Source organism: Salvelinus alpinus, chromosome 16, assembly GCF_045679555.1.
Source record: "Salvelinus alpinus chromosome 16, SLU_Salpinus.1, whole genome shotgun sequence".
Classification (NCBI taxonomy): Eukaryota; Metazoa; Chordata; class Actinopteri; order Salmoniformes; family Salmonidae; genus Salvelinus; species Salvelinus alpinus.
This window is the reverse complement of record NC_092101.1, coordinates 13,222,973-13,799,688: the sequence shown is the minus strand read 5'-3', so window position 1 is coordinate 13,799,688 and position 576,716 is coordinate 13,222,973. Positions and strand designations below refer to the sequence as shown.

General features: G+C 42.4%; 24 protein-coding genes, 2 long non-coding RNA genes and 3 pseudogenes across 46 annotated transcripts; 9 read left to right on the top strand and 20 right to left on the bottom strand.

Moving 5' to 3' along the window:
* Window positions 1–6,131: 6,131 nt before the first annotated feature.
* Window positions 6,132–10,848, top strand: LOC139541772 (uncharacterized). The gene is made up of 3 exons (XR_011668403.1): window positions 6,132–6,565; window positions 9,921–10,068; window positions 10,643–10,848. It is a non-coding gene; the product is annotated as an uncharacterized lncRNA (long non-coding RNA).
* Window positions 10,849–45,394: 34,546 nt separating this feature from the next.
* On the bottom strand, window positions 45,395–47,393 carry LOC139540868 (protein FAM43A-like). The gene has a single exon (XM_071344886.1). It carries the CDS (start codon window positions 47,154–47,156, stop codon window positions 46,122–46,124), a length of 1,035 nt encoding a protein of 344 aa, XP_071200987.1. The 5' UTR covers window positions 47,157–47,393; the 3' UTR covers window positions 45,395–46,121.
* Window positions 47,394–48,447: 1,054 nt separating this feature from the next.
* On the top strand, window positions 48,448–56,566 carry lsg1 (large 60S subunit nuclear export GTPase 1). The gene is made up of 14 exons (XM_071344884.1): window positions 48,448–48,756; window positions 50,465–50,591; window positions 50,701–50,821; window positions 50,968–51,054; window positions 52,526–52,612; window positions 52,706–52,766; window positions 52,922–53,098; window positions 53,220–53,615; window positions 53,738–53,839; window positions 53,957–54,093; window positions 54,337–54,467; window positions 54,599–54,678; window positions 54,847–55,017; window positions 55,178–56,566. Exons 1-14 carry the CDS (start codon window positions 48,664–48,666, stop codon window positions 55,367–55,369), a joined length of 1,962 nt encoding a protein of 653 aa, XP_071200985.1. The 5' UTR covers window positions 48,448–48,663; the 3' UTR covers window positions 55,370–56,566.
* A 1,081-nt stretch (window positions 56,567–57,647) lies between these two features.
* On the top strand, window positions 57,648–62,503 carry tmem44 (transmembrane protein 44). The gene is made up of 10 exons (XM_071344885.1): window positions 57,648–57,985; window positions 58,079–58,208; window positions 58,324–58,411; window positions 58,716–58,879; window positions 58,986–59,072; window positions 59,258–59,425; window positions 59,548–59,688; window positions 59,913–60,017; window positions 60,130–60,276; window positions 62,204–62,503. The coding sequence occupies exons 1-10, from the start codon at window positions 57,804–57,806 to the stop codon at window positions 62,330–62,332; spliced, it is 1,341 nt and encodes a 446-aa protein (XP_071200986.1). The 5' UTR covers window positions 57,648–57,803; the 3' UTR covers window positions 62,333–62,503.
* Window positions 62,504–72,688: 10,185 nt separating this feature from the next.
* LOC139540880 (polyamine-transporting ATPase 13A3-like) lies at window positions 72,689–142,534 on the top strand. 2 transcript variants are annotated; one of them, XM_071344904.1, is made up of 32 exons: window positions 72,689–72,868; window positions 91,825–91,905; window positions 109,848–109,932; window positions 111,754–111,927; window positions 117,716–117,895; window positions 118,077–118,147; window positions 119,704–119,787; window positions 120,262–120,331; window positions 121,789–121,923; window positions 122,484–122,556; window positions 122,874–123,005; window positions 123,216–123,392; window positions 123,551–123,708; window positions 123,977–124,165; window positions 124,372–124,584; window positions 124,900–125,019; window positions 125,171–125,188; window positions 125,284–125,437; window positions 125,706–125,951; window positions 126,857–127,029; window positions 129,335–129,463; window positions 129,554–129,633; window positions 129,774–129,816; window positions 129,929–130,038; window positions 130,217–130,313; window positions 130,425–130,497; window positions 130,925–131,102; window positions 131,417–131,595; window positions 131,787–131,875; window positions 132,040–132,120; window positions 133,127–133,219; window positions 134,096–142,534. In XM_071344904.1, the coding sequence occupies exons 3-32, from the start codon at window positions 109,882–109,884 to the stop codon at window positions 134,306–134,308; spliced, it is 3,783 nt and encodes a 1,260-aa protein (XP_071201005.1). In that variant the 5' UTR covers window positions 72,689–72,868; window positions 91,825–91,905; window positions 109,848–109,881; the 3' UTR covers window positions 134,309–142,534. The 2 variants fall into 2 exon arrangements, with proteins under 2 accessions (XP_071201005.1, XP_071201006.1); XM_071344905.1 differs by lacking the exon at window positions 133,127–133,219.
* A 1,727-nt stretch (window positions 142,535–144,261) lies between these two features.
* LOC139541754 (small conductance calcium-activated potassium channel protein 2-like) lies at window positions 144,262–148,888 on the bottom strand (annotated as a pseudogene).
* Window positions 148,722–151,391, bottom strand: LOC139540881 (uncharacterized). Its single transcript, XM_071344906.1, has one exon. It carries the CDS (start codon window positions 150,595–150,597, stop codon window positions 148,939–148,941), a length of 1,659 nt encoding a protein of 552 aa, XP_071201007.1. The 5' UTR covers window positions 150,598–151,391; the 3' UTR covers window positions 148,722–148,938.
* A 4,541-nt stretch (window positions 151,392–155,932) lies between these two features.
* On the bottom strand, window positions 155,933–166,579 carry LOC139540879 (coiled-coil domain-containing protein 124-like). 5 transcript variants are annotated; one of them, XM_071344900.1, is made up of 7 exons: window positions 165,896–165,984; window positions 159,949–160,078; window positions 159,618–159,716; window positions 159,186–159,369; window positions 158,787–158,994; window positions 158,579–158,684; window positions 155,933–156,946 (listed from the first exon to the last, which is right to left on the bottom strand). In XM_071344900.1, exons 4-7 carry the CDS (start codon window positions 159,342–159,344, stop codon window positions 156,745–156,747), a joined length of 675 nt encoding a protein of 224 aa, XP_071201001.1. In that variant the 5' UTR covers window positions 159,345–159,369; window positions 159,618–159,716; window positions 159,949–160,078; window positions 165,896–165,984; the 3' UTR covers window positions 155,933–156,744. The 5 variants fall into 5 exon arrangements, with proteins under 5 accessions (XP_071201001.1, XP_071201003.1, XP_071201002.1 ...); XM_071344902.1 differs by lacking the exons at window positions 159,618–159,716; window positions 159,949–160,078 and adding an exon at window positions 164,615–164,662 and having other exon boundaries at window positions 165,896–165,966; XM_071344901.1 differs by lacking the exons at window positions 159,618–159,716; window positions 159,949–160,078 and adding an exon at window positions 164,598–164,662 and having other exon boundaries at window positions 165,896–165,953.
* Window positions 166,580–180,789: 14,210 nt separating this feature from the next.
* Window positions 180,790–185,532, bottom strand: LOC139540865 (N-acetyllactosaminide beta-1,3-N-acetylglucosaminyltransferase 3-like). Its single transcript, XM_071344883.1, has 2 exons — window positions 185,483–185,532; window positions 180,790–182,382 (listed from the first exon to the last, which is right to left on the bottom strand). Exon 2 carries the CDS (start codon window positions 182,370–182,372, stop codon window positions 181,212–181,214), a length of 1,161 nt encoding a protein of 386 aa, XP_071200984.1. The 5' UTR covers window positions 182,373–182,382; window positions 185,483–185,532; the 3' UTR covers window positions 180,790–181,211.
* Window positions 185,533–202,159: 16,627 nt separating this feature from the next.
* LOC139540878 (very low-density lipoprotein receptor-like) lies at window positions 202,160–223,841 on the bottom strand. 2 transcript variants are annotated; one of them, XM_071344898.1, is made up of 15 exons: window positions 223,657–223,834; window positions 221,696–221,821; window positions 221,133–221,249; window positions 219,816–220,187; window positions 218,883–219,002; window positions 218,459–218,584; window positions 216,550–216,721; window positions 216,194–216,409; window positions 215,653–215,771; window positions 211,922–212,061; window positions 210,803–210,944; window positions 210,548–210,673; window positions 206,315–206,389; window positions 205,042–205,199; window positions 204,011–204,206 (listed from the first exon to the last, which is right to left on the bottom strand). In XM_071344898.1, the coding sequence occupies exons 1-15, from the start codon at window positions 223,715–223,717 to the stop codon at window positions 204,162–204,164; spliced, it is 2,115 nt and encodes a 704-aa protein (XP_071200999.1). In that variant the 5' UTR covers window positions 223,718–223,834; the 3' UTR covers window positions 204,011–204,161. The 2 variants fall into 2 exon arrangements, with proteins under 2 accessions (XP_071200998.1, XP_071200999.1); XM_071344897.1 differs by lacking the exon at window positions 221,696–221,821 and having other exon boundaries at window positions 202,160–204,206; window positions 223,657–223,841.
* Window positions 223,842–231,157: 7,316 nt separating this feature from the next.
* Window positions 231,158–234,711, bottom strand: ndufa7 (NADH:ubiquinone oxidoreductase subunit A7). The gene is made up of 4 exons (XM_071344882.1): window positions 234,498–234,711; window positions 234,196–234,245; window positions 233,886–234,020; window positions 231,158–231,373 (listed from the first exon to the last, which is right to left on the bottom strand). The coding sequence occupies exons 1-4, from the start codon at window positions 234,546–234,548 to the stop codon at window positions 231,283–231,285; spliced, it is 327 nt and encodes a 108-aa protein (XP_071200983.1). The 5' UTR covers window positions 234,549–234,711; the 3' UTR covers window positions 231,158–231,282.
* Window positions 234,712–235,134: 423 nt separating this feature from the next.
* LOC139540863 (KN motif and ankyrin repeat domain-containing protein 3-like) lies at window positions 235,135–262,426 on the bottom strand. Of its 3 annotated transcripts, XR_011668278.1 has the most exons (13): window positions 262,270–262,415; window positions 245,692–245,810; window positions 244,593–244,681; window positions 242,595–244,469; window positions 240,850–240,952; window positions 240,489–240,713; window positions 239,940–240,027; window positions 239,328–239,547; window positions 238,972–239,114; window positions 238,668–238,868; window positions 237,547–237,645; window positions 237,080–237,217; window positions 235,135–235,472 (listed from the first exon to the last, which is right to left on the bottom strand). XR_011668278.1 is itself a non-coding variant. In XM_071344880.1 (12 exons), the coding sequence occupies exons 3-12, from the start codon at window positions 244,627–244,629 to the stop codon at window positions 237,158–237,160; spliced, it is 3,051 nt and encodes a 1,016-aa protein (XP_071200981.1). In that variant the 5' UTR covers window positions 244,630–244,681; window positions 245,692–245,810; window positions 262,270–262,415; the 3' UTR covers window positions 235,135–237,157. The 3 variants fall into 3 exon arrangements, 2 of the variants coding, with proteins under 2 accessions (XP_071200981.1, XP_071200982.1); XM_071344880.1 differs by having other exon boundaries at window positions 235,135–237,217; XM_071344881.1 differs by lacking the exon at window positions 237,547–237,645 and having other exon boundaries at window positions 235,135–237,217; window positions 262,270–262,426.
* A 12,482-nt stretch (window positions 262,427–274,908) lies between these two features.
* On the bottom strand, window positions 274,909–316,360 carry LOC139541753 (dipeptidyl peptidase 9-like; annotated as a pseudogene).
* Window positions 316,361–319,497: 3,137 nt separating this feature from the next.
* On the bottom strand, window positions 319,498–336,202 carry LOC139540861 (DAZ-associated protein 1-like). Of its 7 annotated transcripts, XM_071344878.1 has the most exons (14): window positions 336,055–336,202; window positions 334,792–334,832; window positions 333,942–334,108; window positions 333,319–333,384; window positions 332,193–332,300; window positions 331,867–331,915; window positions 328,138–328,220; window positions 325,656–325,803; window positions 325,364–325,393; window positions 324,774–324,926; window positions 324,038–324,205; window positions 321,495–321,587; window positions 320,958–321,012; window positions 320,240–320,320 (listed from the first exon to the last, which is right to left on the bottom strand). In XM_071344878.1, the coding sequence occupies exons 1-13, from the start codon at window positions 336,084–336,086 to the stop codon at window positions 321,002–321,004; spliced, it is 1,149 nt and encodes a 382-aa protein (XP_071200979.1). In that variant the 5' UTR covers window positions 336,087–336,202; the 3' UTR covers window positions 320,240–320,320; window positions 320,958–321,001. The 7 variants fall into 7 exon arrangements, with proteins under 7 accessions (XP_071200974.1, XP_071200975.1, XP_071200977.1 ...); XM_071344873.1 differs by lacking the exon at window positions 320,958–321,012 and having other exon boundaries at window positions 319,498–320,320; XM_071344874.1 differs by lacking the exon at window positions 320,958–321,012 and having other exon boundaries at window positions 319,498–320,320; window positions 332,193–332,297.
* Window positions 336,203–346,913: 10,711 nt separating this feature from the next.
* LOC139540860 (guanidinoacetate N-methyltransferase-like) lies at window positions 346,914–351,489 on the top strand. The gene is made up of 6 exons (XM_071344872.1): window positions 346,914–347,385; window positions 348,387–348,532; window positions 348,629–348,692; window positions 348,805–348,872; window positions 349,183–349,293; window positions 351,220–351,489. The coding sequence occupies exons 1-6, from the start codon at window positions 347,211–347,213 to the stop codon at window positions 351,358–351,360; spliced, it is 705 nt and encodes a 234-aa protein (XP_071200973.1). The 5' UTR covers window positions 346,914–347,210; the 3' UTR covers window positions 351,361–351,489.
* Window positions 351,490–354,233: 2,744 nt separating this feature from the next.
* LOC139540859 (NADH-quinone oxidoreductase subunit B-like) lies at window positions 354,234–361,487 on the bottom strand. Its single transcript, XM_071344871.1, has 8 exons — window positions 361,187–361,487; window positions 360,334–360,370; window positions 360,019–360,090; window positions 359,821–359,941; window positions 355,160–355,339; window positions 355,018–355,064; window positions 354,648–354,736; window positions 354,234–354,478 (listed from the first exon to the last, which is right to left on the bottom strand). The coding sequence occupies exons 1-8, from the start codon at window positions 361,203–361,205 to the stop codon at window positions 354,381–354,383; spliced, it is 663 nt and encodes a 220-aa protein (XP_071200972.1). The 5' UTR covers window positions 361,206–361,487; the 3' UTR covers window positions 354,234–354,380.
* A 73-nt stretch (window positions 361,488–361,560) lies between these two features.
* On the top strand, window positions 361,561–369,558 carry LOC139540856 (proprotein convertase subtilisin/kexin type 4-like). The gene is made up of 12 exons (XM_071344866.1): window positions 361,561–361,854; window positions 361,990–362,094; window positions 362,200–362,301; window positions 362,464–362,586; window positions 362,705–362,781; window positions 362,905–362,993; window positions 363,103–363,275; window positions 364,998–365,210; window positions 368,614–368,714; window positions 368,817–368,920; window positions 369,048–369,165; window positions 369,370–369,558. Exons 1-12 carry the CDS (start codon window positions 361,696–361,698, stop codon window positions 369,551–369,553), a joined length of 1,548 nt encoding a protein of 515 aa, XP_071200967.1. The 5' UTR covers window positions 361,561–361,695; the 3' UTR covers window positions 369,554–369,558.
* Window positions 369,559–369,595: 37 nt separating this feature from the next.
* LOC139540858 (CTD small phosphatase-like protein 2-A) lies at window positions 369,596–386,692 on the bottom strand. Of its 4 annotated transcripts, XM_071344869.1 has the most exons (13): window positions 386,014–386,692; window positions 384,069–384,198; window positions 383,839–383,973; window positions 382,859–382,970; window positions 381,070–381,181; window positions 380,856–380,942; window positions 380,659–380,721; window positions 378,801–378,880; window positions 378,475–378,601; window positions 378,275–378,370; window positions 372,084–377,155; window positions 370,727–371,999; window positions 369,596–369,850 (listed from the first exon to the last, which is right to left on the bottom strand). In XM_071344869.1, the coding sequence occupies exons 1-11, from the start codon at window positions 386,107–386,109 to the stop codon at window positions 377,090–377,092; spliced, it is 1,104 nt and encodes a 367-aa protein (XP_071200970.1). In that variant the 5' UTR covers window positions 386,110–386,692; the 3' UTR covers window positions 369,596–369,850; window positions 370,727–371,999; window positions 372,084–377,089. The 4 variants fall into 4 exon arrangements, with proteins under 4 accessions (XP_071200970.1, XP_071200969.1, XP_071200971.1 ...); XM_071344868.1 differs by having other exon boundaries at window positions 370,727–377,155; XM_071344867.1 differs by lacking the exons at window positions 369,596–369,850; window positions 370,727–371,999; window positions 372,084–377,155 and adding an exon at window positions 377,181–378,035 and having other exon boundaries at window positions 386,014–386,661.
* Window positions 386,693–392,742: 6,050 nt separating this feature from the next.
* Window positions 392,743–436,063, bottom strand: LOC139540855 (AT-rich interactive domain-containing protein 3A-like). The gene is made up of 9 exons (XM_071344865.1): window positions 435,504–436,063; window positions 418,248–418,955; window positions 417,621–417,912; window positions 401,773–401,845; window positions 400,194–400,377; window positions 399,519–399,766; window positions 398,943–399,227; window positions 396,064–396,153; window positions 392,743–395,877 (listed from the first exon to the last, which is right to left on the bottom strand). The coding sequence occupies exons 2-9, from the start codon at window positions 418,586–418,588 to the stop codon at window positions 395,741–395,743; spliced, it is 1,650 nt and encodes a 549-aa protein (XP_071200966.1). The 5' UTR covers window positions 418,589–418,955; window positions 435,504–436,063; the 3' UTR covers window positions 392,743–395,740.
* An 869-nt stretch (window positions 436,064–436,932) lies between these two features.
* LOC139541752 (uncharacterized) lies at window positions 436,933–456,920 on the bottom strand (annotated as a pseudogene).
* On the top strand, window positions 449,753–450,409 carry LOC139540877 (uncharacterized). The gene is made up of 3 exons (XR_011668282.1): window positions 449,753–449,898; window positions 449,990–450,022; window positions 450,116–450,409. It is a non-coding gene; the product is annotated as an uncharacterized lncRNA (long non-coding RNA).
* Window positions 456,921–457,761: 841 nt separating the features above from the next.
* LOC139540876 (amyloid-beta A4 precursor protein-binding family A member 3-like) lies at window positions 457,762–467,929 on the bottom strand. Of its 3 annotated transcripts, XM_071344895.1 has the most exons (11): window positions 467,379–467,923; window positions 465,644–467,120; window positions 465,477–465,507; window positions 465,248–465,393; window positions 464,577–464,663; window positions 463,813–464,001; window positions 463,114–463,293; window positions 462,348–462,560; window positions 461,793–461,912; window positions 461,235–461,375; window positions 457,762–459,459 (listed from the first exon to the last, which is right to left on the bottom strand). In XM_071344895.1, the coding sequence occupies exons 2-11, from the start codon at window positions 466,769–466,771 to the stop codon at window positions 459,388–459,390; spliced, it is 2,307 nt and encodes a 768-aa protein (XP_071200996.1). In that variant the 5' UTR covers window positions 466,772–467,120; window positions 467,379–467,923; the 3' UTR covers window positions 457,762–459,387. The 3 variants fall into 3 exon arrangements, with proteins under 3 accessions (XP_071200996.1, XP_071200995.1, XP_071200997.1); XM_071344894.1 differs by having other exon boundaries at window positions 465,644–467,923; XM_071344896.1 differs by lacking the exon at window positions 461,793–461,912 and having other exon boundaries at window positions 465,644–467,929.
* Window positions 467,930–487,795: 19,866 nt separating this feature from the next.
* LOC139540875 (FYN-binding protein 1-like) lies at window positions 487,796–501,358 on the bottom strand. The gene is made up of 14 exons (XM_071344893.1): window positions 501,237–501,358; window positions 491,847–492,474; window positions 491,391–491,487; window positions 491,109–491,206; window positions 490,833–490,870; window positions 490,657–490,682; window positions 490,274–490,409; window positions 489,831–489,993; window positions 489,512–489,677; window positions 489,074–489,137; window positions 488,724–488,886; window positions 488,449–488,479; window positions 488,261–488,302; window positions 487,796–488,059 (listed from the first exon to the last, which is right to left on the bottom strand). The coding sequence occupies exons 1-14, from the start codon at window positions 501,237–501,239 to the stop codon at window positions 488,053–488,055; spliced, it is 1,662 nt and encodes a 553-aa protein (XP_071200994.1). The 5' UTR covers window positions 501,240–501,358; the 3' UTR covers window positions 487,796–488,052.
* Window positions 501,359–501,465: 107 nt separating this feature from the next.
* Window positions 501,466–516,729, bottom strand: LOC139540854 (disabled homolog 2-like). The gene is made up of 10 exons (XM_071344864.1): window positions 516,487–516,729; window positions 516,013–516,128; window positions 513,897–514,042; window positions 508,319–508,417; window positions 507,145–507,276; window positions 506,782–506,871; window positions 506,572–506,619; window positions 506,300–506,362; window positions 506,051–506,120; window positions 501,466–502,940 (listed from the first exon to the last, which is right to left on the bottom strand). The coding sequence occupies exons 2-10, from the start codon at window positions 516,107–516,109 to the stop codon at window positions 502,543–502,545; spliced, it is 1,143 nt and encodes a 380-aa protein (XP_071200965.1). The 5' UTR covers window positions 516,110–516,128; window positions 516,487–516,729; the 3' UTR covers window positions 501,466–502,542.
* Window positions 516,730–528,829: 12,100 nt separating this feature from the next.
* LOC139540853 (prostaglandin E2 receptor EP4 subtype-like) lies at window positions 528,830–532,227 on the top strand. Its single transcript, XM_071344863.1, has 2 exons — window positions 528,830–529,876; window positions 529,968–532,227. The coding sequence occupies exons 1-2, from the start codon at window positions 529,091–529,093 to the stop codon at window positions 530,232–530,234; spliced, it is 1,053 nt and encodes a 350-aa protein (XP_071200964.1). The 5' UTR covers window positions 528,830–529,090; the 3' UTR covers window positions 530,235–532,227.
* A 9,385-nt stretch (window positions 532,228–541,612) lies between these two features.
* Window positions 541,613–550,816, bottom strand: LOC139540852 (solute carrier family 35 member E1-like). The gene is made up of 6 exons (XM_071344861.1): window positions 550,405–550,816; window positions 549,150–549,220; window positions 546,387–546,524; window positions 544,504–544,629; window positions 543,850–544,095; window positions 541,613–543,176 (listed from the first exon to the last, which is right to left on the bottom strand). The coding sequence occupies exons 1-6, from the start codon at window positions 550,730–550,732 to the stop codon at window positions 542,940–542,942; spliced, it is 1,146 nt and encodes a 381-aa protein (XP_071200962.1). The 5' UTR covers window positions 550,733–550,816; the 3' UTR covers window positions 541,613–542,939.
* A 1,085-nt stretch (window positions 550,817–551,901) lies between these two features.
* Window positions 551,902–566,345, bottom strand: LOC139540851 (mediator of RNA polymerase II transcription subunit 26-like). 2 transcript variants are annotated; one of them, XM_071344859.1, is made up of 3 exons: window positions 566,015–566,345; window positions 554,607–554,684; window positions 551,902–554,505 (listed from the first exon to the last, which is right to left on the bottom strand). In XM_071344859.1, exons 1-3 carry the CDS (start codon window positions 566,078–566,080, stop codon window positions 552,853–552,855), a joined length of 1,797 nt encoding a protein of 598 aa, XP_071200960.1. In that variant the 5' UTR covers window positions 566,081–566,345; the 3' UTR covers window positions 551,902–552,852. The 2 variants fall into 2 exon arrangements, with proteins under 2 accessions (XP_071200960.1, XP_071200961.1); XM_071344860.1 differs by having other exon boundaries at window positions 552,100–554,505; window positions 554,607–554,681; window positions 566,015–566,211.
* A 478-nt stretch (window positions 566,346–566,823) lies between these two features.
* LOC139540850 (small integral membrane protein 7-like) lies at window positions 566,824–570,650 on the bottom strand. Its single transcript, XM_071344857.1, has 5 exons — window positions 570,512–570,650; window positions 568,150–568,191; window positions 567,951–568,006; window positions 567,564–567,654; window positions 566,824–567,431 (listed from the first exon to the last, which is right to left on the bottom strand). Exons 1-5 carry the CDS (start codon window positions 570,535–570,537, stop codon window positions 567,419–567,421), a joined length of 228 nt encoding a protein of 75 aa, XP_071200958.1. The 5' UTR covers window positions 570,538–570,650; the 3' UTR covers window positions 566,824–567,418.
* A 927-nt stretch (window positions 570,651–571,577) lies between these two features.
* LOC139540849 (trimeric intracellular cation channel type A) lies at window positions 571,578–576,460 on the top strand. Its single transcript, XM_071344856.1, has 6 exons — window positions 571,578–572,075; window positions 574,098–574,254; window positions 574,503–574,687; window positions 574,826–574,913; window positions 575,350–575,467; window positions 575,650–576,460. The coding sequence occupies exons 1-6, from the start codon at window positions 571,952–571,954 to the stop codon at window positions 575,848–575,850; spliced, it is 873 nt and encodes a 290-aa protein (XP_071200957.1). The 5' UTR covers window positions 571,578–571,951; the 3' UTR covers window positions 575,851–576,460.
* The last annotated feature ends 256 nt before the right edge of the window (window positions 576,461–576,716 follow it).

The following is a 576,716-nucleotide window of genomic DNA, read 5'->3' as shown; positions in this document are numbered from 1 at the left end:
AATCAGCCAAGACCTCAGAAAAAAAAATGTAGAACTCCACAAGTCTGGGTCATCCTTGAGGGCAATTTCCAAAAACCTGAAGGTTCCACGTTCATCTGTACAAACAATAGTACGCAAGTATAAACACCATGGGACCACGCAGCCATCATACCGTTCAGGAAGGAAACACGTTCTGTCTCCTAGAGATGAACGTACTTTGGTGCGAAAAGTGCAAATCAATCCCAGAACAACAACAAAGGACCTTGTGAAGATGCTGGAGGAAACAGGTACAAAGTATCTATATCCACAGTAAAACGAGTCCTATATCAACATAACCTGAAAGGCCGCTCAGCAAGGAAGAAGCCACTGCTCCAAAACCGCCATAAAAAAGCCAGACTACGGTTTGCAACTGCATATGGGGACAAAGATCGTACTTTTTGGAGAAATGTCCTCTGGTCTGATGAAACAAAAATAGAACTGTTTGGCCATAATGACCATTGTTATGTTTGGAGGAAAAAGGGAGAGGTTTGCAAGCTGAAGAACACCATCCCATCCGTGAATCGCGGGGGTGGCAGCATCATGTTGTGGGGGTGCTTTGCTGCAGGAGGTACTGGTGCACTTCACAAAATAGATGGCATCATGAGGGAGGAATATTATGTGGATATATTGAAGCAACATCAAGACATCAGTCAGGAAGTTAAAGCTTGGTCGCAAATGGGTCTTCCAAATGGACAATGACCCCAAGCATACTTCCAAAGTCATGGCAAAATGGCTTAAGGACAACAAAGTCAAGGTATTGGAGTGGCTAGCATAAAGACCTCAATCCTATAGAAAATGTGTGGGCAGAACTGATAAAGGATGTGCGAGCAAGGAGGCCTACAAACCTGACTCAGTTACACCAGCTCTGTCAGGAGGAATGGGCCAAAATTCACCCAACCTATTGTGGGAAGCTTGTGGAAGGCTCCCCAAAATGTTTAACCAAAGTTAAACAATTTAAAGGCAATGCTACCAAATACAAATTGAGTGTATGTGAACTTCTGACCCACTGGGAATGTGATGAAAGAAGTAAAAGCTGAAATAAATCATTCTCTCTACTATCATTCTGACATTTCACATTCTTAAAATAAAGTGGTGATCCTAACTGACCTAAGACAGGGAATTTTTACTAGGATTAAATGTCAGAAATTGTGATAAACTGAGTTGAAATGTATTTGGCTAAGGTGTATGTAAACTTCCGACTTCAACTGTGTAAGGTCCCACAGTTGACAGTGCATGTCAGAGCAAAAACCAAGCCATGGGGTTGAAGGAATTGTCCGTAGAGCTCAGAGACATGATTGTGTCGAGGCACAGATATGGGGAAGGGTACCCAAACATGTCTGCAGCATTGAAGGTCCCCAAGAACACAGTGGCCTCCATCATTCTTAAATGGAAGTTTTGAACCACCAAGACTCTTCCTAGAGCTGGCTGCCAGGCCAAAGTGAGCAATCGGGGGAGAAGGGCCTTGGTCAGGGAGGTGATCAAGAACCCAATGGTCACTCTGACAGAGCTCCAGAGTTCCTCTGTGGAGATGGGAGAACCTTCCAGAAGGACAACCATCTCTGCAGCACTACCAATCAGGCCTTTATGGTAGAGTGGCCAGATGGACGCCACTCCTCAGTAAAAGGCACATGACAGCCCACTTGGAGTTTGCCAAATCAGACCTCAGACCATGAGAACCAAGATTCTCTGGTCTGATGAAACCATGATTGGCCTGAATGCCAAGCGCCACGTCTGGAGGACGCATCCATTATTTATGTTAGGCATGTCTAATGAAACATTATGATATGAAGAAAATGTAGCCTATTTCAAAAGTACACAATAGCACATTCTGAGTTGTCCTTATGTTAGGCCCTGATCTGGCTATGCCATATGGCTGTGAGCTACACTAGTTGATTTAGCTGGCAAGATTTGCTTATAATTCCGGTGGCATTATTTTATATTATTTAATAGTATGAACAATAGCCTACAGATGAAAAAAAAAATGTCTTTTTCCCAAACAATTTGAGGGAGTGCGCACATGCCGCTGTTCTGTGTTGAGCAGTTAACAAAGAACCTTTTGTACAAACCCATAAAGGCTCAGATCATGCACTGTCCCCTTCATCCTTCATCTCTGGTAGAGGAATCAGTCGCGCAACAGGCCTGATGCGCGATGCTCTTAGCTCTTGCATTTAGCTGTAACCATGACGACAAGTCTTGGAAGGTATACGTCTGCCCTGTATCATCTTTGATGATTCTTAGTGTGATGCAGTACTTCACAAAGCCATCACGATAAACAGCTGGCAGCTTGCCAAGAAGTCTGTCTATGAGAGGCACATTTCACATTTTCCCTGTCATTTTCACCTTCCACATCAGTGGGAACAGGGAGGGAGAACTCTTATAAGGCATCGTTATCCCCTAGTCTGATAAGTGGGGCTTTCAGGATGCTGTTGATCTCACTTTGTACCAGCTGGGGAGCCTGGCCATACTTTGCTCTTAAAACTATGAGAGCAACAGTATATAGGTTGGTGGCATACATGTAGAACAGACAGACAGCATGGCAACATGATAGCAGAAGCCAGCAGGACCTGAAACTTGTAGGGCTCTGATAGGTGACTGTGGATGCCCATCAGGCTGTCTAAGGGAGTGAACGTTATTTATAATAAAGATTACATGGGGAAAATCAGACCTCTGAAATGAAAATGGATGGCCCTCCCTTCAGCAAAATCTATTTCACCTAAACCCTCCATGAACGCTTAAGAAAAGTGACCCTCCCCTATACCCAAAATAATAATTTAAAACAATATGGATAGCAGAGAACATGTCTCCCGTTTACCCTCACTCCTTGGACAGACCAGGGCCTTAGATAAGCAGTTTTAGAAACTGTTCTTTGTTATTTAAGCATTACATGGCAATGCAGGAATTTTGATAGCGCACATGGCAATGGGCCAGAAGGTTGTGGGTTCACAGACCACCGTGGACAAGAGAAGGGGTGGAAAGATCTCCTTAATAGTAAAAGCATTGAATTAATCTATCATCGTATTTGCAGGTTCGAGAAAAAATTTACCTTTATAAACATTTCATGCAATTCTACATCAATTTACATATTAGCAGAATCTTTTTTAATACCACACAAATTACAGAAATGCAACGAAACTGTACCTGTTAGCAAATAATTTAATCTGAGACATCATTTGGAATGTGAGCATGGTACTTTCAAAAGTTAGGCCTATCTTTCCATCCCAGACAGAGTAGGCCTACTGACACAGAAAAATGGAAGCTTTAACTGCTGGCTACTCTTCTTCTGTGACTTTACCCAACAAGTCAAAAGTGTTTCCTTAAAAGCTGTCTGAGTTTAACCATCTTCTATTGTATAGAAAGTAAGTAGCTTAATCAATTGATAGCGACAGAATTAGATTACTTCCCAAGCAAAGTCTATTTTTTGTCTTCTTGACTATAGATGGTTGTGGCTCAGCCTCTGAACGTCAACAAAACAAAACAATGATATCTGCATATGCATCGGAGTCACGTCTTTCTTAGGTATTTTACAGCTTGCTTCTAGCATAAAGAATCGCGGAAAAAAGAGAGGCTGGGGAAAAGCAGGAGCTGAGACAAAACGCTGGTTGACTTGACAAACAAGATGAACTGGCAACAGACAAATAGAGAACACAGGTATAAGTACCCAGGGGATATTGGGGAAGATGGGCGACACCTGGAGGGGGGTGGAGATAAGCACAAGGACCGGTAAAACAGATCAGGGTGTGACACATCCAGCTTCTTCACCTGTGGTATCGTCAAGGGGGGAGGGAGGGGAACTGAAGAGTATTTCTGTCTGTAATAGTCATTTTGTGGGGAAAAACTCATTCTGATTGGCTGGGCCTGGCTCCCAAGCGGCTTGGCTGGGTTGTGCTTCGGAGGACGCATGGCTTTCGACCTTCGTCTCTCCCGAGCCCGTACGGGAGTTGTAGCGATGAGACAAGATAGTAATTACTAGCGATTCGATACCACGAAAATTGGGGAGAAAAGGGGGTAAAATGTTTTTTTTTAAAGTTTTTAAAAAATCTTAAGCTAACAACAACAGCCCTTCACTGACACGAAGGTAGGCTATTTAAAGAGTGCAGAGTGGAGGAATTGACTGACACTGTCACTTTGTATAAATGATTGGAGACAGGCACAAGAATAGTATTTAGTGTTTTAGCCTATAATATTTGCATGAAAATCTGTCCGCCAATTGGATGGAAACCTAGCTATTATGGAGAAATGTTTGCCATAGCCCGGAAATGTCTGGATACAGGCTTCGATTGATTAAAAAAGGTTAGTAGCCTCCAAGTGGAGCAGAGGCAATCATATATTTTCTTTCCTTCACTTAGTCTCCCTCTCCTATCACTGAGTTGAATATTTCATAACCAAAGTGTGCTGGCTTCTGCTTTCATGTTGCCATGCTGTCTGTCTGTTCCTCAGGTGGAATATAGTGGGAGTTTGTTTCATTTGATTAATTTGATACCCACATGGTGAGCAGCAGTGCATGATGTTGTATTTGCATGCAGTGTATGTTGTTATCATGGCAGAGACGGCCCCTTTGGGGCTTCTCATGGCTACTGCAGGGCAGCCTGTTCAAGTGGATGATACACTGCAACGAGAGACAATGAGAAAGTGAAAGAGAGAGGCTTTCCATATTAACATACTGACCATTGACTCTCAATCTGCACTGTGGGCAGTGTGTGTGTGTGTGTGTGTGTGTGTGTGTGTGTGTGTGTGTGTGTGTGTGTGTGTGTGTGTGTGTGTGTGTGTGTGTGTGTGTGTGTGTGTGTGTGTGTGTGTGTGTGTGTGTGTGTGTGTGTGTGTGTGTGTGTGTGTGTGTGTGTGTGTGTGTGTGTGTGTGTGTATGGACTCCTTATGTCATCAGTGTCCTTTCTGTGGGGAACATGCTGGCTGAGCAGGCCATTAGTATGCTGGTCTAAAGCAGGCAGGGTGGATATAGTAAGCTTAGTGGGCTGGTTCCTAGTGCTACAAGCTTAAACAAACGTAAAGCTCCATCTGCCCACATACTTTCCCTTTATCGACCAGAGCAACGACCCTCAAACTCTGCATGCTGTGGTCTGTCTATGAGGTGATAAGCGATTGATGGTTTGTGACTGTGTGTGTGACGGGTTGTGTTTGTGTGTTTGTGTTTGGGTGTGTACATGCATGCATGTCTGTGTATGTATGTATGTGTGTGTGTGTGTGTGTGTGTGTGTGTGTGTGTGTGTGTGTGTGTGTGTGTGTGTGTGTGTGTGTGTGTGTGTGTGTGTGTGTGTGTGTGTGTGTGTGTGTGTGTGTGTGTGTGTGTGTGTGTGTGTGCGCGTGTGCATGTGCATACATGCCTGCAAACAAGGAAATATAGCAGACACTAAATATGTCAGTGTAGCGAAGACTCTTATTAATCTCATCAGGAGCTGAGAGATTTCTCCTGTGGGGTATGTGACCGTGTCAGGGTAGGATAAGAGGAACTAAGTCCTCTCAAGGTGTGTCTGCTCTGAACATGGCTGCCAATGCAATTTCTCTGAAGAACTCTGCTCTCTCAAAGACGGCAATTAATCAATAATAATCCAAGAGCCCATCAGGTTGTGTAATGGTGATAGTGTCTCTCTCTCTCAGCGACAGTAAAACAGGTTTAGGGAGTGGCCACTGGCCGGTTGTCAGAAAGCACTGCACACAGACGTCAATTCAACATCTAATCCACGTAGGTTCAATGTCATTTCATTGAAATGACGTGGAAACAACGTTGATTCAACCAGTGTGTGCCCAGTGAGTGATGCAGCCCTTATGACTCATAAAGAGAAGATGATCAAATACGCCCTGGTTGAGATTCACTTAAGCATCCTACTGTATCTGCCATAGGCCTTTGTTACCTGGGCTTGGGGTTCAACACTGGGAAAATGTACTTGTTTTTAAACGGGTTCAGTGGACAAAATGCTAGTCTAAAGTCATTATAATGAAGGATTTCTATACCATGACCCTACTCTCACACTCTTAAGGACATTATGTGTGGGTATGTGTCGAAATTATAGCGACATTTTACTGCTTCTCTGTCATAAAAATCTAATTTCCTCACTACATTCAAATACAAGCGTTTCTGCATCACACCGGTAAAAACGGACCATCTACATTTCCTGGTTGTAAGGAACCCAACAATATCCAGAATTCATTGCGATTTCAGGACATAGTACCGCCACTGTCAAGGTGGATCCAGTTGAGAATGGGCGCCAACAGTTACTAACGTTACTCACTGGACCAGCCACTCATTCATAGAATATCAGCTTGCAATTAACTATTTATTTTAATTTTTGTATCAACAACAATTCTAACCAAGTTTAGTTGTGGTGTGGTGCTCAGTACCTGGATGTGCAAACTACAAGCAAGCACAGGCTGCTGTGGTACCATTTCATTGGTTACCTGCCGGAGATATTCCTCGGAGCCGACAGAGACGGCACAGAGGGCAATGATGTGAATACTCCCGTGCAAAGCACCCCACATGTCCATGTTTGTAGTCAACACTTTCAGCCAGAGGATTTTGAAACGTCGAACAGAGGTAACCTAGCTAACTTAGCTAACTAACTACCGAACTACATTTGTTTGTCTAAACCAAAATCTAGCTAGCTAGCTTTCATAAAACGCTGGCTATATATTCCAAAGCAAATCAATGTAATTAGCCCGCTGCTATCTGGAGTTGTGATTTGTAACTTTGCAAGCTAATGTTAGCTACGTTAGGTAACGTTAGCTACAGCCTACTAGACTATAATTAACCATTAGTTAGCTAGCTAACTAACTATCGCATAGGCTAATGTGACTGGCCTATGTGTTCTATATACACAATTTGATCCCACCAACATCAAGCACAGCACCATGAACTAGTGTAAGTCACTTTGCTAAATCTTTCCATGACTCCATGATGAGCCAATAAATATACTGGAGCTAGGCATTAACATGGTTCGTGTCGTGTTGTCATAGTTGGTGTGTTTACAAGTAGGCTACAACTTCTACTGTAGTTCTCTTTGTATTATGGAGGCTTAGTTGATTGTTTATGGAAAGCTTGAAGTCTAAATTGGAGAGAAGCAGAGGTATTCATAAGGAGGAGATGGTGTGGGTGACTGACTGGTGTCTGTTGGGAGTGGGTATTGAGTGAAGTTGAGTATGCATGATCTATTGACATGAGGGGAATGGGTAGATATACCCTGCAAACAAAAATGAGTCATTAGGATGTCCCCGGAAAGTCATGAAATGGTTGCCAGGTCAGGACATTGTGTCATGGTCCCCTGGAGGTTTTGTCCTGTTCCCGGTTTGTTCCCAGGACGTACCCAAGGACGATGTTTCAAGATTCCCTGAAAGTTTTTGTCTAGTTCCCGGTTTGTCCCGAGGACATCCCTGAGGACATATTTAGGACGTTCTTGGGATGTTGTGTCATGGTCCCCTGGAGGTTTTTGTCTAGTACTCGGTTTGTTCCGGGGACGCTTGTGATGGAAATGTTTATGTTTGCGTTTTTCTAATAACCAAGTTCTGTGTCATTGCAAGTGACTGATTGAATGAATCCTCACGATCAGTATCTGCAATTTGGTAGTACACCCAGACCCTTGTTTTGAGAACGAAAGCTATCTCAGTTTCAAGGTTTCAGCTAAGAGAGAAGGTATTGAGGTATTGGTCCATCACATACATGACCCAGTATTGGTCGGTCACATGAATGAAGCAAATGTTAATGATGAATTAATTATGAATGATGAATAAGATAAATCATGCAAATATAACTTGTCTGTATATAAGAGATCTAGCGGGACTGCCACGTTGGAGCTCCTGATCAACATGTGTACTTTGTGCATTGAGTTGGTTGGAGCCTCTCCAGTGTGCTGATAATAAATAATCATTAATTTAAGATTGATTTTGAGTGTCCCTGTGTAGAATTTCCATGACACGTTACCTGATGGTCACAAAGAGAAGTTATCCCTAAAAAACATATGTTTTCTACCAACGGCACACATACCCTAGTTTCATTACACAACACCCCTTGTTACCATTGCCTAGCCCATCTAGGCCCTGATTGGTGAACCACTGATCTATTCACAGCTCTTTGGCTTTTGGCAATGTTAGTGACACCCCCACACACAGTGCTTTTACCATACAATGTTATCAACATGCATATTTTGACACGCTTTGACATACATGATTGCATTGTCCATGTTCATTGATACAATAATGATGTCCTAATTATGTCCTCAGCTGGAATTTTAACTCACAACCTTTTGGTTCACAGCATTCTGCTCTTCCTGTTGTGTCGATTAATGATTTTGCCAGTATTCCTACAATTTGCAGTGAAGCTCTGCTCTGTTAAAAATACACTCAATAACAACTACTATATTTATCATAGTGATTTAGGAGTAACATTCAAACGGAATAATATGCCACACCAACATTAGGCACCTACTGAACAGGCAACTCCGGGATGCTGGCCGTCTAGGCAGAGTTGCAAAGAAAAAGCCATCTCAGACTGGCCAATAAAAAGAAAAGATTAAGATGGGCAAAAGAACACAGACACTGGACAGAGGAACACTGCCTAGAAGGCCAGCATCCCGGAGTTGCCTCTTCACTGTTGACGTTGAGACTAGTGTTTTGCGGGTACTATTTAATGAAGCTGCCAGTTGAGGACTTGTGAGGCATCTGTTTCTCAAACTAGACACTCTAATGTACTTGTACTCTTGCTCAGTTGTGCACCGGGGCCTCCCACTCCTCTTTATATTCTGGTTAGGGCCAGTTTGCTCTGTTCTGTGAAGGGAGTAGTACACAGCATTGTATGAGATCTTCAGTTTCTTGGCAATTTCTCGCATGGAATAGCCTTAATTTCTCAGAATAAGAATAGACTGACGAGTTTCAGAAGAAAGTACTTTGTTTCTGGCCATTTGAGCCTGTAATCGAACCCACAAATGCTGATGCTCCAGATACTCAACTAGTCTAAAGAAGGCCAGTTTTATTGCTTCTTTAATCAGAACAACAGTTTTCAGCTGTGCTAACATAATTGCAAACGGGTTTTCTAATGATCAATTAGCCTTTCCAAATTATAAACTTGGATTAGCTAACATTGGAACACAGGAGTGCCATTGGAACACAGGAGTGATGGCTGCTGATAATGGGCCTCTGTACGCCTATGTAGATATTCCATAAAAAATCTGCTATTTCCAGCTACAATGGTCATTTACAACATTAACAATATCTACACTGTATTTCTGATCAATTTGATGTTATTTTAATGGGAAAAAATGTGCTTTTCTATAAAAACAAGGACATTTCTAAGTGTCCCCAAACATTTGAACGGTAGTGTATATATTTTTTGACTAAAATAGCAGTGCAGATTGTACTCTTCTGCTAAGTGCAGAGATGTATTATAGGTAATGAATGTGTGGGGCACTTCTGAAATTCTGGAGAAAGATCAGTTTCCCTGAAATCCAGAGGTTGTGAATTCAAATCCCAGGTGGGGTCATATTGAAAGTCAGTACTAAGTGATCAGGTTATATTGTGATTTATTAAAGATTTTTACACAATTTTAGCTGAACAGCGTACCACAGCTTAAAATCTCGATACCATTTCATTACTTTACTTATAATGGTTTGGGACACCTGGGACCATCTCATGACAAAAACCTCCAGCAGACCATGACACAATGTCCCAAGAGCGTCCTAAAAATGTCCTTGGGGACGTTCCTGGGACAAACCGGGAACTACACAAAACCTCCAGGGGACTATTTCACAACATCCCTAGAACATCCCAAAAACGTCCTCGGGGACATCCCCGGGACAAACCAGGAACTAGACAAAACCTGCAGGTGACCATGACACAACGTCCTGACTAGCAACATAAGCCTAATGTTTTTATATTTTCAATTTGTCTTTATAAACACACAGGCCACCTGGAGGCATTGCACAGTGCTCTCCTGAAGTACAACTCAAACTGGCAGCATTTTGGGCGCCTGGGCATGAAGGGAGAGGACACATCTTGTTATCTCGGATTATAATGAGAATGTGGGACGCAAACAAGCCCGGAGAGCCAAAGGTATTTATGAAAGCATAATCCCCTTTTGAGAAAACAAATTCACCAATACACAAGCCAAGTGCTTCTCAAAATGTTCACACCCTTGCAGTCAGTTCTTTGGCATAGGGGAGATGGGCTGTTAGTACACTCTTCTAGCCTATTTACTCTATTGATGGCAGTGCTTGTCTACTCAACAGCACGACTGTAGGTGCTCATACACAACAATACAGTAGAATATCTGCAAGTCGAGCCCCCTCAAACTTTTCACCCCCCCGCATTCAGTTCGTTAGTATGGGGAAGAAGGGCTGTTAGTATACTCTTCTAGACTATTGTTGGCAGTGCTTGTCTACTTAACAGCACAACTGTAGGTACTTATAGACAACAATACACATCTATACCCTCTACAAGTCAAGCCCCCTCAAGCTGTTCACGCCCTTGCAGTCAGTTCTTTGTTAACAGCCCATCTCAATGCCCCGTTATTGACTCTGAGTGTAACAAAACACATACCAGTCTATTGTACCCATTTTTGTTTAAAGATAAACATGGTTTGTTATATGGTTACACAGCCTCATGATCAGTCTTCATGTCTTTCCAGGAGACTTGCCGTACAAACAAATCTTCTGCAAGAGGTCGAAGCAGTAGGTGGCGAAAAAAATGTATGAGGTGTTCTTAATGTTTTGTGCATTCAGTGTATTATATTTTATAGAATGTTTTATGTAATATTTTTAACAAGTGTACTGACAAGTGACTAAATGATTCCAGCTGCATCAGAAACCAATACAGTGTTGACTTCTGGATCAATTCATTGTGATATTCATGAAATGTATTTGAAATTAACTACCTACAATCTTCCCACTGGGCACAATCTGGTTGAGGAAACGTAGGATATGTCCGGTCCCGGTGGCATGCATTGAAACGTGTGGCTTTCTCGTGGCTTTCTTTTGCAAAATAACTATGAATTACCAGATTTATTTTCAAATAATTGTCACCATATAACATATTAGGGTGTGGAAGGTTCACTGTATTACAAGGAACAACAAACAGGTTGTAAGGGTGTTTAACTGGCGGCAGAGAAGTCCGACGCAGGAGAGAAATAACTGTGTTTCCAACGGCGCAGATTATTTACAAAAAACCCACTGGAAAACATAATAAAATCAATGGGTAACATAACCCGACGCACACCAGTACAGACGTACACATACACTTACAATAAACAATCACCGACAAGGACATGAGGGGAAACAGAGGGTTAAATACACAACATGTAATTGATGGGATTGGAACCAGGTGTGATGGTAGACAAGACAAAACCAATGAAAAATGGATCAGCGATGGCTAGAAGGTCGGTGACGTCGACCGCCGAACACCGCCTGAACAAGGAGAGGGAACAACTTTGACGGAAGTCGTGACACAGGTCTATTTCGCTCCAGCAGCTAGCATAAACTGTCAGTACGCAATTCACCTGAGGGATCATGGCGGCTCAACACCTAACAAAATAAAGAGCTGGCTGCTACTAACCAAGAGATTGTTTTGTGGAGAAAATTACCTCTGCCCTTGACTTGCAAATAAAACCAGTAAATTGATATCTTAATCTGCTAACTTCTGAAGTGGATACCTACTCAACTAAAGTGGAAAGTTTGGAGACAGAGGCCAATGTGACAGAGCGGCGACTCCATGACCTGGAAACAGCGCAAACTAAACTATTACTGAACAAAAATATAAACGCAACAATTTCAATGATTTTACTGACTTATAGTTCATATAAGGAAATCAGTCAATTTAAATAAATTCATTAGGCCCAAATCTATGTATTTCACATGACTAGGCAGGGGCGCTGCCATGGGTGGGCCTGGGAGGGCCTAGGCTCACCCACTTGGGAGACAGGCCCAGCCAATCAGAATGAGTTTTTCCCCACAAAAGGGCTTTATTACAGACAGAAACACTCCTCAGTTTCATCAGCTGTCCGGGTGGCAGGTCTCAGATGATCCCGCAGGTGAAGAAGACGGATGTGTAAGTCTTGGGCTGGCGTGGTTACACGTGGTCTGCGGTTGCGAGGCCGGTTGGATGTACTTTCAAATTTTCTAAAGCAAAGTTGGAGGTGGCTTATGGTAGAGAAATTTACTTTCAATTTTCTGGCAACAGCTCTAGTGGACATTCCTGCTGTCAGCATGCAATTTGCACGCTCCCTAAAAACTTGAGACATCTGTGGCATTGTGTTGTGTGACAAAACTGCACATTTTAGAGTGGCCTTTTATTGTCCGAAGCACAAGGTGCACTTATGTAATAATCATGTTGTTTAATCAGCTTCTTGATATGCCACACCTGTCAGGTGGATGGACTATCTTGGCAAAGGAGAAATGCTCACTAACGGAGATGCAAACAAATTTGTGCACAAAATTGGAGAGAAATATGTTTTATAGAAAATTTCTGGGATCATTCATTTCAGCTCATGAAACATGGGACCAACACTTTCCGTGTTGTGTTTATATTTTTGTTCAGTATAGTACCGCTCCCGTTTTGAGAAGACCGCCTGCGAGGGTGGGAACACAATTGGACAAGGAAGTAGGGCTCCCGTCAGGCTATAGTCTTTACAAAGCCAGGGAAAATTTGTCCAATCGCTCTATTGAACAAGGACAACCATATCTATAGGCTGCTAGAGTGATCGTGCAATCGGCGAAACACAAAGGCCACAATAATTGCTGCAAAACATGACTCCATTCATTTTTAGATCAGACAGCAGGCTCAATCAACCGGCGACGTCATTGGTTGAACTCTCCCGGTGCGAAAAATTCAAAAATACCACCTTGGTGCATAATTATGTCTCATCACTCATAATAAGGTAAGGAGACTTAGAAAAGGTTCCCTTTAAGAAGGGATGTTTTTATTATGGTCTTTGTCCATGTAGGTGACCCAGAAAAAAGCAAGCAGCTTGTTACTTTTCCTGAAACTATATAGAGACCCACAGATATTCATGCATCCATAATAGTCTCTGAATTAGGTAACTACACAATCCATTATACCCCGTAATGAATTACCGGTAGGTACCATAAAAAGGTGCAAAACATTCTTTGAAAATGTTCCTATTTATAGTTTCTTTGGGGAAATGCATCCCTCTGTACCAGACATGTTATATCACAGTTGTTGTGGTCATGTGCATTTTGTCCTGTTTTTATTTTATTTAACTAGGCAAGTCAGTTAAGAACAAATTCTTATTTTCAATGACAGCCTAGGAACAGTGGGTTAACTGCCATGTTCAGGGGCAGAACGACAGATTTTTACCTTGTTGGCTCGGGGATTTGATCTTGCAACCTTTCGGTTACTAGTCCAGCTCTAACCACTAGGCTACCTGCCGCTGTAACTTATCCCAGCTTGTGAGCCTGGGGAGACGTCTATTAGCGTAACACCCTTAAATCTCCCTGTGTGTGTTTAATGAAAAGGTGTCGGTTCTGACATTCCTATGAAATAGATACTATATTCACTCAGCCGCGGGAATCACCCCCTGAAAAATCTGAATACAGAATCAGAAGATTTTTTTTATTTTTTATATATATATTTTTTCACAAAAGTAGTGCACTGGGCCTTTAATAGTCTTGCATTAGTGGACCGATATAGCCTTCTGCAGAACCAGCTAAATGTTTTCTCCAGCCTGAAAGCAATCAGATGTTAGCTATAAGAGTAGCATGTACCGTAAAGAACATTAGTCTTTCAAGAGATTTGATTCTGCATATTACAGTAAATGGTACGATTCTAACGGGAAAGAGAAAATGACAAATTCCTTGATTTTAAATGAACTCCAAGTGGCCATTTAGTCTCATCTGTGTGTTAGTGGTTTATGAGAACAGTGACAGGCCTCATCTGGCTCTTATGATATAATCTAGCTCTTAGTCCCAGAGAGAGGATCGGGGGGAACCTTTAGCCATGCTGTGCTAGGGGGTGATGGGCTCTGCTGAGAAGGGACCATGCTAGTCTGTAATCCCTGTGAAGTAGTTCAGCCTCCACGGCTGCTGCTTTCCTGCCACCCACTCCTCCTCCCCCACTGGTAGCACAAACAAGCTCACTGTGAATGGAACTCAGGAACTCAAAGCAATGTTTTGAGGCACGGTTGTGCCAATAACACTTAAAATGACATTTTCTCTTTGGAAAGTCATGTAGAATTTCCCATCTCAGACTGAGTACTTGACTGAATTGGGGTTAGAAGTGCTGCTCTGGAGGAATGGGACAGCGAGCTTGTAAACTCCAGAGAATTCCAAACTGGGAACTGCTGGGAGATAGTCAGAGCACCTAGCAGCTGAGTACATGGGTTTGTTTGTTTGTTTGTGTGTGTGTGTGTGTGTGTGTGTGTGTGTGTGTGTGTGTGTGTGTGTGTGTGTGTGTGTGTGTGTGTGTGTGTGTGTGTGTGTGTGTGTGTGTGTGTCGAGGACATCTGTGTGAGTTCTTGGGAATGTAGCTAAGCATCTGCTGTGATTGTGTTGCTGGTGTATTGTACAGCTTGGGAAGTAAACAGCTCTATGAGAAAGCTGGCACTCTAATGCAGTTAGCAATAGGCTACTAAACTGTATGTAGCTGAAAACCATACAGATCCTATAATGAATTATAGAATCATTAATGCCAAAAATCCTGTTTCTAGAGCTTTGTGACAGGATGTGGTACAGACAATCAACTCCTACATATTATATTCTGGTAAGAGCAGACTCTGTTTAAGTGCAGTGTAGTTCACCCGTTCAACTTCACATACAGTGCATTCTGAAAGTATTCAGACCCCGTGACTTTTTCCACATTTTGTTATGTTACAGCCTTATTCTAAAATGGATTACATAGTTTTTCCCCCTCATCTACACACAAAACTCCATAATGACAAAGCAAAAACAGGTTTTCAGAAATGTTGGCAATTTTTTTTATTATTTTTTTTATTACTTAAATATGACATTTACATAACTATTCAGACCCTTTACTCAATACTTTGTTGAAGCACTTTTGGCAGCGATTACAGCCTCGCGTCTTCTTGGGTATGACGCTACAAGCTTGGCACAACTGTTTTTAGGGAGTTTCTCCCATTCTTCTCTGCAGATCCTCTCAAGCTCTGTCTGGTTGGATGGGGCTGCACAGCTATTTTCAGGTCTCTCCAGAGATGTTCGATCGGGTTCAAGTCCAGGCTCTGGCTGGGCCACTCAAGGACATTCAGAGACTTGTCCCGAAGCCACTCCTATGTTGTCTTGGCAGTGTGCTTAGGGTCGTTGTCCTATTGGAAGGTGAACCTATGCCCCAATCTGAAGTCCTGAGTGCTTTGGAGGTTTTCATCAAGGATCTCTCTGTACTTTCCTCTGTTCATCTTTCCCTTGATCCTGACTAGTCTCCTCGCTGAAAAACACCCCTACAGCATGATGCTGCCACCACCATGCTTCACCCTAGGGATGGTGCCAGGTTTCCTCCAGACGTGATGCTTGGCATTCAGGCCAAAGAGTTCAATCTTGGTTTCATCAATCTTTTTTCTCATTGTCTGAGAGCCCTTTAGGTGCCTTTTGGCAAACTCCAAGCGGGCTGTCATGTGCATTTTACTGAGGAGTGGCTTCTGTCTGGCCACGTTACCATAAAGGCCTGATTGGTGGATTGCTGCAGAGATGGTTGTCCTTCTGGAACGTTCTCCCTTCTCCACAGAGGAACTCTGGATCTCTGTCATAGTGACCATTGGGTTCTTGATCACCTCCCTGACCAAGGCCCTTCTCCCCCGATTGCTCAGGAAGAGTCTTGGTGGTTCCAAACTTCTTCCATTTAAGAATGATGGAGGCCACTGTATTCTTGGGGACCTTCAATGCTGCAGAAATGTTTTGGTACCCTTCCCCAGATCTGTGCCTCGACACAATCCTGTCTCTGAGCTCTAAGGACAATTCCTTCGACCTCATGGCTTGGTTTTTGCTCTGAAATGCACTGTCAACTGTGGGACCTTATATAGACAGGTGTGTGCCTTTCCAAATCATGTCCAATCAATTGAATTTACCACAGGTGGACTCCAATCAAGATGTAGAAAGAGCTCAAGGATGATCAATGAAAACCGGATGCATCTGAGCTAAATTTCGAGTCTCATTGCAAAGGGTCTGAATACTTATGTAAATATGGTATTTATGCTCTTTATTCTTTATAAATTTACTCAAAACCTGTTTTGCCTTTGTCATTTTGGGGTATTATTTGTAGATTAATGAGGAAAACATTTTATTTCATCCATTTTAGAATAAGGCTGTAACGTAACAAAATGTGGAAAAAGTCAAGGGGTCTGAATACTTTCTGAATGCACTGTACATCATTTTACAAGCTACAGATGAGGTATCTGCTTGCTCCAGTTTAGTGCACACATTCACAAATGTCCCAAGCAATGCCACAACACATATCAGGACTCAGGACTGTGTTATACATAACCTGTGACCAATGTTCCCTCAAAAAAATATTCACGCACTGGGCAAATTTCAGGTCTGCTGAGCACAAACTTGAATGTTGTGAAAATTGTGTACAACCTCCGGGGGGGTTTACTGTGAACACTGAGGCTGTACCCACTTTAGGTTACAGTTTAACAGTGTAGGCCACTGTGGCTATTTGATCATAATGTAGGCCTACCAGAGTGGCCTACCATCAAAAACTATGGAGAAAATGCATCCCATACCATTGTATCATGTAAAAGTTTATGCCATCTCGATTTAGAACAGAAGTTTGCAAAAATGTCCACTCATCAAGCTAGGTAAAATATAATTTTAAATATGTTTAAGTGATTAATAAGACGGAATTAGATCAAAGGTAATTCAATAATAAATATTGTGTAGCACCTTTAACCAATAGCCTAACAAATGAACAACTCAAAGACTTTTAATTGTCTTTATTAAGACATCCTCTACATCAAATTTCAGTCAGACCGACCAGCCAGCCCGAGCTGCCTGCACGCCCGTCCCCCACCAGTCTAGTCAATAACTCAACTGTCTCCCAATACAATTTCCTAATTCAATTTCCTTCCCAGTTTATTCCCAAGGGAAAGGTTTGAAAAAAGGAGAAAAAACAACACCACATAGACCTCAAATATACATTAACACATAGAAACCACAAATCCTCCATATAATTAATCACATAGAACTAATAGTACTGTAGAGCTCTGTTTACTTGCATACAATATAGCTGGGTCGCCCCATCCTGTCAATGTGCGGGGGTACAGGTTAGTCGAGGTAATTTGTACAGGGAGGTAGGGGTGAAGTGACTTTGCATAAATAATAAACAGCGAGTAGCAGCAGTGTACAAGACAAATGGGGGGGGTCAATGTAAATAGTCTGTGGCCATTTGATTAATTGTTCAGCAGTCTTATAACTTATGGCTTTTTTTCTTAGACTTGGCGCTCCGGTACCGCTTGCCGTGCGGTAGCAGAGAAAACAGTCTATGACTTGGGTGACTGGAGTCTCTGACAATTTTTTGAGCTTTCCTCTGACACCGCCTAGTATATAGGTCCTGGATGGAAGGAAGCTTGGCCCCAGTGATGTACTGGGCCATACGCACTACCCTGAGCGCCTTACGGTCAGATGCAGAGCAGTTGCCATACCAGGCGCTGATGCAACCAGGCAGGATGCTCTCGATGGTGCAGCTGTAGGAACTTTTTGAGGATCTGGGGACCCATGTTAAATCCTTTCAGTCTCCTGAGGGGGAAAAGGTGTTGTCGTGCCCTCTAAACGACTGTCTTGGTGTGTTACGACCATGACAGTTCGTTGGGGATGTGGACACCAAGGAACTTGAAACTCTCGACCCGCTCCACTACAGCCACGTCAATGTTAATGGGGGCCTGTTCGGCCCACCTTTTCCTGTCGTCCACGATCAGTTCCTTTGTCCGCTAGGGATTGCCTACATAGGTATCCCCCCTGACATGGGCATGCTTTCATTGGGCATGCATTTCTTAACCACTATAAATACTTGATTACACAGTTTCTTCTGATAACAGTCTCCAGTAGCAACATTTCCAATCAAACTAAAACAGGGAGAAGGGAGAATCTGTAGACATGCTAAAAATAAAAAGGAACATACTCTTTGCCAGAATTCAGCCAGCCTTCACAAGACCATAACATATGCAATTATGTCCCCTTTGTGTTTTAAACCTCAAGCAGAGGAATGACATTTCTGAGTGCATGTAATTCAGTTTCACTAGCATTTAGTACATTATATGAATAGCCTTAAAGTACAGTAATGTATGTCTGACATGATATGAACATAACTGGGCATTCAAACATATCTGTATCTACTCATCATCAGCAATAGCTTCTACCAGGTCTTCCTCACATCTTTGTTTTACATGTTCTGTGTCTAGAAAAGCCTCTATCAACCCTTGATACAGTTTGGAAGTCAACTTTGAAGGTTTGTCAGACTATAGCATCTGGCTTGTCCAGTGTTTGCTGCACAGAGAGAATAAAAATTCACCTCACCCCGTCACAGACTGGTCTTGCCTGGCAGCATGACCCTGCTGAGACCCCTGTCACCATCTGATCCTCTTAAAATGAGGCATCACAAAGAATTACCTTGGTGTACATTTATACATTATATTATCCAATAATAGAATCAATGGTTCAATAATTGAAATGACCATTATTCCCAGATCCCAGACTGTAGCTTTAAGCTTAAACTTCTGTCTTGTAACTACTGTAGGTCTACCCATCAATTCAAGATGGAACTTTGTATAATTCACTGATTGTTAATATACTGCAGAATTCACATGAGCTCCGTAGACTGGTCTTCCATGGCTGTTTAACCCTGCTGGGACCCCTGTCACCATCTGATCCTGCTAAGATGCACTAGGGGGCTACATTCCCACGGGATGCGGGACCTATTGGTCCCAACAGGGATCATTTACATGCTGCAGGGTGTGGGGGGGTGGCATGCGGTCAGACAGACATCTTTGGGATGAAAATATTTTTGTTGTTCCACAAATCATTTGGAAACTATCCTCTTTTTGCTTTGTATGCAATTAGCCTACTTATTGTATTAAAATCATATATTGTTTGCATTAATCACACAGAATTCGCTGCTTCAACTTCAGTAACCTACCTCTCCTAGTTGGGCGTGAGAGTTCAAATGCGCCTAGTACGTGTGGGCTCATTGAAATAGAGATGGATGCCTACATGGGAGGAGAATCACGTGACAGTTAACTTGCATATGAATTTAACTTAAATATTATTACACTGTAGTTTATGACAGTGTCTGTAAATAAATATTGATAATGGAAAGAAGTGGAGGGCGCTCAACCAATGTGAGTTGAAAAAAATGTAAATCATCATTGAAAAGGCACAACGCACACATAGGTTAGGCTACTATGGTGAGCGAGCATTGCACACTTCATTTTCAAAAACTATTGATTACCCATTTGTCTCTGCCTGCAAATCGTCCTCCTAAAAGCTAGGCTATATCCTAAAGACCTATACGATTGTGATTTTAGCATGTAAATATTGGTGGGGCATGCCAGTAAAGCCACTAGACAACACAGCACAACACCAAAACAATACATGAATTGCACTATAATGGTGACAAACGGTGCCTACATAAAGCTGTCCCAACTGCAAAGCTTTCTTTTCAGCTGTTACGCAGAGCAGGGTAGAGCAGGTGAACCAAAGAGCAGACTCAGACGAGGAGACTGGGATAAGGTAACCACGGTATTTACTGAAAAAGATGGGGTGCAGGCCAGGGAAAGCTTGGGCGGGTTGCAGGGAGCCAGGTTCTGAGGCTGAGGCTGGAGCTAGGGGAGTTGGGGCTGGGTAAGCAGGTCCGGAGAGAAATCCAAGGAAGCGGTAGAATGGGGGATCCAGGACAGAGTAGCAGGACTGACGAGATGTGGGACTGGAGACAGGGACCAGAGTCAGAGCAGACAAAACTGTAGTGGAGAGGGAAACAGCGTCAGGCAAGGGAAAACAGGCACAACACAAAAACAGGATATATGCAGGAACAAACGGTTAAAAACGCAGACTGACTGAGCAGAGGTTACAAGCTGGCAGCGTGGAAGTGGCAGGCCTGAGTATTTGTAGAGGTTTTGATTATGGAACAGGTTGCAGCTGGTGGAGATTTGCTCTGCCTCCAGCACACCTGTCTCCGCCCACACAATCACACACACACACACACACACACACACACACACACACACACACACACACACACACACACACACACACACACACACACACACACACACACACACACACACACACACACACACACACACACACACACACACTGGGGGAGTGGCGGCAGGGTAGGGAGACACAGGATGAGCAGTAGAGGGTGTGGCATGGCTTGAATCCTTAACACTGCTACACCTGGCTATCAGCGGAGCCTTGTCTGGCAGCAAAACAGTTAATTCAGCCTCATTTACTGCCTTAAAAAAAACATAGCTGGTATGGCTGACTTGCATAAACAAATGTGGTTTCCACTGACAATTGAGATGTACAAACTATGGCATAAGTGGATGACGAGCTGATAAGAGGCAATCCACAATTTTTATTAAGCAATTAATGTGCGAGCTAGGACAGACGTAGTCAATATAACTATTTGTTGAGCACTTTTGAAATGTACAGTGACAGAATTCAGAACATGGGCCGTTCTTACAGTATTCTCCCTGTACACCAAGTCAGAACCGTAGGATAAATAAAGGTGGCATATAACACTATTATGACATTTCTCTAAAACAGGCTATAGGCTACTTGTGCACCACCAAGTCAGAACAGTAGGAAAAATTATGTTTATTTATTTAACCTTTATTTAACTAGGCAAGTCAGTTAAGAACAAAATACAATGACGGCCTACCCCGGCCAAGCCCGAATGAGGCTGGACAAATTGTGCGCCGCCCTATGGGACTCCCAATCATGGCCGGATGTGATGCAGCCTGGATTCGAACCAGGTACTGCAGTGACGCCTCTTGTACTGAGATGCAGTGCAGTAGACCACCGCGCCACTCAGGGTGAAAGGGTCCAAATAATTAGGGTGAGGCACATAGGCTACAAACAGCTCACTACACAACAGACACTTAGTATTACTTCGTTAACTATAGTATACTGTATATATCGCCCCGGCATATTACAGTGGCTTGTATTCACCCCCTTCACATTTCACCCCCAAGTATTCACCCCCTTCACATTTTTCCTATTTTGTTGCCTTACAACCTGAAATTAAAGCCAATACTTTGTAGAGCCACCTTTTGCAGCAATTACAGCGGCAAGTATCTTGGGTATGTCTCTATAAGCTTGGTACATCTAGCCATTGGGATTTTTACCCATTCTTCAAGGCAAAACTGCTCCAGCTCCTTCAAGTTGGATGGGTTCCGCTGGTGTACAGCAATCTTTAAGTCATACCACAGATGCTCAATTGGATTGAGGTCTGGGCTTTGACTAGGCCATTCCAAGTCATTTAAATGTTTCCCCTTAAACTACTCAAGTGTTGCTTCAGCAGTATGCTTAGGGTCATTGTCCTGCTGGAAAGTGAACCTCTGTCCCAGTCTCAAATCTCTAGAAGACCAACAGGTTTCCCTCAAGAATTTCCCTGTATTTAGCGCCATCCATCATTCCTTCAATTCTGACCAGTTTCAAAGACCCTACTGATGAAAAATATCCCCACAGCATGATGCTGCCACCATCATGCTTCACTGTGGGGATGGTGTTCTCAGGGTGATAAGTGATACATTTTTGTCTCATCTGACCAGAGTACCTTCTTCCATATGTTTGGGGAGTCTCCCACATGCCAACACCAAACTTATTTGCTTATTCTTTTCTTTAAGCAATGGCTTTTTTTCTGGCCAACACCAAACTTATTTGCTTATTTTTTTCTTTAAGCAATGGCTTTTTTTCTGGCCACTCTTCCGTAAAGCCCAGCTCTGTAGAGTGTGTACAGCTTAGTGGTCCTATGGACAGATACTCCAATCTCCGCTGTGGAGCTTTGCAGCTTCTTCAGGGTTATCTTGGGTCTCTTTGTTGCCTCTCTGATTAATGCCCTCCTTGCCTGGCCTGTGAGTTTTGGTGGGCGGCCCTCTCTTGGCAGGATTGTTGTGGTGCCATATTCTTTCCATTTTTTATAATGGATTTAATGGTGCTCCGTGGGATGTTCAAAGTTTCGGAAAATGCAAATTAATTACTTAAAAATCATACAATGTGATTTTCTGGATTTTTGTTTTAGATTCCGTCTCTCATAGTTGAAGTGTATCTATGATAAAAATGACATACCTCTACATGCTTTGTAAGTAGGAAAACCTGCAAAATCGGCAGTGTATCAAATACTTATTCTCCCCACTGTATGCACACACCACTTTTCAGTTTTTTATTTTTAAGACATTTTTGAAACAAGTAATTTTTTTCATTTCACTTCACCAATTTGGAGTATTTTGTGTATGTCCATTACATGAAATCTGAATAAAATTCATTTAACTTATAGGTTGTAATGCAACAAAATAGGAAAACGCCAAGGGGGATGAATACTTTTTGCAAGGCACTGTACATCATTTATGCATTAGCATAAATTAGCATAATACATTTTTGGACTCGCCTTGTTGTGCTGTGCTCACTTGAACAGGAAGGTGGGGCGGCAGTCCTTCGTGGGCACATTTTCTTATCAACATTTGGCATCAAAGTCTGGCATCCTCTGGATTTATGGTCTCTTCAAGACAACTGGGAACTCGGAAAAAAACAAGGTTGAATCATGACGTCAGTAATATTCAGGTCGGAGCTCTAGAAAGAGGCCATAGTTCCCGACTTGGAATTCCGGGTTGGATGACCATTCAAAATGTATGTTCCCAGTCTGAGTTATTTTTCCCAGTTGTCCGAGAATTCCCAGTCAAAAGTTTGGACACACCTACTCATTCAATGGTTTTTATTTTTACTATTTTCTACATAGAATAATAGTAAAGACATCAAAACTATGACATAACACATATGGAATCATGTAGTAACTAAAAAAGTGTTAAACAAATCAAAATATATTTGATATATTTCAGTAACCACCCTTTGCCTTTATGACACCTTTGCACACTCTTGGCATTTGACATAAACACTTAAGAGGACCATTGGAAGACCACCTTCCATCACCCCCACCACCCCCAGGTCCTATATCTGGCTCCTGTCCCTCTTCTTAGCCCAGTCTGCTCCCTGAAATAGCCTTCACCGCCTCCTGGCTTAGGCACTGCTAGATTTGTCTCCCGTAACACTTCCTCGCCTCAGCTCATCGCAGTAATCAGCCAAGAGATAGAGGAGGAGGAAGTCGCAGGACAGGAGCCAGGAGTCAAGAAGCTAGGTCAGGACATGACAGGATGGGCAGAGGAGAGGCAGACGACTGGAGGCGTAGGAGGGTGCGAGGGGAGGGGTGAGGGGGTTTGGCTGTCTGACAACACAGGCTTGGCTCCTCTTCACTGGCCTGTCCAGACTCTTTCTATGTACGTTTTAAATCGACTGGGGTTCTCTTAAAGTAACAATGTTAAGTCCATGCTTCTCAAAAAATGACAGATTATTTACGTACGTCATTAGAGACGTAGAAACGTATGCCTTGGATGTCATTGTTTAGACACCATTTGTTTAATTGTGTGTAAGAGGCATAGCAATCAAATATACTCAAAACAAAGCACAACTGTCTCATACTATTAACAGATATGATATTGTTACTGTGTCTTAGCTTGGCTTAATTGTCTCTTCCTCAGAGTTTCCCCGGCAGGCATAGTAGCACTGTACAGTAACTCTCCATGGGCAGAACAAGTTATATCTGTGTCCGGAGCAGCCAGCATGTCCAATTCTGACATTTTTTCCACTAATTTGTCTTTTAACCAATCACATCAGATCTTTTCAAAAAAAAATTATAGATGACCTGATTGTTCAAAAAACCAATTTGTGAAAAAAATATCAGAATTTGTCTGCCTGTCTAAGCGCAGCATAGGAGGGTTGAAAGGTCAATACTGTGCTAAGGGTATTGCTGGTATTGATCAATTAGCCTGTGTGGTATCTTATTCTCTGAATTTCTTGAGATGATGCAGGAAAGTGGGATGATGTTTCCCTATGGGAGTGTGCCATCTCATGTGTAGCGTCGAGTGGGAATAGGTTGACAGAATGGGAATGTTACGGCAACGTTTCCTTATAATTGGTATAGTGTAGATTATTTGAAAAATGTTTTGTGCAATGCTCAGAAAATATTCCCGGAATAGTACGAATTTAGTTATGTCTTCTTGAAAATGTTTTTAGACATCTTTAGGCCATAGCTTACATACCCTTCCTCTCAACACCATAGGTAAAAATAAAGAGGGACACCCAACATTTCTGTCCCCATTCTGTTTCTCCAGGGGAGTGCTGTTCTCTCACGTGCTGTGGTAAGTAGAACTGAGGCGGATCAGAAAGGAGGAGGGCCCTGAGACTGTTGACCAGCATCTGTTTTACAGTGTGGGACATATATTTATCTTAGCTGACATTGTCAGTGTGCTCACTACTCCTCCTTCTCATTAGTTGTGTCTGAGAGAGATGGGGAGAAATTGAGAGAGAGAAAGAGAAGCTGACTGGTAGAACTGCATTATTGTGTCATTGGCTTGTGAGAAGCTGACACACTCAGACTGAATCATCATCAAACTATTGTGAAAGTAACAGCAGATTTTTTTTAGCAGACAGTTTCACAATACCGCAAAGCAAATTTCAAACCGGTGTCAAAGTTCAAACCGGTGTCATTCTGTAAAGAGGTTATATGAACACTCAAGTACAATAATATATAGACAATATTCTCAGGTGCTGCCACATTGTCATGTCACATTTTCAGGCATTGGAAAGTATCAACTGAATACATTGCTGTAGTATAACTCATAAAGAACTTTAACATTAGATGGCATACTGGATTGAACCATCTCCAGTTTGGCATATAACAGAATGTTAAGTACGTCACCCAGAAAGTTGTCACGCATTGTTCTTTTGCCTCACTCTGAAACAAAGTTGATGATAGTGATGCCTTCCTTTTTTTATTATGGCTAAAATAAGAGGATAACCTTTACCGCTCCTGAATGATGTTGTTCCTTACATTTCCGTTGGCTTTTCTCTAACACTCCGTACTTTATCTTTGTGCTCTGTTCAATGAATAGCTGAAACGCTCCTTGTAAATTGGTTAATTATTTCCCAGGTCCATTGTTCAATCTCACTGGACAGTATTGTTCTACATGGTGCCACAAATGAAACAGTGAATATTATTTTGGATTCTTATGTCACTTCCTCCCAGTGTCTTCTTGGCCTGCAGGAAGTTCTAGTGCACACACGCGTGCTCGTAGTCGCATACACTGCTTGTTATTTTTGGTCCACTGGAGTACAAAAGTAGACCTCATGGATTTAACAATAGGGAGAATCTGAGATCAAGAAGAAGAGACAGAGAGAGAATCTTGGCTCAAAACAAATGTGGACTTTTTGTTCAACTACAGCATATCACCAGAGGCTCAGTTTAAACCAGGCTCACTGTTTCAATGATGAGGAGCTAGAGATTGAATCGATCTATGACTACTTTGAGTTTCGGGCAATTGAAGAAACTGGTAACAAGCATATGCAGGCAAACTATTATCAAAAGTACATATCGATGTAGTCATGTTTCATGTAGTGCAATGGCTGACAAGAAAATAAACATAGCTTCCCTCTTAACGGCCCTTGTTCAGGGGAGAAGGAGGAATGGAAAGCATGGCCCATAAATCAGTAGCGCACACTCACAGGGGTCTGTCCTGTCTGTCCTGGCCCTGCTTCCATCCGCCATGACGCCTGTTTATCTTACACACTTCCTGCAGCTGGACACTGCTGGACCTGTCTCAGAAACAGACACACGCGCGCACACGCACGCACACACACAAACGTGCGCACCCGCACACACACACACGTGCACACCCACACACATGCTCACCCACACACACACACACACACACACAGAAACATTCCACATAATAAATCATAGCATTGTGGACCTGTCAGAAGAGACCCAGGAGGTATTAGCATTAGGATGGTCAAACTGGAGGAGCAACAAGACCAGCTGGGTTGCCTGTGGGTCTATGGCAGCAGCACACACACGCACGCACACATGCACAAACGATGGCTGCTCTCACCATTACAGCAGCCCCATTATGCCTCCCTCCCTCCACAAGCCAACGGCTCTGAGACAGGTCAAACACAACACAGCAAGCCTATATTTAGCAACCCTCTCCTGTTTTTCCTGAATATGCTTAATGTTTTGGTAGCGTGCTCAGGCATGTGTGACCCAGAGGATATACTCCCTGACTCTAAATTCAGAAGTACAGTAGAGTACATTGAGGGCAGTGGTGTAGTGGAGGGTATATGCAGGTATACGCTGTATACTCACTGATACGTATCAAGGTAGTGTAGTGGAGGTATACGCTTAAAGTGTTGATAAACTATTATTTCTTCACATTTAAGGCGCAGAAATGTACACATGGCAGTAGGCCTACACGTGAATGTTCCATAAATGCAATTTGCGGGAAAACACAGTTCTAGAATGTGTACCAGACATTCAAGCGGTTTCATGGACAGACAGAGGTGGAAATATCAGTTGAAAAGAGGGGGGATTTAAAGATGCAACAACTGTCATGGCTTGCTAATATGATTAGGATATTTATTGCCTTTGGTTGCAAGGCAATGAAAGAAAGTGGAAAGAAAACCAATCGAACAGGATACGCATATGAGTCTTTATAATAATAACTGTCTCCACGTTTTTATGGTGGGATTTTGGCTACAGCCGACTTTGAAGCAAGGTAAGACATGCCTCATAATATGAAGTAAAATGTCCAGATTTCAAACAATTAAGGAACAGGAAAAATATAGCAATGATAATGATAGACCTAATTGTCTTCTGGTAGATGGAAAGGCTTTCCCAAAAACCTTCCCTATTAACGGTTAACTAGCTACAAAACAGCCCATGACTACCTGTCAGAATGATATCATGATGATTGTTTGCATCAATCCAGTGGCCATTTTGTTTGCAAACTCTATATCATGTGCTACAGAAACACCGCTAATCTAACAGTAGTGCTAAGTGCCTGCACACTTGAATAAAAAAATCTACATTTATTATATTTTTCCCAGACCTCAAAAGTGTTCTCCTTGTGTGGTTTAAGCATTGTTATGGCCTTAGAGCATCCAATGTTGTTGTTTTTCTGAGGAAAAAAAAGAACTGTGACTGAGAACTAAAACCTGAAAAAATTGGGGAAAATCTGAAACCTGTGAATTTCTGATTCTGTTTATCTGTTTTAATAGTAGGCCAACTATCAGCCTGGGTTGGCCTGACTGTGAAAGACCAATATGTGATTTATCATTTTAGGTCATTCAGAGTGTATGTCACTGTTTCTCAACACATTTTTCACATAGGACACCTTTCCTTCGCCGGGCAGACTTAGAGTATACCCCACTTCTCCAAGCACCACTACACCACTTATTGAGGGACACCGTCAGTGCTGAAGACAGTCTCTGGGAACCTTTTCAATGACAGGACATCTTTATTTGGCATTCTTGCCTCAAAAGACAGTGTAATGGCCTCCCCCTTGCTCGGCACGTCCACCCTGACCTTGTGAGAGCCTTGTTAACACTTTGTGAGACAACAACAGTCTCGGTGGACCTTAGTGCGCTCCTTGCTGATCGGAATATAATTCCAGATTATTGTTGTTTTTCATCAGGTTAATGCATAAGTACTTATCCCAGCTTAGCTGACCCGTTTTTTAACCCTCTCCCCCCCCTCTCTCTCTTTCTCCTTCTCTCCCGCAAGCACTCCACATGAAGGCCCCATAGGGAAGAGAAGTGGGAAAGGAGAAGTTAAGTATACAGGCCCTGGGAGTGTACTTCTGAGGTATTTCAAAATACTGGTTTTGAAATGCTGAGAAATTGCATGGATTAAGGTCAGTGCCTGGAAGCCCTAGCCAGAGCCATCTTGAGTTTGTCTGCATGTTCTATATCATGATGAAGTAGGGCCCACCCAAATAGCTGGTGATAGTAGTGTGTTCACAGATACATTGTTGTGCTGCACTGTGCACACCTGTACTGCCAAAGTCCTTTTGATAGCAGTCATAAAGATATGTTTATAGCACCAGAACTACTCAGATAGAATAAAATGCAATTTTTATTACATAGCTTCACTTATTCTGAATACCTCACTAGCAGTTTTAAAGAGGGGATTGTCCTGATTTGAGCCATAATGAGATTAACTCTATAGTGTCATATACAGTACATACTAGTATTCAAACTAAGAGCATACCATTCAGACCACTTGCTGTCAATAGTTATGAGCCAATGCCTCTCATCTATTCTCTATTCCCCTCTCTCCTGTATCTACCCACATGAAAACATACTATAGTATAAATACTCTAAATCATATCAAATCTAGTCCAATTTTATGGGTCACATACACATATTTAGTAGATGTTATTGCGGGTGTAGTGAAATGCTTCTATTCCTAGCTCCAACAGTGCAGTAGTATCTAACAATTCACAACAATACACACAATCTAAAAGTAAAAAAATGTCATTAAGAAATACATAAATATTAGATTGAGCAATGTCGGAGTGGCATTGACTAAAATACAGTAGAATAGAATACAGTATATACATATGAGATGAGCAAAGGAGCATGTAAACAGCATTTAATGGCCAGTGATTCCAAGTCTATGTATTTAGGGCAGCAGCCTCTAAGGTGGAGGGTTACGTAACCGGTTGGAACCCGGCTAGTGATGGCTATTTAACAATTTGATGGCCTTGAGATAGAAGCTGTTTTTCAGTTTCTCGGTCCCAGCTTTGATGCACCTGTACTAACCTCGCCTTCTGGATGATAGCAGGTTGAACAGGCAGTGGCTCGGGTGGTTGATGTCCTTGATGACCTTTTTGGCCTTCCTGTGACGGGTGCTGTAGGTGTCCTGGAGGGCAGGTAGTTTGCCCCCGGTGATGCGTTGGGTAAACCGCACCACCCTCTGGAGAGCCCTGCGGTTGCGGGCAGTGCAGTTTCTGTACCAGGCGGTGATACAGCCCGACAGGTAGTGTTTTTTCTGACTTTGCTGTAGTATTCACTGTAGTATAGTGTAGCTTTCTCCTTGAGGAAATCTACTGGACAAAATACTCAAAGAGCAAATGTTCCATAACCTGTAAGTGGTAGATACTGTAGTATAATATACTATAGTAATTACTGTAGTGCTTTTGCGGAATGTAGTGTTTTTGCAGTCATTACTGTAATATTTAATGTAATATTTTTGTCGTCTGTAGTATACTGTAGTATTTACTATAGTACTCTACAGTATACTACAAAATTATATAGTAACTACTACACATGATCGAGGGATACTACAGTGTGTAGTATAGTATACTACAGTTTACTACAGAATTCTATAGTAAGTACTGTAGTATTCTATAGTAAACTGCAGTATTTTTTCATGTGGATATATCTCCCTTTTACTCATCCTATGCATCTACTGTATCTGAATGAACAACAGTGTACCGACTTCTGTTTGACTATCAAGTGGACCTACAGTATCCAGGTGAGTAATCTCACTGTAGCCTAGCATTCGAGAAATCCACATGAAGGTACTCTGAGGCATTGCCAGTGATGAGCTATGCTGATAGCAGAGCGAGGGAGAGCTGAGTCGCCCAGAGCGAGAGATGTTTACCTGACCAGAGGGCAAGACAGGGTGTGGTCAGCAACAGTATACCACTTCCCTTTTTTCTCTCTCTCTTTCTCTCTCTCGACCCATTTATTCAGAAGTGTGAGTAAAGCTAGACTGAGTACATTGAGTACACTTCACAATTTGCTGCTACCCATCTCTATATTTCTCAGTGGTGAAGTGTAATACTGTGTATTTGAGCTGGAAGGCACCTGCGCGCGCGCGCACACACACACACACACGCGCGCGCATGCAGACACTCACACAAACAAACAAGCAAACACACACACTGTGTACGAGGGAGAAACCAGTTGCTTGGGAGGCATCCAAGAGCCAGCATCTCTATTGCTGAGGAACAGTGTGTGTCCACCTGATGGATAGGGATGCATGCTCAGATTACAGATGCAGGTCATGAAACAACTACAGGCTGGGGATGTTCACTATAGAGACACGTGAACACAGCAGACTGAACATGTTGGTTACAGTAAGGCAAACCTGTCAATACAATGGAAATTACAGTGTCTTAGTGTTAATTCTATGCGATGTGAAATGCATTCCATTACCCAGTATACATGTGTGTGTTCATGTATGCATGTGTGTGTTCATGTATGCATGCGTGCATGTTGATAGTGTGCATGCGTTTGTGTGTGCGTGACTGCATGCCTGCATGCATCTGTGTGTGTTTGCTTGCACAGATCAGATGTGTGTATTGTAATGGCTTGGGGTCAAGGCTCACCAGTGAATTGAAACAAAGGAAACAGGAAGGAAGTGATGTGGGCTGCTCTCTACAACTGCCGCTCTCCCTTTGTCATCACCATTTCTGGGAACCTATACACATCGTCTCTTTCTTTCTTTCTCCCTTCCTACCTCCCTCTCTTGTTTTTCTGTTTTGGTCACTGCATTAAGAGCTGTCCAATAAATTGGACACAGCCGAGTAGTCACACAACCAAACAGTGACCTCAGCCTCATGCTGAGTACCTTAGGGACCAGTGGGGGAGAAAGGGAGAGCAGAGAGGAACCCAAATATCACAGGATGATAGCTGCTGGGGCAGGAAATCACAGAGAAGACGCCACCACCACTGGCTAAAACAAAAACAAAAGCGGAATTCCACACAGAGGTTAAAAGTCATAACAGTTATGTTGACCCTGTTTGGGGTCAGCTCTCCCATGACTTGCATTCATGTATCCATTTATGCATTCCACGAAAGAGAGGAGAAAAAAATTATTATTATCATAATTGGTAGATCTGGGCCTATCATGTTTCCTCTCTGTTTTTGTTTCTCTTTGATTACGATGTCAATTGTGATGTCAATTCAAACCAATTCAATAGCTTATTCCTCATACCTCTGCAAATGCAAAACAAGGAACCAAGTTTGCCCTCAAGCACATATCTGCCATAGTTCCTGCCATAACTCTCCTTGAGAACAAAGATTGTTTTTGTTATGTGTGTGTATGGGTATGGGTATGTACAGTGCCTTCAGAAAGTATTCGCACCCCTTGACTTTTTACACATATTGTTGTGTTACAGCCTGAATTAAAAATGGATTAAATTGAGATTTTATGTCACTGATCTACACACAATACCCCATAATGTCAAAGTGGAATTATGTTTTTTAGATTTATTTTTTTAACAAAATTAATAAAAAATGTAAAGCTGAAATGTCTTGAGTCAATAAGTATTCAACCCTTTTGTTATGGCAAGCCTAAATAAGTTCAGGAGTAAAACAATTCTTAACAAGACACATAAGTTGCATGGACTGGAATAAAAGTGTTTAACATGAGTTTTGAATGACTACCTCATCTCTGTACCCCACACAGTAGCGACGCGTCATTCAGGGCATCTGAGGCTGTAGCAGAAAGTAAATATATTATAAATAGTGTGCCTGTTTTGCATTAATATGTGTTACATATCAGTTTGCAAACAATGTAAAAAAAAAAAAGAAATGACATTGAGTTCATAAAGCCGCATACGAACACGGTCTTTTCTTTTTAAGTAAGGCAGCTCCAAAATGCAGGTGTTTCAGACTAATTCAAGCCCGTTGGGTGCTGCCATAGACTTACATTAGAAATGCCCATCCAAAAAGGCTCAAGGTCATTGGCCACAGATAAAATGATGTCAAATCACGTTATATCTACCATAGCTTTGATTGGACTGATCATGTCAACATCATACTTTCAAAATCTTAGCTAAAAGTCATCATCATGAATCAAGTCGACAATCTCCTGGCAAATCCTTTTCAATCCTTGTCATATGAAGAGAAATTATAGATAAAACGTATCGGTACTCATCGGCCATAAACATTACACAACAAGTTGGAAATCGCAAATTCAACAATGAGTGCTGAGGCACAATTGCAAACTCGTGTTCAGTCCCAGGCTGAGTCACAGCCCGGGTGTGACCGGGAGACCCATGGGATGGTGCACAATTGGCCCAGCGTCATCCGAGTTAGGGGAGGGTTCGGCCAGCCGTGATTTTCTTGTCTCATCCTGCTCTAGCGACTCCTTGCGGGGGCCGGGTGCCTGCAAGCGGACTTCGGTCGTCAGTTCGACAGTGTTTTCTTTGACACATTGGTGTGCTTGGCTTCCGGGCAGTGTGTCAAAAGCAGTGCGGCTTGGCTCTCAACCTTCCCCGAGACCGTAGGGGAGTTGCAGTGATTAGACAAGATTGTAACTTCTGGCCCATGGCATTGCATGTGAATGTTTATCCTTTCGTATTTTTTTACCCCCCTTTTCTCACCGAAATTGGCCATGGTGTCAATCCAGCATGACTTCTGCCACGTTCAAAACAACTGGAAAATTGGAACTGGGAAATCTCAGACATCAGTCAGTTCAAGACAACTGGGAACTAAAAAAAACAAAACAATGTCAGACTGGAAAAATACAGAAAATTATTTTGAACTGTCATCCAACTCAGAATTCCAAGTCGAGAACAAGAAGGACCGTCGCGCCACATTCCTGTTCAAGTGAGCACAGCACAACAAGGTGAGTCCAGAAATGTATGGTATGCTGCTACATAAATTATGTAATATGCAAGGGAGATATGTATACTGTAGCCAAGAAAGTAATACTAAGTATATGTTGTAAGCTGTTAGTAGCCCATGTTCCTCACCCTAATAACTTGGTCCCTTTCCCCCCTCATAATTTAGCCTACTGTTCTGACTTGGTGGTGCACATGTAGCCTATAGCCTGTTTTAGACAAATGTAATCATTAAATAGTGTAAGAGCTTTCATTGTCTGCTTATATGTCCCCTTCATTTATCCTACGGTTCTGACTTGGTGTATAGGGAGACTACTGTTAGAACGGCCCATGTTCTGAATTCTGTCGCTGTACATTTTAAAAGTGCTGAACAAATAGTTATATTGACTACGTCAGTCCTAATCAAAATCACGGATTGTCTCTTATCCGCTTGTCGTCCCGTTATGCCATAGTTTGTACATCTCAATTGTCAGTAGAAACCACATTTGTTTAAGCAAGTCAGCCATATCAGCTATGTTTTTTTTAAAGGCAGAATGAACGGTTTAAATAAGGTTTAAAGAAGGCTGAATGAACGGTTTCGCTGATAGCCTGGTGTAACAGTGGTAAGGTGCTGGGACTGCTGTTGGGACACTGCTGTTGGGACAGCTTTATGCCATTTGAAAGACTAACGTTACAGCATTGTTGCATTAGGTATTTGTTAAATTATATATTTTTCTTTATGATCATCGGGACCTGTTAGTTGTAGTTTTGTGATAACTGCTCTTTGATTTAAATTTTGTGGGGAAAAAACTGTTTTTCGGGTTAGTTTAAAAAAAATAAACGTTAACAATCCCAATTTAGTTTAAACATTCACACCCGTACAGACAGCACGAAAGGGCAAGAGATTACAGTAAATAGTAAACCATTAGATAGTATTAGTAGTCTAATATGGTCTTGTTGTGTCCAGAGGATTTTGGCCTCAGTCCTAAGTCTTTAAGAGGCTTTGAGTGGGTACCGAGTACCGACCATCTGTCTCCACCAGTCTCACATTCTGGACAGGGTTCTTCTGGGTATCTAGGCTAGTAGTGTAACTAGGGAGATTAGCCCCCGTCGAACCATAGGGCTAATTCATGTTAAACTAATATCTATTGCATACTACTTTATTCTGTTCTATTCTAATAAACATGCATCACGATTTGTTGATTCAAAATCAAGCAAGCTGCATGATTGCTCTGATGCCTCTTATTATTCGTCATGGCTGCTGTTTATGTATGTAACTGCTTAGAGTATATCTGTTGTGGAAATCATAGACAATTAGCACTCCCTCCTAGGTTTGTTTTGCAATACGAAAACATGGAGTGGTCACAATTTCAAACAAACAGAAAGGTGTAATGGAATCGCAAGCATAAAGCTTCCTTCATCATTCAATGTTTTAAATTATTTTCACTGCATCGGGGATAGCACTGTTCCCCGGGCGCCGAAGACGTGGATGTCGATTAAGGCAGCCCCCCGCAACCCTCTGATTAAGAAGACACACTTCAGTTGAATACATTCAGTTGGACAACTGACTAGATATCCCCTTTTCCCATACACAGACATTTTGGCTTTACAGCCTTCTTCGGTGTGAACCCATTATACATTTTTGTTTGTGTGAATTCACAGGGTTTACACACCGGCTAAGTTTCAGGGAGAGCGCGATGGTTCTGCTTAGAATGGTCACAATTTCACACATCCATCAACTGATGTGTCATCATCTCCCATAATGCCCCAGGGGAGTAAGGGATCATACCATTTACCAGTCTGCATGTAGCCTTCTGTGTAACTGGGGTTTCTAAGGATTCAAGCTATATACACTGCTTTAGCTTATACAGTGCCTTGCAAAAGTATTCATCCCCCTTGGCGTTTTCCTATTTTGTTGCATTACAACCTGTAATTTAAATTGATTTTTATTTGGATTTCATGTAATGGACATACACAAAATAGTCCAAATTGGTGAAGTGAAATGAAAAAAATAACTTGTGTCAAAAAATTCTAAAAACATTTAAACGGAAAAGTGGTGCGTGCACCCTTTGCTAAGAAGCACCAAAATAAGATCTTGTGCAACCAATTACCTTCAGAAGTCACATAATTAGTTAAATAAAGTACACCTGTGTACGCAATCTTAGTGTCACATGATATCAGTATACAGTATATACAGCTGTTCTGAAAGGCCCCAGAGTCTGCAACACCACTAAGCAAGCGGCACCATGAAGACCAAGGAGCTCTCCAAACAGGTCAGGGACAAAGTTGTGAAAAAGTACAGATCAGGGTTGGGTTCTAAAAAAAGATCAGAAACTCTGAACATCCCACAGAGCACCATTAAATCCATTATTAAAAAATTGAAAGAATATGGCACCACAATAAACCTGCCAAGAGAGGGTGGGCGCCCCACCAAAACTCACGGACCAGGCAAGGAGGGCATTAATCAGAGAGGCAACAAAGAGTCCAAAGATAACCCTGAAGAAGCTGCAAAGCTCCACAGCGGAGATTGGAGTATCTGTCCATAGGACCACTTTAAGCCGTACACTCCACAGAGCTGGGCTTTATGGAAGTGTGGCCAGAAGAAAACTATTGCTTAAAGAAAAAAAATAAGCAAACACATTTGGTGTTCGCCAAAAGGCATTTAGGAGACTCCCCAAATATATGGAAGAAGGTACTCTGGTCAGATGAGACAACAACTTTGCTTTTTGGCCATCAAGGAAAATGCTATGTCTGGTGCTAACCCACCACCTCTCATCACCCCGAGAGCACCATCCCCACAGTGAAGCATGGTGGTGGCAGCATCATGCTGTGGGGATATTTTTCCATCGGCAGGGACTTTGAAACTGGTCATGACGGATGGCACTAAATACAGGGAAATTCTTGAGGGAAACCTGTTGGTCTTCCAGAGATTTGAGGTTGGGACAGAGGTTCACCTTCCAGCAGACAATGACCCTAAGCATACTGCTGAAGCAACACTTGAGTAGTTTAAGGGGAAACATTTAAATGTCTTGGAATGGCCTAGTCAAAGCCCAGACCTCAATCCAATTGAGAATCTGTGGTATGACTTAAAGATTGCTGTACACCAGCGGAACCCATCCAACTTGAAGGAGCTGGAGCAGTATTGCCTTGAAGAATGGGAAAAAATCCCAATGGCTAGATGTGCAAAGCTTTTAGAGACATACCCAAGAGACTTGCAGCTGTAATTGCTGCAAAAGATGGCTCTACAAAGTATTGACTTTTGGGGGGTGAATAGTTATGCACGCTCAAGTTTTCAGTGTTTTTTGGTCTTATTTCTTGTTTGTTTCACAATAAAAAATATTTAGCATCTTCAAAGTGGTAGACATGTTGTGTAAATCAAATGATATTCCAGGTTGTAAGGCAACAAAATAGGAAAAATGCCAAGAGGGTGAATACTTTCGCAAGCCACTATAATGCTGTACTTAAGCAATGAGGCCCAAGGGGGTGTGCCTAAGAACAGCCCATAGGCGTGGTATATTGGCCATATACCACAAACCCCAGAGGTGCCTTATTGCTATTATAAACTGGTTACCAATGTAATTAGAGCAGTAAAAATAACTGTTTTGTCATACCCGTGGTATACAGTCTGATATACCACGGCTGTCAGCCAATCAGCATTCAGAGCTCGAACCACCCAGTTTCTAATATCTTATACTTCTCCAACCTTGATATTGATACATGTCATTGTAAACACAACAGACATATAGAAGAGGCCGTATTGTCCGCTGCATGCCGCTGGATCAACATTGCTGGGATGTCTGTGGACAAAAGGCCCTGTTTTGTTTACATTCTCGTCTCAGACGTCGCATGATATGGCGCCTTTGGTGTGCCAGCAGCACACAGTCCAGTACTTCGCTACGATCTCTTGTGATCTCTTACACTATTATTCAACATGCAGCCGTGTGTTATTTCTCATATATATATCTCATATCCGTTATGATTATAGAAAGGTTATTCTGTGGAATTTAATGAAAACTGCATGAAATTACATAGCAATTTTGGCTTTGCAAAACAAGGATTTATAATATTGTAATGTAATTTGTTTGATGTTTTCTGATCATTTTCTGATCCCAGATTTAATCCACCGTGACAGTGAGATTCTGAAGGACTGATAAGGGTAAGCGGGTGGAAAACTACATCCTCTCAGTTCAAGGCTTGTATCCAATCATTTCCATTGAGGCATTGTGAGAACCACGTCAGAACCAAAGTCAATATGTTTCCACATGGGCGCCAACTGTTGACACGTACATACGTTGGTGAAATAGCACAGATCGATGACACCAGCCCCAGTGCCCTACAGTATACACCATCTTGGCTCGTCGGCCAGCACGGTAGTACATACCATGTGTCAATACAACAATGAGGTCTGACAATTATACGGTATTTCCAATGGAATATTCAGCTCTGGTTATGTATAATCTAATCAATCACGAGAGTTCATACAATCCAATAGCGACATAATATAATCCCATAACTAAAAACACTTGGGGACGGTTTCCCAGATCCTGATTAAACTTAGTCCTGGACTAAAATGCACTTTCAATGGAAATTCTCTTAATCTTGGTCCAGGAAAACTGACTGTAGTGGCAGATATACCCAGACTGCACAGTCCATAAAGATATGGTGGCATGTTTTCATCATCCCACGGTAATTGATGGGGCAAACCAGATTAACATATCCGTTCACAACAAATAATGAGTTTCAAACGTCCACTTGTGTTAAATAAGAGGACACTATACTGTTATGGGAAATGTTTTGTTACATCATGCAGCCAGCCAACAGAGAGACCTCCAAATAGAAACAAATACATCTGTTTGGCTCAGGAGCAGACCTCCAAGGCTATCTCCCACAGTGGTGTGTATTCTTTACACATTAACACTATTCTCCTGTGTCAGCTCGACACACCAGTCGCCAATAGTCCTCATCTCAAATGATGAACTCGCACTCAGTCCCTCTGGGAGAGCAGAGTGGAGGCACTGTAGTGCTGTAGCCACTGCTTCAGTCTTCTGCCCATAAACATGTAGCTACTGAAGGAATTAATCTAGAGAGTACATCCGGACATTTTCTAAGAATCTAAGAGATATCATCTCTAGTTTCGGGGTAAGTACTGCAATACGATAAGAAGATGCTGTACGTATTGTACAATTTTCACTGACTCCACTGTTTCCACATGAATGAACAGGTAGCATTTTGGGATATTAACATGGCCGCCGTATCCTGTTCTGAAAATGAAAGAGGTCGTGGACGGATTCTGTTTTGATGGGATCTCCCATACCATACACACAGGCAGTCTGTCAGTCAGTCCCGTGATTTTCCCTGCTCTCCTCCTGTTATTATTCAATTTACTCCCTGCTAACGGAAGGACAGAAATAACCATGCTGAAATCTATGACTCTCCTGGGGGAAAACATTTGTGACAGAAGCAGTGGAAAACAAGAGCAACTGGCAGCCAAGTGGGGCTTTGGGGGCTCTAGTGTTTCACTGTCGCCCAGGGAGAAGGGCCACCACCACAGACATGGCTCATTACCAGGTGGCCATTATGGGGATAGGGCGAGATGTGCCTTTCCAAAAGAAGCTCCCTATGTCTCATACTGAAAAGTGGATGGTTCACATGGCCCAAATTACATCTGAGAACAAAGTGATGACAGATTTTGTCAGTGATATATCTATAATGTAGAAGTTGAGTAAGCCTGGTCCATTCTCAAGAGAGGCAATTGACTTTTGCTTATAGAGTATATTTTAGCTGATGCTGAAATCAGCTTGGCGTATCTTACTGTGTGTTTCATAAGATAAGCTTTATTCAATGAATGTGCATACTTGTGCATTAAACATGTCTGCCACAACATTGATGTTTCTGTACTCTCTCCACCAGAATAGCATAGCAAGCTCCTGTTCCTTTGACACTGAACTTCCAGAGACAACCCAGGGAAAATAAATCTACAAATGTGTTGACATGAAAGTGACTCAGTGCCATAGACGATCTCTCTCTCTCTCTCTCTCTCTCTCTCTCTCTCTCTCTCTCTCTCTCTCTCTCTCTCTCTCTCTCTCTCTCTCTCTCTCTCTCTCTCTCTCTCTCTCTCTCTCTCTCTCTCTCTCTCTCTCTCTCTCTCTCTCTCTCTCTCTCTCTCTCTCTCTCTCTCTCTCTCTCTCTCTCTCTCTCTCTCTCACACACACACCCTCACACCCTCACACAATTTCCAGGCTAATGTCTCTCAGAGCTTATCTTCCCTTACACAGCCTACGAATGTCATCAGGAGTGTCAGATTAGATTGTCTTGTCTTTGACACCTGCCATGTCACTAAACCAGAACGACCAGATGTATTGTACCACTGCCAGGGAGGGCCGCCAATGAGCAGCTGGATTACATTGAGTCAATACAGCCAAAGTTCGCCTTGATTTCAATCTAGCCTATACATGCTATACCTCAAAATGTGCCATAATAGCAGCCTAGGATGAATTGTGGGAGGATCTAAAAAACACAACCAAAGTTGATTACTGTAATTGAAGCTCCATTTGATTATAGATCTCCAGATTATAAATTAGACTCCAAAACAACTAGAAAGTTATCTCTGCCCCCAGGCAAGCTCGTGCCTGCTGTCTAGGCTTCTATTGTCATATTTCACCATCTGTGTGTGTCTGTGTAAAGGCGCATGCCAAAACACCTTTTGTTTTTGCCATCCAGACGATCTATGTGTGTTTTTGTGTATTGCCATTATTCAAAGGGTCAATGGTCTCTTCATAATGATCCAGGCCAATGTTGTCTCTCTGCTGTTGATGTAACAGGAGCTCGACCTAAAAAGCCACTGTTCCAAACATCCCATGCATTATTTAACAACAGATTGATTTGCACGACTCGAAACAAGTCCCAGCTGTAGTTGTTCTGGTTCAACCTGTACTGTTATGTTCCACAAGCAGATGATTAGCAAATCTCTTATGATTCAAGTAAGCAGTATTTATTGAGATCTTCCATGGAGCACACAAAAAATGTGTTTCTGAATTGCTGACGGCAGTGATGATTACAACATGGCAAAACCACTTGAGGAAAAATGTATGTAAGTCAAACATGAGAGGTGTTGAGATCTACAGTGAGCTCCAAAAGTATTGGGACAGTCACACATTTTTGGATGTTTTGGCTCTGTACTCCAGCACTTTGGATTTGAAATGATACAACAACTACGAGGTTAAAGTGCTGTCAGCTTTCAGGTAACTTCAAACTTCAAGAGGTATTCAAGGAGTTGGTCTGACGGGGATTCGTAATGTCATCGGCCTCCCCCTTGCTTGAGAAACAATAGAGGAGCAATAAAGAACAACAGAGGAAATGCCCACCCCCCTATCATGAGGATACCCTGACCACCTATTGAGACGTGCCTTTTGTCAAGTAAATCAGGTGATAAATTAGCTTAAAACAAGACTGGAGTAGGACTATAGTATATACAATTTGACAGGTTAGCGTGTTGTCTTGTTCAAACATGAGTGGTGTACTATTTAACAAACTGTTGAGTCATATACCTTACAGTAGGTTAAACAAAAACTGTTTGTTTAAAAGGCCCAGTGCAGTCAGAAACGTGATTATTCTATGTTTTATATACAGTGCATTTGGAAAGTATTCAGACCCCTTCCTCTTTTCCACATTTTATTACGTTACAGCCTTATTCTAAACAAACATTTTTTTTACAAATCCTCATCAATCTACACACAATACCCCATAATGACAAAGCGGAGAAGAAAAATGCTAATTTATAAAAATAAAATAAAAAATACCTTATTGACATAAGTATTCAGACCCTTTGCTATGAGACTCAAAATTGAGCTCAGGTGCATCCTGTTCCCATTGATCATCCTCGAGATGTTTCTACAACTTGATTGGAGTTCACCACTGAAAAATGAAATCGATTGGACATGATTTGGAAAGGCACACACCTGTCTATATAAGGTCCCACAGTGCATATCAGAGCAAAAACCAAGCTATGAGGTCAACAAAATTGTCCGTAGAGCTCCGATACAGGATTGTTTCGAGGCATAGATCTGGGAAAGGGTACCAAAACATTTCTGCAGCATTGAAGGTCCCAAAGAACACAGTGGCCCCCATCATTCTTAAATGGAAGAAGTTTGGAACCCACAAGACTCTTCCTAGAGCTGGCCACCCAGCCAAACTGAGCAATCGGGGGAGAAGGGCCTTGGTCAGGGAGGTGACCAAGAACACGATGGTTACTCTGACAGATCTCCAGAGTTCTTCTGTGGGGATGGGAGAACCTTCCAGAAGGACAACCGTCTCTGCAGCACTCCACCAATCAGGTCTTTATGATGGAGTGGCCAGACGGAAGCCACTCCTCAGCAAAATGCACATCACAGCCCGTTTGGAGTTTGTCAAAAGGCACCAAAAGGACTCTCAGACCATGAGAAACAAGATTCTCTGGTCTGATGAAACCAAGGTTGAACTCTTTGGCCTGAATGCCAAGTGTCACATCTGGAGGAAACCTGGCACCATCCCTACGGTGAAGCATGGTGGTGGCAGCATCATGCTGTGGGGATGTTTTTCAGCGGCAGGGACTGGGAGACGCATTGAGGCAAAGATGAACGGAGCAAAGTACAGAGAGATCCATGATAAAGTCCTGAGTGCTCTGGAGCAGGTTCCCAGACTAGGGCGAAGGTTCACCTCCCAACAGGACAACAACACTAAGCACACAGCCAAGACAACACAGGAGTGGCTTTGGGAAAAGTCTCTGAATGTCCTTGAATGGCCCAGCTAAAGCCCAGACTTGAACCTGATCGAACATCTCTGGAGAGACCTGAAAATAGCTGTGCAGCAACGCTCCCCATCCAACCTGACAGAGCTTGAGAGGATCTGCAGAGAAGAATGGGAGAAACTCCCCAAATACAAGTATGCCAAGCTTGTAGCATCATACCCAAGAAGGCTCAAGGCTGTAATCACTGCCAAAGGTGCTTCAACAAAGTACTGAGTAAACGGTCTGAATACTTATGTAAATGCAATATTTCAGGTTTATATTTGTAATAAATTAGCAAAAAAAAATGTTTTTTAAAATCGTTTTTGCTTTGCATTATGGGGTATTGTGTGTAGATTGATGAGGGGAGGGGAAAAACGATGTAATACATTTTAGAATAAGGCTGTAACGTAACAAAATGTGGAAAAGGTCAAGGGGTCTGAATACTTTCCGAAGGCACTGTATATATTTACAAGAAAATATATATGGGGGATTGGAAATGATGCAGACAATTAAATTGTTGGAAGCTACAATCTATCTGCAATATTAAAGCTGAGTTACCTGTCACGCCTGTTCCCGCTCTCCCTCTCTGACGCTCAAGGGCGCCAGGCTGCCTTTCATTACGCACACCTGTCACCATCATTACAAGAATCAGCGCTCATTTAACTCACCTGGACTCCTTCACGTTTTGATTGCCTTCCCTATATCTGTCTGTTTCCTCTGATTCATCCCCGTGTCAGCATTATTGTTGTTCCGTTTCACCTGTCCAGACGCGGTCCTTATTCTGTTCCTGTTCGTGGTTATTAAAATGTTCACCCCCTGTACCTGCTTCTCGTCACCAGCATCAAGCCTTACATTAGCCCTTAATTTTTTTAACATTAAAAAAATATACATATTTTGGTTATTTTTTTACCATTTTAATTGAAAACAATCACAGTAAGGTACTTAATTGTTACCCAGGAATGATTTGTTATTGAAATACAAACTGCTGTATTGGACCTTTAAGGTGAAGTTGTAAGTGACATTTGAATTTTAAAAGCCTATTTTATTCCTTTTATCAGTGAAAAGGGAAAGACAATAACATCTGCTCCTGCCCCACGAGGTTTGAATTAACATATGTTTACATGCACTAAATGTCAACACATCGTATTAAACTGTTAAATCAGACACACTCAATAAACACGGAGAGGATATTCAGGTTATGCTGAAAAACAAAAGAGACAGGAACAAGGTTTGGCGGCCTTGTAAAGGCATCCGCATACTTGGTCCGGTTTGCTCCTAGCAGAACTCGGCTTGGCGAAGCTAACATCTGTGCCACGCATACTCCCTTAAAAAGACATTTGCTTAAAAAACTAGAAAAAAGCAGAAATATTACTGTTTGTCCCTCTTGAGACGCTGTACAAAACAACCTGCAGTAACACTTCCTAAAAATAGTCCGAATCAATCTAAGATAAATCATGACTCTGCCATTCATTTAGATTTTTTTTCTGAAGTCTTAGTCGCCTGATTTTAAATCTAACCAAGATGTTTGATGCAGTATTTCTCAAGTGAACAACATTGGCATGAAAACTAGTCATCTGTCGTTGAAAGACAACAATCACTTAATTGAAGAATCCTTATTGTTGATCAATCACAGACGAAGGGGTGTAGACTTCCGCTACCGAACTTCGGCTTGCTTCAAGAAAAAATGTGCGCTCAAATAGCCGAACACCAAAACGAACAGAAACGTCACAAAATTGTCATAATATATGCATTAACTGTTTTGACTAGGAAGCATATGGTAAGCTTAACAAAGCATCCAAATGTAGCTTGCTGGCACTGAGGGAAAATATACAGTAGGTCACGGCTGCACTAGGGCGAAACTTTCTAGTTATTGCAAGGGGTACTTTAAAAATAGAAGAGTTATGAGAGGTTTATAAGCGCTAGTTTGCAGTTGTCCACTAATAGCACATCCTGCTCGTTTATTATGTGGTGAGCATGTGCTGATGATGTCATACTGTCTGTGGTGTAATTATTGTATGGGAGGCTTCAGTGAGACTGCAGCTAGTGCAGATGGAAGCAGCACCACGTTGACAAGGGAAACTGTGTGGGTTGACACACTGTTGCTATTTCGATTCCCCCAGTAGTTTCCATCCACTCCCTGAAAGAAAGAAAGTGCAGCGAGTGACACAGCCTCGGTGTTGTGTAGTTTTGTCTTACTGTGTCCTAGTGACCACCATTGCATCAATTCAAAATGAGGAGATGTGTTGCTTTTTATAGGACCCATGGGCAATCATTGGCCCAAAGCACTGACTTCCCATTTCTAGAGCCGTGGTGGGCCATCCAGGCTATATATGAAGTGTTGGAAAGGTCTTGGGACGGTCTATGTTGGTTTAGTGCAATAGGCACTGTTCATATAACAAGACACCTTCACACATCACCTGGATTCTAAACAGGGAACAAGCTCACCTTTCTCGCCTCATCTCTAATTCAGTTCTTATTACTGAGCCGCTGCACAGGTAGAAGTGGCTGCCACTGAAGTAGCATCTCTGCATGCTGTAGAGGGCTCTGGAGTAAAGCACTGGCAGACAGACTGAGGCTAATGCTGGACTGAAGCAGCACTGAACTATCCCCAACTAGAATACCAATGTCCATATCAATACAGTAGTCCTCGCAGACAGACACAGAGAGTGGTGACTGCCCTCAGCTCCCTTCTCATGAAATATGATCTTAAGAACACCATGCCCAGTAGTGTGACAACTCCCGACAGAGCAGTGCTGTGACCATGGTGGCACTACTGTGTTATTAATACCACTCAATGTGACAGGCAAGATCTGAATACAGTTGGTGGTATTCATGTGGGCCTGTTGCTATGCGTGTTTGGTAGAGCATGGACAAGAAGCTTCCATGACAGTTCTACTTATAGAAAAGCAATAAAAGTAGCAGTGTGGTGGCAGTCTGTGAACGCAGATAGCACCCTAAGCTCACACGTGTGTGTGTGAGCCTAACATAGAATTATGAATTGAATAGGATCTGTATGGAGCCTAATAAGAGCGTATTCTGTTTAGGCAAGACAACCCAGGCTGTAGGCAAGACTTTAAATATCAAACACGCGGACAATTGGGCTAACATACAGACATGACTCAGATGTATTGATACACATTGTTATTTGTAAAGTACGTACGGAATTTAAATCTGTACCAAATTCTGCAGTAACAAAATTGTAATAATAGATGAATAAGAATTAGCTTAGTAACTACTATAAATAGACTCCTTGGTCTTACATTAAGTATTTTTTTGATGTAACACAATACTCTCTCTTTAATGACTGAGCCCCTAGTGGTGTTGTGGTTTACCTGGGCCTGTCCCCACGGTTGTACGACTACAACCATAATAACAATCATAAAACATTTCTAGTCATCCCCTAATTACAATGGTGACTGCAATACAGCGAGCCCACCTTTCAAAAACAGAGCTGGAGAGAAAATAGAGGTGTTGTTTGCACTGCAGGTGTCAACTCAACAAGTAATGGATGTAACACCCTCTTGAAACATTGTCACCAACATAAACTGAGCAATGCAGAAATGTCTGTGAGAGAACTGACAGTTGACTAATTTACTAGAAATCATTAGAACAAGAGAGTGTTTTCCCTTTCCCAGAATAAACTTGGCCATGAGATGTCTCTCCCATGCATGCCAACCTCCACTAAAACTATTTCCCCAAAATTATGTGATTCCCAAGGATGGGGGGGGGGGGGTGTAATGTTGGTAAATGAATCTTTTATCAATCAGTTACATGCAAAAAAGTAGGCCTTCAAAAATAATGTAGGTGTGAATGCTGATATGTTCCCATTAACTCATTGCAATTCTAAACCCAGTGGTGCATGCATGGACCTACATTTGGAGGGGTAAAGTTGAGGCATCAAATCACAAGGTGTACATACTCTATGGAAATGATACTGGATTCTTAGAAATAATGTACCAAATGAGTGCATCAACTATACAAACGCCTGCATCTTCTTTGATTTGTATTTTTTATTGGTCTTTTTTTAGGTTCACATAAACAAACCACATTTTCTCCTTTAAAAAATAATGGATATCTGTATACACATAATGCATTTACGATGTACGTCTTAATACATTAGGGTAATTTTCTTTTGCACGGCAAAGATATGACATTATGTTTATGAGACCATATAGGCCTACGAGAAAACGATATTATACACATAGCCTAATAAACGTAATACTCGACTGAATTTAACAACAGTTTTTAATTGTAGAAAAGCGTCCTGAAAGGAGAGTGAGGGACATCTAATTTAACCCATCGAGCCAAAAAGTAAACGTGCTTTTAAAACGTAAAGTTACATAATCGCGGACAGTGTTGTTCAAGAAGAATGTCATTTCCATGAGGGAAATGGGTTGGGTAAACAAGCTCTAATACAAACCCTCTTATTGAAGAGTGGAAATCACTGTCCTGGTGCGCACTGCGAGTTTGGGGTTCAGTCTCAGCATGCAGTCTTCCCCTTTTCTGTAGACTATCCATGTTTCCCAGAATATCATTCAATAATAGGTGTTTTTTTGTGAGGATTTTGTCCACAATCATTGTAACAACCCTATTATATCCTTTCACGAGGAGCCGCAATACTACAGGCATTGCCTACACTCATTTAATGGACAGCGTGAAATATACAGAAATTATTTGTGGAGGCAATTTTGGCTCCAGGAAAATGCAGACTTATTCATGTTATTTCCTGCATCTTCCCCCCTCGAATCCGTTTGAGACCGAAATTGGCTCCTGGTTGCTTTCTATTGACGATTCGCTGCCCGTGCTCTCCCCGGAGAGGAGTCGGGTAACCCTAAAGTCCGCTTTTAGTGTTTGTACGTCGTTTCCAATGCACATCTCTCCAAGGTCACTGATAATCTGGGACAGCTCCTGTTTACCATTGCCCACACAATCGTCATTCGTGTCTAGAATGTCCTCACACTCAAAGAGCATCGCTTTCTCCTCCTCCTCCTCTCCGATCAAGTCCTCTGTGATAGAGCCCAATTTGGGGGCGCTCCTGCTGCGCTCCACCGGGGGTTTGTAATAACACTGTCCGTTTAGAAGCTTCCTGAGGGGCACAAGGGGTATGGTTTGTTCCCCTATCAGCTGCTGTTGCTGGTGCCTTGCATCGTCCCTCCTTTTAAGTCTTTTAAATTCAGCAAGCGCTGTTGCCGAGGTCTGGTACAAAAGCAGTGCCATGGCCTTTGCCTTCTCCGGCTTGGACACCAGCACCGCATGGCACCTTAGCATCACTGCCTTGTGCTTCATCTCATGTCTGTATATCCAAGCGAAAATTTTGTGTAACCTTGGGTCGGCAACGCAATAGGTTATCCGGTGCAATAAATACAAATGTCCCGGTCTTCTCGCCTTGTCGTCCACATGCACCATCCGGATTCCCTGCGAGCTGATGGTCAGTTTCATCTTTGTGCCATTTTTGCCCATTTCGCTCTTGCCCCAAATCTTGCTCACAGCCACGTCCGTACAGCCTTCTCCTTTCGACTGGATGGTGGTGGCATTGCCCAGGTAGAGGACCGTGTATGTTGGGTCTTCGCTGGTAATTTTCACCTTTTTCCTTTTTGACTTGAACATGCTTCCAACCCTGTTCAAAGCACTCTCCGGACAAGACTTGGCAAAGGAGGTCAGCGCAGAGTAGTTCAAACTCACGGCATAACCCTTCTGCTTCGACTGTTTATCTTCATCTATCAGGTCGAACTTATTCTTCTTCCAAGGCAGCATTATATGGTCGTGTCACGTAAACAGCAAAAAATCTACAACTACAGCGAACGTTTTACTGCAACTAAATCTAATCTTTTTACTGATCTTTTTCATATAATAGCAACTCCAATACAACAAACGGTCAAGTTATCCTGTAATTCATTTGCTCATCCTCTGAAGACTTCTCCATAACCAGACAACTGCGCTATCCCATTCTGCGGTTAATGATTGCTGTAAGGTTGGTTCTGCTGTGAGTGGGATGGTCTATAGTGGATATATACTGGGTTGAACCATTTCAGTGTCTCTGCAGGGAACATAGAGGAGGAGACCAAAGTCAAACAGCTCTCCCTTGAGGATAAAATTGGCACTCAGAGCGCACTTACAAAGGTTTATTTATGAACTGAAATCATGCGAATTTGGGAAATATAGGCTAATATACAAAACTGATAACAGCTTATATACATCCGACCTGTAAATTGCAACAATAATTCCGTTGTACCTGTATTCACTCAGAACACAACGGATATAACTTCTGTATCTAGTTCGCTTAAAAACATAAACCTAAATGCAAGAGGGATACAAATCGAGCCTATACATAGCCTACCTAAAGTTTCATTATATCAATCGTATAATACAAATTAAGGCTGGTTTGCTGTCAATTATTCAATGGATGGCAATGCACCAAAATAATATTTTTGCTCCTCATCCTTTGTTTTATGCTGCCATCTGTTGGCAATGCAACAGAGTTTCCCCCTGTACTGATAACATGCGTTCAAGCCTCTTTCATTAGTCTGTAACAAGTTTAAAATAAACTAACATTTAAGAATAAGAATGTTATAAGTAGGCTATACGTATAATTGGGCTAGAGTATAATAGTCTCTTCATGAAACACCCCCAAACAAAAGTGTGGAATTTTCTGAAAATTTTCACCACAAAAAGGAAAAAATAACTATATATATATTAAAAAAATTATATATATATTTTTTTAAAGGCCTACAGTTATGAAAAAATCTAGTTTACAAATCTATCTGAACTAGTTTCTTGTGTTGCGCATACATTGCAGAAATGTAATTATAAATATATTGAGTAGGTTATATATTTAGAAATGAATACAATTTAGTATCGACATTTAGGTGGTAGCACCTGTCACATGACCTTGTCCTTGGCGGAACTATTATTTGCCAAAGGATGTTTCCTTCAATGCATATTTGAGTGCTGGACACATATTTTGGAATGTACCACAAATCCAAAGTCAATGCACAAATCATTACATTAAATCCCAATAAAAGCTATACAAATACACAGCGAGTTTGATTCACTAACCTCCAGGTTCAATAATCTCCAGAAATAAGTCTAAATATACATTAGAGAAAACATGATTAATCTCGATAGTTATTCGTCATTCTGCAGTGAAGTTGGGACGTTCCGTTTCACTTCCTCATGGGACAATAATTCTCACATGGGCTAAATTTTACAAAAACAGATTTGTGGTAACGTTAACAAGCAAGGCTAAACCCAAACCGAAAAAATGGGTAAGAAGAAGTCTGCCATGGGGCTCGGGAGATCACTGATAAAGGAGAGACTCAACGCAGGCCGAGGCAACAAGAGGGGCGATACTTGGGTAACGTTAACTGTTACTATATGTTGATACACGTTTCAACAGCTAGCTAGCTAGTTAGCGAGCTAAACATATAACAGTAGATGCCTACCTCCAAGGGTTCTATCCAGTTCTACCTCACTATTTCGCTGAGGAACGTTAATTGGAGGAAAGCAGAATTTGGTGAATACTGAACTGTTGAAAATGAAGTAACTACAGTGCCTTTGAAAAGTATTCAGACCCCTTGACTTTTTCCAAATTTGGTTACGTTACAGCCTTATTCTAAAATGGATTAAATAAAAAATGATCATCAGCAATCTACATACAATACCCCATAATGACAAAGCTAAAACAGGTTTTTAGATAAAACAACTTTAATATTTACATAAATATTCAGACCCTTTGCTATGAGACTTGGAATTAAACTCGGTTGCATCCTGTTTCCTATGATCATCCTTTAGTTGGTTCTACAACTTGATTTGAGCCCACCTGTGGTAAATTAAATTGATTGGACATGATTAGGGAAGTCCCACAGTTAACAGCGCATGCCAGAGCAGAAACCAAGCCACGAGGTTGAAGGAATTGTCCGTAGATTGTGTCGAGGCAAAGATCTGGGGAAGGGTATCAAAACATTTCGGGAGCATTGAAGGTCCACAAGAACACAGTGGCCTTCATCATTCTTAAATCGAAGAAGTTTGGATCCACTAAGACTCTTTCTAGAGTTGGCCACTCGGCCAAACTGAGATATCGGGGGAGAAGGGCCTTGGTCATGGAGGTGACCAAGAACCTGATGGTCACTCTGACAGAGCTCGAGAGTTCCTCTGTGAAGATGGGAGAACCTTCCAGAAGGACAACCATCTCTGCATCACTCCACCAATCAGGCCTTTATGGTAGAGTAGCCAGATGGAAGCCACTCCTCAGTAAATGGCACATGACAGCCCGCTTGGAGTTTGCCAAAAGGCACCTAAAGGACTCTCAGACCATGAGAAACAAGATTCTCTGGTCTGATGAAACCAAGATTGAACTCTTTGGCCTGAATGGCAAGCATCACGTCTGGAGGAAATCTGGTACCATCTCTATGGTGAAGCATGGTGGTGGCAGCATCATGCTGTGGGGATGTTTTTCAGCGGCAGGGACTAGGAGACTTGTCAGGATCGAAGCAAAGATGAACAGATCAAAGTAGAGAGAGATCCTTGATGAAAACCTCCAGAGTGTTCAGGACCTCAGACTGGGGCAACGGTTCACCTTCCAACAGGACAACGACCCTAAGCACTCAGCCAAGACAACGCAGGTGTGGCTTCGGGACAAGTCTCTGAATGTCTTTGAATGGCCCAGCCAGAGCCCGGACTTGAACCCGATCGAACATCTCTGGAGAGACCTAAAAATAGCTGTGTAACAACGCTCCCCATCCAACCTGACAAAGCTTGAGAGGATCTGCAGAGAAGAATGGGAGAAACTCCCAAAATACAGGTGTGCCAAGCTTGTAGCGTCATACCCAAGAAGACTTGATGCTGTCTAAAAACCTGTTTTTGCTTTGTCAAATTGCTTTAATTCTTTTATTTTTTTTAAATCAATTTTAGAATAAGGAAGTAATGTAACAATGTGAAAAAAGTCAAGGGGTCTGAATACTTTCCGAAGGCACTGTACATGTTTTAATGACTGTCTGTCTGTCTTATTAGCTGTAGCTAGCTAGACAACTTTCTGATGACTAAACTTGATCTCACATTGCCAGCTCCACACCAGTGAACTGAACGATGGCTACGACTGGGGTCGCCTCAACCTGCAGTCAGTGACTGAACAGAGCTCTATGGATGACTTCCTTGCAACTGCTGAAATGGCCGGGACAGAGTTTGTTGCAGGTAAATACTCTATTGCATTGACGTGACAAGTGATCCTTGAAAACGGTCATCTACAAGTACTTTAGACTGGATTCCCAGGATGCAACTGATGGATAAAATGTTTCCCCAGAAAAGCTCAACATCAAGTTTGTGGCAGCTGAAGCTCGGGCAGGATTACTGACAGCCGAGGAGACGGCAAAGCTGAAGAAGCTGCACGAGGAGAACAAACAACTCCTCAGAATTCCACGAAGGTGCAGTAAGCCCAGAGACTCCAAAGACATTACACTGTCAACATGTATTTTGTCTTCTTTCTAGTTGTGTTAGAAGTAGGAATTGTGCTAATATTGCATTGCTTCTGATGTTCCATTACTGCCTTCTTTGTCTTGTCATATTTCAGGCCTCACTGGGATGAAGGCACCAGTCCAGAGGTCCTCCAGCAGACAGAGAGAGACAGCTTCCTGGAGTGGAGACGAGAACTGGCAGAGTATGAACCCCCCCCCCCCCATTAATTGAATAGGATGTAATTGTTTTGATGTTATAGATTGTGTGCCTGCAATTAAACCTTTAACCCTATTCTTAATCGTCTGGTATAGCATGTTTTGGCAATGGATTTAAAAGTTGATATGAAAAAAATCTTCACTTGAACTTGATCAACTCCAACAGCCTTCCTGCATCTATTAACACAATTTGTATAATTTTGTTTTGCTGCAGTTCAGTGTTGTCACTCTAACTTTTCCCACTCAGAGGGCTGTAAGAACAAAAAAATGGTAACCAAAGATATGGGATAAAAGGCATGATTTCACTTGGTGAGGGATTAATATTGCACAATCCTGTTAGTAGATCTTAAAGAGTAAGAGTATGAAATTAAATAGTTACAATGTAAGAATTTTGTTTAAAAAAGTGTTCAACCAGACAGTTGATAGGTCAGTAAAGAGTATGGTGGACTAAGAGTAGGGTACATTTATTTTTTATTAAAAACTTATTTTGGTGGAAAATATGATCGAATTGTTGACAACACACTATTAGGAAACATAAATTGGATAAACCACATTACATGGACAATTAATCAATATTCAGACTTAAGGTCGTCAATAAAATAATGCCTATAGAGAGCAATAGTAATGAAGTCTTTTTGTAGGCACTAACTCCGCCATGGCTCATTGGCCAAAGCCTGTGGGGAAATCAATGTCTTTTTGTAGTGTTTTTGGATAAATGCCGAAAATAAAGTCTGTGGTAAACACAGGCTTAGGAGATCTTGTGTTTTGTTCTGAGAATCTTCATCAGCTAATGTCACTTTTTGTGAATTTTTAAGTATTTATGTAATCAAAACAAGCACAAAGGTTGATTATATTATCTTAGACTAAAATGTATAAGATCTCCAAAGCATGTATTTATCCCAAAACTCCATTATTTCCCCCATAGGAATGGCTGAACGAACCAGAGGTAACTCATTTCTGGTTTTTAGGACCACAAACTGGCGAGCTCTATAATAGTAATAAAAAATGGCACTTCATCATATCTCAAAATGTAGTCTAAACATGTGGAAACATGGAAGAACCGGGATCATTTGAAATGTAAGGCACATCGCACTATACACCACCTGAAAACGCATTAATTTCAAATTAATTTCATATTCACGTTTGGACATATAAAATTACAATAATGTCCTTATTTCGTTGATTTAATTATGCTTACCTACCTATAAAAGCCATTGAAGCAGACCTAAAGTAGTTTTTGTAATATTGTTGAGATGAGTAAAAATGCAATGCAAATTGCCATTCTAATATGGCATTGGTGGTATGACCATCTTGACTTCTCAACCACCTGGTAGAGCGCTGGAGAACAAAAACAACTGGAAGTTCTTATGAGTTAGTAATAATCCTTTAATTCACCTTCAATTCCTAACACTGTTTTATGTCAGCAGTGCCTGGAAGTTTATCTATCTTGTTTTATAGGCTTGAAGAGGAGCAGAAAATGATTCTTACACCCTTTGAGAGGAATTTGGATTTCTGGAGACAGCTCTGGAGAGTGATTGAGAGGAGGTAGGAATCAGAGCTGCTCTGTCTTGTGACACTGATTGTCAGCTGTTCGATGCCTTGTATGATGGTGGAAATGTTGTGAATTTTCCTCCGCAGTGACATTGTTGTTCAGATTGTTGATGCCAGAAACCCATTGCTATTTCGTTGCCCTGACCTGGTAAGTAAAGGGCCTAAGGCTGTCACATCAAACTATTGAGGCCAATTTTTCTTGAATGTAGTATGACATTGCCAGGTGGGGGAACCCACCCCACCAAACTGATAGTGGGGGAAACATTGCGGTATTTCACCCATTGATCTTCCTGGTTCCTGTAGGAGTGCTATGTAAAAGAGGTGTCCCGGCACAAGGTGAACTTGTTGCTGGTGAACAAGGCTGACCTGCTGACCCAGCAGCAGCGGAGGATCTGGGCCAGATACTTCCAGAGAGAGGGCCTCCGCGCTGTATTCTGGTCCGCACTGGTGGAGAACGAGAGGCTGGAGGCAGAGGAGAAGGTGAGGAGGCAGTCACATTTGAATTGTAATGTCTTAGCCTGTTTAAACCTGGTTACTTTTTTGACTGATGAAAGACAAGTTGCTATGGTTCTCCTCTTCTGCCCTTGTTCATTCTCCACAGGGAATGGAAGTGGAGGAGCAGGAGGATGAAAAGAGCGAAGCAGAGGATGAAGACGAGGGAATGCCAGACAACGACAATATGAGCCGAAGACAGGAGGTAGATGATAACAAGGAGAAGAATGAGGAAAAGAGCGAGGAGGAAGAAGATGAGGAGAGCGATATGGAAGGGGAGCAGTTTAAAGACTGCGTAGCAGAGGGAGACTGGCAGACGGCATCAGAGGGTGAAGAGGCATCAGAGGATGAGGAGGCAGACGATGAAGAGAGTATAGATGGCTCCACACACGGCTCCTCCTTCCACAACTCCAGTCGCCTGCTGACCAAAGATGAGCTGCTGGCCATATTTAAGGCTGCTCACGATGGGCCAACGTTGAAAGAGGGCGAGCTCACAGTGGGGCTGGTGAGTACACACAGATACACACACTGGAAATCAATAGGCTCAAATGTTGCAGTAGGAGAACAGGTCGTGTGTTTGGAGTGACGTTTGTGGGATCTCAATTCTCCTATATACTCTCTGAACAGGTGGGGTATCCCAATGTGGGCAAAAGTTCGACCATCAACACCATTCTGAGAAATAAGAAGGTGTCCGTCTCAGTCACGCCTGGGCACACCAAGCACTTTCAGGTAAAGACCGGCTCTCTGATGTAGCCTGCTGGACCTCTAAAAAATGTGTTCATTTGGTGACGATACATTATTTTCTTGTGGGGTCAAAGCATTCAAGTGTGTTTGTTTGTGTTCCAGACGCTGTACGTGGAGCCAGGTCTGTGTCTGTGTGACTGCCCTGGCCTGGTCATGCCCTCCTTTGTGTCCACTAAAGCTGAGATGATCTGCTGTGGGATCCTGCCCATCGACCAGATACGAGACCATGTGCCTGCCATCTCTCTCATATCCTTCAATTACCAACCCTACACACCGCTTGTCTGTTAACTTATGGGTGTAGAAGAGTCACATTTATTGTCCCAATCAATAGATAATACTGGAGCAATCTCTTTCTGAAATACATTTGAGTCAGGGCTAGATCTGTTTTAAGTTGGACGAAAATAGAGCTGCACATTTTACACCGGTAAAGGAGTTTTCAGATGTTTGATTGGGTGTTCAGTGTGGTTAAGGCCTTAACAGACTTCTCACGTGTGTCAGACAATTCCTCGGGATGTGCTGGACGGCACCTATGGCATCAACATCATCCGCCCGCGAGAGGACGAGGACCCCGACCGCATACCCAACTATGAGGAGCTACTGATGGCCTATGGATGTGAGACTATAAACCCTGTCTTTATTCAGTACAGCACAGTGTAGAACAACTGACATAGCACAATGTAAGCCATATGATAGTGATGGAGTCCGAACAAGCCATTGGCACTGTTCTGATCGGTTCTCTTTCAGACATGAGGGGCTTCATGACAGCACACGGACAACCTGACCAGTCGAGATCAGCCCGTTACATCCTCAAGGATTACGTCATTGTAAGTTAACCCTCATCCTTCTCCTCCCGCCACCAAATACATGCTCTTGTTGTACAACTCTGGTTTATTAGGCAGAATAGTCTAAATATTGTTTAGTCTGTTTACCTAAATTCAGTAGTAGTAATGGGAGAGCAGCACCACTAACTGGTTCTGTCTGATCATCTCCAGGGAAAACTGCTGTACTGCCACCCTCCTCCCCACATCAGTGCTGCAGACTTCCAGCCCCAGCACAGCAAGTTCCAGACCAGAGATGCAGACGGTGAGGACTCCAAGATAGGCAACAAACCGAGCAAAGTCAAGAGGCACGAGAATTTGGTCGACAAGAACTTCTTCCATCAGGTACAGTAGAAGGCAACTCCATAGAAATTACATTAAAATGCTGCATTTGCAGAATTGACACCAAACTCAAGCCAGTCTAGGCAGATTACTTTATTACCATGGGTTGTAGTGAAATGGGATAATTCAGATAGTAACCCCATTGTTGTGTTTTTTGTTCCAGGAGAATGTTCGGGCGCTCACCAAGGGGGTCCAGTCTTTCATGGGTTACAAGGAAGGCAGCGTAGGCCAGCGTGAACTGGTAAGTCAAGGGAAACCTGGCTTAGAACAGCCTGTGGGCAAACCCTGGAAGAAGCATGGCAACAGGAACAAGAAAGAGAAAGTACGCCGACTCACCAAGCACCTGGATGCCTGAAGAACATCTATAAACTGTTAGAAATCGCTGGTAGTTTGGATTGTTAACCCCCAAAGGACTTTCCAATGCAATTACACAATTGGTATGTAGATACTGGTCAACAACAATAACCTCCATTGCACTTTGCAATATGGAGAAATGGGAAAAGGTTGCCTTTTGATATCAAACATAATTCAGGATATTCTGTGTAACTCATCATGCTTTGCAGTGACAGTACATTCCACTATTACCAGAGCAGAGTTGGGGTCAACTCAATCCCAGGAATTTCTGCAACTGAAGTTGAGCCTTACTCTGAACCAGAGGAAATTCATTGGAGATCAATCAGTGAAGATCATTTTTTTAAATAATGTTTGTTACAAGGTGCAGCCTATTGTACTTTACAGCAGGGATATTCAGCAGGGGGTCCGCAAAAGTAAATAAAAAAAATTTAAAAAAGTTTTTTTTTTAATGTCAATGTTTTTATGAATATCGCTAGTAACAGAATATACTTTTTTACTTACATACCTACAGTAGAAAAGAGGCGAATCTATTTATGTTGTCAACTTTATTTGTCAACTCCTAATATTGAGCAAATTACACTCGCTGGAGTAACTGTTATAGGAATTGAAAAAGCACCCGCGAATAGGCTACCAGTGCAGCTTGTACGCTTTCTTTACTTGGATATACATTTTTGCTAACACATGGCTAACCTTTCAGCGAAAACGTGTTTGGAGTTACCTTTTATAGTTAATAGGTTATGTTAGAGTTTACACTTCCACGTCAAATTATAATGTGGCTACTGGTAAGCTTTCTTGACTTGGGCATAACGTTACATTTTTGCTAACCTTTGTTTAACCAGCTAAAGAGCTCTTAGCTAAAATGTTTCGAGTTACCTTTTCTAGTAATTATATTGCGGGAAGGTAAAAAAAAAAAACACTACCATATCTATTTATTTTAAAATGAAGATTACTTCTTGCCATTATCATTCACCTGGTAAGACTAGACGTCATCTTTTTATGGTACGATGGGGGACCCTGGGTCGCCGGTTTGCCCTGGGCAAGGAAAGATTGAAGACCCCTGCTTTACAGAGATAATTAACTAGTTCGATTCCCTATGATCTACAACCCGACTGCTACTTTGCTATACATTTATTTGAAGCAAAAACAATTGTGTAATATCCCTGATTAAATAATTATATATGATGGTTTTCAAACGTTATTTTGTGGTGTTTTTGGCTCTCTTATGAGTGTTTGCAATATTTTCCCTGACTATGTGCTCAATGTACCATCGAACTGCCACAACAAAAGCCTCAACGAGGTACTTGAAGCTATAGCCAGGGAGGAAGAGGCGAGAGGTTTTACCCCACCCAAAATCTGTCCACGAAAATAAACCCACGATGTGAGGAATTTGTGTATGGCGTTTAATGAGTGTCTGTCGAAATTGGGCAACAAAAAGATTAATTGCTAATTTGCTACGTGAGGCTTATTTGATCGAATATACGTTTCATCATGGTTAGGTTGTTACAAAAGCACTGATAAGTTGGCGCACGTGGCATTTCGGCAACTTACACAGCAAACGACTACAGTATATCGGAGTTGTGCCTGCTGTCATAGAGCTAGATAGAGGACTCATCATGAGTATTGTCATTCAGGGTTTCCACCATTTTAATGTACTTAACTGGGTAGGCATTCCTATGAGTTGGGAGCATTCAGCAAATGAACAACAATTTACTTATTTAAAATGGAGATAGCATGGGCAGCGCCATTGAGGCTGTCACAGACTATAATAGCACAGATACAAAGATGAATCCTCTATTTATCTCTATGGCCTGTTCACACGGGTATCTGCCCTCTCATTGGCTAGAATGGTCCCACCTGATCTCACCTGCCTTCCATCTTTGAGGACGGGCATTTCCATTGTTTGAGCTGTCACTCGAATATCAATATAATAGACAATCTTTGCTATTGCTCACCTACATTTTTTTTCGCAAGAGAACTGCCCTTTATCTTTCAGTGTACAGCAGAAATGTGTCTGACTGTACCATTAGAAATGTGTTCCTTGGTTTGCAATTGATTTGCTTTGTTGCACATGACTGGTGTACGCAATTATGTCCAAAGCGAAGTACATTAAATGTGCCTTATAAATTCTTTAAAATGTGACTATCATATTAATATAAATTCAATTGACCGACTTTCTTATTACATCTACCTCAATTTTATTTTAGGAAAGGCATCAACATGCCCTGGCAAGATCTTGCGTTTAAATTCGTATATTGAACCAGTGGTCTCTATTGGGCAGCGCTTTTGTGAAGTAAATTTGCATGTGATCAGGGCACAATTGCGCACATCTTTTACATACCTGTGCTGGGCACCACCTGTCGCTCGCGCCACTGACGCAACTGGTCATATTTACCATTCCATAGATTTGTATTAGGTCAACGGCATAGTTAGAAGATATGGGAGTGGAAGCACAGAGTGTCACAAATGGACAAAGCAGATCAGAAAGCCTGTCGTTTGACTTTACGTCGTGGTGGCGCCACGACATTATATCGACCTGTTTTTCAAACAGACACAACGTTTGCATCTCGACCGGACTCGTCTGTTTGTCGGTGCTTCTTTTGATAATATCATGTTTTATGTGAGTATGTGGGTAATTACGCATTTAAACCTGGAGTAAAGGCTACTTATTATAGTTGTTTTACTTAACTTTTGTCCGAAATGCTTGTTCAAGGCTGGTATGTCTGAGATGCAGAGGCCGGGACAGGAATTCCGGCAAGGAGGCAGGCTGTGTCCTCTACTGTTTCTTTGGCAATTTGTGCAGCACCGTCGGGGCAGTTCTCTCCAATCAACTGTCTATTCAGGTGACAAAACGACATATTATTTCCAGACGCTGTATGGGTCTATACTGTATAAGATCATGATTACCTGTTACCGCCATCACTATATTCCATGTTTCTTCCATTGTGATTGTTTAAGGTCATAATGGGTGGTTTTATGGCAGCTGTAGAAGTTATTCATTTCATCTCCATCTTCCCGATATTTTTGTGTTGGAACACCAGAGCAGGTAAGCGAGAGGGTGGGTCCCTTTTACACATGTATCACTTTTGCCTTTTTTCCCAGAGCTGCTCACAATAGCCCTTTTGGCACAGCTTGTGCTTTGTATCCTGTCCCACAAGCCCTTATCAACACACTACACTTGCACAATGTGCATAGGCAAAACAGTAAAGAAATGTTTTATCTATAAAGCCGAGATACCAAACAAATGAGGCTGAAGAGGGCCTTGTGAAATATATATATTTTTATGTTTCAATGGGCAACGTTCAGTCAGCAGAACTGCAATCCTTAACCTTCGCCCCCTTTCCCCTCAGAGAAGAGGCTGAGGATGATGAAGAGGAGGAGGAGGCAGAACTTCATGGCCGTGTCTCTGCTGTTGGTGGTGGGTGGAGGGAGCTACCTAACCTCCAGGACCAGCCATGGGCTTGTAGACAGACCTCTCACTGGGAGAAGACTTCTTCTCACTGACCTCCTGCATGTAAGTGTGCAAATTCTCCTATGAAATCACTCTTCTATTACATCCCATAAATTCCAGAGTGACCTTTTCAATGGCTCACTGACTACTACGCTGTCTTCTTGGGCAGGACCGTATGGAGGTCCTGGGTTACATTCTTGGTCTGCTCTCTTTTGTGATTGCCTGGACCTCCAAGTTCCCTGACCTCTCCAGAGCAGTAAGTGACACCCCATCATAGTCCACGTCCTTTCATGTCTGAGTTGCCCATACTTTGCTGTAATGTCACAACAGTCCCTCAAAGCCAACTGTTATGTAGTAAAACACGGCGTTATACATAACATAATGCTCACTGCAATACTGCATAATGACCGTAGCACTTTAACCTCTACGTTGATCTTTTAGCACAGAGGGAAGAGTTCAAGGGCACACGTGTCCTCGGGGTTGCTGTGCTCTTTGGCCGGTGCCCTCTACACCTCGGCCATATTACTTTACGACACCCAGTATGAGTTTGTACTGAGAGCCATGCCGTGGCTCCTGGCGTCAACGTGCTGTGCAGCCCTGGATCTTGCTGTATCCTTCTCAAGCTTATGAATATGTGAATAGAATATCGGGTCATCTCCCTGAATTGACCGAGTTCTAATTTAATTGAACCCCAACGCCCCTTTTCAGTTTTGTCTTGACTTTGTGGTCAGATCGTGGTCCTGTCCTGGTGTAGGAAGGGTACCCCTGAGCAGCAGCCTGGAGGGGGTTCTCCAGATACAGAGAGTCTCCTGGGCGGCTCCTCTCCCCCCACTCAGCACAACCCCAGTTGGAAGACAAAACAAAAACACCCAGTAAGCCTATAGTCCTGTCTTCATATGCCCGGGTTGAGGAGCTGGACTCTGAATGTCTGATTAAATACTTACTTGTATTGGAATGAAAGACCAACTAAAGATCTTTAAGCTACAGAATAAAAGACAAAATGGCAGTTTGAGAACTCTCATATCCAGGCTTTGCTTCACACAGTATTTGATAATCCTCTTTTTAAATAAACACCACTCTTATTTCCTCATGCGAGTTGGACTTGGGTGGAGCTCCTCTCCAGGTTCTCTCCAGTAAGAAGAATCTAAAGTTTGCTGACATGGGGCATTACATGGATGTCAACATTCAACCCGTGCGAAAGGTGAGGGTCAAGACTTCTTCAGAACGTCTGCCGTGGGCAAAGTGTTTTTTTTTTAACTTGACATAGAACTCAGATTTGTACCTCCTTTACTTACTTCGATGTATGATTTCAGGTGTGTCTGAAGGAGGTGACTCTCTCTAGGGAGGAGGGGGTTTCAGAGAGCCATCCCCTCAGGAGGACAGTAAGGGTAGTGAGAGTGGACGAACCCTGCACCTCCGAAACGTTCTCAGACTCCTCATCCCTCAACTCGGATCTGGAGGTCAGATGAAGACAAATCTTTATCCTTTATCAACAACTTTACTATTATGTAAAATCATCTTCTACAGTGAGATATGGTCCGGGTCTTCTGAGTTAGTGAAGTGTAGTATGTGGTAGTCAACAGATGTGAACTGTAAAACCACTTTCTGCCACAAGGTGGTGATAGTGTTCAACCATCCTCCACACACTAGTTGCTTGGGATTTATCTACACGTCAAGGAAGCCGATCATTTTCTGTCAGAACACATTGCAGGCCTATTACCAAGTAATGAAGGTCAAATCAAGACCTTTACCTGCAAGCTCTTCTGAAGTGCTTTGCTTGCCAACTTACTATTTATTTAACTTTACTTTATTACGCTCAGGTCTTCCCATGTGAACTTGCTATTCTGGTGCCGTGACAGTCCACTCATAACCAACCTGTCATCCTCATAATTAGGAAAAGTTTATAATGGTTAGGGTGAGCGTGCGATGTCTTTAATGCCTTGTGGGAAATTCATTTTCTATTGGCACCCTCACATCTTTCGAATAATGGTGCTCTCTGTGGTTTCGCAGAAAGCCAAGTCACAGAGGATGTCATTTAATCTGAAACAATTGCAAATGGTGTGAGGGAAAACAATTGGAACTTTATACTATTCACCAAACAGGAAAAAGATAATTATGTGAACCTCCCCTGGCTAAGTGCATTAAAGAGCAGTAGGGCCCAAACAAGGGTTCAGAACATTCTGTAGTTAACATGGCTGAATTGAGTCATTGTCATTTTGTCAGCAGTGGCATTCTATAGCTATGGGCTGTAGTTTGTACATTATGAGGTTTTTCATCCGTTTACTTAACATCTCAAATGTTATTTGCCTTTGGTTAGCATTAACTATGGTCTGATAAAGGTCAGACGTCCAGTTACTTAGTAATATATGATGGGGGTTCAGTTTGTCCGTTTAGTTCCGTCGACACGTATTGCATAATCTTCGATCACTAACACTCAGACAAATCATCCATAAGTGGGGATGGGCTGGCAGCCTGACACCTGGTACCTGTTTCCTTTAGGTCTGAAGGGCTGTCTGGATTCTTTGAATGTAATGCCCCTCTACCTTCATTTCTATTATATAGTACTAGACTGTCTAGGGCCATGCAGCTGTAAAGTTGTTTGGTCTTATTTGGAGAACAAACAGGTCAAGTATTTAAAGCATTTAATTTACTACTGAATGATCTAAAAATAATTAGTATAAACCATGATGCTGACAAAGGCTTTAGGTCATTTTTGCATATCACTATTTGCTTTTGTATTGAATTCTCATGAGGAAATAATAAAGGCCTTTTGCAATTTGCCGGCTACATAAACTCACCACAGGGCTCTGTATAAGTGGTCTGTTTTCTTGTTACTCTGAAAACAACCCCAGCCACAAGAAAGCTGCTTGGAATTCCCATTAGTATTGTTTTTTTTTTTTGCTCATTTCTGCTGAGTGCTTGTTCAAGTTGAGGTGAGGCAGAGGGGTTGAATTGTTCAAGATTTGCATTGTGGCCCCATTATTCTGCTTTTAAAAATCAAGTGTTGAATAGCAGGGCCATTCTGCCTCGCAAGCAGGCACAAAATGGTTGCCTAGTCTATAGGGGATTTGTCACTCAGCTCTGCTATTTTGGGAGCTGTTTACGGCCTCCTGTGTGTTGGTTGCTGGTCAGGGGCTTGGCTCAATATTTTGGACACTGCTCTCCAAGGACTGAGGAGTTTTTTGGTTGAACATGTGACCACATTGAGTATCACAGTTTGCAGGTTGCAGTGAACATTTGTGTTTTTATTGCAGTGTAGAATATTTCCTTAGACCAAGAACACAATGTAATTTAAGAGGTAGACAAACAATGTGTCAACCATAATGAATATGCATAATGGGTAAACGGTATCTCTGCCCTGTAACAACACAACTGTCTTCTCTCCAGTGGGATTTTGAAGACGCAAATGCACAGTGGAACAAACTGCAAAAAGAGAAAGTGGATGGGTTTCCCCTGCAAGAATGGCCAAAGAACCCAAGCCCAAAACCCATCTGCAGCTGTGGTGGCATCATTTGACAGGCTGGGAAGCGGGTATAAAGCAGAGTGGGTGAAGGTGAAGTGGCGTGATAATTTCAAACACTGGTGAATGACCTGGTAACACTTCCTCATTACATCACATGGTCAGATCTGTGTTTGGATTGCGAATAAGAAAGATAATAAAAGTGCAAAAATTGATCTGCCATCAAACTTTCTGTTTTTGTCATGTCTTATACTCATTGGGTTTAATAAGTTATTGGTTTGTTGACATAACAATGTGGACATTGAGCCAGCTGGTTTTAGTTTCATGAAAGATTCAATTAATGGGTTCAATTACTAATGGATGCACTGTATGGCAGTGCATCTGATTCTCTTTGTAAGTTTGTCAACTACAGATGCTGTCATCGCTACTCAGATGCTCAGCTAGCCTCAGACAGCTTTCCTGTAATGGGTTTGCACCACTCATTAAACGGATGACACCTAGACTCCTCATCAGCTTGGCTTTTGCATGGACTGCACTAAATAACGGGACCCATTCGGGATGTGTCACCGTAGACCACCCTTAATAAAACAATATCGCTCCATGTCCGCCTCGGAAGGTCAAGGGTTCACTTCCTAGATTTTCCTAGTCAGGCCAGGTTATCAGGGCTGAACTGGAAAAGGCTCAGCAGACCTGATTGGGGCCAGATTAGAGGACAAGGGCTCCTCTGTCCTTCCCAGTAGCTCCCAATCCTCTGCCTGTCTGGCCTGTTTCTCTAACTAGCGGATAGTATGGTGCCAGAGTTGTTTTAACTGATGTGCATTCAAGCGACTTCCCTGGGTTCTAATAAAAGGACAATAAATATATTCAAGCAAAACTGTGAAGCACATTCTTCACCACATTACATATCCTTTGACATGTCTGCTGAAGACATTGGTCTGTGACAAGAATGACTGGTATCCAAGAAATTGATTAATATATAAACAGAAATATAAATGCAACAATTTCAATTTTACTGAGTTAGTTCATAAGGAAATCAGGCAATTGAAATAAATTCATTCACATGACTGGGCAGGGGTGCAGCCATTGGTGGGCCTGGAAGGGCATAGGCCCACACACTGGGGAGCCAGGCCCAGGCCCAGCCAATCAGAATTAGTTTTACCCCACAAAAGAGCTTTTACAGACAGGAATACTCCTCCAGTTTCATCAGCAGTTTGGGTGGCTGGTCTCAGACAATCCTGCAGGTAAAGAAGCCAGATGTGGAGGTCCTGGGTTGGCGTGGTTACATATGGTTTGCGGTTGTGAGGCCGGTTGGACGTACTGCCAAATTCTCCAAAATGACATGGAGGCGGCCTATGGTAGAGAAATCAACATTACATTTTCTGGCAACAGTTCTGGTGGACATTCCTGCAGTCAGCATGCCAATTGCACATTCCCTCAACTTGAGACATCTGTGGCATTATATTATGTGACACAACTGCACATTTTTGTGGCCTTTTATTGTCCCCAGCACAAAGTGCACCTATGTAATTGTCATGCTGTTTTAATCATCTTCTTGATATGCCACACCTGTCGGGTGGATAGATTATCAAGGCAAACCAAATTTGAGAGAAATACACTTTTTTTGTATCTTCTATTTCAGCTCTTGAAACATGGGACCAACACTTTACATGTTGAGTTTATATTTGTTCAGTATAAATGGTAGGCCAAATAAATGCTTCAGAGTTCAAGTAACAGACATCTCAACATCAACTTTTCAGAGGAGACTGCGTGAATCAGGCCTTCATGGTTGAATTGCTGCAGAGAAACCACTACTAAAGGGCACCAATAAGAAGAAGAGACTTGCTTGGTCCAAGAAACACGAGCATTAGACCGGTGGAAATCTGTCCTTTGGTCTGAAGGGTCCAAATTTTAGATTTTTGGTTCCAACCACTGTGTCTTTGTGAGACGCAGAGTAAATGAACGGATGATCTCTGCATGTGTGGTTTCCACCGTGAGGCATGGAGGAGGTGTGATGGTGTGGGGGTACTTGCTGGTGACACTCAGTGATTTATTTAGAATTCAAGGCACACTTAACCAGCATGGCTACCACAGCATTCTGCAGTGACACGCCATCTCATCTGGTTTGTGCTTAGCGGGACTACATTTGTTTTTCAACAGAACAATGACCCAACACACCTCCAGGATGTGTAAGGGCTATTTGACCCAGAAGGAGAGTGATGGAGTGCTGCATAAGATGACCTGGCCTCCGCAATCACCCGACATCAACTCAATTGAGATGGTTTGGGATGCAGCCAACAAGTGCTAAGCATATGTGGGAACCCCTTCAAGACTGTTGGACAATCATTCCAGGTGAAGCTGGTTGAGAGAATGCCAAGTGCAAAGCTTGGCTACTTTGAAAAATCAAAAATATTTTTTGATTTGTTTAACACATTCTTGGTTACTACATGATTCCATATGTGTTATTTCATAGTTTGTCTTAACTATTATACTACAATGTAGAAAATAGTAAAAATAAAGAAAAACTCTTGAATGAGTAGGTAGGTGTGTCCAAACTTTTGACTGGTACTGTATTTACAAAAGTATGTGGACACCCCTTCAAATGAGTGGATTCGGTTATTTCAGCCACACCCGTTGCTGACAGGTGTATAAAATCGAGTACAAAGCCATGCAATCTCCATAGACAAACGTTGGCAGTAGAATGGCCTTACTGAAGAGCTCAGTGACTTTCAACGTGGCACCATCATAGGATGCCACCTTTCCAGCAAGTCAGTTCGTCAAATTTCTGCCTTGCTAGAGCTGCCCCGGTCAACTGCAAGTGCTGTTATTGTGAAGTGGAAATGTCGAGGAGCAACAACGGCTCAGCCACAAAGTGGTAGGCCACACAAGCTCACAGAACGAGACTGCTGAAACACGTAGTACGTAAAAATTGTCTGTCCTCAGTTGCAACACTCACTACCAAGTTCCAAACTGCCTCTGAAAGCAATGTCAGCACAAGACCTATTCATCGGGAGCTTAATGAAATGGGTTTCCATGACCGAGTAGCCGCACACAAGCCTAAGATCACCATGCCAATGCCAAGCGTCGGCTGGAGTATTGTAAAGCTAACACACACACATCTAAGTAAAGGAATGGAATTTAGTAAGAATATGGATGAGCAATGTCAAAGCGGCATAGGCTAAGATACAATATATAGTATAGAATACAGAATATACAGTCGTGGCCCAAAGTTTTGAGAATGACACAAATATTAATTTTCCCAAAGTCTGCTGCCTCAGTGTCTTTAGATATTTTTGTCAGATGTTACTATGGAATACTGAAGTATAATTACAAGCATTTCATAAGTGTCAAAGGCTTTTATTGACAATTACATGAAGTTGATGCAGTCAATATTTGCAGTGTTGACCCTTCTTTTTCAAGACCTCTGCAATCTGCCCTAGCATGCTGTCAATTAACTTCTGGGCCACATCCTGACTGATGGCAGCCCATTCTTGCATAATCAACGCTTGGAGTTTGTGGGTTTTTGTTTGTCCACCCGCCTCTTGAGGATTCTCAATGGGATTAAGGTCTGGGGAGTTTCCTGGCCATGGACCCAAAATATCGATGTTTTGTTCCCCGAGCCACTTAGTTATCACTTTTGCCTTATGGCAAGGTGCTCCATCATGCTGGAAAAGGCATTGTTCGTCACCAAACTGTTCCTGGATGGTTGGGAGAAGTTGCTCTCGGAGGATGTGTTGGTACCATTCTTTATTCATGGCTGTGTTCTTAGGCAAAATTGTGAGTGAGCCCACTCCCTTGGCAGAGAAGCAACCCCACACATGAATGGTCTCAGGATGCTTTACTGTTGACATGACACAGGACTGATGGTAGCGCTCACATTGTCTTCTACGGGCAAGCTTTTTTTCCGGATGCCCCAAACAATCGGAAAGGGGATTCATCAGAGAAAATGACTTTACCCCAGTCCTCAGCAGTCCAATCCCTGTACCTTTTGCAGAATATCAGTCTGTCCCTGATGTTTTTCCTGGAGAGAAGTGGCTTCTTTGCTGCCCTTCTTGACACCAGGTGATCCTCCAAAAGTCTTCGCCTCACTGTGCGTGCAGATGCACTCACACCTGCCTGCTGCCATTCCTGAGCAAGCTCTGTACTGGCGGTGCCCCGATCCCGCAGCTGAATCAACTTTAGGAGACTGTCCTGGTGCTTGCTGGACTTTCTTGGGCGCCCTGAAGCCTTCTTCACAACAATTGAACCACTCTCCTTGAAGTTCTTGATGATCCAATAAATGGTTGATTTAGGTTCAATCTTACTGGCAGCAATATCCTTACCTGTGTAGCCCTTTTTGTGCCAAGCAATGATGACGGCACGTGTTAACTTGCAGGTAACCATGTTTGACAGAGGAAGAACAATGATTCCAAGCACCACCCTCCTTTTGAAGCTTCCAGTCTGTTATTCGAACTCAATCAGCATGACAGAGTGATCTCCAGCCTTGTCCTCATCAACACTCACACCTGTGTTAACGAGAGAATCACTGACATGACGTCAGCTGGTCCTTTTGTGGCAGGGCTGAAATGCAGTGGAAATGTTTTTTGGGGATTCAGTTCATTTGCATGGCAAAGAGGGACTTTGCAATTCATCTGATCACTCTTCATAACGTTCTGGAGTATATGCAAATTGCCACAATACAAACTGAGGCAGCAGACTTTGTGAAAATGTATATTTGTGTCATTATCAAAACTTTTGGCCACGACTGTACATATGAGATGAGTAATGCAAGATATGTAAACATTGTTAAAGTGACATAATTACAGTGGCTAGTGTTCCATTTAAAGTGGCCAATGATTTCAAGTCTGTATATAGGCAGCAGCCTCTCTGTGCTAGTGATGGCTGTTTAACAGTCTGATGGCCTTGAGACAGAAGCTGTTTTTCAGTCTCTCGGTCCCAGCTTTGATGCACCTGTACTGACCTTGCCTTCTGGATGATAGCGGGTAGAAAAGGCAGTGGCCTTCCTGTGACATCGGGTGCTGTAGGTGTCCAGGAGGGCAGGTAGTTTGTCCCCGATGATGCGTTGTGCAGACCGCACCACCCTCTGGAGAGCCCTGCGGTTGTGGGCGGTGCAGTTGCCGTACCAGGCGGTGATACACCCCGACAGGATGCTCTCAATTGTGCATCTGTAAATGTTTGTGAGTGTTTTAGGTGACAAGACAAATTTCTTCAGCCTCCTGAGGTTGAAGAGATGCTGTTGTGCCTTCTTCACCACACTGTCTGTGTGGGTGGAACATTTCAGTTTGTCACTGATATGTACGCCGAGGAACTTAAAACTTTCCACCTTCTCCAATGCTGTCCCATCGATGTGGATGGGGGGTGCTCCCTCTGCTGTTTCCTGAAGTCCACAATCATGTCCTTTGTTTGTTGACATTAAGTGAGAGGTTATTTTCCTGACACCACACTCCGAGAGCCCTCACCTCCTCCCTGTAGGCTGTCTCGTCGTTGTTTGTAATCAAGCCTACTACTGTTGTGTCGTCTGCAAACTTCATGATTGAGTTGGAGGAGTGCATGGCCACGCAGTCATGGTTGAACAGGGAGTACAGGAGGGGGCTGAGCACACACCCTTGTGGGGCCCCAGTGTTGAGGATCAGCGAAGTGGAATGTTGTTTCCTACCTTCACCACCTGGGGGTGGCCCGTCAAAGTCCAGGACCCAATTTCACAGGGCAGGTTTTAGACCCAGGGCCTTAAACTTAATGATGAGCTTGGAGGGTACTATGGTGTTGAATGCTGAGCTATAGTCAATTAACAGCATTCTTACATAGGTATTCCTCGTCTAGATGGGATAGGGCAGTGTGATGGCGTCATTACATCATCTGTGGACCTATTGGGGCGGTAAGCAAATTGAAGTGGGTCTAGGGTGAAAGGTAAGGTGGAAGTGATATGCTCCTTGACTAGTCTCTCAAAGCACTTCATGATGACAGAAGTGAGTGCTACGGGGCGATAGTCATTTAGTTCAGTTACCTTTGCATTCTTGGGTACAAAAACAATGGTGGCGATCTTGAAGCATGTGGGGACAGCAGACTGGGAAAGGGAGAGATTGAATATATCAGTAAACACACCAGCCAGCTGGTCTGCGCATGCTTTGAGGAAGCGGCTAGTGATGCCGCCTGGGCCGGCAGCCTTGCGAGGGTTAACACGTTTAAATGTTTTACTCACGTCGGCCACAGAGAAGGAGAGCCCACAGTCCTTGGTAGCTGGCCGCGTCAGTGGCACTGTGTTATCCTAAAAGTGGGCAAAGAATGTGTTTAGCTTGTCTGGCAGCAAGACGTCAGTGTCCGCGACATAGCTGGTTTTCCTTTTGTAGTCCGTGATTGTCTGTAAACCCTGCCACATACGTCTTGTGTCTGAGCTGTTGAATTGCAACTCCACTTTGTCTCGATATTGACATTTTGCCTGTTTGATTGCCTTGCGGAGGGAATGACTACACTGTTTATATTCTGCCATATTCCCCGTCACCTTGCCATGGTTAAATGCGGTGGTTTGTGCTTTCAGTTTTGCGCAAATGCTGCCATCTATCCACAGTTTCTAGTTAGGGTAGGTTTTAATAGTCACAGTGGGTACAACATATCCTATACACTTCTTGATAAACTCAGTGACTGTTTGCACACCTCCATATTATTCTTAGTGGCTAGCCGGAACATATCCTAGTCCGCGTGATCAAAACAATCTTGAAGCGTAGATTCTGATTGGTCAGACCAGCGTTGAATAGTCCTTAGCATGAGTGCTTCCTGTTTGCATTTCTGCCTATAGGAAAGGAGGAGCAAAATGGAGTCGTGGTCAGATTTGCCGAAACACCAACTGCGAGCCAGGCCTAATCGCCCAACATCAGTGCCCGACCTCACTAATGCTCGTGGCTGAATGGAAGCAAGTCCCCTCAGCAATGTTCCGACATATAGTGGAAAGCCTTCCCAGAAGAGTGGAGGCTGTTATAGCAGCAAAGTGTGGACCAACTCCATATTAATGTCCATGATTTTGGAGTGAGATGTTCGATGAACAGGTGTCCACACACTTTTGGTCATGTAGTGTATCAACATGAATTATCCTTAAGACATTGGCATTTCCTTTCATATTGCACATCTATAAAGACGTATTACCATATTTGTCTCAAACTCATTTAACATGCTGAAAACAAAGAGATGGTGTCAGGCATGCAGAAACCAGCACAGCACACATGCATATTGTAAATGCAGGTCCTGAAACCTGAAACCAAGTCACTGCCAGTGCCTTGTATTCATTCTGATGTCGTCTGAGTGCTGAGCTGGCGTTCCCCAGCCTTTGGGTTGTAAGGGGACAGGGCCTGAGATTTATTATTTTCCCTTCTGAGACTGGGGCAAATGACAACAAACTGTCTTGTCCATATAAATATGTGGAATTCTGTTTGCACAACTGACTGGGAGCAAGGATTAAAACATCTGAAGCAGCAGTCCTGAATGGGCTTTCTTGTTTTTCTTTAGGATTGGTGAGTACGTCATAGAAGCCCACGCTTTGAGGGAAGATAGATATGGGAGGTATTCAAGCCGGTCTAAGCTATTAGAGCTTTTGCTCATCATAGACTATGCATATGCTACAGGGCCTTCAGAAAGCATTCAAACCCCTTGACTTTTTCCACATTTTGCTGTGTTACAGCCTGAATTTAAAATAGATTAAATTGAGATTTTGTGTTACTGGCCTACACACAATATCCCATAATGTCAAAGTGGAATTATGTGTTATTATTTATTTATTTTTTACAAATAATAAAAAAAGAAAGACTGAAATGTCTTGAATCAAGTATTTAACCCCTTTGTTATGGCAAGCCTAAATAATTTCAGTATTTTTGGTGGGACTTAAGTCACATAAGTTGTATGGACTCTGTGTGTAATAATTCAAAGCACTAAAGTAATACTGCAAAGCAATTCACTTTTTGTCCTGAACACAAAGTGTTATGTTTGAGGAAAATCCAATACAACACACTACTGAGTACCACTCTCCATATTCTCAAGCATAGTGGTGGCTGCATCATGTTATGGGTATGCTTGTAATGGTCCACCAGACACTGGGAGATTACCCTTTCAGCTGGACAATAACCTAAAACACAAGGCCAAATCTACACTTGTGTTGCTATCCAAGAAGACAGTGAATGTTCCCGAGTGGCCTCGTTACAGTTTCGACTTAAATCTACTTGAAAATCTATGGCAAGACCTGAAAATGGTTGTTTAGCAATGATCAACAACCATTTGACAGAACTTGAATAATTTAGAAGATAATAAAATGGTGTTGCACTATCAACATGTGGAAAGCTATTTTATACAATGGGTGGGTCTAATCCTGAATGCTGATTGGTTAAAAGCGCATTCCAGCCAGTGTCTATTCTTCAAGTTACCACTGGCTAAGTTTATGACGTAAAAATGCCTATTTACTCTGTTTCATCTGACTGCGCAATCCACTGTTTCATCAGCCCAGCCAAGCAATTAATAAACTTGATTTGTATAAACCTTGCTGTCTGTCTCCAACATTTGCACCATTGTTTCAATATTCAAATTCGATCTCCAGCTGTCCCATTGTAATGAACGTGTCGGGAGTCGGGACGAAACAGACAGACAGGCAGCGTTTCTCAATCAGTCGAAATCATGAATCAGCTGGCATAATTTTTATGGATATTTCAAAGAAATGTCAATTGAAAAAAGGTGCAATGAAACGAAGTGCAGCTAGTTGCAGTCTTTCCAGCTTCAGTTTGAAGTGATTGTGTTAGCTGTGTTGTTGGCTAGCTCCTCTGAACAACAGTGTCCTGAGGAGTGAGAAATGTTCTATGCCAGGTGAAATTGTGCTTCCTTTGCTCATTGTTATGGATGTATCCAAATAAATGTCACTAGAAAACAACTTAAACAAATGCACTGGGGAGAATGTCTCCCCCACATTCTGAAATTGCATTTTTGTCACCCCCAGTTTTATAATTGGAATGGGATACAGAACGAGGTAACAATGTGCTTTAGGACAATGCAGATGCCTCCAAGCGGTCGGATAGGCTGTTTGGAGTGTTTATACGACTGGATTTAAAAATATATATATATATTTAGGTCCCCCCCACTTCTAAAACCAAAGTTGCGCCTTTGAGCAACCGAACCGATAGGACGAACGACCAGCCGGCTTGGGCAGCAACCCTAGATTTGTGTCGGGACTATTTATTGTGGAAGGATTAAATAGTATGAATAAATTCAGCAAAATAAAGTTTTTAATGAAAATATGTCAATCATTATTTGAATATGTTGGTAACCTGTTGTATAAAAGTGATAATGCCGTCGAAGCCGGTGTTTGGAGGATATATTGGCACAGTTTGCCGACCCTCGACTTAGTCTCGGACCTAACAACCCCCATTCCAATATATCCTCCAAACACCAGCTTTGAGGGCATTATCACTTAGAGACTTTTCCAGAAAGAATCATAGCTGTAATCTAATCGTTGCCAAAAGTGCTTCTACAAAGTATTGACTCAGGTGTGAATACTTATGTAAATGAGATATTTCTGTATTTCTTTTTCAATACATTTGCTTTAATTTCTAAAAACTTTAATTTTTGTCATTATGGGGTATTGTGTGTAAATGGGTGAGAAAAAATATCAATTTAATCCGTTTTGAATTCAGGTTGTAATACAACATGTGGAATAAGTCAAGGGCTATGAATACTTTCTGAAGGCACTCAAATTCTTGGATGCATTCAGATTCAGTTTTCAAATTCGGTTCTCTAAATTCAGATTCAAAACCAGAGAGATCCTGGTACTTTGCCAGCCAGGAATGGTAGAGAACAGATAGAATAACACGCTCTCTGTGGTAAACATAAGCTTCTGGCCATTTCTGAAGCCAATGTGGCATGTTTAAATGTATTTTCTTCATATAAATGTGTCTAGCGTTTTAACCGTTTTGGCTATAAGCTATTATGACCCCATCCCTAAAAGCATAGTCTCTTGAACATGGACGTGCCTTCTGTCCCCTCTATGATGAGAACAGGCCGCACACATTTTGAGTTTAGAGTGTGTGTCATATCTATAAATGTAACCACTTTTGAGGTAAAATATTTTTTTACAACCATCCATTTCATAAATGGGAGATATTAGAGATGTGAAAAAACATGGTTGTGTATCTCAATAACTAAAGCCCTTTTTGAGGATTGGCCACGTGTCTATTCATGCTGTGGCTATGCATGCAGAGTACAAGCATGAATGAAATGTAACGCAGAATTGTAATGTTTAAAGACAACAAATGTGACCCAACGAGGTGAATGAATAGAATATATCATAAGGAAAGAATGTGTGCCATTTCACCTTGCGTAGGTTTTCTCGTGATCTCATATCCTGTGACAAACATCCTCTTGGTAAGTGAGCCAGTTTCAGGCAGTTCATTCGACGACTCATTCGCTCGCTCTTCCACTGAGCTGTCAAACACTTTAGATATTAAAATATAGATGGCCAGCTAGCTAAGGAACTATATGACTCTTCAACAACGTTTTCCCATTTAACAATAGCTGTTCTCGTCTTACTATGACTCTCAGGTGATCTTCAGAGAGTCCAGGTGGTTCTGGTAAGTGTCTTTATTAATTTCATTTGAGCCCTCCACATCAACCCATGTACTGTTGGAGCGTGCTATATAGGCTAGCTAGCTGTCTATAAGAAAGCAACCTAGCTACAGTGCCAGTCATCCTCAGCCAGGAGTGTAGATAGACCTGGTCGGATTGCGTTCCCATGTGTATAATCAAATGGGGAAGCCTCATGTCGGTTGTTTGCCGTCTCTCCTGACCCAAGTAAGTAGTTTCACATTGACAGCTGAAAGAGTAGAGCTAGCGAGATACACTCATGATATTATCTGAAGAAAACATAAGCTAATTTAGCTAAGCTTTGCTAGCTGGTATTGTATGCCGTTTATGACAGAGTTGGCTGGCTAAGATGACAAAACAACACGACTATTTGCTTTTGCTACTAACTAACGTTAGGTAACTAGCTAGTGTATCATCGCTGTCTGGCTCTGTATCTAATTAGTGGCTACTGCACTGCTCTCAGGCGGGCAGGTCTGCCGGTTTTGACTAGCAGAAGTGACTTTTCGTACAAGGTTAGGAGAATTTACGCAGCAGGTTAGGAGTATTAACGTAGCAGGTTAGAGGAATTCGTTTTAAGGTTTTAAAGCTGGAATCCTTAGTTACTACATCCATCTTTGGACGTATAAATTAAAGATATACCCATTGATTCTTGAATATAACAAAAAAAATGCCTTATTAACTTCAACTGTTGTACCCCATCAGAAACCAAAATATAAGCTTGTTTTACTCCAATGTTTGTAAACAAACACTGTATAGCCTCAAAACATGGTTAAAACTATAATTGTTATATCATGGATAGTCAGTCCTTGCATCCATAGCTCTCTATGGATTTGAGTGGTTACATTTCTCCAGGCCCATCACTCAGGCTATACAGTAAAAAGCTATCTCAGAGGGCTAGTTAGGGACTGTCAATAAATTTCACAATGTTAATTAGGCAATATTTTCATGTTGCACACCTTTTAGTTCTCATTAAATGCTTTCAATATTTGTATATACATTTCTACAATGTATAGTATGTTTGAAGTTTTTAAGTCATTGAAATTTGGAGCTATTGGAATGTAACATATTGTCCCATGTACATTGTGTAACTTACAAATTTACCCTAACTAGCCCCATAGGGATATCCAAAGTCAACCCAAATTATGCTTGGGTTGTGTGCTTCTGGACTCTGAATTGATGATCACTTGGGTGCTGCCAGCTGTGAGCATGTGTGAAACAAGACCAACCTTCATTGACGTTGTGATGCAGTCACAACCACAAGTCTCACAACGCTGTTTTAGACGTGACTGACATCATGACCCAAATTATTCTATTTACAGGTCGTAGTACATTTTGACAATAAATGTTTAACTCAAATCGATGCCACATAGTCTGTTTCCTAAATGAGAAGTAGATTTTTTTAGTGGCAGTTGCTCATTCAGGAAATTAGGGCTTTGCCCAAATCAAAGAAATTAAGTAAACCTTAGGATACAAGTGATCAGCCTGATCAAATCACATTTTATTTGTCACATGCTTCGTAAACAACAGGTGCAGACTAACAGTGAAATGCTTACTTACAGGCCCTTCCCAACAATGCTGAGAAAATATAAAAATATTAACACAAGGAATAAATACACAACGAGTAATGATAACTTGACTATATGCACAAGGTACCAGTACCGAGTCGATGTGCAGGGGTACGAGGTAATTGAGGTTGAGAGGTATGTGTGTATATGTATTTATATTAGTGGTGCGCAGGTCAGCTGTTTGTTCACCCGCCCGCAATTGCTAATAACCCATTCGCAACCGCCCAACTATATGTGGAAATCTGAGGTTTGCACCCAACCATAACTCGCTAATATAGAAACTGCGCTGGAGGCTACAGTCAGACTGCGGAAGTATTTTGTTGACGGGGTGCATGATTATGTTTTGCATGATTTAGATACGTCTCTGCTTATAATTTCTGACATATTGGTACTTTTATTTTTTTTGTAAGTCATCTCTGTAATTAGATGCATGCAGCTTCTCTTCTGTCATTATATGTTGCCCTAGAAGACTAAATAAACCCTTGCTCACCAGAACGTCATAAATCGTTTCAATCTAGTTGACATCGGGAAAGTTTTCTGTCATCCCTGCTTTTTTTTGGAGCAAAGTCGTTTAGGAACTGGGGAGAAAATGTAATAACAAAAGAGAACTGGGAAGTTTACAAATGACATTTGCATTCTCTCAAGATGCTGAAAGGAAGAATATTTCTTCACACCTGTTCTCAAGTTAACATTTTGCCTACATTTGGCGTATAAGTTTACAACTAGAAATTATTAATCCTGCAGGAGTTAATATTAAAGCTATATGAGGTTAAAGGTCTACAGTCAGTCAAGATTTCAGTTTCCATTTAATCCATCTGAACAGTAGGCTACAGTTTCCATAATGTGCCATCGGACTATTGGAAGTCCCTAGCTGTGTTCAATTACCCATACTACATACTTAATGAGTATATACTACATACTATTAGTTCATTTGTAAACCAACGGTATCCTTTCAGTTGAGCGTACTAGAGCTTTGCCTGTCTACAGGAAGTTGATGCTGTTGCTATGCAACCTTTTGCTAGCTTTTTTTAGCATAAAATACTAGCTAAACATCATACGACTTGAGGTGTGTTCGTAAATTCAATCTGGAGTGCCAGAGTGCGCTCTGAGTGTTCGTAAAGTCAGTGTTCTCAGATTGTCAGTTTGTAAATTCAGAGCATTTCGCTCTCGGAGCGTTCAGAGCGCACACTGAACGCTCTGGCCGAGGAGTAGGGTTGATCTGAGAGTTCTGACCTCACAACGGCAGTCAAGCACCCAAACTAACGTTGGCTAGTTACTTCCAGACATAAATGAGAGGACATCTCACTCTGGCCATTTTACTCGCCCTAGCAGAGCTGGTTAGGCTGTTTTCATGTTATCCAGAGCGTTGGTTACTGTAACTGTGCTGTGCTGCTGGCAACAATTTAATTACGCTTTTTTTTAATGAAGTTTACTGACACCAGTTATATTCCACGGGTGTTGAGTGTTCGTAAATTCATCAGTGATTCTGGGTTCTGTCACACTCAGACGAAAGTGCTCTGAAATCGGAGTAGATAACCAGAGTGAATTAATAATGTCCATTGAGAAACGCAATGTCTATACCACTTAGCTAAGAATGATGAATAATCAAGTCAATAAACGTTGGGTAGTTAGTTAGATGGCATTAGAGGTCGACCGATTAATCGGAATGGCTGATTAATTAGGACAGATTTGTACCTTGTCAGCTCGGGTGATTCAATCTTGCAACCTTACAGTTAACTAGTCCAACGCTCTAACCACCTGATTACATTGCACTCCACGAGGAGCCTGCCTGTTACGCGAATGCAGTAGAAGCCAAGGTAAGTTGCTAGCTAGCATTGAACTTAGCTTATAAAAAATAATCAATCAATCATAATCACTAGTTAACTACACATGGTTGATGATATTACTAGTTTGTCTAGCGTGTCCTGCGTTGCATATAATCGATGCGATGCGTATCGTTGCTCCAATGTGTACCTAACCATAAACATCAATGCCTTTCTTAAAATCAATACACAGAAGTATATTTTTTTAAACCTGCATATTTAGCGAAAATAAATCCAGGTTAGCAGGCAATATTAACCAGGTGAAATTGTGTCACTTCTCTTGCATTTTTTGCACGCAGAGTCAGTGTATATGCAAAAGTTTGGGCCGCCTAATTTGCCAGAATTTTACGTAATTATGACATAACATTGAAGGTTGTGCAATGTAACAGGAATATTTAGACTTATGGATGCCACCCATACTATGACCAATAAGCATACTACATGCTCAATTTGTCACAATTTGTGCACTTAGTATGAATATTCAAACACAGGATGAGTAGGTTAACCACCAGTTCCCTCCATATTACTGGCCAACGTGTAATCATTGGAAAACAAACTGAACGATTGACCTTCCTACCAAACGGGACATAAACTGTAATATCTTATGTTTCAACGAGATGTGGCTGAATGACGACACGGATAATATAGAGCTGGCTGGCTTCTCTGTGCATTGGCAGGACAGAGCAGCTACATCTGGTAAGACGAGGGCCAGGAGTGTGTCTATTTGTCAGTAACTGTTGATGCGAGATCTATAATATTAAAGTAGTCTTGAGGTATTGCTCGCCTGAGGTAGAATACCTCATGATAAGCTGCCGACCACACTATTTCCCCAGAGAGTTCTCATCTATTATTCGTAGCCGTATATTTACCACCACAAACCGATGCTGGCACTAAGACCGCACTCAACGAGCGGTGTAAGGCTATAAGCAAACACGAAAATGCTCATCCCGAAGCGGCGCTCCTAGTGGCCCGGGGACTTTAATGCAGGCAAACTTAAATCCGTTTTACCTCATTTCTACCAACAAGTCACATGTGCAACCAGAGGGAAAAAACTCTAGACCACCTTTACTCACCAAACAGAGATGCATACAAAGCTCTTCCTCGCCCTCCATTTGGCAAATCTGACCATAATTCTAACATCCTGATTCCTGCTTACAAGGGAGAACTCAAGCAGAAAGTACCAGGGACTCGCTCAATACGGAAGTGGTCAGATGACGTGGATGCTACTCTACAGGACTGTAGCGTAGCACAGACTGGAATATTTTTCTGGATTCATCCAATGGCATTGAGGAGTATACCACCCCAGTCACCGGCTTCATCAATAAGTGCATCGATGACGTCGTCCTCACAGTGACCATACATACATTTCCCAACCAGAAGCCATGGATTACAGGCAACATCTGCACTGAGCTAAAAGTTAGAGCTGCCGCTTTCAATGAGTGGGACACTAATCCGGCCACTTACAAGAAATCCCGCTATGCCCTCAGACGAACCATCAAAAAGGCAAAGCGTCAATACAGGACTAAGATTGAATCCTACTACACCGGCTCTGACACTCGTTGGATGTGGCAGGGCTTGAAAAATATTACGGACTACAAAGGGAAACCCAGCCGCGAACTGCCCAGTGACTCAAGCCTACCAGACGAGCTAAATGCCTTTTATGCTTGCTTCGAGGCAGGCAACACTGAAGCATGCATGAGAACACCAGCCGATCCGGACGACTGTGTGATCACGCTCTCCGTAGCCGATGTGAGCAAGACCTTTAAACAAGCTCATCACGAAGCTCAGGACCCTGGGACTAAACACCTCCCTCTGCAACTGGATCCTGGACTTCCTGACGGGCTGCCCCCAGGTGGTAAATGTAGGCAACAACTCATCTGCCACGCTGATCCTCAACACAGGGGCCCCTCGGGTGCGTGCTTAGTCCCCTCCTGTACACTCTGTTCACCCACAACTGCGTGGCCAAGCATGACTCCAACACCACTAAGTTTGCTAACGAGAACAGTGGTAGGCCTGATCACCGACAACGATGAGACAGCCTATAGGGATGAGGTCATAGACCTGGCAGTGTGGTGCCAGGACAACCTCTCCCTCAATGTGAGCAAGACAAAGAAGCCGGTCGTGGACTACAGGAAAAGGTGGGCCTAACAGGCCCCCATTAACATCGACGGGGCTGAAGTGGCGTGGGTCGAGAGTTTCAAGTTCCTTTGTGTCCATATCACCAGCGAAATGTCATGATCCAAACACACAAGACAGTTGTGTAGAGGGCACGACAGCACCTTTCCCCCTCAGGAGACTGAAAAGATTTGCACTCTGTCCACAGATCCTCAAAGTTCTAGAGCTGCACCATTGAGAGCATCCTGACCGGTTGCATCATCGCCTGGTATGGCAACTGCTCGGCATCTGACCATAAGGCGCTAAAGAGGGTAGTGCGTATAGCCCAGTACATCACTGGGACCAAGCTTCCTGACATTCAGGACCTATATGCTAGGCGGTGTCAGAGGAAGGCCCAAAAAATAGCCGTGTTGTCATTTAAAAAATTAAAATAAATGTTTATTTTAGTAAACTCTATTTCTTGAACTGCATTATTGGTTAAGAAAATATAAAGGGCTTGTACGTAAGCATTTCACGGTAAGGTCTACACCTGTTGTTTTCGGCACGTGACATACAATTAGATTTTCTTGCTGACGTTGAGGGAAAGGTTGTTGTCCTGGCACCACACTGCCAGAGCACTGACCTCCCTATAGGTTGTCTCATTGTTGGTTGTCAGCAAACTTAATGATGGTGTGGTAGTCGTGCGCTGCCACACAGTTGTGGGTGAACAGTGAGTACAGGAGGGGACTAAGCAAGCAACCCTGAGGGGCCCCCGTGTTGAGGGTCAGAGTGGCGGATGTGTTGTTAGCTACCATCACCACCTGGTAGTGGCCTGTCAGGAAGTCCAGGATCCAGTTGCAGAGGGAGGTGTTTAGTCCCAGGGTCCTGAGATTAGTGATGAGCTTGGAGGGAACTATGGTGTTGAATGCTGAGCTGTAGTCGATGAACAGCATTCTCACAGGTGATCCTCTTGTTCAGGTGGAGGAGGGCAGGAGTGCAATAGAGATTGTGTCATCTGTGGATCTGTTGGGGTGGTATGCGAATTGGAGTGGGTCTAGGGTGTCTGGGATGATGGTGTTGATGTGAGCCATGACCAGCCTTTCATAGCATTTCATTGCTACAGATGTGAGTGCTAGCTGGCAATAGTCATTTAGACATGTTACCATGGCATTCTTGGGCACAGGCCCTATAAAATCAGTCCCCCCCCCCCCCCCCCAATTCTGTTTTGTTTTTCCAGGTTTCTGCTCTCAATCACACTTAAAATAAACATTTTAATTTAAGAGGTTTTTGGGAAACCCTTTCTATCTACCAGAAGACTTTTCACTAACACAAAGTGGTACACGTGTGCACCGCACATACAGAGATAGAGAATTATCATTGTCTCTTCAGAAAGTTGCAGGAAATACGAATAACTGATGCATTCTGTTAATTTGTTACGATAAACTTAGGCTATTTAATAAATATTCAATATATTTAGTTGACTTAAGTTCAATTCATTTTTGACTATTGAATTCCATTTGTCTGGATTCCATCTGCGTTCTCTGCCTCGCAGATTTTATAGGGTCTGCTTGAAACATGTGCGCAACCTCTCCCAGACTGGGTCAGGGAGAGGTTGAAAATGTCAGTAAAGACACTTGCCAGCTAGTCGGTGCATGGTCTGAGTATGCGTCCTGGTAATCAGTCTGGCCCTGCGGCCTTCTGAATGTTAACCTGTTTATAGGTCTTACTCTCATCGGCTACGTAGAGAGGGATCACACAGTTGACCGGAACAGCTGGTCCTCTCATGTTTGGTTCAGTGTTGTATGCCTCGATGCGAGCACAGAAGGCATTTAACTCGTCTGGTAGGCTCACGTCACTGGTCAGCTCGCGGCTGGGTTTCCCTTTGTAATCCGTGATAGTTTCCAAGCCCTGCCACATCCAACAAGTGTCGGGCCGTGTCTCGACTTGACAGTTTGTGCAGCTTTAGTGCTCTGATGATGGAATTCTGACAGCGTCATGCGTCTACATTTAAATGTCTACAGTGTCCACGTTGTGTCCGGATTCCCTTATCCCGCGCTATATTCAAATGCCAGTATGCGTTCTACAAACAGTGGATTATGGTAAATATAATAACACAACTAATTGCAGTAGCTAACTAGCGAGCTAGCCTCTGTAGCTAGCAAGCAACACTAAAGGGATTGTAAAAGGGTTAGCATAACTCTAGCCAAACCAAAATTATATTTTCTAAATATTTGCTACCCCCTCACATTTGAGGTCAACAAACACGTTCCTCATGCTAGGAACGTATTTCCTCCAACGCTATAATGAAAATGTTTCTCTTAGTCCCAAAACATACGTTTTCTGGATACTTGTGGGAGCAGTGTTGATGGCGTCGCTCATTGTATGCGCTTTCAGTAGCCTGATTGCGTCCAGAGGAGAAATCTGCACACAATGCATCCCTGACCACCTGTTGAAGTGGTCAGCCAGATCTGAACACAATCAGACCACAAAACGACTTTTGTGTGTCCCGTTTTTTTCAATGCGGTCTTCGTATTTTGATAGAAAAGTCGCATGTAAGTGTCAAGTGTTTACACGACCAGAGCCGGCGCAGTAGGATTCGATTTTAGTCCTGTATTCACGCTTGATGTAGTTGTCGGAGGTCTTAGTGGAATTCTTATAAGCGCCCGGATTAGTGTCCCACTCCTTGAAAGCGGCAGCTCTAACTTTTTGCTCAGTGCGGATGTTGCCTGTAATCCATGGCTTCTGGTTAGGATATGTACGTGCAGTGCATTCGGAAAGTATTCAGACCCCTTGACTTTTTCCACATTTTGTTATGTTACAGCCTTATTCTAAAATGATTATTTTTTTAAAATACAATCTACACACTATCAAATGTATTAAAAATAAACATACCTTATTTCATAGTTTTGATGTCTTCATTATTATTATACAATGTAAAAATAGAACAAACCCTTGAATGAGTAGGTATTCTAAAACTGTTGACCGGTAGGTAGTGTATGGTCACTGTGATGAATAAGTAACTAAACTGCCTTTGAGGAATAAAATGCTATCTACTAGCACGTATTTCTTTTTATTTTCTTTGATCAGGAGCATCTTGGAGGTAAGTCTTTGTTAATAGATTAGTTTGGTTGTCAGCTTTTATTTTAAGACTTGACAGTCTCCTCTTGGTTTCCTCATGAATGTGCCAACTGCAGAAGAAATATTGAGGCTCTTCAGCATCATGTTTTGCCATTCCATTTTTGGGATGAATTGATTAGGATAATTAAACATTTCAGATGTGAAGATAAGTACCTCGTTACTTTTTCTGTATCTTGCTGCAGTGTTCACTATCACAGTACAGTTAGAGCCCCTCTTTCTGACCTTGCCCTGTTGACCACTGAACTCTGCTGTCTGGAAAGCTCAATTTAGTACAGGGTGTTCCTGCCAAACTGGAGATTTGGAGGTGGTTATGGAGGGCTTGAGAAGCGCGGCACCAATCTCCCCCAGGCCTTTGAACCGAAACCTGGGTACTTTTCACAGGTGAGCTCAAAGACTGGTCTGTAACAGGTCTGCCCATGTTGATCCGGAGTTGGGGCGAGAAATATCCTGACATGGTGCAAGTCCCTTCAGTAGCCCGGCACTGTTTGCACTCCAAGCCCACGGGCCGCGGCACATAGAGGGAGGCCTTTCTAGTCCCTGCCCTGCGGTTTACCTCCCAAGGCCAAGACAAACCAGCAACCCCCATCACTGAAAGCGTAATGAAGTGCTTTAGATTAAAATAGAAACAAATGTGAAATTTTGTGCAACGGAGTGAACCAGAGAATCAAGTTTTTCTGCCGAAATGGGGAGTCCGAACTGGTACCCTCGAAGACTGAACATCATTGACGTGAAATGGCACGCTGAAATGATATCTAGTGAAATCATTCACTAAACCTTAACTAAATCTTGTAATGAATAATGTGGAAATTGAGCAAGTTGAGGAGACTAAACTGCTTGGAGTAACCCTGGATTGTAAACTGTCATGGTCAAAACATATTGATACAACAGTAGCTAAGATGGAGAGAAGTCCCTATTCTTGTCGCACCTGGACTACTGTTCAGTCGTTTGGTCAGGTGCCATAAAGAGGGACTGAGGAATTGCAATTGGCTCACAACAGGGAAGCACAGCTGGCCCTTGGATGTACACAGAGAGCTAACATTAATAATATGCATGTCAATCTATCCTGGCTCAAAGTGGAGGAGAGATTGACTGTATCACTACTTGTATTTGTGACATTGACATGTTGAATGCACCGAGCTGTCTGTTCGAACTATTGTCACACAGCTCGGACACCCATGCATACCCCACAAGACATGCCACCAGTCTCTTCAGTGCCCAAGTCCAGAACAGACTATGGGAGGCACACAGTACTAAATAGAGCCATGAGTACATGGAACTCTATTCCACATCAAGTAACTCATGCCAGCAGTAAATTTCTTATTAAAAAAACAGATAAAAATACAGCTTATGGAACAGCGGGGACTGTGAAGCAACGCAAGCATAGACAAATGCATACAAACACACGATTACATACACACATGTACGCATGGATTTTGTGTTAACGGTCAAATCAAAGTTTATTGGCCACATACATATGGTTAGCAGATGTTAATGCGTGTGTAGCGAAATGCTTGTGCTTCTAGTTCTGACCATGCGGTTATATCTAACAAGTAATCTAACAATTTCACAACTACTACCTTATACACACAAGTGTAAGGAATGAATAAGAGTATGTACATAAATATATGGATGAGCGATGGCCGAACGGCATAGGCAAGATGCAGTAGATGGTATAGAGTACGGTATATACATATGAGATGAGTAATGTAGGGTATGTAAACATTATATAAAGTGGCATTGTTTAATGTGACTAGTGATACATTTATTACATCCAATTTTTTATTACTCAAGTGGCTAGAGATTTGAGTCAGTATGTTGGCAGCAGCCACTCAATGTTAGTGATGGCTGTTTAACAGTCTGATGGCCTTGATAAGCTGTTTTTCAGTCTCTCGGTCCCAACTTTTATGCACCTGTACTGACCTCGCCTTCTGGATGATAGCAGGGTGAACAGGCAGTGGCTCGGGTGGTTGTTGTCCTTGATGATCTTTATGGGCTTCCTGTGACATCGGGTGGTGTAGGTGTCTTGGAGGGCAGGTACTTTGCCCCCGGTGATGTGTTGTGCAGACCTCACTACTAGAGGTCGACCGATTTATGATTTTTCAACGCCAATACCGATTATTGGAGGACAAAAAAACCTGATAGCAATTAATCGGCCGATTTTCTTAAAAAAAAAAAAAAGAAATGTATGTATATATATTTTTTTAAATATTTATATTTGTAATAATGACAATTACAACAATACTGAATGAACAATGAACACTTTTATTTTAACTTAATATAACGCATAAATACAATCAATTTAGTCTCAAATAAATAATGAAACGTGTTCAATTTGGTTTAAATAATGCAAGTACAAAGTGTTGGAGAAGAAAGTAAAAGTACAATATGTGCCATGTAAAAAAAGCTACTGTTTAAGTTCCTTGCTCAGAAAATGAGAACATATGAATGCTGGTGGTTCCTTTTAACATGAGTCTTCAATATTCCCAGGTAAGAAGTTTTAGGTTGTAGTTATTATAGGACTATTTCTCTCTCTACCGTTTATTTCATATACCTTTGACTATTGGATGTTCTAATAGGTACTTTAGTATTGCCAGCCTAATCTGGGGAGTTGATAGGTTTGAAGTCATAAACGGCGCAATGCTTGAAGCATTGCGAAGAGCTGCTGGCAAACGCTGTGAAGTGCTGTTTGAATGAATGCTTATGAGCCTGCTGCTGCCTACCACCGCTCAGTCAGACTGCTCTATCAAATCATAGACTTAATTATAATATAATAACACACAGAAATACGAGCCTTAGGTCAATATGGTCAAATCCGGAAACTATTATTTCGAAAACAAAACGTTTATTCTTTCAGTGAAATATGGAACCATTCTGTATTTTATCTAACGGGTGGCATCCATAAGTCTAAATATTGCTGTTACATTGCACAACCTTCAATGTTATGTCATAATTACGTAAGATTCTGGCAAATTAGTTCGCAACGAGCCAGACAGCCCCAACTGCTGCATATTCCCTGACTCTGTTTCACAGAACGCAAGAGTGACACAATTTCCCTAGTTAAAAGAAATTCATGTTAGCAGGCAATATTAACTAAATATGCAGGTTTAAAAATATATACTTGTGTATTGATTTTAAGAAAGGCGTTGATGTTTTATGGTTCGGTACACATTGGTGCAATGACAGTGCTTTTTTCGCGAATGCGCTTGTTAAATCACCAGTTTGGCGAAGTAGGATGTGATTCAGGCACCGCATCGATTATATGCAACGCAGGACAAGCTAGGTAAACTAGGAATATCATCAACCATGTGTAATTAACTAGTGACTGTTAAGATAGTTTTTTATAAGATGTGTTTAATGCTAGCTAGCACCTTACCGTGGCTCCTTGCTGCACTCACATAACAGGTAGTCAGTCTCCTCGTGGAGTGCAATGTAATCGGCCATGATCGGTGTCCAAAAATTCCGATTACCGAGTGTTATGAAAACTTGAAATCGGCCCTAATTATTCGGCCATTCCAATTAATCGGTCGACCTCTACTCACTACCCTTTGGAGAGCCTTGCGGTTGTGGGCGGAGCAGTTGCCGTACCAGGCGGTGACACAGCCCGACAGGATGCTCTCGATTGTGCATCTGTAGAAGTTTGTGAGTGCTTTTGGTGACAAGCCGAATTTCTTCAGCCTCCTGAGGTTGAAGAGGTGCTGCTGTGCCTTCTTCACCACGATGTCTGTGTGGGTGGACCATTTCAGTTTGTCTGATGTGTACGCCGAGGAACTTAAAACTTTCCACCTTCTCCACTACTGACCCGTCGATGTGGATAGGGGAGTGCTCCCTCTGCTGTTTGCTGAAGTCCACAACCATCTCCTTTTGTTTTGTTGACGTTGAGTGTGAGGTTGTTTTCCTGACACCACACTCTGAGGGACCTCCCCTCCTCCCTGTAGGCTGTCTCGTTGTTGTTGGTAATCAAGCCTACCACTGTAGTGTCGTCTGCAAACTTGATGATTGAGTTGGAGGTGTGCATGGCCACGCAGTCATGGGTGAACAAGGAGTACAGGAGAGGGCTGAGAATGCACCCTTGTGGGGCCCCGGTGTTGAGGATCAGCGGTGTGGAGATGTTGTTTCCTACACTCACCACCTGAGGGCGTCCCGTCAAAGTCCAGGCCCCAGTTGCAGAGGGCGGGGTCGGGGCAGTAAGCAAATTGGAGTGGGTCTAGGGTGTCAGGTAGGGTGGAGGTGATATGATCCTTGACTTGTCTCTCAAAGCACTTCATGTTGACGGAAGTGAGAGCTACGGGGCGATAGTCGTTTAGCTCATTTACCTTAGCTTTCTTGGGAACAGGAACAATGGTGGCCCTCTTGAAGCATGTGGGAACAGCAGACTGGGATAGGGATTGATTGAATATGTCCGTAAACACACCAGCCAGCTGGTCTGCGCATGCTCTGAGGACACGGCTAGGGATGCCGTCTGGGCCGGCAGCCTTGCGATGGTTAACACGTTTAAATGTTTTACTCACAATTGCTGCGGTGAAGGAGAGTCCCCGGGTTTTGGTAGCGGGCCGTGTCGGTGGCACTATTGTCCTCAAAGCGAGCGAAGAAGTTTAGTTTATCTGGCAGCAAGACATCAGGGTCTGCGACTGGGCTGGTTTTCTTTTTGTAGTTCGTGATTGACTGTAGACCCTGCCACATTCCTCTCGTGTCTGAGCCGTTGAATTGCGACTCTACTTTGTCTCTATACTGATGCTTAGCTTGTTTGATTGCCTTGCGTAGGGAATAGCTACACTGTATTCAGTCATGTTTCCGGTCGCCTTGCCCTGATTTAAAAGCAGTGGTTTGCGCTTTCAATTTTGCACAAATGCTGCCATCAATCCACTGTTTCTGGTTGGGGAAGGTTGTAATAGTTGCTGTTGGTACAACATCAACGATGCACTTGCTAATAAACTTGCTCACCGTATTCATCAATGTTGTTCGACGCTATCCGGAACATATCCCAGTCAACGTGATCGAAGCAATCTTGATGCGTGGAATCAGATTGGTCGGACCAGCGTTGAACAGACCTGAGCACGGGCATTTCCTGTTTTAGTTTCTGTCTATAGGCTGGGAGCAACAAAATGGAGTCGTGGTCAGATTTGCCAAAAAGAGGGCGAGGGATGGCTTTGTATGCATCGCGGAAGTTAGAGTAACAATGATCCAGAATTTTCCCAGCCCGGGTCGCGCATTCGATATGTGGTAGCAGAGGCCTGAGGGCACACACTTAATATGTTGTGAAATCTGTTATGAATGTATTGCAGTGTTTTAAAAAAATGTATAACTACGTTAACTTTGCTGGATCCCAGGAAGAGTAGCTGCTGCCGGGGATCCATAATAAATACGAATCTCAAAAAACTAAAAGCATACTTTTTGGGACAAATCACTCGCTCAACGCTAAACCTTGTTTTAGATCTATTACTGAATAATGTGGCTATTGAGCAAGTTGAGGAGACTAAACTGCTGGGTATAACCCTAGATAGCAAGCTTTCATGGTCAAAACCTATAGACTCAATGGTTGCTAAAATGGGGAGAAGTCGGTCCATAATAAAGCGCTGCTCTACCTTAACAGCACTATCAACAAGGCAGGTCCTACATTTCCTAGTGTTGTCACACCTGGACTACTGCCCAGCTATGTTGTTATGTGCAGCAAAGAAGGACGTTGGTAAATTTGCAGTTGGTCCAAAACAGCGCAGCACGTATCGCACTTAGATGTACGCGGATGGAATGTGTCAGTAACATGCATGTCAGTCTCTCCTGGCTCAAAGTTGAGGAGAGATTGACTGCATCACTATTGGTCTTTGTGTGAGCTATTGTTTTTGAAGGTACCGAACTCTGTGCAAGCAATTGGTACACAGTTCGGACACTCATCTGGTACAACACAAGACGGGCAACCAGAGTTCTCCTCACAGTCCTCAGGTCCAGAACAGAGGCTGGGAAACAAACCGTTTTAAATAAAGCCATGAATACATGTAACTCTCTGCCACCCCAGGTAGCTCAAGCTAGCAGAAAACCATTTTTTTTTTAAAACTGAAAATAATATTTACTTAGAAAAGACCCAGCTATTTTATTAATCTTGTATTGCACTGTACTATGTATTAGACCTAGATATTGTATATGTACTGGTATTTAGGCTGTGTGATGTTTTAAATGTATGTGTTTGTCCTTGACTAATAATGTTCTGCACTATGCATTATTTCATGTGGACCCCAGGAAGAGAAGCTGATGCTTTTGCAGTGTAAGGGATCCTAATAAATACCAATATTTATTGGTCCTCACAGGTATACTAGTGCTAGAAATTGCCAGGGACCTTGCGATACGATATTATCACTTAGGTACCAATACGATATCTATTGCGATTCTCACAGTTCTATATGTATTGCGATTTGATACTGTGATTTTATTGCAATTCTAAGTTCCAAACATATTGCTCACCATATTTCTGCTGCAGAGAGACGAGCCATGAGAACTAGTTTTGATCATTTGCGGAAATAAAAGTGCTGAAAACAAATTTGTCTCCCTATTTGAAAAGATGGAGAACAAGCTATGAAGGAAAATACATACATGCATACATACATATCACTGGGGTCAAGGTTCCCGCCATCCAGGACCTCTATATCAGGCGGTGTCAGGAAGGCCCTAAAAATTGTCAAAGACTCCAGCCACCCTAATTATAGACTGTTTTTTCTGCTACCGCAAGGCAAGCGGTACCGGAGCGCCAAGTCTAGGTCCAAAAGGCTTCTTAACAGCTTCTACCCCCAAGCCATAAGACTCCTGAACAGCTAATCAAAGGGCTACCCAGACCCCTCTTTTACGCTACTGCTACTCTCTGTTTATTATCTATGCATGGTCACTTTAACTCTATCTACAAGTACATATTACCTCTTACCTCGACTAACCGGTGCCCCTGCACATTGACTCTGTACCGGTACCCCCTGTATATAGCCTCGCTTGTTATTTTACTGCTGCTGTTTAATTATTTGTTTTATTTTCTTTTACTTATCTATTTTTTACTTAACACGTTTTTTCTTAATTTAAAGCATTGTTGGTTAATGGCTTGTAAGTAAGCATTTCACTGTACGGTCTACACATGTTGTGTTAGGCAAATGTGACAAATACAATTTTGATTTGATAACAGTATTGTTTTTTTTCTTCCCTTCCACCACTAATGTATACTCACTAAGGCCAGTGGGTTTTTATAACTGTTGCATATGGACATTGACTTTGTGTGGACCTCCTTCCACTTTGAAGTCCTTATCCAGCATGTTTCTCTTTGAAAGGCACTTAGCTGGAGATCTTGCTAGTTAGTTCAGGATCAGAGGGAAGTCATGACATCCTTCTTCTTTGTATTACGACATTCATAAAGAGGGCCTCGGTTTGTTTCGAGCTAGTGCCAACGAGTAGCCTATGCTTGCCATGCCGAGGTCTATTCAGTGCCAAAAAGCATCTCTTATGTAAAAAATATTGCTTAATCTCTCGAAGGGTGTTATCAGCCGTTTTTCCCAGGCTGTAGGGCCATGCCACGGCTAATCCAGGAGCATGTGCCCTGACTTAGGGCTCCACGGCCGTTTGATCTCTACATTTTGTTTTTCTCTCCTCCATCAGTCCCTCTCTCTCTCGGCCTCCGGAGCTAGCCTACACGCATTTTATCTAGGGCTCTCCTTAACCTCCCTATCTGATTTCATCTCTTGTTCCCCCCCCCCCCCTCTCCCTTCTGGTCGGTGGATGAATGCCATCTCTAACGTCAGCTCCGTGGTCTTGTCTGTTATGAGATAACGTTTGTGCGGTCTCCACTCAGGATGACTTGAGTCCCTCATCTTGACGCTGTGATTTTGGTAATAGCGGTCTCTGAGATTGAGTGAGGCTTGACTGACTACTGCTTTGACTATCGCTTAGAGTTAGGGACTCCTACCGCAGCTTAAGGTGAGTTTGACTGGGTGAGTCATGTTTTGACAGGTTGGGATTGAACCGAACGCTGCTCATAAAATAAATGGCAAGGAGCTCTTTATTTGCCGTTTGTAAAAAGCTTTGGTTTTATTAACACATTCCTGCCATTTTGTATTGGTTGTACAAACCTCTTTTTACTTCACCTCTAGCAAACTTGGGTATTTTTTCACTTGTGTATAATCAATTCACTTCAATTCAACTTTATTTGCATCTGTTTAACAAATGAATGCTCATTTGAATGAATCTAATACCACAAAATGTACAGCCGAGAGGGACACATGAATCTCAGCCATGGTTTACAGTGCCATGTCTGGTACATGGCTCAGCAGAAGCTCTATCAGGAGGGGGGGGGGGGGTTCACACGCACTAGAACAAAAGCAGATGCAGGGGGTCCAGGGTCCTGACCTGAGAGCAGAGGAGGGGCAGGTGAACATGGACTAAGCCCAAGGCCACTGGCGGGGGTGATATACGACTGGATGTCAGCACGGCCGGGAACAAAGCCCAGCAACAATGCACTGTGAGTAGGAGGGGAAGTGATAAAGAAAGCATATTGAGCTGAGAGCACGACTGCAACAAACACTTTTCCTCCGAATTCTTCCATGAATTATGACAGCCCGTCATTAGGTCATGGGTTATTGTTAGCTTTTCTCTCCCAGTGTCCAAGAACAGGCGAGGGGGGGAAAAAAGAGAAGGACCGGAGTCTGTCTCATCCAAATTGCTGAGTTACAGGTTTTTGAAGGCGTGTTTATCCTGAAGGTCGAGTCTTTCATTCAGGTTGTTGTGAAACGTATGCGGTCAGTCAACTATGTGGGTGGCTGAATTGCTGCTGCTGCAGAAGGCTTCCTTGATTTCAAAGAGATTGCTCAACCTCCACCGTCACAACTGTTTTCATCCTGAGAGCAAACTTGCTCTGTGACATTTAAGAGAAACGTGTTAAAGTTGAAACAAACCTGCTACTCACTAATGCTTAGTTTTTTCCAGTGGACCCTGGAACATGTCTTTTGATAGTTGGTTTCAACCCCAGAGATTAGGCCAATTCCATTTTATATTACTGTCAATTTAGGGCTCATGGACAAAATTACAGTTAAGAAATGACCCACAGGTACACTACAGGGTCAGTCTGTATGCTCTAGGCAGAAAGGTCAGTTGATGTCTTTTTTGTGTGACTGATTGGCTGTGTTGTCTCCCATTTCACAGGTTAGAGTGGTTTGGTTTTGTGGGTAGCGCCTGGAGAAGTGGGTGGGTCCCCTCCTTCAGTATCCGAGTGAACTCTCATCTTGTGGTCTCTTCTTGCCTCCAGGCTGGGAAATGTGTCATCGGGTGTTCCAATTATACGGCAGCATCTTCTCTGAAGGCCTTCCATGTGTTTGATCAGGTGCTTTGTGAGACCTGGTGAACCGTATTCCAGGACAGGCCTGAGGAATGTCACACATATTTGTGTTATAACATTGCCCCAGACAGCTTTGTGAACTGATTTCACTCAGAACATTGTTATTAGAAAACCAAGCTTTTTTTGAGCCCCTTGTAGAAAGGGCTTCTTGAAGTACGGCTACAAACTGCCTGTGGGACTGTGTGATTATTGGCCTGTTATACAACATTGACAGTGGTGCAGGTTTGTCGTGATGTGCGGAAGTCGCTTAACCTTAACCCTGCCTGCCTACCAGTCTCACATTTTAACAGGATAAAGGTTGGCACTGGCAAATTCTTATTCTTCTCTCCACGCCGCATGTGGCGGGGCCAACTGTGGTCAAATGATGGCCTTGTTCTCGTTCTCTACATAGCATAACCACGAACCAGAGACGATGCTAGGTAATCAAATGAAGACCAACAATGCAGGGTTTACCCGGCTGTGGAGAAGTCTAATAATATCTGCAGTCATATCTGACTGAGCCTACCAGGGTTCTGAACAGTAGCGTAGCTCACAAATAAATGAAGGTTCTGTCAACCATGATGGTTCCTGCTGCGACTCTTTGAGCATTCAGAAACCGATTGCACATTTTCAAGAGTGTAATGACAAGTGTTATTTTTACTTTGACAATTGACAAGAATCTGAATCCAGGGATGTCTCAAACCTAAACTTACAAAATGACTGTCAAAATGCTCAACATTGTTCCTTCTGTTTTCAGTCTAAAATCTCTTGTTTGACACAGTTCTTGAACAGGTCAACAGGTCTACATGCATACAGCTATACATGCATACAACAGGTCAAACGTTTCAATGTTCCCAACTACTCATGCTATCAGCCAGTTGCGCTATAGTCCCTCCTGGGTGTGCATATACGTGGTAAGATTTTAGAGAAAGGGTTCAGGGCCTTTGGTTGAAGTGTCTAATGATGGTTCTCTCCTGTCTGTCTCCCAGGGGTCCAGGTTTGTGTCGTGAGAGGGAGAGCTACAGAGGGGAGGAGGAACGTCTGGGGGCGTCGCAGCTCGGGTTCTCAAGGTAACACCTGGATTTCTTCTGATATCTGTCATGGCTCTCTAGAGTATGTGTGCCTGTCTGTCTGGCCATTAAGGCTCTGTGTAAATCTGTCTGACCATTGAGACTTTAGTTATGTCACTCTGTTTGTACAACTCCCCCCACACTCTCACCTACCCACTCTGAAGTTATACAGTGCCTTCAGAAAGTATTCATAAGCCTTTTTCCACACACACAAGCCTGAATTAAAATGGATTCATGTTGAGATTTTATGTCACTGGCCAACACACAATGCCCCATAATGTCAAAGTGGAATTTGTTTTTAGTATGTGTATGAATAAAAAAAATGAAAAGCTGAAATGTCTTGAGTCAATAAGTATTCAACCCCTTTATTAAACCTAAATAAGTTCAGGAGTAAACGAGTCACATAAATTGCATGGACTCACTCTGTGTGCAGTAATGGTGTTTAACATAATTTTTTTATTACTACCTCCTCTCTGACCCCGCACATACAATAATCTGTAAGGTCCCTCAGTCGAGTCGTGAATTTCAAACACCAATTCAACCACAAAGACCAGGGAGGTTTTCCAACCCCTCACAAAGAAAGGCGATGAGTGGGTAAAAAATAGATAAATGGCAGACAATAGAAAGAAAATATGCACAGTTTCCACCAAATGGACTTTCCACCACAAAATCAGTGCGTGATGACGTAGTGCACGGAAAATGTACTTTTTCGCTTAAGTTTTTGTGTACTAAATACGAAACTAAAGTTCAATGTGTGTCCATTTGCCTTTTCAACTCTACTGATAGTTTTGTCTAAAAAAACGATTGCGTTAAATAGCAAATGTGCTGATTCTGGTCTTGGCACCTGCGCTCTAGCCAACAGCTTGCAGATACAGTGCGGTGGGCTGTGCGGTTTGTCTAATCTACAAGAGATTATTATGGATAAGAGCGAGAATATTTTTTGGGGTCAAACGGCAGTCCAGCATCGATCATGTCACCAGATTAAGACCCTCGATATTTATTGGAAAGGAGCATCAAGTTCATCACCGTGCACTTTCACCCCCCTGTGATGTTCATCACTTATTTCATCTGTAGCCTAATAAACTGCATGGTTTACCGAGTTGTAGTGGGAGGTCCACACACCATATATTTGTGTTACTCCAAATTTACTTTGATATGGTTATTATATCAATTATTTGCGCATGAAGGCATTTCCACAGCCATTTCAACATAATACATTTTACAGATACAAAAAGATCCCACCATGTCAAACGAACACCAAAACTTCCTGTTTCCATCACCGCTGTCGTGATTATTAGGTTTTAATACAATATGACTTTACTCGCATAAAAACTGAGGATGGATACATGGTTATTGAATATCCCTTTGAGCATGGTGAAGTTATTAATTACACTTTTGATGGGTGTATCAATACACCCAGTCAAAACAAAGATACAGGCGTCCTTCCTAACTCAGTTTCTGGATTGGAAGGGAACCGCTCAGGGATTTCACCATGAGGCCAATGGGGGCTTTAAAACAGTTTAATGGCTGTGATAGGAGCAAACTGAGGATGGATCAACAACATTGTAGTTACTCCACAATATTAACCTAAATGTTAGTGAAAAGGAAGCCTGTACAGAATAAAAATATTCCATAATGTGCATCCTGTTAGCAATAAGGCACTAAAGTAAAACTGCAAAGAATGTGGTAAAGAAATGAACTTTGTGTCCTGAATACAAAGTGTTATCTTTGGGGAAAACACAACACATCACAGAGTACCACTGTTCATATTTTCAAGCATGGTGGTGGCTACAGTATGTCATTGGCAAGGACTAGGTTGTCATCGGCAAGGACTAGGGAGTTTAGAATAATAATAAAAAACAGAATGGAGCTAAGCACAGGCTAAGTCCTAGAGGAAAGCCTGGTTGTCTGCTTTCCAACACACTGGGAGACAAGGGGAGGTCACAGTTCATTCTGTACACTTGTTTACATGGCTGACTTACTGCAAATTGAGAAATTATATGACTAAACTCAACAGAAAGAAGAAACCTTAATGCATCCAAGATCAATGATATAAAGAATGCATATTTTTGGGGGGAGTACTTTAAATTAAATTATGGGCAGAAAAATGAATTCAACTCCATCTTTGTTGAATCAGATGGCTTATTCATCACAACCATGATGTTGCCAATTATTTACATTTCTTAATTGGCAAAGTGGGCAAACTTAGGCAGTAAATGCCAATAACAAACAGTTAGCCATTGAACTCATGCATAAAAACATAATAATGAAAGAAAAGCATTGCAAGTTTGAAATTTGTAAAGTTAGTGTGGGAGAGGTGATTGAAAAATGATTGACCAATAATGACAAACCTCATGGCATTGACAACTGAGGATGGTAGCTGACTCTCTAGCCACTCCTTTATGTCATATATTTAATCTGAGCCTAGAGGAAAGTCTTTGTTCTCAGGCCTTGAGGGATGCTAAAGTCATTCCGCTACTCAAGAGTGGTAAAGCGGCATTTACTGTTTCTAACGGAAGACCTATCAGCTTGCTTACAGATCTCAGCGATCTGTTGGAAAAATTGTTTGACCAAATACAATGCTACTATTCTGTAAACAAATTAAGACTTTTAGCCTGCTTAGAGAGACAAATGAATGATAATTGGTTGAAAGAAATTGATAATACGAAGATTGGGAGCTGTACTGTTATATTTCAGTGCAGCCTTTGATATTATTGACCATAATCTGTTATGTTAACTTATGTTTTATGGCTTTTCAACATCTGACATATCGTGGATTCAGCGCTATCTGATAGAACTGAGGGTTTTCTTTCATGGAAGCTCATTTTATGTCAAACATGTAAAGTGTGTTGTACCGCAGGGCAGCTCTCTAGGCCCTCTGCTATTTTCAATTTTTACCAATGACCTGCCACTGACATTAAACAAAGCATGTGTGTCCATGTATGCTGACGATTCAACCATTTATGCATCAGCAACCACAGCTAATGAAGTCACTGAAACCCTTAAATAGTTGCAGTCTACTTTGGAATGGGTAGCCAGTAATAAACTGGTTCTGAACATTTCTAAAACTAAGACCATTGTATTTGGTATAAATCATTCCCGAAGTTCTAGACTTCAGTGGAATCTGGTAATGAATGGTGTGGCTGTTGAGCAAGGAGGCAATTACTTGGTGTTACCTTAGATTGTAAACTGTCATGGTCAAAATATATCGATTCAATGGTTGTAAAGATGGTGAGAGGTCTGTCCGTAATAGAGATGCTCTGCTTTTTTGACGCCACACTCCACAAAGCAAGTCCTGCAGGCTCTAGTTTTATCTTATTTTGATTATTGTCAAGTGTTGCAAAGAATGACTTAGTTAAGCTGCAGCAGGCCCAGAGCAGTAATCAGAGGGCTAATATTAATACTATGCATGCCAGTCTCTCTTGCCTAAGAGTTGTGGAAAGACTGATGCGTCACTTGTTTTTATAAGAAACATTGTATCGGAGATTCCGTAATGTTTGCATAGTCAACTTACACGCGGGCACTGACACACACACTTACCCCACCAGACATGCCACCATGGGTCTTTTCAGTCCCCAGGTTCAGAACAAATTCAAGTAAACGTACAGTATTAAACAGAGCCATGAGTGCATGGAACTCCCTTCCATCTTATATAGCGCAAGTGAACAGCAAATCTGGTTTAAAAAAACACATAAAGCAACACCTCTCCCCCATGTGACCTACAGTGGGGAGAAGAAGTATTTGAAACACTGCCGATTTTGCAGGTTTTCCTACTTACAAAGCATGTAGAGGTCTGTAATTTTTATCATAGGTACACTTCAACTGTGAGAGGCGGAATCTTAAACAAAAATCCAGAAAATCACATTGTATGATTTTTAAGTAATTAATTTGCATTTTATTGCATGACATAAGTATTTGATACATCCGAAAAGCAGAACTTAATATTTGGTACAGAAGCCTTTGTTTGCAATTACAGAGATCATACGTTTCCTGTAGTTCTTGACCAGGTTTGCACACACTGCAGCAGGGATTTTGGCCCACTCCTCCATACAGATCTTCTCCAGATCCTTCAGGTTTCGGGGCTGTCGCTGGGCAATACGGACTTTCAGCTCCCTCCAAAGATTTTCTATTGGGTTCAGGTCTGGAGACTGGCTAGGCCACTCCAGGACCTTGAGATGCTTCTTACGGAGCCACTCCTTAGTTGCCCTGGCTGTGTGTTTCAGGTTGTTGTCATGCTGGAAGACCCAGCCACGACCCATCTTCAATGCTTTTACTGAGGGAAGGAGGTTGTTGGCCAAGATCTCGCGATACATGGCCCCATCCATCCTCCCCTCAATACGGTGCAGTCGTCCTGTCCCCTTTGCAGAAAAGCATCCCCAAAGAATGATGTTTCCACGTCCAGGCTTCACGGTTGGGATGGTGTTCTTGGGGTTGTACTCATCCTTCTTCTTCCTCCAAACACGGCGAGTGGAGTTTAGACCAAAAAGCTCTATTTTTGTCTCATCAGACCACATGACCTTCTCCCATTCCTCCTCTGGATCATCCAGATGGTCATTGGCAATTTTCAGACGGGCCTGGACATGCGCTGGCTTGAGCAGGGGGACCTTGCGTGCACTGCAGGATTTTAATCTATGACGGCGTAGTGTGTTACTAATGGTTTACTTTGAGACTGTGGTCCCAGCTCTCTTCAGGTCATTGACCAGGTCCTGCCGTGTAGTTCTGGGCTAATCCCTCACCTTCCTCATGATCATTGATGCCCCACGAGGTGAGATCTTGCATGGAGCCCCAGACCGAGGGTGATTGACCGTCATCTTGAACTTCTTCCATTTTCTAATAATTGCGCCAACAGTTGTTGCCTTCTCACCAAGCTGCTTGCCTATTGTCCTGTAGCCCATCCCAGCCTTGTGCAGGTCTACAATTTTATCCCTGATGTCCTTACACAGCTCTCTGGTCTTGGCCATTGTGGAGAGGTTGGAGTCTGTTTGATTGAGTGTGTGGACAGGTGTCTTTTATACAGGTAACGAGTTCAAACAGGTGCAGTTAATACAGGTAATGAGTGGAGAACAGGAGGGCTTCTTAAAGAAAAACTAACAGGTCTGTGAGAGCCGGAATTCTTACTGGTTGGTAGGTGATCAAATACTTATGTCATGCAATAAAATGCAAATTAATTACTTAAAAATCATACAATGTGATTTTCTGGATTTTTGTTTTAGATTCCATCTCTCACAGTTGAAGTGTACCTATGATAAAAAAATTACAGACCTCTACATGTTTTGTAAGTAGGAAAACCTGCAAAATTGGCAGTGTATCAAATACTTGTTCTCCCCACTGTATTTGTTTATGTACTGACATGTATGTGTAACTGAGGTGCGCACACACACGTTTTTAAATGTATGTAAATTGTGAAGTCTTTTACAAGATTAAATCATGACATGAGTGTTTGATTCTTATTAAAGAGATGGTCCGGACAGGCTAGGCCTACTTCAGCGAACTCACAAGCACACCCCCGTAAAAGCACCCGTCAATGAAAGCCGCTAGCGTATGTCATACACAAGCAAATATTTCTCCTTTCTACTTTGTGCATGACAAGTCTTTTTCCAACAATTGTTTACAGAGATTATTTCACTTATAATATACTGTATCACAATTCCAGTGGGTCAGAGTTTACATACACTAAGTTGACTGTGCCTTTAAACAGCTTGGAAAATTCCAGAAAATTGTCATGGCTTTAAAAGCTTCAGATAGGCTAATTGACATCATTTGAGTCAATTGGAGGTGTACTTGTGGATGTATTTCAAGGCCTACCTTCAAACTCAGTGCCTCGTTGCTTGACATCATGGGAAAATCAAAAGAAATCAGCCAAGACCTCAGAAAAAAAATTGTAGACCTCCACAAGTCGGGTTCATCCTTGGGAGCAATTTCCAAACGCCTGTAGGTACCACGTTCATCTGTACAAACAATAGTACGCAAGTATAAACACCGTGGAACCACGCAGCCGTCATACCGCTCAGGAAGGAGACACGTTCTGTCTCCTAGAGATGAACGTACATTGGTGCGAAAAGTGCAAATCAATCCCAGAACGACAGCAAAGGACCTTGTGAAGATGCTGGAGGAAACGGGTACAAAAGTATCTATATCCACAGTAAAACGAGTCCTATATTGATATAACCTGAAAGGCTGCTCAGCAAGGAAAAAGCCACTGCTCCAAAACAGCCATAAAAAAGCCAGACTACGGTTTGCAACTGCACATGGGGACAAAGATCGTACCTTTTGGAGAAATGTCCTCTGGTCTGATGAAACAAAAATAGAATTGTTTGGCCATAATGACCATCATTGTGTTTGGAGGAAAAAGGGAGAGGCTTGCAAGCCGAAGAACACCATCCCAACCATGAATCACGGGGGTGGAAGCATCATGTTGTGGGGGTGCTTTGCTGCAGGAGAGACTGGTGCGCTTCACAAAATAGATGAAAAAAAAAAAATTATGTGGATATATTGAAGCAACATCTCAAGACATCAGTCAGGAAGTTAAAGCTTGGTCGCAAATGGGTCTTCCAAATGGACAATGACCCCAAGCAACTTCTTGTGGAAGGCTACCCAAAACGTTTGACCCAAGATAAACAATTTAAAGGCAATGCTACCAAATACTTATTGAGTGTATGTAAACTTCTGACCCACTGGGAATGTGATGAAAGAAATAAAAGCTGAAATAAATCTCTCTCAACTATTATTCTGACATTTCACATTCTTAAAATAGTGGCGATCCTAACTGACCTAAGACGGGGCATTTTTACTAGGATTAAATGTCAGGAATTGTGAAACTGAGGTTAAATGTATTTGGCTAAGGTGTATGTAAACTTGCACCTTCAACTGTACAAGGTATCTGGACACTGCTTCAAATTAGTGGATTCAGCTATTTCAGCCACACCCTTTGCTGACAGGTGTATATAATTGAGCACACAGCCATGCACTCTCCATAGACAAACGTTGGCAGTATAATAGCCTATTGAAGAGTTCAGTGACTTTCAACATGGCAACGTCATAAGATGCCACCTTTCCAACAAGTCAGTTTGTCAATTTCTGCCTTGCTAGAGCTGCCCCGGTCAACTGAAAGTGCTGTTCTTGTAAAGTGGAAACATCTAGGAGCAACAATGGCTTAGCTGCGAAGTGGTAGCTCACAGAACGGGACCGCTGAAGCGCATAAAAATCATCTGTCCCCCGGGTGGCGCAGTGGTCTAGGGCACTGTATCGCAGTGCTAGCTGCGCCACCAGAGTCTCTGGGTTCGCGCCCAGGCTCTGTCGCAGCCGGCCGCGACCGGGAGGTCCGTGGGGAGACGCATAATTGGCATAGCGTCGTCCGGGTTAGGGAGGGTTTGGCCGGTAGGGATATCCTTGTCTCATCGCGCTCCAGCGACTCCTGTGGCGGGCCGGGCGCAGTGCGCGCTAACCAAGGGGGCCAGGTACACGGTGTTTCCTCCGACACATTGGTGCGGCTGGCTTCCGGGTTGGAGGCGCGCTGTGTTAAGCAGTGCGGCTTGGTTGGGTTGTGCTTCGGAGAACGCATGGCTTTCGACCTTCGTCTCTCCCGAGCCCGTACGGGAGTTGTAGCGATGAGACAAGATAGTAATTACTAGCGATTGGATACTACGAAAAAAAATAATTTAACAAAAAAAAATCATCTGTCCTCGGTTGCAACACTCACTGCAGAGTTCCAAACTGCCTCGGAAAGCAACTTCAGCACAATAACTGTTCGTCTGGAGCTTCATGAAATGGCTGAGCAGCCGTACACAAGCTGAAGATCACCATGCGCAATGCCAAACGTCGACTGGAGTGGTGTAAAGTTCCATGAGAAGGATACCATGAGAAGCTACCTGCCCCAATGCATGGTGCCAACTATAAAGTTTGGAGGATAAATAATGGTCTGAGGCTGTTTTTCATAGTTCGGGCTTGGCCCCTTAGTTCCAGTTAAGGGAAATTATTAACGCTACAGCATACAATGACATTCTAGACTATTCTGTGCTTCCAACTTTGTGGCAACAATTTGGGGTTAGGCCCTTTCCTGTTTCAGCATGACAATGTCCTCACTAATGCGCTTGTGGCTGAATGGAAGCAAGTCCCTGCAGCAATGTTCCAACATCTAGTGGAAAGCCTTCCCAGAAGAGTGGAGGCTGTTGTAGCAGCAAAGGGGGGACCTACTCCATATTAATGCCCATGATTTTGGCATGAATTGTTCGATGAGTAGGTATCCACATACTTTTGGTAATGTAGGTAATTTCATGGGAAAATGTTTATAATCAGGCAGGTCTGCTTACCATACTTTTCTCATCTTTAAACTTTGTATTTCACCACTGCTTTCCCTTAGTTAAACCATGTAAGAGAGCAGTAGATGGGTTCTGAAAACCTTGGTTTACAACCGGTATCAAAAAATCCTCAGTTAAATTTTTAAAATTCAAGTTGTATAAAAAGTTGGTCACAAATCCCTCTCCCCTGAATTCTGCAAATTACAAAAAGTTTAACACATTTTACTCGCCTACTTCGAATGTCCCCCCCAAAAATATTTTACTAACAAATTCCAAGTCAACTTGGAAAATCAACTGTTGAATTAGAATAAGTAATCTACAACTATTCCATCTCCAATATATTGTTGAAATAAGACAGTGTTCCTGATGTTATCTCATGCGAATTTAATACTTTTTTTTGTGAATGTGGGTTCCTCTCTGTCAAAGAAAATAGAAAACTGATGGAAAGCCCTCGGATTACATTAATTTGACATGTCCCTTCTCTGCTTCAGTTTGATCCTCCTGGTGTAATAGAGGTAATTGGTAACTTAAAGATGTCATCTCATGAAGAGATTGGTGCCTCTTTGGTGAAATATGTGTCTTCCACGATTACTGAGCCTCTAACATATATCTTCCCCAAATCAATGCAAGCTGGTATTGTTCCTGAAGATGAGAAAATTGCCAAAGTTATCCTTCCTCTATAAGTCTGGGGATCCCAGTTCTTTTAGAAATTATCGGCCAATATCTGTACTACCACGTTTTTCTAAAATCCTAGAAAAATTGGTGTATAAGAGAATGTTGAAACATTTAAATGAACACTGTATCCTATATGAGCACCAATATGGTTTTCGTAAAAACTACTCCACAGTTGTGGCTCTTTTGCAACATGTGGATAATCTATAGAGCCCTAAACAATGAATACGTCCTTGACATCTTTTTAGATTTATCCAAAGCGTTTGACACGGTTGATCATGAAATATTACTTTCTAAATGGCATTATTACGGTTTTCAGGATTATACATATAATCGGCTATATAGTTATGTTTATGGTAGAGAACAATGTGTTTATCCAAATGGCTGTGCATCTACCAGAGCCAAGATATCCTGTGGCGTGCCAGAGGGTTACCTTTGTTATGCTTAATCTATATCAATGACCTAGCTGCTGTGTCTTACACCGTACTTCCCAATCTCTTTGCTGATGACACCAATTTTGTTTTTATCACACAATTTTTATTCACTAATTAATGAAGCCAACTCATGCATGGCCACATTTTCTGTATGGTTCCAGATAAAGAAATACATTTAAAATGTAAAAAATCCAACTTTATTGTATTCACTAGTAGGAAGAAATATTGTTTAAAAAAAAAAAAAAAAGTGCCAGAATCTCAGTTGGTGGGAATGAAATGGAACAAGTCACATCCACTAGATTCCTCAGTTTAATTGATAAGTTACCCTGGAAAGATCATATTCAATTTGTCTGCAGCAAAGTGATTAAATCTGTTGGTATCATCAGAAAGATTAGTGGTTTGGTTCATCATGCTTGCTATCTAACTCTATACTATAGCTTAATTTATCCATATCTAATTTACTATAATATGTCTGGGCCAGTACATATTCCTCCTACCTACACAAATTACTCATACAAAATAAACTAGCCACCTCTAATTACCTGGCTCCATCTGCACCTTTGTTTAAGAAACTCAATATCTTGTCTATTTAAGACAATGTGGGCCAATTATGCACTTTCAACTACAAATACTCAATACCTCCCAGACAGTTTACCTAAACCCTCCAATGGATTCTTCCAGGTTAATTCTGAAATCCATCTATATAACACATAGAGCTGACCCCCCCCATTTTAGAATAAGGCTGTAACGTAACAAAATGTGGAAAAAGTCAAGGGGTCTGAATACTTTCCGAAGGCACTGTATATCACAAGGAGTACATTTACCATTAATTCCTATAATTTCTCATCTACAATGTTTGTTACTTTGGTTATGGTCATTTATTTTAATGTATTCAATATTATTCCATTCTTCCAGTTGTCATTGTCGGAGTGGTCACATTGTTTGCAGAGTGCACAACCTATGCTACACTTGTGAGAAACAAGTTTTGGTTTATTTAATTCCATTTATGAGTTCTGTCAATTTAATCATTGTCTTTTGTTTGGCGTGCTCCTGTCAATGTTGAGTAAGGACGTAATGTTTCCTTCACCTCAATCAGCAAACAAACAACATCTGTTTTTACGTCCATTGAGAGTTACAATAGTTCTATGTATTTGAAAAATCTTTCCAGCTCTTTCCATTTTGATAATCACTCTGCATGAAAAGGAAACATGTCATGCTCTGATCCAGTGGAAACGTCATAAAATAGGCCTACCTGATTACTTCTTATCAGTGCTTGACTTGGACTGAAATAGGTTCCGGTACTCATTTTGGGTGCTGGTACTGTTTTATATTTAGGTGCAGGAGCGCCACAATACTTTTGAGCTAATATTCTACATAACAGGAACAGAAGCTCAAGCAGTAGAAAATGAGGTGCCGGTACTTAGCTCAGGTGAGCTCCTGCCCAAGTTGAGCACTGCTTCTTATCCCTTACGCAAATAGTTTACAGCTGTGTCTGTCCCTAGCTCATTGACTCGGGAATATAAAGTTTGCTAGTGCGAGCTTCAGGCCGGACCTAAGTTAATAGTTTATGCAAGGTTTCAAGTTCGTTGCAGACAGGCCATGAGTAGCCAATGTGATTTCTAGGATATTTATTTTGATCAGGTTATTTTCAACCTGCAGGCTGCGATGTTTTTATTTGTTGGCCTTTTACATAGTTTTAGGTTTATCATTTTCATTTAGATTTTGATAGAATTTTGATTAACCACATGACAATGATTTTGAGATATGATGACGTTATTATGAATTAAATTAAACGCTTTCACAAAAATGTGCATATGAAAACTAACTGGCACGCAGATCGGTAGAAATGGTAAGATAAATTGTTCCGACTCCTTGTTTGGCCTATTACCGGCAACTTCAGGAGAGTAACAGGCTGACTACACCGCTCGCTTCATGTGCGCAAGCATTGCAAAATAAGTTTAGAAATCTATATTATTCAATTATTGCACCCACACTGCTCGTGCGCGCCAACGAGCGTCTGCGTTGCCAAGGGCTAACAGGCTGACTACACCGCTTGCGTCGCATGAGCGAGCGTTGCAAAATAAATTTAGAAATCCATGGTACTCAATTATTGCACCCACACTGCTCGTGCGTGCCAACTAGCGTCTGCGTTGCCATGGGCTGAAATAGAAATCAGTTCTATTTCTGACACCGATCGCGCTGCAAGTCCTGCCTCTCCCATCTCCTCATTGGTTTATAGAAGCAGGTACCCAAGTGCCATCTCCTCATTGGTTATGCCCACGTGGGTGACTGAAAGACGAATGAGGTCAGTGGCAGTAATGCACCTAATTTATGAAAGTTGCCAATCTCAATATAAAGTCAAGAGAAGAAAAGGCCTGGAAGGAAGAGAGATGACTAGAAACGATTCGGTTGACCATTTTATGTGTGGATTAATTGGCGGAGCACAACAAAATGTGGAATAAGTCAGTGTATGAATACATTCTGAAGGCACTATGTTTACCAAACATGCCAAAGAAACATTAACTGCTCTATTCCTGTTTAGCTGGACTTAAAAGGTGAGGTATTGATGTTTTAGTCACAAGCAGAGGTTTTATTTTACCTTTATTTAACTAGGCAAGTCAGTTAAGAACAAATTCTTATTTACAATGATGGCCTAGGAACAGTGGGTTAACTGCCTTGTTCAGGGGCAGAACGACAGATTTTTACCTTGTCAGCTCGGGGATACGATCATACCTTTCGGTTACTGGCCCAACGCTCTAACCACCTACCTGCCGCCCCATAAATGTGTTGGGTTGGTTAGACCGTAGTCACGCCTCTGTTTTATTAGTGCTGAAATATAGATCAAATGGATGTATCTGTTCTGTATCCAGATAAATAATCCCCTCGTTATATGGCTGGTCATATTTTTATTTTTTATGGTGACAAAATCAATGGATGATGATGCCTTAAGTTACCTCAGTTTTTGCATTGACTCCAGTGCCAACCATCCAGCAATGTTTAACAATGAATGCCCTCAAAAGTCCCACACTGGTATTCTGTATACACTGTCTGGGAATGTTATGAACTGTCTGTTTGTCTTTAATACACTGCCCATGTCATTTCCACACACCATAGGGTGGCCTGCACAGCGGCCCGTCGCCCGCCCTGGACTCCTGACCTGCTGTAAAATAGTAGGAAGGGCTTGGTCCCAAGCTAAATATCCTGCTGTGTGCCAGGGAAAGAAAGGGCTGAGTGCTGTGGGCAGATAAGATCAGGGCCGGGGGCCAGTGGCACAGTGCAGGGGAGCGCGGCAGCGGGGCGGCCCAACCCAGCGCCGGCACTGACAGCCAGCCAGGGTTAGCCCTGATGCTGAGTCCCCTTTTCTCCCTCTCTCCCCTTTCACACTGCTCTTTCTCTGCGTCTCTCTCTCTCTCAATCTCTTTTCCCTTGTCGCTCCATTGTTGTTGCAACAATGTCCTGCCAAAAGCCCCTCTATATCGCTGCTGGGCCGGCCTGCCTCCCTCATGCATCCTTTTTTCTTCACCTTTGGGCCTTGAGAAAAGCCAGTCCCCTGAGAGCACAGTCAAAGTGTCTGCTCAGAGGCCTTGTTGGGGTAGGAATGGTTTCTGTAGTCTGTACCATGGCGATATACCCACACTCCATATGTGGAAGCAGAAGGCACCTGCTGTTTGTAGTGCACTTCAATGGGGCTCGACCTACATGAGGGGGAAAATATGTTGCTGCAGTCAAATATTTGGTGTGTGTAAAGAGGACGCACCTAATAAAAGTTAAGAGAGGCTTTGATGATTATAATAACCACTGGCAACATTGATGGCCAGAAGCTTCTCTGTTTTCAGTGACAAGTCTAATCCTGTAAAAGCGACTGAGCATTTTTGTCCTTGAGAGTGCTGTCTGTCTGCGCACAGACCCCACCCCCCCCGCTACAGATATACTGTACATTAATTTATCGCGATTCTCTCCAGCATGATATCTGACACCAGCCCAGCGATGGCGAAAGCCAGTCTGTTGTTTTTGTTGGGGGTGTGTGTTATCCCCCCTGCTGCAGCTAATCGCAGACATGCATGGGCCAGCCCGTTTCCTACCATAGCCCCAGACCTCAGCAGTGAGCCCAGCTAAATCTGGCGAACCTGTACCACACAACCGGCACATGTACAAAGAGAGGATGGACCTCCCTCTGGGTCAACCAGGCCTGCTATCATTTTTTAAATGTTTTAATAAAGGTATTTGTTATTTTCATTGCTGCCTAGTGCCCCTGGCACAATGGCCTTTCAATGTGGGGGCATTCAACCTGCTGCCATCATGCTCTGGTGGGCATCATGGAATCTGGTTGGAATTCCAAGCCTTCCGTAGTGTGACTCTGGAGACCGTCCCTATCATGTTGTCAGGATATGAGAAAACATTCCATGGGTTAGGGCCTCCCGTGTGGCGCAGCAGTCTAAGGCGTTACTAAAGACCCGGGTTCATTTCCCGGGCTGTGCCACAACCGGCCATGGCCAGGAGCCCCATAGGACTGCACACAATTGGCCCAGCGTCGTCCGGGTTAGAGGGTTTGGCCGGTTGGGCTCATCGCGCTCTTGCGACTCCTTTTAGCAGGCCGGGTGCCTGCGGGCTGACCCCGGTCGCCATTAGAACGGTGTTTCCTCCGACACATTGGTGCGGCTGGTTTCCTGGTTAAACTTGCGGGTGTTAAGTAGCGCGGTTGGGCAGGCCATGTTTCGGAGGACGCGTGACTCCACATTTGCCTCTCCCAAGCCCGTTGGGAAATTGCAGCGATGACACCGTAAATAACATTCTATGGTTTATTTGGTTTGATTTCAGTTTGGGGCTGATGTTGGAAGTTATGATTGCGTTGTCGTCTTTTTTCACTTCATGTCCATAACATTGAGAGTAATCTGGCCCTTGGGAGTTTAGCTAATTGTTTTGAAACGGACTGTTGCTGTAGACGCTACACATTTGTTGATTGAATAGATGCTTGTTTTTTAGCCAGATGCATGTTGAAGTTCTGTAGCGTCTCTTGCTGCATCTTTGATTCTCTTTCAGCTTTGGCTGTACTGGTTGATTCCAACTGCCTTTTGACCCTGACATTCCCCTTCAAACCCTTTCCTCTTTTGTACAGAGAGGTCAGGTTCCACTCAAAAAGGTCATTGCAGAACACACACACAGACACACACTCCCACTGAGTCCTGAGTCATCAGATGGGTGTTACTCAATACCCCCCATGGCTTTTCTCTCTCCCGCTCAGCTGTCCTCCAGGGATGGCCAGCTGTTGGGAAAGGAGCTTGTCACTGTCTGTGGGAGTGTTCCATACCGGTTGTCACAGCTGCACCACTCATGCTTTGTTTCAGGTGTTCTCCGGTCAACCGGCTATCTGATCCTGTAGGGACCTGCAGAGGCAAACCTAGAGTCATATGGCAAACCCAATGTCATACAGTAGGGCTACATACTCAATGCATGTAACTTACATTTGTTGACAATTTCGCTACCTTTTGTAAACAAAACACGTTTTATAAGGAGGATGGGATCCACCCAAATAATTTGGGTTCCTGGATCCTTTCACAGCATTATAAGGCTGCGTTGAGACAGTGACTTATCAATGACCCAAACCCAGCTCAGTTAATCCCTACCATTGTGACGCTGAGTTGTCATAATGCTTCAGCAAATGTACATTATACCAGGGGCGTTGGTAGACACAATGTAAGTAACTTAAATGTATGTCCCTCTAACTGCCCTGAATGTATCTGTTGATCCTACAGCTATTGTATGCAGCAATCATGTGCCTATGAACCAGATTTATACAGTTAGCACTGAGGCGGTGTGCCCTAGTAGGAAGACACTGTGCGCAGCTCACCCTGCACTAAGATAAATAACATGAGCATATCTACTTCTGCTAAGCTTCCCAGTAAAGCAGTGAAAACAAGTAAGCATACTAGACAAGTGCTCAAAATTGTCCAAGTTAACATATGTAGCTCAAGAAACAAGGTTCATGAAATCAATAATTTGCTAATAACCGATGACATTCATATTCTGACTATCTCTGAAATTCACTTAAATAATACCTTTTTATACAGCGGTATCAATAAAATGTTATAACACTTACATAAAAGACAGAAATGCCATTGGATGTGTTGCTGTTTATATTCAGAACCACATTCCTGTAAATCATAGACGATCTCATGTTAAAAACTGTAGTAGTAATATGCCTACAGGTTCATCTGCCTCACCTAAAGCCCGTTCGTGAGGGAAGCTGCTATAGACCAAGTGCTAACAGTCAGTATCTGGATAACGTGTGAAATGCTTGATAATGTATGTGATATCAAGAGGTATATTTTCTTCTGGGTGATTTTTAAATATTGACTGGCTTTCATCAAGCTGCCCACTCAAGAAAAGCTTCAAAAGGTAACCAGTGCCTCCAACCTTGTTCAGGTTATCAGTCAGGGTAGTTACAAACAGCACAGGAATGAAATCATCAACATGTATTGATCACATCTTTACTAATGCTGCAGAAACTTGCTTGAAAGCAGTATCCATATCCATCGCATGTAGTTATCACAATATAGTAGCCATATCTAGGAAAACCAAAGTTCCAAAGGCTGGGCCTAATATAATAGGTTATACAATAAGTTTTGTAGTGATTCCTATGTTAATGTAAAGAATATTTGTTGGTCCGTGGTGTGTAATAAGGAGCAAACAGACGCTGCACTTTTGCTTATTCCAGTTACTTGAAAAATTGTATGGTTGAGAGGGATGAGGCGAAAGGAATGAAAAATAAGTCTGGCTGTACAAGCGATTGGCAAACGTATTGCAAATTGAGAAATCATGGGACTAAACTGAATAAAAATAAGAAACTAAACTATGAAACAAAGATAAATTCTATAAAGAATGATAGTAAAAAGCTTTGGAGCACCTTAAATTATATTTTGTGAAAAAAGGCAAACTCAGCTCCATCGTTCATTGAATCAGATGGCTCATTCATCACAAAACCGAATGATATTGATTTTTTTAATTGGCAAGATTTGCAAACTTAGGCATACCAGCAACAAACGCTGACACTACACATCCAAGTATATCTAACCCAAATTATAAAAGACAAGCATTGTAATTTTGAATTCTGTAAAGTTAGTGTGGAAGAGGTGGATTTTTTGTTGTCTATCAACAATGACAAGCCATTGGGGTCTGACAACTTGGATGGTAAATTACTGAGTATAATAACGGACGATATTTGCCATATTTTCAATTTAAGCCTACTAGAAAGTGTGCCCCCAGGCCTGGAGGGAAGCAAAAGTCATTCCGCTACCTGAGAATAGTAAAGCCCCCTTTACTGGCACAAATCAGCCTGTTACCAACCCTTAGTAAAAAAAAAAAAAAAATCTATCTTTTACTAATGACATGCAACTGGCCTTGAGTAAAGTCACTGTGTCTATGTATGCGGAGGACTCAACACTACACGTCAGCTACTACAGCGACTGAAATGACTGCAACACTTAACAAAGAGCTGCAGTTAGTTTGAGTGGGTGGCAAGGAATGTTAGTCCTAAATATAAAGCATTATATTTGGAACAAATCATTCACTAAACCCTAAACCTCAACTAAATCTATAATAAATGATGTGCAAATTGAGCAAGTTGAGGAGACTAAACTGCTTGGAGTAACCCTGGATTATAAACTGTCATGGTCAAAACATGGGGAGAAGTCTGTCCATAATAATGTGCTACTCTACCTTCTTCACAGCACTATCATCAAGGCAGGTCCTACAGGCCCTAGTTTTGTCGCACCTGGACTAGTGTTCAGTAGTGTGGTCAGGTGCCACAAAAAGGGACATAGGAAAATTGCAAATGGCTCCGAACAGGGCAGCACGGCCGGCCCTTGGATGTACACAGAGTTAACATTAATAATATGCACGTCAAAGTGGAGAAGAGATTGACTTCATCACTACTTGTATTTGTGAGAGGTGTTGACATGTTGAATGCACATGTTGAATCGGACACCCATGCATAACCCACAAGACATGCCACGAGGTCTCTTCACAGTCCACAGACTATGGGAGGCGCACAGTACTACATAGAGCCATGACTACATGAAACTCTATTCCACATGAAGCAGGAACATTTTATTTTTAAAGAAAAATACACCTTATGGAACAGCGGGAACTGTGAACCAATACAAAGATAGGCACAGACACATGCATACACACACAATAACATATGCACTATACACACATGGATTTTGTACTGTAGATATGTGGTAGTAGTGGAGTAGAGGCCTGAGGGCACACAGTGTGTTAAACTTGTGAATGTAATGTCCAGTCTATTCTAGTTAATCATTCATTCAGTTGTCCAACTGTGCGTATATGGCTCTGGTTTCAGTCACTGCACAGGTGGTGGGGTTGATCTCATTGGACTCACTTGACGGTTCAGGGTGGTTGAGTCATGTTCTGGTATGCACTGGGTTGGACACCCACTCTGAGATATACTCATGCCCTTGTACTGGGGTAGACTCACGGTCTCATGTAGTGGTGTCATTGTGCTCTTGTTTCAATGAAGCGGTGCTCAGTGGGCTTGGTGACTCATCTGCAGAATGGAGAAAGAAGACCTGAAGATCGTGAACAAGGATGAGGAGGATGAGATGGTGTGTTCCCTCATTTTATTACCTCTTTATACCTTATCCCCCCCCCCCCCTTTCCTTCACTCACTCACACTCGCACGGCCCTGCTACACTACAGCCATCGGGCGTCCGGCATTGCCATCAGCCATTGAGGGAATGCTTCCTTTGAAATCATTTGAAAGGCGCTATACTGCCCGTGTTGCGCTCATATTGCGTCACGTCCAATGGCAGCGTCCAACTCAAGAATCGCCAAGGTTCAATTCTCGATGGCTGAATTAAAGTAATGACAAATAGTTGATTTTGGTTGCATATGGCCTCCAAGAAGCTACTAGCTAGCAGAAACTCTAGCTAGCTACATTGACTATTTTCACAATGTAAACAAAAGCTTCTTGTGTAATTAGAGGATCATTTAGTACAACCACTAGCAACATTTTAATGAGTACTTGCGATAAACTGAACCAAACCTATTGTACTTACGCGTAATCGATGAATATGGTACAGTAGGGGAAAATAGAATAGACACTTCCCCTCTGCTGTCAAAACAGCGCACTCTGTGTAGCAGGTAGTGTCACATTGACGCGACGCTGATGGCAAAGTAACTTGACTCGTATAGTGGAGCTGAAGTGTCTCTTGCTCTCTCACACTGTGTCACAGCTACACCACTCAGGCTCCGCTCTCAGGTCAACCGGCTGTCTGAGCCTGTAGGAACTGGCAGAAGCAAACCCAGAGTCATATGGCAAACCCAATGTCATACAGTAGGACTACATTTGGCCAACTCGAGTAGGACAGCATGTTGGAGAGTATTCCAACACTGTCCGGTCTAGTCTATTCTAGTTTATCATTAATTCAGTTGTCCAACTGTGCGTCTCTCGCTCGCTCTGTCCCTCTCATTTGGTTGCTCTCTCTCGCTCTGTTGCTATTGCTCACACGCTTCCTCTCTCCGTCTCTTGCTCTTTCGGTCTCTCATTCTTGCTGTCTCTCCATCGCTCTCTCGCTCGCTGTCTCTCCATCGCTCTCTCGCTCGCTGTCTCTCCATCGCTCTCTCGCTCGCTGTCTCTCCATCGCTCTCTCGCTCGCTGTCTCTCCATCGCTCTCTCGCTCGCTGTCTCTCCATCGCTCTCTCGCTCGCTGTCTCTCCATCGCTCGCTCGCTCGCTCTCTCATTGCTCGCTCGCTGTCTCATTGCTCGCTCGCTGTCTCATCGCTCGCTCGCTGTCTCCATCGCTCTCTCGCTCGCTCGCTGTCTCCATCGCTCTCTCGCTCGCTCGCTGTCTCCATCGCTCGCTCGCTCGCTGTCTCCATCGCTCTCTCGCTCGCTCGCTGTCTCCATCGCTCTCTCGCTCGCTCGCTGTCTCCATCGCTCGCTCGCTCGCTCGCTGTCTCCATCGCTCGCTCGCTCGCTGTCTCTCCATCGCTCGCTCGCTGTCTCTCCATCGCTCGCTCGCTGTCTCTCCATCGCTCGCTCGCTGTCTCTCCATTGCTCGCTCGCTCGCTGTCTCTCCATTGCTCGCTCGCTCGCTGTCTCTCCATTGCTCGCTCGCTCGCTGTCTCTCCATTGCTCGCTCGCTCGCTGTCTCTCCATCGCTCGCTCGCTGCCTCATTGCTCTCTCGCTCGCTCCCTGTCTCTCGCACACTCTCGTGCAAACACAGCCTGGCTAGCTACTGCCCCCTTTGAAGATTCAGACATATTACGAAACAGACTCGATCCTCTCTATCCTCTCAATCCGTTTATGACGTGACACACATTTGACAGAAGTACCGAAAAAGTACAGTTTCGGTGTACCGTGCAACACTAATATGAACTACAACTTTAACCGTCCTCTCTCCCCTCCATGGCCCCCTCTAGGAGCTCCAGGGGTACCGTGTGTGTCGGTGGCGCGTGGCGCTGGTGGGTCTTTGGGTGCTCTGTACGGGGGGCTTCCTTCTGCTGCTGCTCTACTGGATGCCAGAATGGTGTGTGAAGGCCACCTGTAGCCGGACCACTGTCAGAGAGGCCGAAGTGGTGCTGCTCCAATCCACCGTAAGTCATTGTCCTCGTTACTATGGCAGAAACCATTCTTGATATTTCAGTAACTATTTTATTTTCAGCCACCAATTTGTAATTAAAAATAAATATATTAGGCCTTAATTAAGTGTTTTTCTTATTCAAACATTAAGTCACTAGCAGTACCCCGCCCTTACATGCGGTAAATCATTGGAAATTAATCATTCTAGATAATGCAATTCCCCCCTCCTGCAAATAAAAATGTGTATCTGAGTCGTTCCACCAATTCAGTGCCCTTTGAGATGTGTAACATGGTGCTTATTTGGGGGGGATGGGCCTAATTTTAAGATTCTGTCATAAAGAGCACATGTTCAACTTAATAAAAAACATGTTTTTTCCCCAACTTGAGGTTAAATAATGGCTCTCTATAATTTTTTTGTGTAGTTTTAGTAGTTCTGAAAGCAGCAACCAAGCGCCAAATGGGGTCCCTGAAAGTTGTGTACTATGTTATCACGTAATTGCTGTCAAACCCCTGCAACTGTGCACAAAGACATACACGTGCTTGGGCTCAAATCAAATCAAAATGAAATGTATTTATGTAGCCCTTCTTACATCAGCTGATATATCAAGGTGCTGTACAGAAACAGGAAAAACTCCCTAGAAAGGCCAAAACCTAGGAAGAAACCTAGAGAGGAACCAGGCTATGAGTGGTGGCCAGTCCTCTTCTGGCTGTGCCGGGAGGAGATTATAACAGAACATGGCCAAGATGTTCATAAATGACCAGCATGGTCAAATAATAATAATCACAGTAGTTGTCGAGGGTGCAACAAGTCAGCACCTCAGGAGTAAATGTTAGTTGGCTTTTCATAGCCGATCATTGAGAGTATCTCTACCGCTCCTGCTGTCTCTAGAGAGTTGAAAACAGCAGGTCTGGGACAGGTAGCACGTCCGGTGAACAGGTCAGGGTTCCATAACCGCAGGCAGAACAGTTGAAACTGGAGCAGCAGCACGGCCAGGTGGACTGGGTACAGCAAGGAGTCATCATGCCAGGTAGTCCTGAGTCATGGTCCTAGGGCTCAGGTCCTCCGAGAGAGAATTAGAGAGAGCATACTTAAATTCACACAGGACACCGGATAAGACAGGAGAAATACTCCAGATAGAACAGACTGACCCTAGCCCCCCGACACATAAACTACTGCAGCATAAATACTGGAGCCTGAGACAGGAGGGGTCAGGAGACACTGTGGCCCCATCCGATGATCTGTGGCCCCATCTTCAGTAAAGACTTAAAGGTTGAGACCGAGTCTGCGTCTCTCACATGGGTAGGCAGACCATTCCATAAAAATGGAGCTCTATAGGAGAAAGCCCTGCCTCCAGCTGTTTGCTTAGAAATTCTAGGGACAATTAGGAGTCCTGCGTCTTGTGAACGTAGCGTGCGTGTAGGTATGTACGGCAGGACCAAATCGGAAAGATAGGTAGGAGCAAGCCCATGTAATGCTTTGTAGGTTAGCAGTAAAACCTTGAAATCAGCCCTTGCCTTAACAGGAAGCCAGTGTAGGGAGGCTAGCACTGGAGTAATAGGATCAAATTTTGGGGTTCTAGTCAGGATTCTACCAGCCATATTTAGCACTAACGGAAGTTTATTTAGTGCTTTATCCGGGTAGACGGAAAGTAGAGCATTGCAGTAGTCTAACCTAGAAGTAACAAAAGGTCATTTTTTTAACAAAGTTTCAGATTTTTGCAATGTTACGTAGATGGAAAAAAGCTGTCCTTGAAACAGTCTTGATATGTTTGTCAAAAGAGAGATCAGGGTCCAGAGTAACGCCGAGGTCCTTATTTGAGACGACTGTACAACCATCAAGATTAATTGTCAGATTCAACAGAAGATCTCTTTGTTTCTTGGTACCTAGAACAAGCATCTCTGTTTTGTCCGAGTTTAAAAGTAGCTATCCACTTCCTTATGTCTGAAACACAGGCTTCTAGCGAGGGCAATTTTGGGACTTCATGTTTCATTGAAATGTACAGCTGTGTGTCATCGGCATAGCAGTGAAAGTTAACATTATGTTTTCAAATGACATCCCCAAGAGGTAAAATATATAGTGAAAACAATAGTGGTCCTAAAACGGAACCTTGAGGAACACCGAAATTTACAGTTGATTTGTCAGAGGACAAACCATTCAGAGACAAACTGATATCTTTCCGACAGATAAGATCTAAACTAGGCCAGAACTTGTCCGTGTAGATCAATTTGGGTTTCCAATCTCTCCAAAAGAATGTGGTGATCGATGGTATCAAAAGCAGCACTAAGGTCTAGGAGCACGAGGACAGATGCAGAGCCTCGGTCTGACGCCATTAAAAGGTAATTTACCACCTTCACAAGTGCAGTCTCAGTGCTATGATGGGGTCTAAAACCAGACTGAAGCATTTCGTATACATTGTTTGTCTTCAGGAAGGCAGTGAGTTGCTGCGCAACAGCTTTTTCCTATTATTTTGAGAGCAATGCAAGATTCGATATAGGCCGATAGTTTTTTATATTTTCTGGGTCAAGGTTTGGTTTTTTCAAGAGAGGCTTTATTACTGCCACTTTTAGTGAGTTTGGTACACATCCGGTGGATAGAGAGCCGTTTATTATGTTCAACATAGGAGGGCCAAGCACAGGAAGCAGCTCTTTCAGTAGTTTAGTTGGAATAGGGTCCAGTATGCAGCTTGAAGGTTTAGAGGCCATGATTATTTAAGAGATATAGTACTAAAACACTTGAGTGTCTCCCTTGATCCTAGGTCCTGGCAGAGTTGTGCAGACTCAGGACAACTGAGCTTTGGAGGAATACGCAGATTTAAAGAGGAGTCCGTAATTTGCTTTCTAATGATCGTGATCTTTTCCTGAAAGAAGTTCATGAATTTATTACTGCTGAAGTGAAAGCCATCCTCTCTTGGGGAATGCTGCTTTTTAGTTAGCTTTGTGACCATATCAAAAAGAAATTTCGGATTGTTCTTATTTTCCTCAAGTTGGAAAAATAGGATGATCGAGCAGCAGTGAGTCTCACCCCACAAACTCATTTAAACTTGCAACCTCATTGGACATCATTCCACCTGCCAGTCGACATTGCTGGCTAATTCCTTGATGTACAGACTAGTATGTTACATGCTATATGTGTGTTGTCGTGATTTGCGCCTGGTAAAAACCTTAGTTTATTGTTCAATATATAAAAAATGTCTAACTAAATACACCAGTGACACCATTGAGGAGATACAGGTTGTGAGCATAGTGTTTCTGATCGGTTTGAGAATTGTCTTCTAATGTATTTGTCTGGCTAAAATGGCATGTTTAGCGAACGTAATTTTCTGCTTGGTTTCCAGAGAAATGGAGCCTATTGATAGCGAAATTAACAAGGTCTAATAGATATATGGTTCATTATGCATGTACGAGACATACATTGACACATTGGTTCCAAAATGGGAGGGTTAAAAAATAACAATGTTTTCATCCTCTGGAACGCCTCTAAGTGCCAAATAAAGTATCAGGGTTGACTGTAACAAGCATCAATCCCCTTGTGACAGGGCAAATGGAAACTTGTGTGCAACAGGGAGGGGCAATTAAATGTAAGCTTCACACAAAAAAAATTGTCATTGTTCGAACATTTCTAGCCTGTCTATCTATGTGTAACAAGGTTGACCTGTTATGCTTGACCCACTCAGTTTTCTGTTACAAAACACCAGAAAATGGCCAAAAATAGTAGAATAAGCTCACCTGCTTTTACACTATGATTTGACTATTAGATGTTAAAAGTTTTTTTTTGCTGCAATTTTTTGAATAAAATGCAATATGTTAAAACGAGAGTTCAGTTCACGTAACAGGGTTGACCTTAAAATTAGGGACATGCTGAATTTTGGCACTAACAAGACTTTATTCATATAAAAATCTGATTTATTGAATTGTCCATGTGGTCTATATTAAAGGGCACTTAATTGAATGTAACAGGCTTTTAAAATTCAATATTGGTGCACAATTTGTCCTTAAAATATTAAAAGGCACTCATTTTGTGGAATGACTCATCTGTTCAGCTTTTTGGTCTCTGGATAGACTATAATACCCATATTCTCAACGCCGGAGCATAACAAACTCCCATAGGCCTATTTCCTGTGGGATCATGGCACTTGCTTTCTCTTTAAAATGAAATGTTAGCCTACAATGAACCCATGTTATCCATATATAGGCAACTGCTAACATAATGGAGACACTTGAGTAAATGAGGGATACACAGTACAGTATATTGAAATCAGGTCCTTCCACACAGGTGTGGTTCCATTAAGCAATTATATCCCATCATGCTTAGGAACATGTATAAAAATTCTGGGCAGGCCATTATTTTGGCTATCTTGGCTATGCCCCCATAGGATGACAATGTCCCCATCCACAAGACAGGTTTGGTTACTGAATGGTTTGATGAGCATGCAAACGATGTAAACCATATGCCATGGCCATCACCAGATCTCAACCCAATTGAACACTTATGGAAGATTCTGGAGCGGTGCCTGAGACAGCGTTTTCCACCACCACCAACAAAACACCAAGTGATGGAATTTCTCGTGGAAGAATGGTGTCGCATCCCTCCAGTATAGTTCCAGGCACTTGTAGAATCTATGCCAAGGTGCATTGAAGTTGTTCTGGCTCGTGGTAGCCCAATGAGCCAGAATGAGCCCTTATTAAGACACTTTTTATGTTGGTATTTCCTTTTCTTGGGCAGTTACCTGTACTCTATTTTAAAAAACAGTATAGTTTCAGACTAACTTTTTCCCCTTTTGGCACTGGTGCCACTGCCACTAACATTTTCAGTTGGTGGCACCAGCCCATGATTTTGTTACGACATCACGCAATAGAAAACATTTGGAATAATGTTATAGGGTAATTTTCAGTGCTATTGAGATGGTATGATTCAAGAAATAAGTAGTTTTGTCTAACATGTCCAAGCAGGAATGCATGATAAATATATTTTGACGTGCAATACCTAAACCAGTGATTGGCATGAATTTGGGTTGCCAATTAGGCTATTGTTGCTACAGTTTTGCTGTCAAGATAGGGCTCCGGAATTGCAGATTTATTTTGTTCAATAGAGATGAATTTGCTTATCTTTTTTTGAACAAATAGCACAGGCTAATTGACTTTGGGCAACTTGAAACCAAAACTACAACAAACTAGAGTTTTTGTTTGTTTTTTTGCCCATTTGCATTTTAATGCAGGAATCAGGATGCTAATGTTTGACCAAATCATGGTTTTAGCTCCCCCAAAAATATACCGTTTTGAGTGAAGTGACCAGGTAGAATTTGTAGCTCGCAATGATGCGACCACATCCAAGCGTGGAGGTGTAGTTTATACACCTATCTAGTGTGTCTACCAGCTTTCGTTTGTTGCCTATGTTTTAACATAGTGCTTATTTGACTCATTATATACCTTTATTTGAAAGGATTTGAGGGTTAGTTTAAGAGTTTGGGAAAACAGGGCAGCGGGTCATCATCAGATTTTACACACGGGCCCGCCATAGACTATAAGCGCAGCAGTGCAGTTGATATTGTACCGGGGATTATATTTCTATTGTGATGAATAATTATCATGGTAAATTGGAATGTCCCGTCAATGAGCATAGTGGATAGAAAAATACCAAACCAGGATAATGCATCAAAATCTACAAGAGCAGACTCTCCCTCAATGAATCTGAAGCTGTTCCCATACAAAGGTTTATTTTATTTTTGCTTCACTAAGTAACGGGAATACAAGACAACCTGTCACCGCTGATGCTATGTGTGTGTGTGTGTGTGTGTTTCTCAGGATGAGTTTAAGCGCTGGTTCCTAGCCAAGGTGCGTGTGATGCTGGCCCCAGGGAGGAACCCCTTTGACAGCCTGGAGACCCAGACCACTCCCCCCATGGCCAACGGACACTCCCCCCACTCCTCGAACAGCCCCAGCCAGGAGTTCAACAGGAAGTATGCAGAGTACCAGCCCACTCAGGTAATAACACGTGATGGCACACACAGTAGCATACATGGATGGTCTTTTTACTTATTTTACCTGTCTTTCTCTCACACAGTCACAAAAATATAAATGTTCATGGTCAATTGGGGGGGGTGCACAAAAAAGTTTCTGCCTTCTGTTGATAACATTGTTTTATTATTTTTTCTTCTCGTTTCAGATTCGCTATTTTACACTCCATAGCACAAAGTACTACTGGAACGACGAGGGCCAGAATTTTGAGGTGTTAACGTAAGCAATTTAACGAACCATAATTATATTCAGTGACCTGGAAACTTTTCTGACGTTACAGTGCATTCAAAAGTATTCAGACGCCTTCAATTTTTCCACATTTTGTTACGTTACAGCCTTATTATAAAATAGATTAAATGCATACATCTCATCAATCTACACACAATACCCCATGACAAAGCGAAAACAGGTTTTTAGAAAATGTTTACAAATGTATAAAAAAAAAAAAATATATATATATATATATATACAAGTATTCAGACCCTTTGCTATGAGACTCGAAATTGAGCTCAGGTGCATCCTGTTTCCATTGATCATCCTTGAGATGTTTCTACAACTTGGAGTCCACCTGTGGTAAATTCGATTGATTGGACATGATCTGGAAAGGCACACACCTGTCTATATAAGGTCCCACAGTTGACTGTGCATGTCAGAGCAAAAACAATGCCACGTAGTTGAAGGAATTGTCCGTAGAGCTCCGAGACAGGATTGTGTCGAGGCACAGATTTGGGGAAGGGTACCAAAACATTTCTGCAGCATTGAAGGTCCCCAAGAACACAGTGGCCTCATCATTCTTAAATCGAAGAAGTTTGGAACCACTAAGACTCTTCCTAGAGCTGGCTGCCCGGCCAAACTGAGCAATTGGGGGAGAAGGGCCTTGGTCAGGGAGGTGACCAAGAACCCGATGGTCACTCTGACAGAGCTCCAGAGTTCCTCTGTGGAGATGGGAGAACGTTCCAGAAGGACAACCATCTCTGCAGCACTCCACCAAACAGGCCTTTATGGTAGAGTGGCCAGACGGAAGCCATTCTTCAGTAAAAGGCAAATGACAGCCTGCTTGGAGTTTGCCAAAAGGCACCTAAAGGACTCTCAGAACATGAGAAACAAGATTCTCTGGTCTGATAAAACCAAGATTGAACTCTTTGGCCTGAAAGCAAAGCATCACGTCTGGAGGAAACCTGGCACCATCCCTACGGTGAAGCATGGTGGGGACAGCATCGTGCTGTGGGGATGTTTTTCAGCGGAAAGGACTGGGAGACTTGTCAGGATCGAAGGAAAGATGAATGGAGCAAAGTACAGAGATCTTTGATGAAAACTTGCTCCAGAGCCCTCAGGACCTCAGACTGGGGCAAAGGTTCACCTTCCAACAGGACAACGACCCTAAGCACACATCCAAGACAACACAGGAGTGGCTTCGGGAAAAGTCTCAATGTCCTTGAGTGGCCCAGCCAGAGCCTGGAATTGAACCCAATCAAACATCTCTGGAGAGACCTGAAATTAGCTGTGCAGCGATGCTCCCCATCCATCCTGACAGAGCTTGAGAGGATCCGCAGAGAATGGGAGAAATTCCCCAAATACAGGTGTGCCAAGCTTATAGCGTCATACCCGAGAAGACTCAAGGCTATAATCGCTGCCAAAGGTGCTTCAACAAAGGGTCTGAATACTTATGTAAATGTGATATTTCCATTTTTATGTGTGTGTGTATCCAAGCAAATGTGTTCCAGTGGAGATTTCTGGTTTCCCCTCTTTCACGCATGCCTACGCACACACCACAGGGGCTTGGAAGACCTGGAGGTGACCTGTTCCAACATCCACTCAGAGCACAGCACGGGGCTCACCAGCAACCAGCAGGAGTACAGGTAGAGACTATTCTATTGCACTTTACCCTCGACTGGACTTCGGACTACAGCTACTACTGCAGCTTATTGAATAACCCTGGGGTTTGCCCTTTCCTATGGTAGATTCACCACCCCCATCCCCCAGTGCTAGACTTCACAACCGCCGGCCACAGCAGCATCTCTTGTCGCCTTAGACGACCGGACATCTAATAGCCCAGTCACCTAACAAAGCCCTGACAACACCTGATAATAGCCCTGCTGTCAGTCTGCTCAGAACTGGCCTAATGCTCCCTGTGTATCACATACCCAGCGTCGTGTGTGTGTGTGTGTGTGTGTGTTGAGTGTGACTCTGACCTACTTAATGCAGCACTGTCAGTGTCTGCACCTTATCAAGGGTTTTATTACAACCCTTTACAACGGTTTGTTATAAAGTGTAATGAGCTGTTAGTGTTTGAACTGTAAATGTTGAACCCGTTCTCTCATTCTTTTCCACAGGAGACTGTTTTTTGGAGTGAATGAAATTGCAGTGAAAGTGCCTTCAGTTTTCAAGCTGCTAATCAAAGAGGTATGAGAGGTTTTGGGGTTTAAATAGGAATAAGGCGTTCATATCCACTACTTAAAGAATGCTTGATGTTCTTGCCATGGATCCTTTTTCATTATCTCTGAGAAGTAATTGATATCATTGGCCTACAGTGAGTGTACAAAACATTAGGAACACCTGCTCTTTCCATGACATACTGACCAGGTGAAAGCTACTCTCCCTTATTGATATCACCTGTTAAATTCACTTCAATCAGTGTAGATGAAGGGGAGAAGACATGATAAAGAAGGGTTTTTAAGCCTTGAGACAATTGAGACATGGATTGTGTATGTGTGCAATTCAGAGGGTGAATGGGCAAGACAAAAATTAAGTGCCTGAGTGTTTCAAGAACTGCAACGCTGCTGGGTTTTTCCGCTCAAAAGTTTTCGGGTGTATCAAGAATGGTCCACCACCCAAAGGACATACAGCCAACTTGACACAACTGTGGGAAGTATTGGAGTCAACATGGGCCAGCATCCTTGTGGAACGCTTTCGACACCTTGTAGAGTCCATGCACCAATAAATTGAGGCTGTTCTGAGGGCAAAAGGGAGTCCAACTCAATATTAGGAAGGGGTTCCTAATGTTTTGTGCACATATATATATTTGTAATAATTTACATCCAAAGGTGCATATGAAAATCAATAGCTATTTTATCTGTGATCCTGATACAGATGTAGGATCTTAATTTGAGCCTGTTTGCTACAGCTGGAAAAGAATCCTTTAGCAACAGAAAATGTGAATTATTATGTGAATTTTAATTCATGGACATTTTTGTAGGGGTTACATTTTTCATAAGGGAAAATCAAGTCTGAAATTTCAAAGTCGAAATTACAAACTTCAGAAGCACTTTTAAAGCTCAAATACACTACAAGTTTTACATTTACAGCTCTCCTGCAACAGTGTGGTCCAAATAATGAGAATCATATCCAAGAGCTGTGCGTGGCATTCTAATGAGAACATTCTGTTGAATGGAAGCCAACGGGTTTTAAAAAAAATGTTTTTTTAAATGACCGGACATAATGATTCTGAGTTGTTGCAGGGAGGTTGTCTTTAGTCTAATGAGTGAACAGGGCTAACAATGGCAATACAAACAGCATTTTCCACCTCCGCAGTTCCTCTCAGCTCCTTATTGTCTTTCTATCTCTCTGACGTCTCTCTCGCTCTTTCTGACCTCACACTCTCTGCGACAGTCTCCATCTCGCTCTCTGTCTCTCTCTGTTGTGCGCTCTGTATAAAGAAACACATTGAACCATATGTGTCAATCAAGGGATATTTGGCATTCATTTATACCATCTAAACACTTACGCCAAACCATGACTGGTTAAGTCTGGCTTAATCAGTCATTATTCTAGTAGTATGTCAAAATGGATGTCTTTTGTTGCAGCTTGTTGTTTTGAAGAAGTTGGCTGAACTACCTGTCACCCGGTCTTTCCTCCTGCAGGTCCTCAACCCTTTCTACATCTTCCAGCTCTTCAGTGTGATCCTGTGGAGCGCAGACGAGTACTACTACTACGCCGTAGCCATCGTCTTCATGTCGGTCATATCCATAGCTACCTCTCTGTACACCATTAAAAAGGTACGTCGGCCCCCCTCACGTTCCCTTCTTTGTCTTTCTCCCCTTTCTCAACTCTTCCTTCCTTCCTCCATTTTTACAACATTTATGAAATAATCCAAAGTTAAAGGTGAATCTGGGGCCTTGCTGAACCAGCCTGAGCTCAACAAAGCTAGACTAAGCCAGAGTTAACTGCAATAGCCCCCTCCCCACTCTAATCCCAGAACCATTCAGGCCTGCATGAAAGGGCCCATCTCTGTATGGTCTGCTGCCCCCGAGGCCCTGGGTTCACCCCCTTACAATCACACCGCATAGGTAGGGAGATGGAGGAGGAGGGGTGGAGACTTCTGCCGGTGCCCTGGGTTTACCCAAAGCCCCCTTTAGAATCACACTGCATTTGTGAAGAGAAGGATATGTAGAGGAAGGGCATGGATGGAGAAAGGGTGGAAGAAGAGGGAGGGGGTGAAGGCTTCTCTCTAACCCCGAGGGAAATTAGAAGCTGTTAGCTAGAGGCCTGTTTTTCTAGCACCTGATGTGTGGTTCTGCTTATTTTCTGTTTTCTGAAACTATTCTCTACTTTTCAGCAATACGTCATGCTTCACGACATGGTGGCAGCACACAGTATTGTCCGTGTTTCAGTCTGCAGAGCCAACAACGGTTTGTCTAACTTACCTCATTTCGATTTTATGCACTTTGGCTAGTGTTCAATTAGCCGCTAGAAGGTCACACTTTTTTTGTGGGTGTCTGCGGCAGTGGGCTCAGGCTGTGCATATGATGCCTCAGCGTTTTTCCCCTGCTGCCCAGAGTGGCAAGAGTAATGAGAGATGTGTGGAACAAGAAAGATGCACGGATTACCTCTCGTTTTCTCTCTCCCTTACCTCCCTCTACTTTCCCTTCCTTTCTCTCTTTCCTCTGCTCTCCCCCCTGTCTCCACACCTACTGCCTCTCTCCTCCTTTGTGTTGGATCATAGCAGACATCGAGGAGGCCCTGTCCACTGACCTGGTGCCCGGCGATGTCATGGTCATCCCTAGCAACGGGACCATCATGCCGTGTGATGCGGTGCTGGTCAGCGGCACCTGCATTGTCAACGAGAGCATGCTGACAGGTGTGACCTGGATATTCTGCCACAGACAGACAGACGTTGGTCTGTCTGTCTGTCTCACTACCCAAATACAAAATGTATATTTTACATTTGTGCAAAGCAGCACACAACACTACACTCTGTAAATGCTGTATACTTATACATCAAAGCTCCCAGACTCAACCTCAGTCTCCCCTCCTGTCCCTGTCTCTCCCCCCTCCTCCCCCCCCCAAGGCGAGAGTGTGCCCGTCACCAAGACCAACCTCCCCAACCCGGGTGAGGGGGACAAGGAGGGTGACGGGGCCTACAGCATGGAGGAGCACAAGAGACACACCCTCTTCTGTGGCACACACATCATCCAGACTCGTTTCTACTCAGGGGAACTGGTCAAGGCAGTGGTGGTCCGCACAGGTTAGTGTGTATGTGTCCTCAGTCACAACACGCGCGAACACTACCTATTTTATTTTTGTTCGATCATGATCTGCCCTCAGATTTATTTTTAGGACCAGTTGTCACATTCTGAATTCTGCTATCTAAATATGCTCGTCCGTGTCCCCCTCCCCCACCAGGCTTCAGCACAGCTAAGGGCCAGCTGGTGCGCTCCATCCTCTACCCCAAGCCCACGGACTTCAAGCTGTACCGCGACGCCTACCTCTTCCTGCTGTGCCTGGTGGCTATAGCCGGTATCGGCTTTGTCTACTCCATCGTCCTCAGCATCATGAACAAGGTACTGGACTGAACATAGCAGGACGCTCTCTCACGGGGCTACTGCCGGGCTGGGGAGAAAGAGAAGGGAAGAAGTGAGTCAGGGAAGAGGGAGAGTGACTAGTCCTTTTTAGATGGTGTCTAGGTCAGTGGTCATGTGGTCAGGGCATTTCATTGGAAAATGGAGTTGAACTGAAAAAGACTGGCTATTTGGCATCACGTTCAATTCCTACATGAATTCCTATTGTATTGGACTTGTTTTCTTTGCCCTCTCCTCTACCGTGGCCCAGGTGCCAGCCAAGACCATCATCATCGAGTCCCTGGACATCATCACCATCACCGTGCCCCCCGCGCTGCCCGCTGCCATGACGGCGGGCATCGTGTACGCCCAGCGCCGCCTCAAACGCATCGGCATCTTCTGCATCAGCCCCCAGAGGATCAACATCTGTGGCCAGCTCAACCTGGTCTGCTTCGACAAGGTGGACACACACACACACACACACACACACACACACACACACACACACACACACACACTAGTAGAGGCTGTGCTTTGGAAACTAGTTGTATTGTGGCCTGGTGATCTGATATGGTAATCGCCCTGCTTAACAGTTACTTCTCTATATTTACTTTGATGAAAGGGTTATTCTCCCCCTATTCACCATCTCTGTTACTTTCTCCTCAGACGGGTACACTCACAGAGGATGGACTAGACTTATGGGGAGTCCAGAGAGTGGAGAATGGCACTTTCCACCTGTCAGAGGAGAATGCCTACAAGGAGAGTCTGGTCAAGTCCCAGTTTGTAGCCTGCATGGCCACCTGCCACTCTCTTACCAAGATTGATGGCCAGCTGTCCGGAGACCCTCTGGACCTGAAGATGTTTGAGGCCACAGGTTGGGTGAGTGACCGAAACTGGACCTTTCACCTCTGTCCTTCACTATTTCTTCATCCGTCCAATGTGTATCATGCAGAGATATGTCGAAAGTATGTTTGACACTTGCTTTGATAGATTTTCCGGCTTACTATTTCTTACTTTGATGTAAGAAATAGTAAGCCGGAAAATATCTCAAAGCATATTCGCTTTCCCCTGACTTTCAATGATGTGCCGATCACACTTATGGGTCCATTTTGAGATGTTGGTCAGTTGAAATATCCACTTTCCATGCAGCTTAGCGTTTCTTTCATGTTTACTACTCCCTCTACTCCTTGTCAGATCCTGGAGGAGGCCACTGAGGAGGAGACCTCCCTCCACGACCGCATCATGCCCACCGTGGTGCGGCCCCCCAAGCAGCTGATGCCCCCCGAGCCCGTCATGTCACCCGAACAGGACATGGTACGAACAGTTTACCCCCCCCGAGGCACTGATGTGTAAAAGATTAAGCTTTGTCACATATTCACCTGTCACATATTCATCTGTCACATATTCTTTGAAATGCACTGTTTGATTGTACATTCACTCTGTTTACTTCACTTTCACACTGTAGGAGCTGTATGACTTGTCGGTAAGTAGTGCTATCGCTCTTGTTTTTAATATTTCTCCTAGGATGTGAAAGATCCGTAGGTGAAAGGTAATTCTGTGTGTTGTGTCCCCATACAGTTGGCCTATGAGATTGGTATTGTGCGTCAGTTCCCCTTCTCCTCGGCGCTGCAGAGGATGTGTGTGGTAGCCCGTCTGCTGGGGGAGAAGCGCATGGATGCCTACCTCAAGGGGGCGCCAGAGGTGGTGGCCAGCCTCTGCAAGAAAGACACTGGTTGGTCTCTTAACGGTTTACTCTGAATTTGACAGTACATTTAGCAGACCCTCCTATTGAGAAGAAGTTATGGCCAGTATAGTAACGAACGAACGCTCTGCTATTCAGTTGTAGCCTTGGACTAAGTGTGATAATCATGGTCACTTCATATGAATGGTGTATTGACATGATGCCGATGCCATGATAAAGACGAGCAGTTTAAGTAAAATGTTTTGTTCCCTGGAATTGTTCATTTTGAAGATGTTTTCGAAACCATCTGTCCGTGTAGTTCCAGAGGACTTTGCGGAGGTTCTGGAGGACTACACCAAGCAGGGCTTCCGGGTCATCGCCCTGGCCCACCGCCGCCTCGAGTCCAAACTCACCTGGCACAAAGTCCAGAACGTCAACAGGGACCAGATGGAGGCCAACATGGAGTTCCTGGGGTTGATCATCATGCAGAACAAGCTGAAGGCTGAGACCGCCGGGGTACTGGAGGACCTCCGCAGGGCACACATCCGCACCGTCATGGTCACTGGTGAGAAAGCGGGCACACCAACATGTTTATCATATCAACATACACAGTAAAACATCATCACTGATCTGACTTGACTTTAAGTGAGATTTGTTTTTTTAACCATTCCTCTCCCTTACCGAACGGTTTGTCCTGTCTGAACTAGTTTCATTGGGTTTGTGAAAGCCATTCAGTAGACTTGAATGCCAATGGTCTTGAATCAGTGATGAGTGACCTCAAGGTATATGCCATTTAGCATAAGCTTTTTTTCCCCAAAGCGACATATAATCATGCATGCATACATTCTACATATGGGTGGCCACAATACTGGTGTTACAAGCGCCATGCTCTGCCAACCGAGCCACACAGGATCGCTATCAGACATGAGTGGTTGTCACTCTCTAATGACAATCACCAGTACCCATTCATACTGTAGCCATACCTCACACACATAGAATGTGATGATCGTTGGGTTTTTCTTGTGGTTCTCAACGCTTTACGGAGGTATTCCTGGAATCCAGACTAATAAAGTTCTGGGCCGTGCAGCTTAACGGGCAGAAAGAGCCAAAGTCCAGTCCGGTGTGTCTCTCTCTCTCTCTCCTTTTCTCCCTCTTTTGCTTTCAGCACTGTAAATGTAATCACACAATTATATGGTTTCACCGCCCGCCAACCCCTCTCACTAACCCGTGGCCTGTCATGCGGACCACTGGTCCAGAGCCAGTATGCCCAGGCTGCCCCATCCCAACCCCTACCCAGGTTTAGAGTTTCACAAAGAGCATAGCGCCAGGACAATACCCCCTTGTACCTCAGGGAATAGGAGGCAGTCACCTCTTGGGCAATGATCTGAGATCTGTTTTGTGTCCACCCACTTCCATAATGGTTATGAGTAGGTCTGTGCCTAAGGGCAACATTTAACATCTTTCCTCCAGGTGACAACATGTTGACAGCCATCTCAGTGGCCAGGGACTGTGGCATGATCCCCCCTCAGGACCGGGTCATCATCGCCGACGCGCTGCCCTCCAAAGATGGTCAGTCGGCCAAGATCAACTGGCGCTACGCAGACAAACCCAGCAAACATGTGGGCAAAGCCCCACGCCTGGAGGTGAGAGATGGACCCCTGGTGGTGGGTGTGGCTAATTACAGCTCTGTCAGACAGACACACACACACACACTAGATGCTGGGTGAGTGAGATGGAAAACAGAAACACCACACATGTGAGTGCCCTCTGTGGGCCAGCATGAGTCATGATTAAGCTAGTTGCTCTGATCCCCCTCAGTTTCAATGAGAGCCATGCATGGTTACATCAGAACTCAGAAATAGCCCAGTGATCACACGCAGCAGGAATGGATGAATGAATGGGTGTGTTCTGGGTTCTAGACAATGGCAGCCAGTCATTGTCAGATTGTGTCTAGATGCTATCAGGAATATGTATATTTACTGGCATACCTTAAAGGGATAGTTTGGGATTTTGGCAATGAAGCCCTTTATCTACTTCCTCAGTCAGATGAACTTGTGGATACCATTTGTATGTGTTGTTCAGTTTGAAGGAAGTTGCTAACTAGCGTTAGTGCAATTACTGGAAGTCTATGGGAACAGCTAGCATGCTAGCTGTCCTTGTGGACTTCGTCGTTGCGCTAAAGCTAGTTAGCATTGGCTCACAAAACTTGCTCCGACTTCCTTCGTACTGGACGTTGAGACATAAAAATGGTATCCCTAGTTCATCTGACTCTGAGGAAGTAGATAAAGGGCTTCATTGCCAAATCCCTATAAGGTCTCCACATCCGTTTATATGGAAACCAGTGGTAATTTCGTCAACAAAAATAGTGACACAAATATTTTTCAGTGGCAATTGACGAGACTTTAACTAACTAAATAGCTTTTTCATTTCAGTAGACTAAAACGAGACACGAATAAATTACCTCTGTGACTAAAATCTGACTACTAAGTGGACTGGACAAAAGTTTTTGGTGAGATTGAGAGCTTTATTAGCAGCACAGATGTGCAGCACAGTTCTGTTCAGCAGTGGGAAGGATGCCCCAAACCCGGGCCTACATCAGGTGAGCTGCGGGGGAGCAAGAGATGAGGCAGACAGACTCCGTCTCTGATTATACACATCACATTAGGGACTCTCTCTTGCTTCCCGTAGATAACCAGTCACCAACAGCTTTCTTGTTGGCTATCCTTTGCCTGGTTAAGAAACACAAGCTGCTTTACGAAATGAAAAACAGTAGCTGCATTGGGTTTAATAGAAAAACAAGTCTAGCTACGTTTTTCTCTCCCTTGAGTATAGAGAAGTAGGCTGTCTTTGAATTTGTAGTCTCGCTCAACCCTCCCACTTTCCCCACTGCATTTCATAGGCAGGTTCTGTAGCCAACTCTCCATCTTTTCCTCAGAGAAACAGCTTGATTCTAGACCTGACGGTTCAAAAGATATGATCCATAATACCGGCACTACGTGTTTTTCTTTCTATCATTCATAAAGTGGCTCGTTCTAAAACTTGGCTACTTGCGGACCGGACCGTTAACTATTTACTTAGGTGACAACTTGTTCAGTCATAGCAAACAATTTATTGACTAAATTCCTCTTGCCACTACACTGTATCTGACTGGGTAAATAACTTTTATTTTGAGTTAATGGGGACTCAGACTTGAACACTTGGACCAGTACTCGAGCACTGATTCGGACTCTAGGTTTTTATGACTCCATTACATCACTGGGCGAAACAGTCATTAGCTCCCATTCTACTTTTGGACACCAATGTGGCTGTGGCATCTGTGGAACGTTGACCACAATGCCAATGACGCGACCGAGTGACGGATGTGCAACCCTTCCTGCTTTGTGGCACCATCTGGTGATTATGCTTCTCTCGTGCTCTCTCCACGTGTGTGTGTGTGTGTGTGTGTGTCTATTTTTTCTGTATGTAATGTACACTATCTATGTAGGCCGAGTTAAGAATTTACATGGCCAGATAATTCTTATATATGTTTGTCATATTTCTGCTGCTGGGAAGAGAATAGGATGTTACGCAGACAAATATGTTGGTAGGACAACGCTATGTATGTTTGTGCACATAGAAGTCAGTGACGTATGTTTACTATAGGTTAATGAGGCAATACAAATGTGATGTGACTAAAATGAAAGGGCATTTATTTGACTAAAATGGCCCACTGTTTTCGTCATTTTGACAATAACTACACAATTTTTTTTTAAATAATGTAAAACATTTCACTAAGTCTTAATGATATTTTTGTCAGAGTGCCAAAATTAACATTGATGGAAACTGAAGTTGTCAGTCGCTAGCTTTTACAACTCTACATAAGCCATATGATATCAATTATCTGCAAGATGTCAACCTTCCCTTGCTCACCTGTACCTGCTTGCCCCCCGCCCCTTCCTGTCCCAACAGGAAGTAGAGATCAGTCTAGAGGATGTTTGTCACACTGACGAGCCCAAGTCTCAGGACCAGTACCACTTCGCCATGAGTGGCAAGTCCTTCGCTGTCATCACTGAGCACTTTCAGGATGTGCTGCAGAAGGTAATGGGGTCCATTCCCCAATAAACACATAGCTATTGCTGTTGTGATTTGGTTGTGTCTAATGCATTGTTGTCTGCCTATCTGGTGTAGTTGGTGCTGCGTGGCACAGTGTTTGCCCGAATGGCCCCCGACCAGAAGACCCAGCTCATCGAAGCACTGCAGAGTGTGGAGTGAGTAGAGACGCTGTTAACCCATGGGCACAAATAGCACAGTACACACTCACCCTCTTCATAGATCTGTTTAAATTGCATTCGTTACACATTTTGTAAATTACAGTTAAAAACAGTAAATTATCTTTCCCCATGTGCAGCTATTTTGTGGGCATGTGTGGAGATGGCGCAAATGATTGTGGTGTAAGTACAGACCTCTTTTGAAAGCATTTTTTGTTGTCAAATGATCATGCAGATAGAAGTAAAGACACTATGTTATTGTTTCAACTTGCTCCCCTCCAACCTCGCTCTCTAGGCTTTGAAGAAGGCTCATGGTGGGATCTCTCTCTCTGAGCTGGAGGCCTCTGTAGCCTCTCCCTTCACCTCCAGGACCCCCAACATCTCCTGTGTCCCCAGCCTCATCAGGTAGGCCTGCTCTGGGCCTCAAGCACCAAAACACTACCCATCAGCTCAACATGGCTAACAAACAAACACCAGCCTACTGCCAAGCTTAGAGACTAATCAGTGAGCCTTATAAAAGCACTTGCATGCTGACTCGCTCAATTTGTTCCTAAAAAAAAATAAAAAAACTGTCTATCCACAGAGAAGGGCGAGCGGCTCTCATCACCTCCTTCTGTGTGTTCAAGTTCATGGCACTCTACAGCATCATCCAGTACATCAGTGTCACCCTGCTCTACTCTGTGAGTACAGTACCCCTCCCTTAGTCTCTGCACTCCTGTCAGGATATTACTAGTCTCTGGTGTATACAGTACCTCTGTACCTCTGACCTTATCTCTCTGTAACCATGTCAGATCCTCAGTAACCTGGGAGACTTCCAATTCCTCTTTATCGACATCGCAATCATCCTCCTCATCGTCTTCACCAGTAAGTAGATCAACACTAGCTAGTTTGACACTTGTCCACAAAGTGTCCAGACACTTTTATTACGATTTAATTTGGTTTTTAGAAACTTACCCCACCAGCAAAAGACTTGCTCATTCTACAGTATGGGAGTCATGGATGAATATGAACAAAGTCTCCAAAAACACCCAAATACTTTATTTTAGAAATGGCAAAGCTCTCAGTAGAGTGATGCAAGTCTTTAGATGTTGTTGGTAAGTTTCTATAAACCAGGTGAAATTTTAGAAAATTGAGATTTGGTAGAAAAAAGTGAACTTGTCCTTTTAAATTAAATGTTTGATCTACTACCAGCTTTGCTGGGTTTGTACTTCACTCTCTGTACCCATCCTACCTTCCGGTTCCTTACTTTCCCTGTGTCTTTGTCATTGTCTCTCCCACCTTCTCTGTCCAGTGTCTCTGAACCCAGCATGGAAGGAGCTGGTGTCGAGGCGTCCCCCCTCAGGTCTGATCTCAGGCCCTCTGCTGTTCTCCGTGCTTACTCAGATCCTCATCTGTCTGGGCTTCCAGACCATCGCTTTCCTCTGGGTCCGACACCAGGCCTGGTACGACATCTGGACGCCAGAGTTAGAGTGAGTCCAAGTTCAACCCCCAAGCTAACTACTGGACCTATTCAAAACACACCATTGGGGGGACAGCAGTAAGAATGTAAAATCACCAATTCACACCAAAACTTTTCCAGTGCAAACACACCAATAACCTGTAACAATGGACCAATGAGACAACACTACCAGACTCAAAACAAACCAATAAGCCATATACCGTGAATGTCTTATTGTATACCATTACTGCAAACAGTAGGGACGTTGCCAGTCAACTTTTGACTTGTAAAACTGCTTCCCGATCTACATATGACTGTGTGCATCTCTGTTCTCTCCTCTCCCAGTGCCTGCAACTCGTCCCCCCATGTCAACTTCTCCCCAAAGCACAACTCCTCTGAGGACGACCACAACATCAAGAACTACGAGAACACCTCCCTGTTCTATGTCTCCTCCTTCCAGTACCTCATCGTGGCCATCGTCTTCTCCAAGGGGAAGCCCTTCAGACAGCCCAGCTACAAAAACTGTGAGGACCACTACTAACACCAACGTTGCCACGTATTCGCCTGAAAATCGGATAACAGTATAAAAGTGTTATTTAAAAGTGTTGGTTCCAAAATCAAGTTAGGGTTTGAGATTGGTTGAAATGCAAAAAGAAAAATTCTGTGTAACTGACCTATGTTTGATGAGTTGTTCTGTCCGTCTCTTTCTCTGCAGGGCCCTTTGTGCTGTCATGTATTGGCTTGTACATATTTCTGTTCTTCATCATGTTCTACCCTGTGTCTGCTATCGATGAATTCCTAGAGGTGAGTGGACATCAACCAGGAGAGACGAGCGTCATACAGATATTCGCCTCAAGCTTCGGTTGAATTGGGTCCTACAGTAATGACTTTGTGAATTAACATGGCGTTGCTTCACTTTTTTTGTTTAAATGTGCTCTTGTGAATCTGTTCCTCTCCCTCCCGTCTAGATTGTGTGTGTTCCGTTTGAATGGAGAATCACTCTGTTCTTCATCATCGTAGTCAATGCAGCCGTGTCTGTCTTGGCGGAGGTAAGACACACACACACACATTAAACTGTCCATTTTGCAGTATTCTGGGCTCTCTTTACACCATGTTACGTAGGTATTTTTCGCATGTACAGTTTTTGTTTTGTCATCAGTGTTGTCGTCATCAGTGTTTTCATTAAGATGCATAGGTTGTCACGTGGTGTTCGATTGTGCGTTGACTCTGACCTACTGTCGGAAAGTGTTAAAGGATGAAGTGGAGGGCTGAGCTGTGATGTACCATTTGACTATCTTTTCAGTATGAAAAAGCCAGAAACTGCATCGTCTTTCATTGACATAACCAACTGAAAAAGCCCTCTTGTAACTTGAGCGGGGACACGCACACAATTCCTCCCTTTCTTTAAATACAACCTGCCATCACCACAGTGACGGCCACGCTGTAAACCACTCAGCGCATTAAATCTAATGGGTGGTTGGTTACACACCCAGGCTCTGCTCTTTCTCAATCTCCAAGCGTAGACAAGTGGCAGAAAATGATGACCTAGAGCTGTGTGGCCCAATGATAGAGATGGCTCACTGGTGATTTACTATTAGAAAATGCCCCTGGCTTGCCCTGCGCAGTAGAGCAGTTCTCTCTCCCCGCTCTTGAGCCTCCCAAGCCCACACACAGCTTAGCAGTGACACAAGATGGCGGTCTCGCCAAGGCTGCCAACCTCCCACACACCAACCAATGACGCTCAATGGATAATCACCAGGAACAGATCCCTGTCACAACAAAATCCACTTTTAAAAAGCACCATCCTGTTGTAGATGATGACACCCTCTTTCTCATAGTATTTTATTGTCTTCATTTATGTTGAGAATAACCCCTTTTGCCTCTACTCACGACTAACGCACAGCGCTGAAATCACCTCACATGCCCTTTCAGTAGTTTGACTATACAAAAAACAAATGAGGATAGACAAAATCTGCTTGAGAAAAGCTGTGTGATCAAGTAGCCACTCTGCTCTTTGTAATTTTTTTCCTGCCCACTGCGCCTATTATTCCATAGACCCTCGTCCTTGACGTCGTCTTATGGAAGCTTGTGTTCAGCCGAGACAAGCAGGGCAGCTATGGCACCACCCCTGCCACCCCGACAACACAGGTTGGGAAATCTGACACTCCTCTTCCACCGTCGCTTTTAATCTCCCCTGGTGACCCCCTTCCCCTCCCTTTCTTCTTTCTCTCCTTTCTCTTTCTCTATCACCCAGCACTCTTATTATATAACCTACCCAAACCTTGCATGTGTGGACCTTATTGTTCTCTGACCCTCTTTCGCCCCCTGATGGGTTGTCTGTGTTATTACTCTCCTCTGGGAGCACGATTCCTTCCTGTATTTAATACCCCCAGCAGTAGTACAGTATTGGCTCCAGTAAGCTCCTCCCGCTGCATGCGCCTCAAAGCGTCCCCTGTTAGCTCCTAACAGTGTGAGTGGAAACCGCATGGTCTCGATCAGGTACAGTTATGTATCCACTGCAGGCTAGCTGAGAAGGGTATGTCTCCCACCCATGGTGTCACTCTTGATCCCTCCCATGGTGTCACTCTTGATCCCTCCCATGGTGTCACAAATTCTCCTAATTATCTTCTGTTGCACTGCATGTCTGCTTGTTTTGAGGTAATTCTCGGCAGAAAAAGGACAATCCCCCAAACGTATTGCCAGCCATGCTTGACTTGAATTTGAATTACCTAAGAACTAATTCTGTTGAAATTATAGAATTTTTCACGACAGTTAAAAACCATAATAAAACAATGTGTATGCATGCTGCAATAGTGAACCAATCTGAATACCATCACTACCTTTAGGTTATATAGTGCATGTGGTGACATAAGCATGTGAGATCATTCTACCTTCTAAAGGCACAAAAATACAAAAGACAATTGGGAAGACAATGAATGAGGAAACATATCCACAGAGGAAAAAAATATTCAGTAAGTTTTCTTTGCCCTTTCCCTCCTCTTGTTGTCGTTGTGCGGTTTCCAGGGTGGCATAGACCTCTGGGGACCCAAGTGTCTGTCGTGGCTGTGCTGCCGGCAGAGGAAGGTACCCAAGGCACTCTACATGCATCTGGCCCAGGAGCTGAGCGTGGACCCCGACTGGCCCCCCAAACCCACCACCACCACCGAAGCCAATCCCCCGCCGCCCGGCAACACCCCAGAAAACTGCTCCTCCTACCAGATCATGGCCGACTCCTAGCACCCCCCCGCCCCCGATCTTGCTAAAGCAGATATACATACACGACCAAAAGGACAAAAAATAAACTGTTGTCTATGAAAAGGACGAGGCGAAAGACTATGAAAGATGGGGTGATGGTAAAAATGGTTTGTGGGATGGACAAATGGGAGTGTGGATCCTCCAGGTATCTGGTCTCTCCATGCTCTTTGCTGCTCAGATCCATCACAGTGTTCAGACCCTGGCTAGTCTACATAAGCCCCACCAACCAAACCCCTCAACCTGCCACCACCCCCTGGTCTACAAAGGTTTGTCTACTACACAAATACATCCCAAGGATAGTTTACTCTAGCGATTCTCAACTGGTGGGTCGCAGGTGGTTTTGAATGGGTTGCGGGTGTCTTGATATTTTATTTATTTACTCAGTCTGAACTTAAACCAGTTAGAGAGTGATTTAAATAATTTAATCTGACCTATTTTTCTTCAATCACTGTATTTTCAATCTAGAGCTAATTAGCAGCGCTATGTTGGTTGATTTTGTGGTCTCAAACCAGTGAGTTTATTAACATACATTTTTCCAGATTACATTTTTCCAGATTGCATTTTTGCAAATTTTCTTTGCAATGCAAATACACTATGACCAAAGGTATGTGGACACCTGCTTGTGAAACATCTCATTCCAAAATCATGGGCATTAATATTGAGTTGGTGCCCCCTTTGCTGCTATAACAGCCTCCACTCTTCTGGGAAGGCTTTCCACTAGATGTTGGAACATTGCTGCGAGGATTTGCTTCCATTCATACACGAGCATTAGTGAGGTCAGGCACTGATGTTAGGCGATTTGAGTCTGGATCACAAAGGTGCTCAATGGGGTTGAGGTCAGGGCTCTATGCAGGCCAGTCAAGTTCTTCCACACCAATCTCGACAAACTATTTCTGTATGGACCTTGATTTGTGCACAGGGGCATTGTCATGCTATAACAGTGAAGGACCTTTCCCAAACTGTTGCCACAAAGTTGGAAGCACAAAATCGTCTAGAATGTCATTGTATGCTGTAACGTTAAGATTTCCCTTCACTGGAACTAAGGGGCCTAGCACGAACCATGAAAAACAGTCCCAGACCATTATTCCTCTTCCACCAATCTTTACAGTTGGCACTATGCATTGGGGCAGGTAGCATTCTCCTGGAATCCGCCAAACCCAGATTTGTCCGTCGGACTGCCAAATGGTGAAGCGTGATTAATCACTCCAGAAAACGCGTTTCCACTGCTTCAGAGTCCATTGGCGGCGAGCTTTACACCACTTTAGCCGAAACTTGGCAATCTTAGGCTTGAGTGATGCTGCTCGGCCATGGAAACCCATTTCATTAAGATCCCGACGAACAGTTCTTATTTTGACGTTGCTTCCAATGGCAGTTTGGAACTCTGTAGTGAGTGTTGCAACTGAGGACAGACGATTTTTACGCGCTTCTGCACTCGGCGGTCCCGTTCTGTGAGCTTGTGTGGCCTACCACTTCACGGGTGAGCCTAGACGTTTCCACTTCAAAATAACAGCCCTTACAGTTGACCGGGACAGCTCTAGCAGGGCATACATTTGACGAACTGACTTGTTGGAAAGGTGGCATCCTGTGACAGGACCATGTTGAAGGTCACTGAGCTCTTCAGTAAGGCCAATCTACTGCCAATGTTTGTCTATGGAGATTGCATGGCTGTGTGCTCGATTTTATACACCTGTCAGCAAAGGGTGTGGCTGAAATAGCTTAATCCACTAATCTGAAGGGGTGTCCACATACTTTTGTGTATATATAGTGTATCAAATCGCGACTGAGCCAACCTGGTTTAATTTGTGTCCGGGGCAAAACCAGTTGAGAACCACTGGTCTACTCTATATCCACCCCACTTCTCCTCCTCACCCGCTCTACCTGCAGTCCAATAGTCCTTGGTGTCGACAGGCTGGGTCCTGTGGCAGAGTCAGACCCCCGTACTGAAATATGCAGCAACCGAACACACTCCAATCTTAGTTCTTATTTCTACAGTTGTAGTTGCTGCTGCCGTGATTCCTCCAGGAGCTCAAGATCTTCTCCCATTTGCTTTTGTTTGTAAGCAGCCACCAGACATCTCCACTAAGGTGGTTATCACCATACAGGAGACTCAAAGCATGGATGTGCATGAACCCAGCTCCATATAGCCATTGTTACATGGTGGTTGGAACACTACTGCTTACCCAACAGTACTGTAATCCTATTATTGCTGAACCAGAACCTTTTTGTATTATGAAACAGTATGTGCGCTCAAGAGGCAACATGCAAACGGCTTGGAATCATGTGTAGCAGCAATCTGCCCCCCCCCCCGCATCTAGAAACCATCCATAGGTGAATAGACTTGCAAATCGTGTCAAACTGGCCACACATGGGCTAGCATTACTCCGCATAAAAACTGTCTTTGGAAAAGAAAAAAATATCCTGTATTGCATTTCTTCCCATGGAAGAAGAATCAAGGTATGATAATGGCATTGTGAAATCCATTAGCTAGCTGTATGCTCTCCATACAGCCGTGCAACTGGCAACACATACTGTACTACCGATACACACTGCGCTATAGCCATAATAGCATGCATGTATAAAAAACTGCACAGTCAAAAGTGAAATCAAAGGGCTAATACTCATTGTCCATCAGAGGAAGCTGCTGGGTGGAGATCTAGGATGACGGGCTCAAATCAAATACAATCTAATTTCATTTGTCACATGCTTTGTAAACAACCGGTGTAGACTGAGTGAAATTCTGGGTCCTTTTCCAACAATGCAGAGTTAAAGATAAAAAAATTACAATAGAAATACTAACAAGGAATAAATAACAATAACAAGTAAAAAAAAACATGGCTATATTCAGGAAGTACCGGTACCGAGTCGACGTGCAGGAGTACAAGGTAATTGAGGTCGATATACACATCAAGTAGGTATAAAGTGACTAGGCAACAGGATAGATAATGGACAGCCGCAGCAGTGTATGTGGTGAGTGTGAAGTGTGTGTGTGTGTGTGTGTGTGTTGGGGGTGTAAGTGAGTGTGTAGGTAGTCCAGTGTGTGTGCATAGAGTCCGTGCAAAAAAAGAGTCAATGCCGGTAGTCCGGGTAGCCATTTCCTTATCTATTTACCAGTCTTGTTTAGCAGTAGTGCTAAGCGATTAGTGTTTTTTTGGAGGTTGATTGGATTATTAAAAAATAATCACGGTTTTAGGTTGCGATTATTTGGGTTAAATGCTGCCCATTACTGCTGATCACTTATTAACCATTTGTTCACATTACTTTAATATAGAATATATTTCAGTGTATTACATTTGTTTTATTTGATGACTTTATTTCATTACAAGTCATCTCATGTCTATAGAGCTGCTGTCTGACAAAATCACTATTTTGTAGCTCTTCAAAGTAAATAATACTTGTATGACTGCTGAATAAGAACGATCAATCACTTTGATCATGTATTTTCTGGTAGAGATACCTGGCGAAGCAACAGCCGCTCTGTCACCTCACGATCGTGCATTCTTGTCTCTTCCTGTAGCAGGCGTAAAAGAAACATAGACCGGACAAGTAGATGCACAATGGATTATGGTCATTGTAGTTAATTACCATGTTTCATGCACTAAACTATGTAGAATACTGACCTGTTGGAAACTACATCGCACAGTTCAGGCTGGATCTGATTTATCTTGAGAGAAACTGTACAATGTGCGCATTGAGCATACAGAAATCTGAACAGAATGGAATTCAAATAATTTAACCAAATTTAGCCAATTAGTTGCTTAAAGCAACAAAAAATAAACTTAATTGCTCACTACTTGCTGTGAGGTAGCAGAGAGAACAGTCTAAAACATGTGAGAAAAGTCTGAACGTGTTTGATACCATTTAATTCTAACCATTACAATGAGCCAGTCCTATACCTCTGCCACCATTGTTGTCCATATACTCGAAGATACAGTACACAAACATGCACGCGCACACACACACACTCTGTCGCGATTCATATATTCTCAACAGCTAAATTGGTTCACATTATTTCATAACATAAAATGTACTGTGTGCATTGCTGTCCACCCTCATGTGTTGACCATATTGTAGATGTCATATTTTCTGCCGGTCAGTTGTGTACTACCTAAGCTAGTCTTTCTCCTCATAGTAGCAGATCACATATCGTCAGAGATCCTAGTTTGTGTTCATCCAAAATGTGTTTCAGAATTGTCAGAAACACGGTACTGAGAGATACCGCTAGAATGCTAGTTCAAATCAAATGACATGTTAAGGCAGTGTTAACTTATCTCGTTTTTTTTCTGCATTAATCACTTTTGTTTCTTTTTTAAGATTCACATTTAAATTTCAAGAATAACAAACGGTCGTTACTTACAATGTCCTAGTTATACATGATTACCTGATCAACCCTTACAGATCTCTATTGTAATGTTAATGATCTCCTGTGTGTTGGTAATATGGCAGGTCCTACGGGCTTAAGAAAAAGGACTTAGGAAAATTGCAATTGGTTCAGAACAGGGCAGCACGGCTGGCCCTTGGATATACACAGAGAGCTAATATTAATAATATGCATGTCAATCTCTCCTGGCTCAAAGTGGAGGAGAGCATGCTTGTATTTGAATGCACCAAGCTGTCTGTTTGAACTACTGGCGCACAGCTCGGACACCCATGCATACCCCACAAGACATGACACAAGAGGTCTCGTCACAGTCCCCAAGTCCAGAACAGGCTATGGAAGGTGCACAGTACTAAATAGAGCCATGACTACATGGAACTCTATTCCACGTCAAGCAACTCATGCATGCAGTCAAATTAGATTAACAAAAACAGATTAAAGAAAACACCTTATGGAACAGCGGGGACTATGAAGCAACACAAACATAGGCGCATACACACGTACACATGGGTTTTTGTACTGTATATATGTGGTAGTGGTGGAGTAGGGGCCTGAGGGCACACAGTCTGAATGTATTGTAATGTTTTTAGAATTGTATAAACTGCCTTAATTTTGCTGGACCCCAGGAAGAGTAGCTGGCAGCAGCTAATGGGGATCCATAATAAATACAAAATATGATAAAGGCGTATACAATGCACACTAAAGAGCATTTTCCAGAAATATCGGTCATTGATTGACGATATGACCAGGGGCAATAGTACATCCTTATGTGCCAATTCACGTGTCTAAACCAACTCTATGATTGAATCCATGACAGTTTTGCTTTTAGTAAGTTTTAGTAAGTATTTTTACTCAATGTTTCTGAAGAATTATTCACATTGGTGATGTTATTTTCTTCTGTTCAGGGGATCTTTCCTAAATATCTGTAGAAGACTCCGATTTATTTTTAATTTTTTTAAATGTGGCATTTACTTCAATTCAAAATCAAATGTTAGTTTGTTGAATGATTATATAAAACAAACCATATTATGTCTTTCCCAAAGAGTAAAGAACATTTTAATCAATGTTCAAATGGTTGTAAACAAGTAATATCTGTTTCCAGATCGGTCCAAAAAGCCGAAATACAAATCAGACTGGAATATTATGTGTACATTTACAGTATTTCTGTGTTAAAATTTTGCTTAAATATTGTTTAGAGATGTGCTTGAAGTCTGAAGTCTATTTTTCATTCATCTAAGGGCTGTAGTGTTGCTTTCTACTCTCTATTTGTGGTACTGTTTTGTCACGATCAGTTGTCTGTCTGTCTGTCTTTTTTTTTTTTTTTTTTACCGGAACAGCAATGCTGTGTTCATCTTTCTGAATTAGACATGATTCTATTGGGCATTTCTATAATTATTTAAGCCAATGATGAGGTGCGATTGTTATATATAGTTATATTTTTAAAGCCTGGAATGTTGCTTGGTGAGGTGAAAAACTCCTTGCCCTACGACCAATATCTAGTCTTGTGAGGAATATTTCTTCTCAGTACTCTGAAAACAGTTACTATGAATCTAATGATTGAAATAAGGGATTCCATATAATATCCAGTGCCTTCAGAAAGTCCCACCCCTTTACTTTTTCCACATTTACAGTGTAAAATGGATTGCATGGAGATTTGTCACGGATCTACACACAATACCCCATAATGTCAAATGTTGTTTTTAGAATTTATTTGACAAATTAATTAAAAATGAAATCCTGAAATGTCTTGAGTCAACTATTCAACCCATTTGATATGGCAAGCCTAAATAAGTACAGGAGTAAACATTTGCTTAAGTTGCATGCAATAATAGCAGTTAACATTATTTAGTTAGTAGTTAACAATTATCTGGAAGGTCCCTCAGTTCAAAAGTAATTTTCAAGCACAGATTCAACCGCAAAGACCAGGGAGGTTTTCCAATGCCTTGCAAAGAAGGGCACCTATTGGTAGAAAACAAAAAGCAGACTGAATATCCCTTTGAGGGTGGTGAAGTTATTAATTACACTTTGGATGGTGTATAAATACACCCAGTCACTACAAAGATGCAGGTGTTTTTCCTATCTCTGTAGCCGGAGAGGAAGGAAACCGCTCAGGGATTTCACCATGAGACCAATACTGATTTTTAAAACAGTTAGAGTTTAATGGCTGTGATGGGAGAACTGAGGATGGATCAACAACATTGTAGTTACTCAACAATACTGACTTAATTGACAGAGTGAAAAGAATGAAGGCTGTACAGAATAAAAACATTCAAAAACATACATCCTGTTTGCAACAAGGCACTGACGCAATACTGCAAAACACTTGGTAAAGAACTTTTTGACCTAATATACAAAGTGTTTTGTTTGCTGCAAATCCAACACATCACTGAGTACCACTCTTCATATTTTCAAGCATGGTGGTGGCTGCATCATGTTAGGGTATGCTTGTCATTGGTGAAGACTAGGGAGTTATTTAGGATCAAAATAAATGGACTAGAGCTAAGCACAGGCAAAATCCTAGAGGAAAACCTGATTTGCTTTCCTGGGAGACAAATTCACCTTTCAACAATAACCTAAAAAACAAAGCCAAATATACACTGCAGTTGCTTACCAAGACAACATTGAATGTTCCTGATTAGACTAGTTACAGTTTTGACTTAAATCTGCTTGAAAATCTATGGCAGGGCTTAAATGGCTGTCTAGCAATCATCAACAACCAACTTGACAGAGCTTGAAGAATTTGAAATGGCATAATAGGCAAATATTGTACAATACAGGTATGCAAAGCTCTTAGACTTACCCAAAAACACTCACAGCTGTAATTGCTGGCAAAGGTGATTCTAACGTGTTGAATACTTATCTAATCAAGATATATTTGTGTTCTATTTTTCATAAATATATAATTTTTCTTCCACTTTGACAGAGTATTGTGTGTGGATCGTTGACAAAAAAATCCCACTCCAACAAAAATGTGTAAAAAGTAAACGGGTGTGAATACTTTCTGAAGGCATTGTATTGGCACCTCAGTTTGACAAATATTGTTTCTGGGCAGAAATATTCTGACAATCTTTAGTTGAATGTTCGTTTTCACTAGCACCTGGCACCTAAAATATGTAAATGATGCTTTGAGTTTTTATACACAGTCTGTATGTAAAATAACAATGTACAGGCTGAAGAATGTGCATTGCTGTGGATATCACAACCCCTCTCCTCTAGAGAGGATTGTTTTGCTGCTAGGGGAATGATTCTCTCAACTGTCATAACCATGTACCTTAATGCTTCAACTTTGAATCCATAATGATAACCCTAAAACTTGCAAATTGTTATTCTGCTAAATTATATTTTACCCAGATACGGCTCTATCATAGCAATGAAGTGTATGCTGAAACTCTATGCTCTTAAGGTACATTATACCGGTTGTTGACATCTGTAGTCACCTGTTTTTTTATTAAGTGTTTGAAACAAACCATTGAGGCATTTAGAACATATCAGCCACTGAGTCTGTAGAACTTCCAGTGGAATTGTTTCCTCAGGGAAATGTGTGTATTTGTAACGTATAGAGAATTATAATAAAGTTAATACCTAACCGAATGGAAAACAAAGCCTGTTGGTAAACATATTATTACAATTTTCTATGTCATTGTTTGTGTGTAGATTGTTTGTTGCCACAAAATCTAATCTCCCAACCCTCAGTAAGAAAAAAGTTTTTTTGTTGTTGCAGAGATGTAGATTGCTTGTAATTTATATCTTTATTTTTCTTTACTAAGGATTGTTTCTAATTTCTTTAGATTTCTTTTGATTGTCTTTTCAATAAATGTGGTCTTCAAAAAACATGTTTGACTACTTTATAGTTTTTTAAAAATTATATGAAAAATTTAGGCCGGGATTTAATCCAATCGTGCTTTGTCGACAATGTGCCATTTACAGGTAGTTTGCGATTGAGCGGACATATGCAGCATTTACCATAAACGCAGACTGTTCTTATTATACCTCCGTGATGCGGATTCCTTGAATGCAGGAACACATGCGCCTTTAAAATGTGTATGTATGTATGTTGCTGACAAAGCGCAATCACATTGAATCCCGGGCATAATAGAGCCCCACAGTGGCAGTGGCAGAATACCCATAAAACCTAGTGGTCTAACAGGGAAATGGTTCCAATCGTTTTGCCAACATTAATTTTGCCCATGCAAACAACAAATCCCTGCAAGCAGGTATTGTCAATGTAAAACTTGCACAAGACCGTTTACAGAATTGTACATTTTAAGAATTGTAGCCTATTTATTCATTACTACATTTAGCTAACATTAGATAGTTAATCCAGAGATTAATATCTTTGCCTCAATTCGGCAGTCTCGTCCAGATCAAGGCATTTGTAGTTCTTTATAATAGCCACATTAGCAGCTAATTAGCGTTTAATTTTGGGGAGGTAAATACAGGCGACTATATTGATGTCACCTTGTCCTAGAGAGATTTACATGGTTAGCAAAATGTCACACCAGGGTAAGCCTGCATGAAACACAGCCCTAATTTTAAGTGTTTCTCAAATCCACTATGGGAAAAATTAATGGTGGAAAAAACAATTGGAACCATTTCCCTGTTTGACCACTAGGTTTTATGGGTATTATGATTCGTGGTACTCTCTTAGGCCAAGATTCAATCAGATCAGCGGTAACCCACATTTAGCTGACAAATGCATACATGGCTTTTCATTGCTTTTGTTAAGGCGGTGTCAGAGGTGTAATGTTAGACCTGTCAGATCTACAAGCGGCTCCTGGCGTTATCTATCGCGGACATTGCCATGGAATGAACTGAGTCGCATTAGTAGAAATTCCATGCAACCGTGTTACAAGTTCAAACACTGGAATGTGTGATGTAATATACACTGATTTAGTCTGATAAATCCTTGATATTTAATTTTACATTTTAAATGTAATTGTCATTATTTCTATATAGCCTGCAGTTTCTCGTTCTAAACTTCTAAAGCGGGTGTGGTTTCATGACTACTACAAAAGCAGCTCACTGATTCGACAGCTATAATGCAGGCTGTTACACCACAGACAAAAGGGGAAACCCAGACACGTCACAGGGGGTATAAATCTGAAGCATCGTTTAGAACTTAATGAGTTTTGCCAAAGTATGTCGTCTGGTCTTTGGTGTCCCAACGCAGGTAATGTAGCGGGCAATAGCTAGGGTGGCTAATAGGGGAGCAGCATTAGCCACCCTAGCACGATGGTGTAATGGGATTTTATTAAGACTGGCATTTTTCCCTTTTTTGAGGGGGGGGGGGGCTGCACAAAAAATTACTTATTCTCTAAATGCCATGCCTAAATGCCACCGCAATTCAAGAATGGCCCAGGTACACAGACTGGCATTCCAGGATTTGGAAAACAACAAACCGGCCGCCCGCTACTTCTTTTGGTAAACGGCTGAGGGATGGGGCTGGAGAGGTATAACCATGCTCAAATTCATTGTCAGAGGATAGAATGCCCCTGTCCCTGGGGTAGTATGAAATACACTATTAAATAAATAATTTAAGGTCACAATAGTGGCTAGGCTGTCAGCTGTAAGGTATGGTCTGTGGTGCAGTGGAAAGGGACCGTTGGCACCTAGCGGGAACCCAGTGAAGCTCAGATTCCGACGAGGCTTTCCGTACACGGTGGGCCAAGCAATCCAAGAAGTCCTTGTGCTGCTGTGTGACCGCCTGGGAGAGCAGGCTGGGTAGGGCCTGCAGATTGACTAGGATGGAGTCCAGTTTGTCGTCCAAACTACCAATCCTCCTATCCAGCTCCTCGCTGCGCAGCTGCAGGTCAGACACCAGGTCGTATATCATATTCTGAGTCTGTGGCGCAAAAACGGTGTGTCAAACTTGTGATCAGTGTTTAGAAAGAAATGTATACTTTAAATATGATGATAATGAAGGTGCTTAATGAAGATGATCATGAAGGTGCACCTTGGCTAGATCCACAAGTGTGTTAGCCTGGTCTGTGAGTTTCATCTGTTCCAGTTTGACTCTGCGCAGTCTAGGGGAAAGTGAAGTGGAAGTGAGTTATGGAGGGCAAAGGTAAGGGGTAAGTTGGGCTGCATAACATACTCACAGATATACACACATCAACTATTTATTTAACAATGGTTTGAAAAGGCACACTACTTACTGGTGAATGGCTTGCAGAAATTTCCGCTGATGTTTGCGTACCCTGGCGTGATCAATCTTCTTGACTAACTTGGTGTGTTTGTAGATAAGCCATGTCTCTCTGAGCACATTGGCAGCTGTGTTTTTCACCTGTAGGGAACATTCCAGAAAACAGAAATGTTTTGGTACAGTCCTATGATGGTAGCATGGGACTTGGGCCGGGATTCAAGCCGATCGCGCTTTGTCGGCAATAAACCTTTTAAAGAAAAAGCCATATCTCTGTCCAGTGTCTGTGTTCTTTTGCCCATCTTAATCTTTTATTTTTATTGGCCAGTCTGAGATATGGCTTTTTCTTTGCAACTCTGCCTAGAAGGCCAGCATCCCGGAGTCGCCTCTTCACTGTTGATGTTGAGACTGGTGTTTTGCGAGTACTATTTAATGAAGCTGCCAATTTGAGGACTTGTGAGGCGTCTGTTTCTCAATGTACTAATGTACTTGTCCTCTTGCTCAGTTGTGCACCGGGGCCTCACACTCCTCTTTCTATTCTGGTTCGAGCCAGTTTGCGCTGTAGTAGTACACAGTGTTGTCCCAGATCTTCAGTTTCTTGGCAATTTCTCGCATGGAATAGCCTTCATTTCTCAGAACAAGAATAGACTGACGAGTTTCCCGAAGGAAGTTATTTGTTTCTGGCCATTGTGAGCCTGTAATCGAACCCACAAATGCTGATGCTCCAGATACTCAACTAGTCTAAAGAAGGCCAGTTTTTTGTTGCTTCTTTAATTAACACTACAGTTTTCAGCTGTGCTAACATAATTGCAAAAGGCTTTTCTAATGATCAATTAGCCTTTTAAAATGATAAACTTGGATTAGTTAACACAACGTGCCATTTGAACACAGGAGTGATGGTTGCTGATAATGGGCCTCTGTATGCCTATGTCGATATTCCATAAAGAAATCAGCCGTTTCCAGCTACAATAGTCATTTACAACATTAACAATGTCTACACTGTATTTCTGATCAATTTGATGTTATTTTAATGGACAAAAAAAATGACATTTCTAAGTGACCCCAAACTTTTGAACGGTAGTGTATATAAAACATATACACACAATACAATTCAAAAGTTGTCATGATTATGATCCAGGCCTACAGTTAATAACATGACAGCCAAACCCAGTGAGCACTGATTGACGCAGGACATCTATGGACGTTTATTATTGGTTGACATTTGGTTCATCCACCCTGGCCTTGGGTGTGTTTGAGCGGATCACTTTTGTAAAGTCGGTGACCATCACAGATTTAGTCTTGTCTGGATCGGCCTTGATTTGCCCAATAATACTAGTCTATGATTGGTCCAGATTTTAAAGACTGTTCTTGTTTGGGGGCAGAGCTCATTAGAATTATACTCAGTGTACTTTGCAAGGGTTCAGTTGCTGTAACTGTTACTGAGAATGTTGTTGTAGTTAGAATATTCTGTTGGTTGTGTCAGTAAACTTCAAACATGATCACTGACAGTTCTGAAGCTTTTGAAAAGTCTGTCATAAGTGAAAGTGACAGATAGAAACAATAATGAGTAATCGATACTTTAATCTCCATTTTGCCCCATTTTGTTGTTTTATTGGGACATAACTTGGCATGGTGATTTCTTCTTTGATATTTTGCCGTAGAAACAACAACCAAAATAGACGTATTTTCAACTTCTGTAAAAAGATGCCTTGATAATGTCTTAAAATACGTCTTTTAAACTTTCACTTAGAACTGAAAACTAAAGTGGCTTCAATGTCAGACAAAGACGCATCTTCAATGTCTTGTCAACAACATTTTGCTTACTGGGTTGCTGATTGGGGGGCATTTTCTTTATTTATAATGTCTCTTCATAAAACATTTTGATAATCCAAAACGTATCAGGTTAGGGTCATAAATCCAAGGGTTCAGTTTGGGTCAGGCCCAACATTTTGGAGCCATGAAGACCTCTAATGTCCACTTACTCGTTTATAGAGCTGAGTGTCCATCATAAAGTTGTGAACATGCTTCTCAGCTCTGGTCAACTCGGACTTCCTGGCAACTACAGCAACCACCAGTGCAGTGCAGCCAGCCCCCTGGGGAGAAAAGACAAAGGCAGTAATACTTTTTCATGAGTAAAAGTGTTGTCTTTATATTTTTATTTTACCTTTATTTGAAAAATATCTACAATATCTCATTAGATATTATTTATTCAATATAATAACACATGTAGCGTATATGTTTGTTTTGTTGCTGTTGCCAGTATGGTCAGTGTATCAGTATTATCACCATAGTTCATCCAACTACAAACCCGTTCTCGGATTACCCTGATCTGGTTCTGGGTACTAACTCCTAAACTTGGGATAGGGTTAACTATCAGGTATCATATTGAAATATTGAGTGTTTAGAGGGTCTACACCAGAAGTTAATGCTTATCTGTAGAAGGAAGGTATATTGTGTGTGCAATTAAGCTTGGAATGTACTGAGTGTAGGGAAAGTGGCAGGCATTGATAAGGGGAGAGAGCCATTGGATTAGTGATGAAGGGGGTCGAGTTAAGGTCAGGTCACGTTAAGGGAGAAAGAAAAGTTTATGGCCCGTATCACTTAAGTGTCCTGCCTAGCAGTAAAGATACAATGTTTGTACAGACGTGTCGGAGGAGACTCAGCCTAGAAGGAAGGGTTACATATCAGTGTTTGTGTGAAAAGGTTTTTGTCTAATGCAGCTGTATCGATCCTCTGGGAAGAATAAACTTGGTTAAGCTTTCATAGTGTCCATAGAGTTTTTACTCTGAGAAATTTGAACTTAACATCTTAGAGCTGCCTCATCCTGAATGTCATAGATCTCTTTTGACACTTGCGGATGCATAGGAAACATACCATGATTCCAGTCAGTAGACACACACCCTTTCCACAGTAAGTGTGAGGGACCATGTCTCCATAACCAATGGAGAGAAAGGTGATAGAGATGAGCCACATGGCCCCGAGGAAGTTACTGGTCACTTCCTGTGTGTCATGATACCTGGAGGAACAAGAAATATTACATTTACATTTACATTTAAGTCATTTAGCAGACGCTCTTATCCAGAGCGACTTACATATACATGTATTATAATAAACACGTATCTCTTTTTTACAGTATAACATCTTATACTGTATTCCATACATTTATGTATGCTTCATTATATATCAAGCAAAGAGGCATAGTAGAAGTCCATATCAACATCTTGAGCCAACCCTAATCAAGAGAGGCATTAATCTTACATAAGGATCTAATTCACTGAGAAATGTACTGGGTAGTAGTGATACAGTGTTGATGGAATGCCTACTGCGTCTGGGGCCTGTACCTCTCACATACACGCACCGTCCACGCCGCGATGATCCAACAAGAGACGCTGAAGACCAGCAGCACCGTGCCAGGGCAGATGGTCATGAGGGTCTTCATGACGAACCGCGTGTTGAAGTTGATCTTGTTGAGGGCGCCGATGCTTCGCGACGAGGCGTCCGTGAAAAGCTTGCTGTGCAGCAGCATGACGCGACCGATTAGGTAGAGCCTGAGGAACATGGGGATGGAAAGGACGAGGTCCACGTCGGCATTGGTCAATGAGGGTGTGTAGGTGAAGGTCAGCCGGGCTGTCCAGGTGAAGATGTACTGGCCCGGGATGGGGTGGATGGCACAGACCAGCAGCTCCAGCACAACCAGGAAGATCCGCTCATACGTCATAGCAATCCTCCAGTCATCAGCTGCATTGTCCACCATGAAGAGCTGTGTGTGTGTAGGTGTAATCAAAGGAGGGCAAACAAGGAGATTTAGATGCGGGGGAAAAGAGAGCAAGGGGAAAAACTGTAATAATGTTGAGATGGTGATGGTGGCATATCACCTGTATTTCCCGTGCATGGTACATCACAATGAGGCCGAGCAATACAGCAGTTGAAAGGCTGACAAGGCATTTCAGAGCAAATGAGTATGAGGATTCCTGCAGAGAAGATAGACAATTAAGATCCCCTCTTTTAAAATGTCTTGTCTTACCATTTCTCTAGGCCTCATATTCATGGTAGACCTCTAATTCTGCATGACATTATGACGGGTCAATCCACTGCACTTTAGACATTTCTTACCTTCGTGTAAACCCCCCAGGACAGTTCCGTCTCCGTCACCATGACAACAATCCCAAACATCCCAAAGATCAAGGCATAGTCGCTCAACTGTTTGCGCTTTCCAAATAGCGCTCTACGCTGGCCCAATCTGTAGCCAATGTCCTTAGTCCTCTTCTGTGGCGCGTCTCCTCCTCCCTCGCTGTTGGCCTTACTATTGTCCTCACTGAGGCCTTTTGAGAACACCTCCTCCAGGACGGACCTGTGGAGAGTCTGGAGGGGCTCTTGTCTCGCTGAGTCCAGCTCTGAAAGGTTGGGTGGCGAAGCTCCTAAGCTGCTCAGGGGTCTCCCAACATCCCCATTGTATTTAGCGCTTGTCACAACTGTGTCGGGTGGGAGTGGGCTACTGCTCTTGGACAGGGAAGGCATTGAACCAACATGGCCAACCTTTTTGGTATGAGGATGTACCTGTTGCTCCCCTTGTCGTTGCCCTTCTCCCTCTAGTTGATGGTTCTCCGGCCACCGCTGGCTACTGGAAGAGGAGTGAACACTGCTTTTGTCGCTAGTAGCCGGGAATGAATTCTTCACTCGTGGGCTGCTGCTGGATGGGTAGAGAGAACACTGATGGCATTTTAGGATGCTAAGATGGTCACAACAATGCTGCCTTTGAGGGTGTTGCTGTAGTTGCTGGTTTAAGTAAGGTTGTTGGCTTCCACAATGTACTCCACACTCATTGGCACAGCAGCTAGGTAAACCGTTTCCTAGCGTCCATTGGTGTTGTGTATCTAAGGGAAGTTGCTGTTGGTCCTGAGATTTAGACAAAACCAAGAGCTGCCTAACTTTACTTGACTCATTGCCATTCAGAGGTATATTGGGCGAAGGTTCTGTTTTTTCAGTAATCGAGACTGGTGGTAGGTTATGCTCTTTAATCTTGAAATGATTATGGGTCTGCTGCTGCCATTGATTATACTCCTTCAGCCCGTCTTCTCCTCTGCATCGGGATGTGAAATTATCCTTCTCGTGATTGATAGTCTCTGTTGAGGGATCCTCTTGACTTGGTTTCTGCCTGAAAAACCGGGATGACGATGACACCAGGGAGTTCTGAGGATAGGAGTGGGTATACTGTAGAGAAGGAGGAGTTCCCTTCTTGGAGAATGTGGAGAGGCAGTCCTTCAAGAAGCCCTGCTTTGATTGTGGCTGGAAACCGGCCACCTCTGATCCATGTTTTGTACTAGGAGAATAGCAAACAGAGCCACAGTCCTCATCAGGACGTCCCACCGTGGTCCCATGCCACTCAGCCAACAGTGGGCTTTCACGCTGCAGTTCAAGAGTACCACCCACCTGGCTACAAAAGAGCAGGAGATCTTGATTGCTCAGTTTTGACAGTGTAGTTTTTAATGGTGTAGATTTCCGTGGTGGAGCGACTCCATTTGGAGTAGCCTGTGGCGGAGAAGTGGAAGTGGAAATGCTGCTATTGCTCTGCTCTGGTATTGACGTTTGGGGCTGGAGGGCAGTTCCAGAGTAGCGATACTGCATGACCTCAGGGGCTTTGTCTGGTAGGGACTGCCCTCGAGAGTTGCAGTGATCCGGGTCTTGGTCGTTGCAAGCGTCTCCTGTTGAATCGAGCCGACGCGTTGCATTGGTGGGTTTGACCAGAACCAGCCTCATAATGTATGATGATGATGATAATTATTTATTTCATTTCCTGTGTACTATGGCAGCTAAAAGCTGAATTGCAGTAACACATACAAGAAACCAAATTTCAATGAACCAAACGAGATACAAGAAGATCAATAGTCAGGGAGTTGAAGCAAGAATGGAGGTAGAACAGTCTGAGCGGTGGAGGGATGGGGGGAGCATTTTGGTCACAGCAAGGGAGGTCGGTGGTCATATCAGAGTCAGTCAGAGACCGGTCTGGAGCCTTTACCACACATCGCTGTCCCCGACGTCCTCAGCCTCTCCTTATGGACTCTGTAAGTAGCTGACTAGCTACTCCTCCGTACTACCAATGTGTAGCACCGACTTGGGGGATGCCCCGGAATCCGATGGCAGCTTAACTTAATGTTAATTTATATTTAGTTGTTTTTAACTGTCTTTTTAATCAACATTTAGTTTTTGTTAGTTAACTAAGAATTGTTTATGAATTTTGAAAAAACGGTAATGCTGGCAACTTAATGGGAAAATCTTGTCACTTGTAACACTGTTTACATTGATGAACTGCAAAGACTTTGCTAGGAAGGAATCCAGATTCAAATGAAAATGTTTCGCATTTTCACCCCGACTGCTTACGTTGGTATAACCATGTGCAATAGCCAATGCATTGTTGATCATTATTGAAGAAAAAAAAATCAGATTCAGTCCATAATATTATTAATAACCTATTTCATCAGGTTATTCAGTTTGCTGCATCCATATTCATGGTGTATTACAGTCATCCAGCTAAAAGAGCGCTGGTTTCACACACAAATAATCTGTAAGAAAGCAGAGAAAACATGAAGGAATACTATACAAAGATATTGACACTACTCCCTCTTAAAAGCTGTAAAGTATCTGATCAATAAGACATCATTTTAAGTGAACTACATGCTCTACATTTTACGGCAAAAGCTAACAAAGATCCAAATCAAACATAGGACTTCTAACAGATAAAACATTTTTAGGAGACCTGTGTATAACTGTCTCCCAAAGTGAGACTGGAGAGCTCCTGTCAAAACCAGATGAGCCCCTCTGATAGGAATCTTCCTCAAACAGGGATATATAAATATATATAAACCTATATTGTCAACCATAACTGGGTTATCAATGTTGAATACACTATATCAAAAACCTTTGTGTGTACGCTAACCTTTGTCATTATTTAGCCTTGTGTATTTTCCAACTAAGCTTGTAGAATGTGGTGATGGTAAAACATCCACAGTACTACTTATTTTAGAAAATTATTAGAATCACATATTATTCAATTGATTTTACATTTCCGTCTAACAGTGTCCTAATGCACCGCAGATACTTGCCCCCGGGACAAGAAACCTAGCCTAATTTATCAAACGACTACATAATATTCAAGAAACTCCACAAGGAGCTGGTTAAATGCAGTTCACAATATTGTGCATTTAAACTGAACAGCTATCAGACCCTCTCTTTGCTTGCTTAACAAATGTGTCAATTGTATGACTTTAGGGAGAAAAAATCTCCCATTTATTACTTTTCTCTGCTCTATCGACACAAAGCATGAGAAATAACTGACTAGACCCCCGTAGCCCAGAGACTCTTACCTTATTCCTTCAGATACGTTTCTCTACACTCTCCTTGTAGAAAGCCACACACAACTTGGAGGTGATCTTGGCCAGTGCCGGGGCAGGGCACCGCTCGAAAGGCTTTTGAAGTGGGAGCCAGACAGCAGACTTCCTAGTGCTCAACACTTGAGATAGGGCCGCTTTCCTTTGAAAGTGATCATTAGGATTCAAACTGAAGAAAGGGCAGCTGCTGGGCTTATTAAAGGCCTGGCATGCAAATGCAACGGGGGACAAAGCATTAGGTCTGTGCGGGATACAGAAAATGATGTGACATCAGATCTAAGCAATAAGGACCAATTCACACTTCACACATACATAAATGGACTCAAAGCAGGTCCATAGATAGCTAAAAGAACAGTTGGTTGTATGGGGAGTCGGTCGGTGCTTTCAAAGCAGAATAGTCAATTAGGGGTCAGAGAAACTTGTCATTGATGTTTCGTCGTTCAAAAGCCTACACAGAGCCTCTTATCTCCTCCGCCACAAGGAACATACAAAGCCTCTTTCTCATTCATCTTTCCTTGCATCCTCTCTCCTTTTAAAAACACATTGGAGAAAAAGGTCTCGTGTAGGACCTTGGGTCTTCTTCTCCAATACGCTTGAGAAAGAGTTGAAGAAATAATATGCGTGGAATCATAAAGATAAACTGAGAAGGGGCCAAAGTTTCTTTAATCTGCACGTGAGTGAGATCACCTGAACATAATACATCACATCAGATCTGTCACACTCTAGACAACTGACTTGTTGTTCTCAATGTATGTTATATACCCTCGTGACACACAGGTTGTCATTCATTCTTGAATCATAAACAGGGGATGTTTTTAGGTTTGTAATAGCAATCCAAGCTTTCTGCTCCAAACCAACTTCCCCATTTAAGGGGTGGTTGGGACACTTCAACATTTTTGTGGTAAAAGGTTCCCATACCCAGCACTCGCTGCCTGGCATTGTTTTAGAGAATAATAGCCTATATACAGCTATTATATACAGCTATTAATTAAGTGTCTATCGTATATTCAGTTGTCATAAATTATAGCACTTGCATCAGCCTATTGTCCAAAAGTGACATTGGCTTTTGCCATAGCAAGTAATCATAAAACATTGGATTTAATAACGCATTTGACAACATACAGTGCTTAATGTGGTCATTAGGCCATTTACTTATGTATACATAATTAAACCTATAGGCTTAATAAAAGTGTTATATTACGCTTCATGTAATTATTTACTATAGTTGAGGGCTTAATCACATTGGATACCAGGGATTGTCTCTCACCAACCAAGAGCGACTCTGAAGGTTCAAAAACATGTGGAGTTATGACATTTGAATGAACAATCATATATAAACTGAACAAAAATATAAACGCAACATGTAAAGTGTTGGTCCCATGTTTCATGAGCTGAAATAAAAAATAAAATGTTCCATACACACAAAAAGCTTATTTCTCTAAAAGGTGTGGCATATGAAGAAGCCGATTAAACAGCATAATCATTACACTGATGCACATTGTGCTGGGGACAATAAAAGGCCACTCTAAAATGTGCACTTTTGTCACACAGCACAATGCCACAGATGTCTCAAGTTTTGGGGGAGCGTGCAATTGGCATGCTGACTGCAGGAATGTCCACCAGAGCTGTTGCCAGAGAATTGAATGTTAATTTCTCTACCATAAGCCGCCTCCGATGTCGTTTTAGAGAATTTGGCAGTACGTCTAACCGGCCTCACAACCGCAGACCACATGTATGGCATCGTGTGGGCGAGCGGTTTGATGTCAACGTCGTGAACCGAGTACCCCATGGTGGAGGCGGGGTTATGGTATGGGCAGGCATAAGCTACATACAACGAACATAGTTGCATTTTATCAATGGCAATTTGACTGCACAGAGATAAAGTGACAAGATCATGAGGGCCAGATTTCGTGCCATTCATCTGCCGCCATCACCTCATGTTTCAGCATGATAATGCACAGCAACAATCTGTGCACAATTCCTGGAAGCTGAAAATGTCCCAGTTCTTCCATGGCCTGCATACTCACCAGACATGTCACCCATTGAGTATGTTTTGGATGCTCTGGATCGACAGCTTGTTCTAGTTCCCACCAAAATCCAGCAACTCCGCACAGCCATTGAAGAGTGGGACAACATTCCACAGGCCACAATCAACAGCCTGATCAACTTTATGCGAAAGAGATGTGTCATGTTGTTTAAGGTAAATGGTGGTCACACTAGATACTGACTGGTTTTCTGAGCCATGCCCCTACCTTTTTTTAAGGTATCTGTGACCAACAAATGCATATCTGTATTCCCAGTCATGTGAATTCCATAGATTAGGGCCTAATACATTTATTTCAATTGACTCATTTCCTTATATGAACTCTAACTCAGTAAAATCTTTGAAATTGTTGCATTTATATTTTTGTTCAGTATAATTAAACTATCATTAATTCTGACACCCAGCTACTTTCAAAACGCCATTGAGGTGAAGCTATAAACATTTCCTGTTAGTAATACATCGTTACGCTCTTTCAAACTGGTGGCAGGCAAAGTTACAAAGACCACTGCGTGCTTGGTCAGCAGGCTACTGTTTGAATGTTGCTGTGCTTTAAAAAAACATTGTAAAGAAAGGCAGCACAGGACACTGTTATAAGCCAAATAAATAGTTGCCGAGCTTCAAAGGTCAATGTATATTGTGTTCAAGTGAATTGTAATATAAATGTGGCATAAATTAAAAACAAAAAGACAGTTGATTTAACAGCAAATATGGTAATGATATTTATTGGTCATCCTCTCAGTTACAACTGTCATTTGAACTAAAAAGGAACTCTACCTATGCAGATTTACTTAGATAAAAGAGGGTTTTGACTATATATATATTCCACAGTAACTTCTTACACCTGTATGGTATTGGCATCTATAACAGTATTGTAGCAGAGTAAAAGGCATGCCTACACAATACTGTATTCTTGTATAAATGCCAACAGTCGATTCCACCTTATAAATATAAAATTGATAAGATATCTTATAGATCAGCAATTAACTAAATGGATGAGGATGTGAGCGTAGTCTACTGAGTGTCATCCAGTGGCATAGCATGAGAGTCAAATTCAGGAGCCACTGGGAACAAAAAGATGAATTCCAATTCCCTTCCTTTTTACTGTAAGTGTGCACTTGTTGACTCCATGTGTTTAAAAGCACTGGATTTGTGCACGTATTCCTTACACCAGTCTATTCATTTTAAATCTATGTAAGGGAGTGAACATGTGTGCACTTCAAATCAGAGTTTAGTCGCGTACAGATGACTTGTTTCTAGCTCCAGCAGTGCAGTAAATGCCTGTCTGGACTTGGGGAGGAAAAGGACAGAGAACCAGAACACAGCTTAACACTTTCAGTATCCTCTTCAGATGGAAACCTGGCTGAAAACGAGCACTAATGTAAGGCATGCACACGGCTGAAAGTCTATTTAAGTGGCGAAATGAGTGTAGATCAAAATGCAGTGAATTTTAAAAACCCACTTGTGCTAAATGATTGTGCTGTTGAAACAGAAGTGGTGGGTGTTAGGAGACACTTCTTAGCTGCAGCTCCTAAAACACGACTGACAAGAGATGTGGTGAGCTGTATGCTTTCAATAAATGAGACGGCCTTTCTACATAAACTTTCGAAAACATGAAGGTGAGAAAATGTTACGTAAACCCGCATTACATTTTTTTGGGGGGGGGGGGGGGGGGGTATTTAGATTTACATGAATTTGAAATATTTTTTTGTAGTCTTTTCAAATTTCACTTACAAAAAAGCGATAACAATCTCCATGCAATTCAATGTAACCTGAAAGCAGATGCAATATTAGGTCTGAATACTGCATGATACCAGGATTAGCAACAACAGTATTGATGTATTGAGTAGGTGCACCTAATAAGGCCTTGTTAGGATGGGGAACAGGTGCCACATGACACTTTATCATAGGGAAAGGGGTTGTCATTTCCAGTGGTGCTCAAAATGGCAGTTCATAACAAGCCAGTATTCTTACAAGTCAACAACTGGCTCTGGTCGTGATATTTTCTTATGTGGGTTATTATTATCGTCATCGGGGGTGAATGGAGGCGACTACGATAGGCAAGAGTGCAGATCACATACCTGTAGTCTCATTCTCAGAAAGAATTAGATATGTTAGTGTATTGTGAACTGAAATAAATGACTTTAATCCCTTTTCAACATAAGTGCCAAAAACTGACAGTGGGAATAAAATCCATAAACTGCCGAGATGCTTCACAAGTGGACATGCACAGTAAAGTAAAATCATCAGGAACATTGGTTGGGGGAGGGGGTTTGCTTTTCCTTGTCAAATCGGAACGTAACAAGCGGAAGTCCCAAGGTCATTCCTTGCATCGGAGGTCCTTCCTAGGAAATGAGTGCAGCTTTTCCAGCAACACATTCATAAATGGGGGAATAATTATAGGTTGGGGGCATCTTCCATTGTAAGGTCCAATGTGCATAGGTAGACAGTTTTGTATTAGCTGCTGCTGGAGTTGGTTCACTTTGTGTTGTAGTTGGCAAAGCGCTGGTTCAAGGGGTTCTCTGGCGACTTCATCCACTCCTTTTTCAGCTGTTGCTTGAGCTGCGACAGCCGCATGTTGGGGTTCTCTTTTTTAAGAAGGGGCATGTTCAGATCCTCGAACGCAGCGAACGCTGCCTTCACCCTGCGCTCTGGGTGGCGGTCGAGCTCTTCAGCCGTGCTGGGAAAGAAACACACAAGAGGACGGGTTGAAATTTGTCTCTCGACTTCTCTCACTTTAGCTACTCTATGGACCCTCATACTTATGAAACCTGCCATGCCTGCTTCATCTTCTTGTATATAGCCTAGAGTATGAGAAGTAACTGATGTTATACAGTGCCTTCAGAAAGTATTCTCACCCGTTGACTTTTTCCACATTTTGTTGTGTTACAAAGTAGGATTAAAATGGATTCCATTTACATTTTTTGTTTACAATCTACACAAAATACTCTGTCAAAGTGGAAGAACGTCTAAGAGCTTTGCACAGCTGGATTGCAAAACATTTGCCCATTATTTTATTTTTTTAATTGTTCAAGCTCTGTCAAGTTGGTTGTTGATCATTGCTAGACAGACATTTAAGTCTTTCCATAGACTTCCAAGCCAATTTAAGTCAAAACTGTAACTAGGCCACTCAAGAACATTCAATGTCGTCTTGGTAAGCAACTGCAGTGTATATTTGGCCTTGGGTTTTAAGTAATTGTCCTGCTGAAAAGGTGAAATTGTCTCCAAATGTCTGTTGGAAAGCAGACTGAACCAGTTTTTCCTATAGGATTTGCATGTGCTTAGCTCTATTCCATTTCTTTTTTATCCTGAAAAACTCCCTTGCCGATAACAAGTATACCCATAACATGATGCAGCCACCACCAAAATATGGATTTTCCCCAAACAAAACACTTTGTATTCAGGACAAAGTGAATTTCTTTAATGCCTTATTGCAAACAGGATGCATGTTTTGGAATATTTTGTAATCTGTACAGGCTTACGTCTTTTCACGCTTTCATTTGGGTTAGTATTGTGGAGTAACTACAATGTTGATTCATCGTCAATTACCTCCCATCACAATGGTTTTAAAATCACCATTGGCCTCATGGTGAAATCCCTGAGCGGTTTCCTTCTTCTCGGGCAACCGAGTTAGGAAGGGTGCCTGTACCTTTGTAGTGACTGGGTGCATTGATACACCATCCAAAGTGTAATTAATAACTTCACCTTTCTCAAAGAGATATTAAATGACAACTACCAATAGGTGCCCTTCTTTGCGAAACATTGGAAAACCTCCCTGTTCTTTGTGGTTGAATCTGTGCTTGAAATTCATTGCTCGACTGAGGGACCTTACAGATAATTGTATGTGTGTGGGGTATAGAGATTGGGTTGTCATTTAAAAATAATTAAACACTATTATTGCATACAGTGAGTCCATGCAAATTATGACTTATTAAACACATTTTTACTCCTGAACTTATTTAGGCTTGCCATAACAAAAGGGTTGAATACGTATTGACTCAAGACATTTCAGATTTTCATTTTTAATGAATTTGTAAACATTTCTAAAAACACAATTCCACTTCGACGTGATGGGGTGTGTAGATCAGTGACACAAAATCTAAATCCAATACATTTTAAATTTAGACTAACAACAATATGTGAAAAAAAGCCAAGAATTGTTAAGACTTTCTGAAGGCGCACCAAACCCACTTTGTTGATAACGGTATGGTACACCAATGGAAAGGCTCCCCTGGTTCTCACCTGTAATCTTAACATTGTTACCCCCTACAAAAGCAACATTGAGAGGTTATGCCTATACAGTATTCTGTACCTGAGCATGGCAATGGCATCCTCTATGGTTCTAGCCTCCACAACACCTTCCTCAGGAATGATGCGATTCACATTCTCCTCCAGGGGCGTCTCCAGGTGGCTCTTTTCTGTGGACACGAACATAGGAGAGGGAGACCATGAGAATAGAACAGAACCCGGAGGAAAGAGAGCCTGGTTAATGATTGAAGGTATATTGGTGAGGTCATTGCCTTTCTCTTTAGGTTGCTCCTGCTGTTGTAGCTGCTGCTCGACGCGCAGCGTCTCCTCAATCTGGGCCCGAGTCACTTTGCCTGCCACCACAGCAGCAGCAGCAGCCTCCTTGGCCTTGCCCTTAATCTTTGCAGCCTCCTCATCTAAGAGCCGCTGGTTCTCCTTCTTTCGCTCCAGGGCCTCAAGGCGCTTTTTCTCCTTGTCATCCTGCAGGTTCAGAGAGGGGACATTTAAAGTTAAGCCTAAATGATCAGGCCCACTTCAACATTCAGTCAATTCTAGAGTGTGGTGTCTGTACATACATAGCCAGATACTGGATTGTGATATAGCCCAATATAATACTACTGCAGACTATTTGACCCCGTGTGAGAATAGGAAACGAGTGCGAAAGGTCTCACCTTCCTCTGTTCTTTCTTCAGGACATGTTTGTCGTTCTCCTGCCATAGTGCATCCTCCAGCTCCTTCTTCTTGCGGGCGTCTTCCACTGCTTTGGCCTCTGCCTTGCGGACCTTGGCAGTGACCGCCTTGGAGTTCTCACCCTGGAACTTCTTCGGCATCCCTAAGACTAGGCCTATTCTTCAGCTGACAGAATCAATGTATTATTTTGACATTATGTTTTCGACGAACAACCTAACTATACATAGAGCCATTCTATCATAAACCAAACTAGGTGGCAAGTTGACTCACCATCGAATTGACACAGACAAAAATGCTCTGAAATCGGAATAGATAGCCAGAGTGAATTTACGAATGCACCCCCAGTAGCTAGCTAGCCAACTTTGGGAAAAGGAAAGGGGGATACCTAGTCAGTTGTCCAACAATGTATTCACCTGAAATGTGTCTTCTGCATTTAACCTCAGAAAGGTGCGGGGGGATGCCTTAAATCGACATCAACGTCTTCGGGGCCCGGGGAACAGTGGGTTAACTGCCTTGCTCAGAGGCAGAACAACATATTTTTACCTTGTCAGCTCGGCGATTCGATCCAGTAACCTTTCCCAAAAATGGCAAAATGGCACCGAAGAACATGGCTGAAGTTTCACATTCTCCCAACCAATTGTGCTATTTTTTAATATATTTTTTTAGTTTTGTGTACATAATGTTGCTGCTACCGTCTCTTATGACCGAAAAGAACTTCTGGACATCAGAAAAGCGAGTACTCACCGCGGACTGGAAGAAACTTTTTCCTCTAACGGGTCTGACGAGAAGGATATCCTGCTTTCATTGGAACAGGCCCAGATCCACACTTTTTGCGTGAAGACGCAGGAAAAGGGGACGCAGATCGGGGATCCTTCTGAGAATCAGGAGGCGAGCGAGTAAACTCCCAATGCCTTCCATTCTTGTTAACGTGCAATAATTGGAAAATAAAATTGATGACCTACTATTAAGATTATCCTACCAACGGGACATTAAAAACTGTAACATCTTATGTTTCACCGAGACGTGGCTGAACAAAGATACGGACAACATAGAGCTAGCGGGATTTTCCATGCACCGGCAAAACAGAGACGCTACCTCTGGTAAGACGAGGGGTGGGGGTGTGTGTCTTTTTGTCAATAACAGCTGGTGCGCGATGTCTAATATTAAAGAAGTCTCGAGGTATTGCTCGCCTGAGGTAGAGTACCTTATGATAAGCTTCCAACCAGAAGCCATGGATTACATGCAGCATCCGCATCGAGCTAAATGCTAGAGCAGCCGCTTTCAAGGAGTGGGAGACTAATCCGGACGCTTATAAGAAATCACACTATGCCCTCAGACATACCATCAAACAAGAAAAGCGTCAATATAGGATTAAAATTGAATCCTACTACACCGGCTCTGACGCTCGTCGGATGTGGCAGCACTTGAAAACTATTACGGACTACAAAGGGAAACCCAGACGCGAGCTGCCCAGTGATGCGAGCCTACCAGACGAGCTAAATGCCTTTTATGCTCGCTTCGAGGCAAGCAACACTGAAGCATGCATGAGAGCAACAGCTGTTCTGGATGACTGTGTGATAACACTCTTGGTAGCCGATGTGAACAAAACCTTTACAGGTCAATATTCACAAAGCCGCTGGGCCAGATGGAATACCAGGACGTGTACTCAAAGCATGCACGGACCAACTGTCAAGTGTCTTCACTGACATTTTCAACCTCTCCCTGACCTAGTCTGTAATGCCAACATGTTTCAAGCAGACCACCATAGTCCCTGTGCCCAAGGAAGCGAAGAACCTGCCTAAATGATTACCGACCCGTGGCACTCACATCGGTAGCCATGAAGTGCTTTGAAAGGCTGGTCATGGCTCACATCAACAGCATCCTCCCGGACACCCTAGACCGACTCCAATTCGCATACCGCCCCAAAAGATCCACAGATGACGCAATCTCAACCGCACTCCACACTGCCCTTTCTCACCTGGACAAAAGGAACACCTATTTGAGAATGCTGTTCATTGATTACAGCTCAGCATTCAACACCATAGTGCCCACGAAGCTCATCACTAAGCTAAGGACTCTGGGACTAAACACCTCCCTCTGCAACTGGATCCTGGACTTCCTGACGGGCCGCCCCCAGGTGGTAAGAGTAGGCAGCAACATGTCTGCCACGCTGATCCTTAACACTGGGGCCCCTCAGGGGTGTGTACTTAGTTCCCTCCTGTATTCCCTGTTCACCCACGACTGCATGGCCAAACGCGACCAACACCGTCATTAAGTTTGCTGACAACACAACAGTGGTAGGCCTGATCACCAACAACAATGAGACGGCCTATAGGGAGGTCAGAGAACTGGCAGTGTGGTGCCAGGACAACAACCTCTCCATCAATGTGAGCAAGACAAAGGAGCTGATCGTGGACTACAGGAAAAGGCGGGCCGAACATTAACATCGACGGGGCTGCAGTGGAGCAGGTCGAGAGTTTCAAGTTCCTTGGTGTCCACATCACCAACGAACTATCATGGTCCAAACATACCAAGACAGTCATGAAGAGGGCACGACAAAACCTTTTCCCCCCTCAGGAGACTGAAAAGATTTGGCATGGGTCCCCAGATCCTCAAATGTTTCTACATCAAGGGCATCCTGACCGGTTGCGTCACCGCCTGGTATTGCAACTGCTTGGCATCTGACCGTAAAGGCGCTACACAGAGGGTAGTTTTATGGGCTTTCCTCTGAACCACCCAGTACATCACTGGGGCCAAGCTTCCTGGACCAATATTTTTATTTTATTTTACCAGGCAAGTCAGTTAAGAACAAATTCTTATTTTCAATGACTGCCTAGGAACAGTGGGTTAACTGCCTTGTTCAGGGGCAGAACGACAGATTTGTACCTTGTCAGCTCGGGGATTCAATCTTGCAAACTTTCAGTTACTAGTCCAACACTCTAACCACTAGGCTACGCTGTCGCCCCATAAAATTGTCAGAGACTCCAGTCACCCAAGTTATAGACTGTTTTCTCTGCTACCGCACAGCAAGCGGTACCGGAGTGCCAAGTCTAGAACCAAAAGGCTTCTCAACAGCTTCTACCCCCAAGCCATAAGACTGCTGAACAATTCATAAAATCGCCACCGGACAAGTTACATTGACGACCCTCCCCCCTTTTGTACACTGCTGCTACTCACTGTTTGGTTGTTACCTATGGATAGTCACTTCACCCCCACCTACATGTACAGATTACCTCAACTAGCCTGTACCCCCGCACACTGACTCGGTACCGGTGCCCCCTGTATGTAGCATCGTTATTCTTATTGTGTTACTTTTTATTTTAGCCTACTTAGTAAATATTTTCTTCTTCTTGAACTGCACTGTTGGTTAATAGGGTATGTGGGACGCTAGCGTTCCACCTGGCCAACATCCAGTGAGATTGCAGAGCGCCAAATTCAAATACAGAAATAGTCATTATAAAAATTCAGAAAACAAAACATATTTTACATAGGTTTAAAGATTAACTTCTTGTGAATCCAACCAGTGTCAGATTTTTAAAATGCTTTATGGCGAAAGCATACCGTACGATTATTTTAGAACATAGCCCAGCAGACAAATCATTACAAACAGTAACGAGCCAAGTAGAAGAGTTACACAAGTCATAGAGATAAAATTAATCCCTTACCTTTGATGATCTTCATATGGTTGCACTCAGAAGACATTCATTTACTCAATAAATGTTCCTTTTGTTTGATAAAGTCTCTCTTTATATCCAAAAACCTCAGTTTTGTTTGAGCGTTTTCTTCAGTAATCCACAGGCTCAAACGCAGTCACAACAGGCAGACAAAAAATCCAAATTGTATCCGTAAAGTTCATAGAAACATGTCAAACGATGTTTATATTCAATCCTCAGGTTGTTTTTAGCCTAAATAATCTATAATATTTCAACCGGACAATAACGTCGTCAATATAAAAGGTAAACATGAAAGGCACTCTCTCGGTCGCGCGCATGAAAAAGCTCTGTGACACAGCAGGGTTCACTCATTCAGACTGCTCTTACTCCCTCATTTTTCAGAATACAAGCCTGAAACAATTTCTAAAGACTGTTGACATCTAGTGGAAGGCATAGGAACTGCAATTTGAGTCCTAAGTCAATGGATACTGTAATGGCATTGAATAGAAAACTACAAAACCAACAACAAAAAAACTTCCTGCATGGATTTCTCAGGTTTTCGCCTGCCAAATCAGTTCTGTTATACGCACAGACACTATTTTAACAGTTTTGGAAACTTTAGAGTGTTTTCTATCAAAATCTACCAGTTATATGCCTATCACATCTTCTGGGACCGAGTAGCAGGCAGTTTAATTTGGGCATGCTTTTCATCCAAAATTCTGAATGCTGCCCCCTACCCTAGAGAAGTTAAGGGCTTGTAAGTAAGCATTTCAAGGTAAAATCTACACTAGTTGTATTTGGCATATGTGGCAAATAAAGTTTGATTTGATTTTGGCCCAACGCTCTAACCACTTGGCCAGTTAGCTTGGGTGCTTGACTGCCGTTGTGAGGTCAGAACACTCCGATCAACCCTACTCCTCGGCCAGAGCGTTCAGAGTGTGAAACGCTCAGAGAGTTTACAAGCGCTCTCTGGCACTCCAGAGTGAATTTACGAACAATAGGGTCACTATGGCTATCTGCTCCGATTTCAGAACACTCATCTGAGTATGCGAGAGTGCAGAATAAGTGATGCATTTACGAACGCTCAACACCAGTTGATTATGGCTGGTGTCAGTAAACGGCAAAAAGGCATAATAAAATTGTTGCCAGCAGCGCAGTTAGTCGCCAACGCTCTGGATAACACGAAAACAGTCCAACCAGCACTGCTAGGGCGAGTAAAATGGTCAGAGTGAGATGTTCTCTTATTTGTCTGGAAGTAACGTAAACTCACTCACTTTTGTACATCGCCTTGGTCCGTACAATTGACCTTATTTTAGCGCCCCAAAAACGTAATACCTCCAGATCAACTGTAATGTCAATACCATTGTAAAGCACAATTTCTCCCCTTTCCAACAGAATTAATTACATGACCCCCACGCTGCCCGTTTCTGCATAATTCAACAAGGCAATGAGCTCCGTCGGGTCTTTAAAAAAATGGCGGGTGGGGAAGTGAAACTAATGCGTGATAGTGAGAAGGAGAGACGTGTGGGAAAATTGCTTTTTTTCACTCGATTTGTCCAACTTATCGCCTCTAAAATGTAAATAAAACACTATAAAGAGTTTATATAATGTGTCATTACATATCTATTTGAAGGTTTGTCGAATTTGAGTCGGGTTTTTAGGGCGGTGCTAAAGTGATCTTAGAAGTAAACAGCGGCTTTGAGAGTGATGATTGCATGCAATGATGACGCAAAAAATTACCGGGTATCCCCCCTTACCCCGTCACTGTCCATTTCTTGTTTTTAAACATGAGAGAAGTGCTGCACCTGGTGGAGAGATTGTAAGACAGAAATAGTTGCTTTATGCATGCTGTACGTTAAGACATGACACGTCACGATGTAACGGAGGGTCCGTTTTTTCAACTTTTCTCCAATACTATAGAGCCATTACCATGTCGATCAACGCTTGAATAGAAACGTAGTTCACACCCCCGATTTTGAAGTCAACACAGTCGCTACAGTCCCATTAGTTTTCTTTGTAGCCTCGTATGAATGTTGCGGTTGTGCACATTTGTACGGAATGGGGTGAGTTTACGTTAGCAAGCTAGGAGTAGGGTTGATCCGATCGTTCTGACCTCAACCGCAGTCAAGCACCCAAGCTAACTGGCTAACGTTGGCGAGCTTGTTTGCTACATCCAGACACAAATGAGAGAACACCTCACTGACTATTTTACTCGTCCTAGTAGAGCGGATTAGGTTGTTTTCATGTTATCCAGAGCGTTGGTGATTAACTCTGCAGTTGGCAACCATTTAATTACACTTTTTTTTTTAAAGAATGTACACATCGGCCATATTCAACGAGTGTTGAGCGTTCATAAATTCATAAGTTATTCTGCGCTCTGGCACACTCAGACGAGAGTGCTCTGAAATCGGAGAAGATAGCCAGAGTGAATTTACGAATGCGCCCATAGTTAGGCATCTGGCAACGTCACGGTGTTTGTGGCTCAGTTGGTAGAGCATGGCACTTGCAATGCCAGGGTTGTGGGTTCGAGTCTGACGGGGGACCAGTACGAAACGGTACAAAAATGTATCCACTCATTGATGTACATTCATACGAGGCTAAGTCGGTCTAGATAAGAGCATCTGCTAAAATGTAAACATGTAATCGGCTAGCAATGGCATGATGTTACACAATGGCTAGATGATATAGCTAGAAGCAGCTAGCCATCTTAGCTAGCAATGACATGTTACACACTGGCTAGTTGATATAGCTAGAAGTTTTCCATGTCAACTATAGCATGATAACGTTAACAAGCTAAGCCAAACGTTAGATACCTGAGTCACACGAGTTCTGTATTTACCCAACATATAAATACAACGGCTGGCCAACTTGCATAACGCGCTGTTTAGCTATAGAAGTTAGCTAGCTACTAAGCTAAAGTTAGCTAGCAAAGATGAACCAATTAAAGATTTCACAGAGTCTGAATTCGTGGCAATTGACTCTATTAACCAATGTAAAATATATATATATATATGTTTGTGAAAAGAAAAGGGTCGTACCTGAGCGACAACAGGTTATTGTTGTTTCGAAAAGGCATCTGCCAGCCCCCCTTTCGTGACAATGACGCACAGCGATGACGTACTTCTTCTTCCATCGGGGTTAACGGCGGTTGGGATCCAATGTTAATGGTGCATTACCGCCACCAGCTGGACGGGGTGTTGAATAAGAAACTACAAACATATTGCGGGAAAGGGGGAAAACGTCATCATACAAAATAAAACACCAACTAAGAAAACCCGTCCCACTTCTTCAATCACAGTCCACTCCAAAATACATCCCTACACAGGCTCAGGGGCCTGTGATGGTGGTACATTCACCGACAGGAATTCTTGCATGGACTCGGCTGTGAAACCACAAAGACCAAAAAACGTTCAGTGGCATTCACAATGATTTCAATTTTCTTAGACTTCTCCACGTGTGCTGTACAGTTTATGCCCATTGCAATAAATAATACAAAGTCCACCTTTTAAAAATATATAATTTCACTGTCCCTCAGTTGATAAGAACTCTGGTCGTGGTAGCTCTACTACCATTGTGTCACGATCGTTGGAATAAATGGACCAAGGCGCAGCGTATGTAGAGTTCCACATGTTTAATAAATGAAACTCACAAAAACAATAAAGAGTAACGAAACGTGACACAAACGCAGTGCTCAAAGGCACTACACAAAAACAAGATCCCACAACAAACAGGTGGGAAAAGGCTGCCTAAATATGATCCCCAATCAGAGACAACGATAGACAGCTGCCTCTGATTGGGAACCATACCAAGCCAACCTAGAAATAAAGAAACCAGAATGCCCACCCTAGTCACACCCCAACCTAACCAAAATAGAGAATAAAGGATCTCTAAGGTCAGGGCGTGACAGTACCCCTTCGGTGGCAGCTCTGGTGCGGGGATCGTCGCCGGAGGAACTGGACCGTGGATCGTCGGCGGAGGAACCAGACCGTGGATCGTCGCTGGAGGCTACGGTCCGTGGACGTCGTCGGGAGCTCCGGACCTTGGATCGTCATTGGAGGCTCCGGATTGGGAACCCTCGCTGGTGGCTCCGGGCCATGGATCCGTCGCTGGTGGCTCCGGGCCATGGATCCGTCGCTGGTGGCTCCGGGCCATGGATCCGTCGCTGGTGGCTCCGGGCCATGGATCCGTCGCTGGTGGCTCCGGACTGGGAACCATCGCTGGAGGCTCCGGACTGCAGACCGTCACTGGAGGCCTGGTGCGTGGAGCCGGCACAGGATGCACAGGAGGCCTGGAGCGTGGAGCCGGCACAGGACGTACCGGGCTGGGGAGCCGGCACTGGAGGCCTGGTGTGTAGAGCCGGCACAGGACGTACCGGGATGAGGAGACGCACAGGAGGCCGGGTGCGTGGAACCGGCACAGGACGTACTGGGCTGTGGAGGCGCACTGGAAACACGGTGCGTAGAACCGGCACAGGACGTACTGGGCCGTGGAGGCGCACTGGAGGTCCGGAGCGTAGAGCTGGCACAACGTGTCCTGGACAGATGACAACCTTCGCACGGCAAGTGCGGGGAGCTGGCACAGGACGCACCGGGCTGTGGAGGCGTATTGGAGACACGGTGCGTAGAACCGGCACACATTGTACCGGAACGATAACACGCTCCTCAAAGCGAGTGCGGAGAGCTGGCACAGGACGTACTGGGCTGTGGAGGCGCACTGGAGACCTGGTGCGTGGAGCCGGCACAGATGGTACCGGACAGATGACACGCTCCTCAGGTAGAATACGGGGGGCTGACACAGGTGGCATCGGACGGCTAACACGCTCCTCAGGGCGACTGTCTTGCCTCTTCAGCCAAACCAACAGCTCTTCCGCTTCACTCTCTTCACATTTTGCCAACCACTCCTTGAAGGTCTCTATCTCACCCCTCCGTTCACTCTCTCTCAATCTATCCATCGCTTCCTCCATGGTCTCTGACTCACCCCTCAGCGTCGCCGACCACCCCATGTGCCCCCCCCAAAAAAAAAAACTGCAGACCGTCACTGGAGGCCTGGTGCGTGGAGCCGGCACAGGATGCACAGGAGGCCTGGAGCGTGGAGCCGGCACAGGACGTACCGGGCTGGGGAGCCGGCACTGGAGGCCTGGTGTGTAGAGCCGGCACAGGACGTACCGGGATGAGGAGACGCACAGGAGGCCGGGTGCGTGGAACCGGCACAGGACGTACTGGGCTGTGGAGGCGCACTGGAAACACGGTGCGTAGAACCGGCACAGGACGTACTGGGCCGTGGAGGCGCACTGGAGGTCCGGAGCGTAGAGCTGGCACAACGTGGCTGCTTCTTCGACACCCCGGTGTCGTCGCTGTCCCTCCTTCGCTGCTTCCGCCTGCTTCCATGGCAGGCTTTTGTCTCCTGCCATTATTTTGTCCCAAGTCCAGGATGTCCTCCACTCCTGGCTTTCCTCCCAGGCCCAGGATCACTGCTCCTCCTGGGCACGCTGCTTGGTCCGTGGGTGGTGGGATCTTCTGTCACGATCGTTGGAATAAATGGACCAAGGCGCAGCGTGCGTAGAGTTCCACATGTTTAATAAATGAAACGTACAAAAACAATAAAGCGTAACGAAACGTGAAGCAAACGCAGTGCTCAAAGGCACTACACAAAAACAAGATCCCACAACAAACAGGTGGGAAAAGGCTGCCTAAATATGATCCCCAATCAGAGACAACGATAGACAGCTGCCTCTGATTGGGAACCATACCAAGCCAACCTAGAAATAAAGAAACTAGAATGCTCACCCTAGTCACACCCCGACCTAACCAAGATAGAGAATAAAGGATCTCTAAGGTCAGGGCGTGACACATTGTTTCTTCCCCGCCACTCGTTCCTTCCAATCTTCTCACCCCCTCCAGATAAGAGACACGCTGAACACTCCTTACCCTTGCCACCTCATTCTCCTTCACCCTAACAGGGCACTCCAGGAATTCAGGTGCATGTTCACCTCCACAGTTGCATAATTTCACTTCATCTGGCATATGATACTCTTCCCTTCTGCACACACTTGACACATGACCAAATCTTTTACATTTATGATACTGAAGGGGCTTATGCACAAAAAGCATGAATCCTAGCTTATGCACAAAATCATGAATCCTAACTTTATATGAGAAGGGAGAGACTCTTCATCAAAGAACAGTAGCATGGATGAAGTTAATATATTTTCTCCATCCACCATACAGGTCAGTCAACGTGCACCAACCACTCCATCGGTGTCTTCGGTAATATCCTCTGCCTTTATTTCTTGCGCCACCCCAGAAATAATCCCCTTGATAGTTGCCCGGCTACGAAAATCTATACAGGAAACCTTCCACTCTGATATATTTTGGAGTCTTAAAACACACTTATTCTGCTCGGCAGACACACAAAAAATCTAAATAAGATCACTTCTTGTGACTCTCGCCGACTTCACACTTTCCTCCAAAACACTCCAGATTTTCCTCGAGACGTTAAACGAATTTCCCAAGAAGCATTGATCCAAAACCCTCACCCCAACTAAAAACAAGTCTAGTGGTTTCCTATTTCCCACCACAGCTTTCCTTCTCGTTTCCCCTTTTCTTCGCCACTGTAACCCACTCATTCTCACTTTCTGTACTATTAGCTTCACCCGTCTCACTGGCAGTTTCAAACAAAACCTCAGTTTCCACCATCTTCTCCACAATCAAATTCCTCAGCGATGATGTACTGAACAAAATGGCTCAAAGTGACGTTACAAACTAACCCAATCAATTTGACTGACATTTCTTTATTGAAACTTTGATCATATGTCATTTCTGGCTATATGTATTTAATAATATATATATTTTTTAATACAGTATTGTTTTGTTATGGGTTCTAAGACTAGTTTTGACATTTTTAAACCTAAGGGACTTTTCCCACCAGTTTCCCACAATAAATAACATTTATTGTCAACATACAAACAGGAACACTAGCTTACTCACTACACAGATATTTAGAAAATTAACATCATAGTGCCCTCCAAGCTCATCACTAAACTCAGGGCCCTGGGTCTGAACCCCTCCCTGTGCAACTGGGTCCTGGACTCCACAGGTGTGCGTGCTCAGCCCCCTACTGTACTTTGTTCACCCATGACTGCGTGGCCTCGCATGTCTCCAACTCAATCATCAAGTTTGCTGACGACACAACAATGGTAGGCCTAATTACCAAAAATGACGAGACAGCCAACAGGGAGGAGGTGAGAGCCTTGGAACAGTAGTGCCAGGAAAATAACCTCTCCCGCAACGTCAACAAAACAAAGGAGCTGATCGTGGACTACAGGAGACAGCAGAGAGAGCACGCCCCCATCCACATCGCCGGGGCCACAGTAAAGGCCACAACTTCAAGTTCTTCAGGCCTGCACATCTTTGACGACCTGAAGTGGTCCCTTTACACAGACAGTGCAGTGAAGATGGCACAACAGCGCCTCTTCAACCTTAGGAGGCTGAAGAGTTTCAGCTTAGCCCATAAGACCCTCACAAACTTTTACAGATACACCATTGAGAGCATCCTGTTGGGCTATATCAACACCTGGTACAGCAATTGCAATGTCCACAAACACAGGGCTCTCCAGAGGGTGGTGCGGAAAGCCCAACGCATCACATGGGGAACACTGCCTGCCGTCCTTGACATCTACAGAACCCGGTGTCACAGGAAGGCCAAGAAGCCACTGGCCTGAGCCAGTACTCAAGCCACGGCCTGAGTACAGGTTTTTTATTTTTTAAACCTTTATTTAACTAGGCAAGTCAGTTAAGAACAAATTCTTATTTACAATTACAGCCTACCCCGGCCAAACCCTAACCCGGACGACGCTGGGCCAATTGTGCACCGCCCTATAGGACTACCAATCACGACCAGTTGTGATACAGCCTGGAATTGAACCAGGGTCTGTAGTGACGCCTCTAGCACTGAGATGCAGTGCCTTAGACCGCTGCACCACTCGGGTTCAAAGTTGGGACCAAGAGACTGATAAACAGCTTCTATCTCTAGGCCATTATACTTTTAAACAGTCACCACTAGCTGGCCTCTGCCCAGTACCCTGCCCTGAACCTTAGTCACTGTTACTAGCTGGCTACCACCCGGTACGCTACCCTGCATCTTAGAGACTGCTGCCCTATGTACAGTACATAATCATTGAACACTGGTCACTTTAGTAATGTTTACACACTGTTTTATCCACTTTATATGTATATACTGTATTATAGTTATGCTCATCCTATATAACTACTGCTGTACACACCTTTTCTATTCATATACTGTCCATATTGTCTATACACTATTATTCAGTACATTCGGAAAGTATTCAGACCCCTTGACTTTTTCCACATTTTGTTATGTTGCAGCCTTATTCTAAAATGTATTTAAAAAATCATTTTCAATCATTTTCAATTGATTGGACATGATTTGGAAACACACAGTCCTGTCTATATAAGGTCCCACAGTTGACAGTGCATGTCAGAGAAAAAACCAAGCCATGAGGTCAAAGGAATTAGAGTCCGTAGAGCGCTGAGACAGGATTGTGTCGAGGCACAGATCTGGGGAAGGCTACCAAAACATTTCTGCAGCATTGAATGTCCCCAAGAACACAGTGGCCTCGGGGGAGAAGGGCCTTGGTCAGGAAGGTGACCAAGAACCCAATGGTCACTCTGACAGAGCTCCAGAGTTCCTCTGTGGAGATGGGAGAATCTTCCAGAAGGACAACCAGCTCTGTAGCACTCCACCAATCATGCCTTTATGGTAGAGTGGCCAGGAAGCCACTCCTCAGTAAAAGGCACATGACAGCGCACTTGGAGTTTGCCAAAAGGCACCTAAAGGACTCTCAGACCATGAGAAACAAGATTCTCTGGTCTGGTGAAACCAAGATTGAACTTGTTGTCCTGAATGCCAAGCGTCACGTCTGGAGGAAACTGGCACCATCCCTACGGTGAAGCATGGTGGTGGCAGCATCCCTACGGTGAAGCATGGTGGTGGCAGCATCATGCTGTGGGGATATGTTTCAGTTGCAGCATGTTCTGGTTCACTATATGGGACTCTGACAGTTCAGGCTTCTCAGGTAAGTATTAGGGAAAAATGTGGCATCTGTAACTCCTGTTTGGAGCCGTTGGAACCTGTGTGTGCTTGGGCTGCCTTGGGCTTCCTAATTTGTCACCCTCTGAGCCAGCTTGCAGCGTGAATGTATGGTCCCATAGTATGTTATACCAAGTGACCAACTGAAAGGGAATGAACAGTTATGAATATTACTTCTGTTACCTGAAGGAGGGAACGAGGCATAACATATTTGGCCCCGCGCCGTCAGGGAGTTTAGGCTCGCTGAAGAGCAGAACTGAATTGAGGAAATGGATGTGAACCCCGGTATTATAGCCTGGAAGGAATGGCTTCCGGGGGCAGGCTCAGTATCAGTATCCACTGGGCCGTTGAGTGTGATTTCAGTTTGCTTCAGGTGACTAGGATTGGTCGTTGACTTACCATAGTATGTTCTACTTCGTTCCCTCCTTCATGTTAAGTGTGCAACCAGTGGGGGAAAAAACTCTAGACCACCTTTATTCCACACACAGAGACGCATACAAAGCTTTCCTTCGCCCTCCATTTGGCAAATCTGACCATAATTATATCCTCCTGATTCCTGCTTACAAGAAAAAACTAAAGCAGGGAGCACCAGTGACTCGGTCAATTAAAAAGTGGTCGGATGAATCAGATGCTAAGCTACAGGACTGTTTTGCTAGCACAGACTGGAATATGTCCCGGGATTCTTCCAATGGCATTGAGGAGTACACCACATCAGTCATTGGCTTCATCAATAAGTGCATCGATGACGTCGTCCCCACAGTGACCGTACATACATACTCCAACCAGAAGCCATGGATTACAGGCAACATCCACACTGAGCTAAAGGCTAGAGCTGACGCTTTCAAGCAGCGGGACTCTAACCCGGAAGCTTACAAGAAATCCCGCTATGCCATCCGATGAACCAACAAACAGGCAAAGCGTCAATACAGGACTAAGATCGAATTGTACTACACCGGCTCTGACGCTCGTCGGATGTGGCAGGGCTTGCAAACCATTACAGACTACAAAGGGAAGCACAGCCGAGAGCTGCCCAGTGACACGAGCCTACCAGATGAGCTAAACTACCTCTATGCTCGCTTCGAGGCAAATAACACTGAAACATGTATGAGAGCACCAGCTGTTCCGGACGACTGTGTGATCACGCTCTCCGCAGCTGATGTGAGTAAGACCTTTAAACAGGTCAACATTCACAAGGCCGCAGGGCCAGACGGATTACCAGGACGTGTACTACGAGCATGCGCTGGCCAACTGGCAAGTGTCTTCATTGACATTTTCAACCTCTCCCTGTCCGCGTCTGTAATACCTACATGTTCTAAGCAGACCAACATAGTCCCTGTGCCCAAAAACACAAAGGTAACATGCCTAAATGACTACCGACCCGTAGCACTCACGTCTGTAGCCATGACGTGATTTGAAAAACTGGTCATGGCTCACATCAACATCATTATTCCAGAAACCCTAGACCCACTCCAATTTGCATACCGCCCTAATAGATCCACAGATGATGCAATCTCTATTGCACTCCACACTGCCCTTTCCCACCTGGACAAAAGGAACACCTATGTGAGAATGCTATTCATTGACTACAGCTCAGTGTTCAACACCATAGCTCATCAATAAGCTAAGGACCCGGAGACTAAACACCTCCCTCTGCAACTGGATCCTGGATTTCCTGACTGGCCACCCCCAGGTGGTAAGGGTAGGTAACAACACATCCGTCACGCTGATCTTTAACACAGAGGCCCCTCAGGGGTGTGTGCTCAGTCCCCTCCTGTACTCCATGTTCACTCATGACAGCACGGCCAGGCACGACTCCAACACCATCATTGAGTTTGCTGATGACACAACAGTGGTAGGTCTGATCACCGACAACAACGAGACAGCCTATAGGGAGGTGGTCAGAGACCTGGCTGTGTGGTGCCAGTACAACAACCGCTCCCTCAACATGATCAAGACAAAGGGGATGATTGTGGACTACAGGAAAAGGAGGACCGAGCACACCCCCATTCTCATCGACGGGGCTGTAGTGGAGCAGGTTGAGAGCTTCAATTCCTTGGTGTCCACATCACCAACAAACTAACATGGTCCAAGCACACCAAGACAGTTGTGAAGAGGGCATGACAAAACCTTTTCCCCCTCAGAAGACTGAAAAGATTTGGCATGGGTCCTCAGATCTTCAAAAGGTTATACAGCTGCACCATTGAGAGCATCCTGCCTGGTTGCATCACTGCCTGGTATTGCAACTGCTTGGCCTCCAAACGCAAGGCACTACAGAGGGTAGTGCGTACAGCCCAGTACATCACTGAGGCCAAGCTTCCTGCCATCCAGGACCTCTGTACCAGGCGGTGTCAGAGGAAGGCCCTAAACATTGTCAAATACTCCAGGCCCTAGAGCAAAACCAATGTTTTCGTGAGAGTCTCACCTTTCCACAGGGGTTTCATATTAGTGTTTAGCCCAAACTGTTCGGACACTACAGACAGAAGTTGGCAGATCGGTTCTACCAACTTCAGATGGGTACCAAGACTCTTGTGGGGGCAAAACGGAGAACACCATAGTAATAGTAATAATAGTTTGTAGACCAAACTGTTCGCTACAGATAATTTTGTGCGAAGACCGATTTTCAGGATGTCTCATGGTCTGACAAACACCGCTCTAGCTCTGTCACCTTTCACCGGAGTTGTGGAAGTGCGACATCCACCGATGCGGGGGATCCACTGCAAAAAAAAGCTCTCTAGTTTAAATTGACAGATTTTTATAGAGATTTTCTTATTACAGTACCAGTTAAAAGTTTGGACACACCTACTCATTCAAGGGTTTTTCTTTATTTTTACTAATTTCTACATTGTAGAATAATAGTGAAGACATCAAAACCATGAAATAACACATATGGAATCATGTAGTAACCATTTTTGTTTTAAATAAATCAAAATATATTTTAGATTCTTCGAAGTAGCCACCATTTGCCTTGATGACAGCTGTGCACACTCTTGGCAACCCCTCCCCTAATTGGAGTAAACTAATGGAAAGTAACACTTAGGCTTCTCCTTCCAGCTTATACATACTATATATATTTGATGGACGCAGTATATTTGACATTACTTATCTTTTGTTTGTTTTATTTAGGTAGTAGAGAGGTGCACAGTTATACCGTCTGTACATTTTGAATAGCTGTTAGGGTTAGGGTTAAAGATCTTCAGGGCTATGTAATACTTGACAGTGTATTTATTTATTCAAAATCAAATCGTAATTCTACCCCAGTGAGGCGATACAACACATTATCACCTTGTGTAGTAACTTTTCAGTGTCACCAAACCAGGATGTGTGCATAAGCTGACACATCTCACTTGAGTTGAGTTTTTTTTTTATAGGGACAGTGCACATTAATCAACGTTTCAGTAAAAGCGCAGGTTTTAGCCAGCCGGCTAATTTTCAACCGCAGTCCCTGGGCAGGTTATTAAAAACAATAAAAATAGACACAAACTGTAAAAATACCCACTCCTTTACAGGGTGGTAAATCGTGTAAGGGGAGTGCCAGCGAAAACATTCGCAGCAGCAGAAACCTATGACTCATCAGGAATGACTTGATGGGCTGGGTACTCCTTATACTGGAAAATGCCTCTTCCTTGAATATGTCAACATTGCAGCTCCGAGTGGAAGCAGACACTTATGACGTCACCTACAGTGCATGCTGACTTAATTAATCCTTAAAGAAAACGTCCATTTCATCTAGCCAATGACGACATGCTCTGGTATTAAACCAATATTCAAAAGGACATGCTAGAATTTATTTCTAAAACATCCTGGGAATAGGCTATAGAATTCTATTTTTTTTAATTTGGATCGATATCCTAGTAGTAAAGCAACACATTATCAATGCTTATTGTGAAATTACTTCGTTTTACTTTGTGCAACTGGCTCAGTGTGATTGTGGTTTTATTAAAACACGTGAACATTGCCTTGAAAAGGCTATTTGTCGACAGTAGACCTTCTCTGAATACTTATGTAAATAAGGTATTTCTGTTTTTATTTTTTATATATTTGTATAAAAAAAGTATCTAAAAACCTGTTTTCACTTTGTCATTATGGGGTATTGTGTGTAGATTGATGAGGAAAATATGTTATTTAATCCATTTTAGAATAAGCCTGTAATGTAACAAAATGTTGAAAAAGAGAAGGGGTGTGAATACTTTCCGAATGCACTGTATATCAAGTAAATTAAATAAAACGTGTTATTCAATACCAACTGCATAACAGACAAAGTACAAATGTAGGATCTTAATTTAATCACCCTGTTGCAGGAGAACTTTCCTGCAATGCAGGAAATTTAAAACCCCCAAAAATGTAGGTTTAGAAAGACTTCCCTTACGAAAAATGTAACAACCCCTACAAAAATGGCCATACCTTAAATTACCTCGACACCGGTGCCCCCGCACATTGACTCTGTACCGGTACCCCCTGTATATAGGAAAACCAAAGTCCCAAAGGCTGGGCCTAATATAGTGTATAAGAGGTCATACAATAAGTTTTGTAGTGATTCATATGTTGATGATGTAAAGAATGTTTGCTGGTCTGTGGTGTGTAATTAGGAGCAACCAGACGATGCACTTGACACATTTATGAAATTGCTTATTCCAGTTACTAATAAGCAAGCACCCATTAAGAAAATGACTGTAAGAACTGTTAAATCCCCTTGGATTGATGAGGAATTGAAAAATTGTATGGTTGAGAGGGATGAGGCAAAAGGTATAGCAAATAAGTCTGGCAGCCCAACTGATTGGCAAACGTACTGAAAAGGAAGAAATCATGTGACTAAGCTAAATAAAAATAAACTATACTATGAAACAAAGATAAATGATATAAAGAATGATACTAAAAAGCTTTGGAGCACCTTAAATTACATTTTGGGGAAAAAAGCCAACTCGGCTCCATCATTCATTGAATCAGATGGCTCATTTATCACAAAACCCACTGATATTACCAAATACTTTAATTACTTTTTCATTGGCAAGATAAACAAACTTAGGGATGACATGCCAGCCACAAACACTGACACTACACATCCAAGTATATCTGACCAAATTATGAAAGACAAGAATTGTCTTGAATTACGTAAAGTCAAATGTGGAAGAGGGGTCTGACAATCTGGATGGAAAATTACTGAGGATAATAGCGGACGATATTGCCACTCCTATTTGCCACATCTTCAATTTAAGCCGACTAGAAAGTGTGTGCCCTCAGGCCTGTAGGGAAGCTAAAGTCAACCCAAGAATAGTAAAGCCCCCTTTACTGGCTCAAATAGCCTGATCAATCAGCCTGTTCCCAACCCTTAGTAAACTTCTAGAAAAAATTGTGTTTGACCAGATACAGTGCTATTTCACAGTAAACAAATTGACAACAGACTTTCAGCACGCACATAGGGAAGGACACTCAACAAGCCCGGCCGTTACACAAATGACTAATGATTGGCTGAGAGAAACTGATGATAAAATGATTGTGGGGGCTGTCTTGTTAGACTTCAGTGCAGCTTTTGACATTATCGATCATAGTCTGCTGCTGGAAAAATGTATGTACCCCCTGCTATAATGTGGATAAAGAGTTACCTGTCTAACAGAACACAGAGGGTGTTCTTTAATGGAAGCCTCTCAAACATAATCCAGGCAGAAGCAGGAATTCCCAAGGGTAGTTGTTTAGGCCCCTTGCTTTTTTCAATCTTTACTTAACGACATGCTATTGGGTTTGAGTAAGGCCAGGGTGTGTATGTGTAACAGTTTTACTTTAGTCCGTCCCCTCGCCCTGACCCGGGCGCGAACCAGGGACCCTCTGCACACATCAACAACAGTCACCCATGAAGCATCGTTACCCATCGCTCCACAAAAGCCGGGGCCCTTAAAGAGCAAGGGGAACCACTACTTCAAGGTCTCAGAGCAAGTGACGTCACCAATTGAAAGGCTATTAGCGCGCACCACCGCTAACTAGCTATCCATTTCACATCCGTTACATATGTATGCAGATGACTCAACACTATACACGTCAGTAACTACAGCGACTGAAATGACTGCAACACTTAACAAAGAGCTGCAGTTATTTTCAGAATGGGTAGCAAGGAATAAGTTAGTCCTAAATATTTCCTAAACTAAAAGCATTGTATTTGAGACAAATCATCTACTAAACCCTAAACCTCAACTACATCTCATAATGAATAATGTGGAAATTGAGCAAGTTGAGGTGACTAAACTGCTTGGAGTAACCCTGAAATGTAAACTGTCATGGTCAAAACATATTGACACAACAGTAGCTATGATGGGGAAAAGTCTGTCCATAATAAAGCGCTGCTCTACCTTCTTAACAGCACTATCAACAAGGCAGGTCCTACAGGCCCTGGTTTTGTCGCACCTAGACTACTGTTCAGTCGTGTGGTCAGGTGCCACAAAGAGGGACTTGGGAAAATTGCTTGGCTCAGAACAGGGCAGCACGGCTGGCCCTTAAAAGTAAACGGAGAGCTAACAGTAATGACATGCATGTCAATCTCTTTTACGGATACAGGTATCCTGTGTGTGTGTATCCTGTGTGTATTTCTTTTCTCTCCTTCTCCCCTCACAGGTGACAATCATCATTCGCCAATCAGTCGCTAATCGGAAGAAACCTGCTCCTTTTCCCTTACCCAATCACATTCCCTTGGTTTAAAAACTCTGTCAGTTGTTTTCTCTGGAGCGCGATCTCTTTGTGTTTCAATCTCTCTGTAGCGCAATATCTCTGTCAATGCCATCTGTCTGTAGATCTCTTGTTTGGTTTTTGAAACTACATGTCACTTTGTCCCCACCTGTGAGTATTGTTTTGTTTGAGTGTTTGTTTGATGGTGGGAAAAGGGGGTAACCAGACAGGTCGCCCATGGGCATACACTACCCGTAGGTAAACTTTGTCTAAATACACTAGTTAGAACTGGGCGGACCACCCTCTGTATTTTTGGTTAGTTAGCTGTTGTTGAAGTAGGCTAGTCTAGCTTAGGGGTGTTTTTGAATGCTTATTTCTTTCCTTGGGTCCAGCTCAGCCCAATCTCTCATGGCTCAAAGTGGAAGAGAGATTGACTTCCTCATTACATGTTTTTGTAAGAGGTGTTGACAAGCTGAATGTACCGAGGTGTCTGTTTAAAAAAACTAGCACACAGCTCGGACAGCCATGCATATGCCACCAGAGGTCTCTTCACAGTCCCCAAGTCCAGAACAGACTATGGAAGGCACACAGTACTACATAAAGCCATGACTACATGGAACTCTATTCCACATCAGGTAACTGATGCAAGCAGTAGAATCAGATTTAAAAAGCAGGTACAAATACACCTTATGGAACAACGGGGACTGTGAAGTAACACAAACATAGGCACAGACACATGCATACACACACATGATAACATACGCACTATACACACGTACACATGGATTTTGCATTGTAGATATGTGGTAGTGGAGTATGGGCCTGCTGCCAAGGCAGCAGCTAATAAGGATCCATAATAAATACAAATACTAAAATGTATACCTGGTGCTAACATGCATCCTTTGTCCTGATCTTGTCCATATTCTGACTGTTCCCAAATGTTTGGACAAGTGTAGATGATTAAAATAGCATTGTGATCTGATCTTCCTGACCCAGGGGCGGCCTGCTCTGGCATTTCTAACACAACGGATCATTTTCTCCCTGGAAGCCCCCACACTGGCCCATTATTAGCCAAATAATGACACTTTTGCTATAAAAGAAAAAGTGTGTGTGGCCATGGAAAATCAGCTAATTGTATCACAAGTAACGTTGAAAAATTGCTTAAACTATGATGCATTAATTGAATACCTGTTTCTAATGTTAATTTGTATATGTCCCTAATCCATTAAAATAAACCAATTAGAAAATGAACAAAGGCAAAATATTAAAGTTAGATACATGTTCAGTCGTAACTCACTGGCATTGAATAATTATCGTCCTTTCAAAACAGCATAAATGATGAGATGGAATGATTGTGCTACTTACTGTGCCTTCCTTCTTTTAATCACTGATCTGATTCTGACATGGTCAGATTGCGATAGCAATAAAGTGGAAACCTGGAACCCCCCCCAAAAAATCCCCTTTATAATAAAGCATTGCATGCATCTGTTATTTGCGGGCCCGGGAAAGAATAGGCCTTTATATAAAATTATTTCATACAATTGTACCTAGTTTTACATGACTGGAGACATTATACAACTCTTTTTAATACCACACAAATGACCGAAATGACAATTAAAAGTAAGTGTGTGTGTGTGTGATTAAAGACAAATAAATCACACACGCAATTTGCAACCAGCCAGATGAAGACGAAACGACAGCACCCTCCTCAGGGGAGAGGTACTCAGTGTGAAGCCAATTAGTACACAGCACTAATTGCTTTGTTATTATTTTTTTATTATTTATAAAAATCCTCTATATAGGTGTGCCAGGAGAGGAGCTGGGGGAGGATTGGGAGTAGAGACGGAGACCTGTGAGGACGTCAGTTTTTCCTACCTCAGAGAAAGCATCTGTGACTGGGCACCTTGTCTCTCTGTTAACCAAGACAGGCTTTAGGTAGAGAGTAGCGTTCCTCCTCTAACTGTTATGTGTAGACGATAGTCTAAGACGGGAGAAGCTGTTTATTGTTTTGCTTTCCCTTTTTGGCCACAGCCTTTTGGTCAACAGCTTAGTTCATGTTTTGTTACGCTGGTGTTTCAGCGTTGGACGTCCCCTGTACTGGAGTTATTTTGTCGGGCGAAAGAAGACCCGTCAAGTAAATGATACAAAAGAAAAGGAAACCACAACCACTGCCTCTGGTCTGTTCATTTTATGTCTCCCACCTGTGTAGGGTGCTTCGGACAATCTGATCTGTTCACAATTGTTATACAAATGGATAAAAAATTATATTCTATAAACATTCAGTCAGCATTAGATTCACAGAAAGACACACAGGTGTTCATCCTCTGATTATTAATTTAAAAATATAAAATTTACAAAGAACAAATAGAGAATGCCTAAAGACAAAGAATGCCCTGTCTAACATATTGTTATTTTGCAGTGAACCACAACAGTTTCCTATCTGAGCTTAGCGAGTGGTGGGGTCTTCCTGAGGCACTGTGGTTTACACTAGAGAAATACAGCAGGAATAAAACCTGCTTTGAGAGAGCACACCTCAGTAATTGCTTGGGAAAAAGATTTGAAAAAGAAATCTGAGCAGGCAACTGATTTCAAGGGTTATAGTGAACCTTGCAACTTCCCACATTTCAAGTTAGGTTCATGTATTCCATGCCACATAATATATATCTGATGGGGTAGAAATCTGTGTACTAGAATTATTTCCCTGTAATAACAAGGGTCGTAAGCGTCCACTTTTTGGGAGGGGACTTGCAGTCCAGCAGTCCTGATACCAAAATGGGACTCTGGCCTAAGACCAGCCTTTTCCAGACACATTCCCATGTAGACGTCGTCAATTGGCAAAATGGGAATGGTATGGGACATTTTGTAAATTACCATAGCTGTGTATCCAGAGAGCAGGAAGCCCCCTCCACCACAATAAGGGGGATATGAGTCTGACTCTTGAACCTGGACTGGGACATAGTATTTGCTCCCTGACTCTCTAATGGGTCCGACATAGCGGATTAGATAGCCCGCAAAAAGGTGCATGTCAACATCTTTGTTTTTCTGGCTCTGAAGGAAGTCCACCATGTTATCTGTGTTGGCGAAGATATCATCGTCACCGTTGAAGAGAAATCTGGCCTGGCGGCAGTTCTTGTCCATCCACTCTAAGAACACGATTTGCTTCAGGGTGAGGTTGAAGAAGGAGTCGTTGAAGTCCCACTGCAAGATATCATTATGCTCACGATTCTCCAGTCGTAAAAGCTTGTTTAGCGTGTGCTTCTCAAAGCCTGTGCCTGTGGTTCCAGAGAGAAAAATCCTGCGGATCCACACTTCGTTCTGCAGTCTCTCCTTGGCCCAGGTTTTCCGTAGTACCTCACGGCGGTCGTAATTCACAGGTGAGCTTTTTATGACCAGCAGAAGGAAGACGTCAGCAGACTTGTGAGGGCCTCCACATTTATCAGGTACGTCCAGCAGCATTGGGAAGTGGCGGCAGTGACGATAGAAGAGGAAGTCTTGGATGTGATCAGGCAGAGAGGAAAACCCTGACACATTGGCGGCAGACTCATTCCGTTGACAATGGCCCCAGGTGAAAACACCTGCGCTCTCACTGGTTGGTTTCTGGGGTCTGTTTTGGTAGGTTGATTCCATTCTGTTTATCTGGACATGGTTAGAGGGTTCATCAGGAGGAATGTCCTCTTTAAAGAAAATGATGACCAAGAACAGAATGCCTATCACAAGTAAAGCTGTCACCTCAGGCAAACGAGAAGACCTTCTCATCCTTGTTGCTCTGTAATGAGGAAAAACAAGACTTGCTTTTAAAATGGGCCACAAATACATCTGTGTTTCCTGTCCCCGTACAAAGAACAACTATTTTAGATGACACAGTCTTAAGCTCTGATTGGTTGACATACTATAAATTGAGAAATTTGGTGACTGAATTTAACAAAAATAAGAAATTATATTACGAAACCAAGATAAATGACATTGGAAAAATGCTTTGGAGTACCATAAATGATATCATGGGCAGAAAACCCAATTAATCTCCATCGTTTATGGGTCATTTATAACAAAACCTTTCGATATTGCTAATAATTTCAATTACTATTTCACTATTAAAGTGAAAAAAACCTTTGTTGCAGTTCTATGCCCAAAATATGTCTGCAGAATTGTTTTAAACAACATGCTTCCTACAGTATGACAAACATAAGATGACTGAGACAGTCATTACTGAGGAAAATAGTATTCAATTTGAAATAAAGAAATTGTAACACGAATGCATAGAAAATTATATTCTATAAACATGCAGTCAGCATTAGATTCACAGAAAGACACACGTGTTCATCCTCTGATTATGAATTTAAAAAGATAACATTTTCAACAAAACATTTACAAAGAACAAACAGAGAATGCCTAAAGACAAAAAATGCCCCGTCTAACAGTTATTTTGCAGTGAACCACAACAGTTTCCTATCTGAGCTTAGCGGGCAGTGGAGTCTTCCTGAGGCACTGTGGTTTACACTAGATAGTGTTCAGATAAAAGGTCAAAAACAGCAGACAGGCAGTATAAAGAAAGAGAGAATCAATGACTAAACAAAATGGACATTAATTGCCCTTTTAAAGTATAATAAATAAAAGTGATGCATAGTGCCACGTCTACTCATTTTGGGGGGGAAATTATAAATCAATAATCAACTATCTACCTCTATGATGTAGAAGAGTACCATTGATTCAAATCATTTCAACCTTTGGACAATTACATCCTTCAGGGGTTAGGCAGGGGTGTGACAATAATGAAATTCCAACTTAAATGAGATCAAGTGTAAAATCAGTATTAGGTAGTTCTTCGCATACGCATTCAATTTTCTCAATTGCATCATAGGACTGCAGTAATGGAAATGCAAGGCAATAGGGTGGCAACTGATCCAATGTTGTCATGTCTGGTGAAAATAAGTGGAACAAGCCAACAGTTCTGGATGTTCATCAAGACATGTTTTGCAAAGTGGATGAGCAATTCCTCAAACTGGAAAAACCAGCAAGAAGAATAGATAGCATTAATAAGTAAAGGTTAATGCCATACAACAATTTCAGAAATGTGCTTACAGTTGGGTGTTTATTTGCGTAACAAGGCTTTCTTCCTGTTTGAGGCTAGAAAGCAGCTTGTTCAAGACACTTTTCTTTCTGTAATTGATTATGGCGACTTATTGTATCTGCATGCAGCCTCTTCTGTGTTAAAGAGACTGTTTATCATGCATCTCCGCGTTTTTAAAATAAATTGTCAACCACCTTTGCGCCTTGTATCAAATGGTGGTTCATAGAGGACTCATCTTTATATATGTGCTATTATAGTGTCTGTGACAGCATGGGTAGCGCCATTGAGGCTACAACCTATAAGAATCCCCACCCAGTTGACTATATTGACTACTTTAAAATGGCGGAAGCATGGTTTGAAGCCCTCAATGGCGCTGCTCATGCTAAAATGGCCTTTTGGCCATTAGAGGCCCCTATCATTCTCTCTGGTTCATCTACAAAGCCGTTCTGGGTAAACTAAACTCCCCCTCTACCTTGGTAGCCTGCTCTCCTTCACCACTAGCAGTTACTAGATGCGGTCTACTAGGTGGTTGCTACATAAAGTCCCCAGGGCCGTTACTAAGTGAGGAAAGACTGCCTTTTCCTATTGTTAACCGGCAATAGCCGACACTCGCATAGCTGACGTTTTGGTGGTGTCGGAGGTGTGTGTAACCGAACTGCGTTGGAGCTGTCAAATCGATGAGCAGTTGCTCCTTATCATTGCCACAAAAAGCCACACTCATCCCACTCACGTTAGAAGTTTAGAAAGAGAAAGTGTAGGCTATAAATAATGACGGTCAAATTGAAAATCATTAAACGAAATAATTTGGATTTCTATCAGCCTAATCAAGGTGTAGATTACATTATATCTCACATTCAAGTGTTCAAACTTGTAAACAAGGTTGAATGGGATTTCTCTTCATTTGACTGCATGCAGCCAAAGGCAATGTCTGCTTTAGGTATAGACCTAATGCCAGGAGCCGCTTGTAGATTTGACAGCTCTAACGCAGTTCAACCTTAGGGAATCTCGGTTGTTTTGACAGTGCCTAAAAAATGCCACTTCAATACAGCTACGACTTTTTTCTGGTTAATAATGGGGGCCTCAAGGACAGAAATGAGCCGGTGTGTTAGAAATGCCCGAGCTGATTTCTGGTCCCAGTCCGCCGGTTTGACAGCCCTATGTCCACACACCCACTGTTCAAGTGCTTGTATAATTAAAATTAGAAATACATATTAAGCTACTAACCAATGTGATTGTGACAGTGTTCTAGTGTAGGTGAATTTCTTTAATTTATTGACAATAAAAGGAAAGGGGTGATCCCCGGTCACTAGTGTGCTAACTGAAACCGTCTGCCCGTTTTATAACCAGCACCACAGCCTGTGGTAATTGGCTATTACACTTTTTTTTATCCAACTGTGAATTTATAGGCTAACAATTTCTTATAATAACCACATTTGCCTCTGTCACAGTAATTAAAGCAAATATCCTCTATACTAGTAGGTATTTCGCTGTAAGACTTAGCCTACAATTGATAGTGGCTCATGCCTGTAGTTCCTACATTTCTCTCTGGGTAGCTTAGCCTACGGATCTGCACGACTTTATTCTAATTGTATTGGAACGTCCAAAAGCAGTTTATTTGTTTATTCGTATGAATAAAATTTATCTGTCATTACTTTTTAGTGATTATATTCGTATAAGTTATGCCAACAAACAAACCAATATAGTAGCCTATATGTATTTGTAGTATGGAGAACTTATACAACTAATTCATTGCCATAGAAAAACATATCTGCATATGTACAATGCACTTGTTTCTTACCTTTTCCCCCTTTGACAGAACGTCTGGTGTTGACTTGGCTCACTCTGAAAAGTATAAATACACTTACTCCTTAGCGCTGGGCGTTATTCACCAGGGGCAACGTTCAGTAAGAACACATTCTAGAACGTTGCAGATAGAAATACCACAAACAGAGCCGATGTGATAACTTATTCTGCATGTCAGTGATGCATGTTTGTTCTATATAGCGTTCCAAAACGTTGCATCCTTCTGAATACGAACCTATTACATTTAATGTTCCTGAATTTGCGCCTTGCGTCACCCCAACCCTTCCACGAATCACAGGCTAAGATAAATGTAATGTATTCCTTAAAGGGGCAATAGGCATTGGTAAAAAAAAAAAATACTTTTAAATTAATGATACTGTATCACAAGAGGTTGGTGGCACCTTAATTGAGGAGGATGGGCTCGTGGTAATGGCTGGAGTGGAGTAGTGGAATGGTAGCAAATACATCAAACACATGGTTTCCAAGTGTTTGATGCCATTCAATTTGCTCTGTTCCACCCATTATTAAGAGCCGTCTTCCACTCATCAGCCTCCACTCTACTGTATATACTCATTGATTGGTTGCAACCTGGTCTCAGAGCATTTAGTATTATTAATTCCGGAAATCCGAGACACACCATTTAGTATGATATGTCACGTTATGTTAGGTTACACTATATTGGCTTCCAATTTAATAGCGGTCGTACAATATAGTACGAATTGTGGGACGTATAGAATCCTACGTCTTGATTGCACATTTGCTCCAGTATGCTTTGACCTGTTTGGTATGATAAATTACCTTACCTTAGATTACATTACATAGGCTATCAATGGAATAGCGGTCCTAAACTCAGCAAAAAAAAAGAAACGTCCCTTTTTCAGGACCCTGTCTTTCAATGATAATTCGTAAAAATCCAAATAACTTCAAAGATCTTCATTGTAAAGGGTTTAAACACTGTTTCCCATGCTTGTTCAATGAACCATAAACAATTAATGAACATGCACCTGTGGAACGGTCGTTAAGACACTAACAGCTTACAGACGGTAGGCAATTAAGGTCCCAGTTATGAAAACTTAGGACACTAAAGAGGCCTTTCTACTGACTCTGAAAAACACCTAAAGAAAGATGCCCAGGGTCCCTGCTCATCTGCGTGAACATGCCTTAGGCATGCTGCAAGGAGGCATGAGGACTGCAGATGTGGCCAGTGCAATAAATTGCAATGTCCGTACTGTGAGACGCCTAAGACAGCGCCACAGGGAGACAGGACGGACAGCTGATCGTCCTCGCAGTGGCAGACTATGTGTAACAACAGCTGCACAGGATCGGTACATCCAAACATCACATCTGCGGGACAGGTACAGGATGGCAACAACAACTTCCCGAGTTACACCAGGAACACACAATCCCTCCATCAGTGCTCAGACTGTCCGCAATAGGCTGAGAGAGGCTGGACTGAGGCCTTGTAGGCCTGTTGTAATGCAGGTCCTCACCAGACATCAACGGCAACAACGTCACCTATGGGCACAAACCCACCGTCGCTGGACCAGACAGGCCTGGCAAAAAATGCTCTTCACTGATGTGAGTCGGATTCGCGTTTATCATTGAAGAAATGAGCGTTACACCGAGGCCTATACTCTGGAGCAGGATCGATTTGGAGGTGGAGGGTCCGTCATTGTCTGGGGCAGTGTGTCACAGCATCATCGGATTGAGCTTGTTGTCATTGCAGGCAATCTCAACGCTATGCGTTACAGGGAAGACATCCTCCTCCCTCATGTGGTACCCTTCCTGCAGGCTCATCCTGACATGACCCTCCAGCATGACAATGTCACCAGCCATACTGCTTGTTCTGTGCGTGATTTCCTGCAGGACAGGAATGTCAGTGTTCTGCCATGGCCAGCAAAGAACCCGGATGTATATCCCATTGAGCACGTCTGGGACCTGTTGGATTGGAGGGTGAGGGCTAGGGCCATTCCCCCCAGAAATTTCCGGGAACTTGCAGGTGCCTTGGTGGAAGAGTGGGGTAACATCTCACAGCAAGAACTGGCAAATCTGGTGCAGTCCATGAGGAGGAGATGCACAGCAGTACTTAATACAGCTGGTGGCCACACCAGATACTGACTGTTACTTTTGATTTTGACCCCCCTTTGTTCAGGAACACATGAATCCATTTTTGTTAGTCACAGGTCTGTGGAACTTGTTCAGTTTATGTCTCAGTTGTTGAATCTTGTTATGTTCATACATTTACATTTACATTTAAGTCATTTAGCAGACGCTCTTATCCAGAGCGACTTACAAATTGGTGCATTCACCTTATGACATCCAGTGGAACAGCCACTTTACAATAGTGCATCTAAATCTTTTAAGGGGGGGGGGGGGGGTGAGAAGGATTACTTTATCCTATCCTAGGTATTCCTTAAAGAGGTGGGGTTTCAGGTGTCTCCGGAAGGTGGTGATTGACTCCGCTGTCCTGGCGTCATGAGGGAGTTTGTTCCACCATTGGGGGGCCAGAGCAGCGAACAGTTTTGACTGGGCTGAGCGGGAACTGTACTTCCTCAGTGGTAGGGAGGCGAGCAGGCCAGAGGTGGATGAACGCAGTGCCCTTGTTTGGGTGTAGGGCCTGATCAGAGCCTGGAGGTACTGAGGTGCCGTTCCCCTCACAGCTCCGTAGGCAAGCACCATGGTCTTGTAGCGGATGCGAGCTTCAACTGGAAGCCAGTGGAGAGAGCGGAGGAGCGGGGTGACGTGAGAGAACTTGGGAAGGTTGAACACAAGACGGGCTGCGGCGTTCTGGATGAGTTGTAGGGGTTTAATGGCACAGGCAGGGAGCCCAGCCAACAGCGAGTTGCAGTAATCCAGACGGGAGATGACAAGTGCCTGGATTAGGACCTGCGCCGCTTCCTGTGTGAGGCAGGGTCGTACTCTGCGGATGTTGTAGAGCATGAACCTACAGGAACGGGCCACCGCCTTGATGTTAGTTGAGAACGACAGGGTGTTGTCCAGGATCACGCCAAGGTTCTTAGCGCTCTGGGAGGAGGACACAATGGAGTTGTCAACCGTGATGGCGAGATCATGGAACGGGCAGTCCTTCCCCGGGAGGAAGAGCAGCTCCGTCTTGCCGAGGTTCAGCTTGAGGTGGTGATCCGTCATCCACACTGATATGTCTGCCAGACATGCAGAGATGCGATTCGCCACCTGGTCATCAGAAGGGGGAAAGGAGAAGATTAATTGTGTGTCGTCTGCATAGCAATGATAGGAGAGACCATGTGAGGTTATGACAGAGCCAAGTGACTTGGTGTATAGCGAGAATAGGAGAGGGCCTAGAACAGAGCCCTGGGGGACACCAGTGGTGAGAGCACGTGGTGAGGAGACAGATTCTCGCCACGCCACCTGGTAGGAGCGACCTGTCAGGTAGGACGCAATCCAAGCGTGGGCCGCGCCGGAGATGCCCAACTCGGAGAGGGTGGAGAGGAGGATCTGATGGTTCACAGTATCGAAGGCAGCCGATAGGTCTAGAAGGATGAGAGCAGAGGAGAGAGAGTTAGCTTTAGCAGTGCGGAGCGCCTCCGTGATACAGAGAAGAGCAGTCTCAGTTGAATGACTAGTCTTGAAACCTGACTGATTTGGATCAAGAAGGTCATTCTGAGAGAGATAGCGGGAGAGCTGGCCAAGGACGGCACGCTCAAGAGTTTTGGAGAGAAAAGAAAGAAGGGATACTGGTCTGTAGTTGTTGACATCGGAGGGATCGAGTGTAGGTTTTTTCAGAAGGGGTGCAACTCTCGCTCTCTTGACGGAAGACGGAAGGGACGTAGCCAGCGGTCAGGGATGAGTTGATGAGCGAGGTGAGGTAAGGGAGAAGGTCTCCGGAAATGGTCTGGAGAAGAGAGGAGGGGATAGGGTCAAGCGGGCAGGTTGTTGGGCGGCCGGCCGTCACAAGACGCGAGATTTCATCTGGAGAGAGAGGGGAGAAAGAGGTCAGAGCACAGGGTAGGGCAGTGTGAGCAGAACCAGCGGTGTCGTTTGACTTAGCAAACGAGGATCGGATGTCGTCGACCTTCTTTTCAAAATGGTTGACGAAGTCATCTGCAGAGAGGGAGGAGGGGGGGGGAGGGGGAGGAGGATTCAGGAGGGAGGAGAAGGTGGCAAAGAGCTTCCTAGGGTTAGAGGCAGATGCTTGGAATTTAGAGTGGTAGAAAGTGGCTTTAGCAGCAGAGACAGAAGAGGAAAATGTAGAGAGGAGGGAGTGAAAGGATGCCAGGTCCGCAGGGAGGCGAGTTTTCCTCCATTTCCGCTCGGCTGCCCGGAGCCCTGTTCTTAGTCCATACAAATATTTACACATGTTAAGTTTGTTGAAAATAAATGCAGATGACAGTGAGAGGGCATTTCTTTTTTTTGCTGAGTTTACATATACAGTATCAGTCAAAAGTTTGGACACACCTACTACTTCAAGGGTTTTTCTTTATTTTTACTATTTTCTACATTGTAGAATAATAGTGAAGACATCAAAACTATGAAATAACATACATGGAATCATGTTGTAACCAAAGAAGTGTTAAACAAATCAAAATATATTTTAGATTTGAGATTCTTCAAAGTAGCCACCATTTGCCTTGATGAGTTTTGCACACTCTTGGTATTCTCTCCACAAGCTTCACCTGGAATGCTTTTCCAACAGTCTTGAAGGAGTTCCCACATATGCTGAGCACTTGTTGGCTGCTTTTCCTTCACTCTGCAGTCCAACTTATCCCAAACCATCTCAATTGGGTTGAGGTCGGGTGATTGTGGAGGCCAGGTCATCTGATGCAGCACTCTCCTTTGTCAAATAGCCCTACACAGCCTGGAGGTGTGTTTTGGGTCATTGTCCTGTTGAAAAACAAATGATAGTGGGACTAAGTGCAAACCAGATGGAATCACTGCAGAATGCTGTGGTAGCCATGCTGGTTATGTGTGCCTTGAATTCTAAATAAATCACAGACAGTGTCACCAGCAAAGCACCCCCACACCTCCTCATGCAGTCTCCTCTGAACAGTTGATGTTGAGATGTGTCTGTTATCTGAACTCTGTAAAGCATTTATTTTGGCTTCAATCTGAGGCTGGTAACTGTATTGAACTTATCCTCTGCAGCAGAGGTAACTCTGGGTCTTCCTTTCCTGTGGCGGTCCTCATGAGAGCCAGTTTCATCATAGCGCTTGATGGGTTTTGCGATTGCACTTGAAGAAACTTTAAAAGTTCTTGAAATTTTCCGCATTGACTGACCTTCATGTCTTAAAGTAATGATGGACTGTCTTTTCTCTTTGCATATTTGAGATGTTCTTGCCATAATATGAACTTGGTCTTTTACCAAATAGGGCTATATTCTGTATACCATCCCTACCTTGTCACAACACAACTGATTGGCTCAAATGCATTAAGGAAAGAAATTCCACAAATTAACTTTTAACAAGGCACACCTGTTCATTTAAATGCATTCCAGGTGACTACCTCATGAAGCTGGTTGAGAGAATGCCAAGAGTGTGCAAAGCTGTCATCAAGGCAAAGGGTGGCTACTTTGAAGAATCAAAAATTCTTGAAAACAAAAATTTGCTTTTTGGTCTTAATTTAAGATTATCGATAGGTCAGGGTTAAGGTTTAAAATCAGATTTTAAGAAGAGAAATTGTATAAATGGGCAGGGTTTAGCCATGATTACATTTCCCACTGTAATTCTGGGGCAATATGTAAAATATGTCATTTTTTATTCTGTTTTATTTGCATGTAACATTTTAATTGATGAATAAATACTACACCTTCTCTGAAATATCCTGATGTTGAAGCATTAGTCTATTTTTTATCTAAGTTATTTTCCTAATTCTATGTTAATAACAATTGCATTTCAACAACACAAATGACAACAACAACAGTGACAACAACAACAATGACAACAACAATGCAATGACAGAAATAAACATCATAATGTTAGGTAGTTACATGAAGGACAAGTTATAAATTGCTACAGTAGACAACATTACTTGTCCATAAATTCACTGTGTTTTTCATAGTTTTTTTGCAGACTACTGTATCTGTGGATTGCTACCTTCTTTCATTCTTCATTTACTCATTCACTTTCCTTGTTCTCTAGAACCAAAACAAAAAAACAAAGGCTCTTTTAAGAACTATTCCCTCTTTCTCTCACTCTCTCTCCTCTTACACACTCTCTTTCTATCTTCTCTAACTCTCTCTCTAGCTTCTCTAACTCTCTCTCTAGCTTCTCTTACTCTCTCTCTATCTCCTCTTACCCACTCCCTCTCTCTCTAGCTTCTCTTACTCTCTCTCTATCTCCTCTTACCCACTCTCTCTCTCTCTCTAGCTTCTCTTACTCTCTCTCTATCTCCTCTTACCCACTCTCTCTCTCTCTCTAGCTTCTCTTACTCTCTCTCTCCTCTTACCCACTCTCTCTCTTTTCTCTTACTCTCTCTCTCTCCTCTTACCCACTCTCTCTCTCTCCTCTTACCCACTCTCTCTCTTTTCTCTTACTCTCTCTCTCTCTCTCTCACTTACCCACTCTCTCTCCTCTTACCCACTCCCTCTCTCTCCTCTTACCCACTCTCTCTCTCTTCTCTTACTCTATCGCGCTCTCCTCTTACCCACTCTCTCGCCTCTTACCCACTCTCTCTATTTTCTCTTACTCTCTCTCTCTCTCTCCTCTTACCCACTCTCTATCTTCTCTCTCTCTCTCACCCACTCTCTATCTTCTCTTACTCTCTCTCTCTCCTTTTACCCACTCTCTCTCTATCTTCTCTTACTCTCTCTCCATATCTCTCTGGTTTTCTACACCCAACTCAAAGGCTCTTTTACAAGATGTTCTCTCTGTCTCTCTCGCTCTCTTTCTCTCTCTCTGTCTGCCTTAGTTGCAAGTTTGTGTGCCTGCCTGTTTGGTCTATCTGTGTTTGCTATTCTTATCTGTCAATATGTATGTCTACTTGCCTGTCTACCTCTATCACAACAGCCACAAAGTATGGCTTCATCTTCAGAGGAAGACTACGAGGATCAACTGGAAAAGCTTCTGAGACAAGGGCAAGCCCAGAACCAGTACTGTGACTAAAAGAAAAAATGCAGTTTGATGTGTAGACTTTGTCCCCTTTTGAGAAACCATTATTGTCCTTTATTGTGAAATACTTTAATTAATCAGTTAACAAAAAAAGTATTTAAGGGGCCTTTTTTGTGTGTAACCCTTTGAAGAGTAGCTGCCGCATAAGCAACAGCAAATGACAATCAAAATGAATTAATGAAACTTTTTTTCGGCCAAGAAACAGAAAACAAGAGAGATGAGAAAGATGGACAGCAGAGGCACAGTAGTCACACAAACGTTCCACGTGTAACGGATGTGAAATGGCTAACTAGTTAGCGGTGGTCCGCACTAATAGCGTTTCAATCGGTTACATCACTCGCTTTGAGACCTTGAAGTAGTGGTCATCTGCATACATATGTAACGGATGTGAAATGGCTAGCTAGTTAGCGGTGGTGCGCGCTAATAGCCTTTCAATTGGTGACGTCACTTGCTCTGAGACCTTGAAGTAGTGGTTCCCCTTGCTCTGCAAGGGCCGCGGCTTTTGTGGAGCGATGGGTAACGATGCTTCGTGGGTGACTGTTGTTGATGTGTGCAGAGGGTCCCTGGTTCGCGCCCGTGTCGGGGCGAGGGGACGGACTAAAGTTATACTGTTACATTGATGCTGTTGACCCGGATCACTGGTTGCTGCGGAAAAAGGAGGAGGTCGAAAGGGGGGTGAGTGTAAAGGATGTGAAATGGCTAGCTAGTTAGCAGTGGTCCGCGCTAATAGCGTTTCAAAAGGTTACGTGACTCGCTTTGAGACCTTGAAGTAGTGGTTCCCCTTGCTCTGCAAGGGCTGCGGCTTTTGTGGAGCGATGGGTAACGACGCTTCGTGGGTGTCAGTTGTTGATGTGTGCAGAGGGTCCCTGGTTCGCACGAGGGGACGGGTCTAAAGTTATACTGTTACACACGCATCATCTTCTACCGGTAAGCGATTAATAGGTGTAATATTGGCAATAGACTTTTCAAGAATTACATTATCCCAACAAATATTATTCAATACAAAGGACTGGCCTCAGTGGGCCCCATGTGCCAGATGTGGCCCACAACATGACTTGCTTTCACTTGCTCCCGAATGTATTTATTTGGCCCACCAAGGCCGAAAGAATGAACACCCCTGCTCTAGCATGTCATACCTTTAATATCTCTGTGTATTGTTTTCTCAGCTCCAACAGCCAGCTTAGCAAGGGATAAAACACTGATGGATTATAACAGTGTTGAAGACATGGACCATGCAGAGTCATGTCTAGGTGTGTGTGTGTGTGTGTGTGTGTGTGTGTTCCAACGTCCCTGGAAATGGTGTCTGTGGAGGAGCCAAATTTGCGGTAGCAAAGGAGGCCTCCAGGTAATCAAGCTCAAAACATGCGGACTGCTCCCCCAACACGTTCAGGAGGGAAATACATGTGTATACCCTGTAGCTGCAGAGGGAAGTGGGCAACACGACCACCTTCTTTTACAACAATTTGGTGTGTAACTATTGGCCATATTTACAAAAGGACTGCAGAGCCTGCCCTGAGCTGGAGAACTTGCTAGAGATAAAGCCCTTCCTCTCTGTGGTTCATGCCAAAGCTCATGGAGTCTGAGGTATTATACAAGTATTTTCAATCCCACTAGTTAGTAGTGAATTATTGTGTCATAAGTACATTGTAATCATTGTGTCATAAGTACATTGTTTCTTAGTAAGAAGATCACGTTCATTCTCACCCAATACATAAATCAAATGGGGAGTGGCCAACCAGGAGAGTGCAGCCTGTATACTTGGGGAGGAAGTTGAACAGGCAAACGCCTTCATCTCGAAGATAGCTATTCGCACCAAATACAGTATATGTCGCAATACATGGAACTGGGTTGACTGGGTGTAGCTCTGTCTCATTTGTCTGTGTATGTGGCTGTCAGTGAGGATAAAGGATACATTTTAAAGTTGAAAAAAACCTGTCCTAGCACTTCTGTCAGCTATGTAGTCTAGATGAATGACTGGTCTGCGTTCTGCTTTGGTGAAAACTGCACTCGTCTCTGCAAATGTGACGACTTCAACAGCGCAGTTGGAGTTTCACCCATATGTTTAAGCAAACAGTCATGAATTTGAGACAGAGCCTGGGCGCGAACCCAGAGTCTCTGGTGGCACAGGTAGCACTGAGATGCAGTGCCCTAGACCACTGCGCCACCCGGGAGGCCCTAAGAACCTTTATTTAACCAGGAAAAGCCCATTGAGACCCAGAGTCTCTTTTTCAAGGGAGACCTGGCCAAGAAGGCAGCAACAATCAATACATTACAGAATTAAAACATACAACAACACAATACAACAACATGATCCAGCCTAAAAAACATTTACACTCCTCTGTAACAGAGTCTCCCATCAATATTTTCAATTCATTCAGTGGTACTAACATATCTAGTTGAAGCATGGATTGTAGACTATTCCATGCCTCTGGTGCACAAGACGAGAAGGCAGTCTTGCCTAGTACTGTAAATGTCCTGGGGACTACTGCTTTCTAATTAGTGACTTAATGTTTTGTTAGCTTTGCAATGATTTAACGATCACTTTTAAGATACTGTCTGCTAACAAGATTACACATCATGCCACATTTTCTCAGATTATTTTTCTTAATTTGTTTGTCCTCATAGAACAAGCAAAAATGTCTGAATGAGAAGGAGAGTCTTGAGGTTCTGAAGAACCAAATGTCTGTATGATGGCCCGGTACAGCAGTGAGTCACTGATGTCCAGCAGTGGGCAAGTAGTTGTATGTTTTTCACAACTCCATACAAATGTTAAATGGTGTTGCTCTCCAGATTTATGACAATTTACTTTCATCGCTGGGCATTACTGACAGACCTTATATGGGATCAAATGGAACGTGCGTGATTAAGCCTAGTTCTGTAGAACCTCTGTAGATTTTCCAAATGTGAGGACTTCACCTCTAATGCTGTCATTTTGGTTTAGTCCTTTCCTTATCAGAACCAATGGTAGACAGTGAGATGAAATTATTGAAACACCAAATGGAGGAGCTGTCTGAGAGCGTAAAACAGTGAACACATCGCCTGTACAGACCAACTGGTATGTTGCATTTAAAAATGATGCTTCACAACACACCAATTATGGAGATTGTAAATAACAGTATGCATGCATGTATGTATATTTTCACAGCTTCAAAGTCTAATATAAAAATTTTGAAAATGCTCTGTAAAAAAAAAAAAAAAAAACATTTTTGAAGTGTTATGGTCGGTTTGTTGTCTATAATTGAAATCTGACACCGTAAAAAAAAAACAGAAACATTTCTTTCAACACATCCTCATATGTGCGTTTAGCTTCCTGTTCAGGTGTGGTTCAAATGACATTCCGTGACACCTTGTTAATCATCACATTGACCACAGCAGCAGCTGTTTAACTCCAGATCTTCCAATCCTATACAGGGGTATACTTATGCCAGTTTTGCATTGCGCTTCAGTGTAACCGGGCGGTCTTGGAGATTAACCGCCTTCATGTGGATCCATTTGTCACCCCACAGCAGGCATACGGTACAACCCACTAACACACTCCTCTGGGTTGCTCAAGACGTTGTGGGCTCTATAATAACAGTACTGCCAATACTCTTCAGCCTACCCCAGACTAAGTGTTCAACCTACACCAGACTAAGTGTTCAACCTACACCAGACTAAGTGTTCTCAACCTGTGTGTGACACACAGGTTGAGAACGACAGAGACGAGAGTATACGGGTCGCAGTGGTGGGTGGTATATGGGGTTTTGGTGACAAAACGGATGGCACTGTGATAGACTGCATCCAGTTTGCTGAGTAGAGTATTGGAGGCTATTTTGTAAATGACATCACCGAAGTCGAGGATCGGTAGGATAGTCCGTTTTACGAGGGTATGTTTGGCAGCGTGAGTGAAGGAGGCGTTGCTGCGAAATAGGAAGCCGATTCTAGATTTAATTTTGGATTGGAGATGCTTAATATGAGTCTGGAAGGAGAGTTTACAGTCTAGCCAGACACCTAGGTATTTGTAGTTGTCAACATATTCTAAGTCAGAACCGTCCAGAGTAGTGATGCTAGTCGGGCGGGCGGGTGAGGGCAGCGATCGGTTGAAGAGCATGCATTTAGTTTTACTAGCGTTTAAGAGCAATTGGAGGCCACGGAAGGATTGTTGTATGGCATTGAAGCTCGTTTGGAGGTTTGTTAACACAGTGTCCAAAGAAGGGACAGATGTATACAGAATGGTATCGTCTGTGTAGAGGTGGATCAAGGAATCACCCGCAGCAAGAGCGACATCATTGATATATACAGAGAAAAGAATTGGCCCGAGAATTGAACCCTGTGGTACTAGCAATCTAGAGGAAACTCTGACTGAACGACTTAAAAATCCCCCATCTTATACTCTCCAAATGGACATTAGCTGTGGGGGCCGAGATGCCCATGCATTAACTTTTGTTCACTGCATGTCGGGGATACTATTCACTAGGACATATTGTTCTGACTCACGATTCCCGAGCATTAAACGGCACAGGGGATGTTCAGTGTCCTGCTTGGCTAAATTGACAGAAAATAGATTAATGAGCTTTTGCACAGATGGTGCTCCATTTATCACGGGATGGCGGGTAGGCCTCTGCATTCTAGTTATGAATTTGTCTCCCTCTGTCATATGGACGCATTGTATGATACACCCACTGAGCTATAATGGATACACAGAGAACAACTGGCAGCAAAAGAGCTGAGTGCAGAACTCTGAGATATGCAGCAGGTAACTTCGATTGCAAAATACATAGCGCATGGCTGTTCGCAAAACTATGTGGAGATATGGGATGAGAGCACGACAATGTTCTATTTCACACCGAGGCTTGGTGGGTATTGGAAGATTTTTCGAATTGAGAGAGGCATTCGCAATGGTTGTACAAACAGACTGCTGAATTTCTGTGTAATGAAAATAAAAGGTGTCTACTTGCCTATGTGACAGACATATTTTGGGAACTGAATGCACGCAGGGGAAATATCCTCCAAAAAGCTACAGATGAGTGAGTTTGATTGCGATCAGTTAACATGCCGGTAAGTGAAATCAGACAGCTGATCGAGCTGGCATGTGACCGAATGCTGCAGAGAATGCATTCACAGGTCACTATGGAGGAGTTTTGGTTCCAGACTTAAAGGGAATACTGTGCTGTCTCCCTCGGAGCATTACAACACATGGTGCACTGATTCAGTGCTCTCTGCATTAAAAACAAATCGATCCAGGTTGGATGTAAGACAAGAGATGAGGTGCGGACTGTCGACCACACCCCCTGACATTGAGAAGAGATAAATTCTCTTTTGTCAGACCAATTTCCAATTGACTGTCATAGCCCCACATTAAAAGTATATGATGGTGAGTTGAGAATAGAATCAGAAATACTTTTAGAATGTTTTGCAATTGACAGCCATATCCACAATGGAAAAAGTAAACATTGGCTGTTAACTACAATTTTTTTTCACTAGGTTGGGGTCACGAGAATTTTCAGATAACAAAATGAGGTCGTGACCAAAAAAAGTTTGGGAACCCCGGATCTAGAGTATTTTGAGATTTCGTTATCAAAAAGTGCAGCGAAAATGTGTCAGGTAAACTGTTGTGTCCTCACCTTTGGTATTAATAACTTTCCCATTATCTTGAAACGGTTCCCTTTCAAATGCTACCATGGTTATGCATATGCTTTTCATATTTCTTCTGTAAGAAACATTTCAATTTAGCCATTTCAATCTATCCATATAAGACAATACCCATGAGTGTAAAGGGTTAAGCAATTTGGACGTGAGATAAGATAAGCTTATATCAGGAGATGGAGGTGACTGCCAGGGAGGCACACCTTATGGCCATTTTAGAGGCCATGATTAAGAATGTATTTTGTATGTATTTTATTTATAGTTATTCATTTTCTACTGTTTTTGGTGAAGTCCTTTTTTAAAATCCAAAGTGGATTTGTGTTCTCATTTAAAAAGTGTTAATTTTTAGTAATATTTTTATTTATTTGATACCGGTACATGTGTTACTTTCAACATTTCAAAAAATGCAATTGCACATCTGCACTATCTTGTAGCATGGTAACAACATAAGTTGAAAGAAAAAATAAACCTGCACACTGCTCTTCCTAGTATAACTTTTTTTATTGAGGTTTTGGCCTACGTGTCGGCCTCTTGGCCTTGATCAGAGCTTTTTGCTCTTCTGAACTAAATTAGGGTTAGGGTTCAAACAAGCAATAAATCATGAGTAGCCTAGCTATAGTTGGCTAGGTCAACCAATAGAGGCCAAGTCTGAGGACATTCATCCTCCAAAGATAGAGAGGGAGAGTTCATGGCTTGATCAGAGGAAGGTGGACATGGAGATGGTTGACGAAGATGGAGTCTGGTGATGATCTTTTAGAGAGCTACTCAGGGAACCAGCCTGAGTCGTGGAGCCATGGCTTGGACTTCTCCTTCACAATGTATGGCACCCACTTGGGTGATGCCTCAGCAACATCATTACACACAGTTGAGTAGTAGCCAGTCGTCCTCATTACGAGCCAGTCGTCCTCATTAGTAGTTTACATGCGTGTTGGACAGACACGCCTAAACACATACAAGCAAATATTTTAAGCTTGCAGTCAGACTGGAATACGTTTGAGTGACAGAGTGAGGGCTTTGTATAGGCGCTTTGTTGCATTTTGTCGTGAGAAACAATGTCTGGAATGTAATATAACATTATTAACCGGTTTCCTTGCTTTTAAATGAACTTTCGTTTCAGGTTCCATTTATGTTCCTTGAAAAATGTCAAAGTCATGCCTGGAAAAATGTTTTTTGCAGTGTTTGACATCATATGGAGGACCCGGCAAGCCAGCATATTCCCTATAATGTAAACTCCAACAGAAATAAGTTTAAATGTATAACTTAAAATGACACCAAATCGTTTGCACTCATAACTACTGGTTTCAATTACATTTTCCGTTCATTTACAAGCAAATACTTTATGAATGTATTGTTACACATCAGCTTGCAAGGTTGCTAGACAACTAGCCTGCTTATATTAGCCCTACTAAACTGCTAACTTTAGCTCTACCAACAGATGCATATCTATATTCCTAGTCATGTGAAATCCATAGATCAGGGCCTAATGATTTTATTTCAATTTACTGATTTCCTTATATGGACTGTAACTCAGTAAAATCTTCTAAAATGTTGCATGTTGCTTTTATATTTTTGTTCAGTATACTTTCTACCTTCCGAAATGATCTAATATTTTGTGATAACCGATGTGTCCTCTCCTTCAGTGTCTAACTAAGCATGTAACTGTGTTGAGTCATTGATCTACAAGTCATTTTGAATGCTGAACAACCCTAGGGAATATCAGTAGTGTGATGGACATTTTCTTGTCGGTTGACTGCACAAAGGATTAAACCACACTATCACTTATAAGCAATTTGCTCTGGGAACTAGAAGGAGTGATACAATATCTCAGTTTCAAGGTAAGAAGCCTTGTGTGGTATAAATCAGTCGCATACAGGAACCAACCATGTTTTTATGACTTGTTTGTGTAGCAGTATAAAAGGACTGAAAGGGAACCTCCCCTTTTGAGTTTCATCAGGCTTGTATTGAGTTTGTGAACCTCTACGCGCGTTAATAAAAATTGCTTAATTTACTTTGACTTCGAGTCCTCCACGACAGTAGCAGCCCTAGGGAATATCACTAGCCAAACTGCACACTGTGCCCAGCTTCGTAGGCGGTTTGTTCCTGATCTTGCACATCTGTGTGGCACCTTAAGCATAATAAAGAAACATTGACATTGTCATTTATTATTGTGTTCAGTTAATTTATGAGGATTTACCACAATAAAGTGCAATTATCTCCAATAAGCAGTGAAATGAGATACTTGCAATCATGTAGTTAGCTTTTATTGGAGAACATTCTTACCTCAAATAGTATCAAGTGATGCATAATGCTTCAACTGTTTGCACTAACAGCACAGATAACATTGTGACAACTTGCCCCATACTGTGTGACAACATACACTGCCACTGGGCCAGTTGTCATAACTGCTCAGTGTATTCTATCAGTAATAAATTAATTTAGCAAAAAGGAAAAATGAAATTTTTTATCTATTCATCAATATTAAAATAGGTCTTAATAGATACCAATGCTGAACAATCTACATGTAAGTGAAAGTGTGACATAAGAGAAGTTCAGAATAGGGGGGAACAAAGAATATGTGCATAATGGCAACTATTAACGAGTTTATTTACCCTCCCCTAACGACACTGGGCCAATTGTGCTTTATTTACCCCTTTTTCTCCCCAATTGGTAGTTACAGTCTTGTCCCATCGCTGCAACTCCCGTACGGACTTCGGAGAGGCGAAGGTCGAGAGCCATGCCTCCTCCGAAGCACGACCCTGCCAAGCCGGAACTGCTTCTTGATACACTGCCTACTTCACCCGGAAGCCAGCCTCACCAATGTCCTCTGTTCAGCATGTATGCGCCCGGCCCACCACAAGGAGTCACTAGAGCGCGATGGGATAAGGACATACCGGCCAAACCCTCCCCTAACGACGCTGGGCCAATTGTGCGCCGCCTCATGGGTCTCCCGGTCACGGCCAAATGCGACAGCCTGGGATCGAACCCGGGTCTGTAGTGATGCCTCTAGACCGCTGCGCCACTCAGGAAGCCATGGTGCTTTATTAAGAGTAGCATTTCCCCCTCATGGCAACTATCCTTCTAACGACTATAGGCTAGTAGCCTACGTGAGCACCCAATGAAACAAATTATCTTGGGATCCTGGAGACCGGGGGCTATGCGTGTGTACAGTATGTATCCCATGTCCAGCTGCTCTCCAAATTCGCTACAACACCGATATTTTGCAGGCCATTATAAACCTATAGCGGACCACTACATAGAGTACTATAGCCTGTAGACTAATAGTACATTAGTGGGCAAGTGAAAGTAAATTATAGGCCTATCCAACAACGGCTGCGGGTGGAATGAAACAGGGATTTTACGTGTCTATGGGAGGAGAGGTAACTCAAGGACCACTCCTGCATGTGCAAAGCAGCTCATCTTAAAAAGCGCTGTGTGAATATATTCATGAATGGATTCTCCCATTTTTTAAATAATAATTGATCTAAATATAGGCCTATTAGATCAATGATCATAGGAAATAATAAATATTCACTGATCTGACATGACTTGGTTGGTAGCTTAGCGTAAAATCTCCTTTCACTATCGGTAACGATGGGAAGAATGAAGGAAGCATAAGTTCCCCCAAAACTATTTTACTCAACTACACCGCTAACTTAAGCTACCACTTGCTCACCTTAGAGGCTACTAGTAGTGGCTGGAGCTGTTAAGTCATAATAATGGACCGTAGAATTGCTGTATCAGATGGGGCTTAAACCAACCCCCCCCCCACTATAGCCATTAGAATGTTATTGCTTTGGGGAAACCGTATGTGTGTGTGTGTGCGCGAGCGAGCGTGTGCAGCTTTATCGAAATATTGCTACTTTATTCACGAAATGTAATTTAGTCTTTATTCTCAACAATCCATTCAGACTTTACTCTCTAAGTGTTTCAAGAGAAGGTACTATGCGTGCATAAAAAAAATCGAATTACCACCATCACCGTTTTATTTTTTTTCTTCACTTGGACATAATAATCTTCCGTAGTTTTAAAGTTCCACTGATTTAAACTATATTCATAGAATTTAAAATCAGCAAAATAGATTTCAGACATACTGTACTTTTTATTGTGGCAATGACAAGTTTTGCCTGACACCTCAAATAACAAAAAGCCTAATAATAAACTATTTGAAAGGACAGCAATAATTTACAATAATCAAACAAAAAGGCATAACATTGTTTGTCAATGAAGACATAGCAACTGATCTAAACAAGGCAGACCAGTGTGAATGACTCGATTACAGCGTTGAGTGAGTGCTCTACTTCAACGTCAGAGCCACCTTAGACATCCACCTTAGACACATCTCAACTACAGCTGATCCCAGAACACCAGATAAGAGTAGAGTGCATGTAACTAGGAGCAGAATGTAAAACCCATGTCTCTTGAAATATGCTCATATTATGTAATGAACAAGACATTCTACACTCCACAAATTGTTAGGCTGGTTCATAGGTTTGCATAATACTGTATCAAATGGAGAGTGATTATTTACGTGTGTGAATCAATTATGTACAGTGCATTCGGAAAGTATTCAGACCCCTTGACTTTTACCACATTTTGTTAAGTTACAGCCGTATTCTAAAATTGATCAAAGAAAACAAAATCTACATCAATCTACACACAATACCCCAGGTAAAAAAATTTTTTTTGCAACTGTATTACAAAATAAAAAACTGAAATGACTTATTTACATAAGTATTCAGACCCTTTGCTATGAGACTCGAGCTCAAGTGCATCCTGTTTCCATTGATCATCCTTGAGATGATACTGAGTAAAGGGTCTGAATAATTATGTAAATGTCATATTTCAGTTTTTTTTTAAATATACATTTGCAAAAATATCTAAAAACCTGTTTTTGCTTTGTCATTATGGGGTATTGTGTGTAGATTGATGGGAAAAAAGAATTTAATAAATTTTAGAAAAAGGCTGTTGCGTAACAAAATGTGGAGAAAGTCAAGGGGTCTGAATACACTGTATTTAAACATATACACTGAGTGTACAAAACATTGGTAACACCTGCTCTTTCCATGCCATAGACTGATCCCTTATTGATGTCACTTGTTAAATCTACTTCAATCCGTGTAGATGAACGGGAGACAGGTTAAAGAATCATTTTCAAGTCTTGAGACATGGATTGTGTATGTGTGCCATTCAGAGGATGAAAGGGCAAGACACATTTCTTAAGTCCCTTTGAACGGGGTATGGTAGTAGGTGCAAGGCGCGCCGATTTGAGTGTCAAGAACTGCAACGCTGCTGAGTTTTTCACACTCAACAGTTTCCAGTGTGTATCAAGAATTGTCCATCACCCAAATGATGTCCAGCCAACTTGCCACAACTGTGGGAAGCATTGGTGTCAACATGGGCCAGCATCACTGTGGAATGCTTTTGACACCTTGTAGAGTCCATGACCCAACGAAATATGGGGATTAGTTTGAACATACAGACTATTCAACCGATTGCAAAAAGACATTCAGATCTTGTCACAATTCAAGTGTATGCATGAGGGGTACAGTATCTCACATATGCTGGACATCTGTAGCTAATCACTGCTATGCTTCAGAATCCCCAAGGCTGGGGTCAATTCCAATTAAACTCATCAAGTTAGAAAACGCAAATCCTCACAGAAAATCTTGTTCAAGTTGCTCAAGTAATTCTCAAGTCAATTGTTCAAGTACATTTTTAGCCTTCACTGAAACTGAGGTGGACTTGATCCAGGCTTTAAAAATGGGCCACAACTCAACCCTCAACATTGAGGTTGAATTAGGCCCTGGGAGGACCACTGGTCATCATGGGGAAGTGCTGTAAGACGCCTCCTCTCTTCTTCTCACTCCCTTTTGCCAGATAACCTGATGAGACTCCAGGCTCCAGGGACTGCTGGCACCGGGAGGGGTGGGAGCACAGCTGGACACCTGTGTCTCTTACACAAGTGACTTAAGACACTAAGTAATGGTCCAAGTCCAGCTTAAGCAAAGTGTCCTGAGGAGAAGATGGCAGTTTAATAGGCAGAGATCACATTCACCACTTAAGCATTTTAACAGAGGGCAGTCTGTCAGGTGAGGCATGGTTATGAGACACCAGGGTCCTTGGAGTCAATGAGTACGGATATATGCACACAATAATATAATTATTATATAATATTATATTGTAATTATAATATCATTATTGTGAGTAGTCTGATTCATATAATAGTTTGATTTAAAAGTTTACATGCTTTGCAAGAACGATTTCCCTAATAATCCTGTTTACATGGACAAGTCTGAAATCAGGCTACCTGATGGGACTTTGATAAATGCAGAAAATGGCCAATCAAAATAAACGTTCCACCACACAGACCATGTTATTTTTGTGAAGCATATTTGATTCCTAGTTCAGACATATAACGTTTGTATGTGAAAACTCTTTCTAAAATGCATACTTTCAGTTTTTCCGAACTCACTTCACTCGCGCAAAAGGAAGCTCACGCTGCTCGTGCGCAGATCAAATACACTGCTTTAACTCTGATTAAGGCTTTTACATGTCCTAATCATTTGAAAGATTGCTCAGAAAACCAGGTGTTTTAAATCGCCGTATGCTTACACCGATTAAGATAAAAGTGTTTACATGACTAATGCCATAACTGGCATAATCAGTTAATATAAAATTATTAGTTTCCATGTAAACATACTCAATTACATTCAATTAATTAATCCTTTATTTATTAAAGGAAATCCAACTTTATAAAGGAATTCATTTGTCTTTCATTCTTATTGAGATCTATTATCCGTTTTACCTGGAATCCCACGGACTCGTCCTATTCATTGGCAGGGCTTACCTTGACAGGACAAACCTCCATGTCCCTGGCTGGTGCCTGGATGAGGGGGTCCTGGGACTCCTTCAGAGAGAAGTCTTGGAGGTTGAGTGTCCTGGAGGGCCTGAACGCCTCCCTCCACCACCACAACACCACCCCCGCCAATAGCACACTCAGGACAACTGGGCAGAAAATATAGACTGGTTAGTTTTGCACTTTATTTTAAAAGGTAAACACACTTTATAGTTTCTAAGCATGTATATAAGGTAATAAGTCTTATTAGCCATATATTAGGCCTTAATTAAGTGTATTCTTATTCAAAGTCGTGTTAAAAGGCCAATCCTTAAAAAAACTAATTGTTAGTCATAATAAAAGACACAGTATTTAAAGGCCCAGTGCAGTGAAAAAAGTGATTTTCCTGTGTTTTATATACATTTCCACATGGAGTTTGGAATAATACTGTCAAATTGTGAAATTATGATAACGCCCTTTTAATGTAAGAGCTGTTTGAAAAGATGGCCTGAAATTTTGGCCTGTTTTGGTGGGATGGAGGTTTGGCCTGCCTGGTGGTATAACCCGGCCGACGCTGGGCCAGTTGTGCGCAGTCTCATGGGTCTCTCGGTCGTGGCCGGCTGCGATCGAACCCGGGTCTGTAGTGACGCCTCAAGCACTGCCATGCATTGCCTTAGAACGCTGCGCCCCTCAGGATGCCCCTTTCTGATCATTTTAACTTAAATCAATCACAGTAAGGTACTTAATTGTTATCCAGAAATGACTTGAAATTGAGATAAAAAAATGGTTGCACTGGACCTTTAAGAGCAAGTTAAACAAAAAACAGACTCTTAGTATGCTGTCTCAATGTGGAACTAACTAAGGCATAGTGCTTTATGATGTGTTCCCTATACTAAAGTGTTAACTTATTCTACCTTGCAGAAATATTGTCCAGAAAGGACCACATTGGACAGAAAGGGGCACACCTTATAGGACTAATAAGACATAATAAAGGCCTTAATGGCTACTTATATAGACACGTATAAACTACAAACTAGTGGCTATTATGTGTACCTTAAAATAAAGTGTTACCGTTTTTTTGCATATAAACCATAAGCTGCTATTTCTATAAACCGTAAGTACTGACACTTATACCCATATTTACATCAAATGGTCATCATTTGAGTCTTTCTTTACATCTGAGCAATATCATCTCTCCAGTACAGTTCCATAGATGATATGATATAAACAGACCATAAGGGATCTAAGTTTAATGGATTCATTACTAAATATACTACAAACCTACCTATGAGCGAAAGGATTCCAGCATAGGTTGTATCAGACAGCGCTGGGCCTGGAAGAGTGTGAGAAACGACTGTATCTAAAAAAAGGAAAACAACAATTCCGCAATCAAGTAATCACAAAGAATAACAAATGGAAAATGTTTCACCAACTGCAATTTTCAAAGGTTAAGGGACATCAGTTTAAGGATGAGAATAGCTTTTGTATCGTTAATGTTTTTGCTATTGTTGCTAACCTCGCATACGAGAGCCAATCGTAATACAGGAAGTTGTACACACACAACTGTCCGCATCAGTTGTGCTAAAAAGCTACTTTGCATTTTCCCCTTCTTTTCTACTCTTTCGTTACTGACCTTCGCAGGTGGAAATGTGACATGTTATTATCGTAAAGGTTAACTACGTATTATGTGTTAATATGGCCAGCTTCAGTCAGCTGATTCTAGCCATCCCGTCTGGTTAGTTCTAGTCGGACAGCTTAGTCTCCCATTCAGAGGACCCACACTTATGTTAGTGTCTTATTGGTCAAGGTTACGCCAAATACTTACCACATCTCTTTCAGCCTATCAGTGGCCTTGATTCCCGGGACTTCAGTTGCAGTTAGTCTATGACCCCAGCATGCTGTGTGGTCAGAAATGTGCTTTCCCCATCCTGATGAGCACTTCCACAGTTTTCCCTCCTGCTGAACTTTTCCTACTGTGGACTGAATCCCTGTATGTCTGATGTTTAATTGTGCGTGCATCTAAACGACCACATAGTTAATGTCAGTTATTACTGGACAAGATTCTCAGTTATCTGAACCATCAGTGGTCAGATGTGTGTGATGTGTGCATCTTCTTCCATTAAACTCCCCTTAACCTGGACATCCGCCTCACCCTTGTTCTGACCGGACATTTTGTAGTGGTTGCTACTGGCCTTAAGCCAGCACCTAAGGTTTGTTATTATATTCATGGTCCTTCGATTCTCTACAACCCTACCCCTATTTTTCAATAGGGATTTAACACCAGTAAACCGGGAGCTTAAGATCTCCAGACAAAGCTCCTTCCTAATTCCTCCCAAAAAAGACAGGATCTAGGGAACAATAATATACCATTTCTATGCAAAAACACATTTCAACTATCTGACTTCACTTTCACATTAGACCAGCGATTACAACACTACCAGCCCACCTATTTATGCTCCTAAACACAAAGTCAAGTCCCCATTAGAAAATGTCATTTTCATGGCGTATAACTTGCATTGTTGACCATCTTTTAACTTCGTCCCCAGGCTATTGCACACAGCGCATATACGCCTGGGATATCAAACACTCAAAGTTGGCCTTAGGTGGTCTGACCATAGAATTCTATGGGAGTGACCAACTGAGTAAAGTATTTGTCATCATTTAATTTTTGTGAATCACACGACGGTGAGGCTCTGTGCTTGTGGTGTTCGAGCGCAAGGGTTCTCAAACATTTTGGGGCCGGGGACCCCTTTTGTGATAGCAAATTCATCAGGGAACCCCTATAATCAGAACACAACTTGAGTGAGATAAAAAAAAAAAAACATATAAAGGAGTTGACTTCGGCAGTGCATGGCCGGACAAACCAAGTCTTGTGCCCTGGGAAATAACATTTTAAAGGCCCATCTCTTGCCATCAAAGAAAAGATTTTGCAGTATGCAAGCTAATTTCCCGCAATTCATTTTGTCATGGGGCAGAGAAATGTTTTCGTTGTTGCAGCTTTAAAGTCAATATCCTGCAATTACACACATGTTGCCATGAGGCGGAGAGAAATCTTTGCACTTTTAAAGCTTACATTACAGTGCATTTGAAAAAATATACAGTGCATTCGGAATGTATTCAGACCCCTTGACTTTAAAAATTTTTTTACGTTACAGCCTTATTCTAAAATTGAGGAAAATGTTTTATTTAATCCATCTACACACAATACCCCACGATGACAAAGCGAAAACAGTTTTTTTACATAAGTATTCAGACCATTTGCTCTGAGACTCGAAATTGACACAGGATTGTGTCGAGGCACAGATCTGGGGAAGGATACCAAAACATTTCTGCAGCATTGAAGGTCCCCAAGAACAAAGTTGCCTTTTTTCATTCTTAAATGGAAGAAGTTTGGAACCACCAAGACTCTTCCTAGAGCTGGCCGCCCAGCAAAACTGAGCAATCAAGGGAGAAGAGACTTGGTCAGGAAGGTGACCAAGAGCCCAATGGTCACTCTGAAAGAGCTCCAGAGTTCCTCTGTAGAGATGGGAGAACATTCCAGAAGGACAACCATCTCAGCAGCACTCCACCAATCAGGCCTTTATGGTAGAGTGGCCAGATGGAAGCCTCGCTTTGGGTTTGCCAAAAGGCACCTAAAGACTCTCAAGACCATGAGAAACAAGATTCTCTGGTCTGATGAAACCAAGATTGTCACGTCTGGAGGAAACCTGGCACCATCCCTATGGTGAAGCAAGGTGGCGGCAGCATCATGCTGTGGAGATGTTTTTCACTGGGAGACTAGTCAGGATCGAAGGGAAAACTAACAGAGCAAAGTACAGAGAGATCCTTGATGAAAACCAACTCCAGAGCACTCAAGACTGGGGTGAAGGCTCACCTTCCAACAGGACAACAACCCTAAGCACACAGCCAAGACAAAGCAGGAGTGGCTTCGGGACAAGTCTTTAAATGTCTTTGAGTACCCAGCTAGAGCTCGGATTTGAACCCGATCAAATATCTCTGGAGAGACCTGAAAATAGCTGAGCAGCGACGCTCCCCATCCAACCTGACAGGGCTTGAGAGGATCCGCAGAGAAGAATGGGAGAAACTCCCCAAATATAGGTGTGCAAAGCATGTAGCGTCGTACCCAAGGCTAATCGCTGCTAAAGGTGCTTCAACAAAGTACTGAGTAAAGGGTCTGAATACTTATGTAAATGCGATATTTCTGTTTAGAATTTTTAATACATTTGCAAACCTTTCTAAAAACCTGTTTTTGCTTTGTCATTATGGGGTATTGTGTGTAGATTGATGAGGGGGAAAAAACAATTTAATCCATTTTAGAATAAGGCTGTTGAGGGAAAGACGGCTCATAAGAATGGCTGGAACGGAGAAAATTGAATGGTGTTTGATACCATTCCACTCATTCCGCTCCAGCCATAACCACGAGGTGCCTCCAACCTCCTGTGATATATATATTTTTGAGGAATACAAGTATTGAGTCGAAAAATGTATAATTAGTGAAGTACTGTGGATACCAATATCCCTGTGAGCCTCCCAGGCCCATTTTTCCCAGGGTTAACAACATAAATTGTAGATGGATAATATGACATTGTGTTGTATTGTATTACACACTTTAAAGTTATTCCACAGATCCCTTGGCCAAAATGTTTGACTCACAGGGAATTGATCAACAACGGCACTATCCATGGTGCTGAATCTCATGGTGCTAAATCTCCGCTATAGCCCATATTTGCTTATCGGTTTGTTTAGTGCAGCATCAGATACACTATGTACCCTCTAGTAAAATCACCACAATAACTGGGTTATCATAAAGTAAAATCAGCCACAACCTTCCCAAATTCCCCTGATAGCCAGGTGCAATGGAAGAGCAAAGGGACCTCCCGCTGGCTAACATCAGTCAACAGTAGGCTAAATACAATTTCCTTTCCAGGCTGTAATTAAACTGATAATATTTTCCCAGTCGGCTGAACAGTGCTCCACAGGCCTTCATTTATAAAAAAAATTATTTAAAAAAACGTTATTTAACTAGGCAAGTCAGTTAAGAACAAATTTTTATTTACAATGACGGCCTACACCGGCCAAACCCGGACGACGCTGGGCCAAATGTGCCCCACCCTGTGGGACTCCCAATCACGGTCGGTTGTGATACAGCCTGGAATCAAACCAGGGTGTCTGTAGTGATGCCTCAACCACTGAGATGCAGTGCCTTAGCCCGCTGTGCTACTCGGGAGCCCTTAAAACTAGGCTACATCAATGAAATCGCGTGGTGACTTTGCAACAAATACAACAAGAAAACAGTTTGATTCCTGTGTATATTTCTAAATTTACAGTGGTATAATTATATCAGATTTTTTTCACTGGTATTATATGCTTTTAAATAGCATTTCCAGTTTGAAAGGGAATCTCGGGATGCCTGGGAAGGGCTTGCAATTTTCCCGGGAAGAAATATTTTTAGATTTTCCAGAAAATATGAATCCCTACTGTGTAATAACCACAATTCATTCCACTTTCACATACTCACCATCATCATCACCGGTACCCCCTTTTGGAGGAATGCAGGTGAAGCTGGGAGAGCTTGTTCCAGAGAAAAGGTCTGGCACACACTCATATAGACAAACTTCGCCGTTATTTCCACACATAGCAGGGCCTGGGAACATCAGTAAGATAACATCAGTCAGATAACATAGACTAATTGACACAAACTAAGGTTGAATCCAAACCTTTGTGTCTTGAGCACAATTATCAAAGTTGACTCGATGGTCTGACAGATGCATACCTTTTGGTTGAAGAACCGGGTGAATGAGAACCAAGCCGCCTGGGGAAGCGATATTGGGCAGGATGACTCTAAAGAGACTGCCATTGTGCTTGTCAGCACTACAGATGGAGTGGGTGTCCTGTTCACTCCAGTATACATGTCCCTGAGAGACGTGAGAGAGTAGTGAACATATGGCGACATCCAGAATACCACACTATAGAGTGTATGAAACAATGGAATAATTAATGAGGGCTGGAATCCAAACCAGAAACCATCTGCCCTTGATGCCATTTTATAATAATGGCGAGTATGTAAGGTGTACCATTTCCCCCCACTTTCAGTCTTCTGTGAAGACTTAGTGAACTTGTTCCAGAGAATAGAATCAACAATTCAATATTAGTTCAATGACAAACTAGGATTTGAATACCAACCATTGTATATATTTTTTAAAGTGTTTTGCATATAGCATGTTTAACCTTTATTTAACTAGTCAGTTAAGAACAAATTCTTATTTACAATGACGGCCAACCCGGATGACGCTGGGCCAATTGTGCGGCGCCCTATGGGACTCTCAATCCCGGCCAGATGTGATACAGCCTGGATTTGAACCAGGGAATGTAATGACACTGAGATGCAGTACCTTAGACCCCTGTGCCACTTGGGAGCATATACTGGGTGAAGCTTGGTGACCCTGTTCCAGACAATAGGTCTGGCACACACTCAACAATGCAATATCAGTCAGGTCACAATGATTAAATTACACTAGGATTTGCATCCCAAACATTGTACTTTGGGCACCAAGCCGAGCCGAGCCGATATTGGGCAGAATGACTAAAGAGGCTGCCAGTGTGCTTCTCAGCAATATACATGTGTCCTGTTAGCTGTAGTAAACACATAGAAGAGAGAAGTGAGGGAACAGGGCACAGCAGAGTGTATGGAACAGTAGCTTCTATCAAACTTTTGTGTTTGTAACTTTACAGGGCTGGATTCTAAACCAGAAACATGCTCTATTGCAGTATGCCCTTGAGGTGTAAGCCACATTTGTACCATTTCCCCCCACTTCAGTCTTCAAAGACTAAAGGAAAGGAAACAGGGGAAGATCTACAGAATATGGCCTTAGTGTCATTTGGATGTCCGTACCTCAAACACTGCCAATCCGAAGGGCCTGTCCAGGTATCCATTGGACTCCACCACGGTCTTGCGATGCTGCCCGTCGAACCCGACCCTCGAGATGGTGCGCATCCCTGAGTCAACCCAGTACAGGAGTCGTCGAGGCATGTCTGTAGGAAAAACACACACACTTCAACTCTGACTTTTTAGTGGTACTATCTTATCAATTACATCACTGTTTTGTTATCAAAAACAGTTCTCTTTCAATTACTCGTTTCGATATCTCACAGCGGGATTCACCAGAATCTCTAGAAGCTCAAAGAACCAATCAGACATCTGTCGGGAGACAGAAAGGTCGAGCCTCTACCCTCATTATAAGGACACAAGGTCTCCTCAGCAAGACGTGATTCCTGTTTCCTGCTTAAGGGTTTACAGGTTTGCCACTTAGGTTACGCGGCCGAGCACAGGATTTAGAGCTCTCCTCCTCTGTGTTTCGGGTAATAGACCGAAAGGAAAGTTTTTCACACTTTTTCTACCCTTTGTCTTCTGTTGTGGCTAGTGTCACACGGCTAGCTACTGAGACTTGGCTAGCTTCCACTGGCTAGCATTGTGCTACCTAGCTAAGCTCCTAGCCCACGAGCAATGCAACTCAAACATTTTTCAGGACTGAGAAAATTTCAGGTCTGCTGAGTGCAAACTTGAATGTTGTGAAAATTCTGTGCAAAACTGAGGCTGTACCCGCTTTGAGTTACAGTTTTAACTTTCGCTACTGTGGCTATTTGATCCTAATGTAGACCTACCAGAGTGGCCTACCATCAAAAACAATGGAGAAAATGCATCCCATAACATTTTAACATGGAAATATCTGTTCTATCATTCAGCCTACAGTAGCAGCCAATGTGTGGTGTTCAATGTAGGCCTACATTCCATGAGACTTTTGAAAAAAACATGCAGGGCTTGACATTGAAAATGTTGTTGTGTTGTTTGATGCAAGAAACTACTTTACAATATAAAAATGCATTATTATTCCCATAACATTATTACAGAGAATCAATCAAATTATGCTACCCTCTGCCTATTGGCTACTTAGCTTATTCAAGCCTGTCTCTGAGTGCTGGGGTCAGTAGTATCCCTTAAACTACTGAGAATGAGAGACCTCCAACGTGTCTGCCCAACGTCTTTGTATACGACCTCACCTCAATCAAAAGATAAGGGTGACCTCAACATGTCTCTCGGCTCTGCGTCACCAGAAGAACCCCTTGATCTTCGTTCATGGCACTCCCCTAAGGGTAGTGTGAACGAGGAAGGTGGTGACTGACCCTTCAGAATTGCCCGGACGGACAATACGACTGCGATAGCATACATCAAGCCCAAGGGTGGCCCTTGCTCTCTGCGCTTACACAGCCTTATTCTGTGAAGAAGAACACACCTACTCTCACTACACACGGCTCATCCCTACATCTTGGTAGCCCCTCGATGGCCATGGGAGCTCTGGTTAGCGGAGATCATCCCCCTGCTTTACGACGAGCTTTGGCAATTGCCGTTATGCAGAGATCTTCTGACCAAAATGAACAGGGATTTTCCACCCTCACCCTGACACCAGGGCCCGGCTCGTGAGAGGTTAAATCTGGATGCAACAGGCCTGCCTCTCAGAGTCAGAGACTATCCAGAGTGCCAGGGCCCCTTCTACACACTCACTGTATGGAAACAAGTAGTGACCAAAAACAAATCATTCCTTACCAATGCTCTGTATTCAAGGTTTTATGGTTTTTGCTGGACCTTTCTGGACAGGGGGAAGGCTTCTCCACTGTTAAGGTCTATCTAGCTCTGTCATATAGGCTTTGACAATAACACAGTGAGGAAAAACTCCTTGTGTCGTTTCATGAAGGGAGCGTGTCGCTTAGGTCCAGTTTCCAAGCCTTTAGCCCGTCTTGGGATCAGTCTATTGTGCTTGAGGCTATTTCACAGCAGCCTTTCGAGCCGCTGGAAAGTGTGGAGATGAAGGACTTCTCCTTAAAGACAGCTTTACTAGTTGCTGGTCGCCTGAGCTCCACGCACTGTCAATTCACAATTCGTGCCTACAGTTTGCCCCAGGGTTTCCTTGGTCCCTCCGCCTTCATGCATAAGGTCAGCGACAATTACAATTGTCTCGTCTTGAAGCTTGTGGCTTTCCACCCACCGCCCTTCACATCTACGGAGGAAGAGCATATCCACCGTTTATGTCCAGTACACGCTTTGCACATCTACTTGAATAGAACGAGAGCTTTGTGCAAGTGCGACCAACTCTGTGTCCTTGGCACCTCCCTACAAGGGGAGGCTCCTCTCTTGTCAACGGTTATCACATTGGATAGTGGAAGCTATTATATTGGCCTATAATAGCAAGGGGTTACAGCCTCCAGAGGGCATGAGTGCTTAATCCATCAGAGTTACACCATCCAATTAAATACTTATTTGCAGGTTCCTTCTCAACAATGCAACAACAATAAGAAATAAGAAAAGATAAGAATACGAACATAAAGTAAATGGCTCAGTAGAATAGAATAAACATTTTAGTATAATGCAGGAAGGCACAATTTATAATCCAAATCTATCGTATCCTATCGTTTTGACAATATCACAATATTATTTTTGCACAAGTTGGCTGTACCTGCACCAAAACACCAGTATTTTTCCTTAATAGCTTATTTTCCATATTTTTAAATAGGGAGACAATTTGTTTTCAGCACTTATTTCCATGACTGATCAAAACTCGTTTTCTCATGGCTCTCTCGTCCCTCTGTAGCAGACATATAGTGAGAAATATGTTTGGACAATGGAATCGCAATAAAATAACAGTATTGAATCGCAATCCATATAGAATTGTGAGAATCGCAATACACATCATATCGGTACTTAAGTATCGTAATAATATCGTATCGTGAGGTCCCTGGTAATTCACAGCCCTAGTGAAAAGGGGACTAAATTGACCTTAACGTAGCTACTGATACGTAGACTCTCACCAAGTCACCTAACGCGTAACTGAGTGCCTATGGAACAGTCTTGAATTAGCATGGACTGTCAATGGCAACACGTTTTTTTCTTATGCGTTCACATGTCAGATGACATGTTCGTTCACACGTACGATGACGTTCAGATGCGTTGTTGAACGCGTGAACGTGTCGACGTACGTGTAAATGCGGGAATAAATGACAACATATTTCTGCTAGAGTGGGAGCACAGTCCCAGTGATATGCAAATGTGATGCTGGATTTGCATTTGTAGTCTGTGATAGTCTGTAGTCCTTGCCACCTGCGTTGCGAGTCAGTTGTCAAACATCAATTCAATTTTGAGTCTGTATTGTCTTTTTCCGTCCCTAAAGGATTTACGGAGCTCATAATTTCCTAACCCAGGTTCTCTGATATTATGAGTGAGATATCCCCTGCTTGCAAGAGAGCAAGGAATAAGAGGCATGCTCGAGAATGACCAGAGGGCGGGCGAGTGGCTCCTTATCAGGGGAGGAGCTCACCTCATTCGCCACTGGACTTGTCTGTCTCCGACAGATGTGTGTGATTGGTTCTTCAAGCTTCGATAGATTCTGGTGAATCCCACTGTGAGATCTCACTCATAATTACAGATAACCTGGGTTACGAAAATAACCTTGAGTCTTTGTAAATCCCAAATTAAACTACATTTGGCCAACTAGTAAGCCAAACACTTACACTTCAAGAAATATAAAACCAGTTTGGTGTAATACACATGTATAGAAGAACAGCCAAACATACCCAGAGAGATGGCGACTGGGTTCCATATGGCTGAGGTGATTAGTGGCAGCCTGCCTTCTCCATCTAGGCCAGCACGCTCAATCCTGGGGGAGCTGCCACTTTCTGCCCAGAACAAGAACCTGGGGAAACAGGAGCTCTCCATGACTACATTGGATCTGGCTTTGACATCCACATCTCTCCTCTCCTCAAGACAGACTTTGAACCATCTAAATTAGTGTTTATCTAAACCCTACGAAACTCTGTGCAAGCTTGAGACTGAGCGCAAATTACAAAGGTCTACTAATTTACATTTTGGGTACAGTGAACTGATAGATTTCATTTTTTATTATAAATTTTTTAATAGGAGGCCATGTTTGAGATAGAAAATCCTTATTGAAATTGAGAATACATTTCAAAAATATATATTTCTTCATAGTAAAAACAAATATATATCTAATATTTAGAATTTGATTATGTAGTTGATTTGTTTTTAAAGCACAATGACCTGGGTGCATACAATAGGTCTCCACGACTAATATTGAGAACTTCCAATCCAGCCTACCCCAACAAGGGCTCCACAGCCACTCCAGTGGGCGTGGCCAGCCCTCCTATCAGGAGGCGTTGTGCAGAGACGTCCAGACGGGCCACATCGATGGAGTGAGTATCAGCGTTGGTCCAGTAGAGAAGCTCATGGATCCAGTCCACAGCCAGACCCAGGACAGCACCATGGCCTTTCAACAGCAGGACAGGCTCCAGGGGCTTCCCATCCATGGAGATCCTAAAGGGCACGCAGGACAGATCAAATGTATGGGAACTAACATCTAGTACCATTTCACAGAGCAAAAGAACTGTGGTCAACATTCATATTAATATTAACAAGGGCCAGATTCAGAAAGTGTTTAACTCTGAGATGTGTACCTGTAGATGGAGCCTTGTCCTGGCCTTGCCCAGTAGACAGTGCGGTTTGCAGTCAGGGCAGCCATAGGCCCTGGTCCCAGTAAGTGAGCAGCCATCTCCCTGTACTCCATACCGGCAGTGTTGACCCGGCGCACCCCCTCAGAACTACTCAACACCAGCTGAGCCACGTCTCCTGCGAGTACACTCAAATCAGTCCCAGACACTCAGGACTAACAATAATACATCAACAAGCACAATGACGGAATGGGCAATAGTGATGAAAGTAAACAGATATGCACATCAAACGAAAAAACGTATCCTGCTCTTTCCAATATCACTTTTGTTTATTAGCTTAATTAATAACCCTTTACACTTGTACCCATATACGGTAGGGATAGGACAAATTGACAATTTGAATTTCCAATGTCACACCTTCAATAATGCAAGGCCTAGGTTAGGATACTCTACACGCAACAGACTGAAGAATGAACGCACACTGCCATCATTAGCGAAGAGAAAGAGGGGTGTAATCATTAGCCCAAACAGAATGTTTAGCAACAGTATTTATATTGGACAAATTCAGATAGGTCCCTCCCTAAAATTATTTATTATTTGTGCCCTGGTCCTATAAGAGCTCTTTGTCACTTCCCACGAGCCGGGTTGTGACAAAACCTCACACTCATTCTTATGTTTAATACATGTATCGTATAGTGTGTGTGTGGCAGGCTTACAATGAAGGCAAAAAACAACATTTGAGAGTGCGCTGACCCTGGTGCTAGAGGGGGTACGCAGCTGGAGGTTGAATGTTTGAAGGGGTACGGGACTATAAAACGTTTGGGAACCACTGCACTAGAGCAATGAAAAGCTCCATCATTAATTACTCTGATGATCACAACAGCAAAAAAGCTGTTTGCTCAAGCCCTCTGTCCCGAACACATTCAGAAGGTCAGGTATGTGCTGAGATACTTGTAAGGCATCGACATTCATATAAAATCCAGTAAATAAGCTGTGAAGTGGTGCAAATTCCACACATTGGGCAGTAGGGATGGCGACATTGCCATCTGTCTAAAGTAAATTTGACGACATCATAATGATGATGACAAAGTTGCTTCCTACAAATGATCTGCCTACTTTAGCAACATCATCGGATTACCAAGACACTATAAGTGTAATTTACACAAAGCAATCAGCAGCCCCCGTTATGACTGGGCACGGCTCGACTTTCGGGAGTCACTACGGCTGAGACGTCTTTAGAACGTTCATAACAATGGCGGGATGCGGCCGAGTGACGGAGGTGCAACCTTCCCGTGAATACATTTGGATTCGAATACTGGCTGTAAATATGTAATTATTCTTCCTATTCACTAGATTAGAGCAACAGAAAGCTCTATCATTAATTAATTACTCTGATGATCACAAAAATAAATGCTGTTCCCTCAAAACACCCCTTGTTCAAGCCTCTTTCCCGCACACATTTAGAAGGTCAGGTTTGTGTTGAGATACTTGCAGTAAATCATTGACATTCATAGGAAATCCTGTTACGTAAAGCCAGCTGTCAAGTGGTGCAAATTTCCCCACCTTGGGCAGGTGGGTTGATAAAGAATTGCGCTGGCTTACATTGTGACAGGAAAATATTAGAACATCTAAATGTAACTAAATCCTGGTGAAAAAAAGCATACCATTGTGCGTGTGTATGTGTGGGTGTACTCTGTTATTCATATTCTTACAATACATTTTACAACAAAAACAGTGCCATTTTGTCAAAAATTTAATCTGCCCTACACATTTGCCTTTTCAACTATCTCAGGACATAAAGTAGTCACGTCAATCATATCAGTGTGAACAAAATTCCAAACACTGTGAGCAAACATATGCTATCAGTAACTTGCTGTATCTTGCAGCTCACTCATTCAGTAGAATTTGCCCTCACCTTCAGCCTTACACTCCCCTGTCCTTGGGCTCATCAGGTAGCCCTCATGGCAGTCGCAGGAGAATGTCCCGTTGACATGTACACATAGCTGATTGCAGACGTCAGAGTCGAGACACATGTCAATTTCTGAGAAAAAAAGGGTATTTCTTCATTATTTCAAGAGGATATTTCAGACTGGAAAACATTCACTTTCATTGTGTTTCATTTGTGTTCTGTCACATACTCTGAATTGGAATCTACCAGAAGTTTAATTTGAGTCATCAAATCAACCAATTATGACAGATTCATTGTAGTGTGCTGGTGTGACCAAAGACTTGGGCTATTAGTTTTCCTGACCACATGACCTGGGACCGACTGTTGGTCTAGCATTACATGGTCCATACAAATCTGGGCCCTATCAATGTCTCTCAAAGAGGCCACTCACCCTCACACTGGGAGTCATGCAACAGCCTCATACCAGCAGGACAGTCACAGAGGAAGCCCATCGGCTGGTCCACACACAGGTGAGAACAGCCACCATTGTTCACCAGACACTCATTCTGATCTACACAGAGAGAGATACAGGGTCAGTGACAGGGAAGAGTGAATACAGGACCAAAACAGTTCAATGGAACATTGAATAATCATTCTGTAGCATAGTCGCAAACAAGTTGGAGAACATTTGCCCATTGTCATTTCTTAAGTAATGTGCCTGCATCATTCAAATTAGTCAACCAATACTGTCTGCTTTTAATTGTCAACATTTTAGCCAAACATGGTGCACCATGTACCATGCCAAACAAAACAGAAGCATAGATACAAAGATATCATTGTGATAAGGGACATTACCTATCCAAACAATGTGACACTATATAGGCTATCAGGGAATTATTACAGGATGTGAGACAAAGCTAGTTTTAGTGCACAGATCCAAAATATATTATATAAAATTCCAGAATGTTTTGCCAGTTTCTTGGAGCAACATTAAGCCTACTCCTGGGCGAAAAAGCATGCTCAGTAGAAAATTGAAAGTGCTTTTCAGTCGAGTGCTAGACTTATTAGTCTGTGTCCGGAACATTGATATTCTAGTTATAGAATATCAATAGCATTACATTTTTAGGGCCAATACATTTTTCAATATCGTTGAATTCTGTTTGGATTCTGTCTGCATCACAGAGTTTACAGGGCCCTAAAGTAGGCTACAACTTGAGAAGTTAAGTTATTTTGCCATCTGCTGGTCTATAATGATGAGAGCAGCAGTGCATGGTTGTGTTCAAATTAGACAAGTCCAAGTGGTCTGCATTTCAGTCCATATTCTTCCATTTTCTGCCTAAAGATCTAGATGCAATGTTAAAATGCGACAAAAGTTATATCTCACCACAGTCATCCTCATCCCTCGCGTCAGCACAGTCAGGCGAGTGGTCACATCTCCAGGAGTAAGGCATACACTGGCCGTCCCCACAACTGAACTCAGAGATTGAGCAGGTGTGAGGGGCAGGGTGCTGGCCGGAGGGACATGCGTCAGCGCCCTCGTCCTGCCCGTCAGGGCAATCGGGCTGTCCGTCGCACAGCTTGGCCCTGGCAACGCAGCTCCCTGTCCTCTCACAGAGGAAGAAGTCGGCTGTACAGTTCTGACAGGAGGCTTCGTCACTGCCGTCGCCACAGTCGTCAGTGCCATCACAGCGGAAGCGGAGGGATACACATCGGCTACTGCTGCAGGCAAACTCATCCTTCTTACATTTGCGCAAAACTGGGAAAGATGAGAGCCCATAGAGAGGAATTAGTGGTCATGTACATTGAATAAAGGGGTATAATTCCTAAGCTTTTAAATGCAAAGTTTGCACCTATTATTATTATGACCTATTATTATAGAAAACTAGGATAGAGTGAACCTTAAAAATGTCCTAAAGGGGGAAATTGTCTAAGAAAAAAAGACTGTACATTACACACTCAATAACATAATGCATACATTGTACGTTACCCGTGTCATACATATTCTACACGTCTCGTACAACCACATACATATTGCACACTGCCCTTACACATTCGGTCATTGGTGTACTAACACAGCTCAGCTTTACTTATTGCTGTTTAGGTCTTTTTATTCTGTAAACCTGGATTTGCTGGTTACTGTTATGCTTTAATCCCTCTGGAATTTAAAGGGGCAATCTGCAGTTGCTTCATCCATTGTTGGACTTCTGAATTAAAGAAATGTACCCATTGGTTATTGAAAAATATAACTTAAATGCCTCCTGAGCTTTGTTCAACTGTCATACCCCAAAATATAAGCTAGTTTCACTCCAATGTTTGTAAACAAAGTAAATGTAAACAAACCCTATATAGCCTCAAAACATGGTTAAAACATATTTTAAATCCTGGATGGTCAGTCCTTGCATCCATAGAATTTGAAAGTGGTTACATTTCTCCAGCCCTATCCCTCAACATTTTACAGAAACGGTTGGGGAGTTAACTTTGTTATTGTTTCAACTGCTGATTGCCGCTTTAAGCAAAGTTTGCATTTGTGCAAAGGCTTAGTGAATGTGGCCCCTTGTGTTTAAGATTATGAAAGAGGCTGTGAGGAAATCGTCTGGATAAAGAAATGTGCACTTCACACACTGACGTTCAGAGCAATTTGTTCCATGTGTTACTTGAGCCCAACCCACATGGCAGGTATCATCTTTCCCATAGCTCTTACCACAGGTGTCTTCTAACTCGTCAGAGCCGTCACGGCAGTCCGGAGTGCCGTCACAGAGAGCACTCTGGGCAACGCAGCCTCCATCTTTACACAGAAACCCTGGGCAGGTCTGCTCCCCTGAAACACAGCCGAAATGAAATTCTCTTTTCACAAATGACAAAATTGTTATATGGAATTAATCCCTTATATCAATACATTTTATGTACATGTGATCTGGATCATATTCATAGTGCACTGTAGCAAAAACAGCATTTCTTATTGGACAAGTTCAAGCAGTCTCTCCCCGTTTGATAGTTTTCTTATATTTGGTGTCTAGTGAACACAACCCAGAGTACACAATGATAATACGGATGTACATACCTACAGTATGCTCAAACAGATCCAATTTCACAACTGATATGGCCAAGTATGAAAATCAGCAAACGCAAAGACTTTGGACTCTGACATCCCTGCTACTGGATACGCTCAAGTTAGTACAGGTACATCCCTCTGTACTGGGGAATTCAGCCTCTCTATGATCCACTGGACTTTGACCAGGGAAAACCCCCTCCACTGTCACTCACTGCAGCGGAGTTCATCACTGCCATCCTCACAGTCTCTGTCACACACCCAGAGGCCGGGGATGCACCTCCCGTTCCTGCACTTGAACTGGGACTGTTCACAGGTCGGCAGGGTGTTCCCTATAATGCCTACAAATGGAGAGATGCATTTGGAATTTTCTTATAAACTACCCAAGCCCATTCATAGACGATAACTACCTTTAGCGATTATTGATTACGGGATCTTCTTTCCGGAGACTTCTTTCCCGACGCTTGCTCTAAATGTTAACATGCATCGCTTGCAATACGGTTTTGAAAACATAAGGGCCAGATCTTTAATATCAGCAATAAAAAATAAAAATAAATAAGTAAATGTTAAATTACTACACACCTTTGTAGGGTTAGGATTAGTGTTCCCACATGGCCATATTACAGTGCTTGTTTACGGAAAACAGACGCGACCACCTGTGCTAATTAGCGTGCTCCAAACCCCTGTATTTAAGCGTCACTGGGGAGGAAGTGTAGTTCGCAGACTGGAGGCACACACTGCATTATGAATCTGTGCAAATCTGCTACATTAAGTATAGCTTTTTTATTTGAAATATTATTCCTCGCTGACATGAAAGACACGGGACATGTTTTGAAAACAGTTTCGCATGCGATGATTATTGACGTTTCTAAAAGTTAAAACAGTGTCTTAAAATTAAAACTTCTTCAGGATTGGTGGATCCCCTGCGGGACGGTTGAACTAACGTAGGCTAATGTGATTAGCATGAGGTTGTAAGTAACAAGAACATTTCCCAGGACATTGACATATCTGATATTGGCAGAAAGCTTCAATTCTTGTTAATCTAACCGCACTGTCCAATTTACAGTAGCTATTACAGTGAAAGAATACCATGCTTTTGTATGAGGAGAGTGCACAGTTTTGAACATGAACATTTATTAATAAACAAATAAGGCACATTTGGGCGGTCTTGATGTAACGGATGTGAAATGGCTATCTAGTTAGCGGTGGTGCGCGTCAATAGCCTTTCAATCGGTGACGTCACTTGCTCTGAGACCTTGAAGTAGTGGTTTCCCTTGCTCTGCAAGGGCCGCGGCTTTTGTGGAGCGATGGGTAACGATGCTTCGTGGGTGACTTGTGTGCAGAGGGTCCCTGGTTCGCGCCCGGGTCGGGGCGAGGGGACGGACTAAAGTTATACTGTTACATTGACACAACATTTTGAACAGAAATGCAATGGTTCATTGGATCCGACTAAAACTTTGCACATAGACTGCTGTCATCTAGTAGCCAATATCTAAATTGCACCTGGCCTGGAATAATACATTATGGACTTTATCTTGCATTTCAAAGATGATGGTACACAAAAATATTTAAAAAACGGTTGTTTTTTTCTTTGTATTATCTTTTACCAGATCTAATGTGTTATATTCTCCTACATTCCTTTCACATTTCCACAAACGTCTGAGTGTTTCCTTTCAAATGGTACCAAGAAAATGCATATCCTTGCTACAGGCAGTTAGATTTGGATATGTCATTTTAGACGAAAATTGGGGGAAAAGGGGCCGATCTTTAAGAGTTTTTTTTATTGTAGTTCACACGGCGACAGCCTTGGGCGAAGCTAACTGCTGAAAACCCATCATAGAGAAGGTTTTTCGAGAGCTTTGGCTATACCCACTCTACAGCAAGAGAGATGTGAAAAGAGTCTACAGAAACTTTGAATTACTTCGATTTGGGGTAGTCCCAAAGGTGCAGTAGCAAGTCAATAGACATTTTATAGCAAGTATTTTCATAACATGCGCTATCAAGTGCAGATATGTAATAAATGTGGGCTACACGTCATAAAACAGCTGCGAATCAGGCGATGGAAATATTGTGCATCTATTTAAACAAACCGAGGAAACGTTACACGCGCCCCCAACGGCAAAATGACAAATACCAATAAAACATGTGCAACTGGTAACTGGCAAGTTTATCTTACCCCAAATATGATGTAAGGTTAGCAACTGAGTAAGAAGAAGTATTCTACTAAAATATCCCATGCTCTGTCCTTCGTTGTCTGCAGGCAGAGGCGCATGGAAATGACGTAATGTTGCGTTAGTTAATAAGACGAGCAGCGTTAAAAACGGTTGTGTTGCGATGTGTTCGAAATCTGAACTGAACACGTCTGTGAACCTAAAGCCCTTTCTTGGTGTTGAGTCGCATGCAGTGACGTAAATAGCTTGCCACTGCCATGCATTGCCGAAAGTAGCCAGCCTAGATATAATGGTGCCAGGACCTGCTTCAGGGGGAATAACGCAGTTTATGAAACTGTCCTTGACACAAATCTGTGTTTTCCCACGTTATGTTCTCAGTTTCATTTTCCCTGGTTTTAAAATAGTTGTTAATAGAGAAACAACGCAATTTGAGGTTCTGAGTCCATGTCAATGCTTAAATCATATCAGAAGAAAAACATGTTGAGGTCTGGAAGAAAACAAACACATTTTGACTTAAGTGTTATTCCCCTTTAATTGCGCATTTGCCACTTTAAATGCGCATCTAGTGAGTGAGGACAGTGCAGGTTATGTGCAGATCACTCAATCAGTTGGAATACGGCGTTACGAGCGTTTATTTCAGAGAGCGCCCCATAAACCACGCCCCCAGTGAGCAGATTTGGGCATGTTGCACTGGGTGGGACACGTTTTATTATGAAGAAAAAGCCTCTCAATTTACCTTGGGTCCACCGTGGTTCTTTGTAGGCTAGTTATGCTAATATATTTCAGGCTTGTGTATTGCAATTAATTTCGTCTTTGACCTAATAAGTAAAAAAAATAAAATTTATAATTGTCAGCAGGTTAACAACGAGTCCCATGCAGTTCGCAATAGAACATACCAGAAGGGTGAATAATTTACTAGGTTACCTAAAATATTGGGATCATGGTTACAACCCGTGTTTGGAATACATTGAGTTCGTTGACAAAACAGACCCGTCGTTCCTGTTTTGAGCACCACCTGTTAAGCAACAAAAATACATATGTATATACAGTACCAGTCAAAAGTTTGGACACACCTACTCATTCAAGGGTTTTTCTTTATTTTTACTATTTTCTACATTGTATAATAATAGTGAAGACATCAAAACTATGAAATAACACATATGGAATCATGTAGTAACCAAAAAAGTGTGAAACAAATAAAAATATATTTTAGATTCTTCAAAGTAGCCACCCTTTGCCTTGATGACAGCTTTGCACACTCTTGGCATTCTCTCAACCAGATTCACCTGGAATGCTTTTCCAACAGTCTTGAAGGAGTTCCCACATATGTTTCTGCATCACATCGTGCTCTTTACCTGATTTGTTAGGATTTTAGGTAACATTTAATTTAAAGGGGTCCTTATTACAGTGTAATTAAACTAACAAGTAGTTAGATGTAATAACTCAGTTACACTGTAATAACAGGTAACTGGTGGTAATTGCAATCTTATTAGAGGTGTAACAAATGGGCAAGTTTCCACTAAATTGATCAATTTAGTGTTTAGTTTCTTCTCAGCTGCATCTGATTTAGTAATAACTGTCACAACATTGTGATTTCTTGTGGGCAGATGCACTGGGTGTCCAAGATTACAAAGGTTGGAGGCTCTAATTACCTACCCGTGAATGCACTCTTCAAAATCTCCACTCAATGTTGTCTCTAGCAGTTGCCCCCGAAAGTGAATCATCTGGGTGAATTTGGTTGAGTTTACAAAAACAGATCAGATATAGGTCAACCTCCCTGACTGGGGTTTACCATATGGGTGTCATCCCAGATTATAATTTTAAAAAATACTTATGTTACCCATTGACAACCTGAACCTCATTGCCATCCAAGTGAGAGGATAATCCCACAAGTACACCACAGAGTACATGTAATATCTACATAAATACAATGTAATTACTAGATGTTACACAGGATTTAGCTACCTAAAATGAAGTGTATCTAGAGGGGTACTTACTTGTAATTAATGTGTACTTACAACCTTGCCCTCATTTTAAGGCTTATGGAAGCGCCATCCAAGTGGGAGGATAAACACACCACAGAGTACATGTAATATCTACGTAAGTACAATGTAATTACTAGGTATTACACAGGATTTACCTATTTAAAATGAAGTGTAATTTGAGGTGTACTTACTTGTGTATCTACAAAGTACATGACCTATTCTGACAATCTAATCGTCAGCTTCCGAAAGCGCCATCCAAGTGAGAAAATAAAGACAGTGATACTTCACACAGTACATATCTGTAATATCTGCATAAATACAAGGTTGTTGCTAGTTGTTACACAGGATTTAGCTACAGTATTTAAAGTGAAGTGTAACTTTAATTATTACCTATGAGCAATATCTATATAAATACTTATTACTCATTACCAAGTGAAAATACCTAGAAACAAAATATGAGGTTCTACTTTAATCAATTTTATTGCAGCCTTACATTTTACAAAATAATAAGGATTTTTAATGTTGGGTTAATAATTTGATGAATTACATTAAACATAGATGGGCCTACTCACTAACAAACATAACTTCTTGTGGTGACTCAAATCTGTAGCCAAGAGTATGGTGAGTTGCCTAAAATAGCTAGCTAATTTTGAAAAATAGGATAGTCTTTTTCTTCCCTTTTTAACAATGGAAAATGACAACTCTGTCTCCATCAGTTTCTTTCTTGTATGCATTTTCCCATCCTGGAGTCTGAGACCATGTGGGAGTCTGGAGGAGAAGAATGTATTACAATTTAGCATAAACACTCTACATTAGTTATCATAATTTCTATAGTTTAGACATATAGCTAGTTAGGCCTACTGTAGCTAACTACCTAGCTAGTTATTGTCTTATCCAGCTAGAATTGACAGTGCTTGTTGACACAAGAACACTATATATGGACACCCCTTCAAATTAGTGGATTGGGCTATTTCAGCCACACCCTTTGTGTATAAAATCGAGCACACCGCCATTCAATCTCCATAGACAAACATTGTCAGTAAAATGACCGTACTGAAGAGCTCAGTGACTTTCAACGTGGCACCGTCAAAGGAAGCCACCTTTCCAACAAATCAGTTGGTCAAATGTCTGCCCTGCTAGAGAACGCTACCTGCCCAAATGCACAGTGCCAACTGTAAAGTTTGGCGGAGGAGGAATAATGGTCTGGGGTTGTTTTTCATGGTTTGAACTTGGCCCCTTAGTTCCACTGAAGGGAAATCTTAACGTTACAGCATACGATGACATTTAGATGATTCTGTGCTTCCAACTTTGTGGCAACAGTTTGGGGAAGCCCGTTCCTGTTTCAGCATGACAATACCCCCGTGCGCAAAGCGAGGTCTATACAGAAATGGTTAGTAGAGATCGGTGTGGAAGAACTTGACTGGCTTGCACAAAGCCCCATCGAACACCTTTGGGATGAATTGGAATGCCGACTGCAAGCCAGGTCTGATTATCCAACATCAGTGCCCGACCTCACTAATACTCTTGTGGCTGAATGGAAGCAAGTCCCTGCAGTAATGTTCAAACATCTAGTGGAAAGCCTTCCCAGAAGAGTGGAGGCTGTTATTACAGCAAAGGGAGGACCAACTCCATATTCATGCTCATGCTTTAGGAATGAGATGTTCGATGAGCAGGTGTCCACATCCTTTTGGTCATGTAGTGTAGCTAGCGTTAACCTCCTTGGGGTATGGATAACCTGAAAACAAGGTTCAGCGAGTAGACATAGCATATTTCAAATCAAATTTTATTTGTCACATTTCACCTTACAGTGAAATACTTATTTACAAGTCCTTAACCAACAATGCTTTCAGGAGTTAAGAAAATAACAAAAAATAAGTGTTAGGTAAATAATAGCTAAGTAAAAAATTGAAAATAAAAGTAAGAAATAATTCAACAGCAGCAGTAAAATAATAAGCAAGGCTATATACAGGGGGTACCGGTACAGAGTCAATGTGCAGGGGCACCGGTTAGTTGAGGTAATTTAGTTAATATGTACATGTAGGTAGAGTTAAAGTGACTATGCATAGATCATCAACAGAGAGTAGCAGCAGCGTAAAAGAGGGGTCTGGGTAGCCCTTTGATTAGCTGTTCAGGAGTCTTATGGCTTGGGGGTAGAAGCTGTTAAAAAGCCTTTTGGAGCTCGACTTGGTGCTCCGGTACCACTTGCCGTGCGCTAGCAGAGAGAACAGTCTATGACTAGGGTGGTTGGAGTCTTTGACAGTTTTTAGGGCCTTCCTCTGACACCGCATGATATAGAGCTCCTGGATGGCAGGAAGCTTGGCCCCAGTGATGTACTGGGCCATACGCACTACCCTCTGTAGTGCCTTGCGGTCGGAGGTCGAGCAGTTGCCATACCAGGCAGTGATGCAACCAGTCAGGATGCGCTCGATGGTGCAGCTGTAGAACCTTTTGAGGATCTGAGAACCCATGCCAAATATTTTCAGTCTCCTGAGGGGGAATGGGTTTTGTCGTGCCCTCTTCACGACTGTTTTAGTGTGTTTGGACCAATCCAAAATTAAATCTAGAATCGGCTTCCTATTTCGCAACAAAGCATCCTTCACTCATGCTGCCAAACATACCCTCGTAAAACTGACTATCCTTCCAATCCTTGACTTCGGCGATGTCATTTACAAAATAGCCTCCAACACTCTACTCAGAAAATTGGATGGAGTCTATCACAGTGCCATCCGTTTTGTCACCAAAGCCCCATATACTACCCACCACTGCGATCTGTATGCTCTCGTTGACTGGCCCTCGCTTCATATTCGTCGCCAAACCCACTGGCTCCAGGTCATCTATAAGTATTTTCTAGGTAAAGCCACTCCTTATCTCAGCTCACTGGTCACCATAGCAGCACCCACCAGTAGCACGCGCTCCAGCAGATATATTTCACTGGTCACCCCCAATGTCAATTCCTCCTTTGGCTGCCTTTCCTTCCAGTTCTGTGCTGCCAATGACTGGAACGAATTGTAAAAATCAGTGAAGCTGGAGAGTCATATCTCCCTCACTAACTTTAAGCATCAGCTATCAGATCAGCTTACAGATCATTGCACCTGTACATAGCCCATCCAACTACCTCATCCCCATATTGTTATTTATTTTATTTATATTTATTTGCTCCTTTGCACCCCAGTATCTCTACTTGCACATTCATCTTCTGCACATATATCACTCCAGTGTTTATTTGCTAAATTGTAATTATTTTGCCACTACGGCCTATTTATTGCCTTACCTCCCTAATCTTACTTCATTTGCACACACTGTATATAGACTTTTCTATTGTGTTATTGACTGTACGTTTGTTTATTCCATGTGTAACTGTGTTGTTGTTTGTGTCGCACTGCTTTGCTTTATCTTGGCCAGGTCGCAGTTGTAAATGAGAACTTGTTCTCAACTGGCTTAACTGGTTAAATAAAGGTGAATTTAAAAAAAATGAAATAAAAAATAATAGTTTGTTGGTGATGTGGACACCAAGGAACTTGAAGCTCTCAACCTGTTCCACTACAGCCCCGTCGATGAGAATGGAGGCATGCTCGGTCCTCCTTTCCCTGTAGTCCACAATCATCTATTTTGTCTTGATCACGTTGAGGCAGAGGTTGTTCTGGCACCACACGACCATGTCTCTGACCTCCTCCCTATAGGCTAGCTCATCATTTGCCAGCTTTAGGTAGCTAGCTAGCTAGTTAAGGTTAGACAGCTAGCGTGCTAACTATTCTCCAAAAACTCATATTGCATGGAAAGCCTATTATGTAGATGGTAACTAGCTAGGTAGCTAGCCTAGTTGGTAGGCCTAACAAAAACACCAGCTAACATTTGCTAGCTAGCTAGCTAACGAACACTAGGCTGGCTAGCTAGCTAACCAACACTAGGCTAGCTAACTACCTACGCTAAATCTTCCAGCAGAATTCATGATTCCAAAAAAGAAAAACAATTGTATGTAAGTCGTACTTTCTCTATCCTATGCTGACGTATTTGACCTAAAACACTTTGTTTCTTTCAAGGCAATCTTTTATGGATTTTGCACGTCATCGTTATTTCGAGCGTATTGTGTAGATGTGGAGATCTTGACATGATGCCTTAATTCCTTGGATAAATAAATAATTGCACCAAAGCATCCCATCCAAAAGTGAGAATGTTCCTCAACAGTGAAACCCTTGCAAGGTTACATGATGGAAGAGTTTGTCTTATGAACATTTTAAGTGCATTTATCAACCATTATTCAACCAAGCTTAATAGGCTTACAATTTCACAAGCACGAATGACTCTCACAATTTTGACCATAACTGCTTATTAATGTGTATAAACATGTTTCATTGATGGTTAAAGTAATTGACCCATTGTCAAATGCATTGTTAAATGATTGAACAATTTAAAGTATTTTTTTTATGTGAACTGTTTGTGCCATTGGGCCTGGGCATCAGACTCCAGCTATTTATTGCAGATGTGTCAATGAGGTGGTCGGTTTTCAATTGGCTAACACCTATTACGTGGTTTGTGCAGGCTGAAATATCGTGTGTTGTGATGCTGACACTAACTTGTAACAAGCATGGTAACACGCGTTCGTTATTACGCCCTTGGTTCAGCGGGGTTGGATTAAATGCGGAAGACACATTTCAGTTGAATACATTCAGTTGGACAAGTGACATTTAAATAAATGGGGTTTCTGTGAAAAGTTGGGCATGTCTGACATGAAAAATGCATTTAAGGGAAAAGGATCCACAGACACAGAGGCTGATTATCTACAATGCTGGCTGCCATGGTTAACACAAACACAGGACATTGGATGCTAACTGAATTGACTCAGAAAGTAACACATAGGCCTATAGTATCACAGCGAGGTCAAACGTGTGTGTGTGTGTGTGTGTGTTTGTTAGATTATCCCGTGTCCACAGCAACACTGTTGATTATTCTCTACCCCCAGTGCATGTGGTGTTCTATGGTTAAAGGCTTTCGCATGCTTCGGTTCGAGGAGCAATGAGGAAACGACATATGAAAATTAAGCATTGCATTCTACATCTGCATTGCTTGCTGTTTGGGGTTTTGGGCTGGGTTTCTATAGAAGCACCTTGTGATGGCCATCCCAAGTGGCGCAGTGGTCTAAGGCACTGCATCTCAGTGCTAGCTGTGCCACTAGAGATTCTGGGTTCGAATCCAGGCTCCGTCACAGCTGGCCGCGACCAGGAGACCCATGGGGCAGCGCACAATTGGCCCAGCGTCGTCCGGGTTAGGGGAGGGTTTGGCCGGCAGGGATGGCCTTGTCCTCTCTCGCGCTAGCGACTACTGTAGCGGGCGGTCACCAGGTGCACAGTGTTTCCTCAGACACATTGGTGCAGCTGGCTTCCAGGTTAAGTGGGCATTGTGTCAAGAAGCAGTGCGGCTTGGTTGATGGAACTACTTTGGGGATATTAATCAGGTACCCAAAACTATGATTGACTGGCAAACAAATATGCTAATTACATGAATAATTGGTAACCACAAAACATTTCTTCAAACATTAGATAATTTATTAACACTTAGATATTTTACAGGTTTTGAACAATAGGGAGAGCAACATTGTGCTCTGCTGTCAGGCCTAAAGTAAGGAGAAAAATGATTTGTTGATGTTGTTCAGAGGTATGGCTGGTCTGTAGACAGCGTGAGCTCCCTGGGAACATTACCAGGTGTGACAGGACGCTTTGCTGGCATCTCCAGAGCTTGGCTGTAAGAAAAAGCATAAGTTGGTATATTATTTAGAAGATGGTAAAATCAATATGTTGCAGCCCTCACAAAACAAATACACACCAAAACAGTAAAAAAATTAAAAATAAGATACAAATACGTTAATTAAAATCAACGCAATTAATTAATTTTAAAAGCTTTTATGAAAATCTATATAAAATCTGAATTAAACAGTTGGACTGATCCTACAGCCTTCTTGGACTCAACCACCCCGAAGCAATTATCAGCAGACAAAAAAAAAATAGTAATAAAACACCAGGAGAGAGAAAGAGAGAGCTGAAATCTAAAGCGACAATCCACTCAAAACCAGAAATTCTTATGATTTCCATAGTTATATAATGCAAATATGTGAGAACAATATGTTGTGTTTGTGTGCATTTCGTTGTTATAATAATGTAGGAAGCAACATGTGAAAATTATGGAAATATTTGAGCTCAAGTCGACGACAAAACCCACAATGCAAAGCTCTCTATAGACGGACATAGCTAGCTGCTAGCTAGCTAGAACACCTAGCTGCCTACAGACACGTGGAGCTTCAACCTTGCCAAATATATTTCACGGACAATAATAATGTTCCTTGAGTTTTGTTGGAGTTGAGATTGACGAAAAGTAACTAACTGCTCTGACGAAAAGTAACTAACTGCTCTCTCATGTCTCTTCATTGAGCAGAGCAGCCCAAGCGGAGCCGGTGCTATGGCTACGCAGAGCACATGCAGACAGGAGTAGCTAATGCATATAACGTTACTAATGTTATTTCTGATTTCAGGTTTCTGGTAGGACCAGGCCTTAAATTTGGCAGAAGCAATCGGCATGGGTAGGGCAAAACAATTCATGCGCAGGGCTCCACACAAACTAAAACAAAAGTCAAGATCAGCATGTGAAGTAGATAGCTAGGTGTAAAATCCCTCAAACAAACTGCACTATCAATTAAGAAGTTGGCAAAGATCGCATTTCTAGCTCAAAACTTTGAGTCAGTGTGGTTGCCTGGCAATGGGCCTGCGAGTCTGCTAGCAAGGAGACGAGAGGCGTTTGAAGGATCTGACTGTACTTTTAGAATATTTGGACAAAAATATGTACTTTGTCACTAATATATTGTAATGACCCTGGGTTTATAAGCGCGGAAATCGACTCTGCCGCACGAGCATGCTTTTGCGGCACAGTCGATAGCGCGCCGGACCTCGGGCTAGGAGGTCGAGGGTTCGAGATCTTCTCCCTGCTGTTTCATTACAATATAGACTGATGTATGCCCATACCATCTATTGGCTGATTTGGAGTGCAAGTCATTGGTTTAAAAGCGTTATGAAATGTGATAGGGTATAACACACGCGTTCCTACACGATTACCTGATTTCAGACGGAGCACTTAAAAAAATGTCACCATGACCTAACCTCTATTTTACCCACAGATGGAACATAGAAATCATCAATTTGGTGAAAGCCTATTTCTGGGGGTAGATTATGCCTTTAACAACTTGGACGTGCTCACATTTCCAGATTTCCCTGTCCCAAATCTTTCATTCCGTCCATCCTCAACCCCAGGACACCAGTGCTCACATTACAAGACGATTCCCTAGTTGGTCCCGCCCTGCGTTTCTCTGTTGTCGTAGGGGGGGAAATGCTGACAATCAAACAGCTAGCTGCTTAACTAGTGTGCACAGTATTTATGAGCAGAAACATAAAAAAAGAGACGGAGAATATGGACCCGCAAATGGTTGGGCAGATGTGGACAATATGAACTTTCTATTCTACAGAGGGAATTGGAGGTAATATAAAAGTTTCAATATTGAAAAGGCAGCTGCATCCTCTCCACAGCTCCACCAATGTGTCTACGGTCACCTCGATCCACACGGTGCTTGTTGTTGTTGCTTTCCTCAATATTGTTTTGGTCTCACATGCTGAGTGCTCAATGACTATTGGCACTAGTCCTTGCCCAAGCACTGCTCATACTACAAAATGCACAACCAAAATTTCACAAAATTATCAAGACACCGGACTGGGGTCTGGAGAACGGAACAGGTCCCATAAGTCCCGATGTACTGATCCTAGCCCAAGTTCATAGGATTTCACCTCAAATGTTGAGAAAAGTTTTTTCTTTTGTTGACACAACTAGAATGGCCAACTCAAGGAGTTGGTCTGATGGGTTTACTCTCATCTGCCTCCCCACTTGCTTGTGGGAACAATAGAGGAAAGGCCCCTTGTCCCATCATAACTGGACCACCTATTGAGATGTGCCTTTTGTTAAGTAAATCAAATGAAAAAGAGACTGGATTGTGTCTAAGAACATGAACTGGCAGAGGTTTCAAAGTACCATGGCAATAGGAGGGACAGGAGGCAGACTAAGGGCAAGGGCAGCCACCTGAGGACAAACAATAAAGCAGTCATATACACTCTCAACCTCCACCCGCCTAGCCAGAGGAGGATGGAATCCCAAAACTTAACGCACTGCCATAGCCTTTAAGCCAGAGACTCTGTCAGACTTTATGTCCCACTCACCCAGCAGCGAGGGCCTTTTGACTGGACATCACGACGGTGGCTGGTGCAGACTCTCTACGCCCATCTCTGCCATTATAGTAATTGAAGGCAAACTTGTGACTGGGACCAACTGGAAGTTTGGGGGGTGGTTGGGTCCTGCACAAAAGATTGAAACTAAGATTGTGTGGCATTTACAAAGTGTAGGCCTATTCCTTCTATATATAGAGTACAAACACCATCCGTACTTGTCATGCAAAACCTGCAGAAAATGTCCTGCCTAAATGGATTCTTAGTTAGCAAACATTCAAGACATGAATGACTTGCCACTTACCTCTTCGCAATCTCACCGTAGCGCAACTGGAGCTTTGCTTGCAGATCATGCTGTGTACATTTGATCAGGTGAATTAAAAGTAACAACTTGCTTTTCAAAGAGTCTTATATTGTTAACATGCAATGTTCGTTAACCAACTAAGGTAGCTAACAAGCTAGATAACGTCGTTAGCAAGCTCGACAGGCTTTAATAAACTATTCAAACGTGTAACGTTAGGGACCTACAAATAAGTTAGCTAACGTTACATTAATAACAAATTGCACCAGATACACAATGTGAAGAGATATAACGTTATGGCTTACCCCGGATAAAAGATTTCTGAGCCTTTGGATAATTTTTGTAGCAGTCGCCATTGTTGTCAAGGGCAGAATACTTCTTATTTTTCATGTCACGACAGGCAGTCCATGTTAGATTACTGACACCTACCGTTCTGGAGTGATACATCAAGTACCGGTTTGTGAAATCGGACACTCTTTTCATGCCACTTAGATACAGATATTACCGGAAGTGATTTTCGTAGCAGGCTAGGGGAGCATTTTCGCTAACAATAAGCCTTTTCTCAACCTTAACCTCAGTCTCCTAACCTGCTAAGAAAAAGTAACTTCCGGTCGTAGCTGTGTCGAAGTGGCATGAAAAGAGTGTTTCTCATGTGAAATCAGAATGTGCTACCATAGAGCTATACTGCTAACATGTTACATACACATTGTATTATCTGTGTGCTACCTGTTACCTATTAAACAATGTCATCTTATTACATTAATTTGCATTAAAAGTTGGCTTGATAATGTCTGACAGGATGGTTATTGCTTGAAATACTATTCAAACAAAAGCTCACCTTTATAGCTTGATCATGTTTGACATTAGAATATATGCTACGCATCATAACATGAACCTTTAAAAAAAAAAACGTTTAAAGTAATCTGGACCTCTTCTGCTAAGTACAGTGTCACATGTTATGTAAATATGTTTATTTTTTTTACATGAAAATCAATACATGAATATACAAGGCAGACAGTTAGTGCAGAGTTGAAAGACGTTGGCATGAAGATTGAGAAGGTAGTTAAAGAGTGAGGGGAACTAAACCTCAACACAGTAAATGAGTGCAAATAAATGTGAGGTCCGCTTTACTGTATCATAGAAAACTAAATGCTGCAGACCTTGAATTAGAAATGTTGCAAATGCAGATTAGTATCGTATATAGTAATGACATTTATGGAAAAATAATAATCTTATATTAATACAAATGAATAACGTATGCCATGATATAAATACATATACAGTGAGGGAAAAAAGTATTTGATCCCCTGCTGATTTTGTTCGTTTGCCCACTGACAATGAAATGATCAGTCTGTAATTTTAATGGTAGGTTTATTTGAACAGTGAGAGACAGAATATCAACAAAAAAATCCAGAAAAACGCATGTCAAAAATGTTATAAATTGATTTGCATTTTAATGAGGGAAATAAGTATTTGACCCCTCTGCAAAACATGACTTAGTACTTGGTGGCAAAACCCTTGTTGGCAATCACAGAGGTCAGATGTTTCTTGTAGTTGGCCACCAGGTTTGCACACATCTCAGGAGGGATTTTGTCCCACTCCTCTTTGCAGATCTTCTTCAAGTCATTAAGGTTTCGAGGCTGACGTTTGGCAACTCGAACCTTCAGCTCCATCCACAGATTTTCTATGGGATTAAGGTCTGGAGACTGGCTAGGCCACTCCAGGACCTTAATGTGCTTTTTCTTGAGCCACTCCTTTGTTGCCTTGGCCGTGTGTTTTGGGTCATTGTCATGCTGGAATACCCATCCACGACCCATTTTCAATACCCTGGCTGAGGGAAGGAGGTTTTCACCCAAGATTTGACGGTACATGGCCCCGTCCATCATCCCTTTGATGCGGTGAAGTTGTCCTGTCCCCTTAGCAGAAAAACACCCCCAAAGCATAATGTTTCCACCTCCATGTTTGACGGTGGGGATGGTTTCTTGGGGTCATAGGCAGCATTCCTCCTCCTCCAAACACGGCAAGTTGAGTTGATGCCAAAGAACTCCATTTTGTTCTCATCTGACCACAACACGTTCACCCAGTTGTCCTCTGAATCATTCAGATGTTCATTGGCAAACTTCAGACGGGCATGTATATGTGCTTTCTTGAGCAGGGGGACCTTGCGGGCGCTGCAGGATTTCAGTCCTTCACGGCGTAGTGTGTTACCAATTGTTTTCTTGGTGACTATGGTCCCAGCTGCCTTGAGATCATTGACAAGATCCTCCTGTGTAGTTCTGGGCTGATTCATCACCATTCTCATGATCATTGCAACTCCACGAGGTGAGATCTTGCATGGAGCCCCAGGCCAAGGGAGTTTGACAGTTCTTTTGTGTTTCTTCCATTTGCAAATAATCGCACCAACTGTTGTCACCTTCTCACCAAGCTGCTTGGCAATGGTCTTGTAGCCCATTCCAGCCTTGTGTAGATCTACAATCTTGTCCCTGACATCCTTGGAGAGCTCTTTGGTCTTGGCCATGGTGGAGAGTTTGGAATCTGATTGATTGATTGCTTCTGTGGACAGGTGTCTTTTATACAGGTAAGAAACTGAGATTAGGAGCACTCCCTTTAAGAGTGTGCTCCTAATCTCAGCTCGTTACCTGTATAAAAGACACCTGGGAGCCAGAAATCTTTCTGATTGAGAGGGGGTCAAATACTTATTTCCCTCATTAAAATGCAAATCAATTTATAACATTTTTGACATGCGTTTTTCTGGATATTTTTGTTGTTATTCTGTCTCTCACTGTTCAAATAAACCTACCATTAAAATTATAGACTGATCATTTCTTTGTAAGTGGGCAAACGTACAAAATCAGCAGGGGATCAAATACTTTTTTCCCTCACTGTATAGACAGCGGCAGTATTCCAGTGGAGCTTTTTCAACGCTTATGTCCAGTTATGTTTGTTTTTCCATCTTGGTGGCCAATCACTCCGCAGCAGACCATGTCTTTTGAGGACTAGTGGGGCTTCGAGACTTGTTTGTCCCCTGAAAGAAATATACCAATGTTTTCAGAGTGATAGTAGTAAAACAGGGCAAAAACTACAATATACAGTAAAAATACATAGAGCTGTAAAGAATATGCTCTAGGGGTCACTACTGCTACACATGCCAAGACAAGATCTTTCAACTAGGCCAACATACCACACCCAAACATTGGAGTGTAGCCGAGGCGATAATATTACACACTTGAAATTGCGCATGATACGGATATGTTGTGAGTGTGACCTATACTGGATTCAAGGCCAAACTGTCTGTTTGTCATATAAAAACCAGGCAGGTCCCTCGCCCTCAAGACCAGCGTCTGGGGAACTCACAGCTGCCTGGGCTTTGGTGTAGTTCATGTGGGCGTAGAGCAGCACAGCTGTGTCATTGTGAGAGGCCTCCAGGGCGATGGAAAGCGCATTACTGCCGTCCTAGAGAGGGAGGAAGACAAAAGGGACAGCAGGCTTTGCTATAAACCCTCTGAGGTGGGACACAAATAAGATTCCTGCCCATTCACAGCCTCATCACACAGTAGAAAGAATAAGAAGCTATATGCCATTCATGAAATATAGAACTGTGTCTTTACAGTATACAGTCAAGGTGAGGCGTGGGCTATCTTACACTGCGAGGGCCGGTGTGGGTACAGGCTTTTCTTCCAGGCAGCCAAGCAACACACCAACTAAATCGTAGTTTATCAATTTTGATTGGATTAAAATCGGGTAGATTAATCGGTTGTGTTCCGGGTTGGCTGAAATAAAACGTTGCACCCACAGTGGCCCTTAAGGTTGCCCACCCCTGGTCTAGGTCTTCAAACCAGCAAAGGGTTAACCCACATCTCTGTCTGCCTCACAATCCTGAAGAATTAGCTGTATCCAATTGTCACAAGGTTGAAAAAAACATGTTCCTAAATACTTTCCCAGCCCCTCTCAGTCTAGCTGCATCTTACTGAAACTCAATCCATGTGCTGCATGCCTAACTCATTTTGCCCCAGATGTGCTCTCTTAGATATATCAGTCTGGACTGGAGGTTCAAACTAGTCTGAGAAAAATCCACTGTAAAGTCATACTGTAGAAAAACACGGGTGTACAGATTATAAAAATATTGTCTTATTGCTAATTTAAAAATTAGCGTTGATTAAAAAAAGAAACAAGGATTTATAAAATAAATGTAATATGTTTTTGTATTCACTTCTTTGCTGCGTCGCAATAATCTAGTGGCTTCCTCCCCTGCTCTCCTCTCCATCTGCAGCACTGGTGTTAAGACAGGACATATAAAACAATATGGCAAAAGCCTATCAGAGTACTTGCTTTGACCTGCCTAGTTCTTTCAGTTCAGCGTGAAATGGAAGAGGTAGAAGATGAGGAAAGTGGACAGAAAGAGGAAGCCAGGTAAGCGTGTAAAGACACACTGAGTTTACAGGGTAAACAGCCAGACAGACAGTAAAGGAACTCACATTGTCCACGATGGAGATGTCACAGCCCGGCTGATCCAGGAGCAGCGAGACAATCTCGGCGCGGCCATGCTCGCTGGCGCACATGAGCGCCGTGGAGCCCTCGTCATCCTTCACGTTCACTTCAGCCCCGCAGTCCAGCAGCGCCCGCACCATCTCCTGCCGTCCATGGCTAACGGCTAACATCAACGCTGTCTGGCCAGCCTAAACACAATGTAGCCCAGTTAGCATGGTGTTAGCGACAACACACAAGCGGCATAGACTGAGGGGGATAGACTGGATTTTATGTGATTTGAGAAGGACTTGCCTGGCTGGCCTTGGCGTTGACGTTGCCCTGACTGAAGAGCTTCCTGACCACCACCATGTCATCCTCCTCTTTCACAGATGAGAGGGCCGCCAGCATGATAGCAGTGTAGCCTGCCTTGTTCTGCTTATCTACACAACACATGCCTGCACAGAGCACACCCACCCCACGGTGAAACCCCGGGGCATGGAAACTTCCTGACGATAAGTACATGGCATAACTAATGTGATTTTATGCCTGTAGTTAAACCATGAATACCAAACTTCTGAAGATGCATTATGATCTCTTCACTAAGGTCATAAGCCCTGACCCTAACACAACTTCCCCGAGATAAGTGAACACTCCTCACTCCAACTAACCTGTGTCCAGTAGTAGCCCCACCACTGTGAAATTGGAGTGGGAGACGCTGTAGTGCAAGGCCGTGTTACCATTGCCATCAGTCATGTTGATGACGTGGGCCAGCAGGGCAGAGGAGACCTCAGTGAAGGCCATCAGGTAGTCTGAGACACGGGGCGGCTGGGCCATCTTTGCACTAGAGATGCGGAACCATTCCAGCTGCACAGTATGAGTGCTGGAGAGCTACAGTACAAGACAAAGGGGTATGGAGGAAGGATGTGGGATAAGATCACTGATGGAATACAGCTACATAAAGGTTATCATACTAATATGATTATAAACACTTGGAACATCAGGAAGACATTTTATAACCATGTAGAAGTCTTGGTGATGTATTAAATGTTTATAATCGTATTTAGTGTGGCATGAATTGGACTAAGGAGACTATGTCCTCGCAACCACTTCTTCAAGTTATGGAACTTCAAAACACACTTGAGAGATTATGTGTGGATTGAAAAAAAAAAAAACAGGGTATTTGTTTCCAAAAATCAGGTATGAGAGAATTTTGAAAAGTAAACTCAAGATTTCTAGCATATAATAAAACAGAGGAATTAAAGAGGCATGCTGAAACCTACCACTTCTTTACTCTTCAGTGGTTTGACATCATTCAGGTGGTTCTTCAGAATGAGAGAAGCCTCATGCATTTTTGCACTCAGCTCAAATCTATGACAAGGGATTACTGCAATTAGACATGGAAGTTGTCTATGGTAGTGACCGACTGGGATCTAACACTTGTGCAATGTAAGATGAGACTCCTATATAACATATTCAACTACTTTTTGTGCAAACATCTTGGCTATAATTCCATGTCAATAATATACACATGCATAGCTTCACAGATGATAATGTTGCGAAATTACTTTGGCTGCTGCGGTAATTTAATGGTTTGATATACTAATTCAGACCTGATTTGCTACCATTACACCCTTAGTATTTACACTAACTTGAGCAAATTCAGGGAACCTAAAGGCTACAAACCAAAATAGAAGATCCAAATTTTACTACCAACATACTTCTTTCAAGGAAAGCAAACTTTCAACAAATTCTGAAAATTCTGTTGACTATCCCTGTAAAATTGTTATCTGCCAACAATGACAGTTCCATGAGCTGTAGTTGAAGCATACTTCTCTTTCACTGCATCTGGACTGTCCTCAGTGGCTTCAGTCCCTGCTGCTAAGGCCATATCATCACTATCGGTGTCATCCATATTAATGTTCCTCTCTTCATCGGAGGTCTCCTCCAGAGCTGCCTCTCCATCTTCGCCATCACTACTGTCCGAGCAATCATCCACTTCACTGTCGCCCGAGGAACTCCCCTCTTCCTCCTCTTCACTAGATGTCGACTCATATCTGAACAGAAGTACATGTCTAGTTAGTTATCTTTAACATTGGTCATCCTTTTCTTCTAATATGCCCTGTGTATTATCAGTGTGATGGTAATATGTGCAGATTTTTGCTCATTCAATGATGACAAAGCACCACTTACCCCCCGTTGAGAATGCCAACAAACTGCAAGCTCTTCTTGCCGCTGCTACGTGATTCACCGGAACTACTCCCATCCTTCTTCTTCATGATGGACTTCAGCATACCTGTGGCCACAACGGACTCGGTGAGTGACCCAACCAATATGCTACTACATTGAATTCTACAGTTCCTTTGGAAAGTATTCAGACCCCTTGACTTTAACCACATTTTGTTAGGTTACAGCATAATTCTGAAATCTATTAAATTATAATTTCAATCTACACATAATGACAAAGCAAAAACTGTTTATTTGCTCATTTATTAAATTTTTTAAACAGAAATGACACATTTACATAAGTATTCAGACCCTTTACTCAGTACCCTTGGCAGCATTTACAGCCTCGAGTCTTCTTGGGTATTTTGCTACAAGCTTGGCACATCTATTTTGGGGAGTTTCTCCCATTCTTCTCTGCAGATCCTCTCAAGCTCTGTCAGGTTGGATGGGGAGCGTTGCTGCACAGCTATTTTCAGGTCTCTCCAAAGATGTTAAAATCAGGTTCAAGTCCGGGCTCTGGCTGGGCCACTCAAGATTATTCAGAGACTTCTCCCGAAGCAACTGCTGCGTTGTCTTGGCTGTGTGCTCAGGGTCGTTGTCTTGTTGGAAGGTGAACCTTCACCACAGTCTGAGGTCCTGAGTGCTCTGAAGCAGGTTTTCATCAAGGATCTCTCTGTACTTCTGTTTATCTTTCCCTCGATCCTGACAAGTCTCCCAGTCCCTGCTGCAGAAAAACACCCCCACAGCATGATGCTGCCACCACCATGCTTCACCGTAGGGATGGTGCCAGGTTTCCTCCAGACATGACGCTTGGCATTCGGGCCAAAGAGTTCAATCTTGGTTTCATCACACCAGAGAATCTGCTTTCTCATGGTCTGAGAGTCTTTAGGTGCCTTTTGGCAAACTCCGTCTGGCCAATACCATAAAGGCCTGATTGGTGGAGTGCTGCAGAGATGTTTGTCCTTCTGGAAGGTTCTCCCATCTCCACAGAAGAACTCTAGAGCTCTGTCAGAGTGACCATCTGGTTCTTGGTCACCTCCCTGACCAAGGCCCTTCTCCCCCAATTGCTCACTTTGGCCAGGTGACCAGCTCTAGGAAGAGTCTTGGTGGTTCCAAACTTCTTCGATTTAGAATGATGGAGGCCACTGTGTTCTTGGGGACCTTCAATGCTGCAGAAATGTGTTGGTCCCCTTCCCCAGATCTCTGCCTCGACACAATCTTGTCTCGGAGCTCTACGGACAATTCCTTCGACCTCATGGCTTGGTTTTTGCTCTGACATGCACTGTCAACTGTGAGACCTTATATAGACAGGTGTGTGCCTTTCTAAATCATGTCTAATCAATTGCATTTGCCATAGGTGGACTACAGTCAAGTTGTAGAAACATCAAGGATGGATGATCAATGGAAACAGGATGCACCTGAGCTCAATTTCGTGTCTCATAGCAAAGGGTCTTAATGCTTATGTAACATTTCAAAAAGCCTGTTTTCACTTTGTCATTATGGGGTATTGTGTGTAGATTGCTGAGGATTTTTATTAATTTAACACATTTTAGAATAAGGCTGTAACGTAACAAATTGTGGAAAAAGTCAAGGGGTCTAAACCTTCCGAAGGCACTGTATATTAATTTTACACCTGCTTTATTAGTGTGGGGGAATCATTTATCTTCTATATGAATAACTATTGTATAAGAATAAATACACTTGGCACTCACTTTCAACCATTGTTGGAGTTGTGGGTGTCCTGGGCGCCGTTTCCTCCTCTTTCCCTCCCTTTCCTTCGGCTAAACTGACCGTCTCCTCGCCAGGGGTGACCTTGTACTCCGCAATGGTCATCTGTCTCTTCTTCAGCGCAGTGACTGGAGCGTTCTGCTCTATAGTCTCATCCTCGTACAGATTCTCCCATTGACTTCCAGTGCTGACCAGTGCTACTAGGGTTGGTTCCTCTTCTGCAGGGCTCTCCACAGAGTCAGTCTGAGTGCTCTGGTCGTAATGTACGGCTCTCAAATCCTCACCTACACAAGCGTCAACCACCTCAGGACAACAGGAGACTGCGACATGCTGTGAAGCTGGCGTGGATGTTGTAGAGGCTTCGGTCCCCACTTGGGCATGGGCTGAGTCTGGTTTGGCAAGGACCGCCTTCTCGGACGTTGCTTTGGATTTCCTCTCATCCTCCTGGGCTTTGAGCACTGCCAGGTCCTCGTCAGCCTGGCCGAGTCGCCCCTCCAGAGCCAAGATGGACTCCTGCTGGAACTTGATGGTGTCCTGTAGGGTGTCAATCTCCCTCTGGGCCTCACTGCTCAGCCCCAGCTGGGATTCCATCACCCAAACCGAGGCCTCCTCTGTCTCCACCCCAGCCTGCACCCACTCCTCACGGAAGGCCGGTGCCTCCGTGGCCACACCTTTCTCGCAGACGTCCACCTGAGGCGTGCCCTCTGAGGCATCCTTGGAACCTTGGCTGTAGTAGAAGACCCCGGCGTCCAGCAACATGTCATCCCCGACGGCCACAGACCTCTTCTCCACAACCTTCTCAGAATGTGCTCCATCTTTCCCTGTCTTGCCTTCGAACTTCTCAGTCAGCTTTCTGAGGTCCCCTATTTTGCTTGGACTCTTGGGACTTCTGGGACTCTTGGGGGAAAAAGGAGGACGTTCCTGACTCTGTGTGCCTGCGTCCACCGTTGTGGTGGTAGTACTGCTCACTACTGTTGTAGCCTGTTGTTGGGCCGCCACGGTCTTCTTCTCCTGCAGTACCAGTAGGAGCATGTCTTTCTCAGCCCGTAGCTTGGCCACCTCTCTCTCCAGCACTGGGACCCCCTTCACTCTCTCCTCCATCTCCTTCAGTTGCCTCAGGGCAGTGGCCATCTGCTCTCTCACAGTCTGCAACTGGCTGGGAGGCAAAGTAGCCATTCCGGTGCTAGAGGCCGGGGTGCTCCTACCGGAGGAGTGGGGACTGGGTCTGGTCAGGCTACTCTGAGATGGGCTGGGGGTGGCAGAGAAGAGGTGCAAGGGCTGGTCATCTACTGTGGATGCTGCACTAGCTGGGGTAACATGAGTCGTCACAGCCCTGGGGCTTTGCTTTGGTGGGTCAGAGAGCTGGAAACAGGTGCCATTTTGGTGCTGGTGGCTCTGCTCCTGCTGCAGTCGCAGGCTGGTCTCCAGGAGGGTCCTCTCTACCCTGGGGTTACGTAGCGGAGGTGGTGGTGGCACTTTGGCGCCAGCAGAGAGGGGGAGGCTAAGGACAGATAGCGGGGACAGGGGTTGCCCCTCACTGGGAGCGGAGCCAATGCGATTCCGTGGTGGTGGAGGAGGGGGCGCACGACCATCTTCGCTGGCGGGTGAGGAGAGGGACTCTGTTGAGGTCCAGCCGCTGGCTCTTCCCCCCACATTCGGGCTCCGCTGGGAGGCTTTGACCCCCCGGGATGACCTGCGAGAGTTGACGGGTACCCGGCGGACGTGGTGGCCGCTTTCTATCTCCTCCACATACTTGAGGAAGTCCAGGTCCAGCTGGAAGCCATACGGAGTTTGGACCGAATAAGAGCCCTGTTGATCCACCTCTTCCTGACTGGAGAATAGAAACGGTGCGCCCAGATCTGCAGTCCACAGGAAAACATTACAACAGTTATCAAATCTGTTTAAGTTTTTCAAGTCCCAGACATTATCCATTGTTACCACATAATGACTTGATAAATACCAGCTGGAACTGAAATGCTTACCAGGCAATTTGGGGTTGACCTGCACAGACTGAGTCATGGTTGTGGACTGAGAACTTTCAGCAGAAGCCCCCAGAGAGTCTACTCACAACCTGATAAGAGAAGGGAAACACTGACTCAGATACCTATGTGTTTTACTGAGGCTAGTGTACGCATGTATGAATTTTTCATGTGTTACCCAGAGGTAAAGAGAGCATGACATTTAGTTAAGTAGTAAGGAGGCCTGTAGCCTAAAATTACATTATTCAGGACGTCGTAGCCTGACATTCTTTGCTTGATGGCGAAATTAACTGTAGCAAATCTTTCTCATTCAAGACAAAACCCTATTATAAACTACCCATAAAGCTCTTACTGTAAGGGCACCTGAAGACCTTTATACGAGAGACTCTATTTAGCAATGTTTTTGAATCCACCCCTTGCTGAAGGGCAATTTCCTACATTGGTCTGGGGTGGGTATTTCAAAGCATTCACGGCTAAAGTAATATGTTAATTCTCACACCAGCCCAGAATCACACCTCTAGTAGAAGAGCAAAGTGGTTCATTTTTACGAATGATGCTAATTCACACATACAAGACAAACAAACATCGATGTTATAATTGGTACTCTCTCGCGGCTGTGCAGCTGGGTTGTGGAGAGAAATAACGTTGCGCTTTAGCTACGAATGCTTTGGGAAACCCACTCCCCAATGTTCCATTAGAAAGAAAGAGGTACTGTAGGTAACAAGGGGTTAATCCTAGGGTTGGTCTTTTTCTTTGTCGGAGGTGTTGAAGTCAAGGGGATTAACCATAACATCACCTATACCTCCAAGCAGCATGTCTGAAAGCCCTGCACACGCTACAGATAAAAGCGAAGTTAAGTGGCCCAAGAACAAAAGCAACAGGAAACGATGAACAGAAGCCAATACAGACAAGCCAGATATTACATTAGGATCAGAAACCCAAACTATTGCTCTCAATCACAGAATGTGCCAACGGTTAAATCAACACGTTGTTCAAACAGGTTTACTTAGTAATAAACTTCCATTATGTCAGCTGTCATCATGTTTCAAAAGTGTTGCTAGTGTAGTATTTCTGATCGACAAATGTGTTGTATTGAAGTTACCTCGGTCATACAGTCTGTGGAAGAATCATAAAGGTGTCTTGACGCTGGGCCAGGGAGTTCACTTTGGGTTGGTCTTCCTGGCTGTCAATCCAGTTCTGGGTCACCGCTCCTTAGCTCCACTGACAGGGAGAGGGATGGATAGACGTCAGCGTCAGAGCAGAAACACACATGCATGCATGCAGAGGCACACACATGTACAGAGTTCACAGTTGTGGGACACATTTCCATACACGGCTCGACTAAGAAAGAGAGAGATCGACAAAGGGTCAGAGCACCCCACACACACACACACACACACACATCTGTTTCCATATAGCCTTAAGCACATTCCACCACACAATTCCCTCTCACATCCTGCTAGCGTGGACCAGGCTGGGACATGTTCAGATACTTGAGGAGGGCTACAAGTTAGTTGTAATTACATAGGATAAATAAAAAAACATCTCCAAAAACAAGTATTTTCTGCCATCTCTCGTTGCCATTCAAAGAGAAGCTATGCACAAAATGTTGCTACTGTGACAGCAAAGCCCAGCGTAGCCTACATTAATATTCCACAAAGCAAGGCGTCGGATTAAAATGATTGCAGCGCATATTTCCTCCAGCCCTCCGCCTCACCAAAGCAAGCTTATCACAAGAGAATGGCATCTACAGACGCTGGCCATTAGCGTGAGACATCAAGTGGAGATTGGTCTGAGGGACTCTGGTTAGCTTCAGCCAGTCGGACATGCCTGCTGTCACTGCTTCGTTCCCTCAGCCAGAGGAAAGACCCTGTCCCTCCTACACAGGGTTCTGGGGCCATAGAGCAGAGATTTTCCTGACTAGGCACAACTCTGGGATCTAGTTATAGCCTATAACTTAACTACTGGTCTGGAAATACTCCTAGTATTTAAAAAAAAAAATTATGACAGTATTTTATGTTTTTTAATAATAAAGTTCTACATTTGCTTTATGAGTAGTGCGTGACCCTAGAGTGGCATCACATACATCCTAAGTGATTTCATGGGTCTCTCTCCACTCCATTTTTTATACTGTTCAATTAAACTTCAACCAAAAATAAATTTCTACATTTTCATATATTTCTAATTCTACAGTTATAAGATAAGTGGGCACTTTGAATACAGTGTTTTTTGACATGACAACAAATGAAAATGCCAGGGAGAAGTTATTGTGATAGGGTTGGAACCAAAGTGTTGGTCCGTGTTTCCTTGGGGACCCTATAATCATTGGCTACATTAAAATGTTCTCTTAGCTACTTCATGTAGCTAACATATTCAAGCTTCACCAATTCCTCTTTGATTTAGAAGATACTATTGCACAAACAACATGCTCATTTAGGCCTACACCATCACTGGTATTATGCTGTATAGCTAGCTACGTTTGCTCTGACTCGGTATATTTATTAGCCAGCTAACTAGCGATTAGCGGCTAATACGACTTAGCCACAACTTGCTAAGAAAATACAAACCAGCTGTTTGCAGATGTAAGAAACCCAAACTAATAGTGCAATTATAGAACGCTTGCCCTAGCTATAGCACAATGGAGGGAACACAACATTCAGTCTAATTAGTCAAGGTGCTGCGCAGAGTAGCTGAACTTCCTATTACAGCTGGACACGAACATATCCCTACGGAATCTACGGCTGCACAGCCACTAGTTAAACCTGTTTGGGATAGTGGGCAGCATTTTCACTTTTGCATGAAATGCGTGCCCAGAGTAAACTGCCTGCTACTCTGTCCCAGATGCTAATATATGCATACTATTAGTAGTATTGGATAAAAAAAAAAAATTTAAACTCTGAAGTTTCTAAAACTGTTTGAATGATGTCTGAGTATAACAGAACTCATATGGCAGGCGAATTCCTGGTTGGATTTTTCTCAGGTTGTGGGAAATCTGAGGTTTGTAGTTTTTCAAAGCTTGGCCTACCGAATACACAGTGTTTATGGGGTTAAGTTGCACTTCCCAAGGCTTCCACTAGATGTCAACCGTCTTTAGAAACTTGTTTCAGGCTTTTGCTATAAAGGAGGGGGGAATGGGAGCTGAATGAGTCATTGGTCTGGCAGAGTGTCTCAGGCTCGTGACGCACGCTCCCGACAGAGTTAGCTCTTGTTCCAGTGCTTTGCTACAGACGATGAAATTCTCCGGTTGGAACATTATTGATGATTTATGTTAAAAACATCCTAAAGATTGATTCCATACATCGTTTGATATGTTTCTACGACCTGTAACGGAACTTTGAGTTTTTGTCTGGACCTAGTGCTCATGAAGATGGATTACTGGGCTGAACACGCTAACAACTAGTGACTATTTGGACATAAATGATGGACTTTATGGAACAAAATCAGTCATTTATTGTCGAACTGGGATTCCTGGGAGTGCATTCTGATGAAGACCATCAAAGGTAAGTGAATATTTATCATGTTATTTCTAACTTCTATTGACTCCAACATGGCGGAAATTTCTTTGGCTGGATTTGGCTGGATTGGGCTCTGAGCGCCGTACTCAGATTATGCTTTTTCCGTAAAGTTTTTTTGAAATCTGACACAGCGGTTGCATTAAGGAGAACTTTAAATTCTGTGAATAACGCTTGTATCTTTTATCGATGTTTATTACCGGATGTTTTGGAATCAAAACATTACTGCATGTAACGCGCCAATGTAAACTGAGATTTTTGGATATAAATATGCACATTATCGAACAAAACATACATGTATTGTGTAACATGATGTCCTATGAGTGTCATCTGATGAAGATCAAAGGTTAGTAATTTGATCTATATTTCTGCTTTTTGTGACTCCTATCTTTGGCTAGAAAATGGCTGTGTGTTTTTTTGACTTGGCTCTGAACTAACATAATCATATGTTGTGCTTTCGCTGTAAAGCCTTTTTGAAATCGGATACGATGGGTAGATTAACAAGATGTTTATCTTTCATTTGCTGTATTGGACTTGTTAATGTGTGAAAGATACATATTTCAAAAAAATATTTTTGAATTTCCCGCGCTGCCTTTTCAGCGGAATGTTGTCGAGGGGTTCTGCTAGCGGAACGCCTGCGCTAGAAAGGTTAAGAACAAGAAAATAATGAATAAGTGGTTATTAAGGTTACATTAGTTATACTGAGTAAACTGGAAAACATTGATTTGTTTTGGAATATTTACTCAAAATAGCTGTTGTATAACTTCTTGTGGACAAGGTTTCTGTTCTAGGTTGCAGAAAGAATCTGTCTGTGTTTGGGCTTCTTGAAATACAGTATCCCACTGGACGTGCCAAATTCCAAGTGCCTCCGATTTGCTCCAGATGCCAGCTCCTCAGATCAGAGGAGTGTAACATAAACACGTAGTTCCCATCCCACCCTCACTACTCCTCACTTAGTGCCTCCAGCTCCCACTCAGCACAAATAGGCCAGTTCAATATGTTTTTTCCAGGTCCTGATGACAGGCAACAAATTACAGGGCAACCCACACATTCAGGGGGAGAAACCACATTCTGCTGTGCCCCTCACACACCGGCAGGAGTGAGCACACACACACAACAACAATTGCCTGTTACATACACACCATTCTGTTGTGGTAGCGATCTTGTAGATCATGATCCCATAAACGACTGAAACTAATGCCTATGGCTGTAAGTCAAAACAAGGCAACAGTAAACATGTCCCATCCCCCTCCACCCCTTGGGACAAATGAGATATTGCGTGTGACCAACACGTTTCTGTTAATTACTATAGGTCCCGCATTGGGCCCATCAGTGTCATTTTGTAAATGCCGGATCTCTATGGTAAGACACATCATCCACCCAAGTTTAATCAAAATCGTGCCAGTGCTGTCTGAGGTATCACGTGTGAGAGTGACAGATCCACAGTCCCCTCCCCGATTTCATTGTGAGGAACAACTAATAGCAGGCCTAGGTCTTCATTTTGTAAACCTGTCCCACTGTTAACGGACACACTGGATTACTCTACAAATTGAGGCCAAGTTACTATAAGCTAAGCGATGCAATTAACTGCACATATTTCAAATAGGTGTTGAGGATTTCTGTAAATATTTGTCTACCTTTTTTTACCTAACGATTCTCTACTATTACTGTCATCAATGAGGCAGCCGTTTCCCCAGCATTCACCATAAATCTAACACCGAAGTCGACTTTTTTAGCACTGCTTTTCAACAGGAAATGTTCTTGTCGAGGGCTGCTGGCTACATCGCATGAGCCATGATTTGGAAAAGTAACCTCATCCCTGCCACCACCTCCCTTTTCCCCTCAAAAGGAAGGGGAGGGTCTACAACAAGTCCAGCTGACAATAGAAAAAGCAAGGCATCTAGCTCAACAGATACATGATAGTCACTCCAGTTCAGCCCACACATATATTAACCTAGATTGGGTCTTCTTGGGCAAGGCCAAGACTATTCCTTCATCCTTCCAGCCCACCCCACCACAGGCTCATCTTTATCATCACACTACTTAACATAAGAAAAGTCCCATTCAGAAAAGAGACACTCATAGGGTAGGGCCACACTCCCTGTATGGCTCAGTTCAGCTGCTGGGATAAATCTGCAGTTTCCTGAAGAGAATCAGGTCTGAGAACAGCCCCGGCCCCGGGGAGACCTATTGTCCTCGCAGCAGGAACTCAGGGCCGCTCCGCTCCTGCCAGGAAGCCCATCGCTAAGGCCAAAAAGCTGCTTCCTGTGAGGCCAGAGGAAAAAGTCAGGTAAAAAGAGGAGCTGAACAAACACACTACCTCGGTGCGACACAATAACAAAAGACCAACACACAGGAACCCAAAACACACATCCACTACAGGTCCTGTCCTTTTCCTGGCGTACAAGCATCCGATCACATGACACATCATGCAAAACTTGGACAACATGCAATTAGAGCCAGGGATATACAGCGTGTGTAAACAGCATGAATGCGAGAGCATGGGAAGTTAAAAGGAAATAACCCTCTGATACCTGGAAATATACATATGTTGAGGCACTTTGGGCTGCACGCTTACCTGTAACTCTGTCTCGTAAATCGTGCATTGATGCCAATGAGGGGATTTCGAGATGCACATAAACACAATGCAGTCACAAGTTAGGCTTCAGCTCTTACAGTAGATATTAATATATCAATCTTGAATATGTATCTAGACTAGAAACCTATCTTTTAACTATCAACTTTGGTCTCAATCACATGCATCCCATAACCCCCCTTGATTCTCATCCAAACACAATCAGTCACATTCAAGCCCCACAATGAGGCATTATGCCACTTCGGTGTTGATGCTGTTTTCTGAGGTCTCCTTGTTCAACATCCGTCCCCTTCCCCCCCACTGGGTTCAAAATGTCACAAAGTGAATTCAATCAGGCATTGGGGAAGTCTGTGGCTTTGGTTGGTGTTTGGGAGGCCAAATACAAAACAGTCTGACATTAACTATTTTACTTTTTCAAACTGTATATTTTCAAAACTGTTATATTGTCAACAAGAAAACTGAGAATATGGACTTGGAATGGTCCAATAAATGATGCAATAAAAACAGACTAATGTCTCTGGAAATGATGATCTTCTTGACCCATTTGGCAAGCCTAGGAACGGCCTCTTCCCACGAAGCATATCCTACACGCCCCAGCCCCATGAACAAACGGTCTCACCCAGAAACAGTTCTTATGAATCTATTTTTCCCAATTATACAACTTTTCCATTGGTCACCATAGCAGTAGGTTTCAGGTCTGATGCCTATAGCAGTCAGTCACATTGAATACCAGTAAATGGCTTTAGTGAGAACAGTGTTTCGCCTTGTTCTTTTCTTAGGTGGAGTGCATAGGCCCCGGAAGCCTTTCACTGTGATGAACGTAAATGAATGAAGCTGAGGACTTCAGTCGACAACAGCATAATGACATGCATTAAGTGTCTCCAAAAGTGGCCTTGGCTAAATTGTGTCTTCCTGTGAGAAGCAGCTGATTATACTTTGAGGGGGAATAAACAGCATCTCAAAGCACTGGATTCAATTCGTAAATAGCCTCTCCCTCTCAGACCTTGTTAGAGAATTGGGTATTTTTAGCACATTTTTCATTCAGCATTTCTCTGTAGATAGTGTAGTAGGAACTCAATCTTATATCCAAGACGGATTCAATTTAATAGAGTTCCAGTGTAATGAAAGCGCATTAAGCAGTATGTTCCTACTCGTATCAATCAAATCTTCTCTCCAGGACGTCCTTTTTGAGATGCTGTGTCAATCTCCAAGTTGGCCAAATGCAACTGGAGAAAGTGTACAAATGTTAGCCTGCATGTTTCTTCAAAAACTTTAAATTGAACTTCTAACAAGAGAATTCTTTCTTTAGAGGTGCAAATGGAAAAACCCCACTCCAATCAGAAAGAATGGCTGGATATTGAAAGTGGCAATTTCCATTTTCAAAGTAGGGGTGCATGCTACTTATGGTTGAAGGCCTCTACTGTTAAGTATGTAACCTAACACTTATAACGCTAATTGCTGACTTGAGAAATGCTAGAACTTTAAGAGAAATTAACCATTTACAGTTGAAGTCGGAAGTTTACATACACTCAGGTTGGAGTCATTAAAACTCGTTTTTCAACCACTCCACAAATTTCTTATTAAAAAAACTAGAGTTTTGGCAAATCGTTTAGGACATCTACATTGTGCATGACACAAGTAATTTTTCCAACAATTGTTTAGAGACTATTTCACAATTCCAGTGGGTCAGAAGTTTACATACACTAAGTTGAATGTGCCTTTAAACAGCTTGAAAAATTCCAGAAAAATATGCCATGGCTTTAGATGCTTCTGATAGGCTAGTTGACATCATTTGAGTCAATTGGAGGTGTACCTGTGGATGTATTGCAAGGCTTACCTTCAAACTCAGTGCCGCTTTGCTTGACATCACGGGAAAATCAAAAGAAAATCAGCCAAGACCTCAGAGAAAAAAATTGTAGGCCTCTACAAGTCTGGTTCATCCTTGGGAGAAAATTCCAAATGCCTGAAGGATACCACGTTCATCTGTACAAACAATAGTACGCAAGTATAAACACCATGGGACCACGCAGCCGTCATACTGTTCAGGAAGGAGACGCGTTCTGTCTCCTGGAGATGAACGTACTCTGGTGCGAAACGTGCAAATCAATCCCAGAACAACAGCAAAGGACCTTGTGAAGATGCTGGAGGAAACAGGTACAAAAGTATCTATATCCACAATAAAACGAGTCCTATATCAACATAACCTGAAAGGCCGCTCAGCAAGGAAGAAGACACTGCTACAAAACCGCCCCAAAAAAGCCAGACTATGATTTGGAACTGCACATGGGAACAAAGATTGTACTTTTTTGAGAAATGTCCTCTGGTCTGATGAAACAAAAAAAGAACTGTTTGGCCATAATGATCATCATTATGTTTGGAGGAAAAAGGGGGAGGCTTGCAAGCTGAAGAACACCACCCCAACTGTGAAGCACGGGGGTGGCAGCATCATGTTGTGGGGGTGCTTTGCTGCAGGAGGAACTGGTGCACTTCACAAAATAGATGGCATCATGAGGAAGGACAATTATGTGAATATATTGAAGCAACATCTCAAGACATCAGTCAGGAAGTTAAAGCTTGGTCGCAAATGGGTCTTCCAAATGGACAATTACCCCAAGCATACTTCCAAAGTTGTGGCAAAATGGCTTAAGGACAACAAAGTCAAGGTATTGGAGTGGCCATCACAAAGCCCTGACCTCACTCCCATAGAACATTTGTGGGCAGAACTGAAAAATCATGTGCGAGCAAGGAGGCCTACAAACCTGACTCAGTTACACCAGCTCTGTCAGGAGGAATGGGCCAAAATTATCCTCTTATTGTGGGAAGCTTGTGGAAGGCTACCCAAAAAATTTGACCCAAGTTAAACAACTTAAAGACAATGCTACCAAATACACTCAATTAGTATAAAAACTTCTGACCCACTGGGAATGTGAATAAATAAATAAAAGCTGAAATAAATATTTCTCTATTATTCTGACATTTCACATTCTTAAAATAAAGTGGTGATCCTAACTGACCTAAGACAGGGAATTTTTACTATGATTAAATGTCAGGAATTGTGAAAAACTGAGTTTAAATGTATTTGGCTAAGGTGTATGTAAACTTCCGACTTCAACTGTAGATCACCAGGCTTTAGAGCCACGGTTGGTGACAGTGGTTACAACCAAGAACTGTGTTAAATACTTTGACTGAACTAGACTGTTTTCTGACAGGGGAGAGCATGGGGCAGAAAGTAACTGCCAAGGTCAACCAGAAAGTGACATTTCTGTTCAGAAAAGCCAAATTTCTAGACAAAGGGACCTTGAAAACACTTGCAGCAGCGTTAGTGCAGACTCACTGACCATGCATGCACTACCTCGTACAGTAGCTCCCCTAACTTCATCAAGAACAAGCTACAGACAGCTCAGAATAAAATGTCAAAGGTCATTCTGAATCTTAGCCCGGTTGGCCTTTCAACTCTGTGAAATACAGTGGCTGTCAGTTGATAAAAAGATTCATTCAGCTGAAGCTGGGATTGGCCCATAAAAGCATGTATGGTACAGTCCCCTCAGTATCTAAAGAACTCTTTCATTCCTACGCCACACGATTTTGTGCTATGTCGGTACTGGCCAGAACACATTTTCATATATGGCAGTGGTAGAGTGGAACAAACTCCCAGCTGAGATAAAAAATGATTTCTGACAGTCTTAGGTTCAAACACTCCTGCAAGGCTTGGTTAATGTTGAGATAGCCTCCTGGCCAAGTGTAAAGTTACACTGCGCTAGTGGAGTAATTAGTTAAGAGGTGTACATTTAGCTTTTTTTTTGTATACATCTAAATATGTGGACATTGTATGTATGACACAGAGTGCCCATGTCACTTGTTTTGCCCTGCAGCCACTTGCCTACCAATAGAGGACATTAATGGCCTTTGACTTTTTGTCTATATAAATCTTGTGCAATTTTGAAACACATATTGGTTGCCTGGTGTGGTTTCTTTTATGTATTTTAAATGGTCAATTAAAATCAAGGAATTTTGGGAAAGCCTTTCCATCTACCAGCAGACGGTTATCATTAGCATTATCTCTAACGGCTACACAACGTGTAGACGAGACATACGCCCCAGCACATTGACTCGGTACCGGTACCCCCTGTATATAGCCTTGTTACTGTTATTTTATTGTTGCTCTTTAATTATTATAATATTTTTTACTTCAGTTTATTTAGTAAATACTTTCTTAACACCTATTTTTTCTTGAAACTGCATTGTTGGTTAAGAGCTTGTAAGTAAGCTTTTCACTGTAAGGTCTACACCTTCGGCGCATGTGACAAATAACATTTGAGGCATTCCTGTGCCGTTTTGGAAAGTTGCAGGAAAATATGAATCACTCTTGTATTTTGTTCATGTCTTATGATTAACGTGGGAAAATGTAATTCATTTTTGAATAATGTCCGAGAGAGATTTACATGGTTATCAAAACGTCACGCCAGGGTAAGCCTACACGAAACACAGCCCTTATTTTAAGTGTTTCTAAAATCGCCTATGGGAAGAATGTATGGTGAAAAAACGACTGGAACCATTTCCCTGTTTGACCACTAGGTTTTATGGGTATTATGACACCTCCACTGAGGGGTTCTATATCAGACTCCACTCTATGCGGCACATGATCTGCAGGTTGAACATGGTGAGACTGTAGACTCCTAAATTGATTTAGGCAATTTTACAGCAAACTAGCTACTTCATATCCTGATATTGACTTTGGTATTGTTGTGTGTAGCTATGTTTGCTAGCTAGCCAGCCAGCCCATATAGAAAGCATTGCATTGTGGGTTTTGTAGTAGACTTGAGCTGCAACAGATTTCCAACACGATTTTCACATGTAGTTACCAACCTTTTTATAATGACAAAATTCAACATTTGTTCACAAATTATTGTTCCCACATATTCATGTTATTTAACACTGTAAATTATAAGAATTAGTGGTTTGGGGTGGATTTTTGTTTTAAGGTTGGTGAAAAAGTGACTATGATTTTGTGTGATGTACTTGGTCAATTGAAAATGTTCTTATAGTTTTGAAACAACTGACTTATTGATGATCTGTTTTGAGTTTTGTACTAGGAGTTGTGAAAATGTACCACAAACACTTGTGAAAATTCCACCAAAGCGTTTTTTAAAGAAAGCCTGATAGGTCTACCAACGAGTGCAGGTTGCCCTAACAGAGTAAATAAAAATCTGGGAGACTCAAATAAGTATGATAGGTAACGTTTGGTATTTTTACTTTTTACCTTTATTTAACCAGGTAGTCCAGTTGAGAACAAATTCTCATTTACAACTGCGACCTGGCCAAGATAAAGCAAAGCAGTGTGACACATACAACATAGGTTAAACAAAAGTACAGTCAATAACACAATAGGAAAATCTGTTTACAGTGTGTGCAAATGAAGTAAGGAGGTAAGGCAATAAATAGGCCAAGTGGAAAAGTAATTACAATTTACACTGGAGTGATATGTGCAGATGAGGATGTGCAAGTAGAAATACTGATGTGCAAAAGAGCAGAAAAACAAAAACAAATATGGGGATGAGGTAGGTAGTTGGTTGGATGGGCTGGGTACAGCGAACGGTAAGCTGCTCTGACAGCTGACGCTTAAAGTTAGTGAGGGAGATATAGGTCTCCAACTTCAGTGATTTTTGCAATTCGTTCCAGTCATTGGCAGCAGAGAACTAGAAGGAAAGGCGGCCAAAGCAGGTGTTGGCTTTAGGGATGACCAGTGAAATATACCTGCTGGAACACGTGCTACGGGTGGGTGTTGCTATGGTGACCAGTGAGCTGAGATAAGGCGGAGCTATAACTAGCAAAGAATTATAGATGACCTGGAGCCAGTGGGTTTGGTGACGAATATGTAGCGAGGACCAGCCAACGAGAGCATACAAGTCGCAGTGGTGGGTAGGATATGGGGCTTTGGTAACAAAAACGGATGGCACTGTGATAGAAAATTGGATGCAGTCTGAGTAGAGTGTTGGAGGGTAATTTGTAAATGACATCGCCGAAGTCGAGAATCAGTAGGATAGTCAGTTTTATGAGGGCAATTTTGGCAGCATGAGTGTAGGAGGCTTTGTTGCGAAATAGGAAGCCGATTCTAGATTTAATTTTGTATTGGAGATGCTTAATGTTGAGGCCACGGGTGCCGCTAACGGCACTCCTCCCACATTCCATTGAAAAGGCAGAGCGGCAAATTCAAAAAACAAAATTGAAATATTTAACTTTCACACATTAACAAGTCCAATACAGCATTTGAAAGATAAACATCTTGTCAATCCATCCAACATGTCCGATTTTTTAAATGTTTTACAGAGAAAACACCACATATATTTATGTTAGGTCACCACCAAATAAAAAAAGACAGACATTTTTCACAGCACAAGTAGGCTGCAGGTAGCATGCACAAGCCAACCTAACTAACCTAGAACCAACCTAAATAACCTAGAAAAAACTACCTCAGATGACAGTCCTATAACATGTTACACAATAAATCTATGTTTTGTTCAAAAAAATTGCATATTTTAGCTATAAATCAGTTTTACATTACTGCTACCATCATAGCTACAGTCAGAAATCGCACAGGAGTAGCCAGAGTAAATACAGACACCAACTACCTAATTACACATCATAAAACATTTCAGACAAATATATGGTGGATAGCTAATGAAAGACAAATATCTTGTGAATACAGACAATATTTCCGATTGTTGAAGTGTTTTACAGCGAAAACACCACATATATTTATGTTAGTTCACCACCAAATACAAAAGACAGACAGACAGTTTTTCACAGCAACGGTAGCATGCAAGTAGCTAACCTAACTAACCTAGAACCAACCTAGAACCAACCTAAATAACCTAGAAAAAACTCCCTCAGATGACAGTCCTATAACATGTTACACAATAAATCTATGTTTTGTTCGAAAAATGTGCATATTTTAGCTATAAATCAGTTTTACATTACTGCTACCATCATAGCCACCATCACAGCTACAGTCAGAAATCGCACGGCAGTAGCCAGAGAAAATACAGACACCAACGTCAACTACTAATTACACATCATAAAACATTTCAGAACAATATATGGTGGATAGCTAATGAAAGAATAAGATCTTGTGAACAGAGCCAATATTTCCGATTTTTGAAGTGTTTTACAGCGAAAACACAATATATCGTTATATTAGCTTACTACAATAGCTAGCACACAGCAGCATTGCTTCTAGTCAAACGGTAGCATAGCACAGTTCGACAGATATATATGAAAAAGCATCCCAAATTGGGTCCTTATCTTTGTGGATCTTCCATCAGAATGTTCTCCAAGGGGTCCTTTGTTCAGAACCGACTTTATTTGGATCCAAAACGAACGATTTCCCTCAGAATTAGCAAGCACCATTAGCTAGCATTGCTAGCCTCTCGTTCTTGAACCAATTCTTGCGTCGCATCACGTCTAAAGTCCAGAATAAATTTCAATAATATAATTAAACTATATTGAAAAAACATACTTTAAGATGATATTGTGACATGTATCAAAGAAAATCGAAGCCAGAGATCATATTCACCTTTAAAAAGGTTCTTCAATGAGCCGAGTACAGGTCCGACTTCGCGCCCAGGAAATAAATAAAAGTGCGCACGTCTCAGTCCAAGACGTTGTGTTCAGTCCCTGGTCGAGATAATCAACTGATTTTTTCTCTCACTTCCGCATGACACCCAGGCGAAGGCGTATGACGTGTTTCTACAGTCATAAGTGACATGCCCTTTTATAGACAAGCTCCTGAAGAGAGAGTTCGCTTTTGGAAATCTCACTTCCGGTTAGGAAATGGTCTGTAAAAGGAGTTCTGTTTCACTTAGAGAAATAATTCAAACGTTTTTAGAAACTAGAGACTGTTTTCTATCCAATAGTAATAATAATATGCATATTGTACGAGCAAGAATTGAGTACGAGGCCGTTTAAAAATCATACGATTTTCCCCAAAAGTGAAAATAGCACCTCCTGGTCCCCAACAGGTTAATGTGAGTCTGGAAGGAGAGTTTACAGTCTAACCAGACACCTAGGTATTTGTAGTTGTCCACATATTCTAAGTCAAAACCGTCCAGAATAGGGATGCTAGTTGGGCGGACGGGTAGCGATCGGTTGAAGAGCATGCATTTCGTTTTACTAGCATTTAAGAGCAGTTGGAGGCCACGGAAGAAGTGTTGTATGGTGTTGAAGCTCGTTTGGAGGTTTGTTAACACAATGTCCAAAGAAGGGCCAGATGTATACAGAATGGTGTCGCCTGCGTAGAGGTGGATCAAAGAATCACCCACAGCAAGAGCGACATCATTGATATATACAGAGAAAAGAGTCGGCCCGAGAATTGAACCCTGTGGCACCCCCATAGAGACTGCCAGAGTTCCGGACAACAGGCCCTCCGATTGGTATGTATTAATATGTGGATGTCCATCATCCATGTCGTATGATATTTTACGAATTCCCATTTGTATGCTATGAATTGCAATTCGTACAATATTACAAATTTGCAATACATATGATACAGATTCCAATTTGTTATTGCTAAACTTAGCTACGTGGCTAACATTAGATAGGCTAGGGTTTAAAGTTAGGAGTTAGGTTAAAGGGTTAAGGCAACTGTTAGCTAACATGCTAAGTAGTTGAAAAGTTGCTAATTAACTAAAATGCTGAAGTTGTCCATGAGATTCGAAAACGCAACCTTTGGGTTGCTAGACATTCTGTCTTATGTAACCATACCAAAAGTGTAACATATCATACTAATTTGAGTGTCCCAGATTTTCATTTACTATGTTGAGTCTAGTCTATGAGACCAGTCTGCATAGTGATAGTTCTCAACATGTGAACTCAAGATGAGCTCATATGGAAGTTGCAAAACAATGATTCCGTGGCTGTCAAGTGAGATAGAATGGACTGGGGAATCAGAATGGCAATAAGCCAGCTTAAAGCATAGAATCACATGACAGACAACTTGGGGATGGTTAGCAATCAAGTGGATGAATTACAGTCTGGACCAGCCATGTCTAGAGCACAACTCAATCCACCATATGAGAATAAATTGTTATCACAACAAGCCAATTCCACAAAGCTGTAGTCATACAACCTTCCTCCAACCTATCAAAGCTCTTGCAGCATGAACTGACATGTTGTCCACCCAATCAAAGGATCAGAGAATGAATCTAGTACTGAAAGCATAAGCTACAGCTAGCTAGCATTGCATAAAATGTGGTGAGTGGTTGACTCAAAGAGAAAGACAATAGTTGAACAGTTTTGAAGAGAGAAATATGTAGAGAGAGATTGTCATTTTTTTTCTCCCAGTTTCACTTACTTAGCAAATACAGCTAGCTAGTTTAGCCTACTTAAACACCCTGCTCAAACAGAGGGATGCTATGTTAGCTAGCTGGCTATGACTATCCAACACAACACTGGAACTCTTCCAAATCAAGGTAAACTTTTGGTTTTACAAATGTATTGCCACCGGGCCCGCCAGTGTAACTGCTTACTTACTGTACACTGTAACATTACTGTATGATTGTAGCAGGTTCACTAATGCGTTAGTTCTGTTAGCTATGCTGACTATGATGTTACTTTAGATAATATGGTGACAACGATGTAGGCTGTGTGTAGTTTTTTCACCTGGTCACATACAGCTGATGTGTTGTGCATTGAAGTCCACAAGCGAAGGGATGAGGTGAGAGGAAGAGAGCGCACAGAAGGAATACAACGTGGCTGTGTATTTATGCGTGATCGGGGGGGGGGGGGATTAATTACGCCCAGTTCTGTTAAAAACGTTTATTAAAATGTAAGCAAACGGAACAAAACGGGGATAAACATACTTGAATTTGTCCAATAGAAACTCTCCTTTGCAACTGTTGGACTAATTATTACATACTATATCACCTAGATGCAGGCAAGAGTGCGCAAGGAGGTATTGAATGTCACCGTCTGTCCATGTGTCACCTCAAATGTGTCTCTCGACCTGTGTGCACCTACGTTGTAAACTTTCATTCACGGGCTAGGTTGTAGCAACCTCATGGTGGGTATAGGGAAAATGTGAGTATCATGTAGTAGCCTAAACCTATCTATGTTACATTGAACTGGATGAATGGAATATGAATGACAGTCATCCAATAAGCTGTAATAGAAATAAGGCCATGATCATGAAAAAAAAATCATCCTCCCTCATCTTCCCTCATCATCCTCCCTCATCACCGACCGCCACTGCTCTGGATATCTCACATGTGTAGACGGATTTGGGCGGTCAAACCATTTAAATCATCAGTATCCTGCCCTCAAGTCATTGACAGGTGGCACCATTGACCATAATCGTCTTAAAATAAATCAATTCAATTCATATATTATTTTGAAACAAAAATCGGTCAAATAGTTTGCATACAGAGGGACCACAACATCTGGTCACAATGCCAACACAGTTAAAGACACATTTTAATGCCAAGTTTAGTCATGACAAATCTTGATCCGATTGGATCATCTTAATCGGATGGTGGCAACCACATGTTAGCAACAAGTATAAATAGGGCTTTAGTCATCCCCATACCATAATATGATTATGTGTGTTATTGAGGCAGAACACTACTTCCTTGTCCTCCATAGAGTGAAGAAAAGCTGCTGACAGCACCACAGACTTCTTAATGGGGGGATATGAACAGGGGCAAGGAGTATTCCACTGACAATGTAGTATTTTCATACCATGTCATGTCCTATTGTTTGTTGATGACTATGTTTTGCTAACACTCCAAATATTTTTTCTTGGGGAAAAAATTATTTTGTTATCCTGAGTGGATTAGAATCTCAAGTGTTTTTCTTGTCTAAATCTAATGTCACTAATCAACAGACATCCACATAACACTCCATGCTATGCATTCAGTAGCCTATAAATCTCAAAGGAATATCTAATTGGACAATTATCTTGCATGGGGTGTGTCAATTCTTCTATCTAAGGACTAAACTATGAAAACGATGTAGAATTAATTTTAGTTAAATTCAAAACAGCTGTTGGACATATGGTTAGACATATTGGTAGACATTATGTTAGGCTACAGTCTTAATGCGCAAATATTATATAAATGATGGCTGTCCATGTGCTGTCTCTGAACAGTGAGTAAAATAAATGCACAACGTTATGACGTACACAAATACAACAGTATGTAGTTGTTTGAACTCTGACAGATATGGAACGCCGTTTGGGTCTTTGCGTGTCATATAGTTCGGCTACAGCTTTTTTAGAATACAGTTGGTTACAGAAACACTTGTCGCAGGGATATGATGAGCTTCGTATTGTTTGGGAACACCCAAAAGTATATTTTTTGCGGACTAGTTTCAAAACACTAAATCAATGTTGTACACAATGTTACTACGTAATAGACGAGATCGAAATCAATCAAGGCATGGTTCAATACGGTTGATACAGGGGCAACTTTACCTGTAGGCTACCATTTGCTTTACGCAAATGTTGATCCCCTTGATAGACAATTCGAGTAATAAGTAGTGCATGTAAGTAATATGTATCAAGGAAATTAGTTTGTCTTACCTTTCAGACGTTCTATGGCTTTCTTTCAACGTTCAGTCTAACTTCTGATGGCATTCCCGGGATAAGTTAATAAACTTAGGAAAACATGCCACCCTTACGTTTTCTCACTCTTCAAAAGGGCTGAATCAATGATAGACAGGGGAATGATCCAATCGGTGCTAGGGGATGTGTGACCAATAAAAGTAGTAGGAGACAGAAAGGGTTGGAAGTGACTAGGGGCAGACTTCCTACTTATCATACCCTCTCATGTCCATAGTCATCATATAAAGCCGTTTTGATTATGTTTCTTAACATAAAATAGAAATACACTTTGCATATCTTATAAACATATCTAAAAATACTTATTTAGTCAGAATTGAGCAAAACACATTTTTTCACGTTGTTGGCCTAGTCTATTATCAGATGTAAATGTAGAAACATATCTTATTATTTAGAAAAATAAGAACATATACTATTATTGTTTTGCCAACAGATCTTCTTTATACTTTCTTCATAAACATTTTTGAAAGTTTCACTACCACTTGAATTAATAAATGTAACGTTAGTCTATGAAGTGTAAAATATACTTTATTTATTTGAAAAAAGTGGTGTTCACCATTTCCCTTCAAGCTATTTGATGCATAGTGGAATGTTTAGGTATTAAGTTAGCTTGTGATAACGGTATGTAAAAAAGTATGAATAATATACAGTTATCTGGTCAAATACCAATGTACTGTACATCAGAACAAATTGGACAGCCTGCATAGGAAAGGATATTGGCTTGATTTTCCATGAAAAGGATGTCCTGATGTCTTATGTTCTGTTCAATAGATATGTCTATTTAGAACAATCATGCCTCCATAATAAAGAATAAATCACTGAACAGTAAGGTTTTGTTGCTATGAATTACTTTTGCATTATGTTTTTATTCCATGTGATTCAATAGCGTTAACCTCAAAGCGTTCATAGGATATCTGCTCTATTACAAGTCATTTCATGGTGACTGAAATAGGACATTGAATCCGAATCGGGAAACTCTACTGCCCTGCAAAAAACTTTACTGGGAATGTATCTTGGTGTGTAAGCACAGAACAAAAACATCAATACAGACAGACATTAACATCAGTGCAGAAATACAAAATAACATTGTAGAAACCACCATTCACGCAATACATTCATACTATACTATGTTTCCCAAGTTTGGACAGCACAGCACAGTACACTACAGTAGAGCACAGCAGAGTACAGTACAGTAAATACAAGTACAGTGCAGTACAATACAGTAGAGAACACTAGAGTACAGTAAAGAAAAGTATAATGTACTGTATTGTACCCTACTTTACTCTAATGTACTCCACTCTACTGAAATAAACTTCACTGTACTCTACTGTACTCTACTCTACTGAATTAAACTCTGCTGTACTGTACTATACCTTACTGTACTGTAATGTACTCTACTGAATAAAACTCTACTATATTGTACCATATGTGCCGTATTTTACTGTATTGTACTGTACTGAACTCTTCTGTGTCCTACTGTACTAAACTGTGCTATACTGTACTGTGATGTTCAAACTTGTGAAACATAGCCTAGAGATCTAGGATTTGTACAGATTTGGATCTGGTCTGCACTGACCAAATTTGTACTTGTTTTGGGGCGAAGGTCATCAGAATAATACCCATCATGCTTTGCAATTGTTTGTTTACATTTAAATTTTGGTCGTTCAGCAGACACTCTTATCCAGAGTGACATACAGTCAGTGCATTCAACTAAGGTAGATAAACAACAAAATGCAGTGACTTCAAAAAGTATTCACACCCATATTTACATATATTGCTGTGTTACAGACTGAATTTAAAATCGATTACATAAAAAAAAAAATTGAACACAGGCCAACAATACCCTATAATGTCAAAGTGGAAAATGTTTAAGTGTTTACAAATTATTGAAAATGAAAAGCTGAAATGTTGTGAGTCAATAAGATTTCAACCCTTTGCTGTGGCAAGCCTAAATAAGTTCAGGAGTGAAAATGTACTAAATAAGTCACATAATAAGTTGCATGGACTCACTCTGTGTGCAGTAATAGTGTTTAACATGATCTTTGAATCTCTGTACCCCACACATACAAATATCTATAAGGTCCCTCAGTCGAGCAGTGAATTTCAAACACAGATTCAACCACAAAGACCAGGGAGGTTTTCCAATGGCTCACTAAAAATGGCATCTATTGGTAGATGGGTAAACATTTTAAAAGCAGACATTGAATATCCCTTTGAGCATGTTGAAGTTATTAATGACACTTTGGATGGTGTATCAATACAACCAGTCACTACAAAGATACATGCGTCTTTCATAACTCAGTTGCCGGAGAGGAAGGTTAGTATTGTGGAGTAACTACAATGTTGTTGATCCATCCTCAGTTTTCTCCTATCACAGCCATTGAACTCAGCAAATGTTTTAAAGTCACCATTGGCCTCACGGCATCTATTGGTAGATGGGGAAACATTTTAAAATTAGACATTGAATATCCCTTTGAGCATGTTGAAGTTATTAATTACACTCCGGTGTATCAATATACCCAGTCACTACAAAAATACATGTGTCCTTCATAACTCAGTTGCCGGAGAGGAAGGAAACCTAATTGACAGAGTGAAAAGAATGAATAACCTAAAAGACAAGGCCAGATCTACACAGGAGTTGCTTATCAAGAAGACAGTAAATGCACCTGAGTGGCTGACTTAAATCTGCTTGAAAATCTATGGCAAGACCTGAAAATGGTTGTCTAGCAATGATCAACAACCAATTTGACAGAGCTTGAAGAATGTTGAAAATAATAATGTTCGAAAACCCGCATTTGGAAAGCTCTTAGAGACTTACCCAGAAAGACTGACAGCTGTAATCACTGCCAAAGATGATTCTAACATGTATTGACTCAGGGGGTTGAATACTTATCTAATCAAGATATATTAGTGTTTATTTTTAAAAAGACAACTCTTCCACTTTCACATTACAGAGTATTGTGTGTAGATCATTAACACAAAATGACAATTAAATCCATGTAATCCCGCTTTGTAACACAACAAAATGTGGAAAAAGTCAAGGGGTGTAAATACTTTCTGAAGGAACTTTCTGAGTCACAGTCATAGCAAGAAAAGAACATCTTTTACCGTTACTTAACAAAAATTGTATTTGAGTTGAAGTGGTATGTTGGTTTATACTGTATGTTGGATGACTATGAACATCATCACTGCCAGTTTTAAAGCTTTTGAAAAAGCTAACATAAGTGGATGTGATATACAGTGGGGAGAACAAGTATTTGATACACTGCCGATTTTGCAGGTTTTCCTACTTACAAAGCATATAGAGGTCTGTAATTTTTATCATAGGTACACTTCAACTGTGAGAGACGGAATCTAAAACAAAAATCCAGAAAATCACATTGTATGATTTTTAAGTAATTAATTAGCATTTTATTGCATGACATAAGTATTTGATACATCAGAAAAGCAGAACTTAATATTTGGTACAGAAACCTTTGTTTGCAATTACAGAGATCATACGTTTCCTGTAGTTCTTGACCAGGTTTGTACACACTGCAGCAGGGATTTTGGCCCACTCCTCCATACAGACCTTCTGCAGATCCTTCAGGTTTCGGGGCTGTCGCTGGGCAATACGGACTTTCAGCTCCCTCCAAAGATTTTCTATTGGGTTCAGGTCTGGAGACTGGCTAGGCCACTCCGGGACCTTGAGATGCTTCTTACGGAGCCACTCCTTAGTTGCCCTGGCTGTGTGTTTCGGGTCGTTGTCATGCTGGAAGACCCAGCCATGACCCATCTTCAATGCTCTTACTTAGGGAAGGAGGTTGTTGGCCAAGATCTCGCGATACATGGCCCCATCCATCCTCCCCTCAATACGGTGCAGTCGTCCTGTCCCCTTTGCAGAAAAGCATCCCCAAAGAATGATGTTTCCACCTCCATGCTTCACGGTTGGGATGGTGTTCTTGGGGTTGTACTCATCCTTCTTCTTCCTCCAAACACGGCGAGTGGAGTTTAGACCAAAAAACTCAATTTTTGTCTCATCAGACCACATGACCTTCTCCCATTCCTCCTCTGGATAATCCAGATGGTCATTGGCAAACTTCAGACGGTCCTGGACATGCGCTGGCTTGAGCAGAGGGACCTTGCGTGCACTGCAGGATTTTAATCCATGACGGCGTAGTGTGTTACTCTTGGTTTTCTTTGAGACTGTGGTCCCAGCTCTCTTCAGGTCATTGACCAGGTCCTGCCGTGTAGTTCTGGGCTGATCCCTCACCTTCCTCATGATCATTGATGCCCCACGAGGTGAGATCTTGCATGGAGCCCCAGACCGAGGGTGATTGACCGTCATCTTGAACTTCTTCCATTTTCTAATAATTGCGCCAACAGTTGTTGCCTTCTCACCAAGCTGCTTGCCTATTGTCCTGTAGCCCATCCCAGCCTTGTGCAGGTCTACAATTTGATCCCTGATGTCCTTACACAGCTCTCTGGTCTTGGCCATTGTGGAGAGGTTGGAGTCTGTTTGATTGAGTGTGTGGACAGGTGTCTTTTATACAGGTAACGAGTTCAAACAGGTGCAGTTAATACAGGTAATGAGTGGAGAACAGGAGGGCTTCTTAAAGAAAAACGAACAGGTCTGTGAGAGCCGGAATTCTTACTGGTTGGTAGGTGATCAAATACTTATGTCATGCAATAAAATGCAAATTAATTACTTAAAAATCATACAATGTGATTTTCTGGATTTTTGTTTTAGATTCCGTCTCTCACAGTTGAAGTGTACCTATGATAAAAATTACAGACCTCTACATGCTTTGTAAGTAGGAAAACCTGCAAAATCGGCAGTGTATCAAATACTTGTTCTCCCCACTGTATGGGAGCAATAATACATATTTTGTTGCAATCTTCAGCCGGCTCCTCTTTCCTATTAAGAGGCATGAGATGTACTTTGCTCTGTTCATCTTTCCCTCAATCCTGACTAGTCTCCCAGTCCCTGCCGCTGAAAAACATCCCCACAGCATGATGCTGCCACCACCATGCTTCACCGTAGGGATGATGCCAGGTTTTCTCCAGATGTGACGCTTGGCATTTAGGTTCAATCTTAGTTTCACCAGACCAGAGAATCTTGTGTCTCATGATCTGAGAGTCCTTTAGGTGCCTTTTGGCAAACTCCAAGCAGGTTGTCATGTGCCTTTTACTGAGGAGTGGCTTCCATTTGACCACTCTACCATAAAGGCCTGATTGGTGGAGTGCTGCAGAGATGGTTGTCCTTCTGTGAGGTTCTCCCAACTCCACAGAGGAACTCTGGAGCTCTGTCAGAGTGACCATCGGGTTCTTGATCACCTCCCTGACCAAGGCCCTTCTCCCTCAATTGATCACTTTGGCCGGGTGGCCAGCTCTATGAAGAGTCTTGGTGGTTCCAAACTTCTTCATTTAAGAATGATGGAGGTCACTGTGTTCTTGAGAACCTTCAATGCTGCAGAAATGTTTTGGTACCCTTTCCCAGATCGGTGCCTCAACACAATCCTGTCTCGGAGCTCTACTGACAATTTCTTTGACCGCATGGCTTGGTTTTTGCTCTGACATGCACTGTCAACTGTGGGACCTTATATAGACAGGTGTGTGCCTTTCCAAATCATGTCCAATGAATTGAATTTACCACAGGTGGAATCCAATCAAGTTGGAGAAACATCTCAAGGATGATCAATGGAAACAGGATGCACCTGAGCACAATTTCGAGTCTCATAGCAAAGAGTCTGAATACTTATGTAAATAAGGTATTTCTGTTTTTTATTTTTAATACATTTGCAAACATTTCTAAGAACCCGCTTTCACTTTGTCATAATGGGGTATTGTGTATAGATTGATGAGGAAAATGTTTTATTTAATCAATTTTAGAATAATGCTGTATCATATTTTCAACTTCCGTAAAATACGTATTTTTGACATCCGTATAACACGTCTTTTCATGTCCGGAAAATATATATTCTAACCTTTAATTCAGCACCTGAATGCACGTGATGTCAACGTCTGGAAAATCCGTCTAAAAGACGTCTTTTCAACATAATTTTGCTCACTGGGGTGTGTGTATGTGTGTGTTTTATTTTTGTTTACAGCAGCAGCCAGCGGGACATGAGAAACAACAGCTTTTTTATGAGCATCCTTCTTGAGCTTGTAGCTGTTCCATTCTGCTGAATAGCAGTTTTACAAACAAGAACTACAGATGTTATGTTTTCCAGACAGCAGTTAGTATTTTAAAAACTAATTGAGAACGGGGAATTTTCGGATAAAATTGCAGTCTGCCAGTATTTGTTCAAAGAAATGTACGCTAAACTATAATCTATAAAGAATGAACCAAGTCTAGGTTTCGCACAGTGGGAGGAGGGTAAACTTCAATTCCTTCACTAATCATGTCAACACAAGTCTTACAATATCCCCTGTTGACCTAGCTGCAACCATATTGCCTAACAGCGGAGGGCACTATTTCATTACAGTTGCTGCATTTCTCAGTTAGATTTGACAACGGCACTACTGACTGACCAGTAAAACCTCTTACAAGGGTAGAGTTAAGATAAATCTGGTCACTGAAGAACATTTTCAATTTTACAAGAGCATGAAGGAGGAAACTCTCCTTGTCTAAACACACATATAGCTGACTAAAAACTGTCACACATAGCTGAGCAAAGTTTTGTAATGGCTTCTGTGGTCTGTCATGCACATTGATTGAAACCAGCTTTGCTTTGATGAATCAGCAGAATGTGTCTTTAAGTAAGAGAGACATTGACTGATCAACAAATAGTAGTTATTTTAGGATGCAAAGTGATTTGTCGATCTTAACATGACCGCTATTATCTATCAGGGTGTTTTTACTGCGGAAATAATCTGAAGGGGCCAAAATATGCTTGCCTGCTTGGAGTTTGCCAAAAGGCACGCAAGGCCGAGGCCAAGGCTAAAAGTGGGAGAAAGGGGATACTAGGGTGAGCACACAGATAACACTCTTTCTCTGTGATTTATTGGCGATAGAGTGAGTGACACTTAAGGGAGATAGGTTAAATGCCCATCCACACTGTTGCTATTAAGAATGTTTAACATTATTGTTGAGTCATTATGTTGAGCCATATAGATTTTCCTCTAGCTGTGTGTCAACATGTTTGGGCATGCTGACCAGTGCACTGAATCTTTCAAAGTGTCCTAATGGGGGGGTTCAGTTGAAAAACAGCATTGTTTTCTGTATGTGAGAAGTGACTGAGTGACCTGTAAAGTTAATCAGTGATGGTTCATTAGCCATACTAAAAAGGACAGGAAGTGGGGCTGGGTCAAACAAATTATGATTCATATTGATATAACAAATGAAGCTTATCAAAATCCCCCGGGGATGTCCTGTTGTGTCAACATCCTGAGAAGGAAGAGGAGGGAGAGATGTTTTAATTGTTCCAATTCTAGGTTAGTGTGTCCCTTCCATGTTATGGGTCCAAGGTCCAGGGGGTAACTGTCGAGCAGTTACCGCACTTCCTTGGCCCAACACAGACTGTCTATACACCCAGTACCATCCAAAAATAAATTGGCAACATGACATTGACACAATGTAACAACAACAACCACTGGCAGAGCATGAGGAGCCGTCAGAGAATGGCACGAGTGATAAATCACTTGTCAGCTACTATACCATCTACAGTTTCCCTTATCTCATTTTAAAATGTCCCTTCCATGTTTATTCAGTTAGTTATGTCTGTCAGTTGAGTAATCAAATTAGTGTAGGTTAGGTGTCAAATAAGGCCACTCTGACTAGTGTCCCAAGGTTTTTTTCCCCCAAGGTTCCTGTCACGAACGTCGTCAGGGTGGAAATGACAGGACCAAGGTGCAGCGTGGTGAGCATACATTTATTTTTATTTATGTGTCGCCAACAAAAACACACCAAAACTAATGTGTCGCTGACTAGGGCTATACAGGCCACTAACACAGACAACTACCCACAACTAAGGTGGAAAAACAGGCTGCCTAAGTATGATTCCCAATCAGAGACAACGATAGACAGCTGTCCCTGATTGAGAACCATACCCGGCCAAAACATAGAAATAAAGAAACTAGAATGCCCACCCTAGTCACACCCTGGCCTAACCAAAATAGAGGATAAAAGCCTCTCTATGGCCAGGGCGTGACAGTTCCTTCTGTCAAGCAATTTGATTAGTTGCGTTTGAAAGTTACATTATGAGCGATAGATATTAGAAGTCCATAACTGTATATTCTTACATATGCACAGTATATTTATGTTCTGAGTGAAATACAAAATGTTTCCAGTGCAAAATATTTACACAATACTTATCTCCCAGATCTTAGTTCATCAACCTCTGTGATGGAGTGGAGGATGCCAGAAAATGAGGCCAGTATGAGTGATTTGTTTTTTTTCTCCAGGTCAGAGGCTGACCCCCAGTTGAGATTGCCATGGCAGATAGGGTGATTCCTCACAAAACTAGAACAAAAAAGTTCCGTAACTTTTTGGATTGTCACAAAATATTATCCATAGAATGTTCCTTTGGAGGAAGGATTGTTGATATAGAGTATATTGTTGACATTTGTATCTAAAAGCGTATTTGAGAAATAATTCATCAAAGTTGGCATATTAATTACATGTTGACCTTACTCAGAAGCATTGCAAGACATCATAACTCTTGATCTATATGTGGCACAAACCTAATCTTCATGACATTTGAAACCTCATCGTGTGCTCTAAAATGCAATTAATTATGCTAGATGTCAATGTAAATGTATTATATGATATTGAAAAGTATAAAAATAAATATCACAAATAGACCCCTTTAAAAAAAATCTATATTTTCTCATTTCGGCTCAGTGAAATGACATTGCAACGAGCAGCAATGCAGATACTGAGATGAGCGAGATGCAAGACTTCGCTCTCACACAGTCACACACAGTATCTGTGCCTGTGGTTTGGCAGGTAACCTAGCGGTTAAGAGCGTTGGGCCAGTAACTGAAACGTTCCTGGTTTGAATCGCTGAGCCGACTAAGTGAAAAATCTGAGGTGCCCTTGAGCAAGGTACTTAACCCTAATTGCTCTGGATAAGAGCATGTAATGTGCATGGGTTTGCTGCAAGCTATTCACAGTGTGGTAGCCAGGGCACCAAAACAGCAGAGAAGTTGAGCCTTGAGCTTCAATGCTCTTAGTTGTTGCCGAAATTGACCCACATACCATAAACCCACCGCCACCATGGAGCACTCTGTTCACAATGTTGACATCAGCAAACCGCTTACCCACATGACACCATACATGCTGTCTGCTATCTGCCCGGTACAGTTAAAACTGGGATTAATCTATGAAGAGCACACTTCTCCAGCGTGTCAGTGGCCATCGAAGGTGAGTCGGTTACGACGAAGAACTGCAGTCAGGTCGAGACCCTGGTGAGGACGACGAGCACGCAGATGAGCTTCCTGAGACAGTTTTTGACAGTTTGTGCAGAGATTCTTCGATTGTGCAAACCCACAGTTTCATCAGCTGTCCAGGTGGCTGGTCTCAGATGATCCCGCAGGTGAAGAAGACTGATGTGGAGGTCCTGGGCTGGCATGGTTACACGTAGTCTGAGGTTGTGAGGCTGGTTGGACGTATTGCCAAATTCTCTAAAATGACATTGGAGGTGGCTTATGGTAGAGAAAGGAGCAGGTGGAGGGATTTTCTTGGCAAAGGAGAAATGCCCACTAACAGGGATGTGAACAAATTTGTGCCCAACATTTTTGAGAAATAAGCTGTTTGTGCGTATGGAACGTTTCTGGGATCTTTTATTTCAGCTCATGAAACATGTGACCAACACTTTACATAAATATGTTGGTTTATATTTATGTTCATTATAATTGGGGAAAAGATGAATGGAAAGTAATGACAGTTGCATACACATCGCCTGGCCAACCAGACAATGAGCAGTGGGGCAGGACCATAAATCAATGAACCAATGAACTTTACCTAGAAAATAGATGTCTGGACTGTGCCGCTGTGAACTAAAGTTGAATGCATTGGAGGTAATTGGTGAATGGGTTAAAGTGACTGAAATAGAGACTAGGAAAGTATTTGCATGTCATCCCACAGAAATCCAACAGTTTCAACATCATGGGAAAATGATCAATTTGATTAACAGAGCAAGACTTGAAAACATGTGTATAGCCAAGATGATTACAACGTTTGTTCCAGCAGACATTACTCTCATGATGCGTATCTTTTAGAAGTATGACAATTCCAGTTTAATCCATTATTGAGGTATGAGGCATTTCTTATCACATCTACATTTTATTTGGGGTGTACATTGACTTGTGGAAGTCAATGCATCTCACGGCTCATGACATTTTTGGGACATTTGGTCACGTGACAAAATGGATTCTACATTGAAAAGACTAGAGTAGATCATCTACGATACAGTTCATATAAGGCCTATGGAAAGCAACAAAACAAAACGTGCAGAATACAGATGCTATACATTTGAAATCTGGGTAAAGGGTCAACATGATGGAGGTGAATGGACTTTCGGCCCCTGCGTTGAAAATAACAGCTGTATGGTTCTAGCAGAAATCCCAATTCTCCCACAACACTCCGTGAAGTAATCAAGTGTAAACATATGTTTCATGGAATGGTGTATATATAGTCATGGTATATCTACAGTCTTCTATTCTTCAGCTGCATAACAATTTGTGCAACTTTTGTTTTTGAGATAGTGAATGATACACAATGTGTAACATCCCTTGCCATCTAGAATGTCCTCCCATGTCCATTCCTCTCGAGATTTCGCCCGTTACCACACTGCTTGGTCCTTTGGTGGTGGGTGATTCTGTAACGCTCGTCGTTAGGAGAAAGAGAGGAGGACCAAACTGCAGCGTGGTGAGTATTCATATTCCTTTTAATGAAAACCGAAATACTCGAACAAAACAACAAAATAACGATAAACGAGAATAAACCGAAACGAAACAGTCCTGTCTGGTGACATACACAAAGACACAGGAAACAATCACCCACAACCCACAATGACAAAACAGGCTACCTAAATATGGCTCCCAATCAGAGACAACGACTGACACCTGCCTCTGATTGAGAACCATATCAGGCCAAACACATAGAAACAGACAAACTAGACATACAACATAGAATGCCCACTCACATCACACCCTGACCAAACAAAACATAGAAACATACAAAGAAAACTATGGTCAGGGCGTGACAAAAATTAATCGCTTACCTTTGATAATCTTCGGATGTTTGCACTCACGAGACTCCCAGTTACACAATAAATGTTATTTTTGTTCGATAAAGATTAGTTTTATAACCAAAAACTGCCATTAGGTTTGCGCGTTATGTTCAGAAAACCACAGGCTTGTTCCGGTCCTGAAAGGCAGACGAGAATTCCAAAAAGTATCCGTAATGTTCGTAGAAACATGTCAATTTTTTTTTATAATCAATCATCAGGTTGTTTTTAACATACATAATCGATAATATTTCAACCGGACGGTAACCTATTCAATACTACAGAGAAAGAAAATGTCGAGCTACATCTCTCGCGCGCAGGAACTAATCAATGGACACCTGACGCGTTTTGAAAAATCTCGCTCATTTTTCAAAATAAAAGCTTGAAACTATGTCTAAAGCCTGGTCACAACCTGAGGAAGCCATTGGAAAATGAATCTGGTTGATACCCCTTTAAATGGAGGAGGGGCAAGCAACGGAACAGGGATTCTTCCAAATAAAAGGCACTTCCGGGTTGGATTTCCTCAGGTTTTCGCCTGCAAAATCAGTTCTGTTATACTCACAGACAATATTTTGACAGTTTTGGAAACTTTAGAGTGTTTTCTATCCTAATCTGTCAATTATATGCATATTCTAGCATCTGGACCTGAGATATAGTCCGTTTACCTTGGGAACGTTATTTTTCCAAACATAAAAATTCTGCCCCCTAGCTGAAAGAAGTTAGACACTTATGTGTTTGGTTTGATAAGCCTAGTATGTAAAAAATGTGATGAGAGGATGTTTATTTATTCCAATCTATAGTTTTATGGTGTTCTGTTCCATCAATGGCACTTTTGACTAAACATTTTACTTGAAATACTGTAGTGAAAAGGTTTTAAACACATTGAAATATAGATTTATGTAGTTGCTCATGGCAATGGCCTATTATGCTTAAAAATCCAATATGTCAGTGAATGGCAGCAGGCAATTTGACAGCATCTTCGGTTATACGATCTTATTTTTATCACCCTGTTTTTGTACATTAATCAAAAATCCTAATCTAATCCATCCTACAGCCATTATGGCCAAGGATAAATGCAAATACACTTCAAAACCTGTTATTGTGGGTTTAGCCATCGGAACGAACTAGTTGTACAGCATTCCAGCTCTGCATGATGAAAGACTTCTGGCACATGATATCATCTTTACCTTTCACACACTAACCTGCAATTGAAAAACAATAGTTTTTATTAGTTATAATAGTTATTATTACTCTGGTAGAAATGTTGTAACTACCTTATATATCTAGTTTGGATTACTTGTCTTTAAAACTATTTTTTTCAAAAAACAAAGTGATCAAATTTAGATCGTACAACCAAAAATGTTGTCAAATTGCCTGGTGGTCAAGTCGTAGGTGGATCAAGGTTCATTAGACCTTCAGTATAAGAATATTCTACTTTTTTTTAAAGGTTGTGAGGTCAAATTCAGAACTTCATTTGCCAATTTGCTAGCAGAATTATCATAAATTTTATTATTCATAATAATATTTGCCTTTTGTGTAGCGATCCTGCAGAACATCCCTTTCACTAAGGATCAATGTCATATTTCACTGTTTTAGTGGTACTATTTCAGTCAAACTGACTGATGCGTTATAGCACTTACATCCTGTGAAAGGGTCCAACTGTTGTGCAATTTTATATATTTAGTCTGTGGTATAATGTGAGTTACTGAATGTCATATCGCCATCTATACCTTCAATAGTAATATATGCTTTGAATGTATAAGGCAAACTAAATATCTCAAAGAAAATATCAGTGCGAGTTATATTTGCAATGGTTGATTGTTTGGGTGAAATTGGGCCTTAGAAAGTCCTTAGAAAATCGATTGTGACTTATTTTGTCTGGGTGCTGCAGGTTCATATAGTTGTACTCTGTGGTTGCACTGAGAAGGGCATAATACAGTATCATAAACAAACATACAGCTCCCCCTAGTGAAATAACCGATAATACACAACTACACTCACCGGACAGTTTATTAGGTACACCCATCTAGTACCGGGTCGGACTCCCCTTAGCATCCATAACAGCCTGAATTATTCGGGGCATGGATTCTACAAATTGGATGCTGACACGATGGCATCACGCAGTTGCTGCAGATTGGGTAGCAGTACACCACAGCCACCAGCCCGTACCATCGACACAAGGTAGGATGGGTCCATCATGCTTTCACCAAATTCTAAGTCCGCCATCAGCTTGACGCAACAAGATCCGGGATTCATTAGACCAGGCAATGCTTTTCCACTCAATTCTCCAGTGTTGGTGATCGCATTCCCAATGGAGTCGTTTTTTTCTTGTTTTTAGCTGATAAGAGTGGAACCCTTTGTGTCGTCTGCTGCAATAGCTCATCCGTGACAAGGATCGACGAGTTGTGCGTTCCACTGTTGTACTGCGCCGTTATTTGTCTGTTTGTGGCTCGCCTGTTATCTTGCACGATTTTTCTTCAACCTCTCATCAACAAGCTGTTTTCGCCCCCAGGACTGCCTCTGATTGGATCTTTTCTGTTTGTCGCACCATTCTCTGTAAACCCTATGTAAACCCTAGACACGGTCGTGCGCGAAAAGCCCAGGAGGGAGGCCGTTTCTGAGATACTGGATCTGGCGTGCCTGGCACTGACGATCATACCACGCTCAAAGTCGCTTAGGTCACTGGTTTTTCCCATTATAATGTTCAATCGAACAGTAACTGAATGCCTCGATGCCCGTCTGCCTACTTTAAATAGCAAGCCACGGCCACGTGACTCACTGTCTGTAGGAGCGATCCATTTTTGTGAACGGGTTACCTACGGGGTGCCAGTTGAAAGGTTTCAAAGCTAAAGAAGCATGAGTTGCTACATTGACACTATTCATAAATTACTCACTTAAATAAACAGTTGTAGGTAGTAGTGCGTGGATTCACGCCGCAGTGGCCAGGCTATTTGGCTCACCACATAAAACCGTGTAATCCACCATGACACAAGACAGCACAGTCCAAAGTATTAACAAACGAAAAAACAAACCAGAAAAACAAGAAGAACAAAAATGGGTTTTTGTGTGTCATCACCAGGTGCAGTCTTAAGCCACTGACGGGAGAAGAAACAAAGACACATTTGGTATTGAGAGTTCCTGGGGTGGAGTTTTGGTAGTGACAGTTCCTGGGGTGGAGTTTTGGTATTGAGAGTTCCTGGGGTGGAGTTTTGGTAGTGAGAGTTCATGGGGTGGAGTTTTGCTAACAGGGTGTGGCACAAAAATCCCAAATAAAACGGCAAATCACTCCAAGACGCTAAAAGCCTGTTTCTCAAAATGCGCCGCTTGTTCATTTTTTCACTCTTCTCCTTCTTTACAGTCATTGTCCAGTTAAAAACTGACAGGTGACACATTTCTGCTCTCGGCATGGGGGGGTCGGATGCAAATGGCGGAAGGTGGTGGGGCACAAAGTGTGTGTATGTGGAGGGGAATGGTGACATTGGGCAATGGGGGAAGGAGTGGAGAGGTGGGCTCTTTCCGTTCAACTGCAGCCCTCATCAGAGGTACTGCTGGAGGAAGTGCAGCAGCATAATCTCATAGTGCTCTCCAGACTCTGGGCAGCGGATGCTGTGTCTCTCGTTGGGGTAGATCTGAAGAGATGGAGACAAAGGATCAGATATGGAGGAAAGAGAAAGCCCCGGCAAGGAAGCACCGACCTTCCTCATTTCAAAGATGATGTTCATATGCTATGAAAAGATTCCTTCGAAAAATAAATGAGTCATACTCGTTTCTTCTTCATAGTGTGTTTGTTTGTTTGTTTTCGCCAACATTTCAGCTAAAGCCTGGGAAACGGTTCCACCGCACATACTCAATTCTCTTAACATCGCTCTTCATTTTCTACCCTGATGACATCCCTCAAACTGAAAAAAACACTACAATGTGTGTTGTGTCCCATCTTACATGGACTTGTACATGTAAACAACTAAACCCAATACCCTCCTACCTGTAGCAGATAAGGCTTCCCAGCGGATCAGTTGAGAACCCAGGAAGTTTGTGTGTAAAAAGTGCACATTCTCATCAAGGAATCCGTGTAAAATAAGTAACCGGTTAGGCCTGGGTAGGAAAACAAAATATTAAAGAAAAAGTATTTCCACTCGAATCTAAAATTAGCCTGATCCCTGATCTGTTTATGCTGTATAGCCAACTCATACGGTTATTGTCATAAGAGTTGGCTATACAGCACAAACAAATCTAGGACTAAGCTAATTGAAATGCATTCCAAGCAAGTCTATCCCATCAGGACTATACCAACACAAGGGATGAACAGTGCTGCAGGACAGTGCTGCACAGCTGCACTTTGGAGAGTGCTTACTGCTGCTTTTACTTATTGCCTGTTAAGCACCCTGAGATTGACAGTAAATTGTAATGAACCGTGAAGACTCACTCGCTGGGCAGCTTGTCTATGTGCATGGTCGACCGAGCCGGTCTCGTAGCCCTGCTTGTTGTTCTCAGGCAGGTCTATGTAGCGCTCTGTGTAACCCGTGTCGTAAGCCATCCACCCAGTCACAGGGGCGCCCTCTATGGCCACCTGGAGGACAGCTCAAATCAAGCAGGCTTAAATCACTTGAGATTGTGAGTCTACAATGTTACCTGGTTAAGAGTGAGGAGTAATCATAGCTACAACCAGTCAAGACCTTGTAGTGTTAAATTCAGTTTTAGAGTCAATATTTTGGGCTTGTTGATTTTACCAGGGCTGGGCCACATTACTACCTATTCATGGTTCAAGGTCATAGAACTGCACAGCCGGCCATCACTATATTCTTATTTTTTACACAGAATGCATGTGATGTGAAATTGTGACCTAGTCCAAAGAATAGTCCCCTAAAGTTCTTCAGTGGAGTCTTTGAACTTCACCTCACCTTGAATATGTTGGGCCTGTAGACAAGGCCCATGAGGGAGAGGAAGCCGCTGTAGGACCAGCCGTGGATGGCCACGCGACTTAGGTTAACATTTACATTTAAGTCATTTAGCAGACGCTCTTATCCAGAGCGACTTACAAATTGGAAAGTTCATACATATTCATCCTGGTCCCCCCGTGGGGAATGAACCCACAACCCTGGCGTTGCAAGCGCCATGCTCTACCAACTGAGCCACACGGGACCACAAACTTGTACTTGTCGGCCAAGTACTGCGACCCCTTCCACCTGGCCCTGAGACCCACAGAAAGTGGGAAAGGAATGACTCGCATGGACTGGGTCTTGTTCGGAGGGCACGAAATAGGAGAAAACTTTGAAACGCAGTGAAATGTGAACGTACTATCTGGGCTTGTCCAATAAGAACGTCCTTTTTGATGTTGCCACATTGTGCCTGAACACAACCCTGCTAATACGGATTGAAATTTTTATTTTTTATTTTACCTTTATTTAACTAGTCAGTTAAGAACAAATTCTTATTTTCAATGACGGCCTAGGAACAGTGGGTTAACTGTCTTGTTCTGAGTGTAGTCTCTGGCCCACTGGTTGCAGCCCTGTTGTAACAGTGTGGTGACCTTGTACAAATGGCAGAAGCCAGTTTTGGATTCATTCACCCTGAGGAAGGTGATCTCCTCATCGCTTGTTTGAACAAAAAGATAAAATATGTCATAGACCTGAAACAAAGAAAGAACCGACATAATATGAGCCCTTAAAGAGCCTTCGTTGGTTTCCAAGTTCAAGACAACAAAAGTGTTTCATTTCAGCATGTATAATTGGAAGAGAGGTAGGTAACTTAACATTCATGTGACAACAAACTGACCAACAAAAAACTACATGTAACAGACATTTCCGATACAGGCAAGTAACTACAACTTTGTGCTAATCAGGGCACTGGAAGCAGTCAGGATGATTTCTTTTACATACTGAGTTCCATGCTCAGATCTCAAGTCAGAATCTAGGCCTTGGAGCCAAAGCCGGAGTTACTTTAACTCACATTGATCCAGATGTCAGTGATCTCCTCATAGATGATGAAGGGGTGGACCCCCTCAAGCACAGCCTCCACACTCTCCTCCCTCTGGGCCTGGTCCTGAGTTACAGGGATGAACAGGCCCGGGGGCAGCAGGACCAGCTGGAGCCTCTGCTGACTCCTGTACAGCAGCACTGCCCATGCACTGGACAGAGGAGCAGTGAGATATGTTACACTTACAAGTCAGTATCAAATAATTAGCTGGCTAACGTTTCTAAATATCCTCAAACAAATCCATATATCCTAGTTCGTAGAAAAAGATTGTCTTGAAATTGAAAGAGTTACTTTATATATATATTTTTTTATCAAAGTAAGTCGGCTTAGCTTATTGATCATGCTCCGTAACATAGGCTACCCTTCTGGAGAGAAGAAATGGGTGCGGTTCAACAGATAACCGACCCACACATGATGGAATAAGACATGTAGAGGAGAGGAGCTTGATTGGCTGTTGGTTTCTGGTTGCGGTGTCATTTGCCTTGGCACAGACCTCAAGACAACTGTCGCCCACCAGGAGTGGGTAACTTGCCATTTCAGCCCTGTGGGTAGCACAATCGTGTGAGGACTAGTCCAGATTGCTGGTGAGTGTGAGATGGAATGGAACTCCAGGTGGTGCTGGCCTAAGTCACATGATCAGGCTATCATTGTAAATATGCATTTCTTCTTAACTCACATGGTTAAATAAATCTACAATAAATAAACAACATTCTAACAAGCCACAAGGCTTGGCGCCTTTTTAATCTTTACAAGCACTTTACTCAATGGTTTATATATAGGAATAATTACACCTTTACATTACAGATACAATCCGTTCCATGGCATAGACAGGTTTGGTTAGTTGTGTCTGTTCCAGTCTTTAGAACTAACTATTTGCCGTCTTGTCCAGCCCGGCGCGGGCAATGTACTCGAACCCGGGGAACAGGGTGGTGAACGGCAGGACCAGCTCCTTGTCCTGGGTGCTCACAATCTGATGAATAACAAGGACTCATGAAAATACACAGGCAGATGGGCATTGAGGGACATACAGAATACATAGACCAAAAATATAGAAACAGAAAGCGACATACAGAATACACAGGTAGACATACAGAATATGAATAGGCAGACATATGAACACAGTTCAAAACCATGACAACTTATGAAGATGCGTTTACTCTGCCAAGATGGTTGGTTTGGATTTCTGCCAGTTTGAGGGTAATTTGAGGGTAATTTGAGGATTCTTACTCCCTGAGAAGGAAAATTGAGAGCAGGGCGACACAAGGTACCCATCTTAGATACCTTATCTTATGTGAGACTACTGTCCAATAGCTCAAGTTACTCAAATGTATATTGACGTATAAAATACAACTCTGCCTAGCCACAATATCCCCCACATGAAAATGTAGATAGTAGCTAATACAGTTCAAGAAAAAGTTATGAATCAGTACCAAAAAACAAGGCCATTTGGGATGGGGGTGAGAGAGCGGACCTGTGCGGGGGTATCTGTAAACGTCCGCCTTGCGCTCCTCCAGGGCTGGGGAGGGAACGTGAATTATCTCCACCTCTGACTCATCCACCTCCTCGTACAGTAACTGGAGGGTCTTCCCCCCCATCTGGGTCTGAAAGAGAACGAGACGAACCTATTGAGTTGGCCGTTTTATTCAACAGCAAATATGTGCCGAAAGCCAATGTGCTTTGTGTTACAGTGGATTGTAGAATGGCCTAACCTAGTGGACTTGGTCTTCAATAATAAAGATCTTGTTCAGTCAAAAGATATATCTCTGGTAGAGGGAAACAAGCAGAATAAGGACAAGCATCCCAGAAACATAAAGATAGTCACCTTCAGGAGCAGCTGGCGACAGTGAAGCAGTCAAACTCCTCCTGGATCACAAAGGTGGCACCTGCAGACTAAAGGGGCCCCCTTCACATGATTCAGCCCTAAGAAAGGTAGAAAAGTATGCACTGTCAGAAGACTGCCCTCTGCTGTCCCCTTTATGTTAAAAAATTATGCTGCCCTTTCGTTTGACCTTTCAAGAATCAACTTGATTCAAAAAGGCACTCGCACACTCGCATGCTAGAGCCATTGTCAAACTTTGTAGACTCTTTTATTAAATCTCATGTGCAATCATTGCCATCATATGTAAAGGACTCTATAGACTTCATAAACAAGATCTCACCAATAACGGGTTTAAAAGAAGACTGTATTTTGGTCACATTAGATGTCGAGAGTCTTTATACCAGCATTCCCCATGTGGGGGGGCTGGCAGCACTAGCACACTATTTGGGAGACAGAGATACTAATGAATATCCACCAACAAACTTCATTCTAGAGTTGGCTGAATATGTTTTGACGTACAACTATTTCAGGTTTGATGATGAATACTATCTCCAAACGAATGGAACTTCGATGGGCTCTACATTTGCTCCGAGCTATGCCAACCTCTATATGGGTCTTTTTGAAGAACGTTTTGTTAATAATGAAAACGAGAATCCATTTTTGAATAAAGTCCTTAAGTGGTATCGATATATTGATGACATTTTTTGTATATGGGTAGGAACTGAAGAAGAACTGTCAGATTTTATGGCACTACTCAATGACATTGACCCCAATCTCAAATTCACTATTGAACGTGACACTAAACGTGTTCATTATCTCGATATGTGGATTGAGAAATCAATTGGAACCTTGTTTACAAGTCTATATAGAAAAGAAACGGACAGAAATACTCTATTACAGGGTGACAGCTTCCACCCTGAGCCATTAAAAAGAGGACTTCCAAGAAGCCAATTTTTTAGACTGCGCCGTATATGCCACTCCACAGATGATTATCTAGAAAAAGCAGCGGAGATGCGCATGAGGTTTCTAAAAAGAGGCTATTCGTCACAATGTGTGGATGAAGCTCATAACTTGGCATTGGAAAAAACACGAGATGAACTGCTACAAAAAAGACCCGCTAAAGCTACAGAACACTCCGTAATGTTCACAACTACATATACTTTGAATTCGCGAAAAGTGGGAGAGGTGGTCAAGAAACACTGGCATATTTTATCATCGGACCCAGCTTTGCCGGCGGAATTTAAATATCCACCACGTATTGTGTATAGGAGAGGTCGCAATTTACGCGATAAATTGGTTCATGCCAACTGCCAGCCACTTAAGAAAATTAGCCAAGCACTTTTACGCCCTCTACCAAATGGTAGCTATAAATGCAGAGGATGCGCACAGTGCAACAATATGATGAAGTGTCAATATTTCTGTCACCCACACACAGGAAAAAGGTTCCAAATAAATGACATTATTACGTGTTCCACCACCCATGTTATTTACATTATTAAATGTCCATGTGGGCTCTGTTATGTCGGTAAAACCACCCGCTCTCTCAAACAGAGAATTAGTGAACATAAAAGTTCAATCAGGAGAAACGACAGGGATTATCCAGTCGCTGTACATTTCAATGACATGAAGCATGACATTTCCACCTTTAGATTTTGTGGCATAGAGAAAGTTAAGATATCAGACAGGGGAGGTGATATTAATAATACTCTGAGTAAAAGAGAATGTTTTTGGATTTTCACCCTCCAGACATTGTTTCCAAAAGGACTTAATGATGAAATGCCTTTGTATGTTATGCTGTGAATTGGAACATGAAATGTGTGTCTCTTGTAGATTATTCTGACGTTTTTCATATGATGTACCCAATGACTAATGAACTTGCTATGTCCTCATTGAGATTATACAGAAGTGTTCAATACGCCTTATTTATACACTTTTGTAATATTTATGAAATGCACATTGTTATATTTGGTAGCACTTATTTATTTTCCTTTGCCTCCAACCCCCTTCGATGTGTAGAACGGATGTGGGTGGAGCCAGGTCTACATAAGGGTGCAACTTTCAAAAAATCCCAAAAGCTCTGACGAAGGCCGTGTGGCCGATACGTAAGCTTATTAAATATCGGTGATACTATCAAGAGCAGTGTGCGGTTTCCTTTTCCTTCATAAGAATCAACTTGATAATTTTTTTATTTATATATATATATATATATATATTGGTCATCAACACTACATCATACTTTTTAAATAACACTCTTGTTAGTATATTCGCACAGCATTATCTGATGAAAATGTAATGCAAACGAAATGCAGGCCTGTGTATTCTCGGTATTAACCTAAAAGAGCACCCTTTCAGATAAGTTGAAGACCTTTCATTTAACAGAAATCAATCAAATTGATAAATAACAAAACTCTGAAAGTGAATTAGCATCAGTCTCAAAATAGTTTATTGTGTTAGTACCGTGCCAGTGTAACCGGTGTGAAATGGTTAGCTAGTTAGCGGGGTGCGCCCTAATAGCGTTTCAATCGGTGACGTCACTCGCTTTGAGACCTTGAAGTAGTTGTTTTCCTTGGTCTGCATTTGTGGAGCAATAGGTAACGATGCTTCGTGGGAGGCAATTGTTGATGTGTGCAGAGGGCCCCTGGTTCAAGCACAGGTAGGGGTGAGGAGAGGGACGGAAGCAATACTGTTACAACAACCTTTATGGCAGTAGGTGAGTCTCCTCTCCTCCCCGGTCTCAATGCTGACCACCCACAGGTCATTGTTGTTGATAAAGGCCAAGAAGGGGGGGTTCCCCGGAGGAGATCTTGGGGTCCATGCGAGTGCCTGAGCGTTGGGTCTTAATCTCTACAGGTTTCATGGAGGACACCTGCTAAACACGACACAGACTTTCAGGGATTAAGACTTACAATGCTACAGTTAGGTTTGTTAGCAGAGTGCCTACCAGTATTTTCTAGCACAAACACTTGTTGGTGAGGACTTAGTACACTTCTTCACTTTGTACAGTTCTTTCCTTTATCAATGCACAACGTGCTCTGTACACTTCTTAATTTTCACAATGTGCAAGTTCCGAACACCTAAAATGGAGACATTGGATTGCTTTGATAAAGTCCTGATAAACCAAGCACATCATCTCAAGGCATATCAAAGAGTGACCTTTCAAAGTGAAACAAAAGCAAAAACCCTACCATGACAGACATTTAATAAAACATTGAAGACCAAAAATAATATCTATAGCCTAGACCAGGTATTCATAAACTGGGGGTACGCACAATGCCGTCGGGGGTACGACAAATAAAAATGTAATTCTTTTTTTTTTTTTTATGTCTTCACATTTTCAAACAGTCCATTTATATTTTCCAACTATGCATTTGGGTGAGTTTTTTTCTCTTGCCTGAGTAGCCTAGTTTCACTGCCAAAAATAAAATTAAACCATCTAGTGTTCAGCGAAATAACAACACAATGTCAAATACAGGTAGCCTAGTCAAATAATTAACATCTAATCACATGAACCGTTATTTTCTTGCGGGAATTCCATTAACGGTCCATATGTAGCCAAATGTAGCTGCTGCTCATTCCGTTTGCTTGAAAATTGATAAATGGTTAAAAAAAAGCAAGGTCCGCGTCCATAGAGACACATACCAGCTCTACTGGTAGTACTGCTACTACCATCAGCCGAAGAGCTACTGCCCCCTTACCCAGGAAAGCACTGAACAACAGACAGGGACGTTGGACCATCGAAGAGGCACAAATATGATAAGAACTACATTGATTTGGGGTTCACTTTTATTGGGAGTAGTGCCTTTCCTCAGCCACAGTGTGTTATATGTGCAAAAGTACTATCTCACAACTCAATGAAACCTTCACTCTTGCACAGACATTTAGAAACAAAACATGCCAATTTGAAAAATAAGCCACAGGAGTTTTATGAGCGAGAATTAATATGACTTTCGAGTAGTCAGACATGTATAAAAGAAACAGATACCATTAATAAGAAGAGGCTAGAAGCGTCTTATATGGTGAGCTACCGAGTGGCTAAGACAGGCAAGCCCCATACTATTGTGGAGGACTTCATTCTTCCTGCTGCCGCAGATATGGCTGGAACAATGCTGGGGGAAAATGGCAATAAAACGATACAGACAATGCCTTCATCAAACAACACTGTTTCATGATGTATCAGTGACATGTCAGGAGATGTTTTAAAACAATTACTGCTTTGCATACAAGCCAGTGAATTCTATGCGTTACAGCTGGATGAGTCAACAGACGTGGCGGGCCTGGCACAGCTCCTGGTATATGTCCGTTACGTTTATGGGGGGTCAATTAAGGAAGACATCCTCTTCTGCAAACCACTAGAAACCAGGACAACAGGAGAGGATATTTTTAAAGTACATGACAGCTTTGTGACATCAAATGGACTTCGGTGGTCAAGATGTGTTGGTATCTGTACTGATGGCGCAAAAGCCATGACAGGGAGACATAGTTGAGTGATAACGCGCGTGCAAACAGTTGCTCCCGATGCCACTTGAGTGCATGGAAACATCCACCGAGAGGCTCTTGCTGCCAAGGGAATGCCTGACAGCTTGAAAGACGTTTTGGACACTACAGTGAAAATGGTTAACTTTGTTAAAGCAAGGCCCCTCAACTCTCGTGTATTTTCTGCTGTTTATTCATGGGGGAAAGTATTGACACGTTTTTTTTAATTGAGAGATGAGCTTAAAGTTTTCTTTACTGACCATACTTTTCACTTGTCTGACTGCTTGCATGATGACGAGTTTCTCACACGACTGGCCTGTCTGGGTGATGTTTTTTCTCGCCTGAATGATCTGAATCTAGGACTACAGGGACAAAATTGAGGCTATGATTAAGAAGTTGGAGCTCTTCTCTGTCTGCATTAGGACAGCACACAGGTCTTTCCATCATTGTATGATTTTTCGTGTGCAAATGGACGGTAGCTCTCAAGGAACAGGGTTGGAGAGTCCTGGTCTATGGAATAGGCTATTCAATTAAGTTAGCCTACTGCTTATTAAATATACTTTCAAAAAACTATAGGCCTGTCTCTCAAATATTCTAGTCCAATATGACTCTGTATGGTAACACTGAAAAGGGCAGCAGGTTAGTGGGTTAACAGCTTAGTAATGTAGCTCTGCCTAAACCCCTCATGGTGGCGTTTTATTGGTGACCGTGGTGTGAACTAAACTGTTTTCTTGAAAATGTGAATATTTTGACAAAGAAACATGCATGATTGGCAATAGAGAGTCTGAAACGTTAGTAGAAGGAATGACCCCAACTCACGACAACCCTACAATACCGTAAGCTAACAATGATGTGGTTAAGGTGGTACATGTCTAGTTGTGGGTTAGATCTTGAAAACCACTTCTTCTCTGTAGGGTTTTTGCCGGTTAGCAACCGTGGTTGTTTGCGTGTGAACTACAATTCCGACACTGTGTTTTTCCGTTTAGAAACGTCAATAATTATCGCTTGCGAAACGTTTTTCAAAACATATGATGATATGCCCCTTATCTTTTCATATAAGCGAGAAAGACTCTTTCAAATAAAAAAACCATTTACTGTATCCATACACTGTGTGTGCCTCCTGTTGACGAACTACACTTCCTCCCCAGTTACGCTTACACACAGGTGTTCGGAGCCTGCTAGAGACCTAATTAACACAGGTGGCCGCCTCTGTCTTCAGTCAACAATAAATGTAATGGAGATATGGCAGTCTGGGAACACCAACCCTAACCTGATAAAGGTGTGTAGTAATTTAACTTTTGTTTTTTGAAAATTATTATGAAAGATACGTTTCTTATGTTTCCAAAATCATACCGCAAGCGATGTGTTTTTTCATGTTCAGAACGAGCGTTGGGCTTTTATCAAAAGTCCCCGGGGAAGAAGATACCTGTAAGGTATGCGTAACTGGCTGCAGGGAAGTCAGGCGCAGGAGAGCAGAATTGGGTAGCTAACGGAGCCCTTTATTTCGGCGAACAAACACACGGCACTAAGAACACTGAACAAAATATGGGTTGACATAACCCGGCGCAAACCAGTCTGACATGCATATACAGGGACCAACAAACAATTCCACACACAGACATGGGGGGAACAGAGGGTTATATACACGTCAAATGATGAGGGAATGTAAACCAGGTGTGTGGGAAAACAAGACAAAACAAATGGAAAATGAAAGGTGGATCGGCGATGGCTAGAAGACCGGTGACGTCGACCGCCGAACGCCGCCCGAACAAGGAGGGGAACCGACTTCGGCGGAAGTCGTGACAATACCTTAGTCAATAGGTCCTAAAGGTAGTTAGCGACTATGAATGGGGTAGTTGTGGTGGGTGTACTGTTAGGCTAGAGTTCCCCAAACCACTCAGCCGTTTAGGCCCATTTGATCTACTGCAGTAGTCCACCTGAATCGAATGATCAACTAATAAAGCCCTTGATTTGTTGAATCAGGTTTGCTATAATTGAATAGATCGAATCGACTGGGGGTTCTCAAGGAGAAGTTTGGGAAACACTGCCTAACGTTCAGCCTGCTACACAGACCCTATGGATGCTCTACTTTAGAGGGCCTGGTTAAATTGTCCTTAGGAACATTTTTCTACATCTATAAATGGTTAAAATAGTGAGAAATATGTACTTATTGAAAAAAGTCTGTTTATTTAATTTACTATCATCCTAAATTAAGATATGGAATCATTTTTGCCATATCAAAATAAGGTATATTACGCTACTTTCCATGATGTGGACAGTATGTTTTACTACATTACACAAGCTGACGTTTTGACCACATCGAATTGGCGGGAATTACACATCCTTTTTACCTCAGATTGGTGATGTTAGTATAAAAGTTCATTGTCAAAACGGTGACAAGATCAATTGCTTAAAACAGATCAAGATCTTTGGTTTTGTAATGTTGATTTTGTCATAGTATTGTAATGACCTGGCTAGATCGTAAAGGAACAATTGTCCAGACAGTTGATTGATAATACGAATTCACGGTTTATTAACCCAACTCCACACAGGCTACTGTTCGGCCGTAGCCCATGCCAAATAAATGAAAGATACCCAATAAAACAACAGTGACCTTCTCTTGTGAAGGCCAGACGTAAGAGAGAGAACAATGGCTTAACATGGTCTTAACTTGCAATGCTCCATCCCCCTGCCAACCCCCTCCACACGCCACTCCACCAACCACCAGGATGCCCGGCATCAGAACATTCCAGCCATTCCCGTGATTGGCAGATAGCAGGTTGATTGGCATGTCTGACCCCATGAACACTGGGTACTAGTAACTACAACCAACTAACAGCATAACACACAGCTGTCTGTCCGGGTCAATACAGAATTAAGTGCTGGGGGTCACAGAACGCAACTATAATTTTATTTCACAAATAGCCCGGATAATTCGGGGTGGTCTCTCTATAAAAATCCCTGTCCACCAGAGTATGTGAGCGGAGCTGGAGCGGAGCGTGCCCAAATTGACTGGAGCGTGGAGCGAGATTTCCAAAGGCTGGAGCGTTGGCCTTCTCAACCGCTCCAATTTCGCTCCATTAGCACAATTTCGCTCCTTCACGAGCTCAGGGCATGCCCAGCATGGATTTGTAGTCTACTTGTGTGCTGCTATAGCCCATTGCTTTATCTACTGTCAAGGATTTCAATAAATATTTTCATAAAGAAACTGATAAAACACACAGGTGATTTAACACACAAGTGCTAAATCAAGGTGATTTACAGAGATGAGGCCCAAGAGAGGGAGTGAGGTGATGTAATGTCCACAACTAAAGAATCATTGTGGAACCTGAAAAGTCACGTATCCCAAAAGCATGATGGTGTACTTACGTACACATGCTAAAAGAAAGGAACGAGATGGGTAGATGACTAAGTGTGTCATTGTAGCAAAGTATTTATAAACCAAAAATCTTCTCTTAAACGTTTCGTTCATTTTTGTTATAATATCTATACAATAGGCCATAATTGATTTTGGCCCAATAGGCCTGGCATATATCCACGTTCAAGGAGCTTTCTGTTTTGATTGGGTTATTTTGCCTAAAACCTTTACGCCTACCTATAGAAAAATAAAAAATAAAAAATCTCTGCATCTCTGCCCAGCCTGGCTGCAAGTGCGGAGAGGATATTCGCTGCTGGTCTGCTCTCCAGGCATCTTCACATGAGCCTGAATCCACAGATTGGCCAAACTCATGTTTCTAAAAACGAATTCAAAAGGCTCTAATAAGTAATGTTTCTTTTAATTTGTATTTAATTCTAAGTAAGTCACAGCCTATGCGAAATGTATGGACTATCATGATTTAATACAACCTCTTAAATGTAATGGCAAAATGTAGATTCCCGCCTGTGCCCCAGCACATTGACTCTGCACCGGTACCCCCTGTATATAGACTTGCTACAGTTATTTTGCTGCTGCTCTTTAATTATTTTTAATTTTAATTTTTTACTTATCCATTTTTATACTTAACACTTATTTTTCTTAACTGCATTGTTGCTTAAGGGCTTGTAAGTAAGCATTTCGCTGTAGTCGGCCAATGTGAGACATAACATTTGATTTGATATAGGCATACCCAAAGGTAACTGCTATTTATGTGTAATTACATGATTCTGACATGCAAAAACTTGGTATATTTGAAAAGACATCTGGGATATTATGAGGAAATTATCAGAAGATAGGAGTTACATAGTTCAGAATACACAAGATCAAGCACACACAAAATAACCGTTCTTTTGTTTTTTTATTTTGAAAGTAATATTTTATTGACAAGCTATAAGTGAATTATTGATGGCTAGAGCTGGAAACACATCAGATGGCTTCTGCAACATGTGAACAATATCGGAAAAAAATGGGATTCATAGACCTAACAACTACAAATGAGCAGATGTTTTAGTAAGTGGTGTAAGGTGTGGTCATGGGATGTTTCCAAGTGTCCCTAAACCTCTCCAAAGTGGCATATTTCTGTAAATTAGATCATTCCAGTGCTATTACATATTTGCAATCCCTAAATGCTATTTGTTTACTATAAAACACAATTTCTACCATATCAACCTCACTCAAACATTGTGGTGGTGTTATGGGGTATCCAGGGTACATTCAAGCGTCCTTTCAACCTCACCAAAGTGTCCAAATGTGGTAATTGCACTGTTTTTACACACTGGATGTGCCTGAAAGTTATTGTTCACTATAAAAACTACATTTCTACAACACAAACCTCTCTCAAACATTGTGGTGGTGTCAGGGCCATACAGGGACCATCCAAGTGTTTTTTCAACCTCTCCAAAGTGCCTGAACATTTAGCCTAGGCATATCCAATGTATTGGTCCCACATACAAATTAATTGTTTACAAAAACAATATAAAAGCAACAGATATACAGTACCAGTCAAAAGTTTGGACACACCTAATCATTCCAGGGTTTAATTGTTTTTCTTCTTTTATTACATTGTAGAATAACAGTGAAGACACCAGAACTATGAAATAACACATATGGAATCATGTAGTAACCAAAAAAGTGTTCACTTTTTAGGGATAGGGGGCAGCATTTTCACTTTGGATGAATAACGTGCCCATAGTGAACTGCCTCCTACTCTGTCCCAGATGCTAATATATGCATATTATTATTACTATTGGATAGAAAACACTCTGAAGTTTCTAAAACTGTTTGAATTATGTCTGTGAGTATAACAGAACTCATATGGCAGGCAAACTTCCAAATAGGAAGTGGAAATTCTGAGGCTGGTTAATTTTCAACTCATCGCCTATTCACATCCCAGTAAGACATGGATATGTTTGCACGTCCTACGCCTTCCACTAGATGTCAACAGTCTGTAGAACGTTAAATGAAGCCTCTAGTGTGATGTGGGGCCGGATGGCAGCTATTTGAGTCAGTGGTCTGGCAGAATGCCAGTTCCTGGTCACGCGCATTCCTCATGATATCGCCATGCGTTCCATTACTTCTGTAGACAAAAAGGAATGCTCCGGTTGGAACGTTATTGGATATATATGATAACAACATCCTGAAGATTGATTCTCTACTTAGTTTGACCAGTTTATTCGACCTGGAATATAACTTTTTGAAGTTTTCGTCCGAGTTCGCCTGGACCGGCGCCAGCGTTTGGACATGTGAACTAAAGTGCAAAAGTAGCTACTTGGACGTAAATATTTGACATTATCGAACAAAATAACAATTTATTGTGGAACTAGGATTCCTGGGAGTGCATTCTGATGAAGATCATCAAAGGTAAAGGAATATTTATGATGTAATTTCTGTTGACTCCAACATGGCGGAGAAATGTTGTGTATTTCTGAGCGCCGTCTCAGATTATTGCATGGTGTGCTTTTTCCGTAAAGTTTTTTTGAAATCTGACACACCGGTTGCATTAAGAACAAGTGTATCTTTAATTCTAAGTAAAACATGTATCTTTCATCAAAGTTTATGATGAGTATTCCCGTTATTTGATGTGGCTCTCTGCAATTTCTCCGGATATTTTGGAGGCATTTCTGAACATGGCGCCAATGTAAACTGAGATTTTTGGATATAAATATGCACATTATCAACAAAACATACATGTATTGTGTAACATGATGTCCTATGAGGGTCATCTGATGAAGATCATCAAAGGTTAGTGATTAATTTTATCTCTATTTCTGCTTTTTGTGACTCCTATCTTTGGCTGGGAAAATGGCTGTGTGTTTTTTGGACTTGGCGGTGATCTAACATAAATATATGTTGTGTTTTCGCTGTAAAACATGTTTTAAATTGGACACAATGGGTAGATTAACAAGATGTTTATCTTTCATTTGCTGTATTGGACTTGTTAATGTGTGAAAGTTAAATATTTCAAAATAATATTTTTGAATTTCCCGCGCTGCCTTTTCAGTGGAATGTTGTGGGGGGGTTCCGCTAGCGGAACGTGTGTCCTAGAAAGGTTAAACAAATCTAAATATATTTTATATTTTTCAAAGTAGCCACCCTTTGCTTGATGACATCTTTGCACACTCTTTGCATTCTCTCCCCAGCTTCACCTGGAATGCTTTTCAAACAGTCTTGAAGGAGTTCCCACATATGCTGAGCACTTGTTGGCTGCTTTTCCTTCACTCTGCGGTCCAACTTATCCTAAACCATCTCAATTGGGTTGAGGTCGGGTGATTTTGGAGGCCAGGTCATCTGATGCAGCACTCCATCAATCTCCTTCTTGATCAAATAGCCCTTACACAGCCTGGAGGTGTGTTGGGTCATTGTCCTGTTGAACAACAAATTATAGTCCCACTAAGTGCAAAACAGATGGGATGGCGTATCGTTGCAGAATGCTGTGGTAGCCATGCTGGTTAAGAGTGCCTTGAATTCTAAATAAACCACAGACAGTGTCAACAGCAAAGCACCCCCACACCTCCTCCTCCATGCTTCACCCTGGGAACCACTGACACTTCTCTTTGCTTATTTGAGCTGTTCTTGCCATAATATGGACTTGGTCTTTTACCAAATAGGGCTATCTTCTGTATACCACCCCTACCTTGTCACAACACAACTGATTGGCTCAAACGCATTAAGGAAAGAAATTCAATTTTTGTTATTTCATAGATTTGATGTCTTCACTATTATTCTACAATCTAGAAAATAGTAAAAATAAAGAAAAACTCTGGAATGAGTAGGTGTGTCCAAACTTTTGACTGGTACTGTATATATATTTTTTTAAATGATTGTGGTAACTAGTGAGAACCTGAACCAAGAGGCCAGGGTTCTGGTCGACAGCACTGTTTCGACTGCTCCTACAGTTTTACTTCAGCACTGCAATTTAACTGACTCCCAGCCCAGAAAGACAATTTCCATAGAAGGCCAGATAGAGAAGTCAGATTTGAACATTTCTAATAAGACACTTAAGTAATCTCTTTTGTGCACCAAACATCCATCAAATTATTTAAATAATTGTAGCTGCGGACGATTTTTATCTCCATAATTCACAGCTGAAGACATTAACATTTTTATATTCATCCAATGTCTGACGTTTTTGGATGACATGGAGACATCGTCACTGCTCGTGATGCTCCCTGTGAGTGCTAGCACAGTTAGAACAATAAACCAGACGTTTCAGCGGATGTATAAATCTTAAGCATCTAGTTGGCATTTCCACTCACCACCAAATATGGTGATAAGAGGAAGCACAGTGTCCAGCAATGGGAGAAGATGGAACGAGATGGATTTTGGCTAACAGTTAAAACGGCCAGCTTCAGTCAGCTGATTCTAGCCATCCCTTCTGGTTAGTTCTAGTCGGGCAGCTTAGTCTCCCATTGAGGACCCCCACTTTTGTTAGTGTCTTATTGGTCAAGGTCACGCCAAATACTTATCACCAGATCTTGTTCAGCCTATCAGTGGCCTTGATTCCCGGGATTTCAGTTGCAGTTAGTCTATGACCCCAGCATGCTGTGTGGTAAGAAATGTGCTTTCCCTATCCTGATGAGCACTTCCACAGTTTTCCCTCCTGCTGAACTTTTCCTACTGTGGACTGAATCCCTGTATGTCTGATGTTTAATTGTGCGTGCATCTAAACGTCACTGGAAATTATTCTCATTTATCTGAACCATCAGTGGTCAGATGTGTGTGTGATGTGTGTGTGAGTGTGGACATCTTCCATTAAACTCCCCTTAAACGCCTCATCCTTGTTCTGACCGGACATTCTGTAGTGGTTGCTACTGGCCTTAAGCCAGCACCTAAGGTTTCTTATATTCATGGTCCTTCGATTCTCTACAACCCTACCCCTATTTTTTGCTAACATTCTGCAATTTTTCTCAGCAATTAAACATTTTATCTCAATACAGTTTTTGTTCCCAAAACTAGAATCTGTTACAGAGCAGAGTGGACTAAGTTTTGTAGACTTTAGCCTATGCCAAAGTAAAAACAAAAAAAGTGTTTGAGTGCCAAGGCAAATTGAGTTATTGCACACTCGCACTTCACAGAGTAGGCGTTCCCTAACAGAAATATGCAAATACATGCTAGAACGCGCCAATAGGATCTCGCTAGCTCGTGCTTGGCTATACTCCCCTCTTTGCTTGTTCTTCCCGCTATGATTAATTTGCTTAAACAACAGGCTGTGGTCTAACTTGGGTTAGTTATAAAAATCTTTGGTGCTAGTGCGCATGTGATGTTGAATATGATGTTGGTACTGGATGCAACCCAGATATACACTTAGTATACAAAACATTAAGAACACCTGCTCTTTCCATAATATAGACTGACCATGTGAATCGAGGTGAAAGCTATGATCCCTTATTGATGTCACTTGTTAAATCCACTTCAATCAGTATAGATGAGGCTGTACTCAATATTAGGAAGGTGTTCCTAATGTTTGGTATTCTCAGTGTAGATGGTCCATGAATCTGTGTATGCGAACGTGAGTAGATCATCTTGAAAACAACTGTCAGACATCTTGGACGCAGTCTTATAACTCAGTGGCTGGAACTGGAGCATTCTTGGCCTTGGTGTGGAAGAGCATTAAGGCCAAGTGAAGAGAAAAAATAAACAGTGATGGGTGGTGGTACTTGGATTTCTTATTGTTGCACTCAAAATACTTCAAGAATAAAGTAGACATTTTGAGAATAAAGTTTGAATGAACACAGAGGGATGCTGTTTCGCTTGTTAGTTTCAGCAGTGAGGAAGATATGGAGTCAGACACCTGCCAAAAGCTCGAACGTACGTGTCGTTAGGATCGTAAGAAAACCCATACGTAAATTGTTAGAATCGTAAGAAAAGCCATGCGTGAAACATGAACGTAAATGTGAATTATCTGTGAACATACAAACACCATGTTACGATTACGGACTAACATTTTAGGCTTGAACAAATCTTGTGTTGCAATTCTGACATGCAATATATCTTTCAGAGTTTTGGCAGTTTCACCTCATGAACAACAAAAAAAACGTACACTAAATGGCCTGTGAGGAGTGCTACCCGAACAAGCTTAACGCAGTAAAAAAAAAAACGGATGTCAGGGAAACCGGAAAGGGGTATCCTGCACATTTTCAAGTTAAGATACCAGGCATAATGAAACTATCAGGAATCAAGGTAAGACACTAAGTGTTAATTGTAACAGGGGCAGGCAAACGACAGGTCAAGGCAGGCAGGGGTCGATAATCCAGAGTAGGAGCAAAGGTACAGGACGGCAGGCAGGCTCAGGGACGGGCAGAGTGGTCAGGCGGGCGGGTACAGGGTCAAAAACCAGGAGGATGAGGAAAAAGAGAGACTGGTAAAAGCTGAGACACAAAACGCTGGTAGGCTTGCACGAACAAGACGAACTGGCAACAGACAGAGAGAAAACACAGGTATAAATACACAAGGGATAATGGGGAAGATGGGGGACACCTGGAGGAGGGTGAAGACAATCACAAAGACAGGTGAAACAGATCAGGGCGTGACAGAAACATAGAATAATAATAGCTGTTTGGTGAATCTATGAATTATGTATGACCACTGTAATCTTTGCCACTCAAAATATTTTTTATAGAATATTTTTATATTTATTTCATCACTCAATCTTGCCAAAGCCTATTCTGCAGGAGGGGTTAATACGAATTTAAAATAATTTGACATGATTTATATGAATCGAGTCATGAACATATGGATTTTGAAATGAACAAGGGAGAGGTTAAACGAAGGCTAAGCTTATTCCCACACTTTACAAGAACTCTGTTGCAGTGGTCTTAGGTTGTCTCCATATAGGCAATTGAGACATAAACTGAACAAGTTCCACAGACATGTGACTAACAGAAATGGAATAATGTGTCCCTGAACAAAGGGGGGGTCAAAATCAAAAGTAACAGTCAGTATCTGGTGTGGCCACCAGCTGCATTACGTACTGCAGTGCATGGACTGCACCAGATTTGACAGTTCTTGCTGTGAGATGTTACCCCACTCTTCCACCAAGGTACCTGCAAGTTCCCGGACATTTCTGGGGGGAATGGCCCTAGCCCTCACCCTCCAATCCAACAGGTCCCAGACGTACTCAATGGGATTGAGATCCAGGCTCTTCGCTGGCCATGGCAGAACACTGACATTCCTGTCTTGCAGGAAATCACGCACAGAACAAGCAGTATGGCTGGTGGCATTGTCATGCTGGAGGGTCATGTCAGGATGAGCCTGCAGGAAGGGTACCACATGAGGGAGGAGGATGTCTTCCCTATAACGCACAGCGTTGAGATTACCTGCAATGACAACAAGCTCAGTCCGAAGATGCTGTGACACACCGCCCCAGACCATGACGGACCCTCCACCTCCAAATCGATCCCGCTCCAGAGTACAGGCCTCGGTGTAACGCTCATTCCGTCGACGATAAACACGAATCCGACCATCACCCCTGGTGAGACAAAACCACGACTCGTCAGTGAAGAGCACTTTTTGCCAGTCCTGTCTGGTCCAGCAACGGTGGGTTTGTGCCCATAGGCGACGTTGTTGCCAGTGATGTCTGGTGAGGACCTGCCTTACAACATGCCTACAAGCCCTCAGTCCAGCCTCTCAGCCTATTGTGGACACTCTGAGCACTGATGGAGGGATGTGTTGTTACACGTGGTCTGCCACTGCGAGGACGATCAGCTGTCCATCCTGTCTCCCTGTAGCGCTGTCTTAGGCGTCTCACAGTACGGACATTGCAATTTATTGCCCTGACCACATCTGAAGTCCTCATGCCTCCTTGCAGCATACCTAAGGCATGTTCACGCAGATGAGCAGGGACCCTGGGCATCTTTATTTTGGTGTTTTTCAGAGTCAGTAGAAAGGCCTCTTTAGTGTCCTAAGTTTTCATAACTGTGACCTTAATTGCTGTTAGTGTCTTAACGACCATTCCACAGGTGCATGTTCATTAATAGTTTATGGGAAACAGTAGCATGGGAAACAGTGTTTAAACCCTTTACAATGAAGATCTGTGAAGTTATTTGTATTTTTACGAATTATCTTTGAAAGACAGGGTCCTGAAAAAGGGCCGTTTCTTTTTTTTGCTGAGTTTAGATAGTCTTGACCATTTGGGACCCCTTGGCTATTTCGCTCAGGAAAGGTTATAGTCCAGACTCAATCAATATTTTGTTTTGTCTCATTTATTGATATGGATATAGACTCCATGCGTGGTGGGGTTGTGCAACGCAAATGGCTATAACAAGCCTACATACAGAGTGGAATTCACTAATACAAAAGTCAAATGCCTAATATAAGGCCTACAGTCCGTGCAGTCAAATACTGGAAAAAGTGTGATTCATTAGGTTATATGATCACCACAAAAGCCCCAAGCTGCCATAAAAATAAATTATGCAATTATATGACCATTAAATTACACAAACAGCATGACATACTTAGATAGTTGAACAGGCCTAGCCTAAATCATATTTACTTTCTATTTTGCAGCTCAGGCGGTTATTCTAGACAAGGCTCTTCTGTGTCTTTATCTTTTGGGGGGCTTCCGAGTGGCGTAGTGGTCTAAGGCACTGCACCTCACCACAGACCCTGGTTCAATTCCAGGCTGTATCACAACCGGCCGTGATTGGGAGTCCCATAGGGCGGCGCCCAGCATCATCCGGAATAGAGTTTGCTGGGGTAGGCCGTCATTGTAAATAAGAATTTGTTCTTAAAAGGATCGGTCCATTTAAATATATATATTTGCCGAAAATGAGATACTCAAACTGCCCGTAGCTCAGGACCTGAAGCAAGGATATGCATATTCTTGATACCATTTGAAAGGAAACACTTTGAAGTTTATGAAAATGTGAAATTAATGTTGGAGAATATAACACATTAGATCTAGTAAAGGATAATACAAACAAAAAAACTGTTTTTTTTTCACCAGCTTTGAAATGCAAGAGAAAGGCCATTAAATGACATAGGAGTTTAGGCGCAATTTTGATTTTGGCCACCAGATGGCAGCAGTGTATGTGCAAAGTTTCAGACTGATCCAAAGAAACATTGCAGTACTGCACAAAATGTTGTATCAAGTCTGCCCAAACAGACACAGCAGGTGTTCGAACTGTAGAACCCAGTTTCTACATTTGAATATAAAAATAGATTTTATCAAACAATATTATGCTACATTTTATCTCTGGAACCCTCAGGATGACAAATCAGAGCAAGATTACTGAATGTAAGTACATTATTTACCTTCAGAGGTGAATGTATCAAACCAGTTGCCGTGATAAAAGTTTTTTGTTGTTGTGCACTCTCCTCAAACAATAGCATGGTATTTTTTCACTGTAATAGCAACTGTAAATTGGACACTTCAGTTAGACGAACAAGAATTTAAGCTTTCTGCCCATATAAGACATGTTTATGTCCTGGAAAATTGGCTGTTACTTACAACGTCATTCTAGTCACATTAGCGCACGTTAGCAAAAACCGTCCCGGTATAAGGACACCGATCCCGAAGAGCAGTGGTTCCCAAACTTTTTATAGTCCCGTACCCCGTTAAACATCCAACCTCCAGCTGTAACCCCTCTAGCACCAGGGTCAGCGCACTCTCGAATGTTGTTTTTTGCCATCATTGTCAGCCTGCCTGTATGATACATTTATTAAACATAAGAATGAGTGTGAGTTTTTGTCACAACCCGGCTCGTGGGAAGTGACAAAGAGCTCTTATAGGACCAGGGCACAAATAATAATATAATAATAATCAATAATTTTGCTCTTTATTTGGCCATCTGACATATAAAACTTTATTTGTTCATTAAAAATTGTGAATAACTCACCACAGGTTAATGAGAAGGGTGTGCTGGAAAAGATGCACATAACTCTGCAATTTTGGGTTGTATTGGAGAGAGTCTGAGTCTTAAATCATTTTTCACACAGAGTCTGAGCCTGTATTTAGTTTTCATGCTAGTGAGGGCAGAGAATCCACTCTCACATAGGTACGTGGTTGCAAAGTGTAACGTTTGCTTCCAACTCTCACTCTCAAACACGTAGATCCCCTGAACGCAGCTCACTTTCCAGCCCACTTTCCGGCTCAAACTCTCAAACACATAGATCCCCTGAACGCAGCTCACTCTCCAGATCCCAATCACCTGAATTCTGATCACCTGTTCACACACCTGTATGTCATTATCACACACTATTTAGTTCAGTTCTTTGCACCCCATCATTGTGAGGTATTGTTTGTTTTGTGACAAACAAAACGGAGTGCTGGTTTCACCCCACGTAATTTAATCCTCCCGTGTATGATAGTTTCGGCCTGCCTCACTAACGATGCCTTTTGCCTATTCCCTGCTTGTACTTTACCCTATTGGATTTCCTGTTATCAACCTATTGTCTGATCTCCCGGATGACGTTACTAGCCTTTTCCCTGCCTGTACTGTTGCCATTTTGGACCCCCTGTGTATGACCTTTTGCCTGCCCCTGGACCCAGCTACCTGCCTCCTCCTGTGGTCCTTTACAAATAAACACCTGCTGTGCCCTGCGCTTGAAACCAGCTCTCTGTCTCCCATTGTGTTCATTACACAAAGGGCATCAAGTGTCTTAACAGCGCGATTCGCCAAGGCGGGATACTCTGAGCGCAGCCCAATCCAGAAATCTGGCAGTGGCTTCTGATTACATTTGATTTTCACAGAACCGCAGTGGACTGGAGGTAGGGCATGAAAGGGATAACGAATCCAGTTGTTTGTGTCATTCGTTTCGAGAAAGTACCTTGGTAATTGCGCACCCAACTCACTCAGGTGCTTCGCTATATCACATTTGACATTGAGAGACAATTAAAAAAAAAAAGTATCAATAGTTTGCCCATTGATAACCAGCAAAATATTGTATGTTGTAAAAGCGTTACATGGTCGCTGCCCATATCATTGCATAGTGCAGAAATACACAAGAGTTCAGGGGCCTTGCTTTAACAAAGTTAGCCATTTTCACTGTAGTGTTCAAAACGTCTTTCAAGCTGTCAGGCATTCCTTTGGCAGCAAGACTCTCTCGGTGGATGCTGCAGTGTAACCAAGTGGCGTCGGAAGCAACTGCTTGCACGCGCGTTACCACTCCACTATGTCTCCCTATCATGGCTTTTGCACCATCAGTATGCCAACACATCTTGACCACCAAAGTCCATTTGATGTCACAAAGCTGTCCAGTACTTAAAAAATATCCTCTCCTGTTGTCCTGGTTTGCAGAAGAGGATGTCTTCCTTAATTGACCCCCCATAAATGTAACAAACATATACCGGGAGCTGTGCCAGGCCTGTTGACTCATTCAGCTGTAATGCATATAATTCACTGGCTTGTATGCGAAGCAGTAATTGTTTTAAAACATCTCCTGCCATATCACTGATGCGTTGTGAAACAGTGTTGTTTGATGAAGGCATTGTCTGTATAGTTTTTTTGGCCTTTTCCTCCAGCATTGTTCCAGCCATATCCGCAGCAGTAAGAAGAATGAAGTACTCCACAATTGTATGGGGCTTGCCTGTCTTAGCCACTCGGTAGCTCACCATATAAGACGCTTCTAGCCCCTTCTTATTAATGGTATCTGTTGCTTTTATACATGTCTGACTACTCGAAAGTCGTCTTAATTCTCGCTCAAACTCCCATGGCTTATTTTTCAAATTGGTTTTGTTTCTAAATGTCTGTGCAAGAGTGAAGGTTTCATCGAGTTGTGAGATAGTACTTTTGCACATATAACACACTGTGGCTGAGGAAAGGCACTACTCCCAGTATAAGAGAACCCCAAATCAATGTTGTTCATCATATTTGCTCCTCTTCGATGGTCCAACATCCCTGTCTGTTCGGTGCTTTCCCGGGTAAGGGGACAGTAGCTCTTCAGCTGCATCAGATTCACAACTGTCAGTGTCCATGCTAGCTGGGCTAACAACAAATGTAGAACTACTGATACTAGCATTGGATGTGCTCGTGGAAGCAGAACAACCTGTGTCGTCGACAGGTGCAGGTGTAGTACTGCTGGTAGTAGCAGTACTACCAGTAGAGCTGGTAGGTGTCTCAAAAAAGTATTTTTATGTGAATCACATTTTTATTTGGCGTACCCCCGACGGCATTGCGCATAACCTCTGCGGCAGGTACCCCCAGGGGTAACTGACTTGCCTAGTTAAATAAAATATAAATAACATTTAATCATTCTCACACAAGTCATTTGCTGAAGGCTCAAGCCTATACTACGTTATCTACTGGTATAACATCGTTATTGAATGCAGTTCTAAAACAAGCTCTAGACTTTTATTTTGGAAATTAAACCGGAAGAGACGTAAAGTAAGAATTGAATGTGTAAATGTTCATTTATAGTCGTAACATAGGGTTTGTACATTTCATGTTTCACGCACGCAATTTACGTATGGATTTTCTTACGATCCTAGCGATACATACGTTCAACCTTTTGGCAGGTATAGGAAGATGCTAAGCGAGAAGGCTCACTCTTGCCAAAATCTGTTCTGAATAAGCCCAAGGCTTTTCTATGGGCATAATATGCAGACCTAAGCTTGTCGCCTGCAGTTCCGCCTTTGGGACAACGACTCACATTGTTAGGGTGGAGACATGAGTATCTTGTCAATATACAGATCTCTAGTTTCAGCCACTTGGCGGGTGCAGCGTGCACTGTTCAGATGCTGGCTTCCCGTAAAATAAATTGATATAATTACTCCTGTTTAAACAAAATCATTCAAATACTTTACCAGAGAGGTTGACTTAGCCACAGAAGATCATTAGCTTATTTGAGAAGCCAGCAATTTCGGCAGCGCACGTGGCAATAGGCCTAGCTGATTATTAAGTTGCAGCTGTCAGTGAAAAGCATCTCAAATGTGTGAAGATGTGTCTTGAGTATAAATTAAAATGTTGAGACAAGAAGAATGGGAGGGTTGTGTGGCAAACATGAGCGTTTCTCTCCAGAATGCATGCATTCAGCTCTCCAGAATGTGCTCCGCTGTCTCCCACCAATTCTTGCACATTCATTGTTTCATTGTGTGAATTGTTTGCCCTTGTTAATTTTGATCAATTCCCAATTACATACAGTATGCAACCAGTAGGTCTTGTAAATATACTGTTAATCCCCCTCATTTGGTTACATCCATTTCTGTTAATGCATGTATTACAGTCATTTACCGTTCTCATTCTCGAAGTGGAAACGTTGTTTGCAGAGTTTACAGTCTGCTACACTTGTGAGAAACACGTTTTGGTATATCATAACCAGCCATTTAGGAGCTTTCTAAATGTTTTCATTGTCTTTTGTTTGGAGTGCTCTAGGTGAGCAATTCTCTGTCCTGATAAGGCTGAGGGAGTGTGCATGCCTGAGCACTAGCTATAGCTCAAATCAAGACATATAGAAAGGGAGGCAGACAGAGTAGAGAGATCAGTGGCAATTTTAGCATGTAAATCTTGGTGGGGCAAACCACTACACAACACTAAACAATACATGAATTGCACTTTAAAGGTGACAAACTGTGCTCACAAACCGTTACATAAAGCTGTCCCAACAGCAGAGCTTTCTTTCCAGCACCATGGAGTGAATCCTTACCACCGCTACACCTGGTTATCAGCGAAGCCTTGTCTGGCAGCGAAACAGTTCATTCAGCCTCATTTACTGCCCTTTTAAAAACATCGCTGATATGGCTGACTTGCTTAAACAAATGTGGTTTCTACTGACAATTGAGATGTACAAACTATGGCATACGGGAACGATGAGCGGATAAGAGGCAATCCGTAATTTTGATTAAGACATTAATGAGCGAGCTACAATGGACGTAGTCAATATAACTATTTGTTCAGCACTTTTGAAATGTACAGTGACAGAAATCATATCATGGGGAAACCTTACAGTATTCTCCCTGTATACCAATTCAGAACTGTAGGAGATATAAAGGCGGCATATAAGCAGACAATGAAAGCTCTTACAATATTCAATGATGACATTTCTCTAAAACAGGCTATGTGCACCACCAAGTCAGAACAGTAGGCTAAGTTATAAGGGGGAAAGGGACCAAATTAGTATGGTGAGGCACATGGACTACTAACAGCTTACTACACAACATACACTTAGTATTACTTTGTTAGCTACAGTATACATATCTCCCTGGCATAGTACATAATTTATGCAGCAGCATACAATACATTTTTGGAATCACCTTGTTGTGCTGTGCTCACTTGATCAGGAAGGTGGTGCGGCAGTCCTTCTTGTGGGCAAATTTTGTCATCAAACTTTGTCATCTAAGTCTGGCATTCTCTGGATTTATTGTGCTTTCAAGACAACTGGGAAGTCAGAATAATTTTTTTTGAATCATGACATCAGTGATCTTCAGGTCGGAGCTCTAGAAAGAGGCCCAAGTTCCCGACTTGAATTCCGAGTTGGATGACCGTTCAAAATGTATTTTCCCAGTCGGAGCTCGTTTTTTTCAAAGTTCCAAGTTGTCTTGAACTCACTGAACTCTGAGATTCCCCGGTTCCGAGTTTCCAGTTGTTTTGAATGAGGCAGAAGTCATGCTGGATTGACAGCATGGCCAATGTATTCAACCTTTGTATTCAACCTTTTCTGGCCCATGGTGTTGCATGTGAACGTTTATCCTTCTAAGCTTGGAAAAGAGACCCTTGAACCACACACCCTATCTACCGAATAGCCGGCTACTGATTGCTTGCAGTTAGCCACTGATTCCTTCCAAACCACTCATTGTTGAATTTAGCGAATTCCAACTTGTGTAATGTTTATGTCCAATGGCAGATGAACACTGATACGTTTTATCTGTAATTTCACTTCTTATGACAAGGATTGAAAAGGATTTGCCAGTAGATTGTCGACTTGATTCATGATGATGACTGCTTGTCTAGCTTGCTAGCCTTTCATTGCTACCCATCCCGGATCCAGGAGCATCCTCATCAAAAAAGCTGACTAGCATAGCCTAGCCTAACGCGACAGGGATATCATATAATATAATTTTCATGAAATCACAAGTCCAATACAGCAAATGAAAGATAAACATCTTGTGAATCCAGCCATCATTTCCGATTTTTTTAATGTTTTACAGCGAAAACACAATATGTATTTCTATTAGCTAACCACAATAGCAAAAGACTCAACCGCAAATTTTCACCATTTTTTTACCGCATAGGTAGCTATCACAAAACCGACCAAATAGAGATATAATTAGTCACTAACCAAGAAACAACTTCATCAGATGACAGTCTTATAACATGTTATACAATAAATCTATGTTTTGTTCGAAAATGTGCATATTTGAAGTATAAATCATAGTTTTACATTGCAGCTACCATCAAAAATATCACCAAAGCAGCCAGCCAATAATTACAGAGAGCAACGTCAAATACCTAAATACTCATCATAAAATATTTATGAAAAATACATGGTGTACAGCAAATGAAAGATAAACATCTTGTGAATCCAGCCAATATTTCCGATTTTTTAAGTGTTTTACAGCGAAAACACAATATAGCATTATATTAGCTTACCACAATAGCCAAACACAGAACCGCATTCATTCACCGCAAAGGTAGCGATCGCAAAAAAACAGCAAAAGATATAAAATGAATCACTAACCTTGACCAACTTCATCAGATGACAGTCCTATAACATCAGGTTATACAATACACTTATGTTTTGTTTGAAAATGTGCATATTTTGAGCTGCAAACCGTGGTTATACATTGTGAATATGTAGCATCGATTCACCAGAATCTCCGGAGATATTTTGGACAGTCACCTAATCTAATCAAAGAACTAATCATAAACTTTACTAAAAAATACATGTTGGACAGCAAATTAAAGATACACTAGTTCTTAATGCAATCGCCGTGTTAGATTTAAAAAAATAACTTTACCATAACAAACAGCTTACGTTATAGCGAGACAGCGCCCGCAAAAAGGAAGGAAAATACGACTAAACATTTTCCACAGAAATACGAAATAACATCATAAATGGTTCTTACTTTTGCTGAGCTTCCATCAGCATCTTGTACAAGGAGTCCTTTGTCCAGAATAAATCGTTGTTTGGTTTTAGAATGTCCTCTTCTCCTGTCGAATTAGCAACCTTAGCTAGCCAAGTGGCGCGAAGATGTCCATCTTCACCTAACGCAGAGAACGGAAAACTCCAAAACTCCCGATAAACGTTGAATAATCTGATAAAACTATATTGAAAAAACATACTTTACGATGATATTATCACATGTATCAAATAAAATCAAAGCCGGAGATATTAGCCGTCTATACCGAACGCTTTTCAGAAGCCAATGCTGATGTCCTTCCCGCGCCTTGGTAGACAAAGGAAATAGTGGTCACGTCATTCCAAGAGCTCTTGTTCGACCTCAAATCAAGCTAGACACCCCATTCCACCTCCCACTGCCTGTTGACATCTAGTGGAAGGCGTATGAAGTGCATGTATATCCATAGATTTCAAGCAATTGAATAGGAAAGCCCTGGAACAGAGCCTCGATTTCAGATTTTTCACTTCCTGTCAGGAAGTTTGCTGCAAAATGAGTTCTGTTTTACTCACAGATATAATTCAAACGGTTTTAGAAACTTGAGAGTGTTTTCTATCCAATAGTAATAATAATATGCATATTGTACGATCTAGAATAGAGTACGAGGCAGTTTAATTTGGGCACGATTTTTTACAAAGTGGAAATAGCGCCCCCATATTGACAAGAAGCTAGCTAAGATTTTGAAAGCATGATGGTTAAATTATCAGTCCAATCAAAGCTATGGTAGATAACGTGATGTGACCTGTGGCCACTGACCTTGAGCCTTCTTGGATGGGCACTTCTAATGTAACTCTGTGGCAGCACCCAAGGGGCTTGAACTTTCTTAATCTCCCTGTAGATTTTGCAATGATGTAGTGTCCCCATGAGTGACAGAACACTGAGCCAATCACGGCGCAACAAGAGAACATTACCAACCCATATGCTCTGTATTTTCCGCTGGCTGCCCCACCACCACAGAAAGCACTGAGCTAGGCTGAAACACCTGCAATTTGGAGCTGCTTTACTCAAGAAAGCAAAAAAGAGACCATGTTTGTATGCGGCTTTATTAACTAAATTTTGTTATTTTTAAAATGGCAAACTGATATTTGGCACATATTGATGCCAAAATAACATGCAAAACAGAAGAAAAGAAATGCAGCAGCCTCCAATACATTGGCCAATACAGCAGTAGGCCTCTAACTAACATTATCAACTAAATAAAATACATAGGCCTAAAGCCGACAAATAAAAATAGGATAATTCTTTTTTGTTTTTTTGGGGGATAAACAGTCCCACCTGCCCTGAATGAAGGGGTCGCCACTGAGAGAGATTAGCGGATTGAAAGAACCTGAATGTTCATCTGGATATTTTCTACTGTTGATGATGGAAGTTATAGCCTATTGGCCAATGCAGCAGTAGGGCTATCTCAATTTCTTTAGCTGCCAATGGATCACCTTGTATCAATGTGTCCATATGGGAAAGGCTGGTGCTCTTGCATTAGTTGAATTTAAACTTTTAGATTTCTATCATTTTAATTCAGATTTTTATAATTAACCATGTGACAATAATTTTAAGGAAAGAAACCCTTCTTATAGCAATTAAACTGTTTCACGAAAATGCATATATAAAAAATATCATAACTGGCACGCAAATAGGTAGAAATAGTAGGATAAATTGTAAGATTCCCCAAACTTGAAAGTCACGAGCTGCCTATGGTCTTTATTATAAAATATTAACGAAATTCGTGCATGAGTTTGAAATAAACGGGCCCCCCTATAGAAATCAAATGCCTGTCCAACTGATTCGTTCTGGTGCTGGCCCTGTACTTCAGTCAAGCAGTGAATTTCAAACACCAGGGAGAGTTTCCAATGCCTCTTCAAAGAAGGACACCTATTGTTAGATGGGTAAAAAAAAACAGACATTGAATACTCTTTTGAGCATGGTGAAGTTATTAATTACACTTTGGATGGTGTATCAATACCCATAATCACTACAAAGATACAGGCGTCCTTGTCACGTCCTGACCTCAGAGAGCCTTTTTTATTCTCTATCTGGTTAGGTCAGGGTGTGACTTGGGTGGGCAAATCTATGTGTTCTATTTCTTTGTTGGCCGGGTATGGTTCTCAATCAGAGGCAGCTGTCTATCGTTGTCTCTGATTGGGGATCATACTTAGGCAGCCTGTTTTCCACCTGAGTTTGTGGGATCTTGTTTTTGTATAGTTACTGTGTAGCCTGTAGAACGTTACGTTCGTTTAAATTTTGTTGTTCATCAATAAAGAAGAAGAAGATGTACGCTTACCACGCTGCACCTTGGTCTCATTCATCTCTAAACGACGGACATAACAGTCCTTCCTAACAGTTACCAGAGAGGATGGAAAAAACAGTTATGGAGTTTAATGGCTGTGAGAGGAGAAAACTGAGGATGGATCAACAACATTGTAGTTACTCCACAATACTAACGTAATTGACAGAGTGAAAAGAAGGTAGGCTGTTCAGAATACAAATATTCCAAAACGTGCATCCTGTTTGCAACATGGCATTAAAGTAATATGGGAAAAAATGGTGCAAAGCAATTCACTTTTTGTGCTGAATACAAGGTGTTATGTTTGGTGCAAATCCTATACAACACATAACTGAGTACCACTGAGTACCATCATATTTGCAAGCATAGTGATGGCTGCACATTATATTGGAATGCTTTTAATCATTAAGGACTGGGGAGTTTTTCAGGATAAAAAAGAAACAGAATGTAGCTAAGCACTGGAAAAATCCAAGGGGAAAACCTGGTTCAGTTTGCCTTCCACCAGACACTGGGAGATGAATTCACCTTTCAGCCGGACAATAACCTAAAATACAATGGCAAAACTACACTGGAGTTGCTTACCAATAATGCGCTGCCCAATTGGCAAGTGTCTTCACTGACATTTTTAACCTGTCCCTGACTGATTCTGTAATACCAACATGTTTCAAACAGACCACCATAGTCCCTGTGCCCAAGAACACTAAGGTAACCTGCCAAAATGACTACCGATCCGTAGCATTCATGCCTGTAGCCATGAAGTGCTTTGAAAGGCTGGTCATGGCTCATATCAACACCATTATCCCAGAAACCCTATACCCACTCAAATTTGCATACCGCCCCAACAGATCCACAGATGATGCAATCTCTATTGCACTCAACACTGCCCTTTCCCACCTGGACAAAAGGAACACCTATGTGAGAATGCTATTCATTGACTACAGCTCAACGTTCAACACCATAGTGCCCTCAAAGCTCATCACTAAGCTAAGGACCCTGAGACTAAACACCTCCCTCTGCAAATGGATCCTGGACTTCCTGACGGGCCGCCCCCAGGTGATAAAGGTAGGGAACAACACATCCGCCACGCTGATCCTCAACACGGGGGCCCCTCAGGGGTGCGTGCTCAGTCCCCTCCTGTACTCCCTGTTCACTCATGATTGTACGGCCAGGCACAACTCCAATACCATCATCAAGTTTTTCGATGACACAACAGTGGTACCTGATCACCGACAACGATGAGACAGTGTCACGATCGTGTACTGGAGAGAATGAGGACCAAGGCGCAGCGGGATATGAATACATCTTCTCTTTTTATTTAAACGACGAAGATGAACACGACACGAAACGCTTTAACAAACTATACAAAACAACTAACGACCGTGAAGCTAAATAACGTTGTGCACATACACACACAGGCTACAAACGTTCCACATAGACAATTACCCACAAATACATGATGCCCATGGCTACCTAAAATATGGCTCCCAATCAGAGACAAATGAACAACATCTGTCTCTGATTGAGAACCAATCAGGCAACCATAGACATACCTAGACACAACACTCAACCATAGACTATACTAAACACCTACACTGAACACAACCCCATCTACTCTATGAAACCCACTCAATCACACAAACCACACTATACCAATACAAAAACACATACTAACCCATGTCACACCCTGACCTAACTAAAATACTAATGAAAACAAAGATAACTAAGGCCAGGGTGTGACAGACAGCCTATAGGGAGGAGGTCAGAGACCTGGTTGTGTAGTGCCAGGACAACAATCTCTCCCTCAACGTGATCAAGACAAAGGAGATGATTGTGGACTACACGAAAAGAAGGACCGAGCACGCCCCCATTCTCATCGACAGGGCTGTAGTGGAACAGGTCGAGAGCTTCAAGTTCCTTGGTGTCCACATCACCAACAAACTATCATGGTCCAAACACACTAAGACAGTCGTGAAGAGGGCACGACAAAGCCTATTCCCCCTCAGGAGACTGAAAACAAAAAACTATTATTGACTGCAAAGAGATCTGAGATTGAGTCCTTATCAGTCTGCCCTCCATATTCGTTACAACAGATGTCAGTTCAATGTCTAGTTTGGATTTACATTTGGTTGAGTTGTCAACTAACATTAATTCAACGTGAAATCAACCAAACATGTCACCCTGTCATTGGATTTAGGTTAAAAGTAGGGTGAAAAAAATACGAAATGTCCTTACTTGTGTTGAAACAACGATAATTCAACCAGTTTTCGCCAAGTGGGAACGTTCTTCGTAGCCTAGTAGTCGAACTCTTTCCATAATCTACATACAGTAGTTTAGAGAGTCTAACAGCTAGGCAGGCCTATGACGAAAGGGAAATTCAGAATGGGGGGAACCAAAGTTATGTGCGTAATGGCAACTATTAACGACCTTATCCATTATGTTTAACTAATATTAGTATTTCCCCTAACGGCAACTCTCCTTACGACTACGGGGCAGTCTAGAAGACTATGTGAGCACACCCAATGAACGAATTATCTTGGTGTCCTGGAGACCGGGGGCTATGCATGTGTCCATTTCGAGCTGCTCTCCAAATTCGCTACAACACCGCTATTTTGCAGCCCATTATAAACCTATAGCGGCCCACTAGATAGAGTACCCTAACCTGTAGGCTAATAGTACATTAAAGTGGACAAGTGAAAGTAAATTTTAGGCTTATCCAACGGCTGCGGGTGGAATGAAACAGGGATTTTACACAACCATGTCTATCGGAGGAGAGGTAACTCAATGACCATTCCTGCATGTGCAAAGCAGCTAATTTAGGCGCTGTTTCAATAGATTAAAGGATGGATTCTCCATTTCTTGAAAAAATATTGAATAATATATCTAAATATAGGCCTGGATCAATAATGATCAATAATAGTAGCCTATATATAAATAAATAATCACTGATCTGACATTACTTATTTGGTATGGTAGCCTAGCATAAAATCTGTCATCTATCGGGTATGTCTTCAAGGATGGGAGTAATGGATGCGTAAATTATCCCAAAACAGGGGCATCGTCTCCGTTATAGGCTATGCATGCGTCTCAGCTATACCGCTAATTTAGGCTACCTAATTTAGACTACCATTAATTCACCTTATAGAGGCTAGTGGCTAGACCTGTTAGATTACAATAATTAACCGTAAAATGTCTGTCTCAGACGGGGCTTTACCCAAACCCCTGCCTCGTGGCTATGCAAGGTCCATGGCAGGGGTTTGGGGGCAGCCCTTGAGCCCGACAGGGACGCGCATCCTCCACGTAATATGTCACTTGTATTCACAAAACAAGCCTAGGCCTATGCTACTTCATTGGAAGTGTACATAAAACACCGTGCCATTACGCACAGATTTGTAAATGAACCTTAAATTTCGACATAGTAACAGCTAGGCCCGCAGCCTCTAAATATTGTAATGACCTGACTAGATCATAAATGAACAATTGTCCAGACAGAGGCTTGAGTTTGCGAATTGACGGTTTATTAAACCAACTTTACACAGGCTACTGTTTGGGCCGTAGCACACGCCAAATAGATGACAGATAACCCACAAGCCAATCGTGACCTTCTCTTGTGAAGCCCAGACGTAAGAGAGAGAGAACAAAGGCTGAACCTGGTCTTAACTTCCAATGCTCCACCCCCCTGCCCAACCCCCCTCCACGCCACTCCGCCAACCACCAGGATGCCCGGCATCAGAACATTCCAGGCATTCCCGTGATTGGCAGATAGCAGGTTGATTGACATGTCGGACCCCGCGAACACCGGGTACTGGTCAGTACAACACAACCACCTCCTAGCCTAACACATAACACACAGCTGTCTGTGCGGGTCGCTACACAGCCCCCCCACCACAAAGTCCCTCGTCCCTGAGGGAACAAACAAAGTCTCTGAAGCGACCCGGAGGTCTCCTTTGCCTGCGTGGCCGTGATGGTCGCAGAGTGCCCCTCTGGGAACCAGGGGATGAAGGCAGGGATATGGGGGACAAGGAAGCGGGAACGGGTAATACAGTCCGTGGCTCTGGGGAACCACGCGGTGACACAGGGGGGGAGACAGGGGGAGTGGGCTGTCTGGAGCCTTGTCTGCGGCACCTGAGGGTGGGTGCCTGGAGAATGTCATTGCCAGAGAGGGGAATTGTGGGGGTTCCTGGGGTTTGGGGAGAAGAGGCCCCTCTGTATGGGGCTAACCTGTCCCGGTGCAGTGCCACCTTTCTCCCCCTGGGAGGAAGCTGCACCCGGTACACAACCTCCCCTACCCTCTCCAGGACACTGCAGGGTCCCACCCAGTGACTGTCCAACTTGGGGCATCTGCCTTTTTTCCTTAGGGGGCTGTAGACCCAGACCAGCTCCCCAGCCACAAAGTGCCTTCCCCGGGTGTGCACGTCATAGTTCCTTTTCTGCCTCACACCTGCATTCACCAGCTGCTCTCTGGCGAAGGTGTGGGCTGTCTCCAGGCGGTCCTGGAGTCTCCGGGCATACTCCGGCCCCGGAGGAACATGAGGGCTATCCAGGGGCCGACCAAACGCCATCTCCGCAGGGGTGCGGATCTCTCTCCCCAGCATGAGGAGGGCAGGCGTGCAGGAGGTGGAGTCTTGGACAGCGGAGCGGCATGCCATGAGGACCATAGGCAGGTGCTTGTCCCAGTCACGCTGGTGTTTGGAAGAGACGATGGCCAGCTGCTGTCCAAGCGTTTTGTTGAAGCGCTCCACAAGGCCATCACTTTGAGGATGGAGAGGAGTAGTGCGGGTCTTGTGCATACCCAGCCTCTCACACATGGTGGCGAACACACGGGACTCAAAGTTTCTGCCTTGGTCGCTGTGGATGGACTCTGCAGCTCCAAACCTGCTGAACATCCCCGCTGTCAGGGCGTCGACGATGGTCTCTGCCTCCTGGTCAGGCAGAGCATAGGCCTCGGGCCATTTTGTGAAATAGTCCATGGCCGTGAGCACCCAGCGGTTTCCACTGTCTGTGGTGGGGAACGGCCCAACTACATCCACTCCCACCCTCTCCATGGGAGCCCCCACTGGGAACTGTTGGAGCTGAGCATGAGAGCGGCCTGGGGGGCCCTTTCTCGCTGTGCAGTTGTCACAGCGGCGACAAAAGTCCTCCACATCCCTCTTGTGCTGCCCCCAGTAGAAGCCCTGACGGAGACGGCGCAGTGTTTTTGTGACCCCAAAGTGTCCAGTCCCCACCCCCCCATGAGTACTCTGGAGCACAGCCTCCCGCAATGCTTTTGGGACCACCACCTGCCACCTCTCCTCTCCCGTAGCTGACTCCTTCCATGCCCGCTGTAGCACGCCATCAGCCAGCCGCAGTCTCTCAAACTTCGACCACAACCCTTTGGTCGCGAGTGAGAGCGCTGTCACCTCTTCCCATGGTGGCCTCACCTGCGCCTCTACCCACTGTAGCACTGGCTGTAGGTCTGTGTCCCGTCCCTGCTGCTGCCGCCATTCAGCCACGTCGACAGTCTGCAGCTCACAGCAGACAGGCCCGCTCGCCCGACACACTGTGGCACAGACACCCTCCTCTGCCCGCAGCTCTCTCTCCCGTCCCTCTCTCCGTTCACAGTGGCGGCAGCCGTCTGCAGTACAGGGCCGACGGGACATGGCGTCGGCGTTGGAGTGGCGTGCCCCTGCCCTGTGCACCACCGTGAAGTCATACGGCTGAAGCTCCTCCAACCAGCGTGCCACCTGCCCCTCTGGCTCTCTGAAAGACATGAGCCACTGGAGAGCAGAGTGGTCAGTCCTTACAGTAAAGGGCAGACCACCCAGGTAGTACTTGAAGTGTTTGACGGAAGCCACAACAGCCAAGAGCTCCCGCCGGGTGACACAGTAGCGGCGCTCATGTTTGTCAAATGTTTTGCTGAAGTACGCCACCACTCTCTCCCCCTCTGGCCCCACCTGGGCCAGCACCCCACCCATGCCCACATTGCTCGCGTCTGTGTCCAGGATAAAGGGCAAGGTGAGGTCAGGGGGGGCGAGCACGGGGGCCTCGATCAGTGCACGTTTGAGGGTGTTGAACGCCTCCTCACACTCCACTGTCCAAGTGAAAGCCTTGTCCTTCGGCAGCAGGCGGTTCAGTGGAGCAGCAACGCTTGAGAAGCCCCGTACAAACCTCCTGTAGTACGAGGCCAGGCCCAGGAAGCTCTTCAGCTGACGCTGGTCGGTGGGGGTGGGCCAGTCTCTGACAGCCCCTACCTTGTCCTCCATGGTGCTGATCCCCTCCTTCCCCACTCGGTGGCCCAAGAAGGACACCTCTCTCCTCATGAAGTGGCACTTCTCGGGGTGGAGCTTCAGACCTGCGGCAGCCACCCTCTGCAGCACACGCCGTAGCGCCCCCAGGGCTGACTGGAAGGAGCTGCCATGGGCCAGGATGTCATCGAGGTATACCAGACACTGCTGTCGGGGGATGCCATCCAGCACCCTGTCCATCAAACGCTCAAAAGTAGCTGGAGCGTTGCACAGGCCAAAGCACAGGACCTTGAACTGCCAGTGTCCTCTGTTAGTGGAGAACGCAGTTTTGGCTCTGGCCTCTGGGGAGAGGGGCACCTGCCAGTAGCCACTGCGGAGGTCTAGTGAGGAGAACCAGGAGGACCCCCTAACCAGGTCCAGCGACTCATCGATACGTGGTATGGGGTATGAGTCCTTCCTGGTTACCTCATTCAGCCGCCTGTAGTCCGCACAGAACCTCAGCTTGCCCCCCTTCTTCGGAACCATGACGACTGGCGCCGCCCAGGGGCTGTCTGAGGGCTCAATGAAGTCTGCCCGCTGCATCTCCAACACAGCCTTGTCTGCCGCCTCCTGGCGTGCCAGCGGGATACGGCGGGGACGCATCTTGATGGGTCGAGCATCACCTGTGTCGATCTCATGCTGCACCAGATGAGTCTGACCCACCTCTTCCTCACTCAACGCAAAGCTGTCTCTGAATTCAAACAGCAACTGCCACAACCGTTCCTGCTGCTCGGGGTCAAGACCAACACAGTTCCTCCCCCATATCTCCCTCACTGCAGACAGTGTCCTCTCCTCTCCCATCTGGGGTAGCTGGGCTGGGGGGGTGCGGCCCGGGCTCACAGAGGGCTGTGTCATGGAGGTAGCTGGGGGAATGTAACACACCGCCGTAGGTGACAGGGGGACTGGGGAAAAGTCACACACAGCTGTGGGGGAGGGGGCGCAGCCATGAGTCTCTGCTGCTTTAACTGTTGGAGTAAAGGGTTTGTTGGGTTGAGTGAATGTGACATTAGGGGGGGCCATGGTGACTTCCGTCCCTCCCTGGAAGCTCAGTGTGCCCCTATTTAGGTCTAACTGGCAGCCTGTGCTCCTAAGAAAGTCCAACCCCAGGATACAAGGGTCCTGCACAGCCGCCACCCACACAGGATGACGCACAGTCCTGCCCCCTACTGTCAGAGTCATTATTCCCTTCCCTTTCATGGGTGCCAGCTCACCTGTGACTGTGCGGAGCTGCACAGTTGTAGGCTCACACTGAGTCCAACCTGGCACAATATCTGGCCTCACCAGGGTTACTGTGGACCCCGTGTCCACCAGGGCGGAGCAGGGCACCCCCTCCACAGTGACAGGGACATGACAAAAGTCCCCAACACAGGTCCGGCCCACCACAACAACAGGCTCCATCCGCTTGCCCTCGTCTGCTTCTGGGGGAAGTGGAGCCTTGCTTCCCCGTCTGTGCCGGTGGGCTCCTCCTGAAGATGATGGTGGTTGGGATAGAAAGCCAGGGGTCCGCACTACCCGGTCTATGCGGACCCCGAGCCGTTTCCCTGAGCTCTGGGGGACATGGGGCAATCTCGGCGCAGATGGCCTGGCTGGCCACAACCCCAGCAGACCCTGGGACCAGGGCGTGTGTTTCGTGCCGCCTGTAGCGACACAGCACGAATGAGTTTTGTCATTTCGGCCACCCAAGCAGGCTTTTCCGGCTCCGGGCTGCTCTGCCCCCCAGCTCGCACAGAGGGTGTGTCTCCCTGCACCCCCACCAAAGCCCCAGCTGAAGCCCCAGCCCACACCAGCTCCCTCTCCAAAGCCATCTCCAAGGCTGTCTGCAATGACTCAGGATGAGCCAGCTGGGTCTGTATGCGCAGCTCCGTAGGAGAGAGCGCCTGTATGAACTGGTCCCGTGCTAGCTCGCTCTGCACGGAGGGGGGCATGTGAGCATATGCCCGCCGAGAGAGGCTCTCAATGTCATTAGCTAGCACCCGTAGAGGCTCTCCAGGCTGCCTGCGTCTATTACTCAGTTCGGAGCGCAGTAGCCCGGGCTGTACACACTGTCCATAGCGCCTCCTCAGTGCTCCCACTAAAGCACCATAATCATGCCTGTCCTCGGGGCTAATCAATATCAAACAGGCCAGAGCTTCATCCGTGAGGCATAAAGCCAACTGCAGTGCCCTTTCTTCATCCGACCACCCCCTAAAATGAGCTAACAGTTCAAACTGAGCATGAAAAGCTTCCCAATCCGCCTTACCGGAATACTTCGGGGTCTTAACAGATACGGACGCAGCCGGGAACTGGGCGCCGCCATGTTTGTTTACATCCTGAGCCCCAGATTCCTCGTCACGCCGCGTCGACGTCACCACTTCGGTCCGCCCACCAGAATCCGCGCGAAATACAGTCGACGAAGCACTCATGCCCGCTTCAGCCGCCATCGCTCTAACGTCCTCCCTCAAGCGGCCTCTGCGCTCCGACGCCCTGGCGATCTCCTCAGACAGAACCCCCGACGTCCATTCACACGCACCTCCTTGGCCATAATCGTCCCCTACCTCCACCTTCACTTTCGGATTCCCTCGAAGCATTTTCAATCCCCGTTCTCACCTACGGTAGCTAGCCACATAAGTCAGCTAGCTAGCTGGCTAACTTGTATCAACGTTTTTACTTCTGACACCAATGTAATGACCTGACTAGATCATAAATGAACAATTGTCCAGACAGAGGCTTGAGTTTGCGAATTGACGGTTTATTAAACCAACTTTACACAGGCTACTGTTTGGGCCGTAGCACACGCCAAATAGATGACAGATAACCCACAAGCCAATCGTGACCTTCTCTTGTGAAGCCCAGACGTAAGAGAGAGAGAACAAAGGCTGAACCTGGTCTTAACTTCCAATGCTCCACCCCCCTGCCCAACCCCCCTCCACGCCACTCCGCCAACCACCAGGATGCCCGGCATCAGAACATTCCAGGCATTCCCGTGATTGGCAGATAGCAGGTTGATTGACATGTCGGACCCCGCGAACACCGGGTACTGGTCAGTACAACACAACCACCTCCTAGCCTAACACATAACACACAGCTGTCTGTGCGGGTCGCTACAATATATACAAGGTGTTGAGGATAACATTGCAGCGGATTCGAAGGGCACTATGACAGGGACTACCTGTCACACACATCATACAAATCCTTCTGAAAAGACCCAATCTGTGGCACAACCTTTTCCAGTTCCTATTACTTATATTATGGTTATGTCGCTAAAAGAGTAACGATTTCCTTTTTACTAAAAACTAATTCTAAAGTAGTTTCGCCAGGCCATCCAACTCGGACATTTTTACTTGCACAGCAGAGCCAGGGAAGCATGCAATTAACCAAACCCTTGAATCTTGAAATTTAACTGCGACTTTGTTCTCGAAATCTTGACGTTTAATTTCAAATTTATTTCCGATATAATGGTACTTAAGAGAAAATTCACGTAAAAGTTCTGTGCATTGGGGCAAAATAATATTTAATGATGGCTATTCTGTGGTTTTACCATGCGAGACCAACTGGGTTTGAACATGTAATCTGCACAATGCATAATTTGTTAGCTTGCTGAGCTAAAGCCTATATATGCATTACATTGGGGAGATAAAAACCATAAATCAGGGTTATTACACTTTTAATCTACTAGGTCCAGAGCCAGCTGGTTTTCGGTTGTACCGGATTAATTGCACCTACCTGGTGTCCCAGTTCTAAATCAGTACCGATTAGAGGCGAACGGAGGAAAAAAATGCCGTGGAACTGGCTATGAGGTCCAGAGTTGAGTTTGAGGGGCCAATGTGTATGCAAATATATATTTTTTTAAATCTTTTTTTTTTTTAGAGGGCCCAACGCATTTGGGTTTGACATATTCAGGTTTTTGTTGATCTTGAGGGAACCTGGTCCATGATTATGGTCATTCTACCTAACCCTTGAAAATGACCATGGGTGTTTTTCCCCCATAGACTGTCACCCCCCCAGAAACAACACAGCCCCTATCCCTTGATGGTTCATGTAATGCCCCACAACATTTTTGTAATGGGATCCTAAACAGAATATACACCAAGTATATCAACGAACCGCCCTTGCTGTCTCTGCCAAGCCGGTTCCCCTCTCTCCACTGGGATTCTCTGCCTCTAACCCTGTTACAGGGGCTGAGTCACTGGCTTGCTGGTGCTCTTTCATGCCGTCCCTAGGAGGGGTGCGTCACTTGAGTGGGTTGAGTTACTGACGTGATCTTCCTGTCTGGGTTGGCGCCCCCCCTTGGTTTGTGCTGTGGTGGAGACCTTTGTGGGCTATACTCGGCCTTGTCTCAGGATTGTAAGTTGGTGGTTGAGGTTTTCCCTCTAGTGGTGCGGGGGCTGTGCTTTGGCAAAGTGGGTGGGGTTATATCCTTCCTGTTTGGCCCTGTCCGGGGGTTTCTTCGGATGGGGCCACAGTGTCTCCTGACCGCTCCTGTCTCAGCCTCCAGTATTTATGCTGCAGTAGTTTATGTGTCGGGGGGCTAGGGTCAGTTGGTTACCTGGAGTACTTCTCCTGTCTTATCCAGTGTCCTGTGTGAATTTAAGTATGCTCTCTCTAATTCTCTCGTTCTCTCTTTCTCTCTGAGAACCTGAGCCCTAGGACCATACGTCAGGACTACCGGGCATGATGACACCTTGCTGTCCCCAGTCCGCCTGGCCTTGCTGCTATTCCAGTTTCAACTGTTCTGCCTGCGGTTACGGAACCCCTACCTGTCCCAGACCTGCTGTTTTCAACTCTTAATGATCGGCTATGAAAAGCCAACTGAGATTTATTCCTGATTATTATTTGACCATGCTTGTCATTTATGAACATTTTGAAAATCTTGGCTCTCTCTAATTTTCTCCTTCTCTTTCTTTCTCTCGGAGGACCTGAGCCCTAGGACCATACGTCGGGACTACCGGCCGTGGTGACTCCTTGCTGTCCCCAGTCCGCCTGGCCTTGCTGCTATTCCAGTTTCAACTGTTCTGCCTGCGGTTATGGAACCCCTACCTGTCCCAGACCTGCTGTTTTCAACTCTTAATGATCGGCTATGAAAAGCCAACTGAGATTTATTCCTGATTATTATTTGACCATGCTTGTCATTTATGAACATTTTGAAAATCTTGGCTCTCTAATTTTCTCCTTCTCTCTTTCTTTCTCTCGGAGGACCTGGGCCCTAGGACAATGCGTCGGGACTGCCGCCTGTGGTGACTCCTTGCTGTCCCCAGTCCGCCTGGCCTTGCTGCTATTCCAGTTTCAGCTGTTCTGCCTGCGGTTATGGAACCGCCACCTGTCCCAGACCTGTTGTTTTTCAACTCTTGATGATCGGCTATGAAAAGCCAACTGAAAATTATTCATGATTATTATTTGACCATGCTTGTCACTTATGAACATTTTTGAACATCTTGGCATAGTTCTGTTATAATCTCCACCCGGCACAGCCAGAAGAGGACTGGCCACCCCTCATAGCCTGGTTCCTCTCTAGGTTTCTTCCTAGGTTTTGGCCTTTCTAGGGAGTTTTTCCTAGCCACCGTGCTTCTACACCTGCATTACTAGCTGTTTGGGGTTTTAGGCTGGGTGTCTGTACAGCACTTCGAGATATTAGCTGATGTACGAAGGGCTATATAAAATAAAATTGATTGATTGATATCAAACATTAGGAACACCTTCCTAATATTGACAACAAGAAGAGGCAGGATATCTTTAAAACATTTATTTGAAATAAATTCCTTTCTTTTTGCATAAGTGCAAAATGCACTCAAAAACAGCCACCTGAGGGAAGTCTACATCTTTAAATAAAAAAACAAGCAAAGTGTACATTTTTCGTACAAAATTCTCTTTAAAAAAATTGCAGTTTGTGTATAATATATATTCATATTTTCCAAACTTTAAAATAAAGACTCAGAAAATAAACACAATCCACCAAATTAAAAACATTTTCCCTAGAATTTAAAGCTGAGAACTTTAGACCCTGTTTTCATTTCTGTATCCGGCATAAATATACATATGTCTCTCTAATATATATATATATTCTCTGTGCTAGTGTTTGACCAGACAATCAAAACCTATTGCAAAGTAGTAAAGTCCTACTTTAAAACTTGTGGGGAGAAACAAAGTTCCTTTCATTTCAACATTTGAAAGAAAGGTTATGCAAAAGTCTTACATCAACTTTTACATCATGTGACATTGTAACAGAAGTAATTGGAATCCCTGGTTTTATGAGAGTTCACTTTTTCCCAAATTGTGTCAATTTGTGTTCCAAAAAACAAATACAGAAATCCAGTTTTGCTTATGACCAGAACACATTTCCCTGACTTTAGAACTGAGCGCTGTGGCGGTCGGAGACGCTCAGCGCCGGTATGGATGGAAGCCCGTTACGTTGTGATTCTGTCCTCGAGCAAAAGCGGCTGCTGTAGGCTGGGGGCCCGCCGCCGGTTGTGCTGTTGGTGCCCCGTATGAAGCGGTCTGCTGGCTGGGATCTGCGAAAGTATGGCCAAACCCACTCAGGTCCTGACCATAACCTGTGAGGGTGGGTGGAGAACAGGGAAGAGGGGTTCATTATCACAATCATAAATGGTGCTCATAAACAAACAGATTCCAACCAGCTAGGTGAAAGTCCCTTATTTTACCCAAAATAAATACAGCATTGATCATGGTTTCAGGGCTTTTTAATGTTCATGTTAAATATTGTCTTCCTTCCTTCATGAGCCTCCATGAACCAAAATTCTGAGTTTGGTTAGCCAGTTAAGAATGAGTGCTTCCAGTGTAAATCAATCGGTCTATTATTTTGAGGATTCAAAAGATGTAATCTGAACTGTTATGAGAGGAATCAACAAAAGGAAAACAGTATAAATGCTTAACAGGTTTTTATTTTTTAAATTTTTATAGACACGATGGCTCCATCTCCCTGCAATCCACTGTAGCAGGAGAAGCAGAGAACTGCATAGACATTCAGTTCAGATCAGGCTGATAAGTTACAACTCATGTCAGACACTACAGAGTAATGAAAAAAGAAAAGAAAGGAAACAGAAAATGGTAGAAGAACACAAGCAAACTTTCCCACAAGGTGCTCAAAGCGCTACAAAGCTGGAAGAAACATGTGGAAGAGCAGACCTAACATGACCAGAGAAATCAAATAGATATCGGACATTCATTCACCAGCCACAAGTGTTTGTTTCTTCATACAAACTTTCCTCTGATTATCATCTTTGATCTGTCAAAAGGAGACGATGGCATATGGGAAAAAAACAAGTTAATTGACTGCTAACACTTTCAACAACAGAGAGCAAAATAAAAATGTTAATTATAGTATACCATGAACACATTTTGCCAATTAAATCTTATTTTTTACCAGAAAAGGCAGAGAGAGGACAAACAAATCTGAGGACACAGGTGTTGTTGGTATAATAAACTACAGCTACGATAGGAAATGAGACGTATTAACATTCAACAGGCATGGAACCCTGTTAATTGATTTATTATTCATATCGTGAGATATGTTCACGCAATAAGATCTCAATCTCAAATCATTGAATACCGTAGCTGTATTTTAGTTTACTCTAGAAGTATGTACTTTGTATGCACAAACATACAAAAGCACATACAGGGGAAAGGGACGCAAAAAAAAGTAGCAGCTATACGACTTTATACTGAACTGTACTTTTGGTGGTTGGAAAAGACAATGCTCACACCTACCTGCACTACTTCCTCCCTGCACATCCTGACCATTACTGTGAGAAGGACGCGTTGGTCCGTAGGAAGAGGGCTCCTGAGGGTAGATACTCAGGCCTATCAGGGAGACGAGGAGACTAGGTTGACGCAACCAAGATAGTCTACTTTACTTTAACATTGTCCCCTTCTTAGACCTGCCACTAGGGCTTGGCTTAACACTTAATTATTACACTCCCGCTGACTGCCTGATCTTAAGACTCCTACCATCACTGCACACATCCATCTGGAATTACAAACACATAGGGTGAATGGGGGTGGGGGGGCTACTTGCTAATGCCCTTTGCCGCCTATGGTTACCTTTCTAAAGTAGGCAGCTAATGCAAACGGGAAAGCGCAGGATGGGTAAGCAAAGCGCGAAACACTGAACAAGATGGGAATCTCAACTGACAGTCACAGGGATGTATTCAACTGATGCAGTGCATTCGGAAAGTATTCAGATCTCTTGACTTTTTCCACATTGTTATGTTACAGCTTTATTCTAATTGTTTCCCCCCCCCCCCTCATCTACACACCCATACCCCATAATGACAAAGCAAAATCAGGTTTAGAAATGTTTGCAAATGTAAAAAATAAAAAATAAACTGAAATATCATATTTACATAAGTATTCAGACCCTTTACTCAGTACTTTGTTGAAGCACCTTTGGCAGCGATTACATTCTTGAGTCTTCTTGGGTATGACGCTACAAGCTTGGCACACCTGCATTTGGGAGTTTCTCCCATTTCTCTCAGCAGATCCTCTCAAGCTCTGTCAGGTTGGATGGGGAGCATCGCTGCACAGCTATTTTCAGGTCTCTCCAGAGATGTTAGATCTGGTTCAAGTCCGGGCTCTGGCTGGGCCACTCAAGGACAATGAGACTTGGCCCGAAGCCACTCCTGTGTTGTCTTGGCTGTGTGCCTAGGGTCGTTGTCCTGTTGGAAGGTGAACCTTCGCCCCAGTCTGAGGTCTTGAGTGCTCTGGAGCAGGTTTTCATCAAGGATCTCTGTACATCTTTCCCTCTATCCTGAGCCTCCCAGTCCCTGCAGCTGAGGAGTGGCTTCTGTCTGGCCACTACCATAAAGGCCTGATTGGTGGAGTGCTGCAAAGATGGTTGTCCTTCTGGAAGGTTCTCCCATCTCCAGAGGAACTCTGGAGCTCTTTGAGTCACCATCGGGATCTTGGTCACCTCCCTGACCAAGGCCCTTCTCTCCCGATTGTTCAGTTTGGCCAGGTGACCAGCTCTAGGAAGAGACGTGGTGGTTCCAAACTTCTTCCATTCAAGAATGATGGAGGCCACTGTGGTCTTGGCGACCTTCAATGCTGCAGAAATGTTTTGGTATAATTCCCCAGATGTGTGTTGACACACAATCCTGTCTCAAGTTCAAGTCTCACAGCAAAGGGTCTGAATACTTATGTAAATAAGGTATTTGTTCTTTATTTTTAATACATTTGCTCAAATTTCCAAAAGCTGTTTTGAAACATGTGTGTAGATTGAATAGGAAAAACATTTAATCCATTTTAGAATAAGGCTGTAACGCAACAAAATGTGGACAAAGTCAATGGGTTTGAATACTTTCCAAATGCACTGTACTATTTTGAAGAGCTATACACTTATAAGAGCTATTAACAAAACAAGATATCTAGGTCTGTCTCTCCCCACAGATTTTTGTTCACTGACAAATGCCAGTGAGGACGAGGGGGCAGACAGAATTAACTAACTAAGCAACATACATTAACCTTTCAAAAAGCAAGGATTTACCAAGGCATTTTGTTTACTAAGGAGGAAGAGACCTTATGCAAGAGCCCCTCAATTGATGACAATGCTGGATTTGTACCCAACATGGTACAATAAGTATAATTGAAGGAATTGAAAAAAATCCTGATACAGTGCCTTCAGTCTTCTCATATAAGCTTTCATATTTGTTTGCGGGGAAAGATTGGTCTGAAACCTATTACTCTCAGGAGAAAAATAATCTACAGGATCCATTGACACCATGGAGCTCATGCCAGGAGAGAAAAGCCAGCCAAGTCAATACCAAAAAGGGAACAGTTGGTCAAACTGCCTGTAACCTTTGCCAGTAAAATACAATACCTTCCTTTGTCTATCTGCAGTTTGGTGGATATTCCAACTCCTCTCAAACAAGATTTCTAGGCAGGATGATCTAGTTCATACCTATCATTGGTTACCCATCCACATCATTACACAGCCCTAACTGGAATATTCCAAAAAAGGTGACACTGAAGAGTCCTGGGTATGGTGGGACTTCTATAGTATCTTCGTGGCCAAGCCGTTGGGGGGGGGGGGGGGGGGTATGTATGCAAGCGTGCATATGCATGTGATGTCGTTAAAGCTACATGGTACCAAAGGGGCGAGCTCCTGCTTGTTTTAGGGTTGTAGTAATGAGCTTAGGCTAGGGAGGGGTTGTTTGACCCAATAAAGCATCCAACAAAATGGATCTATCCAGTATAAGCCATAATAACAGCAATGCTGAGGGTGGGGCTAGGGACTGCATGGAGGCTCTACTTACCATACTGGCTGTAAGGGAAGTCTGGCTGTCCCGTGGGTGCTTTGCTGATGTCCTGAGTAGGTGCTGTAGCTGGAACAAACCCTAGCGGCCCTGTTACCGGAGTCGTGGGCGGGGGCGGCACTCCTTGTGGGGCATACTGCTCACCTTGAGGCGTGCCAAAACTGTACCCTAAACCAGTGCCAGATGAAAGAGTAGTTATGTTGTACATTCTGAACTATGAAAGATCACCCGTATGATATATATCCATTTTATTATAATCAAAAGAATCATACAACCTTTGTCAGTCTAGGCAGTAGGGTTGGATGATATTAGAATGTAATCATATACTGGTGGTATTAAAAAATTATATATTGTGAAGACGATATTAACGTTCGTGAAGATAAAAATTGAGAAATCTAAAACGTGTTACTGTTGGTGTTACATTATTGCTAGCGCTGCAGACCAGCTATTCATTTCTTCAAGACAAAGCTGGTGTTGAAATTATATTCCTCCGTTTTACCTGACCTAACGATGCCCGCATTTGAAACGCGCACTAACATTTGAGTTTTTTTGTGGAGGAATTTGTACATATGTGCAAACTCTCATCATAAAGCAATGATTTTTATTTTTTACAAAACACACATTTTTGGGGACATAACAATATTGTTTATTGCAATATTGGCAATATGAAAACAAAACCATTTACATAAATAGAAACATGCTTTTCTTATGACAACAATACATTGCAGATACTGACCGAACTGAGGTGGTGTGCTGTATCCCTGTTGAGCGTAGGCCTGAGGTGCACCAAACCCCCCCGGCGGGGTAGTTGTGACGAGGAATGCGTTGAACGGTGAGGGGGGCTGGACGGGAGCGCCACGGCCCACAGATAAAGGGGGCCCGTACCCACCTGAGTCAGAGAGAACACAACAGTTACTAAATACGTGATGACAGGTGTCTATTGGTACATTTTCAGTCTTGGATATATCCTGGTTGAAACCCACTGTCAGTAGAGACTGCACATTAGATAACATTTTCACCGCTGGGGTGGTATGATACAAGACTTAAGCAAGGGTGAAGAGTGTTAAGAATAATGATAATTTCCCTCTAGAGACAGATAATGGACTTAGAGTGCCCTCAGGTATCCCAGCTGTCACCGTGATAACACTGGTGCTTAACTGACATTACCCAATTGGTCAATATGGAAAATATAAAGTGCAAGGCAATTGTCTATGACACAATACTTTCTTGATAAGTTAACCATCACAAGACAATAGCTAACTATTTAAAAAAGCTAGTTAGTGCGAGATATCCAAAACAGTCAAGTGATTCAAGGGCAAAACGTACCCATGTGCTGGCCTGTAGACACCCAAACTCCTTCAAAAGAGAAAATAGTTTAGTATTTTGCTGGCACAAAAACAATTCTTCAATATGTAATTTCTTAACTACAGTACGTTGATCATTCCTCAAAGTAAAGATTCAATGTGGACCTAGAAATACAATGTTAATATTATTTTTAAAAGCAATCAGGCATTTTAACAGTTTCCAATACTATATTTCTCCTAGGTATAATAGAATGTCATGTTCCTGGTCTGACAGAACGAGCCGCGTTCTCTGCTCTGGCTGGTCTCCCACTCACCCGGAGGCCCATAACTCTGCTGCCAGCCCTGGGCAGGCTGTGCCGACCAACCATTGGCGGTACTCAGGATGCCTCTGGGTCCCCAATGGTTAGGTTCAAGCTGGCCAGGAGCATTGCTGTCCCGAGGTTCAGCCTTTTTCACTTCCACCTGGACAAAGGACAAGGAGGGTACAATTTGCAAGACCAGTAGTTTATCACCAAAATATCTTCCTTACCCGATCTCACCCATTACTAATATTTCTCTTCAACATATCAGCTTGAGAGGGTTTCAGTTTTACATTTTATCTGGGCCATTACACTTGTGCCTAATGCAGATCAATACTTTAAGGGGAGTTGAGTAACAATATGTTTCTCAGGTACTTCAGTCACAATAAGATATTGCTTAATTGTTGGTTAAATCATTTTGAATAAAGCATAAAATAGCAATTGATTTAAAATGGTGCAAAAATTTCATAAATTTGACAAATCGGCCTGAGAAACATATTCATATTTCCTTATTTTTTGTGCCCTTTAACTTTGATAAAAACATCTATCGGAAGGTAAAGACTTACCTTTTCCCAGCTAACGTTTAAAGAATCTCAATTATATTTAACTTGTAGTAGAACTTCAGAGGCAGATGGATGTACAAAGAAATGTATCATATATATCAGAAGAGGTAAAACATGCAGACAATAGAAATGGACAGTCATAAGTCAATTTAAAAATGAATCTTCATACCGTGTCAGATAATGGAGAAAATTGCAATGGTGCTCAATTGACTAATACCCATCTGATTTGCTCATCTCACACAGAATAGAAGCACTTGGTATTGGACTGGACTAATGTTCAATGAGGTTGAAAAGCCAATCATTTTGTATCACACCAGATGGTTTGTGAGGCTACCAGCCCTTATCTGCCCTATAAAATAGTAGTGTCACTTGTTGTAGCCAGCCAGAGATACCAGCAGTTTACCAGAGCGACAAATGGGTTTAAAAACTACATGGCGGGGAAGAGGGGGGGACTAGACAGAAATAGACTAGGCTCTATAGAGGTTGAGTTATTGGGGTCACCTTGCGAAATGAATCTCAATTTTCCCCCTGCTTTAAGGCGGTGCCACTTTCTTTGCCTCGCCTCTTTCTTCTCTGTCGACCTAATTACAAGCACGTTTCCACGAGTGGCCCACCGTCTACAGAACAGCTACCTGGGTCTTCTCCCGCGGGCATCGTGGCTGGGAGTGATGGATACCATGACTTCAATACACTACCCAACAGCAGAACTGGGATTTTGTCCCACAGTTTGATGTGCTCCACTTTCTAATTTTGTAACTTATATCCCCTACCTCCCTCAAGTCTAAGCCAAAGGTAATGTCAACTCAAGATCAAGCCAAGCCCCGATTCCTTCTGGAAATCAGGACAGTCAAGGAGTCGGTAAGAGGATAGCATAATGTAGGTAGGGTCCCATACATCAATTATGAACAGACATGGGTTGAGCTCAACTATGAAAAATGGGTACATAAGTCACTGTCCATTTAAATGTTCTCTTTCAATCAAAGACAAATGTTGTGTCCTCATATGGGGGGGGGGGGTAATCACACTATTGAATGCAAATTTTCCAAATTAATTTTGTCAAGATAATGAATGCTATAGGAGAGGATGTCTCAGAAGTAGTTATGCTAATTGTTTATGATAAAACGACAAATCATTCATGACAGAATATAAAAACTACTGGTATCACAGAACTGTGGCTTCAGGCACCCACTTAGCTAAGAACTTGCCGCTGGAAGGAAGTAGTGAATGATAGGGGCAAGCAAAATCAACTGTAATTCAAAGACGGTGTGAATAGATAGCCCTAGAAAAAGACCCACCCATTTTGGTTCTCAGATGTGATCGACACAGTATGGAGATTCTTAAACTGAGGTCACTTAATTTAGGTTCTTTAGGAAATATATCAAATAACTCAAAAAGTAAGTGACCTGCCAACAAAATAATCAAAAAAGAAAAAAAGAACTGAACAAGACCAATCCTTTAGGTGATTTCTCTGTGGTAAAATAAAGCATTTTAGGCTAAACTCTTATCTCCCATTATATGCTCCAAAACTGGCCACTCCCTTGAATCTCCAAAGCCAGGGCAAGTATTGTTTGAAGTAAGATATCAAATACCTTTTACAACCTAAAGGAGAGGTCAAAATAAACAAAGCCTTGGGCGACTACAGAAGTTGTCACTAATATTTCAGGAGGGGTGACCGAGTATTCTTTACAACAAGTACAAGGTCAACCAGGCCATTGAAATGTTACGTGATCCAGAAAACAATTGTGACCTGATCTTTTAGGAAAATCTTCAGCCATGTCATTAAAATGAAGTTTATAAGAGCTATAGGCCTTCAACCTCATTGGTGGCCCCTGAAAATAAGAGCTGTAACTCAAATGTAACAGCAGCAAACGATGCATCCCGTCGCCCAAGCCTCAGTTTGATCTTGAGGGTAAAATAAAACTACAACTACACACTTTTTTGCCCATGATGTCGTGAAAATGCATGTTGACAGCCTGGTCCACTGATTGTTCGGCCTCGAAAGTAATAAATCCAAAACCTAGCCAACGACCAAGAGTGAATCAAGGTAGCAGGGTGTTGTGACAACACAAGATGAAGAACAGTATTGGGCTCAGCAAGACAAGGATCCATCAAGACTGAGCTGGAGGCTCCTGGGGTTCAGATGATGTCACTGACTTGCAGCGATACACAAGCTGAAGTTTGAGGGCTGAGGCACTTGTATCATCCAAGATAAACTTTGCACCAATCCTTTCCATGATCAACTAAGGTTTCAGTTGTTTTTTTTAACTTCTAGCATAGCAAAGTCTCCTTGTTCTGTATTATATAGGGGTTTGAAAATGTAATGTAATATATAAAATTGTAATACAGTTATATACAGTGCAGTCAGTTGAACTACTGAGGAATATAAAAACTATATAGATTTCATGACACACTTTAGTGGTTTCAGAGCATTCATGTATGTATTGGGTGCCAATTGGCCCAGCGGTATTGATGTTACTTCATTTCATCCAAACCCCAACTTGATCTGCCCTTTGGTAAATTGCTGTGCAGCACAAACTGGCAGCATCCATCGTTAATGCATAACAAAACAAAAAAAATGGAGAAACAGAAACTGTACAATGTCTAAAGCTTTTTCAATTTTTCCCAAATGTGGATTTATGTTTAGAGTCAGCCAGGATAAGCCTAAATGGAAAATTACAATATTGCTTACAACAGCAACACAAAGATATAGGCCATTTTGTCTTCCGAAATGTGTAAGTAATAACTAATGATGCTGTCAAGAGTTTGCATGGGGGATAAACAAAGTTCCCGTCAAACATGGTGAAAAACCCAATGGTGTAAGTATTCAACTCTTACTGTACAAAATAAAAGCCCTGAAATGAAGGCTTTGATAAGGTGATTGACTGTGAAGCCTCTCAGTTTTCCATTGAACTGCATAGAGCCTGTGTTATTCTAACAAATCAAATCTAAACTTTTATTGGTGGCGTACACAGTTTTGCAGATGTTATCGCAGGTGCAGCGAAATGCTTGTTTCTAGCACCAACAATATCAAGCAAAAACACCATTCATCCCAATGACTACAGTCCCTGCATGATATTAAAAGTTACTCTAGCTGAACCTATGAATATACGGCACTGTAATTGAATCCTTCATTTAATTGTACATTTAGAACCCCAACATTGGCAAATGTCCTGGTTCTGTAAAGTCTTGTGATTTTTTTGTGGTGATAAAAACTTTCCACAGTACTTCAGTTATGCAGCAGCAATAGCCCACTACAGTGAACCAGTTTCATTTTGATAAACTCATACCAGTGGCAGAATTGGGTTGTGAGAAAATCTCCACTCTGGGACCTAACCTGATTCCAATTAAATGTCCTTTGAGACAACCGAGATTTTGAAACCGCTAATATTATTTCAAGCTGTCCCAAGCCGCCTGATCTACAACTATAAATATCATCCATCGATGACCTGTCCTTGATCTAGATTCAAAACTTAGTTCAAGCATTTGCAAACAAACATTCCTAGACAATCTACCCCAAAAAAGGTGTCAAAAACCCAGTCGTGCTCAGCGCAAAAAAAACTCAAGTTCATAACCATGATGAATCTAAACTTTGTATACACCCCAAATTGACAGCCTGAACATTCCATTTTTGGTTCAAACATCTGGCCTGTACCTCTGTGATACCACTCAGTACACAATAACCTAAAGGAGAAAATACAAATCTTAAGAGACACCGTTAATCACATTCAAACCATTCACAAGGAAAATTAAAATAGGAAGGGCTTATACTTACAAAAATACTTAACTTTCTACATACGGGAAAACACTTAATATATATATATTTTTTTAAATCAGAAGTCTAAATTAAACAAAAGAAAACTTAGCTTAATACTGAATGTTTAAAAGTATTTTAGTAAAAGAAAGGTCTGGATATTATGCTTGATTATGTTAATGTAATTGCTGTGCAACATCGTGTAAATTCAGATGACAAACTATTCTGCTTGTCTCCCCAAAGAGATCAATGAGTACTGAAGTAGAAGAGGTGTAATAAATGACAGGAGTCATTGAGTGCTGCATCATTGCTATGTGGGACAAACGCAGAAGAAACAGCTCTGAGCAAACTACCCAACCTAATGTAACCTACATCTAAGCTAAACAGTTCTGAGCTAACTGACCAGACTAATCTACATCCACCCATGCTGGTCTTGTCATTCTAGGGGTGCGTTTACAGCCCAATTCTCATTTAATTTTTTACTAATTGGTCTTTTGACCAATCAGATCAGCTCTGAAAATGAGCTGATGTGAAAAGATCTGATGTGATTGGTCAAAAGACTAATTAGTGGAAAGAATATCAGAACTGGGCTGCCAGTGTAAACGCAGCCTAACTATCAACTAATTTAACAGATGAAACTCCTTACTTTGTTCTTAAAAACAATTTCAAATGTCAACAGACTCTGGAGAAAAAAAAAAGTGAACTGTATCTGCATAATTTAGGGCCATAGGAATTCCTTTCACCAGTTTCTTCAGGGTTTCCCTCTCAAAATCGCACTAATAGAAAAAACTAAACTGGATGTTATAAGTCCACAACCATGCTATAAACCACATCAGGAGACCACTTTTGAGTTCTGGGAAAAATTTGAGAAATGTCTTACCCTTAAATTCCAGTGAGCACCTAGTTAGAGGCTGTTTAGTGATGTTTTTGTAGCACACGTGATGGTAGTTTGCAAAACAAATATCCACTGGATTGATGCAAATAATCATGACATCATTCTGCCAGGTAAGCATAGGCTACCATGTAGTTAACATTTAATTGAGAAGGTTTTTGGGAAAGCCTTTCCATCTATCAGAAGATTTTTCATTAGCATCATCGCTAACCGCGACACAAACTGGTAGCTGCGCGCACTGCACACATGGGGAATTCTCATTGACTCTTCAGAAAGTTGCAGGAAATACGAATCACTGATGCATTCTGTTCATGTCTTGTGATAAACTTGGGCTAATTAACACATTTTCTAAACATTTAGTTGATTCGCTACCAAACAAAGTTATATTGTTCAATTCCAATTTATTGTCTGGATTGAGTCCATGTTTTCCGTATTGCAGATTTTATAGGGCCCTAATAAAAAAAAAGAATAATCTAGCACTATGCTGGTGAAGTTCTGCCATTTCAGCATTTAACTCAAAGCACTCAAAAAAGACAAATGTTAACTTTTGTCAAATGGTCAAAGGTTTAAATAAGACAATCCATTTCATGCAGCCTGAATAATACCACAAAAAAATATCAAGATACTGTACTCAAGTATAGTCGTCATGATAAAGCCAATTTATTTCAAACTACATGTAATACTATAGTGTGTTAGCATGTCCCTTAATAAAACATCTAAATGCATCAAAAGCTGATCCGGTCACACAAAGTGAAGATGTTTGAAATTCATGCAAACTTTCTCACCATGTAAATAGGACTGCACGGGGAAAGCTTTCAGTATTTAAAAGGTGGCATCCATTACAACGCCTGTGAATGAATGACGAACAAGACGTTCCACCAGAAGACACAGGTGGGTCTAGCTGTAATTGAGCATGGGGGAAAGTGGATTGAATGCGGCTTATTCTCTTTGGGTCAGAATAGTTTGTCATGAGATTTAGAGATGGGAGGTACGGAAGAAAAAAACGGGTTCAGCTTTTACCTCGGGGCCTCTGTTTCTCCGCGTCATAGATCATTACCACCTCTGTGACCTTGGATTCAACAAAGGAGAACATGGGCTGCATTAGGATACAGGGAAAAATATGCTAGTATTGCCATTGCATGCATCTCTCAGTTGGAAAACTAACACATTCTATCAATATCCTCTCCTCATATTGATGGCATTCTAACAGAAAATACTACTTTTCCTGTAGTCTTCCAATAAGCAGTTCCTATATTGGATCCTGTGCAAAACATTCAAAACTGTTTTAGGTATTTTTTTTATATAAAAGCTATACAATACAGTATAGACATTTTAACAGGACTCACCACTCCAAATCTATTGAAATAGTCCCGGAGTTCAGGTTCACCGCAGTTATGGGGGATTCCGCCGACAAATATCTTCTTTGATTTATTGCTGTCAGCTTTGCTGCCCTTCTGAAACAAAGAATGGGATCTCAAAGCCAGATCAAGAATCTGTACAGGTGCATCAAATCCAGGACCGAAAGACTGAAAAACAGCTTCTATGTCCAGGCCATCAGACTGTTGAACAGCCATCACACCATCCCCTGTAGTAAGAGAGTAGTACTCATGTAGTAAGTAAAAGACAAAGATAGACTCGCTCGCACGCACACTCACAGCCAACGCTGCTGTCCCATGTATATGAAGACAAACACTGGACTGTTTCTTTCACACCGTGTATTATTCACATAGCTCATTCTAATATATCTACTACTGTACGTTCCATTTTTGTTAAACTGTTTATATACTCAAATCTTGACACGGCTCACTAATATCTTCTGCTTTACATGTCATTCTCAGGATATATTTTAGGTGGCATTTGGATTACTGAGTGTTATTTGGGTTGTTATCTGGATGAGTTGTAACATTTGTGATTTGTTTTTTAGTTTTTCATTATTATTTGTGTACTTGTTAAGAATTTTTTTCCTGCATTTTAGGTGCTAGTAACAAGCATTTTACTGTACCCTCTACAACACCTGCTTAACTGTGTACGCAGCCAATAAACTTGTATTTGAATCCCACTGAAGACAATTCACCTTCATCTAGTCAGACAGAGGAGAAGAAATTAGGTTCTCTCATTCTGCCCTGGGGTATAATTCTTCACGTCACATCAATGCGAACACTAGTCCCAAAAGATCAGGGCACACTAGTGCCTTCACTTCAGAGTTACTGAGACAAGCCATTTCAGGATCTCTGCGTAATTTTTTTAATATACTAAATCACTTAAGTCTAACAATTAAATTTTGGGCTCATTAGTAGAAGTCATGTTCACAGCAATAAGCCTCAGTGTGACAGATGAGATTTCTAGAGGCAGATAGGACCCCAGTTTATCAAAGGACCAAAAGGATACAATTTAATCCATTCTACCAAGGCTTGGTGCCCTATTTCTGTAGAGGACACATGTAGCCCCAACTAATTAAAATACGCCCCTTACCCAGCCGTCCTTCGTTCGCACTTTTTCAGGTTGCATTCCTCTGGGAGTACATGGCTTGGGATCAATCTGAAGGCAAGGAATGAAATTGTACATCTCACCCTTCAGTGAAAAATCCCCTTCAAATGTTCCCTCCAATTTATCTGGTGAATTTGCCCACTCAATAAGGCCACATACAAATTAAATAAATGACGTGTTATACAATTCACATTATGATAAGTCAAAGTTTAACTGCAAGAGAATGACCTTCAATATGGCAAAATTGACCTGTTCATATTGCTGCATAGAGCAACTTGTAGCAAACCAAGCATGTCATGTCCAGCCCACTGCAGTTACACGTTAGTTCAACTAATAGGCATCTGAACAGGCAACACTTGTTTGGCAAACAGCCTGCTTTCATGTTCATGAATGTCCTTCAGAGCCAGCCTTACATTTACTGAAGATACCAATGCCAGTTATGAATTCACTACTACTTGCTCTTGCACAGAGTATCATCTACGTGTAATACTTCAATTAAAAAGTCCACATTCCCATGCAGTGCTTAATTGTTCTAATACTTAAAAAAGGCATAATTGATAAGACACATATTTTACTTTCCTTATTCAAGCTGCAAAGTGCATACTCACATTTCTGCCATCAAGATTATGAGGTTTGGTCTCCAGTACAGTCCGGACACAGTTGGGGTCTTTGAATTTGACAAAACCAAAGCCCCGCGACTGATTTGTGGTTTTGTCCTTCATGATGACACAATCAACTACCTCACCATACTGTGAGAAATAGTTTCTCAAAGTTTCTGATAGAAAAGAGGACATTGACATGAGTGGGACGATCCGTTACAGGATCCTTTAGGGATACATACATAGTGTCCTGACATTATGGGTAATGTGTTTCAAAGTTCACTGAATGCAAAGTATTTAGTATTTCATTAAGATCCCCATTAGTTGTTGCCAAGGCAGCAGCTTCTCTCCCTGGGGTCCAAACAGATAAAACATTACATCAAACAAAACATTGTGCATTCAAAAGCATGACACGCATGCATCTTTGGAGGCAGGGCATGGAGGTTTCAACAAATAATTTTCATAACAATCACATCGAATTCTTATAATTGCTTTTCTTGTCATTGAAAGCCCCAAGGAAATACCAAGGAAGGATGCACAAAAAGACATAGTACTGTGGCTATTGCTCATAACTTCAGAAAACACTGTCAGATTGAAGAGCGTGGTGCAAAGACACACACTGCCCAATCAAGCATGATACAGAGAAGGTCTCTGAACCGTAGCTACAGACAAACTCGCTTAAGACTAGATCTGAGCAACTATGAGAAAAGCCTGCATGTGTACTTTAATTACAATACACACTAACATGCCACCCTTTAGTACTCCAGAACAACATTTTTATGCACACCTTCAAGGACAACAGTATGTGCACTGCAATACGCCTAATATTGACTGGTTGGTAAGTAGACAGCTGACTCACCCTGTGTTGTACTCCAGTCCAAGCCACCCACAAACAGTTTCCTATAAAACGAGAAAAAAAAGCATTCCTTTGACTTCAAGCAAAACCTGAGATGGTCCATCATTCCTGGGACACAAGATCACATTATCAAATGGTTCTGATGCGTTAACATGTGAAAACTGACTGTGCCACATTATTGTAATGTAACCTCACAATAGATGGAGTTATTTTACTGAGGGTATATTTCTTTAAGCTGCTGATGATGCATATCAACAAACCCTGCTTTCTACTCAAATACTGGAATGAGGGTGACTTGTTTAGCACCGACAACACCTCTGGTCTTGTTTTGAAACCTTTTGCCACGTATACAGGCTAACATAAACCAGGCAAGCGAAGATATTAACTTAAGCTAGCTAAATTAGCTAGTTAACCAAAACACATTAATTATCCATGAAACTTGAAAGAGCGTTAGCTAACGTTACAGATTTGACTTTAGTTAACCTTATAAACCAACGTTAGCTATATGCCGCAAGTAAAAAATAGGTAAGATACCATTGCCTCAACTATAATTTGATATGGATAATGTTGACGGATCAAACCAATATTACAATGCTCTCAATCTTATGCCCTGAAGTCAGTTCTCTATCAAGTTCAAGAGTAACAGCGCAATATTAGCTATCACCAGCAACTAGCCACAATTGAAAAAGTTTACTAGCTTCTGGTATTTTTAAGCATGTAGTGTTAACCAACGTTATATTCTGTCGACTTCAATCAAACTTGAAATTGGCTACTTTACAAAACGAAGATAGCCAAGTGTCGACTCCTGATGATAACGTTACCGTGCCGTATTGGTACTTCACCACTTTGCTAGCTAGTTAACGTTAGCTGCCAACGCTAGAGAGCCAACTTGTTTCGGTTTATATTTATCTAGTTAACTAACGTTAATTAGATGAATAGTTGAGTATTTCAATTAATTATTCAATGACACCATGTAAACATTACTTTTGATTAGCTATCTAGCTACCTAAACCAATGTCATGCATGTTTCCAAATTATTCTTAACTAGCTAGGCTAAAGTCAACGTTCGCAAACTAGCTAGTTAACGTTAGTTACCAGTAGTTATAAATATAAAAACGCCAACTAGCTAGCTAACGTTAGCTAGCTGAGTAAAAGTGGTGATGCAGGTGATATCTATCACAGTAATTCATTGATTGAAGTTAAACTGCAAAGGAGTATATACTTATATAACTAATCCTCATTAATTAGGTGGAGATCACATCTTACCCAACTTCATCTCCGGCTAAATTGCTGTTCATTTCTAAGGCTAGTGCAGGGAACGGGTGTGCTGTTACTAGTTTATTGCTTCAGTACTGCTCCACTCGAGGAAGGTCACTCCGCTTTTGGTTGGAACTGAATCTGCGCAATGACGACGTTTGCCACACGGGGTCACCTGCCAGGGGGTGAAAAAATGTAATAATATACAGTTGTGGGATATGTAGTTGAAATTCAAGATGTAGTCTCTTCATTTACAAATTAGATCAGAAAACAAAATAATACTGCCACACTGCATTGCTTGTGGATGTACTATATCAGGGGTGTCAAACTCATTTCGCATCGTGGGCCACATACGGCCTAGGGAGATGTCAAGTGGGCCGGACCATTAAAATTATACCATACTCTGCTATAAATAACCAAAATATCATGTCTTTCCTTTGTTTTGGTGTAAAGAAGCACAAGAACATTAGGAAAATATTGAAATTTAATGAACTATCCTTTTACAAAACATTTCATGAAACACCTCATATTTCCTTAGACAAATGTGCAATTTACTTTTATCATTCACAAATATGCATTGCAACTGATCCCACTGATTGTACAAAGGCACAAAACTTTAATTGGTACTGAAAAATATAGTAATGCACTTTAAGATTAAATGAGACTTTTAAAGAAAGGAATTTTTAAACCACTTACACATACGCATATAAAATCTAAATGTAATCCCTGCGTACACCTTACAAACTAAGGAGAGTGATTTTAAATGTGTAATGAAGAAAGTGTTCGCCTGTCCTGTAAATCTGTAAACTTCATACATGAAACATACATACACATACAATACATACTGAAAATTTATGGAGTTGTATGAACAGTAGAATTCCATCACACAACTTTTGTTTTGAAGCTGCTGACTAACATTAAAGTGCACATTTTTTAAATCACCACAGTAAGGATTCATCTTCACAGAGCTGTATTCTTTCAATGCAAACAGTATCTAAGGCAGCATTTTAAAGGTACCGAAATACCGAAACTTGTTGCAAACACACCAAGCACGAAGGTTTTCCGTGCATCTCTGTAAATAAATAGGACGTGGTCCATTTTTCTTTGAAAATTCTACACTCCTTATCTACTTTTCTCCGTTTGGATAACGACATTTTGGCTAATGAGGGTGTAGCGGAGAGGTAGAGACCAAGGTATTAACAACGTCGTAACAAGCAGCAGATGGCGCATTGATACCGTCTGCTGTTTTCAGTCTGTCTCAGTGATGCGGCTTGTCTTCTACTCTGATGGAAAGAGTGCGCCCCTTAGCGGATAATCCATGAATTGCAGCGAATTAAAAATATTAATTCCATGTCTTTTATGCATTTTTTCCACTTTCAAATTATCCTGCGGGCCTGATCGAACCTCCTTGGGGGCCGGTTCCGGCCCGCGGGCCGTATGTTTGACACCCCTGTACTATATAGTGCTGAGTGATTAGTGCTTTTTGAGGTTGGTTCGGTTTCGGTTCGATTATTACCAAAAAAATGTGGACATTAAATGTATACATTTTAAAAAAAACAATTAACGGTAGTGACTGAACATTACTACTTATCACTTACCACAATTTATTCACATTACTTTACTTTAATAAAATATTCGTTTTATAAAGATTACTTTATTATTTAATTCCAAGTCATCATCTCATCTCTCTATAGAGCTGTTGCCTATGCTGTCTGACGAAATCAATATTTTAGTAGTTGTTCAAAGTAAATAAGGCAACTTTTTATGACTGAATTACAACTATCAATCACTTAGATCATATATTTTCAGGTAGAGATACCTCGTGAAACATCTGCTTTCTATCCCTGTCGACCGCGCGTTCTCTCTTCTCTCAGGGTGCATTCATAAATTGCCTCCAATATGTAAATTCAGAGCGTTGTCAGAGTGTCTGTTATAAATTCAGAGCGTTTTGCTCTTGGAGCGTTCAGAGCACACACTGAACGGTCTGGCTGAGGAGTAGGGTTGATCCTAGCGTTCTGACCTCACAACGTCAGTCAAGCACCCAAACTAACTGGCTAAAGTTGGCTAGCTTCTTTCAGACACAATTGAGGGAACACCTCACTCTGACCAATTTAATAGCCCTAGCAGAGTTGGTTAGGCTGTTTTCATGTTATCTAGAGCGTTAATGACCGTAACTGTGCTGCTGGCAACAATTTAATTACATCAATTATTCTGCGCTCTGGCACACTAAAACGAGAGTGCCCTGAAATTACATTTACATTTAAGTCATTTAGCAGACGCTCTTATCCAGAGCGACTTACAAATTGGTGCATTCACCTTATGATATCCAGTGGAACAACCACTTTACAATAGTGCATCTAACTCTTTTAAGGGGGGGGGGGGGGGTAGAAGGATTACTTTCTCCTCTCCTAGGTATTCCTTAAAGAGGTGGGGTTTCAGGTGTCTCCGGAAGGTGGTGATTGACTCCGCTGACCTGGCGTCGTGAGGGAGTTTGTTCCACCATTGGGGTGCCAGAGCAGCGAACAGTTTTGACTGGGCTGAGCGGAAATCATAGTAGATAGCCAGAGTGAATTTACAAACGCACCCTCAGTCTCCATGTCTGCTCCAAATGTTCACATTACAGTTCAGCGCACCACACAGACCGGACAAGTAGGCGGACACGTATTGGGTTATGGCCATTGTAGTCACGAACCAAGTTTTCAGCGCTAATATTGGCCTGTTGGAAACTACAACTCCATACTACATCGCTTGATCTGATTTATAGCTACAGAAACTGTGCATTGACCTCACAGAAAAAAACCGAACGAAATATAATTCAAATAAGTTAACAAACGTCCGTCAATTAAAAACAGCAGACATTTCAGTTAATCGCTCAGCACTAATGTACAGACAGGCTAGTGGAGGATCATAGTTAAGGATCATATCACCTCCACCTTACCCGACACCCTAGATCCACTACAATTTGCATACCGCCCCAACATATCCACGGATGACGCAATCGAAATCACACTGTACACTGCCCTATCCCATCTGGGCAAGAGGAATACCTACAGTTGAAGTCGGAAGTTTACATACACCTTCGCCAAATACATTTAAACTCAGTTTTTTACAATTCCTGACGTTTGATCCTTGTAAAAATTCCCTGTCTTAGGTCAGTTAGGAGCACCACTTTATTTTAAGAATGTGAAATGTCAGAATAATAGAGAGAATGATTTATTTCAGTTTTTTTTTCTTCTTTCATCACAATCCCAGTGGGTCAGAAGTTTACATACACTCAAATAGTATTTGGTAGCATTGCCTTTAAATTGTTTAACCTGGGTCAAATTTTGGGTAGCCTTCCACAAGTATCCCACAATAAGTTGGGTGAATTTTGGCCCATTCCTCCTGACAGAGCTGGTGTAACTGAGTCAGGTTTGTAGGCCTTGCTCACACACGGTTCTGGCCACAAATTGTCTATGGGATTGAAGTCAGGGCTTTGTGATGGCCTTTCCAATACCTTGACTTTGTTGTCCTTAAGCCATTTTGCCACAACTTTGGAAGTATGCTTGGGGTCATTGTCCATTTGGAAGACCCATTTGCGACCAAGCTTTAACTTCCTGACTGATGTTGCTTCAATATATCCACATAATTGTCCTTCCTCATGATGCCATCTATTTTGTGATGTGCACCAGTCCCTCCTGAAGCAAAGCACCCACACAACATGATGTTGCCACCCCCATGCTTCACGGTTGGGATGGTGTTCTTCAGCTTGCAAGCCTCCCCCTTTTTCCTCCAAACATAACAATGGTCATTATGGCCAAACAGTTCTATTTTGGTTTCATCAGACCAGATGACATTTCTCCAAAAAGTACAATCTTTGTCCCCATGTACAGTTGCAAACCGTAGTCTGGCTTTTTTATGGCGGTTTTGGAGCAGTGGCTTCTTCCTTGCTGAGAGGCCTTTCAGGTTATGTTGATGTAGGACTGGTTTTACTGTGGATAGAGATACTTTTGTACCTGTTTCCTCCAGCATCTTCACAAGGTCCTTTGCTGTTGTTCTGGGATTGATTTGCACTTTTCGCACCAAAGTACGTTCATCTCTAGGAAACAGAACGCGTCTCCTTCCTGAGCAGTAAGATGACTGCGTGGTCCCATGGTGTTTATACTTGCGTACTATTGTTTGTACAGATGAACGTGGTATCTTCAGGCGTTTGGAAATTTCTCCCAAGGATGAACCAGACTTGTGGAGGTCTACAATTGTTTTTCTGAGGTCTTGGCTGATTTCTTTTGATTTTCTCATGATGTCAAGCAAAGAGGCACTGAGTTTGAAGGTAGGCCTTGAAATACATCCACATCCACAAGTACACCTCCAATTGACTCAAATGATGTCAATTAGCCTATCAGAAGTATCTAAAGCTATGACATAATTTTCGGGAATTTTCCAAGCTGTTTAAAGGCACAGTCAACTTAGTGTATGTAAACTTCTGACCCACTGGATTTGCAATTCAGTGAATTATAAGTGAAATAATCTGTCTGTAAACAATTGTTGGAAAAATGACTTGTGTCATGCACAAAGTAGATGTCTTAACCAACTTGCCAAAACTATAGTTTGTTAACAAAAAATTTGTGGAGTGGTTGAAAAATTAGTTTTAATGACTCCAACCTAAGTGTATGTAAACTTCCGACTTCAACTGTATGTAAGACCGCTGTTCTTCGACTACAGCTCAGCCTTCAACACCATAGTGCCCTCCTAGCTCATCACTAAGCTCGGGGCCCAGAGTCTGAACCCGACCCTGTGCAACTGGGTCCTGGATTTCCTGACCATCCCCAAGTGGTGAAGGTGGGCAACAAAACCTCTGCTACACTGATTCTCAACATGGGGGCCCCACAAGGGTGCGTGCTCAGCCCCCTCCTGTACTCCCTGTTCACCCATAATCGTTTGGCCACACATGTCTCCAACGAAATCATCAAATTTGGAGAAGACACAACAGTGGTAGGCCTGATTACCAACAACGATGAGACAGCCTACAGGGAGGAGGTGAGGGCCCTGATGGAGTGGTGCCAGGAAAATAACTTCTCCCTCAACAAAACAAAGGAGCTGATCATGGACTTCAGGAGACAGCAGAGGGAGCACGCCCCCATCCACATCGATGGGGTCGCAGAGGAGAGGGTGAAAAGCTTCAAGTTTCTCGGTATGCACATCACTGACAACCTAAAATCGTCCATCCACACAGTCAGTGCAGTGAAAAAGGTGCAACATTTTACATTTACATTTTAGTCATTTAGTAGACGCTCTTATCTAGAGCTACTGACAGTTAGCGCTTTCATCTTAAGATAGCTAGGTGGGACAACCACATATCACAGTCATAGTAAATAAATTTTCCCTCAAATTAGCTATCAGTAAAGTCAGAGCTGTTAAGGGTGGGGAGTAGTGAAGTGTGATTGTTAGTTCACAAAAGGCTATTTTTAAAAATAATTTTCTATTTGGGGGGTCGGGGTGAGGAGGTGGCGCGAGGGGGGAGCTGTGGGATTATTTAAGATACTCTTTGAAGAGGTAGGGTTTCAGATGTTTTCTGAAGAAGGGAAGGGACTCTGCTGTCCTAGTTTAAGGGGGAAGCTGGTTCCACCATTGGGGTGCCAGGACAGAGAAGAGTTTGGACTGCGCTGAGCGGAAGGGCCAAGAGACCAGAGGTGGCAGAACGGAGTGCTCTGGTTGGGGTGTTGGGTTTGAGTATAGCCTGAAGGTAGAGAAGGGCAGTTCATCTTGCTGCTCCGTAGGGAAGTACCATGGTCTTGTAGTGGATGCGAGCTTCAACTGGGAGTCAGTGGAGTGTGCGGAGGAGCGGGATGTCATGGGAAGACTTGGGGAAGGTTGAATACCAAGGAGGCTGCAGCGTTCTGGATAAGTTGCAGGGGTTTAATGGCACAAGCAGGGAGCCCAGCCAACAGCGAGTCGCAGTAGTCCAGACTGGAGATGACATGTACCTGGAATAGGACCTGCGCTGCTTCCGGTGTGAGGTAGGGTCCTACTCTATGGATGTTGTAGAGCATGAACCTGCAGGGGTGAGTCACTGCTTTGATGTTTGCAGAGAACAACAGGGTGTTGTCCAGGGTTATGCCGAGGTTCTTTGCACTCTGGGAGGGGGACACCATGGAGTTTCAACCCGTGATGGAGATGTCTTGGAGTAGGCAGGACTTACCTGGGAGGAAGGGCAGCTCCGTCTTGTCGAGGTTGAGCTTGACGTTAGTGGAGGCTGCTGAGGGGGGGATGGCTCATTATAATGGCTGGAATGGAGTGTAATGGCTGGAATGGAGTGATTCACTCTATTCCGGACATTATTATGAGCCATCCTCCCCTTAAGCAGCCTCAACTGCTTGAGGTGGTGAGCCGTCATCCAAGCTGAGATATCTGCTAGGCACGCAGAGATGCGTGTCATCACCTGGGTGTCAGAAGTGGGGAAAGAGAAAAGTAGTTGAGTGTCATCCTCATAGCAATGATAGGAGAGACCATGTGAGGATATGATGTAGCCGAGTGACTTGGTATATAGAGAGAAGTGGAGAGGGCCTAGAACTGTGCCCTGGGGGACACCAGTAGTGAGAGTACGTGGTGCAGACACAGATCTTCTCCGTGTCACCTGGTAGGAGCGGCCTGCCAGGTTGGATGCAATCCAAGAGTGTGCAGAGGCTGAGACGTCCAGCCCTGAGAGGGTGGAGAGGAGGATCTGATGGTTCACTGTGTCGAAGGCAGCAGATAGATCTAGGAGGATAAGAACTTCAACCTTTATTCAACCTTAGGAGGCTGAATAAATTTGGCTTGGCCCGTGATATCCTCACAAACTTCTACAGATGCACCATTAAGCACCCAGGGTTTCTTCTGGACAGGGCCTAAATATACTGTCCTAATAAGCACATGACCTAGAGCAGCGTTTCCCAAACCAGGGGTTGGGAGGGACCCCATGTGGTGTTGCCTGATTTGAAAATGGGGTTGCGAGAGAAACAAACAAAAACAAAAATTGCGCGTGTTATGTTAGTAACATCTGGTAGCCGCTAGATGCGGTTGTAATAAACAGAGTGGTTTCTGTTTTCTTCCTACAGATCTGGCTCTATCTTTTGAACGTTTAAGCTACAACATATTATGACCCCATCACTGAAAGAGAAGCCTCTCAGGAACATGTATGTTTCCCTCAACAATGCCCATGAGCTGCGCATGACTCATTAGAAAAGGCGTTCAATCAGACTGGGGGGAAAAGAACATCATCAATGATAATGTTTTTTTCTCAGAAGATCAGACAAAATGATTGCCTGATGATCTTCTGAACTTCCCAATACCTTTCTGCATTTCAGTCACCCTAAACCATATTTAAATAGATTTAAATACTGTAAAAAGTACTATCAGACTGATTTGTAATAGACTGTCATAGTCCCAATTAAAAAAATAAACATTGGCCATTGATTCCATACATTTTTTCACATGGTGGGGTGGTTATTATTGATATCAAAATGGGGTCACAGGCCAAAAAGGTTGGGAAGCTCTGCCCTTGAGATATCCCTTATTGGGACAGTGGTTAGAGTGTTCGTTATTGGTGCTGGTGGTCTAGGTTTGAGACCCACTAAGGGAGTCACCCTACTTTCACATTCTTGCAATATATGTTAATGTCATTATTTTGATAGATCACAACCGGCAGTGATCGGAAGTCCCATAGGGCGGCGTACAATTGGCCCAGCGTCGTCCGGGTTATGGGAGGGTTTGGCCGGGCTCGGCTGTCATTGTAAATTAGAATTTGTTCTTAACTGACTTGCCTCGTTACATAAAGGTTCAATTCAAAATTCAAAAAATATCCAGAATGTGGTTGCCATTTTCTCAGAATATCAGAAATGTGTATATTACAAGAGTTTCGTTACAAAACGCTATACATTTCTAATTTAAAAAAGCCTTTAATACAGCATAGCAAAGTTTAAAAACAGCCAGATTTGTGAAATTGCTTTATTCAACATTTTGCGGTTGCGTGAGGCTTGGTGATCACAGAATCAGTAGGATACTAAAACAAACACTCAAATAGGCAACAGAAGCAGGAACAGAAGCCTGGCTTCTGCTTTCATTCAAAATAAGTTATATTATAATGCAGGGTTAAAGACACATTCTTTCTGATTGTCTTTAGCATGCAGTCTCTCTCCTCTCGCTACAGCTAATTTAGTTTGAATTATTATGTGGATTATAATAAATGAATATATTTGTAGGGGGTGGATGCATTTTTCGTTAGGGCAAATCTGGTCTGTGATATTGAGTTAGAAATGTAAAACTTTATAGTACTTAAGCCTCGAATACATTGCAAGTTTGACGTTTTTTGGTCATCAAGCTACACTTTACAGTAGGACTCAACTCTGACTGACTGCAGCATCTGAACTGTGTCTGAACTGAACATAACAGTCTGAACTGTGGAACAGATTGGGGGGGTTTTTACACCTAGCCAAGCTATTAGAGTATCCTTTTGTAATTTAATGGAGGTGTGAATGCTTCACTCAGTCTCTCTCCTATCGCCCTAGAGTCCTGAATCAGACAAAAAAAAATCTGCTGGAGGGTGGTCCTGGAGTTGAGAGAGAACTTGGGTAAATACAATGGCGCAATTACACTTGACATGTGGACTGACGATTTTCAAAAAATAGGATACTTGTTTACAAACATTGGAGTAAAACATGCTTATATTTCAGGTTATGATGGGGTATGACAGTTAAACTAAACTCATGAGTCATTTATATGTTTATATTCTTCAAGAATCAATGGGTACATATCCTTAAATTATATGTCCAAAAATGGATGTAGTAACTGCAGATTGGCCATTTAACATCAGATAAAAGCATCAACATCACAGGAAAATATGGACTACAATGTTTTTTGCAAAAAAATGTTACTAATTAATTGAAAACCAAAAGCTAAAATGTCTTGAGTCAATAAGTATTCAACCCCTTTGTTATGGCAAGCTTAAATGAGTTCAGGAGTAAAAATGTGCTTAACAAGTCACATAACAAGTTGCATGGACTGACTCTGTGTGCAATAATACCGTATAACATGATTTTTTAATGACTACCTCATCTCTGTACCCCACACATATAATTTTATGTAAGGTCCCTCAGTCGAGCAGTGGATTTCAAACAGATTCAACCACAAAGACCAGGGAGGTTTTCCAATGCCTCGCAAAGAAGGGCACCTACAGTATTAGTAGATGGGTAGAAATTTAAAAAAGAAGACATTGAATATCCTTTTGAATGTGGTTAAGTTATTAAATGCACTTTGGATGGTGTATCAATACACCTAGTCACTACAAAGATACAGGTGTCCTTCCTAACTCAGTTGCCGGAGAGGAAGGAAACCACTCAGGGATTAATGGAGGTGTGAATGTTTCAGTCAGTCTCTCTCCCATCACCCTAGAGTCCTGCATCAGGCAGTTTCATCAGCTGTCCAGGTGGCTTGTCTCAGATGATCCCGCAGGTGAAAAAGCCGGATATGGAGGTCCTGGGCTGGCGTGGTTACACATGGTCTGCAGATATGAGGCCGGTTAGACCTACTGCCAAATTCTCTAAAATGACATTGGAGGTGGCTTATGGTAGAGACATGAACATTAAATTCTCTGGCAACAACTCTGATGGATATTCCTGCAGTCAGCATGCCAATTGTACACTCCATCAATACTTGTGGCATTATGTTGTGTGACAAAACTGCATATTTTAAAGTGGCCTTTTATTGTCCCCAGCACAAGGTGCACCTGTGTAATGATCATGCTTTTTAATCAGCTTCTTGACATGCTACATCTGTCAGGTGGATGGATTATCTTGACAAAGTAGAAATGCTCACTAACAGAAATGCTCACTAACAGGGATGTAATCTTTTTGGAAAATCTTTTATTTCAGAACATGAAACATGGGACCAACACTTAACATGTTGCATTTATATTTTTGATCAGTATAGTTATAGAGGATCCAATGGGATATTTTTCACAAGGGTAGCTAGCACTGAGGTATAAAATAACGGTATCTAGCAAGGCTAACGTTACTTCTCCTTTGCTAGCTAGCTAACACACATTCACATCAAGCAGCTGAAATGACAGCAAACTATTTACGTTTTAATTTTTTTAAACCTTCATTTCTATTGCCAATTCTTTGGATATAGCCATTATAATGACCCTGATGAATGAATTTTCCTGGATCAGAGAAGCTGTCAATCTTGCCACGTTCGCATGACATGGTGGAGATCGCAAAACAATACAAAAACAATTATATTAACATGAGCAAAAAAAAATGCCCAGTGATTTTTACCTTTTCCTGTTGAAAGTGATATTCCAAGTATAAATAAAGTAAAGTACACACACTAAAGGGTAATAAAATATGTTCTGAGCAAAATAGTGATTTTTAGACAACTACAAACTTCAAGGAGTAGGTCATTCAAGGAGTTGGTTTGATGGGAAGTCGTGATGTCATCGGCCTCCTCCCTTGCTCGAGGAGCAATAAAAAACAAAAAAGGAAACCCCTCCAATTTGTGCTGTCATGACTTACCTGAACCACCTATTGGGATGTGCCTTTTGTTAAGTAAATCAGGTGTTAAATGAGGTGAAAAGGAGACTGGAGTGCCACTTGAACCCCAGCTGTATTAAACCAAATGCGAGGCAAGAAGCATGGGGTAATAATGTCAAGGCGCTTTTTCCCCAGGGAAAATTAAGTTTATGAATGCCTGGCTCAGCTGCAGGACAGTGGAAGCACATTGAAACTTGAAATATACTTATGGCATCATGGCGTTTTGCCTTAAATTACCGTGAATAACTAATGACTATCAACCAATCAGCATCCAGGATTCAAGCCTCCCGTTTTATAAAGTAGACTAATAGGGCACACTGTAATGTTGTAAAACAGACTACAATATGCCATGATTATGAAAATACAATCAGTGTATCATGTTTTCTCTCAGTTTTCGACACTTAGGACTTCATTGCCCGGCTACTCCTTGGAATGCCACTTATTGACCAACAGTAGTAAGTAAGCCTAATGTTTATGCCTACGCCTCGTTGACGTCTTGCATAGTCAGCACTTCTGACCCATATAAATCCCCACCGCAACCAAATCTGTCCTTCCTCTGCCACGACGTGGAGACAGCAACTCCGTCCATCCCCCATCTAATAAAGAAAGCCAACCACCAAAATGACTACGGCACAACCCATATTTTCCAAGGGAGAAGACTGCAAAGCTGGCTGGCACGACGCTGGTGCTGGTTACAATGAGACCGACACTCATCTCGAGATTTTGGGCAAGCCCGTTATGGAACGTTGGGAGACTCCGTACATGCACTCGCTGGCAATTGTAGCCTCCTCAAAAGGTACAACACACAATGTGCAACCTAGTGGGCCATATGAACGCACAGGGACGACTAGACAGTGTGGATTTTGGTACTCTGTGATGTAATTCCATAATAACATTTTACCTGACTGCAATTCATTTCCCTTACAAATGTGTAAAACAAATAGACCGTAAAGGACAGCCTATTTGCCTATAACATAGTCAATGGCTACAATTCATTCAGAGCTGCAGGGTAATCGATACAGACGATTACAATCAATCAGCAGACCTTAGGAAACGTTCATGAAACCAATGCGTTTACAGTTTATATGCGACGTTCCTCTCAATGCACGTTATGTTTAAAAGCATGGCGGAGTTGGATATAATGGCTTGTGGTTGCAGCAGGTGTTACTCTACCAATTGAACCGTGCCATATGCGCACTTGCTGGGGAGTGTCAATAATTTATTTCCTCATACCATTCAAGAAGTTTAATGATGATCACTGATACTTTAAAAATATATATACATTAGGCTACGTTAAAGTTGCGTAAACGTTTCGAGTTGTTTGCGCACTCACGTCACCATAGCGCCCATGTTGCTGCATGGAGGAATGCGGTCCAATGAGAACAGTTGTTTGGTTCCAAATACAATATGACCAGTTCTAGTAAATAGTGTATGTTTGTCTTTATATTGCTTTGGCAATGTCTATTGGAAAATACACATCTTTGGTGGCAATTTGCCAGTTGATAACAGTAGTAGCCTAAAGGGTGTGGCAAAACAAAATGGTATTTTTCTAATCTATTTTTACACATTACTGAAAGACTACTCTGTGGAATTCCTTCAAGTGGCCACAGGCCATCTATCACGTACCGTTTTCCCCAAACATTCATTTGAGAACCCTTAAATAACAAACAAAAATTGTGCATTATTAGTTTTGCTTTTCGTGAAAGGTACCACAGCACTGGGATAAAGGTAGAAACGTTGAAAACACTTCAATACAGGTAGATACTTAAACACAAATTGAGATGCTTTGTCCCACAGGTGGACGGGTTCTGGAGATTGGGTTTGGCATGGCCATCGCCGCAACTAAAGTCGAGTCCTTCCCCATCGAGGAGCACTGGATCATTGAGTGCAATGATGGAGTGTTCGCAAGATTGCAGGAGTGGGCCAAGGCTCAGCCACATAAAGTGAGACAAATCTTCAACTCCACATTAGGTTCTATTCAGACTTTTCCCTCCTTTTTAACGTGAATGAAATTAACCTAAATTCTTCTCCACTCACAGATTGTGCCCCTCAAAGGACTGTGGGAGGAGGTAGTGGGTGGCCTGCCTGACAACCACTTTGATGGTAAGTTTCAAAATGCATTCTATTGGCATATCCATTGAATATTTTATGTTCTGAGTAAATTGCTTTAGATATGCATGTATGTGTGATTGTAATTATGCCTCTTCTATCAAAGGCATTCTGTATGACACATACCCTCTGTCTGAAGACACATGGCACACTCACCAGTTTGACTTCATCAAGGTAAGTACAACACTTCGATGAGCAAGGCTGCACATTACGAACATATCAGCAAAAGCACAGGAACCAACAGAGGAGTGGGATTTCCCCCTGTAATAAAGACTATAAAACACACAAATGTTTGGTATCAAAAATGATATCATAGATGTATCCAACGCAAACATATGGCAGGCGTTTAGACATGAATCCAAATAGAATAAGATATTTCTTAATGGAATCTGATCCCTATCACTTGAAACAAACATTGCCTATCGTTCCACAATGAAGTGCTAACATTTCCATTAATAGTGCAATTGTTGAATTGTCTCAATAGGGCCATGCCCACAGGCTGCTGAAGCCAGGTGGCGTTCTCACCTACTGTAACCTGACCTCCTGGGGTGAACTTCTCAAGACCAAATATGACAACATCGACAACATGTTCCAGGTGAGCCGCCTTTCAGCCAGTCAATGATCAACACCTAATCTCTCTGAGGTGCATGGGTAGGCTACACATGTTCCTTCTCGGGCTCGACACATTTAATTTCTTTGCACGCATTCTGCCCTTCTGCCAGATGGTACTTACAGGTATATCACTGATAGTTACTGTGGTATTACATGTAATTTCACATGTGGCCCTCAATATTGTTTGGTTTGATGTTCATTCAACCATTAACCCATTAGTTTCATGTACAGTGACTATGTCTCTGTTGCACTCTGCTTATTTGGTATGTCTGTAGCTACAGTACTAACTCATTTTCCTGCTGCATGTTTCCACCATTTAATATATATATATATATTTTTTTTTTTTTACAGTACATCAAAGTGTACACTTGATCACAAATGTTCTATAATTTTATTTAAAAACTATGAAAATCAAATTCACAACCCGATTGATTTCACTCCTGTGTGGGGTGAAGTGATTACTTAGACAAACTAAACCAATTACTGTATATCGACTAATACCATTTTTATTGCACTTGGTCCTAGCACTGTTAGAAAATCTGTCCTCAATTACCTTTCTTGGCTTAACAAAGGTTAATGATAAATTGTACCTGAACTGCAACTGCGTAACCCTTTAAACTCACAGCCCCTATCATCCCGTATACTGGTTGAAAATTGCAGATTTGGTCACTGATAAGTGCCTAAATTGGAACTCGGTGGCTGTACAGTAACCTACTGTACCATATGACGTCAGCGTTCAGGCTCTTCAATTTACAGCACTTTATGGGATTCAACTGACAGCCGTTCTATGCCGTTCTATGCCGTTCTATGCCCACATTTGTTGTCTGAGTGAGGGGAATGCTGTAAATCGAAAGATGAGACGTTGAGGACTATAATAAATACCGCTTTGATGTCATACAAGCAAACCACACACCTACATTATGTCCAAATGTGCACTTCACATTTCCATGTTTGAAAACTCATGTCATTTTAAAGTAGCAACATTTATGATCGATATGTTTGATGTACAGTTACAAAGATGATGTCATACTCTGGGATGTCCTGAACAGAATGAACCTGTGTCGTATTGTGAAGAAAATTTGCAGAGAACATGCACTCATGACTCCATTCTACGCGCACCAAATTTATTTTCTGTTTGTCTTAAGTGCCTTGTGAAAGCCTAACACTGTAAGATCGTATTTTATAACTTCGCTAGTCATGTTGGCAATTGAATAAGCTTTCAAATGATGCTCACCTGACCCAGATTGCGATTTATAATGAAACGTTCCTGGATTGTGTAAACCGTAATTGTGTGATTTTGGGGGCGCAGGGCTGTGTTCAAAACAAAAAAAACGACAAGTATTCTAGCTTCAGTTCCTCAATGGCAAAGCTAGGAGAGCTCAAACAAGCATCTTATAGTTGAAGGCTCTTTCCATGAGTCATAAAAGTGCATTGAAATTACTTAGAAACTGTGCAGTTTGGACAAGTGTCCACTTGGCGACACCAGTTAGACCGCTCACTCAAAAACTTGTAAGATTTTTTTTTATATGTTGCAGCTACCCCAAAATTTCCATTAATATTCTTATGTTACTGATTGTATCCAGTATTTTCAGATTTCGTTTACAAATGCTGCGAAAAGTACAGTAAATGTAAAATGCATATAAAATCAACAGTTTCTTTGGATTCAGTTGTCAGGTGAACTGTTGTGTCCTCACCTTTTGGTCTGATAATTTCCCCATAATCTCCAGTGTTCTCTTTCAATTGCTACCATGGTCCATGCATATGCTTTTTATGTTTCTTCTGATAGAAACATTTCAATTTGGCACTATTCACATAGGCCAATTTCCACAAGTGTAAAGGGTTAAATGGCCCTATAATGTGTGATGCAGGTCCACAATACAGACCAGATCTTTGTGTTAATGATTTTCAGGAGACCCAGATGTCTCAACTGCTCGAGGCTGGCTTCAAGAAGGAGATGATTAGCACCACAACCATGGATATTGTCCCCCCAAGCGAATGCAAATACTATGCCTTCCGCAAGATGATTACTCCCACCATTCTGAAAGAGTGAAATGGCTTGGTGCCACTGCAATGTCTTTATTCCTTCTCAAGTGCCTGTATTTTAAAAGCCACATTAGTTTACTGTCAAATCCATAAGCACTCAGGGATGTCCATCTTTCAATAAACCAATTTAAATCACGTCCACTCTATTTTCTTCTGTCACAATGAATTTGTTTGTGTATCACCTCTTTAACAATTGTCCACCTCTTGCAATTTGTCACAGAATGCATTACATTTGAGCTGTATTGCAACGTTAACAAGCATTTTACATACCACACAGGCAGCCCAATTCTGATCTTTTGTCGAATTATTAGTGCTGAGCGATTAACCAAACTTCAGTTATTTTTAGTTTTTTAAACAACTAATTGACCGATTTTATTTGAATTCCATTTAGTTTTGGGGTTTTCCTGTGAGCTCGATGCGCAGTTTTTCTAGAGCTAAATCCGATCAAACCTGAACTGTGCGATGTAGCCCGGGAGTTGTTTTTAGTTAGCTTTTTCCCCACAAAGGGCTTAATTATGGACAGAAATACTCAATACCCCCCCCCCCCCCCCCCCCCCAGACGATCCCGCATGTGAAGAAGCCAGATGTGGAGGTCCTGGACTGGTGTGGTTAAACATGGTCTGCGGTTGTGAGGCCAGTTGGATTTACTGCCAAATTCTCTAAAACATTGGAGGTGGTTAATGGTAGAGAAATTAACATAACATTTTCTGCCAACAGCACTGTTGGATATTCCTGCAGTCAGCATGCCAATTGCATGCTCCCTCAACTTGGGACATCTGTGGCATTGTGTTGTCAAAACTGCACATTTTAAAGTGGCCTTTTAATTGCCCCGAGCACAAGGTGCACCTGTGTAATGATCATGCCGTTTAATCAGCTTGATATTCCACACCTGTCAGGTGGATGGATTATTTTGGAAAAGGAGAAATGCTCACTAACTGGGGTGTAAACAAATTTGTGCACAACATTTATTTGAGAGAAGCTTTTTGTACGTATTCAACATTTCTGTGATCTTTCATTTCAGCTCATGAAACATGGGACCAACACTGAGTTGCTTCGATTGCCCGACCGCCTACTTGTCTGGTCTGTGTTGAGCAGACACAGAGAGAACACAGTTGCTGCTCAAGGCACAGTATCTCACCCTGAAAATACATGATCTAAGTGATTGATAGTTGGTGATTAGCAGTCATAAAAGTATGCCTTGTTGACTTTGAACTACTAAAATTGTGATTTTGTCAGACAGCAGCTCTACAGAGATGAGATGACTTGGAACGAAATAATCAAATAAAACTAATGTAATATATACTAGTTAAATATTTTAAAGGATAGTTAAATGATAAGTCCCATGATGGCAGTGACTGCCCATTACTGCTTATCTTCATCGTTTTATTCTGTGTTACAAGTGGATCAGCGGTTAAAGGCACTGCATCTCAGTGCAAGAGGCGTCACTACAGTCCCTGGTTCGAATCCAGGCTATCACATCCGGCCGTGATTGGGAGTCCCATAAGGCGGCACACAATTGGCCCAGCGTCATCCGGGTTTGGCCGTTATTGTAAATAAGAATTTGTTCTTAACTGACTTGCCTAGTTAAATAAAGTTTTTTTTTTTTTACAGCATTCAGAAAAATTTACATAAATCGACAAACCTTGATTTTCTAAATAATCTAACAGACCTCAAAAAGCAATTATTGGTATTTTGACCAAACATCAGTTCTTTTGCCAAATAATTGGGCAAAAGATCAGAATTGGGCTGCCTGTTTAAACAGCTTTCGATTTGCCATTTGACTGAATATAGGTCAAAATTGCATTCTCTTTTGACAAGAAAACAATTATTTCCTGAGGGGCTGGGATAAGCTGCAGAATAAGTCCCTTAAGTAAAGAAGGAAAAAGTAACTAATCATTAATGGATAAGTTGTCGTGGCACATTGCCTCACTTATTGGCCCTGGTTATAGATAAGTGTTATTTGTAGCTTACACCCCAATCATTAATTTTTTTATTTTTTTTAAATAGAGGTCCTCTGGATATTGGACAACCTTCAACTCTCACAATAATTCAATTGAATCCATAAATATTTACCATGGGGTCACAAATCCTTGAGCCTGGTAAATGATGAGTTACTGAAAATGAGATTTATCAAATATCAACCTGCATTTCTTGCAGAATGGGCAACAATTCAACATTTTATGTAGATTGGATGTAATTTATCGTGCCAAATCACACAAGGGGAGCTTTTTTTGTGCCAACATGTTAAATGGTTTAGACCTATCAACTTTCCCATAAAATATTAATAGCTCCACCCTGCTTCCTGATAGGCTAGGTGAAATTATATCCCTATTGCTACCTACCAATCGTCTAAGATGTACACAAGTGCATACAGGGTTAATTTGGGATTGGGTGTTGCTGAGTAGAACCAAATACTGGCCCTGTGACAATACTTTGAGGTTGTATCCAACCTCAGTTCCTTGAAGTAAACACTGATCTGACAATTGGTGAAAGCAATACCAAGGAAAGCTTGCTTACACCAATTTAATGTCAGATCAGTGATTACTTCAAGGAAGAAAGGAAACATTGAGTATTCGAACAGGAACTATTTGGTAGAACCAGAGACAAAGGAAGAAAATATCTAAACTCTATAGAACAATTGTGTGTGTGCCAAGTGCACCATCTACTGACTGAAGTACAAATAGTCTTCAGATAAAGTACACCAACACATTACAAAAAGGTAAGAATAGACCACAAAAGACCTGATGTGACTATCTAAATAGTGATGACCATAGAAATATTGTTTAAAATGTTCAGTTAAAATTATTCTATTGCTGAGAGGAAATTGATGAATGTCATACCTGAAAATATGTGCAGGGCCAAGAACAACAACAGTTAAACTAATGACAAGAAATTTATTTTATTGTTTATACAGAGAAGAGGAGCCAGAGAATACCCAGAGTGACTCCTGAGGATATTGCCTACCGGTTTACTGGGTGGCCAGACCACCCATAAATACAACATTTACAAACAGCAAGAGACAGAATTTCACTTGCGATACCAAATCCTCATTTTCTTCTCTCTCTTTATTTTCTTCTGCAACTGGAGCGTCCCGTAGAGAAGGGCCTCTGCTGTGGGAGGGCAGCCTACAGGAGGACAAGTAAACAATCAATTTGAGTCAAATGTTTAAAATAAAATCTTCAAAAGAGCTATTGTTGTGATTTGTTTCTTTTCCACATTGCTGTACATATATCCAGGACAGAACTAATTATTTGTTTCATAATAATTAAAGAGAACAAAATCAGAATGAGATACCTGGAACGTATATGTCCACTGGTACGATGCGGTCACACCCTCTGACCACTGCGTAAGAGTAGTGGTAGTAGCCACCCCCATTGGCGCAGCTAAAGGACAGAGTAATAAGATACAACGTGGCTCAACTAACAGTTAAATATGAAATGCAAGATGAAAATGTCAAACACTGTAAAAGCACTGTGTAATGGTAAATCTTGGTGTGGGGAAATAAATCACAAATCGGTAGAAGCAGTTAACTTTAGGGAGGTTGTGTTAAACAATCAGGTGTTTTTAAATGGAAAAAGTTAAGGCAATCATGAGATCCATTTCAAACTAGATAACCACTAAAATGTTTCTGTTTAAATCTAATCATATTACGACAATACTTTACCTTCCCATGGAAATTACATATCTTGGCTCAGGCATCTGGTCATAAACCTAGGGGAAATAATGAACATCATGGTGAAGTCATACACTCAATAAAAGCAAATACAGAACTCCTTTCTCCAAAGAAACGTCCTTCAGTCAAATACCTTGCGCAAAGCGGGGGCCATCTTGTTGGTCAGGGTGCCTGCCACAATCATGACGTCGGACTGTCTGGGGCTGGCTCTGAACACCACTCCAAACCGGTCCATGTCATAACGAGGAGCCGCCATGTGCATCATCTCCACCGCACAGCACGCCAGTCCAAACGTCATGGGCCATAGGGAGCTCTAATGTAGAAACACAAAAACCGATTGGACTGATAAGTCTACAAAGCAATCTGAACAAAGATCACCGAGTCAGTCAATGTTTTTCCCTGATTAATCTCTGGTGAAAAGAAAAGCGAGATATGGCTGGGGGACCCCACACCTCTTGGGCAAAACATTTTAGTGGCCCCCCTCTTGATGGCAGAGAAGAAAACAATTGTAAGTTGTTTAAAAGCTAATTTCCTGCAATTCTACACATTTTGCCATGACTTATGCCATGTTAACGTGATATCTGAGTGAGAGTGACTAACAAAATCAATCAAATAAAATAATTTTATTGGTCACATACACATGGTCAGCAGATGTTATTGCAAGTGTAGCGAAATGCTTGTGCTTCTAGTTCCGACAGTGCAGCAATATCTGAGTGAGTCACTGGTGCTCTTCCATGCCGTCCCTAGGAGGGGTGCGTCACTTGAGCGGGTTGAATCTCTGACGTGATCTTCGTGTCCGGGTTAGTGGTTGAAGATATCCCTCTAGTGGTGTGGGGGCTGTGCTTTGGCAAAGTGGGTGGAGTTATCCTGCCTGGTTGGCCCTGTCCGGGTGTATAGTCGGACGGGGCCACAGTGTCTCCCGACCCTCCAGTAATTATGCTGAAATAGTTTGTGTCGGGGGGGCTAGGGTCAGTCTGTTATATCTGGAGTATTTCTCCTGTCTTATCCAGTGTCCTGTGTGAATTTAAATATGCTACCTCTGATTCTCTCTCGCTCCCTCTCTCGGAGGACTTGAGCCCTAGGACCATGCCTCAGCACTACCTGGCCTGATGACTCCTTGCTGTACCCAGTCCACTTGGTCGTGCTGCTGCTCCAGTTTCAACTGTTCTGCCTGCGGCTATGGAACCCTGACCTGTTCACCGGACCTGCTGTTTTCAACTCCCTCTACCGCACCTGCTGTCTCGACATCTGAATGATCGGCTATGAAAAGCCAACTGACATTTACTCCTGAGGTGCTGACATGTTGCACCCTCAACAACCACTGATTATTATTATTTGACCCTGCTGGTCATCTATGAACGTTAGAACATCTTGGCCATGTAATGTTATAATCTCCATCCCGCTCAGCCAGTTTATGTACACTCAATTAGTATTTGGTAGCATTGCCTTTAAATTGTTTAACTTGGGTCAAACGTTTTGGGTAGCCTTCCACAAGCTTCCCACAATAAGTTGGGTGAATTTTGGCCCATTCCTCATGACAGAGCTGGTGTAATTGAGTCAGGTTTGTAGGCCTCCTTGCTCACACAAGCTTTTTCAGTTCTGCCCACAAATGTTCTATAGGATTGAGGTCAGGGCTTTGTGATGGCCACTCCAATACCTTGACTTTGTTGTCCTTAAGCCATTTTCCACAACTTTGGAGGTACGCTTGGGGTCACTGTCCATTTGGAAGACACATTTGTGACCAAGCTTTAACTTCCTGACTGATGTCTTGAGATGTTGCTTCAATATATCCACATAATTGTCCTTCCTCATGATGCCATCTATTTTGTGAAGAGCACCAGTCCCTCCTGCAGCAAAGCACCCCCACAACATGATGCTGCCACCCCCGTGCTTCACGGTTGGGATGGTGTTCTTCAGCTTGCAAGCCTCCCCCTTTTTCCTCCAAACATAAGAATGGTCATTATGGCCAAACAGTTCTTTTTTTGTTTCATCAGACCAGAGGACATTTCTCCAAAAAATACGATCTTTGTCCCCATGCGCAGTTGCAAACTTCTAAAGCCATGACATCATTTTCTGGAATTTTCCAAACTGTTTAAAAGGCACAGTCAACTTAGTGTGTAAACTTCTGACCCACTGGAATTGTGATACAGTGAATAAGTGAAATAGTCTGTCTGTAAACAATTGTTGGAAAACTTACATGTGTCATGCACAAAGCAATGTCCAAACCGACTTTCCACAGATTTCTTGTTAACAAACTATAGTTTTGGCGTGGTTGAAAAACTCGTTTTAATGACTCCAACCTAAGTGTATGTAAACTTCCGACTTCAACCGTACATATGAGATGAGTAATGCAAGATATGTAAACATTATTAAAAGTGGCACTAGTAAAGTGATTAGTGATCCATTTATTAAAGTGGCCAATGATTTCAAGTCTGTATGCAGGCAGCAGCCTCTGTGTAAGTGATGGCTGTTTAGCAGTCTGATGGCCTTGATAGAAGCTGTTTTTCAGTCTCTCGGTCCCAGCTTTGATGCACCTGTACTGACCTGGCCTTCTGGATGGTAGAGGGAAGAACAGGCAGTGGCACGTGTGGTTGTTGTCCTTGATGATCTTTTTGGCCTTCCTGTGACATTGGGTGCTGTAGGTGTCTGGGAGGGCAGGTAGTTTGCCCCCGGTGATTCGTTGTGCAGACTGCACCACCCTCTGGAGAGCCTTGCGGTTGTGGGCGGTGCAGTTGCTGTACCAGGAGGTTATGCAGCCCGACAGGATGCTCTCAATTGTGCATCTGTAAAAGTTTGTGATGGTTTTAGGTGACAAGAAAAATTTCTTCAGCCTCCTGAGGATGAAGAGGCGCTTTTGCCCCTTCACCACACTGTCTGTGGGTGGATTATCCTCAAAGCGGGCAAAGAAGGTGTTTTGTTTGTCTGGAAGCAAGATGGTGTCCGTGACGTGGCTGTTTTTTTTTTTGGTAGTCTGATTGTCTGTAGACCCTGCCATATACGTCTTGTTTCTGAGCCATTGAATTGCGACTTGTCTCTATACAGACATTTCGCTTAATTGCCTTGCGGAGGGAAAAACTACATTGTTTGTATTCGGCCATAATCTCAGTCACCTTTCCATGGTTAAATAAGTATGTTCGTGCTTTCAGTTTTGCTCGAATGCCGCCATCTATCCACGGTTTCTGGTTATGGTAGGTTTTAATAGTCACGGTAGGTACAACATCTCCTATGCACTTCCTTATAAACTCACTCGCTTAATCAGCGTATATGTCGATATTATTATCTGAGGCTACCTGGAAAATGTCCCAGTCTGCGTGATCAAAACAGTCTTGAAGAGTGAATTCCGATTGGTCAGACCAGCGTTGAATAGTTCTTAACACGGGTACATCCTGTTTGAGTTTCTGCCTATAGGAAGGGAGGAGCAAAATGGAGTCGTGGTCAGATTTGCCAAAAGAAGGGCGGGGTAGGGCCTTGTATGCATCGCGGAAGTTAGAGTAAACAGTGGTCCAGTGTTTTTCCAGTGCGAGTGCTACAGTCGATATGTTGATAGAATTTAGGTAGCCTTGATCTCAAATTTGCTTTGTTAAAATCCCTAGCTAAAATAAACGGAGTCTCAGGATATATCGTTTCTTGAGGGCCATTGTGGTATCGGCTGGAGGGGTATACACAGCTGTGACAATAACCGAGGAGAATTGTCTTGGGAGATAACACGGTCGGCATTTGATTGTGAGGAATTCTAGGTCAGGTGAACAAAAAGACTTGAGTTCCTGTATGGTTGTTACAATTACACCATGAGTCATTAATCATGAAACATACACCCCCCACCCTTCTTCCCGGAGAGATGTTTATTCCTGTCGGCGCGACATACAAAGAACCCAGGTGACTGTATTGACTCCAACAGCATATCCCGATTGAGTCATGTTTCTGCGAAACAGAGTATGTACAATCCCTGTCTCTCTGGAAAGCAACCCTTGCCCTAATTTAGTTTCTACCTTGTTATCTAGAGACTGGACATTGGGGAGTAATATACTCGGAAGCGTTGAGTGGAGTGTGCGCCTTTGAATTCTGACCAGAAGACAGCTCCGTCTACCTCTTCTCTGGCGGTGTCGTTTTGGGTCAGTCCCTAGAATCATCTCAAATGCCTTGGATAGTTCGGACCAAGGAACCGCTTCGGGAAAGTCGTATTCCTGGTAAGTTCACGCCGCTCTGATATCTAATAGTTCTTCCCGGCTGTATGTAATAACACCTAAGATTTTCTGGGCTAACAAAAATAATAAATAAAATAAATACTGCAAAGTTTCCTAAGGACTAGAAGCGAGGCAGCCCTCTCTGTCAGCACCATTTTGTACAGTGTGGGTCAGGGCCCGTGGACATGTGCCCGGTCGGTATTTTTACCACTCTAAAAATTGTTAGCTGACATGGCTAATTGAGTGACTGTCAGTGATTAACAAAATAAAAACTTCTCATGCACAACCAAATGTAGAAATTGCACCTTGTTGAGTCTGAAAAGTAGAATACACAGTAAGTTGAGACCCGGCTGAGTTCCAAAAAAAAAGCTTAAGGCTGGTTTAGAGGAATACCTGTGATCATACGGTGCTGTCCTCTGTAGTTAGTTTAATCATTTTGACAGTTGTTTGACTGGCAGCCAGTCAGCAACAGAATAGAGAATGTCACAAAGGAGTTTTAGATGGAGGGGTGCACTTCTTGATTTTCTTATTGAAAGATTGACACAAACATTCAAAATGGACCATATACCATTGAAGAACATAGAGTACTTGCGGTGTGGCATTGACTTACCCTGCGTGCCCAATTCACCAGATCATCCAGCTTAGTGATAACATACTCTCCCTTGCTGCTTGTTACTGCAGCGGGCTTGGCAGCAGCCACCGCTGTGCTTTTCTCTCTGACTGAAACCACACTGGAAGAAAATTAGGTAATATGAAGTACTCAAACAAATGTTTTGACAAATTGAGACGTTTACGGGACCTCCCTTACCATGTAGCATTGCCACTTTTAGCAATGTGGTGTAGCGACAAGCTCGGTTGTATCGCAAATACTGAAATGGATCTGTGTGGTAGAAAAAGATTAGGTAATACGACCTTACAATACAACAGACTGACCATCAAGACAAACTAAATGGCATTAACAATACACAAATTACACTACTTTAAGGATTTAATAAAGAGCAAACATTTCACAAGGTTACTGGTGATTTGAAAACAGAAAGAACCTGTTACCAACTATAGTAAATCCTAGGCCTGTCTTAGTTTAATCACCTTAACTGCGTAATTTGCCTAACGTTATGCTTACCTTGATGAAAAGGTACCAAACGCGGCGAGGCGAGGAACTGCACAGGAAAGACAAAAAGAAGCACAATGTCAACAAATGTATCTGTAGGTTTTATTTAGATAACGTAACAGTTACTTGCGGGACACATCGAAATATTGGCTATAGACAAGGCAGTGCGCTTTCTTGGGTGATATAACAAGCTGACTGACGTTTGTGATAGAAATATGAATAACGTTAGCGACAGTAGCTACCATCCATGTTTTACAAATGTTTTATTTAACTAGGCAAGTCTGTTAAGAACAAATTATTATTTACAATGGCGGCCTACACCGGCCAAACCCGGACCACTCTGGGCCAATTGTGCGACGCCTTATGGGACTCCCAATCACGGCCGGTTGTGATACAGCCTGGATTTGAACCAGGGTGTCTGTAGTGACGCCTCTCGGGAGCCCCTAACTAACGTTACTTAACTAGCTAGCACTATGAGCCATTGCTCTTATGTAAAACGGGGACATGTATTGGTCTTTACTAGATTACCATTCAGACGTTAATAACCATGTACAATGTCTGAGAAACTTCACGCGTGCTACCTTTATAGCTAGCTAACTACACAAACAAACAGCATTTGCTAATTAACATAGACAGAGTTGTTTCTGATCAAGCCAGGGGTTCTGGAGTGCTAGCAGCTAACTAACTTGCAAGGTCAGGGATTACAAACCGTTGTGATAGCAAAAACATGTCACGAACAACCAATATAATAAATTAATCGGAAACCATACAAAAGTGTAATATTTGTGAGATAAATTATTTAGATATTTTTCAGAATGATATGTTCCAGTAACTAGCTTTACGTTTTAGCCAAAACATCACTCACCCACCAACGCCGCCATCATAAGCAAATATAATAGCTAGGACTTCCGGTGACTATGCTTACACGATAGAACCATTTGGGGCGCTCTCTTCCATATATTTTTGTTGACAGGACTACAAAAATGTCTGTATATTATTAAAACGTAGGCCTATTGATTGGTCTGAACTTTCGAAGTGAATTGCTCAAAGTAAAAAACAAAGGTGTAGAACATAATGTCACATTAGCCAGTAGATCAGAACAGATCCAGGATCAGTTTACACAACCCAAATCATAGCCCATTACAACGCAAAACTGACTTCATAATGCGATAATTGGGCGCCAATCTGTGGCGGGAATATTTATTGATCATGCGCATGGAGGCCTGTTCGAATGTCAAACAACAACCGTTAGTTAGTGATACAACTTGTCAAAATCAGTTAGTCATGTTGGAGGCATGAGAGTTCGCAAAATGAAAGGGTTGTTTCCTTAAGACCAAAAATAAGTCAGCTGAACAGTTAAAAAAAGAAGCCAGCATGAGGTACCTGTACATTAGTTGCTCTTTGTGTATGGTGTATGTGTGCACAATTTATGCAGAGGTCATCTACACCAACAGTTGGGCTCTATATTTAAGTGGCACTTCTGAACAAATCAACAAGATTGCAAAGAAACATGGTTTCCATATCTTGGGAAAGGTAAAACAATTATGTTAATGTTAGTTCACTGTTTATTTATGCAATATAATGATTTGTATTTTTTATAGTTAGATCTTTTGGCATAATATGACTTGCTAGTAGGATCTCATTTCATCTGGCATATTATATTTGTAGATATTTCCCGATGGCAACTATTACCATATGGAGCAACGAGGGGTGGCAAAACAATCATTGCAGGCACACTATTTGCATAATCTTCGACTGAAAATGGACCCTAAGGTGAAAAGCCAATAGATCTGTAAAACACTTTCTAAAATTGTCTGTGATAACCAGTCCCAGTATTGCTCTTATTGTGATGAGTGTAATGATCTACCTGTTTCTCAGGTGCTTTGGTTTGCACAGCAATCTGGAAGGAGTAGAAATAGAAGACACTCTTTCACAGCACCCACTGATCCATTTTTCAATCAGCAGTGGTACCTGGTACATGTCAACATTATTATTTCATTTTTGTTTGAAGTTTATTTCCATAATAAGAAGCTCTTTAGATTTTTATTCTGCTGTTTGAGGGGTTTCTGCCTTGAGTGAAAACATATGGTAATCCCTGTTTTGGAAAAAATAAATTGTAACTGTAGGCCTCTGCTTTTCCAGAGTGAGGCCTTTAATCAGAATGTGGTGGCTGCCTGGGCTCGAGGCTACACAGGCAAAGGGGTAGTGGTGTCCATTTTAGACGATGGCCTAGAGACAAGCCACCCAGACCTTGCTGAAAATTATGTGAGCTATCGAGATGATTATTGTTGTAGGGGCAAATGATTGCATTTTGTTAATCATGAAGACAAATGGAAAATGATCCATCAGTAGAAAAAAAACGAGCATTGCATTGTACCTGTAGGATCCACTGGCTAGCTATGACATGAATGATAATGACCCCAACCCAGAGACTCAATACTCTCTGACCAGACCAAAGAGGTAATTTGGCTGTGATGTTATTAAGATTTTACTGCTACAAGACATTACATCTATAACAAGTATGATCTGCACTATGTGATGACATTCTGCATTGATGAACCTCTTTTGTCCTCTACTCCATAGGCATGGAACACGGTGTGCTGGGGTGGTGGCAGCAGTGGCAAATAATGGGTTGTGTGGGGTTGGAGTGGCATATCAGGCCAAGATCGGAGGCAAGTATTACCTATACATTAAATAATTCTCTCTGTTAATAGTATATAGAACAATACGGTAATTATCCAGCTTTAATTTCCACCCTGGCTTTTGCTCTGTTCTGTCCAGGAGTTCGGATGTTGGATGGACAAGTGACTGACCTGATAGAAGCCATGTCCTTAAACTTGAATCAGAAGCACATTGACATCTACAGCTCAAGCTGGGGACCTGAAGATTTGGGGAGGAATTTGGAGGGGCCAAACACATTAGCTAAAGAAGCCTTTATCAGAGGCATAAGCAATGTATGATACAACTTGTACTGGTCATCCTATATTACCTGTTTCATCAGTAGTACCAATCCGTTGGTTGAAGATTCTGGAGGCAAAGTACAGTGGGGCAAAAAAGTATTTAGTCAGCCACCAATTGTGCAAGTTCTCCCACTTAAAAAGATGAGAGAGTCCTGTAATTCTCATCATAGGTACACTTCAACTATGACAGACAAAATGAGGGGAAAAAATCCAGAAAATCACATTGTAGGATTTTTAATGAATTTATTTGCAAATTATGGTGGAAAATAAGTATTTGGTCACCTACAAACAAGCAAGATTTCTGGCTCTCACAGACCTGTAACTTCTTCTTTAAGAGGCTCCTCTGTCCTCCACTCGTTACCTTTATTAATGGCACCTGTTTGAACTTGTTATCAGTATAAAAGACACCTGTCCACAACCTCAAACAGTCACACTCCAAACTCCACTATGGCCAAGACCAAAGGGCTGTCAAAGGACACCAGAAACAAAATTGTAGACCTGCACCAGGCTGGGAAGACTGAATCTGCAATAGGTAAGCAGCTTGGTTTGAAGAAATCAACTGTGGGAGCAATTATTAGGAAATGGAAGACATACAAGACCACTGATAATCTCCCTCGATCTGGGGCTCCACGCAAGATCTCACCCCGTGGGGTCAAAATGATCACAAGAACGGTGAGCAAAAATCCCAGAACCACACGGGGGGACCTAGTGAATGACCTGCAGAGAGCTGGGACCAAAGTAATAAAGCCTACCATCCGTAACACACTACGCCGCCAGAGACTCAAATCCTGCAGTGTCAGACGTGTCCCCCTGCTTAAGCCAGTACATGTCCAGGCCCGTCTGAAGTTTGCTAGAGAGCATTTGGATGATCCAGAAGAAGATTGGGAGAATGTCAGATGAAACCAAAATAGAACTTTTTGGTAAAAACTCAACTCGTCGTGTTTGGAGGACAAAGAATGCTGAGTTGCATCCAAAGAACACCATACCTACTGTGAAGCATGGGGGTGGAAACATCATGCTTTGGGGCTGTTTTTCTGCAAAGGGACCAGGACGACTGATCCGTGTAAAGGAAAGAATGAATGGGACCATGTATCGTGAGATTTTGAGTGAAAACCTCCTTCCATCAGCAAGGGCATTGAAGATGAAACGTGGCTGGGTCTTTCAGCATGACAATGATCCCAAACACACCACCCGGGCAACGAAGGAGTGGCTTCGTAAGAAGCATTTCAAGGTCCTGGAGTGGCCTAGCCAGTCTCCAGGTCTCAACCCCATAGAAAATCTTTGGAGGGAGTTGAAAGTCCGTGTTGCCCAGCAACAGCCCCAATACATCACTGCTCTAGAGGAGATCTGCATGGAGGAATGGGCCAAAATACCAGCAACAGTGTGTGAAAACCTTGTGAAGACTTACAGAAAACGTTTGACCTCTGTCATTGCCAACAAAGGGTATATAACAAAGTATTGAGAAACTTTTGCTATTGACCAAATACTTATTTTCCGCCATAATTTGCTAATAAATTCATAAAAATCCTACAATGTGATTTTCTGGATTTTTTTTTCTCATTTTGTCTATCATAGTTGAAGTGTACCTATGATGAAAATTACAGGCCTCTCTCATCTTTTTAAGTGGGAGAACTTGCACAATTGGTGGCTGACTAAATACTTTTTTGCAGTAAGATCATACAATGAGTATTAAAAAGCAACTTCAATACCTTACAGGGCCGAGGTGGCTTGGGTTCCATTTACGTCTGGGCTTCAGGCAATGGGGGCGCCAGCTTTGACAACTGCAACTGCGATGGCTACACCAACAGCATTTACACATTGTCTGTTGGTAGTACCACCGAGAAGGGAACTCTGCCCTTCTACAGTGAACCCTGCTCGGCCATTCTAACAACTACCTACAGTGGTGTAAGCTTTCAACACCACAGAATTGTAAGTGTTTTTTTCCCAACTCATACCATGTTATTGTTTTCAACATTCATATATATACTGAACAAAAATATAAACGCAACATGTAACCATTTCAAAATGTTACTGAGTTACAGTTCATATAAGGAAATGAGTACATTAAAAAAAATAGTTTTTTTAAACTAGGCAAGTCCGTTAAGAACAAATTCTTATTGACAATGACGGCCTACCCCGGCCAAACCCGGACGACGCTGGGCCAATTGTGCGCCGCCCTATCAGACTCCCAATCACGTCTGGTTGTGATACAGCCTGGAATCAAACCAGGGTCTGTAGTGACACCTTCAGCACTGTGATGCAGTGCCTTAGACCACTGTGCCACTCGGGAGCATGGATTTCACATGACTGGGAATACAGCTTTGCATCTGTTGGCCAGAGATACCTTGAAACGGTAGGGGCGTGGATCAAAAAATCTGTCAGTATCTGGTGTGACCACCATTTGCCTCATGAAAAGCTACTTTGCATACAAGTTGACCAGGCTGTTGATTGTGCACCTTTGGCAGTGATTACAGCATCAAGTCTTCTTGGGTATGACGCTACAAGCTTGGCACACCTGTATTTGGGGAGTTTCTCCCATTTTTCTCTGCAGATCCTCTCATGCTCTGTCAGGTTGGATGGGGAACGTTGCTGCACAGCTATTTTCAGGTCTCCCCACAGATGTTCGATCGGGTTTAGGTCCGGGCTCTAGCTGGGCCACTCAAGGACATTCAGAGACTTATCCTGAAGCCACTCCTGTGTTGTCTTGACTGTGTGCTTAGGGTCGTTGTCCTGTTGGAAGGTGAACCGTCTGGCCACTCTACCATAAAAGCCTTATTGGTGGAGTGCTGCAGAGATGGTTGTCCTTCTGGAAGGTTCTCCCATATCCACAGAGGAACTCTAGAGCTCTGTCAGAATGACCATCAGGTTCTTGGTTACCTCCCTGACCAAGGCCCTTCTCCCCTGTTGCTCAGTTTGGCTGGGCGGCCAGCTCTAGGAAGAGTCTTGGTTGTTCCAAAACTTCTTCCATTTAAGAATGATGGAGGCCACTGTGTTCTTGGGGACCTTCGATGCTGCAGAAATTTTGTTGTACCCTTCCTCAGATCTGTGCCTCGACACAATCCTGTCTCGGAGCTCTACGGACAATTCTTCTGACCTCATGACCTGGTTTTTGCTCTGACATGCACTGTCAACTGTGGGACCTTATATAGACAGGTGTGTGTGCCTTTCCAAATCATGTCCAATCAATTGAATTTACCACAGGTGGACTCCAATCATGTTGTAAAAACATCTCAAGGATGATCAATGGAAACAGGATGCACCTGAGCTCAATTTCGAGTCTCATAGCAAAGGGTCTGAATACTTTTTTATTAATACTTGCAGTTGAAGTCGGAAGTTTACATACACCTTAGCCAAATACATTTAAACTCAGTTTTTCACAATTCCTAACATTTAATCCTAGTAAAAATGTCCTGTCTTAGGTCAGTTAGGATCACCACTTTATTTTAAGAATGTGAAATGTCAGAATAATAGTAGAGAGAATGATTTATTTCAGCTTTTATTTCTTTCATCACATTCCCAGTGGGTCAGAAGTTTACATACACTCAATTAGTATTTGGTAACATTGCCTTTAAATAGTTTAACTTGAGTCAAACGTTGCGGGTAGCCTTCCACAAGCTTCCCACAATAAGTTGGGTGAATTTTGGCCCATTCCTCCTGACAGAGCTGGTGTAACTGAGCCAGGTTTTATAGGCCTCCTTGCTCGCTCAAGCTTTTTCAGTTCTGCCCACAAATTTTCTATAGGATTGAGGTCGGGGCTTTGTGATGGCCACTCCAATACCTTGACTTTGTTGTCCTTAAGCCATTTTGCCACACTTTTGGAAGTATGTTTGGGGTCATTGTCCATTTGAAAGACCCATTTGTGACCAAGCTTTAACTTCCTGACTGATGTCTTGAGATGTTGCTTCAATATATCCACATAATTGTCCTTCCACATGATGCCATCTATTTTGTGAAGGGCACCAGTCCCTCCTGCAGCAAAGCACCCCCACGACATGATGCTGCCACCCCCGTGCTTCACGGTTGGGATGGTGTTCTTCAGCTTGCAAGCCTCCCCCTTTTTCCTCCAAACATAAGAATGGTCATTATGGACAAACAGTTCTATTTTTGTTTCATCAGACCAGCGGACATTTCTCCAAAAAGTACGATCTTTGTCCCCATGTGCAGTTGCAAAGTGTAGTCTGGCTTTTTTATGGCGGTTTTGGAGCAGTGGCTTCTTCCTTGCTGAGCGGCCTTTCAGGTTATGTCAATATAGGACTCGTTTTACTGTGGCTATAGACACTTTTGTACCTGTTTCCTCCAGCATCTTCACAAAGTCCTTTGCTGTTGTTCTGGGATTGATTTGCACTTTTCGCACCAAAATAAGTTAATCTCTAGGAGACAGAACGCATCTCCTTCCTGAGCAATATGACGACTGCGTGGTCCCATGGTGTTTATACTTGCGTACTATTTTTTTATACAGATGAACGTGGTACCTTCAGGCGTTTGGAAATTGCTCCCAAGGATGAACCAGACTTGTGGAGGTCTACAATTTCTTTTCTGAGGTCTTGGCTGATTTATTTAGATTTTCCCATGATGTCAAGCAAAGAGGCAGTTTGAAGGTAGGCCTTGAAATACATCCACAGGCACACCTCCAATTGACTCAAATGATGTCAATTAGCCTATCAGAAGCTTCTAAAGCCATGACATAATTTTCTGGAATTTTCCAAGCTGTTTAAAGGCACAGTCAACTTGTGTATGTAAACTTCTGACCCACTGGAATTGTGATACAGTGAGTTATAAGTGAAATAATCTGACTGTAAACAATTGTTGGGAAAATGACTTGTGTCATGCACAAAGCAGATGTCCTAACCGACTTACCAAAACTATAGTTTGTTAACAAGAAATTTGTGGAGTGGTTCAAAGACAAGTTTTAATGACTCCAACCTAAGTGTATGTAAACGTCCGACTTCAACTGTATGTAAATTTGCAAACATTTCTAAAAACCTGTTTTCACTTTGTCATTATGGGGTATTGTGTGTAGATTGAGGAATTATTTTTATTTAACCAATTTTAGAATAAGGCTGTAACGTAACAAAATGTGGAAAAAGTCAAGGGGTCTGAATACTTTCCGAAAGCACTGTGCAAATATGCATTTAGAATGACAAAGCATTCTGATAAATCTTTGACTAGTTTAGCTTTAGAATAATCATGCTTAAAAAGTAGTCACATGAATGCAAGAGGTTGCTGAAGATGTGTGGAACTTGAAAGAGGTCAATATTTATCTCACATTCACCACCTACAGCAACAGTAAGCAGAGCCTCAACAAAATACCTGGATGTTGTTTCCCCTCTAGATCACCACTGATCTGCATCAGTCCTGCACCTCTGACCATACTGGGACCTCTGCCTCTGCCCCTCTGGCTGCTGGGATTATTGCACTGGCTCTGGAGGCAAAGTAACCACTCCCTTGTCTCTGTGCACCTGTAACTCAATAACGTATTTGTTGTAAGGCTTTGAGTCATTGAGAAAGATGATAAAATCCCAACTTCTCCCACAGCCCAAGACTTACCTGGCGTGATGTGCAACACCTTGTGGTGCGAGCATCAAGACTGGCAGATCTTCGAACGCATGATTGGCGGACCAATGGTGTTGGTAGACCTGGTGAGACATAAAGCACTACCTTCTATTGTTAGGTAGTTTACCATTCAGGGATACTGAGATGTGATTTGCTAGACTGTAGGGCATGAAATTGAGTATAAAAACTGCCATCTGATTTGCTTTATTATAGTCAGCCATTACTATGGATATGGGCTCCTGGATGCAGGCAGACTGGTGGACTTGGCCAGTAAATGGAAAACAGTCAAACCTCAAAAGAAGTGCACCATTGACCTCATTACCAGATCCTTGTAAAAAAAACACCCTTCTACTTTCATCTCACTTATGGATAGTCAGTAGGACTACAGCTACCTATCAGTGTGTTCTACAGCTGTTTACAGTACACATAAATAGGATCTTCAGATTTTATTGAGCATGAACTGTCATTAAACCAAATCATAATACCAACTTGGCCGGTTAGATTTGTTATACTTTATTTTATGTCTGTTCGATAGTGAATTCCGCATGAAACTAACATTGAGGTGGAATGTGACAGCTTGTCATGGCACCCGGAATTGGATTCGGTCTCTGGAGCACATCCAGGCACGTCTCACACTGACCTATAGCAGACGTGGAGATCTCTCCATCACCCTCATTAGCCCGAAGAAGACAATCTCCAATTTACTCACAACCAGGTAAGGCACAGCCAAGTAAATGGACAGCAAACTTGAAACCAATAAATAGAAGTATGAAACCATTTATAGATACTCTGTCATAAGGTAGAATAAATATTATACATACAGCATAATGGTGAAGTATCAGGGTTTACAATATGCAACAAGAGGTCCAAGTGTAACCCATCTTGTCTTTAATGTACAAAAATATTCCAATCCAATGTTGCATCACAGGCCCTACGATAAAACGTCTGCAGGGTTCTCAGACTGGGCCTTCATGAGTACACACTGCTGGGATGAGGATCCCTCTGGATATTGGGTTCTACGGATAGAAAACAACGGAGATTCAACCAACAGAGGTACACGGACTTCAGCAGACATTCTCAAACTGACGAAAACAACGTTTTTGGAATTTAAGGTGTCAACTTCAATAACACAGCGAGTCTCTTAAAACACATCTCTGGTATCTCAATTCAATTAGTTAATGCCAGAAAGAAATAGTATACATTACATCTAATGTGAACTAGAAAAATGTATTGTCATCCTTAACTAGGATTACAAATCAAAAGCACTCGGTGCTGCAGCTGACGTGACAGCAGCTGGCTCTCTGTTTGGCTCTGGCTTTCATCATCTTTTATAGTCCATATTGTTCAAACTCACTCCTTCACATCTCATCAAAATATACTACTTAATGTATTCATGTCATAACATGAAAATTATTTGGTTTTGTTCCCTGGTTTCCCACAGTTACTATTTATTTCTTTGTGCGCTATACATTATGCATAATGAGCATTTTCTACAATGTACTCAGCCACCAACTAGTTTATTTTTTCTTTGTTCAAAGGATTCCTGTTGAAATTTCAACTGGAGTTGCATGGGACAGCTGAACACATGATAGGCCGTCGCATGGAGAGGGCAGTGGTACAGCAGTGTGCAGTGAGGAACTCTGATGGCGGCTGTGAAGGCAGGCTGCTACATTATTCATACCCTGAATTTAGTTTACAATGAAACAGTTGCACACACACTGTCATTTCACTCTGGAAGACATCTAGAAAATGTTACTAACCAAGCAAGTATCCTCTGTTTATAGAGTGCATATACCCACTGTACGTATTTGAGAACATCTGCCTGATGTCCTGTCCACCTCACTACTACGTATCAAATGGAAACAGCACCCGCTCCTATCAGAGGTGCTTACCCTGCCATCGCAACTGCCACACTTGTTTCGGCAAACAGGACACAAACTGTCTGGACTGCCCTCCGTATTCCACCTTGGATTCTCGTCGCAGTACCTGTAGTCCCCCCGTCTACCCCTGGGACCACAAAGGTAAAGTAACAAATGGCATGGATCGGACGGCAGCAGTTCTGGGTATTCTGATGGGAGGGCCGCTGGTGATTTTGTTTGTCATGTGGGCGATTGCATGGATGGTGAACAGGTCGTTTCTACCACGTGGTGCTGCCAGGAACCAGGTGGACATAAGCACCAGTCATAGCAGTGATGAGTCCAGGGATGTGGAGATGGTGGTATTCAGTATTACAGAAAGACAGGCAGAGAACAGCGAGAGTACATCTACATTCACCAACATTCCCAATACTTCAAGAGAAACATGACTCACTTCAGTCAGCATAGAATTCATTATTGGCTAATTTCATGTTGACTAACAGAAACAGAAGAAAACATTTTACAAATAGCTTTTATTGTTACTTAAGTATCATTCACAAACTTTTGGATGGATAAAATAAATATATTTTTAAGACCCAAGTTGCATTCATTGTTACTTAAGTATCATTCACAAACTTTTGGATGGATAAAATAAATATATTTTTAAGACCCAAATTGCATTCAGTGGTTTTTATGAGAGCACATCTATTGGTAGAATATCCATCCATTTGCAATTATACATTTTAAGTCAAAGTACTTCACAGAACATGTTAAATATAGGCAGCGGAATAGCTTAAAATTACACATTAAGATGTAGAACATTGCTTAAAGACTTCCTCCACAACTAGAGGGAGGAACGGCTCTTGCATTTCAGATAATATGCATGAATCCACATAAAAAGGTCCTGTATATGATGAGCAAAATACAACTTAAGCCTTTACAGACTTAGAGGTTAGAGGCATTCTGTGTAGCTTCACTACACAGATCACAAGAATGGGCTATTTCTGGGATAAGCTTTCTCTTGAAGTTGAAAGGGAAAGTGCTCTCCTCCTCACTGAGTTTCCAAGATGTCTGTGGGTATGACCCTATCTGAATTTGCCACTGGGGCTCTGTGACATCTCTAGAGGCCAGGATGAAGGGGTGGTCTGATTACAGTGTGTCCCCAGACCCAAAGAGCAGCTGTCGGAATCTAATGTCATACAGACAGTACAGATCGAAAGCCACCATGACAAGGAGCGGGAAAATGGTAATCCCTGATCCAAAGCCTCTCCAGGGGCTACAAATATGGAGGCAGAGCCAGTAGACAAGCCTACAGAAATACAATGAGGAGAAACTCAAAACATGATCAGCTTTGCAATGTCAAACAATGAGCAATGGCTTTAAAACAACTCACCTCACTTCAACGAAAACTCCACAGTCAAAATGGGCACCACCCTCAGCTGGTTTTGAGGCAGGAATTTAGCCAGAACCAACAGATTGAGAATGTAGAGAAACAACTGCTCCATAGACGCATAGACAAACAGCTGCTGAATGGCCGGTCTTCCGGGGAGAGCCTTAGCTGCATTCAAAGACCCAGTGCAGAACTGGCACATCACACCAATCAGCATAGCTAGAGGGAGAGTAATGCAGTGTAAAAAGGCCTTAGGTCTCTTAGTATTCGAATTTGAAAACCTAACACAAAACACCTAATGGTCTGTTTGATTCTGTCTGGCATTATGTGTCTTCAGCATCCTTTCCCATCAGTCGGATAATATCTTCCGTTCCTGCTTGACCACCAATAGTTGAAGGGATTAGTTTTGCCATTGTTGCTTTCATCAGTCCTTTCAGTAGAAATAAAGGAAATTAGGAAAGTAATGGAAACTATTAGGACACAGCCCAGGTGACTGGAGAACTAGTTATCCTCATCTTTTCTATTTTAGTTTAAGCTATTTATAAGGAGAGGGAGGAAATTGCCAGTAATCCAGTATGGTTAAAAGTGTTGACAATTAAAGACTAAGCCTTTGACAGACAGATTATGAGGCATTTGGAGAGACTTCTAAATGGCATATATTTAAAAAATGGATTGCTCCAACTAAATAAGTAGGTTTGTAGAGCCCAGTATACAGGCACAGTTGTTTGAGTCTAACATGAAACAATGATTCAGACATACCCAACAAGATGGGGACTGCAGCTACAGAACAGCAAAGTGTGAAAGTGAGGCAGCTGACCATGTCAGGGCAGTCTGGGGCATCTATGGGAACGTAGAAATAGAGTGCATAGAGACTCCCCGCAGCAAACAGAAGGGAGGCCAGGACTGAGTACACAACAGGAACGTGGCCTCTTCGGCAGCATCTACAGCAGCAACAGAACGGTACCATGCCTGCCACCTCTGGGACAGCCTCACATAGTCAACTCTATGCCCTCCGGTGGCAAGCCGAGCAACGGTTGGCCTTCATCAATGGTGGACACCAGATTGTTGGATTCTGGACTCAATCTCTTTGTGTCTGTGTCATTGGCAATGTCTCTCAGAGAGGTTGACTTTGGAGTGCTGATGCAGTTTTCCACCGGGTCTTCCAAATTGTGCACTGTAACAATCAGAGTGGAAAGAGTTCCATCCTGAACTCCCTCTTCCCCCTCATGCGGTCTTCGCTCGGCCGTGAAGCCCTTGCTGGGTTGCTGGTGGCAGGAATCAAGCTCTATACAAAACAAAACATAACTAATCTTTCTGCCACCATATGTCAATGTTGTGAATAATTAATAATGAATGACACCCAATCTGTTTAATTAGTTGCACTCAAATTAAAAACTGGTTTGTTTGATTATCACTTTTGGACAAGTTGATTGGCTGGCTGGGTTTCCAGAGAGAGGTGAGAACCTGTAACAGAGTGAGGAGTAGAGCTCCTCCACTGAAGATTCAGGACTGTCCGACACTTGTGCCAAGGAGATCTGTGTGTCCAAGTCGAGGAACGGGGAGAATGACAGCCTGGCAAGATCAATGTCCTGCAGTTGATTGATGATGTCACCGATTGACTCCTTCATACTGTCAATCTCCTTGCCATGTTCTGGGTTGGTGGCTTGACGCCTTGTCATAGTTGTACAGCCTACAGAGCAAACAGCAGATAGGCAACTTCAAATTAATAAAACCTGACAAGTAATATCAGTCATGTTGATATTGCTTGCTTTTCCTCATGGTTTTCTGCCATTAACCTTGTTCTGAACACCTCCAAAACAAAGGTAATGTGGTTTGGTAAGAAGAATTCCCCTCTCCCCACAGGTGTGATTACTGCTTCTGAGGGTTTAGAGCTTGAGGTAGTCACTCAAGTACTTGAGAGTATGGCTAGATGGTACACTGTCCTTCTCTCAGCACATATCAAAGCTGCAGGCTAAAGTTAAATCTAGACTTGGTTTCCTCTATCACATCAGCTACCAAACTAACTGTGATCAGATGACCATCGACCCATGCTAGATTACGGAGACGTAATTTATAGATCGGCAGTTAAGGGAGCTCTCCAGCAGCTAGATGTTCTTTACCATTTGGACATCAGATTTGCCACCAATGCTCCTTATAGGACACATCACTGCACTCTATACTCCTCTGTAAACTGGTCATCTCTGTATACCGTCGCAAGACCCACTGGTTGATGCGTATTTAGAAAACCCTCTTAGGCCCCACTCCCCCCATCTGAGATATCTACTGCAGCCCTCATTCTCCACATACAACACACATTATTTAACTAGGCAAGTCAGTTAAGAACAAATTCGTATTTACAATGACGGCCTACACCCGGACGACGCTGGGCCAATTGTGCGCCGCCGTATGGGACTCCCAATCACGGCCGGTTGTGATACAGCCTGGATTCAAACCAGGGTGTCTGTAGTGACGCCTCTAGCACTGAGATGCAGTGCCTTAGACCGCTGCGCCACTCGGGAGTCCGAGTGTTCTGTTCTGCCAGTCACATTCTGTTAAAGGTCCCCAAAGCACACACATCCCTGGGTCGCTCATCTTTTCAGTTCGCTGCAGCTAGCGACTGGAACGAGCAGCAACAAACACTCAAACTGGACAGTTTTATCTCAATCATGGACACTTGCTGACAGCTGTGGCTGCTTTGCGTGATGTATTGTTGTCTCTACTTTCTTGCTCTTTGTGTTGTCTGTGCCCAATAATGTTTGTACCATGTTTTGTGCTGCTACCATGTTGTCATGTTGTGTTGCTACCATGCTGTGTTGTCATGTGTTGCTGCCTTGCTATGTTATAGTTTTAGGTCTCTCTTGTCGTGATGTGTGTTTTGTCCTATATTTTTAATCCCAACTCCCTGTCTCCACAGGATGCATTTTGGTAGGCCATCATTGTGAATAAGAATTTGTTCTTAGTTAAATAACGGTTAGATAAATAAATGTCAAGGTTAAAATAGGCTGCTCCATTCGCGCCAGTCTGCATTATGAACATCTGGGCCGTTTTTCCAAAATTACCTGGATTTTACCTATTGGCTAGGATTAAAAGCATACAAATAGAATGAATAGAAGTTACTAATCATTGACTTGAATGAAGACTCCCGTTCTATTCATATGCATTTAATCCTAACAGACAGGCGAAATCCAGATTGATAATTTTTGAAAATAGGCCCAGCGGATTATATTTGGAATCTCTGAGACATGCAATAAACCAAACAAGTCACGAGTAGGGTACATTAGCCAAACAAAATACAGATTTACTACGTAAACTATAATAACAGTTGTGCAGATTTTGAAAAGTGGGTAAACAGACTAAGGCATCGAATTGAACTCATACAGAATTTGTATGTAAGAAGAAATGTGCATTTGCCGTTCATTTGCATGTGAACGAATGCCAATTGCAATCATTAGGAGACTAGTGATTTTCTTTATTGACAAGGATACTTGAAGTGGTAGTCTATTGATCAATAGTACATAAATCTAATTCTCCCGTTTCAAATTACAAGAGGAGCAATATGCAAGATAGCCTCATTTGTCTGATTGTACCACTACTCAATGTTTAGTTTATAAATAGTACAGTGAGCCATATGACCAGGCAGTCCAAATATCTTTACAACAGAGAATGTACAGCGAATGTGCCGCCCACACGTATATAAAAAAATAATAAAATAAATTACATACTTTCGAGGGATGCAGAATTACTGTTGTTTAAATGTATTTGTAACATTTCTTCCACCCAACTTTTTTTTCCCCCTTCCCCCAACTGTTGTCTTATTGCACAATGAACTTCTCAATCAAATTTCAAGTCGAACAAAATACTAAGGTTCAGCCACCGCCCACCATAGGCTTTCATAGGATCGCGATGCCGCCCATACACTTTTCTCCGTACCATGTCACACAGACCATATGGCCAGATCGAAAACAAATCTTACTTCAATCTTAATAGAAAGTCACCAGCAGGTGGTCAATCAAATAAAAACATTCTGTAATGCACACCGTTCCTCCCAGAGATTTAAACAAATCAGCTACTTAAACTTTATTTGCAAGCTCTTCACATGTAGGTTTCCAAGGCATTCTGAAATTAACCTACCCAAACCTTTGTTTCGACTGAAAGGTGACCATGTGCCAACCCCTGAGTGACCGATTTGTGAAGTATGTTGGAACTTAAATGTAAGAGAATAGGGAAACCAACAATAGCCGTCTTTGGGTTCTAACCTGCATGTGGGTGGAAACAGCGTAGAATTTCACAGTAGCTTTGGCGAGACCGTCCGTTTAAGGGGGGATGGGGATATGTTCAAGTTTGACAAGTTAGTTCTTAAAATTCATTCTTCCAGGTCACTACATTGTCAGAATTCCATATAAATATACATTTCACAGATTAGTACAAAAAACGATAAAATATGCTAACCATGAACGTCATAGGTTGGGAGTAGGCTACACATTCGTGACATTTCTGCAGTGTAGGCCTACTAAAAAGTCACGCATAAAGGGAGACGATATGCGCGTAAAAATTCCCAGAATTATCCAAACAGAAGACTAAATCATGACATTTCTCAAATAAAATCTGAAAAAAAAAAAACCATTATGGTTAAAGTTGTTTGTTAGTTACAGAAATTGCTCTGGCTTTTGTTGAGGTGATACATACTGTCACTAAAATAATCAAACAATATGTAGATCACAAAAAAAAGAGCTATTTTCTGTCAATAAATTGGCATGATTAAGTATACACATTTTAAGTTGCTATTTCAAGTTGTGTTCTTTTTTTAACTATTAGGAATGTTTTGCTCTGCAGAGTGATATTGTGTGGAAACATATCCCAACTGTACATGTTTGAAATTAACACACTACATCAGTAACCGACTGGTCATTCAGGGATCATACAGAAGGGCTAGGATAGTACACAAAGATCCAGTTCATGTTCACAATTAAACATATTACAGGATAAGGATGATCCATCCTGTTTGGTTCTCAATCCTCAGAGAGCAATCTGTGAAAGTGGTCCGTCCTCCTCTCTAGTACTTCCCGGAAATCATCCTACAAAAAAATTGTGATTTCAAATTAGTAAACATCAACTATTTCTTTGGTAGGTCAATTGCTGGTGATGTTTCTTGTGGAATACAAGTGGTGGCCCAGTCTTGAACGACATTTCCAAACATAAGACAAGTTTGACTTGTGGTATTTTGTAGAATACTGGCTAAGTGTTTGAGATCGATTCAAGGTTTGTTCCTCTGCTTTCTCTACACCCAAGGGAACATGTTTTTCACAAGGATCCCATTTTATACCCACTTCCCGAATTAGATCTCTATAGCATGCGACATTTGTTTTGTCAAACTGGATTTAATCCTAGAAGACAAGTATACTGAACATAAATAAATGTAACATGAAACGATTTCAACAATCCTACTGAGTTTATACATAGAAATCATTCAATTGAAATATATTCATTAGGCCCTAATCTATGGATTTTACATGACTGGGCAGGGGTGCAGCCATGGGTGGGCCTGGGAGGGCATATGCCCAGTCAATCAGAATGAGTTTTCCCCCACAACAGACAGAAATATTCCTCATTTTTTATCAACTGTCCAGGTGGCTGGTCTCAGACGATCGCACAACTGAAGAAGCCAGATGGAGACCCTGGGCTGGCCTGGTTACATGTGGTGTGAAGCCGGTTGGACTTAATTCCATATTCTCTCAAAATACGTTGGAGACGGCTTATGGTAGAGCAATGAACATTCAATTATATGGCAACAGCTCTAGTGGACATTCATGCAGTCAGCATGCCAATTGCACGCTCCTTCAAAACTTGAGACATCTGTGGCCTATTATTGTCCCCAGCACATGGTGCACCTGTGTAATGATCATGCTGTTTAATCAGCTTCTTGATATGCCACACCTGTCCGGTAGATGGATTATCCTATCAAAAGGAGAAATGCTCACTAACAGGGATGTCAACAAACTTGTGCACAACATTTGAGAGAAATAAGCTTTTTGTGCATATGAAACATGAGACCAACACTTTAAATGTTGGGTTAATATTGTTGTTCAGTATAGGTAGCAAATTATGGAAATGTCAAGATTTCTTTAAAAAGACAATACCCAAAATAAAAACACTTATGCCCTGTGAGGTGGGATACCAAATCATTGTCAACTTACTGCTCCTGACAGTCTCTCAAGACACGGGATGAGCTTCTGAAGTTCTTTGTCATCATCATTTCCAGACCAGCTCTTGATGGGAAGCACATTCATCAGCTGCAGAAATAAAGTAGGAAGTTAAGTTTATTAAAACCACTCTGCATCCCAAAAAAACAACAAAGCATTTTATAATTAAGTGAATAACATCACAGCAAATGTACATGGTAGGGGTACGTGTGTGGAGCGTTGTCCAAAACCACTGTCTTAGCAAGGTCCCTCTCAAGTACACCCAAGTCCTTGACATAGTGCCCCAGAACACAGGTACAGTCCTGTTGATACAAACGGTGTCTATAAAAGGAAATTTAAAAAAGGAGAGTTAAGTACATCCAAATATCAACTGAAATACGGTCCTCAAATCAGATGATATTGTCAGCCTGTCTCTGGTAAACAAAACTCTGCAGCTGCAATATCTCTAAAACAATACAGCAAAACAAGTATGGCTAAAATAACAGACAGCAACACAAGTTACAATGTTAACTTCTCATACCGAAAAAGCCTTCTCTTCGGGTCCAAGATGTCCAGTATTTTCTCTGCATATTCTTTCTTCGCAGATGTATAAACAAACATCTGAAAACAAACACATTTGATATATTTAATTAAATGTCCTTAACCCTCGAGTTGGTCCATGCCCCTGCAGAAATCAATTAGCATAATAAAAAAATCCCTATACAAATCCATCAGTTTAAACCAGATGTTTTTTTTTGTTACATTGAATATGTCTCAATCCAACACATCTGTGGTAAAAGGTGACAGAGCTACAGTGGTGTTTGCCAGACCATGAGACATCCTGAAAATTGGTCTTCTCACAAAATCAACTGTAGCGTCCAAACGGTTTGGCCTACAAACTATTATGACCCCCCCTATGGAAAGACGACTCTCACGAACACGATGGTGTTCGTAAAGTATTCAGACGCCTTGACTTTCTCCACATTATTCTAAAATGTATTATATTGTTCCCCTCCTTATCAATCTACACACAATTCCCAATAGTGACAAAGCAAAAACATGTTTTTCATTTTTATATATATAAAAACTGATATCACATTTACATAAGTACTCAGACCCTTTACTCAGTACTTTGTTGAAGCACCGTTGGCAGTGATTACAGTCTTGGCTATGACTCTACAAGCTTGGCACACCTGTATTCTCCCATTTTTTTCTGCAGATCCTCTCAAGCTCTGTCAGGTTGGACGGGGAGCGTCGCTGCACAGCTATTTTCAGGTCTCTCCAGAGATGTTCAATCTGGGCCACTCAAGGACATTCCGAGAATTTACCCAAAGCCACTCCTGCGTTGTATTGGCTGTGTGCTTAGGGTCGTTGTCCTGTTGGAAGGTGAACATTTGCCCCAGTATGAGTTCCTGAGAACTCTGGAGCAGGTTCTCATCAAGGATCTTTCTGTACATTGCTCTGTTCAGCTTTTCCTTGATCCTGACTAGTATTCCAGTCCCTGATATTGAAAAACATCCCCACAGCATGATGCTGGAGGCACCATTCTTCACCGAAGGGATGGTGCCAGGTTTCCTCCAGACATGACGCTTGGCATTCAGGCCAAAGACTTCAATCTGGTTTCATTAGACCAGAGAATCTTTTTTCTCATTGTCGGAATCCTTTAGGTGCCTTTTGGCAAAGTCCAAGCGGGCTGTCATGTGCCATTTACTGAGGAGTGGCTTCCTTCCATCTGCCCACTCTACCATAAAGGCCTGATTGGTTGTCCTTCTGGAAGGTTCTCCCATCTCCACAGAGGAACTCTTGAGCTCTGTTAGAGTGACCATCGGGTTCTTGGTCACCTCCCTGACCAAGGTCCTTCCCCCCCGATTGAGAGTCTGGAACTACCAAAACTTATTTTCATTTAAGAATGGAGGCAACTGTGACCTTAAATGCTGCGGAATTGTATCTTGTCTCGGAGCTCTACTGACAATTCCTTCGACCGCATGGCTTGGTTTTTGCTCTGACATGCACTGTCAACTGTGGGACTTTATAGACAGGTGTGTGCCTTTCCAAATAATTTCCAATCAATTAAATTTACCATAGGTGGACTCCAATCACATTGTATTTACATCTTAAGGATGATCAATGGAAACAGGATGCACCTGAGGTCAATTTCAAATCTCATACCAAATGGTTTAAATACTTATTTACATAAGGTATGTTTTTTTTTAAACATTTGCAAAAATTCTAAAAACCTAACAAAATGTGGAAAAGTCAAGGGGTCTGAATACTTTCCGAATGCACTGTAGCTTAGTAGAACCCCCACAATGGGGAAAAAGTTGAGTAGGTTGCAAAAAAAACTAATATATATGGGTACATCACACATAAGAACTTAGCAATCAAGCCTAGAAGCTTACCTCAAAATGTTTTGTCATGGCTTCCAGAAATTCTTTCACATATGGTCGTAGAATCACGTAGACCTATTGAGTTAAGAGAAGATACTACAATCTTTTCTGTTACTGTCATTATAAAACAGGCATTCATTCTACTTAAAAAAATAAAAAAATAAACACCAGTCATTACAAGTCTAGAAGGAACTGGTTGATTCACTCACCTTGTACGGATTGTCCTGGAAGCATGTGCGGAAGGTGTACTCTGCATCCTCAATCACATTCAGAGAGCTGTACATGAGCGTTTCATCCTAGAACACAGAAATAATTCCAAACAATTGGTACCACACATGATTTAATACATCAAATAAATATTAATATAATCAGGTAAATGCTTTGTTTAGTCACTGAACTCAAAAAGTTAAACCCAACACTCACCAGATCTAAAACTAGCGTGGCTTGGGGAGTACTCCTTGTCTTAGGTGGGATGTCTCTTATGCAGGGTTTGGATTGCTGGCACTTGGATGGAATGTTCTTGATGAAAGAGAAGCTAAAGACAACAATGCAACGGATTACAATTACTTTCAGGACAAGGCAGTGAGTCCTCCAGAACCACAGACAATGGGAAAGCGATTCTGGGCAGTGGATTATATCAGCAGAGGTGCATCACAAAGCAGGAACTATTAAGTTGGTCAAGCTGGCCAGCTAACTTGTAAGTTATTTGATACCATTTTGGTGGTTTGTTTGTAACTCTTTGATCCTGCATTTTAATATAACCCCATAGGTGATTCAACTCAATAAGTAGACATTGGATTTAATAATATATGGTATGGCGTGCAGAAGGGATGCACCGATATGACATTTTTGTCCGATTCCGATATTTTTTTCTGATACAGATAACCGATATTTTAAATTTTAACGGGCCTTTAAGCACTCTAGTACAGTTAAATAGATAACACACATGGACGCAGCGGTCTAAGGCACTGCATCTCAGTGTAAGAGGCGTCACTATAGTCCCTGGTTCGAATCCAGGCTTTATCACATCCGGCCGTGATTGGGAGTCCCATAGGGCGGCGCACAATTGGCCCAGCGTCGTCCAGGTTTGGCCCGGGAAGGCCGTCATTGTAAATAAGAATTTGTTCATAACTGACTTGCCTAGTTAAAATAAAGGTCATACACACCAAAAAGTTATTTTAATCGCCATTTACAAAATGTCCCCCATTACCAGTAAAACAATCAAAACCTATTTCTTTCACTTACCTGCTGTGCTGTTTCATTGTTCAGTCATTCATTCTCAACCAGGATTTCAACATACATGTCAAGCAGTGAAGTTTCAGCTGTCTGTCCGTGGCCTCTCTTCCTCGGTGCACACGGTCACTGTCCATTTCCATCTTGTCCAGTTGTGTATGTAACATTTCACGTAAACTCTGCTTCTTGTATGCGTCAAAGTAGCGGTCCTTGTACCTAGCATCAAGCATGGTGGCAACACAGTAAAAAGGCTCAGAGAGAATACCACCGAATCGCTTGTCCACAGCCTTCAGTACTTTTGTAAGTTTTAACCCCACGGTCTGTGTTGGGAGTTTTGTTGAGCAGGCGTTTCAATGCCATGACAGAGGGTATCACGTCTGCTGCAGACGCAGTTAATTAGCTTATTTCTCGAGTCAGTTCGATTGGCGATAGGAGTGTGTTCACGTTTCCAAGTTTCAAACATCTTCTCAAATGCCATTGAAATGGCAGCAGCGGTATGAGAACCAGCACATTCTTGAGCATGCAATATGGCCTTCCTCAGTACGAAATCCTCGTCGACCCACTGTGCTGTCAGACTCAGCATGCTCATGGGGCTGACATCGCTGGTCCAAATGTCAGTCGTGACGCCCATAGCAAGTAGCATAATGAATTCCATTATTTTGCCGTTAACGGATTTTGCCTGAGTTGTCTCGCTGAAATTTTCTTACTCTTTCAAATGACTGCTCAACCTGAACTTGTTAAGTTGTTGGAAGTGTGCACTTAGTATTTTTCTGCTTTTGTTCTGGTAGCGCTGTATTTTTCATGGCGTCATCTACCTACGTTATTCACATCGGCTTTGACATCGGTTTTGAACATCAGCAAACTAGACAATTTTTTTTGCTAATATCAGCCGATTCCGATATGCTCACCGATATATTGTGCAGCCCTATAATTGTATTCCACAGCACCAAGAACACAATATAAAAATGGCATAACTCACGGGCTGAAAGTGTCATTGCGGTCCTCATCTCCAGCGAGAAGGCTAATGGAACCATAGCCAAACACACACTGCTCTGGGCTCATCACATCACCACTGCTGGGGGTTCTCACATCTGAATAGGAAAAAACTGCCTCGATTAAAATGAATAGGGCTCATTCACCCTGGTATATCACTAGACCAATTAAGATGTTACTGTTTTGACCTCATCCACTCTTGCCTCAAGAATCACAGAATGACATGCATGTTTGATAAACAATGCAAGTCCTTGCTAGCCTATACAGTAATTTGTTTATTTGAAACTGACAAATGACAGTTTCTCTGTAAACAAAAAGGCCTACCCAATGGACCCAGGAAAGTGCCACATCATGATGGCCTATTCTCCAAGACGAAGAAAGAAATGTTTTGTGTAAAGCAGAACAGACTATCTGAACGCTGTGAAAAACTGCACACCCATGAACTAGCCTTTGGTCTTTCAGGCAGACTATCCCACCTGCATACAAAAGCTAACACACACACTCGTATACCTAATAATCAAATCTAATTTTGTCACATGCACTGAATACAAGACCTTACCGTAAAATGCTTACTTACAAGCCCTTAACCAACAATGCAGTTCAAGAAATCGAGTTAAGAAAATATTTACTAAATAATGTTTGTTTTTTTTATTATCCAAAAGTAACAAGAAAATGACATAACAATAACGAGGCTATATACAGGGGGAACAGGTACCGAGTCAATGTGCGAGGGTACAGGTTAGTCAATGTATTTTGTAAAGTGACTATGCATAGATAATAAACAGCGAGTAGCAGCAGTATTAAAACACGGGGGGGGTGTCAATGTAAATAGTCCAGGTGGCCATTTGATTAATTATTCAGCAGTCTTATGGCTTGGGGGTAGAAGTGGTTAATGGGCCTTTTGGTCCTTGACTTACGCTCCGGTACCACTTGTGTGGAAGTATGCAATTTTGAACCTATACTTACTTTCCTTGGTAGGAGTGAGGAAATGGACAACAGGGGAGTAGATATTTCGCACAGTGGAATTGAGGGGAAAGGAGGGGTTTAGCTCCGACAGCACCCGGTGATGGCGGACATTAACAGGGGTCTTGAAGCCCAGATCTGGAAATGTATACAGAATGATTCAGTCAGTATTGTGTTGCCATTTAGAAATAAATGTCAATAGAGCAATTGCATTCACCAAAATAAACAGGTACCTTCTCTGTCTTCATAGTCTAGGGCTGCCACCCTTTTCCTCCCACGCCCTTGTACAAGAGGGCGCTTTGTAGCGGTGGGGATATCATCAGAGTAGAGTGACTGGTCGTCTGGCTGTTGTACCTCTTCATCCTACACACAGAAAATATAATTGAGACAACAGTATGAAAAAGTAGCCAAAAGTTCTCATTCAAAGGATCAGAATCTAAATGACGTAGAGAGAGCGGAGACTTACCGATTGATGGCCGAGTTAGCTACCAAAGCCTGCTAATTTTAGCCCTACCAACCTGCGTGAGTCAGCCAGTTGCTATCAACACCTAGCGTACAGCTACATTACACTAAACTAAAGTTTTGAAAATACATAAACTCCATCTAACCAGTTAGCCAACTAGCCTAGCCTGGCCGGCTGCCCAGCCTAGCTAGAGAACAACCACAGACAGGATTAGTTATAAATATATTTGGGAAAACCAGACAGGAACCCACAGAACACAAAGAATGCCAGCAGATAAAGTAGAGAAATCGACTTACCGATTGACTTAGCTACCAAAGTCAAAGAAGAGCCAAGGAGAAGCAGCTAGCTAACCAATAGGATATAGTAATATAGGTTACAGGCTTCACATTCACGCTCAGCACAGAACCTGGTTTCTGTCAGAATATCATTCCCCAACCCTGCCTTCCACTGGTTATACTAAGCCATCAAAGTCCTCCGGGGTGAAACGAGCACCACATACAGTAGACGCGAGCATGGTTCCCATACTCCAATACGCTAGCTTCAACCGGACAACCCGTTCCGACTTCAGTTTGCTTCTCATTTTTGGGCCACAAACGAGTCGTAATCCCATCCTTGTGGGTAGTACTGCACTGTGGGTATTACAGCACTAGCTACAAATGAAAACTACTCTAACACTCACTCGCTCGACTACCAAACACACAGGACATGGTTTCATTGTGGATGTACATAGTAGCTTACCAGCGCCAACACTTGGTTTGGAATGTAATTACATGCTAGTATGGCTAGTAGCTAACATTAGCAAGCTAGAACTAGCTTTTTTTTTTTTATAGCAAGCTGGAACTAGCTAGGTAGGAAAAGTTCTCCATATGACGTTGAGAAATAGTGCATTGTGGGTAGTTCCTAAGATATCCGAAAATAAGTTAATATGTACTTAAAAACGCTAAAACTGAACGGTTTGTAGTTACAGGTAACCAGATCGTGACTACAACTACGTTACTAAGTCTTTGGTGAGTAAAAACTAAATGTGTCCTACCCTTTAAACGGAAGAAAACGGTTTAGGGACCTACCTGAATTTGTCCATTGGAAACTCGTTTTGCTCCGTTTGCCCCTGCAATGAGTGGTACATTGTAATGCCGCGTTCAAAACAACTGGGAACTTGGAAATCTCCGACTTCCGGACGTTCTAGACAACTAGGAAAAACGTTTTGAATGGTCATCCAACTCGGGCATCTTTCTAGAGCTCCGTCTTTCCGACTTGAAAATCACTGACGTCATGATTTGACCTATTTTCCCGAGTTCCCAGTTGTTGTGAAAGCACCATAAATCGATTAGCCACATGTACGCAAGCGCGTAATTGTTTTACTTTTCGAATTGTACAAACATAGCTAGGGGTCGTCACAAGTTCCCACAGACAAAGTCATAAGACTAAACCCACCTATTTCTACAACCTGTCTCATAATAATCTGACTATAAACCGTAACCACACTGCCAACCTTATGAATAACCTTAAATGAAGACCAAAAAGCATGTGTTTTCATAAATCTTTACGATATAACCAATTTTGACAACCATTAGCTAGCTAACGTTAAACCAGTTAGCTATCAAGCTCCTATGGCAGTTAGCTACTGTAGTTTGTTCGCCAACGATAGTGCGTAATACGCATTCGAAGTTCACATTAAGCCAAGCAATTTTGGCAAAACAAGTTTCTCGATTTACCGTTTGAGTTACGTTCCGCTCCTTTCTCTTTGAGTTCCACCGACCGTTAAACCGTGCTGATGAAGGGTCAGCAATACTTCGAGACCGAAGTCTCATCTTCACAAACTGAAATGTGTTGTGTAGCTACACAAACATTACTCGTTATACAGCTCGTGAAAATAATCTTGGGCCTACTCAAAATTTCGAGAGAAAAAAACAGTTCCTGTTTGTGATTGTCTGTCGTCTCCCATTCGTTCTTGTTCCGTCTAGTTTATTTTTTATCTACCGGAAAGGTTCACACGAAGAGAGCATAGTGTGAAGATAGGCAGAAACTGCTTCTCCGATATAAATCCCCGACCACGTTTATAGGCGATGTTGGTTATCTAAACTCATGCCCACAATACGTTATCGGGTCTAACGGTCGTCTCGCGCCGAACTGTGCATGTAAAGGCCGTAAAATCAAAGGCACTCTGTCGATTTAAAGTTATTTTTGACGAAAATGAGATTGGAGTATTAACATGTTCAACTAACACTGGCTAGAATCTAGGTTGTGCCTTTAGATTTCTAGAAAAGTAACAACTAAGGAAGAATTGTTCACTTCTCTCATTGACTTCTCAATCCCCAAACCCTGACCCGGTCTGCTTGTTCTGTTTTACAAGCGTTCCCGGAAGTCTTGCGATGTTGCGCCTCTGTTTAGAAACTGTTGTTTACGGCTGCTGTGGGATACCCTTTTCATGCCACTTCGATACAAAGTGATTTTCGCTAACCCTAACCCCCTTCTTGACATTAACCTCAGTCTCCTAACCGGCTACGAAAAAGTCACTTTGGTATGAAAATAGTGTTTCCCCTATGGAAAGAGCCTGTGACACAACTTGCACTTTTGGATGTTAACAAGGCAACACTCAGAGATAATAGAGAACACACCATGGATATAACCCTTTTTAGCATGGGCATGGCCATTGAGGACTTCCACCATGCTTCTGCCATTTTAAAGTAGTCAACTAGGTGGGGATTCCAATGGGTTGTAGCCTCAATGGTGCTGCCCATGCCGTCACAGACACTATGATGGCACCGATATAAAGATGAATACTTTATCTTATGGCGACACTCCTAATGTAGCAAGCATAAAATAAATGCCTGAAACTAGTTATATTTCGCTTGAGGGTCTATGCTAGTCACTCAATGGGATATCCTTCCGCCTGGCAGCAGGATGAGTTGAGATATTAATATCAGAGTAATTCCATGCCAAGGGTGTGATGCGCATGCCCCCACCCCCTATAAATACCTGGACGTGTAGCATCACTTTCTCTTTTCATCCCTCAGCTATGCAGGTGAGCGGAAGTGGATGTGAAGACTCCATAGGTGAGTTTTTCGTTGAATGTGTAGAGTATACTCCATTTTGGGCGATGCTTGCTCTTCGCCGAATAGTGAGTCCCATAGGGCGGCGCACAATTGGCCCAGTGTCGTCCGGGTTAGGGGAGGGTTTGGCCGAGGGGCTTTCCTTGGCTCATCGCGCTCTAGCGACTACTTGTGGCAGGCCAGGCACCTGCAAGCTGACTTCAGTCACCAGTTGAACAGTGTTTCCTCCGACACATTGGTGCGGCTGGCTTTCGGGTTACGCAAGCAGGTGTTAAGATGCAGAGCGGCTTGGTGGGTCATGTTTCAGAGGATGCATGACTCGACCTTCGCCTCTCACGAGCCCGTTGGGGAGTTGCAGCGATGAGACAAGATTGTAACAACCAATTGGATATCACGAAATTGGGTGAGAAAAAGAACAAAAGAGAGAGGAACACACAGTGCCCCCTCTGGTTCTCGATATCCAACCCCAACCCTCTAGTGGGCCTAGATGCCCTGGCCCACTAGTGGCTGATTCCATCGATCCTGGACAGAATCAGGGAAGTGGGTCACCAGGTCCTTCTGATTGCCCCGAGATGGCCGTAACGCCACTGGTTCAGCACAATACTGTCACTCCTAGAGGGGGCAGCATGGGAACTACCTCGGAGGCCGGGCCTATTGTCACAGGCGGGGGGCACATTGCGGCATCCGAATCCCTCCGGCCTGCAGCTGTGGGCCTGGCCGCTGAACAGCGAAAATGGTCTGGTTTACATCTTGAGCCCTCTGTTGTTAACATCTTACAGACTGCCAGGAACCTGTCCACCATGTCAACCTATGACATAAGGTGGCACATGTTCTGCCAGTGGTGTGGGGAACAGCGGCTTGCTCCAGAATCTTGCGGCATAAAAACCGTGGTCCAGTTCTTGAGGTCTTTGTTCAATGCTGGCAGGGCTGCATCCACACTTAAGGTGTACGCAGCAGTCATTTAAGCATGTCATGATGAAGAGCAAGACGGTCCACTTGGCAGCCATCCGCTCATGGCAAGGTTTCTTAAGGGAGTCCGTCGATTACGCGCCTAAAGAGCCCCCAAATGGGATTTGGATCTGGTTCTTGGAGTACTATCTAGACCTCACTTTGAACCTTAAGACACTATAGACTTGAAACCTCTTCTTAAGACTGTGTTTCTGGTGACCATCGCCTCTACCAAGAGGATTGGTGAGCTCAATGCTTTATCTGTTAGTGTTTTTATTTGTTTAATTTTTATTTATTTAACCAGGCAAGTCAGTTAAGAACAAATTCTCATTTACAATGACGGCCTACCCCAGCCAAACCCGGACAACGCTGGGCCAATTGTGCGCCACCCTATGGGACTCCCAATCACGGCCGGATGTGATGCAGCCTGGATTCGAACCAGGGACTGCTGTGACGCCTGTTGCACTGAGATGCCATGCCTTAGACCGCTACGCCACCCGGGAGCCCCAGGCATGTGTTACAATGCGGCCTAATCCTGCCTTCCTACCAAAGGTCCTGCCCCCAGGTCACGTGAACAAATGGTGCTAACAGCCTTATCCACCTCCATGCCCACTGGGGCTAATGATGTTGATGGATGCACTCTTTGTCCTGTGAAATCCCTAAACATGTACGTGGAGCAAGGTGATCTGTGCTTTGGCGATAGAGTACAGAGCAAGCCTCTCACATTGGATTGTAGACATTATCCTGCAAGCCTAGCTGGTTGCTCAGTCACATAGTCTGTGGTAACGTTGCCACCTCCTGGGCACTGCTCTGTCTGACATGTGCGGCTGCCAGATGATGACTAGCATAGACCCTCAAGTGAAATAGAACAAAGGTTACTCACGTAACCACGGTTCTATGAGCTAGGGACTATACTAGTCCAGATGTCGGTTCCCTTGTAGCCTCAGGAAGAGTCTCGAGGAAGTGATGCTATGCGCCCAGGTATTTATAAGGGGTGGGGGCACGCGCATCACACCCGCGGCACGGAATTACTCGGATAGTAATATCTCGACTCATCCTGCCGCCAGGCGGAAGGATATCCCATTGAATGACTAGCATAGTCCATAGCTCATAGAACTGTATGTGCGTAACCTTCTATTCACAGAGCTAGATCCCCTACAGCAGGGGTGTCCATCTCATTCAATGGACTGCCTAGGGTCTACAGGTTTTTGTTTTTTATTTTCAATTAAGTCCTAGACAACCATGTGTGGGGAGTTCCTTACTAATTAGTGACATTAATTCATCAATCAAGTACAAGGGAGGTGCAAAAACCCGCAGCCACTCTGCCCTTCGTGGAATGAGTATGACACCTGTGCTCTACATTGGTCTTTGACGAGAAGAAAAAAAACTGTCGGGGGAGGTACTCTTCTGCACTGTTCAACCAGTCCAGTAAATGCGAAGGAGGAGTTAAGATGGAGAGTTGCCTTGTTAACACAGGGCGCGTTTGAATGGTAAGGCTACACCAACCGACAAGATGCAAGTCGGAGTGAAGTCGGGGGATGTGCATCTGCGACAGCCAAAAGTCGGACACTAATATGATTTTCCAACAGCAAAGCTCAGATTAACATGGCAGTGTTGCCATTGTATATATATAAAAATATATAATGTGGAAATACACATGTCTCCAAACCCCATATCACACACTCACAAACTGAAATCATGTGTGTACATTGTATAATCAGTGAGCCTTAAATATCACATTAACTTGTAGCCACTATGAATTATGGCAAAGTTGGTTGCTGTTTCCGTCATCGTGTGGGTCGAACAAAAACACCTTAATGATTGGTTGACAATGTATTAGATATATATAGAGCCTCCCACAATGCAGCCGATGGCTGCAGGATGAAGTTGGTGAAGAGCAACTGCAGAAACTTGTAGTCGACTGCAGTCAACTTCATGACCTTGTAAAGTTCATGCAGTCACCATGTAGGCACAAGTCAGACAATTTTATCCATGCAACACACTTTGAAAGGTGGTGACCATTGACAAAAGTGATCCGCTTGAACAGGCCCACAGAGTTTCTAAACCAAGAAGTGCATCATCGCAAGACAACTGGGAGCCCTTGCAAAACAGACCAAGTAGATCAGGGGTTTGGGGTTTGACAAGTCAAATAAAATGTTATTGGTCACATACACATATTTAGCAGATGTTATTGCGGGTGTAGCGAAATGCTTGTGTTCCTTGCTCCAACAGTGCAGTAGTATCTAACAATTCACAAGAATACACGCATTTAAAGTAAAATAATGTAATTAAGAAATATATAAATATTAGGACGAGCAATGTCGGAGTGGCATTGGCTAAAATACAGTAGAATAGAATACAGTATATACATATGAGATGAGTAAACACTGCTAACGTTAAATGAAAACCAGAAAGTGGCTGTGGTAACTAGTGACAAGCCTTGTAACGCTGCACTTGTAATCAATGGATGGTGGTTCAGAAACAACCTGAGTCAACGGGCGCATTAGAGCGGATCACTTTTGTCAAAACATTGATCAACGTTGGTCACCGACTTTTAAAGTGTGTTGCAATATGGGTATAAAAGTTGTCTGACTTGCATGTCGACTATGAACTTGACAAAAATCATGTGATCAACGGTCATGCAGTTTTTGAAGTTGCCTTGGTTTTGATGAAGTCGCCGTCAAGTCGCTGCAGTTGCTTCCGACCAACTGCAACATGCAGCCATCCATAAGGATACCTGCTTTGCATGAGGTAACGATTTAATCATTACCATATAAACACCTGCTATGCTGATGAGTGACATACGAAGCAATGTGAATTGTGTTTACTAAGATGAATTAAGTGACAAGCCATTCAGACCAGCCTTCCTGATTTAACTTTCATAAACTACAGTACCAGTCATAAGTTTGGACACACCTACTCATTACAGGGTTTTTCTTTATTTTTACTATTTCTCACATTGTAGAATAATAGTGAAGACATCAAAACTATTAAATAACACATATGGAATCATGTAGTAACCCAGATTGTTAAATCAAAATATATTTTCTATTTGAGATTCTTCAAAGTAGCCACGCTTTGCCTTGACAGCTTTGCACTCTTGGCATTCTCTCAACCAGCTTTGAGGTAGTCACTTGGAATGCATTTCAATTAACAGGTGTGCCTTGTTAAGTTAATTTGTGGAATTTCTTTCCTTAATGCGTTTGAGCCAATCAGGTGTGTTGTGACAAGGGAGGGGTGGAATACAGAAGATAGCCCTATTTGGTATGGCAAAAACAGCTCAAATAAGCAAAGAGAAACGACAGTTCATCATTACTTTAAGACATGGTCAGTCAATCTGGAAAATTTCAACGTTTCTTCAAGGGCAGTCGCAAAAACCATCAAGCGCTATGATGAAACTGGCTCTCATGAGGACCACCACAAGAAAGGAAGACCCAGAGTTACATCTGCTGCAGACGATACATTCATTAGAGTTACCAGCCTCAGAAAATGCAGCCCAAATAAATGCTTCAGAGTTCAAGTAACAGACACATCTTAACATCAACTGTTCAGACTGCGTGAAATCAGGTCTTCATCATCGAATTTCTGCAAAGAAACCACTACTAAAGGACACCAATAATAAGAAGAGACTTGCTTGGGCCAAGAACCACGAGCATGGGACATTAGACCGGTGGAAATCTGTCCTTTGGTCTGATGAGTCCAAATTTGAGATTTTTGGTTCCAACCTCTGTGTCTTTGTGAGACGCAGAGTATGTGAACGGATGATCTCCGAATGTGTGGTTCCCACCGTGAAGCATGGAGGAAGTGTGATGGTGTGGGGGTGCTTTGCTGGTAACTCTGTCGGTGGTTTATTTAGCATTGAAGGCACACTTAACCAGCATGGCTACCACAGCATTCTGCAGTGATACGCCATCCCATCTGGTTTGCGCTTAGTCCCACTATCATTTGTTTTTCAACAGGACAATGACCCAACACGCCTCCAGACTGTGTAAGGGCTATTAGACCAAGAAGGAGAGTGATGGAGTGCTGCATCAGATGACCTGGCCTCCACAAATCACCCAACCTCAACCCAATGGAGATGGTTAGGGATGAGTTGGACCGCAGAGTGAAGGAAAAGCAGCCAACAAGTGCTCAGCATATATGGGAACTCCTTCAAGACTGTTGGAAAAGCATTCCAGGTGAAGCTGGATGAGAGAATGCCAAGAGTGTGCAAAGCTGTCATCAAGGCAATGAGTGGCTACTTCAAAGAATCTCAAATATATTTTGATTTGTTTAACACTTTTTTGGTTACTACATGATTCCATGTGTTCGTTTTGATGTCTTCACTATTATTCTACAATGTAGATAATAGTAAAAAAGAAAAACCCTTGAATGAGTAGGTGTCCAAACTTTTGACTGGTACTGTATATTTGTGTTGACAAGAACAGCACGTAACACCTCAGCTGACATTCTAGGAAAAAGTGATATTTATTAAAATCCCAAATAAAACATTCACACAAACACATATTGATTAAATATGCAAGAATAGTTCATCACCCCTCAGAAAATGGTTAAAAGCATTAGAGGTCACACATTCTAAAAAGCATGTTGATGATCTGTTATTTGGGCACTACACCATACTAATAACTGGTTATTAAAGAGGCACCACATGCCACACTTCAACTTCACTTGTTTCCTCATATTTTGGGAAGCATCCCATTCAGTGGAAAGGTTCATCGTAGAAAATAATGAAAAAAATAATAATTGCACACGTGTACAGAACAGATTAAAAAATACTTTTGTGCCTGTATCTATAAGAAGTAGTTGAAAGCTGAAAAACCAACTAGAACACCAATGAAGAGTGCGACCCCTTGTGCACCCACTAACTTTAGCCCTAGCAGGGATACATCTGTAAAACTGGAGGTAGAAGTATATTCCTGAGAAGTAAAAGACAAAAAGCCTCATTTATACTCTGAATTTCCAAGTACTGTACATGAAAACAAAATAGTTAACAAAACCAAGGCCGGTATGTCAACCTAGTGCTTCCCCAAATCTCACAATACTATTATCGTCATTAATATTATGACTTATTATTAATATTATGATACATGTCATCATGTAATCTCTGTGCTAGGTTTCTATATCATATTTTTTAAAGAAAGAACTTAAACGTGAAAACAAAGTAAGTCATATCTACAGCCATCCAAAGCCTTTTCAGAAGTGTTATCTATACAGGTTAATTCATAGAAGAATTGTCACAGCATAAGGCATCTTGCAATTACAGAAGATATTTTATCATAACATTTCATTTAATCTCCACATGTTTTGGTTGTCCCTGCAATATACTATCTACCAAACAAATCGTTAAAGCAAGTGGTAAATCTCATATCAAGGCTGAAAAGTCATGGAATGATTTTGATTATATAAACATGGGAAAGGCAAGTAATTTTTTAAAAGAGAATACTTCTGTACGCTAGCTATAAGGGCCAAAAAACAACCATATCCATCCCTGAAACGTGATTGTGCGCTGTAACAAAGAAATCCACCAGGGGGCAGCATCCCAGAGCAATAAAATAAGTATTCCTGACTGAGGCTACCCTGGTCTCCATTGCAGGTTGCCAAAACAATCCAAAGTAATTATCATCAGCTATGATAGAGGAAAGATTAAAGGTTTAATATGATTGTCTGCAATAATCTATCCTTCCAACCATTATTTATCAAAAGCTGAATTCCCTGACCACAATCTAACTACAATCTCTTATCTCTGTCAATGCATTGTACAGTATAAACCCAAGTCATGAAGCGCAGCATGATATTTCACACTTTAAGATATAACCGCAATATACTACTTCATTAAGGTACTGTGTAATGATCTTACAAGAGACATAGTCTAATCATAGTCTTTGAGGTAGAGGGGCTTCATTGTGGAAAAATAGAACACACGAGGTATACAATGTTGTAACATCTCCTGATTGTCAGTACAATGAATTCAAAAATCCACCCTTGCTGAGGATTCTAAATTCAAAAAAAAGTACTGAGTGTGAATCCATGCAGTTTCTTGAAGATGCAAAAACAACCTTCATAGTAGCTGTGGTACCTTAGCAGTTAAAATGCAAATATTTCTGAGCGCTGCAAATCAATGGATACCTACCTGATAAAAATAGATATTTTCTTAATTACCAGATGCTCAGATGTTGCCTTGGGGACAAGGGGGTCAAAAGGTCAATTTGAAGAGCAATGCTGATCCAAAGACAGGAATTGATTGGCTTTTCCACCCCAATCCTTTACATAAGCAGCGCTACATAATGCAAGCATGTAGCTAAATTCATAAACGCTTTGTTGTTATGAAGATGTCATATCAATGTGTAGGTGCTTTTAAGACATGATTTCAAGCCCCTAAGTAAAGCTACTTCAACCCCAAATCTCTGTTTTAAAGCCGCACTATTGCAGAGCTAAGAATTCCTGCACCCATCAATCCCCTACTAAAAGCTGTAAGTAAAGACATCCAAAAGAGCAGCTAACTTCAGAGTGATGATCCCTCTACTTATAGAAGTACAGAGGACCCTGGGTAATTGATGAGACAACCGGATAGAAAACTAAATTCTATAACTAAAAACAAATGGTTTAAATGGGTCATGAAAGAAACAAACACTCAAACCAGCAAATACAGTTGTATAGTTTGTAACTATGACAGAAACATAGAGCAGTGAAACACACAGTTATTGTTTCACAGCAAGCTGGCGGACACCTGAGAAAAACCAACATGTCTGCACATATAAGTACCAATGAGAATTAACAATTCCTGTTGACTTCCACCGGGGGGAAAAAAAAGTTATCTGTGTCTGAGGTACAATTAATAGAAAATCTCAGCAAAGATTGATTTGTGTGCGACTGCATTATGCAAATGTAGAGGTTTTCTATAACATGAGGTCACAATGTTACTTTGTTATGCCCTGAAGAAATAAAATCTTTAAAGCTTTTCTACTTAAAATAGAAGATATTTAAAATTTTATAGAATCCAAATATATATATTTTTTGCATTGACTATATTGTTAGTGATGATAATCATAATAATAATAAAGAGAATAATAATGTTAAAAATAAAATAAGTTTAATTGTGAGTCAGTAGCTGTGTTAAATATGTAAACAGTGCATTACCCTTCCAACCTATTATTTTTATTTGTTCTTAGATAATCACTGCATTTATGTAGAAATAAATTATTCATAGGCTGTGCATATATCGTAATCATATACCGGCTTTTTGTTGGGTTATTCAAACTTATTTTGGCTAAAGAACAGAAGAGGGGAGAAGATATGAGAGAACCTGAGAGAGACCACTTGAAGTACACCGAGTTTTAGTTTGTGTTTTGCTGTATATGTTTTTTTGGCATAGGCTATTTAGAAAATGTGGTTGTTTCTTTTGGCTTTAGTTTTGGCATCAAAAAGGGAAGGAGTTGAGTTGTTAAGAGTTGTTAAGATGATGGGTTGATTGAGGTAGGTGTGTAGGGTAGCGGCTGGGCCCACCAGGGGCTTTGTTGTTACTTGATGATCCAGAGGGGCCTGACGAGGCTGACCCTGCTGCCTGAGCAAAAAGCACACCTGCATGAAAACAAAAAACAGAGTTACAGTAACATTTAGTGTAACATTTATGTCATTGCAAAAAGATAGCAAGTTGAAAGTTCAACTTGTGTTTTCCTGACCTACAACGGTCCAATGTTGTGAGTTGCAACAAGTCAGGAGTGACAGTTGTAACACAAGAGTGTTGTAGACTGACTGGTGACTCACCAGTGTACATGACTCCGTTGAGCTCCACTGACATACTGATGCTGCTCATGCCATTTGTGGTGAGATTGAGAGCGGAGTCCTGCCGGCCATCTGAGAAAACACACACAGCATGTAACGTACACAGCGGCAATCAGCAGTTGAAACAACAACGAGTTTTCCCTGCTCGTTTCCATAAAAAGCTGAGGGATGGGGCTGGAGAAACATAACCACTCTCAAATTCATAGACACCGATATGGATGCAAGGACAGACCATCCATATCAAAATGATAGTTTAGCCATGTTTTGAGGCTATATAGTGTTTGTTTACATTCATTTTGTTTACAAATCTGCTGGAGGGTGGTCCTGGAGTTGAGAGAGAACTTGGGCAAATACAATGGTGCAATTCCACTTGACATGTGGACTGACGATTTTCGAAAAATAGGATACTTGTTTACAAACATTGGAGTAAAACATGCTTATATTTCAGGTTGATGGGGTATGACAGTTAAACTAAGCTCATGATGCATTTATATGTTATTCTTCAAGAATCAATGGGTAAATATCCTTAAATTATATGTACAATTATATGTGGTGAAGTTATTAATTGCACTTTGGATGGTGTATCAATACACCCAGTCACTACGAAGATACAGGTGTCCTTCCTAACTCAGTTGCTGGAGAGGATGGAAACACCTCAGGGATTTCACCATGACTTTAAAACAGTTACAGAATTTAATGGCTGTGATACAGGAAAACTGAGAATGGATCAACAACTTTGTAGTTACTCCACAGTACTAACTTAATTGACAGAGTGAAAAGAAGGAAGCCTGTAAAGAAAACAAATACTACAAAACATGCATCCTGTTTGCAACAAGGCACTAAAGTAATACTGCAAAAATGTGTCAAAGCAATTAAAAATTATGTTTGGGGCAAATCCCAATACAACACATGAATGAGTATCATTCTCCATATGTTCAAGCATAGTGGTGTCTGCATCATGTTATGGATATGCTTGTAATCGTTAAGGACTGGGCAGTTTTCTAGGATAAAAATGGAGCTAAGCACAGGCAAAATCCTAGAGGAAAACCTGGTTCAGTCCGCTTTCCACCAGACACTGGGAGATGAATTCACCTTTCAGCAGGACAATAACCTAAAACAGAAGGCCAAATCTACACTGGAGTTGCTTACTAAGAAGATAGTGAAAGTTCCTGAGTGGCCGAGTTACAGTTTTGACTTCAATCTACTTGAAAATCTATGGCAAGACCTGAAAATGGTTGGGCCAAATCTACACTGGAGTTGCTTACTAAGAAGATAGTGAAAGTTCCTGAGTGGCCGAGTTACAGTTTTGACTTCAATCTACTTGAAAATCTATGGCAAGACCTGAAAATGGTTGTCTAGCAATGATCAAAAATGGATTTGACAGAGCTTGAAGAATTTTGAAAGGAACAATGGAACATTTTTGCACAATCCAGGTGTGGGAAGCTCTTAGAAACTTACCCAGAAAGACTAACAGCTGTAATTGCTGCCAAAGGTGGTTCTACAAAGTATTTACTCAGAGGTGTGAATAGTTATATAAATCAGATACTGTATTTCGTTTTCAAAAATCTTGCTAACATTTCTAAAAACAGGTTTTCACTTTGTCATTATGGGGTATTGTGTGTAGATGGGTGAGAAAAAAAATCCATTGAATACATTTTGAATTCAGGATGTAACAACAATTTGGAATAAGTCAAGGGACAGGAATACTTCCTGAAGGCACTGTAAACTAATTAACTAACTGCACAACCTAATTTATAAACAAACAAATTCATTAAACAATCTAACACGTACAAATGGATATCTGAATAAACTAACTACGTGAACAACCCTAACAAACGGAACAACCTAATATATTAAACAAAGTCACTGAACAACCTAACATTTACATACTAACTGTACAACCTATTATGTAAACTGCCTTGCTGAACTATACATACAAACAGCCTGAACAACCAAACGTCTGAGCAACCATGAAAACACAACCCTACTACTGAAGCACAGACACACACACAGCCTCATACGTTTCTGTGGAGACTTGCAAACTACTGTTAAATAGACAGAAAACACATAAGAGAAGAGTTGAGGGGGGAAAAGCTACATAGCTTTAGGGCATTTCCATGAAATAGTACTCATTCATTTGAACAAAAAAACTAAATGTCAAGGAAAATTCCCCAGCATTCTGTAATTTTACTAGACACTGATAAGAGCATAAGAAAGTTCTGCTGTTGAATCCCCTACGTATAGAGTCTGTATGCTGCTGGGGCACATTGTATGTGCAAAAGGGGTCAATGTACGCAATTGTTTGACATGGCCAGTTCAAGATCGACAATTTTGCTTCAGAACAGGAGGCCTGATCTACATGACATAAATACCCTTTTAGGACTGTACTGTAGACCAGTGTTTTCTCAGATGATGGGTTGAGAACCACTAATGGGTTGTGTGGCCAGTCCCTGGGTTGTAGCTACAGACTGGGTTGTGGCTTAGAGATACGGTTTTGTCTAATGTGGTGGTTGTCAAGGAGAAATTGAAAGGCCTTCATTAGCTAGGTCACAATGTAAAAAAGTTTGGGAACCAATGCTGTATATGTATTTACTATGGATCCCCATTAGCTGCTGCCAAAACTCTTTCTGGGGTCCGGCAAAATTAAGGCAATTTATACAATTTTAAAACATTACAATACATTCACAAATTTCACAACACACTGTGTGCCCTCAGGCCTCTACGCTGTGAGTGACATACTTTGGTTATTAACCATACTAAGACATATGTTATTTTACTGGTGGGCTGCAATGGTGGCCCAATATTGGTACCTTCAAATTAAACTTTATTTAAAGTGCATCGAAAATTGCAACACTCTTTACCTTGGTTGTTGATGCGGATGTTCATGGGCATCTGGGCGGTCATGGCCAGCAGGTTGTGCTGCAACGCTCTCTGCAGCAGTCGCTGGTGCTCCTCGGCAGGCAGAGCCATCTTCTTCTCCGGGGGCTCGCCCGCCTCCAGTCTGTCCCTCAGCTGCTCCAGAGCCGCTACCTGGGCCGCCATGGCTGCCTGGGCCGCTGCCGCCTGCACCACTGCCACCGAGTGACCCGCCAGAGGATGCCCAGACATGCGGCCCACGCCAGACAGGGGCTGACCGCCCTCATCTTCTGCAGGGGAAATGGAGAAGTTTGGAACAGGATAGTGTTGGATGTGTTGGCATTTCAAATAAAATGTGTGATGCTATGGGTTACTGTTCACTTCAACTGTTCTGTGGTAATCTGTATGAACCCACCCAACACTTTGTGGTTGTGTTCTGGTTTACTGTTCACTTCAATCTGAATGATATGAATGAACCCAAAGAAGAATTTAAATTAAATAAAACAAACTTCCTAATTTCAATGCAGCATAATTATCCTCTAAAAGATATCTGAGCAAAACCCGTTGCTCTCCAACAACACCTTTCTTGATTTTCTGGATGGGAGTGAGAGATGCTCCGTTGGTGGCCACGTTCATCCCCATGTTCTGCATGGACATCTTGGAGGAGGACAGCATGGTGGGGGTCCCATTGGGGGAGTAGGTGAAGAGGGAGCTGCCGAAGCTCTGCCGCCGGCCCTCCCGCCGGTTACTGTCGATAGCTGTCTGGAGCTCATTGGGGTTGCTGAGGCTCCTCTTGTCACATTCATATGGGTACAGGTACTTCATGTATCTGTGAAAACGTCATTTCAGTTGGTATTAGGAACATTATGAAATCATGTGAAAAACACTATTACAATGGATAAGTATACCTTGAAACAAGTTTACAAATTGTAAACTGGGACTAATTCAGATAATGTATATCATGACAACAAGATGCCCAGCGCTTCAAGCCAAGCCTCCTCCTCCATCCGCTCCTACCACCCGCAAAATTTCAATCGCATCTCACACCCTACACTTGTCTGTCCAATGCATGTAAATAGCTTGCCCGCTCCATAGCAAGCTGCTCTATCCGCACTGATTGGTGAAGTTATTTAATGTTGTGCTAAATGTACAAAATAAATGTAAAAAAGTTGATTTCAAAGGTTTAAAAAGGATCAGAAAGGAACGATATAAACAGTTACTTTGTTTATATGTTGGTTCCAACCCCTGGTACTCACTGTGTCCTGAGAGTAAAGGCAGCACTGGTAATTGAGGTAGGCAGGTTGAGTCCTTTAGTGATCTCTCTCCACAGCTTCTTGTTGATGACCTCCACCAGGCCTCCCTTCTCTGTCACCAGCTGGTACAGCATGTACAGGTCCAGGACCTGCTTGGCCATGATGGGGATCCTGTTCACAGGGGTTCCTAGAGACAGGGAAAAGACAACTCACTGCCTGTGGTTACGCCATACTCTTTTGCTAGGTTTCTCTTTTGATACGTTGCTATGGAACTGAGTGTGAACTGACAAAGCCTTCTAGTAGTTTGAAACGGTTTGAACGCTTCAGGAGTACAACACTACATTCAATGGGCGTGGCTTTGGTGACAGAAATGTCATGTTCTAATAGACAGAGGGTATTGTTTTCCTACAGAGTGTCACACCTTTTCTGAGCACACAATACTTCAATACATAATACATTGTCAATTCCATGTCTGTTTTATTCTTGTTATGGTATTGGGTCTTATTATCCTTTCAAATACGTGACATCTTCTTTAACAATTAAGAAAGCTATTGAAAAAAAAAAAAAAAAGATATTTTTCTCCTTTGTCTTTTGTCAATTCCCTATATTGTCCCTAGAGGGCAGTGTCCAATTATTAGAGAAACTATGCACGCAGACCCGCCCATCCATTTGTTTGAGAGTAAACACACTGTAAACATCCAAAACTGGATTTTCCACACGGACTATCTTGACGTTTATTTATATTTATTGTTATTACATTTAACATGTTGGCCTTATATTTCCAAAGTAGAACTCATTTGTGTCTCAACATTATACAATGTACTGTGCTGTTTGAAATGCTTGAATAAAAACACTACATGAACCCACAATGACTACTCTCCATGATGTTTCTCTGCATCGTTTTGTAGATACAGTCTGACTATGATGAATAAAATATGCTTGTGTGGAATTGCCATGTTCTGAGGCAGCAATTCACACTTGGAATGCTGAACCAAACCAAACACCATAACTGAACGGAGCAACATACAAACTCTGGAGCCTAAACATATGCGTAAATACATTCCTAACTCAATACATGCACTCTTGTGTACGCTCTACTTTTAGACGCGCTGGGAACAGTGAGGGCTTGGCAATCATCTCCAAATGAATAACGATCCACCCATGGAGGTGAAAGCTGAGAGTGGTGTTTCGTATGTCAATGAAGGAGGGAGGGACGGGGACGGGGGGGTTAGAGCAGTGTTTCCCAACTCCAGTCCTCAAGTACACCCAACAGTACACATTTTGATTTTCGCCCTGGACAAACACACCCAATTCAACTAATCATCAAACCCTTTGAGTTGAATCAGGTGTGCTTGTCCGGGCCTACGATCAAAAAGTGTACTGTTGGGGGTAGTTGAGGACTGGAGTTGGGAACCACTGGGCTAGAGAACAGAACACTGCCTCCCAGTACTAATCCACCAAGGCAAACAGTACAGCCTTCCAGTCTCCATTGAGTCATGGCAGTTACTGGCATTGATGTGGCTCTGCTAGATACAGGGGCAGAAAGGTACAGTACTCTCTGGCACATTCGACACTCCCTCACCTCTCTTTTGCATGAAGCTGAATAGGTCATCCAGAAACTCTTTTCTCTTGGGGTCGCCATCTAGTTCATAGAGCTGTTGAGGAGATGAGAAGAGGGGAGGGGGAAGAGATGAAACAGGTTACAGCTGGGAGCAGATTACCAACGGAGGTTGAGAGCCATTATTGCCCCAAAATGGAGGATGGAGCCTCAGCCTTAGAATGCCATCAAGTCGAGAGAGGAGGCCCAGTCTGATGAAAACCTGATGTGGCCCTGCTGCTATGGCTGAGAGCTCCGGAAAGCTCAGTGAAAGTTAACAGTAAAAGTGGATCACATGCTCAGTGGAATACAGTGGGCTATTGAGGCAACTTCCATTGCGGTATGAAGATTGTTCACAACAGTCTGATTCATACTTGCTGGTGTGAAGAGTATCTTTGACTGGCTAGAATGTTAAACAAATATGCATCTTACAAACCAAATGTATACCTGAGGTGAAAGAAATTATATATATATACACTGCTCAAAAAAATAAAGGGAACACTTAAACAACACAATGTAACTCCAAGTCAATCACACTTATATGAAATCAAACTGTCCACTTAGGAAGCAACACTGATTGACAATAAATTTCACATGCTGTTGTGCAAATGGAATAGACAAAAGGTGGAAATTATAGGCAATTAGCAAGACACCCCCAAAAAAGGAGTGATTCTGCAGGTGGTGACCACAGACCACTTCTCAGTTCCTATGCTTCCTGGCTGATGTTTTGGTCACTTTTGAATGCTGGCGGTGCTCTCACTCTAGTGGAAGCATGAGACGGAGTCTACAACCCACACAAGTGGCTCAGGTAGTGCAGTTCATCCAGGATGGCACATCAATGCGAGCTGTGGCAAAAAGGTTTGCTGTGTCTGTCAGCGTAGTGTCCAGAGCATGGAGGCGCTACCAGGAGACAGGCCAGTACATCAGGAGACGTGGAGGAGGCCGTAGGAGGGCAACAACCCAGCAGCAGGACCGCTACCTCCGCCTTTGTGCAAGGAGGTGCACTGCCAGAGCCCTGCAAAATGACCTCCAGCAGGCCACAAATGTGCATGTGTCTGCTCAAACGGTCAGAAACAGACTCCATGAGGGTGGTATGAGGGCCCGACGTCCACAGGTGGGGGTTGTGCTTACAGCCCAGCACCGTGCAGGACGTTTGGCATTTGCCAGAGAACACCAAGATTGGCAAATTCGCCACTGGCGCCCTGTGCTCTTCACAGATGAAAGCAGGTTCACACTGAGCACATGAGCACATGTGACAGACGTGACAGAGTCTGGAGACGCCGTGGAGAACGTTCTGCTGCCTGCAACATCCTCCAGCATGACCGGTTTGGCGGTGGGTCAGTCATGGTGTGGGGTGGCATTTCTTTGTGGGGCCGCACAGCCCTCCATGTGCTCGCCAGAGGTAGCCTGACTGCCATTAGGTACTGAGATGAGATCCTCAGACCCCTTGTGAGACCATATGCTGACACATGCACATTTGTGGCCTGCTGGAGGTCATTTTGCAGGGCTCTGGCAGTGCACCTCCTTGCACAAAGGCGGAGGTAGCGGTCCTGCTGCTGGGTTGTTGCCCTCCTACGGCCTCCTCCACGTCTCCTGATGTACTGGCCTGTCTCCTGGTAGCGCCTCCATGCTCTGGACACTACGCTGACAGACACAGCAAACCTTTTTGCCACAGCTCGCATTGATGTGCCATCCTGGATGAACTGCACTACCTGAGCCACTTGTGTGGGTTGTAGACTCCGTCTCATGCTTCCACTAGAGTGAGAGCACCGCCAGCATTCAAAAGTGACCAAAACATCAGCCAGGAAGCATAGGAACTGAGAAGTGGTCTGTGGTCACCACCTGCAGAATCACTCCTTTTTTGGGGGTGTCTTGCTAATTGCCTATAATTTCCACCTTTTGTCTATTCCATTTGCACAACAGCATGTGAAATGTATTGTCAATCAGTGTTGCTTCCTAAGTGGACAGTTTGATTTCACAGAAGTGTGATTGACTTGGAGTTACATTGTGTTGTTTAAGTGTTCCCTTTATTTTTTTGAGCAGTGTATATATATACCTGCTACACAAGGTTCTTCATCATTACAACAGTTCGGCCAGAACACACAATGTAAAACTCTACTCTGGTTTGGGAGTGCTTTTTTCAGGCTCTTGCTGTGTAACCACAAACAGGCCATTCTCTTTGTGGCATTTAGCGCTCATTAGTGACGCCAAGCTGCCGTAAGATCTTATTATCAGAGGGATGGGGGGCTGGATGATTAGGCGGGGAGAGCGGTAATGTAGGGCTGGAGGCAAGGCAAGTCTTAATTACAGGATGCCTGGATTTCGAGGAGTGCCGTGCCATAAATCTTCAAAATGGCTCCCCTCAGTCTCTCTCGCTCAAGTTTGTAATAGATCTCCCCCCATGCCTCCCTCCACCTCTTCCTCCTCCACAGAGCAACTGCCGTGTTCTTCCTTTTCCTTCTATCCATTCCACACCGGTCTACTCTGCCAGCATTCCTACTGTAGAATCCTGAGATAGGCCTAACCTGCCTGGGACAAGACAATCGCCTTGACAATAGAACTGTCTGGACAAAATGAGATCACATAAGTTACAGCAAACATAAACAAGAGGGCATATCTGTTTGCCACAGAGCATCTACAGTTGAAGGCAGAGGTTTACATACACTTAAGTTGGAGTCATTAAAACTTGTTTTTCAACCACTCCACAAACTTCTTGTTAACAAACTATAGTTTTGGCAAGTCGGTTAGGACATCTATTTTGTGCATGACACAAGTAATTTTTCCAACAATTAGTTAGACAGATTATTTCACTTATAATTCACTGTATCACAATTCCAGTGGGTCAGAAGTTTACATACACTAAGTTGACAGTCCCTTTAAACAGTTTGGAAAATTCCAGAAAATTATGTCATGGCTTTAGAAGCTTCTGATAGGATAATGGACATAATTTGAGTCAATTAGAGGTGTACCTGTGGATGTATTTCAAGGCCTACCTTCAAACTCAGTGGCTCTTTGCTTGACATCATGGGAAAATTAAAAGAAATCAGCCAAGACATCAGAAAAAAATTGTAGACCCCCACAAGTCTGGTTCATCCTTGGGAGCAATTTCCAAACGCCTGAAGGTACCACGTTCTTCTGTACAAACAATAGTACGCAAGTATAAACACCATGGGACCACGCAGCCGTCATACCGCTCAGGAAGGAGACGCGTTCTTTCTCCTAGATATGAACGTACTCTGGTGCGAAAAGTGCAAATCAATCCCAGAACAATAGCAAAGGACCTTGTGAAGATGCTGGAGGAAACAGGTACAAAAGCATCTATATCCACAGTAAAACGAGTCCTATATCGACATACCCTGAATGGCCGCTCAGCAAGGAAGAAGCCACTGCTCCAAAACCACCATAAAAAGCCAGACTACGGTTTGCAACTGCACATGGGGACAAAGATTGTACTTTTGAGAAATGTCCTCTGGTCTGATGAAACAAAAATAGAACTGTTTGGCCTTAATGAGCCAAACAGCCGAAGTGGGGAGGGGGTGGGAAGTGTGCTTTGCTGCAGGAGGGACTGGTGCACTTCACAAAATAGATGGCATCATGAGGAAGGACAATTATGTGAATATATTAAAGCAACATCTCAAGACATCGGTCAGGAAGTTAAAGCTTGGCCGCAAATGGGTCTTCCAAATGGACAATGACCCCAAGCATACTTCCAAATTTGTGGAAAATGGCTTAAGGACAACAAAGTCAAGGTATTGGAGTGGCCATCACAAAGCCCTGACCTCATCCTATAGAAAATCTATGGGCAGAACTGAAAAAGCGTGTGCAAGCAAGGAGGCCTACAAACCTGACTCAGTTACACCAGCTCTGTCAGGAGGAATGGGTCAAAATTCACCCAACTTATTGTGGGAAGCTTGTGGAAGGCTACCTGAAATGTTTGAGCCAAGTTAAACAATTTAAAGGCAATGCTACCAAATACTAATTGAGTGTATGTAAACTTCTGACCCACTGGGAATGTGATGAAAGAAATAAAAGCTGAAATAAATCATTCTCTCTACAATTATTCTGACATTTCACATTCTTAAAATAAAGTGGTGATCCTAACTGACCTAAGACAGGGAATCTTTACTAGAATTAAATGTCAGGAATTGTGAAAAACTGAGTTTAAATGTATTTGGCTAAGGTGTATGTAAACTTCCGACTTCAACTGTGTGTAGTCAATAGGGAGATTTGTGTGCTCTCTTCATCTGGTATAGGATACCCTTTTGGCTTCATAGCTTAACCAGGGGTCTGAGACATGATGTCTGGGGGCCGAATTGTATCCAGCCATCTAATCTAATGTGAATCTCAATGAATTCAGTCAATTCTGGTTTGGCAATGTGGTAATTGCTATACTGTGAGCCTGTACTGTATATTGAAAATAAGATTTTCTTTAAAAACAATGGGCCATTCGCTAAAATTACTTTGGAGGTCCCTGGTTTAGACTGAAGATTAGCATGAGATTCATGTCAAAGGAAAGTTGATTAGCTGGGCCAAGCCATAGCAAAGGGTTTGGAGAACCAGTGGCGGGTGAACAAGACAGTTGGAGAGGTTGAGGGACAGCAGCAACCACTCTGAACAAGATTACCGACACCATCCCTGACAAGCAGAATCAATTTACTTAGGCAAAGCCATGGAGCATGCTCCTCTTTCTTTAAACAGTTAACTTTCCTGACACTAGAGAAACCCACCAATCAGGTTCCCTTCCCCACCCCCTCTCTCTATCAACCACCACTCCCTTTAGTTGGGCCCCTCTCTCTCGTATTACTGGATACAGCTGCATCCTTTTCCCAGGAAACTCTTAGAGACCCCCCACACACACACCCATCTAATCCCCCCTCCAAACCAGACCCCCCCCCCTCCCCCACATACCTCTAGTAGAACACATCTGTTTATCTGGGCTGGGTGGGGTTTGGGGGCTACAGGTTGTCACATCAACCTAAATCTATAGTATACACACTGATAGGGCGTTGACCGTCTCCTTGTGTGCGATTGTCTCGCAAAGAGCTGTGTCAATGAGCAAAAACATTGGTGGTGAGCATTACTGTACATTACTTTTACGTGTGCCCCAGTGATACTGCGGCAAAGTAGGCAGGCGTTTTAGATGTAACTTTTAGTAGCAGGGAGTTTTAACGTGAGCAGGTTTCCTGCCAAACCAGATTTCCGTAGATCCACCCAGAATGTTACAATGTGAATAGGCAAACGGATAGTCAGAGACCACTTCAATGCATTGTCTGTGCAAACGACATAAAATGGTTGAGCGTGCCAAGTTTATTTGGCTGTTTACAATGTTTCTTCATTTGTAACTCTTGGATCATTGGACACAAGATAAGCAACATGTTCATTTCAAAATGCTCTAACTACTGTGTGCAGGTCAAGCTTGTCGTGTGGCTGTTGGGTTAAACACACACACACAAAAAAAAATCTGTTTCATGTCAAATATCATAAATAATTCCAGCGCAGGTAGCTGGAATTGGTACTCAAACCAGTTAAGATAAACAACAGCAACCGGAATCCCATGCAAATCATCATGACACGTAGCACATAATTGGGCTTAGCTATTGAACCCTATCCCCACATGGACATTGAGAGGGAACTGCATTGAGCTGATGTGTCACACAAACACTTACCCATCCTTTCACACCTGACAATCACCCCCGGGCAGGGCTGACACACAACACACACACACACACACACGTGGGGGATGGGAGGGAAAGGTCAGGAGGGGGAGGGAGCAAACATGCAGCTCGACTTCACCAGTGTGAGAAGGTTCTGGATATGGTTTGTGAACATCGGTACATGATCGCTCTTATTCAAATAGTGCATTGTTCCTAGCTGTATCCCTCCTATGCTAGCTTTCTGCGTTTTCACATGGCTGTCAAGTGAACAAGGACAGTTCAACACCACAATGTGGTGCTGGCTGTTCCCTTTCACTCATTATCACACTCAACTCAAAGAGATAATAAAAACCACAGTTCCAAATAAGAAACCACATTAATGGAAATGCATCACAGTGAGGTAGGGAAGATAAAGAGCTAACAGTACGCTAGCTGAGTTTGCTAGCATTGAATTAAAAGAACCAACTGTTCTGAATTTATCAATTTGAGTTGGCGTGTAGAAACAGATAAATTATTGAGTTGAGTATAATACCCTTATTTTATGCTAGGGCCTACTACATTACACAACTAAGAGCTTACCTTTTTATCCCCCTAAGAAAAAAATGATCATCATAATTGTGTATATTTTGTGCCTTCTAGAGAATATTTCCACTCAAGAGGAAAATCATTTGTAGAAGTCAAGTCAAAGTTTTACTGGGCTGCAGGAACAGGAAATTAAGACTACATGGTAACCTGGCGGGTCAGAGCGTAAACGAAAGGTCACTGGATCGAAATCTGTCGTTCTGCCACTGAGCAAGGCAGTTAACCCCCAAATACAACTGCTCCCCGGGAGCCGATGACGTGGATATCGATTTAAGGCAGCCCCCCCCGCACCTCTCTGCATCAGAGGGGTTGGGTTAAATGCTGACACATTTCAGTTGAATGCATTCAGTTGTACAACTGGTATCCCCCTTTCCCATAATCTAAGCTCAAGAAGAAGGAACCAGCAAAGTATACTGTAGTTTGTTGTTGAAGTGAAAATAAGGAGCTAATACCTACAGGGTAAGTGACTTGCAGAATATACCAACGTTGTATGTAAATAAAGATTAACGTCTTCCAAAATCATCCCCAGTCTGTACCTCTTTCTAGTGTAGTGCGAAGACATAATTAACACAGTAAGAAAGAATGCACACTTGCGGATGGTCAATGAATGAATAGCAAAAGAAGTTCCACTCTGTATTTGAATGAGTCTGAAACTAGTCCATTTATGACTTTCCAGTCTGTCTCTCTCCTCTTTCTATACCCAAACAAATACAGAAACCTATGCATGAGCAGACATTTACTCATTTTAAACCTGAGAACAAATGCAGCCTTTCTGAGCACTATACCTACAGAGACAGAAGCCACTGCCAAACACGCTCCAACACATCTTAATCCTGACTGAATTCCCGATCTTTAAATCCAAGATTCACCTTATGAACAGAGGGTTGGGGGCACAATCAAGGGACTAAGATGCAGGGAAGTAAGCATTTCGTTGAACGGTGTATACCATGTGTATCCTGTACATAATAGAACTTAAAACTGAAACTGAAATACTCAGAAGCAAAAACAAAAGCTGTTTCTCGTAGTGAGTATTGCTGCATTTTCTAAGAACTGAAGAGAGTTGAGAGGATTGTCAAAATCATTTCAAGGAATTGATTTGTGTGGATTAAGAGTAATGGTGATAGCACATGTAATATGTTTGAATTCTGCCAATTAATGTAGTCAATAAAATAACTACATTTAAAATGATTCAAGTAATCCTATATAGGGCCTATGGCAAAGTAATAATCATGTCTTTCGTTGTATATATTTACATTTGAAGTGAAAAGAGAGTGAACACCACTTGACGATACATGACATGGAAATAGAATGAACAAAATTCAAATGATACATGTATCCCATTCCCACTAACCCCAGCTGTTCTTACATACAGCCAGTACAGACTTTGATAATGAATGTAGAATAGTTGGTAGCTTGTGAGAGCCTCTACATGGCTAACTGCATTGATGATGTATTAAAGGTCTATCCTTACTACACTTAAATGATAATGCCAGAGAAGCCGATGTTTGGAGGATATATTGGCATGGGTGTCGTTAGGCCCGAGACGAAGTTGAGGCCTGGCAAACCGTGCCAATATACCCTCCAAAACAACAGCTTACCAACCTATTCAAATAATGACCGACATATTTTCATGAAAAACCTTATTTAGATGAATTTATTCATACCATTTCATCATTCCACGAGATATAGTCCTGACACAAATCTGAGGTTGCTACCCAAGCCATCTGGTCATTCGTTCTATCGGTTTGGTTGCCAGAGACACGACCCAGTTGTGAAGTCTTTTTGTTCTGCATCTATGGATGCGACACAATCGTTTGTTCTAAATGTTATACTGGCTGGCAATGTTCTTATCCCTTGCTTGTTAGCTAGCCAACTATGGCTAACGTAGTCACGTCAAAAAGTGCTGCCAGAATAACAGCAAAATAGCTGCATTTGCATTTGTTAAAGCTGTTTTCTAGTGACATTTATTTGGATACATTCATAAGAATGAGCTAATGATGCGCGATTTCACCTGGCATAGAAAATGTACTCTCTCATCAGAACATGGTTGTTCAGAGGAGCTAGCCAACAACACAGCTATCACAATCACTTCAAACTGAAGCTGGAAAGACAGCTGCATTTCATTTAATTTCATTTGACCTGTTTTCTATTGACATTTCTTTGTTTATATCCATACAAATTACGCTGATTCATGATTTCGACTGGCTGAGAAACGCTGCCTGCCTGTCTGTCTCGTCTCCCGACCCCGACATTATTATGGGACAGCTGGAGATCGAATTTCATTATTGAAACAATGTTGCAAATGTCAGACAGACAGACAGCAATGTTTAAAGAAATCTCCACTATTGAAAAACAATTTCTAGTCTAAAAGAAATGGGAGATAATGTCTAGATGCTTTTTAAGTGGAGATAAAGTTTATAAATTGTCTGGCTGGGCTGAAGAGTGGATTGCGCAGTGAGATGGAACAGAGTAAAAAGGCATTTCAACGGCAGTTTTAGCCGATGGTAACTTCTGGAATAGACACCGTCTGGAATGCGATTTTAACCAATCAGCGTCCAAGATTAGACCCACCCATTGTATACAGTCTAATGAATAGTATCATGTTTATAAACGACAAAGAAGGTAGGGCAGAACTGTGAGCAAGCTGCAGTTTCACATGGCAGCAATGTGAGTGGGTGGGGAAATGTTTTATTGGCACGAACAAGAACAGGTTCTAGGAACGACAACATCACCTAACAAAACAAAGAGGTCCTTTATTTAGATTGCAACCTTTCCACACTACATTACCACGTTAGAGACTGATAAGCGTAATTAAAATTTCTGCTTGGCAACGAGATAAACATCTAATGACTATTCATGTGCAAGCTGGAAGCATTTATTCAGCGCCAGTGGAGATGAAGTGATAATGTTGTCTCTAAACGTTGGAGAGATGGAGACAGAGATAGGAGCGAAACTCATGGTTCAAGCCAGTGTCACAAAACAAACCAGAGCCTGCGTCACCTAACAGGACCAGCAGACAATCTGGAGGGAACAGAAGACGTTATGTCTGGAGAGAAAGGCTCCAGTTGTTTGTGCAGCAGAGGGCTGGGGTAAGGCGCCTCAAGTGTCAATCAGAATGATTGATGGCTTGGGCTATGAAGGTAATGGTTGACGACAGCCCAGGTCCTGCCCCCTCAGCAGCCCTTTCCATAGGGCTCTTTAGGGAAGGAGATGTCCTGGTCGCGTGACCGGACCATCCAGATCAATAGGTTGTATGGGTGAACGTTTAACCTCTGCTGACCCTTGATTTGTCCTCTCCTTGTCAGCTGTCCTCCCCCATGTTGTGGAGATTGAGTTAAAGAACAAAGAAAGGAACCACGGAGGTGGTAGGAGGTGTGCTACTCAGCCTGGACTTGGCAAGCCCATCTCCTACCAAGACAAAACAGCTGACAAAGACCCACCATTGTCATATGAAGATCAGGGGGAGTCATGACACTGTCCACTATTTTGACTTGAATCCTAAACATCCTCCAGATGTAAATGTATTCAAAACAAGGTGTGGCTTGCTAATCTCACACATCATGCTTTGTATGAATGTCACGCTCATAATGGGTCTTTACGGATTAAATTGTAAGTTCATATTTTACCCTACTGACATTTTCCTATCAGACCAATCTATTTCAAATAAGGTGGATTCAAAAATGCGAGGCAGTGTGAAACACTAATACATATCTTTGTATTATTGCACAAGGTCACATTCTAGGCTTTCATACAGTAAGAAGGTGGGGAGAACCAAATGGAGACATGAGAGTTTAAGCCTTGTATAGAAATGTATAGATTAGACACTACAAAAGACACAAGGCATCCACAAAGACAGATGTATGGCTTGAGAAGTCCAGCAATGTCAACCATTTTAGTTTTTTTATTGCTTTAAGCCAATAAAGGAAATGAAAGTTGTATAATCTCAGTCCACTCCCTGACAATGTATTAGCAGACAACTCACGGTTATGCCTAAATCAAATCAAGTTATGAAGAAATACAAGCCTAGACTTTTCAGATAACTAAAAACACTGTATAGGTGCCTTCTCTGATTCAGAGGGGTTGGGTTAAATGTGGAAGACACATTTCAGTTGAATACATTCAGTTGGACAACTGACTAGGTTTCCCTTTCAAACCAAATACAAAAAAGTTCAAGCACCAAAATGTGAACACGCAAAAAAGTGCTGGCCTTTATGCAATCTTTGTTTACATTCCTGCTACTAGCTACCCCCCTTCAACGCCATATTGAGCGCCTGCCAATTTCCAGAATTCCCTTGGTTGCACAGTTCTGACATCAGCTGCAAAGTAACTAGAAGCTGGACACTTTCCAACACTCTACTTCATAGCCAAAGGCCAGTATTCACTACACTTGTACTGCTTGGCTGTTGTTCAAACTGTAACTCCTCCCTGCTCTCTCCCTCCCAGACCCTTTAGTTACATCCCTTAATTTCTCCTTGATTCAACAGGAAGACTTTAATAGGGCTTCCCATGTCGCTGTTTCTTTTGTTTTCATTCCATAGTTTTTTGTGGGATGCCAAGTTCCATTAACCCTGTTCCTTCTTTGTGTTAAACGGAGCCTGTCGCACACCCAAAGGTTCCCCAGGGCACTTTAAGGCAGATCTGTAGAAAAATTCAGTTGTCAAACTGTCTTCAGCATATGATCCTCCAATGGTCTGTTGTGCACAATACAAAATGGTTGGATCACAAGTAAATGCTGTGCGAACTGGATGCAATACTTCACTGATTTTGCTCCAAGTTTTGATTTCATTTATTTATAATCCGGCCAATGGACTACATTTGTATGAGCAAACCTTTATAGGCTAAATGGTTTCAGAGAGACAAACTGTTTTACAGTGGTTACACCAAAGGCAAAAGGCTTAAGTCACATTTGAGCAAGACTGTGTATTACAAGGATGTTTCACTAATATTCAGAGTCATTGGCTGATCAATATCATGTTTTTAGGATTTAGGCCTAAATGTAGAAGTCTGTTAAATTATATTAAAAGCTAAACCTCAGGATATAGTGAAATTGTTTTTTTAGACAGTTCATATTTTTTTAGAATGAAAAAATGTAATTGTTACAATAAATAGACAGCAGCTGGTAAACACCAAGTCATACAAAATAAATAACGGTTTGAAAAATACTGAGATAAGCTAAAACGCAAAACTGCATGGCAGTTGCTTTTGACACGAACAAGTATGCTGGCCTAGCTATAGGCTACATGTATTTTGTCATTTGAGCGCTGACTAAACAGTCAGGAAGAAACTGTTAACACATTTCAGAAGCGAACATTAAGGAATGCCATCGGTATAGGAGTTGTATCAGCAGAATCGTGCTGGCGAGCAATCCCAATAAGTGGCACTCTGTATTGGCTCCAATTCGCCCTTCATTTCCTGTGGTCACTGCCCTTCCCCCATTCCATGTGTGTGTGTGCAAATCAATATTTAATGCCAAGTCCCTGATAATAGGGAGTGCAATGAATTTTTAAAGAGATACCCTCTTTACTGTCCATCTGTGTTCCATCTTCCCTGCTGTGTGTATTTAAAAATACAGAAGGAGAGAGACAAGAGTGGGTACAAAGGTTTTTTTTGCTTCTGGAGTTTTCTAGCCTGAGAATGGTAGTGTAATGGGAGAAGGGTTAGGCAATGGACAGTCGGGAGGTCAACACAATTATTTCTGAAGCACTCTCCGCCTTGTTTGTGGACAAGCAGCAGATTCCCCTTCAACACAATGACTGTTGTGATTAGTCAACTTTAAGGAACGTGGTAATTGTTATCTTAAAAGGCCCAAAAATACAAAAATCCCAGATAGTGGTTTCGTCTGGAAATCGTTAAGTTAAACGCTAATAATTTTACTTAAAAATGTCTCTCTATTTAAAAAGTGCTTGCAATGATCTTTGAATTGGACATGTTTGTTATAGAGGTCTGAATACACTGCATGCTGTCATCATAATTAAAACGTGTTTGAACAAATAGAAGAGGTGAATATGTATGTCTACACACTAGCTGCAGGGTTAATCAGTCAGTTCTGAACAGGGAGGTAAAACATGGAGTTTACCCTCTCATGGTTCTACAGTGCATCCATTTTATGCTAAATATTTTGCTGTGCGACCTAGACTTAATTTAGGAGCCAAAGTGCGGCTAGAAAAATCTAAGATTCTAGCTTTAATAATTTCTAATATTTTTCATTGTGCTTCTAAATTCCTTTGCGTGCGCCTACATTTTCCAACATAGGCGCACACGTGCTCCTTGTAAAAAAAGGTCAGTGTTGTCACGCCCTGACCATAGAGAGCCTTTTATGCTCTATGTTTGGTTAGGTCGGGGTGTGACTAGGGTGGGTTATCTAGGTTATTGTATGTCTATATTGGCCTGGTATGGTTCCCAATCAGAGGCAGCTGTTTATTGTTGTCTCTGATTGGGGATCATATTTAGGCAGCCTTTTCCCACTGGGTTTTTGTGGGATCCTGTTTTTTTTGGTTAGTTGCCTGTGAGCACGCCATTAGCTTCACGTTTCGTTTGTGCTTTATTGTTTTTTTGTGCCGGTTCACTAAATAAATATGTTGAACACATACCACGCTGCACTTTGGTCCGACAATCCTTACAACGACGTTCGTGACAAGTGTAGATCCCTGCCTCTGGTGAATGAGCACCAAGGCTGCTTCTGAAATGGCACCCTATTCCCTAGATAGTGCACTACTTCCTGGACAAAAGTAGTACAGTGAACAGGGTGCCATTTTGGACATAACACAGGTACATTTTCACTGTGGAAGTAGCCCCAAAAGCACCAGATTCTCACCTCATGTGATTGTGATAATGGATGGTTATGATGACCTATGCCTTATCAGATGTCAAATAGTAACAGATACATGTAGGCCTACAGGTTGGTAGAGAAAAGAAAAGTGAAAGATTCTCCCTCGTGTTTGAGGGAGTAAACAACTCAGAATGGAAAAAGAGGGCCGGGTAGTAGTAAAACAAGTGCTGTCATATAAAAATATCTGAGGATAGGTGTATGTATAGGTGCCAGGGGGTGGGGATGGGTCTCACTAAAATAACACAGTTCAAATGGCACTATACCAGGGGCAAATCAGTTTAACTGGCAAACATTATCCACTGCTGGTATAATTTGATATCCACCCAATGAATCATTTTTCAAATTCAGCTGCCTCTGGCAGATATATTCTATCAGAGGCTACTGGCAACCTGCCTAGAAATGTTGATTAATTAATGACCACATATTTTATCAGACCTCCGCCCAGACCACATTGAGGCTGATTTAGTCAGACCTTTCTTCAGCCAAGAGGATAGACACTCCTATGTTTCATGACCAGGTTTGACTAAAGGCAGCTATACACTGGACATCCATAATACGCTCACCTGAATGTCTAGTTTGTATGTAGGGCCCACATATCAGATTGGAATGGTTCCAACTGGCACAGACTGATAGAGACATGCAGCATTCTGAGAGGGTCTGGGTCCAGAACGGACAGATTATCACGCTCCCTCAGGCACATTCCAACTGCCTCCACCCACCTACCCAAAATAAACTCTACAGTCTTAACCCCTTCCTCCCCAGGGAGAGGCACAGACCATCACAATTCTTCTACTCAGCTATTATCGTAAGAAAAACACATTTAACTGGGGGGGAGGGGTAGGCAAAGAAAAAAAACATACTGGCACTCTTAATTATTAACTGTCAACAATATTCATCATTTCTGAGGTAACCATGATATAACTCGGATCATTTCAGCAACACTAACCATGTTTCCATCCACAGTTTTTATGCGAATAAAGTCATACCGTACAAAATAAAATCCCGACAGCTGTGATGGAAACAGGAAGTTTCGATACAAATTGTATAAATGCCGACAGATCATTTGTTTGTTTGACATGGTGGGATTTTTTTGTGTCTGTAAAATGTATTCTGCGAGAAATGGTGGTGGAAATGCCAAATATTAATATAATGGCCATTGTATCGAAGTAAACTTGGAGTCACTCGATGATATGGTGTGTGGTCCTCCCACTACGACTCGGTAAACCATGCAGTTTATTAGGCTGAAGATGAAATAAGATGAACTTCACAAGGTGGTGAAAGTGCACAGTGCTCCTTTCCAATAAATACCGAGGGCCTTATTCTGGTGACATGATGATCGATGCTTGACAGCCGTTTGACAAATAAAAATATTCTCTCTTATCCATAATAGCCTCACCATGTAGACTGTATCCTCAAGCTGTCGGCTAGAGTGCACGTGCCGAGACCAGAGTAGGCACATTTGCTATTTGTGAGAAAACTGTAGAGTTGAAAATGCGATGGAAACATATTGAACTTTTAAAAAATGATTCGGTACATGAAAACTTAAGGGCAAAGGTACATTTTTCAGGACGTCATCACGCGCTGATTTTTATCTGCAACAAGACAATTTGGTGGAAATCCACCACTGGTGGAAAAACGTGAATATTCACAGGGTAATCCGTCGCCAATTGGATGGAAACCTAGCTACTGACATTTCCTGATAACATGTACTACAACATGACAAATGCAACACATTTTGCAGTGGGTCTTATAACACAGTCAAACATTTGTTGAAAGCAACAATTTAAGTAACTCACATTAAAAAGGCACATATCCTTTTAGATAAACTCATAAGATGTGTAATTATGGTTAAAAAAAATCTAGTTACACTGCAATATGACCAAGTACACAAACTCCCCTATACATTACCACCATTTTTGTGTCATTATTACATAACTTCCGAAGTCTGATCAAATAATGACAATCTGTGTAGCAAACCTTGCATTTCCCAATTTTTCTAAAATACCCTGTGGCAGCGTTTACAGCGGCTGGCTTATGTAGAAGTGCATATTTCTGACAGCTAGGCATGTTAGTGCTAACAATCATGTTTTATGGTTGATAATACTTTGTTTTCACACCAGATAATATCATTTAGGTTTAAATAATGCAATTGAATTCACAGGTTTAACCTATTATTTTCCCACAACTAACCTTTAGCATTGCTAAACCAGGCATTAGCATTAGCTACAATGGAAACATATGCATAAACAATGTGGATGCAGGACTGCCCTGTGTCCTGCACATGTTTTTTTTGCCATTTGCCATTGTTTTACGCTAGGAGTATAAATGCAATGTCCCAGCTTTAAATGTATGTACCAAATGGTTAATGTTTGTTCTTGAGAGCAACTAAATGTACTACTGCGCTCAACTACAGCTGCTCATAATCAAAATCCTTTACAGTAAACACGAGACTGCTAAGGAAGTTTAAAGGTAGACTCAGCATATATGACATCCTCATACACAACTAGGCGTCTTCCTGCTTACATCAACAGAATTGAAATTTGCCAAGACTCTTTCCAATGTGAGCATACCTCAATGGAGGGAGGGTGCAAATGGGAGAGCCCCGCTGTGTATTATGATATCCTACTACTACTACTACTGAGTGTACTATAACATTTACATTTTTGTCATTTAGCAGACTCTCTATCCAGAGTATACAGGGGCAATATGGGTTAAGTGACATGCTACAGGGCTCATGACAGATCCACCCCCCCCCCCCCGAGTCCTACCTGTCTGAACTGCTCTTCGTAGGTCCAGTCCCCATGGTCCAGACCACCCAGCTGGCTCTGGGATCCATGTGGGGGGAGGATGGCCGCTCGGGGCTCCTGGTCTAGGTCGGTGCTGGGCCGGGCCGGTTTCAGCAGCTGGGAGTGGGGGTGCAGCTGGCGGTGAGGCAGCAGCAGGATGCCCTTCCCCGGGGCCACCGCCTCCCGGCCTGTAGGCAGGCCCTCGTTGACTAGCTCGTCCTCGTAGTCCTCCTCCATCTCCCCCTCAAAGTCCTCCTCATCCCACTTCTGCTTTCTGCAGCCGAGAGAAAAGCCACGCCACCCGCATGTTACAACACCATACACAAAATGGCATATACCTGAAATATACCTGTATACTGGTGCACTTGTGTAACCAGTAAGGGCAATGATCACATTCGATGGAAAGCTAGCTAACACACTATTGAAACTTTAAAAAGGTGTTGCATTATATAGGCTAAATGGTAAAGATTGAGGAAATGTGTATGAAACGCTCACCCATTACAAGTGAACAAAGACCAGACAAAACCCTAGACCAGAGCAAAGCACCCAGTCAGACATTCAAGGTGAAATGAAGACAACAGGGTAGAAGAATGAGGCAGTCCTACTCACATCTGCTCCTCTTCCACAGAGTCCATCATATCCTTGTACTGCTCCTCTCCTTCCTCATCCTCGTCATCCTCCTCCTCTCCCTTAATGCTGCGCTCTGAAGTGGGGCTGTCTGAGGCCCTCTGCAGCCCTGCCGCCACTGCTCTCATGGCTGCCAGCGCCGCCATCTGGGCGTGCTCCGCCTCGGGGGCAGGGCTTCCCGTCAGCTCATCCCCAATGCGGGCGGAGGTACATCCGTGACCCTGCAGAGCGCCACCCTGCTGCAGCTGCTGCTGCTCCAGTTCCATCAGCAACTTGGCCCTCTGCTGCCTGTGAAGGTTCTCCATCACGGCTTGAAGCTTCATCTCAAGGGAAAGTGATGCACCAGTCAGTGGTCTCCTTCCCCTCCCCCCTGAACAGCTCCAGTCACAGGGGCCGGTGGGGGCTGCCACCTCTCTAAGCCCTGATGCTGAGGGGCTGGATAGAAGGCCTGACCAACTAACTCAGCGGCTGCAGAGCTCTTTTGACGGGTAGGTTCTTGAAGAGTGGGAAGGGTTCTTAGAGCGATGAGACATGCACTCGGACACTGTCCACAGCTCCCGAGCCGGAAGACTCGTGCCGTTTCTCAGTGCAGGGAAGGTCAGTGAAGTCTCACCACTTAGCAGCGTCCATGTGAGTGCTGTACTTAAGAACTAGTGGCTGAAGATCTCTCTGTGGACTTCACGGGAAGGGCTTTACCAGGGCCGGTGGAAAAGAGAAAAACACATGTGAGACAAAGCACCAGCCACTGCTTCAACATTTTTTCACATGTTGGTAAGCACATACAGTACCAGTCAAAACTTTAGACACCTACTCATTCAAGGGTTGTTCTTTATTTTTACTATTTTCTACATTGTAGGATAATAGTGAAGACATCAAAACTATGAAATAACAAATATGGAATCATGTAGTAACCAAAATAAAGTGTTAAACAAATCAAAATATATTTTCTATTTGAGATTCTTCAAAGTAGCCACCCTTTGCCTTGATGACAGCTTTGCACACACTTGGCATTCTCTCAACCAGCTTCATGAGGTAGTCACCTGGAATGCATTTCAATTAACAGGTGTGCCTTGTTAAAAGTTAATTTGTGGAATTTCTTTCCTTCTTAATGTGTTTGAGCCAATCAGTTGTGTTGTGACAAGGTAGGGGTGGTATACAGAAGATAGCCCTATTTGGTAAAAGACCAAATCCATATTATGGCAAGAACAGCTCAAATAAGCAAAGAGAAATGACAATCCATCATTACTTTAAGACATGAAGGCCAGTCAATTCGAAAAATGTCTATGCATGCCAACCATGTGATCTCAATCAGTTTCATGGGAAGATGCATTTAGATCTTGAGTTATGTAAGCTACAGCAGGGTTTCCCCAAAGTCGGTCCTGGGGCCCCCCTGGGTACATGTTTTGCACTACACAGGTGATTCAAATTACCAACTCATCATCAAGCTTTGATTGGTTGAATCAGTTGTGTAGTGCCAAGGCAAAAACAAGACATGCATCGGACATGCATAAACAAGTTTATTTTGCCTAGTGGTGCGCGCTGTTGAGTATTGGCCACCATTCGCACAATCATTATAAAATCGTATAATTAAAGAGGTGGTATTTTTGTCTTAAAGTAACGTTATACTATGCTATTATATTCGGTTCTGTATAATACTGTCATTATGTGATCTTTCAGACATTGATTCAGCTTTTTTAAATGAGCACCATTCGCCAGAGTAGTCTGTTCTCTGGGTAGCCGAACGAGTAGAGACGGTGCGCAAAGTAAAGAATCCTGCACATGCGCAGAAGCTTCTGACCTTTAGCTGTCGGGAAGAGGGGTCTAGAGAAGTTGGATCCGCAGCCACTCAGTTTCATTTGAACGACAGGGTGGACTGTAACAGGGTTGACAATTTTCTCTTAAATGTGTGTTGTGTGCAACAGGGAGGGGCAATTGAATACAAGCCTAACAAAAAAAGTAAACTAGCCTATCTTTCTATGGGTAACAGGGTCGACGTGTTACGCTCATCAGCTTTGACACTATGATTTCACTAATAGATGTTCAATGTTTCTTAATTATAATATCTATATTTAAGGAATAGTTTTAACATATTAAAACGAGAGTTCAACTCACAGGAGAGGGTTGACCTTCAACCTGAGGGACAAACGTAAATGAATCACATTAGAAAAGTAAAAATCTTCAGAAATTCCTTTCCCAAAGTTACAAAATAACTAGGGCTTTACAGTGATGGTAGAAACTTGGGAAAATCTTGGGGTTAGGTGGGTTAAAATATTCCTAGAAGTTGGTCAAACATTACGTGAGACAAGCCAAAATTGGGATTTTCTGAGAAAACAAAGAACATACTTTAATGACAACACACTGCTATTAGAATGGTTTTGTTTAATTTAGTTAGATGTCTGTGATCCAACAGTTAAATTTACACACATAATGGCTGAAGGACATAAAAGGCACCCTATTCATGGTAGGACATATTTTTGGTCAGAAATTCAAATATAAGGGGGAAATCCATGACACAGCCCCGATTTGCATGACCAGTATGCAATTTGTCCAATAAAACATTACTCAGAGTATTTTCTAGGATGACTAAGACCTATTTGTACTGTACTCAAATGACTCACATGAACAGCAATTCATAGAGACATGCCAGATTTGACACCTACAGTGCCTTCAGAAAGTATTCATACCCCTTGACTTATTCCACATTTTGTTGTGTTACAGCCTGCATTCAAAATGGATTCAATATACATTTTTCTCTCGCCCATCGACAACCAATAACCCATAATGACAAAGTGAAAATATGTTTTTATAAATTGCTTTACATTTATTGAAAATGAAATACAGAAATGTCTCATTTACATAAGTATTCACACCCCTGAGTCAATACATGTTAGAATCCCCTTTGGCAGCGATTACAGCTCTGAGTCTTTCTGGGTAAGAGCTTTCCACACCTGGATTGTGCAACATTTGCCCATAATTCTTTTCAATGTTCTTCTGTTAAATTGGTTATTAATCATTGCTAGACAATCATTTTCAGGTCTTTCCATAGATTTTCAAGTAGATTTAAGTCAAAACTGTAACTCAGACATATTCACTGTCTTCCTGGTAACCATCAAATGTGGAAAAAGTCAAGGGGGTGTGAATACTTTCTGAAGACACTGTAGTTGCTTCTACGGTCTCCATTTTGACTGAACAAGGCCTAGGTCACATCTAGGTCAGAACAAAGATAACCTTTACACATGTTGCTCTAGAAACAATAGGACACACTGACAGGGATATGAAGACAGATTCTCCTAGCAGGTGTTGAAACAGACTAGGTTGCCTCTGGAATGACACCCTGGCCAATACCCTGTACTGCACTGCTTTTGACCATAGGCCTATGACTCCAGTCATGAGTGTTCACGATGAATGTGCTTCTTTACTCATTACAAAATCTACTGCTTTCACATAGGATTCACTGTATTTTGCCTGTAAAATAAATTGACCAATGCTTATATAACCCCCTTACAAACAGGCCCATTTTTACCACATTCTTGCCTGCATACTCCTTTTAAACCTCCCATGAGCATGCTGGGATGCCGGGGAGGAGTGGTAGTAGTGGTGTGCAGATGTGGGTGGGCGTCTATTTTAATAAATCCATTGAATATACACCATCAAAAAGAAATCCATTATTAATTAGTTTAGGCCGGTCCTAAGAAACATAAGACTAACGAAATGCATTTTCAAAACAATAAAATGGCATGGTTTGAGTTTAATTATTCTACACCCAAATTAATTAAATCAATAGTTCATTATTTTGTTCATTAAACAGACAAGACACACCTACCACGATCACAGTCAACACACATTTTGTATTAAGAATATAATGGAATATAACAGAATAAAATACAAAATAATATTTTTCCAGACTGAAAATAATAGCAATCCTATTTTCAAAAGCTGTCTTGTGTTCATATTTCACGACCTCCGTTGGCTTTTGGAGTTGCCTATACGCGATCGGGCAAAATAATAGGCCTACACTTGATTTGGGCTGCATTGTTGCATGCTAAAAGTTTCTGATCAGTGATAGATGAGCAAACGAATAGATGAGCTATACCACCTCCACTTTTTTACCGAAATGATTACTAGGTCGTTAAGCGGAAAATAAAAAAGTTTTGGCTTTGATACCGGCAATACCTTTCAGATATAAGGAAAAGGCGGAAAAAAAGTTGGCGGTATGGTAAAGTTGGCAGAAAAACGTCTTAGTATGAATGGGATAATACAGTGACTAAAACAGCACTGGCAAACCTCTTTGTCCCTTCTATGGGCTTGTGTGTCAGGAGACAAGAAATAAACACCAGATGAACAGTTGTACTAGCAGAGGTGAGAGACATTCAATATTGATTCACGCAACATTATTTTCTGGCACAGAGGGCAACTGTGTCACTGCAGTTGTTGGATCCAAAATAGTAGCTATAGAACATCATACAATACATGGCCAAAAGTATGTAGACATGCTCGTCAAACATCTCATGCCAAAATCATGGGCATTAATATGGAGTTGGTCCTCCCTTTGCTACTATAACAGGCTCCACTCTTCTGGGAAGGCTTTTCACTAGATGTTGGAACATTGCTGCGGGGACTTGCTTCCATTAAGCCACAAGAGTATTAGTGAGGTCAGGTGCTAATGTTGGGGGATTAGGCCTGGCTCGCAGTCAGCGTTCCAATTTATCCCAAAGGTGTTTGATGGGGTTGAGGTCAGGGCTCTGTGCAGGCCAGTCAAGTTCTTCTACAACGACCTCGACAAACCGTTAAGATTTCCCTTCACTGGAACTAAGGGACCTAGCCCAAACCATTATTCCTCTTCCACCAAACTCTACAGTTGGCACTAAGCATTGGGGCAGGTAGTGTTCTCCTGCATCTGACAAACCCAGATTAGTCCGTCAGACTGCCAGATGGTGAAGCGTGATTCATTACTCTAGAGAACGCGTTTCCACTGCTCCAGAGTCCAATGGCGGCGACCTTTACACCACTCCAACCGATGAATGGCATTGCGCATGGTGATCTTAGGCTTGTGTGCGACTGCTTGGCCATACTTTTGGCCATATAGCGTATCATATTGTATCAACTTCTATAGCACTATGGTAACAAGTATCTTGTCTGTTTATTGCAACCATAAAACTAGACTAGGGGTTACAGACCAAAACTGTGGTGTTGCTATTACATTCTAAACATACATGTTGAATCATCAACAGTCAAATGCATTGACCATAATTATTTATCTTACGCCAATTTGCAGCCCCCAATGTTTCACAATACAGTTTCATTAGCCAGTGGTTAAGCCCAATTCAAAACTGACCGCTTCACGACTGAGTGGTTTTCTAAAATTTGGCACAAAATGTGCTTCCCTATATTTGGAAATATTCCATTACAGAGACACACCATAGCAGAACAGCAAACTGCTTTCAAGGTCTTTGCTGTTCCTGATGAAAATACATTGAATTGTGGGAGGTGTTAGTGGTTTCTCTGCTTCAAATGCCTTTTTTGGTGGCCAACATCTTTGATTTCCCACAGACATGGCAAGATACAGTCCTCACTCTATGTGTTAGATCATCCATTCATCATTCTGATTGTCAATAGGGAACACTGAAGCACTGCATCGCATTAATCACCATTACATAAACAACTTTGGGACTATATCAATGATTCATGTGATTGCATAATAATGCCATTATCATTCATCTTTGTTGATGTAAAACTGATGTAGGTGTGGTCAGCCTTCTGGTACAAACAAGTTATTTTGCGTCACAGGTTATGGCTAGGGCAAACTGAGTAACTTCAGTATACTGCTCTACACTACACACAATGTCAACCACAACCTTGAGTCAATCACTGTATCATTGCAACCTATTTAAATGTATTTTGGCTTCAAACTACAGCAATGGACACCCATAAGTGATCTGACCATAGGGTTATTGTTGGAGGCTAGATGAAACTGGATGAGGGGGGAACTGCCACGAAGCCAACCGGGTGGACAGCCGGTTTAAAAGAAGGATAAGGGACGAATGATGAGAGCTATTGGGTTAATCCTCTGGTTACCTACTGGCACAGAGGCTGCGGGAGGGGTGAGGGTGGAAGATTGTGAGGTCTGAACAAACAGGACAAAGAGATAAGGAAAGCGCTAAGGGTCTAATTCCAAAGTGATAAAGGGTCTCTGCCGCCTCACATAAAGGGTGCTCTAATATTCAACTATAGTCTCCTAAAGAACGCATGAGACAGTACAGAGCACTAAAATTGTGCATTAGTAACGTTTGTAATTTGCAGTGTATATTTAACCGGCAAGCTGGTATTGGACAGAAAAGCGCTAGTTGAGTTTGGAAATGTGTAGGGATCTATCCAACATATTCTGAGACTACGGACCACATCTTGACATCTCCTTTTTTCTTAGAATACAGGTGGAGGCCTTTTGCAGACCAGATAATCACCATAATACATAAGGTCCGTTTCTAAAACCTGGTCAATAGTGCTGGTCTTGATTACTGGTACGTGGTATTCTGTCACATTCCTCCAAGTATTACCTCTGGAGAGAATAACACTGCTTCTATTGAGCCCATTACACTAACAACACGATCATTCAGGAAGTGTCACCTGCACTTTCCACCAACCTCTTCCACAATACATTCAGAATGGGACTCAAATCTGATTAGCAAAGCCAGCCATTAAATTACGTTGGTCGAATTTCAGAATAATCGTAATCCAATGATCTCCTTATTATAAAAGTTTAGAGGAATTTTGGGGAGTTTTCAATCAAACACACATATTCAGCCATTTTGAAAATGCTGACACAGGTAGTAACCTACTGACTATTCACTTCAATATAGTCCTGATGGAATGAAACTGCAAACCAGTTTTAATTCGTTTTTCAGAGCAAAAGCATGGTCAATCAATGGGACTGAAAATACATGAAGGATGGATGGATTGACTATGGCCTGTGCTCATCTCTGAATGATAGGCTAACACTAGGCTAGCAACAAGGCTAGCAACAACCCTACTATCAAGAGCAGCATTGTACTCTCCATTGAGCCATGGGAGGGAAATAGTGTGACGTGGAAGTCAACCTACGATTGGCGCAGTCAGGATTTCAGTTGAAACTAGGGCTGTGGCGATCACAAAATTGTCAGCCGCTGATTGTCAAACAAATAACGGTCAGTCTCACGGTAATTTACATGAACACATTTAGCATCTCCTGGATTCCACACAGATGCAGACCTTTGGGAACATCTACATTTTAAAAAGTCGAATAAATCCATGCAATATAGCCTACACCTTCACAAAAAATACATTATTTATTTTAGACAGGTCTAAAGAAGCATGATATGAAGAAAATTTGGTCTATTTCAGAAGAAAAGCATACAGAAGAAAAGAAAAGCATACTCTCTGTGGGCTACACTAGTTCATTTAGCAGACAAGATTTGCTTAGAATTCCGTGGCATTATTTTATATTATTATATACTATGAAGAATACAATTGAATAGAAAATATATTTTCTCCAAACGAGTGCGCACATGCAACTAATTTGTGTTGAGTGGTTAACAAAGAAATAGGTATTCCTATATGCTTAATTTAGAGTTATGTAACTTTAGTTCTACAAACGTAGGGCTATAGGTTTAGATTTTTAATACACTGTAATGCTGTATGATGCAACTGTAATGATGATTTCAAAAAAGGTACTTGTAAGGCATGGGCTCTGCTTTGTTTTTTGTGCAGGCTGTACACACTTTATCAGTCTCTCATTCACAATTTGACAAGCACTTGATAATGCCTCGAATTTCACGGCGGCATCCGCTTTGTGTGGCTGTAATGCACCCTAAAAAAATCCATGCCTTCTGATATCCAATGGCCGTTGTGCTGGAGTGCTGCGTTGTGCCCTTCTCCCTGAGTGCTGCCCGCTCTCACATGGCTCTCAATCACGTGATTGGGTATTTCTCACAGGCTACAAGTGAAGACAGACACATCGGGGATGCAACTGCACCTGTCCTTATCTAATTCTGAGGTGCATATTGAAGATATTGGAAGAATTGTCCACATTTACTTTTCATCAGCCAACAAAAAGAGTAGGCCTAACAAACAACAAAAGCACTAGCCTATGTCAATCTACTATCCCCATAGTACAAAAGTTGACCTATTCTGTGCTAGAAATAAATATTCCAAACATAGTCTAGGACAGTTGTGGGATGTGATAGATCCCACTAGCATACAACCACTAGCATCAAAAATACATTTTTACGCAAAGTGGCTGACGCAACAGACCAGAACGTTTAGTTTTAAATGACAAATCAAAAAAATGTATTAGTCACATCCGCCGAATACAACAACAGGTGTAGACCTTAGTGAAATGCTTACTTACGAGCCCCTAAACAACAATGCAGTTAAAAAAATACAGATAAGAATAAGAAATAAAAGTAACAAGTAATTAAAGTGCAGCAGTAAAATAACAATAGCGAGACTATATACAGGGGGGTACCGGTACAGAGTCAATGTACGGGGCACCGGTTAGTTGAGGTAATAAACTGAGCAAAAAAAGAAACATCCTCTCACTGTCACCTGCGTTTATTTTCAGTAAACTTAACATGTAAATATTTGTATGAACATAACAAGACTCAAACTGAGACATAAACTGAACAAGTTCCACAGACATGTGAATAACAGAAATGGAATAATGTGTCCGTGAACAAAGGGGGGGGGGTCAAAATCTAAAGTAACAGTTAGTATCTGGTGTGGCCACCAGCTGCATTAAGTACTGCAGTGTATCTCCTCCTCATGGACAGCACCAGATTTGCCTGATCTTGCTGTGAGATGTTACCCCACTCTTCCACCAAGGCACCTGCAAGTTCCTGGACATTTCTGGGGGGAATGGCCCTAGCCCTCACGCTCCGATCCAACAGTTCCCAGACGTGCTCAATGGGATTGAGATCCGGGCTCTTCTCTGGCCATGGCAGAACACTGACATTCCTGTCTTGCAGGAAATCACGCACAGAACGAGCAGTATGGCTGGTGGAATTGTCATGCTGGAGGGTCATGTCAGGATGAGCCTGCAGGAAGGGTACCACATGAGGAAGGAGTATGTCTTCACCTGTAACACACAGCGTTGAGATTGCCTGCAATGACAACAAGCTCAGTCCGATGATAAATGTGACACACCGCCTCAGACAATGACGGACCCTCCACCTCCAAATCGATCCCGCTCCAGAGTACAGGTCTCTGGAATCCGACCATCACACCTGGTGAGACAAAACCGCGACTCGTCAGTGAAGAGCACTTTTTGCCAGTCCTGTCTGGTCCAGTGATGGTGGGTTTGTGCCCATAGGCACAACAGGCCTACAAGCCCTCAGTCCAGCCTCTCTCAGCCTATTGCGGACAGTCTGAGCACTGATGGAGGGATTGTGCGTTCCTGGTGTAACTCGGGCAGTTGTTGTTGCCATCCTGTACCTGCTCCGCAGATGTGATGTTCGGCTGTACCGATCCTGTGCAGGTGTTGTTACACGTGGTCTGTCACTGCGAGGATGATCAGCTGTCCGTCCGGTCTCCCTGTTGCGCCGTCTTAGGTGTCTTACACTACGGACATTGCAATTTATTGCCCTGGCCACATCTGCAGTCCTCATACCTCCTTGCCTAAGGCATGTTCACGCAGATGACCAGGGACCCTGGGCATCTTTCTTTTGGTGTTTTTCAGAGTCAGTAGAAAGGCCTCTTTAGTGTCCTAAGTTTTCATAACCTTGACCTTAATTGCTTACCGTCTGTAAGCTGTTAGTGTCTTAACGACAGTTCCACAGGTGCATGCTCATTAATTCTTTATGGTTCATTGAACAAGCATGGGAAACCATGTTTAAACCCTTTACAATGAAGATGTGTGAAGTTATTTGGATTTTTACAAATTATCTTTGAAAGACAGGGTCCTGAAAAAGGGACGTTCCTTTTTTTGCTGAGTTCATGAAGGTAGAGATATTAAAGTGACTATGCAAAGATGATAACAAGAGAGTAGCAGCGGTCAGCGGTGTAAGAGAGGTGGGGCAATGCAAATAGTCTGGGTAGCCATTTGACTAGGTGTTCAGGAGTCTTATGGCTTGACTTTGCGCTCTGGTACCGCTTGCTGTGCGGTAGCAGAGAGAACAGTCTTTGACTAGGGGGGCTGGAGTCTTTGACAATTTTTAGGGCCTTCCTCTGACACCGCCTGGTATAGAGGTCCTGGATGGCAGGAAGCTTGGCCCCAGTGATGTACTGGGCCGTTCGCACTACCCTCTGTAGTGCCTTGCGGTCGGAGACCAAGCAGTTGCCATACCAGGCAGTGATGCAACCAGTCAGGATGCTTTTGATGGTGCAGCTGTAAAACCTTTTGAGGATCTGAGGACCCATGCCAAATCTTTTCAGCCTCCTGAGGGCGAATAGGTTTTGTCGTGCCTTCTTCTTGGTGTGCATGGACCATGTTAGTTTGTTGGTGATGTGGACACCAAGAAACTTGAAGCTCTCAACCTGCTCCACCGCAGCCCCGTCGATGAGAATGGAGGCGTGCTCGGTCCTCTTTTTCCTGTAGTCCACAATCATCTCCTTTGTTTTGATCATGTTGAGGGAGAGGTTGTTGATAAACTATTACGTTATTTCTTCATTATAAGTGCAGCAATGCGCACATGGCAGTAGGCTATAAGCATGTGTAACAGGGTTATATTGGTGATTCCCCTTGCCACTTTATTGTTAAGCCAATGGGTTTTTGGTTTTAGTTTTGTCTTGCCGTCACCTACTCAACATGGAATCTTATTGGCTGGTTTGCGTAGCTTGCTTACGAGGGAGGATGTTTCAGTTAGAATCGTCCCAGTGAACAAGCACCAAACCAGCGGTAAGTTGTTGGTTGCAAAGCACTGTACATCAAAAGTGATTTTTATACTCCCAAGTGATGATTTAAGTGTACAATTTATATACATTTGTTTGTAAATGTTATTCGAACATCACACATAAGATGCAGTGTTTTTTGGAGAATATTGGTTGTGCATTTTGGTTGTAAAGAATTCCCGCCAGTACTAGCTAGCAACTTACTGTGTCTGGTGGGGGGGGGTTCATATATTTTGTACAGTGCGTGAGTGCAGAGTTGGATGGTGAGCCGTGCATTGCATGACGTGCAATTTTGTGCTGTTCCTATCAGGTACATTGTTAAAGATATTATATTGTATATTGTAATTGTATTATTTTGGTAACTACATGGCCCAGTGAACAAGCACCAAACCAGCGTGCGTGAGTGCAGAGTTTGGATGGTGAGCCGTGCATTGCATGACGTGCAATTTTGTGCTGTTCCTATCAGAATAAATCTCCATGACTGGTGCTACACTTTGGAGTTCGTGTCGAGGATTGATTGTACACAACGCAAGAAGAGTACTGTTACACATGAATGTTCCATTAGCGGGAAAACACCATTATCAAAATGGTGAATTTTTAATGGTGAAAATGATCTTCCCCAAACTTGAAACTCACTCGCTGCTTATGTATGCCAGTTAGGCTCTACACCCCTTGTAAAGCGGCATAATGTGCTTAATTTTATGAAGTTATTTGGCCACTTTAGTTGTGATACAAACCTCATCAAAAAATAAGCCTAAGGGCTAGGCTACATGAGGTGTGCAACCACGATTCGAAAAAGTTTCAACAAAAATAAGGCAGTTTCTTATGCTGGGCATTATTCACAAGTGATATTATATCATTCACAGGTGATAGGCTAATAGTCACTCATCAGACTATTCTTGATTTAATCTTGTCTTTACATATACTAAATAATATGCGTGCGATTCATTTTCAAGCCAGCCGGTGTGGCGGTAATACGGTCATCGCAACAGCCCTAATTGAGACTATACGTTCCAGATTGACCATGCAGAAGAGTAAACCAGCCACGTACTTCCAATAAGAAAGCTAAAATCAGAGAATAAGGTTGCTGTAATTGGAAAGTCATCAACAACTTTAAAGGAGATGTAACTAATTCAGTTTGATAGGTTCTCTCTACTGCAGCACCAGCAATGGCCATTGCAGTTTTGCTAGTGCTCCGTTGTCTAGGTTCTGAGAACAGCACTCTGGCTTCTGAATCAATGGTGATCTTAGTATATCAGATCTCCTGCGTAACAAACAACTAAACCTTGCACAGCTGTTGCAACTGTAAGACTACTCTTGTATAGGATGAATGAAACACACATAGATGTTATTTGACCCCTGAAATGAAATTCTGCCTGTCGATACAGTTAGTTCTCTCTTGTGGATATTGGCCTTTCACTGCCCATTATCCATTATTCCCTGTTTGCACATAACATTGATAATGTCTGATTCTATTAATTCCTTTAAAAAGCACCATTATTTATATAATTTCCCAGAGATTTCAGAAACAGCCCTAGAAATGCATTTCCTAGATAAGACGCAGTGAAACTCACTTCCACGTTCACTCTTTACGTGACACAGGAAAATAATTCTCCCTAAGGACTGAGCTGAAGAGGCGGAACTTAATATGCGTATGAAGTGTATTTACATTGAAACACCAATGCCCCAAACTGGATTAACTTGTTGATTCATAAAATTGCAGAGAGGCCTGTCTTGAACTCAGTCATTGTTACTAGCCAGCTACCACACAGTACTCTACCCTGCACCTTAGAGACTGCTGCCCTATGTACTGTACATAGTCCTTTAACACTGGTACCTTTAATCATGTTTACATACTGTTTTACCCACTTCATTTGCATATACTGTCTTCTAGTCATCCTATATAACTGCTGTACATACCTTTCCTATTCAGTATATATTCACACACACCGGACTCTGACATTGCTTGTTCTGATATTTCTTTGTATTTTTGGGATTTGTGTGCATTGTTAGGTATACTGCACTGTTGGAGCTAGAAACATAAGCATTTCGCTGCACCTGCGATAACCTGCGATGCCAATAAAATTTGATTCAATTTAATCTTGTACAATCCAGCCATTGTCTGGGTAAGTGAGGAGCGATAGGCAGGAAACAGCTCTTTGGCATGGATTCCTAATCTAGTCTGGTGAAATAATTTACACGTACATGTGGGCTACATGACACATGCTGTGTGCCTGTGTATGCAAAACATGCAACCGACTCGGGAGCCCAGTCGGGAAAATATAGTTATCCAGTACCTCCGTCTTGATTTTATTCTGGAGGCAAGTTGCCAACTTGCTCATTCAGCACACATTCATGCCAAGGGGTGTAAATATGAAGCGCATATAAACTCCTAGATGGACACGTGCGAAGCTCTGTGTTGGTCTCAAGGCAGACACATGTAAGGATAGTCCTGGATGACTCTGGCTTTCAATATAATTGCACTGGCAGTTGTCCACACAAAATGTATATCAATGTTATTGGTGGACAAATAACATGGCTCTTCCCACAGAAAGATTCTTACCCAAGCTTCATTCCACCTACATTACGTCACTATCAGTCTTCCGGGATTCCCCCATGGCTTCAACCCAAAGAGTGAAGTAGTGTTTTTCTTTTCCTTTTTTTGTCAGGAGAAACACAGAAACTGCTTGTGTGCCAGAAGGAGACTTTGATATGTGGGTTTTGGCAAAGGAACAGCTGAAAACGAGCCAACTCACTACACTTCCCCTTTAAATGGCAGGGAACCTACAGTAGTGGAGTAAAGAGGCAGGCAGTTGGGGACCAGTCACACACACACACACACACACACACATTTTGGGTTTGTGTGGTCACTGAGCAGCAGTAATAGAAAACGACATACGATATTACAATTATACAAGACAACAGATGTCAATTTACATTTTATAGTAACAAATATATCTGAGCAACAACAAGACGATGACAGTACAAAAGCATGATCACTACAAATAAAGCACTCAGTTCAAGAATACAGTATGACGTTGTTGAAGATTTATCCTCCTTTAAAAACAAAATCTCAATTCATTGGCCTTGTGGTTACTGTTCACTGATACTATGGACTTATTCAAATTGCTTACTTGTCTGTTATGAATATGTCTCGCAAATATCACAAGATGTATGTAATACTTCAAAACTAAATGTGTATTTAGAGGACGGTCATCCTTTGTGATATGAAGTCACTTGAAACCAATTACACTGTAGATGTAAGATTGGATAGTAACAATATTTCACCAGTCATTTCTATCGTAACTATAGCTAAAACTGATATAAACTGAGCTACATTGAGATATAAACGTGTCTATAAAAACGTACATTTCAACAGCAAACATAGGCCACACTTTTCTTCTTCATATTTTGCCAGTGTGTTCATAAACAACTACGCTGTTAGGCGAGTCTGTATTTTCAATGCACCTGGGAAAAGGAGACATTCACACAAGGCTATAGCAGAGAACTATTGGACGGATGTTAAGCTCATAGCTTAGAAACACGATAGCTCATTTCAAATGGGTTTTTAGCTATTGTAATGTATCGACAAGGATGAAGATGCTGTCACTGTTCTACAAATTGCCCTTGTTTGACTACTTTAAAAAATAAATAAAATGACTGCTGATTGAATTCCAGATGCAACAACAGGATTAGTGTCGTGTTACTGGAAATAGTGAATCATTCAGTTACAACACTGAATTTATATTGAGTGTTTAAGACACAATGTGCAGAATCTCGTTGTTTATATAATTCCTGACATATTCTGTAAAACATAACTAAGTATCATTCCATTAAACAAGAGTATGAAGATCTCCAATAGCTTTTTTTTTCACACAAAAAAAACAAGAAATAAAAAAGGGAGGGACCAGGAATATTTTACACAAAAGGTTAAAAAAAATAAAAACGTCAGCTGACTCCCCGGCGTCCTAGAAAAATGACATTATCTCGAGACTACACCATATACAAATCATATGATAGATGGTACACGTCCAACCAAAAGTACTTGTTTGTTTTCCGGCTCACTATTTCAGTTACAGTTTCCACTTTGATGGAACTACAAAAGCGCTTCCTTAGTGAGCCCAGTTTGGGCTCTGAACACATTCTAAACAATTTCTTGGACACAACATGTGGCCAGCTGTAACATAAATTCTGCCTTGACAAGGCATGTTATTCATTAGACTGCCTTCATTATGCAAAGACATTGGGCCTTTAAGATCTGAGCTTGATCGCCTACCATACGTTTCTAATCCAAAGAGGTCCAATCACTGAGCAAATCCCCCTTTTCTTAACGAGGACTCATTGCAGGCTAATATGGAGAATGGCCCGCCATTGGAAAAGGAATATGTATGGGATGCTGAGTTACAGTAGGCTATAAATATGGAAAGGCACCAAGTGAGCAACTATGGTTTCATAATTTGGCATGCTGTCCACACAGATTTCACACAGATACTACCTTGGCTGGGTATGATAGTGAGATAAAATACTGTTTTGATGTATTTATTTTATTCACGTTAGCCTGACAAATAACAAACAAACAACAACATTGCATGTGTGTGTGTGTGTGTTTTCTGGACTCTTTTTTCCAAGAGTATATTGTAAGTCAGCCTCTGTATACACACAATGATTGAAAGTCTTAGCAAGTTCTTCCAGAGTTTAACCCTGGTTAGTCATCTCCAATGAAATCACAAATGCCATGCTTACAGCTCACCCAAGGGACATTTTTGTCACACACTTAAAAGAGACTTGTGATGAGGCTTTCTCAAAACCTTTACAGGCCAGAATCAATGGATTACCAAATTGAAACCATAGACACAGGGACCTTATGTCATGATGTAGTAACAGTCAAAGAGATGACATTTGATTGTTGCAGATTTCATTTCCTTCCATACTGCTAGACCCAAACACCCTTTTTTTGGCACTTACGTAAGACACTTCCTATCCCCTTGCTTTGCTCTACTTAGTCAAATTTGCCATCTCAACATACAAGTTGGGCTGTCTAAACAAATATAGACATATAGATGAATATACCACACATATATACATTATGCACTATAGTTGATACACATGTAGGCATTCATTAGCAATTTACAAAGCAAGGATGGCTTGTGCAAATGAATATTGGGGTAACACTGCTTGTGTATTAAAAGTCTTAGAAAAAGGAGTTCCAAAGGGGGTTTTCAGCTGTCCCCACCTGGTTCCAGGTAGAACCCTTTTTTGTTCCAGGTAGAACACTTTGGGTTTCATGTAGAAAGGGTTCTACATGAAAGGGTTCTACATGGAACTGAAATGGGTTCTTTGTACCTGGAACCAAAAGGGTTCTACCTGGAACCACAAATTGTTATTCAAAGAGTTATCCCATGGGGACAGCGGAAGAAACCTTGTAGGTTCTAAATAGCACCTTTTTTCCTAAGAGTGTAGTGTTTCCCCCTCACCATTCATCTAAATGCTTCAACTTTTATGCATCTACAAAAAGTCAATTCAATTCAAAAACAGACCAGCAGTGCTGAAAAGGCCCAATTGATTCCATGCAATATCATGTAATTTACCTGATAAATATAATAGGCCCATTGGTTTTTATATTCATAACTTTCATGAAAGTTTTTTGTTTTCTATTTAACTTGGCTTCAGGCCAGTTGTAAATACAGCTACCATATCTGTTTGCAACTTCCCCATTCCCCAGACTAACGTGACCATCACATTAGTGAGTGGCGCAGGGGTCTAAGGCACTGCATTGCAGTGCTAGAGGCGTCACTACATACCCGGGGTCAATCCCAGGCTGTTTCACAACCGTCTGTGATCGAGAGTCCCATAGGGCAGCACACAATTGGTCCAGCGTTGTCTGGGTTAGGGGAAGGTTTGGCCGGTATAGGCCGTCATTGTAAATAAGAATTTGTTCTTAACTGACTCGCCTAGTTAAATAATGGTTAAATTTAAAAATAAAAACACATCACACTTTTTTATATTAGAAAGTCTATTAAATAATTATTTGCAAATGCAAAATTAACCCAAACTCTGGATAACTGCAGTTGAAAAGGCTTCACAGAAACATATTGGTCACAGCTGGGTTCCATAATAATAACTGAAGCTTTTATATCATAACGATCATGGAATTACTTGGCACGTCGCTACATATCGAAAAGGGCATGTACTGCACACATGGCAGTATACGTATACGAATACATTAGACTGTATCCGATTAGTCAAGTTAAATCAGACATGATATATATTTTTTAAACATTAGGCAGAATAAGCCTGGCGCTTATTTGTATAAATCCAAATCAAATCGAATATGTGAGCCACAATAAGAGAGAGAAAAAAAAGGGGAAAAAAACTTACCAAATCAGCTTCCGTTTTGTTTTTGCACTCGGAACAAACATTCCTGATTTCCCCTGAATCTACGGCGTTCTGGTGGTTATTGATTGTACATTTCATATATAGTAGTAAACTGATATCAATTGTTTGTGATACTTCTATTCGGTTGTATACATCTTATTCGATTTCAACGTATGGCTTTGATTCAGAGGTTACATTGTATATTTGCCTAATCCAAGGCGTGCTCACGGTCGTAGAGTCAAATCATTGGTTGACAAACAGCAATCGGATGCAAATTCCTAACCTCTGAATCAGAGGGGGCCAACCTACCCCAATACAAAGGGAATGTCGGCAAGTGTAATATATATGTGCTGTCAATGTGGGGGGAAATAATTGCATTATAAACCGACTTTATACGTTTCATGTTGTTGAAATAACTAAGAGATGTTGAAACGTTCTATAATTCGAGGAATGCGTTAACAATTTTCTGCCTAAGCACACCTCGGCGTCGTCATGGTTGGAAACTTGGCAGATTGTCCCTTGAAATTATAATGAAGACTACCTAACCCATGTAGAGCTTTTGGCGACGTTCCCTTAGGTGGTGATCATTTTAACCCTACAGCGGGTAGGTGGGTGGTGTCTACTGTATGCTTAATATATAGCACAAGAAGTAAGCAGACCGAATGAAGAGTTAAGTCCACGCCTCCTAATTATCGCTTATACATTTAACTTATTCCTTACCATGTGAATTTTCTTGGGAAATAAACGTCAATTATTTCACATTATAATATCATTAATAATGCTTATTATATTAACTATCATTAATGCATAACAATTAATAAGAGAAATCTAGCGTTTCTTCAGAGTTAGACTACTTGTCTTATAAAGGGGATATGCATTTCAATCACCCAGCAAAGGTTAGCTACAATACAGCTACAGTATTTGTAATTATAAATACCAATTACTAAACCGAAAATAACTGCATGAGCTCTAATAGATACATTTAAATGATTGTATCATTAATTAATGTATCAAATTACTACTACTCTCCTTAAATTATTTAAAGAGTCAATACAGTACAATAATGGTCAAACTACTGACCATAGCAAGAATTAGTTGAGGTCACCTATTCTTGCCCAGACTGCAATCCTGATAAGATTTGGCTACTCATTTAAACAAATGCGATACTTGAGCAGAATTGCATTTCTGATTAAAGCAGCATAATGTGATGATATAATTTATACTTTTAAATCAGGTTTGGTTCCATATATGTTTTTTCTTGCCATTGAAGGTGATATAATGAAGAATGTAGACCTTTGGCACAAATTGTATACATTTATAAAAATATTTGGTTTGCAGGCCTAGTGTAGGCCTGCTATATTTTAAAGTCAAATATAGTCAAATGTCAGTTTTAACAATGCTGAAGTGAGACAGGACTTAAAGAGGCAATCTGCAGTTGCTACATCCATTTGTTTTACTTATATATTAATTATGTACCCATTCATTCTTGAAGAAAATAGTTCAACTTTCGTACCCCATCAGAACCCAAAATAAAGCTTGTTTTACTCCATGTTTGTAAACAAAGTAAATGTAAACAAACCCCATATAGCCTCAAAACATGGTTAAAACGATATATTTGATATAATGGATGGTCATTCCATGAATCCATGGCTCGGTCTATGAATTTGAGAGTGGTTACATTTCTGCAGCCTCATCTCTCAACGTTTAACTGAAACAGGGGCGGGGTGTACGCTTTGTTATTGTTCTAACTGCTGATTGCCGTTTTAAGTCCACTTTCAGCACAAGTATTTGAGTATTTGATTGAAGCATAATTTAATTCTTATCAGTATCAACAATTTACCTATAAGACATTTTGTGTCAGTTAACAAATAAAATCGTTTATTGAAGTTTACTGAGGAAAACTTAAGTTTCTTCTAACACATGAAAGATTGTTTAAAAAAAAAAATTCTAAGACAAAGTGAACTATGCAGAAATCTCCGTTTCCTGGTTACAAAAATTCTAATAGTTTGCCTAGATTCAGTTTATGTGACAAAACAAGCAAGTACAGTGTAGAGAAACATTGTACTATCTAAACTGCTGTGAAATATATTTTCCATAACCAAAAATATTGTATTTTCAGCTTTGAAGCTGGTGTACAAAACCTAAAGTAAAAGATGCAAAAACAAAACTTTAAAACAGCAAGCATAGAAATAGCACACACAGAAGTAGCACACATGAAACGGATAAATCCCCTCTTTGACTTGCTTTCAATGAGAATGTCAGATTTATAACTCTAATTTCTACGTGAATTTTGTTGGGTTGCCCAAAAAGTTACATATTTACAGTTTTACCAACATCATGCATTACTAACATCATGCTGCCATCTAGTGGATAGATTCATGAATCATGGCAACTCTCAAAATAGATGACACTGTCTTGCAAGCAATTTACTGTAGCAGAACTCTTGACAGCGTTGCAAAACAACTGACATGATCACTAACAAAACATTGTGTCATTTACCATGCACATATAGGCCTATGCTAAATGTGTGATTTATTTCCACACTGCTAACAGGAGGAAATACTGCCAGAAATGAACCAACTGTAACGGGCGTGACTGTGCAGCAAGCATATGCACAGACAGGCGTCAACCTGTGCCGAGCACATACCCCTTTGCCCTCCGACTTGCAAAATACCCCTTTGCCCTCCGACTTGCAAAATGCCCCTTTGGGTGGCGGTAAAAGAAGACATTTTTGTATAAAGTTGTATCGGTGTTCTGAACCGTCAAGTGTGTTTAGCTAGCTACCTAGTTTAAACATCAACAGTACTGCCACAGCAGCATAACATTTGATCATCAATATTCGGTCTGATTGGCTGATACGCACAGCAGAAAGTCAAAAAGGAGTGGTAGCATCAAAGACCCTTGCTCCGACCCAACTCCATCCCTTCCTCAGTCTGCAGCAGCAACACAGGTAGTCTAGCCTCTAACTAACCAATGCATAAAACGTAGTATGGTTTAAAAGAAATGAACATTAAGTTAAACATACATCCTGAGTTTGTGCTTTCTTTCCCAATCTTTGACACAATCAAAGATACACGGTAAAAGCCCACTTTAGAAGTTGCAGCAGATATTTCATAAAATAATATTTGGATGCAAGATCTATTGACCAATTTCACATACACTTTTTTGTTTAGTTCAGGTTTGTAATTGGTAAAAAATGTTCAGACTTTCACATTGTGGTACCCAACTCACAGAAAAGTAGATGTTTTGCCAGAGGTATTGCATTCTTGTGGACATTTCCTCACATTTGAAGCAGAATTACATTCTACATTTCCTGTTATGTAATCAATTATTTTAATTACTTTTGTAAATGACGTATTAAGTGTCATTCAACCAGTAATATTTTCTATGTTTTCTATACTGAATCCCTGCCAATCATTGAAACTCATGACTTATGGTAGGGAGTCTCTCTGCTCCATTATACTGCTCTGTCTTACTACCCTTTGTCCATTTCATATTACAAATGCTAAATTATATTTTAAGTTGTTCCTGAAATACTGTTTGAATCAATGATTAAATAATCACCTAATTTAAGAGTCATTGAACACTAGAATTAACATTTATTGCAATTGTCTATTCAGACATGGCTATCAGCACTCTTTTCCAGTAAGGATTACACAACCAATTGCTTAGAAATAGGAGAAAAGTTAACATTTACAAGCTACACCACTATATTACGAATGTTGATTATTTTCCTAAACATGTACTGACTTTACTTAAGATATATACACTACTGTTCAAAAGTTTGGGGTCTTTTAGAAATGTCCTTGTTTTTGAAAGAAAAGCACATTTTTGTCCATTAAAATAACATTAAATTGATCAGAAATACAGTGTAGACATTGTTAATGTTGTAAATGACTATTGTAGATGGAAACTGCAGATTTTTGGTTGCTGATAATGGGCATCTGTTCGCCTATGTAGATATTCCATTAATTCAGCCGTTTCCAGCTACAATAGTCATTTACAACATTAACAATGTCTACACTGTATTTCTGATCAATTTAATGTTATTTTAATGAACAAAAAATGTGTTTTTCTTTCAAAAACAAGGACATTTCTAAGTGACCCCAAACTTTTGAACAGTAGTGTATACAGTACCAATCAAAAGTTTGGACACCTGCTCATTACTGGGTTTTTCTTTATTTTTACTATTTTCTACATTGTAGAATAATAGTGAAGACATCAAAACTATGGAAAAACACACATGGAACCATGTAGTAACCAAGAAAAGTGTTAAACAAATAGTAGCCACCCTTTGCCTTGACAGCTTTGCACACTCTTGATATACTCTCAACCAGCTTCATGATATAGTCATCTGGAATGCATTTCAGTTAACAGGTGTGCCTTGTTAAAAGTTAATTTGTGGAATTTCTTTCTTTCCTCCTTAATGCGTTTGAGCCAATCAGTTGTGTTGTGACAAGGTAGGGGTGGTATACAGAAGATAGCCATATTTGGTAAAAGACCAAGTCCATTTTATGACAAGAACAGCTCAAATAAGCAAAGAGAAATGACATTCCATCATTACTCTAAGACATGAAGGTCAGCAGTAGCCTCTCAAAGCTAAATTAATAATCAATAACATCCTTCCATCTCATTTGTCTGGAAATGAGTTAATTGGGTCATCATTTCCCACAGTATCTATGCAAGTCCAGTCTTTCGCCAAGATGGACGTCTACATTTTCACCTTGGAAAATCTTCAGAGGGAAAAAGTACCTGCTTCCAAGGTTGGTGGCGTAAACAGAGTGAGGTTGAGCACCAAAGAAACTGAGAATGTTCTCTTCCAAGTACCTCAAGTGTCCCCTAAACCAATGTGAGCGAGGGAAGTAAAAGTGTCTATGGCTAGGTTTCCATCCAATTGGTGACAAATTTTCATGTGAATCTTCTAAAATCTGTATTAAAAACAATACAGGGATTTTCTCACGAGAGGTATGTTTCCATCAAACTGACTTGTTGAGGAAAAAAGGCTGTGCTGATGACGTAGTGCACATAAACTGGGCCTGATTACTGAACGGTCACGCAGTGCCCTGGAGGTTGATGCCCCGGCGCCCCAAATGCGATAGTCCGGCCCTGCACATGAAAATAAATGTTGCATTAAGTTCCCATGTAACAAATAAAACATAAGTTTTAAATGGGTTTCTAACTCTACTGATGGTTTTGTCACAAAAACGGTTGCGATAAATAGAAAACTTGCCCATTATGGTTTTGGCGCATGCTCTCTAGACAAGAGTTTGCTGTTAAAGTGGACAGGTTAGGCTTATTTGATGACATATGGATAAGAGCAAGATCATTTTATTTGATAATTGGCAGCCAAGCACTGATCATCATGTCACCAGCATTCAATAGCCTATACTCGATATTTAGCCTATTGTAAATTTGCATTATCACCGTGCACTTAACCACCATGTGAAGTTCATAATTGTCACGCCCTGATCTGTTTCACTTGTGCTTGTCTCTACCCCCTCCAGGTGTTGCCCATCTTCCCCACTTATCCCCTGTGTATTTATACCTGTGTGTCTCCGTCTGTTGCCAGTTTGTCTTGTTTGTCAAGCTTACCAACGTTTGTCCTGTCAGCTCCTATCTTTTCCCAGCCTCTTTTTCTCGTCCTCCTGGTTTTTGACCCCTGCCTGTCCCTGACCCTGACTGCCGTTCTCTACCTTTACTCCACTTCTGGATTACTGAACTCTGCCTGACGCTGAGCCTGCCTGTCGTCCTGTACCTTTGCTCCTACTCTGGATTATCGACCCCTGCCTGCCTTGACCTGTCATTTGCATGCCCCTGTTACAATAAACATTGTTACTTCACACAGTCTGCACTTGGGTCTTACCTTGATACCTGATAATAATAACTTATTTCATCAGCCTATAAACATTTCATGCTCTTCCACGTTGTGGTGGTAGGCCTAAAACATAACATCACATGACTTTACATTTACATCGATATGATGGTTATTATATCAATATTTGCGCATCAAGGCATTTCCACCACCATTTCTCGATTCATTTTATGGACTCCATGTCGAATGAACAGTGTGTCAACATTTATGAATTTGAATCGACATTTCCTGTTTCCATCAGCCCTGTCATTGTTTTCATCTGTCAGGTAATTCATCTGCATGAAATGGTTGGATGGAAACCTGGTTAGTACGTGTCGAGGATGACACGTGTCACTATGTTTGGTTAAACCATGGTGTGGTTAACAAGCATGTCTCAAAATGACATTAATGATTAATCGTGACTCTTACAATGGGAATTTTTTGAGCGTAGCACACAGCCTCCGATCAATCCTCTGGAAGTAGTCTTGAGCATTGAAGTCTGGATTTACTGCAGAGTAGAACATTTATCAGTTCATGTCAACTTCATGTGTCCCAAAATATGCATGTTTCAACCTATGAAACATTGTTTACTAACTTGTAGTGATAAGACACCTCAAACCAAAATATAGGCTTGGTAATTAACTTTCTTTAAAAAGTTAATTTCGTGATATCCAATTGATAGTTACGATCTTGTCTCGTCGCTGCAACTCCCCAACAGACTCGGGATAGGCGAAGGTCAAGAGCCATGCGTCCTCCGAAACATGACCCGCCAAGCAGCACTGCTTCTTGACACACTGCTCGCTTAACCCGGAAGCCAGCCGCGCCAATGTGTCGGAGGAAACGTACAACCGAAGTTAGCTTGCAGGCTCCTGGCCCACCACAAGGTGTCGCTAGTGCACGATGAGCCAAGGAAATCGCCCTGGCCAAACCCTCCCCTAACCCGGACAACGCTAGGCCAAATTGTGCGCCACACCATGGTTCTCCCAGTCACGGCCGGCTGTGACACAGGTAATGAACTTTCAACAGCTTAACTCTACAAGCTTGTTAGGGGAGTGTATGTTGTGGTGTGGCAGGCATTGACCCTGGGCTCTCACCCTTTCTCTGGTCCTTGAGGAGCTTGTTGCAGTTGTTCCTTTTGGCCTCTTCCAGAAGGACTTGCAGCTTCTCCTGCTCCTCTCCAGAGCGGTTCATGAAGTCATTCCATTGCTGGGAGAGAGACAACGGGACAATGAGCTACATCTTACCCTTTCAAGTTAGGGGCATTTTGGAAAAAATGTAGTTAGGGTTAGTAGTGGTACAATATTCACTTGCAACAAGCAAGGCTTTTGAAAGATGTTGGGACCAGTAGAAGCCTACCTCCACGTAGTTGCCATTGGTGCAGACCACAGTGAAGTTTGAAGGGAGGGCAGTCGCTGCATACCTCTGCCTCATCTTTGGAGGACTCATTTCTTTCAAGAAGATGGTAGCAACCTTTTATTTTTGGACAGAGGAAAAGAATAGGCATCGTTAAATGTTGATAAAGATGTTGATAAAATGCTGTGTGGCTAATGGCTATGACTAATGGATGTGTTCAGACATGCTGCAATCAAGCTAGTGGGTATTGATAATATGTGCTGAACAAGCATCTTCTATCTGTAGCAACCCAACATCTGCAGCAGAGTGAGAACTTACTGTTCTCCTGCCGCCTTTGGTTCTTCTTGCCTTTGACTCTGGGTGTGAGGTCAGAGTTGCGTATAGCCTGGTTGATGAAGAACTGTTTCTTCTTGGTCAGAGACACACATTTGGCTGGGGAGTTGGGCAGAGAGGTGCATTTGTGCTCCTCTATCAAGCTGGGAAAAATAGAGAGCATTCATTTTGAGGACTGATGCATTTGGAGGTGACCTCTTCACAAAATATTGATTTGTTCCTGTGTAGCTAGTTACTTCTAAATGGCCTTACTATAGAATAAAGTAGTATACCATCTTGCTATAACTATACTGAGCATAGAATAGGTTAGATTTCAAAGCCACGCTCCATTCAGATTCTCGAGCTCTGATTGGTCGTTTTTCACTGTTGCCACTTTTAGACCTGATGACAACATTGTAGTTGAGAGAAGGTGCACAAACAAACACATTGCTCATGCAAATGAAGTTGCTGATGATCTGTCATGATGAGAAACAAAAAATTGTTGGCTGGCTACATCGTAAAAGTACGTAAGTGTATGTAGAAGAGGTCTAGTCAGAGAATATAACGACTGGCTATAAAAAAAAAAAGGCTGCCAGATATCTTGCATGAGCAGAGCAGAGGGGTAAAGGACTCGAGCATTAAACTGCTAACCAGTTTAGCAACTTGCTTACTTACTAGGGTCAGCCACTTGAAATGGCTTCAATATCAATGTAACATCTGCCCCACACAGTATCTGTGCATTGGCGATGTTGATGAGTATGACGTGTCTCGTCTCTGATGCCCAGGAAGCTACGATTCAAACTTCCATTAGACAACTCTGCAAGCGTTATAATGTCAACGTATTTTAGTTACTCAAAAAATATGGAGTTTCGCTGAGAAACTATCTTCATTTACTCCCGTTAATACCAGTATGTACTTCCAAAAAAGGTCTTAATAAAAATGTACAAGCAGCCAGGGTCACACGCCAACATTCAGACATAATTTAAAAACAAAGCATTTGTGTTTAGTGAGTCCGCCAGATCAGAGGCAGTAGGGATGACCAGGGATGTTCTCTTGATAAGTGTGCGAATTGGACCATGTTCTGTCCTGCTAAGCATTCAAAATGTAACGAGTACTATTAGTTGTCCGGGAAAATGTATGGAGTAAAAAGGACATAATTTTCTTTAGGAGTGTAGTGAAATAAAAGTAAAACTTGATATAAATAGTAAAGTACAGATACCCAAAAAAAGTATTTAAGTATTTTTACTTAAGTACTTTACACCACTGATATTTAGTAACTAACATATTTCAACATTATAACCAGTGGTGATTTTAGCATGTAAATCTTGGTGGGGCAAACTAAAATTATATATTTTTTGATGCATGCCAGCAAAGCCACAACAACACTAAACAATATATTTATTGCACTATAACGGTGACAAACGGTGCACACAAACTGTTAGGGCCTACATAAAGCTGTCCCAACAGCAGTCCCAAAACCTTACTACTGCTACACCTGGTTATCAGCGGAGCCTTGTCTGGCAGTGAAACCGTTCATTCAGCCTCATTTACTGCCTTTTAAAAAAAAAATAGCTGATATGGCTGACTTGTTTAAACAAATGTGGTTTCTATTGACAATTGAGATGTACAAACTATGGCAAAAGGGGAAGACGAGCGTGTAATTTGTAATATGTAATTTCGATTAAGACATTAATGAGCGAGCTAGGATATACACGTAGCCAATATAACTATTTGTTCAGCACGTTTGAAATGTTCTGAATTCCGTCGTTGTACATGGGCCGTTCTTACAGTGTTCTCCCAGTGTTCTCCCAGCAACACCAAGTCAGAACCGTAGGATAAATATGGGGGATATAAGCAGACAATGAAAGCTCTTACAATATTCAATGATTACATTTCTATAAAACATGCTATAGGCTACATGTGCGCCACCAAGTCAGAACAGTAGGCAAAATTAAGAGGGAGAAAGGGGACCAAATTATTAGGGTGAGGCACATGGGATACTAACAGCTTACTACACAACATACACTTAGTATTCACTTTCTTAGCTACAGTATACATATCTCCCTGGCATATTACATAATTCATGCAGCAGCATTCAATACATTTTTGGACTCAGCTTGTTGTGCGTTGCTCACTTGAACAGAAAGGTGGCGCGGCAGTCCTTCGTGGGCAAATTGTGTCATTAAACTTTGTCATTCTATGGATTTATAGTGCTTTCAAGACAACTGGGAACTCTGAAAAAAACAAGGTTGAATCATGATGACATCAGTGATCTTCAGGTCGGAGCTCTAGAAAGAGGCCAGAGTTCCCGACTGCAATTCCGAATTGGATGACCATTCAAAACGTATTTTCCCAGTCGGAGCTTGTTTTTTTTCTGAGTTCCCAGTTATCTTGAACTCACTGAAGTTAGATTTCCCAGTCCTGAGTTTCCAGTTGTTTTGAGCACGGCAGAAGTCATGTTGGATTGACAGCATGGCCAATGTTGAATGTTTATCCTTTTAAGCTTGGAAAAGAGACCTTTAAATACAGACATGGGACCACACATCCACTCAACTGAATAACAGGCTAGAGACTGCTTTCCAACACTTGCAGTTAGCCACCGGCAGTGGCTAACTTCCAAACCATTCATAGTTGAATTTGCGATTTCCAACTTGTGTAATGTTTATGTTCAATGGCCGATGAGCACCGATACGTTTTATCTATAATTTCTATTCATTATTTCTCCTCCTATGACAAGGATTTAAATGGATTTGCCAGTAGATTGTCGACTTGATTCATGATGATGACTGCTAGCTTGCTAGCTAAGATTTTGAAAGTATGATGTTGACAGTCCAATTAAAACTACTGTAGATATAACGTGATTTGAAGTCATTTTCTCTGTGGTCAATGACCTTGAGCCTTCTTGGATGGCCCTTCTAATGTAACTCTGTGGAAGCACCCAAGGGGCTTGAATTTTCTAGCTCTCACCTGAAGTAGTGTCCCCATGAGTGACAGAAAACTGAGTCAATTAAGGCACAACTAGAGAACATTACCAACCCCTACGCTCCGTATTATCCGCGGGCTGCCCCACCACCACAGAAAGCACTGAGCTATGCTGAAACCCCTGCATTTTGGAGCTGCCTTACTCAAGAAAGCAAAAAGAAACCATGTTTGTATGCGGCTTTAACTCAATGATTCTAAAAATGTTTTTTACATTGTTTGCAAACTGATATGTGACTCGTATCAAGAAACTAGGCGCATGTCGCGCGTCACTACTTCACAGGAACGCCATTTGAACGTAAACTTAAAAAAAAAAATCCAAATGCGTTTTCTGGCAGAAATACCTTCTTCAACGTGAACTTTCATGTGCCTTAATAACAAACTTGTATGCCATCTGTAAATACGAATACAATTGTTAATTTATGAGCCTAGTTGGCTTAGCCACGGAAAAAGACAGGAACCTTCCCGCTAGCCATGATTAGCTGAAATAATGAGTGGACATGGACATGCCGAGAGATGAGTTCGGATTGGTCTGCAATGTAACACGCTTCTTTCTAATATGAGCTGGTCAGTATGTGTAGGTAATCCTTTTTAACACAGCTTTTTGGAAAGATATCACATAGTAGGACTGCATAAGTGTGTCCTACTTCCAGTGTGCGCTCTGAACACTCCGAGAGCGAAACGCTCTGAATTTACAAACGGCCAGAGCACACTCTGGCACTCCAGATTAAATTTACGAACACACCCGTAGTATAAGTAAGCCTTTAGTCGTGAAATCTTTGGTTGTTTAGTACATGGCCTCACATGTGAATCCTTGAAGAGATGGGTGGGGCTAAAGCTTAAGAGGGTCTGAAGGATACTGAATGGGTGTAGACAAAGAAGAGCTCTCAAGTAGGTACCAAAACTTGTAACCTCACTTTTGAGAAAATGGCCCTTGAATGTTTATCTTTCAAAGCAGAATTACTTTCCCATTGTTCCTCAACTGTAGTGTACGATATACAATTTTCTAGCTCGGAGTCTCTACTTTTATCCAATGTAAAAAGCACATTTTCAAATTTTGCTACATAAGACCCAATATAGCCGGTCGGTCACGTACAGTGGGGAGAACAAGTATTTGATACACTGCCAATTTTGCAGGTTTTCCTACTTACAAAGCATGTAGAGGTCTGTAATTTTTATCATAGGTACACTTCAACTGTGAGAGACGGAATCTAAAACAAAAATCCAGAAAATCACATTGTATGATTTTTAAGTAATTAATTTGCATTTTATTGCATGACATAAGTATTTGATCACCTACCAACCAGTAAGAATTCCGGCTCTCACAGACCTGTTAGTTTTTCTTTAAGAAGCCCTCCTGTTCTCCACTCATTACCTGTATTAACTGCACCTGTTTGAACTCGTTACCTGTATAAAAGACACCTGTCCACACACTCAATCAAACAGACTCCAACCTCTCCACAATGGCCAAGACCAGAGAGCTGTGTAAGGACATCAGGGATAAAATTGTAGACCTGCACAAGGCTGGGATGGGCTACAGGACAATAGGCAAGCAGCTTGGTGAGAAGGCAACAACTGTTGGCGCAATTATTAGAAAATAGAAGAAAATAGAAGAAGTTCAAGATGATGGTCAATCACCCTCGGTCTGGGGCTCCATGCAAGATCTTACCTCGTGGGGCATCAATGATCATGAGGAAGGTGAGGGATCAGCCCAGAACTACACGGCAGGACCTGGTCAATGACCTGAAGAGAGCTGGGACCACAGTCTCAAAGAAAACCATTAGTAACACACTACGCCGTCATGGATTAAAATCCTGCAGCGCACACAAGGTCCCCCTGCTCAAGCAGGCGCATGTCCAGGCCCGTCTGAAGTTTGCCAATGACCATCTGGATGATCCAGAGGAGGAATGGGAGAAGGTCATGTGGTCTGATGATTCAAAAATAGAGCTTTTTGGTCTAAACTCCACTCGCCGTGTTTGGAGGAAGAAGAAGGATGAGTACAACCCCAAGAACACCATCCCAACCGTGAAGCATGGAGGTGGAAACATCATTCTTTGGGGATGCTTTTCTGCAAAGGGGACAGGACGACTGCACCGTATTGAGGGGAGGATGGATGGGGCCATGTATTGCGAGATCTTAGCCAACAACCTCCTTCCCTCAGTAAGAGCATTGATGATGGGTCGTGGCTGGGTCTTCCAGCATGACAACGACCCGAAACACACAGCCAGGGCAACTAAGGAGTGGCTCCGTAAGAAGTATCTCAAGGTCCTGGAGTGGCCTAGCCAGTCTCCAGACCTGAACCCAATAGAAAATCTTTGGAGGGAGCTGAAAGTCCGTATTGCCCAGCGACAGCCCCGAAACCTGAAGGATCTGGAGAAGGTCTGTATGGAGGAGTGTGCCAAAATCCCTGCTGCAGTGTGTGCAAACCTGGTCAAGAACTACAGGAAACGAGTGGCCTCCCGGGTGGCGCAGTGGTCTAGAGCACTGCATCGCAGTGCTATGCTGCGCCACCAGAGTCTGGGTTCGCGCCCAGGCTCTGTCGCAGCCGGCCGCGACCGGGAGGTCCGTGGGGGCGACGCACAATTGGCTTAGCGTCGTCTGGGTTAGGGAGGGTTTGGCCGGTAGGGATATCCTTGTCTCATCGCGCTCCAGCGACTCCTGTGGCGGGCCGGGCGCAGTGCGCGCTAACCGAGGGGGGCGGGTGCACGGTGTTTCCTCCGACACATTGGTGCGGCTGGCTTCCGGGTTGGAGGCGCGCTGTGTTAAGAAGCAGTGCGGCTTGGTTGGGTTGTGCTTCGGAGGACGCATGACTTTCGACCTTCGTCTCTCCCGAGCCCGTACGGGAGTTGTAGCGATGAGACAAGATAGTAATTACTAGCGATTGGATACCACGAAAATTGGGGAGAAAAGGGGATAAAAATTATAAAAAATAAAAAAATAAAAAAAAAGAACTACAGGAAACGTATGATCTCTGTAATTGCAAACAAAGAATTCTGTACCAAATATTAAGTTCTGCTTTTCTGATGTATCAAATACTTATGTCATGCAATAAAATGCTAATTAATTACTTAAAAATCATACAATGTGATTTTCGGGATTTTTGTTTTAGATTCCGTCTCTCACAGTTGAAGTGTACCTATGATAAAAATTACAGACCTCTACATGCTTTGTAAGTAGGAAAATCTACAAAATCGGCAGTGTATCAAATACTTGTTCTCCCCACTGTATGTGACACGTATTAATGCCAGAATAACATGCAAAACAGGTGGGCCTCTGCCTCAACTGCGCTGAATGACGGGTCACCACTGAATTCTATGATTTCATTTTTCCCCCGTTTTTGTGAGAGATATGGCCAATTTAGTTTGTTTCCCGGCGTTTCAACTGAAGGGTATTGCGCTACTCTGCTCAACATGGCTTTCCATACAAATCCCTCCATTAAAAAAGGAACCTGGTTTTTGGTCGCTTTCTCATTATAAAAACCGTCATGGTGAAATGAATCCTACCACTATGTATAGCTTTATTATGTGTGCCTGCGTCAGCCACATAGCCTAGAAAAACCGCCATGCATGCATCCAATTTATTTTGTCAGGCAAGTCCACATTATTCTCACATATTTTAGAATGTAATAATAATTTGAATATCAATCCATTGGCAAGGCCCAAAGTATTCATTATTCTTAAAGTGGTAATAGCCTACTTTGACACTTTTCTACAATCACCAGAGAGAACTCAAAGATAGTAAATCCGTGTTTTCTATCGAGTGACATGTGTGTAGATCTTTGTTTTGGTAGCACTGTGTGACGCACTGTCATCTACTTCTACACATGGACACAGCTGTGTCGCAGAGAAATGACTAGTTCTGGCAAAGATGCTGGAGAATTCTAGATGTGCGGCAGCTTGCGCGGTACAAAATGATTTACTATCTTTGAGTTTTCTCTGGTGTTTGTAGAACCACCTGCAACTGGACACTAACATTTATAAGATTTGTTTTCCAGAATCGATAACGAAGAGAGTATCACCAATACCAGGTTAGTTGAAAAATCTATGGCTGTATTTGTCTAGGCAAACCTGTAATACTGACGAATGAGTTTAGAAATCAAGCTCTGTTTATCTTATTGCAGGGCACATTGGATACATTTTGCCCAGCTGTTTTTAGAGAAGATTATATTGCAATGTATGCTATGTGTGTTGGATATGCTGTGTTGGCTAATATGCATTCTAGCATACATGACACACACACACACTTGTATCTACATGCTTTTATGTGGGTTTCTATGCAAAGTAAATGTTTGAATGTTTTTTAAGCCTGCGGCTAGTTGTTAAACCTCCATTCTAGCATACTTGACACACACAAACATATTTGGATCTACATGCTTTTATGTGGGTTTCTGTGCAAAGTATATGTTTGAATGTTTCTTTAAGGCCGCAGCTAGTTACTTGAAATGAGACATATCATGATTCAAAACTGTTATTCACTGACAAAGATGGCTAATGAAACATTAACCCCTCCTGAGCAGGCAATTGTACATTTACAGTAGCTGGCTAGGCTAGTAAAAGTTACATTGGCTAGCTTTCAATAAATTGGCTAGCTTTCAATAAATTGGTTAGGTGTAGGTAGTAGGTGTAGATATCGCCATAGGCTACTTTGGGCCATTTGGTAGTTTCGTCTCCCCAGCTGCTCTCCAGCAAGTTGAAAGGACATATAGGCAAGCCGACAAGAATCAACTTTTTTAAATACCTAGACGTTCGAGGGCAGCAAAGACTGGAAGTAGTTATACGACATATCTAAAACAAGCGAATTCGATAGAGAAACTTCTCTAGGTAGCCAGCCAACTACTGTCAGTGTTAGCAGGTCGTGTAACAAATTAGTGGTAGAATAACTTTGTGACAGCCAAGTATGTTAATAACGACACGTGAGGCTGCGGAAAAAGTTTATTGAAATGGCAAAAAAGGGTCAGTAAGTTGCTTAGAATGCCGCCAAAGTTAGGCTAATTACATGGGAGTAAAGGCTGTACCCTACTCGGGGGCGTGGCCACATTAATACTTTAATCCAGTTGAAGCAATCTGATTATATAGTGTGAGTTCTACAGTAGACCTAGCTACATAAACTGTATGTGTGTAAGCATCTCTCTCTGACAATGTGAACTTTCTGTTTACAACAAAAAAAGTTGGGGGGTTATCAGCATTGCTGGCTTCATTAAAAACGGTCAATCTGTTGTTTCCACTTCCCAATAACAGCACTTACAGTTGACTGACGAACTGATTACAAACTCAAAGACACCAGCAATAGTGCTGAGGAAAGCGGATGCCCCACACTCCTATGTGGTTGACCCAGGCTCAGCTGAGGTACGGAAGAACAAAACACACGTCAGAGCTCTACCAGATCTACCAGCCACACAGGCTGAGGCCACAGACAATGCACAAAAAGAGGGGGAAGGAGAGAGAATGCTCACAGAGCCACAAGCTCGCTCAAAAAGGGATGTGAAGCCACCAGAGTGGCTGAAAGACGATATTATGTGAATAGAATACATACTGTTGGGGACTGAAAAACATCCCCACAGCATGATGTTGCCATCACCTTGCTTCACTGTAGGGATGGTGCCAGGTTTCCTCCAGACGTGACGCTTGGCATTCAATCTTGGTTTCATCAGACCAGAGAATCTTGTTTCTCATGGTCTGAGAGTCCTTTAGGTGCTTTTTGGCAAACTCCAAGCGGGCTGTTATGTGCCTTTTACTGAAGAGTGGCTTCTGTCTGGCCACTCTATCATAAAGGCCTGATTGGTGTAGTGCTGCAGCGATGGTTGTCCTTCTGGAAGGTTCTCTCATCTCCACAGAGGAACTCTGTCAGAGTGACCACCGGCTTCTTGGTCACCTCCCTGACCAAGGCCCTCCCCCAATTTTTCTCAGTTTGACCGGGCGGCCAGCTCTAGGAAGAGTCTTTGTGGTTCCAAACTTCTTACATTTAAAAATGATGAAGGCCACTGTGTTCTTGGGGACCTTCAATGCTGCAGACATTTGTTGGTACCCTACCACAGATCTGTGCCTCGACACAATCCTGTCTCTGAGCTCTACGGACAATTCCTTCAGCCTCATGGCTTGGTTTTTGCATGCACTGTCAACTGTGGGACCTTATATCAAATCAAATCAAATTTTATTAGTCACATACACATGGTTAGCAGATGTTAATGCGAGTGTAGCGAAATGCTTGTGCTTCTAGTTCCGACAATGCAGTAATAACCAACAAGTAATCTAACCTACAATTCCACAACTACTACCTTATACACACACAAGTGTAAAGGGATAAAGAATATGTACATAAAGATATATGAATGAGTGGTGGTACAGAACGGCATAGGCAAGATGCAGTAGATGGTATAGAGTACGGTATATACATATGAGATGAGTACTGTAGGGTATGTAAACATAAAGTGGCATAGCTTAAAGTGGCTAGTGGTACATGTAGTACATAAAGATGGCAAGATGCAGTAGATGATATAGAGTACAGTATATACATATGAGATGGGTAATGTAGGGTATGTAAACATTATATTAAGTGGCATTGTTTAAAGTGGCTAGTGGTACATTTTTACATAATTTCCATCAATTCCCATTTTTAAAGTGGCTGGAGTTGAGTCAGTATGTTGGCAGCGGCCGCTAAATGTTAGTGGTGGCTGTTTAACAGTCTGATGGCCTTGAGATAGAAGCTGTTTTTCAGTCTCTCGGTCCCTGCTTTGATGCACCTGTACTGACCTCGCCTTCTGGATGATAGCGGGGTGAACAGGCAGTGGCTTGGGTGGTTGTTGTCCTTGATGATCTTTATGGCCTTCCTGTGACATCGGGTGGTGTAGGTGTCCTGGAGGGCAGGTAGTTTGCCCCCGGTGATGCGTTCTGCAGACCTCACTACCCTCTGGAGAGCCTTACGGTTGTGGGCGGAGCAGTTGCCGTACCAGGCGGTGATACAGCCCGACAGGATGCTCTCGATTGTGCATCTGTAGAAGTTTGTGAGTGCTTTTGGTGACAAGCCGAATTTCTTCAGCCTCCTGAGGTTGAAGAGGCGCTGCTGCGCCTTCTTCACGACGCTGTCTGTGTGGGTGGACCAATTCAGTTTGTCCGTGATGTGTACACCGAGGAACTTAAAACCTTCCACCTTCTCCACTACTGACCCGTCGATGTGGATAGGGGGGTGCTCCCTCTGCTGTTTCCTGAAGTCCACAATCATCTCCTTTGTTTTGTTGACGTTGAGTGTGAGGTTATTTTCCTGACACCACACTCCGAGGGCCCTCACCTCCTCCCTGTAGGCCGTCTCGTCGTTGTTGGTAATCAAGCCTACCACTGTAGTGTCATCCGCAAACTTGATGATTGAGTTGGAGGCGTGCATGGCCACGCAGTCGTGGGTGAACAGGGAGTACAGGAGAGGGCTCAGAACGCACCCTTGTGGGGCCCCAGTGTTGAGGATCAGCGGGGTGGAGATGTTGTTACCTACCCTCACCACCTGGGGGCGGCCCGTCAGGAAGTCCAGGACCCAGTTGCACAGGGCGGGGTCGAGACCCAGGGTCTCGAGCTTGATGACGAGTTTGGAGGGTACTATGGTGTTAAATGCTGAGCTGTAATCGATGAACAGCATTCTCACATGGGTATTCCTCTTGTCCAGATGGGTTAGGGCAGTGTGCAGTGTGGTTGCGATTGCGTCGTCTGTGGACCTATTGGGTCGGTAAGCAAATTGGAGTGGGTCTAGGGTGTCCGGTAGGGTGGAGGTGATATGGTCCTTGACTAGTCTCTCAAAGCACTTCATGATGACGGAAGTGAGTGCTACGGGGCGGTAGTCGTTTAGCTCAGTTACCTTAGCTTTCTTGGGAACAGGAACAATGGTGGCCCTCTTGAAGCATGTGGGAACAGCAGACTGGGATAAGGATTGATTGAATATGTCCGTAAACACACCAGCCAGCTGGTCTGCGCATGCTCTGAGGACGCGGCTGGGAATGCCGTCTGGGCCTGCAGCCTTGCGAGGGTTAACACGTTTAAATGTTTTACTCACCTCGGCTGCAGTGAAGGAGAGCCCGCAGGTTTTGGTAGGGGGCCGTGTCAGTGGCACTGTATTGTCCTCAAAGCGGGCAAAAAAGTTGTTTAGCCTGTCTGGGAGCAAGACATCCTGGTCCGCGACGGGGCTGGTTTTCTTTTTGTAATCCGTGATTGACTGTAGACCCTGCCACATACCTCTTGTGTCTGAGCTGTTGAATTGCGACTCGATTTTGTCTCTGTACTGGGACTTAGCCTGTTTGATTGCCTTGCGGAGAGAATAGCTACACTGTTTGTATTCGGTCATGCTTCCGGTCACCTTGCCCTGGTTAAAAGCAGTGGTTCGCGCTTTCAGTTTCACGCGAATGCTGCCGTCAATCCACGGTTTCTGGTTTGGGAATGTTTTAATCGTTGCTGTGGGTACGACATCGTCAATGCACTTCCTAATGAACTCGCTCACCGAATCAGCATATTCGTCAATATTGTTGTTGGACGCAATGCGGAACATATTCCAATCCGCGTGATCGAAGCAGTCTTGAAGCGTGGAATCAGATTGGTCGGACCAGCGTTGAACAGACCTGAGCGCGGGAGCTTGTTGTTTTAGTTTCTGTTTGTAGGCCGGAATCAACAAAATGGAGTCGTGGTCAGCTTTTCCGAAAGGGGGGCGGGGGAGGGCCTTATATGCGTCGCGGAAATTAGTATAACAATGATCTAGGGTTTTTCCAGCCCTGGTAGCACAATCGATATGCTGATAGAATTTAGGGAGTTTTGTTTTTAGATTAGCCTTGTTAAAATCCCCAGCTACGATGAATGCAGCCTCAGGGTGTGTGGTTTCCAGTTTACAAAGAGTCAGATAAAGTTCGTTCAGGGCCATCGATGTGTCTGCTTGGGGGGGAATATATACGGCTGTGATTATGATTGAAGAGAATTCCCTTGGTAGATAATGCGGTCGACATTTGATTGTGAGGAGTTCTAGATCAGGTGAACAGAATGACTTGAGTTCCTGTGTGTTGTTATGATGATCACACCACGTCTCGTTAATCATAAGGCATACCCCCCCGCCCCTCTTCTTACCAGAAAGATGTTTGTTTCTGTCGGCGCGATGCATGAAGAAACCAGCTGGCTGCACCGACTCCGTTAGCGTCTCTTGAGTTAGCCATGTTTCCGTGAAGCAGAGCACGTTGCAATCCCTGATGTCTCTCTGGAATGCTACCCGTGCTCGGATTTCATCAACCTTATTGTCAAGAGACTGGACATTGGCGAGTAGTATGCTAGGGAGTGGAGCGCGATGTGCCCGTCTCCGAAGCCTGGCCAGGAGACCGCCTCGTTTGCCCCTTTTACGGCGTCGCACAGGGTCGCCGGCTGGGATCAGATCCATTGTATTGGGTGGAAGGCAAAACACTGGATCCGTTTCGGGAAAGTCATATTCCTGGTAGGAACGATGATGAGTTGACGTTAATCGTATATTCAGTAGTTCCTCCCGACTGTATGTAATGAAACCTAAGATTACCTGGGGTACCGATGTAAGAAATAACACATAAAAAAACAAAATACTGCATATTTTCCAAGGAACGCGAAGCGAGGCGGCCATCTCGTTTCGGCGCCGGAGGTGTGTGCTTTTCCAAATCATGTCCAATTAATTGAATTTATCACACGTGGACTCCAAGTTGTAGAAACATCTCAAGGATGATCAATGGAAACAGGATGCACCTGAGCTCAATTTCGAGACTCAAAGCAAAAGGTCTGAATACTTAGGTAAATAAGCCATTTCAGTTGTTTTTTTTGTTTATACATTTGTCAACATTTCAAAAAAACTGTTTTTGCTTTGTCGTTATGTGGTATTGTGTATTAGATTGATGCGGGGTGAAAAAATATTTGATCCATTTTAGAATAAGGCTGTAACGTAACAAAATGTGGGAAAAGTGAAGTGGTCTGAGTACTTTCCGAATGCACTGTATATTTGTTAGCTGAGGGATTGTCCTAAGACATGCAAAACATGTCAACATGGTGAACTATTGCCCAGTTCCTGTGCTATATTTGGATGTGTGTAATAATCACTTTCCCTTCAACACAGAGGGATTGGCCTAGTCCCAGAAATGTCAGTCAGAGGATTGTAATGTGGGAGGCAACCAGTTTGCCTAGGAAGACAAGGATTGGCTTGAAACCAGAGTCTAAACACTCTCACTGACGTGAACCATGGACTCAAATGCAAACACTAAGATTAACCTGAAATACATACAATATTATGACTGTGTGATTGAACCACTGCATGACAAAGGTCCTTAATAAGCAAGATGAAGACGAAGAGCCTAACAGGTTGGGGAAAGTGTGTGTGGCACCCAGCATCACTCTTACCTAGCTAATCAGCTTATGTGATTGGCTGGAAATTTCAGAGGAGGGAGGGAGCGTTTACCCTGTGTGTTACGGCAGAGGTGGTAGGCAGCTTATACTGGAGCAGCACTGTCAACACAAGAGAAGACTGAATGATGAGCACTCACATTCGCTCGGTTCGTAGGGAGGATGAGAGTGACGCACTGAGATGAGGATGAGGAACAGGAACAGGGGATCTGGAGTAAGGGAAAGGGAAGACATCATCATACACACAGGGGCTAGTGGCTAGTATAGCCCAATGGCCATAAAGGCTTCATTCATTAGACTACAGCATGGATATCAATTTCATTCATGATAAAAGGGGACATGTTCAGTAGAAACGTTAGAATCAGAAACAGAATACATTATAGAATTTGTATAAAGAGAAATGTTGGTTCTTTATATCCAAGTTGTCTGTTAATGTGATGTAGGGCCAACTACTGCTACACTACAAAACCTGTTTTGTTCAATTCCCAACACGTTCCTTCTGCGGTAGATGTTCTTCCAGAGTAGGAGCAATAGCAGAGTCCCAATCCCCATGTTGCGCTGCAAGGTGCTACCAACCCATTGTGCAGCACTATAGGAACAAAACATGAGGGAGAGCAGAGTTACTTACCTGTGTTCTGACCCCCCAAGAATTACACAACAGCAGTGCTAGCACCTCCACTTGGAAATGTCAAACAGGCAGAAAAATACGGTTCCGTATTTCACTGAAAGAATAAATGTTTTGTTTTCGAGATGATAGTTTCCGGATTCGACCATATTAATGACCTAAGGCTCGTATTTCTGTGTGTTATTATGTTATAGTTAAGTCTATGATTTGATAGAGCAGTCTTGACTGAGCGATGGTGGGCACCAGCTCGCTCGTAAGCATTCATTCAAACATATTCCTATTTACAAGTGAAGCTGTCCCAAATAAGTCATTTCAGTAACTCGTTGATTTAAACTCTCCATTTCAAGTGTTTGTAATTGGAGATTAAAACATCTGCCCACTGGTCGATGTTGATTGGCTAAAAGATGATTATGACAGGGGGTCACAGAAACCCATTTCCTATCTGATTGGTTGCAACTCTGTCAATTCTACCTAGATTTTGTTACACAAATGAAGCCTATTGGCCAGGAGTATGAGAGTTACGGTTAAACAAGGTTGACTAATATTGCTATATAATAACAGAAAAAAGTACCGAGGTTATAATATATTCTTAGGTGTAGAATAAAACAATATAACTCGACATTTCTTAGTTTTTTTGTAGACGCCTTCCTTTAAAAAATATAAAACATTCTGCATGACATATTGCATGCACACAACATTCAACAGGAATTGTGTTCGCAAAAGAATAAGTGGCATTGCAGTATACAACTGATTTCAATAGTGGAGTGATTAAATATTCATCAAGATCATTTTATTCCGTTGCACAACTTTTCAAAAAATGTGCTATTGTGTGCCCTTAATACATGACCCTGATACTCACCTGTGGTGGCTAATGTGGCCGGGCCATATCCCCATCACAGAAATTATGTAGGGCGCTAGATGCCATTGCCACCCTGTCACTGTAGGGTCAGACCTAAAACTCATAAAAAATAAGTTCCATACATTGCAGAGAATGACCCACCATACAGCTACTCCCACTTATGAGCATTCTAAGACATCAATATTGTCACAGGGTTATATTGTTTATTTATTTTTTTTACATTTTTCCATTATTGGATCAAATATGAAACTTTGGAGGTAGAACAAGGACAAATCACACAATACCATCAGAACAGCAGCATACAATACAGGGTTTAGTCACACGTCCCCAGTTCATAATCAATTCAATTGAAAAACAAATGGCAATTGTTTGGGATATATTATTTAAATAAACATACAAAACTGCAGTCATTAAAAATATACACTAAGTGTACAAAACATTAAGAGCACCTTCCTAATATTGAGTTGCAGCACCTTTTGCACTCAGAACTGCCTTAATTTGTCAGGCATGGGCTCTACAAGGTGTCAAATTGGCTGGACGTCCTTTCGTGGTGGACCATTCTTGATACCCATGGAAAAGCTGTTGAGCGTTTCCCTGTTCAAAAGCACCCTTAAATATTTTGTCTTGCCCATTCACCCTCTGAATGGCACACATACACAAACCATGTCTCAATAGTCTCAAGGCTTAAAATCCTTATTTAACCTGTTTCCTCCCCTTCATCTTTCTACACTGATTGAAATGGATTTAACAAGTGACATCAATAAGGGATCATAGCTTTCACCTGGAATCATCTGGTCAGCCTATGTCATGGAAAGAGCAGGTGTCCTTAAGGTTTTGTACACTCAGTGTATCTCTCTAACACTAAAGGCAGTTACCTTTGATTCTGAAAATACAGAACTACGTTCTGAATTCTTCCAGGCACTGAAATGGGAACAATAGGGAATGGCATGCACAACGTAAAATCTTTCAGCATATTAATAGTACACTGTTCGGAGATACATAACAATGTAACAGTGATGTAGTAGTCGCTTGTTGATGTGCATGTTACTCAATGACATTGTCTAGAGGTGGGAAGCACGTAATGACGAGAGATATGGACCAGCTATCTTAAATTTAGGCTCCTCTCCATGAATTCAAGTTCCACTGAGCTGAGGCACATCGGCAACTAAAGAATGGTGGTGGAAGCAATTAATTGGAGGTACTACTATAATTAGTATAGTACTAAGATAACCTCACTTTTCCTATTGACAATCTCAGTTATCTGCTTTAACATCTCATAAATATAAACAGAGATTTATTAACAATTCGATCTTTCAAAACATTTGCTGTATCATCCTGATATTCCAGCATACATCATAAAATATTCTGTTCAGGTGGATAACCCCATTATGTTCAGTGGTGTATCAATAGCCAGGTGATACAGTCCAATTGCATAGTCCTATTTGAGGCTGCATGTGTGCATGTGTATAGCTTCAAAACGGTATTCTTCCTTGTTTGCTTCTGAGAGCACCAGCAGCATTCTCTCCTCCGTTCTCTCAGAGAAATACTGGCGTTTCTTGTCCCGTTAGAAGGCGATATGTAGAGGCTGGCATGGTCTTCAAGTGAATCTGTTCAGAAAGACGAACACAGCTACAGTGAGGGAAAAAAGTATTTGATCCCCTGCTGATTTTGTACGTTTGCCCACTGACAAAGAAATTATCAGTCTATAATTTTAATGGTAGGTTTATTTGAACAGTGAGAGACAGAATAACAACAAAAATATCCAGAAAAATGCATGTCAAAAATTTTATAAATTGATTTGCATTTTAATGAGGGAAATAAGTATTTGACCCCTTCTCAATCAAAAAGATTTCTGGCTCCCAGGTGTCTTTCATACAGGTAACGAACGGAGATTAGGAGCACACTCTTAAAGGGAGTGCTCCTAATCTCAGTTTCTTACCTGTATAAAAGATACCTGTCCACAGAAGCAATCAATCAATCAGATTCCAAACTCTCCACCATGGCCAAGACCAAAGAGCTCTCCAAGGATGTCAGGGACAAGATTGTAGACCTACACAAGGCTGGAATGGGCTACAAGACCATCGCCAAGCAGCTTGGTGAGAAGGTGACAACAGTTTCTGTGATTATTCGCAAATGGAAGAAACACAAAAGAACTGTCAATCTCCCTCAGCCTGGGGCTCCATGCAAGATCTCACCTCGTGGAGTTGCAATGATCATGAGAACGGTGAGGAATCAGCCCAGAACTACACAGGAGGATCTTGTCAATGATCTCAAGGCAGCTGGGACCATAGTCATCAAGAAAACAATTGGTAACACACTATGCCGTGAAGGACTGAAATCCTGCAGCGCCCGCAAGGTCCCCCTGCTCAAGAAAGCACATATACATGCCCGTCTGAAGTTTGCCAATGAACATCTGAATGATTCAGAGGACAACTGGGTGAACGTGTTGTGGTCAGATGAGACCAAAATTGAGTTCTTTGGCATCAACCCAACTTGCCGTGTTTGGAGGAGGAGGAATGCTGCCTATGACCCCAAGAAACCATCCCCACCGTCAAACATGGAGGTGGAAACATTATGCTTTGGGGGTGTTTTTCTGCTAAAGGGACAGGACAACTTCACCGCATCAAAGGGACGATGGACGGAGCCATGTACCGTCAAATCTTGGGTGAAAACCTCCTTCCCTCAGCCAGGGTATTGAAAATGGGTCGTGGATGGGTATTCCAGCATGACAATGACCCAAAACACACGGCCAAGGCAACAAAGGAGTGGCTCAAGAAGAAGCACATTAAGGTCCTGGAGTGGCCTAGCCAGTCTCCAGACCTTAATCCCATAGAAAATCTGTGGAGGGAGCTGAAGGTTCGAGTTGCCAAACGTCAGCCTCGAAACCTTAATGACTTGAAGAAGATCTGCAAAGAGGAGTGGGACAAAATCCCTCCTGAGATGTGTGCAAACCTGGTGGCCAACTACAAGAAACGTCTGACCTCTGTGATTGCCAACAAGGGTTTTGCCACCAAGTACTAAGTCATGTTTTGCAGAGGGGTCAAATACTTATTTCCCTCATTAAAATGCAAATCAATTCATAACATTTTTGACATGCGTTTTTCTGGATTTTTTTGTTGATATTCTGTCTCTCACTGTTCAAATAAACCTACCATTAAAATTATAGACTGATCATTTCTTTGTCAGTGGGCAAACGTACAAAATCAGCAGGGGATCAAATACTTTTTTCCCTCACTGTATGAATGACAATGCTAATATTTCTATGGCCAATTAATTGACTTATTGAGTAATGTTCTGTCAACACAGAGAAAGTAGGATTCATGAAATGAAAGTGTGAAATCTAGTGCTTCTGATCTGAGTTGGTGTTCAATTCCTCTCTCACCTCCCCGACTGCGTTAGTCAAAATGTGGATGATCTTCTCGTGAGGAGTGGCTACCACACTCTGCCCATTGATTTCAATGATGCGGTGTCCGACCCGGATGCCCCCTCTCTCTGCGATCCCTCCACGCATCAAACTGCAGATCTGCTCAAGGCAATGAGAAAGAAGATGGATGAGAAAGATAGAAAAATACAGATTAAAAGATAAGTGAGAGAGTTTTGAGGTGAGTGAAAAAGGACAATTGACAATTTTAGCTTGACTACTATAGAGTTCCTAAAATGGATGCCGTACACCTACTATTCAGTCTAAAATGCTGTTTCAGACCACATCAATTTAAGATTCACTTTTATCTCTATTCCAGACCATGTTCACTGTGATAAACGAAAATAACCTCAAATTAATACTACTCAGTAGTGACTGGACTGGGCCTTAGCAAAAACAAAAAAAAGAATAATAAAAACGTAAATAAAACATGAATGTTGGATCCTGTTTGGGGATTCTGTCTGGCAGTTGTATCCATACAAGTTTGTAGAGTAAAATAATAAAGCAACTGTCACTTACAATCCCGTCCTCTACACTGAAGCCCAACTGAAATTTTGGGTCCGGTCGCTTGATAATTGCCATGGTGACGGGAGGGCAGTGAACGATACTGAGCTTCACCTCTGCTTGTTTTTTAAAATCCTTTTACAAAAACAAAAGTGGAAAAAAGACATAATACAAATACTAGAAAGATGTCTGCAAAGATAAATGTCTCTGTCACCTTAAAGTATCTGTTCACTAACTGCATTCTGTGCTTCTTAGATAATGAAAGACATTCACAGAATGAGAGGAGTATTGTGTGTGTGTGTCCGTGCATGTGCATGGAATACATTTAACAAAACAACATTAGGTGACAAAATGCAACAACCTGCCATCAGGTCCAACCTCATGCCGAAATAATACCTGGAAAGCAAAATTTCCACCAATTCTTCTCCCTCTACATATCACACGCATCAGTCTCTATGACTTCAGCAATACAGCACCATCTAGTGTACATTCTAGGAACGACACAATAGACACGGTCAAGACAGCTCACAGGAACGAATGAAACCGGCACAGACACAGTCCCTCTCTTACCCGTATTATACTCTGGCAGGTGGCTATGGGGAGGCCCACCAGGCTAGTGCCATTGACTGACATGATGCGGTCTCCTATGCTGAGGGCCCCGCAGCGTTCTGCAGGACCACCGTGGAGCAGGTTGGCCACGACCACCGTGGGCAGGATGGAGCCCCAGCCCGACTCCACCACAGCCACCCCCACTATCTCCCCGGGAGCCTTGGAGATGGACACCTGGACACAGACAGTAGGGAGATGGTTTAAGAGAAAGGGGGTATTTCATGGGTGGTGTTCAATAGAGAAACACTGTAGCAAAACGTTTTGCAATTGAAAACAAAAAACTATGTTCTTATTGGAAAAGTTCAGGTATTACCTCACTCCATTTCAAAATGTTTTTTCCCCAACTGAACACAATGTTGATGTACATTCCACTTAAGACACATCATGAAATGTATGGTTCTGTTTCAACACTGTCTTGAGCAAGAAAGGAAGTGCTTGTTGCATAGTGTACAACCAGCAAATATCTATTCGGTTTATGAAGGCCAACATTTAACTCCATGCACAACCAAATGTTAACATAAAACAGATTTCATAGGCTCCTGGTTGATGGTTAAATCACCACTGACTGCTTTCGATATGCGAACATGAGTCAATTAGATCAAGAGTAAAAACAGATGCTTATCTAGGCTAAAGGTAGGAGGAATACTGCGTTTAAAGGCCTACACTCAAAAGGAAACCCTGGCTGGTAATAACAACATGGTGCTGAAATACTGACGGGTTTCTGTACCTCTCTGATGTTATCTGAATCCGAGAAGTGTACCAGGTCTCCGTTGTAGTGCTCCTGTGTCCCCAGGTAGTCACTATACTCGCTGGGCCTCAGCTCACTGGCCTTGATGCCGTTGGCTTGGAGGAACTGCTGGTAGGCCACACCGAAGGCCTGGCCAATCGCCTGAGCGATCACCTGGGCCTGCATGCAGGAGAGACACAGTGAGCCAGTGGGCATGTTCAAACGTGTCCCAGACTGGCAGGTAAGAGTACAATAATCCTTGTCATATAACAATATGGCAATCCTGTTCCTCCTCACAATCTTACAGAGCGTTTCAAGTTGTCAAAATAGTGGCTAACCATCAAGATATGGCCCATTGGTTTACCTCAATCCTAATATTAAACCTAACCATAATCTATCCCAAACTCTAATCTAACCATAACAGTAATGAACTGCTAATTTCCTCTTGTTTAATAACTCCTGGCATGGAAAAGTAACCTGGCTGCCAGGCTGTTTGTTTTTGTATTCAACAAAGCTCCGCTACCTAGTTGCATGGCAAGTACTGATGGCTCAAGTCCTGTAGAAAAAGACTGGCACTGGGAATAAAACATATATATTTTTTAAACAGTGCAACCTAATCTGATTATTTTCAACAACAAAAAAACGCCACAGAAAACCAATTGGACATAATGCTGTACGGTTTCTGCTTGAATGACTCACCTCGTCAGAGTTGAACACATGGCAGATCATGCAGCACTTTGTCTGTGGCCCGGGGGAGTTGACCCCAGCAGGGTTCCCCTCCTGGCCCTTACGCCCCCCGGCCGGCTTCCTGCGGGCCATCAGGACCACGGTGCTGCCGATGTCTGCGATGTAGGAGATCATCTGGAGAGGATGGTCCATCATGGCCTCCTGTAGGTGGAACAGAAGGGGTGAATGTGTGGAGGAAACATGTACTAACTGTTTACTAACACTTTCATGTAAGTTAACTAACACGTTAATGGTGCCGAGGCAATGATTTTTGGTAAAAGAATGTGAAAAAAATCCATGATGGACCCATTCCCACTAGGTCTAACAACGAAGAGGGCTAGGTTAGTCTAAGGCTGCATTTACACAGGCAGCCCAATTCTGATATTTTTTTCACTAATTGGTATTTTGTCCAATTAGATCAGCTCTGAAAAAGATCTGATATGAAAATATCTGATGTAATTGGTCAAAATACCAATTAGTAGAAAAAAATACTAGAATTGGGCTGCCTCTGAACACAGCCTAACAGCACCCACTATATAACTAGACGCAGCCAGCCATGCAGAAGGGAGCAAGCTGACAAACTGACCCACTTTGATTCTCTTTACTAGTCAACTGTACAGGATGAGTTTGACTCAAATTAGAGACACTGCTATTCAAGGAATGACCTTCAACTACTTTGTCATCCATTCAAACCACGTCATGCTCGGCTGATTGTGTCAATGGCAGCAGTTGCCTACCTGTGTGTCTGCGCTGAGGACTTTGATGCGCTGAGTGGAGATGAAGAGATCCACCTTGGTCATAGGCTGAGACTCTCCCTCTGGGGCCTGGAAGAAGACAAGAGCAAACCATTTGATGATACTTTTTAAAGCAGATCACCCATTCTTAGCAGAATGGTCTGAGCCATTCTGCCACCTCTGGTCTATTGGCCCTCCCATCCTTATGAGAGGCCAGTTTCGCACTCATCCCAGTCGAAGCTCTTCTCTGTCCTGGCATCCTAAGGAAGGAACAAGCTTCCCCCTAATGTCACTACACTCCCAGTCCATCTTCCGTAACGTCTGAAAACCTACCTCTTCAAACAGAATCTTAAATAATCCCCCAAAGAACAAACACCTTACCATTGCACTTGCCTTTCCTGCACTAACACTTGCATTTATCTTTTCATACTAGCCTTGACTTTGTTTAACTTTATTGAGGAAAGGTTTTCCTTTCTATGATCGTAGCAACACCCCATAGCAAGAAATATAACCCGCAAACGGTTCTGTCACAGCGTACTCTTACCCCAGCGGTCCGCAAACAACTGTGATATGTGATTTTTCTTAACTAGCTACCTTAAGAATAATGCACTTACTGTACGTCGCTCTGGATAACAGCGTCTGCTAAATGACTACAATGTAAAATGAAAACTCACTTTGATCCTGTCCACAGCCTCCTGGGCCTGTTTCATTCGATTGTTGGTGGAGGGGTTCTTGTCAGACTTGAGCTGGGTGGAGCCCAGGTACTTGGCCCCAAATATGACCCCATCCAGGAGGTCATTTGGGTCACAGGGGCCAGGTACTGACAGAAACACATTACTATTATTATTTAGAGTCCAATGAGAGAAGCATAGACGTTTTACATACAGCCTAAATTGAGATTACCGTCTTTATAGGTTGGATGGTCCTCTGCGCCCTGTAAATGAAGAGGTCAGTGATTATTGAACAAAGTGAAAGACACAGCTCATTTGAACCAATCATCAGCAAAGTAATATACACTAATAACACCACCATTCATCATTGATAAACATATTTTAGCATGTCAAACTTACCCGCTGACTGTTGTCTGCAGAGTCTACCTCCGGAGCCTCCTCCCCTAACTTCATCCATACGGGCTCTGGGACCTCGTCCTCCGGGAAAGACTCCACGGAGTCATCCCTATTGCGCAGCCGCCAGCCGTTCCCAAAGTGTTCCCAGAATCTTTCGCCATCCTCCTGGTTGTAGGAGACCGACACCACCGCGTCCATCTCCCCTCTCCGGGCCATGTAAGGAGGAACCTTGATGTCAGAGGAACTGGACTGGGAAGCCCCTATCTCTGTACACTCCAACAGCCTCTCTGAGAAAAGCATCTCCGAGGCCTGTTTCAGGTTCTGCTCTGGGTCTGGTAGCAATGGGCTGATGTCCATCAACAGAGATGGGCCTGGAGGCTCAAATTCAGAGGGCTCAGAGAATGCTGATGGTGGTGGTGTAGGATCAAAGGTTGAGTCCCTGGGGAGAGGGCTTTCTCCAATGACCTGGAGTCGGCTTAGCAGGTGGTGGATCCGAGTGTGGTCTTCGTCACCTGATCTCCTGATCTCAACCTTCTCCTCCACCTCATCCCCCACCACTCCTCCCTCTTTGCTAGGATCCAGAACCTGTTTGGTTGGGGTGTTATCCTCAGGAGCATAGTCGATTAGCTCCTCCTGGCTAACAACCTCAGAAGAAGCTGCAGTGTCACTGGTGTACAAGGGAGGTAGGGACTCACTTAATCCGTCCTCTGAACTGTCCACAGGGACCGAGGGAGGGAAGCTAGGGTCGTCCATCTCTTCCACTGAACCTGCTTCACTAGAGTCGTCTGACCTCCATTCTAGAGGAGGGGGCTCTATCAGGTTAAAGGAGTCCAGGTCTTCTGATTCAGGGTAAGAAGCCTTGGAAGCAGCTCTAGAGAACTGAAATACAGTGTTCTCCTGTTGAGCTGAAGGTGAGGAAACGGTTTGTTTCTCCTCGTTTCCAGCAGGGCAATTACCTGCCTCCATTTTTTGGATAAGAGCACGGATCATAGGCAGCACATCACCAGGTTGAAATGATGGAGACTCCACATACAAGCCCCTTTCAATGCTTAGTAGGGTGTTTCTGCAATTTATAGGGGTAACTGTCGGAAGTTTGTATTTTGTCACTGTGAAAGTAGACCGTTTTTGCATTCACCATTTCTTGTGCAGGGGAATAATAAGAGCGACCACTCTTTTTTAGTCTCTTCATTGACCTATGTCCATCAAGATTGCAATGCTATTGCCTCAGGCTCAAAGTACATGTCATTATCATGCGTGTCACCAATATAGAAAGTACCCTTTGTGCATTTAGCCTATGACAATATGGTATGGTTTATTTGTATTAGGCTATTATGTGTATAATAACATTTGATCCATCTCTAACAAAATGACCAGTAAAAGAGCTGTAACAAATATAAAAATAGCATCATCAAAACATTGTATAAGTGATTATGATCATGGTGAGCTACTCACTTACAAATAAATACAAGACTCCAATCTTCTGAAAATAATTACAGAGAAAACACATTATATGCTGGAAGTGCTGCTAGAGAAATTACAGTAGCTGGATTGTCACTGCAGTTTGGATAACCCGAGCTAATTTGCTAGCTATCTAATTTAGCTACCTCTGGCTACTCAGCTAATTTACAGTCAAGAAGCGTCACTAAATAAGCTATCTTCCTGCTGGTTTGCCAACTACGAGACATTGAGGACAATATTGGCATTACCAACATAAATCTGACATGATCCAGATGCTCACCCGGTAAAATTCTGGATCCGATGACTGACAACTGCTTGAATTTAACTGTCACGGATGAAGTTTACTTGTTTGGGAACTCAGCAACAAAACAGAGAAGTCAGCAATGTAAGTCAGCTAATAGTAATAGCTACAAATGTAACAGCATTTTTGAGAAGTACATTTGCTGGACGCTCATATCGTGTTTATGAAACATAAAACGATGTCGTTGTTTCACTGCAGTCAAGCCGACACTCGCAAAACGCGGTCGACTCAACTCATCCGCTCTTCAGTTTCCGCCTGAATTTCGTTGCGCGAATACACACCACTTTACGGTACCACGTGTTTTCTGGTAGGGGGAACAGTGTCGGAAGCACTGTCATGCAGAGACAGAGACGAAATCATTCAAAGCAAACAGTTTCATATAACGAGTAAAATGAGGCTGCAGAGGCTGCAATAGCCTAACGGTGGTGCTGTTCATGAAATGTTAAATTGTCAAAGCACACACACCTTCACAGCAAGATCGCTTGTTATGTTTTTAGTAGAGAATTCATCCAGTGTGATGACCATTTCGAACCATACGTTGCCAGCTTAAAATATGGGTTAATATAATTGGTTATTCTATATTACAGTGGACTTTTAAGTAAGATAATAAAACATTTTGTTGGCGCGGTTTCCATTTCTCAAATTGCACCCTGTGTGGCTGGAGTAAAACAAAAATGAATAAATGAGTGGCAACTTTATCTGATAGACTTCCAATTCCATGAAATAGACTGACCTGGTGAAAGCTGGGATAATTATTGCGTGGCAGTTTGATGTTGTAGGGTGTTTTAGTTTCAGACATAATGCCCATTGATACTGGTAGATAAACGTTTGAATGCCACATGATATCTGAACGTCATTGCCAATCAGGTACGTCCCTTTATTGCAGCAATGTATCTATCTGCCGATGTGTTTGTTCCGCTGGATATTGCTTCATGCCACAAGGATAGGGTAGGGTTCATAATGAATGGTTCCAGCAAGGATATACCATAAAGGGATGCATTTGATCGACAACGAAGTTCAGATACCTTGTTGTCTTTGTATGTTGTTTTACTGGTATCGTTGGCCGCTATGTGTGCCATAAAAACACGTTTCAAAAACGTGTTTTTTTCTAAACGTAACACAAATCAGCATACGCTATCAACCAAAATAGCCTGGCATGGTAATTAAAATATAAACACTTGAAACACAGTTAAGTCAACTAAAAATAGGTTTGTTATTGTTTTGAAAGAGCAAAAACGAACAATTAATTTAGAAAATTAATTTAGAAATACGTCACAGTGTGGTTTCATCTACGTACCTTAAATGGAATATACAATACATACTCTACGTGTCTTGTTGAGTCCCTGTGTTCTCTCAGAAGAGCTGGGTGTGTTTCCTGGTACACTACATGACCAAAAGTATGTGGACACCTGCTCCTCGAACATCTCATTTCAAAAATCATGGGCATTTATATGGAGTTGTTCCCCCCTTTGCTGCTATAACAGCCTCAACTCTTCCTGGAAGGATTTCCACTATTTCCACTGTTGGAACATTGCTGCAGGGACTTGCTTCCATTCAGCCACAAGAGCATTGGTGAGGTTGAGCACTGATGTTGGGCGATTAGGCCTGGCTCGCAGTCGGCATTGCAATTCATCCCAAAGGTGTTTGATGGGGTTGAGGTCAGGGCTCTGTGCAGGCCAGTTAAGTTCTTCCACACCGATCTCTGTATGGACCTCACTTTGTGCATGGGGCATTTTCATGCTGAAACGGGAAAGGGCCTTCCCCAAACTGTTGCCACAAAGTTGGAAGCACAGAATCGTCTAGAATGTCATTGTATGATGTAGCGTTAAGATTTCACTTCACTGGAACTAAAGGGCCTAGCCCGAACAATGAAAAACAACCCCAGACCATTATTCTTTCTCCGCCAAACTTTACAGTTGGCACTATGCATTGGAGCAGGTAGCGTTTTCCTGGCATCCACAAAACCCAGATCCATCCGTCGGACTGCCAAATGGTGAAGCGCGTTTCCACTGCTCCAAAGTCCATTGGGGCGAGCTTTACAGTACTCCAGCCGACACTCAGCATTGTGCATGGTGATCTTAGGCTTGTGTGCGGCTGCTCGGCCATGGAAACCCATTTCATGAAGCTCCGAACTAACAGTTCTTGTGCTGATATTGCTTCCAAAATCAGTTTGGAGTTTGGTAATGAGTGTTGCAACCGAGGACAGACGATTTTTACATGTTATGCGCTTCATTACTTGGCGGTCCCGTTCTGTGCGCTTGTGAGGTCTACCACTTTGCAGCTGAGTTGTTGTTGCTCCTAGACGTTTCCACTTCACAATAACAGCACTTACAGTTGACCTGGACAGCTCTAGCAGGACATCAATTTGACGAACTGACTTGTTGTAAAGGTGGCATCCTATGACGGTGCCACGTTGAAAGTCACTGAGCTCTTCAGTAAGGTAATTCTACTGACAATGTTTGTCTATGGAGATTGTGTGGCTGTGTGCTGGATTTTATACACCTGTCAGCAACTGGTGTGGCTGAAATAGCAAAATCCACTAATTTGAAGGGGTGTCCACATACTATTGTATCATCCAGCCTTGTAAGATGCCTTGGAAGACGGATGTGCTTCAGGTCCCACTGGCTCTTTTTCATCACTCCTTAGGAGGGTTGTTAACACCGTGCTATATTTTATTCAATATTATCTTACTCATCTTTGTAAACTAGAAAATGTTTTCTATCCATTTTTACAGTGTTAAAATTTGATTATGTTGGCTCAAAGTTGTTATATACAGTAAACTAGTATTTTTCATATCTTTTAGCTGGCCTAATAGTGGCGTGTCATGCTTTGCAATGTTAATGACTATGGATTAGTGATCTGATACTGGCAGATGTGAGAAAATGTTTACCATCCATTTTGACCGTGTTAAAATTGAATTATGTTCAATTAAAGTTCTCTATAATGTACAGTAAACTAGTGTTTTTCCAATGTTGACGCTGGCATGATATGGGCATGTTATGCCTTGCAATGTGAATGACAATGCATTCGTGATGTACTAGTGGCAGACGTGACAAAATGTTTACCATCCATTTTCGTAGGACTACAAACATGAGCATATCAGAACCACTGTACACTAGTGTCTACAACCTTTATTAACAGATTATGCCTAGTTAACGGAAGAATCCTGCGTGCCAGTACTGACATAACATTGATAACGTTAAACAAGTCGCTATCCAGGTGCTGATGTACCAAGCTCTTTAACTTGCGTCTTTCGAGGAGGTGGCCATGGTGCTGAAACGTCTGCGAGGACTGGTGAGTAAAGTAGGTTGTCCTCCTGCTTTTCCCCAACCCTGACGACGAACAAACGATTGATTAAAACGTAGGCCTATTAGCAGATCATTTTCAAATCTTTTAGATAAAAAACAAACTATTATCACAGTATTTTGCCTTACTCACCATATCAAAAAAAGCTCCACATTGTCTTGTGCTATGTTCAGTTGAAGTCGGAAGTTTACATACACTTAGGTTGGAGTCATTAAAACTTGTTTTTCAACTACTCCACAAATTTCTTGGAAACAAACTATAGTTTTGACAAGTTGGTTAGGACATCTACTTTGTGCATGACACAAGTAATTTTTCAAACAATTGTTTACAGACAGATTATTTCACTTATAACTCACTGTATCACAATTCCAATGGGTCAGAAGTTTACATACACTAAGTTGACTGTGCCTTTAAACAGCTTGGAAAATTAAAAAAAATGATGCCATGGCTTTAGAAGATTCTGATAGGCTAATTGACATCATTTGAGTCAATTGGAGGTATACCTGTGGAATGTTTTCAAGGCCTACCTCCAAACTCAGTGCCTCTTTGCTTGACATCATGGGAAAATCAAAATAAATCAGCCAAGACCTCAGAAAAAAATTGTAGACCTCCACAAGTCTGGTTCATCCCTGGGAGCAATTTCCAAACGCTTGAAGGTACCACGTTCATCTGTACAAACAATAGTACGCAAGTATAAACATGATGGGACCACTCAGCCGCCATACCGCTCAGGAAGGAGACGCGTTCTGTCTCCTAGAGATGAACGTACTTTGGCGAAAAGTGCAAATCAATCCCAGAACAACAGCAAAGGACCTTGTGAAGATGCTGGAGGAAACAGGTACAAAAGTATCTATATCCACAGTAAAACGAGTCCTATATCAACATAACCTGAAAGGCAGCTCAGCAAGGAAGAAGCCATTGCTCCAAAACTGCCATAAAAAAGCCAGACTACGGTTTGCAACTGCACATGGGGACAAAGATCGTACTTTTTGGAGAAATGTCCTCTGGTCTGATGAAACAAAAATAGAACTGTTTGGCCATAATGACCATCATTATGTTTGGAGGAAAAAGGGGGAGGCTTGCAAGCCAAAGAACACCATCCCAAAAGTGAAGCACGGGGGTGGCAGCATCATGTTGTGGGGGTGCTTTACTGCAGGAGGGACTAGTGCCATTCACAAAATAGATGGCATCATGAGAAAGGGAAATTATGTGGATATATTGAAGCAACATCTCAAGACATCAGTCAGGAAGATAAAGCTTGGTCGCAAATGGGTCTTCCAAATGGACAATGACTCCAAGCATACTTCCAAAGTTGTGGCAAAATGGCTTAAGGACAACAAAGTCAAGGTATTGGAGTGGCCATCACAAAGCCCTGACCTCAATCCTATAGACAATTTGTGGGCAGAACTGAAAAAGTGTGTGTGAGCAAGGAGGCCTACAAACCTGACTCAGTTACACCAGCTCTGTCAGGAGGAATGGGCCAAAATTCACTCAACTTATTGTGGGAAGCTTGTGGAAGGCTACCTGAAATGTTTGACCCAAGTTAAGCATTTTAAAGGCAATGCTACCAAATACTAATTGAGTGTATATAAACTTCTGACCCACTGGGAATGTGATGAAAGAAATAAAAGCTGAAATAAATCATCCTCTCTATTATTATTCTGACATTTCACATTCTTAAAATAAAGTGGGGATCCCAACTGACCTAAAACAGGGATTTTTTACTATGATTAAATGTCAGGAATTGTGAAAAACTGAGTTTAAATGTATTTGGCTAAGGTGTATGTAAACTTCTGACTTCAACTGTATGTGTCTTTTTTGGCAGTGGCAGGGCAGTCAGTTGTGTTGGCGTGTCTCCTTCCTTTACTTAGCCATGCCTTCACATATGACAAGGGGTGGAACAGCAGCAGCGGTGGACTGCTGCGTTTGAGGAAAAGCAGATTGGAAAGGTGGCTGACTGCGAGCGCATTTCGCTTGCTAGTCAGGATGTCATTCATGCTGCTGAATTTATGCTCGCATTTACTGGTGGATATGGAAATGGTTTCTACCGCCTTCATCAGAGGTGACAAGGAGACCTGTGTTTTTGTAGCTTTGGAATCCGTGAACTATCGGAATCCCCGAACACACTCCATCCCATCTACTCTGAACACCTCGCACAGGTGTCTCACTGCATTGTCTCCAAACTGTGGCTCTTCAGGCCACAAGTCTGGATAGAGGACATTCACATCTTCAATTATCTCTCTCTGTTTACCTGCTCTCGTTGTCCATTGTGCTGACGTGGGAGGAGGTTGTTGGGGTGAACAAATTGGGAGTGAACACTTATCTCTTTCTCTGTACGACTCAAGGACATTCACAAGCGACTGCAAGGAATCTTGCATTATGTACCTCTAAACACAGTAGTAGCGGTCTGAAATTCAGGAGCACGCAGCTTTGTTCACTTCAAATGTTAATCAAATTGATCCCGCCCGTGTTGAAAGCGTCAAAGTAACGATCTGTAAATGCACGTGACAGATGTAATCTTTTTCAGGATGAAGGTTTACACGAGTCACGACGTTGAGTGAAATACAGTACTATGTAGGGCCTCATACAGGTTTCTTAAACAATTTGTGCAACAGAGCAAATCTTTTACCGTTAGTGCAATCCAAGATCATTGGGACGTCCCTACCCTAAATCCCAACGAAATACATTTACACATGCATGTTATTCAATAATTTCCAGTGGCGATTTTAGCATGTAAATCTTGGTTGGGAAAATTTAACTTTTTGTTGTTGTTGATGCATGCCAGCAGAGCCACTACACGACACAACACAACACTAAACAATACATGAATTGCACTATAATGGTGACAAACGGTGCCCGCAAACTGTTAGGGCCTACGAAGCTGTCCCAACAGCAGAGCTTACTTTTCAGCACCATTGAGTGAATCCTTACCACCGCTACACCTGGCTGTCAGCGGAGCCTTGTCTGGCAGCGAAACTGTTCTTTCGGCCTCATTTACTGCCTTTAAAAGAAACATAGCTGATATGGCTGACTTGTTTAAACAAAGTGGTTGCTTCTGGCAATTGAGATGTACAAACTATGGCATAAGGGAACGATGAGCGGATAAGAGGCAATCCTTAATTTCTATTAAGACATTAAGACAAATGTATTGGTCACATACACATATTTAGCAGATGTTATTGCAGGTGTAGTGAAATGCTTGTAAGAAATTACACACAAAAAAACTAAATAGTGCAAAGTTGCTTAGGAGCTAGAAGCAGAGCTGCCATGTCTGTCGGCACCATCGTTCACTTTTGAAATGTGCAGGACAGAATTCAGAACATGGGCATTCTTACAGTATTCTGCCTGTACACAAAGTCAGAACCATAGGACAAATAAAGGGGGCATATACGCAGACAACGAAAGCTCTTACAATATTCAATGATGACATTTCTCTCAAACAGGCTATAGGCTACATGTGCACCACTAAGTCAGAACAGTAGGCTAAGTTATGAGTGGGAAAGGGACCAAATTATTAGGGTCAGGCACATGGGCTACTAACAGCTTACTACACAACATACACTTAGTATTATTTCATTAGCTACAGTATACATATCTCCAGCATACAATACATTTTTTGGACTCACCTTGTTGTGCTGAGCTCACTTGAACAGGAAGGTGGAGCGGGGGTCCTTCTCATTTGCAAATTTTGTCATTAAACTTTGTCATCAAAGTCTAGCATTCACGGGATTTATAGTGCTTTCAAGACAACTGGGACAAGGTCGAATCATGACGTCAGTGATCTTCAGGTCGGAGCTCTAGAAAGAGTCCCCAGGTCCAGACTTGGAATTCCGAGTTGGATGACCATTCAAAACGTATTTTCCCAGTTGGAGCTAGTTTTTTCCCGAATTCCCAGTTGTCTTGAACTCCCTGAAGTCTGAGATTTCCTAGTTTACGAGTTTCCATTTGTTTTGAATGAGGCAGAAGTCATGCTGGATTGAAAGCATGGCCAATGTATTCAACCTTTTCTGGCCCATGGTGTTGCATTTGAATGTTTATCCTTTTAAACTTGGAAAAGAGACCCTTAAACCCAGACTTGGACCATACACTCTCTCCACCGAATAGCAGGCTAGTGATTGCTTTGCAACACTTGCAGTTAGCCACTGATTCTTTCCAAACCAGTCATTGTTGAATTTGCGATTTCCAACTTGTTGTGTAATGTTTATGTCCAATGGCAGATGAACACTGATACGTTTTATCTGTAATTTCTCTTCATATGACAAGGATTTGCCAATAGATTGTCGACTTGATTCATGATGTGTCACGACTTCCGCCGAAGTCGGTCCCTCCTTGTTCGGGCGGCATTCGGCGGTCGACGTCACCGGCCTTCTAGCTATCACCGATCCACTTTTCATTTTCCATTTGTTTTGTGTTTGTTTTCTACACACCTCGTTTCAAATCCCCTCATTGCATGTTCATTATTTAACCCTCTGGTTTCCCCCATGTTTGTGTGCGTGTTTGTTTTATTGTCAGGCTATGATTCTGACGGCTGGTATTATTGTTGCCGGGTTTTGTTGTTACGCCCGTTTATTCGTGGTTCCGGTATTTTTCCTGCACCATTGTGTTTGTTCTGGTGTTTACTTTATTAAATACCTTGTCCACACATCTCAGCTCTCCTGCGCCTGACTCCTTTTCACCAGTTACCCACAGCCTTGACAGAAACACAGGAGGAGCAGACAGCCCCCCCCTTTGCGGTCGAGGAGCGCGTCCAGCAGCATGCGACCATGTTGCAACGTCTCGGCACCGCCATGGATCGCGTGCTGCAGACGATGGACCGATGGGAGAGAGGAGAAGTACTTCCAGCGCCTCCACCAGCACCACTACAACAGGCACCACGGTTCACCCCTCCTTCACCAGGTCCCAGTGGGATTCAGCTCGCGCTCCCGAGGGAGTATGATGGGACGGCGACTGGTTGCCAGGGGTTCCTACTCCAGCTGGAACTCTACCTGGCGACCGTCCACCCGGCTCCTTCAGGACGTGAGAGCGTGTCCGACCTCGTCTCCTGTCTCTCAGGGAAAGCCCTGGAGTGGGCCAACGCCGTATGGGGGGAAGGAGAAGTGGTGTTGGACCATTACGCAGAGTTCACGCAGTTTTCGACCACCCGCCTGAGGGTAGAGCGGCGGGTGAACGTCTGTTCCACCTGAGGCAGGGGACGAAAAGCGCACAGGAGTTCGCCTTGGACTTCCAGACCCTGGCCGCCAGCGCGGCATGGAACGTCAGGGCCCCGATCGATCACTACCGGTGCAGTCTGTGCGAGGACGTCCGTCGGGAGTTGGCCTGCAGGGACACCACTCTTATGTTTGACCAGCTGGTGGACCTGTCCATCTGGCTGGATAACCTGCTGGCTACCCGCGGACGTCCGGATCGGGGCCTGTCAGTTCCGTCCCCCAGCTCCACCGCTCCAACATCCATGGAGCTGGGAGGTGCTGCTCTTAGGGCGACCGGAGGAGGAGCCGTTCCCTGCACCATCTGTGGCCGCAGAGGGCACACTGCTAGTCGGTGCTGGGGAGGTTCCTCTGGGAGTCGAGGCAGCAGGCAGGGCACTCTCGTGTCACCCCAGGTGAGTCGGCACCAGGCTCACCCAGAGCCCCCCGTTGCTCACATGTTTTTGTTTATACATTTTCCTGAGTTTTCCCCGCATTCCCAGCATAAGGCGCTCGTAGATTCAGGCGCAGCTGGGAATTTTATTGACAGGTCATTTGCCCATAGTTTAGGGATTCTCATTGCTCCTGTGGATATGCCTTTCCCTGTGCACGTCCTAGATAGTCGACCATTAGGGTCGGGGTTAATTAGGGAGCCCACCGCTCCACTGGGCATGGTTACGCAGGGGGGTCACAAGGAGAGAATCAGTCTCTTTCTGATTGATTCTCCTGCGTTTCCCATGGTGCTGGGCCTACCCTGGCTGGCCTGTCATGACCCCACTATTTCGTGGCAACGGAGGGCTCTCACAGGGTGGTCAGGAGAGTGCTCGGGGAGGTGTTTAGGGGTTTCCGTCGGTGCTACTACGGTGGAAAGTCCAGACCAGGTCTCCACCGTGCGCATCCCCTCTGAATATGCCGATTTGGCTCTCGCCTTCCGTAAAAATAAGGCGACTCAATTACCACCCCATCGACGGGGGATTGTGCGATAGATCTCCTGGTAGACGCAGCACTTCCCAGGAGTCACATGTATCCCCTGTCGCAAGAGGAGACGGAGGCTATGGAAACATATGTCTCCAAATCTCTGGGGCAGGGGTACATTCGGCCCTCCACTTCAACCTGCCTCCTCGAGTTTATTTTTTGTGAAGAAAAAGGATGGAGGTCTGCGCCCGTGTATTGACTATCGAGGCATTAACCAAATCACTGTGAGGTACAGTTACACGCTGCCGCCAGTGCGATCGAGTCAATGCACGGGGTGCGCTTCTTCACAAAATTGGATCTCAGGAGCGCTTACAACCTGGTGCGTATCCGGGAGGAGGACGAGTGGAAGACGGCATTTAGTACCACCTCAGGGCACTATGAGTACCTCGTCATGCCGTACGGGTTGATGAATGCTCCATCAGTCTTCCAGGCCTTTGTAGACAAGATTTTCCGGGACCTGCACGGGCAGGGTGTAGTGGTGTATATCGACGACATTCTGATATACTCCGCTACACGCGCCGAGCATGTGTCCCTGGTGCGCAAGGTGCTTGGTCGACTGTTGGAGCATGACCTGTACGTCAAGGCTGAGAAATGCCTGTTTTTCCAACAGTCCGTCTCCTTCCTAGGGTACCGCATTTCCACTTCAGGAGATGGAGATGGAGAGTGACCGCATTTCAGCAGGGATTTTGGTCACCTGAAGGCTCTGTTTACCTCGGCTCCAGTGCTGGCTCATCCGGATCCCTCTTTGGCATTCATAGTGGAGGTGGACGCGTCCGAGGCTGGGATAGGAGCCGTGCTCTCTCAGCGCTCGGGTATGCCACCAAAGCTCCGCCCCTGTGCCTTCTTTTCGAAGAAGCTCAGCACGGCGGAGCGAAACTATGACGTGGGAGACCGGGAGCTGTTGGCTGTTGTCAAGGCCTTGAAGGCGTGGAGACATTGGCTTGAAGGGGCTAAACACCCTTTTCTCATATGGACTGACCACCGCAATCTGGAGCACATCCGGGCGGCGAAGAGACTGAACCCTCGCCAGGCAAGGTGGGCCATGTTCTTTACCCGTTTTGTCTTCACCCTGTCCTATAGACCAGGTTCCCAGAACACTAAGGCAGACGCACTGTCCCGGATGTATGACACAGAGGAGCGGCCCATGGATCCCACTCCCATACTTCCGGCCTCTTGCCTGGTGGCACCGGTGGTGTGGGAGCTGGACGCGGACATCGAGCGGGCGTTACGTACAGAGCCCACTCCCCCCCCATTGTCCGGCTGGGAGTCTGTACGTTTAGTTTGCTGTCCGCGACCGTTTGATCTATTAGGCCCAGATGTCACCCTCCTCTGGTCATCCGGGCATCGGTCGGACAGTGCGCTGTCTTAGTGGGAAGTACTTAGTGGGAAGTTTCCTCCTGCTCGGTGTGCGCCCAGTGCAAGGTCCCTAGGTACCTGCCCAGAGGGAAGTTACAACCCTTGCCCATTCCACAACGGCCGTGGTCGCACCTGTCGGTGGATTTCCTGATGGATCTGCCTCCCTCACAGGGTAACACCACGATCCTGGTTGTTGTGGATCGGTTTTCTAAGTCCTGCCGTCTCCTCCCTTTGCCCGGTCTCCCTACGGCCCTACAGACTGTAGTGGCCCTGTTCACACACGTCTTCCGGCACTACGGGGTGCCTGAGGACATTGTATCTGATCGAGGTCCCCAGTTCACGTCAAGGGTCTGGAGGGCGTTCATGGAACGTCTCGGTGTCTCGGTCAGCCTTACCTCAGGTTTTCACCCCGAGAGTAACAGGCAGGTGGAGAGAGTGAACCAGGATGTGGGTAGGTTTCTGCGGTCTTATTGCCAGGACCGGCCGGGGGAGTGGGCGGCATTTATACCCTGGGCAGATATGGCCCAGAACTCGCTCCGCCACTCCTCCACTAACCTCTCCCCTTTCCAGTGCGTACTGGGGTACCAGCCAGTTCTGGCGCCGTGGCATCAGACCCAGATCGAGGCTCCTGCGGTGGACGACTGGTTTAGGCGCGCTGAGGAGACCTGGGACGCCGCTCATGTGCACCTTCAGCGGGCAGTGAGGCGTCAAAAAGCTAGCGCAGACCGCCACCGCAGTGAGGCCCCGGTGTTCGCACCGGGGGACCGGGTCTGGCTCTCGACCCGAAACCTGCCCCTCCGCCTGCCCTGCCGGAAGCTGGGTCCGCAGTTTGTGGGGCCATTCAAAGTCTATTCTATTTTTGTTGCGTGACGCATTGCAAGTCTCGCCTCTCCCATTGGTTTTTAGCAGCATGTACCCACGTGAGGGATTGAAAGGTGAACTGAGTTCCACACTTCAGTCAAGTTGGTGGTGGTAATGCAACTTAACCTTTCTAGCGCAGGTGTTCCACGACAACATTCCGCTGAAAAGACAGCGCGGGAAATTCAAAAATATTTTTGGGGAAATATGTAACTTTCACACATTAACAAGTCCAATACAGCAAATGAAAGATAAACATCTTGTTAATCTACCCATCGTGTCCAATTTCAAAAAGGCTTTACAGCGAAAGCACAACATATGATTATGTTAGTTCAGAGCCAAGTCAAAAAAACACACATCCATTTTCCAGCCAAAGATAGGAGTCACAAAAAGCAGAAATATAGATAAAATGAATCACTAACCTTTGATGATCTTCATCAGATGACACTCATAGGACATCATGTTACACAATACATGTATGTTTTGTTCGATAATGTGCATATTTATATAAAAAAATCTCAGTTTACATTAGCGCGTTACGTGCAGTAATGTTTTGACATCCGGTGATCTTGCAGATAGCCACAGAAATCCCAGAAATACTCATAATAAACATCGATAAAAGATACAAGTGTTATTCACAGAATTAAAGATAGACTTCTCCTTAATGCAACCGCTGTGTCAGATTTCAAAAAAACTTTACGGAAAAAGCATAATCTGACTACGGCGCTCAGAGCCCAATCCAGCCAAATCCAGCCAAAGAAATTTCCGCCATGTTGTCAATAGAAGTTAGAAATAACATGATAAATATTCACTTACCTTTGATGATCTTCATCAGAATGCACTCCCAGTAATCCCAGTTCGACAGTAAATGACTGATTTGTTCCATAAAGTTCCATAAAGTCCATCATTTATGTCCAAATAGCCACTAGTTGTTAGCGTGTTCAGCCCAGTAATCCATCTTCATGAGCACTAGGTCCAGACAAAAACTCGAAAAGTTCCGTTACAGGTCGTAGAAACATATCAAACGATGTATGGAATCAATCTTTAGGATGTTTTTAACATAAATCATCAATAATGTTCCAACCGGAGAATTCCATCGTCTGTAGCAAAGCACTGGAACGAGAGCTAACTCTGTCGGGAGAGCGCCTCACGAGCCTGAGACACTCTGCCAGACCACTGACTCATTCAGCTCCCATTCCCCCCTCCTTTATAGCAGAAGCCTGAAACAAGTTTCTAAAGATGGTTGACATCTAGTGGAAGCCTTAGGAAGTGCAACTTAACCCCATAGACACTTTGTATTCGGTAGGCCAAGCTTTGAAAAACTACAAACCTCAGATTTCCCACTTCCTGGTTGGATTTTTCTCAGGTTTTCGCCTGCCATATGAGTTCTGTTATACTCACAGACATCATTCAAACAGTTTTAGAAACATCAGAGTGTTTTTTATCCAATACTACTAATAATATGCATACAGTGGGGAGAACAAGTATTTGATACACTGCCGATTTTGCAGGTTTTCCTACTTACAAAGCATGTAGAGGTCTGTAATTTTTATCATAGGTACACTTCAGCTGTGAGAGACGGAATCTAAAACAAAAATCCAGAAAATCACATTGTATGATTTTTAAGTAATTCATTTGCATTTTATTGCATGACATAAGTATTTGATCACCTACCAACCAGTAAGAATTCCGGCTCTCACAGACCTGTTAGTTTTTCTTTAAGAAGCCCTCCTGTTCTCCATCATTACCTGTATTAACTGCACCTGTTTGAACTCGTTACCTGTATAAAAGACACCTGTCCACACACTCAATCAAACAGACTCCAACCTCTCCACAATGGCCAAGACCAGAGAGCTGTGTAAGGACATCAGGGATAAAATTGTAGACCTGCACAAGGCTGGGATGGGCTACAGGACAATAGGCAAGCAGCTTGGTGAGAAGGCAACAACTGTTGGCGCAATTATTAGAAAATGGAAGAAGTTCAAGATGACGGTCAATCACCCTCGGTCTGGGGCTCCATGCAAGATCTCACCTCGTGGGGCATCAATGATCATGAGGAAGGTGAGGGATCAGCCCAAAACTACACGGCAGGACTTGGTAAATGACCTGAAGAGAGCTGGGACCACAGTGTCAATGAAAACCATTAGTAACACACTACGCCGTCATGGATTAAAATCCTGCAGCGCACGCAAGGTCCCCCTGCTCAAGCCAGCGCATGTCCAGGCCCGTCTGAAGTTTGCCAATGACCATCTGGATGATCCAGAAGAGGAATGGGAGAAGGTCATGTGGTCTGATGAGACAAAAATAGAGCCTTTTGATCTAAACTCCACTCGCCGTGTTTGGAGGAAGAAGAAGGATGAGTACAACCCCAAGAACACCATCCCAACCGTGAAGCATGGAGGTGGAAACATCATTCTTTGGGGATGCTTTTCTGCAAAGGGGACAGGACGACTGCACCGTATTGAGGGGAGGATGGATGGGGCCATGTATCGCGAGATCTTGGCCAACAACCTCCTTCCCTCAGTAAGAGCATTGAAGATGGGTCGTGGCTGGGTCTTCCAGCATAACAACGACCCGAAACACACAGCCAGGGCAACTAAGGAGTGGCTCCGTAAGAAGCATCTCAAGGTCCTGGAGTGGCCTAGCCAGTCTCCAGACCTGAACCCAATAGAAAATCTTCGGAGGGAGCTGAAAGTCCGTATTGCCCAGCGACAGCCCCGAAACCTGAAGGATCTGGAGAAGGTCTGTATGGAGGAGTGGGCCAAAATCACTGCTGCAGTGTGTGCAAACCTGGTCAAGAACTACAGGAAACGTATGATCTCTGTAATTGCAAACAAAGGTTTCTGTACCAAATATTAAGTTCTGCTTTTCTGATGTATCAAATACTTATGTCATGCAATAAAATGCAAATTAATTACTTAAAAATCATACAATGTGATTTTCTGGATTTTTGTTTTAGATTCCGTCTCTCACAGTTGAAGTGTACCTATGATAAAATATTACAGACCTCTACATGCTTTGTAAGTAGGAAAACCTGCAAAATCGGCAGTGTATCAAATACTTGTTCTCCCCACTGTATATTAGCATCTGGGACAGAGTAGCAGACGGTTTACTCTGGGCACGCATTTCATGCAAAAGTGAAAATGCTGCCACCATCCCAAACAGGTTTTAAAGTTGGTTGCCAACCGCCATATGAAGTCCACAGAAAAAGAAGAAGACGAAGAAGAAGACTGAAGAAGGAGAGATTACTAGAAACTAACTCGGTGTCCTCTTTTATCTGTGGATTAATTGTCAGAGTAGAGAACACACGATTTTGTGTGACCCAAAAAGGGTCAAAATTCTACAAAGATCCAGAAAAAAAGGACCTTGTGCATTTCAGGTAAAATAATGACCCAATGTTTATATCCCAGGACAAATTAGCTGGCAGCAGCTAGCTAGCAACAGCAAGCTAGCTAGCTAAATGGCCATGAATGTTTAATGTGTTTTGACCTGTCCCCAAATTAATATAGTAGTTTCAGAGTTCATTTTGATATTGCAATATGCGTGTCCTGACATCCCAAGGATCCCGCAAAGCCTGGACTATTATTGTATTTGAACAGGAGGTGCTGCAGTAATTTTCAGCCAGGCAGCAGTAATAGAACACAAATTCAAATATTTACTTTGTGAAAAGGGGTAGTAGTCAAGCTAAAGAAAATATTTAACTTGATCATTTCCATGAGTGCTTATAAATGAGTATAAATGCTTTATTGTCAACCGATTGTATGATTGATCGAGTAAAATACAATTTTATTGGTCCCATACACATGGTTAGCAGATGTTATTGCGAGTGTAGCAAAATGCTTATGCTTCTAGATCCGACAGTGCAGCAGTATCTAACAGGTAATATCTAACAATTCCACAACAAAACCTAATACACAGAATCTAGTAAAGGAATGGGATAAGAATATATAAATCTAAAATATATGGATGAACAGTGGCAGAGCGGCTAAAATGCAATAGATAGTATAGAATAGATAGTGTAGGATACAGTATATACATATGAGATAAGTAATGCGAGATATGAAAACATTCTGTGGCATTATTGAAGTGACTAGTGTTCCATTTATTAAAGTGGCCAATGATATCAAGTCTGTAGGTAGTCAGCCGCCTCTCTGTGCTAGTGATGGCTGTTTAACAATCTGATGGCCTTGAGATAGCTATTTTTCAATCTTTCTGTCCAAGCTTTGATGCACCTGTGCTGACCTTACCTTCTGGATGGAAGCGGGGTGAACAGGCAGTGGCTCGGGTGGTTATTGTCCTTGATCTTTTTTGCCTTCCTGTGACATCAGGTGTTTTAGGTGTCCTGGAGCGCAGGTAGTTTGCCCCCAGTGATGCGTTGTGCAGACCGCACCACCCTCTGGAGAGCCCTTGCGGTTGTGGGCGGTGCAGTTACCGTACCAGGCGGTGATACAGCTCGACAGGATGCTCTTGATTGTGCACCTGTAAAAGTTAATGAGTGTTTTCGGTGACAAGCCACATTTTTTCAGCCTCCTGAGGTTGAAGAGACGCTGTTGTGCCTTCTTCACCACGCTGTCTGTGTGCGTGGACCTTTTCAGTTTGTCGGTGATATGTACACCGAGGAACTTAAAACTTTCCACCTTCTCCGCTGCTGTCCTGTCGATATGGATAGGGGGTGCTCCCTTTGCTGTTTCCTGTAGTCCACGATCATCTCTTTTGTTTTGCTGACATTGAGTGAGAGGTTATTTTCCTGACACCACACTCCAAGGGCCCTCACCACCTCCCTGTAGGCTGTCTCATCGTTGTTGGCAATCAAGCCTACCACTCTGGTGTCGTCTGCAAACTTGATGATTGAGTTGGAGTTGTGCATGGCCTCACAGTCATGGGTGAACAGGGAGCACAGGAGGGGGCCCAGTGTTGAGGATCCGCGGAGTGGAGATGTTGTTTGCTACCTTCACCACCTGGGGGGGGGCCCGTCAGGAAGTCCAGGACCCAGTTGCACAGGACGGGATCAAGACCCAGGGACTCAAGCTTAATGATGAGTTTGGATGGTACTATGGTGTTGAATGCTGAGCTGTAGTCAATGAACAGCATTCTTACATAGGTATTCCTCTTGTCCAGATGGGATAGTGCAGTGTGATGGCGATTGCATCGTCTGTGGACCTATTGGGGCGGTATGCAAATTGGAGTAGGTGACAGGTAGGGTGGAGGTGGAGGTGATATGATCCTTGACTAGTCTCTCAAAGCACTTCATGATGACAGAAGTGAGTGCTATGGGGCGATAGTAATTTAGTTCAGTTACCTTGGCGTTCTTGGGAACGGGAACAATGGTGGCCATCTTGAAGCATTTGGGGACAGCAGACTGGGATAGGGAGAGTTTGAATATGTCTGTAAACACACCAGCCAGCTGGTCTGCACGTGCTCTGAGGACGTGGCTAGGGATGCCTTCTGGGCCGGCAGCCTTGCGAGAGGATTGTCGGGGTAGGATCCTTGGTCCTTTTCAATCATTGGCTTATTGGTAAAATCAGCAGTCAGACAATATCTTCTTTAAGTAAATCAATCAAACCTTTATAAATGCAATTGCAGACAGAAGTTGACAATGGAAACACAGCACGTATGTTACAGAGTAAGTTCTGCAAAATTAAACAGGTCAAAGTTGCTTTAATATACTTGCAATCAACCCCTAGTGATGTAACTGCCTACGTCAACACCTTCTACTCATGAGACCAAGCCCACACATATACAGTTATACAAACTTGCAGGAGAGAACAATAGTCCAGTGTTTTCTAAGGGCTCAGCAGTAATGTTCCATTCCCGTGTGGCTTACAGTGGTGTGTCTGACTTGTCTCTTATCTATTTGCTCCCCTGCAGGGGTCTGTGTCTATGTATCTCTTTTAGCCTTGAGGCGCTTTCTCACAGACATCCTGTTTAGACCGCAATGGCTCACACATCTGCTCAGACCATTTCTATAAGAGGCAGAGACTAGAAAAGTACTGTGGAACAGTATTAAACCTTATAATGCATATATATATTGCTAATCTGTGGTCCAGGACCCTATAAATGTAGTGGGGGGGGGGTCTTATAGCCCTTATCCTTCTATTAATACAACATAAGCATAATCAATTATTATAATACATCAATCATTTGGTGCAGCACCTATCATGACCCCAAGGTGACCCCCATCAGGGTTAACACGTTTAAATGTTTTACTCACTGATAAATTCATAGAAATGTTATAAATATTCTGGAATTCTAAATATAATACTAAATTATGAAATACAGATGTACTAGTAGTAGTATGTTAACTATTTATGAATTGATTCTTATCCATAAAAGTTTTTATAGAGTGTTTAAGATTAATTTCCATGAGCCTTCTGCAGCTTATCAATAAAATACACCTTGGTCAGCAATCAATTCTTGTGAGAATAATTTTTCCAACTCAACACTCATAAAAATGTAATAACACTGATGAAAACTAACCAAGTGCTCCAGGACAAGTTGTCTACAGAAATAAAGGAACTTAAAATCAAGAAAATCAACCAAGACAAAAAAGACAAGGCGAGGACAAAGTCTACTTCTGGAGAAACCCTGACAAAAGAGGTCCTGATCCTCCTCTCCATGAGACAGACGCATAAGGGAGGCCGCTTCCTTCTATCCACTCCCGTCTGACCAACGCTCTACAACCAGCGCATCATCCGCTTCCAGTGCCAGTTTTTTATCCGACGAGAGACTGGGCCGACGGAAGGAAGGAGGTGGTCGCGGGCACGCGCACCGACGAGATGCCGCACCCGACGGGGTAAGAAGAAACGACCACCAGAGGCAGAACCCACCGGACTGAGTGTCTTTAATTTATCAAGCAAGATATTGAGCCCTGCCCATGTCTCATTGCAAAGGACACGCTCTATTATTGAATCTCTTGATCCTCTCCCTGATAATACTTTGTTAGTTACTTTTGATGTTGAGTCGTAATACACAAATATTCCACATGAGGGCGGTATTGAAGCTGTGGAACATTTTCTTCTGCAACGTGACCCTAATGAACTACCTTCCAGTGCATGCATTATAACATTGGCTGAAATAGTACTCACACATAACTACTTCATGTTTCTAAGTGATTTCTTTATTCAGACGAAGGGTACTGCTATGGGATCCCCTATGGCTCCTAACTAAGCTAATTTGTATGTGGGTTACATGGAGAAACAGTCCATTTTCAATCCTCTCAAAAATATTTACTTGCCTAACATTATTATGTGGAAACGGTATATTGATGATATTTTTGTTCTATGGAGGGGTGATGCAAAACAGCTCCAGGCGTTCCATGCTTTTCTTAACTCCTGTTCTGAGCATCTGATATTTACTATGCAATCTGACACACGTCAAACCAGTTTCCTTGATCTTCTGATCTTGTGTGAGGATAATGTTCTCTACGCCGATCTTTACAGGAAACCTACTGATCGTAACAGTTTGTTGAGGGCTGATAGTTGTCACCCACTTCCTTTGAAAAACTGTTTGCCCTACAGCCAATTATGTCGAATCAAAATAATTCAGATTTCGACAGAAATATGGCTGAGATGCAAAGAAAATTCAAGGATAAAATTGGTCAGATTAATACTGCCATTGAGAAAATTAAAAACAAAACAAGACATGGCCTTTTCAAGGTCAGTCTCGCAAAAAGAAGCATTCTTGCGTTCTAACTACCCGCTATTCAAAGTGCTCTGAACAAATTAAGGGGATCGTTCACAAACATTGGCACATTCTAAAATCCGATGACAGTATCGGTCATGTGTTTTCGGACCCTCCCTTGGTCGTATTCTCGCGGAGCAGAAATCTCAGAGATCAATTGGTAAACTCTGGTTTACCACCCCAAGATATCCCTGCACAACGTCTATTTGCGCCCTTACTGGATGGCAACTATAAGTGTAATGGCTGTGCTCAATATAATGGCAGTTATAAATGTAGATCCTTCAAACACCCCCAAACGGGGAAACAGATCCCAATCAACGGTGTTATCACGTGCTCCACTAGGCAGTTATTTGTCTTATAACGTGTCCTTGTGGTAAAAAATGATGTGGGTAAAACAAAGCGCCAATTAAAAGTACGATTCTCGGAGCACCGTAGCACCATTAAGTGCAAAAAATCGATTTACCCAGTTGCGGTCCACTTTTTGGAAGTAAACCACTCGATTTCGTCCCTACGTTATATTGGTATCGAACATGTGACCCTCCCTAGGAGAGGGATTTATTGTTCAAACGAGAGGCTACCTGTATCTTTAATTGAAAGACCCTTGCTACCTTCGGTCTCAACGTAGCCTTTGATCTGAAGCCATTCTTGTGATTATTGGGATTTTGCTATTGTAAATGTTTGTAGGCTTAAAATTGTATCTATGATCGTATGCTATCCATTTATGTTTTTTGTATGCTATTTTAATATATGATAATTAACCAATGATATCAGGCCACACCCGGGCATGATTACAGACACCTGTGTGTGTCCTTTGACACTATATAAACTAGTCACCCCGCAGTGTTTGTCATTATACCCTGATGAAGACAGCTTATCTGTCGAAACGTTGGATATTAGGTTATTAAATTATTGCATCCGAGCTCCTAGAGTGTGCGGCTCTCCTTTAATTTTTCAAGTGTTCTATTCCGCTAGTCAGCACCTCGCCGAAATGGGTGTTTCTTTCGCCTCTAGTAATAACACATGATAACACACAATAAATATTGACAAAAAAGAATTTATTTTTCAAAAAATAATCTCAAGAATCCAGGCCATGAACAAAGCATAGTGTATAGTTTTCAAATTGCTGCAAACAACATTCATGCCCCGATTGTTCTTTTAATTCTTAGGAAGTGTGTGTGAGTGTGTGTTTCCATGGAAGACGAGCATTACTGTTAGTCCAGTATTGGGGATTCGCATTGCTCAGGAGTGGAACAGGGCTTCAGTGGATTGTGTCATTATAGACATTGTCGTTGTCATTAATATCTGTAAGGCAGTCAGGAAAGGGGTTAAAACGTCTTGCGCTTTTCCTACTAAGCATATACACCGAGTAAACAAAACATGTCTAGGAATTCGGGCCGACCAGGACAATGACGTTGTAGTCTCTCCACTAGCTTGACTTACAGTAATACTTCCTGCGTAGCACCCTTTCAAGAAACCAGAGTAAAATGTTAAAACATAACATACCGTTGGATATGATCGACATCGTCATAAACATCATCCCCTTCTCTGAAAAGGAATATTGAAAACCGTATTTACCAGAATATTATGACACAGTTGTCAACAGCAAAATATGATACCAGTGACTGAATACCAGGGATTCTGGATTCATAATCTACCGATAATTGTGTTGAATAAATATATAAGAAACCTACGCCTGAAGAAGAACCCTGTGCACATATCCATCTGTGAGAGAAAGAAAATGAGGCAATAATTAGAATAATGACACATGCTAGAAAAATTTATCAAAACAGATCATTTTCTAGAATCTCTTATTGATTATTAGGCTGTACTACAGACAAAAGGGGAAACCTTTTAGTTAGTTACCAGTATCTTTGGCTGTACTACGAACATACATAGCCCAATAGCCTAATCAGATATAAAACTGACTTTTACAGACTTGTCACTAGAAGGTGATGTATTCACATACATTTCCCCTGCTTGTTGCGACACAGGACTTTTTTGTCACTGGTGACTTGAATGACCTCCAGGATCTCTCCTTGAACCACAGCTAGATCCGTCCCCCCTGTCTTCTTGATGCTTGCGTTCGGGTCAACCATCATGCTGTGTAACACCAAAATCGGTCCCTCAAACTGACAGAACAAGATAAAAGTTCTGTTGGCTTCTTTTTTTTATATGACTTGGTAATGTCATATGACATGACATCGTTGAGTAGGCTAATAGTGAGTAATCAAGCTTTTCAGGGCGTGCACATGAATTGCGGCAAAAAGCAATTTTCAACAGTTTCTTGAAGATTCACAAGAAGAGCAAAATATGTACCTTAAACTTTTTTCTAAATTCCTTTTCGTCTTTCTCCAGCATCTTTCTCATTATTGGATCTAGACTGGAACATAAAGACACACATCCTTTTGTGTGATCACAAAAAGTTGTTTTTGTCCTATTTCAGTAGCCAACTTTATTTCTTATTTCTTATTTGTAGCCATTAGCAACTACTTTATTTATATTCAGTGTAATGCATGCTCTATGCAACAGACATACAAGCTAAACTGTATACAACATTTTTATTTCATGTTTTAAGTAAACATACAGGCCAAATGTGGCAAGCTATCAAATCAACACCACACTCAGAAAAACCACAGACTGAGAAAGTAGTCATAGTCATCTATGTGTGTGTGTGTGTGTGTGTGAGAAAGAGAGAGAGAGAGAGAGAGAGAGAGAGAGAGAGAGCGTTTGCATATTTGTGTGTGGGAGAGCTACCTGTTCATGTTTTCTGAGGAGTCAACATCATAATAGATGTCATTGTCTTCAAAAGGGATGGGAGGTAGTGGTGGTGGCAGTGAGGGGTCAGGCACTTTGGACAGTTTGAGTTTACATTTCACTTCCTCATTATCCACATCCACACATGTGCTAATGATGTAACCATCTGCAAAGCAACACTTCATTACTGTCTTTTGGTAGTTTTAGGTACACAAAATGGGTGGTTTTCAGAATTGTCACAGCACATATCGAACTAGTATAAAATATGGAACAAATATGGGCTGTTTAGTTCTATGGAATTAAATAGTGTTTTACTCACAGGTGCCAGTCAGTGTGCGGGCCAGCCACCTGCCCTCGGGGTTGTTCTTAACCCGTATGATCTCCACTCTGTTTCCCTGCCGAACACTTAGATCATGCTTTCCCCCCTGCCAGTCGTGTCGAACCCTGCCCATGTGAAGGACCTCTATGTCCCCAGTCCCCAGCTGTGGAAGGGTAAAAGTAAATACATACAGAGGGTTGTAAAGTGCTTTTTCTAGCCTACAGAGATGAATGAGATCTCTGTTCTGCATGTGTGATTACATTACTGTATTTCCATATTAAGCAAAAATACTCATAATAACAGGTGTTTTCCTTAAGAGATTATCCAAAACTCTGAAACGTGTTTCGATATTCATATGTAGCAAGTGAGTTATGACAGAGAGGTTACTGTTTTGGGGGATTTCCCAAAGTGGGTGGTTAGCGCATGGAAATGTAGTGTATCACCTTAAATTTCTTTCTGTATTTGTTGTCCCTTTCCAGTGTTTTCTTTTGATTTCTCTTCTCCTGCTCTTGCTGCCACCTCAACTCTTTCTGTTTCTTCTTATCAGAACTTGTGTTTTTCACCTCCTGTTCATTGCCTCTGAGATTTCAAAAGACAAGAGACATGAGTGGTCAGTAATACTATTTGCAGTGGACAGCTCTTTCGCCCATATAAACATATTATAACAGATATGGGACTATTCAAATGTTTTCCATTAGCCTTGTGATATGAGTTGTTACAAGTGTGCTATGACAGGCATTGCAATGTCTACTTGTAAGACAAGCATAAACCCAATATATTTTAACTCAACATACAATATGTAGTTATATTGCAATACTATACTTACTTATAGACGTCACTTCCATCGCTCCTCTGCAGCCAGGAATAAAAAGATAGATTCAAGGTAAATGTCATGAAAAGCATGTTTTTCAAGAACAGTATTTCAGAAGTAATTCAGAAGCAGTGTTCAGCATTAATGCTCACTGATGGTAAACATAGAAGGTTCCCACAGAATGTTCTTACCTCATCTACTTGTGAAGAACTATTGTCATTCCAGGAGTCTGTGGGTGAAATAGCAGAAAAGACCATTGATGACATGCATGAACAAGTGATAAACATGTCAAATACATGCATTATGGAATGATGGATTGAGATACAGTATGTGTATATAACACAAGCGTTGACGTAAATCATACATTCATGTCAACTCAAGTCATCATGATTCAGCACTAAATTCACAATAGCTAGTGCATCTCTTGCATGTGTTCATGGTTAAATAGCAGGTATTTTCAGTCATACCACTCATGTCCCAGCTCCCTGGGTGATTTAGGGGTGGGGGAGGCGGTTTCACATCAAGGCCTACATCATCATATTCCCCCTGGTCGTCCTCGAAATTTCTAACGAGAACAGAGGGAATAATACATCAAGTGGAAAATGTACCCTTTTCAGTGTTCCTGTACAGTAACCATTTGCCTACATAGTAATGAAAAAAAACGCCAAAATATAAGAACGACTTCCCAATCTTGGTTCATACTATCACTTTAACACTCGACACTTGACATTTCAAGTGAGCACACTCACACCGGGGTACACTGCCGTGGAAGGCTGCTGGGCTTGGTTGGAAGTCTTGGGGCGCCAGAGGGACTGGCTAGCCCTGGGAGAGACTGACTACTGCCACCTGAGGAGAACAGAAACAACCTGCACTGTAGGTTTACAGTAGGTCTGAAATTAATTCAATATTAACCGATTTATTACAGGGCAGTGTTCTGCAGCGGCAGTCTGAGCACTTCTTTTCATCATTCATTTCTTACAGAATATAAGACAATAAAAACTTTTTAGAGCGAGACATGTAGAGGCTTTAACTGGTAACCAGATAAGGCACACAGCATACTTGACCTTGATAGGTTGTAAATGAACAGATGACTTGCCTGTGCTACTATGCTGCTTACAGTAAGTGCATACATGTGTTCAGTCAGTTTTCCCCTTTTACACTTGTAATGGAGGGGGTGCTTTTTCATTGGAAATCAAGCTGCTTACCGTCAGTCTTCCTTAACCCTGGTCGCCCTGCGAGGTGTGGTGCCCTGGTGTCTCTCTGATGGGCCTGCAGGTTGACGTGAGGGGGCCGTCTGGGTTTTATGGGTCTGGGAGCCTCAGGGGGCAGGGCCCTTCTCAAGGGGGTCACCCCTGTCAGATTTCTCTGGCTGGGCAGGGAGGGGGTCGTCGGCTTGGTAGGGCCGGGGTGTACTCCCTTATGCTTCAGCATCATGTTCTGCAGGAGCTCCCCAGTGACTCTCACCCTCCCTTGTTGGTCTATGTTTGTCGGTGAGGGTGCTGGTCGGGGCAGCTCTTTGGCGGCTCTGTGGGGGCGGTGTGATGGTGGAAGGTGGGGGGCGGACATGCCCTCCAGTTCAGCCCTTACATGTCGTGGTGGTAGCCTCTGAAGGTCCGGGGAGTAGCTTGATCCAGGAAGTGGTGGTGTGGGAACCATAAGCATGAGTTTATTTCGGACCCCTCCGTTTGCTGTAACACTGACGTCTGCCAACCACGGGCCTCCTCTCCCAAATCCTCGCAGTGGAGGTTTTGGAGAAGTGCTGTCTCGACTACCTGCCATGTCAGCCTTGGCATGGAACCTGGCCCTCAATGCACGAACATCCACACTCTCCCCCTGACAGAGATGTAGCAAGGTGAGAATGGAGCTGCTTAGTTTGTAAGCAGGAAGTTTGCATAATAACAATACCAGAGCAACAACCCCCACACACCTCTCTTTCTTCACACACCCATTCCATAGAATCATTCAAATCATCTAAACACTACAGGTCTACTGACATTTAACATGTTATGTTTTAAGTTCCTCGACGTACACATCACGGACAAACTGAATTGGTCCACCCACACAGACAGCGTTGTGAAGAAGGCGCAGCAGCCTCAGGAGGCTGAAGAAATTCGGCTTGTCACCAAAAGCACTCACAAACTTCTACAGATGCACAATTGAGAGCATCCTGTCGGGCTGTATCACCGCCTGGTACGGCAACTGCTCCGCCCACAACCGTAAGGCTCTCCAGAGGGTAGTGAGGTCTGCACAACGCATCACCGGGGGCAAACTACCTGCCCTCCAGGACACCTACACCACCCGATGTCACAGGAAGGCCATAAAGATCATCAAGGACAACAACCACCCGAGCCACTGCCTGTTCACCCCGCTATCATCCAGAAGGCGAGGTCAGTACAGGTGCATCAAAGCAGGGACCGAGAGACTGAAAAACAGCTTCTATCTCAAGGCCATCAGACTGTTAAACAGCCACCACTAACATTTAGTGGCTGCTGCCAACATACTGACTCAACTCCAGCCACTTTAATAATGGGAATTGATGGAAATTTATGTAAAAATATATCACTAGTCACTTTAAACAATGCCACTTAATATAATGTTTACATACCCTACATTACTCATCTCATATGTATATACTGTACTCTATATCATCTACTGCATCTTGCCATCTTTATGTAATACATGCATCACTAGCCACTTTAAACTATGCCACTTTATGTTTATATACCCTACATTACTCATCTCATATGTATATACTGTACTCTATACCATCTACTGCATCTTGCCTATGCCGTTCTGTATGTACATATCTTTATGTACATATTCTTTATCCCTTTACACTTGTGTGTATAAGGTAGTAGTTGTGGAATTGTTAGGTTAGATTACTCGTTGGTTATTACTGCATTGTTGGTACTAGAAGCACAAGCATTTCGCTACACTCACATTAACATCTGGTAACCATGTGTATGTGACAAATAAAATTTTATTTTATTTGATTATGTGCACCCAAACCACATGTCACATGCAAGCCAGACTACCATATAACCAGTAAGGGCAGATGTTCTGAGATGGAGGTCATGGCACAGCTATCAAGTGTAGGTCAGATTGTCACGGACAATGCACTTGTATGATCAATGTTACCTCTGAAAAAATTGGGAGGTCTTTGCTGATATAAGGGTTAAAAAAATGAAACAATGAAGAGATGCAGGAAGTAACTACAACCACACACCTATGAACCTCATGTATCCCTCTGCAGTGGTTGCCATAGAAATGGCAGTCGCAGTCATAAGTGGGCCAATGAGGTGCATGTTTTGCTATTGATATTTTTATTGGGACACGCAGAGGAAATAAGAAAGACCTGTCTCTGTACCACAACAGACGGAGCCTATCTGGCATTGTTCTCGAGCTCTTGCTTACTCAAAACAGAACGGCATGCCCTTTGACATTTGCATTGCCTCTAGATAGAACATTCCAAAATTGTCTGAAAGAGTTCACGAGTTATATTATTAACATATAGGCGTAGTTTGTGTATGGCATAGGTGTATAAAGGCTAAAGCAAAATTGGTTACCAAATAATAAAAACCTGATTAAACAAATATCTAATTAAATAGGAGATCTAATTAAATTGTGCACACCTGGCAAACATCTGGCAACCACCTAGACTTCATCACTGCTCTGACTACTCTCCCTTCAAATAGCCCTCAGTAGCCTCTGTCGTCAGGCAGTATTGGTCTTGGTTACGTTCAGTACGCTGCTCCTGTTTTATATGATCTTCATGTTTATTATTATTAAACTCACCTTCTGCACCTGCTTCCTGACTCCCTGTGTATACATTACAGAATACTGCCTCACGAAAATATGGAAGCAGCAGAAGTTAAGGATATCTCCCAGATGGTCGACGTATAGGAACACCTACTCCGGCAACACCATGACCAGCTAGCTCAACTGGGTACGGTAATAGATGAGGTCCTCCATGTTCTCCACCACCTTTGACAACACCCGAGAGGATTCAGCTCCAACTAGCAGAGGACCCTCTACACCGATTCGTCCCAGCAAGCCAGTCCCCCAGCTCATCCAGCAGTCCGCCCAGGTCAGCAATGCCCTATTGTTTCTCCCGGACAAATATGACGGGACTTCCTACTCCAGTGCTATCTTTATTTCGCCCATCAGACAGGAGCCCCCACCACCGAGAGGTCCAAGGTTGCCACAGTATGCCCTCACCTTCTGCACCTGCTTCCTGACTCCCTGCGTATACGTTACAAGAATACTGAGTGTAAATAATTCACTGGTGATATCAATGATTCCTCTCATCACTGACTGAACCACTATTTTTTACACAGATAAATAACAACCAATCAAATGGCTTGAGTACAAATTGAAATGTTCCACTTAATTGAGTCATTTACAAACTGTAAAGCAGATTATTTCCACACTACATCCTGATGATCAATTTATAGTGGACATTATTTTGTTCTTTAGCTACCTAAATCTAGATGAATTATATTCTAACCTGCAGCATTGTTTGTAAGTTGGATTTGTTAACTGAATCAGAGAACAGTGAAATGAATCATGGCCCATCTAAACAAGTGATGATTGTATCACAGAGTAGGCAGCATGTGAAAGTCACTCTTTGTCTTTACCATACAGCAGTGGTCACCAACCTTTTCTGAGTCAAGATCCTAAGTCAAAATGCAAGCAGAGATCTACCACTCAGATTTCTTTCAAACATGAAACTAAGCCTATGCAACATTAACCAATTCAAAACAATTCTGTAGCAATGAGGTTTATGCCCAATACACAGTGGCGACCCATCATTCAGGGCAATGCCCCACCTGTTTTGAGCCCCACCTGTTTAGCTCCAAAAATAAAATAATAACAGTGAAAAAACTTTTTTTTTTTTTGCAGTTTTTGCATGTTATTTTTGGCATTAATACATGCCACATATCAGTTTGCAAACAATGTAAAAAATAATAATTGAATTAATAAAGCTGCATTGCTTTCTTGAGTAAGTAATCTCCAAAATGCAGGTGTTTCAGCCTAGCTCAGTGCTTTCTGTGGTGGTGGGGCAGCCAGCGGAAAATACAGCGCGTAGGGGTTGGTAATGTTCTCTAGTTGCGTCGTGATTGGCTCAGTGTTCTGTCACTCATTGGGACTCTACGTCACCGCAGAATCTACAGGGAGAGCTCGAAAATTCAAGCACCTTGGGTCCTACCATAGAGTTACATTAGAAATGCCCATCCAAGAAGGCTCAAAGTCATTGGCCACAGATAGAATGACGTCAAATCACGTTCTAGCTACCATAGCTTTGATTGGACCGATCATGTCAACATCATACTTTCAAAATCTTAGCTAACAAGTTAGACAAGCAGTCATCAGGTGGACCCTCTACACCGAATCACGTCGACAAATCCTTTTCAACCCTTGTCATATGAAGAGAAATTATAGAGAAAACGTAGTGGTGCTCATCGGCCATTGGACATAAAATCACACAACAAGTTGGAAATCGCAAATTCAACAATGAGTGCTTTGGAAGGAATCAGTGGCTAACTCCAAGCGTTACAAAGCAATCACTAGCCTGCTATTCAGTGGAGTGGCTGTGTGGTCCATTCTCACCTGTCTTGAAAGCACCATAAATCTCGAGAATGCCAGACTTTGATGAGAAAGTTTGATGACAAAATTTGCCCACAAGGACCGCCGCGCCACCTTCCTGTTCAAGTGGGCACAGCGCAACAAGGTGAGTCCAAAATTGTCTTCTATGCTGCTGCATAAATTATGTAATATGCCAGGGAGATACAGTTGAAGTCGGAAGTTTACATACACCTTAGCCAAATACATTTAAACTCCGTTTTTCACACTTCCTGACATTTAATCCTAGTAAAAAATCCCTGTCTTAGGTCAGTTAGGATCACCACTTTATTTTAAGAATGTGAAAGGTCAGAATAATAGAAGAGAGAATGATTTATTTCAGCTTTTATTTATTTCATTACATTCCCAGGAGGTCAGAAGTTTACATACACTCAATTAGTATTTGGTAGCATTGCCTTTAAATTGTTTAACTTGGGTCAAACGTTTTGGTTAGTCTTCCACAACTGTCCCACAATAAGTTGGATGAATTTTGGCCCATTCCTCCTAACAGAGCTGGTGTAACTGAGTCAGGTTTGTAGGCCTCCTTGCTCGCACAAGCTTTTTCAGTTCTGCCCACAAATTGTCTATAGGATTGAGGTCAGGTCTTTGTGATGGCCACTCCAATACTTTGACTTTGTTGTCCTTAACCCATTTTGCCACAACTTTGGAAGTATGCATGGAGTCATTGTTCATTTGGAAGACCCATTTGCGCCAAGCTTTATCTTCCTGACTGATGTCATGAGATGTTGCTTCAATATATCCACATAATTTCCCTTCCTCATGATGCCATTTATTTTGTGAAGTGCACCAGTCCCTCCTGCAGCAAAGCACCCCCACAACATGATGCTGCCACCCCCATGCTTCACGGTTGGGATGGTGTTCTTCGGCTTGCAAGCCTCCCCTTTTATCCTCCAAACATAACGATGGTCATTATGGCCAAACAGTTCTATTTTTCTTTCATCAGACCAGAGGACATTTTCCTAAAAAGTACGATCTTTGTCCCCATGTGCAGTTGCAAACCGTAGTCTGACTTTTTATGGCAGTTTTGGAGCAGTGGCTTCTTCCTTGCTGAGCGGCCGTTCACGTTATGTCGATATAGGACTCGTTTTACTGTGGATATACAGTGGGGAGAACAAGTATTTGATACACTGATGATTTTGCAGGTTTTCCTACTTACAAAGCATGTAGAGGTCTGTAATTTTTATCATAGGTACACTTCAACTGTGAGAGACGGAATCTAAAACAAAAATCCAGAAAATCACATTGTATGATTTTTAAGTAATTAATTTGCATTTTATTGCATGACATAAGTATTTGATACATCAGAAAAGCAGAACTTAATATTTGGTACAGAAACCTTAGTTTGCAATTACAGAGATCATACGTTTCCTGTAGTTCTTGACCAGGTTTGCACACACTGCAGCAGGGATTTTGGCCCACTCCTCCATACAGACCTTCTCCAGATCCTTCAGGTTTCGGGGCTGTCGCTGGGCAATACGGACTTTCGGCTCCCTCCAAAGATTTTCTATTGGGTTCAGGTCTGGAGACTGGCTAGGCCACTCCAGGACCTTGAGATGCTTCTTACGGAGCCACTCCTTAGTTGCCCTGGCTGTGTGTTTCGGGTCGTTGTCATGCTGGAAGACCCAGCCACGACCCATCTTCAATGCTGTTACTGAGGGAAGGAGGTTGTTGGTGTAGATCTCGCGATACATGGCCCCATCCATCCTCCCCTCAATACGGTGCAGTCGTCCTGTCCCCTTTGCAGAAAAGCATCCCCAAAGAATGATGTTTCCACCTCCATGCTTCACGGTTGGGATGGTGTTCTTGGGGTTGTACTCATCCTTCTATTCCTCCAAACACGGCGAGTGGAGTTTAGAGCAAAAAGCTCTATTTTTGTCTCATCAGACCACATGACCTTCTCCCATTCTTCCTCTGGATCATCCAGATGGTCATTGGCAAACTTCAGACGGGCCTGGACATGCGCTGGCTTGAGCAGGGGGACCTTGCGTGCGCTGCAGGATTTTAATCCATGACGGCGTAGTGTGTTACTAATGGTTTTCTTTGAGACTGTGGTCCCAGCTCTCTTCAGGTCATTGACCAGGTCCTGCCGTGTAGTTCTGGGCTGATCCCTCACATTCCTCATGATCATTGATGCCCCACGAGGTGAGATCTTGCATGGAGCCCCAGACCGAGGGTGATTGACCGTCATCTTGAACTTCTTCCATTTTCTAATAATTGTGCCAACAGTTGTTGCCTTCTCATCAAGCTGCTTGCCTATTGTCCTGTAGCCCATCCCAGCCTTGTACAGGTCTACAATTTATCCCTGATGTCCTTACACAGCTCTCTGGTCTTGGCCATTGTGGAGAGGATGGAGTCTGTTTGATTGAGTGTGTGGACAGGTGTCTTTTATACAGGTAACGAGTTCAAACAGGTGCAGTTAATACAGGTAATGAGTGGAGAACAGGAGGGCTTCTTAAAGAAAAACTAACAGGTCTGTGAGAGCCGGAATTCTTACTGGTTGGTAGGTGATCAAATACTTATGTCATGCAATAAAATGCAAATTAATTACTTAAAAATCATACAATGTGATTTTCTGGACTTTTGTTTTAGATTCCGTCTCTCACAGTTGAAGTGTACCTATGATAAAAATGACAGACCTCTACATGCTTTGTAAGTAGGAAAACCTGCAAAATCGGCAGTGTATCAAATACTTGTTCTCCCCACTGTAGATACTTTTGTACCTGTTTCCTCCAGCATCTTCACAAGGTCCTTTGCTGTTGTTCTGGGATTGATTTGCACTTTTCGCACCAAAGTACGTTAATCTCTCTGAGACAGAACACGTCTCCTTCCTGAGCGGTATGACGGCTGCATGGTCCCATGGTGTTTATACTTGCGTACTATTGTTTGTACAGATGAGTTTGAAGGTAGGCCTTGAAATACATCCACAGGTAACCCTCCAATTTACTCAAATTATGTGTTAGCCTATCAGAAGCCTCTAAAGCCATGACATAATTTTCTGGCATTTTCCAAGCTGTTTAAAGGCACAGTCAACTTAGTGTATGTAAACTTCTGACCCATTGGAATTGTGATACAGTGAGTTATAAGTGAAATAATCTGTCTGTAAACAATTGTTGGAAAAATGACTTGTCATGCACAAAGTAGATGTCCTAACAGACTTGCCTAAACTATAGCTTGTTAACAAGAAATTTGTGGAGTGGTTGAAAAACGAGTATTAATGACTCCAACATAAGTGCATGTAAACTTCCGATTTCAACTGTATGTATACTGTAGCTAAGAAATTCATACTAAGTGTATGTTGTGTAGTAAACTGTTAGTAGCCCATGTGCCTCACCCTAATAATTTAGTCACTTTCCCCCTACTGTTCTGACTTGGTGGTGCACATGTAGCCTATAGCCTGTTTTAGAGAAATGTCATCATCGAATATTGTAAGAGCTTCCATTGTCTGCTTATATGCCCACATTATTTATCCTACGGTTCTGACTTGGTGTACAGGGAGAATATGTAAGAACGGCCCATGTTCTGAATTCAAATTTCAAAAGTGCTGAACAAATAGTTATATTGACTACGTCCGTCTTAGCTCGCTCATTAATGTCTTAATCGAAATTACGGATTGCCTCTTATCCTCTCGTAGTCCCCTTATACCATAGTTTGTACATCTCAATTGTCAGTATTTTTTTATTGTTGTGTTGTGGCTTTGCTGGCATGCAGCTCCCCCCTTAAAGAATTGATTTTGCCCCACCAAGATATACAAGTTAAAATTGCCAATGCCAATACATTATCACTTGAATTGTCCTGCCAATGTTGTTCTTCTCAGACCATTTTGAATTATATTTAATAATTTGTAGGTCTATGATCACATCGGTAAAATATATTTTGTTGTATTACTTGTGAGGCACATCCAAGTGAGCATAATAATAGTTTTTTTATGGACTGATGGCCTGCATCTGATGGTCATTCTGAAGGGAGGGCGCAGCGGTGAGGCTCACTCACTTTGTTATAGTCATTCATTGTAGCTGCAGTACATTTTATGACTTATACAAGTGTTGAACAAAGTTGACAGTGCTGAATAACAACTTAAACATGAACTTACTCATAAAAACAGCAGCTCTTTGTTGTATTCGTTGAGTCTCTCTCTTGTCATGGTTTTACACGTTTTGAAATCTCACAGTATCAGCTTTGCTGTGCGTTCGAGGCTTATATTTACAGTCTATGACTCGAGGAAATTGTGCAGACGGTGATCTGAGCTATCTGATTTGCCAGCGGTAGGTCTATAGTTGCACTTGATTTGCTCTCTGGGCTCTGCCGGGTAGGCGGAATTCTACCTTCAGACACATGAAATGGATCAAAATGGGAACACCTTACCTTCCCGGAGCTAGGGCTGATGCTGAACCAAGTACACGTAACTCCAACAGCGCGAAACCAATAAAAAAAGGCTTTATCGTTGTTTTTTACAGAAATGTTCGGTGATTTACTAAGAATGCCTTGGAGATCAACCAGTCGATCGTGACCTAACAGTTGGCGACCCCTGGCATACAGAGATAGATGTTATGTAAATATTTAAAGTTTAACGTGGTTTATGGATGCCATGACATCGAAAACCCATCTCAAGAAGGTATTATTAGAAGCGCGATAATAGGAATAAACATGAAACCGTAACGGGTTACAGAGAAAGTGCGAATATGTGCTACAAAGGCTGCGTTTAAACAGGCAGCCAAATTGTTATATTTTTTCTACTAATTGGTATTTTGAAAAATGGCCTATAATTGGGCTAAGATCAGAATTGGGTCTGCCTGTGTAAACGTAGCTTTAATGCGCTACAGCAAATTTATATCCCCATTTTATTATAGCCTATGCATAGGCTGTCCAATAGTATTAATCTAGTATTGTTCAATAGTATTCATATTTTGCATGTTTTTCTATATATTTTCATCAATGTTTAAGTGATATCTTACCATCTTTGTCCGTGTGAAGTTTAACTCCAATTTAGATTAAAATTAGGTGGTCCATGTTGAACTCGTATTTTGGGTGCCATTCAAACATGCTGCGCTATATTGTTCCGTTGGTTACTCAATGGATATCCCCAATGCTAAATCAGGAAATAGATGGGGTTGACAAAAAGGCTCCTGGAAGAGTTCATTTAGATCATAAGATGATGAATCTGTAGGCTAAATTACCGTAAGATATTCATTTTTATTATGAAATCCATGACACAATTTATTTCCATGACCGTATTTTGATATGATTACCATTACAAAGTGTATGTTCCTCTTGAAAAACTAGTACTTTTTTCAACATTATCAGTAGGCCTAATACCATTTAATGCAAAATGGAGCTGAGATAATCATAAATCTATTCGACCCTCATTACTTGATTTAAATATCTACGAAAACATGATTTATGAACACTCATCCCATCATGAGATCCACAGCATGCATGGAATTCACTTTCTAGAACATAAACATAACCACGTTATCTTGTTTACCTAGACGGAGAAAATACATTTAAAAAGAATGTCAAATTTGTCTTTCATGTGAATTCTCAGAATTGTAAACAAGTTCAGCTCTGTGAGATCCCTCCAAAATTACAGCATTTGAATGTAATTTGTCTTACTTCTTCATCTAAATGATTCTGTCAAAAAAAGTAAAGTCTACTGAACAATCTACAGATATAATTGCTGTTGAGCTCAAATTCACAAATGTACATTATCAAAAGCAATGTAGAACTGCACCTTAGTAAACAGATTCATACATACGGAATGGAATACGGAATACATACATATGGAAAAGGCTCTACTAAGTACTAGAAAGACAATGCACAGGGCCGGACTACTGCATTTGGGGCATCCAGATTTTTTTTCATAGGAAAACTGCTAACTTCCTTAAAAAATGTGTAGTTTTATAATGCTATTCTTTCTATACCTTGTGTTATGAGGCTATGAGAAAATCTTGCAGTTGTAAAGTTAATTTCCTGCAATTCTACACTTTTTGCCATAGGTCAGAGAGAAGAATGTTCTGTTTTATAGCTCATCTCATGCTATTGCTCACATTTTGCCATGAGGCTGAGAGAAAAGGTTGCAGTTTTAAAGCACATTTTCTGTAATTCTACACATTTTGCTATAATATGCTATCTGGGGAACCCCGAACTTCAGGGGGCATAGAAGGTCGTGCCCTGCGTGCCCGTTCTGTAATCCGACCCTGACAATGCCAAGCATACAGACATGAAGACAACAAGGACATTTCATTGGCTCTCTAAGCCAGTTCATCCTTGGGCTGGTTTGTTGTTGGTGGTAGGAGAGCCGGGCTGCTGCTGGAGTCCCTCTGCCCTGTAGGGCGTGTAGTTTGGGGCAGAGGTGGGAAAGCTCATTGTGTTCTGACCCCACATAACCCCTGGCTGTGGGTTCACTCCGTACCCCTGCAGCTGGGGGCCTCCATAGGGCATCATGCCACCCGGCCCCGGGATCCATCCAGTCATGTTGGGCTGGGAAGGCCAGGGGGGCGGAGCCCCCCAGGATCCATTTAAACTGGGTGAGAGTGTTGGGAGGGGCCCTTGCTGACACCAAGGTATTGAAACAGGAGGTGAGATGAATGATGCAACAGCGATCGGCTGACCAGGGACGGTGGGAAATATCTGAGGAACTGACAGAGACTGTGGAGATCCTTGAAGAAATCAGAAGGTATATTAAAAGTGGCAAAGCCTTCTCCTTGTGATGCTAGCTATGTCCACGCTACACTTTCCGGTTAAAAAAATTGGATTGGAGTCTATTATTGCACTGGGCATATGAACTAGAATGTAATTATTGCCCGCTTACAATGTGGACATAGCTTAAAACATGTATGTCAGAGAAGCAGGTTGTTTAGTGGCGGTGGTCTGGATGGATATTTACATCTCGAATTCTGCCTAAATTCTTAATGAGTCAAGGGTTGAAATGAAGCCATGTTACAATGCCAATGATGTGACTTTTATTATTCCAATGTTACTACCCAGCAAACAGTCAACATTCCTTGAATTTAGGTAATGTTGCGGTGTAGTCCCACAGCCTGGTCTCATAGACAAGACATAACATAGTAGATGTAAATCCGGGATAATAAAGTTTGTATGATATGTTACGTTTGGTATAGTTACATAAGACAGATGGTTACTTAAGACAAAAGCGAAAGTAGGGTGGGTGGTTGGTTGGGGTGGATGGGTGGGCGAACATCTGGTAACTCAAAGGTTGGGAGTTCGAATCTCATCACAGACAATGTTAGATAATTAGAAAATTAGAAACTTTTCAAACACTTACTACTTTTTAGCTACTTTGCAATTGCTTAGCATCAGTGGTGTAAAGTACTTCAGTAAAAATACTTTAAAGTACTACTTAAGTCGTTTTTTTTGGTATCTGTACTTTACTATTTATATTTTTGACAACTTTTACTTTACTACATTCCTAAAGAAAATAATGTATTTTTTACTCCATACATTTTCCCTGACACCCAAAAGTATTAGTTACATTTTGAATGCTTAGCTGGACAGGAAAATGGTCAAATTCACCCGCTTATCAAGAGAACATCCCTGGTCATCCATACAGCCTCTGATCTGGTGGACTCACTAAACACACATGCTTAATTTGTAAATGATGTCTGAGTGTTGGAGTGTTCCACTGGCTATCTGTTAATTTAAAAAACAAGAAAATAGTGCTGTCTGGTTTTCTTAATATAAGGAATTTAAAATATTTATACTTTTACTTTTGATACTTAACTATATGTAAAACCAAAATAGTACTCAAGTACTATTTTACTGGGTGACTTTCACTTTCACTTGAGTCATTTTCTATTAAGGTGTCTTTACTTTTACTCAAGTATGACAATTGGGTACTTTTTCCACCACTGCTTAGCATGTTAGCTAATCCTAATCCCTTTAGCTAACCCTTCCCCTAACCTTAACCCTTTAACTAAACTCCTAAACTTAACCTTAACCCCTAGCCTAGCTAACGTTAGCCAGCTAGCTAACGTTGACCACCTAGCACCTAGCTAGAATACGTTTTGCAAGTGAGTAACATATAGTACGCTTTGCTAATTTGTAACATATTGTACGTTTTTCTAAATGTTAACATATAATGCGAATTGTAATTCCTAACATATCATATGAAATGGTTGATGGACATAAACAAATGAATACATACCATACGAAACATAACATATCATGGCAGGGCTTTCTCCTATAGATCTCCATTTTTATGGAATAGTCTGCCTACCCATGTGAGAGACGCAGACTCAGTCTCAACGTTCAAGTCTTTACTGAAGACTTATCTCTTCAGTAGGTCATATGATTGAGTGTAGTCTGGCCCAGGAGTGTGAAGGTGAACGGAAAGGCTCTGGAGCAACGAACCGCCCTTGCTGTCTCTGCCTGGCCGGTTCCCCTCTCTCCACTGGGATTCTCTGCCTCTAACCCTATTACAGGGGCTGAGTCACTGGCTTACTGGTGCTCTTTCATGCCGTCCCTAGGAGGGGTGTGTCACTTGAGTGGGTTGAGTTACTGACGTGATCTTCCTGTCTGGGTTGGCGCCCCCCCTTGGTTTGTGCTGTGGTGGAGATCTTTGTGGGCTATACTCGGCCTTGTCTCAGGATGGTAAGTTGGTGGTTGATATATCCCTCTAGTGGTGTGGGGGCTGTGCTTTGGCAAAGTGGGTGGGGTTATATCCTTCCTGTTTGGCCCTGTCCGGGCGTATCATCGGATGGGGCCACAGTGTCTCCTGACCCCTCCTGTCTCAGCCTCCAGTATTTATGCTGCAGTAGTTTATGTGTCGGGGGGCTAGGGTCAGTTGGTTATATCTGGAGTACTTCTCCTGTCTTATCCGGTGTCCTGTGTGAATTTAAGTATGCTCTCTCTAATTCTCTCCTTCTTTCTCTCTCTCGGAGGACCTGGGCCCTAGGACCATGCGTCAGGACTACCGGGCATGATGACTCCTTGCTGTCCCCAGTCCACCTGGCCTTGCTGCTGTTCCAGTTTCAACTGTTCTGCCTGCGGCTATGGAACCCTGACCTGTCCACCGGACGTGCTACCTGTCCCAGACCTGCTGTTTTCAACTCTCTAGAGACCAGACCGCAGGAGCGGTAGAGATACTCTTAATGATCGGCTATGAAAAGCCAACTGACATTTACTCCTGATTATTATTTGACCATGCTGGTCATTTATGAACATTTGAACAGCTTGGCCATGTTCTGTTATAATCTCCACCCGGCACAGCCAGAAGAGGACTGGCCACCCCTCATAGCCTGGTTCCTCTCTAGGTTTCTTCCTAGGTTTTGGCCTTTCTAGGGAGTTTTTCCTAGCCGCCGTGCTTCTACACCTGCATTGCTTGCTGTTTGGGGTTTTAGGCTGGGTTTCTGTACAGCACTTCGAGATATTAGCTGATGTACGAAGGGCTATATAAAATAAACTTGATTTGATTTGATTTGATCATACTAAATGTATATCTCGGATTTATGTACAGAATAATACGAAATGTTCTGAGACCAGGTTGAGTCCCAACATGGCCCTCAGGCAGCAAATGTTATCATTAGAATATCCCATGAAAGTTCTTTCAAAAACTAGAATACTTGTCAGATTTGCCCCTTCATTGCATTTTCTGTATATCAAAGGTGACATATTAGTGATGTAATGGAAACATATTTGGAAACCTCTATCATCTGGGAAGTTTTTTAGCTTACCACTTGTATCATTTTGAAGCGTTAACATTCTGAGAAAGTATAGGGAACCATGATATGTTTGCTGGGTAATAACTCACCTGGTTGATTCATGTCAGAGTTTTGACTGGGGAAAGAGAAGATGTCCATCAGCTCGTCCCTGGATGAGATCTGTGGGAACAAACCACAACAAGTAGACAGGATTCAGTCATCGCTGCTCAATGTAACATTCACAAACAACAAGTCTGCAACCTGCTGAAAGTTAATGACTGCTGGGTTTGCCTAGGCCTACCATATAAAACCATATAAATTGTTAAAGTTGATAAAAGACCATCAAATGTGTCCATTACCTGCTTTGGTTGCCCTGACGGAGAGCTAGGCATGGAATTGAACATTTCCAAGTCATCCAGGCCCTTCAAATGAGAAGTTAACATTATGTCCAAAGATGATCTCATTTTATATCTCATGTTGGCAATTGAGATGATGTACAGTAGCTAGAATATTTGAGTATGCAATAATATTATTTCTCAATCTATCTAACTTGGTTTTACCATACAAAAACTACAACATTGGTTTGTTCCATATTAGGAAGACGCCTTCTGCAGTTACTCGCTCTCCTTACCTTTGGAGAAGCTATATTCTCATCAAGAAGCAGCAAGGCGACAGCATTCTAAAGATACATAATAATTGAGAAGCAAGGGATTGTTATCAAAAGGCACCCTGGCCATTATAGAGACTACATATGTATATATACCAGGACATCCCTAAAATGGTTAGCAGAAAAATTGCCTATACGAACCTTTGGACAACAGTAAGTGTACTTTATCCTCACCTCTACTGGTTTATTGACCTTTATGACTTGGTCCTCTTGTGTTACTGGGCTTTGGCAGACTTCTTTGATATCATCAAGGACAGGGTCAGCCTGTTCCACAAGAAACCAAAAGTCAATTACACTTCTGATTTGATATAGGATTTTAGCCAAGAATTCAGTCATTGCACTGCTGTACAAATTAAACACATCTGAAAGTGCAGAGTTGAAATCTTCTATAAATCCTGCAAAAGATTGAATTCCAGACAGAATTATGGTGCATGTCCAAAAGACATACTCATAATTAATATACTGTACTAACAAGATATGTATTTACTGCGATTATGGATCATCTCTGGATCTTTGGATCAGATCAAAACCCCTTACCAAATTGGCCATCTTGATGTAGAACAGAGTGTAGGTGCCTTCATGATCGTAGATGTAGGAGAGGGCTCTAGGGTCTGACTCATCCTTTGTCAGGGAGTTTATCTTCCCCCTCTCGTGGTCATACTCCACAACCTATATTGTGAACACAATGGGATGACAGTGGAATGGATATAACAGCCAGACAGTCAGCGATGTAAACCTCATGTCGTCTGCAACTAGAGAGCACCTCTTGGTGAAAGTGGTTATATCCGTGTAAAGAAGGCGAAGGTTAGTGTTCGAATATGGCCCTCTGTCATCCTAAGAATGTCCTAGTTCATTCAAGAGAAAAGGACAAGGTAGCCATTTGAAGGTCAGGATTTTGGGATATCTGTCATTTTCAAACATTATTATTGATATGCTGTACCTCAAAATAGAAGAAGACTGGTTTCTCTCATGGTCATTTTTCATGATATATAATAAATAATACAATTGAAAAAGAAGCAATTTCTCTGAAATGGTTCTTAATATTATCTATAATATCATTGTGCCCACAGCATTACCTACAGCATTACATACCCCAACAAATCTGGATTAGGTCCATAATTTTACATTTAAAAAAAAAATATCTTCCTAGAACTCAATCCCATTCCTCATAATTAAATCTGATAGGATATGATTATGTCCTGCTTCATGTTATTGTGCCTAAGAGAGACATTAAAGTCCTTAGTTTAGTGCCCCTACATCCTCTCAGTTTACCTGGATAGTGTTCCCATCCTATCTTCTGTGGGCCTCCCACTTATTTTTCATAAATATACATTTGCGTGCTGGAAAAAAGGGCAGTTATTTCTAAATATATATCCATTATAATTTCGACATACTTCAGGATTTAGACGTTCGAGCGAGGTCTGGGGTCATTAATTTCTTCTTCTTTTAAAAAAAAATCATAATGTTTTACTAAATCCAACACAGACCACATTTAAATCAGAAAGCAGGCTGCAATCAATGCCTCGTTTGGTCCAACATAAATCTCAGGTGCTGATGCCAGATTTACAAATATATGCATTATAGACACATCTGGCTGCAAGATTAGGTCTGATCTGATGAAGACCTAAGGGTTGAACCATTGAAGCATTAAACTACACATGGGAGCCGAGATCACAGTTTCTGGAGTCTTGCAGTATCAGCACTGACTTACCCCAGTCCTCTCATCTAAGATTTTCACACCAGTAATGGACACCTTCAGCCACACCCTCTGCTTGTGTCGTCCCTGGTTCCTGCCTGCCACCTCCTGGCCCTGTGTTCACACCCACATGCAAACAGAAACACGCACGCACACACAATTGAGAAAAATGTGACTGTAAATTGGTATGCCTTTAGTTGTGTATATACAGTTGAAGTCGGAAGTTTACATACACTTAGGTTGGAGTCATTAAAACTCGTTTTTCAACCACTCCACAAATGTCTTGTTAACAAACTATAGTTTTGGCAAGTCAGTTAGGACATCTACTTTGTGCATGACACAAGTAATTTTTAAGTAAATTTAGAAAATGTGTGGGCAGAACTGAAAAAGCGTGTGCGAGCAAGGAGGCCTACAAACCTGACTTAGGTACTAGCTCTATATATATACAGTTTAAGTCTGAAGTTTACATACACCTTAGCCAAATACATTTAAACTCAGTTTTTCATAATTCCTGACATTTAATCCTTGTAAAAAATTCCCTGTCTTAGGTCTGTTAGGATCACCACTTTATTTTAAGAATGTGAAAAGAGAATGAGAGAATGATTTATTTCAGCTTTTATTTCTTTCATCACATTCCCAGTGAGTCAGAAGTTTACATACACTCAATTAGTATTTGGTAGCATTGCCTTTAAATTGTTTAACTTGGGTCAAACGTTTTGGGTAGCCTTCCACAACCTTCCCACAATAAGTTGGAGGAATTTTGGCCCATTCCTCCTGACAGAGCTGGTGTAACTGAGTCAGGTTTGTAGGCATCCATGCTCGCACACACTTTTTCAGTTCTGCCCACACATTTTCTATAGGATGAGGTCACTCCAATACCTTGACTTTGTTGTTCTTAACCCATTTTGACACAACTTTGGAAGTGTGCTTGGGGTCATTGTCCATTTGGAAGACCCATTTGCGACCAAGCTTTAACTTCCTGACTGATGTCTTGAGATGTTGCTTCAATATATCCACATAATTGTCCTTCCTCATGAAGCCATCTATTTTGTGAAGTGCGCTAGTCCCTCTTGCAGCAAAGCACCCCCACAACATGATGCTGCCATCCCCGTGCTTCTCGGTTGCGATGGTGTTCTTTGGCTTGCAATCCTCCCCCTTTATCCTCCAAACATAACGATCGTCATTATGGCCAAACAGTTCCATTTTTCTTTCATCAGACCAGAGGACATTTCTCCAAGAAGTACGATCTTTGTCCCCATGTGCAGTTGCAAACCGTAGGCTGGCTTTTTTTATGGCAGTTTTGGAGCAGTGGCTTCAGACAGTACCGTGCAGTATCAAAGAGCCCTCACTGCTGCTTGATCATCCTATTTTTCCAACTTAATCGAGGAAAATAAGAACAATTCAACATTTATTTTTGATACTGTCGCAAGGCTAACTAAAAATCAGCATTCCCCAAGTGAGAATGGCTTTCACTTCAGCAGTAATAAATTCATGAACTTCTTTGAGGAAAAGATCATGATCATTAGAAAGCAAATTACGGACTCCTCTTTAAATCTGCGTATTCCTCCAAAGCTCAGCTGTCCTGAGTCTGCACAACTCTGCCAGGACCTAGGATCAAGAGAGACACTCAAGTGTTTTAGTACTATATCTCTTGACACAGTGATGAAAATAATCATGGCCTCTAAACCTTCAAGCTGCATACTGGACCCTATTTCAACTAAACTACTTAAAGAGCTGCTTCATGTGCTTGGCCCTCCTATGTTGAACATAATAAACGGCTCTCTATCCACCGGATGTGTACCAAACTCACCAATAGTGGCAGTAATAAAGCCTCTCTGGAAAAAGCCAAACCTTGACCCAGAAAATATAAAAAACTATCGGCCTATATCGAATCTTCCATTCCTCTCAAAACATTTTGAAAAAGCTGTTGCGCAGCAACTCACTGCCTTCCTGAAGACAAACAATGTATACGAAATGCTTCAGTCTGGTTTTAGACCCCATCATAGCACTGAGACTGCACTTGTGAAGGTGGTAAAGGACCTTTTAATGGCGTCAGACCGAGGGTCTGCATCTGTCCTCGTTCTCCTAGACCTTCCATCGATCACCACATTCTTTTGGAGAGATTGGAAACCCAAATTGGTCTACACGGACAAGTTCTGGCCTGGTTTAGATCTTATCTGTCGGAAAGATATCAGTTTGTCTCTGTAAATGGTTTGTCCTCTGACAAATCAACTGTACATTTCGGTGTTCCTCAAGGTTCCGTTTTAGGACCACTATTGTTTTCACTATATATTTTACCTCTTGGGGATATCATTCGAAAACATAATATTAACTTTCACTGCTATGCGGATGACACACAGCTGTACATTTTAATGAAACATGGTGAAGCCCCAAAATTGCCCTCGCTAGAAGCCTGTGTTTCAGAGATAAGGAAGTGGATGGCTGAAAACTTTCTACATTTAAACTCGGTCCGAAGAAACAAAGAGATCTTCTGTTGAATCTGACAATTAATCTTGATGGTTGTAAAGTCGTCTCAAATAAAACTGTGAAGGACCTCGGCGTTACTCTGGACCCTGATCTCTCTTTTGACGAACATATCAAGACTGTTTCAAGGACAGCTTTTTTCCATCTACGTAACATTGCAAAAGTCAGAAACTTTCTGTCCAAAAATTATGCAGGAAAGATTATCCATGCTTTTGTTACTTCTAGGTTAGACTACTGCAATGCTCTACTTTCCGGCTACCCGGATAAAGCACTAAATAAACTTCAGTTAGTGCTAAATACGGCTGCTAGAATCCTGACTAGAACCAACATTTTTTATCATATTACTCCAGTGCTAGCCTCCCTACATTGGCTTCCTGTTAAGGCAAGGGCTGATTTCAAGGTTTTACTGCTAACCTACAAAGCATTACATGGGCTTGCTCCTACCTATCTTTACGATTTGGTCCTGCCGTACATACCTACACGTACGCTACGGTCACAAGACGCAAGCCTCCTAATTGTCCCTAGAATTTCTAAGCAAACAGCTGGAGGCAGGGCTTTCTCCTATAGATCTCCATTTTTATGGAATGGTCTGCCTATCCATGTGAGAGACGCAGACTCGGTCTCAACCTTTAATTCTTTACTGAAGACTCATCTCTTCAGTGGCCCAGGAGTGTGAAGGTGAACGGAAAGGCTCTGGAGCAAGAACCGCCCTTGCTGTCTCTGCCTGGCCGGGTCCCCTCTCTCCACTGGGATTCTCTGCCTCTAACCCTATTACCGTCCCCTCGCCCCGACATGGGCGCGAACCAGGGACCTTCTGCACACATCAACAACAGTCACCCACACAGCATCGTTACCCATCGCTCCACAAAAGCCGCGGCCCTTGCAGAGCAAGGGACAACACTACTTCTAGGTTTCAGAGCAAGTGACGTAACTGATTGAAACGCTATTAGCGCTTACCCGCTAACTAGCTAGCCATTTCACATCCGTTACACTGGCTTACTGGTGCTCTTTCATGCCGTCCCTAGGAAGGGTGCGTCACTTGAGTGGGTTGAGTCATTGACGTGATCTTCCTGTCTGGGTTGGCGCCCCCCCTTGGGTTGTGCCGTGGCGGAGATCTTTGTGGGCTATACTCGGCCTTGTCTCAGGATGGTAAGTTGGTGGTTGAAGATATCCCTCTAGTGGTGTGGGGGCTGTGCTTTGGCAAAGTGGGTGGGGTTATATGTTTGGCCCTGTCCGGGGGTATCATCGGATGGGGCCACAGTGTCTCCTGACCCCTCCTGTCTCAGCCTCCAGTATTTATGCTGCATTAGTTTATGTGTCGGGGGGCTAGGGTCAGTTTGTTATATCTGGAGTATTTCTCCTGTCTTATCCGGTGTCCTGTGTGAATTTAAGTATGCCCTCTCTAATTCTCTCTTTCTTTCTCTCTCTCTCGGAGGACCTAAGCCCTAGGATCATGCCTCAGGACTACCTGGCATGATGACTCCTTGCTGTCCCCAGTCCACCTGGCCATGCTGCTGCTCCAGTTTCAACTGTTCTGCCTGCGGCTATGGAACCCTGACCTGTTCACCGGACGTGCTACCTGTCCCAGACCTGCTGTTTTCAACTCTCTAGAGACCGCAGGAGCGGTAGAGATACTCTTAATGATCGGCTATGAAAAGCCAACTGACATTTACTTCTGAGGTGCTGACTTGCTGCACCCTCGACAACTACTGTGATTATTATTATTTGACCATGCTGGTCATTTATGAACATTTGAACATCTTGCCCATGTTCTGTTATAATCTCCACCCGGCACAGCCAGAAGAGGACTGGCCACCCCTCATAGCCTGGTTCCTCTCTAGGTTTCTTCCTAGGTTTTGGCCTTTCTAGGGAGTTTTTCCTAGCCACCGTGCTTCTACACCTGCATTGCTTGCTGTTTGGGGTTTTAGGCTGGGTTTCTGTACAGCACTTTGAGATATCAGCTGATGTACGAAGGGCTATATAAATCAATCAATCAATCAAGTTTATTTTATAAATTTGATTTTGATTTGATTCCTTGCTGAGCAGCCTTTCAGGTTATGTCGATATAGGACTCGTTTTACTGTGGATAGAGATAGTTTTGTACCTGTTTCCTCCAGTATCTTCACAAGGTCCTTTGCTTTTGTTCTGGGACTGATGTGCACTTTTCCCACCAAAGTACGTTCATCTCTAGGAGACAGAATGCGTCTCCTTCCTGAGCGGTATGAGGGCTGTGTGGTCCCATGGTGTTTATACTTGCATACTATTGTTTGTACAGACGAACGGGGTACCTTCAGGCGTTTGGAAATTGCTCCCAAGGATGAACCAGACTTGTGGAGGTCTACATTGTCTTTTCTGAGGTCTTGGCTGATTTCTTTTGATTTTCCCATGATGTCAAGCAAAGAGGCACTGAGTTTGAAGGTAGGCCTTGAAATATATCCACAGGTACACCTACAATTGACTCAAATGATGTCAATTAGCCTATCAGAAGCTTCTAAAGCCATGACATAATTTTCTGGAATTTTCCAAGCTGTTTAAAGGCACAGTCAACTTAGTTTATGTAAACTTCTGACCCGCTAGAATTGTGATACAGTGAATTATCAGTGAAATAATCTGTCTGTAAACAATTATTGGAAAAATTACTTGTGTCATGCACAAAGTAGATGTCGTAACCGACTTTCCAAAACTATAGTTTGTTAACAAGAAATTTGTGGAGTGGTTGAAAAACAAGTTTTAATGACTCCAACATAAGTGCATGTAAACTTCCGACTTCAACTGTATATATATATATATAAAAAAATATATATATATATATATGTGTGTGTGTGTGTGTCTTTAATGTCTATGTGAATGTTTTAAAATGTATGTAAATTGTAAAATGTTTTTGTCTGTGATGTCTTTTTCATTATGTGTCGGACCCCAGGAAGACTAGCTGTCAAGAAGATATTTTTGGAAACGAACAGGACATAATTTCCTCATATGATACCTGCCGCTAACTGACCACACAACTTCCTCATTCTAGTGATTGATGATATATCTAACATCGCTACTTTCAAGAAATGGCTATGTACAGCAAGAAATAGAGTGCACTCTTTCCCACAGTCTGCTCTACCTTGAGTTTCATCATGGAGTCCAAACACATCTTATCTCCCTGGGCCGCTGGGACGTAGTCCACGCCAATCAGCTTGGCCTTATAGCGAACCCCGTCTCCTTGGAAACGAGAGGTCCCATCAGATGGCGGCTTGGTTACTGGGGGGCCTGAGAACATGAGGGAGTAAATGAGGCATAACGGGGAAGACAGTGGAACTAACCACAGGGCCATTGGACTTAACCCACCACAACATGAGTCAGTCAGGGAGTTAGAGGTTGCTCCCACAGACAGTGAGTACTATAGTGGTCTATGCTGATGCAGCATTTGGCTCATCCAAGAGAGAGCTCCTGACTATCCTTGTAGCCTAGTAGTCAATGTTTTATTTTCATGCTTCCTGGAATAGCAATTACCTGTTTATGGGTGTGAGAGAGAGTGTATTTGTGACAAAGGTTGGATTTTTAACCAGCCTGGTCTCATAGACGATATGTAACATAGTAAACGACAATCCGGGACAATCAAATTAGTTTGATATGTTACGTTTGGTATGGTTGCATAAGACAGAAGGTTACTTAAGGCAAAAATGAAATTAGGGTGGTTAGTCAGGGTGGATAGGTAGACAAATAACTCGAAAGTCTGGCAACTGGGTTGCTGCAACCCAAAGGTTGCGTGTTCAAATCTCATTACAGACAACTTTAGCAATATAGCCAATTAGCAACGTTGTACCAATCCTAAGACTTGAGGATTCTATAAAACATTGGTTGCATAGAACTGGCAAGTACACATTTTTTGAGCATTTATTTGTGAGAATGATAAAATTGGCATTTTATGCCAGCACAAAATTCTAACTCATCAAAAGTTATTCAATTCCATAAAAATTAACTTTGCTCGTATTGGTTAATTTTTAACATATTTTTGAGGTTTATGAATAACAAACAATGTAGTAAATACAACATTTATGTTTACATTTAGGCTAAGATTCTCCTAGTCATGTGTGTTTGCCTAAACAAATGTTTTTGTATTCAGAAACACCCAATGAGAACAGCTACAGCACCCGATGTCACAGGAAATCCAAAAAGATCATCAAGGACATCAACCACCCAAGCCACTGACTGTTCACCCCGCTACCATTCAGAAAGCAAGGTTAGTACAGGTGCATCAAAGCTGGGACCGAGAGACTGAAAAACAGCTTCTATCTCAAGGCCATCAGACTGTTAAACAGCCATCACTAGCACATTAGAGGCTGCTGCCTATAGGCATAGACTAGCAATCACTGGCCACTTTAAGGAATGGAACACTAGTCACTTTAATTATGTTTACATATCTGGCATTACTCATCTCATATGTATATACTGTATTCTATCTATACTATTCTACGGTATCTTAGTCACTTAATAATGTTTACATATCTTGCATTACTCATCTCAAATGTATATACTGTATTCTATACTATTCTACGGTATCTTAGTTACTTAATGTTACAAATCTGGCATTACTCATCTCATTAGTATATACTGTATTCTATACTATTTTACTGTATCTTAGTCCGTTCCGCTCTGACATCGCTCGTCCATATGTATATAGTCTTAATTCATTGATACTTAGATTTGTGGGTATTGGGTATATGTTGTGTAATTTGTCAGATATTACTTGTTAGATATTACTGCACTGTCGGAGCTAGAAGCACAAGCATTTCGCTACACCCGCAATAACATCTGCTAATCACGTGTATGTGACCAATAAAATTTGATTTGATGTTGATTTTAAGACATTCAGGGCCAGTTTGTGGGACACAGTTTAGAATCTCCACGGATAGTTTTTTAGTTCAGGACTAATTTTAAATCTGTGTCCCGGAAAGGAAAGGAACCCTCAAAGACCAGTAATTTATCAGTTTATTAATCTAAAGAGCCATCTATCAGCCTCTTGTAAATACCCTACTAGTTTTTAAAGCATTCAAGTAGTATTACGTAATATTCAGTAATAATATGCATGCTAACTGCCAAAAGTAATGGAAAAATACATTTCAGGAAAAAAACGTAACATCTATTTACTCTGGTAAATTACTTTTCAGAAGAAACTAGATTAATTTCAGCAGTGGTAGATGGGACCCATGATACTTAGAATGGACACAGTCCCTTACCCCTCTTGTTGGAGGACAGCCAGCCAGTCTTGACGGGTCCTTGGCTTGGAGCTGGACAGCTCGCAGCTGCCTTGCAAGCCTCTTGGTCTGTCTCCATAATGATGTGCTGCTTGCAACTGTTTAGAAATGTAATGGGGGATAGAGATATTACGAGAAAAGCTCAATCTGCTTCAAAAACACATCATATGTAATTCAGTGGAAGGCTACACGTTATGCTAGTTGTACTGGGGTATTCACATTTTTAGGACAAAACCTGGACATTGCCAAAAAAGTAGAGATTGGGCAAATTAATTCAGTCTAGGTAAATGCTGAAAGTAGATAGCTGTACTTATAAGTAATTAGAACATTTGCAATATAAACATACATGAAGGATCGTTTCAACAAACCTCATTAAAGGAAAAACCTTTCATTAGTCATTTAACAATGTAAATCTCTTTCTCCCTGTCCAAGCCTTGAGAAAGACATACATCTCACCTGCTAAGGATGTTGTTCCTTTCTCGACTCGAGCCTCAAAGCCGTGTAAAATGTCTTGGAGCCAAAGGTCAGAAAGATGTCTCGCTGGTGATGTATTAACATCCGCTGGCGTTGCAATAAAATACTTTGGAACGCTTCAACGGAGTTGCTGTAATTCCCACCAACAGCATAATCTCTCAGGTGATATTGACATCAGTAATGAAAGAAGTAACAATCGAAAAGTCATAAGGGCTAAACTGGTGTAGCAATGCTAAGCCAGTCTTACCACATATTAAATAGAATGAAAATGTCAGGTGGTCAGCTCAAAAACACACTGGAATATTGAAGCCCATCTCCCATACTACTCATACACAGAGTATACAGCATTTACAGTGCCTTCAGAAAGTATTCAGACCCCTTGACTTTTTCCACATTTTGTTACATAACAGCCTCATTCTTAAATTTCTTCCTCAGCGATCTACACAAAATATCCCATAATGACAAGGTTTTTAGAAATCTATAATATATTAATATATATATCTTGTGGCGTACAGCAGGTCAGCCACCAGGGGGAGACTCGTCGAGGCCTGGTGACAGATGGAGTATACATCACGAGGCGATGGCTCCCTCTGCTGGACGTGCCAGGTCTCGACGGGCTCTCCGGCCAGGACTAATTGGGGCTGATTGTGGTTTGTGAGTAATCAAGGGTTGTTTGCTCACCAGCTGGACAGGTCCCATAAAGCTGCCAGAAGGACAGCACACGGGAGAAGGACTGGGGGAAGAAATGTTACTCCCGTATAGTTGGGGACAGTTCCAGAGGTAAAAGGAGGGAGTTCAGTTTTTGTTCACCACAGGATACAGCAAGACACGGAGCCCAGAAGACGGCATCCCGGAGAGGGTCTCATGGGGGAGACCTATTCTTTTCTTTTGGTTTGTTATTCAAATAAACACCCTTGAAACCGAGCTAATCCTACTCTGTCCGTGTCTGATCTATGTAAACGTTTTGACCAAACCCCCTGGTCTGCCACAAGTAGTGGAGAATGCGGGCAATATGATAACATGGTCAGATCAGGGTTGACGTTTACGCAGCATCAGCATGGACGAGTTGATAGCTCAGTTTGTCCGGGCCCAACAAGCCCAACAGGCGGTTCAGGAACGAACCCTGGAGGAACAGCGGCTACAAAACGTCCGCCTCGTTGAGGAAATCAGGAAGCTACAAGGAGGAGCATCTACTGAATCACATCCAAACCAGTTGTTAATCAAGCTAACGGAAGACGACGACATCGAAACATACCTCTGTACGTTTGAACGGACAGCACTACGGGGGGGATGGCCAAGGCTGAGGTGGGCAAGTCTGCTGGCCCCCTTCCTCTCTGGGAATGCCCAAAAGGCGTATTGGAACCTGAACGACAAACAGGCGGCTAACTACGATGGACTCAAACGGGAGATACTCAGCCGCTATGGGTACAGCCTGGCCCATCGGGCTCAACTGTTCCACAACTGGAGGTTCGTAGCCTACGCATCCCCCCGAGCCCAGATGAGCGAGCTACTGCGCGTCACCAGGGCATGGCTCCTAACCGGCGTATCCACCCTCTCCATCCTAGACAAAGTGGTCCTGGATCGCTTCTTAGGGGCACTACCCCACGACATGAAGAGGGCAGCGAGTCTATTCGCGCCCCAGACCTTGGAGGGCCTCCTGGAAGCAGTGGAGACGCATCAGAACACTCAGGCCATGCTGAGTGGGAGCCGGGCCGAATCGGCAACCCGTTTGAGGGGATGGAAGGACAGCCCCACCGCTATGTACCCCGAACCGACAGTCGGCAGGGCCAAAGGACCGCAAACCCGTGGAGAGATGTCTGGGGTAGGGCCGACCCGCCACCGATGACCCCAGGTAGATGGAGACCAAAGGAGGTGTTTTGAGTGTGGCGCCCGGGGGCACATTGTCTGGAATTGCCCGGCTCGAGAGGAGTCGATGCCATCAGCAAGCCCCAGAGGCGAGGTGGGTCACGCAGTGAACTACGTCACCTCCTGTTGGGCGCACCACAAATCAACTGCACCCATGGTCCCGGTGAAGGTTGACGGACACGACATGGAAGCTCTATTAGACTCCGGAAGTATTGTTACGCTCGTAACCACGAGCCTGCTGAACCAGGGGACCGAACGTGGTAGGAAGATGTCCATTTCCTGTGTTTACGGTGACACAAAGCAGTATCCAACCATATGGGCCAACATTGTGACGCCACAAGGGAGCTGCCAGATGATGGTGGGTGCCGTACCAGAGTTGCAGGTACCTCTCCTAGTGGGACGAGATTGTCCGCTGTTCGTGGCCCTGTGGGGGCACGAGCTGAGGAAAAAGGTATGAGCTGGCTGAAAACGAGAGCGAGGACGACCCATCACCCGTGCGGCCCGGAAGCAAACGGTTGACCAAACTGTATCTATGGGTTCGGAGTCGGAGGGGGCGCCGGAACCCGACTCCCCTGGGGAAACACTGGAGGAGGAGCCCCCCTCCTCAATTTCGAAGGGCCAGTCGAGACACATGCTGGGGGCCAACTGAGGGGACAATTCGGGACTGCCCAGTGGGAGGATCCGATCTTGAAAGCGGCCGCAGCCCAAGTGATAGCGGTGGATGGACAGCTACTTCCGGGGGTGAGTGACTGGCGATACCCCCATTTCCAAATCAAGAATAACCTTTTGTATCAGGTGTCGCGCCAACAGGGGGAACTTCGAGAGGTATTGTTGCTGCCCCAACGGTACGTGGGAACCGTTCTTCAGCTGGCCCACACCCACCTGTTGGGGGCGCACCTGGGAATGGAGAAGACCCGGGAACGGATCACCGCCCGGTTCCACTGGCCCGGGATGAGGAGAGCCGTGGAAGACTATTGTCGCAGCTGCTCGGAGTGTCAAATCACTGCCCCAAAAGCACACTTCCAAAACCCACTGCTCCCTCTACCGATCATCGGGGTGCTCTTTGAACGCGTCGCCATGGACATAGTGGGACCCCTGGTAAAAACAGCACGGGGATACCGGTACATCTTGGTAAAGGTAGATTATGCCACCCGGTATCCTGAGGCCATTCCCCTACGGCCGGCGGTATCCAAGGGAATCGCCCGAGAGCTGTTCCACCTCTTTAGCCGGGTGGGCATCCCGAACGAGATCCTGACAGACCAAGGTACTGAGTTTATGTCCCGCCTAATGAAAGATTTGTGTGCTCTCCTGCAGATCAAGCAGATCCGGACCTCTGTCTTTCACCCGCAGACGGATGGGCTCGTCGAGTCGTTCAATAAAACGCTCAAACAAATGTTGCGGAAGGTCATCGAGCAGGACGGGAAGAACTGGGACCAGCTACTACCCCACCTAATGTTCTCAATTCGAGAAGTACCCTAGTCCTCCACTGGTTTTTCCCCTTTCGAACTGATTTCCAGGGTGTGAACGACATCAGCTTGTTCGACGCTTACCCCATGCCGAGGGTGGACGAGCTCTTCGACCGATTGGGAAAGGCCTGGTACATCAGCACCCTTGACCTGATTAAAGGATATTGGCAGGTGCCGTTGGCAGCCTCCTCCCGGGGGAAGAATTAATTTTCGACACCAGACGGACTATATCAGTACCGGGTGCTCCCGTTCAGTCTCCACAGAGCCCCGCCCACATTTCAGCGCCTGATGGACAAAGTACTTCGACCCCACCAACAGTATGCAGCGGCTTATTTGGATGATATAATCATCCACAGCCAATGTTGAGAAGAGCACCTGACGCGCCTCCAGGCGGTGCTGGACGCGCTCAGACAAGCCGGGTTGACAGCGAACCCCAAGAAACGCAAACTAGAGTTCGAGGAGGTGGAGTACCTGGGGTATTTGATCGGACAGGGGAACGTCAAGCCCCAGGAGAGGAAGGTTCACGCGGTACGTGACTGGCCCGTTGCACGTACCAAGACACAGGTCAAGTCCTTCCTGGGACTGGCAGCATACTATAGCCGGTTTATCCACTACTTTGCAGCTATAGCTTCCCCCTCACCGATCTAACCAGGGCCCGCCTCCTGAAAACAGTGAAATGGACAGACGAGACAGAAGCGGCGTTCAGGCACCTGAAGGAAACGCTGTGCTCCCATCCGATTCTCGTAACGCCCGATTTCCAGCTGCCGATGTTGGTCCAGACGGATGCATGTGACACGGGACTAGGGGACGTTCTGTCCCAGATACACGATGGGGAGGAGCACCCAATCATGTGCATAAGCTGAAAGCTGATACCCAGAGAGAAAAAGTACTCTATTGTTGAGAAAGAGTGTCTAGCGGTGAAGTGGGCGCTAGACGCCGATTATGTCGATTATGGCAACCCCCCGCACCTCTCTGATTCAGAGGGGTTGGGTTAAATGCAGAAGTCACATTTCAGTTGAATGCATTCAGGTGTACAACTGACTAGGTATCCCCCTTTCCCTATACAGAATACAATATTATCCATCTGACAGTACATGAAATGTACATGCAAATGGTTAATTTTGAATACTAAACTGAACACCATACCATACTGGTATACATACAGTAAATACCACTCAGATGAAACAATCTGATCTGTAGAGAAACCGTAAAGAAAAGACACGTAGGCCTACATGTAGTATGACTATACAATGGGTGTACAAAACATTAATAACAGCATCCCTGAACATTAAGAACAGCCCCCCCTTTTTGCCCTCAAAATAGCCTCAGTTCAGTGGGGCATGGACTCTACAAGGTGTTGAAAGTGTTCCACAGGGATGCTGGCCCATGTTGACTCTAATGCTTCCCACAGTTGTTTCAAGTTGGCTGGATGTCCTTTAGGTGGTGGACCATTCTTGATACACACGGAAAACTGTTGAGCGTGGAAAACCCAGCAGCATTGCAGTTCTTGACACAAACCTGTGTGCCTGGCTCCTACTACCATACCACTTTCAAAGGCACTTAAATCTTCTGTCTTGCCCATTCACGCTCTGAATGGCACACACACACAATCCATGTCTCAATTGTCTCAAGGCTTAGAAAATCCTTCTTTAACCTGTCTCCTCCCATTCATCTACACTGATTGAAGTAGATTTAACAAGTGAAATCAATAAGCGACCATAGCTTTCACTTGGATTCACCTGGTCAGTCAATATGATGAAAATGTAACAAGTCTTCAAAAAACCTTCAAACACATGGCCCATAATATGTCATTATAAGTTATAACAAGCCCAAGAGTTTACAGCGCTCCTAGGAAATTTACATGACACATACTGTATATAAAAAAAGACTAGCAAGTTATCAGTAGCCCAGCTTATGTCTATATAATACAAACTTTGAAAATATATTTACATTTACGATAATCTTTTTAAAATAACAGTAGAGGCTTGCTTTACAACAATAACGTCAATGAATGACATTAGGATATATATTTTAACCATTTGAAGACGTATAACCTCCTTCATAGCGTTATACCTAGTAGGAGATGGAGAGCATGTCTGAGGCGAGTGCTTTGCAGGAAGTATTACTGTAAATCAAGCTGGTGGAGAGACTACAATGTCATTTTCCTGGCTGGCCGACTTCCTAGAAATCCTTCTGGAAGTCTTCTTTTCTCATTATTTCATACATAATTATAATGTATAGCAGTTAAGTAAACATAATATGGGTTAAGTAAACAGAGCAAAGTGGATTGAGCTCTTGAACTACATGCTTGTGATGTGGGAAATGTAAAAAACCAATGACAAGACATGCTGTGGGTTGCAAATTTGGTTCCTTGCAAGTTGTGGGAATGAAGTCATACGTTTCCTGACCAGTAAAACTGAAAGTATTTTTTTTGCCTGTTCGGGAACGTTTATTTTTAGGTTACAGGGAGATTCTGAGAACATTTTACTCTGGTTCTTTGAAAGTTTTCCTGGGAGGTTATATTTATCCTCTGAGAACAGAAATGAAAGGTTATTGGTTTTTGAACAACTTCCTTTAAAACTTCACTGAATTTTTCAATAAGACTTTTAATTAAACTGCTATCTTATTTTGGGTTAACTTTCCTGAACTCCAAGCATATACATTTTTTGCGTGTGACACAGCGTCAATGAGATTCGAACCAATAATGTTCTGTTCTCTCGGCATGGAATTAGTCCACGGCACCACCAGCATGGAGCTAGCTAGCTAGTTCTTTTACAAAAACAAAACTGCTCATTTTAGTCTATTCAAACAAACCCCATTTCAAAGGAAACAAGCACTCATTAAGATTGGGTGTGGCCAATTAGTCGGTGCAGCCAACACCTGTACACACTTAACATGATACAGGATAGAGAGAGTTTTGTTGATGATGAGAACGGAATGTACAATGTCTTCAGAAAGTATTCATACCCCTTGACTTATTTCAAATTTTTTTGTGTTACAGCCTGAATTCAAAATTGATTAAATTGATTTTTTCTCACCCATCTATGCACACTACCCCATAAACACAAAGTGAAAACATGTTTTTAGAAAATGTTGCATATTTATTGAAATGAAATACAGAAATATTTTGTACAATTTTTGCATATTATTCTTTAAACAATTCTTCAAGCTCTGTCAAGTTGGTTGTTGATCATTGCGAGACAGCCATTTTCAAGTCTTGCCATAGATTTTTAAGCCGATTTAAGGGCGTGTTCGTAAATTCAATCTGGAGTGCTAGAGAGTGCTCAGAGTGCGTTCTGGTCGTTCGTAAATTCAGAGTGTTGTCAGATTGTACATTAGTATATTCAGAGCGTTTCGCTCTTGGAGCGTTCAGAGCACACACTGGACGCTCTGGCCGAGGACTAGGGTTGACCTGAGCGTTCTGACCTCACAACGTCAGTCAAGCACCCAAGCTAATTGGCTAATGTTGGCTAGCTACTTCCAGTAACAAATGAGAGAACACCACACTCTGACCATTTTACTCACCATAGCGGAGCTGGCTAGGCTGTTTTCATGTTATCCAGAGAGTTGGTGACTGTAACTGTGCTGCTGGCAACAATTTAATTACGCTTATTTTGCAGACGTTTACTGACACCGGCCATATTCAACGGGTGTTGAGCATTTGTAAATTCAGCAGTTATTCTGCGCTCTGGCACACTCAGACGAGGGTACTCTGAAATCGGAGTAGATAGCCAGTGATTTTTCCGAACGCACCCTAAGTCAAAAATGTAACTAGGCCACTCAAGAAGATTCAATGTTGTCTTCGTAAGCTACTCCAGTGTATATTTGGCCTTGTGTTTTAGGTTATTGAATTTGTCTCCTATTGTTTGTTGGGAAGCAGACTGAACCAGATTTGTCTCTAGGATTCTGCCTGTGCTTAGCTCTATTCCATTTATTTTTATAAAACAAACTTGCAAGTCTTGCCAATGATAAGCATACAGTATACATAACATGATGCAGCCACCACTATTCTCAAAAATATGAAGAGTGGTACTCAGTGATGTGTTGGATTTGTCCCAAACATAACGCTTTGAAAACTGTCTTCTGCCCCTCTCAAAAGACAGAATTTGTAGATAATTGGCCCTCTTTCTGGGACTCACCCACAAACAGGACCAAGCCTAGCCTGCTGAGGAGTGATGGACTCCATCCTCGCTGCAGGTGGGGTCTCATCTTATCTATGAACATAGACAGAGCTCTAACTTCTCTATCTCCACAATGAGACAGAGTGCAGAACAGGCAGCAGGCTGTTAGCCAGCCTCCCAGCTTAGTGGAGTCTGCCACTAGCACAGTCAGCATAGTCAGCTCAGGTATCCCCATTGAGACCTTGTCTGTGCCTCGATCTAGGTTGAGCAAAACAAAACATGGAGGTGTTCGCCTTAGCATTCTCACTGGAATAAAGACCTCCTCCATTCCTGTCATTATTGAAAGAGATTGTGATGTCTCACATCTCAAAATAGGGTTACTTAATGTTAGATCTCTCACTTCTAAGGCAGTCATAGTCAATTAACTAATCACTGATCATAATCTTGATGTGATTGGCCTGACTGAAAAATGGCTCATGCCTGATATATTTAGTGTGTTAAATGAGTCCTCTCCTCCTGGATAAACTAGTGACCATATTCCCCGCGCATCCTGCAAAGGCAGAGGTGTTGCAAACATTTATGATAGCAAATTTCAATTTACCAACAACAACAAAAAGACAGCGTTTTCGTTTCTTGAGCTTCTAGTCATGAAATCTATGCAGCCTACTCAATCACTTTTTATAGCTACTGTTTACAGGCCTCCTGGGCCGTATACAGTGTTCCTCACAGAGTTCCCTGAATTCCTATCGGACCTTGTAGTCATGGCAGATAATATACACATTTTTGGTGACTCACATGGAAAAGTCTACAAACCCACTCCAAAAGGCTTTCGGAGCCATGATCGACTCAGTGGGTTTAGTACAACATGTCTCCGGACCTACTCATTGCCACACTCATACCTTGGATCTAGTTTTCTCCCGTGGAATAAATATTGTGGATCTAAATGTTTTTCCTCATAATCCTGGACTATCGGACCACCATGTTATTACATTTGCAATCACAACAAACAATCTGCTCAGACCCCAACCCAGGATCATCAAAAGCCATGCTATAAATTCTCGGACAACCCAAAGATTCCTAGATGCCCTTCCAGACTTCCTCCATCTACCCAAGGATGTTGGAGTACAAAAATCTGTTAATCACCTAACTGAGGATCTTAATTTAACCTTGCGTAATACCCTAGATGCAGTCACACCCCTAAAAACCAAAAACATTTGTCACAAGAAATTTTCTCCCTGGTATACAGAAAATACCCGAGCCCTGAAGCAAGCTTCCAGAAAATTGGACCGGAAATGGTGCTCCACCAAACTGGAAGTCTTCCGACTAGCTTGGAAAGACAGCAACGTGCAATATCGAAGAACCCTCACTGCTGCTCAATCATCTTATTTTTCCAACCTAATTGAGGTGAATAAGAACACTTCAGCAGTGGTAAATTCATGAACTTCTTTAATGAAAAGATCATGAACATTAGAATGCAAATTACGCACTCCACTTTGAATCTGCGTATTTCTCCAAAGCTCAGTTATCCTGAGTCTGCACAGAACTGTCTGGACCTAGGATCAATGGAGACTCTCAAGTTTTTTTAATCCTGTATCTCTTGACACATTCATGAAAATAGTCATGGCCTCTAAACCGTCAAGCTGCATACTGGACCATATTCCAACTATACTACTGAAAGAGCTACTTCCTGTGGTTGGTCCTCCTATGTTGAACATAATAAATGGCTCCCTATCCACCGGATGTGTACCAAATAAAGCCTCTCTTGAAAAAGCCAAATATCGACCGGGATTTTTTTTTTTAACTATCGGCCTATATCGAATCTCCCATTCGTCTCTCTGCCTTCCTGAAGACAAATAATGTATATGAAATGCTTCAGTCTGGTTTTAGACCCCATCATAGCACTGAGATTGCATTCGTGAAGGTGGTAAATTACCTTTTAATGGCGTCAGACCAAGGTTCTGCATTTGTCATTGTGCTCCTAGACCTTTGTGCTGATTTGACACCATCGATCACCACATTCTTTTGGAGAGATTAGAAACCCTAATTGGTCTACACGGACAAGTTCTTGCCTGGTTTCGAACTTTATCCATGTGATAAATGCAGACTCGTTCTCAACCTTTAAGTCTTTACTGAAGACTCATCTCTTCAGTAGGTCCTATGATTGAGTGTAGTCCTGCCCAGGGGTGCAAAGGTGAACGACAAGGCACTGGAACAACAAACTGCCGTTGCTGTCTGCCTGGCCGGCTCCCCTCTCTCCACTGGGATTCTCTGCCTCTGACCCTATTATGCGGGCTGAGTCACTGGCTTACTAGTCCTCTTCCATGCCGTCCCTAGGAGGGGTGCATCACTTGAGTGGGCTGAGTCACAGATTTTCCTGTCCAGTTTTGTGCCCCCTCGGGCTTGTGCGGTGGAGGAGATCTATATTCAGCCTTGTCTCAGCGTAGTAAGTTGGTGGTCTGTTGATATCCCTCTAGTGGTGTGGGGGCTGTGCTTTGGTAAAATGGGTGGGGTTATATCCTGCCTGGTTGGCCCTGTCCGGGGGTATCGTTGGACGGGGTCACAGTGTCCCGCGACCCACCCCTGCCTCAGTCTCCAATATCTATGCTGCAATAGTCTATCTGCCAGGGGGCTAGGGTCAGTCTGTTATATCTGGTGTAATTCTCCTGTCTTATCTTGTGTCCTGTGTGAATTTAAGTTTGGCCCCTCTAATTCTGTCTTTCTCCCTCCCCTCCCTGAAGATCTGAGGACCTGGCCTGATGACTCCTGGCTGTCCCCAGACCACCCAGTCATGCTGCTGCTCCAGTTTCAACTGTTCTGCCTGCGGCTAGAGAACCCTGACCTGTTTACCAGACGTGCTACCTTGCCCCAGACCTGCTGTTTTCGACTCTCTCTCTCTACCGCACCTGCTGTCTCAACCTCTGAGTGTTCGGCTATGAAAAGCCAACTGACATTTACTCCTGAGGTAAATTAATTGTCACCATGTTTGAACTTTTAGGAAACACTCTGTTAAAGTAATGAAATACCAAGTCTAGGTACAAAAGGCACAGAAGAAAATTCTCAGAATTTTCAGAAGAAAATGATTTGTTTCTGGCCATTTTGAGCCTGTAATCGATCCCACAAATACTGATGCTCCAGATACTCAACTAGTCTAAAGAAGGTCAGTTTTATTGCTTCTTTAATTAGCACAACAGTTTTCAGCTGTGCTAACATAATTTCTAAAGGGTTTTCTAATGATTGATTAGCCTTTTAAAATTATAAACTTGGATTAGCTAATACAACGTGCCATTGGAACACAGGAGTGATGGTTGCTGATAATGGGCCTCTATACACCTATGTAGATATTCCATAAAAAATCAGCTGTTTCCAGCTACAATAGTAATTTACAACATTAACAATGTCTACACTGTATTTCTGATCAATTTGATGTTATTTTAATGGATAAAAAATGTGCTTTTCTTTCAAAAACAAGTAAATTTCTAAGTGACACCAAACTTTTGAACGGAAGTGTACATATTACCTCAATTACCGGTATAGCCTCGATATTGTTATTTTATTGTGTTACTTAAAAAAAATATATAATTTTGTATTTTTGTGCAAATATTTTCTTACTTAAAAAAACAACTCTGCATTGTTGCTTATAGGCTAGTAAGTAAGCATTTCACGGTAAGGTCTACCTACACCTGTTGTATCCGGCACATGTGACAAATAAAATTGGATTTGATGCCAAGAAAATAAGAATGTTTGTTCTAAAGCCAAGAAACTAACCTACACAATTCCTAGAAAGTTGTGAGAAGGTTGTATGCAAAATAACTATAGAACAACCACACTTTCACCAAGCTCTAAGAAACTGATGGTTCTCAGAACGTTATGTGTTAGCTGGGTATTTTAGGAGAAAATCATATTTTAATGAGAGTCACAGCTTAAGCATTCATCACATTATGTTTTTGTCATACAAGTCTTTTTTTCCAGTTAAAGGAGAAAGTGTTCTGAGGTGAATTTGAAAATGTTTGGGCTGTTTATGAATTCCACTGGGTGCTTAGATCAGGTGTGTAGGAGCAACACGATTTGACCCACAGTGTGGTACCCAGCTTTTTAATACTTGAGTGAGCAGTATACAAAAGGCCAACTTGAGTGCTATGGCTAGGCCTGCCACTTTCGTGTATTGCTGATATAAACTGTATATAAGAGGAGGCCAGTTATGTGCCAGTGAAGTCATCCCTCTCAGAGGTGTTGTATTCTGTCTTTTAACAAGTGTTTGAGACATTCACCCTTGGTCATGGGGCCCCATCTAAACACATAATTAGTCATCCAATAATGGAGAAGTGGCATGGGAGAGAGACAGCACTAAGTGCACTGGCATCGTTCACGTTGTCTCCTTCCATCATAGATGTCACTTCACTACCATTTACAGTCATCTTTGGTTGAGGTGCACAGCTGAGACTCAGGCTTTGTATAAACTGTGTTCATGTTACTGTGTAGTACCATGACAAAGCTTAGTTTTTAGTTTTTTAGTTTTTTGGGATAGTTAGTTATTCATTTAACTTCAAGGTATTTACACAATTTGGAAGTTGCGACATTTGAATGGATAAAACCAAGAGAACAACTCCTTTCAATAAATTATTTATGAGATAAATTAAATCACAAATAAATCACATCATTTGTGAGAAAAAAAATCAACAAGCTCATGATGGCTGGTTGAGGGGAAGCCTAAAGGTTTTTCTCGAGAACTTAGTTAATACTGACCCAGAGGGGCACCGGAGATTACGCAGGTTTTTGGCGAGTCAAGTGACAACTGTTAGTTATGATGGGACATTAAAAGGATACAGTGTTCTTTCTTACCATCCATCTACAGTCTGGGTTTTGCTGATGAGACGTTGACATCAACACAGACGCCCCGCTGGGTATATGAGTCAAGAGAGCATTTTCATGTTTTTCCATCCACTGGACATTTGGCGAGGTTGAGGACAATTTAGGCTATTGAACAACAGCAAACATGAAACGTGGAATTTACAAGACAAACATCTGTCGCAGTATCTGCTTGGATTTGAATGGACTTATGAAGTAGCCTAAAGAACGGCTATCTAAAAAAGAACAAATAGCGTGCATTTGATAGCCTACTTCTGGATTGGAAACATGAACGATACACGTAATTCCTCTACACATACGTTGCCTGACAAGACAGCAGAAGCGATGGCTGTACCCGTATTAATGTTTGCAGTTGGTGTCATTGGAAATATAATAGCAATAGCCGCTCTTTCTGGATCTAAGCAGGAGCGCAAATCCTCCGCGTTCTTCGCCCTAGTTTGTGGTTTGGCTGTTACGGATCTGCTTGGGACTTGTTTGGCCAGCCCAATCACTATAGCAACTTACCTCAATGAAAATGTGTTATATGATAATACTGACCTTTGTGAATTCCATTCCTTTTTGTTGCTGTTCTTCGGAGTGGCTGGGCTAAGTATTATATGCGCAATGTCTGCTGAGCGCTACCTCGCGATATGCTGCCCTTACACTTACCAAAGATGGGGAATTGACCAACATTTTGCACGCAAGTGCTTGTTTTGCATTTATCTCAGCAACATTGCATTTTGTTGTCTCCCAGTGATGGGCATGGCTGGAAGCATTTGTCAGCCCTCCAAAACGTGGTGCTTCATCAACTGGAGGGCTGATAAGACACTGCCTGCAACATATTCGTTTTTATATGCCAGTGTGAGTTTTTTATTGATATTGATGACGATAGTACTCAACTTTGTCGTTTGTGGCACTCTGTTGATAATGCGTCGCAGGAAAATCCAAAGTCCAGTTACAAGAGGGAGCACACGGGCGCGCTGGAGAGCGCTTTCCTCCGGTGTGGAAGCGCAAATGATGACGGTGCTCATGGTGACCTCCGTGGTTGTTTTAGGTTGCTCAGCGCCGCTGGTGGTAAGAAACGTTTTGTCTTAATATTATGCTTTCATGTAGGTTACCTAAGAGGGAAGCAGTACACCTAACATCTCGTTTTATTCTGCTGTAGGTACGCGTATTTTCTAACCAGATAACATGGGCAGAGAATTCACATGCAGATTTGATGGCTATTCGGATCGCCTCGGTCAACGCCATCCTTGACCCTTGGATCTACATCCTCCTGAGAAGGACTTTGTTCCGTAAGATTCAGAGATTCTCTAAAGTGTTTTACAGTAGTCGCAAAGGCAAAGCACCCATGTTGCCAGTAAAATCATCACAAAGGACATTCCACTACCAAGGAGACATTACAAACACCCATGTATTCACACCTCTGTGAAGCGCCTTGCATAAAAAACATAATTCACCTGCCCGCCACAGTCGCCCAGTGCGCCCACGTCACCCAGGGGGGACAAAGCTTGCCAATACTCCCCACAAGTTGTCTGATATCCAGTTTCACAATGTGTTCTGTCGATATAATTGATGATGGGTGGCAATTCACCTGTTTTAAATATATAACTTTAAAAAACAGTAGATTAATTAAACAAATGAACCATGTAACAGTTCAATTATAGATAGTACTATGGGCTCAAGCATTTGGCTCAATCACAGCAATGTATAAGTATTACACAAACAATAAATATGACATTGTGAAGTTAAAGAGATCAGTTGTATAAACACCAGGTGTGTTTAGTGCCGCTAACCAATTCAGACTTTTTAAGTTCATTGGTAATATCAATGAGCAAAGAGTGGGTCTACAGAATGATCAGGTTTTGAGCCTGTCTAGTGTTGGCCTGAGATGACCCCTTGTTTTTCCCCATTGTGGCCACAGAGAGGTTGTTCATGACTTGGTTAAAGGTCCAATGCAGCCGTTTTTATCACAATATCAAATAATTTCCGGATAACAATTAAGTACCTTACTGTGATTGTTTTTAATTAAAATGGTCAAAAATTAACAAAAATAACTTCTTAGCAAAGAGCAATTCTTCAAGCAAGAATTTTGCTAGGACTCTCTGGGATTGGTCTGAGCGGGGAGGCTCAAACGGAAAACTAGCTATTGGCAGAAAGGTTTCGAACTCTCTTTCTTATTGGTCTATTTGGTGATATCACCAGGCAGACCAAAATTGCATCCCACCCAAACAGGCAGAAATTTCAGGCAGCCTTTTCAAACAGCTCTTACACTAAAAGTACATTAACATCATTTTCACAATTTTACAGTATTATTCCAACCTTATAGTGTGGAAATATGTATAAAACACAAAAAAACTAGTTTTTGTTTGCACTGAGCCTCTAACCAAGACCCTTGTTGATAGAGTCACTGTGTCATCACCCTTAGCGGTGTTGGCAGAAAGCGGATGTTGCCAGTTCAGGGATACTTCTGTTTCCCCTGAAAAACTGAAGTGGGGACTTCACTTAAATAGGGTTTTGGCCAGAGGTGGCGCCTCCCCTTCACAATGAATCACACCAATACTTTTATTTTCTTGAAACTTGCATAAAGTAGAGCAGAGCTCAACTTTTTCTACCGCTCTGCTAGCAGCGTTCTCGCCACTCACCTTCCCACAATCTCCCACACATTTCTCTGTGTTCCCTCATTGAAAATGAAAAGGGGGAAGAACTTCTCCTGCCGAATTCGTTGTTGGTGAAAAAATGACCCCTAACAGTGGGTTATCCCTGTTACGTTAGGTTACTGTGCCATAGACCCTTGAGGGGCTAATGGATCAAGCTCAAAGGCAGTTAATGCACAAGATGTAGTTTAATCTCCCGGATCTACTCTATACCCTGAAGGGGCAACAAACGCAAAGTAACAGACATTTCACATCAGACACTTTGATGTCTCTTCTGCAGAGTTGTAAACAACCTCAGAGGAGCAGGATGTGTCCAAGTGTTTCTCTCAAAACTTTGGACTGAATTCTAAACACTGTCCAGCAACTATACTTGCGACTGCAGTTACTCTCAAAAACAGGCGTTGAACTTTGTCATGGAGGTCATGGGAGAGAGAGGGACTCATCCCCAGGGAGATGATTAGTTCCCCTAGGTTGTGTTCCTATTTTCTACCCTTCACCCAGAAGTGTGCAATTGTTCACTTCCACTCATGCATTTAAAAGTATTGGATTGGTGAAAGCGTCTGGAGGGACTTTCCACCCGTTCCTTTTAAAGGAATGTACCGGTACAAATCAAATCAAAGTTTATTGGTCACGTACATACACAGTTTAGCAGATGTTATAGCAGTTGCAGCGAAATGCTTGTGTTACTAGCTCCTAACAATGCAGTAAAATGTCAAACAAGTATCAAATAATTAAAATATTCGTAAAAAAGTACAGAAAAAAAAAATACGTAGGTAAGAATCAAATTAATAACCCAAATAGCACTGTAACAGTAATCAAAATGCAATCTATACGTATGTACCATAGACATTAAAATCAGATTTGTACACCAGAAGAATTTACACAATATATACTAAGAATGATATGTACAGCAGTATATATACAGTGGGGAGAACAAGTATTTGATACACTGCCGATTTTGCAGGTTTTCCTACTTACAAAGCATGTAGAGGTCTGTCATTTTTATCATAGGTACACTTCAACTGTGAGAGACGGAATCTAAAACAAAAATCCAGAAAATCACATTGTATGATTTTTAAGTAATTAATTAGCATTTTATTGCATGACATAAGTATTTGATACATCAGAAAAGCAGAACTTAATATTTAGTACAGAAACCTTTGTTTGCAATTACAGAGATTATACGTTTCCTGTAGTTCTTGACCAGGTTTGCACACACTGCAGCAGGGATTTTGGCCCACTCCTCCATACAGACCTTCTCCAGATCCTTCAGGTTTCGGGGCTGTCGCTGGGCAATACGGACTTTCAGCTCCCTCCAAAGATTTTCTATTGGGTTCAGGTCTGGAGACTGGCTAGGCCACTCCGGGACCTTGAGATGCTTCTTACGGAGCCACTCCTTAGTTGCCCTGGCTGTGTGTTGCGGGTCGTTGTCATGCTGGAAGACCCAGCCACGACCCATCTTCAATGCTCTTACTGAGGGAAGGAGGTTGTTGGCCAAGATCTCGCGATACATGGCCCCATCCATCCTCCCCTCAATACGGTGCAGTCGTCCTGTCCCCTTTGCAGAAAAGCATCCCCAAAGAATGATGTTTCCACCTCCATGCTTCACGATTGGGATGGTGTTCTTGGGGCTGTACTCATCCTTCTTCTTCCTCCAAACACGGCGAGTGGAGTTTAGACCAAAAAGCTCTATTTTTGTCTCATCAGACCACATGACCTTCACCCATTCCTCCTCTGGATCATCCAGATGGTCATTGGCAAACTTCAGACGGGCCTGGACATGCGCTGGCTTGAGCAGGGGGACCTTGCGTGCGCTGCAGTATTTTAATCCATGACGGCGTAATGTGTTACTAATGGTTTTCTTTGAGACTGTGGTCCCAGCTCTCTTCAGGTCATTGACCAGGTCCTGCCGTGTAGTTCTGGGCTGATCCCTCACCTTCCTCATGATCATTGATGCCCCACGAGGTGAGATCTTGCATGGAGCCCCAGACCGAGGGTGATTGACCGTCATCTTGAACTTCTTCCATTTTCTAATAATTGCGCCAACAGTTGTTGCCTTCTCACCAAGCTGCTTGCCTATTGTCCTGTAGCCCATCCCAGCCTTGTGCAGGTCTACAATTTTATCCCTGATGTCCTTACACAGCTTTCTGGTCTTGGCCATTGTGGAGAGGTTGGAGTCTGTTTGATTGAGTGTGTGGACAGGTGTCTTTTATACAGGTAATGAGTTCAAACAGGTGCAGTTAATACAGGTAATGAGTGGAGAACAGGAGGGCTTCTTAAAGTAAAACTAACAGGTCTGTGAGAGCCGGAATTCTTACTGGTTGGTAGGTGATCAAATACTTATGTCATGCAATAAAATGCAAATGAATTACTTAAAAATCATACAATGTGATTTTCTGGATTTTTGTTTTAGATTCCGCCTCTCACAGTTGAAGTGTACCTATGATAAAAATTACAGACCTCTACATGCTTTGTAAGTAGGAAAACCTGCAAAATCGGCAGTGTATCAAATACTTGTTCTCCCCACTGTATATATTAGAGTGAGCTATGTCAAGAATCCAGTATATAAATAAATATGCAGTATGTATAAACAGTGTAACCAAATACAAAGTACAGTAGTAGAAGTATTAGAATGAGCTATGCCGGGGATATACAGTATTTAAATACTCTGTGTGAAACAGGTAGGGTCCAATGGTTCAATGTCTCTATGTCTCTATGACATGGGACAGCAGCGTTAGCTGTGTGAGAGAGAGTGTGTGTGTGTGTGTGTGTGTGTGTGTGTGTATGAGGTGTGTATGTGATAGCTTGTGTGAGTGAGCATTACCTGGTTGACGGCTAGTGATAGCGGTTCAACAATCCGATGACCTGGTAATAGAAGCAGTTTTTTTTGTCTCTGGGTCTTGGCACTGATGCACCTGTACTGATTCCGTCTGCTAGACGGTTGCCGAGTAAACAGTCCATGGCTCAGGTGACTAAGGTCCTTAATGATCTTCTTGGCCTTCCTTTGACTCAGAGCGCTGTAAATGTCCTGGAGTGCAGGCAGCGTGCCACCGGTGATGCGTTGGGCTGACTGCAACACCCTCTGAAGAGCTATGTGGTTGAGGGCGGTGCAGTTGCCAGACCAGGAAGTGATGTGGCCAAACAGAATGTTCTCAGTGGTGCATCTGTAGAAGTTCCTTCCATAATCTCATCAGCCGCCTGAGGTTGTAGAGGCACTTCTTCACCCCGGTGTTGATGTGGTGAGACCATTTCAGGTCAGCTACCCTCAGCACCAGTGGTCGGCCAGTCAGTCACACAGGGAGGAGATTAGACCTAAGGCCCTGAGCTTAGTGACGAGCTTGGTGTTAAAAGATGAGTTATAGTTGATGAACAGCATTCTCACATAGGTATTCCTCTTGTCCAGGCGGGACAGCGGGATGTGCAGTGCAACAGCGACTGCGTCGTTTGTGGATCTATTGAGGCGGTATGCATATTGTAATGGGTCAAGGGTGTCGGGTATGGTGAAGGGGATATGGTCCTTGACTAGCCTCTCAAAGCACTTCATGATGACAGATAGTAATTTAGTTCAGTTTGCTTGGGTACAGGAACAATGGTGGGCATCTAGAAGCAAGTTGGATGACAGATTGGGATATTGAGAGGTTGAAAATGTTCGTAAACACTCCAGCCAGCTGGTCTGCGCATGCTCAGAGAACGCGGCTTGGGATGACATCTGGGCTGGTAGCCTTGCGAAGGTTAACATGTTTGAAGGTCCTACTCACGTTGACTACAGAGATCGGGAGCCCAGTCTTCGTGAGCAGCGGGGGCCCATGTCATCGACTCTGTGTTGTTTTCCTCAAAGCAGCCGAAAAATGTGTATACTTTGTGAGAAGGTTAAAGAGTGGAACAGCCCATACAAAAAAGTTATATATGGCAATACTTATCTAATTAAGATATTTGTTTATTTTTCACGTTTTTTTTTACAAATGTTGTAGATCGTTGACAAAAAAATGACAATTAAATCCATTTTAATCCCACTTTGTAACACGATAAAATGTGGAAAAAGTCAAGGGGTATGAATACTTTCTAAAGACACTGTATATGTCCCTTATGTTACAATACCTGCAATATTTCAGTGATACTTGTAGTCATGGTACTTGTAGCCATGGTAATAAAACATTAGAACAAACACAAAACAATAAAAACTTAATTTCATCCTATTCATTAAATGTTTTTCTCTCATTACCTCTTAAATCAGCCATTTTACTGTTGTAAGCCGTTCCCACTTGTCCCTTTGTTACACCCGGGAAGCACTCTTGCCAGCATCTGTGGGTGGAAGCAACAAATAGAAGATAAAGAGCACATAGAACAGTTAGGGGTTGGGTTTGGGCTCATAAATTAAGAGATACTGTATATATTTTTTTTTAAATTGAAAAACCATTATGTGAAAAGCTTATCAGATTCAGTTTAATAAGAAATCCTTGACCATTAATGCCCTATTTGCAATGACCGATTTATACATTCAATTAAGGGATTAACTTTTTTACACCTTATAGCCAGTCATATGGTTCCTTACCCTGAAAGTAGAAACTGTAATCCATGGTTAGAGTTGTTAACTTGAGAGGATTTGGCCACAAACATTGAATTTTGTCTAATTGCCCCCATAACCCATATCATTTTTTTGTTAGCCATCTGACTATAAGGGGTAAAAAAAGTGAAATTGACCCCAACCCTGTTATGGGGTATACATTTTTAGAGGGATACTGTGAGATTTCAATGAACTCATCAATACCATTTTTATGTCTCTGCGTGCAGTTTGGAGATTATTGAAGTTAGCATATCGTTAGCTTAGCACAATTGCTGGAAGTCTGCCGGTACAGTAACCAGCAGATCGCAACGTTGCATCTGTCTCAATGGCGCTGTCCCTCTTAGTAAGTGCTTACAGACGCCATAATGAGACAGATACAATGTTGCGATCTCTGTACATCTCTATGTGCCAATGGGACAGAAAATGAGGAAGTGGATAGAATGTTTCAAATGATTATTAGTAAAATTAATGAATGTATAAAATATGTATTACTATGTATAGCTTTGTAAGACTATAAATGACCAACCACACAGCTTTGGAGAAGTTAGGTCTATTTCCCTGTTTGAGAGGAGCTGGCTACTGTGGGAGACTTCCAGTAATTGCGCTAAACTAACAGAATGCTAACTTCAATAATCTAGCAAGTAAAACCCTGGAATGGTAGATTTGCAGTGGAAGAATGTGCAAAGTAGAAATAGAAACAATGGGGTGCAAAGGAGCAAAATAATTAAACATTAAACAAGTACAGTACAATGAAATGCAGTTAGTTAACCAGAAGTGCAAATAAAAGAACAAAAAAAATGTACAAGTGAAACAATTAAATAGATTGTATATTATAAAGTGGGATGTATAAATGTGCAATGAAGGCAAATGGCAAGTCTAAATGTGCAATGAAGGCAAATTGAAAGTGCAAGGAGGCATGCAACTGAAATACAGGGATAGCAGCAATGAGGTTACTGAGGTAGACATGTACATGTACAACTGAATAATGTCCTTAATCAGACTTTGCAAAGCAATATCAGAGTCCAGTATTACCGTGAAGAGTGCAAAGAGAGTAATGCAACAAGGTCCCTGAGAGGCAGTACTAAGCGGTGGGCGGGTGGATATGGCTAGTGCTGTGTCACAGAGTTCAGCAGGGTTACAGTGGCTGGAAAGAAACTGTTCTTGAGCCTGCTAGTGCGGGAACGTAGAGACCTGTACCGTCTGCCTGATGGTAGGAGGGCAAACAGTTTGTAGCATGGATGTGAAGGGTCCCTGATGATGCCTCGCGCCCTACGCAGACACCGCTTGCGCTGGAGGTTTACGATGGCAGGGAGCTGGGCACCAGTGATGTGCTGGGCGGTTTTCACCACCCATTGCAGGGCCTTCTGGTCGGCCATGGAGCATTCGCCTAACCACACTGTGGCGCAGTTAGTCAGAATGCTCTCGACCGTGCAGCGGTAAAAGTTCACCAGGATCTTGAGAGACCGGCAGGCCTTCTTCAGCCTCCTCAAAAAGTACAGGTGCTGCTGTGGCTTTTTGACCAGGGTTGAGGTGTTGAGGGTCCAGGAGAGGTCCCCGGAGATGTAGACACCCAGGAATTTGAAGCTGGGCACACGCTCCACCTCAATGCCATCAATGAGAACTAGGGCGTGGTTGCAGCTTTTAGACTTCCTGTACAATGTGATGCCATAACCTTATGGGCAGCCGCAAATATAGTGTACGAAAATAAACATTCATACTTTCATAGGCTTCTGTGCATTTTCAAAACTTGTCAAACACATTATAAACCTACAATAGTTATCTACGCCATCTCAATCTAATCTCAAAATGAGATGGCAAGTATCATCTACAGTAGCTACAAGAAACAAAGTAGTCATAATGTTGCCAAATGCAATTAGAAAATAATTAATCTCTACGTGTGAGATTTATGTATGGTTTTTAAATACATGCCATGTACATTGTTTTCATTCTGGAATACATTTCAAAGCAATAAATGCACTGAACAAGAAAACCTAATGTTCTGAGTACATTTTGCATAATGAAAATACATATCCATGTTATTATTTTTTACAGTGGTGTAAATTACTTATGTAAAAATACTTTAAAGTACTACTTAAGTAGTTGTTTGTGGTATCTGTATTTTGCTTTACTATTTATATTTTTTTACAACTTTTACTTTACTACATTCCTAAAGAAAATAATGTATTTTTTACTCCATACATTTTCCCTGACTCCCAAAAGTACTCGTTACATTTTGAATGCTTAGCAGGACAGGAAAATGGTCCATTCACACACTTATCAAGAGAATATCCCTGGTCATCCCTACTGCCTCTGATCTGGTGGACTCACTAAACACACATGCTTCATTTGTAAATTATGTTGGAGTGTTGGAGTGTGCCCCTGGCTATCCGTCAATAAAAATAAAAAAAGGAAATTGTGCTGTCTGGTTTGCTTAATATAAGGAATTTGAAATTATTTATACTTTTACTTTTGATACTTAAGTATATTTAAAAACAAAAACTTTTAGACTTTTACTCAAGTAGTATTTTGCCAGGTGACTTTCACTTAAGTCATTTTCTATTAAGGTATCTTTACTTTTACTAAAGTATGACAATTAGGTACTTTTTTCACCACAGAATTTTGTAAGGGGGGTGCGAAATGTACGTTATTTAAATACATATTTTCAAATATATGTCACGTTCTTTGATATATAAGGCCATATATTACTTTTCCAAATGGGAGCAGCCCAAGTCTTTGTGTAATAGTTTGTTAGAGAAATGTGACGGAAAGTCCATAGCTCTAGCCAAGGAGTGTCAAACTCCTTCCTTTGAGGGCCTAGTGTCTGCAGGTTTTTGTTTTTTCCTTTAAATTAAAACCTAGACAACCAGATGAGGGGAGTTATTTACTAATTAGTGACCTTATATCATCAATCAAGTACAAAGGAGGAGCAAAAACCTGCAGACACTTGGCCCTCTGTGGAATGAGTTTGACTTGTGCCCTAGCCCCTATGGCACAGTTAACATTGGACATCAGAAGGCAAGGTGGAGCTATTTCTACCAATACAAATCCCTATAGAGCTCCACAGGGGAGGTGTCATAATACCCACAAAACCTAGCAGTCAAACAGGGAAATGGTTCCAATTGTTTTTTCAACAGGTAATTTTAGAAACACTTAAAAAAATAAAAAGGCTGTTTCATGTAGACTTACCCTAGCGTGATAACCATGTAAATCTCTCTCGGACCAGATTACTTTTATCAATAGAGCTTGGCTTTATTTACTCTCAAATTCGAAAATGCTAATTAGCATCAAAGTGGGCATCATGCGAGACTACAAATCCCTGCAATCTCTTGCACGTCATCTCTAGCTGACACCTTTGCTAACAAGCAATATGTCAATTTAAAACTTGCGCAAGACAGAATGGTCAATTTAAAGACATTTAGCCAATTTATTCATTACCAAATGTAGCTAACAGATAGTTAATCCAGAGATTCTTACCTTTGCCTTGATTCGGCAATCTTGTCCAGATCAACATGGCATTTGTAATTCTTTATGATAACCACATTAGCATTTGGGGGAGGGGGGTGGGTAAATACAGGTGAATATGTTGATAAAAAAAATCACGTTGTCCTAGAGAGATTTACACGGTTATCAAAACGTCACACCAGGGTAAGCCTATAAGAAACACAGCTTCTAAAATCCCCTATGGGAAAATAAATGGTGGAAAAACAACTGGAACCATTTCCTTATTTGACCGCTATGATTTATGGGTAGTATGACTCATATGGTGGTACTCCATTGTCCTCATCCAAGCAATATTCAAATACCCATGATGTGCCTGAAAGTAAGAAATGGAGGGGGAATATTGAGATCTCGTAAAAAGAAGTCTGTTCTTGATCCGAGGTAGCACTAGCTTTACATTGGATAGGCTGTAGAGTTGAGTTAAAGTTCATACTAGTCCTGATTATTATAAACAATTGAAAACAATTTATTGAACATAAAATATATCATTAGAATTAATGTAAACTATAACAATAGTACTTAAGTTATAGTAATATATTTGGGATTTTGGACTTACCAATGTAAGCACCCACCTGTCCAAAGTCAGTGAAAGTCATATTCATTTCACAATGCATTTATTTATTTTTACATTTACATCTAAAAACGTAAGCAGACAAGACTGTGCATGGTTGCACTTATGTACACTTTTCTGTACCTAGACACCATAAATAAAAATCTATAAACATTGTTTCAGTAAAAAAAAATCTGTTTTTCAAGATCCTTTAAAAACAGGAAAAATTTAATTTATACAACTTTTACAAAGCAAACCCCCACACAGCCAAATGTACATTCCAGTAAATAACGTCATAACCTCAAATGCCATCCCAGATTTAACGAAAATAGTTTCTCTAAATCGCATGTTCAAAATGTTATTTAGCTTACTGTACAGTCAAATATTAGGCTTTACATTAAACATATACATCAGATTCCATCATTCCGTGCTACTGCGTCACACAAGCCTTTTAAGATGAGTCAAAATCCTTCGGGGGGGGGGGGGGGGGGGTATGTGTGTATTGTTATTGTATTGCTAGATATTGCTGCATTGTTGGAGCCAGAAACATAAGCATTTCACTGCACCTGCGATAAGTGTGTAAGCGACCAATAAATATTGACTTGAGCTACGTAGCTTCTTTCATTTGGCATCTCGCATCAGGACGTGACAAACTCAACCATAGATTTAAGAGGAAAGCTTGAGACAGTTTAACAGAATGTCAGCACAGTAATAGGTCGCAAAATAATACAATGGGCTCAAATTTTACTACATGTTAAAGGTGACAAATGGGATTTAGAAGAATCCAATCATGGCTCCAACATTTGATCTTCCATACTTTATAAGCCAAGGTGAAATCAAACCCTAATATTGAAGTTATCCACTGTCATTGGATTTCTACAAATTATTGTTTACTTTAACACTATCCAATAGATGACAGGTAAATTCAAAACTATAAATTCATGAGGACATGCAGATAACAGGCATAAGTTAGTCACATGTACTAAAATCTCTATAGCCTAATCACCACGCCAGTATGAATTTCATTACGTAACCAGACCAAACCTACTGAACCAAATGATACGGGAGCTTCACTAAATGGAATATGAAATAAGCTTGGAACTACCTGAGAATTCCACACAAGCTCATACATACAGTTCTACAAATGTGTAAATACACCTGGATCATCTCTGTGCAGCCAACCAGAACTATGTGCTATTCAGTACATACCGTAGAAGATATCCAAATAAATGCTATTATTTGTATTGATGGCAAACAGCAAAAATGTGTTGCTGCCCAAAATACATTAGTCGCTAGACATGCAATAAATACAGTCAGAGCGAACATCCCTGCAGTTAGGAAACAGCAAAGAAATTGTCCACTTACAATGCTGGAATGTTCTGCAACAAATTGAAACAAGCAAACTCAAATGAAAAATGTAGACTAGAAGAATATGAATTTTATATTCAACAAGTATAACGTTTAAGTTAATGGGGTTAATAACATTATTACCATCCGTTCTCCAGCTGTACACTATAATAGAGCTTCCACACAAGAGTTAGTCACAGTCTCTCTGTCACATCTTTCATTTATTTACAATGTGCAAACCTTAACCAGTTAACTAGTTCAGGTGCTCCACATTAGCTTTGAAAAACAGCTCTTCCCTGTAGGCTAAATTACTATTCCTCAATCTGACGATTTTAAGTGTGAATATTGGGAAGAAAAATGACAAACCGGCAAAAGCATGTGGAGTCTAGTGACTTTTATACCTGATCCAAGTTGGTCTGCCACAAAACTAGGTGCATCTCAGTTACTTGACCCATGTAACCCCAGCTTTACCAGATCAGATATGAATTGATTAAATAACTAAAATGTAAATATGGAACCACAGAATGAAAGATTCTCAATTTATCTGTAACTACGATCGTTTACATACATTTTCATGCCATGCCTCCATCACTAGTTAAAGACCAACAAGAAAATGTCTTCTGGGCAAATGTTTTTACATGTATAGGACCAAAATGTTGCCAATCTCTGCAAAAACACAAAAGTGTAAAATTATCAGGTCTTCTCTGATAAAATTGGGGTCAATATAACTGTGAGTGCAAGCTTGATTCAAAGCATTACAGTCATGGTAATTTATTCAAAACATTTCATGGTCTTTGATATACAGTAAAAGTTCTGTTCAATTTATTTGGACCTATGCCATTGTGGCTACAGTAACAATTATTACCACATTAGCAAGCTTCCACAGTAAAAAGAATACAGCAACATCCCTTCCTCAGCAAGCAAATTTCAGCCAGTAGTTTTGAAAGTAGTGATCACGAGCCAAAATGCGTCCTCGTAAATTGTGGACTACGTCAACTATTTCGTATGATATGTTACGTCCTGCAAAAAAACGTTTTCAATTCGTATAATATGTGCTTCAGATCCTGTACTGCATCTTTAACTTCACTCCAAAATCAACATTTGTCAGATGAGTCCATGTTCCAAGCCATCTGTTGTGTAGATCCAATGGTATCCCTCAATCCCAAATTAACTGGAAATATTGACACCATAAAAAAATTATGAAATTAGATGGTGCCAATCTTTCACATTCATTTATGATTGAGACATACAGCTTGATCTACAAGAGTTGACATGGGCTTATCTCGATGTCAGATTACTTTTAAGGTTTGAAAACATCTGACAAACTTTGATTTGGACTGAACTATCTTTAAGTGTTCATATCAAAATAAATAAAACACGCAGAGGCAAAGAAAATATGTTAGGAGAACATTTTTGGGACAAAACGCTGGCCAACTCGCGATTGATACTTTCCTCTCCCGCCAATACGACAGTACTTGCCTTCCTTTCTTTTACAATATGTCCATGTAGGCATCCACCAGCCTAAACCACATACTGGTGGTTGGAGGCGCCGTAGTTCATTGTGTAGGCCTGCCGGCTGTACTGGAAGTGGTCGGTCAGCACGTTGCTTCGACCATACTGAATGTCTGAGCCTTGGGAGAAAGGCACTGAACCATTGGGCTGCGTCTTATCCAGTCCCAAATTGTCGAAGGACATTGTGTCCTGCTTGGAGGAGGGCAGCAGCTTCTTCTTAGCTTCCTTATTGGTGTCATATTTCGCCTGTTGGCAGTGAAGAGAAGTGAATAGCTTAGCATAGCATATAACAAAGAATGACAAAAATACACATTGATGTAAATTACCATTGTGTGATTTCACAAAGTTCTATGTAGTTATAAAGTTGCATGTAAACTTTCCTCAGCGGGGGAGGAATTCAGAGCATCTTACAGATCCACTGATAGAAACTCCCCTCCCACCATGCAGCGCAGAGCAAACACCATGGCGGCAACAAGCACAATTGGTTGCCTTTTAATACAATGTAAGACTGTCGTGTGAGTTTAAATATCAAAATCGCAAGGTGTGAGGAGTATACGCATAGGATGTTGGGTATTTATAGAATTTGCATCTGAGATGACAAAAAACATTTTGCTCTACAGACTTCGCGCCGCATAGTACAATAGTGTCTGAACATTTCCAACATGTTGGTCACCAACAACTAATTAAACTTAGTTCATGAAATAGATGAACAATTAAATCAAACTCAGCATTAAGCATGCAGATGCACAAATGCGCTTCTTTCTTAGTAGCACTGATTGTGCAGATAGCGACTATATTCAAGGTTTACATTGCAATAATTGTGATATGCGAATGGTTTACCCACCGTAGGTGAAAGAAGTGATTGTATTGACTGGATAAATGTCAAAAAAGTATATGTAAGCGTGTCAGAGGGAGTCACCTTGTTGTACAGGAAGACGCCCACAATGGCCGTCATCATGCCCATGATGTTGGTGGAGCTGACTGGGTTACGCAGCATCAGGAGCGATATGCTGATGACCATGATCCTCTTGGTGGCATTTGCCACAGCGTAGCTCAGCGGGCTGACCAGGTTGAGGACGCTGAAGGCGATGACGTTCTGAGCAAAGTTACAAAAGCCGCTGACGAGGAGTAAAAGGAAGGTGCCGGTCCATTCAGACATGCCTGTCTGGAGGGGTTATGCAGAGGAGGGAGGAAATGATTACTTGGATATTTGGAGAGAACAATGGATTTAGTCATGACTTTCTAGGAAAATAGAATATATCCAGGTTGTGGTCTCAATGTGACAATTGAACAAAAGGCAACCGGATACTAGAGATTTTGTTGTGTGTGAAGGTATATTGAGGATTAGGCAAAGGAAATGGATAACAAATTTATGGTACATACTGTGTGACATCCTGTAGACTTGTGAATATATGTAATGTGAATATAAGACGGACATACACTATAAGCAGTAGATGAAACACTATCTTATAAGCTGGACAACAATTGGACCATATTAGTTGATGCGTAATGTATGAACCTGCGCATACACTTTACGAAGCTGAAAAATGTATCCTATCCTTTTTTAACTCACAAAATCCCCCTCAACCAAGAATGAGGAGAGGTCCACCAGAACCCAAGTAGGCACCATGAAGAAAACAGCATTGAAGCCCAGTATGTTGAGAAGTCTCAGGTGGTGCATCCTCGTGTCCCGCAGCACCTAAAAATAAATGGTTATTCATTCATGGCCCTTGTTATTTCTTAGGCAGAAAACAACTGTTGTGTTGCCCTTACGCCTCGATCAGACCGACAGTGTCATTGCATCAATTCTGCGTAATACATTATGCAGTCAAACCTTTTCCATTATGTAATCCAAAATTGTTAATGTGTGTGCAACAAAAGTTTAACATTCACCTTCTGCTCCTATTTCTGTCAAGTCTACGCATACAATTTGATGCATACGCTGGATAAATCCAAAGTATGCACCGCACAGAACGCACCGCAACTGCCTCTGCAGTGCTGCAAGGTAAACGCAGCGTTCCAATGGAAATGAATGTGCTTCTAGTGTACCGAAACGTAATCTGACTGATCGAGGCGTTAGAAATCAAGTGAGCAGAAAAATACACCTCAAAGCAAGACAAAAGGCACATCGTTAGAAATTCAGAGGTCACACAAATTCGTTGTCGGTTGGATGCTTTTCTTCATCAACAAGTATGAGAGACAGGTAACTAAGCAGTTGGTAATTAACAAGACATCCCTGTATATAAGTCTAACACTACAAATTATTACAGTAATTTGACTGCAGGGTTAGTAATATCAAGTCATTCATAACACGTCACAGAGTAATGTGCTACGGGGTAAATACACTCACCGACAAGTTTTAGGTACACCCATCTAGTTTATGCTGTGAACAGCCCGTTCCATCTCATCCCAAAGATGCTCTATTGGGTTGAGGTCTGGGGACTGACCAGGCCAATCAAGTAAACTGAACTCGCTGTCATGTTCCAGGCAATGTTTTTCCACTCCTCAATTGTCCAGTGTTGGTGATCGCGTGCTCACTTGTTTTTAGCTGATAGGAGTGGAAACCAGTGTGGTCGTCTGCTGTAATGGCTCACCCGTGACAAGGACTGACGAGTTATGTGTTCCGAGATGCGTTCTGCACACCTCTGTTGTACTGCCCCATTATTCGTCTGTTTGTGGCTCATCTGTTAACTTGCACGATTCTCCTTCAACCTCTCATCAACGAGCTGTTTTCACCCACAGGACTGCCGCTGACTGGATGTTTTTTTGTTTGTCGCACCATTCTCTGTAAATCTTTGATGACACTGTTGTGCGTGAAAAGCTCAGGAGGGCGGCTGTTTCTGAGATACTGGATCCAGCGCGTCTGGCACTGACGATCATGCAATGCTCAAAGTTCCTTAGGTCACTCATTTTGATGTTCAATCGAACAGTAACTGAATGCCTCGATGACTGCTTTATATAGCAAGCCACAGCCACCTGACTCCTGTCTGTAGGAGAAATCAATTTTCATAAATGGGGTGATGTACCTAATAAACTGGCCGGTGAGTGTATGTCCTTCTCAAATATTGGTTTAAGGGAGACCACTTAAAAACAGCAGGAAAATGTAGGACAGATGACACAGCACATCTACAGTATGTAATATGCAAATGCATTGCAAGGATTAACAAGGCTTCATATGAATAGGCCTTGCCCTTGAGTTTTCCTTTTGAGTGTTTTCATGTTTAGTATGAGTGATGTCTATTATGTCTTCACTTGAATATTGCAAGGAGTGCTTTTACTTCAAATAATACAGTATTCTATTAAAAGGAAAACGTCTTGAACTTATTCTACAACCTCTGCTCAAACACATACTTCATTCAAAGGTCCTCCTAAGTTCAAAATGTGCTATACTTGTATCCATCATCTAACAACACAAACAATAGTCCTTTTCAAAGGGTGCCGACTGGTAAGACATACCTTTTTGGAAAATATGTTTTGCAGTGAGAAGCAGAGTGTGGCGGCCAGGGCACTGACTAACCCAGATACATCAAAGGACATCTCTGTCATCGTGGCCAGAAGCACTCCACCGATGATGGGGATGAGAGATACGTACACCTGAGACAGGCACAGGACAAGAGTGCAAAAGAGAAAGTAGGCCAAAGTCAAAAAGTATGGTTGAAACAATTACCATCCATACAAATGCAGTTGTTTTGCTAATTTGTTTGTGGGACATTTTGTCACATTGAACCCACCCTCTAAATGGCTGTGGCACATACAGTGCATTCGGAAAGTATTCAGACCCCTTGACATTTTCCAGTCTTATTCTAAAATGGATGAAATTGTTTTTTCCCCCCTCATCACAATACCCTATAATGACAAAGCAAAAACAGGTTTAGAAATTTTAGCAAATGTATAAAAAAAAATATCACATTTACATAAGTATTCAGACCCTTTACTCGGTACTTTGTTGAAGCACCTTTGGCAGCGATTACAGCCTTGAGCCTTCTTGGGTATGACTCTACAAGCTTGGCACACCTGTAAGTAGGGAGTTTCTCCCATTCTTCTCTGCAGATCCTCTCAAGCTCTGTCAGGTTGGATGGGGAGCGTTGCTGCACAGCTATTTTTAGGTCTCTCCAGAGATCTTCGATAGGGTTCAAGTCAAACAAAATAGTATTTGTCACATGCGCCGAATACAACAGGTGTAGACCTTACAGTGAAATGCTTACTTACAAGCCCTTAACCAACAACGCAGTTAAGAAAAATACGTGTTAAGTTTAAAAAAAAAATAGATCAGTAAAAAAAACAAATTAGTAAAATAACAATAGTGAGGCTATACACAGGGGGTACTGGTATAGAGTTAATGTATCCCGGTTAGTCGAGGTAATATGTACACGTAGGTAGAGTTCACATGACTATGCATAGAAAATAAACAGAGAATAGCAGCAGCGTAAAAGGGGGGGCAATGCAAATAGTCTGGGTAGTCATTTGATTAGCTGTTCAGGAGTCTTATGGTTGGGGTTTGAAGCTGTTGAAAAGCCTTTTGGACCTAGACTTGGCGCTCCGCTACCGCTTGCCGTGCGGTAGCAGAGAGAACAGTCTATGACTGGGGTGGCTGAAGTATTTGACAATGTTTAGGGCCTTCTTCTGACACCGCCTGGTATAGAGGTCCTGGATGGCAGGAAGCTTGGCCCCAGTGATGTACTGGGCCGTAAGCACTACCCTCTGTAGTGTCTTGCTGGCGGAGGCCGAGCAGTTGCCATACCAGGCAGTGATGCCCCCAGTCAGGATGGTCTCGATGGTGCAGCTGTAGAACTTTTTGAGGATCTGAGGACCCATGCCCTTTTCAGTTTCCTGAGGGGGAATAGGTTTTTGTTGTGCCCTCTTCACGAGCTCTGGCTGGGCCACTAAAGGATATTCAGAGACTTGTCGCCAAAGCCACTCCTGCATTGTCTTGGCTGTGTGCTGAGGGTCATTGTCCTGTTGGAAGGTGAACCTTCGCCCCAGTCTGAAGTCCTGTGCGCTCTGGAGCAGGTTTTCATCAAGGATCTCTCTGTACTTTGCTCCGTTCATCTTTCCCTCGATCCTGACTAGTCCCAGTCCCTGCCGCTGAAAAACATCCCCACAGCATGATACTGCCACCACCATGCTTCAACGTAGGGATGGTGCCAGGTTTCCTCCAGACGTGACTCTTGGCATTCAGGCTAAAGAGTTCAATCATGGTTTCATCAGAGCAGCTTATCTTGTTTCTCATGGTCTGAGAGTCATTTAGGTGCCTTTTGGCAAACTCCAAGTGGGCTGTCATGTGCCTTTTACTGAGGACTGGCTTCTGTCTGGCCACTCTGCTATTTTATTTAACCTTAATTTATTACCATAAAGGTCTGATTGGTGGAGTGCTGCCGAGATGGTTGTCCTCCCATCTCCACAGAGGAACTCCGTAGCTTTGTCAGAGTGACCATCGGGTTCTTGGTCACCTCCCTGAGCAAGGCCCTTCTCCCCTGATTGCTCAGTTTGGCCGGGCGGCCAGCTCTAGTCTGTGGTTACAAACTTCCTCCATTTAAGAATGATGGAGTCCACCGTGTTCTTGGGGACTTTCAATGCTGAAGAACATTTTTGGTACCCTTCCTCAGATCTGTGCCTAGACAGAATTCCGTGTGGGAGCTCTACGGACAATTCCTTCGACCTCATGGCTTGGTTTTTGCTCTGACATGCATTGTCAACTGTGGAACCTATATAGGCAGGTGTGTGCCTTTCCAATTCATGTCCATTCAATTTAATTTACCACAGGTGGACTCCCAATGAAGTTGTAGAAACGTCTCAAGAATGACCAATGGAAACAGGATGGACCAGAGCTCAATTTCAAGTCTCATTGCAAAGGTTGTGAATACTTATGTAAATAAGGTATCTGTTTTTTATTTTCAATACATTTTTAATAATATCTAAAAACCTGTTTCGCTTTGTCATTATGGGGTATTGATGAGGGGGGGGAAATGATTTATTCCATTTTAGAATAAAAAGGTCAAGGGGTCTACATACTTTCTGAATGCACTGTAAATAGCTTTTTTATTGTGCACTATTTGCAGTGTTAACAGGATGCGTTTTTTTCTTGCCTCAACGCTGCGACCTGCAAGGCTGGCGGTAATATGAGCCAACAGACAGGCTCACATTGTGCCACATCACCATTGCTTGGACAAAATATATTTAAAAGCAACTTGTACACTATCAATTCTCTGAGTTACTCACTTTTGTGGTTTGCTTCTCCTTCATGATAATCCTTGATAACAACACAACCCATATAGGCATTGTGGCTTTGACTGTGGAGTGAAAAGAAACAAAGAAAATAGATAAAAGGATCCTGTTCAGTGCTTGACAGAGGTCAAGGGGTTGAGTTGGACAAGCGTAGGTTACAAAAGGTAAGGAGCATGACTTTTGAGATACAATGGTTTAAAGACTTAGGAGCCCATGCGATTGTGCTACACACCAAGAGTTTAAGTCTCATTGTGTCTCATGCGTCACATATACACCCCTGGTCAACACAAAACGTGGAACTTATTGCAGCATAACCTTATGACCCTGCGTCAACCATAGCTATACGTGTCAGTTACTGAGGTAAGAAAGCAATGAGTTACAGTTAAACTTTATAAAGGCTTACATCATACATTAGGTACCTAGCTAATTAGGAAGTGAATGGTATAATACAAAGGGATTGTCATGAAGTGTTGCCGAGGGCACGTTTCTGAGCTGTCAGGTTCCCACTAGTGACCATGGCCAGAAAGCCAAAATTGGCTAGAAATTCATGAACACAAACATTTGCTTTTTGTTCTTAATTTAAGGTTAGATTTAGGCATAAAGTTAACAGTGGTTAAAATTCGGGTTCGGTTTAAAATCCGATTCTAAGAAGATAAATTGTTTAAAAAATTGCCAGGATTTATGACTTTGTGGCTGTGGTAACTAGTGACGACCCAGTCAGGAAAGGTGAAGCACCGACCGTTTCCTTGTTGAGATTCAATTGGCACATGCGCATTCGCGCCAAGTTGCCATCTTAAAGTAACAGCAAGAGGAAACAGTCGGTGGTTGTATTTGATTAACGTTTTATAAAAAAATATGAATTTAAGCGAACAAAGAAAGGCATGCAACAGAGGACAAACATAAGTACAATGTAAGGGTTTCAGAATGTACATTTCCTATCGACGTATAGCGACTCGAAGGAGTAGGAGTCCGAGGTTCCTTTCAAAAGTGAAGGAGTTGAGGTAGGCCCCTCCCCCAAACAAAAAGGTATTCAAACAAACCCAGTATGTTGTAAGTAAGGGAGGACGCAAGTTCCTTGGCTAATCGTCAAGTGACTTAAACAAAGCTTGCCTAAATTGACCAGGACAAGACAGCAATCGATGTCGTTGCTAGCAAGCTAAAGCATTATACAAATATTTGCTAATGTTGCGAGCTAACATTCCGTTAGTTAAAACGTCAACCAATGATTCAGAGCTCGTACAAGTCTTACCAGTGTGTGCGTAGGAAACAGGTACCTTCCATATACTGAAGTGGGCCGACACAGAAGCGAAGTATTTCCCAAAAGCTAAAGGGAGAATATACCATTTGTAGTATATAGTTGGTACTTCTGTTTTCGGGACTCCCCATGCCTTCAACAACGTAGGAAGGAAGACGACGATTGAGAGTATATGAAAGAGCGAAACGGTGACAGGATAAGGGAATCCATTTAGAATAATTTTGTTAACGACGTTACCTCCCGAACTAACAGTGTACCAACAGAAACAGAGTAAAGCTATCCGGACCCCTTCCTTGACTGGGGGACGTTCCACCGCAGCCATCTTCCAGTTCGGATTCACCGGCGGCAATGCAAGGCCAGCAGTGAGACGTGGAGCAGCTACCAAAGATGGTGGATAAATGAAGACAGTTCACGCAGGCAGTTTACCATTGGAAAAAAATGTCAGTTCCGGTCTACTTAACTGGGTGTGTCTCCCATAGACACGGATGCAATAGCAACTTGGTCTGGTCTAGTTGACTTTCATTGAAACAGGGAGTGGGGTGTCTCGTTTCCTCTTCCGTCTTTGCAGCTACTACGTACCAGAGTCATATGGCTCTGCTACGTACAACGCTGAGAATAAATGCCGCGTTCACGTGCTAGTCGGAACACTGAAATGTCCGACTTAAGTTTTTGAACGCAGCACGTGTATAACTAAACCAGATAGCAAATCGTAGTTCCATAATTCCAACTAGCACATGGACGCGGCAATTTACTTCTTGCTGATTGCGTCACCCCCCCTTAGAGGTCCCAAATAATTTCACAGTTTAAATATTTAAACTATACTGCTCATATAGACATATTTACCATGCACCATTAAATACTCTTTCACGTTATATTTTGTAGCTCAATGGCTGTGTAGCTGGCAACTGAAAGGATTAGGAACTTGTTTAACTAGGCAAGTCAGATAACACATTTTTATTTACAATGACAGCCTTTTAATTCCTTAGATTGTGCAAAACAAACATGCCTGACAGTCCAGACCGATATTTACGTCAAAATAAATCTCCAAAGTGTTGTCGTAGATAGTTGAAAGAACACTGGAATCTAATCACATTGACTGTTAAAGTATTCTCTTTGATTATATTGGGAAATCCATTTGTCTATTTAACATATTTCTGAATAATTATTTTGCACACAAAAGAGTTTATGGGCCCCCAACATAAAACATTTCCACTTGCCAAGTACTGAGCGATAGTGGCTCCTAATTAATCCCAGGAGGCTCAGAGAGAGATACTTGGGAAATTATCAAAATGTATAATCTGGATAGCGCAATAAATATTATATTTAGTCACAGATATGTTGTAAACTACTTTTAGAAAGACTGGCTGAAAAGAGTACTCCTTTAACTACTTAAAATATGGATGTTGAGGTTCTCATCTTGTTGCAAACATCTCAGGACAGATACGTCTCCTGTGGTACACTGTTCCAGTGAAAGGGAGAAAGACATTCACAATTTATGCATTGTATTTATTTATTAACACATACTGTATCAATGTGTTCATTTAAAAAGGACTGAGTATCAAATATGTTCTCTTCTGCATTCAACTGAACACAAAAGGCACATTTCTATACATTCACTAAGGCTCCATTTTAGGAAGCACATTGGTTTCCATAAGGCAAACAATATCTAAAGGAATGGTAACAAGTATATTTCCAGCATATAAACAATTTATTTTTCTGTTTTTCCTCACAGTACAAAGTTGCATCTGGTTTGCAATTAGAATTCATATTTTACAACCTAGAAACAAGAGGGGGTGAAAAAAGGCAAAAGAAAATGCTATTAACTCATTTTTATAATGTGTAATTTAGCAAATTGTTTCCCGGGATATTAAGATAAATTGGAGTTCGGGCAAGAACCGTTCTAGTTGTATTATGGTATGGAATGTTGCTATCGCGTTAACCATACATTTTTTTGTGAGAAAAGCACAGGTTTACCATATCTGACAAGCAGAACTGATTGAATAAGTGACTTCGATGAAAGTTGTTTTACACATTTATGTAACTAACAAAAAAATAGAATAAGTCCAGATAAATAAATGCATACATGATAACCACACATTTCATTCTCTTTGCCAGCTTGTACCTGCCAAACAGGTTCCTTAATAAAGTTACCGGGCACCTTAAACTCTTTGCATTTTGCAGACAATGCATGGAACCCTTCCACTCAAAGAACTTCAGTGATGCTACAGCTGAGCTGTCTCCCATCGAACGCTGATCAGCTATTGCTTTTTATAGACAGCACAATTAGCAAGGCCTCTCTTACGCCAACTCTGCAAAGGAGTGAGCAGGTTCTACCACCGACAAGTGCCTTTTTGCACTCCAAACTTACACAACCCTCAAGAAGGGAGCAAAGGAAGGTGCCATTTATCCCTCTTAATTCAGAAACCACAGCTCATTAAACTCTCAGTCTAGGCAAACATATGGCAGAATGTTCAGTTTGCTCTCATCCCCATGTGGTTCTAAGGATATGCACTCGGTCCAATCATACCAGTTGTCTTTGGTGTCATGGCACCCGTTCACCCCAGGCCAGTGCTCTTTGTGTATTCTGTCGAGGTCCTCGTTTATGACCTCTCGGCTCACCCCTGGTAAGTCCATGTCAGGGATATTTGGTACCAGCACGTGTGTTTTTCTGGCCTCTTTGATATGATGTTCCATGTACTCATTCATAAAAAAGTGTGCCCCCGAGGTTTGAGCCCCAGACGATGTGAGCACATTGCTTTGACGGTTAAGGTAGGACTGGATGATTTCGCTCCTTGACAGCTCTTTCCAGTTGGTCTGTTGGAATGGACTGGGAGTAACAGGGGTATTCTGTGCATATTGATTCTGCTTGAGCAGTTCTGTCCGAGGTTCTGGTGTGACCGGCACCACTGTAGCCTCCCATTCTGGGTAAGACTCTTTGTGGGTCCAGGATTTGATCTGCCCTGTTACAGGGTCAAACGTAAGTCTACGGTCTTTTAATCTACATGGTTTTGTGCTCTCTTCCGTGGGCTGCCCACCCAAGTTCACTGTGTAGTCTCTGGACCTGTATTTGTTCCTCCTCTTTCTCGCTGTGCTAGTGGCAGCACCATTGCCCTCCGCCTTCACCTTGCTGCGTGACGTGGCTTTTGAGTTGTGCAGAGAGTCAGGTCTCATGGTACTGTGCTGAAGGCGTTGGTCCACGTCTGCCGGTCCGTCCTGATGAAGGGCGGACTCTGCAGACGGAGGCCCAACAGTGAGGGAACCCTGGATACATGAGGTTAAAGGCTGTGGAGAAGGCAAAGGAGAGGGCCCCAGTCTAGCGCTGTCCATAACCCTGGGGCCCTGGGCAGGGCTCAGTAGAGTTGTTGCTTTTGGCACAGACAGTTTAACAACCACATCCTGTTTCGTACTTCTGGGACTATACGAGTTGCTGTGGGGGCTTTTGGGCTGATGCGGCCCCCTTCCTGAGGCAACCAGGTCCATTTTGGCTTGCTGTTGCAACACGGACGTTTTGAGCAATGTGGAAGTGCTAGGAGGTTTGGCAAGTCCCGGTGAGCTAGGGTGAGGTTTGACAGCGTTGATGGGAATTTTGTTGAGTCTGTCGTTGTCAAGATGATCAGCATCATCCTTGTCTGATTTTGGATGAGAATGAGCATCAAGTGTGTCCATTAAAGCCTTGGGACTGGCCCCAATTCCATTTATTGGCAGCCGTGAGTTTCGTGTTCTTTCATAGGCTGTTTTTTTAGAACTTTTCACTGGTAGGTGCTGTCCATCCCTCTGCTCCCCTTTGCGTTTTCGGTTGCCCAACTTTTCTGCTTTGGGGGAATAACAGTTGTTGAAGTCATTTCTACTCTTGAGCTCCGAAACCATTTTATCCGAAGGCGGGATGGCAGCTGGAGGGGAGACATCCATCCGGCAGGGGTTGTTACCACCATTGGCAGCGCCTGGCGGCTCTCTATGCCCCTTGGACTGTGCCTCACAATGCCCAGGCTCAATCAGCTTCTGCCAGGTGCGCAGGAGCTTCTTTGCACGCTTGACAAGATCCTCATCCTTTGTCTTTTTCCTTACGTCGTTGATCAGCTTGCCAAGGCGGGTTTCCTTGAAGAAGAACAGGAAGTTTTTTTTTTTTAGTACAACACCCTCTTGGCAACATATTTCCAAGAGCTGACATATGCACATTTGTCCCCAGCATGACCTACCTCAAGTGCTTCTTTGGTGATGGGATATTTCTCCAAATAGGAAATTACATCCATTACAGCTACCATGTTGCAGATCTGCTGGAAAGTAAACAACAAATCATGTTAAAACTATGAAAGTAAGAGACAGGAAATGGTAAGAGAAACTCAATGTATAATGACAGATGAGTGTATACAACAATTCAATCAAATCATGTAGGGTTCAAGTTGTAGAATATGAACTTCAATTATGCCACTTCTGTGTTGCGGAGAAAATAAAGGCTCTATGAGCATGAATTCTTTTTTACTCCGAACAAGAAATTCAAATAGATTTTTTTTTAAAAACACACTGACAGCCATAGTCAGTGGCTTAAATGAATAGGCCTAACGATTCAATGGATGTATAGTGGTTCATACCACTTACTGACCAATGGGTACCACCGGTATGAAAATAAATAAGGTGTTCGCCAACAAGTCATGTCTACAGGCAGCGGGACGCACACCTTTAGCCAATTTATTTATATAATGAGCCTCTTTGGATAGCTTCTTGGTAGTTCCCCTTTCCTTGACAATTTGTTTAGCTTTAATGACATACCCTGGGCCAGACGGATTACCAGGACGTGTACTCCGAGCAATGCGCTGATCAACTGGCAAGTGTCTTCACTGACATTTTCAACCTCTCCCTGTCTGAGTGTAATACCAACATGTTTCAAGCAGACCACCATAGTGTTCTTGGGCACAGGGACTAAGGTAACCTGCCTAAATGACTACCGATCCGTAGCACTAACGTCTGTAGCGATGAAATGCTTTGAAAGGCTGGTCATGGCTCACATCACCACCATTATCCCAGAAACCCTAGACCCACTCTAATTTGCATACCACACCAACAGATCCACAGACGATGCAATCTCTATTGCACTCCACACTGCCCTTTCCCACCTGGACAAAAGGAATACTTATGTGACAATGCTATTCGTTGACTACAGCTCAGCGTTCAACACCATAGTGCCCTCAAAACTCATCACTAGAGTTAAAAAGGGTCGTTAACTTTCCGGGAAATTTCCGGACATTTTCCATGGGGAGTTAAGGCTGGGAATTTTGCTTAAATTCATCAGAAAAGGTTAGCTTATAACAGTGAACCTTTTTTGTGGGATACACAAGTCAATTCTAGGTCTTGTGGCATATTTTGGTTAACTTCTTATGGCTGCAGGGGCAGTATTGAGTAGCTCGGATGAAAGGTGCACAGAGGTGCCCAGAGTAAACGGCCTGCTGGTCAAAGAATGGTCAGGTCATGGCAGACCTGACTAATTCCCCTCTCATTTGGCCACCCCTTCACAGTAGAGGCATCAGACAAGGTTCTACAGACGGTTGACATGTAGTGGAAGCCGTAGGAAGTGCAAACTCATCCATATCTCGCTGTGATTTCAATAGGATCTTGGTTGAAAATCGACCAGCCTCAGAATTTCCTCTTCCTGTTTGGATTTCTTCTCAGGTTTTTGCCTGCCATATGAGTTATGTTATACTCACATACATAATTCAAACAGTTTTAGAAACTTCAGAGTGTTTTCTATCCAATACTAATAGGGGTTGGGTTGGCGCCCCCCCTTGGTTTGTGCTGTGGTGGAGATCTTTGTGGGCTATACTCGGCCTTGTCTCAGGATGGTAAGTTGGTGGTTGAAGTTATCCCTCTAGTGGTGTGGGGGCTGTGCTTTGGCAAAGTGGGTGGGGTTATATCCTTCCTGTTTGGCCCTGTCCGGGGGTATCATCGGATGGGGCCACAGTGTCTCCTGACCCCTCCTGTCTCAGCCTCCAGTATTTATGCTGCATTAGTTTGTGTCGGGGGGCTAGGGTCAGTTGGTTATATCTGGAGTACTTCTCCTGTCTTTTCCGGTGTCCTGTGTGAATTTAAGTATGCTCTCTCTAATGCTCTCCTTCTCTCTTTCTTGCTCTCTCTCGGAGGACCTGAGCCCTAGGACCATGCGTCAGGACTACCGGGCATGATGACTCCTTGCTGTCCCCAGTCAACCTGGCCTTGCTGCTGTTCCAGTTTCAACTGTTCTGCCAGCGGCTATGGAACCCTGACCTGTCCACCGGATGTGCTACCTGTCCCAGTCCTGCTGTTTTCAACTCTCTAGAGACCGCAGGAGCGGTAGAGATACTCTTAATGATCGGCTATGAAAAGCCAACTGACATTTACTCCTGATTATTATTTGACCATGCTGGTCATTTATGAACATTTGAACATCTTGGCCATTAATCTCCACCTGGCACAGCCAGAAGAGGACTGGCCACCCCTCATAGCCTGGTTCCTCTCTAGGTTTTGGCCTTTCTAGGGAGTTTTTCCTAGCCGCCGTGCTTCTACACCTGCATTGCTTGCTGTTTGGGGTTTTAGGCTGGGTTTCTGTACAGCACTTCGAGATATTAGCTGATGTACGAAGGGCTATATAAAATAAACTTGATTTAATAATAATATGAATATATTAGCAAAATATGAAGTTTAACTATCCCCAATTCAATGGAATTGCAAACCTCTGCATGCACAGTGCATTCTTCCACCACATGTACAGCTGATTCAAGATCATGCACACTAATAAGATGCTATTGAGACCACAATACTACACTGTCTGAGCGAAGGACTACATGTTTTCTGGTAAGTTTAGATTACAATAATAGGTGGGGTGAACATATTATATGACATACGTGATTTTTTGTTAACTAGTAAATAGTAGCCTACAGCAAAGTGTGTTTAAATAATTTCTAACTTGTTAACAATTTCTGCTAGTTAGTTTTTGCTACCTTGCTAACTGAGGAGTGTTAATTCACCTGTTTCCATGCACGTTTCATTTGAAAACATTTCTTACAAAGTAGATGTTTAATCTAACTGCTTAACTATTTATCTGTACATGGAATTGTATTTGTTTTGTTTTTTAACTATTTTTTCTAATCACAGGAAAATTCTACGGGCACTATCTGATGTGTGGAGACATTTCACTGCAGCTAATGTAGAAGGAAAAGCTGTGTACATTTGCAAATACTGTGCCAAATCATGTGGGAAGAATGCAACAAAGATGCAGAATCATCTGGCCAAGTGCATATAGTTCCCTCAGCGCTCACAACCTCTGACAAAAGTTCCTCTACTTCTATTCGAGGTGAAAATGACAAATCAGACAACTTATCGATAGCAACAGCTCATGGTCCTCCTGGAATCAGAAGTTTTTTTGATTCAATGGAAGAACATAGAGAAATGCTGATGAATGTCCTGCTTTAGCAGTGTATGCAATTGGTTTCACCTCTGACGCTCAAAGGCAATGTGTATTGGAAGTAGAGGTCGACCGATTAATCGGAATGGCCGATTAATTTGGGCCGATTTCAAGTTTTCATAACAATCGTAAATTGGTAATTTTGTACACCTTTATCTAACTAGGCAAGTCAGTTAAGAACACATTCTTATTTTCAATGACGGCCTAGGAACGGTGGATTAACTGCCTTGTTCAGGGGCAGAACGACAGATTTTTACCTTGTCAGCTCAGGGATTCAATCTTGCAACCTTACGGTTAACTAGTCCAACGCTCTAACCACCTGCCTCACGAGGAGCCCGCCTGTTACGCGAATGCAGTAAGAAGCCAAGGTAAGTTGCTAGCTAGCATTAAACTTATCTTATAAAAAACAATCAATCATAATCACTAGTTATAACTACACATGGTTGATGATATTACTAGTTTATCTAGCGTGTCCTGCGTTGCATATAATCGATGCAGTGCGCATTCGCGAAAAAGGACTGTCGTTGCTCCAACGTGTACCTAACCATAAACATCAATGCCTTTCTTAAAATCAATACAGAGAAGTATATATTTTTAAACCTGCATATTTAGCGAAAAGAAATCCAGGTTAGCAGGCAATATTAACCAGGCGAAATTTTGTCACTTCTCTTGCGTTCATTGCACAGGGTATATGCAACAGTTTGGGCCGCCTGCGTCATTGCGAACTAATTTGCCAGAATTTTACGTAATTATGACATAACATTGAAGGTTGTGCAATGTAACAGGAATATTTAGACTTATGGATGCCACCCGTTAGATAAAATACGTAACGGTTCCGTATTTCACTGAAAGAATAAACGTTTTGTTTGAGATGATAGTTTCCGGATTCGACCATATTAATGACCTAAGGCTCGTATTTCTGTGTGTTATTATGTTATAGTTAAGTCTATGATTTGATAGAGCAGTCTTGACTGAGCGATGGTGGGCACCAGCAGGCTCGTAAGCATTCATTCAAACAGCACTTTCGTGCGTTTTGCCAGCAGCTCTTCATTGCGCTGTTTATGACTTCAAGCCTATCAACTCCCGAGATTAGGCTGGTGTAACCGATGTGAAATGGCTAGCTAGTTAGCGGGGTGCGCGCTAATAGCATTTCAAACGTCACTCGCTCTGAGACTTGGAGTAGTTGTTCCCCTTGCTCTGCATGGGTAACGCTGCTTCGAGGGTGGCTGTTGTCGATGTGTTCCTGGTTCGAGCCCAGGTAGCGGCGAGGAGAGGGATGGAAGCTATACTGTTACACTGGCAATACTAGTAATACTAGTAACTAGTAACTAATACAAGTGCCTATAAGAACATCCAATAGTCAAAGGTATATGAAATACAAATCGTATAGAGAGAAATAGTCCTATAATAACTACAACCTAAAACTTCTTACCTGGGAATATTGAAGACTCATCTTAAAAGGAACCACCAGCTTTCATATGTTCTCATGTTCTGAGCAAGGAACTTAAACGTTAGCTTTCTTACATGGCACATATTGCACTTTTACTTTCTTCTCCAACACTTTGTTTTTGCATTATTTAAACCAAATTGAACATGTTTCATTATTTATTTGAGGCTAAATTGATTTTATTGATGTATTATATTAAGTTAAAATAAGGGTTCATTCAGTATTGTTGTAATTGTAATTATTACAAATAAAATAAAAAAACGGCCGATTATTCGGTATCAGCTTTTTTGGTCCTCCAATAATTGGTATCGGCGTTGAAAAATCATAATCGGTCGACCTCTAATTGGAAGAGATTTCTGAATGTTCTTCACCCAGCATACACCCCTCCAACCAGACATGCTTTATCTACTAATTTGCTGGATGCAGAGTTCAACAGAGTTCAAGTGAAGGTCAAGCAAATCATAGAGAAAGCAGACTATTGCAATCATCTCTGATGGGTGGTCGAATGTTCGTGGGCAAGGAATAATTAACTACATCATCTCCACCCCTCAATCAGTATTCTACAAGAGCACATAAGGGACAGACACACCAGTCTCTTCATTGCAGATGAGCTGAAGGCAGTCATCAATGACCACAGAAGGTATTTGCACTGGTGACAGACAATGCAGCGAACATGAAGGCTGCTTGGTCTAAAGGGGAGGAGTCCTAACCTCACATCACACCCATTGGCTGTGCTGCTCATGCATTGAATCTGCTCCTCAAGGACTTCATGGCACTGAAAACATTGGATACACTCTACAAGAGAGCCAAGGAAATGGTTAGGTATGTGAAGGGTCATCAAGTTAAAGCAGCAATCTACCTCACCAAGCAAAGTGAGAAGAATCAGAACACCACATTGAAGCTGCCCAGCAACACCCGTTGGGGTGGTGTCGTCATCATGTTTGATAATCTCCTGGAGGCGAAGGAGTCTCTCCAAAAAATGGCCATATCACAGTCTGCCGATATGGACATTTCCATCAAGAGGATCCTCCTGGATTATGTATTTTGGGAGAGAGTGGTAAGCAGCCTGAAACCTATATCAGTAGCCATTGCACGGATTGAGGGAGACAATGCCAACCTGTCTGATGTTCAGACTCTGCTTGCAGATGTAAGAGAAGAAATCCGTACTGCCCTGCCCACGTCACTGTTGCTCCAAGCAGAGGAAACTGCAGTTCTGAAATACATCAAAAAGCATGAAGACTTCTGCCTGAAGCCATACTCGCCGCAGCATACATGTTGGACCCCAAGTATGCTGGCAAAAAACATCCTGTCTGGTGCAGAGATCAACATCCTGTCTGGTGCAGAGGTCATCACTACAGGCCAAGGTGTCTCGCCACCTTGGCCTGGATGAGGGCAAGGTTCTTGGCAGTCTGGCGAAGTACACTTTCAAGCAAGGGCTTTGGGACGGAGATGCAATATGGCAGTCGTGCCAACATATCTCATCAGCTACCTAGTGGAAGGGACTTTGTGGATCTGAGGCTCTTTCCCCTGTTGCCTCCATCCTCCAAATCCCAACAACAACAGCCGCCTCAGAGCGTAACTGGTCCTTGTTTGGGAACACACACACCAAAGCATGCAACAGGCTGACCAATACAAGGGTTGAAAAATTGGTGGCCATCCATGCAAATTTGGGCCTTTTTGAACCTGAGAACGAGCCATCCGCAACAAGGTTGGAAAGTGACAGTGAAGATGAGCCCTCAATCTGATGAGGTGGACATTGAGGAGGTCCAGGGAGAAGACATGGAAGCCTAAGAGGAAGACAACCAAAGCTTTAGTTTCTAGACTATAATTTTACAGATGCATGTTGAAAACGTTTTTGGGAGATGTGATGGATCATTGGGGATCATTCAATAGTCCCTTTTGTTGTTCAGTGAAATCATCCCATGTGAAGAGTCAACTCAATTAAAGTTCAATTCGTAACTAAATTGTTTTTTTTTGTTGGAAGGGTTTAATCATTTCCAATTATGTCTACTTATAAAAGGTAAAAGGTTTACGTTTGTCTCCATATGATATGGTTGTAACGGTGTTCCTCCTCCTCTTCATCCGAAGAGGAGGAGCAGGGATTGAACCAAGGTGCAGCGCGTTGAAATGACATACTGAAGTTTATTTAACAAGAACAAAACGAACTATACTTGGAATGATACAAAATAACAAAAACGAATGTAGACAGACTAGAACGACGAACTTACATGAAACATGAAGAACGAACGAACAAGTACTTACTACAAAACAAAAACGACGAACGAACGAAACAGTCCCGTATGGTGAAAACATATACACAGACACAGGAGACAACCACCCACAAACAAACAGTGTGAACAGCTAACCTATATATGGTTCTCAATCAGAAGACAACGTCAAACACCTGTCTCTGATTGAGAACCATATAAGGCTGATTACAATAGACCTAAACATAGAAACACAAAACATAGAAATGCCCACCCAAACTCACGTCCTGACCAACAAAACATACAAAACTAACAGAAAACAGGTCAGGAACGTGACAATGGTAAATATATCCAAGGCAAAAAACATCTACATTTAAATGGTATTAATTTTAATTTGCATATATTTCCGTTAACTTCTTGGAACTATAGGGGGTGCTGTTCCGCATTAGCATATTTGTGTCTCCAAATTAAACTGCCTCGTGCTAAATTCTTGATCGTACAATATGCATATTATTGTTATTATTGGATAGAAAACAGTCTATAGTTTCTATAGGAGTTGAAATTTTGTCTCTGAGTGGTACAGAACAATTTCTACAGCACTTTTCATGACAGGGTTCAGATTTCAGAAATTTTTACCTCTGATCTGGGGTCTGTTTATAAGGCCACAGTGAATGCTATGAAGAAACCGACACTGCCTACGTCTTCCTCTGGGTGTCTGTACGTCATCACGTTTTCAATGAAGTCGATGGGACGTTCACAGCCATTATAAATGACAAAAATGTACAGAGACCCCCCTTTCTCAACGTGCGCCTCAAGCGTGAAGGCCATCGGACCTGCCTCGTTCCAAATCGTTTTCTAACCAGCAGTATTTCTCCGGTCATGTTTTCAGTCGTTATAGTTGTTAAAAACATCATAATGTAGTGAATTTTAACCGTTTTATATCAATTTATATCCGTTTAGTGCGATTTTGAGGAATTTCTTTGTCGTGCACTCTGAAAGTTTGGACACGTTTTAGGGTGTCGGTCGTTGGTGATGGACATTTCGAAGGACAGAGGACATCTATCGACCAAAAGACGTTTATAACATAGAAAGGATACATTGCCCAAGAATATGATGGAAGATCAGCTCAAAGTAAGCAATATTTAATATGATAAACCGTGTTTCTGTCGAAATATTTTAAACGCATATATCGCCATTTTGTTTGGTATAGCTTCACTTGGCCAACCCTGTATTGAAAAGTAAGGATAATTTTAAAAATGTAAATCAGCGGTTGCATTAAGAACTAATTTGTCTTTCGATTCCTGTCAACCCTGTATTTTTTAGTCAAGTATATGATTAGCTTTTAATTAAACTAGATCACTCTGATAGATGACGTCAGACATATTGAGGCTTGATTTCCTAGTATTTTCATTGTGTAACCACGGTTTTGTATGGCTAAATATGCACCTTTTCGAACAAACTGTATATGTATGTTGTAAAATGATGTTACAGGAGTGTCATCGGAAGAATTCTGAGAAGGTTAGTGAAAAAATTAATATCTTTTGGCGGTGGTTACGTTATAGCGCTCTTTGGCTGGAATCGATGCTCTGGTAACGTTGGAACATGTAGTATGCTAACTTATCGATTTATTGTGTTTTCGCTGAAAAACGCTTAGAAAATCTGAAATATGGTCTGAAATCACAAGAACTGGGTCTTTCCATTGCTATGCTTTGTCTATTTTTATGAAATGTTTTATGATGAGTAAATTGGTCATACACGTTGCTCTATCTAGTAATTCTAGTGGATTTGTGATGGTCGGTGCAATTGTAAACTGTGATTTCTACCTGAAATATGCACTTTTTTCTAACAAAAACTATCCTATACCATGAATATGTTATCAGACTGTCATCTGATGGTTTTTTTTATAGGTTATTGGCTATCAATATCTTAGTTGAGCCGAATTGGTGATAGCACCTGAAGGAGTAAGAAACTGATGGAGTTAGAATAGTGGTGTATTTTGCTAACGTGTTTAGCTAATAGATTTACATATTTTGTCTTCCCTGTAAAACATTTTAAAAATCTGAAATGGTGGCTTTATTCACAAGATCTGTATCTTTCATCTGGTGTCTTGGACTTGTGATTTAATGATATTTAGATGCTACTATCTACTTGTGAAGCTATGCTATCTATGCTAATCAGTGTGTGGGGGGTGGGGGGTGCTCCCGGATCCGGGGTTAGTAGCCGTGAAAGGTTAATTCCCATATATTCCCACGGAAAGTTTCCACCTCTGAATATTCCCCAAAATGTGCAACCCTGCTCATCATTAAGCTAAGGACCCTGGGACTAAACACCTCCCTCTGCTACTGGATCCTGGACTTCCTGACGGGCCACCCCAGGTGGTAAGGGTAGGTAACAACACATTCGCCACGCTGATCCTCAACACGGGGGCCTCTCAGGGGTGCGTGCTCAGTACCCTCCTGTACTCCCTGTTCACTCATGACTGGACGGCCAGTTATGACTCCAACACCATCATTAAGTTTGTTGATGACAACAGTGGTAGACCTGATCACCGACAACGATGAGACAGCCTATATGGAGGAGGTCAGAGACCTGACCGTGTGGTGCAAGGACAACAACCTCTCCCTCAACATGATCAAGACAAAGGAGATTGTGGACTACAGGAAAAGGAGGACCGAGCACGACCCCATTCTCATCGACGGGGCTGTAGTGGAGCAGGTTGAGAGCTTCAAATTCCTTGGCGTCCACATCACCAACAAACTAACATGGTCCAAGCACACCAAGACAGTCGTGAAGAGGGCACGACAAAACATATTCCCCCTCAGGAGACTGAAAAGATTTGGCAAGGGCCCTCAGATCCTCAAAAAGGTTTTACAGCTGCACCATCGAGAGCATCCTGACGGGTTGCATCACTGCCTGGTATGGCAACTGCTCAGCCTCCGCCAGCAAGACACTACAGAGTGTAGTGCTTACAGCCCAGTACATCACCCAGGCCAAGCTTCCTGCCACCCAGGACCTCTATACCAGGCGGTGTCAGAGAAAGGCCCTAAAAATTGTCAAAGACTTCAGCCACCCTAGTCATAGACTGTTCTCTCTGCAACCACATGGCAAGCGGTACCGGAGCGACAAGTCTAGGTCCAAGAGGCTTCTAAACAGCTTCTACCCCCAACCCATAAGACTCCTGAACAGCTAATCAAATGGCTACCCAGACTATTTGCATGCGAGTGTTGGGGCTCTTGACAAAACTCCCCTGTACAGAAGACACATTCGTCCAATGATGTGTATTGTAATGGAACAGAGTCGTGATCAAGGGCTAAGTATGCCTGTGATGACAGGTACAGACTGTAGGCTACAAAGAGTACACCTTGACCAACAGACTTGGAGGAAAGCAAGTTTCCTTGTACTGTGTTGTCACTTCAAGAGTTTAACAACACTTTTGGTTGCCTCAGCCATTTAATTCAAGAGAACTTTGTTAATCACATATCATGATAGTCGGTGAGCCTTTGTGACAGATGGCCTCATGTTAGCACAGCAGCCATTATGGAATGGCACGTCACATTGAATAACAAAAGAGCTGATTGGCTAACACTGCCAATCCAAAATTACGAAAAGGACAGTTTTCTGATAACTTCAAAACTATCAGGCATTCAATATTCTCAGTGGTACAATTGGGATAATGGCACAATTCAGAGTCCAACGCATTTCTCATCCCTGGATTGAGGTATGTTTTCTTAGCCATATCTCGAGGCAGCGTTAATCTACACAGGAAGCCTGTCCGACTCTAGTAGTGCAGATACAGGCAAGCGGCTCGGATCTGCTGGCTACTAATTTCCAAAACACTGCTGACCTTGGTGGTGGGTTTAGAGTAGTAAGATCATCCTTTCAGTTAACCTGCTAGCTAGCTACAATGCTTGGGCCTAGCTAAAGTAACGGCAAAGTTTAACTCTGGTTTAGTTAGCTACAACAGTCGCTACGCAACAGTATAACGTTAACGTTAACTAGCTAATAAAAAATAAATACAATTCATTTGCTAAGGTTAAGTTTAAGTTTAAAATGTCAACTTTAGCTAGCTAAATTAGGTACAGTAGTTAGCTAAATGACAGGCAGGTAGCTAGCCAACTAACGTTAATTTATGATCACTAGAACTAAGATAGGTTGATAACCAAATATAACATGCTTGGGCTCAATCCAGACTCCAGTGTGTGTACGTTAGTTAGCTAACTACTACAGGGTTAATTAACTACTGTTAACTAGCTAAGTTCCTAGTATTGACTTTATCTAACAAGTTCTTAGATTTAGTTAGTTTACTAGCAGGCTTCCAACTAGATAACATTAGATAGCTACCTGCCGCGTCGTTAGTTACCACTGCACTGGTTTAGATAACGACGTTAGCTAAGACAAGTTAGTTAGCTAGCTAATGTTCGCTGTCGATGTTTGTCATAAGATTTCACAGTAGGGGATCATTGCAATAGTGTGGACAGAGAGAGACACTTCAAATACGTGGAAACATTACTAACTCACATTGTTTTGGCCATCGATGGCCTGCATCAGCCGGTCTCTCATCTGCTGCGGAGTTGCCGCTGTCATTGCATGGCAGTCGTGCGGATCAGTTGACGGGGGAGGAATCCTCCTTAGACACGAGTGGGTGACTTGCAGACACTCACAGGCCTTTCGGGTGATGTGCTAGTAAATAAAGACCCATATTTTTTGGAGCTTTATTTGTCATTGAAGGTGTATTCATGTATTTCGCAATGAATACGGATCTTCCGAATACTCGTGCCCGACTGCCTCTTTGGCAGCAGCCAACGCTGTGGCCTTTCTCAACATCGGTTTCTCTGCTGCTCAAAACACTGAGCTATTGAAAAACGCTCTCCTGGTGCATCGTGGGAAATGTAACACAGAAACGTCGTACGTTGTCGACTGTGAATGTATCTGATATTCTTTGTGTGAACCTCCAGTTAAATTACTGGGTTATCTTATTACAATATGGATGTGTAACCAAACACTTTATCTGAAACGTTAGATTTGTCTTAATTCAATACATTTAGCACGAACAATGAAGCCCAACACGTACATTCTAATACATTTGAAAGCTGTACTGTGTAGCCTATATATGCTTATTTAATTGATGAATCAAGACTTGATACACAACTGTTTTATGATTTTGTTTAACATGTTTATACAGATGAGTGAGTGTGTGTCAAACAATGCACAATGTGATTGAGTGCAGGAACCAAATAAGGTTGAGAACCACTAAATCAGATGACACACTACTCAAATCCTAAATTAGGAAAGGAAAAGATGAAAAGGGTATGGATGAAAACACCAAGTGCATTTTAGAGTAAAGTTTTATTATACAAAACTAGATCCTAGACAAAAGTATGCAACAAAGCAATGATACAATTAAGTCTGAATGCTCTTAACATCAGAAGGCCTATGTAAGTCAAACATGTCAAATGGTTGTGGATTTAAATATTTTCTCATTCTATTCACAAGTTTTAGAAGAAAAGGAGAACTATAGATAACAGGTCAGCAATAGGGCTGGGAATTGCCAGGGACCTCATGATACGATACTATCACGATACTTAGATGCCTATACAATATGTATTGCGATTCGATACTGTGATTTTATTGCGATTAGATGTTCCAAACATATTGCTAATTGCTGCAGTGGGATGAGAGAGCCATGAAAACCAGTTTAGGTCAGTCATGGAAATAAAAGGGCTGAAAAACCAATTGGCTCCCTATTTCTAAAAGCTATGAAGATAAAATACTGTACTTTTGGTGCAGTTACAACTAACTAGCGCAAAAATATTGCGATATTGCACATAATGGTCACAGGTCACAGGATCCGACACGAATCTCAACTGAAAAAAGTTTTTTTTTTTTTTGCAGGGGCCCCCAATCCAAAAACGAAGTTGATCACTATCCAAACAATCTGTAAATGTAATAGACATGGGCAATTAATACACAATACATTGTAGTCAATATGGTATACCTTGTGAGGCACAGAAGCATACCAGTATGACAATAGTAGTAGATTAGACTCTACAAAATGGCAGCTACTTACAGAATCATGCAAAACATCATGAATATGTTCCATGAGGCAATGAAAATCCGGAAGTAGCGTAGACTCAGGAGGAACTCTCTGATGTTGTCACCTAAAACAAATACGCCATGGTGTCATTTCAGATTTATAGAGACCTTCATTGTGTGTTCATGCACCACCATGCAATACAGCGTACCAATAAGTGCTTCAGCCTGACTCAAAGGCTCAGAGGACGGGGTAAAAACGATGCAGAAACATCAGCCATAGCCTGCAGCCTATGTTCTTTAAAAATAGATGATCTATCTCAATGCATACCTCTTGAGTGTCCTTACTTTCATTTTCATGAATAGTCACTCTGTGAAGTTTTCTGAGGTGAGGTTTTTTAATGCACCACAATGCATCACACACCTGTAGTTGGTCCACGAGGTTCATCTCCAAATTGTCCTTGTGACTCCTTTCTCTTCCTGTAATAGAGAACAGTGTTGATTGTCTTGTGTTGATGAGCTAGTAAAAATAATATGTAGTCCAACATTATTGTCTGTTTAGTGTTACCAGGCACAACTAGCACAATGTCTTCAGCGCAAGACACAAATTGTATCATACTCACAGTTTGAAGTTTAACACAGCACCAGCGTTCATGAGTAAGGTCCTAAAAAGGATGACATAGAAATAGTTGGAAATTATCACTTTTAATACAGCACATGACAGCACAGAACTCCAACTTTGGCATTAAGCAAGTCAGGTACGTGTAAACAAGGATAGCTGGTAGTTATGTCTAAACTGGGCTACTGTAGTTTGCTAACGTTAGTGAGCTGGCAAAGAAGGTGCTAGCTAGGCTTGCTCAGCCACACATAGGCTTTGCTGGTAAGTTAGCAGTGTTGGGAAAGCTACTCTGAATATATAGCTTACGAAGCTACCAATTCCTTAACACTGAAAGAATTTAAGCTACACTAAAGCTACCCGTAAGAAAAGTATAGTTTACTTAAATAAAGTTACTTAGGAGAAAAATACTTTCACAAACTACTTGGTGAAAAAATATATCTAAATCTAAAATGTCAGACTGCAAATTGCAAGACAGATCACTCTGTAGTCAGATGTTAACAGGATGTGTGATTTTTGCCTATTAAACACAAAAAGTGAGAATCAGACACAAAAAGTATTTCAAGTGAGAATTAGGCAGGTCTGATGCCGAAAAATAAAGGAAATTCTTGCCTACTTCACCCATATTTGATTTTTGCAAAAAAAAAGATAGTGTAAAGTTCCAGTAGTTACACCACTACATGGCAAAAAAAAGTAATTACTGAAAACAGTACAGACATTTGAATTTAGTTCAACTACCACCAAGCTACTGCAAAAATGTATTAGTCAGTTGTACAACTGAATGCATTCAACTGAAATGTGTCTTCCACATTTAACCCAACCCCTCTGAATCAGAGAGGTGCGGGGGGCTGCCTTAAATCGACATCCACGTCTTCGGCGCCCGGGGAACAGTGAGTTAACTGCCTTGCTCAGGGGCAGAACGACAGATTTTTACCATGTCAGCTCTGGGATTCGATTGGTTACTGACCCAACGCTCTAACCTCTAGGCTACCTGCCGCCCCTATTAATTACTATACTGAACAAAAATACAAATGTAACATGCAACAATTTCAAAGATTTTACTGAGTTACAGTTCATATCGGAAATCAGTCAATTGAAATAAATTCATTAGGCCCTAATCTATGGATTTTACATGACTGGGAATACAGTTATGCATCTGTTGGTCACCGATACCTTAAAAAAAAGGTAGGGTCGTAGATCAGAAAACTAGTCAGTATCTGGTGTGACCACCATTTGCCTCATGCAGCGTGACACATCTCCTTCACATAGAGTTGATCAGGCTGTTGATTGTGGCCTGTGGAATGTTGTCCCACTCCTCTTCAATGTCTGAAGTTGCTGGATATTGGCAGGAACTGGAACACGCTGTCGTACACGTCGATCCAGAGCATCCCAAACTTGATCAATGGGTGACATGTCTGGTGAGTATGCAGACCATGGAAGGACTGGGACATTTTCAGCTTCCAGGACTTGTGTACAGGTTCTTGTGACATGGGGCAGTGCATTATCATGCTGAAACATGAGGTGATGGCGGCAGATGAGTGGCACGACAATGGGCCTCAGGATCTCGTCACGGTATCTCTGTACATTCAAATTGCCATCGATAAAATGCTATTGTGTTCGTTGTCTGTCGCTTATGCCTGCCCATACCATAAACCCACCGCCACCGCCACCATGGGGCACTCTGTTCACAACTTTGACATCAGGTAAACCGCTCGCCCACACGACGCCATACACGTGGTCTGCAGTTGTGAGGCCGGTTGGACGTACAGCCAAATAATCTAAAACAACGTTGGAGGCGGCTTATGGTAGAGAAATTAACATTCAATTCTCTGGCAACAGTTCTGGTGGACATTCCTGCAGTCAGCATGCCAATTGCACGCTCTCTCAAAATTTGCAAATTTTAGAGTGGCCTTTTATTGTCCCCAGCACAAAGTGCACCTGTGTAATGATCATGCAGTTTAATCAGATTCTTGATATGCCACACCTGTCAGGTTGATGGATTATTTTGGCAAAAGAGAAATGCTCACCAACAGATGTAAAAAATAATTGTGCACAACATTTGAGAGAAACAATCTTTTTGTGTTTATGGGCAGTTTCTGGGATTTTATTTCAGCTCATGAAACATGGGACCAACACTTTATAGATGTTGCGTTTTATACTTGTGTTCGGTATAGTTGAACTACATTAGTTCACTACTCCCCGACACTGTAATTTAAATTAGCTAGCTTGCTAACAACAACAATCAAACTACACACTGGCTGGTTGAAACAAAAGGCCACTATTATCACATTCCTCGTTGTTAAAATAGAATTCATCTCTTTATTACGTAGTTGTTTTCTTTGGTTTCATAATAAAAAGTCCAGCATTACCCGAATATCAAGAAATCCCCGATCATTTTGTCCACATCACAGGCGCTATACTTCCGCGAAAATCGTAAAAAATTGTCGAATGGTTGAAATTTAATCTTGGTGCGTATTCAATACGCCGATTCGGTTGCAAAACGTTTCTTAAACGGAAGAAAATGGGGAGGGACCCAGCTGAATTGGTCCAATAGAAACTCCAGTTTTAGTTGTAAATTGTTCCGTTTTGCAACTGGTTGGACTAATGATTACACCCATGGAATATGTTCAGTAGAGAGAACGTTTTGAAAGGGGTAGGCAGCCACATGGAAATGTAATCAACCCACGTAGGGGGTAATACATGGAAACAATCAGCTTTGGACATAGGCCCATAGACTCCTATTTTTACTCCTAGTTTAATAATCAATTATGAAATTCTGTTTTTCTAGCCACCAGGGAAGCCCGTGCGCCAATGTGTAGGTCTACACTAGCTATCGCACCGTTTCTCACAATAAACACATTCCGCAGCATATTCACGGAAAAGACATTGGGACCACATAATCTGCAGAGCTATATGTTCTTTCTACAACTACATCTCATAGGTTTGGCTTGGTCAAATGTACTACAACGCGAACACACGATTCCAGCCACCCTATAGGCTTATGGAGGCATATGATGAATAAAATTAGGCTTCAGACCCTTAATTCATCATCATTAGGCCAGTTTGTTAAACAAATACAATCCTAAATGAGCGAGGTTACATGAATAGAATACATAATAAACCTATTCTACCCGATTTACTGCAAATGTCTTTAATGTTGGCTACCAGAAGCAGGTGCCAGGTGGAATTGACTATCTCAATACAAATATTATTATTAATCTGTAATAGTTTTTATTAGCCTATCAATATACGATTCTGCACTGATTTTTCACATCAAGTTCCAATGCCAATACAATTAGGCTAGGTAACCCACGATTTAGGCCTATAGAAAAACGTGTTATCGTAAAATAAACCGTAAACCTGTATAGTGACATGCGCATCGTGTCATCTCTTTCTCTCTTTCTTTCTCTCTCTCTCTCTCTGCCTCTGTGTTATTTGCAGAGCACTATGGCAAATCGTCAATATCTTTCTTAGGCCAGCTATCGTTCAAAGATTAGATTAAATAATGTATATAGCTGCATATCTGATCAAAATTGGCGACCCAAAAATAAAAGCCTATCTGTCATTTTTCAACAGTAGCGACGAATTACATGGGGAGCTGACAAATAAAACATTCTGGAATAGAAAAAACGCTCGGCCGAGAACAAATTATAAGGCTGTGCAGATGAGGTATATTAATAGGAAGGCTTGAGTGTCACAGTCTTTTTACTCGTGAAGACGTGGAGCTTCGTGGCGAGTCGCCGGACAACTGACATTCTAGTTACGCAGTGGTCATAAAATACATGCGGTAGTGTTATAAATCTTAAATCATGGACGTGTTGGAAGTCCTCAATTTGGGCGATATTGCCCAAACTTTCTCAAAAATGGGAATGTTTCCAGTTTTTGATCTTGCTTATTACATCGTGTCCATACTCTACCTCAAGTATGAACCAGGTTAGTGGTATTTTTATTCCTATACATTCATGTTCAAAAATGAAATCAATAGTTGTAATGGATTTATAACTGTGAGGTTGAGTAGCCTATAATTAGGTAGGCTATTGGAAATAATACAGGTCAACGTTGAATAGGGTATAACCTAGGCTATATGGGTTGTCAACCCCCCAACATTATAACACTAATAGATACATGTACCAATACAAACATTAATTTGTTAATTTATACATAGGCCTACTATGGAAATCATAATAAACTTTTGATAACTTGAAAGGAATTTGAATTTGTCCTATGAATAACATTTGCAGCAGCAGCTTGGCCTACTTTGAGAGAAGAATTAAGAAACCCTTACAGGAGTTGGATTAATCCAGTTTTCTTTAATACCTCACATTTCCCAACATTTAACCCTTTAAACAGAAAGGGTCTCCTGTATGAAATCTGAAGAGACCCGTTGCATACCAAAGCTTTGGCCCCCATGCAATAAATAGAATGTCCTTAAATAGATGTCAGTGGGCTGGCTACACACTGCAGAAAGTCTCCTCTGCTTCGGAGTAGGATTGTTCACAGCCCATTTGTAATGGTGTTTGTAAGACCTCATTGACATTGTATTAATCAAAGGTGAAGTTTACAATACTCCAGAATATTTTCAGCCAAGCCTCTTAGAGACCAAAAATATGTCCAAAAGCACTTATGTTGGCCTCGAAATGAACATGTCTAATACAATCCCAGCACTGTTCTGCCCTTCTGGATATCCCTTATTCACACAAATAAAGGTACACTGAATGAAGAAATTGCATTTGTTCATTGTGGAATAAGTTTTAAATTACTTCAATATTTCATTATTTACTCATTGACACATTTTCGAGTTACAAGTAAATGATAGTGGTCTATAAAACCTGGTATAAAAATACTCTCATTCCCCACCTTGCCTTCTTGGCCAAATGTTAGTAAAATGTTAGTAAAGACAGGTGGAAAGTTTTTTCTCTCTCCAGTAATGGTTAAATGAAGCCTCATGAGCTCCTAGACCTATGTAAACCAATCTCTGAGTCACATGTTATCAGTGGTTCCCTGGTTCCTCATGAATGAGTTTGGAGGCTGGGGTGTTAAGGGTCAAGGTGTATGTCAGCCTGCCAGTTGCGTCTATTGCGAAAGCAATAGAGCAGCGTGTATTTTTAGGGTGCATTTCTTTGGATCAGTTTTCTGTCAAACAGCAGGCAAATCGCTCCTACACCCAGAATCACACCTGTTATTTTAGATCTTGACAGTTCTGGTGCCCGATAGGGGGACACACATTACTCCACAATGTTATAACGATCCATAGATGTTTAAAACACCTCATTATAGTAGATGTGGCTTTTTAAAATGACTTTGGTTGTAGTGAAAGACTTGATTTCTCTTTCCTCGTCCCAGTAACACAAATGAGTAGAGTTAATTAATAATTGAGTAATGGATGAGTAAAACGATTCAGATACTTTCTCGTGTGGTGTGTACTGTAACGTTGCCCTTGAGTAACTCACTCAATGGTGGGAGTGACATGAGTGGATCATTACTATAATAGTATACTGCTGGTATACATTTGATGTGGGGATGAGAGCTAAGGAAGAACCAACCAAAACATAATAGTACACACACACACACATACACGGTAACACTTTATAATAACTTTGATGAATAAGCATTATTAAACAATTGATAAACTATTAATAAATGTGTAGTTCATGATTTACTAACCTCCAAGTTTGTGTGTGTCTGTAAGTTGTTGTTCGTATGTGTATGTTTGTATCTGGTGTGGGGATTTTATTTGTGGGAAAAATGAACATTTTTATATTATTAAAATAAAACAATTTTTTACTGACGTCCAGAAACATTTATAAGCATTATAAGCATTACAAATCATGAGAATTTATTACATTTCAAATTATTTATGAAGCATTTTTAATGGGTTATTTATGAATGTTACTATAACGTGTAACCAATCTGACTTCATGTGGAGAATATATTTAAATCCTGATTCTTCTGCAGGGTCAGTAGAGGTGGCTCGCAAGAGCCCTGTGGCCTCTTGGCTCTGTGCTATGCTCTACTGCTTTGGGAGCTACATCTTAGCAGACGTTTTGCTCGGCGGTTGCCCCCTGGACTATTTTCAATACAACAGCCACATCCTCCTAGCCTCCGCTATTTGGTAAGATCCTTTAAATTGTTAATGTGCTTATCTACATACATTATTGGTTTATTTTTTTTTGAAAGTGCAAAACCTGTGTCTGTATATGCCTAGGATTGTTGAAATAGGCCAACTTGAATTTGGTGTAACATTGATAGTAATTATTTCAAAATTATTTAGAAATGTTGTTGTCAAGTAAAAAAAACTGCCACAACATTATTAAAATGTACTCTTTTGTTTCTCTCTCGTTCACTAAAATGTAACAACAGGTACCTCGTCTTTTTCTGCCCTCTTAACCTGTTCTACAAATGTGTGGCTTTCCTGCCTGTAAAGCTGGTGCTGGTAGCCTTAAAGGAGGTTGTCCGCACTCGTAAAATCGCCGCTGGCGTGCACCATGCCCATCATGCCTACCATAACGGCTTCCTCATCATGGTCATCATCGGCTACGTCAAAGGTTGGGGTCTCCCTGCACTTCCCCCCCATAGCTACTGTTGCAACCTGTAGGACTTTCCTTGTGTGTGTCCATTTTGTAAAGAAGCGAGATACAGACCGTTGTCCTAATTATTTCTACTTTCTATTTATATCCGCCCAGGGTCAGGAGTGGCTCTCATTTCCAATTTTGAGCAACTGCTGCGTGGTGTGTGGAGGCCCGAGACCAATGAAATCCTCAACATGTCATTGTGAGTTGATTTTCCTCACGACTCTGTGGTTGATGTCAGCCATCGACATTTGTTGCTGCCTCCCCAAGCAGGAGAAGATTTTCAAAAAATGTCTGGTAGTTAGAAACCTAAGCTGTTTCAGGACGACCTAGGGGGGGGGGGGGGGGGGGTTCCCAGCTCTAGTTTTTGACAGCAAGACAACGTTTTCCTATTACAGCAAATGATCTGATATTGATATTTTCACCCACAACTTCTGAAGGTATCAGGTAGTTACACAACTGTATTTGAAGGCAATCAAATGCATTTACTGATTCTCTAGGTATCTATAAGCGATCATACATGTATACATTGGGCTGAACTATCTGTTTTAAAGCTGACAAATGTATAACAATGGATATTTTCTATCAAGAGAAATGTTGTGACTTTGTCTGATTTTCATAATATTTTCCCTCTCCAGCCCTACTAAAGCCAGTCTGTATGGAGCCATTCTGTTTACACTTCAGGAGGCACACTTGCTTCCCGTGTCCAAGAGCACCCTCATCTGTCTTTTCACTGTGTTCATGGCTACTACAAAGGTAGGTCCTGGAGTCCATACTAGAGAGTGTGCATCATACGTTTATGCAGGGTTTGGGGTTTGGGGTATCAGCAATTAAACAAACTTGATAGTGATCCTACTCTATAGCAATTTAGTTGTCTCAACTAGAAATGGCACAAACTAAGTACATATTTTCTCACTTATGATTTCTATTTCACTCAGGTGATTTTGACCGCCCGCCACTCTCACGGGTCTCCCTTCGTCCTCATCGAGTCTTGGGTGTGCCACTTGCTCTTTGGCTCCCCTCTTGGAGGTGGTGAGGAGGAGCACCATGCTGCCCCTGTCGCCCCTGTCTCACCAGTCAAAACCAAGGAGGAGTTTGGCGAAGGCACCCGCAAGAGGAAGTCCAAGAAAGCAGAGTAGCATGCAAACTACTACACCAGTGAACGGGAAAAAGGTCCCCCCATCCACAAAACACATCTGATCTCCCCTCATGGTCCAGCCTTCTGTTTAGACATGATGGAGTCTCCCATTCCTTGCTGGGGAAAGGTGCAGTTTGATGTTTACCAAATTAGGTCCTTTCTATTGAAGGAAATGGTGCTTTCTATGTCATATCACACTGTATGGGGATTCTGTAAATAGCTCACCAAAGTCTCAGACTTAAATCATCATCCCAGCCAGTACATATCTACTTATAGATTATTTATGTATTTATTTTTCTTCTGTGAACATCTCTGTTACTGTGTGCAACAGCATGTGGTGAACAGTGTACTGCAAGTTACTTGATTGTTTTAGGATGGCCTTTGTTTCAAGTGCTTCTGCTGTTAGCTATAAATGTTTTTGGTTTAAACCCAGTCAGACCTATTTCAGTAATGTAAAGAAATTGGATCAAAAGCACAATCTGACCCTAGATCAGACGATCAGACAACAGAATCAATCAGACAATAATATAATGTGAATAATCTATGGCTGCTTTTTACAAAGAAAACTAGTGAAAGTAATGTCCTTTATAAATAAAGGCAGGTCAAAATTCTTACGTGGTGAGAGTTTTTGATTCAGTGGTTTACTATGATATTGGGATATGTTGTTAATGGTTACCGTAAACAAAATAATGTATGAGGCTGCTGGGCATTCATACAGAAATGTGCAATATAAAATTACAATTCATTTTGTTTACAAAAGAGAGGGTCACAATACCAGACAGAGCTAAATAGTATGAGGGCAAACTGCCACTGTACCCATATACAACATATGAAATGACTCCCTGAGAAAATAAAGGGTAATAACAG

What these genes read in the sequence shown, in the direction of transcription:
- LOC139540868 (XM_071344886.1), bottom strand. Translation starts at nt 47,156, where the DNA reads ATGCTGCCTTGGAAGAAGAATAAGTTCGACCTGATAGATGAAGATAAA.
- lsg1 (XM_071344884.1), top strand. Translation starts at nt 48,664, where the DNA reads ATGGGTAAGAAGAAGTCTGCCATGGGGCTCGGGAGATCACTGATAAAG. An exon ending in TGGAGAGTGATTGAGAGGAG is followed by an intron (nt 52,613 to 52,705) that starts GTAGGAATCAGA and finishes TTTCCTCCGCAG; the next exon opens with TGACATTGTTGTTCAGATTG. An exon ending in GGCTGGAGGCAGAGGAGAAG is followed by an intron (nt 53,099 to 53,219) that starts GTGAGGAGGCAG and finishes CATTCTCCACAG; the next exon opens with GGAATGGAAGTGGAGGAGCA.
- tmem44 (XM_071344885.1), top strand. Translation starts at nt 57,804, where the DNA reads ATGGGAGTGGAAGCACAGAGTGTCACAAATGGACAAAGCAGATCAGAA. An exon ending in CCAATCAACTGTCTATTCAG is followed by an intron (nt 58,209 to 58,323) that starts GTGACAAAACGA and finishes TGATTGTTTAAG; the next exon opens with GTCATAATGGGTGGTTTTAT. An exon ending in ACATTCAACCCGTGCGAAAG is followed by an intron (nt 60,018 to 60,129) that starts GTGAGGGTCAAG and finishes GTATGATTTCAG; the next exon opens with GTGTGTCTGAAGGAGGTGAC.
- LOC139540880 (XM_071344904.1), top strand. Translation starts at nt 109,882, where the DNA reads ATGGAGAAAGAAGACCTGAAGATCGTGAACAAGGATGAGGAGGATGAG. An exon ending in CAGAATTTTGAGGTGTTAAC is followed by an intron (nt 118,148 to 119,703) that starts GTAAGCAATTTA and finishes CACACACCACAG; the next exon opens with GGGCTTGGAAGACCTGGAGG. An exon ending in TCAAGCTGCTAATCAAAGAG is followed by an intron (nt 120,332 to 121,788) that starts GTATGAGAGGTT and finishes TTCCTCCTGCAG; the next exon opens with GTCCTCAACCCTTTCTACAT.
- LOC139540881 (XM_071344906.1), bottom strand. Translation starts at nt 150,597, where the DNA reads ATGAGGCTGGTTCTGGTCAAACCCACCAATGCAACGCGTCGGCTCGAT.
- LOC139540879 (XM_071344899.1), bottom strand. Translation starts at nt 159,344, where the DNA reads ATGCCGAAGAAGTTCCAGGGTGAGAACTCCAAGGCGGTCACTGCCAAG. An exon ending in TGAAGAAAGAACAGAGGAAG is followed by an intron (nt 158,995 to 159,185) that starts GTGAGACCTTTC and finishes CTGAACCTGCAG; the next exon opens with GATGACAAGGAGAAAAAGCG. An exon ending in GGAGCAACCTAAAGAGAAAG is followed by an intron (nt 158,685 to 158,786) that starts GCAATGACCTCA and finishes TCGTGTCCACAG; the next exon opens with AAAAGAGCCACCTGGAGACG.
- LOC139540865 (XM_071344883.1), bottom strand. Translation starts at nt 182,372, where the DNA reads ATGAGAAGGTCTTCTCGTTTGCCTGAGGTGACAGCTTTACTTGTGATA.
- LOC139540878 (XM_071344898.1), bottom strand. Translation starts at nt 223,717, where the DNA reads ATGGGATATTTTAGTAGAATACTTCTTCTTACTCAGTTGCTAACCTTA. An exon ending in GAGGGATGAGGATGACTGTG is followed by an intron (nt 219,003 to 219,815) that starts GTGAGATATAAC and finishes CTCTCTGTGTAG; the next exon opens with ATCAGAATGAGTGTCTGGTG. An exon ending in CCCAGTCGCCATCTCTCTGG is followed by an intron (nt 212,062 to 215,652) that starts GTATGTTTGGCT and finishes TTTTTCCTACAG; the next exon opens with ACATGCCTCGACGACTCCTG.
- ndufa7 (XM_071344882.1), bottom strand. Translation starts at nt 234,548, where the DNA reads ATGGCGACTGCTACAAAAATTATCCAAAGGCTCAGAAATCTTTTATCC. An exon ending in TACGGTGAGATTGCGAAGAG is followed by an intron (nt 234,021 to 234,195) that starts GTAAGTGGCAAG and finishes TCTTTTGTGCAG; the next exon opens with GACCCAACCACCCCCCAAAC. An exon ending in CAAAAGGCCCTCGCTGCTGG is followed by an intron (nt 231,374 to 233,885) that starts GTGAGTGGGACA and finishes TTTTTCTTACAG; the next exon opens with CCAAGCTCTGGAGATGCCAG.
- LOC139540863 (XM_071344880.1), bottom strand. Translation starts at nt 244,629, where the DNA reads ATGACTCAGTCTGTGCAGGTCAACCCCAAATTGCCTG. An exon ending in GGTCAACCCCAAATTGCCTG is followed by an intron (nt 244,470 to 244,592) that starts GTAAGCATTTCA and finishes TGTGGACTGCAG; the next exon opens with ATCTGGGCGCACCGTTTCTA. An exon ending in CACTGAAGAGTAAAGAAGTG is followed by an intron (nt 239,548 to 239,939) that starts GTAGGTTTCAGC and finishes CTTGTACTGTAG; the next exon opens with CTCTCCAGCACTCATACTGT.
- LOC139540861 (XM_071344873.1), bottom strand. Translation starts at nt 336,086, where the DNA reads ATGAACAGCAATTTAGCCGGAGATGAAGTTGG. An exon ending in ACGACATCATGGGCAAAAAA is followed by an intron (nt 325,804 to 328,137) that starts GTGTGTAGTTGT and finishes TCCTTTGTCCAG; the next exon opens with GTGGAAGTGAAAAAGGCTGA. An exon ending in GCAGAGTTATGGGCCTCCGG is followed by an intron (nt 325,394 to 325,655) that starts GTGAGTGGGAGA and finishes TCTCTTTTGAAG; the next exon opens with GAGTTTGGGTGTCTACAGGC.
- LOC139540860 (XM_071344872.1), top strand. Translation starts at nt 347,211, where the DNA reads ATGACTACGGCACAACCCATATTTTCCAAGGGAGAAGACTGCAAAGCT. An exon ending in GCCTGACAACCACTTTGATG is followed by an intron (nt 348,693 to 348,804) that starts GTAAGTTTCAAA and finishes CTTCTATCAAAG; the next exon opens with GCATTCTGTATGACACATAC. An exon ending in ACCAGTTTGACTTCATCAAG is followed by an intron (nt 348,873 to 349,182) that starts GTAAGTACAACA and finishes TTGTCTCAATAG; the next exon opens with GGCCATGCCCACAGGCTGCT.
- LOC139540859 (XM_071344871.1), bottom strand. An exon ending in TGGTGAATTGGGCACGCAGG is followed by an intron (nt 355,340 to 359,820) that starts GTAAGTCAATGC and finishes TTTCTACATTAG; the next exon opens with AGCTCCCTATGGCCCATGAC. An exon ending in AGTGGACATATACGTTCCAG is followed by an intron (nt 354,479 to 354,647) that starts GTATCTCATTCT and finishes GTCCTCCTGTAG; the next exon opens with GCTGCCCTCCCACAGCAGAG.
- LOC139540856 (XM_071344866.1), top strand. Translation starts at nt 361,696, where the DNA reads ATGAGGTACCTGTACATTAGTTGCTCTTTGTGTATGGTGTATGTGTGC. An exon ending in AGCAGTGGTACCTGGTACAT is followed by an intron (nt 362,302 to 362,463) that starts GTCAACATTATT and finishes CTGCTTTTCCAG; the next exon opens with AGTGAGGCCTTTAATCAGAA. An exon ending in GCACTGGCTCTGGAGGCAAA is followed by an intron (nt 368,715 to 368,816) that starts GTAACCACTCCC and finishes CTTCTCCCACAG; the next exon opens with CCCAAGACTTACCTGGCGTG.
- LOC139540858 (XM_071344867.1), bottom strand. Translation starts at nt 386,109, where the DNA reads ATGAGACTTCGGTCTCGAAGTATTGCTGACCCTTCATCAGCACGGTTT. An exon ending in CGCAATGACACTTTCAGCCC is followed by an intron (nt 381,182 to 382,858) that starts GTGAGTTATGCC and finishes TGTTGTCTTTAG; the next exon opens with CTTCTCTTTCATCAAGAACA. An exon ending in CCATGACAAAACATTTTGAG is followed by an intron (nt 378,881 to 380,658) that starts GTAAGCTTCTAG and finishes GTTTGTTTTCAG; the next exon opens with ATGTTTGTTTATACATCTGC.
- LOC139540855 (XM_071344865.1), bottom strand. Translation starts at nt 418,588, where the DNA reads ATGAAGCTTCAAGCCGTGATGGAGAACCTTCACAGGCAGCAGAGGGCC. An exon ending in GCCTTTACTCTCAGGACACA is followed by an intron (nt 399,767 to 400,193) that starts GTGAGTACCAGG and finishes ACGTTTTCACAG; the next exon opens with ATACATGAAGTACCTGTACC. An exon ending in CATCCAGAAAATCAAGAAAG is followed by an intron (nt 399,228 to 399,518) that starts GTGTTGTTGGAG and finishes TTTCCCCTGCAG; the next exon opens with AAGATGAGGGCGGTCAGCCC.
- LOC139540876 (XM_071344894.1), bottom strand. Translation starts at nt 466,771, where the DNA reads ATGCAAAAACGGTCTACTTTCACAGTGACAAAATACAAACTTCCGACA. An exon ending in ATGTGTTCAACTCTGACGAG is followed by an intron (nt 463,294 to 463,812) that starts GTGAGTCATTCA and finishes TCCTGCATGCAG; the next exon opens with GCCCAGGTGATCGCTCAGGC. An exon ending in TCAGTGTAGAGGACGGGATT is followed by an intron (nt 461,376 to 461,792) that starts GTAAGTGACAGT and finishes TGCCTTGAGCAG; the next exon opens with ATCTGCAGTTTGATGCGTGG.
- LOC139540875 (XM_071344893.1), bottom strand. An exon ending in AATACAGAAAGAAATTTAAG is followed by an intron (nt 489,994 to 490,273) that starts GTGATACACTAC and finishes ACCCTTCCACAG; the next exon opens with CTGGGGACTGGGGACATAGA. An exon ending in TCCTCAGAAAACATGAACAG is followed by an intron (nt 489,138 to 489,511) that starts GTAGCTCTCCCA and finishes TTTATGTTCCAG; the next exon opens with TCTAGATCCAATAATGAGAA.
- LOC139540854 (XM_071344864.1), bottom strand. Translation starts at nt 516,109, where the DNA reads ATGGAGACAGACCAAGAGGCTTGCAAGGCAGCTGCGAGCTGTCCAGCT. An exon ending in GCTGTCCTCCAACAAGAGGG is followed by an intron (nt 514,043 to 516,012) that starts GTAAGGGACTGT and finishes TCATGTTCTCAG; the next exon opens with GCCCCCCAGTAACCAAGCCG. An exon ending in ACTCCATGATGAAACTCAAG is followed by an intron (nt 508,418 to 513,896) that starts GTAGAGCAGACT and finishes GTGTGAACACAG; the next exon opens with GGCCAGGAGGTGGCAGGCAG.
- LOC139540853 (XM_071344863.1), top strand. Translation starts at nt 529,091, where the DNA reads ATGAACGATACACGTAATTCCTCTACACATACGTTGCCTGACAAGACA. An exon ending in GTTGCTCAGCGCCGCTGGTG is followed by an intron (nt 529,877 to 529,967) that starts GTAAGAAACGTT and finishes ATTCTGCTGTAG; the next exon opens with GTACGCGTATTTTCTAACCA.
- LOC139540852 (XM_071344861.1), bottom strand. Translation starts at nt 550,732, where the DNA reads ATGGCTGCGGTGGAACGTCCCCCAGTCAAGGAAGGGGTCCGGATAGCT. An exon ending in AAAACATATTTTCCAAAAAG is followed by an intron (nt 544,630 to 546,386) that starts GTATGTCTTACC and finishes ATTTATTTTTAG; the next exon opens with GTGCTGCGGGACACGAGGAT. An exon ending in TCTTGGTTGAGGGGGATTTT is followed by an intron (nt 544,096 to 544,503) that starts GTGAGTTAAAAA and finishes TAACCCCTCCAG; the next exon opens with ACAGGCATGTCTGAATGGAC.
- LOC139540851 (XM_071344859.1), bottom strand. Translation starts at nt 566,080, where the DNA reads ATGACAGCGGCAACTCCGCAGCAGATGAGAGACCGGCTGATGCAGGCC. An exon ending in CCATCGATGGCCAAAACAAT is followed by an intron (nt 554,685 to 566,014) that starts GTGAGTTAGTAA and finishes TTTACTTTCCAG; the next exon opens with CAGATCTGCAACATGGTAGC. An exon ending in TCACCAAAGAAGCACTTGAG is followed by an intron (nt 554,506 to 554,606) that starts GTAGGTCATGCT and finishes TTCTTCTTCAAG; the next exon opens with GAAACCCGCCTTGGCAAGCT.
- LOC139540850 (XM_071344857.1), bottom strand. Translation starts at nt 570,537, where the DNA reads ATGATCGGGGATTTCTTGATATTCGG. An exon ending in GCTGTGTTAAACTTCAAACT is followed by an intron (nt 568,007 to 568,149) that starts GTGAGTATGATA and finishes TCTCTATTACAG; the next exon opens with GAAGAGAAAGGAGTCACAAG. An exon ending in ACCTCGTGGACCAACTACAG is followed by an intron (nt 567,655 to 567,950) that starts GTGTGTGATGCA and finishes TATTTGTTTTAG; the next exon opens with GTGACAACATCAGAGAGTTC.
- LOC139540849 (XM_071344856.1), top strand. Translation starts at nt 571,952, where the DNA reads ATGGACGTGTTGGAAGTCCTCAATTTGGGCGATATTGCCCAAACTTTC. An exon ending in CTACCTCAAGTATGAACCAG is followed by an intron (nt 572,076 to 574,097) that starts GTTAGTGGTATT and finishes ATTCTTCTGCAG; the next exon opens with GGTCAGTAGAGGTGGCTCGC. An exon ending in GAAATCCTCAACATGTCATT is followed by an intron (nt 574,914 to 575,349) that starts GTGAGTTGATTT and finishes TTCCCTCTCCAG; the next exon opens with CCCTACTAAAGCCAGTCTGT.